This window comes from Eurosta solidaginis, chromosome 1 (genome assembly GCF_040869045.1).
Source record: "Eurosta solidaginis isolate ZX-2024a chromosome 1, ASM4086904v1, whole genome shotgun sequence".
NCBI classification, from domain to species: domain Eukaryota; kingdom Metazoa; phylum Arthropoda; class Insecta; order Diptera; family Tephritidae; genus Eurosta; species Eurosta solidaginis.
In genome coordinates, this window is record NC_090319.1 from 331932787 (window position 1) to 332509502 (window position 576716).

General features: G+C 36.6%; 8 protein-coding genes and 2 long non-coding RNA genes across 23 annotated transcripts; 6 read left to right on the plus strand and 4 right to left on the minus strand.

The window, feature by feature from the left end:
- The first annotated feature begins 1201 nt into the window (after positions 1-1201).
- Positions 1202-82005, plus strand: LOC137237871 (uncharacterized). Of its 2 annotated transcripts, none has more exons than XM_067762194.1 (8): positions 1202-1316; positions 6582-6790; positions 64696-65299; positions 69141-69349; positions 70291-70912; positions 70974-71623; positions 71678-71824; positions 74062-82005. In XM_067762194.1, exons 3-8 carry the CDS (start codon positions 64947-64949, stop codon positions 74178-74180), a joined length of 2100 nt encoding a protein of 699 aa, XP_067618295.1. In that variant the 5' UTR covers positions 1202-1316; positions 6582-6790; positions 64696-64946; the 3' UTR covers positions 74181-82005. The 2 variants fall into 2 exon arrangements, with proteins under 2 accessions (XP_067618295.1, XP_067618294.1); XM_067762193.1 differs by having other exon boundaries at positions 1209-1316; positions 6677-6790.
- LOC137244345 (uncharacterized) lies at positions 38933-45627 on the minus strand. Of its 3 annotated transcripts, none has more exons than XR_010950920.1 (4): positions 45609-45627; positions 44972-45161; positions 44669-44899; positions 38933-39157 (listed from the first exon to the last, which is right to left on the minus strand). It is a non-coding gene; the product is annotated as an uncharacterized lncRNA (long non-coding RNA). The 3 variants fall into 3 exon arrangements; XR_010950916.1 differs by lacking the exon at positions 45609-45627 and adding an exon at positions 45442-45583; XR_010950914.1 differs by lacking the exon at positions 45609-45627 and adding an exon at positions 45238-45313.
- A 20865-nt stretch (positions 82006-102870) lies between the features above and the next one.
- On the minus strand, positions 102871-354270 carry plum. Of its 8 annotated transcripts, none has more exons than XM_067762205.1 (15): positions 354135-354253; positions 352000-352163; positions 329245-330061; positions 139892-140038; positions 138309-138506; positions 138088-138235; positions 129220-129288; positions 117530-117854; positions 115134-115526; positions 114823-115066; positions 114320-114759; positions 112306-112603; positions 112069-112238; positions 106516-107667; positions 102871-105622 (listed from the first exon to the last, which is right to left on the minus strand). In XM_067762205.1, exons 3-15 carry the CDS (start codon positions 329363-329365, stop codon positions 105287-105289), a joined length of 4041 nt encoding a protein of 1346 aa, XP_067618306.1. In that variant the 5' UTR covers positions 329366-330061; positions 352000-352163; positions 354135-354253; the 3' UTR covers positions 102871-105286. The 8 variants fall into 8 exon arrangements, with proteins under 8 accessions (XP_067618306.1, XP_067618304.1, XP_067618303.1 ...); XM_067762203.1 differs by having other exon boundaries at positions 352007-352959; XM_067762202.1 differs by having other exon boundaries at positions 352000-352959.
- Positions 354271-360418: 6148 nt separating this feature from the next.
- LOC137244352 (uncharacterized) lies at positions 360419-365182 on the plus strand. The gene is made up of 3 exons (XM_067773255.1): positions 360419-360663; positions 360726-360888; positions 364690-365182. Exons 1-3 carry the CDS (start codon positions 360513-360515, stop codon positions 365081-365083), a joined length of 708 nt encoding a protein of 235 aa, XP_067629356.1. The 5' UTR covers positions 360419-360512; the 3' UTR covers positions 365084-365182.
- A 4839-nt stretch (positions 365183-370021) lies between these two features.
- Positions 370022-396889, minus strand: Moca-cyp (nuclear cyclophilin protein Moca-cyp). 2 transcript variants are annotated; one of them, XM_067762210.1, is made up of 8 exons: positions 396368-396889; positions 376672-376759; positions 375970-375999; positions 375756-375895; positions 374440-374581; positions 373934-374039; positions 372430-372603; positions 370022-372355 (listed from the first exon to the last, which is right to left on the minus strand). In XM_067762210.1, the coding sequence occupies exons 1-8, from the start codon at positions 396690-396692 to the stop codon at positions 370373-370375; spliced, it is 2988 nt and encodes a 995-aa protein (XP_067618311.1). In that variant the 5' UTR covers positions 396693-396889; the 3' UTR covers positions 370022-370372. The 2 variants fall into 2 exon arrangements, with proteins under 2 accessions (XP_067618311.1, XP_067618310.1); XM_067762209.1 differs by having other exon boundaries at positions 373934-374042; positions 396368-396871.
- Positions 396890-413679: 16790 nt separating this feature from the next.
- On the minus strand, positions 413680-416506 carry Gfat2 (Glutamine:fructose-6-phosphate aminotransferase 2). 2 transcript variants are annotated; one of them, XM_067762212.1, is made up of 3 exons: positions 416354-416506; positions 416080-416297; positions 413680-416014 (listed from the first exon to the last, which is right to left on the minus strand). In XM_067762212.1, the coding sequence occupies exon 3, from the start codon at positions 416010-416012 to the stop codon at positions 413940-413942; it is 2073 nt and encodes a 690-aa protein (XP_067618313.1). In that variant the 5' UTR covers positions 416013-416014; positions 416080-416297; positions 416354-416506; the 3' UTR covers positions 413680-413939. The 2 variants fall into 2 exon arrangements, with proteins under 2 accessions (XP_067618313.1, XP_067618312.1); XM_067762211.1 differs by having other exon boundaries at positions 413680-416027.
- Positions 416507-421738: 5232 nt separating this feature from the next.
- On the plus strand, positions 421739-512885 carry larp (La related protein). 2 transcript variants are annotated; one of them, XM_067762213.1, is made up of 7 exons: positions 421739-422209; positions 425259-426362; positions 495810-496107; positions 496795-496859; positions 497243-498294; positions 498803-501303; positions 503113-512885. In XM_067762213.1, the coding sequence occupies exons 2-7, from the start codon at positions 425439-425441 to the stop codon at positions 503967-503969; spliced, it is 5697 nt and encodes a 1898-aa protein (XP_067618314.1). In that variant the 5' UTR covers positions 421739-422209; positions 425259-425438; the 3' UTR covers positions 503970-512885. The 2 variants fall into 2 exon arrangements, with proteins under 2 accessions (XP_067618314.1, XP_067618315.1); XM_067762214.1 differs by lacking the exon at positions 421739-422209 and adding an exon at positions 422724-423153.
- On the plus strand, positions 488130-491845 carry LOC137237881 (uncharacterized). The gene is made up of 2 exons (XR_010949052.1): positions 488130-489122; positions 491513-491845. It is a non-coding gene; the product is annotated as an uncharacterized lncRNA (long non-coding RNA).
- Positions 512886-534707: 21822 nt separating the features above from the next.
- LOC137244358 (uncharacterized) lies at positions 534708-536314 on the plus strand. The gene is made up of 3 exons (XM_067773266.1): positions 534708-535089; positions 535641-535739; positions 535832-536314. The coding sequence occupies exons 1-3, from the start codon at positions 534777-534779 to the stop codon at positions 536233-536235; spliced, it is 816 nt and encodes a 271-aa protein (XP_067629367.1). The 5' UTR covers positions 534708-534776; the 3' UTR covers positions 536236-536314.
- A 9597-nt stretch (positions 536315-545911) lies between these two features.
- LOC137244360 (uncharacterized) lies at positions 545912-549171 on the plus strand. The gene is made up of 3 exons (XM_067773281.1): positions 545912-546395; positions 548336-548446; positions 548552-549171. The coding sequence occupies exons 1-3, from the start codon at positions 546041-546043 to the stop codon at positions 549118-549120; spliced, it is 1035 nt and encodes a 344-aa protein (XP_067629382.1). The 5' UTR covers positions 545912-546040; the 3' UTR covers positions 549121-549171.
- Positions 549172-576716: the final 27545 nt, after the last annotated feature.

The window sequence follows — 576716 nt, forward strand, 5'->3', positions numbered from 1 at the left end:
GATATTGATATAGGGATACCTGCGAACTCAAACATTTTAACCTAGGACAAATTTTTGACCAGGACTTTTTCGACTGCGAAAACAAAAAAAAATATTATTTTCCGTCCCTGATTGAAAGCATTATGGGATGGTGGTAAGCTAAAGTAAGCTTCGCTTAAAGCAGTAAGTTATTTATTTATTAGCTTACAAATTTAACTTAATCAGACTAAATATAGTTACTGATTACAGATAGATTACAGAAGCATACAAAGTGAACAAAATTTATATTATAAAATATGTCTATATATTATTAAATCAGTTGTCCCGGTGGAGTGTGCTGCCGAGCAACGGGAATTGATTATTAGTGCTATCGGAATGGACGTGATTTCGAACTGCTGGTGTATATTTAACACAAAATAAGTAGGGCTGCGACGTGTTGGAGGTTGGAAAGGACGTGACTCCAAGCCACCCACCCAAATCAATGCGTGTTTCAGGTAGTCAGTAGATATTTTGTTATTACGTGAAGCGAGTCACAGGTACCAATGTTTTTGCAGTGGTTACTGAAATCAGTACACAAACAATGAAGAGGTTCGTGCATTTCAAAATCCAATCTGCACGTGCTTATATGAAGCGGTTGAAAATATCTAGATCGTCTAAATGGAACATTAAATAAAATTTCACCAAGCACAAACTCGGCTATTTACCATCCCTCTAATAAGTTTTACTAAAAATAACATACCTACCACTCCGTAACGTAGGGAGCTGAGTAAGTTTTAAATTGCAGGAGTAGGGAGGACGAATCTTTGAGGGGTCCCACGGTAAGTTTCTTAGAGCAAAAACCAGGAATTGCTTTTGAACCGGGTCGCACCGGGTCTGGTAACGAGGGTTCCAGATTATCGAAGCGTATTCCAATATAGGCCCCACCAAAGATATTATGGTTGCGGTTAGGGCAACGGTTACGACTCTGATTATGGCTAAGGTTTAATTATAAATTAATTAAAACTCTACCCTAAACTAACAGTCTTCTATGTGGAAGTAATTGTCGCACCCTAATATTCATATCCCAACATCTGCATAACAAAAAGGAAACCGAAGCAAGTTATCTCGGGCAAAGTGCAACACGCGCAAACTTGTGAGAGCGACATGAAAGCCTATTCGAGCTTTTACAGAATTTTCACTTGGTCGTCGTTAGCGTTAATAAACAACGCTCAGTTTTTAATTACTTGTGAAACCGTTTGGTCGATTTGCGCACTAGTGAAGGAACCAAAACACAAATTTCGTTCAGACGATAGTGTGATGTTGGTTGTTTTCTTTGTTGCCTGCAGCTACAATGAGATGTAAAATATATGCAATTGTGTTATACGAGTAGTAAATTTGCCTCTGCAAATATGTATAAAAAGTGTTTAAGCAGTGATAAATAATACACACAATTTACAAAACATATTTGTCTAGTACATATTTATTACATTGTATTAAATATTGTCCATTTACAAGTATTGAAATGAAAATCGTTTATAAATTGTAAACAAGAAAACTAAACCAAGCGAAAACTCGTTTGTGGAAATAATTGAAATGCAAAATCAAGTCTGCCTGCAATGAATGCAAATGATTTGTGTGAATTTTTTCAGTCGGCTAGTCTAATTGTTTTGTTTTGAATGATAATTTAAACAAACAAACAAAAATTGTGTAAAAATCAGTCTTAGTATGTGTAATAGTTTGAACTGCAACAAATAAAATCAAAATAACTAAATAATGGTGTCAAATTTTAAAAACAATTACAACACACAATTTGTGTGGCCATGGGTTAATTGTTTGCTGATATGAAAACAGCTTCACCCACCAGACGCAAAATTATTTCCAATCGCTGTTCAGCACAGTCAGCGACGCCTTATTATACTCAGCTGAGCAGAGCTCACAGAATATATTAACTTTGTTCGCATAACGGTAATCCGTAACGGCATAAACTAATCGAGATAGATATAGACTTCTATATATCAAAATGATCTGGGCGAAAAAAGAAATTCATTAACCATGTCCGTCCGTCCGTCCGTATACACGATAACTTGAGTAAATTTTGAGGTATCTTGATGAAGTTTGGTATGTAGGTTCCTGGGCGCTCATCTCAGATCGCTGTTTAAAATGAACGATATCGAAAATTTCGAAAAACCGAAAACGTGCGATAATTCATTACCAAAGATGGATAAAGCGATGAAACTTGGTAGATGCGTTGACCTTATGACGCAAAATAGAAAACTAGTAAAATTTTGGACAATGGGCGTGGCACCGCCCACTTTTAAAAGAAGGTAATTTAAAAGTTTTGCAAGCTGTAATTTGGCAGTCGTTGAAGATATCATGATGAAATTTGGCAGGCACGTTACTGCTATTATTATATGTGCGCTAAATAAAAATTAGCAAAATCGGATGACGAACACGCCCACTTTAAAAAAAAAAAATTTTAAGTCAAATTTTAACAAAAAATTTAATATCTTTACAGTATATAAGTAAATTATATCAACATTCAACTCCAGTAATGATATGGTGCAACAAAATACAAAAGTAAAAGAAAATTTCAAAATGGGCGTGGCTCCGCCCTTTTTCATTTAATTCGTCTAGAATACTTTTAATGCCATAAGTCGAACAAAAATTTACCAATCCTTGTGAAATTTGGTAGGGACATAGATTCTATGACGATAACTTTTTTCTGTGAAAATGGGCGAAATCGGCTGAAGCCACGCCCAGTTTTTATACACAGTCGACCTTCTGTCCTTCCGCTCGGCCGTTAACACGATAACTTGAGCAAAAATTGATATATCTTTACTAAACTTAGTTCACGAATTTATGTGAACTCACTTTATCTTGGTATAAAAAATGGCCGAAATCCGATATGACCACGCCCACTTTTCCGATATCGAAATTTACGAAAAATGAAAAAAGTTCCATAATTTTATACCAAGCACGAAAAAAGGGATGAAACATGGTGATTGGATTGGTTTTTTGACGCAAAATATAACTTTAGAAAAAACTTTGTAAAATGGGTGTGTCACCTACCATATTAAGTAGAAGAAAATGAAAAAGTTCTGCAGGGTGAAATCAAAAGCCCTTGGAATCTTGGCCGGAATACTGTTCGTGATATTACATATATAAATAAATTAGCGGTACACCACAGATGATGTTCTGGGTCACTCTGGTCCACATTTTCATCGATGTCTCGAAAACGCCTTCACATATACAACTAAGGGCCACTCCCTTTTAAAACCCTCATTAATACCTTTAATTTGATACCCATATCGTACAAACACATTCTAGAGTCACCCCTGGTCCACCTTTATGGCGATATCTCGAAAAGGCGTCCACCTATAGAACTAAGGCCCGCTCCCTTTTAAAATACTCATTAACACCTTTCATTTGATACCCAATATCGTATGAACACATTCTAGAGTCACCTCTGGTCCACCTTTATGGCGATATCCCGAAATGGCGTCCACCTATAGAACTATGGCCCACTCTCTTTTAAATACTCTTTAATACCTTCCATTTGAAACCCATGTCATACAAACATATTCCAGGGTTACCCTAGGTTCATTTTGCTAAATGGTGATTTTTCCTTATTTTGTCTCCAAAGCTCTCAGCTGAGTATATAATGTTCGGTTACACCCGAACTTAGCCTTCTTTACTTGTTTTGTATATATAATTTAGTTTTTTTTTTGATGTTATAAATTTTAGTTTTTTTTTCGGAACTAAATTTGTTGTTGTATGTGATAGAGAGTTCATTGTAAACAAAATCTCCACTACTGGCGCCAATTAAATTTTAGTGGCACACGACTTTTTGGAAAATTGAAAACAAAACAGAAAAATCTTTAAGAATATATTAGAACAAGATAAAGGCCGCGACACAATGATATTTTTCATATAGATGCGTTTAATGCAAGCTTATGCATTCCAATAACATCGCCACAATCAACCAAGATGTTGCGTTTGTAAATATGAAGGAACTTCAGACTTGGCAATTTAAGTCCATTGCGCCTTGCCCATTCACATACAAAATTTCGCGAAGCACTGTTATAAACATTCTCCCTATACAACAAAAGTACTTACTAACTTATTTTGTGTCGTATTCGATTGTTATATTGCAGTTTTTAATTTGTTAGATAATTTACCAACCAGTGGAAACACAGTGCCAACACCCTTAGCCAATGCAAATGTCAAATTCTTCTTCTTATGATTTGCTTGGAACAAAATTTGGGAGTTGGCTACTTTTCAATATCGGATGGCGCCAGTAATGCATAACCATGTGTTAAACTCATCTATATGAAAACTGCTTATGTCGGGGCTTTAACAGTGTAAACATTTGAGCATTATATACGCAATGGTGGATTTTAACCAGGGATGCACCTTAACGTTAAGCCAATCGTTTATCAAAAAATTTCCACCGTTTCCGTTGAAACACTTCGAAATATTCTCGATAAAGTAATTATCAAGATAAATTTTATCTCGTTTTTAACCGAAACGAAAAGCTTTCGTTAACGTTAAAAACGTTAACAAAAACGTGATACTTTGTGTTTGAATTGTGCTGGCAATGCTATAGCCATGGTGAAGCCGTAAGGTGGTAACAGCGAGCGGACATACACATACAAACTCCATGTAATTTGTTTGTGTAATTCGTTGGTGGTAATGTCAAAAATACTCTGAGAAATGTTCGTACTGTCAAAATTCATGAGAAAATTTGCAATCAGCTTGGCTAATGCTTTCACCTTTAATGACTCCGCCATCAATCAGCTTTGCCAGCATAGTTTGAAATTAATAATCAACATAAACGATTTGATTTCGTTTTGATATGGCAGAAAACGAAACGAAATCATTTCGTTAATTTGACGTTCTTAACGTTAATAAACGAAACGAAATGACTTTGTTTCGTTTATTAACGTTAATTATCGTAACGAAATGATATCGGTTCGTTGGTTAAGCATGCCTGATTTTAACAGCAACAAACATCCACAAATGTGTAATCGAAAAATTATATACATATTGGTTAGGGTTAAAAATTTAACAAATTAGTAAATAAATAATTTTTTTGCGTAATTTTTATTTTAGTAAAAATTTGAAACTTAAAAAAATTTGTGTGCATCTAACAAAATTATAATCAAAGTGTACAAAAGAGGGAAAAAATTGTTCGCTAAACAACAAACACATTTTTTACAAAATTGTTTAAAAATTTCTAAACTTGCAATGTTCCAGTTTTTATAGCTCTTTATTAAAATATTCAAAATTTAACAATAATAAATTTTTTTTATAAAACTCTTCAGCTAAAATGTATACTGTTTGTTAAAATTTTCTCTTTTTATAAAAATTTGAATCTAAGAAAGAATTTTCAAGTGCAAAATTTTTTAGTTTCCATATTTTTTTATACTTATATTTTATTTGTTTTCATTGTAAATTTCTTGGAAAAAATTTTTAAAACTTTACTGAAGCTTTCTCTTTGCATCGTGCTCGTTTTTAATTTTTCTTACAAATTGGCGGGGCGGGACCTACTTGTTTTATGCCGACTCCGAACGGCATCTGCAAGACAGATGAGTTTTCACTGAGAGCTTTTCATGACAGAAATACCCTTGGAGTGCGTGCCAAACACTGCGGAGGCCCGAACCCGCTTAGAAAAATTGTCTCTAATTGAAAGAACTTGTTTCTAAAATTTAGATGTTGCTTTGCTCGGTGCTTGAACGTAGGATCTTCGGTGTGGTAGGCGGAGCACGCTACCCTCACACTATGGCGGCCGTCGTGAGGATTGTGTTGTTTTTTTTTTTTTTTGTAGTTTTCAAATTACAAATTTTAAGCATTATTTCAACATTGTTCTGTTAAAATTTAAAATTTTCGACAAAACTTTAATTTACTATCCGAATGTAAAATTTTTTACTAAGCTGCCAACATTTTTTTTTTTTGTTAAAATTTAAAAAAATTACGTAAGTTTGCTTTAAAATATTTTCAATTTAAATTTAATATTATAAAAATTGCCCCGTTAAAACAATTTTTTTTTGTATGAAAAATTTGTAAACTTTAAAAAATTTGCTCAAGGTTCGAATCGAGCTCAAGGCCAGAACAATAATTTTTATAATTATTGTTTTCTTAATTTTCAACAACAAATACCAAGTTTCTCTGAAAACCGCCTTACAAACAGGCATAACTTCAACACATAACTACATACGAATTATGTAATGTGTGGAAGATAATATATGCGAAGAAGGCAATTGGGAAAAACTTTACAATAACTAAGGCATGACGTAGCTGAATGCGTTTATAACCATTTCAACTATCGTAGGAGTGCGGGTTCGACTCCCACTCCCGGGAAAAAAGGCTTTGAAGAGATTTACAAGGTATAATCGAAACAGCTGTCGCCTTGTCCATCCTAATGACACGTTGTTTAAATTTTTCCCAAATTATTAAATAAAAAAAAATAATAAATAAAGACTTATACTCAAATTAAAATTCAAACTGGGTATAATAATTAAGAACAATTTTTATTTAAATGAAACTTGATTGTCAGTGATAAAAATGAATTACAATTTTTTTTTTATTAATAACTTTTGTTACTATGCCTACAAACCATAAAGACATTGGATATAATATTACATATAGTTACATATGTATATAAATGTACACTCATACATATGCTAATAAAAACCAAATTTTATATTTAAATAAATAGTGAGTGATATTCAAGTAAATAATAAAAACAAACTATTCAAATAATTGAAGAAGTTTGTGATCTGGGTTTAATTTAAACTTACAAAAATGGCACGATTCGCAGTTTAATACCAACGTAAGTATTTTTAAATACATAAATTTTAAATAAGTTCATAAAGATCATCTTAAGTAGAAATATAGAATATTTGATTTCTGATTGAAAACAATATTATTTTTTCACGCCCTTTGCCCATATCATCAATTTCTATTTAGCATAAACAAATCAATCGGATCTATTTTTATTTGATTATGAATTTAGCTTAGAAGCTTTAAATAGAGCATAAAAACTTTGAACAGCATTGCACGTGTCAGGACTCGAGCTTCAAAGCTTAATAGCGCACACCTAGATTAATAGAGAGCTACATAACTCAAAAATCTTAAATTTCTGAGTTATGAGTAGCTCCGAGCTTCGCCACTCAATACCTTCCGAACTTTATATTCAACTTACTACTACTTCGAATAATTAGCGAGAATAATCAGAGAAAAGGCTTCGTAAAAAATAAAATTTGCTTTGGCGAATATGCGCAAGGCAGTCAGTTTTTCGCGTTTTCTGAATATTACGATTTTTTTAGTTGATCGCTCTTTTGATCTATATATGTATGTAGGTGTCCGATATGTGAAACAACTTTGAGCTGTATACAGCATATGTGCTTATATACCACGGATGTAACGAGGGTGAGTGCATTATAACCGACATCGAAAACAAAATTGGAAATGAAAGCAGGGTTTTAGTCAATTTAAAAGGATGTGACGAATTTTATTGAAAATATCTCTAATATTGCTGCATCATCATACGTGCTCAATACGGTGCTTAATGCATACATAACAAGTAAGGAAGGCTAAGTTCGGGTGTAACTGAACATTACATACTCAGCTGCCAAATTACAGCTTGCAAAACTTTTAAATTACCTTCTTTTAAAAGTGGGCGGTGCCATGCCAATTGTCTAAAATATTACTAATTTTCTATTCGGCGTCAACCCGCCTACGAAATTTCATCGCTTTATCCCTCTTTGGTAATGAATTATCGCACTTTTTCAGTTTTTCGAAATTTTCGATATCGAAAAAGTGGGCGTGGTTATAGTCCGATTTCGTTCATTTTAAATAGGGATCTGAGATGAGCGCCCAGGAACTTATATACCAAATTTCATTGAGATACCTCAAAATTTACTCAAGTTATCATGTTTACGGCAGACAGACGCACGAACATGGATAAATGAATTTATTTTTTCGCCCAGATCATTTTGCTATATAGAAGTCTATATCTACCTCAATTAGTTTATGCCGTTACGGGGTACCGTTATGCGAACAAAATTAATATACTCTGTGAGCTCTGCTCAGCTAAGTATAATAATTTGCAAAGGCATGTGCCTGAAATTTAGTGGATTTAACACAATTTTGTATAACTTTGGCAACATATCACTTCGATGTCACATTAAATAAAAGACGTGGAAGCTCATTCGCAATCGCTGCAAAAGTGCTAACTGTATTTGAAGAAAAGAGTCCCGAGACTTTGATAAATTCTTAAAATATTTTTCTTAAAACCATGTAACCCAGTACTTGAACCGAAAATCTCCGATGCTATTATTCTATATGAATTGCACCTGAATTGTTTTTCTTCCAGTATTCGACCTGAATGAAAAAAAATTATTGTAAAAGTACGCCCCTAATTCTAATTGACGCTTAATCATCTTAGCGATTGTGGTCGTCCCGTAAAAATTCACGCCAGATGTCCCTGTTTTGCGTTAACTGACGCCAATTGGGAGCCCAAGGGAAGTTAAGACTTCCTCCATCTGCCTCTCCCAACTCAGTGGAGGTTTCCCCCTTCCACTTCTTCCACACTGCGGTGTCGATCGAAATGCTTTCTTGACCGGAGCGTCTTCGTCCGTTCGCATGACATAGCCAGCGGAGTCTTTGAGTTTTTATTCGCTGTACTATCGTCCTATCGTCATATCTGCATAAAACTCATACAGCTCATCATTATACCTCGTCCATACAATAAACTTTCCGGAGAACTTTTCTCTCGAACATTCCAAGAGCTGCCTCATTTTCTCTCAACACCGTTCATGATTCTAAGCGCTGCCAAGGCTCTTCAATTTACTATCGCTAATAAGGAATCCCGAAATATTCCAGTACGAAGCCATCAATATTTTCACTGCAGTTTTAATATACACATTTTATATATGAAGACTAGAGTGTGTCAAATAATAAATTGTTTTTTTTTTTTTTAATAACACTAAAACATCGCCAAATTTTTCTACGAAAAAGACCGCGTTTAAGTAAAATCTCTTAATACTAATGTTTAGCGGTGGTTATTCCAAGATTTCCGAACACAAAAATAGCAGTGACAACTTTTGTCTATTTTCTTTAAAGAAACTCTCGTTTCTTAATTTTAATTAATTAAAACGAAAACTGCTGTAAATTTTCTAACTCAAACTATGGAAATTAATCTTTAAACCTTTATCCAAAAAATACGAAAATTAACGAAAATTTTACGATAGTTTCGAAATATTTATTTAAAATTTTCTGAATTTCCTTAGGTATGCAGTTTTGTAGCCCAATGAAGGGAAGTACAAGTTATTGGTCTCTTAAAATTCGTGTTGACTTTTAAAAAATTTTTTCCGAACAGTGTTTCAGATTTTCTCTATATAACGAAAATATTTGGCGCCATTTGTATGGAAGAAAATAAAACACACAGTTCGGAGAAAAAATTAATACGAACTTTCACGGACCTAAAGCTAATATTTCTATATTAAAATAAATAAATAAAATAAATACTTGGCATATGTAGGTAATTTAGCGAGACTTGCTTTTACACAATGGTTTTTGTTATTGATATTAGAAAAAAATTTTAGGGTTTACAAACGGCGATGGTTACTAGGACATGTTTCTGAATTTCACTTCTTCATCAGCTAGCTTTTCGGGAGCTGAGCATTGAACTCGAATTTCCAACATTCATACCAGTGCAAAGACAGATGCCTTTAGCTACTCAGCCATATGAATGTCCCGCTGCTCACCTTACAATTGGTCTCTAAGTGTTGCCTTTTGTTGTAATTCATTTTATTCACCATGTACATAGGTAGATATAATTCTATATTCTGTTTTAACCTAATGGTGTTGAATTTTTCTGGCGGGGGGCAACGGTACATTCATATGGCTGAGTAGCTAAAGGCATCTGCCTATGAACTGTTATGAATGTTAGAGATTCGAGTTCAATGCTCAGTTCCCGAAAAGCTAGCTGATGAAGAAGTGAAATTCAGAAACATGTCCTAGTAACCATCGCCGTTTGTAAACCATAAAATTTTTTTTTAATATCAATAATAAATACTTGGCGTGATTTATCTTCGAGCTTCTCTTTCAATTAGCGTTGTGCTCCTTTCTCAATTTTTCTTACAAATTAGCGTTACGAGATCCAGCCGAATTTTTGACTGATTACCTTTTCATGGCAGAAATACACTCGGATTATTTGCCACGGGGCGACCTTGCTTAGAAAACCTTTCTCTAACACGCACGCTACCAACACACTACGGCGCTCGCCTTAGTATACTAAAAAAATTTATTTATATCGAAGCACTCTAATGTATATGGGGTATTCCATCCCATTTCGACCAATTTTGAACCCGACCCCTTTAGAATTGGCTGAAAGTTTTTCTTCTTTTTCTAGCTTACGAAAGACGTTTTTCAAAATTTTTTCAACCAACTCAAAAAAAGTTATGAATTTTTAAAAAAACACCGTTTTTGTTTTCAAAATGCTATAACTTTTTCAAAAATTGACCGTTTGGGATCTTTTGTTTTTTAAATTTGTTTTTAAATGTACTTTTCGGAAAAAATACAAAAAAATTTTTAAGGTTTTTTTTTTCTTGTAATTTTCAGTTTTTCGAAATTTTTCGAATTTCGCCATTTTTTTTTGTTTTTTTTTTCTCATAAAAAAGTTCAATCAATTCTGCAATCATCCCCACTAATCCCGGAGTTGGCCGATTATTATTATTTTTTTTATTCAATTGAAAAAAAAAACTTTAAATTTTTTTTTTGTATTTTTTCCGAAAAGTACATTTAAAAACAAATTAAAAAAAAAAAGATCCCAAACGGTAAATTTTTGAACAAGTTATAGCATTTTGAAAAAACACCTTTTTTTTTAATTCATAACTTTTTTTGAGTTGGATGAAAAAATTTGAAAAAGTTCTGAAAAACTTCTTCCGTAAGCTAGGAAAAGAAGAAAAACTTTCAGCCAATTCTAAAGGGGTCGGGTTCAAAATTGGTCGAAATGGGATGGAATACCCCATATACATATGTACATATATATATGTATGCTATTCTTACATTGTAAATTCATAAGCGTGCCTATAAAAATGCGCCATCTCTGCGAACTTGTTCTTCTTCGATGAAAAGCTCTGAATCATTGCAAGAGCATGCAGTCTCACTGTTTATTATTACGTACATATATACTCGAATGTATGTGATTAACTTTATAACGAATACTTTTTTAAAAAGCTTTTGAAATAAGATAACAAAAACACGATTCAATTCTCAATTTTAATTTATAAACAATCAAATTTTCGCATGGATACAGATCGTTTTTGTGTTGCCGGGTGTCTTAAGGCGCCTGCATATACATACATATGTAAGTATATATGTACAGCCGCGAACACAAAAATAACAGTGGCAATTTATATCAAATTTCATCATTTTCGTTTGCTAAAATGAGCATTTGTGGCCATAAATTGAAACAGGGTATATTTGTTGTTCCCGACGCGTTTCGACGTTTACCTTACGTCTTCTTTTTTGGGGATCTATTTAATGTTAAATATATAAAATTAAATACATTAAACATTGTACATTAGATTATCTAACAATAAACATGAAACTGACACATCATTTAACACTTACATTAATATTAACATTAATAATTATTTGGTTCAAGTACTAATACAATTTGTTGCACAACATTATTCACACATTAAATGACGTTTGTTTATTTTTTTAACATTCTATTGCATCTCTGTACAACAGCTGAGTAGACGCTGCTTATATTGTCAAAATCTTCTTTGAAGTTCATCGCGTTTTGTTAGGTGCTGTGCTAGCCCGGTCGACGTTTTTTTTTTTTTGTATTCTGCATCTTTCTTATGTTCATTAATTCTTATACCTAGTTGCCGTTATGTTGTACCGATGTAACATTTGTTACATTTTTCATTTTCGTTACCATTGCAAGTTATTTCGTAAACAACATCGGTTTGTTGTTCTTTTTTAATTGGGTCTTTTGTTCTGGTGAAAATTTTTTTGAGCGTGTTGTTTGGTTTATGCGCGTAATTAATGTTTTTGTTATTTATTGTTTTATGTAATATTTCATTATCTGTAAGGCCCGGGATGTAAGTTACGCCGATATATTTCTTGTTCGTATTATCTTGTTGTGGGTTGTTATCTTTTTGGTGAACTCTGTTCACAGTATTTTGGATTAGTCTATCCGTAAGAGAACTTGGATATCTATTGTTATATAGAATTTCCTTTATCTGTTTAATGTTATCCGTCCAGAAATCTTCATTGCTAAGTAATATTACTTTTCTTATTACATTCGTTGTTGTGTTGGTTTTTTGTTTCCATGGATGGTTTGAGTGGTAATTTATTAATCGTCCCGAGGCAACGGATTTTGCGTACCAATTCATTAGTAAATTTTTATTTTTTCTACTTACTTTTACATCTAGGAAGGCTAATTTATTGTCTTTTTCCATTTCAATCGTGAATTTTATACTCGTGAGTTGAGAATTTAATGTGTTTAATATTTCTTCCGCGTCTTTAGATTTAATTATTGCGAATACATCATCTACATACTTGTTGATGTATTTGATGTATATTTCCTTTTTCTTTAATTCAGCTAAGCTGTCGTCAAGGATTTTGTCTGGTACTATATCTGCTATAGTCGGGGATAGTGGCTTTCCCATTGGCATCCCGTAGAAATTGTTTTGATACCTACGTTCCGGGCTACGTACGTACGGGCGTTGCACGTCGGCGAGTTTTCGTTTACATTGTACACTCATAAGATAGGTCGTGTCAGCTGACATGTTTTTGGTACGTACGTTCGTCAGTAACTGCCGCATTAGTTGTTGTAAAGTTTTTCCCAATTGCCTTCTTTTGCATATTTTAATCTTTTACACATTGCATACTTCGTATGCAATCATGTGTTAAAGCTATGCTTGTTGGTACGGCGGTTTTCAAAGAAACTTTGGTATTGTTGCTGTTTTTGTTCTATTTATAGAACTACAACGAATTAACCAATTTTGTCTGTTTGTATTATTTAATCAGGGATTGCCGTATTGCTTTTTTTTAAATGTATGAAAACATTTATTTGAAGCAATTTTTAATTTTATAATTTATAAATTTATAAATATAAATTATTAAGGAATTTCGTAATTGAAACTAAACAAACAAATCTCAGCAAGGTTTTTGAAAGTTCGAAAAAGTTTTATGAAAATTTCGAAGTTTTATTTGGAGTATTGCCAATTTTTTGAGTATGAAATTTTGTTCCTCTGTTAATTTTAGTCCGACTAACCACAAGTTATGAGTCGCTCAAAACCCGTAAAAATTCTTGCAAGGCGAGTTCAGTACCAGGTGTTGTTATCCTAGCAGCTGATTGTTTCTTTTTGATTATTTTCCATACAACGCCTTGAACAACAACATGTCAGTTAATCGATATCAACGAACATTTTTTTTTAAACTTGACAGTCTTCTGTACGGCGAATTAGTTGAATTCGCTTTGCCATAACCTTGTATAGATTTGTCTTGGATTCTTGAAAATTGTTTCCCCATTTTATATTTTCTTCCATAAGATGTGCGTAGATGGTTTTAGTTAATAGGAAGAACATGCTTCGAAAAAAATTGTCAAAAAATAATGCAAATTTCCAGAGAACTATACCTTGTACTTTCTCAAACTAAAATTTATTGGACTACAAAACAGCTTAAAAAAATTCAGAAAATTACACTGGATCACAAATTCCAATTTTTTTTTCTGCACCAGAGACGCCATTATGAAATTCTTATATAAAATCACCCCCTGATTCCGATAATCAAGGTTTTTTTTAATTCTATTCCAACGTTTTTGAGATATTTACGAATGATCGTTTTTTCAAAAGAAAAAAAATGGGTCCAATTAATCATATATATCTCAAGAACGAAGTGAGCAATTCCAAAACGGTTTGAAGCTTTTGAAAGGTAATAAAATGTGCTTACAACACTTTTTGCTGGCCCTGCAGATTAAAAGATAACGAACAATCATTACGGATTTTTTCAATTTTTTTTTGAAAAATATAAAAAAATTTGTACTTTCCTAGGAAGGATCTCGAAAACTTTTTTTGCAGATTTTTTTTCTCTCTAAGCTCTGTTTTATTACAAAAAAAAAAAAAATCTTTCATTCAACAAAATCGATGGACGTATACAAAATTATAAGCATTCAAGTAAATATATCCATTTAATACTTAAGTACCCTACTGGTACATATGTGTTAGTATTCGTATATCTGTTAGTTAACAGGTAGATTTTCGAGGGGTTATTAGATACAAAAAATTGTTAGTGTCGTTTTCTCAAACTCAGGTACATTTCAAGCAAGAGCATATTTTTAAGGCAGGTAGTGGTTTCTTTGGTCCTTTCAAGTGTATTGTGCGAAAGATTGAAGCCCACCGTGAACCGGCTGATTGGACCTTATCAGTGCGGCTTCAGACCTGGTAAATCTACCATCGACCAGATTTTCACAATGCGCCAAATCTTGGAAAAAACCCGTGAAAAGAGAATCGACACACATCACCTCTTCGTCGACTTTAAAGCCGCCTTCGACAGCACGAAAAGTAGCTGCCTATATGCCGCTATGTCTGAATTTGGTTTCCCCGCAAAACTTATACGGCTGTGCAAAATGACGTTGAGCAACACCATCAGCTCAGTCAGAATTGGGAAGGACCTCTCCGAGCCGTTCGAAACTAAACGAGGTTTCAGACAGGGTGGCCCGCTATCGTGCGATTTATTTAATTTGATGCTGGAGAAAATTATACTAGCTGCAGAACTTAACCGCACTGGAACAATATACTATAAAAGCGTGCAATTACTGGCATATGCTGATGACATTGATATCATCGGCCTAAACACCCGCGCTGTTAGTTCTGCTTACTCCAAGCTGGAAAAAGAAGCGGTAAAGATGGGTTTGATGGTGAATGAGGACAAAACGAAGTACCTGCTGTCATCGAGCAAAGAGTCAGCGCATATGCGCCTTGGCAACCACGCTACTGTTGGCAGCCATAATTTCGAAATAGTAAAAGACTTCGTTTATTTGGGAACCAGCATCAACACTAGCAACAACATCAGCACTGAAATCCAGCGAAGAATCAATCTTGCCAATAAATGCTACTTTGGACTAGGTAGGCAGTTGAAAAGTAAAGTCCTCTCTCGGCGAACGAAAATCGTACTCTACAAGTCACTTATCGTACCCGTCCTGCTATATGGGGCAGAAGCATGGACCATGACAACAGCAGATGAAGCGGCTTTGGGAGTGTTCGAGAGAAAAGTTCTTCGAAAGATTTATGGACCTCTACGCGTTGGCGATGGCGAGTACCGAAGAAGATTTAATGATGAGCTGTACGAGCTATACGCAGACATCAACATAGTCCAGCGAATTAAAGCGCAGCGGCTGCGCTGGCTAGGCTATGTTATGCGAATGAAAGATGATGCTCCGGCCAAGAAATTGTTGCTATCGGAACCCGCCTATGGAAGCAGAGGTAGAGGGCGGCCCCCACTCCGTTGGAAGGACCAGGTGGAAAACGATTTAAACTCCCTTGGTGTGACCAATTGGAGCCGGTTGGCGGAGCGAAGGAGCGACTGGCGCGCCTTGTTGGACGGCCATAACCGTTTAGACGGTTAAGCGCCAATTAAGTAAGTAAGTAAGTGGTTTCTTTGTAGAACTAGGGAACCTCTTTGCCTAGGTAGGCTTGAATTTTTACTTGAACTAAGTATAAATAATAGTACATGCGCCTTGTTCCTTCATAGCCACCGTATACTGTGTGCACCACATGTCGAATCGAATTGATTTTTTTCTGAAACCGGAACAAAAAGGTGCGTTGCAAAAATTTGGAATTTGCTCCCTTTTAATGCATAGGTGACTAATTTCTTAAACTATATATTTAGGCGACATATGAAATTTATTTCACCAATGAAGTATGGGGAACCAACTTGCCATTCAACGGACTGCTATATTTGTACTACGAAAGTACTTGGGGTTGGAAAGTCAAGAAAAGTAACCTGTGTGAGCATATCTACAGTGTCATTAATTCAACGGAAGCTACATTGCCAGAATCAAATTAAACTTTAGTTCCGGCTCCAGTTTCATTGTCAGCAGCAGTATCTGATTACGCGGCATTATGTTGTACTGGATTTCAAACGGAAAACGAAAGAAACTCTTTGTCACAATTACAACTCAGTGATTGGATAAGGCATTTGGAATTGTCAAAGGAAAAGGCCGAACTACACGCCTCTCATTAGCAACAATTTAAATTTGTTTCATCCGATGTTAAGGTAACATATTATAGACCTCATCACGAATTTCAAAGACTTATTGTCACCAGTGGTGGCAGCAGCGTGGGATTCTTTTGAAAATGTCGTTACTTCTTTTTTAGGCAAACACAAAAGTCCTAACTACGAGATGATAGTGAACGACTTAATCAAAAACTATTCGGAAATGGGTAAATAAAAAAAAAATTTAAGACCGTTTTCTCAGTTAACTTTAAAACCTATCTGCCCGATAAACAAAAAATTTGTATGAAAATTTTTAAATTTACATGAGAATATATAGCCTTAATCTGAATTCATCGTCCAGTTCCGAACAAACAAGAACGAGAAAAATGTAGACATTTGTTCTGAATTGAAAGATAAATCCAGCCTAAGAAAATTATATACTAATGTGTCACTTATGTATTTATCTAATATACTTTTTTATTTTCTTTCAGGAGTAAATATGTCTTTAAAAATTTATTTTCTACACTCCCATTTAAATTTTTTCCCGCGACGAAAGTTACGAGCATGGCGAAAGGTTTCACCAGCAAATGAAAATGATTGAAAGTCGGTATCAAGGATTCTGGGATGTCGCTATGATGGGTGACTACTGTTGGTTTCTCATAAGAGAAACCGATCCTAATCTAAATAAGCGTCAAAACAAGACACATAACTTTTTCAATTATAAAATAAGAGTTAAGACAGAATCGTATGTACATATGCTATTATTTGTAGGGTACTTAAGTTTTACTCTATGGATATATTTATTTGAATGATTAAAACTTTTGTATTAGTTCATCGATTGATGTGTTGAGTGAAAGCTTATTTTTTTTTTGTAATAAAACATAGCTTAGAGAAAAAAAAATGCAGACAAATAAAACGTTTTCGAGACCCCTCCTCGCAAAAGCACAAATTTTTTTATATTTTTACAGAAAAAAATTGAAAAAATCAGTAATGATTGTTCGTTATCTTTGAATCTGCTAGGCCCTGCCTGTGTTGTATGCGCAGTTTATAGAAAATGTATTACATTTTAAAAGCTTCAAACCGTTTTGTAATTGCTCAATTCGTTCTCGAGATATATATGATTAAGTACCCAATTTTTTTTTTTTTTTTGAAAAAAAAAACGGTACTTCGTAAATATCTCTAAAACGTTACCATAGAATTAAAAATAACCTTGATTTTCGGAATCAGGGGGTTATTTTACATAAGAATTTTATAATGGCGTCTCTGGTACATTTTGGCTGTAAACCAGTGTTAAAGTAAAAAATTGAAATTCGATGAATTCAATTGAAGAAATTTGATAAAAGTTGCCACTGCTATTGTTCTGTTCGCTGCTGTATAATATCTATATAAGTATGGGTGTATAACTGTATTTTTATAATTTTTTGTGAACCTAATGTTATTGTTGATTGTTTATTATGTCTGGCTGAATTCGGCATCGCGACAGCAAACATCACTGCTTTGGTATCTCATTTTACAAAAGTGTCTCTATATGTGAATGAATTTAGTAAAAAATAATCGTCTTATCGCCGAAAAACAAATGTTAGGTTTTTCTAATCTGTTATACGCACCACCTGCAAACATCTGTGAGACCGTCACAACATTTATTACGGCATGCTCAGGCTGAATACAGCTCATAATTTTTAAATGATAAGGCGTTTCAGGTCTTTCACGCATGCAGACATTGGCGGATCCAGTGAAGCATTTTGGGAGTGAACTTCATGAAAAAAATCCAATTTGTTCCGTAGGCGCTATCGACTTGATAGGTGGTGGCGCCTAGCTCTTTTTTTTGATGTCCTACTTAAGTCAACAGGCCACCGTGGTGTGATGGTAGCGTGCTCCGCCTATCACACCGTATGCCCTGGGTTCAACTCCCGGGCAAAGCAACATCAAAATTTTAGAAATAAGATTTTTCAATTAGAAGAAATTTTTCTAAGCGGTGTCGCCCCTCGGCAGTGTCTGGCAAGCGCTTCGATTGTATTTCTGCCATGAAAAGCTCTCAGTGAAAACTCATCTGCCTTGCAGGTGCCGTTCGGAGTCGGCATAAAACATGGGACCTACATGTCCGGCCAATTTGTAGGGAAAAATCAAGAGGAGCACGACGCAAATTGGAAGAGAAGCTCGGCCTTAGATCTCTTCGGAGGTTATCGCGCCTTACATTTATTTTTTTTATTTTATTTACTTAAGTCAACCGAAAAAGAAGTTTATGTTAGCATTGCTCATCTATTCATCGGTATATCCGCCAGCGAACTCTCTCGAATTTAGGCGGCGAGGTAATTTTCGAGCAGAACATCGTCTGCTCTCTGTTATATATAAACGGGTTGCTAGTGCCACTTGAGCGGCTTTTCAAAATGGTACATATACAAATATAAGCTCGTAGCTTGGAGTCTATAGTTTTGTTTATCTAGTGCCAACAGAAATAGCAAATTTCAAACGATTGTGTGTTTTTGTTAACGTTTCGATTGATTTGATGGACAACATTAGATTTTAACTCTTGTTTCTAAAGTTAGCTCAAACTTACTTAAAAGGTTATTTATACGTCCCATAACACACTTTGTGGCAAATAGGGACATCATTTAGTAAAAGCGATGACGTTTTGGGTTTTTTCGGACTTAGTCAGCTTAACACCTGATAGCTTATATTCAGGACGTAAAATAAATCCCATAAAATAAGCACGTTGTCTCATTAAACAAGGAAGGACGGGACTATCTTCGGCTGTGCCGTAGCCTTCATACCTTTCATGAATGGGGCTGAACAATAATCTTATCCCATTCGTAACCTCCAAATAATCGGATGTATAAGATAAAAAATATATAGTGAACAGATGTACATACCTAAGCGATTTTTAAGATAAATACAAAACAAAAAAAATAGGTAGGTTCTTTTTGTGGTCTGCATGTAAAAACTATGACTACGAATCACGTATTTCTACAATATATGACGTAAACGTAAGTATTTGATGAATTTTGATGAAATTTTAAGCCGTAAAATAGGGGCAACAATGACAGTTTATATGGGGTATATAATATATGTATATACCACCATTCTCTATGATTTTTTCAGACAACAATATATGCTATACACGTAAGCATTTGGTGAAATTTGAAGCTTCTAGCTGTTAAAACGACGCAGTAATTACGAAAAGTTTCTTATCTGAACAGCCGGTTGTGAGGGATATATGCTATATATACGACCGATCTCATCCATTTCTTCAGACAACAATATGTGCAATAGACGAAAGCATATGGTGAAGTTTGCAGCTTCAACCTGATAAATTGAGGAAGATATGACAAAAATCCTCCGTTTCTGAAGAATCGGTTTGTATGGAGGATATATGCTATAGTGGTCCGATCCGGTCGGCTCCGACAAATGTCTAGTCGGACACCTAAATACACCGGCTCACAAAATTTTATCACGATATCTCAAAAATTGAAGGACTAGTTTGCATACAAACAGATAGACAGACAGACGTACATGGCTAAATCACCTCAGCTCTTCATCCTGATTATTTCGGTATACTTAATGGTGGGTCTATCTATTTTCCTTTAAGGAGTTACAATTTTGGGATTCGTGACGAAATTAATATACCATTTCATTTTCATGAAAGATATAAAAACAACCAATCACACGCAAATTACACGCAAACATAACCACCTGAAAAGACGCACCGGTACGTGTGTATACGTAACATTTTTGACATACTAAATATTTGGTATAAAAGAGAGTTACATACAAACATGTGTTCTCCAACGCCAAAAGGCGACGTTCATGGTGTGAAGTGCTTAGTCCAAAGTAAACAAAAAACTCATAAACGTCTCACCTCATCCATCCTTCCTCTCTTTTCTTATATAATGCAAAATAAATAAATTTTTATAAAATCCATTTTAGTTCAAAATAACTATGAATCTTTACTTGATTTCTGAATTGTTTGAATCAGTAGCCCGTTTTTGTAAAAAAAAAAATTACAGTATATAATCAACTACTTCAAATCGAATCGTCAAATCGATTAATTAAAATTATATATTGATATTTCAAACAACCGTCATAATATAATGACGTCAAATCGACTATTTCAATCGAGAAGTCCGATAAAGAAAAGTTACATAAGCGCATTCCAGGGGATCATAAGGTCTCGTCCGAACATGGGTCGAAAATCATTTTAAACGATAAATATTAAACTCTCAAACTATTTATAGAATTAGTAATAAATTATGGAGCTTATGAGTACTCTTGGCTTTTAGTTCACGTAAGTTATTAATCCGATTCAGCATATTAGGGTTATAGGGTTATTGTGCTTTAAATATGGGCGTTCAATCGCGGATAATCGCGTTAAATGGGATAAGAAAGTTAATTGAGTACAGCAGAAAAATACAGTCAATATCACCACTAACAACTCCAAAGACGAGGAAGAAGGAAAGTGTACTCCTTGAAATTTCTAATGGTATTAAATTAATAGGGACCAATAGGGAGCGGTTTTTTAATGATGAGCTGTACGAGCTCTACGCTGACATCAACATAGTTCAGCGAATTAAAACGCAGCGGCTGCGCTGGCTAGGCCATGTTATGCGAATGAAAGATAATGCTCCGCCCAAGAAAGTTTTTCTATCGGAACCCGCCTATGGAAGTAGAGGGCGGCCCCCACTCCGTTGTAAGGACCAGGTGGAAAACGATTTAAACTCCCTTGGTGTGACCAATTGGCGCCGGTTGACGGAGCGACTGGCGCGCCTTGTTGGACGGCCATAACCGTTTAGACGGTTAAGCGCCAATTAAGTAAGTAATAGGGAGCGGTTTGGTGGGATGGAGTCAGAGATATGTAGCGATTTAAGACACATTGTTTTACTCGCTCAATTCCATCAACGGAAAACTTTTGATAAGGTCATCAAGTGAAAGCTGAAAATTGGAGATTACGATTTTTTCTATAATACAAGGAGAATTACGAGAGCCGAGAATCGAGAACTTGGTTTCTCGCGAGCTTTTCGACATTACATTTAGTCGCTGTATTGACAGTATTATGCACTAAAAGGGGCCATAGTATGCTACCTTGTCTTACGCCAGATGTGGCAGTAAAAAGCATCTAAAAGTTATTTAGGAGCACAATAAACTGAGGAATTTGGAGTGAAATCCAAACATGGCTTACTCTTTTATCAACATTTTATTAGATACCTTGTGGTATTCCTTGGACAAATCCGTAGAAATGCAATCCACTTGATGGTTTGAAGATAACGCATGTTTTTGTTGCATTAACGATAAAGACACTCCCCGAAGGCTTTGGAATATAGACCCAATACGTTCCGGTAACAAAGCACCATCAAGGCACTCGCCCGACCATCTCGGGAACGATTAATATAACCACATTAAACCTTATAGGCCATCCCGTCTTCCCCACACCCCAGTTATATGAGGAACTTGGGGTCGCCAAAGCCTCGCCTTCTAAATATTTGTATGATACATTCATAATTGCAACAGGATTCTCCTCGTGCAGGTGAGGTTGGCAATTGAGTTGCGGAAGTTTTTAAGCTATAAAGCTTTGTATTGAGCTTATCAACCCCTTGAATCCCCAATATAATGAATCAAAGCAATATTCGTTACATAAGGCAAAGTGGGTCACTGTAAGTCGGCCAACAACAAAGCCATGCTTGCTGGTTTGGCAGTATATAATTTTTTACTGCGAAATATATAAATTATCCTTAACTTAGTGCATCCACCAGGCTGTGCTCTGTCTGAAAATTGGTTTGAAAAAATTAGTTACACCTTCCTTCTTCTCTGTACCATTGCTTCTTCTTATTCTTGTCTATCCCTTTTTGAATTTATCTCCCTCCCACTCCCACTGCACCTGTACTCAAAATGAAGTCTCTATAATAAACTTTGGATACATTCTAAAATTTTTCTTAATAAGGGGAGTGGCATCGCCATATTTCCAAAAAAAATTTTATTAAGCCGTCCTTGAACCTGAACGAATGAAAAAAAAAAATGTTGAGCAATATCCGCAATTTTCCAGGCATCCGCAAATACTCCAGAACTTAGAGATTGTTAAAAAATTACCCTCAAAGTTACGACAAACACCAATATTTAATTTTGTTTCATGGTTAGTAAGACGACCTTCGTTTCATGAAACAATTTCATCAGTAGAGAAGTTAGATTAAAAATATTCCGTAACAATTTTGCTATATCTATGGGAGAGTGTACCACCCTACTAGGTACCACTTTTGGGACTAGATTTAATGTTTGCTTCTACCTAAGTATATAATTCCTTGAAAGAAATTTGTTATAATAAATAAATTTCTTTGAAAGCTGTTTATATAGTGTTTTTGTTGTTGTAGCGATACCTATATAGAGTATATTGGATTTATTACTTGGATTCCAGAGCTTTGTACCATGAGTATACCGCGGGAGACTAAACGGTTTCTTATACGTAATAGCCAACTAGTTCATTGAGGGGAATGACAGGCGGAATGTAAGAGTCAATAAGCTACAACGAGCCATAAGTTGACGATCAATTGAGGCATATACATAGTTGACCGAGGATAACATCATGATTACTTGGAGTAATATCAAAGGCCCATCAGGTACGTCGTACAGCAATCAATAAATAATTGGACACAAAAACTCACTGCCTTGAAAGTATGAATTGTGCAAAATTTCAATTAGTTGCTTTACAAGTTGTCTTTTACTTCCTTTATTCTAGTTTCGTTTCATGTTTTTTCGTCAATTTCCATACAAAGTTGCAGACTCTTGCAATCCATTTTTGAGTGACTATCCGGAAAGCTTGAGCCTTGAAACTTAGAATACAATTTAGAACCTGGTGACAGTTTAACGTTAGGGTTCCAGGGATCGTGAAAATTCTACAAAACGTCCGAACTTGGAAATTTTTCTTTCGAGTTCTAAGGAACTTCCCGATAACTCAGACATCTGAAACTTTAAACGAAGCTTTAGGCTCTATTAGGTCGTAATATTTGATATAAACAAAATTTTCTAGTTGGGGCCGGGATCGAGATATTTAGAAAGTCCAGATTATTGAAACTAAGAGCATACTTCAGAACTATATGACAATGGAACATGTGGGGAAAAATTGTCGCTAGGTCATCCAGGGATCGTGAAATGTCAAAAGTCGTCCGAACTTGGAAATTTTTCTTCGAGATTTCAGTAACTTCCCGATAACTCAGACATCTGAAACTTTGAAGGAAACTTCGGGCTTTATAAGGTTGTAATATTTAGGATAAAAAATTATTTTATATGGGACAGCGATCGGTTATATTAGAAACCAAATTCTGAGCTTATCAGCGCTGACTATTAAGTTGGACCAAATTTCAAGCGAGACTTGAAAGTCAGGCTATAAAATGTAGGATAAAAAAGTTTTCTAGAAGCGACAGTGATCAGAGATATAAAGGTACTTAGAAAGTATCTTTACAACATGCGAAATCTTGTGAACGCTATTTGAGCAACTTGCGTAGAGCTAGATTCTTGAAACTAAAAACATACTTCATGACAATGCAACATGACGGAAAAAAACTGCGATGTGTGGAACTTGGAATTTTCTTTTCGAGTTTTAAGGAACTTCCCGATAACTCAGAAATCTGAAACTTTGAACGAAGCTTCGGGCTTTATAAGGTTGTAATATTTAGGATAAAACAGTACGTTAGATGGGACAGCGATCGGTTATATTAGAAATCAAATTAGCTTACAAGCGCTGACTAATAAGTTGGACCAAATTTCCTGCGAAAAATGAGCATTCGATGAACAACATAAAAAAAAGCAAGTAAGGAAGGCTAAGTTCGGGTGTAACCAACATTATATACTCAGCTGAGAGCTTTGGAGACAAAATAAGGAAAAATCACCATTTAGGAAAATGAAACCAGGGTAACCCGTGGAATGTGTTTGTATGACATGGGTATCAAATAGATTGTTTAAATAGTATTTTGAAAGGCCATAGTTCTGTAGGTGGACGGATTTTCGAGATAACGCCATAAAGGTGGACCAGGGGTGACTCTATAATGCGTTTGTACGATATGGGTAGCAAATTAAAGGTATTAATGAGGGTTTTAAAAGGGAGTGGCCCTTAGTTGTATATGTGACGGCGTTTTGGAGATATCGACCAAAATGTGGACCAGGGTGACCCAGAACATCATCTGTTGGGTACCGTTAATTTATATATGTAATACCACGAACAGTATTCCTGACAAGATTTGAAGGGCTTTTGATTTCACCCTGCGGGACTTTTTCATTTTCTTCTACTTAATATGGTAGGTGTCACACCCATTTTACAAAGTTTTTTCTAAAGTTATATTTTGCGTCAATAAACCAATCCAATTACCATGTTTCAATCCTTTTTTCGTATTTGGTATAGAACTATGGCATTGTTTTTAATTTTTCGTAATTTTCGAAATCGAAAAAGTGGGCGTGGTCATAGTCAGATTTCGGCTATTTTTTATACCAAGATAAAGTGAGTTCAGGTAAGTACGTGAACTAAGTTTAGTAAAGATATGTCGATTTTTGCTCGAAGTTATCGTGTTAACGGCTGAGCGGGAGGACAGACGATCGACTGTGTATAAAAACTGAGCGTGGCTTCAACCGATTTCGCCCATTTTCACAGAAAACAGTTACCGTCATAGAATATATGCCCCTACCAAATTCACAAGGATTGGTAAATTTTTGTTAGACTTATGGCGTTAAAAGTATTACAAAAATGACCAATTAAATGAAAACGGGCGGAGCCACGCTTATTTTGAAATTTCCTTTTATTTTTGTATTTTGTTGCACCATATCATTACTGGAGTTAATTGTTGATATAATTTACTTATATACTATAAGGATATTGAATTTTTTCTAAAAATTTGACTTTTACACAATTTTTTTTTTTAAAGTGGGCGTGTTCGGCATCCGATTTTGCTAATTTTTATTTGGCTCACATATAGTAATGTGAGTAACGTTCCTGCCAAATTTCATCATGATACCTTCAACGACTGCCAAATTATAGCTTGCAAAACTTTAAAATTACCTTCTTTTAAAAGTGGGCGGTGCCACGCCCATTGTCCAAAATTTTACTTATTTTCTAATCTGCGTCATAAGTTCAACCAACCTACCAAGTTTCATCGCTTTACCCGTCTTTGGCAATGAGCTATCGCATTTTTTCGGTTTTTCCAATTTTTCGATATCGACAAAGTGGGCGTGGTTATAGTCCGATTTTGTTCATTTTAAATAGCGATCTGAGATGGGTGCCCAGGAACCTACATACCAATTTCATCAAGATACCTCAAAATTTGTTCAAGTTATCGTGTTAACGCACGGACGGACGGACGGACATGGCTCAATCAATTTTTTTTTCGATCCTGATGATTTTGATACATGGAAGTCTATATCTATCTCGATTCCTTTATACCTGTACAACCAACCGTTATCCAATCAAAGTTAATATACTCTGTGTATAAAGCACGCTGTGTGTAATAAATAAATATGCATGTAGTAAAAGAAAACTTCTTTTGTATAATAGCTGTATTTCGTTGCTAACTAGTGCAATTGAAACAATAGGTAGCTTACCGAATTGCATGGAAAGCAACAATAAAAAGCAATCGAGTTGAGTTGGCTAAGCGCTTTCAGTTGAAACCGCTTAGGTAATTGTCGACCTGATTGATAGTGTTGTATAGTGTTGCATATTCAAAAATAGGGCACTATTGTGAACGAGCGAATGAAATGAACATACGAATGTGCAGATAAACAAAAATAACAAAATAACAGCGTGGAGGCAGGGTGACATACATACAAACAAACACACACACTTCATGTATTTTGTTTTTGTAATTCTCTGGTTGAGTGTCAAAAACATACTGCGCTAGAAGTAGAAATGTCATAGCAGCAAAAAAAAGTAACAATTAGCTGATAAATCTCCACCATCTGTATGGTTTTGGCATAATGAATCTGTTTAGCTAGTTGATGTGTTTTCTTCAAGCTCGCTTGAAAAAAAATACACCTAATGCGGAAACAAAGGCCATTTTAGTTTTCATTCATTTTTTTTGGCACGCTTCAGCGCTATGGCTCAATGACCCACAACTCAATACAAGAGTGTAAATTTATTTAAATGTTTTTTTTTTTTTTTGTAATTATTAAATACACAAAGTCAATAATCTATTTTTAATATTTAATTATATTCTTGTTTTGTACGTATAAGCACATACAATTTTTTGACTTAATGCTGATTTCTTTCAAGTATTCAAAATTTGTAGAACACCATAGCATATGAGTAATTTAAATTGCACTAACCAAGGCAACGTGAAAACATAATTTTTGCTTTTTACATATTTATCTATTTCTTCTTATTTGGTGTACTAAACAAATGCATGACAATTAGATGTCTTAATGAATGTCTGCTTAACATTTTATTATGCATTTAAATGTACAATATGTTATGTGGGCCTAAAGCAGGGAAGTCGTAACGAAATTTTTCTAAGTGGGGAAAACCCAAATATTAAAACAGTTAGTATATATTTATATATATTTTTCATTCAATATTTATTACATATACATTCATATTGATTTCGGTTATTTTCATTAATTTTCACAGTTTAACACCATATCGGGTCAAAATAGATATAAAATGTTCAAGCATGTCTTCATTGCTACTTTTGAAATAGCTGTGTTTTTTTTTTTAATCTATATTTATTTACATATGCACTTAAAACTTTAGATCGACTGCCAAGTGCATAACTTTATCTACACTTCTGAAATTGCTGCGCAGAAAATTAGTACTCCTAAATTTCAATACGCATTATACTCAGATGCAACTGAAATTCAATCAGCTATAGGTTATACACTATGGCCAACAGAGGTGCGTGTCTCCCGTATTCGGTACAACCCGTTCTGTAGCTTGTTATTTAACTGCTGCCGCTAGATGGATGGAAATGGAAATGTAGATGTATATACATGTAAAAAACATAGCTTATATATTTCTTAATACCTAGTCTCTCACATATGTCGATTAACTCGACTATGTTTGCTCAAAGTGTTTATTCGGCTGTCTGGGAGTTCTTTGAAATTTTAAAGTGTTGGTTATGAATAAAAATTTTCCTCTTAATATCTTTGTGAAGTGTAAAAAATAAATTAAGAAGTACTTTTCCTTAAAATTTAAGATTAATTATTTCATTTGAGTGTTAGCTCAACTCGCCGTTCATAAAACAAAATTTGTATCAACGTATCAACAAAAATTGTGTTTCGCCCATTGCTTTGGCATTTGTTCTGATTCAGTCACAGTTACGGATAAAACCACTGTTACTGAAATGTCACAACCGCAGATCACATTGCTCCTCAAAAAATCACCGGAGCGGCCAACATTAGAACGAATTGTTTACATTCAGTGTAGTAGTTTCTCACATTCATGAAAAAAATATGTACAAACAATCGATACCATCCGTTTATCGACTCTGAAATAAATTCTTTAAGCTCTGTTTATACTTCGAAATATGTTTGGGAGGTAGTGTTTTATATCGGCCATTATATTTACAAAATTTACTACACACGGGATGTTCCATCGTCACGAGTAGGACAGTCGTACGCAATATGTCATCTTTGCTGAAGCATTCTGAAAGAACCAGCTGGACATTTCTGGTTCTAATAGATAGATTGAGACACTTAACATTCAACAATTACTGTAATGAAAAAAGTCACACGTCTGGTTCGTTATTTTTGGAGTGATGTAAAAATTATTTTAGGGGCCATTTTGAGATCATTTCCCGACTTTTTTGTGGTAATGTTGGGTTGATTTTGAAATTATTTTGGATCTTTTCGCGATTGTTTTAGGTACTATTTCGACATGATTTTGGAAATCTGTTACGGAACATATCGGAGTTATTTGCATGACTATCTCGGGGCTATTATGTGATCTTAATGGTATTATCTTGGTATCATTACGGGACTGTTTAAGAGTCAGCTTGGCAGGATTTGGAGAAATTCATTTATAAATAAGAAAAGTTAGCGGGCTGTCATTATTATCGGAATCTTATCGGCATTTTAATGGTTTGTTATCGAAATTCTAACAAGGAAGGGGCAGTAAAATAGGGGAGAAAGGAAGAAGGGAAGAAGCGACAAAATAAAAGATTTTATTATGATAAAAATCATGGAGGGTATGATAAAGTTAAATCGAAAATTAAGAAAGCCTAGATGAAAACGGGATACGCAGACAAGCTATCCAGATAACTCAAATGCGATTATGAAATTTACAGAGAAGGTGAATTTAAATATGAATTCCAACTAAAAATTTACTGGAAAATTGTAGAACAATGTTTGCTTGGTCAAGGAACATCGCACTTGAACATTTTTTCGTAGTAAATTTAGAAGCAGTACGACGCAAATTGGAAGAGAGGCTCGGCCTAAATCTCATCTTAGGTAAATTTTTTGCATTCTTTGTCTACGCATCAAGGTCTAACAGTGATAATGATTGCCAATGGTAACGGGAGATTTGTTGATCCCTTTTTTAGTTAGTGGCGGATATACTTAAAATCTGGACCACAAGAAGGAGTTATAAAAACAGGCAACATAATGATAATTTGAAAACATATCGAGTTAAAACCCGTGTATTATATGTTATCTGTCATCGAGCTGTTCGTGCCTTTGAAAAGAAAAGAAATACGGCAGTAGTAGCAAGTATATGTTGTGTTACAGCTCCGGCACTGAATATGAACAGATTAGAGTGCTTTAGAGCAGAGCAAAGAGCAGTATGAAAACTCCAAACGAAATGCTATCTGTAGTGGAGGAAGAGCAAAAACAGAGCAAATAGCAATACATTTTTATACTCAGAGTGCTTTGCACTCACAGGTGTAAAGGAATAGAGATAGGTATAGACTTCCATATATCAAAATCATCAGTATCGAAATTTGATTGAGCCATGTCCGTCCGTCCGTCCGTCCGTCTGCCCGTCAACACGATAACTTGAGTAAATATTGAGATGTCTTCACCAAATTTGGTACACCCAGAATAGGTTGGTATTGAAAATGAGCGAAATCGGATGATAACCACGCCCGCTTTTTATTAATACAGTGGAGTCTGGATATAGTGAACTCATTTCTGCAAATCCTGTTCACAGTATCCAGGTTGTTAACCATATTAAGTTTGAAATTTTTTTTAAACTTGGTTTATTAGCTTTAAATTCATTTTCTTTTTATGTAAACAAAACAGATTATTATTATTAAAATAATATTTTGAAAAATGCATACATATTATTGAAAGAATTTACGAATAGATGTTTGCTTTTTGTGTTCGGAAATTGACATTTGGTCCGCTTTTTCGCGTAGACTTTTCAGTACTAGTATGCCAGTATAGTCAGTGGTGTTAGCTTCAGCCCATGCGATAGCTATATCGAAGCTTTTAATGGCTTCAGTAGCTTTTATTGAATTTCCGATCTATCCTTCGCCTTGGCTGTCATCACCAGATTTTTCAGTATCCATGGCATAATTATCTAAATCAATTTCTTCGTCAACTTGGATTGAATTCCACTTCTCAATATCTTGTTCAGTGTAGGTTTCCTAAAACAAATAATGTTCACATATAAACTTAATTGGCAGGTGCTTGTCAGGAGGGTGAATAAAAATACCTCCGGTAATACAATTTGCAGCAGGCCCTGTATATCATGAACTTCTTTACATTTTTCCTGCAATATTTTTTGACGAAGTAAGCTCAAAGGAATATCATCATCTTCATCCTCGCTTTCATTTGCTTCTGTATTACTTAAGCATTCTAATAAACATTTGGGGGCATATAAATCACGAATATGGATCCATCAGTAGTTTTCATTTCATCTTCAGGTGGATGGCAAGGGGCGTTATCAAGCAAAAGGATAGCTTTGGCTGGTAATCCTTTCTGTAGTAAATACTTTTGAACCTAATATCAATTAAAAACGAATAAATACTCTGCAAGAATGTCAGGAGTTGTATTATAAATGTACCTGAGGGACGAAGCAATGGTGAAACCATTCTCTGAAAATGGCAGTCATCCATGCATTCTTAGAGTTCCGATAATCTACCGGGATGTCATAAGCCGTAAAAGAGCGCGGCTTCTTGGCATGCCCAAATTTTAACGTTTTGACTTTATGCTGACCAGTTGCATTTGTACATGCAAGAAAAAAATTCTGGCCTTTTCTGCTTTTCTCCCCGGAGCTGTTTTTTCTGTTTGGCTGACATACGTTCTTTCAGGAAGCATTTTCCAAAACAAGCCGGTCTCGTCTGCGTTATATGCTTGGTCCTCGCAAAGCTTCAATTCGTAAATAATGTTTCTGAGTTTATGCTTAAAGGGATCAGTTGCCTGGATATTCGATGACGGTTTCTCGTCACATACTTTTCAAAGTCGCATTCCGAAGCCAGTTTTAAATCAAGATAACCAACCGGGGCTGGCATGAAAGCTACCTTCTTTTTCTTAAAGTCAGCGTGCATCTTCATTGCTTTTTTCTTAAGCATTTTCCCAGTAACTGGAAAATGTTTGTTTCGTTGAGCTATAAACCACTTGTATAACAGCTTCTCCATGCGGGGATAATCGCCTTTTCTAAGATGCTCCGAATGCCTGGTGGGATATAATACTACGAACATTTTTTTTATTCCGGAAACTGTTGATTTGGCCACACCATAAATCTTTGCTAAGGATGAAACACCAGCACCTTTTTCGAGTTTTTGAGCAATTTCAAGTTTTTGCTTTAATGGAAGGAATTTCCTCACAGGCATGATAACACTTAATTTATTAGCACATAAATACTTTTAAAAACACATAAAACAGTACACATTCACTTGCACCCGACAAGAGACAAATAAAGACTGGCACCAAATACATAGCATCAGCTTTTCCAGTAAAAAACATAAAATGAGCAATTTCTGAGAATACCCGTCTTTATTTCTGGTTAAGTTTTGTTTTTGTTAACAGTATATGCTTGCCGTTGCGTTTAAACCGTTGTTCACTATTTCAAGTTTTCGATAGTTTACTATTTAGAGTACTCAATGTAAATTTTTAGACGTCCACTATATCGAGGTGTTCATTATACCGGGGGTTCACTATACCCAGACTCGACTCCACTGTATCACATTTTGGAAAACACAAAAAACCTGAATATTTAGTAAATAATACACCTAGAATGTTGAAATTTGACGTGTGGACTGATATTAAGACTCTTGATAAAAATTTTAAAAAATATTTTAAAACGGGCGTGGCACCGCCCACTTGTGATAAAATCAATTTTACTAATATGATTAATCATAAATCAAAAATCGTTAAACCTGTCGTAACAAAATTCGGCAGAGAGGTTGCATTTACTATAAGGAATGCTTTGAAGGAAAATTAACAAAATTGGTTAAGGGCCACGCCCACTTTTATATAAAAGATTTTTAAACTGTTCGTGGACGATTAAAATAAGCTATATCTTTGCAAAAAAAAGCTATATATCAATGGTATTTCATTTCCTTAAAGTATTTGTAACAATAAATAGGAAAAGCTTCAAACTTAAAAAAATGGGCGTGGCACCGCCCCTTTTATGACTAAGCAATTTTCTATATTTCGGGAGCCAAACCTCGAAGCAAAACTAACGGATCGTAATAAAATTGGGTACACAGATTTTCCCTATAGCAAGAAATATTTCTAAAAAAATGGACGAGATCGGTTAAAGACCACGCCCACTTTTATATAAAAGCCTAGCAGACCAAGCAGACGTTGTTCTGCCCTAAATTTGGTCTATCTGCATACATCTTAATAAGCTCTTTCCGTCTAACTCTGCCTCCCCCTCTTATATTTTTCTTAATCTTTTATACACTCCTCCCTCCGTCTTTTTCGATTCATCTATCTATATTTCTTCTCACTCTATCTCTTTCTCAGTCTCCTTCTCCTACCCTCTTTTCTCTTCTCTCAAGTTCTTCTCATTCTCCTTCATCTCTTATTGCCAGTCCCAGAGGGTGGTCCTAATCCCATTCCCAGTCCGTCTCTGGTCTAGTTCCCGGAAAAAAGGATCGTAAATACTAATACAGGCAAATTGATACACCAAATTTCAGGCAAATCGAATAGGACGTACATAGATAGGTACATATGTGTATAGGTATGTGGGTATTATTAATTCATGTCTTTATTTCGGCTTCGCATGCTTATTTATCAGTTTTGCCAGGTTGATGCTACTAAATCGAGTATTACAATGGAAATTACTTTAAAGCTCTCAGCAATAGCTTTCATTTGATATCCATAATACACACACATTGTACAGGTATCCGGGTCGACGTTTTGGCCTATATCTCAAGACTCTTGTCACTCAGCGATATAAAAATTACTCTGTACTAAAGCACACATCAACAGCTTTCATTTGCTATCCATATTACACACACCTTCTAGGGGTATCCGGGTCCACGTTTTGGCCTATATCTCGAGACCCTAGTCACACAGCGATATAAAAATTACTTTGCACTAAAACACACATCAACAGCTTCAATTTGATACCCATAATGTAAAACCACATCTTAATATTACCCTGATCCACATTTTGGCCTTCATCTCGAGACCCTAGTCACCCAGGGATGTGAAAATTACCCTGTACTAAAGCACTCATCAACAGCTTTCATTTGATATCCATATTATATAAACACATTCTAGGGGTGCCTGGGTCTATGTTTTGGCCTTATATCTCGATACCTTAGTCACCAATAGGTATGAAAACTACCCTGTACTAAAGCACTCATCAACAGCTTTCATTTGATATCCAATTGTATAAAAACATTCTAGGGGTGCGCTAGTCCACGTTTTGGCCTTATATCTCGATACCTTAGTCACCAATAGGTATGAAAACTACCCTGTAGTAAAGCACTCAGCAACAGCTTTCATTTGATATCCATATTATATAAACACATTCTAGGGGTGCCCAGGTCCACGTTTTGGCCTTATATATCGATACCTTAGTCACCAATAGGTATGAAAACTACCCTGTAGTAAAGCACTCAGCAACGGCTTTCATTTGATTTCCATATTGTATAAACACATTCTAGGGGTGCCCGGGTCCACGTTTTGGCCTATATCTCGAGACCCGAGTCACCCAGGGGTACGAAATATACTCAGTATCAAAGTACTCATAAACAGATTCCATCTGATACCCATATTGTACAAACACATCCCAGGATTACCCAGGTCCACGTTTTGATCTCAAGACCCTAGCCAGAACGGTATAAAAAGTATCGTATGTCCGTTCCCTGGTTATAAGGTACCTCTCCACCAATTTTCAGCCAAATTGGTTCATTCCTTCTTGAGTTATGCGTAGTGTAACTAACACGACTTTCTTTTATATAGTATTTTTCTAAAAAAAAAATCATAACTCAAGAATGGCTAAACCAATTTGGGATTTCAAAATCAACTAACCATCATCTCTCCTTCCTGTACCTTTCCTAAAAATTTCATCGCAATCTTTCTATCCGTTCTCGAGTTATGGAGTGACAATCAAAATGTACACTTCTTTTTATATACATAGATTTTTAAAAGGGTTGAAGACGAAAATAATAAGCAGTATCTTAGCGGAAAAGAGCTTTGTATCAATAGAGTTTTACTTTCTAAATTGAATTATAACATTTATTTGGAAAACACTAAAATTTTTGAAAACGGGTGTGGCACCGCCCCTTTTATGACTAAGCAATTTTCTATGTTTCAGGAGCCATAATTCCAAGAAAAATTAACATATCGTAATGAAATTGGGTACACATTTTTTTTTAACTGGCGGTGCCACGTATTATGTAGAAAAGTAATTTATCTGAAACGAAATGTACAATTGAAGCTCACGCTAAGTATGCAATGTTCGGTTACACCCGAACTTAGACACCTTTACTTGTTTTTTTTTTTTGGATCTTGCTTCACTACAAATAGCATTTCGCTTGGAGTTTTTAATCTGCTATATTCTTCGCCCCAATCACGAAAGTAACTAGTAGCAGAGCGTGAAATACTATTACTTTTTTATGCTACGGCTCTGCTCTGCGCTCTGTTTATGCTCAGAACTGGAGCGATAGCGAAAGAGTAATATAGCATTTTCAATCACTGGAGAAAACCATGAAAGTGTATAACATATGCACTATGTAAAGAAAAAAATATCTCTTTAATATTTATTTAATGTGTTCATCTGGTGTGTTATAGCATTTAATTAAGTTAGCTGGGCTAGTGATGCGACCCTCTGGGTATTGTTTTTTTTATTAAACCCATTGATGGGTTGCGTGTTAAATGACATTTTAATATATGTGTTTAGCCGCTCAATCATTTTATATTTGTATGTCTGTAGGTAGATATTTTATGTACCCAGCAAGCGGTTTGGAAAATTGTCCGACCACTTTTGGTATGCCAACCTGCAAAGCATATAAAAGGATCTTTGAAAATAAACTTGCAATTCATTCAGCAGCGCTATTACTGGCATGGTACTAGTTATTTGGGCTTTTATATTAATCAAATTTTATTATTTTTTTTTTTTAGAAATTTTTGATAATAATTTGTATCTTTAAGGTTATTTTAATCTACAAATCTTGGTATGAGATCATGACCAAACTTTTCAAAACAATTCAGAAATTACCTCGGATTTTCAACCACAACAGTATTTTTATTAGCTGTAATTCCTGAAATTACTATACATCGACTGCTGAGTAAAATATCACTCTATCACTGCTGCCGTTTCTAAAACTCTCTATCTTAAAAAAAATTTGAATTTGAGGAACCCCTGCCTTAGAGTTTTATTCAAAAACGCTATAATTTTGACGTGAAATATACCATTTATGAAAAAATTATGCGCTAGGTCGCTTTCGAACTCGTAATCGCAATAGGGTGATATTTCACTCAGTAGTAGATTTTGTCATGCATGAACCATCGATAGTATCGATAGCTTGTGAGCTCGTAGACTCCTTTCGATGTTGAAATTTGTTGGCTATGTGCGTTAACAATTAGCAAATACACGCATATGTACAATTAGCTATGTAAATATGTATATGCATATTAGGGTGGCCCTTATTTCCCAAAGTGTTCCGATTCTCGATTTCACCCCCTAAAAATATGCGAATAGCCTAAAAACTAGAATATACAAAGTTTTAGACCAATCGAAAAAGGGTTAGAGGTAGCGCAAAGAGCTTGAAGTCTTGAAAAATTACGAATTTTTACAATTTCTTAAATTTGGTCAACCCTACTTCATTTGTTATGGGTGAAAAGTAATTTATCGTGTTATTAGTAAGTTCTAGAGATATTTATTTGACTTTTAAATAAATCTAAAACAACAAAAATTGGTCAAATAATAATAAAGTTATAAAATAAATTACGCCTTAAACACGGTGTCATTACTTCAAGAAAGTGTATATAATGAATATACGTAAAAGAGTTTGTTTCAAATTTGTTTAATATAATTTTTTTTGAAAATACATTTTTAAAACATATACATATATCTTGTGAAACTTTAGCTGACGCGTATATAATATGATATTATTTCCTAGGATCTAATTAAGGATGATTTAGTGTGTGATTAAATTTTTTTTTTTTATAATCAGTTACAACTTGTAAAAAATATTGTTTTTCTTGTTCGTCATTTGTAAGTATTCTATTATATTCGTCTATAAGTTTTACCCCCCCCCCCCCCCCTTCTGTTGTGTCGTTAACTACTTTTATATTTATAACAGTATGCTTAGCTTTTTTATAGGTTCCTGTATCCCCACAGTATAGTGGATCTACCTCCAGAAATTGAGATGATATCCCAATCCAACCAAAAAAATAAATTGTATTTCCTGTTACAAAATGGTGTAGTTCTTTTTCTATTAATTTATTGATTTCACTGGACCTTAAGTGTAACCTCTTTAAATTTGTTGTTTCCTTGTCGCAGTTGTCTATGCTTTTGATTTTTCCACAATCTTTTTCTTCATGGTACAATAGACGTCATCATCGAATAATGCCAATGCAGTACATTTTTCAGACAGGTACCATAGGTGGTTACAAAAATTTTTTATTGCAATGTCAGATATTTTTTATTAACATTTCTGTATTTATAAATTTCTTTAATAAAAGATAAGTCTTGAAGAGCTGCTCTATGAGGATTGGTACAGTAAAACCAAAGCTTAACATAGAATTTTATAATAAACGCGCATATACTTGCTATCTAATTCTTTTCATACTCCGTTAGTTTAAACTGTTCACGAAATAAATAGATTTTTAAGCCATACATTGCCTTAGACATCCACCAAGCATGATGAGTGGGCTATGGTACACGAAACTTTATGCCATCACTTGCTCCTAGACATATAGACTTTAATTCCAATAATTCCCTATAGTCATCTCTTACTATTTTCTTTTTCAACTATTCTTTAGAGGGTTTCTTTAAATAGTATCTTTGCTATCGCTTAAAAGTAATTTCAATTCGTTATTTTGTAGCAAATCTCTAAAACTATTTTTGTCGATGTTTTTGCAATTTTCTTGAAATTTACTGGAAAATAACTCTCAGCAGAACTTCATGATGACGACAAGGTAGATACAAAAGTTTTCGCTTAAGTCTTTTTCTAATAACGTTGCCGCTCCTTTTATAACGCCTGTGTTAACCGATGTCATATCAAAACAACAGGCCACAATATCATCCTTCAGATCCCATTCAAATAACAATTCATACAACGTATCAGCTATTTCCGAGCCTGTTGCAGCATATAATTTTGGAGCTCCTATTAACTGTTCGCCATTCCTGTAAGTAACAACGATTGGAAGTCAATTCACCTTTTCACGACCTGTTATTTCTGGTAGTGGTTTTCCATCCCAATGCAAAGTGCCGCAATTTATCTATTTAAAAAAAATCTACTCTTCAAAATTTGTTCATTCAAGAGCAGTATAGTTTTAATAAGAAAACTTCAAAGAAATATTTTGTAGTTGTTTGCAATTTTAAAATATATATTTTCATTTCTTTATACTTTTTTCTTAAATTTGTTTCGACATGCTTGTTGCAAGAACAAGTTGCAGTGCAGGCTTAAATTTGTTGTGGCATCACGCATTTCGCAAGAAAATTTATAAAAAAATATGTGTATACTTTTTTAAATAAATAAACTTCAAGTTTGGCTTCAAGAGATATATGTATTTGTGTATTAAAAAGTTTATTTGAGCGTTTTTTACCCGAATACCATGATTTACTGATAAACACTTTTGCACAGACGTAAATTAAGTCTCATATTTGTTTGTCGAAAGCAATATATATTTTGCCTTGTAACTCTGTTACTGATCGACCGATTTAGAATATTGTGGCCATTTTAGAAAAGTAAGAAAATACAGATCTTACTACGGTATGGAAAGGCAGTAAATTTTCGTAGGGTTTAGAAATATGGAAGCCTGAAACAGGAAATTGTAAAAATTCATCATTTTTCAGGATTTCAAGCCCTTTGCGCTACCTCTAATCTCTTTTGATTGACTTTAAACTTAGTATATATTCGTTTTTTAGCTATTCGAATATTTTTAGGGGGTGAGATTAATAATCGAAGCGCTTTTTTTTCCTCCATACAACGAAGGGCCACCCTAATGCATATATTCAGTATGTCTAATAGAATCAGTTCGATTTGTTAATTGTTTCAATTTAACATCACGTGTTGGCGCAATGAGCGCTTCGCTCAAGAAATAGCCGCGAAAAGGGTGTGTAATTAAATTTTTTTAAGAGATTATTGGTCGCATATGAATAACCTTTTAGTGAAATGTCGGCCTTATCCTGTACCTTTATTGATGGAGAGAATTTTTGCTTTAGAAATTATGCACTGATCCGAGTGCTGACAATAACCTGCTGCCATCACTAAGCAGCTAGTAAAAGAACGTTCCCACATCACTTTACTGATGTTTGAAAAAATTACAATATTAATTCTCCAATTTCCCTGCCCATACGGCGCTTAGATTTATCATTCGACATTGGTTGGACAAATCAGCAGATACATTTTAGACTCTCTGTCCAATTTCTATAATCTTCCAATTAAAATTAGTCTAGTTTGGCATAGTTCACGATATACATATGTGGTAATGAATAAGTTACACTGTATGACAATGAAAACATACTCCTCGCGAGACTTATTTAATGTTTTAGGTCGAAATGAGTAAAAAGTAAGTATAAAAAGCAAATGTTACTACCCTACAAGACAGGTACCCGTTACCTAATCGATTACTTAATCGTTACCAATAACTTGGTCACCAATTATCGTCTTAATGACTTTTACATTGCTGTCGTGAAAAAGGTAACGCATGCGCTGTCTCAAAATAGTGTACGTGTGACTCGCTTTCTCGGTCTTACCTATTGTGTTTTCGACATTCCTTCTCGCTCGATGTTATTTACATTTTTAAGTTACTTCATTAGGTATGTTCTCGTTATCGCTAACCAAAACATATGCAACAACAACAACACGGGTAACTGGCCTATCGGTTACCCGTACCGGTTACCTTCTGTCAATTCGCTTTTTATATGAATGAAACGCGTCCCTTTTGGTTAAATAATATTTAATTATGAATAAATTATGTATACAATGGTTTTTACAAATAATTTCCTCAATTTTCTAGTAAACCTTACATATGTGCATATTTATATGTACAAACTACATATGTAAAGCCATAAACTCATTCGTAGTCGTGCACTTTCTGAAACCATTTTGAGTTTCGAAGCTCACACTGATGGTGCACAATTTTTCCTGCGCGGGTGGTGTTGTTAGTATCAGTTTGCATAGATATGAGTGTTGTAGATATAATACCGGAATATATGCAGCCCCATTTCGTGCTATCAAAGTCGATTTGCAGGTGATGTTGAGCCTTTGAACTTGACCCTTTCCCATAATATGCGTGGTAGGGCCTTATATGTGATACTAAAAAGGCCGAGGGACAGTTGTCGCAGTTTTCTTGTAGTTTGAGCAAATGTACGTTCTTCTTACAGCCACAGCTGGAATATTGCTATGCCCACATCGTCAAATCGAATTACCTAGAATGAAAAAGAAACGAATGTCAGTAAGGATAGATAATAAGTTTTTAATATAACCGGAAGTGCTTAATAAATACAAGATACTCAAGGGGATTTCAGATAACCAGAATCAGGACCTGTAAAGTAAATTCAAGTGAACCTCCACCATGCCAAGGCATCTTCCGGTAGCGCGGGTACCCGAAGATTATAACAAGGGATAATTGATAGATGTTGGGGTAATAGATAGTAAATTAGGCGTGCTACAAAAACAAAAACGAATAAATGCAGATGACTGTTTAATCCATTATGCGAAGTTCTTTGAATGGATGTGCAAATTGAAACGGGCAAAGTACTGCTAAAACTGCTTTCCCCGAGTAACCCGGGAACGAATTGATATGACTACGTCTATTCTTCTTTAGCAGCAGTGCCGAGCACCAATTCCCTTTTGGACAGGAAAGTAAACGTTTGGTTGTCTGCAAGTTTATCATATGCCAGTACAGAACATACTCGTTTGCTGGATCTGAGCAGTACATCTAATTTTCCCAGATTTTCTGGGCTCAGCGAGGATATCCTCCTGAATGGTGCATGTGTACCCTACTGCCTTGCCTGGCCGCTCACCCAACAACACCAGGCACGACGGAACTTGCCTTGCGACACCCAAAGTACTTCTCATGGCTCCAGCGGGTTAGTGGGCTTAGAGTATACCCGTGGTAGCTATGCCTGTCGTAAGAGGCGACTAAAATACCAAATTGATTCAAGGGGTTTTGTAGCGCAATCCTTTCAATGGGTTGCCAGCGCAATATATAGCCTTTCCAACCCAATTGTCAACGTCACCTACCCGTGGTGAATCCTGTTTCTTTAACTGTTCCTTATGGATCTACATTTGAAGGCGCTTAGTTAGCTGACATCGCTTACTTAACCGGTAGATTCTAAAGTAAAAACCAAAACACAAAATATAGGTTAGGTTGAAGTGGCCGGTTCATGAGGATCTCACATAGACTGAATGAGTCCGTAGTGTTACCAGAAGTTTGTTTTAACGACCAAGCTGAAAACCCTATCAAGAACCAGGACCTATGTTATAAAAAAACTCCGTCCTCTTGACAAATACTAGAAGCTTCCTAGGACTTAAGCCACTTGCTGCTACTAGATCTGACAGCTTTATCACTCCTAATAGCTGGAGCCTTAGCCTGGCAAGCGCAGGACGATATTTCTCAGGGGCCCGCGATTTAGAGGTACTAAGACATTTTTTTTAATTCAGGAGAGTATTTAGTTGTTCCATGTGGAAATTTTAAGCCGAATTTCAAAAGCAGCGAATATTGATAATGATTTTTTACCTGGTCCCTCGAACAGTGAGGAGACAATAAAAACATCAAACAAAAATATATGTTTACATGAATCCGAAATCGTAAAGTTTTCGTGGTAACATTGATGAAGATTCATTTTCAAAAAGCCTTCCAACAATACCACCAATTCTGTATCAAAGTCTAGATTATTTAAACGACTTCGATATCGATCTGAAGAAGTCAACGAAATAATTCGTCGAGGTCATCAAAAGTGCCCTGTTATTTTTCCACGTGATTGTCATGACGAGGCATTTCCTACCTCGTTGTTAAACAGAATCTTGCCAAATGGAGAGAAAGTGGAGCGTCACTGGTTGGTGTGGAGTGCCAGTATCAATGCTTTTTATTGCCTACCATGTCGTCTGTTAAGCACCAATACTTTAAATCGACCTAAAATTTGTTGTCCTGGCGAATATTCGAAATTCCAGGTATGGAAGAAGCTATACGCTAAACTGCCATCACACGAAAATACTGAAGATCACATTAAATGTTATATTCAATGGCGATCTTTACAAAACCTAATTCGAAAGGAGGCTACAATTGATACACTTATCAATGAACAGCTAATCACTGAAACTCAAGTGGAAAGACATTTTATATAGAATTTTGGACACTATTTTTTTTTTTAAAAAGCTAAAGGATGGACATTTTTTGGGCATCTAAGATCTCATAAGCCATTATGATCCGATACTTAGAGATCATTTGGAGAAAGTTTGGATTTCACAATAGCAGCACAAACGTTTACAAGTTCACTATCTTACCCCAGACATTCAGAACGAGTTTATAGAAATTTGTGCAAAGCATGTGAGGGAAACTATATTAGATCAAGGCAAGAAAGCTAAGTATTTTGCTATTATCGTTGATGCTATGCTTGATGCTAGTCACGTTGGATACGTTCATTTTGCGCTCACTCCATTTCAATTCGAAAGCAACAAATTTACAATTCCAGAACAGATTTTGGCTTTTGTGAATTGTAACCAAAAAACTGCTCAGAAAATCGCTGATCTAATTTGCCATACATGATTGAAGATTGTCGTGCACAAGGGTACGATAACGGCGCCAATATGAAAGGAGCTTACAACGGAGCACTACGTCACATTCTCGACAAAAACTCGAATGCTGATTACTCGCCTTGTGCAACCCGCAGCTATGATAGCGTTTTCTTTTCTGGATAAAGTGTTACGCAAGCGTTGTTGTTCTATTCTAAAAAACAGGCAACGCCTTTACGGGGTATTTCGTTCTTTTGTGAAAATGCTTGCCTGCTCGCAACGCAAAAGCGTTACACTTTTACCCTGTATAAAATGGCGGTGTGGCAGTACAACTTTGTGAAACTCTCAATTCGCTCTTAAGTTCCACATATACTCTGTTAATATGAGTGAATTTTGTGAGTTGAAATGTTCTTTGTATGCACTATAAATGTTGACCATTTTCTGGGGCAGGAGTAACTCTATTGTTGTTGTTGTTGTTGTTGTAGCGATAAGGTTGCTCCCCGAAGGCTTTGAGGAGTATTATCGATGTGATGGTCCTTTGCCGGATACAGATCCGGTACGCTTCGGTACCACAGCATCATTAAGGTGCTAGCCCGACCATCTCGGGAACGATTTATGTGACCACATTAAACCTTCAGGCCATCCCCTCCCTCCCCATCCCAAAAAAATTTTGCAGCGAAAAAAGCAAGTAAAGCCACTCTTTGATATCCGAACATTCTATATTGAATAATTAAAATTTATAATCATTAAATTTATCAGAAATGTATGAAAATGTTACCAAATAACTAGAAAATATTATTTGAAATAATATGTGGCTGTTAAAAGAGAATTTTATTTCTACGTTACAATAAAATAAAACAAATAGTAAATATTCTGTGTTAATTTTATTGTCAGCTCTTAGCCAAAAATCATTTAGTTGATGTGGCAAAAATTTTTTTTGATGTAATCCATCAATAATGATTTATGAATGAAACGTCATTAATTCACGTTAATCAAATGTATTAGTGGATTTTTTATAGGGGGCCCGTAAATTTTTTTAGTCCCGGGCCCGGATTTTCTCTCTACGGCCCTGGTTCGAAGACACCAGAGGGGATTGAAGCCAGAGTCTCCGGACCCAGAGCCAAAATATCAGTACCTCTAAAAGCACATACGAGCAGCTTTCAAGCGGAAGTATTCGCCATATGTTGGTGCGCTAAGCTGAACCTTCAGCGCTGATACTCCAATGAAATAATTGCAATACTCAGTCAGACAGTCAGGCCCCACTAAAGGCAATAGTGGCGTTAGAAATAAAGTCAGCACTGGTCCTTGGGTGCACAACGTAGTACTGTTGCACTGGGTCCCAGACCACAGGGGAGTACAGGGTAATGAGCAGGCGGACTCTAGTGTTTAGTTTGTTGCGTCCCTCCCACAAATTATCATCCTCCCAGCAGGTCCATGCAGCGGGTCTGCGCCATACTCTCCTCCTCCGGGAAGGTATCGAACCCAATCCGTGTCCTTCTCCTGACCCCGGTCATGAGAAATTGTTTTGCTGCGTTTGCCGGAAAAGAATCTTTTTAGGACGGTCATACTCTTGTCAGTGTGTCACGTGCAAGGGATGGTTGCATCGGACAGGTTGCTCTGGGCTTGATCCCAAAACCCGACGTCCTCGTAACTTTTACAAATCTTTTGTGGCTACTTGTTGTTCACGCCCTCATTACATTATGAGAAAATACGGCACCTGAGAACACAGCCGTATGAAGCTGAAAAACACAAGCAGGTCCTGAGTGAACTCCACAAACAGGCGTCGGACCTCTATTCCAGGAATTGCCCGGTGAATACTGTACTCAAAGAAAAAAACTAGCACAGTAGGAACGCACTCTCCCTAAGGAAACGGGAGTCACTCTAGCCCAACTTCGATCTGGATACTGTAACAGGTTAAACTCTTACCTATCCAGAATCAACCCCGACATACAAAACATATGTCCTGCTTATAATGTGTCCCCACATGATACCAGCCATCTCTTTAGCTGTATTGTGGAATCAACGCCTCTAACACTCCTGTTGAAACTTTCTGTTTCCTTGGACTCCCGTTAGAGGACATTGATGACAATTTGTGATCTGTCGCACCTATTGGATGGGACGAAGCACTGCTACAACAAGAGCAGGCGGACAACCCGGAAAGAGAGGCAGGAACTGCATGACCCAGCGATCCCGAGCCGTTCCTGTCAGTTGGCTCACAGGGGCATTTATTAGGAGAAGGGGGGGGGGGGGGGGGGAGAGAGAAGAACACTGGAGCAATACGCCAGGTTTGAGACAATCTAAGTTACTGTTAGGAAGTTATAGCACAAGTCGCTACAGGGCAATAATAGACCTATCGAAAGATAACCGAAGAATCCCAAAAGCTATTCTTACAGGGCATTATAGACTGAGCAGCCGTATGCAGAAAGTGGGCATACTATCGAATAACACTTGCCGATTTTGTGATCGATCAGCAGACGTCGGACCATATCCTCCAAGAATACGAAGCAATCTCAAAACGTAGGGCTAAGTTTATGGGCTCACCATGGCCAGTGCATTCCCACATTTAATCCCTCAAGCCAAGAACTCTGCTAGGGTTCATCAAAGAAGTCGGCTACGATGAGATGCTGTGAAGGAGATGTGCAAGTCACTGTGCAATCCTCAATAAATTATCTATCTACGTTCCGGTAACAAGCACCATTGAGGTACTAACCCAACCATCTCCGGACCTATTGATATGACTACATTGAACCTTCTAGGGATTGAATATTAATAATGACCGCAATGCGAAAGTCTACTAAAATTTACCATTCTCCATAGAATGCTACATATATAACTTCCCAGGTTTTGAATCAGTAATGAAAAGAGCAAAATTTACTAAAATTTTAACTGGTTGTGGGTAAGGTGTTGATGTCCTCTCTTAACGCAATGTAATGGCAACGGCGACGCAGGGAAAATAATAAAAATCCTATAAATCTACTGATCATAATTAATTAATCCCTCCCTTTCTATGCAGTTGTATGCATACATACATATGGGTTTTGTTCTCCAAACGCTATTTAAAGAAATCAATTGGTATTTACATGAACTTCAAACTCTTTGGTATTTGCCTTCTTCAGTTGATTATCAACAAAAGCATGACAAATTATCACTAACAAATTCATACATGTTGTTTATATATTTAATATGGTAGGCAATTTACTTACCTTTTCTGGTGCGATGATCCTGGACATTCGGGCCTGACTAGACGAGATTTATTTTGCTTTAACATAGCGTGCTTAACGCGAACCATATCATGTTATGGCACAATTTCGATTATGCAACCAATCAAAGAAATGTCGTGCTTGTAATACTGCTATGATAGCAGCAGCAGCTCCCGGTGGCGGCACATAAACAACAGTTGCATGCGGATCAGTTGCATTTTTTGCTTCGGCTACCTATTCAATTTTAATTCACATTACATTATCTACTATTGCAATTTTTAATCAATACAAATCAATATAAATTACCGAAGCAAATACTGGCAAACCAAGATGCGTAGTTCCACCCTTTTTTGGGAAAATACATCCAACCAATTTTGTACCGTATTCCAAAGCATGTTGGTTGTGGAAAGTACCTTGTTTACCGGTAAATCCTTGGCAAATGACACGTGAATCTGCATTTAATTGTAGGTTTCTTGTTGTTTTGGCATATCCTGAGCTGAAACGCACCCCGGCAGAGATGATATATATTAGAATAATATAACATTTTTTTTATTATTTAAAAATACACATACGTATGAATGAAAAGCAGAGAGTAAATAATGTTGCTTTGGTTGTAGCGATTAGGACACTCCCCGGGAGCGATTTAGTATGACCACCTGAAACCTTCTAGGCCATCCCTTCGATTCTATACAACTTTCAGATTCTAAAAACGGATCTCGACACGCGTCTTTTGATACCACCTTTGTTTAGGTTGTGCACTGTCTTGAAAACGTTACCTTTTTTGGTTTTGGAAATCGAATCTTCCAATTCCAATTGGTGGCAAGAGGACTTGGCTGCCTCTAGTTAATGCGCCATGTTAATTTAGAAGTGCCTAAACAGCTAACACACGTCACACCTAAAAGCCCGTAGCACAAGCACTTTTTTAGTTTATTAGTTTAATTACCACAATTATAGTTTTTCATCATTTTAAAATGTTTCCCGGAATAAATTATAAATTGTCGTATTAAGATGACGCTGTCATTTCGATGACAGCAAGAAACGTCGATGTGTTAGTGGAGAGCGAAAAAAGCTTTGAATGTGTGGGTGAACTAGTTACCTCCGTCTTGTAGGGATGTTACTTTTTCTCTTCTGGAATGTATAATTTTGACACTTACAACGTTATTCACGGCTATGCTTTACATTTTCAATTGTATGCAAAACTATACGTCATGTAGGAAATTCGCACCCCATTCAATGTTCTTTTAAGTGCCTCAAGTGATTCTTAATCACAGAACCAGGGCCGGGGAGAGGGGGAGGGGGGGGGGGGGGGGGAGGCGACAGCCAGGGCAATTGCCCTGGCGCCAGGAAGGTATTTGGGGGCCCCGCAAGGCAAAGCAGTATTGGCAGTACTCTAACTAGGATTTCATAGATACATACATATTTTGTTGCCACAAAAAATTGTCTTAAAATTGAAAATCACTTAACTAAAATCATGAGCATCCGATCAAATACTATGGGGCATAGTCATAGTCGGAAATAAAATGTGATTTTAAGTTAGATAAACGGTTTTGACACAATTTTATAAGCGCTATCTGTCAAATATGCTTAAACTAACTTAAAATCACATTTTATTTCGACTTCCCAACGACCTAAGCGGTCGCTATTTCCTTCAAATCATACTCCATACTACTCTAAAAAAAACGGAGAAAAAGTAAAGCGTGATTGGCTCTTTTGGAGTGCAACAAAAGAAGCGCATTTTTGTTTTCCATGCCGGCTTTTCAGCAAAATTTCCGAAAATACCCGACCAGATTTGACAAAGGTTATTCTAAAGAAAACGGTTGGAAGAGGTTACACGACAGAACTCCTGAACATGAAAATAGTGAAAATCATATAACTTGCTATATAGAGTGGCGCCAATATGAAATGAGAATTCGAAATGCAAGTTCAGTGGATTTTGAATGAGTTCATAGAAATCTGTGCAAGTCAAGTAATTAGAAAGATAGAAAGCGAGAGAAATTCCATCAAGTATTACACAGTAATAGTGGATGCAACCCCTGATTCGGCGCATATTGAGAAGAGTTTGTCGATTGTAACGCAAAAACAGGAGAAGCTATCGCTGAGCTGATTCGCAGCACTCTAAAAAAGCACAATATTCCACTGGATGACTTCAGTGGGGAAGGGTATGATAATGGCAGTAATATGAGCGGTCATTATAAGGAGCGCAGAGTCATATCTTGAGAGATAACTCCCTGGCAATATTTGCACCTTGTGCTTGTTATAGTTTAAATTTATGTGGAGTGCAAGCTGCTGAATGTTGTGCAGAAGTCTCACAATTTTCGATATTATGCAGAAATTTTATAATATCTTTAGCGCAAGCCCTCAGATATGGGAAATTCTCAAGCATGTCACAAACACGATGGTCTGCTCATGTGGATAGTGTGAAACCTTTCGCAACTCACATTCCCCAAATATTGAAAGCTATTGATGAAATCAAGCTTTTGAATCTGAGTTCAGAAACAGTAACGGATTTGAAAGGTATTGAAGCATATATGGGGAAATTTGAGTGTATCCTCTTAGCCTACATTTGGCTCAAAGTGTTGATGGTAATCAACCATCGAAATCTGGTACTGCAAGCTAGAAATGCCACACTGGATATGGAAACAGAAAATATACGTAGCCTGATTGATGAGTTGAAGAAGTTCAGGGATCAATGGTCGATCATATTTTAAGAATGTAAGGTTCTGGCAGGAAGTATAGGAGTTGTGAATACCTTCGCAGAGAAAAGAAGCAAGATAAGAAAGTGCCAGTTCGATGAATTACCTGGCGAATCACCTGAGTGTGATTCCGAAACTCAATTCAAACAGCAAGTTTTTTACCTTCTTTTGGACTGCTTGATTGGTAACATGACAAGACGTTTCGAAGCCGTAAATGACATTGCGATTAAATTTAGTTTTTTGTGGAAGTATGAGGATCTGACGGAAGAAGAGCTCAGAGAAAAGGCAGCGGCATTCTGCACGATTTATGGTGTCGATATTTCTACGGATCTAATAGATGCCATCCACTTAGCAAATTTGGGATGTGATTCGCTGCTACCATATCAACTTCTGAACAAATTTCATGACTTCAAGATGGAAGTATTATTTCCGAACATCTGCATAGCATTAAGAATATTTTGCACACTTCCAGTCAGTGTGGCTGAAGGGGAGCGTTCTTTTAGTTTATTGTCCCGCGTGAATAATTTTTTACGTTCTACTATGAGCCAAAATCGCTTGACAAGCCTTGGAACATTGGCGTTGGAGTCCAGCCTTGCTCGAAGCATTAGCTTTGAATAGGTAATTTTCATATTTGCAGACCAAAAAGCACGGAAGGTTTTCCTTGGCTGATTCAAGCTCTTAAAATGTGCATACATATTTAGAAAAAGTTAATGTAAGTAAATCAAACAATGAAATCTAACATTTCATTTATGTAAGTGCTCCAGTAAATCTTATTTTATATGAAATAAAACTGACAATGTGAATTGAAAAATTTATGTATGTTATGTTATTTTTTTACTGGATTGAGTTTATTTTTTAGGGGGCCCGTAAACGTGAACTGTCCCAGGAGCCCGGCTCGGCTCTGTGCGGCCCTGCATAGAACTGTTTGAGACGTTTCGGCTGCTGAATGTTTTTATTACTCCAACTTAAATAGTAGACTCTTCAATTAACTAGCAATTAGCGTTTTTACTAAAAGGTCATGCCTGCCTGCAATTGTCTTTCATTCCTTTCAGAACGTCATAACAATTTCCATATTTTGATTAAAATCAGTTAACGCTTTATTTAACTGAGTATGCAATTTATTTGCATGTAGCAGATGTACATATATCTGAGATCGCATGCATGTACATTAGAGTGTACGCTCATTCATGCATACCATACTTTGGCTAAGGTCTTTAATCTGCGATTTATTATATTTTCGGATCCACAGACTCGACTAAAACCGCATTTTGTTATACAACGCTTTCCCATATGCTGTACTTACATACATAACCAATACGATTTTCAGAAATATGTCGACTACAGTCTCCGCTTTTGGTTATATAACCACTCTACCCGATGAAACATAAATGCTCTGACTTTTCATTTGAAGCTTACACTCAAAAAAACTTCTTCAGGTATTTTTCCACAAAATCAAATTTACATGCATTGCTTTTAGCAAAGTTTCAATGGCGAAAAATCATTTCAATTTTGAAAAAAAAAGATTTCTGGTCTACATTTAGGTCACTATCTCCTACTGAAGATAATATGATCACATAAGAATCATACTTCCGTAATATCCCCCATCAACGCCTATTTGATATCGACAACCTAAAAACCGGGTCACATATAGAGATAATTTTGAAAAAAAAATCACATGTGAGTATGCATTATTATAATATCGGTCACCCTAATGTACAAAACTGCAATTAGTATATGCATACTATTGCAATTTCTTACATTTTTTACAATGTCTCGTGATATTTCTAATTTCAACATTCAGCTAACTGAACCTATTAGCATTGGGAAGTGATTGATTTCAAGCGTTTCTTGACCCTGATTTTTACATTGTTAAGAATATAAAAAATAAACGTAAGGCGCGATAACCTCCGAAGAGATTTTAGGCCGAGCTTCTCTTCCAATTTGTGTCGTGCTCCTTTTAATTTTTCCGCGAAACGGGACCTACTTGTTTTATGCCAACTCCGAACGGCATCTTCAAGGCAGATGAGTTTTCACTGAGACCTTTTCATTGCAGAAATACACTCGGAGTGCACACCACGGCGGCCACAATCATTTGTAAACTCAGATATTATGTACATTACTTAAGATGATTTTTTGGTGAAAACCAAAAAACTTTATAATAGATTTTAATATCCTGATCAAGTAAATATTCGGCACTAAACAACTAGGTTTTGGGACTCGGTACCCAATTGAGTAGAAGTATCGATCAAAACTTCTTATTTCTACATAAGCCTTTTTACTAATACAACTCTTTAAAAAATCTGCCTCTCCAGCAATTAATTCAAACAGTCATTGATTGTTCTGATAATTTATTGACTTGAGCGCATTCAATGGATGTAAAGTTGTTGCTGCAGGCTTTTTCTACTTATTGATAAGGAGAGGACAGAACATTGGTTTTCACTTTATTTCAATGCGAAATTTTTTTTTATATATGAGAGTATGTATATAGATTAGGATGGTTCTTAAAAATTAAACTACCAATTTTTTCCAGTCTACCCTTTTTAAACAGTAATCCCAAGAACAAAAATTCCGCTCACAAATTTTTTTCCCGATTGGAGACGAATAAGGAATGTTGCACAGCGGTACAAATTCCACTACATAGACTCAAAAATTTAAATAACTTTATAATACCCAAAAGCGATAATATTGTGGCTAATGTTAGCAATTTCGGTGCGGAACTCTGCTGCTAGTAAATAAACGCACAACACCAGCAAAGTAAGCAACACACATATGTGCATGTAAAAATCAAAGGAGCGCAAGCTGAGAAAGAGTTGATCAGTTTGATTTTAACACGCTATTAGTGAAGTACTACTACTACAGTGGAGTTGTAAATAAAAGAGATATTGCTATACTGAATATCAGAGCAGAAGGTTCAAAATAATCAGAATTGGTTACAATATTATAGTACGCGATATCAATGGGAGTTGCTACGGTCGCGAAACTTTTGTGTAAACATTTTATAATTTTAAATAACACTGTCAAAGTAATTATGCAAAAAGGACTTCAGAAAGTTAGAAATTAAGTGAGATAAAATATATACAATTTAAAAAATTAACTACTGTTGCCCAGTAAAGACCAACGGTCTAATTATCATCTTACCATATCTAAATTTGAAATTGTATCAGTTGATACTGAAAAAAAAACACTTCGTAACTCTTTTTGATTTATTAGCATTTTAAAACGTGCCGGTCGCGAATGAGTACTTTTTTTTTAGTGTATATTGGGCGATATCCCTCACAACTGGTTTTTGTATTCAAACGAAATGCATCCTATCTGGATAGTCAGGTTCAAACTTTGGTCAATAACTCGACAACAAGGCTGACATAGAACATTTATTAGTACCACTAAAGTCAGTGGACTTAGTATAGTTGAAGCTGTCACATTTCCCGCTTTAGAAAAAGAAATTCAGAATTATGTAAGGTGCATTCAGTCTCAAAGAAAATGTACCAAATGCTACGGTCGCGACAAGTATAAAAAGTTAGAAATAAAATAAACAGCTTGACTTTTCTTCGACAGCATGAAACGGAGTTGGCTGTATGCCGCTATGTCTGAGTCTGGTTTCCCCGCAAAACGTTTACGGCTGTGCAAAATGACGTTGAGCAACGTTTTTAGACAGAGTAACCCCCGCGTACAATTACTGGCGTATGTTGATGACATTGATATCAGTCTGCTTACTCCAAACTGAAAAAAGAAGCGGAAAAGATGGGTCTGATGGTGAATATAGACAAAACGAAGTACCTAAGTAAGTCAGCGAAGCGAGCAAAAAGTTGGCGCATTTGTGCTTTGCCAACCACGCTACTGTTGGCAGCCATAATTTCGAAGTCGTAGGACTTCCTGGTGGCCGCCGTGGTATGGTGGTAGCGTGCTCCGCCTACCACACCGAAAATCCTGTGTTCACGCCCCAGGCAAAGCAGCATCAAAATTTAAGAAACAAGTTTTTTCAATTAAAGAACGTTTTTCTAAGAGGGGCCGCCCTCGGTAGTGATTTGGCAAGCACTCCGCGTGCCTTTTTGCTATTAAAAGCTTCGCAGTGAGATCACATCTGCCTTGCATGATATCCCAATTTGTAGGAAAAATTAAAAATAGCGCGAGAAAAATTGGAAGAAGAGCTCGGCTTAAAATCTCTTCGAAGGCTATCGCGCCGTACATTTATTTATTTATTTAAAAGACTTCGCTTTCTCGTCAAACGAAAATCATGCTCTTCAAGTCACTGATCTTATCCGTTCTGCTATATGGTGCAGAAGCATGGACCATGACAACATCAGATGAAGCGGCTCTTGGAGTACCTACTCGAGCGAAAAGTTCTTCCAATGATTTACGGACCTCTTCGAGTTGCCAACGGCGAATACTGAAGAAAATTTAATGATGAGCTATACGAGCTTTACACAAACACTAACATAGTCCAGCGAATTAAAACACAGTTGCTGCGCTGGCTAGGCCATGGTATATGAATGAAAGATGATGCTCCGACTAGGAAAGTATTTTTATCGAAGCTAGCCTTTGGAAGCGGAGGAAGAGGGCAATACCGATTCCGCTGGATGGACCAGATGGAAAACGATTTAAATTCTTTTGGTGTTACCAATCGGCGTCAGTAAGCACAACGAAGAAGCGACTGATGCGCCTTGTTTTTTAAACGGTTAAGCGCCAATTAAGTAAGTAAAAGAGGGGTAACTTATCTTGTTATCAACTTTGAGCTGAGCTTACCTCTTCATCACAATATCCAAATGCAAAAATATGTTAAATTACAATCGAGTATCCTTACTTGAACGGTGTAAACATTTTTGGATGGTGCGAGATTATTAGCTCAGATAGTCTGATTTGTTGGAAACTCCCATATACAAATTGTGGTCCTGAGTCACAGTAACTAAAATCCCCGTCACATAAGAAGTTTTTCATATAGATTCGTGATATGATTTTTCCCACCCGTATGTAACTTTTCTGACAGTTTTTGCAATTAAAAAGTGCTATATAACAAATGAATACGACATAAAATTTGTTAGCAAATATTTTTGTTGTATATGGAGAATGTTTATAACTGTGAATTGCAAAATTTTGTATGTGAACGAGCAGGCGAAATAAACTTCAATTGCCAAGTCTGAAGTTCCTTTATATATATAAACGCAACATCTTTGTTGATTGTGGCGATGTTACTGGAATGCTTAAGCTTGTGTTAAACGCACTTTAATGAAAAATTTCATTGTGCCCTGGCCTTAAAGTTTAAATTTTCATGCACTAGGTCATCATAGCAAAATCTGAACTTAAAAACTGGGCCACACGCTTTAATTGTTTCCAATCGGAAGCAGAACTTTTATGTGATATTTGAGTTTGGGTATTGTTTTTCGGTTTTAGAAAACAAAAACTTGTATTTAAAAGTTTTTTAACTTTGACCACGCCTTAACAATCTACAATCGGAACCAATTTAGGATATTTTTGACATTGATATTAATGTTTTCAAGGGATGAACCTGAAAAGAATCATATATTCGATTAACAAGGGCCTCCCTAATGTAGATACTACATTGTGGTATATATGTATTTATTTCTATTTGCTCATTCGTTAAATCAATTGCTGATTAATTACACCCCTGTATGTATGGAGCATGCTAGCGTACGAGGGCATTGTGATAAGTTAATCTAACTGGAGAATTTAAACCGTCATATATTAACGATTTAAAAATAAGATTGCAAACTAGAGTCTTCGATTATTTCGATCACTAGTGTTGTAACGTCTGCTGTGGATGCTGGTCATCAACCAACTGCAAGTTAGGAGGGGTGACCTTACAGGAGAAACCTTGCACAAAATATCTAGGAATCATCCTAGACAGTAAGCTGTCATGGAAGCTCAACGTGGAGGAGAGGGTGAAGAAGGTCTCAACGGCACTTTATGCATGTAAAAGAATGCTGGGTTGTACGTGGGGCTTATCGCCCTCTCTTTCTCAATGTGGTTTTACAGCGATTGTAAGCCCTATTCTATACTATGAAGTTCCTGTTTGGTGGAAAGTCACACAAAAAACAACATACCCCAAAAAATTAGATTGAGTATGCAGACTATCGATGCTTAGCATTACGGGAGTCCTGAAAACAACCCCGACGGCTGCATTGTATGCCATTCTGCATATTCCACCTGTAGACCTGGTAGCAAAGAACAAAGCGTTAACACAGATGGTCCCAAAGTAGTGGAAGGAGTCGGGTCTGCGGTATACTGTGCTGATCCGGAATTAAGCAGATCCTATAGGCTGCCGGATTACTGTAGCGTTTTCCAAGCGGAAATAATAGCCGTAGCCAAAGCAGTAGAAACCCTGGAAGATAATAGCTTAAGCTGCAACCGTGTTAACTTTTATATTGACAGTCAAGCAATAATTAAGGCAATAATCTCACATAGCACAGCATCTAAATACGTGTTAAAGTGTAAGGAGTCTCTGGGGAGAATCGGGACAGGGAGAAGCATACATCTATATTGGGTCCCAGGGCATATGGGAATAGATGGGAATGAAAAAGCGGATGAACTAGATAAAACGGGCGCATCCCTTGAACCTTGCTCCGTAGGCGTCCCAATTAGACTGGGAACGCTTAAGCGAAAGCGAGAGGTGCACATGATCAACCAAGCGGGAAAGGCATGGGTTCATGTGCTGTAAAGTGTCGAAGATTATATGTAGGTCTTACAGCCTTAGACTAACAAAGTTGCTTCTATCATTAAAAAGAGAGAACTGTAGACTTATGAAGGGTATTCTGACTGGACACTGCCTTCTGGCGTCACATGTCTTTAAATTAGGCTTGGTCAGTCATAGCAGATGTAGGAATTGCGGGTTGGAGGAGCAAACGATCGAGCACGTTCTGTGCTTGTGCCCTGCACTTGCCTGGCTAAGACTCCAGCTATTAGGAGTGATACAGCTGTCAGATCTAGAGCCAGCAAGTTGCTTAAGTCCTAGGAGGTATCTAGTATTTACCAAGATGGCGGAGTTATTTTATAACATATCACCTGGTTTTTGATAGGGTTTTTCTGTTTGGTCGTTAAAACAAACCTCTGGTAACACTACGGACACAATCAGTCTATGTGAAGTTCTCATGGACCGGCCAGTTCAACCTAGCCTAACCTTGTAACGCAGGTACTTTTGGAAAAAAAATTGTAAAATGTCAATACGATAAATTTGGGAAATTTTAAATAAAGAGTTGTAATTTTCGAGTTTTTAATCTATAATTTTTCTAAAACTAATCGATAAAACGTCTATAATAAATTGGCAACACTGTGATAGTAAATCGACAACCTTTAGATAACTTTTGGATAGCACATCGTTGGCTTTTCTAAAACCGATAACACGTGTATGAAAAATCGAAAACATATGTTGTTTTCGATAACATGCTGATAGCTTTTTGACGCGTCAATAACTAATTGGTAGCACTCCGATAGGAAATCGATGGTAAATCGTAAATCGAAATCGATAACTCCTGGATGTAGTTCGATATCTTATTTATAACCTTTATTATCGATAGTAAGTTTATAACACAAATTGGTAAGCCGTATATACCTCATCGATAACACACCAATAATAAGCCGATAATGCCTACATCGATAGCGAACCCATAACAGTAACAAACCGTAAACACTTGGGTACCAAATTGGACCCATTTCAGTGCCGGGTTCGGTTTTGACCTTTATCCTTTCCTTTCCTCTCCTTTTATTTTTTCCTTTCCTTTCCCCTCTTTTTCTTTGTATTCCTTGGCTTCGCAATCGCTACGATAACCATACTTAAGCATCGTTATTATCATCCCCATCAATATCGACATTGTTATTATGCTCCTCTTTTTCTTCTACCTTTCCCTTTGTTTCATCTTCTTCATATTTACTTCTTTTCCTTGGTTTCCAATTTCTCTTCTGTATATCATCGAATTGTTTCTCTGCCTTCGTAAATCTTCATCAATTGATTTTCTGTCTCAGGCGTTTAGTAGGTAAGAGTTTAACCTGTACCTAAATCGAAGTTGAGCTAGAATGACTCGCACTTTCCTAGGGAGAGTGCCTCTTCTTCTGCGAGTTCTGTGTATTTTTCTTTAAGAACTGAATTCGCCGAGAAATTCCTGACATAGAGGTCCGACCCCTGGTGTAGAGACTACTAATGAATTCTGTACTCCCCCATGCCGTGAGCAAAGATGTTAACATCTCAATAATCAGTTATATAGGAACTATATGATATAGTGGTCCGATCTTGTCGGTTTGGATAAACGAGTAACACATTATGCACAAAATGTTTATATCATGCAATTGTTAGATGGGTGGTTATCTGCATGTATGGCTTCTACTATTTTTAAGCGGCGTTTAGCTAAAATTAAATAACTTATTGTGTAAGTTATGTAAATTTACTGTTGCCCATTTCTATTTAACGCTGAACTTGGGGTAAAAAACAAAAAGAAAAATCGGTATTAATTTTGCCCCCCTTCTTGAGTGCCTCATTACGCTTGACCTCTAATTGGCTTTGACGTAAACAGTTGACAACGTCTAACGACGAAACTTTTTTTCTAGAAATTAGATAAAAAAGCTAGAAAAAACTGTGTCTCAAATATTGAACTTGCACTTGTCACCCTCTTTGTCACCGTTAAATTTTTCCAATTCCAAGTTCATGGGTGCACTTAACGTCAATACTCGTGCCACAAATTATCTATGTATTAGGCCAGGTCGATTTAAAAATCGCTCATTGCTCTGTGAAAATCGTATTCTTGGGATCAAAATAAGAAACTTTGCCGAAGAAACCATACCTCTAAAACGAATTTTGATGTCCCCCCCTTTGGGTCGAACTTTTGGGTAGGGGCAATTTCAATTCTACCTGCTGTGTCTTGTGGTGGCTTAAAAAAAACGACACAAGCAATTTTACGATCTGCAATTGTGTCACAGTGATACCTTCATTTTTTAAAACGGTTGAATAAAAAACCCACACAACTATATTTACGACATGCAAATGCATCACAGTGATGCCTTGGTTTTAAAAGGGGGTTGTAAAAACGCTAATTTCTAATAATTTGTTTAATTTCTTTGCTATTACTAAGTTAAATTCATTTTTTCATTTACATATGTTCTGACTAAATAAATTTCTAAAGAGAAAAATAAACTCCAAAATGAAAAAACATAGGCATTTAAAAGTGGGATTTTTCAAAATTTGCCCCTACGACCCAAAGGTGGGACATGAGAATTCGTTTTAGAGGTATGGTTCTTTCGCAAAGTTTCTTATTTTGATCCCTAGAATATGATTTTCACAGAGAAATGGGCGATTTTTTTGCCTCCCCACAAATCGACCCGGCCTACTATGTATGTATAATAGAAACCTAATCTGATGAATTTATACATACAGGTCGTTTGTATATAGTGTACATATGTATATACATATATACTACTTATGTGCCTGTTTTCCTTCATTGATCAATAATTTTTAATTTTATTGAGATGAATGCAATGTGCTTATTTATAAGTACAGCAGCGGGCATAAAAATTGCAGTGGCAATAGTTTTCAAATTTCTTTAATTAATTACTTCTTTTGTTTATTTACAATATTTCAGGAAAATAATTTTTTGAATTTGGAACTGAAACTATATAAGCGAATTTCGGAAACTTTTAGGTAAAATTTGAAAATTGGAGAAAACTTTTTTAAAATTTTGAACTTTTTATTTAGAGTTTTCTGAATTTTTTTATGTATCAAAATTCTGATTGATTTTTGAAAAATTTCTTTCCGAAGCCTGTTTCAAATTTTCACTCATGTAAACCATATATGTAATATATATATATATACAAAAGGCTAGGTACATTCCCAAACATCAGAGTGCCGATATATTGCTGTTTAAACGTTTTTGTTTTCGAATTCAAATACATTGCGAGCATTTTCTATTAGCAATATAGGAGTATGGCGGCCACCGTGGTGTGATGGTAGCGGTTCACACCCCGGGCAAAGCAACATCCAACTTTTAGAAATAAGGTTTTTCAATTAGAAGAAAATTTTTCTAAGCGGGGTCGCCCCTCGGCAGTGTTTGGCAAACGCTCCGGGTGTATTTCTGCCATGAAAAGCTCTCAGTGAAAACTCATCTGCCTTGCAGATGCCGTTCGGAGTCGGCATAAAACATGTAGGTCCCGTCCGGCCAATTTGTAGGAAAGAGAAGCTCGGCCTTAGATCTCTTCGGAGGTTATCGCGCCTACATTTATTTATTATTTTTTTTTTTTTAATATAGGAGTATTATATATCGTCGCCCGCTTGGCAGAAGCATGAATGTGCCAAAATGAAAATGTTGGGAAATCGAGTTTCAAAGTTTATTGCTCCTTCAAAATTATAAGAATTAGTTTCTAATGTAAAAATGTATCTATGTATAATATTCACACATGCTCTTTCAACTGAGATAATTGCTCTGCTCGCATCCCTTCTATTTTCCGAGATTTCAACCTTTCATTTTTCTGGCACAACAAAAATTTTAAAAACTGATCAAATTTTTTGTTAACACAGCTATACAAAAAAAATTAAAAGTAGTCGGATCAGATAATGCGACTTATGTTTTCTATACATTTATATGCGCTGAATCCAAATACGCTATAAGAATTTGCCCAAGTGGTCATGGTATGGCTTTAACCTCAAAACACGTAATAAAAAATTACTGCAGATTGATTTTTAAATAATGTTAGGGCCAAGCCAAGACCTGCTAGGCCAATTCTGTTGGCGGATTGGGTTTAGGAGCATCACAGTACTTGGGAGGGTGCCGAGAAAACGGTTACTCACTTCCTCTGCGAGTGCCCAGCCCTCGAGAATTTTCGGTCCCGAACTCTAGGCAATTATATGTTGCCGGACTTAAGGGCGGTGTCAGAGTGCCACATCAAGGACATCAGTAGGTATATTGTTTTAACCAAGTGGTTTGAGTAAAACAATATGCAGGGTACATCAGCCTGAAAATATAATTGATTCCAGGAGGAAGTGCATCAAAATGACGCCTAGTGCGCTACTTGGGTCCGGCTATGGAGCCGCACAGCAACCAACCAACCAAAGCATCGAAAAAAAAATGTGTGCTTTCAAAAAGTGTTGAGCCACATCAACGAATGTGTCATGCAAACAGGAAAATCTTTACCTTGTTGCCAGCCAGAAACATGAATGTGCTACATTCATTTTTCTGGCTCAACTTTGTGTGATTGAATCACATATTCGTGGAAATGGCACTGCAAATTATTGGGGTTTCCATGTGCGTAGGAAGATCTAGATTCAAGTAGAACCTAGAGAATCTAAAGGGTAATATAACGAGGCCTATAACACAAAATCGGAAAAATTGCATATTCATGCTTCTGGTTAGTGGGCGACGATATATGAGTTCAACACTGTTTGGAGGAAAATCTTGAACATCCATTATCAAAAATCAATGCGAATCCTGACAGATTTGTACTTTCTTGGACTAAAATTGATTGGACTACAAAACTGTATACTCAACAGGACTCCGAGAAGTCCAATAATATAAGTTCGAAATTTTCGAAAAATTCTCTCGTATTTTCGCAATTTTTTTGAAGACCTTTCCAAAATTGTTTGCTTGGTTTCGAATAATTGCCAAATTCTTTGAAGTCTTTTCCTGAAATATTGCAAATGAGAAAAGAAGAATTCAATTGACGAAAATTGTCTGCTATTTTCTTGTCGCTGCTGTACATACATAAGTAGTGTATATATTATTATGTACAAATTTATATGTTCAGATACTGAAAGTGTCCATGCTTAATTTAAATTATGAATATATAAATTTCTTATCAATCAACTCTATAATTATTTAGTATTCAGCCATTCGTCAATGTTAAAATTTGTTTGCAAATCTAAAGATTGCTAACCGGAATATGATGCACTTTGCTCTAAATATAAGCTGTACAAAATTTTACTCAATTTCATAGAACAAGCACAACAGAAACGTGCGGATGATGTTTCCCCAATCATAGGTGGCAAATGCTTCCAGCAATTAGCTTTCTGATGGATCGGGCGCTTCGGGTTACGCATAGATGCTCGGACATCTAGAGTCGAGTTGACCGCCATCGCGAATAAAAGGGTTATGGTTCTGATCACTGGGACTAGGCGTACGTTAGAAGAATCCTGCAGGAGAACCTTTTGCAAAATATCTAGAAATAAGTTTAGCTAGTTATTTGCCGGAGAGATTAAAAAGAGTGAAGAGGAGAAATTTGATAGTCTTAACGGCACTGCATGCATGTAAGATAATATCTTTCATCCCTTTCTCATCAGGTATTTACTTCGGAGTTATCGCTTGATATACGGTCACCAAAATAATTAATTATTTTAATAAGCTAGGGCGTCCATGCAGATAATAGTTAGCGGAATAGGAGACTTGAAAATCATCCGCCCCACAGTAGCATTGCATGCCATGCTGCACATCTCACCTGTTGATCTAGTGGCCGAGAATATAGCTTTAACAAACGCAATTTAGAACTGTCTATGGGCAGGCTGAGGAGTAGTAGTACTATGGCGTCAGATATCATTGGGTGGACTATCTACTTGATCTCACTTCGATTGGACCTTGCACCCACAATTGAGGTTAAATAATTGGAAAGAAGACTCCAGCTATCTCGGTCATATAGTCATAGTTGAAAACGAAAAGGCCGCGAAGAAAACCGAACTCTTAGAATAGAGAGAGACAAAAGGGAGGCAATAATTTCATATTCCCAACGAATTAGAAAAGGCGTGGAACTAAGCGCGAGACTGCAGAGTTTTGAAGATCATGTGAAGGTCTTATGATGTTAAAAAAAAATGTAAGGCGCGATAACCACCGAAGAGATTTTAGGCCGAGCTTCTCCTCCAATTTTTTCTACAGATTGGCCGGACGGAACCTATTTGTTTTATGCCGACACCGAACGGCATCTGCACGACAGATGAGTTTTCACTGAGAGCTTTTCATGGCAGAAATACACTCGGAGTGATTGCCAAACACTGCCGAGGGGCGACGCCGCTTAGAAAAATGTTCTTTTAATTGAAAAAACTTGTTTCTAAGATTTTGATGTTGCTTTGCCTGAGGATGAACCCAGGATCGTGTGTGGTAGGCGGAGCACGCTACCATCACACTACGGCGGCCGCCGCAGATTTACACTTATTACAGAAAAGTGAGGACTGTAAGCTCACGATTGCCGTGCTAAAAGGAGCACCACTTTGGCTTTACGTGTTAATAAATAAGCGAACTTGAGTGCCAGTGATTGTACGAAGTGCGGACTATAGGACGACAAGGTGTAGCACGTTCCATGTTCATGTAAGTCCTTATATCGCAATTTCAAGACTCCGGCGAGACGAAAAATGGCACAGCGCCGCATCAGTTTTGCCTCCTAAACCAAATTTGATTAGGTACTGGGTAATGGCAACATAAAAAGACTCCATTCACAAAATATCGATGCCAATATCACAATATAAAATTTTTCTATTAAATACTACAATGAGCAAACTTATTCAAGTTGGAGTGACAGAATGAGAAATTGGCATCGCACAGTTTCCCAAAATGTTTCCAAAAAAGGCTCAAAATGATCCATAGGTTGTCCCGACATGGCACCTAAAATAGTCCCGAGTTCCAAATTTATTTCGAAGTAGTCCCGACATGATCCTGTAACTGTACTGAAACGAGCTCGAAATAGTCTGGATATGAATCAAAAGTTCTACTGATATTGTCCCATACATGATCGAAATAGCTTCGAAATGATGCTTAAAACAATCCCGCCGAGTCCCTGTAGTCATTCTGAATTTTTGTCGAAACTGTCCCAAAGTAGTCCCAAAATAGTGCAAGATTATACGATATAATTTCATGCCCATTAAAATTTGATAGAAGTCCTCCAATCCGGACAAAGGTGGCACCTGGCTTCGTATAATTTAATATGTATGCGTATCCCACTTTTAATGAATAACATTACTGCACCTAATGCATGCAAAAAATTATATGCAATCCGTGCAAACCTATATATATTTTCGTGCAATGAATTGAAGAAAATTGAAACACAGCCCTGCCTTAGGGCACCTCTCTCATTTCGGCAACACCTTTAATTGAATGACGGCCGCCGTGGTGTGATGGTAGCGTGCTTCGCCCGTGAAAAGCAACATCAAGAAAATTTTTCTAAGCAGGAGTCTAAGGGTCGGCCCTCGGCAGTGATTTGGCAAACACTCCGCGTGTATTTCTGTCATGGAAGGCTTCTCAGTGAAAAATCGCCTGCTGTGCAGATGCCGTTCGGCGTCGGCATAAAATAAGTAGGTCCCGTCCCGCCAATTTGTATGAGGACGACGCAAATTGGTAGAGAAGCTCGGCCTAAAATCGCTTCGGAGGTTATCGCGCCTTACATATATTTATCTTATGTCATCTTCGTATGGAAAAAACGATCGGTGCCCGTTTTATTGTATGCATAGATGTGTCCTCCATTTAATAAAACCAAAAACGTTAAGTCCCGTTTTCACTGCCTCTTTTTACTTTTACCACACTTTTTCGGATATGTTTATAAATTTCGCTTTTATTCTCTCTTTATATAAATCCCCTTCTTACTGCCGATCGTTCAAGTATAAGCCATCTAATATTAATAACGAAGCGCAGTAATGTAAGACTGGGAGGTTCGTTCGTTTGAAGTAAAGACTCATTAAATTAAGCAAAGATTGAGTCTAGATTGATTTGTGCATCGAGATAACAGAAGCCAATTGAAAACACAAAAAAAAAATAGGTTTGTCAATAAAGCCTTATTATCAATAATAAATGTTTTCAGAGCTTTAGCGGACTTTCACAGAGTGAAGAAAAATACAGAGAAAAATCGATTTAAAGGAACGCAATCAAGTATTTATTCTCTTGAATTATTTTAAACTAAAATGATATAAACTAAAAGCTTTTTAGTAATATAAAAAACATTAGGGTTCGATGATTAGTGGGTAGTTAAAATTTCGTTGGGCATTGATTTACAACTCTTTAGCTCATCTATAAGAAATATTAAATATTTTTAACAGATGGAACGTTGATCGGTTAGTTGTATCGTGATCTGGAAAACGCGAAGACAATTTTAGAGCACCACTCTAAGTCTATCTGTTTATTTACAGGCAACGGCCGCCATGGTATAAAAGGAAGTGTTCTCTTCCAATTTGAAGCTTCTATGTCCATAGAGAAGTAACATCACAACTTATTAAATAAGTTCAAAATAACTTTCCTTTTATCATTAGGAAGCAGACCCCAAATTTAGAACTTTCCTAGTTCGCCATAGCTTTCATACTCTATTGGTGCTATTCTCTTCAAAACAGGGCTATGATTACTCTGATTTCTTTGAAAGTATTGTAGAATTTCGTAAAAAGCACCAAAATAGATGAAAAGGAGTAGTGCACCAACCCTAACCAAAACCGATATTTTTTGGTCCAATTGAACAGGTTGTTCTGATATTTGGAAGTCGGTACACTGAAATAAAGTAATCGGTAAAATCAACTGAATTACTAGTCAACTCAACCAAAATTTTTATAAATCTCGAATCGTTACAAATACAAGCTCTTGAATCAACATCACAAAAATTGTTGATTCAGAATTGAGCGTTTCAACAAAAAAAAATGTTCTCAGATGTAAGCCATAGCTCTGTTAACTTAACAATTATTGCTGTCACCCTAAGAATAACAATGAAAACTGTTAAAATAACAGATTCCTTCATTTCATAAAAACAAAGTAGTGAACGACGTGACCGTAAGTTTCTCTTTAAAACTAGCTGCTATATTTGCATAATATTGAGAGTTGTTCGCTCAGTAGAGTGATTGAGATTCTGTAATTTTTACAGTATGTTGTTAACTTGAGACCAATAATTTCTCTTCAGTTGAAATAGTTAAACAAATTTGCTCTCTTGACAAAAAACTCAATTAAATTAACCATAATGCGATTAATTTTATCAAATGTCTGACAATTCAAGTATAAAAAATCCGATATGTAGATTTATTAGCGTAATTTCTTTCAGTGCATCTATCTTGATTCCTTTATATCGCTTCAACTGACTGTTATAGGTTTAAAGCTATATTGACCGGCAAATATAGCTGGGTATACAAATTTCGAGATGTTTGTGGATAAAACTTTTAGCTCTTTCGTTTTTTTTTAAATAGAAAGAGTTGTTTTCGCCCAATTCGTAGAAATAGTTTTGAGGATCCACGAAATAGAGACATTCCCTGTGTTCCAACGGCTTTTCAATACCAATTTTTTCAACTCGATACCTTCGCCGTGATCGGGTAAACAAGCTCTGATGATTGAATTGTAGAAACAAACTTACCATAACTGGAAAATCCGTTGTTAGCACAAAATCGCTGTGTTCCAAGTAGGTTTCTTTCTGCAATCTATCACCAAAAGTTGGATACTCGATCACTGCGAAAGTATCGATTAGAAAATATCGGTATTGAAAAGCAAAAATGTCGATATGGTATCGTATCTCATTAAAATGTCTCGGTTTTCTCTAGATTTTTTGTATTACTTTCTTAGCTAAAAGGCGCTTAGCCGTTCAAATGGTTATGGTCGTCCAACAAGGCGCCCCTGTCACTTCTTCGCTATGCTAATTGGAGCCTATTGGTCACACCAAGTAAATTTAAATCGTTTTCAACCTCGTCCTTCCAGCGGAGTGGAGGCCCCCCTATTCCTCTGCTTCCATAGGCGGGTTCCGATACTTTCTTATCCGGAGCATCACCTTTCATTTGCATAACAAGACCCAGCTGCTGCGCTGGACCATGTTGATGTCTGCGTAAAGCTCATACAGGTCATCATTAAATCTTCTTCGGTATTCGCCGTCGTCAACGCATAAAGGTCCATAAATCTTTCGAAAAACTTTTCTCTCGAACACTACCAGAGCCGCTTTATTTGATGTTGTCATCGCCCATGCTTCTGCAAGAGTTATTTTTCGCTGAATTTCAGAGCCGATATTGTTGTTTGTGGTAATGCTGGTTCCCAAATAAACGAAGTCTTTTACTAATTCGGAATTAAGGATGTCAAAATTAGCGTGGTTGCCGAGGCGCAAATGTACTCTTTGCTCGATGACAGCAGGTACTTCGTTTTGTGTTCATTCACCATCAAACTCATTCTTCCGCTTCTTTTTCGACTTTGGAGTAAACAGAACTTGCAATGGCCTTTCCCGTTGATCAGTAAAATCGAGTATACAGCTCGGTAGGTTTTTTGATTTGGGAAGTCCAGATATACTCATAACTTCAAAATTTCAGATTTTTGAGTTATCTCCCTATTGATTTAGGTGTGCTTTATGTAAACTTAATGTTGGTTAAAAAATATGAAAGATTTTAAATTAATCTCTATTATCTTTGATAATATATCGTTTCAGAAACTTTACATAAGTCTTCAACTAATTGACATTCCTACCGAGATTGTAATCACCAATCAAAACCACCGAACAACAACAAAAATCAATAGAATTTTTTTATGATTCATACTTAAAAGAAAAGTTTACAATACAAAGAACAAAATAATAGCCATTGTAAGTCAAATTGCGCCAGACTGACTCCATCGAAGCAGATAAGGTATTCACAATTCTATGAGAACAACGAAAATTATTTATCTGATATATTATCAGTAATGGAAGCGGTAGAGAAATGTGTCAATAATAGCAACAGCAGCAACAACAACAGCAGTAATTGCAAGGGTTTAGAAGCAATTCGTATTAGTCACATGAAGCGGCTGACAAAACCACGAGAGCAAATTGAGATCGACGTAGGCGTGAATGAAAGTGAAACCGAATTATACGAGCAAATGGAAATTGAAATCGAAAGTGAAAATGTTAAAAATGTTGCTGAGAGTGAGGATGTGATAAGTGAGAGTGCGACAATGGCAACATATCAACTCGGAGATTTAGAGATCAACCAAATTGAAGAGGAACAATTTATTACAGAGCTCGTTGATGCTAGCAGTATAGTGGCTGCTACGGAGGTGTAAGTTGTGATCACGGTTGCCACACCATGTTTTCATTTGAGACCAAAATTCATCGAAAAAAAGGACCAAATCCCAAAGATATGGACCAAATTTTTGTATTCTTTCATTGGCTTACAAACAATTCGAATTGTCGAATTCGTTGTAAAGTCTTTAATTTCAGGTTGTGGTAAAGTACAGTGCCACACACACTTTCATTTTAACAAAATGCCTTATATAAATATATGTTTTAACGAAAAACCTTAGAAGAAAACCCGTGCCACAAGCCAAACTAGTTCTGTTTCATCTACATAAAAATGTTATTATACCTTTCATGAAAATGAAATGGTATATTAATTTCGTCACGAAACCCAAAATTGTAAGTCCTTAAAGGAAAATAGATAGACCCACCATTAAGTATACCGAAATAATCAGGATGAAGAGCTGAGTTGATTAAGCCATGTCCGTCTGTCGGTCTGTATGTTTGTATGCAAACTAGTCCCTCAATTTTTGAGATATCTTGATAAAATTTGGTGAGCGGGTGTATTTGGGTGTCCGATTAGATATTTGTCGGAACCGGCCGGATCGGACCACTATAGCATATATCCTCCATACAACCGATTTTTCAGAAAAAGATGATTTTTGTCATATCTTACTTAATTTAACAGATTGAAGCTTCAAGCTTCACCATATAATTTCGTATATTACACATATTGTTGCCTGAAAAAATTGATGAGATCGGTCGTATATATAGTATATATCCCCCACAACCGATTGTTCAGATAAGAAACTTTTCGTAATTACTGCCCTATTTTAAGAGCTACACTCAGACAAAAAATCGTTCTAAAACGAACGAAACAAGTTCAAAATTAGGAACATTCGTTGACAAAAGTCTGTTAAGTACGTTTTTTCTTAACTTGTGACCGATGGGCTTGTTTTAAGAACAGTTTTTCCAAGCACACCGTTCATGTTTTATGACCACTTTGGTATTGATGTGTGAACCTTCTGTGCTCATTTCAAGCACTACTTGGGCTTGATTTAGGATTTTTCGTTCTCACGCTTCGAGAACGATTTGGGGCCGATTTAACATTTTTCGGTCTCAATTTAAGAACGGTTCGTGCTTGATCTTTAGTGGGAGGGAAAGTATTTTTTTAAATATATTTATTTAATTTTTATTAATAATAATATTTTTGTCATAAATAAAGAATATTTACAACAAAAAAATTGTTATTAAAATTCAAAAGTTTAAGAAAAAATGCATAATAAGCATTTTCTCATACCTTTCTCTTATTGAGAAATTATTCTTATTTAAAGATGTAATCTGCATATATACTTAAAACATTTCATAACAAGTTTGAGAATTACCTGTGGATATGTGAATGGAACTGAACGAAAAATAAGAGTTAAAAAAATAGAACAAAAAAAAATTGTTTTAAAAAATTCAGAGTTTGGCGGTGATCGAACTCGCGCAACACGATCGCAAGCGCAACATCATAGCCGCTGGGCCACTACAACCGCTTCATAGATGGTGCCAAATGGTGTATTTAACATTGTAGTGCACACGAATTGTACCGTTTTTTTTTTCTTGGGCTTGATTTAAGAACATCGTTCTCATTAATAGAACATTTGTTCATATTTTAAGACCGGCCGTTCTTTTTTCAAGAAAATGGTGTCAGTTCAAGAACAAGGTTGTTATTTTAAGAACAGGTCGTTCGTTTTTCAAGAACAAAAAAGTAAGAACATGAAAAGCTTGAGTTGAGTCCGGTGGTGCTGGATTTTAGAACGGCGTTTTTCTCTGAGTGTAGAGGCTTCAAATTTCACCGAATGCTTACGTATATAGCATACATTGTTGTCTGAAAAAATCAAAGAGATCGGTGGTATATATATTATATACTTCATATAAACTGTAATTTTTGCCCCTTTTTACGGCTAAAAGCTTCAAAATTCATCAAATTTCATCAAATAGTTACGTTTACGTCATATATTTTTGAAATACGAGATTCGTAGTCATAGTTTTTACATACAGACTACAAAAAAACGTGAAGCTTTGCATCCTCACACAAAGTACCTACCTATTTTTTATTTTATATGTAGCTTAAAAATCGTTTAGGTATGTAGATATGTTCATTATATATTTCTTATCTTATACATCCGATTATTCGGAGATTACGAATGGGATAAGATTATTGTTCAGCCCCATTCATGAAAGGTATGATGTCTTCGACACAGCCGAAGACAGTCCCGTTCTTATTTGTTTTTCAACTAAATTTCTCCAGAGCTCGATTGTATCAATTTTATCAAATTAAAATTTAATTATTTGCTCTTCCGTTTACCAATGCACCCTCACGCTTAAATTTTTCCATCTATGGCCTAGATTCAATAAGTGCGAGTTTTGAAATGTACAATTTTGTTTTTTTTTTTCATATAATTTGTGTTGGAGAAAAATGTACCTTTCAAAACTCACACTTATTGCACCTAGCGACAGTCCTCAGATTAACCGTTGAGAAGTCTTAATCAACTGTGTAGTATTAGAATGTTGATCACATTTGTCTAAGTACGAGAAATTAATTAACAATGTTATTACTAAAGTTTCTGGGGTTCTGCTCTCAAACGGGAATAATTTGACCCAAAGCATTCATATCAGATCTACGTTGAGCGTTTTTAAAATTATCGCTTTCAAAAAATATTTCTGCCTTGCTTCCAATAAAAAAATTTCTTGGGTTAAGATACTTAGTATTCTAAATTATGTATATACACTGAACTTTTTTAAATACCAATATTTGGATATAATCATTGTACCTAAAATTACTCAAAATGTGCTTCATATTGATGGTATAACATCGACAGACAAACTTTTTGATTGAACTAATTAGTGCAGGCCGGAAGTATATATGAACTTTTAATGCCGTAACTGACATTGAATATGACAGGTGTATAGCAGAAACGCCATTAACTTCCAGACACAAGGATAGAAAATATAGCCGTATCGCAGTTTGATGTGTGAGCAAGAGGACACTTTCCACAACAGTCTTGGGATTCCTTAAACTCATCAATTTGTTTTGGGCTGTGTGCGAAAAATTTACATATCGACATCCCAAAGGAAAAGTAACACTTTCACGTCTTGCAAAAATTTTTTAAGGGTCAGGAAAACATTTTTAAGGGTAATTTTTTGTTTGACATGTCGATATACTGTTTCACAAACTCTGAATAACTATCGGTATGCTTGCACGCAAATCTTCAACTTAAATTAAGGGAGTGGTAAGTTCACTTATTATAAAATAAATTAATTGCATGCTTTGATTTAGATTTCAATTCAAGAATGGCTTCATCAGTGGCAAACATCGTCAAATTTAAGGTGAAGATGTATTCCCAACAACTTTGTTTAAGCTCGAGAAGTGACAAAAATCTATCACGAAATGTGTTTGATAACCCATCGAAATATCTTGCACCAAAACAAGATTTTCTGATTGGCCGCCTGTTTCATCAACAATTAACGAAAATTGGTTTGCTTCAAGATCCAACACTTTTCTAAACAATCTCCTAGGTGAATTGCCATTGTTCTGCTAGATTTTAATGATAGCAGTTTTTTCGTAAGAAATCCATTGATGTTAATTGAAAATTATAAGAAGGTTAATGAAGTTGTAGAAAATTTTGTATGCCGTGTTGAACATTTTTACCTCAGTAAAAAAAAATAAAAGCCTAAAAAGGACCAAAATTGGAAAAAAAGGGACCAGCGGACCAAATATGGTTGGAAAAGACATTTTTTGGGCCAAATACACGAAAGTGGCAACCGTTGTCGTGATTTTCTTTATATTTATATTTTGCTCATAATTTTATGATATTTTTATTTTCTTTTTTTTTCAGTAAACAGAGCAATGGCATGCGTGTTGCTTTTGGCATAATCTTGCGCTTTATGTTACCCATTGCCAATAGTGTGATGCGTCGGTTTAAGGGCTTACGAGATGCGCGTTTCCTGCACGCTTTGCAATCGATTACTTCCAGCCGGCATGCTTTAGTCAATCTGATGACATTTGCAGCCAATACCATATCGATGAATTTGTCTTCAGTGCAAGGTACGTATGCTTATACCATGTTTACACATATGAACATACAATAATCTACAATAAATTCACAAAAGTTAATCTATATATTTACATATGACACATCCATAAGAACTAGATACATATGTATGTAAAAATTAAATCTGTCATTCGGTCATCTTGTTTACGCTTTTTGACGATTCTCATTTATTTTGTGTTTATATTTGATATGACACCTTGCAACCATAAGACTTTCGGGAGTGTCTTTATCGTTAATACAACAACAACAGCTTGCCCGACCATCTCGTGAACGATTTTTTCGACTCTTCAATCTTTGGGTCTAGATTTTAATCGCCATCTCCGATAACCATACCTACCGTGGAAATATCCCTTGCCCTTAACCTACCTTCTACTTACGAAGGTGATGGCGGCCTCTACATTCACGGGGACATCAAGGTGAAAACTATTCATGAGGAAGCTTGATAAAAATTCGAAATATACATAAACAAGTCGGACAACTCTGTTTGACCGCCATTATAATATCTTTTGGGTAAAACCAACGAAACAGCTGTTAAAGCATCGATCTTGCCATAGAAGTTGATTGTGACGTCTCAAGAAGCCTTTGACCATGTATTGACAGGAAAATAACATACTACTTACGGAAGTAGTCTTCGGTTCCTCTGCAAAAGCTCCCGGGTTGAAGGGAGTTACTTTTCTCCGGTTTTGCTGTCGTCTAATGAAGTCAAGTAAACTAGATATTTCGCTTCTAAGTGGCTTAACTTGGATAAAATTGGAAATATCTTGTGAGTGAATATGTCGTGCCATGAGGAGGTCAATAATGGACTTAAATGTCTCCTCATGGAAGTGCAGAAAACATGCCATCTCGAGCCAACCTAACTTTGGCATCTTCCTCACTCATTTGTATATTAAGTGCAACTGCATGAGATTTTATTTTTATTTCCCTTCTTTTGCAGTCTCTCAACGCCTAGGACCGATTTTGAAGTTACTAAAACTACGCAAGTCTCCAGATGGTATCGAAAGTCTTCCAGACTCGCCTTACATCAATAGCGTACCTTTCTTTCCCACTGCCATACCAACTGTGCCACCAACAACGCCTACAACATCAATTCACATAACGGGACTCTCGCCATTATTGCGTGAATCCTCGAGTGGGTTGCCACCATATACTATAACCAATAGAAAGGCGATAACCCCGCCTCCACCCACTGTGCCAAAATGTTGTACTTTGAAAATTATTGCAGAACCACCACCAGGTCAACCGATACGAGCCGATATTGTGTTTATACACGGTTTACATGGTTCGCTCACGAAAACATGGAAACAAGGCCTTTGGGAAAATGAGCGTCAGCCAGTTAGTTTTGAACGGCCGCCAAAGCCGCCAGTACGACCACCTAAACGACCAAAACACTCACGCAGCGTCTTGCTCCAGCCACCACACAAAGAAAAGCGTGCGAGATTTGCACATAATGAAAAAAATGAGCGACATTCGCTGGAAGACGATGTGGTGGAGCATGAGAGGGAAAAAGACTTGGATGATGGTTTCTTCGATGCAACCGAACAGGAATTGCAAAATGGGTAAGAAGTGTTTTTGTAGAAAAAACCAATTGTCATATTATTTTCCTGAAACTATTTCTAGTTCTTCTTACTTTTGCGGTCCACCAAAAGACGTTCACAATTATAACGGCAACGAGTATAGTTTTCCCACATTCCGTTTACGCCTAAACGATAATGGTCGTTTGATACAAGGTGATTTTGAAACGTCTTCTCAAAATAGTACAAACAGTGAAGCGGATAGTAGAGAGACTGAGGAAAGTCTATCACACTCAGCGTTCACTGATAGTCAATTAAAAGGTAAAACCAAACTCTCAACCGGTGATCCAAACTATTCCACATGCTGGCCAAGTGATTGGCTTCCATTAGACTGTCCTGGTGTACGCGTGATAGCCATTAACTATACCACCGACCAATATTTGTGGCGTCCATTGTGGAAGAAAAGGGAACCACGCTCTAGCCTTATTGAACGTGCACGCGAAATGACTGAATTGCTGATCCAGCATCGTGTCGGCTATGGGCAACCAATTGTATGGGTTGGACACTCCAAAGGTGGCTTATTTATTAAACAAATAATAGTGGATGCATGGGAGTGTGGACGTCCTGCAGTGGCACCGCTGTGGCGTTCATCACGTGGTGTATTCTTCTATTCGGTGCCGCATCGTGGCTCTCATTTGGCTTGTATAAAGGCGCCGCTGTTAGCGCGATCCATCGAAATGCTCGACATTGAAAAGAGTGAGTTGTTGGTTCAGGTTGGAGCTTTAAATAAATTGTTGTATCTCATTTTAGATAATAAATATTTATTGGATCTACATAGACGCTTTGCGGGTCTGTATTATTTAGGTCATATAAAAATTGAAGTCTTCAGTTTTGTGGAGACAGCTTTGACCTTAATGTCAGTACTCTACCTCCGAATTGTGGGTGTGGATTCTGCAGGTAAGTAAGATAAGTTGAATCATATAATGTAGTAAAGAACATCCAAAGGTCTATATACATTTTTGTCCAATTTCGCGCTCAGATGCTAGGTTGGACTTACATAGCTTCGGTTTGATACCAAAATACCGAACTTAAGCTATCATTTATACTGCTGTTATGACTGCAACTCTCCAAAATTTTAAAATCGAGCTACGAATACGACCAATTCTTTGTCGCGGAAGCGACTTCATTTACTGCTCGCACTATCGAGTAAACTCACTAGACGTTATGTTCGTAGATAAGCCGTTGAGTGGAGCATTACTTAATGCACTGATTGTTTTAGCTTTGTTAAAATTTGTCAGCAACTCGAGCAAGACGGTGTCGAATGCATCATACGTTAAGGAGTTTAAAATCTACCTGGACAGTCCGGTGGTTATTAAAGTTCTAGGTTCCAAAACCATGCACTCGAAGTCCCTGAGAATTCTGACTACGATCTTTATCCCCAGCCGATACTTATGAACAGAAACTGCATGTCAATAAAAATGTGGACTAGATCTTGCAGTCTTCTTCTTAAAAAGTTGGCCTCTGCTCCATTAATCAAACTGAACTGACACCTCTTATGGTCAGGTGTTCTACTCTGCGGAATTACTAGACGTCATTAAGGCCCGTCTCTCCATGGTGATTATAGAATTTCCGATGCACTGCCTGATGGGAACCGATGCGGTTCATGAAACATGGCGAATGGGATCATGTAGCTACTTCATGCTAAACTGCCAAACTTTTCCAAGGACAAAGCGAAAATATATCGGAATGGACGCATACGAATCTCTGGAAGAAATATGGGGTGCCGATGCTTGTCTTATCCGGAAATAAATAGTTGTTGCAGCAGTTCACCTAATTATTACAACCCAGTGACTGTAAAAGCCTTCAGGTGAGCTGTTCCATAAAAAAACATTAGTTAAAGTTATGGTGGCTATCCCTCGGGCATAGAAAAAAAGCTCACTAAGGTCGGCTGAAGAAGTTGAATCGTTTTGCCCACGTAATGTGGTATGTAATGTCCTCGATTTCAGCAAAGCCAAGCTCCAATATATACGGAGTACAGATATCCTATGCAGCCGTCAGAGCAGAATATTTGCGTAGAAAGTGTTGAACACTTTTTATCTCTTCCTCGACAGAATTCAGTCATGGAGTTTTAGGATACGCCGGCCGGTGAACTTCTCAGGGCGACACGGTTACGATGGGTGTTTTGGTAACAAGTTTGCCATAAATGACTTGTGGGTTATGGCGTGCAACTGGCATCAGACTTATCAGTGAAATCAACCATCATCGAAAGAGAGGAAGCAAACCCGATGACAAACAACCGATGATAGTAAGCTGATAACAGATGACTCCAGTGATGGCGGATTAGCCGATAACAAGCGAGCGGTGGATTGCTGGCGGTCGAATCGACGTCCAATGAAAGGTGAATCAGCCGCTGGTTAAACCACCGTGCATTGGTCAGCATGCTGGGCCATTGTCGTGCCACCGATGAATCAGTGAATGGTCAAACCGTAATGGTTTCGGTGGCTTGGCAGGTGCATCAGTGTCAAAAATATTTGTATCCAAGTATAACCTTTGTAATACGATTCAATAAACATAAGCCCTCGTGGCAGTCGGTTGTGTCGCGAATATAATGCCTTTGCCTTTCGCTTTGTTGTCGTTTTTATATCGATGGCGGGTGTAGAGATAACTTTAAGCAAGAAGGCTTGTGATGCTTCTGAAAGCGGCATTGCAGGTACGGTCTTCACAATATTAGCCAACCTAAATCTGATATAAACTCAACAGAACCGCCACTTTAAATAAAGCTTTTATTTGTATGGAAGTGCCTCCGCGATACCTCATGTAACCGCCGTATTCCAAACGTGTTGAGTACTTCTTAGTTGTCCACTGTTTCCACGACTCTCTTAACAAATTTACATTGGTAACTGTGGAAAATTTCCTCTATTTGGAAAACTGGATCAAGTTTGAAGTGGTTATTCTGCTGGAAAAGGCAATTTGTAATAAATATTTAATAAACTTTAACTATACTCCCCGAAGAACACGCGGTTGCGTGGAAACGCGTAGTAGGGTAAATCACAACTTAAATTTTCCTAGTAATTTACCTACCATAATGTTTCTAACCAGAAAACAAAATCTGACATTTTAGCCATATACTAAAGTTGTATAAAATTTATTGAATAAAAACTTTCTTTTCATCTTTTCCTCTTCTTATCTTTTAGATCCCGGTTTTGGTGATGTTTGCGGCATACGTTTGGATCATCGTGAAATTTGTAAGCCGCGCAGCAGAGATTGCATTCTGTACAAAGAATTAGTTAAAATGATTAAGAAAGTATGTTAAAAGCGATTAAGTTAATATAAACAAGTAAGGACGGGACTGTCTTCGGCTGTGCCGAAGACTTCATACCTTTCATGAATGGGGCTGAACAATAATCTTATCCCGTTCGTAATCTCCAAATAATAGGATGTATAAGATAGGAAATATATAGTGAACAGATGTACATACCTAAACGATTTTTAATATAAATATGAAATAAAAAATGGCAAAAACCCCCTTATCTGAACGATCGGTTGTATGGGATATATATTATATATAGCTCCGATCCAAATGATTTTTACAGGAAATCTATGATATATTAGAACATATATCACAAAGATTCACGTTTTTATATTGGAAACTAAGGGAGAAATGGCCAAAAACCTTTCTATCTGAACGATCGGTTGTATGGGATAGGTATATACTATATACATATAGCCCCGATCAAAGTGATTTTTTCAGGAAATCTTCTATGATATATTAGAATAAATATCACCAAGTTTAACATTTTTATATCGGAAATTAAGGGAGAAATTGCCAAAAATCTTTCTATCTGAACAATCGGTTGTATGGGATATATACTATATATAGCTCTGATCAAAGTGATTTTTTCAGGATATCTTCTATGATATATTAGAATATATATCACCGAGTTTCACGTTTATACTTTCTAATTTGCGGCAGAAATGACCCAAATCGTCTTATCTGAACGATCGGTTGTATGGGAGATATATGTTATAGTGGTCCGATTCTGTGGATCCGACAAATGTCTAATATAATAAAAAAATTCATCCTTGTGCCAAATTTCATTGAGATATCTCAAAATTTGAGGGACTAGTTTGCGTTCAAACAGACAGACGGACGAACAGACGGACATGGTTATATCAACTCAATTCGTCGCCCTGATCAATTCGGTATACTTAATGGTGAGAGCATCTTCTATATTTTTCAACGTTTCGGACCAAAGTTAATATTCCATTTCAGGTTCATGAAAGGTATAAAAATGTGTACCTTATATTGATTGAAAGTAGCGTAAAGTTATTAACACTTATGCTAAGTTTTTCAGTGCGAGATTAAACTCCAGTTAAAGTAAAGAAAGGTTAACTCGCCCCGAAAAACCGGGCATAACTAATTGTTATTTTACTGAGACGTCAAAGTTTCTATGTAAAGCTAGAGATGTTAAAGTCGAACTATGAGACATTTATGGAATTACACTTAAGCAAAATATGTCAATTTTTTGTGTTTTTGTATTGAAAATAATGTTCATTACGGTCAAGATAAAAAGTCCCGACTTTCAAATTAGCGACAAGAAATAATATAGAAAGACAAAAATATGGTATAAAAAAGCAAAACATGACAATATATTGTGGCGAATGTTAGTAATTTCGTGCGGTTATAAATGCTATATACGCACATATGTATATTAACGTGGGTCGATTTGTATGGACGAAAGTTAACCGATATCGCGCCATCGATTTTTCGATAGGATTTGGGCTCAGGAAAAAAACTTCCACTACGCATACCCAAAAAAATAATTTTCGACCTTGCAAAAAAAATGACGAAAGGGTAAATTTTTCGACCAAACCACTCCCCAAAACCCAAAAAATATTTTTTTTAAAAAACTGTTATCCAACGTTTTTACAACAGTTTTTTGAAGAAAAAAAAGACCTTAGCAGAAATGGGCGAACGAGGTACCCGAGAGTACAAAAGCAGCACAAGCTGAGGAAAACAGGGGTCAGTTTGGTTTAAAACACGCTATTAGTGAGTACGCGAGCATTGTGATTGTGAAGTACTACTGCGACAGTAGTGTTGTAAATAAATACTGTAACGGATTTAGGGATATTCCGCTTATTTGAAACCTTCTGCTAACGTTCGAATCGCTAAACTGTTGAATAAATCACTCCAATATTCAGTATTACAAACTGGTCTTTATGTAGATTACTATGGGAGTAGTACTTCACTAATAGCGTATTTAAATAAAAACGGATTCGTTATTACTCAGCATGCGCTGCTTTCATACTCTCGGTTTCCTCCTTCACCCATTTCTCCGAAGGTCTAGTAATTTCGCGAACAGTTGTACCTCATACTTGGTTACCAGCTATATAAGTACATACATGTATATTTGTAGTTTATAGCCATATACGTGTGTACTACTTCGGCTGATGACTACATCTGTGTGTGTGAGATAGCTCTTCGTCGCCTTCTACATAAGTGTTGCTAGCTTTAATGCACACATGTAAGAGGGGCTGCTTCATGTTTTTGTTGTTGCGTGATTATTTACTAACAGCTTAGTTATGCTAAAATTCGTCACAATACCATTTTGACAACTAAAATAATCAGGAATTTCCCAAAATCGTTACAATATCAAGATAACGTAATAAGTGAATTCAGGATTGGTCTAGCACCATTGCATTGCAAACTTCGGTAGCATATTTTTTATGCAAATACATTTTTAATAACGGTACAACATACACCGAAGAATCAGCGTCTACTTAAATCCTAACAAAATATAAAAATAAGTTTCCGAAAAATTCGGGATTTATTGTTTAAATAATGACTTGTCGGGATTTCGGCTATATTTCAGACAAACAATTAAGGGTTACACATGGTTCAACTTTGTGGTTGGCTCGTCTCTACAGCAACAACATACCTTTGTTCAATTTGTCAAAATTTGCATGTTGGTGTTAGGCGAATGGAATTGGGAGAAAATTTGCTACATATTCTTGTGTGTTCTGGGAAAATAATGCGCTAAATTAGATGAATTTACTGAAAAAATAACTGAAAGTTATGTGAAACTATTTTTTTACGAAAAATTTACCACCGCGACAGAAAATTATTGTCAATGTGTTGGTTACATTTTACGCTTATCATTTCCTTTTGACAATCCCTACACCAGTGAAACTAAAAAAAATAAAATCAGCTTATGAGATGAGCCAGCCATATAGTTGAGCCATAAAAGCATGTATAAAGGAGGCAAGCGAAAGTATGCATGTAATACTAGGTCTTCATGTCGTATGTGTTCTTATAAACAAATAAAATAAAAAAAAAACACATGTATATTTAAATATTATAATTTTATAAACAAAATGCCAAAAGTACTAAGTCTAATAAATCTGATATAATTATGATATAGTTTGTCGGTACTATATATATACATAAACTATTCATGTATAAAAATAAAAATGTAGGTACATCAAATGAAATATTATACTTACTATGTATTTATATTATTAATGATATTATAAAATGTGTTTCAAATAGCTCTAGAATTTTAAAATATGTATATTAGACTGGGTCGATTTATTAACCGATATTACGTCATCGATTTTTCGATAGAATTTGGGCGCAGGAAAAAAAGTTCCACTACGCATACCCAAAAAAAAAATAATTTTCGAGCCTGCGGAATTTAATTATTTATTATTTTTTTTTTTTTTTGGTTTATTTTCGACTTTGATTTTTATATTATTACTAGCAGACCAGGCAGACGTTGTTCTGCCCTAAATTTGGCCTATCTGCATACATTTTAATAAGCTTTTCCGTCTAACTCTGCCCTACCCCTCTACACTTTCTCCTAGTATTTTTATTCACTCCTCCCTCCGTCTTTTTCGCTTCATTCCATCTTCTTCTCATTCTATCTGTTTCTCTTTCTCAGGCTCCTTCTCTCTTTTCTCTTCTCTCAAGTTTTTCTCCTTGTTCTTCATCTCTTATTGCCAGTCCCAGAGGGTGGTATGTATTTTGTTCCACTCCCACTCCGAGTCGCAGTCTCCGTCCTAGTCCTAGTCCTAATCCTAGTCCCAGTCCGTCTCTGGTATACTTCCCGGAAAAAAGCATCGTAAATATTAATATAGGCAAATTTATATACGAAATTTCAGGCAAATCGAATAGGACGTATGTAAATAGGTATGTGGGTATTATTAATTCTTGCCTTTATTTCGGCTTCGCATGCATATTTATCAGTTTTGCCAGGTTGATGCGACTAAATCGAATATCACAATGAACTTTAGAGCTCTCAGCAACAGCTTTCATTTGATATCCATAATACACACACATTCTAGGGATATCCGGGTCCATGTTTTGGCCTATATCTCGAGACCCTAGTCACTCAGCGGTGTAAAACTTACTCTGTATTATAGCGCACATCAACAGCATCAATTTGATACCCATAATATAAAAACACATTTTAGGTGTATCCGGGTCCATGTTTTGGTCTATATCTCGAGACCGTAGTCACCCAGCCGTGTAAAACTTACTCTGTACTAAAGCATACATCAACAGCTTCAATTTGATACCCATAATGTAAAAACACATTCTAGGTGTATCCGGGTCCACGTTTTATGCTATATCTCGAGACCCTAGCCTCCCAGTTGTATGAAAATTGTCCTGTACTATAGCACTCATCAACAGTTTTCATTTGATATCCATATTGTGTAAACACATTCTAGGGGTACCCGGGTCCACGTTTTATGCTATATCTCGAGACCCTAGCCTCCCAGTTGTATGAAAATTATCCTGTACTATAGCACTCATCAACAGCTTTCATTTGATATCCATATTGTATAAACACATTCTAGGGGTACCCGGGTCCACGTTTTGGCCTATATCTCGAGACCCTAGGCACCCAGGTGTATGAAAATTATTCTGTACTATAGCACTCATCAACAGCTGTTGTTTGTAATCAAATCTTGCAAGTTAAATTTGATACACTTCCTTCCCGGTGTCCGATTGAGCTGAAATTTTGCACGCATGTATAACTCCGATGACAATGCAATATTACGTTGCGAGAAGTCGATAAATTAATCGATAACAGAGTTATCGGTAAAGATTTGTGCATACCTTGCCATAAAAACCTAAGTCTTCAAGAACGCAGGTAACTTCGCTTTGTTTGTGTATGCAACGAACGTAGAAGTAAGGCTGTTATCGCTAAATGTTGCATACTTTTCTGCGCACTTGATTTTGTTTTACAGATTTTTGGCAATAATAAAAGCCTAATGCCCCTATTACCGTTTACAACTCAACTCCGCTGGGATTGAAATTTCGCAATTTGGTATTACAGATTACAACTCAACCTGTCAAAAAAAATGTTGGTTGAGTTGTTTAGTCTAACAACTTTTTGTGGTATTACCGTTTACAACATTGTGTTGGTGTAGTTGTCAAAGACGTCAAAATCTTACAACTGATTACTAGCATTTGTCTCATACAATTTTGCAGTTGTTTTGAAAAAATGTTACGTTTTAGAAGACGGTTCACCACCTAATTTTTAACAAAAAGAGCTTGACTGTTCAAAGTTAGAAACCTTGTAATGTTGATGCATTAAAAGAAATGGATAGGATGAGAAACGTTACAAATAACTAAATAAAGATTACATAACTAATTTAAACAATATTTTACCCTACTAAAAATTAAAAAAAATTGATATTTAAATTAAATTTAAGAAAACAGCTTTTCTAAGAACAAACTTCTATTACTTGTTAAAAGGTTAAAAATAAAATTAAAAGAAAAACATTTTTTTTAAATTAGCTTTTATTATTGGTTAATAAAATTAACTAAAAAGTAAAAAATAATTTGACTGTAAAGAAATATAAAACTTTATAAGTTCATTGTAACCTTTAACGATAATTAGGCTTCTTCGTCTGCGACAAAAAAATTCCATACTGAACATAATTATATATTTTTAACATTAAAACTTTACACCAAAATTATTAAATTTTACAGTTTATATCACAGTCCTAATTGTTCTAATAAAAGCGTGTTACATTGTGATAGCAAGTAAAGGAGGTCCTAAATGTTCTTAATTATACCATCAAAATCAATTTTATTAACCAATAATAAAAAAACTTATTTTTAAAAAGTTTTTTTTTCTTTAATTTTATTAAGGTTTTTTTCATGACTGACTAAAAAAATTTCATATGTATTTTATTGTTTTTAGCGAACATTTTTGGGTCGGACATTTTACAATGAAATGAAAATTTTTTTAGTAGGTCATGAAAAAACCTTAAAAATCAAAGTCGAAAAAAAGTAAAAAAAGTGAAATTTCGCAGGCTCGAAAATTATTTTTGCGTAGCAGAACTTTTTTTCCTGAGCCCAAATCCTATCCAAAAATCGATGGCGCGATATCGGTTAACTTCCGTCCATACAAATCGACCCACCCTAATGTATATACTAGACCGGGCCGATTTTTGAAAGGTAAAATTTTTCAATACCGCAACATCTAAATTATGATTCCTCCTTTGTTAAAGAATCCAAATAAAGAATTATTTCACGTTGTATATCCAAAATGAAGGCCGGAGTTAAGGTAGGATAAACTGGCTGGACCTCACATAGACTGAATGACCAGACTGAAAAACCCTATCAGACACATGGCCCTATGTAACAAAATAACCCCCCCCCCCCCCCTCCCCCTCTTGGCAAATACTATAAGCTTCCGTGGATCTATGCCACTTGCTGCTTCTAGATCACACAACCTATATCTGCCATCTCTGACAAGGCCTATATTAAAAGCATATGACGCCAGAATTCAGTGTCCAGTTAGAATACCCATCATGAACCTAAAGTCCCCTCTTTTCAATTATAACAGTGACTTTGTTTAAGGTTGTAAGACATGTACATGATCTTCGGCGCTTTGCAGCCTTGCGCTTTGTTCTACACCTGCAATTTTCGTTCAAACTAATTTGAACGTCTACGGTGTAATCTTCTAGCAATGTGCCCTGTTTTCCATTTTCATCTATTCTCATATGTTCAGGGACCGAATATAGATGTATGTATATTTCTCCCTATCCTGACACTTTCCAGGGAGTTGCCTACACTGTCGCAACAAACTTGTGCATGGTGTGCTATAAGAGATTTTAAACAAACTTGCTACTTGGCTGTTAATATAAAAATACATGCGGGGCAGTTTAATTTATTTTCCTCCATTTTTTTTACTGCTTTAGTCACGACAACTACTTCCGCTTGAGAAACAACCGGCTTGTAGGATTTAGAATATACCCGCGGTAGGTATGCCTGTCGTACGAGGCGACTAAAATACCAAATAGATACAAGGGGTTGTGTAGCGTAACCCTTTCAGATTGCCAGCGCAATATATAGCTTCTCCAAACTCAATTGTCAACCTCACATATCCGTGGCGAATCCTGTTTCATTAACAGCCGAGGCTCTGCGAGATGGCCTAGAAGGTCGCATGTGGTCATAACAAATCGTTCTCGAAATGGTCGGGCTTGGTACCGGAACGTACCGGATCTGCATCCGGCAAATGATCATCAACATCGATAACACTCCCCAAGGCCTATGGGGAGTGTCCTTATCGCTACAACAACAACAACGTGTGCAGCCTCGTCTGCAACTTAAGACCCCTTGAAGTGAATTGTTTTTCCCAAAAAGTCGATAGCTTGGTGGATTTGGCCACGGAATAGGGAATTAGAATTTCCTATGTATTTTAAGTCGAAATACTTCAAGCCAACCTAATATAAACGCACGCAAATCATTTTCTGTCAAAAATGTCTCATGCACATACAACTTGTATGAGAGCAACTCAAATTGAATTTTCTGCGTGAAAACCTAACCCAATTTCCAATTTTTGTTCTGCGTGACATTTAGATTTGACGTTTGCGCACATGCTTTACGCATGCTTATTTGGGTTTGGGCAAAAAACGCCGGTTGTTTGCGTGCGCTAAAAAAACGCAGTGCGGTTTTATTAGGTTGGCTTGTTACTGTTGTATTTCAAAGAAAAAGTCAACTAAAGTTTAATACCCAAAATGCAATAAATACTTTAGCGAATTTCAGCAAGTTTACGATAATTCCGCACTTTCCGTTATCGCTTGAATCACTGAACTAACGAATAAATAAATGCAAATAATGATCTTTATTACCAACACTACTATGTAGTAGATGTAGTAATGTATTCTCGTACTTCACTTATAGTGTGCTAAAATCGAATTTATTGACTATCCGCCGTCCGCTTTTATACTCTCAGTGACCTCATGCGCCTGTTTCTTGCAAGGTCTGGACTTTCGCGAACAGCCTTCTCGATAAGTTGTTAATTTACTTCTCTCATCTGCTTGTCTTCTATGTATATGTGTGAGTAATGTCATCTGCGCTCTTTGTTACTGTGTAACTGTGCGAATAATGGCTCTATGTTCTCTTAGGTGTTGTGTTCATGTGTGCTTAGCTGTTTCTTGTCTCATCTGCTTTGAGTGCTCTTGAAGCTGTGCAGCATTTAATTCAGGGGTCGCCAAAATTCAAAATGTGGCTGTGCGAGTAAAACTAAAATCATCTTATTAGTAGTAGTTTAGGACATATGCACGTATGTTTGTTAACACACAAAAAGTAATTCATAAATATGCCATATAAATACTACTTTATTGCTTGAGTCTAAGGAAAAATTTAAACAAAATAAATTGTTAACATGAAACCGTTAACAAGCGCATGAGCATTTGTTTGCAAAATATCTTTTCACAAATGCGCAAATAAACAAAAGCCTCACCAGATGTTGCTACTCGGCTTGTTCAGCGACAACTAAATACGAATAAAGACGAAAGAGAATAATAATACGTGTGAAGTGGCGCCAATAATTATTCAACTAAATGGTGACCGCTGATTTAATTACTAGCGGCATAGTGATGTATCTAAATTGCTAATACTCAACAGAATACATTTTCCTTTCCATTATAAGAAAAGAAGAGAATCATAATTTCTATAGTGCGGCATGGATTGCAAAATGATCTATAAATATATTAAATATAAAAATAAATTGACTAACATGCTTGAATATACAAAATTTTATGATTTTGTCAAAACTAATTTTTTATATTTTAAATAAGTGTAAGTAGGAGTGCAATAGTTTATAAATGCGAACAAACTTCGGCTCCGATCATATTCGGGTAGATAGGATAGGCCGCCGGATAGGCTCAGGTGAACAAAAAACCGAACTGTGGAAGAATATTTTACACACATTTTTATTTTTTTAAATATATTTCTTGTAAGGAAACTTCAATAATAGAATAGTCATTGTTCTTATCATTTTACAACTTTGCAAAAGTTCAGTTAGCCGATGTTCGGCCGTTTTGTAAAGGCTTCCAGCAAACAGCAAAACTTGATAGATATTGAATGTATTTTGTGATCAAATCAAAAAAAAAAAAAAAAAAGAAATGTGATTATTTTTACTTATAGGGAGTATGTAGTTGAGCAGTGATATTAAAATTTAAAATTATAAAAAAAAAAAAAAAAACAATTTAATAAGTAGGTTTATTTATATACGTTTCATGAAAAGATATTAAAACCAAATATATACATAGGTACGTTTACTGAAATTATACAAAATAAATATGTAATAGCTAATCAAATATAATGTTGTATGTTTGTCTCTTTAAAATGATGTATTGTTTCAACACCACCATATTCAAATTTATTCCATTTACTCTTCACTTGTCTCGTTAATAACATGAACAACTCATATACTAAGGTCCGGTTTTCAGTGCGATTTTAAATCGAACGGAGTGGCAACGTTGAACTCCAGTCATCTTTAACTGGGGTAAAACTCGCAATGGACCTAAACAAGGTATAAATATTGAAGGTAGTTTCACTTAAAAAAATTGACGTATTAATTCCATTTTTCGTAAACACTATGACCAACTCTGCTCCACTGATAAGATTTTGAAAAAAAAAATTAAAAGCGAAATTTCAACATTAATTGATCATTGCTGACTACTAACTGATTTTTGTATATATCTTTTGAAAAAAGCAAAATCTGATTTTTTTTCATTCGCCTAGATTAATCCACAATTTGACTCAAGGTTCTATCATCAACGGTTAAGGCGCTACATGGGTTAATCGGTTTATCGATTACTACTACCAATTTGTGAACAAAGCCAAACGACAAAGTTTTTGCTTTCGCAATATATAGATATCTACTTGTAGATTAATCCACAATTTGATATAAAGTTTCATCATCAACACTTCAAGTCAAAAATGGTTATCGGTACACAAATGACCCAACACTTAAATTGCATAAAATTTCTTGTTTTGTATTATAAAGCCAGATATCCGGTTTAGTGACAACAATCGAAGACTAATTCGATTATTGTGTATATCTCTTAAACTAAGCAAAATTTAAACATTTTTTTTTTACATTCTGTATTACCTACTTGCTAATTGAGGCACAGCTTCATTCAAGGTTAAAAAATTGCCGCTTAAGCCACTAAGTCCATAACTACTGTGGATTTCTTAATATCTCTTTAACCAAGCGGCCATCGTGGTGTGATGGTAGCGTGCTCCGCCTACCACACCGTATGCCCTGGGTTCACACCCCGGGCAAAGCAACATCAAAATTTTAGAAACAAGGTTTTTCAATTAGAAGAAAATTTTTCTAAGCGGGGTCGGCCCTCGGCAGTGTTTGACAAGCGCTCCGAGTTTATTTCTGCCATGAAAAGCTGTCAGTGAAAACTCGTCTGCCTTGCAGATGCCGTTCGGAGTCGGCATAAAACATGTAGGTCCCGTCCGGCCAATTTGTAAGGAAAATCAAGAGGAGTACGACACAAATTGGAAGAGAAGCTCGGCCTTAGATATCGCGCCTTACATTTATTTATTTTATATTCTTTAACCAAGCCAAATGGAGCTCTGAGTCAAATTGTGTCTTATATAGGACAATTTAGGTGCTGAGTCATTTGTATACCGATAAGTTCCCATTTTGGAGGATTAAGGATAAGAAGTACATGTCAAAATACGGAACAATTTACAAAAACTTTGCGATTTGATTTGCTTCAAGAGATATACACAAATGTAAATTAGTTATCGATAAACCGATTAACCAACCTGGCGCTCTAGCCGTTAACGGTAGAAAATTTAATTAAGTTTTGCCTCAATCTACAGGCAAGTTGGTACATAATGCAACAAACAAAGTTTTGAATTTTTGCTTTATTCAAGAGATATACACAATAAACGATTTATTCGTAAATTTTTGTCGCTGAACCGAACATCTCACCTAGCGCTTGAAGCGTTAATGATAGAATCTTTGAGTAAATTGCGGATTAATCTACATGTAAGTGGCTATAAAATACAAAACAAGAGTTAAGAAAACCTTGCTTTGTTCAAGGTATAGTACCTGGGCGACCGAGATTTGCTCGGTATTCTTCGAGTATCCGCAAAATATATTCATAATAATTTAGTTTTATTCGAAAAAGCTTAATTTGGTTTGAGAATAATTTCATTTGATTTTAAAAAACTTTCATTTGGTTTGAAAAAAGGTTAATTTGATTTGAAAAAGTTAAATTTGATTTGAAAAGAGTTACATTTGATTTCAAAAAAATTTCATTTGATTTCAAAAAAGCTTAACTTTATATGAAAAAGTTCTATTTGACTTCAAAAAAGTTTCATTTAATTTGACAGAAGCTCAATTTGTTGAAAAAAGTTTCATTTGGTTTGAAAATAGTGTCATTCAATTTAAAATAAGTTTTATTTGAGATTTGAATAAAGTGTCATTTGATTTGAAAAAGCATCGTTTGATATGAAAAAAGTTTTATTTGATTTAGAAAAAGGTTCATTTGTTTTGAAACAAGTTTTATTCGATTTAGAAAAATTTACATTTGATTTAAAAAAATTTCATTTGATTTCAAAAAGCATAATTTTATGGAAAAAGTTTCAATTGGTTTGAAAATAGTTTCATTCAATTTAAAATAAGTTTTATTTGAGATTTGAATAAAGTGTCATTTGATTTGAAAAAGCTTCGTTTGATATGAAAAAAGTTTTATTTGATTTAGAAAAAGTTTCATTTGTTTTGAAAAAAGTTTTATTCGATTTAGAAAAATTTGCATTTGATTTAAAAAAAATTTCATTTGATTTCAAAAAGCTTAATTTTATGGAAAAAGTTTCAATTGGTTTGAAAATAGTTTCATTCAATTTAAAATAAGTTTAATTTGATTTGAATAAAGTCTCATTTGATTTGAAAAAGCTTCGTTTGATTTGAAAAAATTTTATTTGATTTAGAAAAAGTTTCATTTGATTTGAAAAATTTTTATTTGATTGAAAAAATTTACATTTGATTTAAAAAAGTGTCATTTGATTTCAAAAAGCTTAATTTTATAGAAAAATTTTCAATTGGTTTGAGGAGAGTTTCATACAATTTAAAACAGGTTTAACTTGATTTGAATAAAGTATCATTTGATTTGAAAAAGCTTCATTGCTGGATTTGAAAAAAGTTTTATTTGATTTGGAAAAAGTTTCATTGGTTTTGAAAAAAGTTTTACTTGATTTAGAAAAAGTTACATTTGATTTCAAAAAAGCTTGATTTTATGAAAAAAGTTTCATTTGAACTTTGTTGTTAGGCTGGCTTTAGGTCAATTTTCGTAAAAAATAAAACACAAGTGTTTTTCTTCTAACCAATATATTTCGGTTACTCCACGGTAACCGTCTTCAGGATAAAAATTTATTTTCACGTCTGCCCTGTGTGACGCGGAGTTTGGTTTGAAAATAATTTCATACAATTCAAAATAGGTTTAATTTGATTTGAATAAATAAAGTCTCATTTGATTTGAAAAAGCTTTGTTTGATTTGAAAAAATTTTATTTGAATTAGAAAGTTTCATTTGATTTGAAAAAATTTTTATTTGATTTGAAAAAGTTTAGCTTGATTTGAAAAAAGTTTCATTTGATTTCAAAAAATTTTATTTGATTTCAAAAAAGCTTCATTTTATTGATTTTAAAAAGCTTTATTTGATTTAAAAATAGTTTCACTTGGCTTGAAAAAACCTCGATTTGGCCAGAGCACAAGACCTTGGCAAGGTTTTTGTCGTCTGACCTTAGGTCGCTTCTAATGACTTGATTAATGACATTAATGAAAAACAGAGGACCCGACACATCACACTACCCCATAGCTACACATTTTGTGACACAGAAAGTTATACAATATCTCTTACTTTAAATAAATTATATTTCCAATTAGCCATTGATTTTTACATTTTTAAAATATTTTTTTTAGTTAGTTTTCGATCATCATAATTTATACTTTTTATATCATAATTCAAGTGATACAAAAAACAGAAATTTATTGAGCATCCTAAATGCTTTGTTTTTTTTTTTTTTTAATAATATACAAATACAAGTAAATAGGTTTTCTCTTTGTTGTTACATACAGGACATTCATCATCTTGTTTATATTTTTGTAGCACACAAACTACATAGAAATTTTGGTATGTTCCTGTTAAATTTCCTTTATTTGTTTTGCATTTCTTTCTAAAGTAAAAGCACGTATAAAAACTTTATTTACCTTAGCCTAACTTTTTTAAAATACAATTTATAAATAATATTCGTGTTTTTGTTTTTTTTTTTTTAATAAAAATTGAACGAGCAAATAAAATTAATATGCATGAAAAACAAAATACTTCTTATTGGTAGAAAATCACACAAAAATTATATTCAACAAACCTTAAACAAATAAAAATCTTAAACAAATAAAAACTTAAACTAATGCTAGCGCCGTGTTAGTTTCGTTTGTGTTTTTCACTTTTCACATAAAAGCTAATTTCAATATTTTTAGAAAAAATATATATATTTATATTAAAATGTTTGTGTTAAGATTTTCAAAATATTTTAAAGTTAGTTGTTCTCAAAAATAAATTTAGTTTGGCCTAAAAGTATTTTATATCAAAATATAGCCCTCTGATCTGGGTTTTAATTTTACAAATATAAAGAAGTTTTGAGTTGCTTATTATTGATCTTTGAGCGCTTTAAAATTAGTTATAGATTAATTCCAAGCTTAATAATAAACAAAATGTTGCATAAGATTTATAACACGGCACAGAGACCATGGACCTAGGACAGTGGTGCACAACGTCGGCAGAGTTTCGAATACAAACGCAGCTTGTTTTGGAGTAGTATGGGTTTACATAGCGAATGTTTGAGCATAGAATCCACACATGAGATGTTTACTGCTTCAAGTAGAAGCTAAAACTGATTTGGGCGTTTTGACATTGACCGACACCGACACAATTTTTTCACATTATAAACGACACGACACGATTTAACAACACTGCTCATAAAATAACAAACAATGTAACAAATAAAAACAGCTTGTCGACGACGACACGAGTGGAATGCTTGCTTCCCGCCGGCATCTCGATGCCGACAACTGCATAAAGCTGTCGTGTCGGCAAGTGTGAAAGCGTGTCCATATAATAGCCGTGTTTTTTAACACGCGTATATCCGTTTACGCTTAAACTTTATATGGACTGCTAAGCGACAAACTTTAAATACACCTCTGAAATTGCTGCTCATAAAGTTTGTCCTACTAAATTTCAATACGCATTATACTCAGATGTAACTGAAATATGTGTCTTTGTTTCACCCTCTACACTAATTCTATGTATTCTATGTGTGTCCACAATTCACCGCAACTGATTCAGCTATATGTTATACCCTATGGCCATCAGAGCGTTGTGTCTCCGCTTTTCGGTACATCCTGTTGCTGTAGCTAGTTGTTTAACCACAGCCGCTAGATGGGTCTCCTGAGCATTATCTAAGCGAGGATAGGCTTTTTTTCACGCGCAAACGAAACGTATACGCGTGTAAAAAAATAATTTAAAAAAAATGTTTAAGTTAAACGGTTTTATTGAAAACAATACTTACATTAAGTAGTAATAATACTTAAAGATAGAAAATAATTACGTAGTAATAATACTTAAAGAAAGAAAATAATTAGGTAGGCCCTAGGTACTAGTCATCACACTCCTCATCAGTCTAGGGCGTTGATCAGACAATTAAATAAAAGCATTGGACGCGTCAAATTTCTATTGACAGTCATATACAAGACCAACTGAACCTTAATCAGGTTATGCTACGCCTCACATTTTTAGAAATTTCACGCGCCCAACGCTTTTATTTAATTGTCTGATCAACGCCCTAGACTGATGAGGAGTGTGATGTACTAGGACCTACCTAATTATTTTCTTTCTTTAAGTATTATTACTACTTAATGTAAGTATTGTTTTCAATAAAACCGTTTAACTTAAAAAATTTTTTTTAATTATTTTATTTTCAAGTTTTTGTCTTTATTTAATTGCCTATTATTTCTCATTCTATTTAGTTCATTTAGTGACTCATTATTACAAGGACTCTTTCCTGACAATTTGTTACAACCTAAGTGCTCAATACATAATCCTTCCAAAGACTTTACTCGACTCTGCGCCACGTATGCTTGTCCCTCCTCCAACTCAAAAATATTTTGATGTCACTTCTACCGGACTGTATCCAATATTTTTTCCAAATATGAGCCAAATCAGACAACAAATACGATTTTTGTGAATATCTCGATCCATGCGCCACACAGCGGCGATTTTTTTCACAGGTCGATTTCTATTCTTGCATGTATTATGTGTTCCAAATATGAGCCAAATCGGACCACAAATGCGAATTTTGCGAATATCTCGATCCTTGCGCCACCTAGCGGCGATTTTTTTCTTATTATTGCATTGTCATCGGGTTCTGAGCTACATTCCAAGTTTCAAGCTTGTAGCTTATCGGGAAGTTACTTAAATGTTAATTACAAGATTCGTTCACAACGGCCGTGCAGCCTGTCAACTCAAGCTAAATAAAACCGTTTAAAAGACACGGCTAATATTGAATTTGTGTTCCCACAGTTGTCGTTCTCGGTGTCGTGTCGGCTAGTGTGAAAAGACCCATTGACTGCTTGCTTAACTGAATCGCTGTAGCTGCGCTCAAACGACATAAAGGTAAACGCCGAATATGCTTTATTCGTGCCCAGCAGACCTTTGAAGCTAAATGGAGCTCTACAGCTGTAAATTGATGTGCACCTAGAAATGGCGTCCCTAGCCGATAATGGTATTAAAGGCAACTACTGCTGGTCCATGGCTTCTTAACTTGGCTTGATAGGTATGATAATAATATCGGCATACAAACCTACACCGACAGGGCGAGAATATACTTGGAACTCTAGAAATAATTTACGGCATGGTTTAGCAGAAGTGTTCGCGGTTTGGCAAACTAGTATGAACTGGGCGAACTTTAAGATCTCCACATACTCAGAATGTGTTAACAATGTTACTAGAAGCTTTTTCGAACCAAACTGAAAAGCCTCATCAAGAACCATATTGGCAAATACCAGAAGCTTTCTACGACCTAATCTATCAGCTGCTTCGAGATCTCAGCAGTATTTCTAAAATCTGGGGTCTAGATCTAATCTAGTTTACAGAGCATTCTCAATCGCGTCTCTGTGCAACCCGAAGGGGGGCCCAGTATTGATGTACAATATGTACTTTAGGGAGCACTTCTTCTCAACATATCACACTTTACAGACTTTGGGGTATACCTCTCTCAACATACACAACAGTGTAAATTAAATGTCTTGAGAAATATCCACCGAGGATGTTTGAGAGTGGGCATCGTAATAGCGCCATGACACAGTGCTTGCCGAATTGGGTATCATGCCACAGCTAGAACAACAGGGTTAGGTTTTATATGAATATTATTACTAATTACATTAAATTGTTTATATACCAACAAAAAAAATGTGGTCCTCATTTTGAGATTTGGTCCTTTTCTTTGATGAATTTTGGTCCCAAATGATAACATGGTGTGGTACCCGTGGTCAGAGGTGCTAGCGCTGCGCTATTTGCTTATTCTCTTAGAACTTTATATTCTGGACTTGACTTTGACAGAAGAGTTAAGCTTTTTATTCTGAAATTTCGGAAAGCTCTTTTCCATTTAGGTATTCATGAAAGTGTTTCGGATAAACCGTTAATTTAGAATATTTTGAACACGTTCGTTTGATACTAACTCACGAGGTCCGAATATTCCAAATACATAAGTATTTACATAATATTCCAAATATAAAATGAATGAATCGATTTACTAGTCGAGTTTTTGACGTTGGACAATCATCATCATATATATTATTTCTAATTGCTGTTTTATGTACGGGTCCCTTTTTCGCTCTTATTTGGAATCCAAATAAATAAAGTTTTGGTTATAAACATGGAGATTCGGGCTATTAGCGAGCTTTGGGCAATTTTGGTCGTAGTGCTTTTGTTTAGCAATATTTTATTAAAATAATTTGTTAAAAATAAACGATTGTGAGCACACAATGAAATCTATTTGTACTATGGCAATATTGTTAATATTTGGACTGCATTACCGGCAGTTGTTACCATACGCCAGATGGCAGCGCAAGCTGTAAGTTTTAATTGATTGATAGAACAGCTGATTTCTGTTGATATTTGATAAAAGACTTTTATATTAGTTGCGCAAGATGCGCACGGGTACGGCTCGTGAATTTTAAATTGATTTAGGTTTCATATGTTCATAGGGTTACGAAAATGCACTATTCCTTGGTGCCCGTGCTTTTCATTAAATTGCTTATGTTCAGCCACGCTAATAGATCATGGCATAGTTGATAAATTCATTATAAACTTAAAAAAAAATGTTCTAAGGAATTATGCAGTTCAGTGCTTATCGGGTATTTGTTAACCAATTGCTTCCCATTTCTACTACTAATATTTTTTGAAAAATCGCAAAGAAACAACACAGTTAACGCTTGTCAACTCGATTTGAGAGCAAAATGGCTACAATTGTCAAAAAAAATTTGTCAGCGGAGCAAACCTTTTGTGATTGAATCATGCAATCTACTCATGTGTCAGCGCCGATGCTGTATCAAAAAAGCTATTAACTCTAGCGCCACCGGATTGTAAATTTTTTCTGCAAGCATTGTTTTTCCTCTCGTTAGCAAAGTACATATATATCGAATATTTAAAGCAAATTATTTTATAATAAAGAATATAAATTTCTATCATTTCAATTTTCAAAACCTGAATTGTTAAACTTATTTTTTAAATCATATATGTATGTAAGTATGTATATTCTTAATTTTTTTGTTTTACCTCAATTTTATTAAATGTTTGCATTATATTTAAAACATTTATCACATCCACTTAGACGGCGACAATATCGCGGCGCCAATTTGTTGCTTATTTGCTTCGTTATTTTCAAAATTTAATTTTGCTCTTTCTTCATTTTTGTATTTTTTATGTTATTTCTTTACATTTTAAGTAAATATAAGTTTGATGCAAGTATCTAATTTATTTGTATGTTTGTAAATATGCTTTCGATTTTATATTAAATTTTTATAATTTTTCTGTTTCTTCTGTTTTTCTGCAATTTTAAAATACTAAATTTTTCTTTAGTAAAAGTGTACTTGTTTTCTTTGAATTTTGTATTTTGCACAAATATGTATATCTTAATGCATTTGTGTGTGTGTGTGCTTGAATGTGTATGTATGTTCGCATGCATGTAGTAGTTTTTGGAATATCAAATATGTTTATGTATATTTGTTTTTGAATAGTCGAAAGTTGCTGCTTTGGAAAATAGTTTCGGTTTGTTTCATTAAAAATAAAACAAACGTTTTTTTGCGGTCCCTGAATGAAATACAATATATAATATACATATAAATTTAATATATATAATATATATGCATAATAGTGTCTATTCAATTATATAAAGGTGTACATATGTATGTATGTTTGTAGTATGTTTTAAATGCTTGTTTATTTATTTATAACTATTTGATTAAAAAATGGATTGTTTTCTAGTTGGTTTTAATACATAACGTAATATCAATAATACATATTTTTGTTTATATAAAATTGAAAATACAAAAAAAATATCAAAACATAACAATTTTTTTATTTCACGAAATAAATGAACACAAGTGATTGGTTTCTGTATTTCGAGGGCTAAGTGGCAGATCAAGCTATATCGTTTGTCGGTCGCAACGCCTCATCTCAAAAACTTTTTGAAGAAGGTCCTGTTCATCTTAAATTTGTTCGAAGTACTTCCTAATTAAGGTTTTTTTTTTAAAAACCAAGCATTTCAACATACTTACAGCCAGCGAACACGCAAATAGCAGTTAAACTTTGTAAATTTGGTCAATTAATAATTTTTTTTTTTTGTAATTGTCTATCTGGCACTATTCAAATCAATCCCAAAAACTTGTCGATAAATTTTTACGAAAATTTCGATCTTTTTATTTTGAGATTTCTGAATCTTTTTCAGTATGCTGTTTTATGGACTGGGCACATTTTAGTCTAGCAAAGTACAAGTTATAGTTGAAATTTATGGGGTTCATAGATCTATAGAGGGATAGAAGAAGACCAAATGGACTACATCTTTGTCAGTTTTAGTTCAGAAAGTTCAGAATTTATGTTCGTAAAATTAAAGGTGCAGTTCAGAATTTTTAATTGAAGTTCAGAAATTTACAATTGAAGCTCAGAAATTTGAGTTCACGCGTAAGACACTCATTTAGTTCCAGTTTTTTTATCTGTTTTTTTTTTCGGAATGATCCCACTTCTTGTTTCCTATTCGACGCAGTAAATATAAAACATAATTAAAAATGTTGTTCTTCTTCAAAAGAATGCTCTTATCTGGCGTTCTTGTGCGAATCCTGAGCAAAATCGGATGTTTTTGAACAGAGTTCTGAGATAGAGTTTCGGAGCCGATTGCCGCAATAGGGTGTTCTTTCACTTAGCTGCCGATTTCTTCTCGAAGAATTTCTATTGTTTTGCTTCATTGGCTCTCCCGCAGTTGGGTATATTCATATGCTACCTTTTTATAATTTGTTAACTTAGTTCTATTTGCTTTTTTCTATTAATATATTTATGTGTTTTTAAAATTATGTTCCATATTTTTGGGTGTGTGTAAGCAGGCCCTGCGTTCTATAGGTGTGAGTTTTGAAGCGTACAATTTTTTTCTAGCACAAATTATATATAAGAAGAGTGTACATTTCAAAAATAACACTTAGAAAATTCAGGGCCAGTAAATGTTTTGTTTCAAAATTAAAAAAAAAATTTTCATTTGGTCTATTGCACTTAAATTTTTGTATGGTGTAGTTTGAACGTTGGGTATTGGGTGAAACCTTTCAAGCGTACGAACTTTTATATATATTATGTGGGTATGTATGAATGTAAAAAATTAAATATTGACTTTTATTCAATATTTTTTTTTTTTTTCAAAATAGATGTTTTCGACATGGTATAAATGTGAAAAATTTTGGAACCCTATTCCGCCATCCTTTGTCAGATGTTTTGAAAATGCAACTCGTGGTAGTGTTTTGTTCTGGTTTCGGTAGTTAAATTCTTGAAACTGCTAATATTTTCTTTACTTCTGACTTTCGTATCAATCGAGCCTCTTGTGAATTGCCCAAATAAATATTTAAAATTCTCGAGTACGCAGAGTAACAAACTAATGATTATGTACATACATATTAGGGCTGGGACTATCCGCATATTCGAATATCCGGATATCCACACGGATATCCGTTGAAACGGATAAAATCCAAACGGCATGGATATCCGGTTAATATTCGTTTGTGAAACTGTCCGGATATCCGGATTTATGAATATCCGGTTAAATACCGTATTTTTGGATATCCAGTGAAAGCAACAAATTGATGTACCATATATGTTTATTTAACATTAATAACAATAAATTCGTGCGGCATTTAAATCAATTAACAGCGTTTTTTCACAATATAAACAAATGGCACTGTTTTTATTTTCACTTGTTTGTAAAATTGTAGCCTTTTAATTTTCACGTTAATTTAATAATCTACAAAAATATTTTGTGAATAATTTTTCGATGTTTGCTTCTTTCAATTCTGATATGCAGATATTCAACTTTTATATTCCAGTATCCGGACATACGGATATCCAGATTTTCCGTTTACGTATCCGGATAGCCGAATTTTTTGCATAGCTATCCGGTTTGAAAGTATTGATAAAGACTTACTAGAAGATATTTTTATCATTAGACCCAGTTGAAAAGTCAACACGTATGTATGTACTAGGGCTCTTGTTTACAATCGATTACCGACTTAGTTGTAGGTAGATTAGTCGTTTTGCATTGATTGAAGATCGACTAGCTGGTATTATCAAAGTGAATTTGGCAGTTTTATCCTTACGAACAATACTATACTGTCAATTTGAAATAATTTTAATTTATTTAAAAAAAATGTTAGTTTTAAAAACTTTCTTAAAAAATTAGAAAAAGTTTGCCTTTTCTGTAGTTTTTCAACTTAGTTGTGATATATAATTATGATAATGAGTACTGAGGGGTCGAATTTCGGCCTGAAGCACATCTTAATTCGAAATGTTAAGTTTTTTTATAGTTACATATATCTAAGTGTAATTCAAATGTGGTTAAATGTTATGGTCCACATCGAAATGAAAAACTTTTATATGAAATGCCTTCCGATAACATGATATGATGGGCATCATATGTATTGATAACACTGATAGCTGGCCTATATCCTTAGCCCTACAAAATCGGTTACGTCATTTGCGAAATTACGCCTGGATAACGCACTTAAAATAATTTAGAATTAAAATCAACTCACGGGAAAGCGAACGAAATCTGCATTTATAATTCAGGTACTTTATATGATTTATTAAAAAATCAAAACTGTTTGGATTTATTTTTGTTTAAATATGGAATGATATATGTATGTATGTGTCTCACTTGTATAGAATGAAAAATGTTACTTATATATATAATATATAATTATAATAACACGATTTACGAGGTTTTACTTCTCAATTTTCTGGAATATTAGCCATGGTTTTTTTACATGCATATACATCTACACTTGCGGGTAAAGAAAAACGGTTATCATCACTTAGTTAATGTTTAGGAGACACGTCTATCGTCAATTATTGAGGACTCAGGGCAGTGGTAAATAACTCGCTACAGAACGGGTTGTACTGAATAGCACAGACACGCACCTATGTTGGTCATATTGTATAACGTATAGCTGAATCGGTTGCGATTAATAGTTGACACACACATCCCCGGCGGATTAGGGGGCTTAGAATATACCGGCGGTAGGTATGCCTGTCGTAAGAGGCGACTAAAATACCCAATTGATTCAAGGGGTTGTGTAGCGCAACCCTCTCAAGGGGCTGCCAGCACAATATATAGCTTCTCCAACCCAATTGTCAACATCAGCTATCCGTGGCGAATCCTGTTTCATTAACAGCCGAGGCTTTGGCGACCCCAAGTTCTTCATGGAAATAGGGGGCGAGGAGGGCGGGATGGCCTAGAAGGTTTAATGTGGTCATATAAATCGTTCCCGAGATGGTCGGGCTAGTACTTTAATGGTGCTTTGTTACCGAAACGTACCGGATATATATCCGGCAAAGGACCATCAACATCGATAAGACTCGCCAAAGCCTTCGGGGAGTGTCTTTATTGTTAATACAACAACAACAACAGTGGGCACACACCGTTTTCCGTCAAAGAAGTGTAGAATAGTGTAGAGATAAAATGAATAGACACATTTCACTTGCAGCTGAGTATAATGAATACTGAAATTTAGCACTACTCATTTGCTGCGCAACAATTTCATAAGTGTAGATAAAGTTACATACATGGCAGTCCATATAAAGTTTAAGTGCATATGTATATACGTGTAAAAAAACAGCTATTAACTGGCAGCACGAAAAAATGTCAGTGAATATGGATTGAAGTTAACATTAAACGGGGGAACTACGTACTTATGTATGTATGTACTACGAATGTTTTTTAAATCTTAAATTGTTAATATTTTCTAAGCAATACATAAATACACAAACATATATTTAAAAATACATGGCTAATTTTGAACGAAAATTTTAACTTGATTATTTTATGTAAATATATTATTGATATAAATATGTGTACGGATTATATAATGTGATTGATATTGCCTGTTTTATTGGTCTATTGCATCTGTAGTAATTTTTGTTAATATGTATAAAATGTATGTATGTTTGTTAAAATTTCTTTGTATGTTGGTATATTGTATTGTAAATTCTATGTATATATGTATGTACCAATAAAAATCTGTTTCTATTGCATGATATTTAAGTGTTGTTTTATGTTTAGCCTTACTATACGTATATGTGTATGTATGTTTGTACGTAAGCTTGTATTCATACGTACGTATGTTATTAAGGAATGTTAAAGTGGTTTTTAAACTACAAATATATATAACTACCTAAATTTCAAATCAAAACACATATAGTTTTAAACAAATGATTGGTGATTTACGGTAAAGTGCTTAAGTTAAGGGAGACACAAAGGGCATATGTACAGCAGCAAACGCGAAAATAGCAGTGACAATTTTTTAATTAAATTCGGTAAATATTAATTAATTTTCGTGCCTAATATTTCTCATTCTATTTAGTTCATTTAGAGACCCATTATTACAAGGACTCTTTCCTGACAATTTGTTACAATCTAAGTTCTCAATTCATAATCCTTCCAAAGACTTTACTCGACTCTGCGCCATGCATGCGTGTCCCTCCTCGAACTCCAAAATATTTTGTTCTAACTTGTGTATGTAATATTTGTTCCAAATATGAGTCAAATCGGACATCATAGATCGCTTTCTATTCATGTATGTATTATGTGTTCCAAATATGAACCAAATCGGACCAGAAATACGATTTTTTGAAATATTTCGATCCATGCGCCACCTATCGGAGTTTTTTTCTCCTTATTGCATTGTCATCGGGTTGTGAACTATATTCTAAGTTTGAAGCTTGTAGCTTATCGGGAAGTTACTTAAATTTCAATTACAAAATTCGTGCCGGCCAGCCAGCCAGCCTGTCAAGTCAAGCTATATAAAACCGTTCAATAAAGAAAACTTCCTATCTGAAAAATCGGTTGTATGGGAGATATGTGCTATAGTGTTCCCATACGGTCGGTTCCGACAAATGACTGATCGGATATCCAAATATACCCGCTCACCAAATTGTATTAAGATACCTCGAAAATTAAGCGACTAGTTTGCGTTCCAACAGACAAATAGAGAGGCGTATATGGATAAATCAACTCATCCTCATCATTTCGGTATACTTTCTGAAAGGTCTATCTCATCTCCTTTAAGGACTTACTATTTTGAGACTCGTGCCAAAGTTAATATACCACTTCATTTTCGTTAAAGGTACAAAAACTAAGGAAGAAAATATAAAAAATTTAAGAGATTCTCTATGGCGAACGATTCGCCTACGAAAGTTTTCGTTTCGCAATGTTATTTTCCATTGTCATTCGTTCGGCCTTTATGTTTCTTACTTTATTTCACATAAAAAGACGAAAGCAAGTATCAAATGATATGTTGCCATCGTTTAACATAATGAAAATACATAGTTTTAGGTACGCAATGGAAGCCTATTACTGCCACTGCTATTTTCGTGCCAGCTACTGTATGGAAAAATACATTTCTGCAAAACCATATATCAGAAAATTGGAGAATTACCCATCTGCAACAAAACTACCAATGTAAGATTTTTTAACCAGAAACTCCAGACAGCGGGCTTTAGCCCCAATGAGCTAAGGAATGGGATAGTTAAATTATATATGTATGTAAAGTAATGGTTAAACTAAATATAAATTCGAAAGTCATTTTCAAGTCCTAAATACGATATAAAATATGTAAGTTTTCCAAGATAAGCGGTTTTGTAATTAGTCATTAGCCGGTTTGCAAAAAAAAAATCAGCGATGTGGACAGCTTTGAGATTATTTGGTGAGTTGAGAAATTTTAAACATAAACAAAGTATACAGCTACAAAGTCCCAGCTAGGCAAATCCATGAATAGCTTTCGTCCTGTTAAGATAAGTCTTATGATAGGAAACACTGCGTAGAACTCAGACAGGCTCCAGTATGTCAATCGTATATATATCTCTTTACAGACAATGCTCTATTTATTCTGCAAAGGGCCTAGCTACACTTTTCCATATTACGGCTGGATAGAACCTTGTATAGGGGTGTTGTTAGAGCTCAATCTAGCTATTTTGATATAGATTTGTACATGTGAAGCCGTGAGATAAATGCACTGATCGATTTTATTGAAACTATATGCAAGGGTTTCAATACCCGAATACATTAAAAAAGACTATGTACAAGTAACTTTGGGGTTCATTGATTCCTTCACTAAAGTCCGATTTACAAGGAACCAATACTGTGGAATTCTGTAGAAAACAGATGAGACACAAAGGCATTGAAAAATATTATCTGAATCTAATTTAGCCTCTTAGCATAAATAAATAGATTGGATGCAGGACTGCGAGTGAAACCGACGTCATAAGTAGACAAAGATTACATATCATGACTAAGTATAAGCGTTTTTGAATAAGAAAACAGGGAGCTCTCTTCACAAACTAAGAAACTGTAGGGATAAATCGCTAAACCATAGTTCTATTGCACCGATGCTCCGACAATGTCGTACAACAACAAGATTTCTCTGAAGGAACTGCCATGACGCGGAAATATAGCAAATCGTATTGCTGAGAACACGTTCTGTCGATAGTGTGGCAGAGTTGAGTGGAGTAAATATTTCACTGCTATATAATTTCGTATGGGAACTATCGCATGTGACAAATCCTATGCACGTCCTCATGTCAAATGTACAAGATAGGATATAAAATCTGCAAAGTTTTACGAGCATCCGTTAATTTATAAAATACACAAGTATGTAAGTGTGAACTCTTAATTAATTGTTAACATAACTTCTAAATATATACACTTCTTAAAATATATTTTAACTTAATTAAATTAGGAACTCATTTTAAATAATTTTTCGTTTGACAATTTAGCCACCAATTTTTTTCTGTCATCCCTTAGACGCACTTCAACCAAAAGCCACTTAAAAAATTAATATAAAAATAATATAAAATCAATAAATAACTATTTTTTTAAGCAAAGACATACTAACAACTTTATTTAAAAAGCTTTAGCAATTTTAGCCTCAGATTCGTTGAAAAGACAAATGAAATGTGGCAGTGCTAAAAGCAAAGAACTCCTATTATGACTTGCAAACAGAATAAATTGTTAAACATAACCCGATTCTCATTTCGTAAAACATAACACACATTCGGAAAACAAATTAGTGAATATAAAACAAAAAAGTATGCTTAACGTCATAGAAATTATTTCGGCAATAAATTTAACGTTTTTTTTTTTCAAGCTCCATCAAAGCAAACAATAAATCATAAGAGTTTTGTCAAATAATTTAATTTACTAGAACCGCTGAGGAAGGTCCATAATAGTACCGAAACGCATAGAAAAAAATTATATTAGCACGATAAGAGTACAGAGAGGTAGTTCCACTGCTACTTGGCCGCCTTTGCCCCCATTGGACGCAAACTGTGTTCTTGACACTCCCTTTGGAAACAGCGCTACCATATCCCCAAAAATAAACGTCCCAAAATGATTTTTTGTTTGCTATTCTACTTAGCTCTTATATTAATACGAAAAAGAATGTATAGGAAAGTTTCTACGTAAGACTTGGGGCCTCTCTATACGATTTGATTTTTTGGTCTATTTTTTGACGTTCAACAACTGTTTCGGGAAAGGTTTTGAACCTAACACCGGTCCAAAAGCATACAAGAACAGCATCTGCATCTGATTGTTCGTATTCGGTTCACCCTAACGGTTGCTCCGTACCAGACCCCAACGCGAACATAAATCATGGTTAATTTTAGATTATTGGATCTAAAGCCATTGCTAGGCCATGCAGCTTGTCAATGGTGTGAGGGCTTTGCCTCTGAACAGAACAGTGGCCACCAAGTCATTGGTAAGACAAAATGGATGTAAAAAGGTACTCCGGTATACTCAAGGATTCCAAAAGTAGCAAACGCTCCTATTGTCACCAAGAAGATAAGCGAAGTGACGAAGGAGTTCCTTAGCTCCTGACTGGGACGCTAATAGATCGCAGGTATTCCTATGAGCAGATAGCTATCAAAGTTGGGACAGTTAATGGAGCATTTTCCAAATATCCAAAGGTAAGGCCTGAACCCCATGTGTGTTGATGTCGGTGAACGCGCCGAACTTGTTACAGCATCAGAACAATAGTATACCGACATGAGATTGAAAGGTGCTTCGCATATACTCAGACTCCCAATACACAAAAAATTGGAGGGGGATAAACAAATCAATGTTGCGGCGAGTTTTACAGATCAAGCTCTAACACAGTAAAGTGGTGTTGAGCGAAGTCCTCTTTTCTGTTGAGGATTGTATGTGGTTTTAATATACTAGCCATGTCTCCGCTTTTAAGAAAAGGTTTCTGGAAAATTTTTTAAATATATATGTACAGTTATTTAAACAAAGATTTTCGATTGTATTGGTATTTTTGTCTAAACTTCTTGCCCATGATTTGCAGAGTAGTTTCTTAGTAAAGAGATCAGATTCTAAGAAGCACTAGTCTCCTTAAAGGTAAGCAGTTAATCAGTTCATATTTTAACTGCTCTGTAAATACTTATCCTTCTAATATTGATTAAAAATACCCCATAAAAATTTAAAAGTTTCCAAACCATTATTTTGTTGAGGTGGCAATGCTTTTTCAGCTTATGACAAACTAACACAGTTTATATCAAAGTGGAATTACCCTTTTTTGTTGAATCATGGTCGGAAGCATTTCAATTTCTTAGTTTGACAATTTATTTTCTTTTGTTCTAATAAATCGTTAATTCGAGTAGACATTGCGGTGTCAATTTTAAATTGAATTTAAATAGCATTATTATTCACTTTTGCCACACTGTAACACTTAACATTTGCCTTTCACTATTCTTTCTTCTATGTATTTTGTATGTGTGTGATTGTATATCTCTTATATAAAATATATATACAACTATTATATTCTTGTATGCAATTTTCGTGTATGTAATGTATATAGTATATAACATAGATGGGCACTTTGCACTATGTAAAAAAATAAAAAAATAAAAATAAAAAATTTGGATTCAATTTCATATCGATCGCTGAGTGGAATATCACTCTATCTCGGCTGCCGTTTCAAAAACGCCTAATTTTTTCAAAATTTGATTCAAAAACGACCCATTTTCGGTTGAAAAATGCCTGATCTCAGAATTCTTTTCATAAACGCCCCAACTACTCTCACATTGGATTCAATTTGAGGTTATATATGCCGTTTTTGAAGCAACTCACATAAGCAAGTTCAATCGACTCGTAGCATGCAAATGACTTTATACTACATAAATGGGTACGTAATTCCATAAATTTTTAGCTTGTGCCTTAATTGATAATGCAACCTGTCCATCTATGGTATTTAAATAAACTTTACACTAAATGCATTGAACATATTTATGTATGTATATATGTCTGTAAATATGTGGAATACTAATTTTTTTTTATAATTTATGTATGCATACATAGTATGCCACATAAATCTGTTTCATATAATTTTCGAACATACACTGGTGGCTAATTTATTTGCGCCTGAACGTGAGGAGTTTGAATCATTAACATCTTTCATATTAAATTTAAATAAATTATAACCATAAATATCGCTTACAATTAAGTGATTTGCATGCAAGGCAAACTTTTTATTTGTAAATTTAAGTAAAAGTTTGCAGATTTTTGCTGCATATTTTATAAAAAAAAACCAAAGTCTTTGTTAGATGAACATGTTTACGTCATACTAAGCTCTTGTAATTAATATTCAGTAAAATTTCATATAAAAAACAATAATAGCTAAAATTCGTCGTTATATTCAGTTGTTAATGAATTCGTCACCACTGTATGTACATTTTGTATCATCAGCCAAAGGTAGCAGCTAATATAGCCTTAACTTGCAAATATATAACGTTGCTGATTTTTATTATAAATACTTGCACCCAAAATTGTATACAGATACGGAAATATATACATACATTAGGCCGTTTCAGAAAACAATATTTTTTTTACCGGCCAACAGGCATTTCTGTAAATGTTTTTGGAAATAACTTTAAGTAAGTTTATATAATAAGCTAAGCATAAACGCTTTCAATATTTAATCAATTTCAATTTTCTTAAATAATCTGTTTGTAAGCGTTGAGCCCCACGGCCACCGTGGTGTGATGGTAGCGTGCTCCGCCTGCCACACCATATGCACTGGGTTTGCACCCCGGGCAAAGCAACATCAAAATTTTAGAAATAAGTTTTTTCAATTAGAAGAAAAATTGTCTAAGCGGGGTCGCCCCTTGGCAGTGTTTGGCAAGCGCTCCGAGTGTATATCTGCCATGAAAAGCTCTCTGTGAAAACTTATCTGCCTTATAGATGCCGTTCGGAGTCGGCATAAAACATGTAGGTCCCGTCCGGCCGATTTGTAGGGAAACATCAAGAGGAGCACGACGCAAATTGGAAGAGAAGCTCGGCATTAGATGTCTTCGGAGATCATCGCGCCTTACATTTATTATTTTTTTTAAGCGTTGAGCCCGAATGTTTGTTAATGATTTAGTTTTACATACAAAACTCAAATGTATTGCTTTCTTATAAAATTTTATGTAAGCTTACACTTTTTAGCTTCTAACCCACGTTCTATTTCGATTATTTTACGTTTTTTTTTCTTTCAAACGTTTTGTAAGCAAAAAATTTGAGTTTTGTAAGCTTAATATCTATTTCTGTAAACATTTTGAAAATTTCCTTATCCTTTACTTTGCTTGTTGGGTTTCATATAACAACAATATATTATGGCCAAGAGTTAAAAGGTGTATAACAGAATGTAATGCTATCCGATGTGTTTATGCTATACTTCAAAACTCACGCAACCACTAGAGCGATGATTTCTTACAACGACAATTGATAAGTTGTGAGAACTGGTGCTGATATTGATGCTGATCCCTTCGATTGTGGGTTTTTTATTCTAAAACAAATCCTGCCGGATGCAGATGACTAGGCATATAAGCATCAAAGTTAGTTGTGTCCCAGTTTTAATGATCTCAATATTTTGGGTCCAGCGCCTGATAGATTGTTGTATTTTTTGATTTTGAAGGTCGCAGTAGGGCGATTATATGCTTGCGAAATAAGAGTGTTTATAAGGTTTTCTCAACATCATATTCATCTCTGCGAGAGAGCACAAAATTCGCACCACGATGAAATGAAAGTTCAGGTATTCTCATCGCGTTGACGTTTTCTCTTATTCTGACAAGCTCAGTGTGCATTTTTTAGAGGGTTGTTTATCAATCATAGCTGCCTCTCAATTCTACTGGGTTCGGAGTAGATTTTACTATACTTTTAGAAATACAATAACTACATAAGCCGCTACCAGTATTTTTTACACCAAGAGATTAACGTAACGTAAAGAATATAGAAACAATTTTGGAGAAAAGTATTTTGTTTTACTTATTTTTGTAATGCAAGTAAATACTGGCAAAGAGAGCTGCCGAAAAAGTGAGGTTATGTGGTGACATCATCTTTATTATTGCATTATGATTGAAGCTAACTACTAATCATCTCTTTGTTTTATGAACCCGATTTATTAAGACGGAATTTTCGGTCCCACCTTTATGTGAACCACAAAAAGATATTGTTAACCAAAGATCGTAGAACTATGTATGAATAATTTCTAAAACTTAAAAGTCGAAAATTTCAAAACAAAAATTACTCGAAGTGCTCGAAAAAGCTCGAAATACTCAAGCTCAAGCTAGCAAATTTTCAAGTAATGAGCAAGTGTGCGAGTACCTGTTGCTCGAATATTCGAGCTGTTCAAAAACGTGCGTAAGAAATCGAGACCCCAAACGGCAATATCTCTGCTTAAAGTATTTTCCGAGTAATCGTTCAGTTGGAAAGTTTTAAGATTCAGAAGAAAAAAACTAAAAGGATATAATTATATGGGTACATGGTGTATTTTCTACACCCAATCAAAGTCCGTATTTAACTTTGTTAGAGATATGAAAAAAATACGCTTTTCTGAGACGGTCTAATGTACATACATATAAACAAATGTTTTATGTATCGAGATTTACTATTGCTATTTTTTATGTATATGTGTCTATTTTTTCATTGTATGTGTATATAATTTATATGCACTATAATAGGTTTTGGAATGTTTAATTTTTACAGTTTGTAGGTAATTAATTACTTTTTTAAATTTTAATTTACTTATTGTTAAAATTGCGCGCCCACATGCGCGTCTTCATCTGAGGCGTCAGCGTGCTTCCGGCGCTTAATCACTATTTTTTATCCTGAATATGTTACCTTCATCAATTTTCCGTATTTTACTTAAAAATTATTTCTCCATCCTCCGTTGACTTACGAAAAAATTATAATTACCATCTTTTATTTAATACTTCTTCAATACTCAACTGCGAGCACATCCACCCACTTTCAACCATTTGGATCGACGTTAGGGCGTCGATGTGCATTACTAAAAGCTACACTGTAACTGTGGCTACTGCTGCTGGATGCGGGTGCTGTAATTGTTGGTGATTTTGTTGTTGATGCCGCATGTTGTTGTTCACTTGTTGTAGACCACGGATTGATTGCTATGACTGTGGCACTTCTCTTGCCAGTCGTCGATCCAAAGGAAGGAACTATGGAGGTTTTGCGTGGCTGTTTGTTTGGCGCTGTGGACTTCTTCAGCTTTGCTGTGTTGTTGCGATTTGCTTGGGTTGCGGGTGTGGTTGTGGTTGAAGTCGCAGTTTTTAGTGTTGTAGATGGTTTCTGCAACAAAGAAGAACGATTTTTCTTCAGTGAGATCTTGGCTACTTTCATTCGCTGTCGGTAGCTATAATTTGAGCTTAATCGCGGGATAATTTAGATAAGAAACTTGTTAAAGGACATTTTTATGCTTTACTTTGAGAACTTTTTCAGGAGCATGTTGAGTGAAATGGTTGCACAAGCTTTCAGAGCTCAATTCCTTTTGGTATAAATTTTGAATATTTTCTGTATGATCATGTGTGAAATAGCTTCGCGAAAGTTTTGGACTACTTCGAAATAAATGCGGGGCTGTTGGAGGGATAATAGAAGAACTGTCAGCAGTTGAAAATAAAGTTGGTCAATAAAGTTGGTAAATATGTGATAGACATCCCATGGGCGATGAATGGTGAAGAATATATGTAGTAGGTTTCTTATGGGAAATCATTTCTCGGATGTCCACTAGAATTTGCTTCGTTGTCATCGATTGTCAGCCTGATTGGAATACCATTTATCACCTTTGAGGAAAGCCAACTTGTATGAGCCATTAACTTTTATAAGCTCCCCAAATTCAGGGGCCCATGTATAAAAAATTCTGCGCTATTTCAGAGATCTAGTGGATTGCATAAAGTCTGCTAGCTAACATTTAAGCCAGCTGTCTAAAGTTGTGCTGTATCTCGCAGTTTTAAAATATGCTTACAGCCATCTTCATCCCAAAGACAGGAAAAATTTCTCACGTCTCTCCCAAAGACTTAAGACCAAGAAGTCTGTCCCCGTTCCTTGGAGAGCTGTCAACCCTAACAAAACGGAACTAAAACTGTTTAGCAAAAACAAAAAATAAAGCTAATTATTATTAATTTTAGCGTTAAAAGAAAAAAATTTATAAATAATTTTTAAAAACAATTTTTATAATAAATTACCTGCCCTCCATTTGGATTAGTCAAAATCCGCACAGAACATGACTCTGTTGTAGCATCTGCTGCTGCTTTAGCCGCCGACGCTGCTGCGGCTGCTGCTTTAAATCCATTCGTTAGCGCCGCTTCGCTGGTTGGGGTAAGCGTTGCTGCCACCTCTTCATCCGCAAGCAGACAAATCACATCATTCGATTTGGAATGTTTGGAATAATTTGCATGGAACTGTTTTTTACTGCTATTACTACTATTACGACTACCGTTAGGACCACCGCTGGCACTGCTACCGGCACCACCACCACAGCTGCTACTGCTTAGACTTCCACTACGCTGCTGTAACATACCACCAAGCTGCAACGCTGTGGGTGGCGTTGATAAAAGTGATAATGTATTTGGTGGTACAGCATAACCGCTCATGTCACCGCCTTCGCCACCACTTCCACTATTCGTGGTGGCATAATTGCTTGAGGAACTAAGTTTAGGCAGTGCAGTTGCCACTGCATTGGGAGGAGGCGGTGTCTGCTTGAAGGGTATATAAAACGGGTGTGTACCCTGTTGTGGTGGCAATTTTTCTGGCGTTGAGCTGCATAATGGAAGCTGCGAAACATTTGCTCTACCATCCAATTCAAAATTATTTGATAAAATACTAAGATTTGGATCTACCTCGAGCGCTAACTGACGCTTTAGAATGCCACCGTTACCATTACCATTGCCATTTGGTAGTTGCGTGGTTTGGTACTCTTTCGGACGTGCATCTACTTGACGTCCACTTTTAGGTATTAATGTTTGCATCTCATGACAATCTTGTTGAAATGTACTACCGCTTAGTCCACCTGCACTCTCACTGGGTATGCTAGGATTATTCAGATTACCAAAATTCGTATCGGATGGCGAGGTTAGATGTGTTGGAGCTTGAATGCGCGCCTTGTGCCGACGCCGTTGGAATATTATGAGCAGCGCAAAGATGAGGATACATACTACAGACAGTAGAGATCCAATAACTATGCCACTATAAACTTCCGAATCGCTCGAAGGGCATTCAATCTCCAGTGAATGATGACTAATGCTGCGTAAATCAATAAAAATTGGTGCACCAACTCCAGTTTCACCTACCACACGTACCGTTACATTGATTTTTGCTGACTCGGAAATGTTGGGGAACTGTCGGTGGAAAAGTAAAATGAAAAATTATTATTTTTTCACCAAAGGCTCACATAAATTCCAAAACCGCAAATTTTGTGGGGCTGGAATAGTAGCATTTCAGAATAAATGAAACTGTACAATTACGATCCATAGCTATTATTTTCTACAGCAATGTTTCCAACAGCAAATACACAAAATTCTGTACTCTATTATTTATTTACAATCTCAAGTGAAATTTTCTACTACTTTCAATCTATATACTTATATAAAAATTAAATCATGTTCGTTCCTGTCTATGTTTTGGGGCTGATACGAGGCCAATTTTATTCGTTCTTTTTTCATATTATAGGGATCAAATAGGGGAAGGTTTTTGGCAAAAAAAAATTTTTTTTTTAATTTCTAGGGTCTTGAGATATAGGTCAAAACGTGGACTCGGATAACCCTACGATGTGTTTGTATGAGATGGGTATCAAATGGAAGCTTCTGATGAGTACTTTAATTTGGGGTTCTTTTCGTACCCTTAGGTGACTAGGGTCTCGAGATATAGGCCAAAGTGTAGACCCGGGTACCCCAAGAATGTGTTTATACAATATGGATATCAAATGAAAGTTGTTGATGAGTTCTTTAGCAGAGGGTAATTTTGATACCTCTGGGTGACTACGGTCTCGAGATATTGCCCAAAATGTGGATCAGAATAACCTTAGGATGTGTTTTTACATTATGGGTATCAAATGGAAGCTGTTAATTAGTACTTCAATATGAGTATCAAAAGGAAGCTGTGCTGATGAGTGGTAATTTTTCTCTGGGTGACGAGCGTCTGGAGGTCATTTCATGTGTACAATATTTTTTGAATAAATATACGAATTTTTCGATTTCTGTCGTGCTGCTAAGTTGCAAATTTCAAGGTCATCCGAATGTGTTTTCAACAGATGTATTAGGACGCATTTATGCAGTTCATCCAAATAATGCTGAGTGTTTTTACTTGCGATTGTTGTTAATTAATGTTCGTGGCGAAACATCATTCCAAGCTTTAAGAACAATTAATGGTGAAGCGTGTAAACAATTAAATTTGTTGGAGGATGATAAGGATTGGGAAGATATGTTTGCCCTTTCAGCTGTAATACACAGTCCACATCAAATACGAACATTATTTTCGATAATAAATGCAATGTGCTCCCCATCTAATCCATTGAAATTATGGAATAATTTAAAAGATTATATGGCAGATGATATTTTAAACCAAATGCGTCGAAATACTGCAAATTATGAGTTGGAATTCACATTGGAAATTTAAAATGAAGCATTGATAAGGATTGACGACATTTCTTTTTCGATGTCAAACAAATTGTTAGTACAATTGGGCATGCCAGCAGCAAATCGTTCAATGCATGATATGTTCAATCGAGAACTGGAGCGTGAATACCATTATGATTGTAATGAACTACACTCAGAGAAAAAATCGTTCTAAAACGAACGAAACAAGTTCAAAATTAAGAACATTCGTTGACAAAAGTCTGTTAAGTATGTTTTTTCTTAACTCGTGACCGATGGGCTTGTTTTAAGAACAGTTTTTCCAAGCACACCGTTCGTATTTTATGACCAGTTTGGTATCGATGTGTGAATCTTCTGTGCTCATTTCAAGCACTACTTCTACTACTACGCTTCGAGAACGTTTTGTGGTCGTTTTAATAGTTTTCGGTCTCAATTCAAGAACGGTTTGTGCTTGATCATTGGTGGGAGGAAGGTAATTTTTTATATGTTACCCCATTATTTATTTATTTTTTATTAATAAATAATTTTTTTGTTATTAATAAAAAAATATTAATAACAAAAAAACTATTATTAAAAGCCAAAAGGTTCGAAAAAACGCATAATATGCATTTTTTCATATATTTCTCTTATCGAGAAATTTTTATTATTTGATGATGCAATCTGAATATATATTTAAAACATTTCATAACAAGTTTGAGAATTACCTGTACATATGCGAATGGAACTAAACGAAAAATAAGAGTTAAAAATATAGAATACAAAAAAATGTTTTAAAAAACTTTAGAGTTTGACGGTGATCGAACTCGCACCACACGACCTCAACCGCAACATTATAGCCGCTGGACCACTACAACTGCTTGGTAGCTTGTGGCAAATGTTGTACTTAACATTGTAGTGCACACGAATTGTACCGTTTCTTTTTTCTTGAACTTAATTTAAGAACATCGTTCTCATTAATAGAACATTCGTTCATATTTTATGACCAGCCGTTTTCTTTTCAAGAACATGGTTCTCAGTTCAATAACAAGGTTATTGTTTTAAGAACAGGTCGTTCGTTTTTCAAGAACAAAAAAGTAAGAACATGAAAAGCTTGAATTGAGTCCGGTGGTGCTGGATTTTAGAACGGCGTTTTTCTCTGAGTGTAAACACATTTGTAACATCAAATTTAGCGAAATTGAATGACCAACAGCAACATGTTTAAAAATACAATAATGAATAATGTTAGCCATGGAACTGGTGGATTGTTTTTCTTGGATGTTCCTGCATTGGCAATCGCTTCTTCCGGAATTGCGGCTACATTACTGGAAGGCGGTCGCACAGCACATTCTGCATTAAAGTTGCTTTTGAATATGCAGGTAAATGAAACACCAAAATGTAATATTTCCAAAACATCTGGAATGGCAAAAGTTCTTAAAGTATGTAAGCTCATCATATGGGACGAGTATACTATGGCACACAAGAAATCATTGGAAGCACTTGATAAAACTTTGAAAGATCTACGAGGAAGCCAAACAGTCTTTGGAGGTGTCATGATTTTATTGGCTGGAGATTTCAGGGAACCATTACCCAAAATCCACGGCTGCAGATGAAAGCAATGCATGTTTAAAATCATCGTATTTATGGAGACATGTAAACACGCTTACACTTACTAAAAACGTACGTGTTCAACTACAAAACGATCCGTCACCAGCTAAATTTTCACAGCAATTACTGAAAATCGGAAATGGCCAAATGTCTGTCGATCCAACAGGAATGATTGCATTGCCTAACAATTTCTGCACTTTTGCACAGTCTAAAGAGGCATTGATACAGAGTGTATTTCCAAACATAGTTCAAAATTACAAAAACTATGATTGGCTCAGCGAAAGAGCAATTTTAGCTGGGAAAAATAAGGACGTCAATGATATAAATGCAGCTATTCTGGATCAAATACCTGGTGACATAGTTGCATATAAGTCAATGGACACTATTACTGATCAAGATGATGTCGTAAATTATCCAACTGAATTCTTAAACTCACCCGATTTGCCGGCCTACCACCCCATAATTTACGATTAAAAATTGGAGCACCGATTATTATGCTGCGCAACATTAATGTGCCACGACTTTGCAACGGTACCAGACACGCTGTAAAGAAGCTAATGGGTAACGTTATCGAAGCAACAATTTTGAAAGGGAAGTACAAAGGAGAAGACTTTTTGATAACCAGAATTCCACTGATTTCGACGGATTTACCATTCGATTTCAAACGTTTGCAGTTCCATATTCGCCTTGCTTTCGCTATCACAATTAATAAGGCGCAAGGACAGTCTCTAAAAATGTGCGGTATTAATTTAGTATACCCAATTTTTTCTCATGGACAGTTGTATGTAGCTTGCTCACGAGTAGGCAAACCATCGTCATTATTCATTTACCAAAAAGTGTTACAATAAAGTTCGAACGAAATTGTATCAAAGAATTTGCTTTGTTTCGTATTAATTTTATTCTCTTTCAGCAAATCATTGAATTTGTCGCCTAGCGAAGCTGGCGAGGGTACGCTAGTCTATTAATAAAATAATCTTTTTTTAAACCTTACCTACTTAAATCTTTAACTTTGGAGAATTTCACCAAACAAACCAAGCAGTCAATCGAACCGGGATTCAAGGGGTTGATAAGTGCAATACAAAGATTTGTAGCTTCCAAGCTTCCGCAACCCAACTGTCAACCTCACTCTGGCGACTCTAAGAGTGTCTTTATCGTACAACAACAACAGCCAATCGAACCCCTTATGTACAAGAATGCAAAATCTCTCAAGGCCTGTAACGTATAAATTACTCTGTGAAACATAATATCGGTCAGGCGTCCTTTACAATATATCGGTTGACTTCACAGTATGAGAATGGACAAGCAGTGACCTTTCAAAAGCTTTCGATATAAAAGTGGAAAGGCTAATGGGCCTAAAACCTTGTATGTTTCCTTGACTCCTCGTACCGATTGTACATTTCAAGTTTGGAGACAAATGATTTATTTATTCCACTTCTGGTTTTCGAAATTTTTCCTGAGAATGCAAAAGGTTTGCAGGTTATAAAATACGAGTGTTTTCTTCTCTCATGCAATTCAGCTCCCGAGGAAATATCTCATACCTTTATTCTTAAATAGCCAACTAACCTTAAAGACGCATGCCGTACACTCCAGCACATTCGTTTCGTGTGTCACATTACCCAATGTCCATAATATGTTGTAGTGATGTATTTTGCCATTTGGTTGCAATGGTGGATCCCACAGTAACTTTAAACCATTATGACGTATAACACGTTGATTGCTTATAGTACCAGGTGCTAAAAAAAAAATTTCACAAATTCATTAACAATGCAATCTCTTTAGACAATTTCCTTCTATACTTACGATCCGGCAACGTTTGCTTATCTACTTGCCCATAGAAGGTTTGTGTTTCACAGCTAAAGAAATTCACACGATAACGCTCATTCGGTTTGAGGCCGCGTATTTCTACTTGCGCATTTATTATGGGCAATTGGTCACATTTTGGTTCCTCTTTCCTTATGATGGGAAATTGTATTTGCCAATGGCATACATGAATGCACGATTCATTGAAGTCATCACGAAAGTGAAAGGTCAGCATGCGTGATTCGACAATGGTTAGATGAAAGGGTGTGTTGGCGAGATCATTGGTGCCATTCTCGATCTGGGAAGTGAAAAAAAAAAATAAATAAAATAGAATGAAATGAAAGATGCAAATGTAACCTGGAAAGAATAAATAAATAAACTATGCTCCTCATCATTCTCTATGGTCCTCTGTTGAAAATTGATCGATGCCCGTAATGTTTTCCTAGCGGAAGTCACCGCAATTTCTCGGAGGTTAGTATCTGCATTTCAGATTCATTACAAGGGTAAAACAACGGGAGCATCCCTTCGTTTTATTGTGAAAACAACCCTTCCCTAGGAGGAAGTCAAAGACAGTGTCCGCGTATTGGTTGCTCTTGTAGTTGACCTCGCAATCTTGGTCAGGTGCAAATCTTTGGACACTCTGCACCGGCATTAAATCCTCCTTCGATGAGGAAATATAAGTTGTACTTTCTGATTGAGTAAATAATTTTGAATTATACTGGGCAGCAACATGTACTGGCAACTCAATGATGCGGGCACTAGCTTTACTGGATGGTAGTCAAGCCGGTTATCGCATGTTGGAATCACCAACGCTTCCAGAACAACGTCCACCTTGGTTCTGAGTTTAATATGGAACATACATCCGGTGGACATTGTGCTAAAGGTGACCTCACCCCGGGTGTCAAACAGGAAAGATTGTCAACTGTAACTTCGAGTCCCAGCAAAATTTGTCCTCCAGTGTCGAAAAGCAGCTAGGTTCACCTTAATTTTTATGTGGGTTCACATCGGACTGCCATACAGTAAAAGTGACCTTAACAAATCACGGCTCATCGGCATCATCCTCCACTTAATAGTCTCTACCCTCAAGATCCGGAAAAAGATCTTTCACATACAAGACCAAAGCTGGGCGAGAAGAAACATCCACATTTGGCGTGCGCCACTCAACTTTTTAAGACCCACCGCTCACACAACCAATCCATGGCAATTTCCCTTAACAATCTGCCAATGATTCCGAACAGAGTTGATTCGCTCGAAGTGGTTGGTGGGCCATTTAAATGACCGCTGATAGGACGTTGTTTCTTTGCTTTCGAGGGCTACTCTATCAACCGAATGAGGGCCACTTTTGTAGATCTGCTCTTACTTGTTTAGATACCGAAAACATCTGTCGAGAAATTCTGCTCCTCAACCGTTCAGGATTTTTAAAAGGAATGAGCTGGTCTAAAGTCTTTGGGATAGGCGTTTGAGCTTTCTTTCGCCTTTGGGATGACAGTGACTTTTACCACATTCAAAGACTTTGGATCCTAGCCGAATTTCAGATAGTTGACATAAATGGGAGCTATCAACCTGCTGGAAACCCCCAAAGATCTTTTAAGTTGCGCAAAATTATTTCATAGGGCCCCGAAAACTTGTGGACTTAAAGTCCCATGTGGCTCATGGAAGTCGGCAAATGGATACGCAATTGGAGCGTTTATAAAATGAATGAGAAATAGAATTAGAAACTCAAGGAACTCCTTACCGTTCGTCGCACAGCTGCCATTTCCATATCTTAGGTATCTCAATTAAGCAGGAGCGGGCAAAAGGATCTTCCTGACCGAGGATTCATTATACTTCTCCACGATTTGCGCAGCAGCCTACTCAGGGGTGGAATTCCTGTCCCAAAGTGGTTTACTCCTCTAGGCCTTGTTGAACAACCGTCTAATGGAAGCTCTGAGGCTTCTTAGGGTCTCTTAACCTAGCTAGATCTAATGCAACGGCTTTGCTAAGCTGTGTATTCTGTTGTTTTCTATAAACTTACCTTCTTCCATTGAACATAACGAAAATCTTGTCTCAGATGTTCATTCTCACGCGTAATAATTAGTACACGCAATTTGAGGCGTTGGAAATTTTGTAGCAAAACTCCCGTAACATTCGCTAACACCACCAAATTAAATATTTCTTCCTCCAACTCAATATGACTATTGTTATCAATATATTGCGCCTGAGCACCTCTCAAAACAGCACGCATCTCACGTTCATTAAGAGCAGTTATATCACGTAGTTTTTGAGCGACATCCTGCAACGTCAGATCGACATGTTGAAATGTGCCACAAAGACGTTGACTCAGCAATTGATTAGGATGTGGCTGTGTAAAATTGCTGGAGAATTGTAAGATGAAATACTTTTTGCCCTCCAATTCAGGTTGAGACCAAGTGACGAAGGTATTATTATTACCCATGTGGACTATGTGCAAAAGTACTGAAACGAAGAAGAAGAAAAAAATCAGTTACAAGCAAATAGAACTTGAACGCATTAACTCACAGCCTTGTGTACAACATGTCACCGGTGGGCTACGTAATGAACTAAGTATTGTCTGTTGTTGAGGTTTATTCGCCAAACGTATCTCAGAGGTGGGCACAAGTACACGGGTAATTAATTCAAATGGACGGTAAACGGGTAGGTGGCTGGATATGACCAAATGTGAGGTATGATTTAGTTTCATGGGTGCAAATGGTGATATCCAGCGATGTGGATTATTTTGTACGATGTGCACAATGAAGAGTGACTGTTAATATTAATTAAGAATATCAATTAAAATTTTATAAATTCATAAAAATCCTTTCAATTCTCACCTCAAAAAAGTTACTCTCAAACGTAACATTAATCGTATTAAAGCTGAGCGCATAACAGCGTATATTTTGTAACGGATTCTTTAACAGCAACTCATCACCTTTATTGCGAAATCGCAATTCTCCAGCACTGTACACCTCGCCGGCGATATTGCGTGCAAAACATTGATATATGCCCGCCTCGATTGGATCGAAAGAGTGTATATGCAATTCGTTGCCAATTATGTAACGGGTATAGGAACTATTGAGAGGAACCCCATTATGATACCAACTGATAACAGGTCGGGGATTGCCGGTAGCGCTGCAACGAAACTGCAACGAAGCTGTGATGAGCGTTTCGTATGAAACGAGCGGTTCGACGATCACTGGTGGTGACGTAATGATCACATGAAAAGTCTGCAATGGAAAGAAGTCAGATTTATTTATAAATAAGAAAAAATTTGTAAAAAAATGTAGTTTCCCTCAGTGTTTGTTTTTTTTTTTTTTTTTTTTGAAATGATTGCACTCTATTTCATAAGCACATATACTGCCAATAACCAGGAATTGATTTTATGCCGGAACCTTGATTTATCTGCAAAATTTTAAAAGAGTATTCAAGAAGTTTCTTGGCTCACTCTATCACTCCTATTTTCTCGCCTCTCGCACTATATTTTTCTTTCATTTTTGATTCCCATTTCCCCTCTTTCTCACTTTCACTACCTATATTATTATACCACCATCTCTTTATATATATCTTTTCCTCAATGGATCGGTCAAGATAATAAGCTTCCTGCGTACCGTTCATCGCGCACAACATTGTGACACAAGAATTATGTATTGTATACCCCCTTTCACGAAGGTATTGGAGGGGGACAAACAGCACAATGTTGCTGCGAGTCTTGCAGATAAATCCCCAACACAGTAAATTGGCGTGGATTGTGTAGTTATTTGAGGAGGGTTTGCTTGACGTGGCACTGATTGAGAAACCATGGCACATATGGGGAGGAAAGGTTTCTGAGCTCAGCGCGAGCGAATCATGGTAAGGAAAGAGCTACATTCACGTATGCTGTCTTCTTAGGACCTCGAAATGGTAGCCGTCGAGCGGAAGAATAAGCAGGCATTATTCTGGCATCCCACAATTAGGCCCATAATGGAAAGGCACTACCAAGGAAGCGCAAGAGGCTAGTGGAAGAGGAAGGGCGCAAAGGTCGGTTGGTCATAGGCACTTTTATTCGTGGGGAAAGGACGATACAAATGATGGACGTGTGGCTCTATTTTGCTATGTATTGTAGAGAAATTTGAAGATGCAATGTTCTTAAAATTAGAATCTGTTGAGGATCTGCATGCGTGAAATTCACAATGAGAAGAGAGTTTTATGGAAAATTTTCTGCGCGGACATCGAGTACTCCATCGAAACAGGTGATTGAGGAAAGTCTTAGCTGGGGGAAATATAGGACAGGGAGTACTAATGAATGATAACGGTGAATTTTCATGTTGTGGTGAAGAGTCCCTTAAGGCACTTCTCGACACAGATTACTAATAGGGAGATGATGCAGAAGAGCCAGTACGCAGCACTTGGCTTGGTTACTGTTATTTAGACAAAATAAGCGTTCCAGATTTTATCTTAGCTTAAATCGCCGGACCCAGTTGGTTTATTCCCTGTCTGGCGAATGTCGAGAAAAGCGATATTGGAATGGGACAAGATAATTATTTGACGGGTGCATAACACCGAATCATCTGACCCATCCTTGGAATACTGCTCAAGTTGTTTTTCTACTAAAGGCGGAGTCAGTATAAGATAACGAAATTGGTGGATAAGGGCGCATGAAGGACAGGGTGTTGTCACCCCTGCTGTAGTCGCTGGTTATTTACCAATTAGCTCTTTTACTGACTATTTACAGCGATTGTAAATCCTTTGCTTTACTATGGAATCCTTGCTTTGTGCTAGCAAAGGTAATAGAAAGCTTCTTGTGTTTTGCCTGGAGGACGGAATTATTTTATTAAATAGATCATGGCTTTGATAGGGTTTTTAAGTTTGGTTACTTAGCCAATTTCTGGTAACACTATAGACTCATTCAGTCTATGTGAGGTCCTCTCGGACCGAACAGTACAAACTAACTCACTCAACTCAACCTTACCTCACCCAGCTGTATTAGAAACTGCAACATGAACGTATCTATAACCGATTAACATCGGAAGCCTTATGACATATTCCTTTGCTTTTGTCCGGGAGTTAGCTAAAAAGCAAACTTTCAAATTCACATTTTTCTATACTATTCCAGCTACGTATTCACACATCCTCATTTAAACGAATGACCTTTTTCAGACTTGTGTACAAAAAAAGCGTCACAGCGTCAGAGTGTCATTTCTATGCATTGACCCCGTATACCTCATACTAATTACTCTCGCTAATTTCTTACCTGATTGCTTCTCCCACAAACGCAACTGTAGTAGCCCTGATCCGTATCCTGGCTAGCCTCTTCTATATTATATACATTACTATGATTACTGATCTTCAACGGTACTGCATACAGGGCGCTACGGAACCACCATTCAATCGGTAACACATCGATTTGTTCATAACAACGTAATTGGTAGCTGCTTCCCGTCGGTATGTACTGCGTTGAGTTTTGCAAAGTTGGTAAGAGCTCATTAAGTTTTGTTGATGCGGGATCTGTCAAAACATTCAGAGCCCACATAAATTGACGATGTGTTTTAGAGGCAAATTGATTTTGAGCTAAACATCTGCAAGATGAAAGAGATTGAAAGAAGTTATTTTGTACACCAATAAAAAAGGATGATAAAAAAGATGTTTATACATAGATACATAGAAGCCGATGAAAGAACTGCTTATGCAACATATGTTATTGTATGTAATTTATGTAAAATATGCAATTTTTTATTTCACTTTTCATTACAAGAATCAACACCTTTCTCATTCAACATCATAATCAACATAAACATGAGCAGCAGCTGTCCAAGCTTATTAATATCAGCACGTCACTATTGTCTTCTTTACGCTAGTCTAGGCAATCTAATTGCCACTTAGGTTAAAGTGTTGATGGAGCCTAGACAAAAAAAAAAGTTAAGCGCCAAGCGGAATTCAAGAAAACATGTTCTTATTAACACTTTTGATGATTATGTTGTCGATGTTATATGGCAGCTGCTGTTAGGTGAATATGTTCCCTGCAAAAAAATCATGCGATTAATCCCTAAAGAGAATGGTCTCCGATTGATCTCTTTTGTCTACATTTGGGCATAATTGTTCTCCTATAGCTCTTTCGGGTACAGTTGGAATTAGTCAGTAGCCCACTTTAAGAAATATTAAAAAAAAACCAGCAACGAAGTAAAATAAAAAAGATTACAGGTGATTGAATCGAATTATTTAAGAAAAATGTGGAGCCCTATACCGAACCTAAATTACTAAGATTTGACAACAACGCCGGAGTTAGGGTTAAATTTTCGGAGAATATTTCTTATTCCATTTAGAAAAGCTGTTCCGCCTGCTCAAATAGATTTTGTGGCTTGGCAAACCCTTCGATTATGTTTCTGTCATGAAAAATGCGTCTGGGCCCTTTTTGAGTCCTTATAAAACCGAAAAGGTTCTAGTGTTCTTATGTTCCCATATGGGTACAAAGGGGCTTGGTCCTACCGATCCCTTTCGGTTATAAATGGGTACAATTAGTCTCTTCATAGGACATGCTCAAACAAAACTCATACAAAGAGATCAAAACTGGCAATGGTCGCACACTCCTTTGCGTCCCATCCCGGATTCATCCTAGACTAATAGCATTTTTTGCAGGGTTGTTGTATGCCCATGCATATGTATTTGTGTAAATTTTATTGACTTAGGTGAAACGACTGCAGTTGTAAAAGGAGTCGGTGTAATGGATACAGCTCCTAAAAATGCACACAAGCACAAAAAAATGTTATAAGTGCATAACAGTTAAATACCCACCAAAAAATGTTAGCCTTAATTTATTTGGTCAAAAACAGTGTTGCCAGAATTTTTCCAGAAAAGAAGCTAGATAGACAAAAAAAAATAAGCTAAAAAAGGCTAAATAAAAATTTTGAGGCTAATAAAAAAAGCTAAAAGTTAAAAAGGAAAGAAGAACAAGGTCTGCACCATAATGAAATTAATATTCAGGTGTTCTCATCCCGTTGACGGTTTCCCTTATTCTGACAAGTTCGGCATGCATAATTTAGAGGGTTGTCTATCATACAGAACTGCCTTTGGGTTCTACTACGATCGTAGTAGATTTTACTATACGTTTAGAAATATTATAACTATATAAGCCGTTACTAGAATTGTTCAGCCAAAAAGAGTAACGTAATTTTGTATTCCCGAACAGAATATAGGCAATATTTTGCAGAAAACTAATTTATTTGAAGAACTTGTACGAAAAATTAAGCAATCCAAATTTATTACTTTTGAAATACACGTAAATACTGGCATTTAGAGCTGCCGAAAAAGTGAGGTTATGTTCTTGACATCACCTTTATTATTACATCATGGGTCTGCACAATTATGTTCAATTATCACTTTTTTTGAAAGTCAAACAAATTTTAAAAACAAATTTGAATTAAACAAAAAATAAAATTGGTGTTCTGAGTAGCTTTTCAATAGTGCTGGAGTTCCTAAAAAGTGTAAAAAACCTATTATTTTATTTTGACAATTCTTCTAAACTTTGAAATTTTAGAAAAATGTTATCTGATTGGTGTAGATACAGTTCGCCATGGTCCAAGTCCACCATTAATGGCAGCAAATAGCATCGTATAGCTCTTTTGTTTACTTGTGAAGTTTCTTAATTTAAGCCACTTCCTTTGCACAGGAAGGTGGGGATATACCCCATTAGATAAGGTTAGGTTAGGTGGTATCTGCCCTGGTAGGGGAAGCTCACTTGGACAGCAAGAAGGTCCGTTGTGATACCACATTAAATAACGGTGATGTAAGCTATAGCTACTTAGAGGATCGTTGCGTAGGAACGAATGAAAACTTTGAATAAATCTTCCGGAAATCCAAGTAGTAGAAATCGAAATTTCTTCGCCTAATTCTGGCAAAAAGCTGGGCAATCAAGCACAAAGTGGCTCGATAAATCCACGTTATCATCCTCCATACAGCTGCAGCAAGATAGAGTTTCCAGTATATTGAGACGTACCGCAATGATTTCCATTGGAAAAAGACTGTCAAAATGCCAATGACCATTGATAGATGAACCTTAGCGAAATCAATCATTTCGGCAGACCTCCTGCCATCAACTTCCAGCCAGACGGATCGTGCTTCCCTACAATAGGTGGTGTCTGCCCAACACTTGCTGAGCTGACTCGCGGAGCATCAACAGGAGCAGATCTCAGGTAACCAGCGGATTCCTAAAGTCCCTACAGCGATCTTCATCCGTTTTAGTTGTACCGATGCGGGACCCAGATAATCTAAATCATAAAATAGTTCGATACAATTGCAAGCGAAAAAAAGGCTGAAAAATGCTTAAAGCCAAATCACAATTATTCACGCTAAGTGTAGAAAAAAAGCTTAATATAGCTTGAAAAAAGCTAAAATAGCAACACTGGTCAAAAGGATTATAATATGAGGACTTAAACCCATAGATCGTAACGTAAGTTTTATGGAGTATCATTTTTTTATTTATTTCGTTCGGAAAATAACAGTTATTTTAAAATTTTTTTTATATATCTCGGCAAATAACAGTTATTTTCGGGGCTTTTACTTAGTTTGGAGGATATTACGTTGGGTGAGCGCACACTTGTGCTAAGTGCCTATTTGACCAAAACTGAGTTAACTGCACTTTCTGAAACTACCTAGTGTGCATTTTTTGTAAGCAAGTTATCAATAATGACGGCTCAGAAGCCAGTGGAAATATCTGTTAAGTGCGTAAAATTTTAAAATCAGTGCGACAAAATATGCTCTCCTGAAAACCCAGAAATTTGTCACTTATCACAAGTGTGTGCTCACCCAACGATTAGTTCTATTTTTAACACGCTTTTATTAGCTTGGCCTGTATGTAACGGAATCTTTGAGCTTAATTTTCACCGGTTTCTAGAAGCCTGATCAATTTGAAACTTTGACAACGTATCAAGGACCGAGGACAATGCATTAATGTGATGGTGTGGTGACATAAGGTCAACGGCCACAAGGTCAATTGGCCTTATTACTACTTTGAATGGCCATAAGTTTGATTGAAACTTTGCACACGTATCACGGCTCGATGACAATGCATTATTGTGATGGTGTGGTAACATAAGGTCAACGGCCATAAGGTCAATTGGCCTTATTACCACTTTGAATGGCCATAAGTTTGATTCAAACTTTGCACACGTATCAAGCCTCGACGACAATGCATTAATGTGATGGTGCGGTAACATAAGGTCAACGGCCATAAGGTCAATTGGCCTTATTACCACCTTGAATGGCCATGGGTTTGATTAAAACTTTGCACACGTATCAAGGCTCGATGACAATGCATTAATGTGATGGTGTGGTGACATAAGGTCAACGGCCATAAGGTCAATTGGCCTTATTACCACTTTGAATGGCCACAAGTTTGATTGAAACTTTGCACACGTATCAAGGCTCGATGACAATGCAATAATGTGATGGTGGGGTCACATAAGGTTAACTGACATAAGGTCAATTGAACTTGTGACCACCCCAAATAGCCATAGATTTGAAACTTGCACATAATGCGAAAAACGCATTCCTTTATTAATTATAGAAGTGGATGCATGGCACATCTACGAAAGAGCATACTGGAGCCACGCTTTTATTAGCTTGGCCTGTATCTATGTATGTATCTATGTATCCATGTATGTATGTAACGGAATCTGGAGTGGAGCCGAGAGCCCCGGTAATGCAGAGCTCCGAATTCCGCTGCACCTTTTGAAGCATTTTAAGATAGGTACTTTTAGCTATTGCAGGCCACCAGACCAAGGCACCATAAAGAAGAATCGGGCGCATAGTAGCTGTGTAAATACAGTAGGTCATCTTAGGGGAGAATCCCCAGGAGGTGCCAATTGCCCTCTTGCAGGTGAACAGCTCTGCTGCTGCCTTCTTGGATCGCTCCACTATATGGTCACTCCATAATAGCTTCCTATCCAGAATGACTCCCAAATACTTGACTTGATCGCTAAACGCTAAGAACGTACCCCCAATTCTTGGCGGTGTAAGATTTGGTACTTTGTGCCTCCTCGTGAAGAGAACAAGCTCGGTTTTATCCGGGTTTACTTCCAAACATGTGGCGGGTTGTACTCCTGGAGCAGCTCCAGGATGTCAGCTGGGTCCGTTGGCGTCACTGGAACCCAGGCTCTAGCCCTTGGTCGTGAGAAGATATCACGCGCCTCCACTACCTTGAGGCGCGCGGCCGGATATACCACCCCTATCAGCGTGACGGCGGCCCTATAGAGGTTGACCGACCTGGCGTCGTCACAGGCAATTAGCTTGACATTGCCCTGGAACAAACCTGCATCGGTGTAAGATGGCGGTGGACCAGGGTTGTCTTTTTAACCTTAACGGCCACTGTAGCGTGCGCGGCCTCGATGCACTTCCACTGATGTTTCGGGATCCTGCCATCTTCGCTGCTCTCGTCTATAATGCCAATGATCTGCCGACCCTTGGCAAATTCGGCGAAAGACCGCGTCCAGCCTCCCTGCGTCTTGGCCCTTTTCGGTGCCGTGGGGTTGGATTCATCCATGGACCGCTGGCGTTTCGAGGTTTCATCACTCTCGACTAAAAGTTTTAAAATTACTTGAACTAAAAAATTAAAAATAAATAATAGTTTAAAAAAACTAAAAAAAACACGCTTTTATAGCAAACCGAACTAAAAAATAGAAAATAATTTTCAAATTAAGAAGAGTTTATATAACAGTAGTAGAAGGTCAAACAATCGTTTATAGTTAATCACCTCAAAATAAAATTATAATAAAATTTAAGTTATTAACAGAATAATTTAATTCACAGTAAAAAGCGTGGGGTGCTTGATATTGAATGTTACAATCATTTTATTGGCAACTATCTGAGAGGAAAGATATGAAATGTAGTCAAATGCACCCCACGCTTTTTAGTCTGAATTAAATTATTCTGTTAATAACTTAAATTTTATTATAATTTTATTTTGAGGTGATTAACTATAAACGATTGTTTGACCTTCTACTACTGTTATATAAACTCTTTTTAATTTGAAAATTATTTTCTATTTTTTAGTTCGGTTTGCTATAAAAGCGTATTTTTTTAGTTTTTTTAAACAATTATTTATTAGTTTTTTATTTCACTAAGAATATAATAATACTTTTTTTTATTTCGCTTCGTGCAAGAAATTACAGTTATTTTCCGACTTGTGTTTCTTTCGAGAAATAACTGTTATTTAAAATTCTAATCTGTATAGAATTCAATTCAATTCAATTATTTATAATAACAAGTAAGGAAGGCTAAGTTCGGGTGTAACCTAACATTACATACTCAGCTGAGAGCTTTGGAGACAAAATAAGGGAAAATCACCATTTAGCAAAATGAACCTAGGGTACCCTGGAATGTGTTTGTATGACATGTGTATCAAATGAGAGGTGTTAATGATTATTTAAAACGTAGTGGGCCTTAGTTCTATAGGTGGACGCCTTTTCGAGATATCGCAATAAGGGTGGACCAGGGGTGACTCTAGAATGTTTTTGTACGATATGGGATTCATATGAAAGGTGTTAATGAGTATTTTAAAAGGGAGTGCGCCTTAGTTCTATTGGTGGACGCCTTTTCGAGATATTGGCATAAAGGTGGACCAGGGGTGACTCTAGAATGTTTTTTGCGATATGGGTATCAAATGAAAGGTGGTAATGAGTATTTTAAAAGGGAGTGGGCCTAAGTTCTATAGGAGGACGCCTTTTCGAGATATCGCCATAAAGGTGGACCAGGGGTGACTCTAGAATGTGTTCGTACGATATGGGCATCAAATTCAAGGTATTAATGGGGCTTTTAAAAGGGAGCGGCCCCTAGTCGTATATGTGAAGACGGTTTCGAGATATCGACCAAAATGTGGACCAGGGTGACCCACAACATCATCTGTCGGGTACCGCTAATTTATTTATATATGCAATACCACGAACAGTATTCCTGCCATGATTCCAAGGACTTTTGATTTCGCCCTGCAGAACATTTTCATTTTCTTCTACTTAATATGGTTGGTGTCACACCCATTTTACATAGTTTTTTCTAAAGTTATGTATACTCTGCGTCAAAAAATCAATACAATCACCACGTTTCATCCCTCCTTTCGTATTTGGTATAGAATTATGGCATTTTTTCATTTTTCGAAAGCGAAAAAGCGGGCGTGGTCATAGTCGGATTTCGCCCATTATTAATACCAAGATAAAGTGTTAACGGCTGAGCGGAAGGACAGACGGTCGACTGTGTATAAAAACTGGGCGTGCCTTCAACCGATTTCGGCCATTTTCACAGAAAACAGTTACGATCATAGAAGCAATGCCCTTACCAAATTTCCAATGGATTGGTAAATTTTTATTCGACTTATGGCATTAAAAGTATTCTAGACAAATTAAATGAAAAAAATGAAATTTTCTGTTATTTTTGTATTTTGTTGCACCATATGATTACTGGAGTTGAGTTTTGCCGTAATCTACTTATATAATGTATAGATATTAAATTTTTTGTTAAAATTTGACTTTTAAAATTTTTTTTAAAAAGTGGGCGTGTGCGTCATCCGATTTTGCTAATTTTTGTTTGGCATACATATAGTAATAGGGGTAACGTTCCTGCTAAATTTCATCTTGACATCTTTAATGACTGCCAAATTACAGCATGCAAAACTTTTAAATTACCTTCTTTTAAAAGTAGGCGGTGCCACGCCCATTGTCCAAAATTTTACTAATTTTCTATTCTGCGTCATAAGTTCAACTCACCTACCAAGTTTCATCTCTTTATCCGTCTTCCGTAATGAATTATTGCACTTTTTCGGTTTTTCGAAATATTCGATATCGAAAAAGTGGGCGTGGTTGTAGTCCGATTTCGTTCATTTTAAATAGCGATACATACCAAATTTCATCAAGATACCTCAAAATTTACTCAAGTTATCGTGTTCACGGACAGGCAGACGGACGGACATGGCTAAATGGATTTCTTTTTTCGCCCATATCATTTTGATATATAGAAGTCTATATCTACCTGAATTAGTTTCTGCCGTTACGGGGTACCGTTATGCGAACAAAATTAATATACTCTGTGAGCTCTGCTCAGCTGATTATAAACAAGTAAGGAAGGATAAGTTCGGGTGTAACCGAACATTACATACTCAGTTGAGAGCTGTGGAGACAAAATAAGGGAAATCACCATGTAGTAAAAAGAACCTAGGGTAACCCTGGAATGTGTTTGTATGACATGTGTATCAAATGGAAGGTATTAAAGAGTATTTTAAGAGGGAGTGGGCCATAGTTCTATGGATGGACGTCATTTAGGGATATCGCCATAAAGGTGGACCAGGCCTGACTCCAGAATTTGTTTGTACGATATGGGTATCAAATGAAATGTTTTACTGATAATTTTAAAAGGAGTGGGCCTAAGTTCTATAGGTGGACGCCTTTTCGAGATAATTATACTCGGAATGTGTGCAAGGCCACTATAGAGGGCAAGTTTTCCTAGCAAAATGTTCCAATTTTTATTTTTTTTTAATATACTCCCTGGCGTTCCTAAATGTCCACTGAATAGTACACATACCCCAAAACCCATCTGCAACGTCAACGGAGCTGACCGCGCACATCTATAGTTGTATAAAAATTGTGTGCAGTTCGATGTATTTTTGGATTAAAAAGCAATATACAGTTCTAACCTAAATACTTGTTCACTTGTTTAGCCTTAATCAAATCTAGTTACTTTTTCTTTTAGGACAGGTAAATGTGTTTTTAATTCATATGTTAGATTTTTTATACCGCATGTTTTAACTAAGTTATTCTACTTGTAATACCATTACTTTTCAATATTAAATTTTTTAAAAACCTTGCAAACGAAAAGATATATCTTTTTTTCATGGCATATCGTGGCAGTAATTTTTTGGAAATATATAAGCATGTGTTGTTTCAAAGTTTAGTAACAAAAACGGCTGCGCATACCCGCAATTTTTTGAGAGGTGATCAATTTTGTAAGAGACGGATACCCCTATTGGCAAAAGGTGGCAACCTTGTGAAAACATCCTCAGTGGCAACACCTGGGTGAAAAGTCCTAAAATGTAATACTATATCGAGGTACCAAATTTGATTCAAATCGGTTAAGACGTTTCCGAGATGGTAGTGGATATACAAAGAAATATAAAAAAGAAGGCGAGGTGGCAGCCCTTCTTAAACATGCCAATAGAAATGCGGAGTAAAATACTTTTCGTTTGATAACCATATTTACATATCTCATTGTAATGCCAAAAAATTACCCCGGGTCCATCTGAAACTGGGGTCCCGATCCATAGTAATTCTGCGCGGAGCACTGTGAATTTACTGTGAAACATTTTCTTTCATAACAGTGAAGTGAGACAACCACTTTTTGAACAGAAATAACTGCTGTTTTAATTTTAGACAGCTTGATTAATCAAATACCCCGCCGTGCGGAGCTATTTCGTTATGAACACGAGACCTTATAATGATGATTTGATAGTTTCCGATTCATATCGGGACTGCTTGGAAAATACATATTGTGGCATTTATGTTTTATTTGTGTTATTTTATTTGTTATGCTCCTCAAAGTAGATATGTGGATCTTCTACACCCCTGACAGTTCCGATTTCGGCGCCGATTCTGATTACGGTTTGGACAAAGTAAATTTGTAACTTCGGGATTATGTCGGGTTCCCTCGTAATCTTTTCGGCACTATCTTTTGAGCATTTTAGGGCTGTTTCTTTTCCGTTTAACAAAGACTTCCAACTTCTTTTGATATAACTTCGGCTGTAATTTCAGGATTGTTTTGGGGATTATTTCAAAATTATCTCAAGTATTCTTTAGCAGAATCATATCAGGATTGTTTTAAATAATATTAAGGGTTTGCTTTGGTACTATCCTCGGATTATTGCAAGATTGCTTAAGTTATTAATTTTGCGACTATATCAGAATCTTTCGGTGTTTCGATTATTTCTGTGACCATTTCGGGATATTTTTGATGATAATATTGGGCCTGTTTGGGGACCATTCCACCACAACTCTATAATGAATTCCCTCATTTGATAAAATGATATAAGCCATAAGCAGGGTGTACATTTTTTTGTTGGGGTGTGCAACAAAGGCGTAATGCCACAGCAACACGCATAGAACAATAGCTGATTGGCGAAACGAACAACCAGTAGCAAAATATTTAAACGCCGCAAATTTCGCACTCGAATGATGAACATAATTGTTGTAACTAACATTTAGCAATATACTCAGGCACCTGTTTAATTTAAGAATTTAAAGCTTAGTAAAAAAGTTAGTTAGGGTGTTACATTACAGTGGTGACCAAATAGGAGAAGTCAACATTAATTGGGGACTAATCGGCAATGCGATTTTGGCGCAGCAAGTTAAACTAAGTTAGACTAGTGCTGTGAAGTCGCCAATTGGGAAAATAATGGGAGATCAGGTCTTTCTTAACTTAGCGCAGGTCTGACCAAATTTTCCGGTATAAATCCGAAACTATGTCACAGTGATCTGGAAACAAGCTTGAAACTATTCCGAACGGATTATTTATATTATGATAAAGCAATCGCGGAACATTGGGAAATGATCCTAAATATTATTCAAACAAGTAGAAGTGCCAAAAGTGATCCGAATTTTAAAAAGTATGCCTGCAGCTTAAATGCTTTCAGCTAAATCACTCCGCAAAACCTATAAACATCAGAATGGATCCATTTTATCCCAGAGCAGTGCCGAACAGGACATGAAAATCTCTTAACTAGCTTTAAAATTGATCTTTTATTCGATCGAGTGATCTTCATAGTGGTTCAAAAGAACATTCTTTCTCTTTTTTTTGGTGTTCCCGTTGATCATCAGTCCTTTGTTGTTGTAATGATAAGGACACTCCCCGAAGGTTTTGTCGATTGTACTTTACCGGATGCAGATCCGGTACGTACTAGCCAGAATATCACGGGAATGATTTAGTACGACCACATGAAACCTTCTAGGCCATTCCGCCCTCCCACCCCCTACATCCATTAGGAACTTGGGATCGCTAGAGCCTCGGCTTCTAAAGATACAGGATTCGCCACGAGTAGGTGAGGCTGACAATTGGGTTGGAGAAGCTATAAATTGCGCTGGCAACCCCTTGAAAGGGCTGCGCTACACAACTCCTTGAAGCAATTTGGTATTTTAGTCGCCTCTTAGGACAGGTATACCAGCAGTCACTCCTAATAACCTTTGAAAATATATAGATTGACTATCTCAAGGTATTTACAAACACAGTTCAACTGAGTACATGCTCTCTTATTGCTCAGCCCTCTAATCTTCCTGTCTTCAGAAAGATCAATGAAGAGGTAGTACTTATTGGCTGATGATATTTCAACTCTGTATTGGCATAACGTATGTATGTTGGAAGTTCAAGGAATATGTTGGTACGAACTGATCGCCATTGCATACTTCCTCTCGGGATTAGAGCCTGCGAAACATAAAATGATACGCAGTAAAAACAGTTGACGTCATAAACTTCAAGAAATCTAGTAGCAGAAACAGATTATTGAGGATGATCTAGTCATTTTCATTACCTCCCTCCCACTCCCACTCCAACTCCAGCTCTCACTACCCTTCCCACTGCACCACTTCCACACGCAATCCCACCACCGCTGTCACTTGCACTCTCACTCCCACTTCCACTCTACCTCTCACTCCAACTCCTACCCCCAGTCCAGATCTCACTACCACTTCCACTCCCACTTACTTTGCAAATTTTTGAAAAAGTCTTCAAATATTTTTAAGAAACATTTCTTAACTATTCTTAAACCAAAATAAATGAGAAAAAAAATAAAATTATCGAAATCGCTCAAGCCGTTTCTGAATTTAGCGAGACTAACACACCCATAGAAAAATACTTAAATATTGAGATGCCATGGTTTTATATACATATTAGAACTTTATTTTCAATATCAATACTTACTTGTAACGCCCCGCAGCATCCAAAGTCAATTTACGCAAAACTAAAGAACCATTAGCGAGTACTAGAAATCTGTGAAATGAGAGAAACGTAATTTCTTGTTATTAATTCACGATTCTTAATTACAAATGTATTTATACATATGAATTAAGCTTAAGGAAAATGGAATCTTTCGCAATAGCAACCGGAAGTCAACAAGCGCTGTCCTTTACGAAAGCAAAAGTGATCAAAACAAATATTCACAATACAAGTATCCAGTATTAACAGCAATAGGGTGAGCCAAAAATCTTGGTTGATGAAATTTAAGGTAATGTAGGAAAATAAGGTGTCTAATACCAAATCTCAGAAAACTCAAGCTCGATAATCTATCTGGTTTCAGCATTAATAGATTCACCAAGCCAATTGGCTTACTCTTTTCAAAACAATAGGTAACCGAAGTGATCATTTCGTGATCGAGCACTTGTCTGTGCAGTGAGCACTTTACAATACCCAAATATCGACTCGTACCAAACCATTTTTCTGCAGCAGAGAAAATGCGGGCAGTGACACCAGGGTAGTTTATAATACAAAAGTGCTGCTCAAAAAACAGACAGCCCCACTTATTGCACTCGGCTTTTATACCTGCATAGAGAGAGCAATCTTCGACCTGTCAATTTAAACACATAGAGGCGCACACTTTCCCCTCTCTACTTACCCTACCTTTTAATATTATACAATTTAAAGGCGGCCTTCGTGTGGTGGCTGCTTGCACCGCCCAAATACTCCGATTGTATTTCTGCCTTGAAAAGCTTCTCAGTTAAAATGCATTTGCCTTGCAGATACCGTTCGGGGACCGCGTAAAACAAGTAGGACCAATTGTAGGAAAAATTAAAAAGAGCACGCAAGCTCCGAAATCTATTCGGAGGCTTTTCTCTCCAATTGTTTTTATTTTTATTTTTTACTAGCAGACCCAGCACTGTTACTGTTCTGCTCCAACTTTGATCTATCTGCATAATTTTTAAGAAGTTTTTACCTCTTACTCTCTCTCCTCCTCTCTCCTCCTTTTCCTTATCCTTTTATTCACTCCTCCCTCTGCTTTTCTCATATTCTGCTTCCCTTTCTCCCTCTCCGCCTTTTGCTCATCTATTCCTATCTCTCTATCTTCGTCTAACTCTATCTCTTTCTTAATCTCTTTCCCCTTCCGTCTTTTCTCTTCTCTATAGTTCTTTTTATTACTTTCCACCCAAGTAAAATACACCCTCCCTATAAACTACTCCTTATTTATACAATCATATCTAAAAGATCGTTATTTCCTCGTTAAACAATATGTGGAGCAAACTGCCCTTTATGAGTGCTTAACAGGCGTCCCGAAAGGTAGTGTAATGGGCCCAATACTTTATCTACTTTACGCGTATGACCTCCCAATAGCAGAATGCGTCCCTAACCCTAGCGTGTCTTCATTCAAGCTCCAAGGTAGTTACCCGTTGGCTGAAGGAATGGAGGATCAAATCCAATGAATCAAAATCCGTTCAAGTGACATTTACTACCAGACGTAACACTTATACCATTGTATATATATATACCACAAAGCGACGAAGCAGAGTACCTTGGAATGCACCTTGACAGAAGAAAAGCCCTTGGTATCAAACTAAGAAACCTGAATTGGCTTATGAACCGAAATTCACAATTATCAGTTGATAACAAAGTCCTGCTTTACTCAGCCACCATAAAACCCATTTGGACATATGGAATACAACTATGGGGAACTGCAGCAAACTCAAACATAGAAATTATCTAAAGATTCCAATCGAAAACCCTTAGAATGATTGTAAAAGTATCCTACTATGTGACTAACAACCAGCTACACCGGGATCTAAAGGTTCCAACAATAGCTGAAGAATGGAGGATCAAATCCAACGAATCAAAATCCGTTCAATTGACGTTTACTACCAGACGTAACACTTATACCATTATATATATATATACCACAAAGCGATGAAACAGAGTATCTTGGATGCACCTCGACAGAAGAAAAGCCCTTGGTATCAAACTAAGAAATCTGAATTGGCTTATGAACCGAAATTCACAATTATCAGTTGATAACAAAGTCCTGCTTTACTCAGCCACCATAAAACCCATTTGAACATATGGAATACAACTATGGGGAACTGCAGGAAACTCAAACATAGAAATTATCTAAAGATTCCAATCGAAAACCCTTAGAATGATTGTAAAAGTATCCTACTATGTGACTAACAACTAGCTACACCGGGATCTAAAGGTTCCAACAATAGCTGAAGAATGGAGGATCAAATCCAATGAACCAAAATCCGTTCAAGTGACGTTTACTACCAGACGTAACAGTTATACCATTATATATATATATACCACAAAGCAACAAAACAAAGTACCTTGGAATGCACCTCGACAGAAGAAAAGCCCTTGGTATCAAACTCAGAAATCTGAATTGGCTTATGAACCGAAATTCACAATTATCAGTTGATAACAAAGTCCTGCTTTACTCAGCCACCATAAAACCCATTTGAACATATGGAATACAACTATGGGGAACTGCAGCAAACTCAAACATAGAAATTATCTAAAGATTCCAATCGAAAACCCTTAGAATGATTGTAAAAGTATCCTACTATGTGACTAACAACTAGCTACACCGGGATCTAAAGGTTCCAACAATAGCTGAAGAATGGAGGATCAAATCCAATGAATCAAAATCCGTTCAAGTGACGTTTACTACCAGACGTAACACTTATACCATTATATATATATATACCACAAAGCAACAAAACAAAGTACCTTGGAATGCACCTCGACAGAAGAAAAGCCCTTGGTATCAAACTCAGAAATCTGAATTGGCTTATGAACCGAAATTCACAATTATCAGTTGATAACAAAGTCCTGCTTTACTCAGCCACCATAAAACCCATTTGAACATATGGAATACAACTATGGGGAACTGCAGCAAACTCAAACATAGAAATTATCTAAAGATTCCAATCGAAAACCCTTAGAATGATTATAAAAGTATCCTACTATGTGACTAACAACTAGCTACACCGGGATCTAAAGGTTCCAACAATAGCTGAAGAATGGAGGATCAAATCCAATGAATCAAAATCCGTTCAAGTGACGTTTACTACCAGACGTAACACTTATACCATTATATATATATATACCACAAAGCAACAAAACAAAGTACCTTGGAATGCACCTCGACAGAAGAAAAGCCCTTGGTATCAAACTCAGAAATCTGAATTGGCTTATGAACCGAAATTCACAATTATCAGTTGATAACAAAGTCCTGCTTTACTCAGCCACCATAAAACCCATTTGAACATATGGAATACAACTATGGGGAACTGCAGCAAACTCAAACATAGAAATTATCTAAAGATTCCAATCGAAAACCCTTAGAATGATTGTAAAAGTATCCTACTATGTGACTAACAACTAGCTACACCGGGATCTAAAGGTTCCAACAATAGCTGAAGAATGGAGGATCAAATCCAATGAATCAAAATCCATTCAAGTGACGTTTACTACCAGACGTAACACTTATACCATTATATATATATATACCACAAAGCGACGAAACAAAGTACCTTGGTATGCACCTCGACAGAAGAAAAGCCCTTGGTATCAAACTCAGAAATCTGAATTGGCTTATGAACCGAAATTCACAATTATCAGTTGATAACAAAGTCCTGCTTTACTCAGCCACCATAAAACCCATTTGAACATATGGAATACAACTATGGGGAACTGCAGCAAACTCAAACATAGAAATTATCTAAAGATTCCAATCGAAAACCCTTAGAATGATTATAAAAGTATCCTACTATGTGACTAACAACTAGCTACACCGGGATCTAAAGGTTCCAACAATAGCTGAAGAATGGAGGATCAAATCCAATGAATCAAAATCCGTTCAAGTGACGTTTACTACCAGACGTAACACTTATACCATTATATATATATATACCACAAAGCAACAAAACAAAGTACCTTGGAATGCACCTCGACAGAAGAAAAGCCCTTGGTATCAAACTCAGAAATCTGAATTGGCTTATGAACCGAAATTCACAATTATCAGTTGATAACAAAGTCCTGCTTTACTCAGCCACCATAAAACCCATTTGAACATATGGAATACAACTATGGGGAACTGCAGCAAACTCAAACATAGAAATTATCTAAAGATTCCAATCGAAAACCCTTAGAATGATTGTAAAAGTATCCTACTATGTGACTAACAACTAGCTACACCGGGATCTAAAGGTTCCAACAATAGCTGAAGAATGGAGGATCAAATCCAATGAATCAAAATCCGTTCAAGTGACGTTTACTACCAGACGTAACACTTATACCATTATATATATATATACCACAAAGCAACAAAATAAAGTACCTTGGAATGCACCTCGACAGAAGAAAAGCCCTTGGTATCAAACTAAGAAATCTGAATTGGCTTATGAACCGAAATTCACAATTATCAGTTGATAACAAAGTCCTGCTTTACTCAGCCATCATAAAACCCATTTGGACATGTGGAATACAACTATGGGGAGCTGCAGCAAACTCAAACATAGAAATTCTCTAAAGATTCCAATCGAAAACCCTTAGAATGATTGCAAAAGTACCCTACTATGGGACTAACAACCAGCTACACCGGGATTTAAAGGTTCCAACAATAGCTGAAGAAATCAAAAAGTAAGCTATTTCATACAACACGAGGCTTCTAACTCACCCCAACCCATTTATTCTAGCCCTGTCAGCAAGACCAACTAATTTCACGCGCCTGAAAAGAAAGACAATCACAGATCTTCTACACTGATGCATTCTTAAAAAAATGGTTGCACTGCTGAGAGCAATCCATCCATGCCCACCAAGTTTACTAAGTTTAATTAATTATGAATTACTTTTAAAAAACCACAAATTTGTTAGATGTATTCTATATATACAGTTGGCAAAATATATTGGATGCTAAAAAAAAAAAACAAAAAATGTACACCCATTTTTCGGCTCTTTAAAGGTATAACAATTCTGGAAAGATACTCTCACGCTCTTCCTCTCTAGAACAGCATTTTTAAATTGTTCCTAATTTACTTGCGTGTATCCTCTACCAAAAATATTTTCTATTCGGGCGCACTTGTTATTTGGATCATACAGATAAAAGTCAAAGTAGTTTAGGAAAGGGGACAGTGTGCGCTCCAGTTTCCACCCCTCCAAGCCGTCTGGTACCATTATATAATTTGGCATAGCATTTGGTATATGGATCATACAGTCAAAGCAATTTTGGATAAGGAAGCAGTCGTCCGCTCCCATCTATCCCCTCCTAGCCCCTAGAAACTTTTTATAAATCGCCGTATCTGAACGTATTGTGTTTTCTGGATCGATTCAGGACTATTTCAGATGCTTTCAATCATTCTGAGACCTGTAAAGACCGTTTAGTGACTATTTCGAGGCTATCTGTGCATAGTTTTCAGATTCCTTTCGGCCGCCATGCTGTGATGGTAGCGTGCGCCGCCATCCACACCGAAGATCCTGGGTTCACGCCCTAGGCAAAGCAACAACAAAATTTTAGAAACATGTTGCCCCTCGGCAGTGTTTGGCAAGCACTCCGAGTGTATTTCTGCAATGAAAAGCTCTCAGTGAAAACTCCTCTGCCTTGCAGATGCTGTTCGGAGTCGGCATAAAACTAGTAGGCCCGTCCCGCCAATTTGTAGGAACAACCAAGAGGAGCACAACGCAAATTGGAAGAGAAACTCGGCCTATAATCTCTTCGGAGGATATCGCGCCTTACATTTATTTATATATTTTATTTCCGACCGTTTAGAAAAGGTTTTCGTGGCCATTTCGGGGCTGTTGTTGTTATTGTTGTTCAAGAATCATATCGGTGGGATTGCTAAGAAATATTTTTAAAGGGTTGCAGGATAATTTTGAGATTATTTCATGAACATTTCAAGAAACTTTAGATATCATTTCGTAAAAAAGTGTTTCAGGGAAGTATTAGGCCCGACATTTTTCAAAAATCTAGTATATCCTTCCTTCTGTGGATCATTGCGGACTTATATCCGGGACTGTGTCATCTTTCCCGGACTGTCTCGGAACTGTTTTCAAGATCATATCGGGGGTATATCGCACCAGTTTTACGTTGTATTTTGTGCGTGCGTACTGGGCCGCGTGTATTGATTAGAATTCTTTAAAGCTGATTGTTTAGAGAAGATGATTTGCGACTTGTTTAAAAAAACATCCATATATATTAGAGCGGGTAAAATTGTATGGATGGTTTTTTTTCATCTGGAGTATAGCAAGAACGTAATCTACAGATGATTCTAAGAAAAATTGCTGAAAACACCATAGCTCTAAGTCCGATTTCGAGTCCCCCACTTTTGCAAAATAAATATTTTGCCATATGAATATAGGGTTTGGCCAAAAAATCTTGATAGCTTCTGACAGAATTATAGGAAAAATATCATATTGGGCTTACTTTAAAGGTATTTTACGTGCATTTCAGAATCTGTATTAATATCTATACTGTTTTTGAATTTTATTAGCGATATCAGGCTTAAATTATGAGAAATTAGGCTAAAATTAACTTTTAACTATTATATTATCATTTTTAACAAATTTCTTATGGAAAGTTTTTTTTTTTACAGCTAAAATAAGTTCAAAACATTTCCAACAACTTTCATTCACACAGTTTTTCTTTTTTCGAATTCGTTTTAGTAGAAAAAATTTTCAAAAAAAGACTATATTTTCAAGTAATAAGCAAAAAAAACACAATTTTTATAATTTTAATGTAATTTATTTAAAAAATTATTTTTTTTACTTAGAATTGACCATTTTAACGTATTTTCAAAATAAAAGTAATGTTATGTTATTATTTTTTAAAATCTTTGTTGCTCTCCATTCGTGGTTGTTTTTCACGACTTTCTGCTGTAACAGCCATAACACCTTCGCGTTTTTTTTCTATAACACGTTTGGAAACAGATGTTAACAACTGTACATATCTTTTTGTTCCCTGTATATGCATTGGAATATTAGGATCATCTAGTGTTGGCTCATCATAATCTAAGAATTGTACGGAATATTTCTTGTGAATGCCGGTTCAGATAGTAAATTATCGTCATTCAGATCAATCATATCAGTATAATCTGAAGCATTAAAATTGATATTATATTTTTTGTAAACTCTGAGGTTAGTTGGATCAAGTTTTTTTCTCGACAGTATACCATTTTTTTTATAGCTCTATCACGTATGGCTTTTCTATCATCAAATAACATTGTTAATAAAATGTTTTCTGGATGAGCGTAATATGAATTATTTTGGATTACACCAAATTAATTACGTGGTAGGTATCGTGTCAAACTAATAAACTTTGATAAAATACACTGCCGTATACAACAGAATTATCGTATTTTATTATTTAAATTCTAATAATATAAACTGCTAGAGTTTTCAAATTTTCCGATGGTGTATTAGTTGTTGTATATAGACGTAATACCCTGCTTGCTTTGGTTAGCCATTTAGACTGTACAACTGGTCCTGATTTTATGTTAGCTAAATCAACTGAAACAGCACCATTTGAAATTGCTTTGGCCATTTGATATAAATATTTAACATCTGTAGATAATTCTCGTTCTTGTTCATCACTGATCACACAAGGCATATTTTCCAATGCTATTGGTTCAAAATCACTTACAACCTGAAAAATAAATTGTTTAGATCAATTAAAATGAATTTTCTATCATTATGTTGGTCCATCATAAAAATGGTTTGGTATTAAACCACATGAGCATTCTCTTGTTTTTAACTTGCATTTACATTTTCCAATGTAAAATAATTCATTTGTTGATTGTACGAATGCTGTAAATTCCTGAACTTTTTTCTGTGTTTAATGCTTTCGTGATATTTTTCAATTCAAACATTTAGTTTTCTTAGAATACTACGTTCATCAGTTAGTTGAATATTCAATTTATTACAAATGAGGAGTTAAATTTTTATGCGAAAACATTTTACTTTGAATTTTAGCATGATCACTTAAAAAAAAATAAAATCTTAAAATGTCACGACTAGACGGTAAATTCAGATTATTTAATTTAATTGATAAACCAAATGCAATAATATCGTGTTCAAGTATATGCGATAATGTGGATTCAGATGATGTAGAAGGATTTGATTCATTCATTTTAAATGTAAATACAAAAAGCTGTAAAGAAAAAAAAATGTACCATAAGAAATTTGTTAAAAATGATAATATAGTAGTTAAAAGTTCATTTTAGGCTAATTTCTCATAATTTAAGCCTGATATCTCTACTAAAGTTCAAAGACACTATAGATATTAATACAGATTCTGAAATGTACGTAAAATATTTTTAAAGTAAGCCCAATATGATATTTTTCCTATAATTCTATCAGAAGCTATGAAGATTTTTTGGCCAAAGCCTACATTCATATGGCAAAATATAAATTTTGCAAAAGTGGGGGAATGAAATCGAACTTAGAGCTATGGTGTCTTCAGCAATTTTTCTTAGAATCATCTGTAGATTTCGTTTTTGTTATACTCCTGATGGAAAAAAATTTGACACGCTCTAATATATATATATATATGCTGATTTTCTGAAAAAATCACCAGGATAGGTCTACATCAGAAAATACCTTTAAAAATAACTGAAGATAATGTTACATTCATGAAACGTATAATAAGAAATGGGTTGTTCCATGTTGTGAAAGCTTTTTTAGCCGTACTATACCACACTATAATTTCTATCAACTTATATATGATAAAGTAAACATTTGACTTTCGAACTTCCGTTTTGCACTTTGACTGCCTTTTCATTTTAGTTTTTTAGTTTTGTTTTATTTACTCGCCTGTTATCTTGGAACTGCTTAGATAACGATACATTTCCATAGAACCAACTAATATTTGCCGGTGGCACACTTACAACCGGACAATCGAAAATTACTGGCTGACCAGCTGCAGCGGTTATATTAGCAGGAGCTATTACGCGTTTGAGAACTGCAAATGAAATAAGTTTTAGAATAAGTATAAATATACTTCTGAGTGAGTTATAATAGCAAGCAATTCTCACCTGGATATTCCACCGTAATAAGTTCCGATATGACAGCTGTCGTATTGGCATTGATTTTGCAGCGGTATGCACCGGCCGCCTTCTCAGAAGGCGGTAGACGTAGTGTGCCATTACGATAAATTTTAAATTCGTTGCGTCGATTGTGTGGCTCCACAATTTGTTCATTGCGATACCAAGTGTAAAAATAATGAGTTTCGTCTGCAATAGAAATGAAAGAAAAAATATAGGGAGGTTGGGTTAGGTAAGGTTGAACAGGCCGTTCAATAAAGACCTTAAATATACTGAACATGTCCATGGTATTACCAGAATTTGACGACCAAACGGAAAACCCCTAATTAGGCACAAACCTCGAGACACCTAGGCCGCCCCTAATAGCTGAAGCCTTGACCTTACTGGCGCAGGATACGAACAAAGAACATCCTCAACTGTTTCTTTCTGCAGCTCGCACTTCCTATAGCTGCTGTTACTGACGAGGCCTAACTTATAAGCGCATGACGCCAGAAGGCAGTCTCCAATTATTATGCGCATCGTGTACCTTAAGTCTTGTCTCTTTGGAGATATGAGCAACTTTGAAACAGCGCTTCTGTAAACAATTTGTGACATCTACCGTCGACTCATCGATATTTACACCCTCATTGGCCAAATCATCGACCTTCTCGTTGCCTCCTATCACTTTATGATCAGGAACCTAGTATAGAAGTATGGTACGGCCTGAGCGAAGCCTCTCCAATGCTATTTTGCATTCCAGGACACATTTTGATGAAGTTTTTTTGCAAACGTACTTTTTGTATGGCTGTCCACCAAGCTAAGACCCCATAGTAAAGTATGGACATGACAATTGTCGTAACTACACATATGAGAGTTTGGGCGATAGGCCTCACATGCCTTGTAGCATCCTCTTGCATGCATACAGTGGCGCGGAGGCACCCCTCCAAGCTTAGGATTAGTAAAATTTGGGACCATATATTTCCTAGTAAATAATACTAGATCGGTTTTATCCACATTAGCGGTTAACCCGACTCCGGATGCTAAGGCACGTACATCCTGAAGCCGTGAGTTTTACTGGTCCTCTGTCGAACCACCTAAATAATTGGTTAATGACCAGCGTCCACAGCAATGGTGATAAAACCCCACCATGCGACGTTCCTCTGTTTACAGATTTTGTGGCATCGCAAAGACCACATTGCAACGTGATCATTCTGCAGCCGATCCAATTGGTTAAGGCAGGATGTAATTCAATCGAGTTGAGAATGTCGATGATTGCTCATCTCCAGACATTGTTGAAAGCCAAGGCAATCTGCAGAAAAAACACCTTGGGCATATTCCTGGTGTTGCAAGGCTTTCTCTATATTCATGACCATCCTCAGCAATGCAATATCAACTGTTTTGCCTTTGGTGGAAGCACCTTGTGCTGAAGAGAATAAGGTAGGAAAGTTTTGAATAATTTATAGATTAGGTCACTTCAAATCGGCTAGTGGGTGATCTGCTTTTGACTTTTGTTAGTATTTGTTATCATATAAAGCAAAGTTTAATTTCCTGCTGGGGTTTTAAAATATTTTGTATACACTTTTTTCTTTACTCACTGCTTATATCGTAGTAGTTTTCCTCAATGGTTGCAATACACGGAAGATAATAATATAAATGATGTTTTGTAATTAATAATTTTGTTGTTTCTGGTTTTTCAAGTTGTAAAAATGGGCCCGAGATGATTTTGTTGCCGTTAGCATTAACTGTAAAGAAAAGAAATGAAAGTAATTAAATTACGTCAAAAAAGTTACATAAATAATAAATTTATTAAAATAACTATTTGCAATAATATAATTATGTATGTATGTCATATTAACAATGGCACGTAATTACATTTATTTTGCATGTAAATAAATATTAATTGCGTGCTGACATTGAATTATTAATTAACTAAGGTTGAATGCATAAATGTGGCTGCATATTTTTGTATCGGGATATATGCATATCTACTTGTCTATATATATAAAATTCAAATTATGTATGTATGTATGTATGTTAGGGAGGGTCGATTTGTATTGACGAAAGTTAACCGATATCGCGTCATCGCTTTTTCGATAGGATTTGGGCTCAGGAAAAAAAAGTTCCACTACGCCTACCCAAAAAATAATTTTCGAGCCTGCGAAATTTCATTTCTTTGATTTTTTTCGACTTCGACTTCGATTTTTAAGGGTTTTTCATGACCTTCTAAAAAATTTTCATATATATATTATATATATAATAATAATAATAATACCCAACGGATTAATACCCTCCAAAGCCCGCCCATCCGACACGAGGGGCGCATCCGCATGACGCACGGATTTGTTATTGCCGAGTCGTTGATAGGCGGAGGTTTGTTAAGCGTCGAGATCTAAAACTGCTCATCTACAGAATAAAAATCATCAGCTGAGTACTATACATAACAGTTAGAAATTACATAACAGTTAGAAATTATACATATACATCCTACATTGTTAAATAAGTGAACATTTTTAATTTATTTGATTTTTTTTTTTTTTTGTTAAGAGTTAAGTTAGGATAAGACGGTTTTCTGTATGGTAAAAAGTGAATCCGTTATATCAAATGAATTAGAATGTGTGTTAAAATCATGACACAAACACCGAAAAGGTTCATTTGATTCGAAATTAGTTCTACACTGCCTCAAAAGAAGAGGTTTGTAATGTCTTGACACCCGTGATGGGACGTTAAAATTTACTTCGTTCAAAAGAACTGGACTAGAAATCAGTCCATTCAGGAGTTTAGCCATAAATATAATGCCTAGTATTTCTCTACGACTTGCAAGAGTTGGAAGATTGATAAGCTTCAACCGACTAGTATAAGGTGGAAGATAATACGCAGAGTCCCACTGAAAATTCCTTAAAGAGAAAAGTAGAAATTGCTTTTGTATTGATTCAAGTCCATCTGCATGAACTCGATATTGTGGATTCCAGACTATTGATGCGTATTCTAGTATCGGTCTAACTAAAGTGATGAAAAGAGCTTTAGTTACATAAGGGTCACTAAATTCTTTGGACCACCGTTTCACGAATGAAAGAACATCTCTAGTCTTATTGACAGTAGTATTAATATGAAGGTTGAAACTAAGTTTAGCATCTATCGTGACTCCCAAGTCCTCAAAATAGTTTACTGATAGCAGACAAAAATTATTAATTACGTAAGAGGCTGCTGGCAAAGATCTTCGAGATAGGCACATGAATTTGCATTTATTGAGGTTCAGCGGCATTGAATTTACGTTGCACCAAGCAACTAAGCAGTTTAGATCCGTTTGGAGCAAGGGACGTTCTTCGATAGACGCATAAGACCTAAAAAGTTTTACATCATTAGCATACATTAAGATTTTGGAATATTTTATAGTGGTACAGATATCATTAATAAATAGCAAGAACAGAATTGGACCAAGGTGGCTGCCCTGTGGGACGCCAGAGGGAAAATCGATGACATTTGAAAAAGTATTTTTAAAAATAACTTTTTGCGTTCGACCGCAGAGATACGACGAGATCCACTGGGTGAGACCAGGTTGGAAGCCAAGCCGATCCAGCTTGTAGATAAGTAAGGAGTGGGATACTTTGTCAAATGCTTTACTGAAATCAGTATAAATAACATCTGTGTGAAGATTTTCTCTAAATCCCTTAGAAACATGAGTTCTGAATTCAAGTAGATTAGTAATGGTAGATTTGCCTTTACAGAATCCGTGTTGCGGTTCTGCAATCAAAGTAGAAATGGAAAATGTTAGCTGATTGGTAACGATAGCTTCAAACAACTTTGGGATGGCCGACAACTTTGCTATTCCTCGATAGTTCTCTACACACGACCTACTACCACTTTTATGAAGGGGTATGATAAAAGATTCCTTCCAAGCAGAAGGAAAGACTCCACTTTTTAGGGGCATATTGAATAAATCAGTTAGAGGCTGATAAATGTGTTCAGCACATTTTTTAAGAAAACAAGTGGGAATTAAATCAGGACCGTACTTGTAAGATTCTTTCAAAGACGTTAAATATGAAAAAACTTCATCCGGATATATTTCTGGAATATTAATTGTGTTAAGTGAGTTAAGCTGAAATGGATAGTCATTTGAAAAAGTATTAAGTTCAGTGGAATAGTTGGTCTTGAAAAATTGTGGAAAGAAGTTAGCAATATCTTGATCGTCGCTAGACAAATCACCCTGGTATTTTAAAGCAGAGGGAAACCCTTTAACCCTACGTTTAGAGTTCACGAAGTCATAGAAAGCTTTGGGATTGCAAGTTATTTTCCTTTTCATCTTACAGATGTACGTATTATAGCACTTTTTGTTTAATTCAAAATATTTATGACGCAAAATAGAGTAATGCAAGTAATCGGAGTGAGAGCCAGAACTTTTGTATAATTTGAAGAAGCGCGATTTTCTGTTTTTTAAGGACCTCAGCTCTTTAGTGAACCATATTTGGACTGATTCGGTAGACACACGTTTTCGCTTAGGTACGTGTTTTTCCAAAATACCGTTAGTGGTGGTATAAAAGTCATAAACATTTTTGTCAATATCTACACCATAGACACTGTAGATAAAGTTTGATTAAGTTTACTAAAATTAGCCTTCGCAAATTGAAATCTGAAACTAGAGTCGTATTTAGTAGCAATGCTACTGGGAGAATTTCTTTCGAATTCGTATGCTATTTCCAGGGAAGGATGGTAAGGGTCTTCAGGTACAGTAAGAGGTTCACCCCGGCTTAGAGTACATTTTGATGTATCGTCAACAAATACCAAATCAAGGGTCCTCCCGAACATGTTAGGAATTATATTTATCTGTTTAAGGCAAAGTTCAGTTATTTCGGCTAAAAATTCGTTGTTGGACAGGTTTGAAGAAATAGGTGCAATGTCCTGGTCAGATATGGTCCATAATACATGCGGGAGATTAAAGTCACCCAGGACTATCATCGAATCAATGGGCTTCAACAATGAATTAACAATTTTGAGCAGGGAAATATGATCCATATACACCGAAGGATCAGAAGATGGTGGGATATAGCAGACGGCGATATAGACACAACCCATTCCGAGATTGATTCTAATGCATTTGAATTCTTTAGAATCAATAATGGGTAAATTAAGCTCAGCTGAACGTACAGAAGAGTGTACCGCCAGCAAAACTCCACCTCCAATTCTGTTCAAGCGGTCATTTCTGTATATTTGGTAATCATGGCAAAGAATCTCGGAGTTAAATATATGAGGTTTTAGACAAGTTTCAGTTAAAGCGATAATGTTGTAATTGCAGTTAAACGACTTCAAATAAAATTCAGTTAGTTTAGTGTTTAAACCTCTAACATTTTGATAAAACAAATTTAGGACCGATTTAACATTCAAGTTTTTGATGCAATATTGTTATGTGGAAGTGTAGCAAGATTTGAAATATTAGTATTACGCCTACGCTCGAATTCCCGCACAAAAGCACCGGGCGGCCAAAAAGAATTATTTAATATAGTATCAAAATGTTGTGCGGATACATCAATCCTATAAGACGAAATATCCCTAGGATAGTTAAAATTGAATTTTCGAACTGTCACGTTTTCAAATTTAAGCTTAGCGATGATGTACGATTTTAGGTCCTCTTCTGTGGTGTCTTTATCAAATCTTGACACAAAAACAGATTTTTTAATAGGGACAACAATAAGATTGTTAGACTGCGGTTCGGATTCCGTAGAAGGGTTTTGTGGAACCTGATTTTTTTGCAGAATATTTTTTAGGTTTTGTTAAAGAAACCTTGGATGAAGATGGCTGAGTTGGTAAGGGACTTAGGGATGCCAGATTTATTAGTTCGATAGTTGGGGGTGATGTAACTACGGGTGGAGGAACTTCAGCAACGGCATTGAGTTTCGGAGCACTGGAGGTGGCATTACAATTTCTATGTGGAATGTTTACGTTAGTTAAGTCATTCGGATATTTGAAAGACTTAAATAAGTTTTCATACTGGGTGAATTTCTTGGACAGTGCGTCAATTTCCCTGCCTATTTCAGAGAACCCATCGCGAGCCTGTTTGAAAACTTTGAAAAGATCAATCTCAGTTGGTCTACATTTCAACCAGGCCCAACGAACTCCCTTATCACTATCGTTGAGTGCGTCAACCACTCTTGCGGACAAACCGGCACACTTCATATGGGCGAGCCCATCGCAAAGCCAGCATGACACGATCACTTTTTATCAAGCAGTTCGCATATAGGCAAGACATTTAGTAAAAATAAAGACACGGAAAAAAGAAATTAATAAAATAGTGAGAGTAAGTTGATTAATTGAAAAATAGCACAGCGGGTTATATAGAAAAAATAAAAAAATAAAAAAAGCTGTTAGATAGCGATGTACTGTATGAGCAGTTTGAGATGCACTGTGATAACACTGAACAAACCGCGCAAACAGCTGTGACACTAAGAAAGAGAAATGAAGTGTGCGCGCAAAATCAAAAATAAAAACAATTACACTATTAAAACTGATGCCTATCAACAGCAACAACACAATGCAATGCAAAAACACTCGGCAAATCAATTGTATGTAAGTAAGTGTGTGTATATGCAAATTAATGAAAAATTAGTTTTTATATTAAATATTTAACTAAAACAACTGAAATTAATTTAATTTCTTTAATTAGCACACTCAATGAATTCACTTCACTACTTATGTCAACAATGAAACTATCTTTCACAATATTAGACAATTTATTTATCAAAAAAGACAAGAGCACAGATACAAAATAAACTAAAAAAAATATTTTTTTTTTTTTTTTTTCAAAAAACTGTTATCGCCAATCTTTTTTAGAGGAAATTTTTGCGTCGGACAGGGTATACATGAAAATTTTACAATCAAATGAAAATTTTTTTAGTAGGTCATGAAAAAAACCTTAAAAACCAAAGTGGAAAAAAGTCAAAAAAATTAAATTTCGCAGACTCCAAAATTAATTTTTTGGATATTCGTAGTGGAACTTTTTTTTCCTGAGCCCAAATTCTATCAAAAAAATCGATGGCGCAATATCGGTTAATAATGACCCAGTCTAATGTAGGTATAGATCGGGTTGCATCCTAAACGGATCGACCGATCACAACCAAATTTCCACCACCCATTAGAAACCTTCCAAGGATGGTCGCAGGCTAAAAATAATTTCGATATATAAAAGGGGCATGACACCTCTCATACAAATGGTGTCTTTGGTACTGCATAACTCTTAAGGTATTCATGCTAGAACATTGAAATTCAGTAAGGAGTTATATGTGGGGTGAGTTAGCACCATCAAGAAAATGTGGGGTGAGGAAGAAAGGGGCGTGGCACCTCCCATACAAATGGAATATATCATACTGCATATCTCTGGATGTAGTAATGGTAGGATAATGAAAATTGGTAAGGAGCTATAGGACGTTAAGTCCTAACACCTCCAGTAAAATGTGGAACTGGAGAAAAGGGTGCGTGGCACCTTCTCTACAAACGGGATTTTTCAGAACTATGGCTGCCGTACAAACTTAAGTTATTTTAACAGCTAAAGTTTGACTGCAGAGTTGAGTTTGCCTGTTATTCCTTTTGGACGTTTAGTAATCTGCCGGCGTTAAACATTTTTGTTAACTTCAGTCTATCTACATCTTCTACAAAAATATATTTATATCAATCAATAACAAATCTCTGGAGCATTTGGGATTAGATTGTTCAGTTCGCAACACAATTGATTTAGCAAACAATGATATATCCCGGGAGATGAATTATGATATCGAGGTTTTGCGTACATTTATAAACGCAATCAAATCATTGTTAGTTTCAGATCAAAAGCTCGCATATGGAACTATCCATCGAATGATTTTTGACAACAAGGCAGGGTTGGTATTTTTGGAGGAAACGGAAAACATGTCTACTAAATTTGATATTAGCTGATTTAAGAGCAAAGAGAGAAATCGATGTGGCAGTTGCTTCCTCAAAAATCGCGGCTACCCTTTTAAGTGGAGGACGTACATCTCACTCCATATTTAAATTACCACTGTCTCTGCAAACATCTGATACACGGATGTGCAATATAAGCAAAAGCAAAGGCCTAAGTGTGGTTCTAAAGACGTGTAAGCTTATCGTGTGGGATGAGTGCACCATGGCTCATAAACAGTCACTGGAAGCTTTAAACCGAACCCTTAAGGACTTGAGGAGTAATGATCATCCCATGGGTGCTGCTTTCCTCTTACTTTTTGGAGATTTCCGACAAATTTTGCCAATTATTCCGAAAGGAACACCCGCAGATGAAGTGAATGCACGCTTACTTATTTCCTATTAGCTTGGCTTTCGCAATGTCTATCAATAAAGCTCAATGACAGTCATTAGCTGTAGTAGGAGTTATTTTGTTTTGTTGATTTTCCGACAGGGTGGATAAATGATGTATATTGGAACGATTTTCCGTCATCCCTTGTCATATTTGGTTTTGAGACAAACCGGTTTCGGCGTTGTGCCATCATCAGTGTCGATTTTCGTTCTGATCTGTTGTTGTCGCTTGTCCTGTATTTATAGTTCGTAGGTACATGAGCAGGTACTGTCAAAATTGATGTTTGTGTATATTTAGTTATGTGTATGTGCTGTGTGTTCATTCAGAACCGAGGGTGGTTTTTACTGATCGATTTGTGTCACTGACTGGGGCAGGTAAAAATCAGTAATTTTAGTCGTTTCTTCTTCTTTGTGGGTTTGCTGTTTTGGTGTGTTAATTGTTTTGTGTTTATTTTTTGTTGTGTGTTTGTCTGTTGTACCTGTGTGATTACTTTGTTTCTTGTAAACAAGTTTTAAAGGCTCGAATATTGTGTCAGAAATTGTGTTTATATCTTCGTTTATTATTCTACCGTCGAATTTTTTCTGTTTGTAGATTTCCATGTTTTCGAGTACGTTGAGGCGTCGGCCTTTTGCTTGTATGTGCAGAACCCTAACTGTTTTATTGATGTTTGCTGGGGAACATTCATTCTCGACCATGTGATTCGCGAAGTTAGACTCGGGTATAATGTTTGGATTCCGTATTTTTTTGTTGTAATCTCTAATATGTTCTCTGACCCTCGTTCTTATTTGCCGTCCTGTTTGTCCTATGTAACTATGCTGGCATCCGCAGGTAAGCTTGTATACGCCGTGGCTGATAAACGAATCATCTGAGTTAGTGTTAGTTCTTAGTTTTCGTCCTAGATTGTTCGATGTTTTGAATGCTGTGTTAGTGTTGTAGTTTGCCAATTTATATGTTGCTTTTCCAGTATATGTCATAGTCGTCCAGCTATTATTTCCCTTTTAGTTATTTCTTTTTGATTCTCCATTTGTTCTTCTGAGCTTATCTACTAGTGCTTTTTTATATCCGTTGTTTGCAGCGATATTATATATGACCTTAAGTTATCTCTTATATGCCTCTTGTGTAAGAGGTGTTCTTTCAAGTCTATGTCCCAAGTGCCTTAATACTGCATTCTTATGCTGCTTGGGGGTGATTTGAGGTATTATTGTGTCGGTGGCCGTTGGCTTTCTATATATGTATGTCATAGTTAAATCTTTTGGCTTCCTTATCAATATTTATCGTGAGGTCTAGATAGTTGATTCCTCCGTCTTTTTCGGCTTCCATTGTAAATTTTATATTTCCGTGCTGCTTGTTTAGGTACTCCAGTAAAAGCTCTTCGTTATTAGTAGTTAAAACGCATATTATGCCATCCACGTAACTAGCATAAAATGACACGCCTAATTTGGACTTCAGCTTCTGTATGTACTTTTCTTCCAGATTTTGCATGAACACTTCCATAAGAATTGGTGATGTGAAGCTTCCCATTCCAAGACCGTTTGTTTGTCTATATATTTTATTGTTGAATTGAAAATAGTTTTGACGTAAAGTGGTTCTTAGCGTATTTGTGATTTGCATACTTTTCACTTTGTTTTTTGTATTATGAACTATTTTTGAGCTAATATGTGCAAAGTCTCCGATAGTGGTATTGATGGGTATAAATGTTGTATGTCAAAAGATACCAATTTGCTGTTCTTTGTTAGCTCTATTGTCTCAAGTTTCTCTATTAGTTCTGTTGTGTTAGCTATTGCATATTCGTTCCTTAGCTCCAGGGTATCTTTCAATATCGTTTTTAAATATTTAGACAGTTTGTAACATGGTACCAATTTAAAATTAATGATAGGCCTCATTGGTGTATCCGGCTTGTGGATTTTTGGTAGCGCAATTAGTGGAGGAGCCGAAGGGTTCATTTAGACCAATATATGTGCCATGTTAGAATCTACTATATTTGTTGCATTTTTTATAGCAACTTTGATTTGTTTTTGGTATTCATCTGTGGGATCCTCTCTTATTCTACGACATTTCATTTCTTCTATGAGATCTTCGGTTTTGGATATATATTTCTCTTTTTCGATTAGCACAGTGGTGTTTCCTTTGTCCGCTTTCGTTGTTATGCCGCAAATTCTTTATTGTTTTTTCCTCTGTATTAGATTTTTGTCCTTCCTGTGCTTTCACCTCTTTTTTTATGATTTCCCTACACATGTGTCTTGCGTGCTCCTCTTCTTCCTGTGGTATCAATGATATTGCGATCTCCGCATCTACAATCGCCTGCTCCGTTTTTCTTACTGTATTTTGGAAGTAGGAGTCAATCTTACCAACTCATCTTTCACCCATGGCCAGTTATAAGTAGCCTGCTTCAGAGTTGGCTTATCGAAACATTTTTTTATTTATACTACAAATAATATTACAAAAAATATTGTATATCCTTTGGTTTTCAGCAGTACCTAAATTCACAAATACACAACCTTAAAATACTTTTCAAATTTGTGTTATTTATTTTGCATATTTTTATAGAAACGTGGGGTAAAACCTACGGGCATAAGCTAGTATCAATACAAATGACAGTATTCTGCTCCATTCATCAATTTGTAGGCTTCAGCTTTGGGAGGAAAGGTCGTCAGTGCCAAGTACTCAAGAAATTTGGTGGGTAAACATGACTTGGTGGATAAACATGACTGACGTGACACGCTATTTTCAATCTTAAATTGTTGGTAAGCTTATCGGTAAGCTACCCAGTTCGTTTTTCCATGAAGCTTAGAAGTTAGTTACCCAGTAGATTAACGTGCAACTAATTACCCTAACTGTAACCATTACTATAGATTTAGAAAGAACAAAATCGGCGCCATTTCAAGACAAACAAGTTAAAATTTTCAATCCCTGTGTTATATAGTTATCAAAGTAAGTATTTCGTAGATTCAAGCTGAAGTACTCCTATGTCGTCCTTGCAACACTTGGGAAGTTGGGAACAACATCACGCCACCATTCGCGCTCAGTTTACATGACAATCCCTCCAGTACGAAGTGTACCAGAGCCATAACCGCAAGAGGACGGTCCCTCCATCAGCACTCTCAAAAATCCTCAAACAATGTTTTTGGTACTAAATAATCAGACAATCCTTGTTATCCTTTATTATGCCTGAAGGAAATAAATCCCAGCATATACTGATTAGCCTGCAAGGATGTTTAGAGTACGATGCTTTGCCAAACCGGCATCGTAAGAGATAAGTGAGTGGTGTAAGAATATTAAGTTAAACTCCTTCTTGGTGATAGTTGACCAAAATTGGAAACACCTAGGGACTTATAGTGATCCTCCAGCTGTTCCTTCCTAATTCAGTTAGTTTCATTCTATTACTAGGGCCTCAAAGGTGTATGTCGAGAGAAACGGCTTCGCCTTGCCCGTGAAGGCATTAAGCTTTGACTTGCTGCACTACGTTCACATTTGCTTACAGCAAGTTCAGATCGTTATTAAATTTAGTTTTCTTAGGCCACCTATGCTTTTTGACATCGCGTTAAAAATGCATTTCAAAAAGAACAACACATGGCAAGGGTTCTTGGCTGATAGAAGTTTCGCTGTTAATGCTAGTTCTCAAATAAAAAAGTACTTCTTAGCTTCAAATTTGTATATGTCAAATGCATCGTTACTGCAAGGGCGCTTGTTCGTTGATTATTTCTTTAATGACGGCAAGTAATTTATCCACGTTGACCTCAAGAGCCGATGTGAAAGGGAGAAGAACGCAGCACGCTTTTTCTGATGAACAATATCAAAACCAGCAATTGCACAATCTTTTATAATCGTTTCCACTATTTTCTATCCCATTGCAGGGAGTCTTTTTGTCTGTAAACTCTTTTGATCTCGAAAGGCTAAGAGAAGATATTTCCAATCCTGAAGGAGCTATTGGTATTACTCAAATAAGTTAAGGGAAACCAAAGCAAAGCTAAAACACACTCTGTCCGTCATTTACCCAGTTGTCATTATCATTCCTGCCAACATTTTTTCTGCGCATACGTGTTTTGGTGCTGCGTTTACATATTGCTAATAAGGCGTATCTTTTTCCCATTCGAGTCACTATAGCATATCGTATCACCAATTGTGAGCCTCAGCAAAAGGACCAATCTTTGATGTTTTCACTAGCGGGGAAAGAGGCCTTCCTGGATACAGGCGTTGAAGAGATCCGTACTGATACTCTAGACCTTATCGCTGCTTTAAGATCAATATTTGGCACTCCATCGGGAACTGGGGACTTTTATTGGCAGCTCTATGTGATGCTTGCAGTAACTCCTGCTCTGTTAATCCTTGGAATTTCCATAACTTCAAGGTACTCGCTTTTATAGGTCCAGTGTTCTTGTGTCAGAAAAATAGCTTCCACGGTTCTTCTCATTAGTATCGGGCCATTGAACATACGTGTAGTCCAGCACGTGTGAGTTATTATACCCAACTGTACTTATACTAAGGGATACCAGCACGTGTGAGTTATTATACCCAACTGTACTTATACTAAGGGATATTTGGATAACGGTTGGTTGTACAGATATAAAAGAACCGAGATAGATATAGACTTCCACCATATATAAAAATCATCAGTATCGAAAAAAATGTTGTAGTCATGTCAGTCCGTCCGTCTGTTCATCTGTCCCTCCCTTTAGATAACTTGGGCAATTATGCAGATATCTTCACCAAATTCGGTATACGGGCTTATCTGGACCCAGAATATATTAGAATTGAAAATGAGCGAAATCGGACGATAACCACGCCAACTTTTTTGATATCGAAAATTTTGAAAAATGTAAAAAATGAGTTAATTAAAAAAGGAAAACCACTAAGGTAATGAAATTTGGTAGGTGCATTGGTTTTATGATGCAAAACAAAAATTCCAAAAAAAATTTTGGAATATGGGCATGGCAATCATTTAGAAGAAGAAAATTTGGAAGTTTAACAAGCCGTAAATCAAAACCCATTACAGATATTACATTGAAATTTGGCAGGGACATTATCCTTTCTAAATTATATTGACTGAGTGAAAATAATCAAAATCGGTTAAATACCACACCCACTTTTCCTAAAGGTAGAACCTTAACAAAGTTTGCAATAACTATACGTGGCGGTTTTCGAAATGGCACTATCGCAAAATGCCAGTAAATGTTTCTTTCGTTCTTTTCAGTTTCTCTTAGAAAACATAATAATTGAGTATTCAATTATTATAAGCCGGTGTTAAGCTCATGAATTTTTAATAATAAGTATAAATTGAACACAGCATTAAACAAACAAACATAAATATGTAAAATTGAGCCCGAGTATACAAAGCTTCTCACTCGCAACGAAAAGGAACTTTGCAAAAACAAAATCTACATTAATATAGAGACAGAATGTCTCAATTGTGTTGGTAGTGTAGAAATGAGATAAACTGAAATAGGCAAGGAAACAAATACAAGCAGTATAGCCTAGTGATTAAGGCAACTGCAGTTTCACCGTATGATTCGCGGTTCGAATCTCGGTGAAACCTTTGATAGCATTACGAAATTGCCTGATGATTACGTGGCGGTTTTCGAAATGGTACCATCGCAAAATGACATTAAATGTTTCTTTATTTCTTTTCAGTTTCTCTTAGAAAATATAATAATTGGATATTCCAAATATTATAAGCCGGTGTTAAGCTCATGTATTCTTAAATAGTAAGTATAAATTGAACACACCATTAAACAAACAAACTCTATGGTATTTAACTATATTTTACTGATATTCTACCTCAGTAGTATTATGGGTTAGCTATGAATAAAACTTAAACAAATTTTGAAAATGGGTGTAACCCGCCCCTTTTTTTGTTACTCTATCCAAAATTCTTTTAATGCCATAAGTCGAACGAATCTCACAATCCGAACGAAATTTGGCATAAATACTTTTTTCATAACTACAACTGTTAACCTGCATCTTTACCCGCTCAAGTTCATTAGTGGTAGGGTAGCCTCTGCATCCAAGGATGGCACATTGCCCCGAGCGCTGTTCACAGGGGGTCTTTAACAAAAACTGTCAAACAAATATTTTTCCCCGGGCACAAGAAACCCTCACTACGCCACTGTAAAAAGGCACCATATTTGCGTGTTTTTTTAGTATTTTTAAACTATATTTTTTTTTTTATTTGTAGTTAAATATTGGGGCATGGCAGAGGCAGCACTTCATCTCACCACGATTAGTTTTCCACAGTTATTTTACCTCAGAAATGAAAGTATCGAGTAAATCTTTAGCAACATGTTGCATCAACACACAGCAATCTGAAGAAGTGATGGAAGGAGAAATCGTGTTGGTATGAAATGCCACTTATTTTGTAAGGACCAATATTCCTTAGAAACAGAAGCTTAACATTTCAGGGTTTTGCACACACACCTTGTTAACAGTTTAACTTTTAAATAAAATAAAATAAAAGTAAACTACACAAGCTGGACTATACGTTTTGTCAGAAAATAACATGGTTACTTCGTTGCAAAATCCAGGGGCTGAAACTGTTATTCCTTTTATAATATAATTCCTTGCAAAACTATTAATTTTGGACTTTAAATATATTTGGATCAATATAAAAATTTTTTTCGGATTTTTATTTTTTTAGTCCGATAGAACTAGTTAAACTCGAACTTTTAAAAATAAAAGTCCCGAAATAAAAGTTAAATCAAGACTTTTTTTTAAGGCCGAAATAAAAGTCCCGCTTGATAACAAAGAAACGGCTTATCCGAAATAATTTTTTTTTTAATTCGGAAAGCCGTTTCTTTGTTATCAAGCGGGACTTTTATTTCGGCCTTAAAAAATAGAAGTGTTGATTTAACTTTTATTAACGGACTTTTATTTTTAAAAGTCCGAGTGTAACTAGTTCTATCGCAATTAAAAAATAAAAATTCAGATTTTACTTTTATATGTGGATTTTTATGGAAAAAGTTCGAAAAATAAAAAGGATGCATGATTCGACATGATATTGCTATAGGGATATCTGGAAACTCAAACCCTTTCACCTAGGACAATTTTTTGACCAGGACTTTTTCGGCTCCGAAAAAAAAATAATTATTATTTTCCGACCCTGGCAAAATCACATTTATTATTCCTCATTTCGATAGTAATTTGAATACATTCATACTTGTCGGCTACACTCATACGCATTCACAAGGTTACCTATGGATAATTCTGCTAAATAAAAGAAAATGCAGTAGCATATCACTAAGCCGTGATAATTTTAATACTTTTACACAATCACAAACGCATATTCGCACAAATTTATCAACCTAAAAAAATAAGCATGAATATTTATCTAGATGTGAATGCCTTTACAGTAAACACGCTAACACCTTTAAACGATTTTCATGTGAAACACCTTCTGCTAGTAAAGGTGAAAATTAGCAGCAAACAAACCAGCTCATAAAATATGTATGTTTATGAAAAAACGCCGTAAAATTCTTTTTACTTATTAATTTACATATTAAATTTGTGCTCAAGGTTTTAATAAATTTCTGATAATTAAATTCTAATAAAACACATAATTGTCAAGAATACATATGTACATTAACCTGGGTCGATTTGTATGGACGAAAGTTAACCGATATCGCGCCATCGATTTTTCGAAAAATAAATTTAGAGCCTGCGAAAAAAAAATGGCGAAACGGTCCATTTGTCGACCAAAACACTCGCCAAAACCCAAAAAAAATTTTTTTTTTTTCAAAAAACTGTTGAAAAAACGTTGGCGATGTCCATGAAAGTGAATGATGTCACGTACCAATTTCAGAAAAACTATAAAAATCTTTTCCAAATTGGCTGTGTGATAGTTTTTAAGAGATAACTAGGTTCCAATTTGCACTTTAACTACACTAACATATTTCACAAAAAAACAAATGTAAGCTCATTTTGACTTGGAACATGTGGTACACATCAGTTTGGAAATACATAATAATTTGTGAAGAAATTTTGATATTTCATTATTAATCTGTATTTCATCTATAATATTTTAAAAACGTAAGGGTGTCTAAGTGCGGCAGTAACCGAACTTTATATACTCAATTGTACAGTTCATTGTACGACCCTATAAACTTCTTTTATATAAAAGTAGGCGTGGTCTTTAACCGATCCCGTCCATTTTTACTAGAAATATTTCCTGATATAAAGAAATTTTCTAACATTCTGTTGTAATTCCATTTAGAAAGTAAAATGCCATTAATATTAAGCTCTTTTTCGCAGAGGTATATATATTCATCTACGACCCTATTAAAAGTCTTTTATATGAATGTGGGTGGTACATAACTGATCTCGTCCATTTTTTCCAGAAATATTTCCTGCTATCAGGAAAATATGTGAACCCAATCTTATCATTATCCGGTAATTTTTCTTCGGGCTATGGCTCCGAAATATATAAAACTGCTTAGTCATGAAAGGGGCGGTGCCACGCCCATTTTCAAAAATTTGAATTTTTTCCTATTTCTTTGTATAATTCCACTTGGGAAAAGAAATATAATTAATATAAACTATTTTTTGCAAAGATATAGCTTATTTTATTCGTGCACGACCCCTTTAAAAATCTTTTAGAAGTACTTCAGGCTGGACCTGTGGAGAAATTCATGATGTTGAATTTCGAACTGAGCTCGAAACTCGAGCAAGACATATGAATCGTGGTATTTGCCATAATATTTTTGAATAATTTCTAGTTGTCAATTTGTTAGTGTAAATTGGTTTTTTATGCCGAAGTGCTCGTTCATCATATGAAAGTGCTTTTGCTTTGCACTCACATATGAAAATCAAAAACTTCCATATGATCCATATGTGATTTTTTTTTTACATTTGAAATGTAAATTTGTATCTGTGACTAAGATTTAGGGCAAAACAAAAACAAAAGTGCCATAAGGTATAGGGGTTGGCAGTTCTGAATATGGAGCAGGGGTCTTTTAAACAATTGATAGTTGTTTTTTCGCTGGGTTTGTATGCAAATTATAATAATAATAAGAACCCGATTTCAAACTAACTATTTTACTTGTTATTTGTACTTATTTTCAGAAATGTATGCAGCTATTAATATTTCTTTTCATTAAATAAAATGTAGTCTTGCTTCTCATCCGAAATTGAGATAAAAAAAATCTTATATTTTGTCGATGGTAATCAAGGGATAAAAAGTCATAACAAATTTTTTATTGAAAGCTGAAAAATTATGCGTTTATGCCATAACAACAACACAGAAATTACACACCCGCCCGCACAATCGTTGCATTGATGTGCGGTGATGTTTATATGTACCTTAGGTTGTCCGTTAATTAAGAAGAATTTTTAATATAATAGCTAATCACACAGCAAAATAAAGATAGTACTTTACATCACACTCGCTGAACATAATGTAACGAATTCTGGCACCTTCTGCTAATGTTCGAGTGGCTCAACTGTCGAGTGAATAACTCAAGTATTCAGTATAGCAAAATTTTCTTTATTTACAACTCTACTGTGGTAGTAGTACTTCACAATTACAATACTCGCGTACTTCACTAATAGCGTATTAAGATCAAACTGATTCAATATTCCTCAGCTTGCGCTCCTTATATACTCTCTTTTGCCTCGTTCGCATATTTTTCCAAGGGTCTAAACTTTTCGCGAACAGCGATATTACATTGTGTCTTCTAGTTATATGCATGTGTATGTGTGAGTAAGAACTTCAGCTCTACTCTTCGCTGTTTACACGTATGTGTGGCTGCTTGCTTTACTGTTATTGTGCACTTATTTAGTAGCAGCACAATGATGTATCGAAATGCTAATATTCGCCACAATACTTATAACCCAGCACGTTCTCCCTGCATAAAAGCTTAATATTTCTTACTTACACTTCAACGCTCTAACACTAGTCTTTTCATAGCTTTTTTTTACTCCAGAAGTGAACATCCTGAGCAAATCTTTAGCAACATGTTGGATTAACAAATTGAAACCTTTAAAACGAAAAGTTTCTGTTCGACAAATTAGGACAGCTTAATATAGAGGTGTAGTTACCTAAATGCGGTTGAATATTTTTGGCATGAGCAATGTACCCAGAGTAATAAGACCAAAAAACATTAATGCAGTTGAGCATGAGCAACAAAAAACATTTACGAAAACCCACTTAGTCAGCTATTGCTGTTTGGCAACGTGCGGCGCATGCGTAAATTTTCATTTACGAGCAATTAAAAGTTATTTTCGCCATTTTTGTGATTGATAAACGAAATACATAGTTTGCATATGTGCATAAATGTATCACGATATGGAGATACAAAGGCATATAGTCATAGTCGAAATAAAATAGGTTTTATATTTAGTTGCAGCTTTTTAAACGGTTTTATTTAGCTTGACTCTGTGTAGCGTTGCATACGAATATACGAATTTGTAAATAACTTACAAGCTTGAAACATGGAATATAGTTCAGAACACGATGACAATTCAATAAAAATATATAAAAACTCCGCTAGGTAGTGCATGGATCGATATATTTCAAAATCCTTTGGAGAACATAAGTTCCAATTTTGGAAGTGAAATTTAAGTAAACATTTCAAGTCCCGGTAAAAGCGACGTCAAACTACTTTGGAGCATATAAGGTCAAAATTTTGTAAGTGAAATAATAGGCAATTAAATAAAAACTTAAAACTTGAAAATTAAATAATAAAAAAAAAATGCTAAAGTTAAACGGTTTTATTGAAAACAAATCTTAGATTAAGTAATAAAAATACTAAAAGCTGGAAAATATTTAAGTAGGTACTAGGTACTAGTCAACACACTCCTCATCAACTAGGATCTAGTTGATCAGACAAATAAATAAAAGCGTTGGGCACGTGAAATTTCTAAAAACGTGAAGCGTAGCACAACCTTTTTAAGGTTCAGTTGGTCTTATGAAATCATTTGCAAAGATATGAGCGGTTGACTATCAATCAAAATTTGACGCGGCCCACGCTTTAATTTATTTGTCTGATCAATTAATTATTTTCTAGCTTTTAGTATTTTTATTACTTAATGTAGGTATTGTTTTCAATAAAACCGTTTAACTTAAAAATTTTTTTTTTATTATTTTTTGACAGATACCTCATACAAAATTATGTCAAAAAGCTGCAACTAACTTTAAAACCTATATTATTTTGACTATGGCTATGTGCCATAGTCTTGCCAAATGTTTTTGGCGAAGTTGAGCTAAAATAATATATTTACGTTTCGTTAGGTAGAATAGCAATACCAAGCAAACCCTTTGTTATGACAATCTAAACGATTTTTATTTTATGATCAATAACATTCGAAAAATTTATTTTATCAAAAATGGGCAGTGCCACACCCAATATCAGAAGTTTATAAGCAATTTGATTAAGAACCGCAATTTTAATTCAAATTTTTTTATCATTGCAGCTATTTTATTTGTTGAATAATCACGTTGTTTGCGTTGGATATAAGTATGATCAGTCAGCGGGAAAAAGGAAAAAGCGATATATGTATGTATATGTATATCTGTAAAGGTGCAGTTAGTGAAAAAATGTAGTAAAATTTAGAATTTTCGTTTTTAACATTCAAACTAGGACACAGCGATTCTTACAATAAACCAGGAACTTATCTTTTTCTTTTAATAAGAAGAGAACGTACCAAATCATACAATTAAAGATGTAGGTGAGCCAAATTGGCGCTGAAATGATTATAAAACAAGTAAGGATGGGCCTGTCTTCTGTTGTGCCGAAGACTTCATACCTTTCATGAATGGGGCTGTACAATAATCTTATCCCGTTCGTAATCTCCAAATAATCGGTTGCATAAAATAAGAAATATATAGTGAACAGATGTACATACCTAAACGATTTTTAGGATAAATATAAAATAAAAAATGGCAAAAAACCCCCTTATCTGAACGATCGGTTGTATGGGATATATATTATATATAGCTCCGATCGAAATGATTTTTACAGGAAATCTTCTATGATATATTCGAATATATATCACCAAGTTTCACGTTTTTATATTGGAAACTAAAATAGAAATTGCCAAAAAACTTTCTATCTGAACGATCGGTTGTAAGGGATATATACTATATATAGCTCCGATCAAAGTGATTTTTTCAGAAAATCTTCTATGATATATTGCAATATATATCACCGAGTTTCACGTTTATATTTTCTAAATTAAGGGAGAAATTGCCAAAAACCTTTCTATCTGAACGATCGGTTGTATGGGATATATACTATATATAGCTCCGATCAAAGTGATTTTTTCAGAAAATCTTCTATGATATATTAGAATATATATCACCGAGTTTCACGTTTGTATTTTCTAAATTGCGACAGGAATGATCAAAATCGTCTTATCTGAACGATCGGTTGTATGGGAGATATATGTTATAGTGGTCCGATCCTACCGGATCCGACAAATGTCTAATATAATACAAAAATACACCCTTGTACCAAATTTCATTGAGATATCTCAAAATTTGAGATACTAGTTTGCGTTCAAACAGACAGATGGACGGACAGACGGACATGGCTATATCAACTTCTTAGTTCGTCGCCCTGAACAATTCGGTATACTTAATGGTGAGTCTATCTTCTATATTTCTCAACGTTACAAACATCGGACCAAAGTTAATATACCATTTCATGTTCATGAAAGGTATAAAAATTTATATACTTAGCGTGGACTTCAATAGCACAGTTCTTTTCAGATAAATTACATTTCGACATAACACGTAGCACAAGTGCAATATCATTGATATAGCTATATTATTCTAGTCTAATCCCATTTGAAATTTCTTTTATATAAAAGTAGGCATGGTCTTTAACCGATCCCGTCCATTTTGACTTGAAATATTTCCTTCTATAATGAAAGTATGTATTCCCAATTTTATTACGATGTCTTAATTTTACTTCGAGTCATGGCTCCCGAAACATGGAAAACTTCTTACTCAAAATAGGGGCAGTAACACGCCTATCTTAAACATTTTTAGTTTTTTTCTATTTCTTGTTATAATTCCGCTTGGGAAAGAAATATAATTGATATAAAGCTCTTTTTGCAAAAATATAGCTTATTTTATTCATCCACAACCCATTTAAAAATCTTTTATCTAAAAGTGGGCGTGGTTCTTTACCGATCTCGTAAATTTTTCCTCGAGGAAGGTGAGCTCTCTGCTGAATTTTGTTATGATACTGATGATTTTGATATACGGAAGTGTATATCTATCTTGATTCCTTTATACCTGTACAACCAACCGTTATGTTACCAAAGTTAATATAATCTGTGTGCAAAGAACGCTGATTATAATAATAGCCCCCAGCGGTTTTTCACCCTCTAAAGCCCGCCCAACCGACACGAAGGGTGCATCTGCATGACGCACGGAATTTGATTTTTGTTTGCCGACAGATGCTGCAGATAAGTTTTAAAGTCATCAGCTAAGTAAAACACTAATAAGGTGGGATTAGGTACTACTAACATATAACTAATTTGTAAATAGCGTTTAGATTGTAAAGAAAGATCATTAAGTTGATAATTACTGAAAGAAGAAAGAATGGATTGTTTAATGCTAAAAAGCGATCTCGTATTATCAATTGCGCTTGTGTGAGCTTTGTAGTCTTAAATCTGGAAATAATTCCGCAACTAATCCCGAAGTGTTTCTATAACTGTCCCAAAATGATGCCCAAATAGTATCGAATTAGTCCGGTAACTATCCCGAAATGCTATCTAAACTAATCTCGAAGTAACCCTGTAAAAGTCCTTTAATCTTTCCACAATTGTCTCGAAATAATTCAGAAACTATCCCGAAATTATACATAAAATGATCCAGAAGTGATCCTGCAAGCACTCCAAGTTTGTTCCACAATAGTCTGGAAATAATTCCACAAATTGTCCCGAAGTGATCCTGTAACTCCCGAAATGGATGAGAATAGTATCGAAGTTGTCCCAAAGTAATACCTTAAATAATCTCTTCACCAAACAGTCCCGAAAAAGTCCCAAAATGACTCAAGAGTATGCGATACAGGAATTATTCAAATTTCAAGCCCAATTCAGTTTAAAAGTTTTATATTTAAACTACAATTTTAACTTACTAAACATATCTCTACAACACAAAATCCCAACAAAAAGCTTAATAAAATATGAACAGTATATTAAAAGTTGGCCGAATTAGTACCCTTCTATGTCTGTTCTAATATTACTTAAAGCCCTTATGGATATTGTTTTATCGGGATTTTGTTTCATCTGTATTTAGACCTGTCGGGATTGCGTCTTGAACGTAACGTACAGCGATCTGGTGGCATGCTCATAACAGAAGTACTCGCTTCAAGTCCTACAGCACCTCTTAAAGTCATATTACCACCTTCCCTATCGAATTTCTTCGAAAAACATAAGCAGCCTCAACGGCGGGGTACAAAACAACTATACATTGGAAGGAGAGAGAATTCTGACTGTCAAAATTATAACTGGCATCTTAAAAATTGGCTCGCTTTGACGATAGAGCATCGATATACACTCGACATTAAATGGTAAAGAAGATCAAGGCAAATAGTCCGAGAAGTAAGATCTTAACACAATCATTATGTTACCGACCCTTGCAATGCTTTTTAGGGCGAAACAATCGCAATCAAAGCAGCCGCTATGAAAGGCCTTCGATTAAAAGTAGAAGGCCAGAGTTATCAACCGTAGAAATGCAATTAGCCAGCACGACTAAGCGTATCAAGATATTATACAACGCAGTATGCGTAACGTGATACGAAATCCAAAAAGTTAGTTTATGTTTCCATTGAATCAAATTACTGTTGATGTATAAATCTGTAGACAGTTAAAACGACTTGTGACCACAGTAAGTAGTCATAAATATACCCTGTAGGGAAAATCTGCAGTTCTTAAGAGATGCGCTTCGAATGTAGACCAGACGATTTCTGAGGGAGGGAAAACTCTCCGTAACGGTATAAGTTTGTTCATAGTTCCGAATTAGTTTAAAAGTAAGAGTAGTTTTGGTAATAGTCTATAACAGGGGTCGACTGCTTATACGCGTCCATAAATATCGTGAGAGGTGTCAGACGATGCGCCGGTCCATGTGGATCTCATATCGCCTGAGTATTTCTCTAGTGTTCAAAAAAACTTTTTAATTTAAGTAAATGTTTAGGTCATATATAAAACGCTCATAAATATATTTTTAAAACAGAAAACCTATCTTTGTAGCTCATGGAATTTAAGCCTCGTAAAGAGTAGGCATAAAAATGCAGGGCGCGATAGCCTCCGAAGAGATTTTAGACCGAGCTTCTATTCCAATTTGCGTCGAATAACTGTTTCACAGTTTTTGTTATTTGAACTTCGAAAACATATTTTTTGCAACCCTTCAGATATAAAAAAGGCGTTAGTACCAAGTACTTGTGAAGTTCTATGTGTTAACATAAGGGTGTAGGTCTTGTTTCAATTAACTAGAGCTCTCCCAGTGCTCGAATTTAAACTACAACGGTGGTAACTTCCTCAGAAGCAAATAGTTACGGGCTTTTTGAGAAGAGTTTCTTCAGCTTCTTATTGGTAACAACGGATACCGACAAGTTATTGCTTTATTATCGCTTTATTATTAATGGCGAATTCTAATCGCCGAGTTTACCAGTTGTTATCGATGCGTTGCCCATTTGCCATCGATTTTATATTGAAGTTTTATCGGTACCTGTAACATTTCAATAAATAGGAAACCGACAACTTTTCGCTGACGATGCGATTCATATTTGATAACAAACCCGATAACTTTTCTATTAGTTCAAAAAAAAGGAGTTGATATACTTTTTATAATATATCGAAAACTTCTTCGTAAGTAATCAATAACTTTCTGATAACAAATCGATAACCATCCGATAGCAAATCGATACAATTTTGATAACATATCGATAGCATTTCGCTGATAAATGGAAAGTTTTTCGATAACAAACTGATAACTCGTTGATTGAAAATCGATCTTATTTTTTTTTTTTTTTTGTTTAATCTTATTTATTTTATTTAATAATTATTTATTTTATTTTATTTCGTTTTATTTTATTTATCATAATTTTATTATCTATTTATTTATTTTGTTTTATTTTATTTTTTATGTTACATTTTTTTAATTTTTTTACTTTAATTTTTCTTGTTTTATTTTATTAATTAATTTTTTGATTGTATTTTATTTTAGTTTATTTTATTATATCTTATTTTATTTTATTTTGTTTTATTTTTATTTATTTTATTTTTTTATATTTTTTTCTTTATTTTATATTGCTTTACCTTATTTTATTGTATTTTTTTTTTTTGTTTTATTTTATTTTATTTTTGTTTATTTTATTTTATTTTTTATTTAGCTTTATTTTTTTACTTAATTTTTTTTTATAATTTGTTTTATCTTATCTTATTTTACATTAATTTATTTTCTTTTATTTTTTATTTTATTTTATTTTATTATTTTTTGTTTTACTTTATTTTATTTTACTTATTTTTTTTGTAAAATTTTATTTTTTTATAAATTTTTTTTTCAATTTTGTTTTCTTTGCTTGCTTTTTTATTATTCATATAAATCTAACCAGATTCTGTACAAAGATGTTACAACCAACAAAATCCTTAAAAGAAACTATTTTCAACTTAAACCTTTATGCTTAACAATGTGCTTTGTTTTTGTTAACACTTTGTTGATCAATAAAAAAATACATTTACTCTTGTTTGCTCTGGCTCTTTATTTCCAATAAAACAGCAGTGTACACATCTTTTCGAGTACTTGCATTTACAAAAATTGCGTATGTTCGTGCTCAAAAACTTTGCTAAATAACTCAAAAATTTGAGAGTTTGAAGCTATGAGTGTCTCCGGACTTCACAATTCAATATCTGCCGACCTATATGCACAATTTATTTATACCTCAACTAATCAACGGGAAAAGTGTTTTGTAAAAATTTAAAATTGCATGTGCGCATATGAGAGAGGCAGTCAGTTTTTCGCGTTTTCTGAATATTGCCATGCTTGAGTTGCTCGCTAATTTGATCTATGTGTACGATATGTCTACGCATATTACACATTACGCCTGCATTTATATTCTACATGTATCGACTACGCTAACACTTACGCTCACGCTTTCACCTTACGCTTACATTCCACACCGTGAGCAAAGATCTTTACACATCAAAAAAGTTAAAAGTGTTACTTTTTTATGACATTCCGATATTGAAATTAAAAGGATATTATACAAATGGTTAAAACATTCTGAATAGATTATATATGTATGTATATGAATAGTATATGAGTTTAACTAACTTTTCCTGCCGGGCATGTATGTATGTATGTTTTAAAAATAATCACAAAAAGCGAACGTAAGTATGTAGGCGGTTAGTAATGTTTGCAAATAGTTAAAAGTTTAGTTTTATAGCTGTTTTATTTATTTGAATTTTATTTTTATATTCGAATTTTCCTTGAAATGCTGTCCTCAATTGAACGCACAAAGTTTTAACTGTGAATGGTTTACTTGTTTGTGTAATTTTCAGTTATATAATCAAAATCTTTATTTTTATCAATTTCTCCATAAATCTGCCAAATACTAAATTGATGCAATAAAACAAAATATAAAAGAAAAGTTATGAGCCTATTTAGGTATGTATGTATGTAGGACATGTATGCTTGAGATACATATAAAGACTTTTAGTAAACTGGTTTCACAGCTGCGCCATAAATCCTAAAGTATAATATTTATGTCTTTATAATTACTTTGCTGTATGTGACAGCTAAATTTAATGCAGTTTTCTGAAAGGACATTATTTGAAGGTACTCAATAAGCAATAATTTAATACTGTTACTTTCAAAATCGATATTAAGAGCGCTTGAACCCTTTTGAGTGTACTTGATAGCTGGATATGTTATTGTCAAGTTATTGTATTGATGTCCATCGCAGGATTTAATATATAAAGGGTTCTTAGACTACGTTTCTGTAGTCTCGTAAAAGATGGAGGTAGAGATAGATAAAGAGGCTAAGCTCAGGCCAAGGAGTTCACTGCCGGCAAACAGTGAACGGCTTATTAATTTAGGTTAACTACGAATACTCAAGTAAGCAGCCCCCGACCAAGAGCGACTGGCGGGGAGAGTCTTATGCGCCCTATGAACCCCAAAGACGGAAGGAAGGCAAATATGTGGCGCGGGATACGCATCCGCGAAAGAAGAATATACTCTTGAAATATTAAAAAAACATTTATATGTTAACATAGTCATAACAGGTCTTAGTTAAGATATATTGAATCTAACGATTTGGATATGTTTGCTAAGGGTGGGCGAATGTGACATTCGGAATACTTAGGACACGGTTTGACACCCCTGTCAAAATGCCTTTCAGCCTAATGTCGCATACGTCTCCTTCTCGTTAAAAGCTTGGAAGGTCTTGTGGTACGTTCAAAGACCGTCGTTATTAAGTTGGTGGTGCAGGTTCTATTGAGATATGCCCGACTAATGATGATCTGATCCCTGCCTTCATTTAAGCAACCACGGGATCACGCAATATGGCTGTACATTTAGTCCGACTGAGACAAAAAATTATGAACAAACAGAAACAATAACAGAAAGAAACATAAATTGCCTTCAAGCCATTCAAAGTGCGTAAGCTAACTCGCTCACCAGAAGGGTCTGGTTCATCGGGCGTAGGTCAAAATATTTCGTCGCTAACGCTGACAAGATCGAAAAGAGCGGAACTCAAAGGCGTGCAAGGATTGGCTCCAGCTACTCCAAGAGCAAAACAGCAAACCTGTGACAGCGAGGTCCAAACAGGCACTCATACATTAAGTGAACTTATTAAGAAGGCAGCGGCAAACATTCAAAATCAGCAGGCCTTAGGAGAAAACATGAGAACTGCAACAGCGAGGCTAGAATAGACACGCCTACATTACGTGGCAACGACAGCCTTCAAAATTCTGAAGCCACAGGAGGGAACATTGGCTCAGGGGAAATATAGTGATGATTTGTTTTAGTTCTTTAAAAGACGCAATAACATACACGCTGAAATTAAGCGCTTGGTCTTGATAATCAAGGTATCTACATCGAGGCGGCTCTGGGGGTGAAGGAGTGATTGAATAAAGTGCTTGCCAATGCACTGGCTGAAGATAAAAACTCGTCACCACCAGGAAAGAGACCGAGGAGTAGTTCAAATAATTAAGTTCACACTTAGTCAAACGAATTTACGCCAGGGCACTGGGTTAGTCACGAAAGTCGATCACCTAAGCAGAAAAATATCGAAAGTAAGGGAGACAGACGGCTCAAAAGATAGTAGGGTGGTATTTATGCAAAACCAAAAACAGGCTTACGAAACAAATTTTTAATCAATCATTATTACCAAGCGGGAGATGCAACGCATGCTGATATACTGCGAAAAGTGAGGACGTCAAAACTATTAGAAGAACAACAAAAGCTGATTTTTACTTCATTTGAAAAAATCCAAGCAAGGGGAACAAGCGGCTACCGCAGCAAAGATTGAAGCAGTCCTTAAGGAATCAGCGCAGGTAACAGCAAAGTCTAAAACGGTCACCACACATTTCAAAGGATGAGATGACTACATCCTAAGAGATTTGCATTACTCTCCATTAAACATGTAGCATTAAATTCCCCAATGCAATTGCGGATGACACAAGAAAGCGCAAGGAATACTAGTAGGATGGGCATCCTTTCGAATTTCAGAGGTGAGGCAAGAGAGATATTGTTATAGCTGCTGACATATAGCGCAAAAGTGCAAAGTTGTGAAGAAAAGTACAGAAATCTATGTTATTTGGTGTACAACTTTCGGCAAGCAGCTTAAGATGCCCACAGAGGGGGAAAACAATCATAAGGTTATTGCAACTCAATTTAAACTACTATATAGTGGCCTAGGATCTCTTATCCCTAACAATGTTTGAAAGAAAATTTGATATAGGGGTACTCTCTGAACTGTACAGAAATATTCACTGGGAAAGCCTCACTTCTTCTATAGAAAAGATGGCACTGCTCAAAGAAATATACATTTTTAGTTGCTACACATCTTCGGGCATGACTAGCACACAGTTTGAGAACATAATTCTTGGGATAGTCAAAGAAGTGGAGAGTTAAGGTCCTCCTTCAATTAATGGTCAACTATATGGAGTAGAGGTCGAACTAATGAAAGCCGTATGCCTCTGAGGCGAGAACCTCTAAACAAACCAGGGATATAAACATTCGATACGGACAGCAGACGCTCTATTCTAGATCTCACGTGTAATCATGCCTACCCAGAATACCAGTGAACAACATAGCATTTTGTAAACACCTGCAGCAAATTGGAAGCAAAATACCACTTCAGAGCTAAACGACCTCTTAATAGAAAAAAATAACTCATAACAGAAAGACACAGCGCTTAAAAGTGTAACAAATTGAGAGTAAAAAGCTACCTGATGGTTTTTTGTCTACCACAAATAAAACTAGCAATTTTCCCTTCATCACATATAACAGGCTACTTAATTACTTGGTATGTTTAGGAAAATTAGCATTAATATGTCATATTTTATTAGGCAAACTGTAGTATCTAGGAAGTGTAAAAATGTGTGAGGACTTATTATAGTTAAACATGCTACAAATTTGAATAATGAAAGTTTTCAGGTAAAAAAATATAACAGCAATAATAATACAATTCAGTAATTAACTGCAACTTACAAACCATGTCTAAGTTCTGGTGTAACCGAACATTATATACTCAGCGTGAGTTTAAATTGTATACAATTAATTTCAGATATATTACTTTTCTAATCCTACTGGGCATATTTTTGACAAAAAGTATTGTAACGAATTTTGGGGGACCCCGACTACTTTGCACCTTCTGCCAACGTTCGAATCGCTGATATGCAATATTCAGTATTGCAAAATGGTATTTATTTAGACAACTTTGGGAGCAGTACTTCACAGCTATACTTCACAACTAATAGCGTGTTTAAATCAAACTGATTACTGATTCCTGAGCTTGCGCTGCTTTTATACTCTCGGTTATCTCATTCGCCAATTATCCTAAGGTCTAGTCGTTTCACAATCATGTGTTCTAGAATAGCTGCACGTCATACTTGGTTACCCAGATATATATCGTATATTTGTAGTTTATGCTTTTCTTCTAGCCATATGCGTGTGTATGTATGTGTGAGTAACTACTTCTTCTCTTAGCTGATGACTACATATGTGTATGTAAGTTATTCTTCGTCGCCTTCTATGTACATAAATGTTGCTTGCCTTAATGTGTACATGTACATAAGAGTGACTGCTTGCTGTTTTCGTTGTTGTGATTATTTACTAACAGCATAGTGATGCTAATACTCGCCACAGTATTATCAAAAGATTTACATTTTTCATTTTTTATTTTTTATTATCAAAAGAGTGTGTGGTTATTAACTAATATTTTTCATTATAAGGGAAATATGTGTACCAACTTATGTACACGTAATAATTATTAGTTACGGCTCCAAAAGCATAGACATATTGCTTCGACAAAAAGGAGGGATGGTGCCACGCACATAAAATTTTTTTCTTTTTCAATCTTGTTATAATGACACTTTGAAAGTAAAATATCACTGATATAAAAACAGGTTTCGAATAGATTTTACATATCACATTCATCTACGAAGTTGTGTCTACTCTTGTATAAAAGTGGGTGTGGTCTAAGCCTAACAATTGTATCGAATTTTATTACGAGGGATTTATTTTTTTGAAGCTCTAGAAATGTTGTGTTAGGTTTGATGGAAATAGGGGCGTTTAAAAAAATGCATCTCTATTTCATCTTACAATAAAACTTGGTAAGTGAAATACCATTGATACAAAACTATTTTTTCTAAGATAAAGCTTATTATTCTAATGATCCCGCCCATTTTCACTAGAAATATTTCCTAGTTTTAAGCTCTTTTTTGTATAGATTTAGGTTATTTTATTCATCCACGACCCGTTTTAAAAATCTTATATATACATTTTTCTTTGAATCATTCGTTGTAGTAAAGGCAAGCTCTCTGTCAAATTATGTTATGATAGATTTAACGGTAATCGATTTATAATTAATAATATTTGTAAAATTGATTTTATCACAATTGGGCGGTACTACGCCCATTTTCAAATATTTTTTTTTTTTAATTTTTAGCAAAAGTCTCAATATTCAGACCACACGTCAAATTTCAACATTCTAGGTGTATTATTTACTAAATAATCAGTTTTTTTGTGTTTTCCAAAATGTTTTATATATAAAAAAGTGGGCTTGGTTATCATCCGATTTCCCTCATTTTAAATGGCGATGGGAAATGAGTGCCAAGTAACCCATATACCACACTTCAATAAGATATCTCAATATTTACTCAAGTTATCGTGACCACAGACAGACAAAATGATGGACCAACGGACGGACAGGCATGGTTAAATCAATTCCTTTTTTATCCTGAGCATTTTGATATATGAAAGTCTATATTTGTCTCGGTTGGGTTTTGCCGTTACGATCAATCATTATGTTACCAAAGTTAATATACTCTGTGTGCAAAGCACGCTGAGTATAAAAAGTATATAAATAAACAAAATACAAATCAAAAATGCATCTAAACATAAACTAATAGATCAGCTGAAAATAAACTTGAAAAGTTTTTCCACGACGTTTCTTTCTCTCAACATTCCCTCTCACTCTCGCTTCAATTCTGATTTATCTTTGGGTCCTCTCCATCGATTCCAATGCCGCCTATAAAATGAAAATTAAGTACATAATCTGACAATTAGTTCTTTTTATCCCGTAACCAAAAAATGTATTAAATTAAAACCAATTCCAGCTCAGGGGCCACCTTCGAGCTCGTGTCTAGAACTATGCATTCGCACTCACAACGTTTCCATTAGTACAATGATCAATATTTTCTTCCGATAAGGGCTAGATTTAGTTATTTATCTTCCGTAACCAAAAAATTCCATTTCCGATCAGTGGTTTGCAAAGCAAGTCATGCCTTCACCCTATATTAAAACGTTCGTTATTCTCATACATACTCCATTTCATAGAATGGTCTCTGTGTTAGGAACTATATAGTTACTATACGTAACTACGGACCTACATTAACGCCGGAACCGGCCAAATTATTGGAATTAAAAACCGTGCCTGAAACTTTCGTTGAGTGTCTATATTTTACAAACAGGGTTCTCATTTAAGTATATATCTGCCGTAATTAAATAAAATATTGAACTAAAAAGAATCCTGCTCGGGCACCATCCTCGTTAATGGCTTAGAAAGCAAGTCTTGCAACATTGAAATGATCTTTACGCTCACAAAAAGGACATCCATAATATATATATAGATTCACAATTTGCTCAATATTACCGAAGTCAGCTAGTGTATTGAACTGAAAGTCCTTGCCAAAAAACTTTTCTTTAATAGTCATACTGTACAAACAACGTATTGGTTCACCAGGGTCTCCACGTACATAGGTCTATATTTCTCGCAACCGAATAATAAAAATAATTAAAAAACGAATGCGATTGAGCGCCACATTCGGTGGAGCTTAGGCAAGAAATTCTTGCATTCATCCTATATTCAAATATGCGCTACGCTCATATAGTGAATAATCATTTTATGGTTAGCGAAGCCCACATTTGGTCTATATATGTCGCCAGAGCTACGTACTATATGTATAAACATACCGTACAACAAATTATACGTTCACCAGGGTTCTTATTTAAGCATATATCTCTAATAATTAAATAACATAATTAAAACAAAGGTTTCTCGGGCACCTTTCTAAGTATTGGTGTGACAAGCAAGTCTTCCTTTCACCCCACATTAAACCGCTCATTTTGGTTCACAAGGATCTCATTTAAGTCTATATATGTCGTAATCAATTAAAATATTAAATTTAAACGACCCTGCTCGGACGCCAGTCTCGTTAATGTTTAGGGCAGCAAGGCTTTTATGCACTCTATATTAAACCATTATTTATTCTCATATAGTGAACAGCCAATTAATGGCTGGTTAAGCCCATATTTGGTTTTTGTATTCAGAGCCACATTTATAACCGTATTCATAATATGCATCAAACATCCTTCCTTAGAAACTGTTATTGAGTGCCCATATTGCAAAAACAACGTGTTTTTGCGCTAGAGTCCTAATTTAAGTCTATATCCCCAATAATAAAATAGTATATTCAATTAAAACAAGCCTACTCGGGCGCCACCCATAGTAGTGATTTGGCAAGGAACTACGTATGCTTTGATATTTTTACTTTTCTAAGTACTATGGCGGCAACCGTGATGTGATGGTAGCGTGCTCCGCCTACCACACCGAATGCCCCGGGCAAAGCAACATCAAAATTTTAGAAATAGGGTTTTTCAATTAGAAGAAAATTTTTCTAAGCGGGGTCGCCCCTCGACAGTGTTTGGCAAGCACTCCGAGTGTATTTCTGCCATGAAAAGCTCTCAGTGAAAACTCATCTGCCTCGCAGATGCCGTTCGGAGTCGGCATAAAACATGTAGGTCCCGTCCGGCCAATTTGTAGGAAAAATTAGGAAGGAACACGACGCAAATTGGAAGAGAAGCTCGGCCTAAAATCTCTTCGGAGGTTATCGCGCCTTACATTTTTTTTAAGTACTTATGTATATCTTCTTACTCTTTGTCAAAATTATTAATAAATAACTTAATTTTTTTAATTTTGAGATAAAAACGTACGAAACATTGATATATATTTTGCAAGTTTATCCGATTCGATCTGAATACCTTTACCAGCTTTGCAGTAGTCGGCATATTTTAACATATTCATACAAATTTTTTATTAAATCTAATTCAATGATTCGGCCGCATAAATATGGAGGTAGTAAGGTACTCTACCTTACCGAAGGTACCAGGTTCAAGTCACGATACAAAAAACCTACAAATTTACCAAAAATTTTCCAAAGGGGCCGCAAATCGTTAGTGGTATAGCAAGTCTAGCGGTTGTAGTTCTGTCAAAAAAACATCCACTCTGCCTGAGGCAGATGCTGGAGTCAGCTGAAAACATGTACAAAGCTCTAGCGATTTGTAAGAAAAGCTAAAAGGAAGTGCCACTCCACAAATTTGAATAGAACCTCGGCCTTAAATTAAACTGAATTCATTGAAACTTTGTTTCTTTAGTATTTCCCTGCTGCTAACTTTTATGTTAAGTTTGTTCTCTTTGTCTTGCACGCAGTCGTTATCTTCATAATTAATGTATACGATATTTATAGTGCATGTTTTGAATTGATCAACGCATTGATAAAACTAATGAATCAACTTTTAAATTGAGCATGTGAGTGAGATCATTTAATTCGAATGCAGGTGATATCAGGGAGCTAGTTAGTTGTATTCTTTGCCGTAACCTCTGAATGAGCAGTTTACCTGAGGATAGTCCCAGGGTATTTCGCGCCTTTGAGTGCATTCTTTCTGATTTTTCTTTTCGTGAGAATGAAGGGCGCCCAAGGAACAAATAATCACTTGTCATAGCTTCATATGCCCTTTATTCGAAAGTCCCTGAAACGTTTTAAGCAAAGCAAGAAGAAACGAAAATCGTCTCTGAAGACGGAATAATCGGCTTTGGCCACACAAAAAATAAGCACAGTTATGATGGAAGATCATTACAGTATACATTAGTGTACCCTGTAGATGGCACAACGCCAAAACCAGTTTGTGTCTAAGAAAATTTGGGCATCCCCTGCCCAATTTCTCCAGCATACTTACTATTTATTCCCTTGTCTCTTTCATTCTCTCTTCGTTCCCTAAAAACAATGAAGAACTGCACTGAAGATAACAAAACTCCAAAACCGGTTTGTCATCAAACCAAATATTTCAAAAGATTGTGGAAAACCTCTCCATTATGCCTACATTATATTTCTTCCTCTTTCTCGTGCTATCTTCGTTTTAAATAAAACTAAAAATTACACAGAAGATGGCACTAAAACGAGCCCTTCCAGTTAAATTTGACAAAATATTACGGAAGACGTTCCAGTAAAATCTTGTTTATTTCTCTTGCTTTTCCTCTGCGCTTCTTTTCTCAAGAGAACGAGAAATGACACGGAAGATGGCACAATGTCGAAACCGATTCGTCTCTTAACCAAAGTTAAACATGAAAATTATTCCAATATACATCTTTTTCCTTTCTTTTCCGCTCTTCCTCCTCCCGTTTCGAGCAAATGAAAAATTACACTGAAGATGGTATAGCCCCGAAAAGGGTTTGCCAACAAACCAATTACCACAGGAGATGACGGATAATCGTTACAATATTAATCATCATGCTTCCTTTTTTTATTCCCCCCCCCCCCCCCCCTCTTCGCTTCAAAGAAAACGAAAAATGGCGCTACACCTAAAACCAATTCGAACATCCATCTCCTATTTTGCTTCTCATTCTCGAGAAATCTAAAAATTATTCTGAAGGTGACACATCGTCAAAAACCGACTTGTAAATTTAATAAGGAGTGGCTAAAAATAATTCCGATATGAACTTTTTTCTTTATCTTCCTCTCTACTTTTCATCTCATGCTTAATAGAATGAAAAAAAAACAAAGATGGCGCCACCCCCCAACCCGTTTTGTTTATGAACTACATTTTATATGGAATGACGAAAAAAATTTCAAATAAAATGTTAAAGTTTTCTTTACGCCCTCCTCGCGTCTCGCTCTTGAAAATAGCTCTTGAAATGGCGCAACACTTATAAATTCTGTTTCCTCTTCCATTTTCTGCCCTTCCAGCTTGGCGTCTCCCGCGACTTAATACCACCTTTTAGTTATAATCTTTTTACATTACTATTCATAGGATGCTCATCTTATTGCTACATAATATGGGGTTGCACCGGTCTATGTAGAGCATGGGTAACCAAACATTGAAGGTGAATGCCCTTTCGCATACGCAATGAGAGCACAGATGTTCTATGCAATACAGATCCCTAGTATAGAGTTATTGTTGAATCGAATTGATATGGATCTGTTGGAACGAGTTTGTATTCGTAACTTCGAAATTCGATCTAGTACGTTCTGTGCTCGTGCCTCGCGCTTGCCAGGCTAAGACTCCAGCTATTAGGAGAGATACAGCTGTCAGATCTAGAAGCAGCAAGTGGCTTAAGTCCTAGGAAGCTTTTAGTATTTGCCAAGAGGACAAAGTTATTTTATAAAGGTACTGGTTTTTGATAGGGTTTTTCAGTTTATCCTTTCAAACAAACTTCTGGTAACACTACGGACTCATTCAGTCTATCTGAGGTCCGAGAGCCAGTTCAACCTAACCTAACTTCGAAATTCATAATTTTTGAGTTACCTCTCTTTATATTTAGGTGTAGTTGATCTAATAACACAAAAAGGTTTAGGTCTGCGTGTCTTTAAAAGCTTCTACAATCAGTTATTTTCTTTTAAATAAGTTTTATAGTCACAAGTTTTACCATCACCAGCACATAGTGGCCAAATGCAGCAGACGATGTGGCACGATTGCGTGTTTTGTTGTGCGTGTCAATGCAACAAATTCCGTTAAGTGAATATCAAACAAATTTAGTTCCTGCTCACTTGCATTAGAATCCCTCGTCTACGAGTGGTGTATTAACCGTGTACGTGTGCATTTCAATATTTATTTATGCAGTGTTGCAAATAGAAAGCAAATTCTTGAAAATGCTTAGTAATTCCGAGGATTCCATTGAATGTCACACTGTGAAATTGCTGGAATTGCTTAACTAAATCGTATTGGCGATTTTTCGTGCTCAGACAATAAAATGATTGGAAATACCAGCAATTATTGGTTGAGAGCTTATCACTAGTGTGGTAGAAATGCATGGCCATAGAAAATGCAAAGCCGTTGAAAATTCAAGTCTTAATCAATTGAAGGAAAGTTTACTAAACTCGAACCTCAGCCAACTTCGGTAGTTTTATGTGCTCATTAGGTACTGTTAGGCGAGCGCAGCCCCCCAATTCCATAAATCGCTAACGCTAAGGCTATCGCCAAAAAGTATGCAACATTTACCAACATATAGTCACCAGGAATAACACCCTAACTCCTATACTTGTATGTACGACTTAGGCAATTAATCCATAGACAACATGGTACTAAATGTTGCATGCTTTCATGGTCACTTCATACTGTTTTAGAGATTTTTGACGATGAAGTTTTAGCGTTAGCGAAGTTCGGAATTTAGGGGAAGGACCAGATGTGGTCTTTTTCTTGACCTTTTTCATGTGATCTGGATACCGTGCTTAACAAGGCGAGTCTATACAAGGTAATCGCAAAACGAATTCAACCCAATTCGCCGTGCAGAAGAATGCCGAATCAAAAGAAATTAGTATTGATTTCGATTAACTGACATCTTAATGTGCCAAGGCGTTCCTTGAAAATTGTCAAGAAGAAGCAATCAGCTGTGGGATAACACCATCTGGTACTGAGTTCGCCTAGCTTGCTACGAATTCAAAACTGATTGGTGGAAAACGAAGCGAATGCAGTACCAGCTGTTGTTATCCCAACAGCTGATTGCTTTTTCTTGATTATTTTCCATACAACGCCTTGTACAACAATATGTCAGTTAATCGAAATCAATCAACATTTTTTTTTGATTTCACATTCTTCTGCGCGGCGAATTGGTTGAATTCGCTTACCCATCACCTTGTATAGATTCGCCTTAGATGGCAAATATCGAAAACATAAATCTTAACTTTTAAATATAAATTTGTAAATAAATAGCGCACTTAAGATGGGTTGGAGTATGCATTTATACGAGTTCGTCCTTGCATATGCAAATATTTTCAATCATGGAAATTAAGTTTATTATTTGCAGAACGAATTTCATTACACGCATAACAATTTCAATGCTGTAACGCAATTTTTTTTATACATATATATATATATTTTTTTTATCTTTCTGGTATATGGAGGTCGACACCAGAGAACTGCAAAAATCACAATTTTCTTGATTTAATCAAACACTAAATCTTGCATTCACATTCAATCATGCGAATAAACTCTTAATTGAATAAACTCAGCATCTGTCTTTACTAGACTCCGTTAGCATGATTGCGATCGAATGACCGAACAGGTTTTGCGTACGATTGTATTGATCAAACGAAGGCAAGCGGAGAATAAAATTAAAGCACGAGAATTATCGTTTAGTTCGGCAAACAAACAGAATCGTAAGAAATATTTATATGTAGCTTGTCGCCGTGACGTAAGGGCAGAAGAATCATGCAAATATTCAGACGCATGGAGTTTTCATATTTGCCTTTTCATTCCGATGAATGTAATCGCTGTTGGGGCAAACGAGCAAACGCCTGAATTGATTATATTCACGCATGCAATAAGTTGGATCATTGCACTCGATCATGTTGCCGAATGTAATCGAACGTTGTTGTGTTTGATTTTTGCTGTTCTCTGGTCGACACCAAAACGAAAAATTTGTATATGAAAAACCCTGTTAGCAAAGTTTGACTGCAAGTCAGGTCGAAAACGAACTGATTTTCTGCAGGTCCATTATGATGAGGTTTTGCATGTTGGGATGAAAAATGCCTAATGCACCATACTTAATTGCTCCCGTCGCAGCAGTTAGATATGTGTCGGTGGACTTAAAACCACTCTTTTTTGTGGCGTTCCATATTTCTCTTTTTTTAAGAGCCTTCTGTTGTTCCTGCGTCGAAATCCCGCCTTTTTGCTCTGAGTCTGAGTTTTTGTTGCCACTCTTCTGCGCCAAACGCACCTCGCCCGTTTTTAATTGTGTGCAGAAGTTTTTTGAAAGACTCGTGCCCAGACAGCATTTGGGTATCGTAGTAGTTTACCTCACCAAAGCTGCTGGTGCTCCATGCTTCAACATCTATGATTAGTTTCATTGTCCGTCTGCTTCGTTGTTAATTTTTCCATTGTTCTTCCATCTTAAATCTTTCTTCCCTGCTCTCTTTGAAGTAGAGTTAGGTGGTCGTAAAATAAGCAGCTACCTTTCCGAAACCACTTCCGCTACCTTGCAAGTTTTTAAAGAGCAACGAGAGGTTCTTTGCAAGGTGACGCATGATTGTAGATACAGTGAGAGAGGAAACTTCGCCGAAGCGCTGCCGATAGAAATACCAGTGGGATGGTATAGTTTGTCATACACCTGGTGGGAGGTAGGGCTGATCAATAACCTGCACACCTGAGCATAACCCGAAATCGGACCATTGTAGTATCGACAAATTGCTTAGGGCCTTTGTGAATTAAGATAACGGTATGTATTTGTATACCAATCGCAGCATGAGTTATTACAAGAAAGGTCGGATAATAAACTGGATAGCCAGTTAACCGGTTACCCGGGCATTGCCAAATGATTCAGGCAGCCGACAAGTATAAGAATATGACAGTTTTCCATATCGGGCATGGTTTTTTTGGCGATAACATTGAATCGTGTGGCTGCTACATCATATGGTGGCTCGTCTCACAGCCTCACCCGTGTTTAACTTCTAAACATCACAGCGGTGGTGGGATAATCTGCGGGAACAAAAATTACAGAATAAAGAATGCACATAAATATGAAAATTTCTAAACGTCATTCACCAGCAAATGGCCTACGGGTACACTGACCATGGTGATGTGCCTGAGGCTAAAACCAGGCAAAGTCATAAAAATATAGTCTCTAGGACGCACAGTGTTTTGACTATAAGGCGGCAGGTGGAAAAAAGTTATAGTGATAGATAAAAGCGAAAATGTGTTTGTGTTAGAGGCCAATTACTAAAAGTCGTGTGTGCAAAATTTCGGGTAATTAGCTGTCACCAATCTTCGACAAACGGTGCATTTGTGTGGAAATTTGGGAAATCCGGTTGATATTGATTAATCGGTTTAAGTGCGTTTAGCGGTAATAAATTTAATATAAACCGTAATTTTTTAAACGATATCTATTCAGTACGAGTCATAGATAATCCAGGTAAAATATTTATCATTAATTTTGGATTTTGGTGTTTTTTTTCTTAAAAAAACAGCAAGGAATTGTAAATTTTTTAGATTAGTAGCAAAAAAAGTGAATACCCTTAGTAACTGAATAAAAGTTGATTCATTTTGTAGAGAATTTTATCAAGTTTCTGCTCATATAAGCCGATTGTAGCGCACGGATTTGCAAAAATTTGTAATTTTAAATTTTTTAAATATTTCGATTTTCAGTTCCATCTTATTAAATTTCACGAAAAGAATTTTTCCAATTGTGGTACAGCTACTCTAAAAATACATACTTACAAAGATTAACCTTTGTATATCCGATAATGCGAAAGATGAACTAAAAAAAATAAAACTGTTGATGTTGAAAATTGATAAGAAGAGGAATTTCGCTGGTGATCGGATTGAGCGGTTCTCTTCTAAGTATGAGCAATGGTTGTATGGTGAGGATATAGTTTTCCAAGACTGTGGGCAGAAAACTAAAATAAAAACAGTAGAATTTATACTTAACAATTACACTTTGGAGGAAATTTTTCCGAGCACGCCCTAGGCTTGCAAGGATGCTGCTGGCATTATTAAAGACCTAAACTATGACTTAGACAGTGCTAAAGATATGAAAAATGCGCTTCAAAACAAAGGTGCCTCTCTCATGGTGAAGCGATAGGCCTCTACCTTGACGTTAAATTAACTACCAATAGCTATGAGTTATTGAGAAATGCAGCTCTGGGTGTAGATCACGATGTCTTTCCATCATTCTACAGTTTAACGAAATCTAAGAAAATATGCTTTCCACCTGATGAATGCGGTCATGTGGATGAGATTTCTGCTAGTTTTACATTGCAGTCTTTGCTACACATAACCACTCAGCGCGTCTTAGACACCTTGTCCCTTTCTGGAGCTGACAAAGTCCAATCAGCAACACTTATTTGCAAATGGGGCTTAGATGGGACTTCAGGGCATAGCATGTACAAGCAAAAGTTTGAAAATGCTGCTGCAACTGACGGGTACTTATTTGTAATTTGTTACGTGCCTTTAAAGCTTGTGTTAAATTATGACCACGATACTCCAATTTGGATAAATTCCAAACCCTCATCAACACGATATTGTCGTACCATCAAATTTATTTTTCAACAAGTAAAGAAGGTTAAGTTCGGGTGTAACCGAACATTACATACTCAGTTGAGAGTTATGGTGACAACATAAGGGAAAATAACCATGTAGGAAAATGAACCGAGGGAAACCCTGGAATGTGTTTGTATGACATGTCTATCAAATGAAAGGCACTAAAGAGTATTTTATGAGGAGTGGGCCATAGTTCTATAGGTGGACGCCATTTAGGGATATCGCCATAAAGGTGGACCAGGGATGACCCTAGAATTTGTTTGTACGATATGGGTATCAAATGGGTATCAAAAAGGGAGTGGTGGTAGTTGTATAGGTGGTCGCCTTTTCAGAGATATCGCCATAAAGGTGGACCCTGGGTAACCATAGAATTTGTTTGTACAATATGGGTATCAAAAGAAAGGTGTTAATGAAACACAGAAAACAGTTAACGTCATAAAATCTATGCCCCTACCAAATTTCAAAAGGATTGGTAAATTTTTGTTCGACTTATGGCATTAAAAGTATCCTAGACAAATTAAATGAAAAAGGGCAAATTAAATGGAAGGGGCCACGCCAATTTCGAAAATTTCTTATATTTTTGTATTTTGTTGCACCATATCGTTACTGGAGTTGCATGTTGACATAATTTACTTATATACTGTAAAGATATTAAATTTTTTGTTAAAATTTTACTTTAAAAAAAAATTTTTTTTAAGTGGGCGTGCTCCTTCTCCGATTTTGCTAATTTTTATTAAGCGTACATATAGTAATAGGAGTAACGTTCCTGCCAAATTTCATCATGATATCTTCAACGACTGCCAAATTACAGCCTGCAAAAGTTTTAAATTACCTTCTTTTAAAAGTGGGTGGTGCCACGCCCATTGTCCAAAATTTTACTAATTTTCTATTCTGCGCCATAAGTTCAACCCACCTACCAAGTTTCATCGCTTTATCTGTCTTTGGTAATGAATTATCGCACTTTTTCCGTTTTTCGAAATTTTCGATATCGAAAAAGTGGGCGTGGTCCGATATTGTTCATTTTAAATAGCGATCTGAGATGAGTGATAAGGAACCTACATACCGAATTTCATCTAGATACCTCAAAATTTACTCAAGTTATCGTGTTAACGGGCAGACGGACGGACGGACATGGCTCAATCAAATTTTTTTTCGATCCTGATGATTTTGATATATGGAAGTCTATATCTATCTCCATTCCTTTATACCTGTACAACCAACCGTTATCCAATCAAAGTTAATATACTCTGTGAGCTCTGCTCAACTGAGTATAAAAAGAAACACCAGATTTAGTGAAACGCGAAGCAGATATTATAAGGGCTCAGATTAATCAATTGAGGACAACTGATTCTAAAAATTTCCTAGTGAAACATACTCTCCTCTCAACAATGGTTGATGGAAAACTATGCAACAACGGGACGAAGGGTAACCAAAATTGTTACATTTGCGATGCCAAACCTAGTCAAATGAACATACCAGTTGCTTCTTACATTGCAAAGACTGAAATGTATGATTATGGGTTGTCTACACTCCATGCGCTGATAAAAACTTTCGAAGTTTTATTACATATATCATATAGATTTCCCCTAAAATTTTGGCAAATCCGAGGAGAGAACCAAAGCATTTTTAATGAAAGAGAAAGCCAAATCAAGCAAAAGTCAAAAAAGTCAGAGACGATTGCAAGTTTTGAAATATTTATTTACAGTAAATGCATAAGTGAATGATAACCTTATATAGAAGTACGTTGTAGTTCTATTTTTATTAAATAAACGACTGTTGAGCAAATCTCAGACAAAGTATAATTATCTTTACAATAAAAAGGATTTAAAAGGGTAAGGGTTGGGAAAAAAATTTTTTTTGAAGCACCCTATTGTATATGTAGACACACTCACACACTCAAGTTTTTAGTATTAGAAGCATGGGACTTCTGTATAATCCAATTTCAGTGGTTAAGTTAATATAGGAGCACAACTATAATGGTTTTGACTTTTTTCCACCTAACTCCATACAGTCGAAACACTGTAGGACGGTACCCCACACAATTACATATGTGAAGCAGATACATTTTTGCAACATCCGAAACTTTGACAAGGGATAGTCCTGTCTTCCGACCATGTTGCGACATACTTTTCTACAATATTCAGGATGGCGGATCAGAAAGAGAAGCTTCCAACGTCAATCATCTGTCCATTATGGTTTGTGCAATAAGAATCGACGAATCCGTCGAATACAAAGTTCTTAGCTTCAATGCCATGTTTCAGTAGAATTTTTTGTTTTAGAATTTCATATAAAATTGTAATCAGCTAAGAATGTTGTTGCCGCTTCATACAAAATACACAGACCACCCTAATGGGAATATTAATTATTCTATTTAATATGCATTGCAAACAATTCTTGAAAGTTGCTAAAAGTGCTGCCGCTGCCAGCCTTTTTTGTTTCACTGTAATTACATTTTTTATGGTTCACCTCAGTTGCTGCTTGCAGCGTGCTGCGTTCACCCCACCGGAGGTGCAACATTCCAATGCATTCACACATTGGCTTTTATCTTTGTGGAGTTTGCAAATATTTTTAATTTTTACTATTAGTCTTTTTTTGACCATCTTCTTCTATTGACAATAAGCAAATCGGCTTGAAATGCTTTATGCGGCATGAATCATCCATCGCCTATTCCAACGTCAATTGATGGCAGCAGCGAATGTCCATAAAAAAATAGGTACCTACATAATAAATGTTTGACAGGTGTATACTAAATACATACAAAACGTTGTTTATAAACAGAAGGTCTATAAACAAATAAAAGTTGCAAATAAACAATAAAATGTGATTACAAAGTAATTAAACATTCATCAGCTTTTGCAATTACAAGCTGCAACATTTGTACACTCGAATATGTACATATCGAAACATATATACCAACCAGTGAAACGCCAAAGTAAGGCTAAGCCACAAGGGTCATAAGGTCAAACGGAAATTTTAAAATGGTACTGAAGTCTAATTTAAAGGTGTTATAAGTCAAATGATTTTATGACCGTTGACCTTATGTTCCCCTCAGAAATTCAAAGTGGTCCTGGGCCAATTGAACTTATGGTCATGTTGTCATTATGTCACCTCACCAACTTACCTAGTGCTTCGCGGGCGCACAAGATAAAGAGCAATATTTCTTAACTTATTCATATCGGTCTGTTCAGTTTCGTATCTAACTAGCTCGTCGGAAGTTGATTTCATAATTACACCGTTGAGACTTGAGTTCCACATGACGGCTGTAGTGCACTGCGATGCTACGTTGCGCCATCGTGCAGACAGTACTGCTTATTGTCGAAGAACGGAATGAGTCTTACGACCGCGACGGCGCACTGGTTGTGCTTTATATGTTATGACTTAAACCATATCCTTTTTAACATAGCCGAATATTGAAGCAAAGTGATGCAGAGGTATTTCATTTGCACAGCAAAAGTTTAAGGACACCTTCTAAGGATTTTTATATGGGCGGCGATGACTATACTATGTAAAATGTTCTCTCTATATCGAGAAAAATGTCTCAAGTGAAGTCCTTAAGGCGACCTCGATGGCTGAAGTAGCACTCAGTCAATACAGGGCCAAGTAGAAGTCCCACAAAACCCAACAAATAAAAAAGACACTATATATGTGCTAAATACGAATAAATATACTCACGGCTTGAGGTGTTAGAAGGGCAGCAGCTTTGTCGGTTGTGTCGAATATTTGTCTTATGGTTAGTTGATCGGTAGTGGGTCACTGGCTATAACAACATTGGAATACGCATGGCAATAGCTGAGCATCTGACAACGGAGCAACAGCGGCAGTTGGGCGGCGGTATTGTGGCGGACGGCAGCAGCGGAATATCGAGTTATCACGGTCGTTATCGACAAGGAGATTACAACAGCTGGGTGGCGGTATTATAACGAATGGTAGCAGCTGAATAGCAGGGGTACCTGGGTCGTATAAACGACGAATAGACGCCAACGGCTGGGCGGTGGTATTAAACCCGCGTTGCTAGTCGGATACCGAGGCGACCAAATCCGGCAGTAGGCACGGGACTCCTACTAGGAGCGAAGCTGGTGGAATAGGACCATCGCTGATGGCAAGGCTGTAACAGAGATTCCGTTTGGTTTTACTTTGTATGGCCAACGCTTCTCCAGGGGTAGTCGTCGACGTTAAATGTGGTGTTAGACGGGGTTGGTGACCTACGTAAGATATGCGTTAGTTCCGGCTTGCTCACTGAACATCCCCGTCTCCATATAGGCACGTTATATAAAAGGTCGTAATGAAGGGTGGGGTTGTACCACCCGAAATTCCGTACACCGATTCGTAAGCGGAGCAAAGCTGCACCACATAAGGGCACCAAAGCTTACTAAGAGTACTCACAATCCCTTAGAATTTGAGTTCATATCTTCTCTTTGCATGATATTTCACAGCCAGTAGGTTTTGACTGCAGGGTAAATAGCATGCATGTGTGTGCGTGTGTGGACAAAAATTCAGGCATGTAATAAATAGTTTACAATCTATGAAGTGCGGCAGGTTTGTTGTGTGACTTTGTGTCGGGTTCGTAAATTCACTTACAATTTAGAATTGGCATTCAATTAGCACATTGCTTCATATTTATGATAATAAGAGTACATAATATAACTACAACAAGAGCAAAGTAAATGTTTCTTACAAAATTCCGGAGGGACAAAATACAGAAGAGCCATGGTGGTTCCGCAAAAGGTAGTGACTTGCTAGTCACTAGTTGCTGATCTTCATGTTCTACCGACAAGGACAATCATCCTTATCGGTAACACACCAGTTATTTGAAGATCAACAACACCAACGACGCCCATGATCAGAATTTTTCTTTGTTGAGATAGGTCGACTTTGAAACAAATTAGTGGTGCAGCAGCACTGCAGGAAAATATACCAGAGAACTAATTCCCAAACTTTGGCCATGGTAGAAGAATCGCGGAGAAGTCTACTTCTAGATGACTCCACAGAATAGGGACGGTTGAAAGCCAGAACAGCCTGTACTGCGGTAATATAATATAATTTGCGCCACACCTTTGATTGTGAACATATCGCCCAACAAAGAAGGAGGCTAGAAGAGACATTTGGCGATCTATCCACTAGCAGTATCATCAACTACATGACCTGTAGAAGTGAGAGGTGAAATATTATCAGCAGATATGTGGGTCATATACTTCTCAGCAAATGACTGGTCGATTAGCTACGAAGCTGACTCACCCGTTCCCAAAGTAATGCTAAAGGTTGTCTCAGGTAAGGGGAATTGCAAGGGCCGTAAGAGGTTTGGTTTTAGTGGATGGCCCTTGAAGGAGAATGGGAGTCCTACACTCGTAGAGTTTCGCAGCGAGGCTGAAAATATCCCGTTCAGTGTATTAGAAATTTTATCCATTCACGAAAACTAAAAAAGGCATAAAAAACTAAAACCATAAGCTTAACCATTTTCGTAGCCCAAACGTGCAAGCATAGCTTTATTCGTACACTTCATCTCTATAATCAAATCGTCCTTGTTTTCTTGTCGTCGTCATTACCATAACTATCATGAGCATCATTAACCTCTCGAATATTTTTGAGTGTTTTGCCGATATTGAGGGCCTTTTGCTGTACTGAGCTCAGGTACGTTTAGGGGCTATCATTTCAAGATAGGACTACTACTACTACTACTTCGGGATGGATTTTATACAATAACCAACACAAGCCCTCTAGCACACCCCCCCCCCCCCCCCTCCGACTTCGGTAAGAAACTTGTATTGATAAGATTTACGCCGATTACATGAGAAAGACTAATGTGTTGGAGAAGCTGCGAAGTTATATTGTTACGTGTTGTTGTTGTTTTATTAACGATAAGGACACTCCCCGAAGGCTGTGGGGAGTGCTATCGATGTTGATGGTCCTTTGCCGGATATAGATCCGGTACGTTCCGGTAACAAAGCACCATTAAGGTACTAGCCCGAAGATTTCGGGAACGATTTATATGACCACATTAAACCATCAAGGCTATCCCTTCCTCCCCATACCATTGTTCCATGAGGAGCTTGGGGTCGCCAGAGCCACATCTGTTAATGAAACAGGATTCTCCGCGGGTAGGTGAGGTTGAAAATTGGGTTGGAGAAGCTATATTTTGCGCTGGCAAACCTTTGAGAGGGTTGCGCTACACAACCCCTTGTTACGTATTAAGCTATTACGTATTGACTAACAATTTTAAACCCAACAACATCATCATTAACATCATTGTAAACATCTTTCAAATTTAATTTCTTCCGCTTGATATTCCTTCTGTTTCTCTTTCTCTTTTTCTCTCCCACGAGCTCACCATCACTCTATCCCTCCCTTCTCTCTTCCACTCATATCGTTCTCTCTCTCTCGCTTTATTATTTCCACGCCCATATCCATTTCTCCTTCTCCCCCTTCTTCCTTATACCTCATTCACCTAGTTAACCGATTTTGTTATAGTCACCTCAGGTATAAAATTCCTTATGGCCGAGACACAATGAAGTTTTTCATATAGATGCGTTCAACGCAATATTATGCGTGCCAGTAACACCGCCACAATCAAGCAAGATGTTGCGTTTGTAAATATGAAGGAACTTCAGACTTGGCATTTGTAGTTTATTTCGCCTTGCTCCTTCACATACAATATTTTGCGAATCACAATTATAAACATTCTCATCGTACAAGATATATACTTGCCAACATATTTTGTGTCCTATTCATCTGCTAAATTGCAATTTTTAACCGTGAAAAATCTTAGAAAAGTTGCAAACAAGTGGGAACAATAATTTCACTCGCAAAGTGTGAAAGCAGCCTTAGTCAAATTCTTCTTCTTATGCTTTGCTTGCAACAAAAGTTGGAAGTTGCCTACTTCTTCATGTCAGATGGCGCCAGTGTCGCTCGTGCTACCATTCTCCATAAAAATACGTGCAATCTACTCATAATGCATAACATTGCTTTAAACGCATCTATATGACAAACTACTTATGTGACGGGGCTTTTATTTCAACGCGCACCACTGTCTTGTTGTGGAATACTGTGGTAACAACAACAGTAGCCAGAATCTCAGCGCCGGTCTTTCATTACCCACTTTCATGCATTAACTGCTATTTTGTTGTTGCCATTTATGAGGGTCCACTTTGTGGTCTTAGTATTTTTTTGCGCTTCCTGGATATTATTTTCGTACAATTATTAACCATTGCAAATGCCATAGGCACACATACATTTATAGACGTTTGCTAGGCATTTTCCCTTCTGACATTTGCATATTTCTTTGTAAATAAAATAATTTGATCTCATCAACAATCGCTTTAGTTGCTGCTGTAGCCACCGTTTCAGCTTCAACCTCTTATGTATGGATGTATGTCAAGATAGAGTTCACACTTCAGTGGTGTGAAAACATGTGCGTATCTACCTACCTATTCAAAATTTACATATTCGCGCATCTATTTACATGTGCTTACGCATTTGTGCTATGTGGTGAATAATGTTGTCTATTTGTAAGTAAGGAACCGCAAGTACGTACTGTATTAAATTTCACATTCCACCAGCTTCATCGGTAACTGATAGCGTTACCTAGGGCAGTTAGTTGGTTCTATTTGTGAGTAGTATTTACAAGATCTCTGCAACAAAGTGAGTTTGATGTAGAGCACAGTTGCACATGGGCACTGTTTACAGATACCAGCCATGTGTATTTATAGCCAGTGATCTTCGTATTAGTTCGATTTGGTAATGCACGCTACCTAACGGAAAAGCGTTGCTACGATCGAGCACGTTCTGTGTTCATGCCCTGCACTTGCCAGGCTAAGACTCCAGCTATTAGGAGTGATACAGCTGTCAGATCTAGAAGCAGCAAGTGGCTTAAGTCCTAGGACGCTTCTAGTATTTGCCAAGAGGACAGAGTTATTTTATAACATAGGTCCTGGTTTTTGATAGGGTTTTTCAGTTTGGTCGTTAAAACAAACTTCTGGTAACACTACGGACTCAATCAGTATATGTAAAAGTGCGATAATTCATTACCAAAGACGGATAAAGCGATGAAACTTGGTAGGTGGGTTGACCTTATGACGCAGAATAGAAAATTTGCAAAATGTTGGACAATGGGCGTGGCAACGCCAACCTTTAAAAGAAGGTAATTTAAAAGTTTTGCATGCTGTAATTTTCCAGTCGTTGAAGATATCATGATGAAATTTGGCAGGAACGTTACTCCTATTACTATATGTGTTCTAAATAAGAATTAGCAAAATCAAATGACGAACACGCCCACTCTTTAAAAAAAATTTTAAGTCAAATTTTAACAGAAAATTTAATATCTTTATAGTATAAGTAAATTATGTCAACATTCAACTCCAGTAATGATATGGTGCAACGAAAAATTTACCAATCCTTGTGAAATTCGGTAAGGGCATAGCTTCTATGACGATAACTGTTTTCTGTGAAAATGGGCGACGGTATTACAACAGAATCAAACCAAATAAAGAAAATGCCAAGAAAAAATTTCAAATTTTGTTTCGAAGTTGCTTTGCTAAAAATACATTCTTGGCATACGACGCATAGTTTCCACTTTATAGGAGTCATATATAAGTCTTTTATGATTATAGGTTTAGATTTTCTCGAGGCACACATTTCGGACTCATAATTAAGAGGGCTTCGAAAATATTTCAGGCGTGATTTAAAGAAAATTATAAAGAAATGTGTTCAAATTTAACCAAATTTTCATATTTAAAAAAAACTATTCAAATAAAACGAATTGATAGCAAAGGCAAGTTGCTCCACTTTTTAGTATTACCATTTTATGTATCCATGAAAAAGACAATTTTGTCTCCAAAGCTCTCAGCTGAGTATGTAATGTTCGGTTACACCCGAACTTAGCCTTCCTTACTTTTTTAATAGAAAATTCACTTATATTTTCTCAGAGCTTTGAATGAGACTGGATAAAAGCCGGCTAGAATATCTACGCACATGCTATGCATCTGTTTTTATGCTTTTTTTCAAATTTTTCTTTCATTTTTTTCTTCTTCTTGACAATATCGACAGAAAAACTTGCGTAAAAACCACGCATAACACAACGCAGCAGCACAGCGTGTGGCATGCAATTGCAATCGCTAGATCGTACAAATAAGATCGCGTGGCAGCCACATGTGCGAATTGTTATTTGAGAATTCATAGCAAGTCAAATTATGCTACATGCCGCATGCCACATGCTGCATGCTGTTACATAGTAAAACGGGAGTAAAATACACAGCAACAACAACAACACATTTGTAGCTCATTTGAATGCAAAACGTTTTGCCTGCGGTCGCCACATTCGTTGAAGAGTTCGCATGCGTGTTTGTGTGTGTGTGTGTGAATGCGCATTACAGATGCAATATTGTGATTAAATTGTGCTGTGTGAATGTTATGGCAGCAATTTGCAAATATGGTCCGTTGCACAGAGGACATACGAAAGTGTGTCAAATTCCAATGGAAGCAACAAAGCAGTTTTTCAATGAACTTTCTTTGTGTGCAACACACATACATACATAGGCAAAACACACTTACACATGCATGCACATAACAAACGCCCACAATATGATGTTTTATAGAAAATAGAAGTCTGGTCAGTTAACAATTTTTTGTCTTCGTGTTGCATGCAACATTACAAAACATTCAAGATTTGTTGATTTAAATTTTTTTCAAATTTTCTTAGCATTGCAACAATTTATCTCATACAATCCTTTATTGCTGCACAATTTTTATGGGTATTTCTACTACTGTTGCAACAGCCTCTTTATGTTGTTGTAATGTGGCTCACAAAACCGCGTGTTCCTCTTGCCGCTGTTGCTACGGCAACTAGTGGTTGGTGTAACCTCTTGGAATGTGGTAAGATGCGGCAGCATCAACAACTATGCAAATTTTCATCATCTTGCAGAAATACGCACAGACGCATACATGGAAAAATGTGCTTCAACTGCACTTACTCCTCATGGCTGGCATGGCATACTTTGGGGCCAACATCCGCACTATCAAGCACCCAAACAATATTAACATCAAGAACTTGTTACATAGTGTTGCATTGTTGTTCAACAACATTCAAGCACGATTCTGGGAAACATTCCATAAATTCTTCTTCTTGTTTTTTGTGTGGTAAACTCTTAGCCGACCTGCTGAGTTAGTGCGGCTGTCGCAGCGGATTGCCACTGTTGCTGCACTGCCACATAGGGTTAGATGCATTGTTTGCTACGTGTTTTTTATTGTTGTTGTTGCATTTTGTTTCTTTTTTGTAGTTTGTGCATGAAATGTAACGTAAGCGCGCATGTAAACTGAGTAGCTAGACAAGCTCGTAATTTTGCTGCAAAAAGGCAGCCGCACTGCATTTCACTACCTTTGTGGAATTTTGCATTTTTCTATTGTTGTTGTTTATGCTGCTGTGAAATCTATTCTTTTTGTGGAAATTGTTATTGTTATAATTGCTCTTATTGGTATTTTTGTTGTGTAATAATTGTTGTTGTTTTCGTCTATGCTATTATAATTATTGTTATTGCTGTTGTTGTAGTTTTTATTGCACTGCTTTTATGCATTGTTGCGTTTTTTTGTTGTTATTGTTGTAACTGCTAACATACCTCAGCCAAGAGTGGGGTCTAAACTTGCTCCATATTATGTAAATGTAGGTCTATATTACCTCCAGAATGGGAGTCACATAAGGTGAGATGATATGTATCATAATGTGATACTGAAGATGAGGGACATTGGTGTGGAACGTCCGTGTCAAGTATGGACCAGAGTTGTGGCGGTGTAAAACATATTTGGTGAAGCAGCTTCTGCTGCCCTTCATCAATATCCGTTGATTGCTGCGCATCTATTCGCTGGATTCGTTGAGTAATTCAAGGAAGCCGCTCCGAATCTAGCAGTTATCTTCAAAAAGCTGATACCGATCATTATTATTATTGTTTTTCTTTTTTCAGAACAATTTCCGCTCAAATAGGGAAGATGCATACAAAAGTTCATCATTGTAGCTTCAACCGCTCCCAAATACTGGATATCCACGTCGATAGCCTTACGCTACCAACTGTTCAACACCCACACATACTGGATGTGACATTCGATCAGGACATACATTTAGGCGAGCGCGCAGCCGCAGTTGTACCAAAACTTTAGAGCGGTAACAAAATCCTCAAGTCCCGCGCTGGTTGCACGTGGGGTAAAGCCAAAAAAACCCTCATAAAACCTATAAAGCAATTGGCTCGTCTCTTCTGTGCTACGCGTCCCCGATATGGTCGTCGAGCTTAAAAGAAATGCAGTGGAAAGAAACTATCATGGGGTGTCTTCTTATTCCACCCGAACACCATTTACACAGCGAGGCAGAAATACCCCCATAAGGAAAAAAAATTAATGCTGAACAAACAGTGTGTGTTGAATACCCAAAAACATGGGCGTCCGAAAAGACATCTGATTGGAGGATCTACGCCACACAGGGGCTTAAAGCGTTACCTCCGTAAGCATTATAAGAACATTTAGCACATAATAACTCAACAGTTTGATTAACAGGCTCTCAGTGTCACCCATTATGAGTCGCCACAGATATATATGCCGAAAATTGCCCGGTGAACCCCGTTCTAAATGTCAAATACTCGAAACACGCAGTAGAGGAGGGCAATATCGCCAGGGAGATGCGCCTTACTGTGGCACAACTTCCATCTGGATACTGTAATAGGTTAAACTCTAACTAATCCAGAATGAACGGCGACATACCCACTGTGTATCCTTTATGTAACGTGGCCTCACAGGGCACCAACCATTTTTTCTTAAAATGTAATATGGAACCAACGCATCTTACAGCCATCCATATCTCATTGGTCCAACCCTGTTGAAATTACAAGTTTCTTGGACTCCTGTTAGAGGATACTGAAGACAATTTGTGAGTGATCGCACCTGTTGGAAGAAGCAAAGTAGTGATACAACGACAACCGTTCCTAAAATACCGCGGCCGTAATCTGATGAAAAGCTTTTTCAAAAAAGGGGCAATACCACGCACAATTTTGTGCATTAAGTTACCTTTACCTACATGTCAAATTTGAAGATAATGACTCCAGTGGATACTGAAATAGCGAAGAACTATATTTATAGCAATTGTGAGAGATCTCAAAGACGGGCTTCGTTCCAGACTTACTACGCCTCTTTTTAGTACAAACCTTTCTTTTCGCTAAAGGAAGTAGAGAGGCAAATTTCGTTACAGTACTCATTTTGAAATACATGCTATTGTGACGATTATTAGCATACCTAAGCTGCTACTAAATAAATACACAACAACAACAATAAAGCAGCCACTCTTATATAGAATGTAGTCATCAGCCGAAGTAGTTAGTCACACAAACACACGCATATGGCTATGGGAGACGCGTGGACTACAGATATACATGTATATATGTAGCTGGTAACTAACCAAGCATGAGATACAACTGATCACGAAATAACTATACCTTAGGAGAACTGGGTGAGCGAGGCAACAGAGAGTATAAATGCAGCGCAAGCTGAGGAATGACTGATCAGTTTTTATTTAAACACGCTATTGGTTGTGAAGTTAATTGTGAAGTACTACTCCCAAAGTAATCTAAATAAAGACCAGTTTGCAATAATGAATATTGGCGTGATTTATTCAACAGTTTAGCGATTCGAACGTTAGCAGAAAGTGCATAAATATCAAAAATCCCCAGAATTCGTTACACTATTCGTCGCCTGGGTAAATGATTGTTGTATGTTACATTTGACGACTTTTGGGAAAATGCGATTGAAGTTTAAAACGCGTTTTCTCGAAAACGCTACCGTATATTTTCTTGAAAATTGTATATGTTATTTCTAGCTTAAGGAAATACCAAAATTTAAGACAGAAATTAATTTTACGCAAACAATGAAGCATTTATTGCAAGTTTTGTTTAGTCACATTTTATCATATGTTACATTTCACAACATGGTTGTGGTCGGTCCATGCACATGCGACAAATTATGCCAGCATTTGTAAAGATTACGTGAATGAAAGCTTTTTATTCAGCTTTATTTAAAATCAAAATACATTTTATACTTATAACAACAACATTAAAGTAAACATAAAAAATAATAACGAAGGCAATTGGGAAAAAATTTACAACAACTAAGGCATGACGTAGCTGAATGAGTTTGTAACCATTTCAACTAACGTAGGTGTGCGGGTTCGAATCCCACTCCCGGGAGAAAAGGCCTTGAAGAGATTTACAAGGTATAATCGAAACAGCTGTCGCCTTGTCCGTCCTGATGTCACGTTGTTTAAAATTTTCCCAAATCTATACTAGAATAAATCTCTAGAAAATCGTGTCTGTACATCCAAGATTTCTAAAAAAAAATTAGTGTACTTGACGTTTGGAATGTCGTAGAATCCATCGGCACCACTTTTTCTGTTTGTCTGTTTGTCGGTTTGTCTGTTTGTCTGTATGATATCGATAATCTCGGAAACTAACGAATGGATTTTTATGAGACTTTCACAGATGGATAGCCTGTAATCCAGAAGGGAATCTAGAACTTATTTCATTAAAATCGCGAGAGAAACAAAAAAGATATAGTTGTTTAAGCTATAATTAAGATACTTTTAAGGATTTTTTTTTAAAAACGAAGGAAAATGCACTTAGTTTCCAAACAAATATCAAAGGATGCCTTTGCAAAGTTTTTTTTCAATTTCATATAAATTAAAAATCAAATTCATGAATAGATACAGTGGCGTACCAAAAAAAATTATTTCACGCTGCCATATTACGATAATCGGTTAAAATGATGTTACCTAAAACCTCTAAATATGCGTACAATATGGGCATCAAACAATAGAGGAAGGTCACAGGTTTCATTTGAATTTTGTGATATTTCGATAAATTAATCGATAACTGAGTTATCGGTCAAAATGTATTTGCTCCAAAATCTTTAAATTTACCTACAATATGAAATACTTTTAGCTAAGATTTTAAACCTTTTACACGCGTTAATCAGGGACTCAAACCTTTTGGTGCAATTCGGTTTATCTATTCGCTAGCAGGTGGCGCAAAGTTTTCGTGTGTACTGCTATGCTTTGGTAGGTGTGCGATTGGTTGTCGTACACATACACTAAATAAAATTAAAAAAATAAAGGCCATTTAATATAAATACGCATCCCGAACAACGTCGGGTACCCTGCTAGTTATTAAATAAATAATAAAAAAAATAGTTTATCCAATTCGAGTAAACAAAGGAACTCAATTTAGCTTCAATACAAAAAAAACTTAACAAATTAACGTTAAAAATAATATAAAGTAGGTACATATAGATGAGATCGCATTTTAATTACATTTTTAATATGGTTCTATAAAAACATTTGTCTTCTTCTTTTTCCAAAAATGGAATGCAATTTTTTAAGTCCTTAATTTTATTTAAATCAAGTTCTTTTTTAGGAACAAGTTTATGTTCTTGTCTCCACATACTCAATATATTTGAGTATCTAGTTTAGTTTTTTCTTAGATCTACGGTACTATAGTTTACTTGTTTAAATGATGTCTTAACACCAATTTTAAACAAGTCAGACTTTGAGTAGGTCAGTGATAACCTTTTTTAATATTTTAATTAAAGCCTGACAATATCATTTCCACTGCGTCCGCTCAAAGTTTCGTTCCATAAAGCACAGTATGTAAATTTGCGTGACCGGGAACAACAAGGATACCAGTAAGATTGTATACGGACAGCTTACGTTTATAATAAAAACTAGGCGCAAACATTTTCGTAAGGGTAAATATATTTTCTAAATCATATACACGCATTGACTTTAAAAATGTGACATTTATCACAAATATCCTTTCTTGGTGCATAGAAAGATAAATTAATGCTGGTATTAAATACTTTCCTATAGACATCTATACTAACTGGGTTACTGATCGAGATTTTATAAAAGTCATACATTTTTTGTAAGCTCAAATGGGCTTCCAAATATTTTCTTGAAGTATTTGATCTGCAGTAATGGGAGTCGACCGTCGGGAAGCTTGAAATGTGAGTTTTTACCTCTATAATTCGACTTTCTTCTGTAGGTTTTTTTCCACAATTTTTAAGTTTCGATTGCGACTCTATAGTATTAACTTTATAATGCTTCGCAAAAAAATAATAAATAACTCGATCAGAAATTCCTAGAGTATTTAAGAAATACTTTTTGCATACTTGCACGGTTTTGTTGTTTGGTTTAAAATAAAAATGAAAGCTACTTTTTTTCTTGGTTCGTCCTGATTCTTGGAGTTTGCTCTTCTGCGCTTAACTAATGTTTTCTTTACAAAATTACCATAAAATATTTGCTTCTCTGATGAGTTTAAGCTCCAGAAACGGGAATAAATACTCTTCCTTTCATCTGAGGATATTTTAGTTGTACACATTTAAAGCACGATTTAGCGCATCCGGAACCAATGGTTCTTCCTGGCCTTACCAATCCTTTACTGTTAACAAATGGCAACACACGGTCGTGAAGACTCTCTCGTATATTTTGCTTCCACAATTCAGTGTTTCCTTTTTCGAGGCAAAGGAGATGCGGAATTAGCTGAAAGTATTTAATTGGAAATTTAAATTTTTTTCAGGTGAAGAAAGAAGTGCGCTACATGCCGTTTCGTATTAATTTTTTAACGAGGATTTATTTTCTGGAACATATCACGGATCATTTTCTAAATCATCTGCAGAAAAGTCAGTCCCATCACAAGATCCAAGAATTTCGTTTTCCAGGCTAGATTGATTTTTTTTAAATTAATAGGTACTATTAATGTCAAACGAAATACTTACTCTTAAATTTCTTGCGGCACATAAGGTGCAGGAGATTCATCCGCACGCCTCGACATCGCGATTAACACTAACACTATTAGGCTCAATGCATTTTCAATAATACAAACGACCTATTTTTACAAAGCAAGATTCCAACTTTGTTGCATGTGTTAGCTGATTTCGCACATACAACAATTTTTTATTAAAAATTATATTCATTCAATTTCTATGAAAAATTGTCGCATGTGCGGAAACTTTAAAATTATACGACAAAATGCTACTAAAGCGCTTGTGACCTGGCATATACGACAAAATATTACCGAATATCTCGGAAACCAAAGGAGATATTAAAAAACTGATAAATGCATTATAAAGATCTTAGTAAGATTAGTATAACTGCATTATTAGCTCAGTTTAGTCCACTTTTCAATAAAATAAACACATGCGAATGAGCCTTCAGGCGGTTACGCGGACGAATGGATAATCATGGGTTACCTTTGATGTTTTTCGGCGAGGACTAAAAACTTGTATCTTAAGGCAGCGTTTTTTCGACTTTTTTCCGTGTGGCCCTGCAATATGACGTTGAGGTCCTTCCAACAACAAGTTGTACTGGAAACTCTAAGTTAATCCCGAAATTACTCCTGAATTACCCCGAAACAACCCCGTAAGGACGCGCAAAGAATTCCGAAATAACCCGAAAATAGTTCCCCATAACAACCTTGGCCTAATTTGAAATTAAGACATCAAGTGATACCGTAGTTATTCCGGAATGACTCGAAACAGTCCCAAAAACATTGCGAAATTACCCTAAGTTAACTCTAAAGTGATCCTAAAAACACCCAAATGGCTGTGAAGTGATCCCGAAAAGATCTACAAATGGTACGGAACTGACCCCAGAAGGAACGCCATATAGAACATAAAACCATATCGAATTAAGCTCAAATAGCCTCCAAACTTACCGGAAATAGTACACAAAATCATCCCGAATCCTGAATTGTTCGCGAAACGACTTACAAACGATCCTGAGGTGCTCCCGAGGTTACCTTATATACATCCGAAGTGATCGCGAAATAACCCCCCGACATAGTCTTCAAAACCATCCCAAAATAACCCTAGGAAAACCCCGAAGTTATCCCGAACTGGCAACCAAACAATCCTGAATTTATCCCGAAATAACACCGAAAACTGCTTCTTAAGTCTTTCCGAAATGGCCTCGAAAAACCACGAAATTGCCTCAAAACGGGTCCGAAGTAATCCCGAACAACCCCTAAATAAGATTGAAGTGAACCTGAAATTACATTGAAAAAGTCCCTAAATTTACCAAAACCAGCAAAAATTTGGCAAAATTGTATTAAAATAACCCGAAATGTTTCACAAACGATCCCAAATTTTCTCCCGGAAGGACCCCAACATTTTTAAATTAAATTTTTTTCAAAATGCCTCTCCCTGGAGACATCGTTCAAGTTTAATTTCTTACATAGGAAGGAAGCTGGCGGCCACCGCGGTGTGATGGTAGCGTGCTCCGCCTACCACACCGTATGCCCTGGGTTCGAACCCCGGGCAAAGCAACATCAAAATTTTAGAAATAAGGTTTTTAAATTAGAAGAAAATTTTTCTAAGCGGGGTCGCCCCTCGGCAGTGTTTGGCAAGCGCTCCGGGTGTATTTCTGCCATGAAAAGCTTCTCGTTCAAAATTAGTCTGCCTTGCAGCTGCCCTGCCCAATACCTAAGAGCTCTAACGCTCAATTGCCATGAATACAAACAAAAGAAATTTGAAAATACTGCAAAAGAGAGATTGTTGTCTGAGTGCTGTTTTGTAATTATTTTCGACAGATTATAAAAGGAAAAGATAATTACACTTATTACATCCATACTGGTAGGAGTCGCTGAATCCTGACAATGTCAGAATAAAAATTGTATAAAGTATTCGAGGATTCTACCAAAGGTTATGGATCTTAGCGCGCGGAGACTTTTATACAGACATCGTAGGAGTTCAGCGAATAAAAATCTACCGATACCGAAGCCTAGACCATAGATCTTATCAACACACAACGTTTTGAGCAAAAAAATAAAAAAGATATATCATATTTCGAAGATAAATTGTTAGCGATAGTTATATAAGAGGTGCCCCCAACTAAGAAGGAGAAGAAGAAGAAGAAGAGGCTTAGCAATCATCCTATACCATGCTATACAAGAAACCAGCAAGTGATGTGGCGCTCACTATGCTTACTGCACAATCATATATTCAGACTTCAAACCTACATATTTCTGGCAGCATACTATTTTCTTATATCAGTACGAGTCTGAGTATGTAGCATTTTTCCCCACTTCTACCTGCTTATGCCGTCACATGACGTTGTGCATGCCACCCTGACAGGTGTTATAAACAGCTTCTAAACTTTGCCGGCATTGCAAAAACGGTCGCTGTTGTAAAAGTGCAAGTGCAAGTGCAAAAGGGTCAGTGTGATGGGTAGCAACAGCAGCAACGGCAACAATAGGAAACCCATAACGAAATGGTCTTTGATGGCACGCGACATTTGACTTTTACACAAAATTTATTATGGCAGCGGTAGCGGTGACTCGCGTGTGCATATGTGATGTGGCACAATTACGCAATTTAATTTATTTGCATTTACGTTGACATACTTTAATATATGCAGTTACATGTTAAGTACCGCTGACATATATTGGCGAGCTTGAATGAAAAGTAAAATACCAATTGATTATATTCACTGCATTGTGGCTGCCCTTTTTGGGGGTTCAAATGAGGTTGCGCATCACTGGCCGCGGTAGAACGCACGTCGACTCGTATAGCTAATAAATTTTTACCTATGAATATGACGGTATTTATGCGTTGTGCTACATACACACATGCGTACATACATCAGCGAACAGAAAAGTTGCAGTGGTGTTTTTGATCAAGATTCGTCAGTTAATTTCTACTTTTTTTTAGTCGGGATACTTTAAGAAAATCATTTTTTTGGATTCTGTTACTTGAACTATGCAAACCCCTCTTAAAAATGTTTTTAAAAAGTCGAGAAAATTTTACAAAAATTTGGAGCTTTATATTTGGAGTTCTCTGAATTTTTCCGGGTATGCTCTTTTGTAGTCCAATGAATTTTAGACTAAGGAAGGAAAAAATCAGAGAAGTCCCAATAAAAATTCTAAAATTTCATAATGTTTTCTCGTACTTTCGAACTTTTTTGAAAACATTTTCAAAATCAGTTTGTATAGTTTCTTAAAAAAAAGGAAGAAAAATTCATTTCGTAAAATTTGCTGGAATTTTCGAAAAGATTTTCGAAATCGGTTCGCACAGTTTCATATGGAAAATAAAATAGGAGGAATTCAGAGAACTAAAAATAAAAAAATCAACTTCCTCGAAATTTTTTTTTCGAATTGGTTTGCAGTTTCATATGAAAAACAAAACAAAAAAATTTAAGCACTCCCTTTATATACAAAAATGAAAAAAATCAGCGAAAAATTTCTCCTTGTATAAAGACATATTCTTGCCAAACTTTGATTTTTAAATTTTGAAATAGAAATTGCAAAAATATTTATGAGAAGTAAAAGTATAAAAGTGGAGCGCACATTACTTGGATTGGAAAGTTTGTAGGAAAGGAGATATTATTTATTAGTCAATCAATTGTGCTCCACCTTTATATTTTTACTTCTCATAAATATTTTTGCAATTCCTATGTCAAAATTTAAAAATCAAAGTTTGGCAAGAATATGTCTTTATATAAGTAGAAATTTTTCGCTGATTTTTGTCCATTTATATAAAGGAAGTGCTTAACATTTTTTTAATTTATATTTATTTTCTCCTTTTCTTAAACTTTCTCGGCGTCTTATTCAATCTGTGAAGTTTTACAGTTGTAGCTTAATGAGAACTTACATAAAAAACAAATCCCAAAATTTCCTCCGTTTCGTAAGATTTTTCTAAATATCTCATCCCATGCGCCCCCTAGCGAATCTTTTTGTATCGTGTCATCGGCTGTCATCGACCTTTGAATTAAGTTTGAAATTTCCAGTCTCTATCGCATCGAGAAGTTACTTAAAAGCTGGTTTGAAAATTTTAAAATTCTTATCTAATTATTTCGATCCGTGTGCCACCTAACGGATTTTTTATAAAAAAACCAGATGATAAAAACATTTTCTCGAATTTTCGAAGTATTTCGAAATTGGTTTGCATAGTATCATATTGAAAGTAAGAAAGAAAGAATTCGGGATCCCTAGATGAAAAATTCTATATTTCCATTAAATGTTCGAGCTTTCTCGAAAATGTTTTCGAAATCGGTTTGCATAGTTTCATATGGAAAATAAAAATGAAGAACTCAAAGAACTCCCAATAAAAATAAAGAACTGTTTAAAAAATTTCTCGAATTTACGAACTTTTTCGAAAACGCTTTCTAAATTGGTTTGCGTAGTTTCACATTGAATATAAACAAGTAAGGAATGCTAAGTTCGGGTGTAACCGAACATTACATGCTCAGTTGACAGCTGTGGAGACAAAATAAGGGAAAATCACCATGTAGTAAAAAGAACCTAGGGTAACCCTGAAATGTGTTTGTATTACATGTGTTTCAAACGGAAGGTATTATATTTTAAGAGGGAGTTGGCCATAGTTCTATAGATGGATGCCATTTGGGGATATCGCCATAAAGGTGGACCAGGGCTGACTCTAGAATTTGTTTGTACGGTAAGGGTATCAAATGAAAGGTGTTAATGAGTATTTTAAAAGGGCGTGAGCCTAAGTTCTATAGGTGGACGCCTTTTCGAAATATCGCCATAAAGGTGGACCAGGGGTGACTCTAGAATTTGTTTGTACGATATGGGTATCAAATGAAAGGTGTTAATGAGTATTTTAAAAGTGAGTGGCCCTAAGTTCTATAGGTGGACGCCTTTTCGAGATATCGCCATAAAGATGGACCAGGGGTGACTCTAGAATTTGTTTGTACGATATGGGTATCAAATGAAAGGTGTTAATGAGTATTTTAAAAGGGCGTGGGCCTAAGTTTTATAGGTGGATGCCTTTTCGAAATATCGCCATAACGGTGGACCAGGGGTTACTCTAGAATTTGTTTGTACGATATAGGTATCAAATGAAAGGTGTTAATGAGTATTTTACAAGAGCATGGGCCTAAGTTCTATAGGTGCACGCCTTTTCGAGATATCGCCATAAAGTGGACCAGGGGTGACTCTAGAATATGTTTGTACGATATGGGTATCAAATGAAAGGTGTTAATGAGTATTTTAAAAGGGAGTAATCCTTAGTTCCATAGGTGGACGCCGTTTCGAGATATCGCCATAAAGGTGGACCAGGGGTGACTCTAGAATTTGTTTGTACGATATAGGTATCAAATGAAAGGTGTTAATGAGTAATTTTCAAGAGCATGGGCCTAAGTTCTATAGGTGCACGCCTTTTCGAGATATCGCCATAAAGTGGACCAGGGGTGACTCTAGAATATGTTTGTACGATATGGGTATCAAATGAAAGGTGTTAATGAGTATTTTAAAAGTGAGTGGGCCTAAGTTCTATAGGTGGACGCCTTTTCGAGATATCGCCATAAAGTGGACCAGGGGTGACTCCAGAATATGTTTGTACGATATGGGTATCAAATGAAAGGTGTTAATGAGTATTTTAAAAGGGCGTGGGCCTAAGTTCTATAGGTGGACACCTTTTCGAAATATCGCCATAAAGGTGGACCAGGGGTTACTCTAGAATTTGTTTGTACGATATAGGTATCAAATGAAAGGTGTTAATGAGTATTTTACAAGAGCATGGGCCTAAGTTCTATAGGTGCACGCCTTTTCGAGATATCGCCATAAAGTGGACCAGGGGTGACTCTAGAATATGTTTGTACGATATGGGTATCAAATGAAAGGTGTTAATGAGTATTTTAAAAGGGAGTAATCCTTAGTTCCATAGGTGGACGCCGTTTCGAGATATCGCCATAAAGGTGGACCAGGGGTGACTCTAGAATTTGTTTGTACGATATAGGTATCAAATGAAAGGTGTTAATGAGTAATTTTCAAGAGCATGGGCCTAAGTTCTATAGGTGCACGCCTTTTCGAGATATCGCCATAAAGTGGACCAGGGGTGACTCTAGAATATGTTTGTACGATATGGGTATCAAATGAAAGGTGTTAATGAGTATTTTAAAAGTGAGTGGGCCTAAGTTCTATAGGTGGACGCCTTTTCGAGATATCGCCATAAAGGTGGACCAGGGGTGACTCTAGAATTTGTTTGTACGATATAGGTATCAAATGAAAGGTGTTAATGAGTATTTTACAAGAGCATGGGCCTAAGTTCTATAGGTGCACGCCTTTTCGAGATATCGCCATAAAGTGGACCAGGGGTGACTCTAGAATATGTTTGTACGATATGGGTATCAAATGAAAGGTGTTAATGAGTATTTTAAAAGGGCGTGGGCCTAAGTTCTATAGGTGGACACCTTTTCGAAATATCGCCATAAAGGTGGACCAGGAGTTACTCTAGAATTTGTTTGTACGATATAGGTATCAAATGAGAGGTGTTAATGAGTATTTTACAAGATCGCCATAAAGTGGACCAGGGGTCACTCTAGAATTTGTTTGTACGATATGGGTATCAAATGAAACGTGTTAATGAGTATTTTAAAAGTGAGTGGGCCTAAGTTCTATAGGTGGACGCCTTTTGCGAAATATCGCCATAAAGGTGGACCAGGGGTGACTCTAGAATTTGTTTGTACGATATGGGTATCAAATGAAACGTGTTAATGAGTATTTTAAAAGGGCGTGGGCCTAAGTTCTATAGGTGGATGCCATTTAGGGATATCGCCATAAAGGTGGACCAGGGGTGACTCTAGAATTTGTTTGTACGATATGGGTATCAAATGAAAGGTGTTAATAAGTATTTTAAAAGGGAGTGGGCCTTAGTTCTATGGGTGGACGCCATGTAGGGATATCGCCATAAAGGTGGACCATGGCTGACTCTAGAATTTGTTTGTACGATATGGGTATCAAATGAAACGTGTTAATGAGCATTTTAAAAGGGAGTGGGCCTTAGTCCTATAGGTGGACGCCTTTTCGGAATATCGTTATAAAGGTGGACCAAGGTTGAATCTAGAATGCGTTTGTAAAATATGGGTATCAAACGAAAGGTGTTAATAATTATTTTAAAAGGGAGTGGACGCCTTTTCGGGATATCGCCATAAACGTGGACCAGGGGTGACTCTAGAATGCGTTTGTACAATATGGGTATCAAATGAAAGGTATTAATGAGTATTTTAAAAGGGCGTGGGCCTTAGTTCTATAGGTGGACGCCTTTTCGAGATATCGCCATAAAATTGGACCAGGGGTGACTCTAGAATTTGTTTGTATGATATGGGTATCAAATGAAAGGTGTTAATGAGTATTTTAAAAGGGCGTGGGTCTTAGTTCTATAGGTGAACGCCTTTTCGAGATATCGCCATAAAGGTGGACCAGGGGTGACTATAGAATTTGTTTGTACGATATGGGTATCAAATGAAAGGTGTTAATGAGTATTTTAAAAGGGCGTGGACCTTAGTTCTATAGGTGGACGCCTTTTCTAGATATCGCCATAAAGGTGGACCAGGGGTGACTCTAGAATTTGTTTGTACGATATGGGTATCAAACGAAAGGTGTTAATGAGTATTTTAAAAGGGAGCGGGCCTTAGTTCTATAGGTGGACGCCTTTTCGAGATATCGCCATAAAGGTGGACTAGCAGAGACTCTAGAATTTGTTTGTACGATATGGGTATCAAACGAAAGGTGATAATGAGTATTTTAAAAGGGGTGGGCCTTAGTTCTATAGGTGGACGCCTTTTAGAGAAATCGCCATAAAGGTGGGCCAGGGGTGACTCTATAATGTGTTTGTACGATATGTGTATCAAATTAAAGGTATTAATGAGGGCTTTAAAAGGGAGTGGTGGTAGTTGTATATGTGAAGGCGTTTTCGAGATATCGACCAAAATGTGGACCAGGGTGACCCAGAACATCATCTGTCGAGTACCGCTAATTTATTTATATATGTAATACCACGAACAGTTATCCTTCCAAGATTCCAAGGGCTTTTGATTTCGCCCTGCAGAACTTTTTCATTTTCTTCTACTTAATATGGTAGGTCTCACACCCATTTTACAAAGTTTTTTTCTAAAGTTATATTTTGCGTCAATAGACCAATACAATTACCATGTTTCATCCCTTTTTTCGTATTTGGTATATAATTATGGCATTTTTTTCATTTTTCGTAATTTTCGATATCGAAAAAGTGGGCGTGGTCATAGTCGGATTTCGGCCATTTTTTACACCAATACAAAGTGAGTTCAGATAAGTACGTGAACTGAGTTTAGTAAAGACATATCGATTTTCGCTCAAGTTATCGTGTTAACGGCCGAGCGGAAGGACAGACGGTCGACTGTGTATAAAAACTGGGCGTGGCTTCAACTGATTTCGCCTTTTTTCACAGAAAACAGTTATCGGCCTAGAATCTAAGCCTCTACCAAATTTCACAAGGATTGGTCAATTTTTGTTTAACTTCTGGCATTAAAAGTATCCTAGACAAATTAAATGAAAAATGGCGGAGCCACGCCCGTTTTGAAATTTTCTTTTATTTTTGTATTTTGTTGCACCATATCATTACTGGAGTTAAATGTTGGCATAATTTACTTATATACTGTAAAGATATTTACTTTTCTTTTAAAATTTGACTTTAAACAATTTTTTTTTAAAGTGGGCGTGGTCGTTCTCCGATTTTGCTAATTTTTATTAAGCATACATATAGTAATAAGAGTAACGTTCCTGCCAAATTTCATCATGATATCTTCAACGACTGCCAAATTACAGCTTGCAAAACTTCTAAATTACCTTCTTTTAAAAGTGGGCGGTGCCACGCCCATTATCCAAAATTTTACTAGTTTTCTATTCTGCGTCATAATGATGATTTTGATACATGGAAGTCTATCTCGATTCCTTTATACCTGTACAACCAACCGTTATCCAATCAAAGTTAATATACTCTGTGAGCTCTGCTCAACTGAATATAAAAAGGAACAATTCAGAGAACTCCGAATAAAAAATTCTAAATTTTCATAAAATTGCTCTAGTTTTCTAACTTTTTTGAAAACATTTTCGAAATGGGTTTGCATCGTTTCATAGGGAAAATAAAAAAGGTAGGGTTTAGAGAACTGCAAATAAAAAATTTGAAGTTTTCATAGAATTTTCTCAAATTTTCGAAATCAATTATTATTAATTTCATATGGAAATATAAAGGGAAGAATTCAGAAAACTCCAAGTAGAAATTCGATATTCTTATAGAATTTTCTCGAATTATCTCACTTTTTTGTAAACATTTTCGAAATGGGATTGAATAGTTTAATAGGGAAAACAAAAATGGAAACGCTTAGAGAACTGCAAATAAAAAATTCGAAGTTTTCATAGAATTTTCTCAAGTTTTCGAACCTTTTTGAAAACGTTTTCAAAAATAGTTTGGGATAATTTCATATGGATAATAAAAAAGGAAGAATTCAGAAAACACCAAAAAAAAATTCGATATTTTCATAGAATTTTCTCAAATTTTCGAACTTCTTCCAAAACGTGTGCGAAATAGGTTTGCATAGTTTCATATGTAAAATAACAAAGGAAAACTTTAATGACGAAATTTTGAAAAAAATTATCACTGCTATTTTTCTGTTCGCTGATAGATATGTATGTGTACACAATTCGTGACGTTGTCAACACTGAGCACCAACACAAGCACAACCAAAGACAAATGCCTGAATTGTTGCAATTAATTATCTTTTTCATTGCTAGTAGCTGTCATTGTCATTGCCGTTAGTGTTACGACTTCAATGATGGTCACGGCCAATGCGGCGAGCTTTAAAAACTTTTTAGAACGATTTGCAACACTTGTTTATTAAGCACGTCATGATACGGCCAGCTTGTTGGCTATTTGTCACCTTAGATGTTGACAGAATTAAGTTTATAGCAGGGGTATGCACTCCATAGCACAATTTTATTCTCTTTAACAATCACTTTCAATTTCTGGAGACCTATGGTTTATAGGTATCTGCTAAGATCTTCTTTTATATTTCTAAACGATTCATTTAGAGGCTAAAAAAGAATGCGATTGGGCTTTATTTCACGATAGCCTAAGCCTAGAAATACAAAGCTATGAAAGACATTCTTCACTTAATCAATCCCAAATACTTGGTCTAGGAGGCCTCTTTTTGCACACAGAGAGAAAACAATTGTAAATCGAACAAAGTTGACTTAGTTAAAGAATTTTGTATGGGGCCAAGAAACTTGTACATCCTACCAAAGTACTTACACAATTTATGCTCGACAATGGAAACAAAGTTTAGGCAATTTATTACCTAATTTATTTATTATTTATTAAGATGATGAAAAAACTTAGTAGGTAATTATGCCTAAGTTTTAGTTGTGGTATAGGCGATTTTGAGTTAATTTTACAATATTTTTTCTCTGTGTGTGTCTCTGCTGCTAGTGCCGGATGCTGATTGGAATAATACTTTGATTGCTGCCCGGTTGAACAAAAATCTGGGTGAAGTAAAGTGCAAATCGCCATTTGCAAGAATTGGCGCCTTTTGCAAGAATTGACTGCCTATATAGTTACTGGCATACCTAAGTTCTGGGTCCATACTCTCAGATACATTACATCAAAAATCAAAAGGCCTGAAAGAAAGGTTTTCATAACGGGGACCACCCCTCGGCAGTTGTAGGACAAACCCTTCCAGTGTATTTGTGCTGGAAAAAGCCCTTCAAAGTAGCACGCACCGACCAATTCTGGTACTGTTCGCTATTCTAGCCAAACTACAACTACTGGATTTGGTGCTCTTTGAAGTTCCCTCGCAGCTCTCAGTCGAAATTCCAGAAACTGTTGTTAAATTAGATCCTCATGATGAATCACTCAACGTTGTACCATTGTGGCAGTTAGTCTAAATATTTCTGGCCTTGGCTATATTAACATTCTAGTGTTTTTTTTTTTTTTTTTGTTTGAATCGTAATCCCACAATGTTTGCTCTGTGATCTTATTGGCGTCCGTGAATTTCGAAACGCTTTCTAGTTGACCTCAAAATTTCTCTTACGAAGAATCTAACTACAAGTGATATTTGAAAAGCTGGCCGCTGCACGAAAAGTCTTCTTGCTGGATGTGAAAGAAGAGTTTTATGTAACTTTAATGCTGCCTAGATGTCTGAAAATATTTATATCTCATATCCTCTCATAGAACTAGCCATCAGGCATGGGGTTTTGCCTAAATATGCCGAACATTTTCGTTTCGCTAATATTTCTTCCTGCTATGAAAAGGCTGTGAATGATACCTCGAGTTACAAATAGATAGCTCCAGCTACAACGCTGCAGTCTATCGTGGACTCTTTGGTCTTTGGCATTTTGCGTGCATACATTTGTTCACCTTGGGAAGGAATATAACTCTGATTTTCCTTTAGCTTTGTGATATATTGATCATAGTGATACTTACTAAGATGACCGCTTCCAGCCAGAGGAGAATTGGACCACCTCACTTTTGAAGCATTAGCGGGATAACGCCATCGAGGCCAGGCGATTTAAATGAGAAGAAGCTGTTCATAATGAAATTTATTTTATCCCTGTCTACTATTAAGCTCAGCAAACCCTCAGGAGTTGAAAGCGATTACTTTTTTTTGATCGTATCCTAGGAAGTGCATATTAATAAAGATGTCCAGGGAGTCCTCTGCTCTTGTAGCATTACATATCACTTGATTACTCTGGACGCGCAACCGGCATAAGCCAAAGAAAAATTTTCGGATTTTTTTGCAAGCCCCAACCTGTTAGGGTGCTTCAGGCATATTTGAATCTTTAAGCTTCACGCACACATTCATTTAAGTTTTACATAAATAAACAGATGGATGTAAAAACAAATAAGAAAGTCTAAGCTCTGGTGAAACCGAACATTACATACCCAGTTGTACACTTAAGGGAGGGGGGAGTAGTTGTGATTCGACTTTTCTTCATTTTGTAAGCGAAGATTCCTAAATTCATTTCAATATTGTCCAATATCCATATTTTTTTGCTTTTTAAATGAGTACAGATTTTAACCGACTTATTTCTAGCTCTCAAATCTTCCTTAGTCGGCAATTCATGTTTTTTAATGAATTTTTTTATGTATATGTACAAGAACGGGCTTTCATCTCTATTCGGTCTAGAAATATCACCCCCATCAAATCACTACCAAAATCTGTGAAAAAAACAGTTTGGAAAAATGTCTTGGTTTGGGCCTTTATCAATTAAGGTAACGATATGGGTATCAATCGAAAGGTATTGATGAGGGCATCAATGTGGGAGTGTTATTGTTTCAAAAATCCGCTTAGGTTTGTGTGACCTAAATTTGGACCCTCGAATGTATTTATGCAATTTAAGTGTCAAATGAAAAGCATTGACGAGTATATAAATAGATGGTGCTTTACTTTCAATACCTCATTTTGCTTCGAAGATATGTGAAAGTGAGCGTGATTTTCAATCGATTTGCTTAATTTTTGGCACGAATATACTCTAATGTTACAATAGTAAGCTTACCATTCCTAAATAGAGTTTCCACTTTAAATTTGGTAGTTGTCGTCCTATAGAGACAACATGAAGTGTGTACCCCAAATTGGGCGGCCCACTAACAACAAATATTTAATCTATTTATGTAAGTGAATTTTGTTTAAATGTCTTAATATTCATGAAAAATATTATTGCTTTTTTCGTTAGCGATATAAAGGTTTTCGAATTTTACAGACACTTTTTCAGAGCTATTATAAACAAGTGAGGGTGTCTAAGCCCATTTAAAAACAAAATTTCTCCCAATTTCCTCTTACAATAAAACTACATAGGTAATTGAAATATCATTGATACAATACTATTTTTTGCTGTTAGAGTTTATTATTCTAGTATACGACCCTTTTAACCTGCTTTTATATAAAAGTGGGCGTGGTCTTTAACCCATTCCGTCCATTTTTATTAAAAATATTTCCTGCTATAAGGAAAATATGAGTACCCAATCTTATCACCATCCGGTAATTTTTCTTCGAGTCAAGGCTCCTGAAACATAGAATATTACTTACTTACTTACTTAATTGGCGCTTAACCATCTAAACGGTTATGGCCGTCCAACGAGGCGCGCCAGTCGCTCCTTCGTTCCGCCAACCGGCGCCAATTGGTCACACCAAGGTAGTTTAAATCGTTTTCCACCTGGTCCTTCCAACGGAGTGGGGGCCGCCCTCTACCTCTGCTTCCATAGGCGGGTTCGAATAGAAACACTTTCTTGGCCAGAGCATCAATAGAGAGTATATTTATCCGAGGCTTGTTGGTATATTTCATTGGAGTATGATTTTACGCGGCGGGTCCCAAGCCCAGCGCACAACCCGCTCAGCGGGGGTGAAAATTTTACTTGCACGTTTATATAGCGAGCCGCTTGCTCCAAGACAGACGCCCCCTTGCAGCCGCAGCTAGAGGTGTACAGACGCTGCCGATGAGATCTCCCCGGCTAGCCCTTACACAGATTATGTCAGAGTGGCCTAGCCAGGTTGTCGCCTTCTCACATTAGCTCACCATCCGTTTAGCGGCTACCTGGAGAATATTTGGCCGCAAGCGACCGGCAGTAGTGAGCTGCTTGAATCGCACGCAAAAGAATCGCTCTGGCGATTCCCAGGTGAATGGCGGTCAGAAGCTTTCCCCACTTTCGTGGACATCTACACACAGCTACACCCTCCTAGTTTAAAAAAGTGCGGCGCCACGCCCATTTTCGAAAATGTGAATTTTTTCCTGTTTCTTGTTGTAATTCCACTTGAGACAATAAATATAATTGATATAAAGCTCTTTTTTTGCAAAGATATAGCTTATTTTATTCGTCCACGACCCTTTAAAAATCTTTTATATAAAAGTGGGCGCGATCCTCAACCGATTTCGTTAAATTTTCTTTGAAGCATTACTTATAGAAAAGACAAGCTCGCTCTGCTGAATTTTTTTATGATAGTATGATATGAGTAATAAAATTTGTAAAATTCATTTTATCACAAGTGGGCGCTGCCACGCCCATTTTCAAAAATCTTTTCACATTTTTATCAAGAGTATCAATATCAGTCCACGCATCAAATTCCAACAGTCTAAGTGTATTATTTATTAAATAATCAACTTTTCTGTCTTTTCCAAAATGTTATATATATAAAAAGTGGGCGCGGTTATCATCCGATTTCGCTCATTTTCAATACCAATGTATTCTAGGTTCAGATAAGCCAGTATACCGAATTTGGTGAAGATATATCAATATTTGCTGAAGTCTATATCTATTTCGATTCCTTTATACCTCACACAACCAACCGTTATCCAATCAAAGTTATAAGTGTACAAGTACAGTCGGGTATAAAAATTAGGATGCTAATATGCACACACACACTTACAACATGCCTTTTTGCTAAGTAAAAATATAGGCAAGAAGTCTGCTAATTTCTCATTTATCACTAAGTGGCTTTTATGAGTTGCACTTCTTCTTCTTCTAAAAAAAAAGTTACAAAAGTATTCATAACACTCTTTTTGTATTTCTTCTTTTTTAATATAAAAATTGGGTCTCTGCTGCTGTAAAAAAAATTCGCGTCGTCAAGTACTTCCGACTCGGTTGACGTATGTATATGAACCTACAAAGCTTTTCTATTCAAAATAACGGCAAATATATATACTGTTTTCTTTTTATAACAAACATGTTAAGTGTTTGAAGTTGTTGTATATTAAAAATTCTTATTTTTTTCCTTTCTTTTATTTTATTTTTACAAATGTTAATATTTTCTGTAATACCAGCGCTGTTTCTGTCCACCTTTATTTTTTGTTTTTGTTAGCTTAGCCTAAGTTGATGTTTTTCACAAAAGTTGAGCTTGTAAGCTACACTTCACTCACTCATTCATTCATTCATAACTTTCGTCTATGTTTGCGTTTAGTAGTCCCATTCATAGTTTTCCATTTGGCGTGAGTACTATGGAAGAGTGGCCCATTAACGACTATGAGGGGGACAACACTTAGATATACTGCATACATGTGTTAGCACTCGTATATAATACTAAATACATTTCCATACAAAAGTTGCTGCTGGTTCCCCAATAAGCAAATCCAAGGCAAATTTTAAATGTATGGATTAGGTTAAGTTGGGCTGAACTCGCTGAGGACCTTACATAAACTGAATGCGGCCAAAAGTTTGCTCAACGACCAAACTGAAAACCCTTATCAAAAACCATGACCTCTGTTGCAAAATTACTCCATCATTTTGGCAAATACTAGAAGTTTTCTAGGACTTATGCTACTTGCTTCTTCGCGATGTTGTTTTTGTTGTTGTTTTAACAATAAGGACACTCCCCGAAGCCCTTGGGGAGTGTAATCGATGTTGATGGTCCTTTTCCAGATGCAGATCTGGTACGTTCCGGTAACAAGCACCATTAAGGTACCTTCTAGGTCATCCCGCCCTCTCATCCCCTAGATGCATAAGGAACTTGGGGTCGCCGGAGCCTCGGCTGTTAATGAAACAGGATTCGTTAATGTTAATGAAACAGGCTGACAATTGGGTTGGAGAAGCTATATTTATATTGCGCTGGAAACCCCTTCAAAAGGTTGCGCTACACAACCCCTTGAACCCCTACCCCCCGGTGGGGTGCTGCCTCGCGATCACATAGTTTAATGGTTCCAAAATGTATGGGACTCTATACAATTGCATATTCCGAAAAATCAAACGTATAGTTCAGCGAGAACTTAGTCAATAGCACCAGCCCACAAAAAATAACAGTATGTACTTTCGACTTTATCCAGCTGGGCGTGCTGTATTTTTATATGCTAAATCTAAATATGAGGTCAGTTTAGCTCTCTTAACTCGAAATATGTAATTAGACTTGAACTGACACCAACATACTGTACTGGGTATTACTATTTAAACGGGTATCAACCAAAATTTGCTAAGTTAATCAAAAGTGGAGCACAATTTGAACTCCATTCCATGCTTATATACGGATCTGCCAAATGACCCCTCCGCGTCATTCGTAACCAAACGAGGCTTCACACAAGGCGATTCCCTATCTTGCAATATCTTCTACCTGATGCTGATAAAAATTGTCCGACCAGCGGATCTAAACAGCGTGCAATTGCTGACGTATGCTTATGAAACCATCAAGCGCAGGCTTGGTAGTGAACTAGGGCATGACGAAGTAGCTGCTGCTATCAAAGAGAAAGAATCAGGACGTTAGCAACAGAAACGTCATTGTTTATTTATTAAATCTAAATTTTTGGCGGTGCCGGAAACGGGGCTCCGAGAGCCAAAGTTAAGTTTGTTGAAAAGTTGGAAATAATTTCAAATTTATCCTATCCTTATTATAATTTAAGTACTTGACATTCTGGCGATAGCAAATATAATCACATATATGATTGTTGAGTGTGTTGTAGAAATGGACGGGATTTCGAGAAACACAAGTTTATAGTCGAGCGATCGATAGACAGCCCAAGGTTTTTAAGGTTTGGAAAGCAAATTTTCATTTTCACATTTATTTACAAAATTCTTATATATTGGTGTACAGTTGCTTATGACGCTGTCGGAATGGACGTGATTTCGAATGCCAGAGTTCAAATAGCAAATATGAGTGCGCTGCATAGAAGGTGGGAAAGGACGCGTTTCCAAGACGCTCTCTTTTAAAATTGTTTTTAATTATATATTTATGTATATGTGTGTACATTCTTTTTAATTAGTAAGAGTGAGTAATGCTTATTAAAATCCACAAACCACAACTCAAACTTTATCTACAGATCAGAAATATACAAGAGATTAGCTGACTATAGCAATAACATGATTTTGGAAAACATTTTCTGAAACCTGTTCATTATTCATATTACATGCTCTATTACTTAAACCTGGGACATTCGATATGGTGGGAAAGAACCAAAGCGGCCATAAATCGGCTGTCAAAATTTTAGGATCTACTAAATAGACCAAGGAAATAAATCTTTAGGATCACTGCCACAATCACAGGACACGGGCCGCTTGGCCTCCATCCCTTTTACAGTATTTAAGGAACCCTATCCCAACTTTCGCTTTCGGAACCAACTACGATATTTGCAACTTTAAAAATCCGATTTCAGCTTCCTTTCCAGTAAGCTTATTTCCGTAACAGACTTAGCGCATTTGTATAATATTATGCATTTAAACACGATTATGTATGTATGTGTGCGTGTGGCAAATGTCTGTTGACCCCAATTTTGCTGCTGGAATTTCACGCAAATATTTATATTTTTTCATGCTGCAATCTCTTAAACAATAGCTTCATTTTACCCTATCATTAAACTTAGTGCCAATATTGCTTTTTTTTTAGATAAAATCTTGAATGAAGTAAGCAGTGCGAAATACAGCACAAAAAGCGAAAATTACACAGTGCAACAAAATTAGAACTTTTTTTTAGTCTACTTGGGAGTAGTACAATTATACTTCAATATCACGTACTTCACAACAGTGTGTTTAAATCAAACTGATTACTGAATGTTCATCTTGCACTGCTTTTATACTCTCCGTTGCTCCGTTCGTATATTTCTCCAAAAGTCTAGAAGTTTCACCTTCTAGAACTTTTGTATCTTCTGCTTGGTAATTAGTTATATGAGTACATGCATATTTGTAGTTTATAGCCATATGCGTGTGTATGTGTGAGTAACTACTTCGGCTTTTTTTTTTTCTACTACTTCGGCTTATGACCACATCTGCGTGTGTGAGATAGCTCTTCGCCGCCTTCTACATAGGTGTTGCTAGCTGTAATATGTACATGTACATAAGAGTGGCTGCCTCATGTTTTTGTTGTTGTCTTATTATTTACTAAAAGCTTAGTGATGCTAATATTCGTCACAGTATCTTTCAGAACATGCACTTCGTCCAAATCATTTTCACTGGGCATACGTGAAGTCCAGCACGTCTGGGTTATTTTTGGTATTGATGGGATCCTTAATGTAAGAGTAAGATGCAAGTGAAAGAAGTAAGCGTAAGTGTAATCTTGGTAAGAGGTTTAGTTTATGGGGACTACATGTACTGTATGGGAAATGCAGGTATAGTGTTTAATATTGACATATGTACTGTATGTAGTACTAGGGAATGTTTAAGCATAGGCGTAGTGTTTGTTATTGGTATGAATGAGAGCGTCAGTATAGTCACTACACTGTAGCACGATGTGGGAGCAAAGTACGTGGAACTCTTGATAACTATGAGAGAAAACACACAGCAACTGAACGAAAATATGTCACCTACACATAAATCAAAGTTTCTGAGCATATACACAATTTTTGTGCATCCAAGTGCTCGAATAGATATATAAACTGCCGTTTTGCTGGAAATAAAGAGCCGCAAAAAACATGAGCAAACAAAGTGTTCACAAAAACAAAGAACGTGCTTAGGTACTCAGGTTAAAGTTGAAATAAATTTCTTTTTAGGGTTTTGTTGGTTGTAACATCTTTGTACATTACTTAGGGACATTTATATGAATAAAGAGTCGTCGATTTCGTACTGTGTTTGACTTCACTTTAAACTTTGAAACTTTTTTCCTAACTCTGAACGTATAAGTAATTTTAATTTTCTCCTTTACTATTAAAAACGTATAATACTCACGATATCTCTCAAAGCTAAGCTTACCTGAAAGCAAAAACAAAAATAATATATACATTAGCTCTTTTATTTATCTTTATCTTTACTAAACATAAAATTAAAAGTCTTTAGATATCTTTGAGCAAAACACCGTACCTACTGGCCTGATTTCTTAAATTCAAGTTTCAAATTAACATATTTGAGGCAGAGGGTTATATAGAAACGTTTTTAAAGTGATTTTCGAAAGTGATTTAAAAGATGCCTCTGGACTCATTTGAGCTAAACAGCGGTTTTAGAGAAAAATTAAATAACATAAAATAGAATAAAGTACAAATTTAAATATAACAAAATATAAAGAAATAAAATGAAATTAAATTAAATTAGATGAAAAAAGAATAACATAGAACAGAATAAAGCAAAGAATGAAATAAAGTAAAAAAATTAAATAAAATATAATAAAATAAATAAAAACAATAATATTAACTTAATTTGAATTGAGCTCGAATCGAGCTTGGAATGTAATTAATATGTTTTTTTTTTTAGTTTGGCTTAACACCGGTAAATAATAATTGTTATTCAATTCAAATGCCCCGGGCAAAGCAACATCAAATTTTAGAAACATGTTCTTTCAATTAGAAGAAAACTTTTCTAGGCGGGGTCGCCCCTTGGCAGTGTTTGGCAAGCACTCCGAGTATATTTCTGCCATGAAAAGCTCTCAGTGAAAGCTCATCTTCCTTGTAGATGCCGTTCGAAGTCAGCATAAAACGAGTAGGTCCCGCCCCGCCAATTTGTAGGAAAAATTAAAAGGAGCACGACGCAAGAGAAGCTCGGCCTAAAATCTCTTCGGAGGTTATCGCGCTCTACGAGATAGTCGTATGGTGGCCAGCCTTAAGGAAGGCATCAAATCTAAAATTAAATTAATTAATAAGAATTCATGAGCTTAAACCGGCTTATAATAATTGAATATTCAATTATTATGCTTTTCCTAAGAGAAATTGAAATTCTTAATAATAAGTATAAATTGAACACACCATTAAAACAGACAAACTTAAATTAATTAATCATATGTATTTAATTAGCGAACTTTGCTCATATTGCTTTATACAATGGTTTTTGTTATTGATATTAGAGAAAAATTGTAAGTTTACAAACGGCGATGGTTACTAGGACATGTTTCTGAATTTCACTTCTTCATCAGCTAGCTTTTCGGGAGCTGAGCATTGAACTCGAATCTCCATCATTCATATCAGTGTAAAGGCAGATGCTTTTAGCTGCTGAGCCATATGACAAAAAAGGCAACTCTTAGAGACCAATTGTACAGCGAACAACGGGACATTCATATGGCTCAGCAGCCAAAAGCATCTGCCTTTACACTGATATGAATGATGGAGATTCGAGTTCAATGCTCAGCTCCCGAAAAGCTAGCTGATGAAGAAGTGAAATTCAGAAACATGTCCTAGTAACCATCGCCGTTTGTAAACTTACAATTTTTCATTAAATTAATTAAGCTAACTCAAATTTAATTGAAATAAATTAAATCGTTATCCGATATGGAACCCGCCTATGGAAGCAGAGGTAGAGGGCGGCCCCCACTCTGTTGGAAGGACCAGGTGGAAAACGATTTAAACTCCCTTGGTGTGACCAATTGGCGCCGGTTGGCGGAGCGAAGGAGCGACTGGCGCGCCTTGTTGGACGGCCATAACCGTTTAGACGGTTAAGCGCCAATTAAGTAAGTAAGTAAGTATCCAATATGTATCGATTTATTATTGATAAGATATTGATTCCTAAAAAGATGACAAATCTGTAACCCTTCTATGACAAGCCAAATTCGGAGCAAGTCTTCCTTCATCTGCTTCTTCCTCCTCAGTGGAGGTCTCTCCCTTCTCCCCTGCTTGCAAACTGCGATGTGGACTGAAATGGTTTCTTAGATGCGTAAAGCTCATACAGCTCATCATTACACCTCCTTCGATACTCGCTATCGGCATCACGGGCAGGACCATAAATCTTTCGGAGACATTTTCTCTCGAACACTCCAAGGGCCATCTCATCTTCTCCAGTACTTCACATCCCTTGATTGTGGTCATCTATGAACTTCTGCTTCTTATGTACGCCAGGAAAGGAAAAATAGGGTAACTCTGTGTAACAGAAGACATTTCAAAATTTTATCAGCATCGGTAGTGTCAGGCTTGGAGCATATCGACGATGCCAGCTTCTTTTTTGTGATCGACTTTATAGAGTAGACTGCAGCGGTAGCCTTGTCAATAAATTTGTCAAATACGATTGCGTCACATGTGTGATGACGTAGGTGGCGCAAATTAATTAGCATGCCAAATTGTACCGTACCGACCATATGATGCTTCTCAGGATGGAAGGGGAACGTTGATATTGCATGGCTAGGGATCGTGGGTCCCACGCTGAAAGGTAATGGGCATACAGACTAGAAGCTAAAATCTGATCTACACTCACCAAAAAATAAACCGATGTCATGTTTCCTTAAAAGGAATACTTAAGCTTTCATTCATCGTAATTTCAGTAATTATGAAGTTGCATTGGTTGAGGTAGGGTCAGAGAGCAGTCGAGTTCTTTTGATGGCGTACATGATTTACGATGAAGCCGAAATCCCCCTGGCACATTTTGGAACTACATATCAACTCTCGTTGGTTTCAGCATACATCCTTTTCAACTTTAGATGAGTTGTATGATCTCGAAAAGACATCTTAATAGCTTCTTGCATCGTAGTCATTCTAAGTACATAAAGCGCAGAACGCCACCTTTATTTTCTAAACTAAAGCTCACGTTAATTGTGAACTATTGCTTTTCCCAGTTGTTTTTCCTAATTTAGTTGAACTATTTATACATAACAGTAATCGCGCATCTGTGACAGTAAATAATAATGTTAATTGCATTGTTAGCCACTCACAGCCATGCACAGCTCGATGAGTTCAACGGTGATTATCTTGACTTCCTAATTTGGTTAGTGGCTATTTTCATGAGCTAGCGGGCATTGTCCGCACAAATGCTATATATTATATATATTAACATATCCAAACATATTTACGTACAGTTTATATTAGCTTTGTTAATATGTTACGGGTTGATATTTGCATAGTGGACACCTGAGAACAAATGTCAATATCATTGACTTCCAGCCATAAGTAGAGCTGATGAGAGAAATATATTTTATCCGTGCTTTACGTTGTTCTTTATCTTTGAAATAAAGCACGAATCCTTTCGAATTATTATGACTGTTTTCGGAGAGAATACTTAACGTCAGAGCAAAGCAAAAATATGTCCATCTCTTGACATAGTGGATAGCGTAGATTCATACCATATCCGTTATAGAAAGACGTGGAGCAGTCGCTGACAAAGAGCTGCCAGTTCCTTAATCCAGTGTGCTATGCCGACGCTTCGATTGGCAACTTCAAGGCAGAGGTACCTCATTATAGCAATGGGCGCTTCTGTGGTTGACACACTTTCAAAGTTGTAACAGGGTTGTTTTTTTTTTTGTTTCCGACTTCATTTATATAGAAGCATTTCCCATTTTCCTTTGTCAAATGTGAGAAATAACTCCACGGTGTTCTCAGAATCAAGATCAGGAAGACCTGATCTCCTTTGGTACTCCCAATTGACGTCAGGGGAAATTAGAAGTTCCACAAGGAAAAATAATTGCTTTGGCGGTTAAGCGCCAATTAATGTTCTTGATGATGATAAACACCTGGTTGAAACAACCATATGGAGAGATCAACCGATTTCAAGAGATTGTCAGCAAAAATTATAGCTCTCCCCGCCCATATGTCAACCTCACATATCCGTGGCCAATTCTGTCAGGGGAGTGGCAGTCGTCCAAATGAGTGGGTTGGATGACCTAGTAGGTTGAACGTGGTCATATCAAATCGTTCAAGCAATGGTCGGGCTAGTTTCCTAATGGTGCTATTTTCGGGAAGGTAAAGGACCATCAACATCGACAAAATGCACCAAAACCTTCGGAAAGTCCCATTAGCGCTACAATAATAAAAATAGGAAGATCGATCTCTATTTCACTCAGCTCTTAGACCCAGAGGGTTAGGGGCTTAGAATATTTCTGCGGTATACCTCGTTCTCCAGGCGAACCGAATTCAATCCAAACAAGGTTTGTCCGTATTCATAACACTCCCATAAGCCTTCTGGGAGTGGTGTGCGGTAACAACAACAACGACAACTCTCCTCAATAACTTCACAGAAAAGGAGAAGGTTAAAACTCCCGACGACCTATACTTCACTTGGCGCAACCGCGAAAGAGGGTAGAGCAGGCAGGAAAGTGTCTTCAATAAGATGATCTGCAGAAGTTACAGATGACAGTAGGTACCTGAGACATCAAACGAGAAGATGGTTGCCTAGCCCACTAGCGTGAGAGTGTCCATAGAGCTCGCGAAGCGCTTGTGTATTCGAAGTGGAGCTAAATGCGGTGGGAAAATCGGGCGGGCGGAGCTTAGAATGGGGATACGCACGATATCAATAGCCAGGATATGGAAATCCCTGTCTGAGATGACACTTCCGAGAGTTTGGCGCAATGTCGTGAGAGTTGAACAGTATTTATCTGAGACTAAGGAAAAGAAGTCTCACATGAACTAATTATTACACGCTAAAAGCAAGGGAGGTAGAAAGCGATATCGAGAATCTGAAAATAGCAGAGAAAGAAGATGTTAACATGAGTACAATGAAGATATATAAACGCAGCAAACAACATATTTTTTTTTCCGACTTTGATGCTGCAATTCTTGACTCCTAAGAAGAATTCGTAGCAGGAGTCATAACTCTCATCTAGAAGAAGGGCTTCTGGGCTTTCATTCGGTAAAGTCAGGGTAAAAAGTTGAGAGCTTCCATAAATAGTAGGGTACACATTTTACCTATACTGGTATGTTACAGCACTCAGTATTAAGTGGTAAGAGCGTTCGGTATTCTGCTACATGGCTCAGAAATGGGGCAAATTTGGCTAACGATCGGTTGCCAAAAGACGATGGCCATTTGCCACGGCAGATCCCGTTTATTGGAATGAGCCTTCAGCCTATATATGTGTGTATATCTGTGCCGTTTTTAAATAGCACCTTCAGGTACTAGCCCAGTCATTGTGCGAAATTCGTCACTCGACGGTCTTGCCTTAACGCTATTAAGCTATTCTTAAAATTATAGCATAGATGCAATCAAATTATCTCATTTCTAAGCTTCAATTCATATGCAAATTTGAGCATTTTATTGTCACCTTTTGCGAAAAAAGAATACCCACACGAATTTATTTTAAAGAAAAATTACCGCAAGCATGATAAATTATGATCATAAAACTAAATAAAGTATACAATAAAGTGAGCGAGACGTTGCGTGGAACCATCATAATTAATTATGAACTCTAGATCAAATGCATTATTAGATATACATACATACATATATGTACGTTGTATTTATTAATAGAGCATATAAACATATTTGATGGTTGAACGCCTTTTATTGTGCACACCTCTAATTCTTTTAAATTATAACTACTTTTTCACTAATTTAATATTAATTTATTTGCAGGTGAAGACGCAATGTTATAGATGTTAGATATATGTACTCAGATATATGTATGTATGCATATGTTTATTCAAATGCATGTGCACTGAGCACGTAATTGAAATTGGCGGTTCAGAGTTTTTAATGAACCCGGGTTCGGTCGAGGCCGATTACCAAGGAATCGAGTGTTTGGAGCAATCAACGTTTGTGTATTTTACAAGCGCCCAAAGTTCTCAACCTTGTAGGTACAGCGGGTAGTAAGGTTATTTATGTAAGTTTTAAAAGAAGTGCCCACATCCACCATATGACCAAAAGTAAGCGTAATTCAGGAAAAAAAAGTTCCACTACGCATACCCAAAAAAATACTTTTCGACCCAAAACCCAAAAACAAAAAACTGTTGTAAAAACATTGGCGATAACCGTTCTTTGTATATAGAAACATTTTTTGGGTTTTGGGGAGTCTTTTGGTAGAAAAATTTACCCTTTAGCCATTCTTTTCGCAGGCTCGAAAATTATTTTTTTGGGTATGCGTAGTGGAACTTTCTTTCCTGAGCTCAAATCCTGTCGAAAAATCGATGGCGCGATATGGGTTAATAAATCGACCCAGTCTAGTAATCATGCCCTTACTAGGAAAAAGTTAAATTATTGATGTGTACAAATCTTTGCTCACTGTATGGGAGAATGTAAGCGTAAGTTTAGTCACAACACTGCGTGGCGGAATCATACAGGTGGCGGCCGGAAATCAGCTGATTGGAACTTTTTCTTATCTCATTTGACATCTCAACTTCAGGCGCAGTAGTGCTAACAATCAGGCAACATATCAATTAATTAACGAAGACGGAAAAACAAATTGGGGATATATAAGGGAATGTAAAAGGAAAATATAATGTAAGATTAAACAGAAGAATAGGAAGAATGAAAAAGAGCAGTCTTATGACAATGTCGATGCTTGCGGTTGTAGTGTTATCAATTTGTCACCGAAAAGTCAACGGTTTTCTATCAAATAATTTTTGGTTTATTATCGTTGTGTTATCTACGATTTATCGATATCTTTTTTTTAACGAAGAGCTATTGATCAATTATGGAAAAGTTGTCAAAATAAAAGTTATTAATATATTATCAGAAAGTTGTCGATTGTAATAGAACAGTTACTGAAAGTTCATCGGAGTGTTACAAATATGATATCGGCGTGTACAGATTTAATATCGAAAGTATCGAAATAGATTTGAATCGAAAATTTATCGATTTATTATCGTTAATATACCGAAATTTTATCGATATATTATCAAAACGCAATCGGTTTGTTACAGAAAATGTATCGATTTGTTATCGAACTGTTATCAACTTTTTTCGGTGTGTTATAGATTTAATACCGAAAATATCAAAATAGATTTGAATCGAAAAGTTATCGATTTATTATCGTTAATTTATCGAAATTTTATCGATATATTATTAAAACGCAATCGGTTTGTTACAGAAAATGTATCGATTTGTTATCGAATTCTTATCAACTTTATCGATATGTTGTAGAAAAGTTATCGATTTGCTACAAAAACTTACTCGATTGCCTTCGAAAATTAATCGATTTGCCATAGAAAAGTTATTAATTTGTTATCAGACTGTCACCAAATTGCTTTTAGCGTCTTATAGATTTGTTATCGATGACTTATCTGTTTGTTATGGAATATATGCCTACCGATAAAACTTCAATTAAAAACGGATGAAACATGGGTAACCCGTCAATAAAAACGATAGATTGACGATAATTTCGTTTTTCATAATAAGCTGATTAAAAACTATAACATTTCGGTATCGGTTTATGCCGATAAACAGGCGATTCATTAGATATTTTGGGAAAAGTTGATTTTGCGCGACATCAGGACAAGGCAGCCGCTTTTTCAGAATTTATTTTGTAAATCTCTTCAAAGCCTCTTTTCTTCTCCCGGGAGTGGAATTTTAACACGCATTCATGCGATCATCGATTTGTTGGAAAACAATCTCGAGGCAAAAGCCACATCATGCCAAAATGCAATTGTTGTTGACTATGTCACTTGTGAACAGGGCTTTGCATTGTGCTATTTTTAGAAGCAATAATAACTAATGGGTTTTTTGTTGTTGCTGAGCGGGGAGCCGTCCGGCCAATTTTTTCAGATAAGAAACTCCAGAGCTGATGGAGAGCTACTCAGAACTGTTTTCCGATACTAATTTGCCAAACTACCAGGCAGCAGAATACAAAATCAATGACAGTGGGCTAGGGGCTTATCTTAGAGACCATTAGCACTCACCAAAGAGAAAATAATTGCACTTTGATCGTGACGGAGGTTGAAAACTTTATTTACAAATTAACAGTAAAAGCGATTCCTTCTTTTTGCACAACATGATTAAGGACTGCAGTGGAGATATGAGAACCGTTTTTGATTCAACTTTTTGATATTTCCGAACTGAGTTTTTATAAACTCGGTGTCCTGTTGAGTTATAGCAAGATCTGGAATCTTATGTCAGTTAAGTGACCCAACTTTGGGGGTTCGGGTTCTTAATTTTGTGTATCACCATCTTACGTATACACACATACATAATTTCGTTTATATTTACCCTGCAAAAAATCGTAAAATTAATCCCTAAAGATATTGGTCTCCGATTGATTTCTTTTGTTATTTGATTTTAATTGATCCCCTTTATTCCCTTTCGGGTACAGTTGGGATTAGTCAGTTTGAAATCTATGTAGCTCATTTTAAGAAATATTTAAATAAAAACGGCAACGAAATGAGTAAAATAAAAAAGATTACAGGTGACTGAATCGAATTATTTAAGAAAAATTCGGAACCCTATACCGAACCTAAATTACTAGAGCTTAATAACTACGCCGGAGTTAAGGTAAAATTTTGGGAGAATAGTTTTTATTCCTTTCTGAAAAGCGGGCGAAGAGCTGAAACATCAAATAGATTCGGTGGCTTGGCTAACCCTTCGATTGTGTTTCTGCCACGAAAGTTTCTCAGCAAAAAATTCATCTGCCTTAGGAATTGCTTATTTCAATATAAACCGGAAATTAATATAAAACAATTTGAATTATTTTTAATAATTTGGGAAAAATTTAAACAACGTGATATCAGGACGGACAAGGCGACAGCTGTTTCGATTATACCTTGTAAATCTCTTCAAAGCCTTTTCTCCCGGGCGTGGGAGTCGAACTCGCACTCCTACGATAGTTGAAATGGTTATAAACGCATTCAGCTACGTCATGCCTTAGTTGTTGTAAAGTTTTTCCCAATTGCCTTCTTTTTGCATATTTGTTTAAATTTTTCCCAAATTATTAAAAATAAATTATAAAATTAACAAGTAAGGAAGGTTAAGTTCGGGTGTAACCGAACATTACATACTCAGTTGAGAGCTATGGTGACAACATAAGGGAAAATAACCATGTAGGAAAATGAACCGAGGCAACCCCTGGAATGTGTTTGTATGACATGTGTATCAAATGAAGGGCATTAAAGAGTATTTTATGAGGGAGTGGGCCATAGTTCTATAGGTGGACGCCATTTAGGGATATAGCCATAAAGGTGGATCAGGGTTGACTCTAGAATGCGTTTGTACGATATGGGTATCAAATGAAAGGTATTAATGAGTATTTTAAAAGGGCGTGGACCTAAGTTCTATAGATGGACGCCTTTTCGAGATATCGCCGTAAAGATGGACCAGGGGTGACTCTAGAATGCGTTTGTACGATATGGGTATCAAATGAAAGGTGTTAATGAGCATTTTAAAAGGGAGTAATCCTTAGTTCCATAGGTGGACGCCGTTTCGAGATATCGCCATAAAGGTGGACCAGGGGTGACCCTAGAATTTGTTTGCACAATATGGGCATCAAACGAAAGGTGTTAATGAGTATTTTAAAAGGGAGTGGCCCTTAGTTCTATAGGTGGACGCCGTTTCGAGATATCGCCATAAAGGTGGGCCAGGGGTGACTCTAGAATTCGTTTGTGCAATATGGGTATCAAACGAAAGGAGTTAATTAGTATTTTAAAAGGGAGTGGGCCTTTATGGACCAGGGGTGACTCTAGACTTTGTTTGTACGATATGGGTATCAAATGAAAGGTGTTAATGAGTATTTTTAAAAGGGAGTGGGCCTTCGTTCTATAGGTGTTCGCCTTTTCGAAATATCGCCATAAAGGTGGACCAGGGGTGACTTTAGAATATGTTTGTACGATATGGGTATCAAATGAAAGGTGTTAATGAGTATTTTTAAAAGGGAGTGGGCCTTCGTTCTATAGGTGTTCGCCTTTTCGAAATATCGCCATAAAGGTGGACCAGGGGTGACTCTAGAATGAGTTTGTACGATATGGGTATCAAATTAAAGGTATTAATGAGAGTTTTAAAAGGGAGTGGTGGTAGTTGTATATGTGAAGGCGTTTTCCAGATATCGACCAAAATGTGGACCAGGGTGACCCAGAACATCATCTGTTGGATACCGCTAATTTATTTATATATGTAATACCTGCCAAGATTTTAAGGGTATTTTATTTCGCCCTGCAGAACTTTTTCATTTTCTTCTACTTAATATGGTAGGTGTCACAACCATTTTATAAAGTTTTTTCTAAAGTTATATTTCGCGTCAATAAATCAATCCAATTACCTTACCATATTTCATCCCTTTTTCCGTATTTGGTATAGAATTATGGCATTTTTTTCATTTTTCGTAATTTTCGATATGGAAAAAGTGGGCGTGGTCATAGTCGGATTTCGTTCATTTTTCATACCAAGATAAAGTGAGTTCAGATAAGTACGTGAACTGAGTTTAGTAAAGATATATCGATTTTTGCTCAAGTTATCGTGTTAACGGCCATGCGGAAGGACAGACGGACGACTGTGTATAAAAACTGGGCGTGGCATCAACCGATTTCGCCCATTTTCACAGAAAACAGTTAACGACATAAAATCTATGCCCCTACCAAACTTCAAAAGGATTGGTTAATTTTTGTTCGACTTATGGCGTTAAAAGTATCCTAGACAAATTAAATGAAAAAGGGCGGAGCCACGCCCATTTTTAAATTTTCTTTTATTTTTGTATTTTGTTGCACCATATCATTACTTGAGTTGAATCTTGACATAATTTACTTATATACTGTAAAGATATTAAATTTTTTGTTAAAATTTTACTTTTAAAAAAATTTTTTTTTAAAAGTGGGCGTGGTCCTTCTCCGATTTTGCTAATTTTTATTAAGCGTACATATAGTAATAAGAGTAACGTTCCTGCCAAATTTCATCGTGATATCTTCAACGACTGCCAAATTACAGCTTGTAAAAGTTTTAAATTACCTTCTTTTAAAAGTGGGCGGTGCCACGCCCATTGTCCAAAATTTTACTAATTTTCTATTTTGCGTCATAAGTTCAACTCATCTACCAAGCTTCGTCGCTTTATCGGTCTTTTGTAATGAATTATCGCACTTTTTCGGTTTTTCGAAATTTTCGATATCGAAAAAGTGGGCGTGGTTATAGTCCGATATCGTTCATTTTAAATAGCGATCTGAGATGAGTGCTCAGGAACCTACATACCAAATTTCATCAAGATACCTCAAAATTTACTAAAGTTATCGTGTTAACGGACGGACGGACGGACGGACGGACGGACGGACGGACATGGCTCAATCAAATTTTTTTTCGATCCTGATTATTTTGGTATATGGAAGTCTATATCTATCTCGATTCCTTTATATATGTACAACCAACCGTTATCCAATCAAACTTAATATACTCTGTGAGCTCTGCTCAACTGAGTATAAAAAAATTGCTTCAAATAAATGTTTTCATACATTTAAAAAAGGCAATATGGGCAATCCCCGATTATTAAAATTTGAATTATTGTTTTATTTTAAAATGAATTACATCGGTGAGTATCATTCTACTACCAAATGGTTTTAAAAATGCGACTGTTCCCTATTTGAATCCTTCTTGAAACAAAAAGGGACTAGTCTTCAAATGTTCCCATATGCTCAAACAAAAGGGAACAGTTCAACTCTTATAAAGATATCAAAACTGGCATTGGTCGCTTCCCTTTGCGACTCATCGCGGATTCATTCTAGACTAATCGCATTTTTGCAGGGTATTTACACATACGTCTATGTTAACAGAAGCAAGTTTACGAGTTATAAGTTGTAGCTACCAGCATACGTTATTACCATTTCTATAGTGCTATCGCTTGCCATTTATGCATGTGTGTTTCACATTAATCTTACAGACTTTAAATGAGATATGAAAATTGTGTAAATAAATTTATAAGACATTTTATATATAAACAAATAATGTTGGGTTAGTTCATATGAGCAACTCAGCGTTTGTGTTACTACATACATACATTTATGTTTAGGTACATACTTTCTAACGAATTTCGTGGGTTCTATAATAGGTCCAACAAGATGATTCGTCCTATGAAACACATTCTCATTGTAAATAGATCGACAATAAGCGGGGCACTTTACTTAGGTGTGGTATATCGATGAATCTGAGCCGGCTAGTAAAAATATTTGAGTTGACTGTTCTCGTTACCGCTCGAGTCATTTGAAGCCTTTAGTTTTTATAGACTTTTAAAGTAAGCAATTGACTGCCTGTGTATTTAAGCAGTCTTATTTACGCACTTCCATAAAATTCAAATGCTTTCAAATAATTTGTACGCGACACTATTCATAAGCAAATTTTCGAAAAATGCATAGTGTTGTCTATTCATAAAATGCTCGTAAATAAACCGAGTTAAAAATGTGGGTGTCTACAAAGTCTATTCAACAAATAACAGACAAATACGTCTGCGTCTCTTACTGACTAACTAAAGGTCTAACAGACGAAAGTAGTACATACATATGTAGCAGCAGCACAGCCCCCTTACTATTGAAGTGTTAGCGAATCTACGCATATATTTGCAAGCAAAAAAATAGCAGCAACAATGTTTTGAAAATTTTTACAATTTTTTTCTTAGTTTTCAAAAAATATGTAATGTATCGTATGTATGTCTAACGAAAACAGGGTGAAGCAATTTCGAAAGCGTTTTCAAAAAAAATTTGAAAATTGTTTTCTTTAGCAGCGATTTTGAGAAAATCATGGAAAAACAAATAAATACATACAAGTTCTTTTGAAAACATTTTTGAAATTGGAATCGGTGGGCAGCCAATTTCTAGTGTAATCGGTGAACGGGCATCAGGTTTGGGTGGACGGTGTTTTGGTTGACGGGGAGGGTTCGCAGCGGATTTGTGCCTTATTGATCAGTAGAGGGGGGTTGCGATGGTTGGACATGGTGGCGTCCATGACAAATCGGTGGATCTTTTCCCAAGGTGGTTGCTGGGATTGGTAACCGGCGAGTCTTAGCTGTTGGTGAGTAGGATTGGTGATGGCGAATCGACGGATCGATTTCCAAGCAACCGCTGGTTAGTGGAACCGATGTCCGGGGAGTCGTCGCTGACAAATGGGTGTATGCCGGTGCATCGATTTCAGAGCAATTGAAGGTTGTAGACATCGTTTTACGGAAAGTTCCAGGACTGGTGTTTCAATATCTAAGAATCGGATGGTTGGTGAATTCGATGATAAATAAAAAAAATTTAAGGCACGATAACCTCCGAACAGATTTTTAGACGAGCTTCCTTCCAATTTCCGTCGTGATTCTTTTTTTAATTTTTCCTAGAAATTGGGGTGACGGAAACTTCATGTTTAATGCTGACTCCGAATGCAAAGCAGATGAGTTTTCACTGAGAAGCTTTTCATACCAGAAATACGCTCGAAGTTCTTACCAAATCACTGCCAAGGGGTGACCCCCGTTGAAAGACTTTCTTCTAATTAAAAAAACTAGTTTCTGAAATTTTGATGTTGCTTTGCCCGGGGCGTGAATCCAGGATCTTCGGTGTGGTAGGCAGAGCACGTTACCGCTCATAAACCGATGATACACAGGTAACAGGCACCTGCGTCTAAAAAAAATTAAGGGAAGGAAATAGGTTTCTTCAAGCCAAATCTCCGGATACATCAAAAAGTAGTTGCCGACCGAGTTCACCTACTGAACAAAAGTGGCGGGCCTGCGCAAGATAAGGGAATTACATCTGTCCAGCAGTGTTTTTGCGGTACAGACTTCCCTTAGCGTAGGGCTCGTCTTCGTTGATCTATCAAATACAAACTGTTTCTACTTAAGTATAAGTCGTTATAAACAAATTGAGAAGTTTGCGCACTCGCGGTTAGGCGACTGTCGCGCGAATGAAAACCTTGTTCGCTGATCGTTGATACGGTATGGCCGTATGTAGTAGTAACTACATACATATATGAATGTGGCCTGGTGACGACTGCTTATGTGCTAATGAAAGCGGCATTACAAGTTTCTGAAATACATAAATCGGATTAGCATATTGAAAAAGTTTATTGAAATCCTAAACAAAATTGTGATGAAAATTTTAAAAAATTTTTAAAACTTTCTACAATTTACAAATTAATTCTGTTGTTTGCTTTTGATATAACAGAAAAAGAGCAATTCGCACAAGGCGATTGTTATTAGGGCATGTTTCTGAATTTTACTTTTTCATCAGCTAGCTCTTCGGGTGCTGAGGCCTGAACTCGAGTACACCTGCGTTCATAACGGTGTAAAAGCAGCTGCCTCTGTGGATAGAGCTTTATAAATGCCCTGTTGTTCGTTTTTTTATTTGTTTCTAACTTTTGCTATTTTTATTGCTATTCCTTTTGTACACACTTAGGTTGATATGTTGTTGTTATTTTTTTAGTCGTCGGTGTATATGTCTACTATATGTTGTCAAATGTTATCTGCATTTCTACATACAACTCAATTCGCATTCCCGTTCCTCCAATCTTTTTACGCCTGTCACTTGGTATGCGTACTTTCAAGTCTTTTCTTTATTTGTCAAGTAGGGACTTGTGAAAAAGTGCGTTAGTTATCGCATGACAAATAATGCTGCCGCCGCTCAGTCGTTCATTATTGAAACAAGGTGCGTCTGGGTAAACTGAAGATAGATATATATGCAGCTATCCCAGAAAACTTTTTTATTTGATAACGATAAAGGGTGAAAAGGAATGGATCATACCGATCAGAGCTTTATGGATCTTAACTCCTAGTGAAGCTGGTAAGGTGCTAAAAGTTAATCTTCGTAAGTTGACTTAAATTGCTTTATGCTCCGCCCTCTTACAGGCTTACCTTTAGTGGCTTTTTGTTTATTGTAAAAGTCATACCAATGTATTGTTTTTTATAATATGGAATATAGATGAAATGTACACTATTTAGCTGTAACCACGCCCACTTGAATATTTAAAATTCGAAGATCAGCAAGAACAATCCTGGATCCTGGATAAGCATCTTCGAAAACGTGAACAGATTTAAAGAGTTCGGGAGGCTCAGGAAAATGTTCTAAAGGCATCCAGCACAATTGGGAATCTTAGGAGATGTGGATAGATCTTGGGCGATGGACTCCCTGAGGTGTCTAATGGGCGCTCATTTTATAGATGTACCAGTTGTGCAGAAATATGCGCGACTTCAAAGATATTTAACAATTTGCGTCGACAGTAGTTTTAATACAATAACAACAAGTAAGAAAGGCTATGTTCGGCTGTAACCGAACATCACATACTCAGCTGCCAAATTACAGCTGGTAAAACTTTTGAATTGCCTTCTTTTAAAAGTGGGCGGTGCCACGCCCATTGTCCAACATTTTACTTATTTTCTATTCTGCGTCATAAAGTCAACCCACCTACCAAGTTTCATCGCTTTATCCGTCTTTGGTAATGAATTAACGCAGTTTTTCCGTTTTCGAAATTTTCGATATCGAAAAAGTGGGCGTGGTTATAGTCCGATTTCGTTCATTCAGTTCAGAGTGCCCTCTGTGAGCTCTGCTCAGCTGAGTATAAAAACAGCTTGCACTATGGTGCAGTGTATTGGCGAACTGTTGAGTGGTAGAGCGGTGTGGCGGAGACCGACGGTTCAGAGAAGTCTGAGAGAGGCTACACCACAGGCAGGTGTTAATCCTCCCCTGCTTTGGTTTATGGTTATAAACGACGTGCTTCAGGACCTACAGGTTATGGTCTGCCAGTAGTGCCAGTAATGTCCTACGCTGACCAACAGGCTTTCCTTATCAATATCGTCGTGATCAGGTTGTCTGAGTCATGCAGATTAACTGTGAACCTATTGAAACGAAACTGCTTCCAGCAGGCCCTGGCTGCCTGTTACCGCTGTAAAACAGCTGTACGATATAGTGATGAAGCCGTTTCTTCCATAGTTAAGGTGATGGGAGCAGGAGGTGATGGCGCTATCTGAACTAAGCGAGGTCATGTATACAACACCAACAATGGCATAAAACACAATGTTGAATCTATACTCGGTATACCACGAGCGCTATACTGCCGTCCTAAAAAAGAGTGTGGGTATCAATCAACATTCTTACTGAAAATGAAATTGTGTACTTAACTTGTTTGTAACTTCCCAACATTTGTGTATTGAACTAATTTAGATGCGATCTTGACCTCGCGAGCACAGAAAACGGACCCAACCGTTTTTTCCTGCAGTTCGCACTTCCTACATCTGCTGTTACAAACAAGGCTTAGTTTGAGGACTATATTAGAGAGAAATACTGTGCGAAATTATTGCATCATCAATCACCGCCTGAATATCAATATTCATAATTACGCGACTGCGGCCTAAGCACGCTTTCTCCAGAAATTCTATTGCTTTGTTCAAGGCTACAAATTTCGCCTGAACGGCACTGCAATGATCTGGCGGCCTGTAGAATAAACTTTTCTGCATCGACATATTAAACAGCAGACCCGGAATTTGGAACCATCGGTATACACGTGTTTAGTATTGTCATGTAAAATCCTTCGAGTACATCTGATAAGGCGGCTCGAGAGAAAAGTTGTTAGAAAGATTTACGGATGTCTGCACATTGGCCACGGTGATTACCGAATTTACTATTACCGATTTAACTATGAACTGTACGAGCTTTGAGCACACATCAAAATAGCCCAGCGAATTAAAACACAGCGGCTACGCTGGCTAGGCCGTTCAAGCAAATCAAAGATAATGATTCGGCTAAGGAGATATTCTTATCGGAAACTACCTACGGAAGCAGAGGAAGAGCGTGGCCACTCAAGTGAAAGGACCAGGTGGAAACCGATTTAAATTCCCTTGGTTTGCTTGGCTATTCAAATATGTTTGTATGTCTTTTTTGGTGTGCATGTTTAATTTTGAGTGGGCTACAAATATACTTGCATCGCTGTTAGAGTCGTCACAGAGTACATGCCGAACGCATAAGTTATCATTGCATCTAATGGCATTTGTAATATCCCTTTGTGCGTGTTGCACCCCTATACCCATGTTCCCATGAGGCCGTCAACTTGACACACACACCTCCTATCACCACTCTCGAATCTGTCTGGCAATGCGTCTGCGATACAATTTGAAGTGTAATTGTCGTTGCAGTTGTCATTAGATGGCGTCACTTACGCGCCACACTTACAAATTTCGCTACATACGTAGTATATATGTGCATAAATGGATTTGAATGGAATGATTCCCTAGCCGACTCGATGCAATAGCCTATCTTACTAGCGCTAAAGCTCACAGTGCTCACCTCACTATACTCGCCAAACCTCATCTCACCACTTGTGAGATTAGTTAGTGAGGGTGGTTGCTTGTTGCTCGTTACTCTAACGTCAGTCGTTTCGTACAATAGTTAAATCAGTTGCTGCATTACTATGTTTATAGTTACATTTTAATATCTGTAAGTACGATCCCAGTAGGACAATTTGATTTAGAGCTTTTTTAAGTAACCTTCAACGAATGAAAAATCGGATACGGACAGGACCAGACTGTGAAATGTTACATCTTGCAAGAGATGGAACTGTTTGTTTTTTTTTTTTTTTTTTTGATAAAGACGTTTCTAAAAAGGGTATCTCGATAAAACTCCCAGTCTGGAGAGGTTGTGCAGTGCTTAAAGGTGGGAGGACACCACATGAATTTCCACATAACGGTGACTGATTGGCTTTTTATGATATAACTATTATCTGACGATGATTTGAACATGATTATCTCCTTGGATTGTGGATAATAAGTGGAATTGTGGATAATAAGTGTAGGTAGCCTCTACTCAAATTGCTGGCTATGAGTTAGGTTTTATCGAAAGTTGAGGTAGCTGTCAATCAATCCTGGGTAAAGTGGCGATCTCAACCTTCCACTAAATAAAAAGTCAGAATTTATGAGCTAAGATGGAAAACACACACACACATGTCTTGTGGGATTAGGAGGGCAGCAGTTTTCCATACTAAGAGATTGGAGAGAGGGGTAGTCTGCTACGGACGGAGTATTTGTGAGCGGACGGTGCTGTTGTTATTGAAGCGATAAAGATACTCCCTGAAGATTTTGGCGAGTGTTATCGATGTTAATGGTCCTTGGCTGATATAGATCCAACAGAACTGACGGCAGAAAGAGCACAGCTGCGGGGCCATAGCCGTAGTAGCAATGGGGAGTTCCGGATAACAACAGCTGAGAGAAGGTATAACAAGGGACGTCACTGAGTGAGTAGCGGGGGCGACGAACGGCAGTACGCGACGGAGTGCGTCTATGGGCGGAGCTGAAAAGATGAGAGTGACGGCGGTGACAAAGGGGATGCAGAGACCCGGTTCGGGTTGAATTTTTGCAGCGCTCGCCTCTACAAGGTAGTCAACAGCGGTTGAAGCGATGGTGGACGGAGTGGTTACCTACAAGAGAACTGTGAGTATGTTTAAGGATTCTCCTGGTTTTGCGGAGGATTTGTGTGAGTACGCGTGTCAACGCTGGAATAGCCCCCAGCTTACATGTGTGACTACTACCATTAATGGGCGACTATAAAAACGGTCCAGACAGCGGCTGTTAATAGAGACGAACAACAACAACAAAAAGGACGCACCGTCGTATTGAAATCAGACGAAACTGTGGACCGACTGTAAAGATGAAAGAAGGGTGTTTAAAATAACCTCAACTAATCCGCATCAGACGGCAAAGATCTTGGAGCGCTATAGCAGTCAGAATGTAGCTCAGTTGTCTGAGTAGCATTCCAGTATGCTGTAGTGGGCAGGAGTGTCTTGAGCGGTGCGGGAGTTAGGGGGAAACGGCTTGTGTTTAGCAAATGGCAAGAATTAACAACTCAAGCACTCTGGGAATCCTGTGCAGCATAAGACAAATACGGCCGCAGATAGCGGCTATGGATGGAAACCAACAACAACAATAAAAAGGGCGCATCGACGGCAACAATCAAAATAACTATACGCACGGGCTATTCAACCATGAATGCAACCCTCGCAAAGCTACGGACGAAGTAGGTAGGATGGGCCCATTCGTCGGACCACATTAGCAGGAATTGGAATAGTGATCTTAAGACCGGACGTGATGAAATCAGACTAAGCTTTGGGCAGACTGTAACAATGAAAGAATGGCGTTTAAAACAACTTCGACCTAATCCGCATTAGGCTGAAAGGTCCTATAGTACTAGAGCAGTCAAAATGCATCTCGGTTACCTGAGGATGAGCGGTTCGGAAGTTAGGAGAAGATAGCTTGTGTTTAGCGAAAACACAAGACCTAACAACTCTGGCACTCTGGGAGTCCAATACAGCAGCAAGAAGGACGGAGGCAGGGAATAATGGCTGTGGATATTTTCGGCAACGTCTGCGGCTTAAATGGAATCCATGAGGGAGTACCCTTGACCTCAACTGTCACCGAAGTGCGCGGAATTGGTTTGGCTGGTTGTGTTAGCGGAGCATAACCGTTTGGTTGAGAAAGTTTGAAAGGAAACAAAGGTCGAGCCCGTCTATATGTGTGAGTTCCTTCTGCGGCCAAGGTCTCTTGTATGTCTACCAGCTGGATCTTCACAGAAACTTTTCTAGAAGTAATAATACGTTGCAACCCTAACCTTTTGGCTTATGAGAGTCCTGCTATTAGTATAACAACGACATGGAGTTGGTAGGTCCACGTCGGCTAGTGATGTTTCTGCTTAAAGTGGAGTCCCTGTATTTTCTGAATATCTATCAAGCCATTTCCAGGCAAATGACTGAGCAGTAGAAAAGAGTGAGCTCCCTCTTCGGCCAGAGTCTTGTGTAAGTTTCTGCTAAACCTTCGCAGGCAGAAACGTGTTTGGAACTGATAAGGTTTTGCCAGACTAACCTTCCGGATTCCAAAAGGGAGGGTGCTCAGGGTTAATGAGTCGATGTGTCGGTTGCTTGAAGCGGAGTCCCAGGATTCTTTCTCGAACATAAAAGGTGTCACCGCTTATGGTCTCGAACGGGCGTTCCTCAGGATTTACCAACCAGATGTCAGGGGGATTACTGTTCTCCTGGCATTGCGGTGAAGAGTAGCTTTCATTCTCCAATATATACCGCCTAGTCCCGATACATTTTGCGATGACATAAGTTTACTTGAAATGATCATAAGGTCAACTTACCTTGTGACCTTTTTAAATTTGACTTTATGGCTATTTTAGAAAATTCCCTTTGACCTTAAAACAATTATGAAAAAATAAGTGTATTTTTATTGTATGCAGACCAGTAAAATTTAAAGTTGTCATAAAGTCAACTGACGTTATAGCTGTTGACCTTATGTCATCGCTTTACAATGCAGTTCTGGTTGCATTCCTTAGAAAATCTTTTCCCGCAGGGATATTATGATGCGTTGCTATAGTAAGAGCGTACTTAAAGTGTGTCTGGCGTTATGGTATTTTTTTTTGTATTACTGTGTTATTTGTTACTATTTTTGTGCTATTTAGGTTGCATTTGATTGAGATGTAGTTTTTGCTGTTGCTGCTGATCTTGTTAGCAACATAAATGTGGAACAAATTAGTTCATTTGATTCTCTTTTTTTCTTGGTTTTGGATTTTTTAAGATTATTTGTATGTAAATCTTTTTGCTTATTTATAATATTTTTTTGGTTTCATATTTGATTTGTGGCTGACCATGATGTTGTGCGTTGTTGTTGTTGCACTGGCGCTTGTAGCGCGTTGTTGTTCGCTGTTGCCGTTGCTTTATGTGCGCACATAATTTAGTCTTACTAATTTTAAGACACTTAAGGCCTGCTGATTTGCATTTAAGTGGGAATTCATTTACTTTTATTTAGTAGTAACTACATAATGAATCAGGTTAATTGCTTGGGCGTGGTGTAGGTTTAAATGTTTTCAAATCTAATGTGGGCTTAATAGCTGTTAACATAAGTTTGGCATTATATTTTTTTTTGCATTGTTGAGATATATCTTAATTTAGTTGAATGCTCCAGTTTCAGGCAGTATTGATAAATATTTTTATCTTTTTTTATTTTCATTCGAGTGATGCAACGTCGATTTGAAAAACCTTGAATTAAAATGTTTGCCACCGGAAGAAAAGCCTACTCTTTAAAATTTCAAATAATACCATTTCCTAAGTAATACTAAGGATAATCGCACGACGACTTTAACGACGTGAAAGACAAGAAAGTAATCTTTGGCTCTAGAGTCGAAAACTTACCAACCCCGCCCCCCCAAACGACCAAACGTCGTGAGATCAACTGGGCCTTATACCCTACGGCATCAAAACCCATAAAAGTCAATTGCAGTAAATCACTTCATGCTATATCACATCGAATTACATAAACACCACGTTCAAACGTGCCATATGACATAAAATCACATCATACTTAATTACATCAAATCACTTTTTACTCAATTACATTTTAGACCATATCATACCACTTGCATGAAGCCACATGATATCCTGTTGCAACAAGTCACATTAAAACTTGTTACATCAAATCATATCATACTCTATTACAACAAATCATATCAGTGCCAACTGTGGCTCTAGAGTCGAACACACCCATCCCTCCCCCCAAACATTTCATTCAACGATTTTCCAAACGATTTTTAAGCAACTTTCCATTAAGCAGATATCCAACAGGAGCAGAGACGTTACTTACTTATGTTGCTTCAACATCCAGCACTGTTCTTGATATTATATTGAGCTTTGGACGTTATATATCAAGCTATGATAGGATGGTTCTTGCGAGGTCATCCTTCTCCCACCAAAGGAGGGTCAACGTACTGGACCAAATTTCAGAAACATGTAAAAAACAAAACTTTCACTCTTCGCAAGGGAAATAAATCTTTAAGCTGGCGAACGTCGCAAAAAGCATAGCGTGCAGGGACGAATAAAAGGATCTGTTCAAGATCTACAAGCGTGAAATTTCCGGGGCGAAGAGAGTCGCTTGGACAAATTGCTTTGCAGACATCGAGTGCTCCAGCGAAACAGCGCGAATGAGGAAAGTCCTAGCAAGGGGAAACAAAGTGCAGGAGCTAATAAAGAGAGAGGTTGGGAAATGGTCACCTAAAAGTGAAAAATCCCTTGCGGCGCTTTTTGACACACATTTCCCATCGGAAGATCATTCAAAATAGCCAGCAGACAGCACTCACAATTCGATCACGTAGTCGGTAGCTCCGAGCTTGGTGACCGGTACCAAGATCGATTTGGTGGTACCGAGACTTTCTCTTAGTTTGAATCGCTAGATACAGATGGTACAGCTAAGGCAAGAAATTCGCATAGCAAAACATCTGAAAGTGTGTTAGGGTGTAAGCAATCCCTGGAAAGAATCGGGGTAGCGAAAAGTATATATATATATATATTGGTTCCGAGAGCATATGTCAAATAGGTGGAATTAAAAAGCGAAGCTAGCTAAAAAGGGCGCATTCCCCTAAGCTTGCTTCGTAGACGTCTCAATTAGATCGTAAAGCGTCAAAGAACAACTTTAGATTAACAAAGTTATTTTTATCATTAAAAACAGAGCTCTGTAAGCTATGACTGGACACTATCTGCTGCCGTCACATGCTTTTAAATTAGGTCTTGTCAGCGATAGCAGATGTAGGAAGTGCGGGTTTGAGGGGGAAACGATCATTCACGTTTTGTGCTCGTGCTCTGCGTTCGTAAGGCTAACACTCTAGCTATAAGGAGTGACATAGCTATGAGATTTGGAAGCAGCAAGTAGTATAGTTCCTACAAAGCTTCTAGTATTTGTCAAGAAGGCTAGTGAGGTGCTCACTGATCGGTTAGTTCAACCTAACACAACCTTTGATGTATGGTATATAATAGTTCTATAAATGTGCATTTGATTCACATTTACAAACATTAAGGTCTATAGTTACAATGTCAGATATTCATAAAAGGCCAGTAAAAGTATTTGTACAAAAAATCAGTGGCGTGGTTAAGCTATATTAGGTTAAAGTGACTGCCCCCCCCCCCCCCCCACAGAAATGTGAGAAACACCTGGCCCATTGTGATACCACTGTGTGGGCTATAGCTCTTCCTCCTTTAGATGTGTAGGAATATGAGCCAATTTGACCTTCTGATGTAGTGTAGAATATTTTCGATTTCCGCGGAGCCAAGTTCTGCTAAGCAGTCGCTGAAATACCTATTCAGACGTTCCATACGTATACTGGCCAGAGCAGGGCATCTAGAGAGGAAGTGCTCGGAACTTTCTATCTCTCCTCTTCATCCCTTCAGCTCTGACAAAAATCGTTGGTTGTAATTCCCATGCGTTCGCCGTGTATTCCCATCAGGCAGTGGCCCGTTAATATCCCGATCAGTGAACCAAAGGAGAGACAGTTGAGATTAATGGGGAACCTGTTCGATTCTCATTTATGCTAGGCTAGGTTTGTTTGGACACCTCAAATGTGGACTCCAGAGACCATCTGAAATTTACCTTCTTTGTGAAAAATGATGTGAGCCAGTATTTGCACGCAGCAAGAGGGGAGCAATGTCCTTCAGCTGACTTAGCTCTGTCTGTTCAATAGCCTTCCTCCCTAGTTCATCGGCAGCATAGTTCACGGGTACACCGCTGTGACCTGGGACCCATACAACAGCTGTCTTGCACCGCGCTGCAAGTGTTTAGGATATGTTTGCATCCTATTGCTAATTTCGATGAAGTGTTCTTGCCTTGGAGGGCTTTTACTGATGTGGGATTCTTAGATAGCAGCCAATGTGCGACCTCCATTATTGCAGTTAATTCCGCCAGGAAGACGCTACAGTGGCTTGGCAGCTCTATGCTTAGGGAAAGTGAAAAATCCTCTGAATATATTCCACTACCCACGTTACCATTGAGCTTGGAGCCATTCGTGAAGATGGTCGTGCACTCTGGGTTTAGGTTAGTGGCGTTATACCATACTTGCCCCTCCTGCATTTTTACTTTTGGTTCATTTTAACTATTTCATCAAAGTCGCTCACTGGATTCCAGGCTCAATTGGAGCTCACTATTAATTAAAAACATCAGTAGTAAGACTTCACTTAATCTCCCAGTGACGCGTCAAATAGTTATACAATGTTAATTCATTCGTTCTTTTTAATGCCAACAACTTTTGTTTCAACCAGCCCCACATTTAAGCCATTTATGCCCAACAGTGCGTATACGCAACATTCAAGTATTGCGACAATTTGTTACTCATCCGTCTGTATGATTTTTATGCCTTTCATGAAAATGAAATGGTATATTAATTTCGTCACGAAACCGAAAATTGTAAGTCCTTAAAGGAAAATAGATAGATCCACCATTAAGTATACCGAAATAATCAGGTTGAAGAGCTGAGTTGATTTAGCCATGTCCGTCTGCCCGTCTGTCTGTTTGTATGCAAACTAGTCCCTCAATTTTTGAGATATCTTGATAAAATTTGGTGAGCGGGTGTATTTGGGTGTCCGATTAGACATTTGTCGGAACCGACCGGATCGGACCACTATAGCATATATCCTCCACACAACCGATTTTTCAGAAAAAGAGGATTTTTGTAATATCTTACCCAATTTAACAGATTGAAGCTTCAAACTTCACCATATATTTTCGTATATTGCACATATTGTTGCCTGAAAAAATTGAGGAGATCGGTCGTATATATAGTATATATCCCCCACAACCGATTGTTCAGATAAGGAACTTTTCGTAATTACTGCCCTATTTTAAGAGCTAGAGGCTTCAAATATCAACGAATGCTTACGTATATAGCATATATTGTTGTCTGAAAAAATCATAAAGATCGGTGGTATATATAGTATATATATGGTGGTATATATAGTATATATATATATATATATATAGTATATATATATATATATATATAGTATATATATATATATATTTTCGCAAATTTTAGCCCCATTTTAACAGCTAGAAGCTTCAAATTTCACCGAATACTTACGTATATAGCATATATTGTTGTCTGAAAAAATCATAGAGATCGGTTGTATATATAGTATATATCTCATACAACCGATTGTTCAGGTAAGAAACTTTTCGCAATTTCTACCCCATTTTAACAGCTATAAGCTTCAAATTTCACCGATTGCTTACATATATAGCATATATTGTTGTCTGAAAAAATCATAGAGATCGGTTGTGTATATAGTATATATCTCATACAACCGATTGTTCAGATAAGAAACTTTTCGCAATTTCTACCCCATTTTAACAGCTATAAGCTTCAAATTTCACCGATTGCTTACGTATAGAGCATATATTGTTGTCTGAAAAAATCATAGAGATCGGTTGTATATATAGTATATATCTCATACAACCGATTGTTCAGATAAGAAACTTTTCGCAATTTCTACCCCATTTTAACAGCTAGAAGCTTCAAATTTCATCAACTGCTTACGTGTATAGTATATATTGTTGTCTGAAAAAATCATAGAGATCGGTTGTATATATAGTATATATCTCATACAACCGATTGTTCAGATAAGAAACTTTTCGCAATTTCTACCCCATTTTAACAGCTATAAGCTTCAAATTTCACCGATTGCTTACACATATAGCATATATTGTTGTCTGAAAAAATCATAGAGATCGGTTGTGTATATAGTATATATCTCATACAACCGATTGTTCAGATAAGAAACTTTTCGCAATTTCTACCCCATTTTAACAGCTATAAGCTTCAAATTTCACCGATTGCTTACGTATAGAGCATATATTGTTGTCTGAAAAAATCATAGAGATCGGTTGTATATATAGTATATATCTCATACAACCGATTGTTCAGGTAAGAAACTTTTCGCAATTTCTACCCCATTTTAACAGCTATAAGCTTCAAATTTCACCGATTGCTTACATATATAGCATATATTGTTGTCTGAAAAAATCATAGAGATCGGTTGTGTATATAGTATATATCTCATACAACCGATTGTTCAGATAAGAAACTTTTCGCAATTTCTACCCCATTTTAACAGCTATAAGCTTCAAATTTCACCGATTGCTTACGTATAGAGCATATATTGTTGTCTGAAAAAATCATAGAGATCGGTTGTATATATAGTATATATCTCATACAACCGATTGTTCAGATAAGAAACTTTTCGCAATTTCTACCCCATTTTAACAGCTAGAAGCTTCAAATTTCATCAACTGCTTACGTGTATAGTATATATTGTTGTCTAAAAAATCATAGAGATCGGTTGTGTATATAGTATATATCTCATACAACCGATTGTTCAGATAAGAAACTTTTCGCAATTTCTACCCCATTTTAACAGCTATAAGCTTCAAATTTCACCGATTGCTTACGTATAGAGCATATATTGTTGTCTGAAAAAATCATAGAGATCGGTTGTATATATAGTATATATCTCATACAACCGATTGTTCAGATAAGAAACTTTTCGCAATTTCTACCCCATTTTAACAGCTATAAGCTTCAAATTTCACCGATTGCTTACGTATAGAGCATATATTGTTGTCTGAAAAAATCATAGAGATCGGTTGTATATATAGTATATATCTCATACAACCGATTGTTCAGGTAAGAAACTTTTCGCAATTTCTACCCCATTTTAACAGCTATAAGCTTCAAATTTCACCGATTGCTTACGTATATATTATGTATTGTTGTGTCAAAAAATCAGAGATCGGTGATATATATAATATATATATGATGGTATATATAGTATATATATATTTTTTTTGCGATTTCGGCCCCATTTTAACAGCTAGAAGCTTAGAATTTCACAAAATGCTTACGTATATAGCATATATTGTTGTCTGAAAAAATCATAGAGATCGGTGGTATATATATTATATACTTCATATAAACTGTCATTTTTGCCCCTTTTTTACGGCTAGAAGCTTAAAAATTCATCACATTTCATCAAATAGTTACGTTTACGTCATATATTTTTGAAATACGTGATTCGTAGTCATAGTTTTTACATGCAGACCACAAAAAACGTGAAGCTTTGCATCCTCACACAAAGAACCTACCTATTTTTTATTTTATATTTATCTTAAAAATCGTTTAGGTATGTAGATCTGTTCACTATATATTTCTTATCTTATACATCCGATTATTCAGAGATTACGAACGGGATAAGATTATTGTTCAGCCCCATTCATCAAAGGTATGAAGTCTTCGGCACAGCCGAAGACAGTCCCGTTCTTACTTGTTTACCTGAACTTTTTTTATACTCAGCGTGCTTTGCACACAGAGTATATTGACTTTGATTGGATAACGGTTGGTTGTACAGGTATAAAGGAATCGAGATAGATATAGACTTCCATATATCAAAATCATCAGGATCGAAAAAAAGTTGATTGAGCCATGTCCGTCCGTCCGTCCGTTCGTCCGTCCGTTAGCACGATAACTTGAGTAAATATTGAGATATCTTCACCAAATTTGGTACGCGAGCTTATCTGGGCCCAGAAAAGATTGGTATTGAAAACGAGCGAAATCGGATGATAATCACGCCCACTTTTTATATATATAACCTTTTGGAAAACACAAAAAAACTGATTATTTAGTAAATAATACGCCTAGAATGTTGAAATTTGGCATGTGGACTGATATTGAGACTATTGATTAAAATTTGAAAAAAAAAATTTAAAATGGGCGTGGCACCGCCCACTTGTGATAAAATCAATTTTACAAATATTATTAATCATAAATCAAAAGTCGTTAAACGTGTCGTAACAAAATTCGGCAGAGAGGTTGCCTTTACTATAAGGAATGCTTTGAAGAAAAATTAACAAAATCGGTTAAGCGCCGCGCCCACTTTTATATAAAAGATTTTTAAAATGGTCGTGGACGAATAAAATAAGCTATATCTTTGCAGAAAAAAGGTTTATATCAATGGTATCTCATTTCCCAAGTGGATTTATAACAATAAATAGGAAAAACTTCAAATTTAAAAAAATGGACGTGGCACCGCCCCTTTCATGACTAAGCCATTTTCTATCTTTCGGGAGCCATAACTCAAAGAAAAATTAACGGATCGTAATAAAATTGGGTACACGAATTTTCCCTATAGTAGAAAATATTTCTGTTAAAAATGTACGGGATCGGTTAAGGACCACGGCAACTTAGATATAAAACAAGTTTAAAAGGTTCGTAGATTAGAATAATAAGCTATAACTTAGCAAAAAATTGTTTTGAATCAATGATATTTCACTTATCAAGTTTTTTTGTAAGAAGAAATGGGGAGATATTTTTCTTTAAACGGGCGGTGCCACGTGTTATGTAGAAAACTAGTTTATCTGAAATGAAATGTACAATTGAAGCTCACGCTGAGTATATAATGTTCGGTTACATCCGAACTTAGACCCCTTTACTTGTTATATATATATTTGTGTGCAGGACATACCAACGTACATAATGGCGTAACAATAAGTGCGTAAGTAATATACATGTATACACACATATTAATTACTAAGCCTGAATAAACACAAAAGCAATTGTAGTGAAAAAAGAGACATAAAATAAAATTGCAACAAAAAAAATCTAAAGCTTTTACTAAAGTACTAAAATGCGTGCATGAAACAGGCCAACAGTGCACGCGTATAGACACATACACACACATATATAGAAATACTTCTGCATTCAAACAAGGAAGTATGCATGCGTTTTGCAACAACAACAAACCTGTCATGAACATGCATAGGTGCGTATGTGTGCTGTAGAGCACATCGAACCCAAAAGGTGTACGCATCACGTGCGTAGAAATGAGAGCAAAGCGACTGAGTGGCTAAAACTAATAAGCCGCCCTGCAAAAAGTCGTGCGATAAATCCCTAAAGAGAGCGGTCTGCGATTGATCTCTTTTGTCCACATTGGGGTATAATTGATTTGAAATTTATGTGGCCAATTGAAAAAATCAAGAAAAAACAAACAGCAACGAAATGAATAAAATAAAAAGATGAAATGTGATTGAATAGCATTATTTAGGAAAAATGCGGAGCTCTATACCGAATCTAAAATACTAGGACCATATGTTCCATTATCGTAATATTTGTTTTGAATTTTATTTTTCTACAACACCAATACGAAACAAGTAAGGAAGGCTAAGTTCGGGTGTAACCGAACATTACATACTCAGCTGCCAAAATTGCAGCTTGCAAAACTTTTAAATTTCCTTCTTTTAAAATTAGGCGGTGCCACGCCCATTGTCCAAAATTTTACTAATTTTCTATTCTGCGTCATAAAGTCATCCCACCTAACTAGTTTCATCACTTTATCCGTCTTTGGTAATGAATGATCGCACTTTTTCGGTTTTTCCAAATTTTCGATAGCGAAAAAGTAGGCGTGGTTATAGTCCGAAATAAATTCCTTTTATCGCCCCGATCATTTTGATATATATAAGTCTGTATCTCTCTCGATTAGTTTATCCCATTACGGGGTACCGTTATGCGAACAAAATTAGAGCTCTGCTCAGCTGAGTATAATTAAGGATATTGTATTAGAGTTTAAAAAATTATAAAATCCGTAAGGAAGTCCGTACGGCGATCAAAAGAGAGTTGTGTGACTATGGATGTAGAGGCACGAAGAGAATATATCCGACACCACCCGTATGGATACAAAAGAAGCCTGTTAGATAGTTTCCATAGGGGTACAAAGAGGAAGTGTCGAAGAGTACAGAAAAGATCTGTCTGACAGTACCCGTAGGGTTAAAAAGGGGAAGTGTCGAACAGTACCCAAAGGGGTACAAAGAGGAAGTGTAGGACATTGCAAAAACCGCAGGGGTATAAAGACAGTACGACACTACCCGTTCAGGCATAAACAGGTACAATTGTTCTCTCCATAAGACATGCTTAAACAAAAGGAACCACTCCAACTCATATAAAGAGATCAGAACTGGCTATAGTCGCATACTCCTTTGCGACTCATTCCGGATTCATCCTAACAAGTCGCATTTTTTGCAGGGCTTGTATGCATGCTTCATACTTACACATACATACATTTACTTTTGTATATATGTATTTTCTGGCACTTAGTAGCTTATAAGTGCTATTTAAGGGCTTTTCTATAAAAGGGGTGTCATTTCTGCTGTAAAGTTACTAACTTACTACCTTTAAGCTTTTTTTTATTCATAGTTAAAATATACATAAATCATGGATCGTAAAAGTTCAAAGTTTTATTATTAAAGTAGATTTTTAATATTTTTTAAGTGTTTTTTATTTTGCTCAAAAAACTTGTAATCCTTTGAATTTTTTTATTTCTCTCAGAAACTAAAAGTTATTTTTCGGGCTTTTTATTTCCCCCGAAAAATAACGGTTATTTTTCGAGTTCTTTACTTTGCTCGAAAAAAATTTGTATCCCTTGAGATTTTCATTTCTCTCAGATAATAACAGTTATTTTTCAAGAATTTTATTTCGCTCGGAAAATGATTTTAATTCTATGAGTTTTTACTTCGTTCGAAAAAAATAGTTAGCCTTAGAGTTTTTTTATCACCCTCAGCAAATAACAGTTATTTTTGAATTTTTTATTTCTTTCGAAAAATAATGGTTATTTTTAAACGGTTTTATTTAAGTTAACTTGACAGGCTGGTTGGGCGGCACGAACCCAATGAAAATGCAATAATAAGAAAAAACTCCGATAGGTGGCGCATGGATCGAAATAATTCAAAAAATCGTATTTGTGGTCCGATTTGGAACACATAATATGTACAAGAATAGAAAGCGACCTATGAAAAAATTCGTGGCGCAAAGATGAATAGAAAGCGACCTATGATGTCCGATTTGGCTCATATTTGGAAAAAATATTACATACAGTCCGGTAGAAGTGACATCAAAATATATTCGAATTCGAGGAGGGATGAGCATACGTGGCGCAGAGTTGAGTAAAATTGAAGGATTATGTATTGAGGACTTAGATTGTAACAAATTGTCAGGCAAGCTTGAAAGATTGAAGCCCACCGTGAACCGGCTGATTGAACCTTACCAGTGCGGCTTCAGACCTGGTAAATCTACCATCGACCAGATTTTCACAATGCGCCAAATCTTGGAAAAACCCGTGAAAAGAGAAACGACACACATCACCTCTTCGTCGACTTTAAAGCCACCTTCGACAGCACGAAAAGTAGCTGCCTATATGCCGCTATGTCTGAATTTGCTTTCCCCGCAAAACTTATACGGCTATGCAAAACGACGTTGAGCAACACCATCAGCTCATTCAGAATTGGGAAGGACCTCTCGGAGCCGTTCGAAACTAAACGAGGTTTCAGACAGGGTGACCCCCTATCGTGCGATTTCTTTAATTTGATGCTGGAGAAAATTATACTAGCTGCAGAACTTAACCGTACTGGAACAATATTCTATAAAAGCGTGCAATTACTGGCATATGCTGATGACATTGATATCATCGGCCTAAACACCCGCGCTGTTAGTTCTGCTTACTCCAAACTGGAAAAAGAAGTGGTAAAGATGGGTTTGATGGTGAATGAGGACAAAACGAAGTACCTGCTGTCATCGAGCAAAGAGTCAGCGCATATGCGCCTTGGCAACCACGCTACTGTTGGCAGCCATAATTTCGAAATAGTAAAAGACTTTGTTTATTTGGGAACCAGCATCAACACTAGCAACAACATCAGCACTGAAATCCAGCGAAGAATCAATCTTGCCAACAAATGCTACTTTGACCTCGGTAGGCAATTGAAAAGTAAAGTCCTCTCTCGGCGAACGAAAATCATACCCTAAAAGTCACATATCGTACCCGTCCTGATATATGGGGCAGAAGCATGGACCATGACAACAGCAGATGAAGCGGCTTTGGGAGTGTTCGAGAGAAAATTTCTTCCAACGATTTATGGACCTCTACGCGTTGGTGATGGCGAGTACCGAAGAAGATTTAATGATGAGCTGTACGAGCTATACGCAGACATCAGCATAGTCCACCGAATTAAAACGCAGCGGCTGCGCTGGCTAAGCCATATTATGCGAATGAAAAATGACGCTCCGGCCAAGAAAGTGTTTCTATCGGAACCCGCCTATGGAAGCAGAGGTAGAGTGCGGGCCCACTCCGTTGGAAGGACCCAGGTGGAAAACGATTTAAACTCCATTGGTGTGACCAATTGGCGCCGGTTGGCGGAGCGAAGGAGCGACTGGCGCGCCTTGTTGGACGGCTATAAACGTTTAGACGGTTCAGCGCCAATTAAGTAAGTAAGTAATGAATTAAATAGAATGAGAAGTAAAGGCTAAAAACTGGAAAATTAAATAATTGAAAAAATTTTTTAATTTAACTACAAGCGAGAAAATAATTAGGAAGGTCCTAGGTACTAGTAATCACACTCCTCATCAACCTAGGGCGTTGATCAGACAATTAAATAAAAGCGTTGGACGCATGAAATTTCATATTCCACGATCTGGTGCAGATTATACGGAATGTGACCTTATAGAAAACGCTGCCTTGCGCCACTTAGCGCCGGGCATTTGCAGATGTGGTAAACCACCGTTTACTCCTCTTCATCCTCTATAACCTTTATGTATGTCTACCTATAAGGCAGTGCCCTGTTAGTACTTCTACAAGTATGGAAATTATATTCCTACTTAGGGTGTAAACTTGACGGAATGTTTTAGAATCCCATTTTGGCAAGGTTTCTTTCATTGGCGACACCGCGGTGTTTGTAACCACCTTTCGTCGTTGAAGATATCTGCAACAGGTTAGTGTTAGTCCCGAATTGAATCAGTAAAAGCCAAGAGATTTGATATTACCCTGGATTTCGTTGAAAATATAGATTTCGTTGCCGAGATTGTGTATACCTATCAAAACCTATGGTTTTATTGTTCCAATTGAAGAACTCTCTTCAACGCAGGGCTCACGTTGCCGCCGCTCGATAACCAGCTGGATCTAATTGTAGGATGTCAAGAATGATCGGAAGAGCTTCGATATGCATTGTTCTCGGAGCACCTCTTGAGCTGGTAATGCTAGATCTGTGGACTTTAACCAACAGGTTTAGATTTGATACTTTCCTTAAGACTGGCCACCATACGATTATCCCATATAGTAGTATGGGTCGGATAAAAAATAAATAAATGTAAGGCGCGAAGTGATTTTAGGGCGAGCTTCTCTTCCAAAAAGTTTTTCCTACAAATTGACGGGACGGGACCTACTTGTTTAATGCCGACTCTGTAAGGCATCTGCAAGTCAGATGAGTTTTTACTGAGAAGCTTTCCATTGAAGAAATAAGCTCGAAGTGCTTGCCAAACACTGCCGCGACCACGCTTAGAAAATTTTTCTTCTAATTGAAAAAACTTGTTTCTAAAATTTTGATGTTGCTTTTTCCAGGATGTGACCCCAGGATCATCGGTATGGTAGACGGAGCACGCTTCCATCACACCACGGCGGCCGCAGTATGGATCGGATAATTGCGGTATGAATCCATTTGCATATATTGAGGGTGAGGCCCCATTATTTTTTTTTTTGCCGTGCAGCCCCCCGGCAGTGCTTCGACAAACAATCCGAGTGTATTTATCCCATGAAAAACTTCTCAGTGAAAACTCATCTGCCTTGGAGATACTGTTGGGAGTCGTACATAAAACGTGTAGGTCCCGTCTCGCCAATTTGTTTGGCTCAAATTTCCTTAAAAGTAGATCGCATCAAGTTATATATATAACTTTCAATCCCTGATTTAAATGCAATTGTGGGTAGGTGTATGTACATTCGTGCATACGCATAAATATGTATGTATGTAAATACATATACGTTTTTGTAGGCTGCCTGATAGGCGTATTCCTGTTAGTACCCTTTTTATGTCAGCGTAGTAAAAGCGTCTGCAATTGAGGAGCGTCATTGAGGTTATTCAACTGCTTTTGAAAGTATTACCCATATTCCCCCAAACACATTAGTGCTCTTAGTTCGTACTTGTACAAAAACGTTTTTTGCATGTGCATTAAGCTGGGTCGATTTATTAACCTATATCGCGCCATCGATTTTTCAACAGGTTTTGGGCTCAGGAAAAAAAGTTCCACTGAGCATATCCAAAAAAATAATTTTCGAGCCTGCAAAATTTGAGTTTTTTGACTTTTTTTCTTTGATTATTAAGGTTTTTTTCATGACCTACTTAAAATATTTTCATTTGATTTTAAAATTTTCATGTATGTCCGACTTAAAATTGTCCGCTAAAAACTTTGGCGATAACGGTTTTTTGAAAAAAAAAAAATCGATTTCGACAAAAATGATGAAAATCCTCTTACTTGACCAGTCGGTTGTATGGGATATATATTAGAAATATATCCGATCTTTATGATTTTTTCAGACAACTATCTATGCCCAATACGTAAGCTTGTGGTAAAATTTGATGTTGCTAGCTGTTAAAATGAGGCAGAAATGGGGCAGAAATGGCGAAAACCCTCTTATTGAATAATCGGTTGTATGGGAGGTATATGCTGTAGTGGTCCGTTCCGGTCGATTCCGACAAATGTCAAATCCCCCATCAAAATATGCTGCTTACCAAATTTCATCAAAATATCTCAAAAATTGAGGGACTAGTTTGCGTTCAAACAAACGGACAGACAGACAGACAGACATGGCTAAATCAACTCAGCTCGTCCCCTTACCATTTTGGAGCCTTGAAAATGAAAAAAATCGATTTCGACCAAAAAATGCCAACGTTTTTATTGCATAATTTTAAGTGGGTTAGGAACTATGAGACAAATTCGTTTTCATCGGCAAGACTTTTGCACGTTTCTGAAGAAACCCTTTAAAAAAAATGGCGAAAAAAAACATTTTTTCACCAAAACACTCCTCAAACCCCCAAAAATGTTTTTTTTTTTTTCAAAAAACTGTTACCGCCAAAGTTTTTAGAGGACAATTTTGAGTCGGACAGGATATACATGAAAATTTTAAAATCAAATGAAAATTTTTTAAGTAGGTCATGAAAAAAACCTTACAAATCAAAGAAAAAAGTCAAAAAACTCAGCTGAAGGCTCGAAAATTATTTTTTTGGATATGCTTAGTGGAACTTTTTTTCCTGAGCCCAAAACCTATCGAAAAATCGATGGCGCGATATGGGTTAACTTTCGTCCATGCAAATGAACCCAGCTTAATGTGCATGATGTTGTTTATATGTGTATGTATGTATATACATATGTAAGTATATTTAGCAGTCACATTATCAGTACCCTTTTCAGTATGCCCTTTTCTGTATTTTTTCCCAACATCGTATGAAGTTTTCACTTTATAGTCACGTTTCTGTATCTTGTGTTTTGCTTATTTGCTTGATTTTAGTCTCGAAATTTGCTATTTTTTGTAATTTTATTTATTCGCATTTATTGATTTTCACCCCAAACACACAAATCGCTCAAACTGCATGAAGAACGCTGCGCTCAAAGTTTGAACAAAGGAAGTTTACAGGTTTCAGCTTTTTTCAAAGTTTTGAAAAAGTAAAAATTTTAAAAAGTACGCTTGTTTTGCAATGTTCCCGAAAATCTCTGTTTTCAAGATAGCTTCAGGACTATTTCGAAAAATTTGCAAAACCTTTACGAGATTACTTTCAGGACCATTTTGGATCGTTTCGTATCATCCCTGTTATAAGTTTTCGAAACCATGTTGGAATTGGGTTGCGTTTTTTTTCGGGATCACTTTACAGGAATTTCGGGATTGTTCCAAAAACTATTATAAAATTATTCCGAAAAATCTCAACCCAATCCCAAAATGGTTTCGAAAAATTTTAATTGAAGTCCCAAAAAAATCACAAAATGGTCCCAAAACCAATCGCGATAAGCTTCTGAAATGTTCTCGAAATGATCTTAAAATCGTTTTGAAGCTATCTCTTAGTAGTCCCTAAAATAACACCGTAAATAATTCTGAATTCGAAATTAGTCCGTAAACGATACCAAGCCAATACCAAAATGGTGCCGAAAAGATCTAATCGGAGTACCAATTCTGAATCTATCCCGAAATGGTCCCAAAACCAATCTCGATAAGATACTGAAACAATTCCGATACTATCCCTAAATAATACCGGAATGTTTCCGAAATCAATCCCGAAATGGTTCCGAAGTACTTAGCAATCCGGAAGTTATCCGGAAATGCCCATGAAAAAGAATTTGGAGACGAAAACGTCCCCAAGTAGTCTCGAAAAACTTAATTCTTTCTAATAATTTTCCAATCTGGAAATAGCAAGAAGGTTGGAAAATATTTGAGAAATGTCCTGAAACAATCTCAAAATAATACTGTTTTCACACAGAAACTTAATGATCTCAATTCACCTGCTAATGAAATCGTAAATTTTTTGCTTTCACACAGAAGTAACTGCTCGATTAGTATGAAGGATGAGACAGACAATCATGGCGGAACGATACAAGGTGGGAGCATGGTGACATACCTACAAACAAAAAAAAATCCATTTACTTGTAAATTCGATGGACAAATTTCAAAATCGTACTGCGCCGGTAGTTGATGTATCAAATCAAATAAAAAAGGTTATAATCAGCTGTTCGATGCGGCCACCTTGTATCGTTCCGCCATGCAGACAATGACATTTGCTTTGAAAACTAAGAAGCGGAAACGGAAGCGGAACGCTGCCAACAGAGTTGCATTGTGCTTTTGACTTCATTAGGCATTCGATTAGCTACTAATGAAATAATAATAGATTCGAATTTTGTAGGGAAGATTGAGCTCAATAAGCGTCTTAATGTAGAAAATTGCCTTTATTATTCAATAAGCCGTCTGTGTGAAAACAGTATAACCCATTGCTAAATTATCTCGAAATATTTCCGAAATGTTCCTGAAATCAATCGAAAAACCTGTACTTTATACCAAACGTCCCCAAGTCATCTCGGCAAATTACAATATTTTCAAGCAATGATTCCGAGCTATTCGTACTCCAGCTATGAAGATTGGCGCAATGCTTCAATAAAAAAATAAAATAATAATAGACATAAAATAAAACTTGATAATATATTCCATCTTTCGATACTGGACCCAAAAAATTTGTTGAATTGTTTCAAAAAATGTTTGCATATCAATAACCTCACTCTTTTTGTTTAGTTTGGTTGAACTTCTTAACGATTAACTTAAAATTGTATTGTGGTCTTTAGTTGTCTCACTTTGGATTTTTAGCAGAACTTATAAAAATATAGTTTTCAAATAAAATAAAGTACTCAGGTACAATGTAAAAAAGTATTTTTGAACTCGCGGCCTCTTAGCCCTGGGCCCTCTTGGGTCGGGGGCCCGTCGCATTTTGCCAGCCCTGCCACCCTATTGTTACGCCACTGGTTATTATATTGTTGTATTTTTAACCAAAAAAATAGTCGTCGAAGGTATAGGTATAGCAGATCTGAAAAGTTATTTTTCAATGCACTTCGGTCCTCGCAACTTTTCGTGTGTGCCCCACAAGCACAAATAGCTTATCTTTAAACCTCCTTCAATATCCGCCACGGTCATCACGGACAGGACCATTAAACTTTCCAACCAAGACATTTTCTCTTAAACAGTTCAAGAGCTATCTCATCATCTCTCGACATGTTCCATGATTGCGCGCCAACATCAGGACAATAATGGCGAGCGACTTGTATAGCGTGATTTTTGTTTGTCGAGAGAGGAGTCGCATTCAACCTTTGCTCTTGTAATATAAGCGAGCTTGACACACAGTCATATACAAATTTATGGATAAAGGTTCTTTTGACAAAATAACTCAATTACAACAACTTTTAGTTTATCTTTAAATTGAAAATATAATTTGATTTTACTTGCATTATCACATCTCAAACCACAGCGCCACCTTATATATTACGTCTACCGTTAGTTGCCATCAACCGGATATCCGTTACAAGCATTTCACCACAAAGCCGCATGAAAACATATACACAAATTCAGCACACATATTTAACTCATGTCACAACTACAATAACAACAACTGTAAAGTGATCAATCACACATATAAAAAAAACTTATCAGCCAGCCTCCTTTCAACAGTCCAGTCAGCCAGTTTGAACATCCATTGAGTGTATGATGCTGCTTCCCTGAATACCAACACATATGCAGCGCCTTCATTTTAGGTTTGTATGTGTAATAGGCAAATATGCAGTTTTGTGTGCACTGACGTCTCGACTACTAAGTCAACACAAAATTTCCCAAATTATCACACAAAAGTTCGTTGACTTTAGGTCTACTGCCATTTATGTTTGTGCAATGCCATTTTACAATGTGAATGCGTGTGTGTGTGTATGCATGCTGCGTCTGCTGATTTTTTACTGCATCTGGACAGAGGGTGGTACACTAAATGAAAGCCGACAATAAAACAGGCTCATCAGCTTGAGTAGCAAAATAACCTACCCCAACAAGCGATGGCGTAATATGATTTGTCTCATGTTAATTGACGGCATACATCACCACCATCATATGTATGTACATACATATGAGTGTATGCGATATGCAAAAATATTGCATAAATGTTAAAGCACAAACGGATGTCGTCTGCTTATGACAGTCAAGTAGAAGCAATAACAATAACGTTGAGATAGCGGTTGTCGGCTTCTGACAGCAACCAAAACGGTAGCAGCAAGATATACAAGCTAATATAATGAGGTTACAAGTTTGTGAATGACAACGGGAAGAATGTATATATGCACGTTATATGCACTATCAGATCGGGCAAATATTGTACTTGTCAGTATTTTGCTAGACCTGCAGAAGTTCTAAATATGCCTCTTCCACTCCCTCTGTCATCGATTCTAAAGTTAAGTTTAACCGGTATCTGACTCATAACAAATCATTAACAAGTCGATGGAAAATTGGTAACATTCCGATATCAGATCTAAATTTCCGATAACACATCGATAACTTTTTTATAAAAATTCGATAACTTTCGACAATTAACCGATAACTTTTCGATTACAAATCCACAACCCTTAACAAATCGATAAAACTCCGATAACAAATTGGTGATACTTCGATAGCAAATCTATAACATTAAAATAATATCTCGATTGTTTTTTGATAACTTATTTATAAGCGTTCGATCGCTAATCGACAACTTTACTATAACATAAAACGGTTATACCGATAGTTCCAAATTGACGGCAGGGGTCGGGTCTGCTGTTTACTGTGTCGATCCTGAATAAGTAGCTCCTACAGGTTGCCAGATTACTGCAGCGTTTTTCACGCGGAAATTATAGCCGTGTAGAAAACAGCAGAAATGCTGGAGGACGCGTGCTTAAGCTACAGTCGCGTCAATATATATATTGATAGTCAGGCGGCTATTATGGCAATAATCTCACACAGTAATTCATCAAGAAGATTCCTGAAATGCAAAGAAGCATTAGAAAAACTTCGCTCAGGCCTGACCATACCTCTATACGCCGATGGGTTCCCAAAGGAGGATACACCCATCGCTGAATCCACGGTAGACGTCCCAATCCGTTTGAGACAAATCCAAATGAGACAGAAGTTGCATATGATCCATCAAGCAGGAAAGGCGAGAACGAAAGCGCGGGGCTCCAAAATGTCTAATACCATAAGTGGGCACTGTCTTCCGGCGTCAGTAACAGCATATGTAGAAGCGCGACCTGCACGAAGAAACGGTTGAGCACGTCCTGTGCTCGTATCCTCCGCTCGCCAGGTTAATACTCCAACTATAAGGAGCGGCAGAGTTGCCAGATTCCGAGGCAGCAATGAAGCTAGGTCCTAGAAAAATTCTAGTACTCGCGAAAATACCATAAGTCCTGGCACCTAATTGGGGTTCTTCCGTTTGATCATCAAACAAATTCTGGTAGCACTATGGGCAGATTCAGCCAATGTGATGTCTTTATTTGTTCAAGCTAACCTAACCTATAACATATCGATAACTTTTCTATAACAAGCCGATAACCTTTCGATAGCTTTTTGGTAATATGTCTGAGGCGAAGTTGGCCGAGCAAGTTAAGTGGCCTGGAATGTCTCCGCGATAAGGCATGAATGTCGTTAAAGCCTATTAATACCCATAGTTGGCTGAATCAAAAAAATCGCTGCCGCAAAAAATATCGTTCGGGCAATTACAACCACAACAACTATGACGAAGTGAGAATCGCAACCTCCAGGCTCAATAATAACAAAGCCCTTGAAGAAGTGTTTTTTTTTTATAGCGATAAAGGCACTTGCCGAAGGTTTTGGGGTGTGTTATCGATGTCGGTGGTCCTTTGCCGGATATATATCCGGTGCGTTCCGGTAACAAGCGCCATTAATATGACGACCTTCTAGGCCATCCCTCCCCCTACCCCCTAGCTCCTTGGAACTGGGGTCGCCACAGCCTTGTCTGCTAGAGGAAGTAGGTGAAGTTCAAAATTTGGTTGAGTATTTTAGTCGCTTCTTACGACAGGCATACCTGCCCTATGGGGTACCAAATTTGGTTGAATGTGCTCTTGCCTTCAAGTCGGAACAGGAATGTGCTCTACCCAATTTATAAGAATTAGATATGATCATTTACAATGCTATTGACCAAAATCCTTGAAATATCTGTAATGAACGGTGTCGACAAAAAATAATATAGCCCTTGGAAGTTCTACCGAAGATTAATTGTCCTTCCTGTGAGGTCACCGACATGTTCGAAGGAAAGATAATGGTGCTGTACCAACTTTACTTTCTCTTTCCCACTCCCTGTCTCTATCCCTCATGAACTATCCTTCTCTTTTCTTTTATCTTTCCTTTTATTCCTCTTTATTTCACAACGTCCCGTTCCCCCCAATTTACCTGAACATATTCCCTAAGCTCCCCTCTACTATCTATTCTCTTCGCCTCCTATCTCTTTCTCTCGCTTCTGCCCTTAATCTCCCGTTGCCTTCATATATCCTTCTCCTACCTCATCTTCCTATCTGTAGCTCTACCTTACTTCTAATATACTTCTGGCTTTAGCTCTACCTTTACCTTACACCGCAGAACGGGGTATTATCGCACCATAAATCATTTTTTTTTGTAATTGGTCCATTTCTGGTCTACTTCGCGGAAAGTATGTTTCCTAAATATTGACTTATACGAAAAGCTATATATGTACCAAATTTATGGCAAATCGTTCAAAAAATACATTTTGTTTTGTGCAATGAGTCAATCAGAAACACCATTCGGATTGCTATAAAGGCATCGGTTCGAAAATTTGATCAAAATCGTATAAAAAGTGATATAATTTTAGCTGTGTTGAATGAATAATGTAGTCCAAATAACAGCATAGCGAATGAGCCGCCCTGACTTTGTGATTGGAAATGACATGTATCCAAGCCAGCATCTTAAGCCTGGGTATTGGCGCATTTTTTGTGGTGTTGACACCATACCACCAACGCCAAGGGCGTTGGCACCATAACCCCAGTGTCTCAGGCACGAGTTTGGTTCTAAAGGCGATATTGAGTTGATAACGGCAGTTCTGGTAATTCAGCATGTTAACATGAGAAAGCAATCATTGACTGAACTCTATGCTACTGGTTCTGATTTTGGCTACGCAGCACTTCTCTATCTTGTTACCAGAGGTTTCTTATGTTGCATCGCTAGTAAGTTAGAGTTTGAACCAGGTCATACCAAGCAGAGTTAATTTTGATTAATAACCGAATAGAGCTCTTAACATTTAATCAGCTGTCAAGAGATGTCGCCTCAAAAGCATTTAGCAGTCATAGGGGAAGTGAGTTGAAGCGTTGCCAGCGCATAAAGAGTTTGTAATAGCCTCGTGTTATTGGCGCCGTATTGCGCCACGGTGTTACGAAATATTAGCCATCATCCAGTGAGTTTTCTAGCTTCGTATCACGCTCAATTCTCACGGGAATGTTCTGGTTCATTCGGAGACTTACGAAGCAGAGGTCGTGATAGTTTTTTACACATGAGTTGTGATAGTCAGATGTCACCGTTGTGTTTCATTTAACACATATGGCTAAAGGCCAAAAAGCGGCATCTATTTTTGAAAAAGTTTGTTTATTAAGAGCAGCGTTAGCAAACTAAAGACAAGAAATTAATAAATTACACAGCCCCACAGAAAAAAAGTGGAATGTTCAACGGAGGAGCAAGAGCTAAGCTTTGGATTCTGACAAGGGATTCGTGTTCAGCGACCAAAAATCCATGAGAATTGACCTGTCTCCTCCGTTGAATATCGCACTTTTTTTTCTATGGGGCTGTGTTATGTGACTCAAAAATTGTACCAGACTTCTATCTGGATTTATCTGACTCAAATCGTTGTTGTTGCATTTATAAAAAAAAAAAATAAATGTAAGGCGCGATAACCTCCGAAGAGATCTAAGGCCGAGCTTCTCTTCCAATTTGCGTCGTGCTCCTCTTGCTTTTCCCTACAAATTGGCCGGACGGGACCTACATGTTTTATGCCGACTCCGAACGGCATCTGCAAGGCAGATGAGTTTTCACTGAGAGCTGTTCATGGCAGAAATACACCCGGAGCGCTTGCCAAACACTGCCGCAAACTTGTTGCATTTACATACAAAATTACATAACTGACTCAGCATCTTTGTGACGGCATGATGGCTAGTGTCTCGGCAGCAGTAACTCCACCCTCGGTGACAACTCCATAACTCAACACCTCACAGAGTTACACAGCCTTACAGGCTTTATTTCGTTAAAAAAAACTTTTTTATCGGTTCGCAAATATTAACGAATGAAAAATGTTTGAGCTTTTGGGCTATGTGCATATATGTATGTAGATGAAACTATTCCTTATGAGTCACTAATGTAATAATTAAAAATCAATATTTTATCGCCCAACGTACCAATGACATGTAATATAATGGTGACAGCATTTGCCATAAATGAATTTTACAACAATCTAAAATAATTTGTTTTTGCTAATAAAATCTACAGCGCTACGCACCTTAGTATTCACTTTTTTTTATATTTTTTTTTTTTATTTTTATTTTTTTTTTTGAAAAAAAATGTACGAGCAGTCTTAAATTAACAAAAATGTGCTGACTCATATGTTTCCATATTTATCATTTCCCACGCTCTTCAACAGTTATTAAATAACGCAATAAATTTTTATGACAATCTGATATTTAGCATTTTTATTGCTAGAAAATTTTGTGATATGGTAAACATTAAATTTAAATTCAAGTACATTGTTGAGTGCTTGTTAGCGAATATGAATATTGAAAAAATAAACAAACAAAAAAATTAGAAATGCAAGATTATTAATTTAAGCATTGTAGATTTTAACAAAAAAATTCAAGAAGGCTACTTTGAATCTTACTTTATATGGTTTGTTGTTGTTTTTTGTTGTCACTGGTATCTATAGCATTATGTATATATTTCGTATTAAATGCAATTTGTTCGACGCTTATGCTTATTGATTTTCTTCAACACCCTACTCATCTAAACTCAAGCAATTACAGTGGCAGAGAAAATAATTTCATAATTAAGGATGAGCTTAACACCCATGCTGTAAGTTTCGGTTGCTCGAAACTTCGAAAGAGCTCTATGCAGAAAGTAACATAATACAGCTACTACGCTGGCTGGGGCGCCTTATAATGCGAAGGAAGAAAATTCTTCGGCCTTGAAGGTATTTGATCGGAACCGCCTATGAAAGCAGGTGCATAAGGCGGTCACCACTCCTCTGTGGTACCAGCTAATTTTTGATATTCAAGCATCTTTACTCTGGGTGTGGAGGAATACAGAACGTGAGTATAAGGTAAATGTAAGCGTAAGAGTAGTCTTTGACAGTGGTGTGCTTTATGTAAGCGGAAGTGTAGTCACTTCACCGTAGGGTAATGTGCGTACAATGTACGTGGTAGTGTTGAGATAAGGGAAATCAGACAGCAAATCAGTTAATGGAAATTACCGAATGTAGAACAACAAATCGATGATATATTAAGGAGGAAGTGAAACGACAAAGGTAAAGAAAACTAAACAAAAGAGTTGGAGAAAAGTAGCAGTATAATCAGAGACGTCAAACTATACTCTGAGTATAATAACAATTTCGATAATGACGTGAATAATAATAACGATGTTTATGGTTATCATCACGTGTGCGAAGTAATGGCAAGGCAAGGAAATGAAAGGAAATGGACGGAAGGTCAGGAACAGAAAGAAAAAAAAATAAAATAAGGAGAGAGTTAAGGAAAGATTAGAAATCAAAATCAAATCTGTCAACGACAGGATAGGAGCGTGTTTGCTATCAGTGTGTTATCAATGAGCTGTGTTAGAAACCTGTTATCGATTAACAAAGGTTATCGATAAGTTTTTTGTATCGCCAATTTATCTGGTTTTTATAAAGAAGTTGTAGATTATTTGTTGACAAATTTTACATTATTTATAGCAAAGATTTGGATATGTTATCTAAAAGTTATAAATTTGTTATCGGAGAGTTAACAATATGTTATCAGCGTTTTATATAAATGTTATCGATTTATTTTCGGATAGGTTATCGCAAAGTTGTCGATTTATTATCGAAAAGCTATTGGTTATTTAAAGAAAAGTTATCGATATATAACCAAAAGTTAAAGCTTTGTTACCGGATTGATTTCCGATCGAAAGATAATCAATTTGCCATCGAAAAATAATCGATTATTTATAGAAAATTTGCCGATATACTACCAAATAGTTATCGATTATTTATAGAAAAATTGCAGATATACTACCAAATAGTTATCGTTTGGTTATCGGAGTCGTACCAATTTGTTGTCGTAAAGCTATCATTTGTTATCAAAATGTTATTTGTTGTAACCTATAAGAATCTGACGAGGCTCTTCTCAAATAGCCCGAAATTATTTGTTTCTGGTAAAGCTACCTCGGTTGTGCTGTAACTTCAATTGCTGGACAAGCTCTAGTAAATTTAAAAACTTTAGTTTACTGGACGTACACCTGGATGCTTACACATCGAACTTCAAGAACACTTGGTACTCATGCTTCCTTTCACAACACTGTACCCACACACGTTTGTACTTAAAGCTTCTGTTTCTTGTGGCTACTGCAGCTTACATATATATGTACATATGAACACTTAAATTACTAGGCAACAACAAATAAAATCTCATATTTACATATTTATATAGCCACATGTAATTTACACTGTAATGCATTAACACCACCGACTGCAGCAAACAAGCCTTTGGAGAAAGAACTCGATGCATGCGCGAATGTCGTGAAAGCACAAGTGCAATTGCATGTCTCCCAGCAATAACCGCACAAGACGTTGAAGCTAACTGCTGACCGACTCTGGCTTATTGCTATATTTTAACCTTGGTATTGAGATTTTTTGTTTGGCTGCCATATTGTCCAGAAATGCACAACCCAAAATGCAAGTTGTCTTTGACTCACCATTCAAGATTGCGAGTTGGTTATTGTGCAACCCTTTTTTTACATACCAAGAATATAAATAAATCACATAAACAGCCATGCATTTATGTTTGCAGGTGCATGTGCATAGCAGAGCTCTGGAATAACTCTCAACCAAATTGAAAAAGTCACTAAATAACTGTATTTGCAGGAGAAATGGGAAAATACAAATGTATTCCAAAAAATGTGAAAACTTTAAAAAATAAAGCGGAAAATATATTTAATAATGTTGCCCAAGACCTCACTAAAGTGCTCTCCAGTTTTTTCGCCTCGCGAAACCTGGCATTGTCACCGACTAAATCTTCCGCGACCTTATTTACAACATGGACGCCCCAAATGTCGACCATATTGAACATCCACGTCGATGGCACTACGCTACCGACTGTCCTACACCCCAAAATCTTGGGTGTGACGTTTGATCAGGATCTACATTTTGGTGCGCATGCAACCGCAATTGTTCCAAGAATTCAGAGCCGTAATAAAATCCTCAAATCCCTTGCTGGCAGTACCTGGGGAAAAGATAAAGAAACGCTCTTGACCACATACAAAGCAATTAGCCAGCCGATTACGTGCTACGCGTCACCCATATGGTCGCCAAGCCTAAAAACCACCCACTGGAAGAAACTACAGGCCTGCCAAAATACTGCTCTCAGAATCGCCACGGGCTGTCTTCTTATGTCCCCAGAACACCATCTGCATAATGAGGCGAGAATACTCCCCATCAGGGAGAGAAATGAGATGCTGACCAAACAGTTTCTGTTGAATACCCAGAAACCTGGGCATCCCAACAGACATCTGATTGACGAACCAGCACCGCCTAGGGGCCTAAGGAGTCATCTCCGTAAGCATTTTGAGGAAATACGGCACCTGAGAACCCAGCCGTATGAAGCGGAAAAACACAAGCAGGTCCTTGGTGAACTCCATAGAAAGGCGTCGGACCTTTATGTCGGGAATTGCCCGGTGAATCCAGTACTTGAAGAAAAATATTCAGAACTCGCAGAAGAGGAACGCATATTCCCCAGGGAAACGCGTGTCACTCTTGCTCAACTTCGTTCTGGATACTGTAACAGGTTAAACTCTTACCTATCCAGAATCAACCCCGACATACAAAATGTATGCCCTGCTTGCAATGTGTCCCCACATGACACCAACCATCTCTTTAATTATAATGTGGAACCAACGCCTCTAACACCCCTTTCCTTATGGTCCACCCCTGTTGAAAATCTTAAAGAAAATCTTTACCTATTTCTTGAAAATTTTGTGATTTCAGTTAACTGTTATTTAGGTGTCCTAAATATTAATGAGGCAAATGCAACCACTTCAACCTTTCGCGTCTTTGTTGCATTGCCAGGCATCGTTAAGGTGATGTGAGTAAGGCTTTAAGTACTTACAAACGTATACTTATATGGATATATACATGAGGTATCAGGTGAAGAAACGAAAAGCATAGAAACATTAAAATAAATAATGCAGTTACAGTAGCAATACATAGAAAAGGTTGGCCGGTATGTCAAAGTGGTATGCAAATACTTACAAAAGTAAGGCGAAGCCTATAATTACAACAAAAAGAGGATGAAATTAAATATGTTGAGAAAACAAAAAAAATTACTAATAGTTCTATGAAAAGTTATACAATTTGAAAAACATTAAGTCGATGCACCAATACATATTATATGTGTCAGCTTTATCAATTCCGAAGATAGCCGGATACGGGGTTTTAACTTCAAGGCACCACTTTGTCGACTTCTGTAAGCATAAGTTTAGTTACTAGCATAATATAGGAAAAATGTACGTGTTAAAGTTGAAATGATATCAACGGTTCGATAGCGATTTGTTATCGATGATTTATCGGTTCGTTATCGGGGGGTTATGGACGCATTAGATATTTTTAACGACGTGCTATAGATGTGCTATCGACGAGGTAGCGCCGAATTATCGATTTATTATCGGCCTACAATCACGCCGAAGGATATCGCGTCTTGCATTTATTTAATTTATCGAAGTTTTGTAAATTTTCTATCTATAACAAAGGTTAGCGCGAAGTTATCGATCTTTAATCGATGATTTATCTATTTTTTATCGAAAAGTTACCGACTTGTTATCGAGAAGCTAACCAATATCCGTCGCAAAGTTATAGTTATGTTAACAAAATATTTACTGATTTTATATCGAAAAGTCATCGATTTGTTTTCGTAAAATTATCGATTTGTGATGAAAAATGTATAATCAAGTTAACGAAAACCTATCGCCAATTGCTTTTGTTTTATCGGCCTATTGATGAAGAATTCAAGGTTCGATACGAGCTCAAGGCCAGAACAATATATATTTTTTTTATTATAATTATTGTTTTTTTTTTTAATTTTTCCATAATTGAAAAATTGTATTTTGTTTGTTGAATAGTAAATATAAAATATAAATGGCACGTGGTCTGAAAAAATTTCTACTTACTATTCCGCAAACAAAATACAATTTTTCAATTATAGAAAAATTAAAAAAAAAACAATAATTATAACTAAAAAAAATTATTATTCTGGCGTTGAGCTCGAATTGAACCTTGAAATCCTATCGACTTATTATCTAAAAGTTATCGATTATGTATAAATATGTTATCGAAAAGTTATCGATTTTATATCGAAAAGTTATCTATTTCTTCTCGGAGTGTAAGCACTATGTAATCGATCGATTCTAGATGATTAAAAGCCGATAGCTTGAAAGTAAAAAGCCGGTAAATAACCGATACCTCGACGACGATTTCGCTTTCGAAAGTAATAAAAATAATAGTTCCAAGGCGCGATATAAATAATTAAATGTTAGGCGCGATATACCTCCGAAAACAATTTAGGCTGAACTTCTCGTCGGACCCCTTTTAATTTTTTCTACAAATTGGCGGGACGGGACCTACATGTTTTACGTCGACTCCAAAAGGCATCTGCAAGGCAGATGAATTTTCACTGAGGTATTTTTCATGGCAGAAATACACTCGTAGTGTTTGCCAAATTACTGCCATGGGGCGACCTCGACTAGAAAAACTAAACTAATTTTAAGGAAACTTGTTTCTAAATTTTTGAAGTTTCTTTGCCCTGTACTTCGGTGTGGTAGGCGGAGCACGCTACCACCGCACCACCTGTTGGTGGTGGTTGCTACTGATAAGAAGCCGACGTAGCTCTCATGAAAAGCCCGAAATATTTCTTTCAGGAAAAGTTACCTCTGTTGTGGTTTAACTTCAACACACATGCGATAGGGGAGCAGTTGTTAACTGAAACAATAATTTTCAAGACGTGCCTACGCCTGTATGTTTACACATCGAGCTTCACCTTATTTACGCTGATTCCAGACTCATTAGTAGCACAGCTCAGTATATTAAAAGCTAAACAAAAGAGATGAATCTAATAATACTTATAAGTATATTTGTATGCATATCCATATAAATATAAAATGAAGTAAATCTACCAGTTTCCATTCATCAAGAAGTTTGATTTAAACTTTTCTGCTTAGCGCAAAACAAATACTTAATCAAAAGTCTATCAGGACTTTAATATAATGTAAGTTCGTAGCCTAAGAAATAATTAAGCAATGTACCAGGAAGTTTCTCAGTCAGTTTAGTCAGATTGGATAACTTAGACAATGTGACATTTTGTTGACCTGTTAGTAAAAATTTGTTTTTCAACCTTGTTGGACATTAAAAGTTCGAAATCAGATTTAAATTATTTACATACATACATATTTGTTATCAAGTGAATAGATACTGCTTCTGTTCCAAAGGTAGACAGCAGCGTTCAGCATCACAGCACGGTTCTTCAGTACATCGTTTAGATGTACCTACGCGACTTCAAAGAAGACTACTTGAGAACCAAAATATACATATAATCGCCTGCCCCGGCTCAACATCACAATCACTCAGCCTAAACGTGCGCACATGTCCAAACAGGGACAGATTGATCCACGGACCGAAATATAGTTATTTGTAGCACCAGGCAATATATTCATCAAGCTATTTACTTATCTCCTGATCTAGAAATACGAAACGACTGACGGCAGTCATAGCTTCACAAAACTCTTTGTGTGCATTCTGCGAGGTTCTCATAATGATTCGTACAATAGCAATAAAAAAATAAATATAAAAAAATCGCTCACACTTAGGTAACAGCCGATAAGACAAGTTATTTATACCTTTGTTATCGATAGCTACTTATAAAGCTTCGATAAAAACCGCCAGCTCTCAGAAAAAAAAATCGATAACTCATCAATAGCAAATTTGTAATAACCGTTAACAACCCCTTCCGTTCCTTTCCTTTTCTTCTTTCCTCTCCCTTTCTTTTCTTTCCTACTATTTTCTCTCCTGCCCTTTTCTTTCTTTTATTTCCAGCACGTTCCTATTACATTATTTTCTCGAACATGATGTTAAAGAGATCGCTTGATAAGAAGTCGCGGTGTTTTCCAATAATTTTTGATCTTTACTGTCGCTCAACGTCATTTGAAAGAGCATATTTTTCAATGCGTTGCGGTTTCAGTTGGACTTTGACTTCTGTTTCGGTGCTAGTTTCGGTTAAGCTTCTGGTTTAGTTTCGTTTCAATTTCAGTTCAAGTTTCGGTTTTAATTCCGGTTCGGCTTACGGATCGGTTGCTAGTTCCGGTTTCGGATTTAGTTTTGGGTTCTGTTTCGTTTCCGGATATAATTTCGGGTTGGTTGCAGATTCAGTTCTTCTGCCGGTTGGAGTTCCTGTCTCGGTTCTAGTTTGGTTCCGATCTCCGTTCTGGTTTCGAGTTCTGTTCCAGTTCCGCTTCCGATTCGATTCCGGTACTAGTTATGGTTCCAGTTTTCGTTCAGGATTTAGTTTCGGTGTCGGTTCTAGTTAAGGTTCCAGTAACCTTTCTGGTTTCTATTCCGGTTCCAATTTCTCTTCCGGATTCGGTTTAGGTTGCAGTTTCGATATTGAATACGCTTCTGGTTTTGATCTCGGTGCCGGTTTCGGTTCTAGTTGCGGTTTCAGATTAAGCTTCGCTGTCGGATTAGTTTTGGCTCCGCTTTTGGCAGGTATATAATACATTATTGTGATTCTTATTAATTAAAAAAAATTTTGTTCCAGTCCCATACCTTCAAACAGTTAAAACCAAGATCAGAAATATTTCATACTCCCGATTGTAGACAGTGAAGTGGTGTCACCCAGTGGTGGTTAAATTTAGGCTATTGAATCTTCAGAGCGAATTGGGATTTTACCACTATACAAAACGTCTTAACCATTTCCAATCGGCATAAAAATATCTATGTGATAGAAAACATCATAGATTTACTTCATATGGACCACCCTAATGTGCATACAATACAAACTTGAAAGAACTTTTCTTATTTGGGAACCAGCTACGAAACCAATGACAGCCAAGCATTCGAATGGAATATTACTTTGCTACTTTGAACTGAGCAGACAATTGAAACCTAAAGTTCTCTCCCAACGAAGAAAGATGGTGATACTCTTAAGACTCTATTCATGTATATTCTGGTTTATGACCCGGAATTTTACGCGATGTTGGAATGAGATGGAATGGCCCTTGAATATTCGAGATAAAAGTTCTCCGGAAGAGTTATGATCCTTCCCATGATGACAACGTAATGTATCGTAGCAAATTAACCAAGTGCTGTACAAGTAATACGCTCCGATGCGATGGCTACCTCTTTCATTAATGATCATGATAATGAACTAAAAGCTCGGCGCAATAAACAAATTTAGCGACTTGTTTACCCCTCACTCCTTATCTTTACGCAAGTTTTAAAAACTCATTCATTACTACATAGCTTAAGCTACATACATACATACATACGTACATACATACATACATTCATACAGTCGAAATGCACCCATTTTCGCTCAGCTCATGCCACACTCCCCGTTGTCTTACAGCAATCTTACCTGAAACTGAAATTTTAGACAAAAACATTTCTTTGCGTTTGTACAGGAGTGTATATATGTATTACTATATATGTAGCTACATGGATATATATATATCACATGCATTGCAAACAGATAGATATAGTAAACAAAAACATTGTTTCGATAGAAATGTTAAACTTTAGTAGCTTCATTATGAAAGCCTGGTGCATTTTGACGTATTCATACATATACCCGTAATTATGCATATGCATGGATATGTTTTTCATTCTCGTATGAATGTGTATGCAAATACTCAATGTGTTAAGAAAAAATAAATAAAACAAGTAAGGAAGGTTAAGTTCGGGTGTAACCGAACATTACATACTCATTTGAGAGATGTGGAGACAAAGTAAGGGAAAATCACCATGTTGTAAAAGGAACCTAGGGTAACCCTGGAATGTGTTTGTATGACATGCGTATCAAATGGAAGGTATTAAAGAGTATTTTAAGAGGAAGTGGGCCATAGTTCTATAGATGGACGCCATTTAGGGATATCGCCATAAAGGTGGACCAGGCCTGACTCTAGAATTTGTTTGTACAATATGGGTATCAAACGAAAGCTGTTAATGAGTGTTTTAAAAGGGAATGGGCCTTAGTTCTATTGGTGGACGCCTTTTCGGAATATCGTTATAAAAGTGGACCAGGGTTGACTCTAGAATGCGTTTGTACAATATGGGTATCAAACGAAAGCTGTTAATGAGTATTTTAAAAGGGCGTGGGCCTTAGTTCTATATGTGGACGCCTTTTCGAGATATCGCCATAAACGTGGACCAGGGGTGACTCTAGAATGTGTTTGTACGATATGGGTATCAAATTAAAGGTATTAATGAGGGTTTTAAAAGGGAGTGGCCTTAGTTGTATATGTGAAGGCGTTTTCGAGATATCGACCAAAATGTGGACCAGGGTGATCCAGAACATCATCTGTCGGGTACCGCTAATTTATTTATATATGTAATACCACGAACAGTATTCCTTCCAAGGTTCCAAGGGCTTTTGATTTCGCCCTGCAGATCTTTTTCATTCTTCTACTTAATATGGTAGGTGTCACACCCATTTTACCAAGTTTTTTTCTAAAGTTATATTTTGCGTCAATAGACCAATACAATTACCATGTTTCATCCTTTTTTTCGTATTTGAGATATAATTATGGCATTTTTTTCATTTTTCGTAATTTTCGATATCGAAAAAGTGGGCGTGGTCATAGTCGGATTTCGGCCATTTTTTACACCAATACAAAGTGAGTTCAGATAAGTACGTGAACAGAGTTTAGTAAAGATATATCGATTTTGGCTCAAGTTATCGTGTTAACGGCCGAGCGGAAGGACAGACGGTCGACTATGTATAAAAACTGGGCGTGGCTTCAACCGATTTCGCCCTTTTTCACAGAAAACAGTTATCGTCCTAGAATCTAAGCATCTACCAAGTTTCACAAGGATTGGTAAATTTTTGTTCGACTTATGGCATTAAAAGTATCCTAGACAAATTAAATGAAAAAGGGTGGAGCCACGCCCATTTTGAAATTTTATTTTATTTTTGTATTTTGTTGCACCATATCATTACTGGAGTTGAATGTTGACATAATTTACTTATATACTGTAAAGATATTAACTTTTCTTTTAAAATTTGAATTAAAAAAAAAAAATTTTTAAAAAGTGGGCGTGGTCGTTCTCCGATTTTGCTAATTTTTATTAAGCAGACATACAGTAATAAGAGTAACGTTCCTGCCAAATTTCATCATGATATCTTCAACGACTGCCAAATTACAGCTTGCAAAACTTCTAAATTACCTTCTTTTAAAAGTGGGCGGTGCCACGCCCATTGTCCAAAATTTTAATAGTTTTCTATTCAGCGTCATAGGTTCAACTCACCTACCAAGTTTTATCGCTTAATCCGTATTTGGTAACGAATTATCGCACTTTTCCGATTTTTCGAAATTTTCGATATCGGAAAAGTGGGCGTGGTTATTGTCCGATATCGTTCATTTTAAACAGCGATCTGAGATGAGTGCCCAGGAACCTACGTACTAAATTTCATCAAGATACCTCAAAATTTACTCAAGTTATCGTGTTAACGGACAGACGGACGGACGGACGCACATGGCTCAATCGATTTTTTTTCGATACTGATGATTTTGATATATGGAAGTCTATATCTATCTCGATTCCTTTATACCTGTACAACCAACCGTTATCCAATCAAAGTTAATATACTCTGTGAGCTCTGCTCAACTGAGTATAAAAAGAAATAAACAAACACTCGAAGTGCAACCCAACTTCGACGAACAACAATTCCCACACATAAACATACTCGCATGAAGACCCACCAAAAAAACGCACCGTATTCCTGTAATGCTTCCAACTGTCAAGCAAGCTTGAGGAAGTGTTTGTTCTGTATATGACTTTGTTAAATTTCTACATAGCGTATAGTACTGTCTTTTAAGTGATAAGTGTAAGAGTGGCAGTCTAAAGTCGTAAGACTTGCACATGATCTTCGACACTTTGCAGCGCCGATATTGATTCCTCGCTTTCCTGCTTGGTAGATCATGTGCAACTCTCGCCTTCTTTTAATTTCGCTCAGTTTAGAACTTTTTTATTTCCATATCAGCAAATTAAATCGCAGTCCCTACCCCTTTCCATAGCTTAGAATCATCTCCTCCGCCATTTGAGCGCCCTTGCGGGAACCGTTTAGCCCTACAGTGGCTCCAAAAGCCCCATTGAAGCGCAGGTAGGGAACTATGTAATCTGTTCGTTCGTTTGATGACTCTATACTACTATGGCCATATAGGTCTGCACTCAAGCTGCCCCGAGGCCCTAAATCCCGTTGCAGTTGGTAACGCTATATTTTTTGCCACAAGGTCTACAAGTGGAATGTGCAGGACCGCATACAGTGCCACCGTCGAGGTAGTTTTCAGGGTTCCCGTAATGCTAAATGATAGCCTGTATACCCTCTCTAATTTCTTGATTATTTGAGAGAGAGGTCGATAGGATCCACATATAACCCAGCATTTTTATACATTAATAAAGTGCCGTCGAGTTAGTCGTCACTTACGACTCGTATGCCTTCCGTAGGAATACTCTAGACTCCTTATCCCGCTTGAAGATACTGTTCAAAGTCGGTATAAAACATGTAGGTCCCATCCTGCGAACTTGTAGCAAATATTAAGAAATGCACGACGCATTTTCAATAGAAGCACGGCCAAAATCTGTTCGAAACCTTATAGCGGACTGATAATAATTTTTTTTGGTTTTCGGCATGGCAGGGGGCTGGTAACAATAGCAAGAACCCATCACGATGCCTCATATTAAAAGTGAGTATCGCCCCTTTTGCCCACCCCGAGTTGAACTGGCCGGTCAATAAAGACTTCACATAGACTGAGTGTGTCAATAGTGTTTTGCCCACCCCTGTTAAAATGCGATCGCTTTATTAATGTTTCTATTTCTTCAAAAGTTTTCTATGTACTAATAAGGGACGCATGTTTCAATTTGCATACTACATTTTTAAGGGTAACGTTTAAACGTATTCAATAACGTGTCCATCTTCCCAAGTAAAAAATATAATTACATATATGTATTTCACTACTGAATTAACGTAAATTTGTACTTAGGATGGCAACAAAGTAAGAAAATAACAAACATACTACCGTAAAATGCATTGGGGTAGGCCAAGTAACGCCTCAGACGACTTAAGCGGCAATTACCCACCGACGTGTGCCGTACGTAGGGACGTTTGTCGTACGAAACACGTTTGAGCGAACCCTCAAGCCCGTAGGAATCAATGTGTGCGTATGTGTACATGTACATAATATATTTGAGTGTGTATTGTTTACAGATAAGCACTGTTGCCATTGACCATTTTGCATGCATGCTTATGGAGACATCAACATTTTCCAATTTAATTTTTGATGTTGTAAAAGTCTGGAAATAATATTAAATAAATATAAACAGATCACATATTTATAATCTGCACTTTTACATAATTATTTCGAATTATTTTCACAATTTTTCAAACTTTAATTAGGTGTTTTTGCATAAAACTGCAAACGGTCAAAAATTATCGCACAAAAGTTTACTAGGCAACTCTGTCTAGTGAGAGAGCGATCAGTCGACACGTTATTACGGAAAAAATCAAAATTGTTTTGATTTCTACGTTCCGGGTTACGTACGTACGGGCGTTGCACGTCGGTGAGTTTTCGTTTGCATTGCACACTCATAAGATAGGTCGTGTTAGCTGACACGTTTTTGGTACGTACGTTCGTGAGTTATGCGGCAATTACCCACCGACGTGTGCCGTACGTACGGCCGTTTGTCGTACGAAGCACGTTTGACCGAACTCTCAAGCCCGTAGGAATCATTGTGTGCGTCTGTGTACATTTACATAACATATTTGTGTGTATTGTTTACAGATAAGCACTGTTGCCATTGACCATTTTGCATGCATGATTATGGAAACATCAACTTTTTCCAATTTAATTTTTGATGTTGTAAAAGGCTGGAATTAATATTAATTAAATATAAATAGATTACATATTTGTAATCTGCACTTTTACATAAATATTTCGAAATATTTTCACAATTTTTCAAACTTTAATTAGGTGTTTTTGTATAAGACTGCAAACGGTCAAAAATTAGCGCACAAAAGTTTACTGGGCAACTCTGTCTAGTGAGAGAGCGATCAGCTGACACGTTCTTACGGAAAAAATCAAAATTGTTTTGATTTCTACGTTCCGGGCTACGTACGTACAGGCGTTGCACGTCGGTGAGTTTTCGTTTACATTGCACACTCATAAGATAGGTCGTGTCAGCTGACACGTTTTTTCTACGTACGTTCGTGAGTAACCACGGCTTAACTGTCGCATTATCGTTGTGTGGTATGATGATTCGTGCGAAAGATGTATGAAGGGTAGTGGATTGCAATGGGTATTCGCAAAACGTGTGCAATATACAGCATAGAAGGGCACAATGTAATAATTTTTGACTTTCACTGAAAATGAAATTTTCAATGAAGAGACATATTGTTCTACTAGCTGTGTTTTTTAAACGGTTTTATTTAGTTTTACTTGATAGGCTGGCTGGCACGAATTTTGTAATTGAAATTTAAGTAACTTCCCGATAAGCTATAAGCTTGAAACTTGGAATATAGTTCACAACCCGATGAAAATGCAATAATAAGAAAAATACTCCGATAGGTGGCGCAAGGATCGAGATATTCAAAAAAATCGTATTTGGGATCCGATTTGGTCCATATTTGGAAAACATAATACATACATGAATAGAAAACGGCCTGTGAAAAAAACGCCGCTAGGTGGTCCATATTTGGAACACATAATACAGACATGAATAGAAAGCGAACTATGATGTCCGATTTGGTTCATCTTTGGAACAAATATTACATATAGTCCGCTAGAAGTGACATCAAAATAATTTGGAGTTCGAGGAGGGACAAGCATACGTGGCGCAGAGTCGAGTAAAGTCTTTGGAAGGATTATGTATTGAGGACTTAGATTGTAACAAATTGTCAGGAAAGAGTCCGTGTAATAATGAGTCACTTAATGAACTAAATAGAATGAGAAATAATAGGCAATTAAATGAAGACTAAAAAAAAAAAAAATAAATGTAAGGCGCGATAACCTCCGAAGAGATCTAAGGCCGAGCTTCTCTTCCAATTTGCGTCGTGCTCCTCTTGATTTTTCCCTACAAATTGGCCGGACGGGACCTACATGTTTTATGCCGACTCCGAACGGCATCTGCAAGGCAGATGAGTTTTCACTGAGAGCTTTTCATGGCAGAAATACAATCGGAGCGCTTGCCAGACACTGCCGAGGGGCGACCCCGCTTAGAAAAATTTTCTTCTAATTGAAAAATCTTATTTCTAAAATTTTGATGTTGCTTTGCCCGGGAGTTGAACCCAGGGCATACGGTGTGATAGGCGGAGCACGCTACCATCACACCACGGTGGCCGCCAAGACTAAAAACCTTAAAATAAAATAATTTAAAAAAAATGTTTACGTTAAACAGTTTTATTGAAAACAATACTTACATGAAGTAATAATAATACTAAAAGCTAGAAAATAATTAGGTAGGTCCTAAGTCGTAGGTAGATCACACTCCTCATCAATCTAGGGCGTTGATCAGACAATTAAAAAAAAGCGTTGGACGCGTCAAATTTCTATTGATAGTCATAAGTAAAACCAACTGAACCTTAATAAGGTTATCCGACGCCTCACATTTTGTGTGTCCACTATTCACCGCAACCCATTCAGCTATAGGTTATACACTATAGTCAACAGAGGTGTGTGTTTCGCTTTTCGGTACAACCCGTTCTGCAACTAGTTATTTAACCACTTCTGCTAGATGGGTCTTCTAAACGTTATATAAGTGAAGATAAGCGTTTTTTACCCGCAAACGTAGATGTACATATATACGTGTAAAAAAACACGGCTATTATCAGTTTAAAATAGATTGCAGTGAAAAATTTTTTAGATTCACGACACCACCAAATATTTCAAAAACAGCCACTCTTTATTTAATTAGTTTTTTTCCCGTCAATTACAATTTTTAAGACTTAGTTATCATAAAGCCTTTTCTACATTTCTCTGGTAATTAAAGTGGCAAATTTTTAGGTAATATAGTTAATCGTACTTGAATGCTCGATGTACTAAAAGTTGAATACACTATACCCCCACCTATGATGTATACTCGCATGTATGAGTTCGTTCTTATGTTCGCGTACTAACACGCGACTTGAATGCCGCGCCGACCGACTACATGGCATACACATACTCGTTTGTAGCTGTCATTATACAAATATGCACTGCGTATATAAGGAAGAGGTATGCAATTACCCCCAAAAATATAGCGTAGGTACTTATAAACAATAAGATATGCTTCTGTATGCCCCTGTATTTCCAACACTAAGGACCAGTTTTTCAGTGCGAGCTTAAATTCCAGTTAAAGTTGACTAAAGTTTAACCGTTCAGGATCACGCCAACTTTTATATAAAGTATTTTTAAAAGGGTGGTGGACGAATAAAATAAGCTATATCTATGCAAAAAAGAGCTTTATAACAATGGCATTTCATTTCCCAAGTGGATTTCTAACAATAAATAGGAAAAACTTCAAATAAATAGGAAAAACTTTAAATGGGCATGACACCGCCCTTTTATGATTAAGCAACTTGCTATGTTTCGCGAGCCATAACTCGAAGAAAAATTAACGGATCGTAATAAAATTGGGTACACGAATTTTCCCTATAGTAGAAAATATTTCTGTTAAAAATGGACGGGATCGGTTAAGGACCACGGCAACTTAGATATAAAACAAGTTTAAAAGGGCCGTAGACTAGAGAAATAAGCTATAACTTAGCAAAAAATAGTTTTGAATAAATGATATTTCACTTCTCAAGCTTTTTTGTAAGAGGAAATGGGGAGACATTTTTTTTAACGGGTGGTGCCACGTGTTATGTAGAAAAGTAATTTATCTGAAATGAAATGTGCAATTGAAGCTCACGCTGAGTATATAATGTTCGGTTACACCCGAACTCAAATACCTTTACTAGTTGTTATTGATATTTGAGAAAAATTACAAAGTTTACGAACGGCGATGGTTACTAGGACATGTTTCTGAATTTCACTTCTTCATCAGCTAGCTTCTAGGGATCTGGGCATTGAACCCGAAAGTTCCAATATTCATACTTTATACTAGTGTAGAGGCATATACTAGATGCCTTTATCCACTCCGCCATACGAAAGCCCCGATGCTCGCTTTACAATTGGTCTCTAAGGTTTCCCTTTTTGTTGCTTTTTAATCCTAATTGTGTGAAATAATTATAGGCGCGCTCTAAGAGCTTAGTGACATTCTGTGTATAGCATTGCTTTTATAAGCAGTACTTCCGCTGTTCAATATCAATATTATTATCTGTATTTAATTAGCGAGATATGCTCAAATTGCTTTATACAATAGTTATTGATATTAGAGAAAAATTACAAATAGTATAAAGTTGGAATATTGGAGATTTCGAGTTCAATACTAAACTCCCGAGAAGCTAGCTGATGAAGAAGTGAAATTCAGAAACATGTACTAGTAACCATCGCCGTTTGTAAACTTTGTATTTTTTCTCTTTTTTTTTAAACTCTCAATATATATAATTCTTATACAGCTGTACTTAACTCATACTTTACATAGCATGTTAGCCTTGAATTTGAGGGTGTGCTGTGTCTCCACCTCTCTGTCAAGTAAATGAGTTTCTGGTTGAGATAGATGTTATTGGGTGCCTTTATATCTGGGATCATCTAAACATCATGGCTTAATTTTGTGGACTGAATATCAGCAACGCAAAAGGGGAACTGATTCTATTTCTACTAGAAGATATAGGAAACACGCTTTCAGAATTCCCTTGATTGGAATGTACTGCTGCAATAAGCCATCGGTAGAATCTGGCGATTTCTGGACCGGTCGTTGATCTAACTACCATATGATTTTCTGACTTCGGATACTCATGTATGTATTTTTAGTAAATTTTACTTCATCCCAGGCAGGATGGTGCGCCGATAATTTACCCCTGCGCATGCTAAGACATAGTCATTCCCTAGAGAGAGCGTAGTAGATGAGATGATATTCAGAGCTAATGGACTGCGAGCTAAATGCCTACTGGGATGACCAAGCAGCTATTTAAGCCCGAGCTCAATTGTGGTGCGATCGAGAAGGGTCAGGAAATATCTGAACTCGTTTGCGATTGCACTGAACTACTTATTTGAAACATTCTGGGTCCCTGGTCAAAAACGGACGTGAAGAGCTCTAGTGATCCCGAAATTCAGTCACCTTTGGAATTCACAATATTTTCGGCCATACACTATGTTACATGACCTCTCAGATAGGACTCTAAAGATGTGCTTCTTGGTCTGATCGCCGTTCAACTCTCCCGCTGTTCCGCAAATGAATTACATTTGTACAGTGGTAGCCAATGTAGGAAATGCGAGCGGAAGGATGAAACGGCAGGGCGGTTCTTAAGCTTCTAGGATTTGCGAAGATGACAGAGTTGTAGGTCCTGGTTCTTAATAGGGTTTCTCAGTTTGATGTTACAATTTCTGGCAACTTTGTGATAATATTCAGTCCATGTGAGGTCGCAACGGGCTGCCCAGTGCAACCCAGCGTAGCCTTCCAATGCACGCGGGAAAGGGATCGGTGAAGGAAAGGAAATTGATCACGTGGGAGGCCAATGTTACAATCTATTGTTTACATAACTCAACTAGTTAGCTATCTACCGAATAAGTTCTCAGCTTGGAAACACTGTGCAAGAATCTCTCTCTACTGAAAGTGGAGAGCAATAGCATACAATTGTACATTTCAATAATACAATAACAATAATAATAACATTATGTAGATACTTAAGTGCTGGTGATAGTCGTGCAGTCCTACATAAATGCATATGCTTACAAACTGATATAGAGTATGGCAATGTTAATTTGAAAGTCTGAAGTAGTATGTGTATCTTATGGATACATTTGTATTTATGGCGTTATACTTGAAGATACTAAACACTAAATCCATTTTGAGCGATAAACAGCCAATGGGTACTTATTTCTTTTGAGCTTACTATAGTCAATTTCTGTGCACCTAGTAGCTCTGGCCGCATCGTTCGCCAGTGTGTTTCATCGTTCGACTGATCGGCCGATCAGCAGCCGTCATTGTCGATTGGTTGATTGTTTTATATTACTGCTGCTGCTGAAGTGGTTTTCGCGCCAGTAAAATGAGCAATATTGACGGTGATGCCATGGAAGCAATGCCATTTAAGTGCGGTTGTGTTTGTTTGCAATTTATACTTATGACTTGGTACACAAAGAAAAAAATTGCGTTCGCAAAACAATTGTGTATTCGAGTAAACAAATTTACGTTGTTAATGTTGTTGGTGAAACCCCGAAGGTTAGGAGAGTATTGCGGATATGGGTAGTCCTTGGCAATGCAGCTGGTACTATCCCGCCTGCCTCGAGATAATAATTTTTACCTCTCGAGCGTTTAGGTCTGTGGATTTAAGTCGCCGCCTCTATTAATTTGGTAAGCGTGATTTTGACGGCCCCAAGTTCCTTTTGGTAGGAGGTGGTTGGATGACCTAATCTAAAAGGTCCATTGTGGTCATATTAATTCATTCCACATAAGGTGCTAGCCTAATGGAACATCGATAAAAAACCCCACAACTTTCGTTATGTCTGATTATCGACTTTAATTTATGCACGGTAATAAAAATTATTTAATTTCAAATAAATATTTATGTAAAAAACTGTGATTTTGTCACAGCGACAAAAAAATCAAAGTAATTCTTAGCGACGTATTCCGTGAGAGCATCTGCGCCTCATTCACAGTCGCGCTTACCAACAATGATAGACACAGCTCTCTCCAAAGAAACGATTAGATGCGATAATATTAAATAAGTTGCACTAGATGTCGCAGTAAAATGCTAGATTGATCTCTGTACAAACGCTCCTGATATGGCTATACGAATCAATTAATCCGTTTTTAGTGCTCTTATCTCATGCAAGATGTCGCAGTAAGTTGTGAGTGCGAGCTTTGACGTAGCCGCTCATGTTGAGAGCTATTGCGACATCTAGCAGTCAAAAGCAGCTTTGATCATCGATTCACTGATTTATGTTGTTGCAGCTTATTGTTCTGATGCGAGGAGATCTATGAGGATCTGCGACTGCAATTAATGACTAAGTGGAAACTGTGAATTATATGGCATTGCTCTTCCATGACTTCTCAGTAAGTCACGGATAAAAATCGTTACGACATAAAAGTCACAGTCAAAGGTCACATTGTTCCTCAAATATTAGGGAGTATGCCCACTGTAATTACTGTTGTAACTTACGATTCCTTCTCGACCACCAGCGAGGATTTAGAGAAATCAGGGAGTGCTTCTCACGAGTCACTGTCCGTGTATCGCGATCACTGACGCCAATTGCGAGCACCAAGGGTGACCACAGTCTTCCTCCACCTGCCTCTCCCAGCTCAGTGGAGGTCTCCTCATCCCCTTCTCCCCAGCTTCAAAACTGCAGTGTCGACTAAATTCCTATCTTGGCCGGAGCGTCTTCGTCCAATCGCATGACGTGACCTAGCCAGCGTATCCTTTGGGTTTCTTCGCTGCCTTATCGTCATACCTTCTCGTTACTCGACGTCGGTTTCACGGCCAGGACCATAAATCTTCCGGAGAGCTTTTCACCCGAACACTCGAAAATCCATGTCTTTTTCTCTGGGCTGAGACACCGTCCATGACTCCAAGCTGTACAACAGGACAGGGATAAGATGAGCGACTTGTAGAGTGCGATGTTTGTTCGTCGAAAGATAACTTACTCTTCAATCGCCTACTCCGTCTAAAGTAGCATTTGTTGGCAAGCTGACATTGTTTTTGCTGTTGATGCTGGTTCCCAAATAGACGATTTCCTTCACAGACAAATAGGTGCGACCGATCACAAATTGTCATCAATATCCTCTAACGGGAGTCCAAGGAAACTTGCTGTTTCAACAGGGGTGGACCATAATGAGAGGGGTATTAGAGGCGTTGGTTCCACAATACAGTTGAAGAGATGATTGGTGTCATGTGGGGACACGTTACAAGCAGGACATATGTTTTGTATGTCGGGGTTGATTCTGGATAGGTAAGAGTTTAACGTGTTACAGTATCCAGATCGAAGTTGAGCTAGAGTGACTCGCGTTTACCTAGGGAGTTTGCGTTCCTCTTCTACAAGTTTAGAGTACTGTGCTTTTAGCAGAGGATTCACCGGGCAATTCCTGGCATAGAGGTCCGACGCCTATTTGTAGAGTTCACGGAGGACCTGCTTGTGGTTTTTGTCTTCATACGGCTGTGTTCTCAGGTGCTGTTTTTCCTCATAATGCTTAAGGAGATGACTCCTTAAGCCCCTGGGCGGTGTTGGCTCTTCATGTTGTAAATAAGGTCGCCGATGATTTAGTCGGTGATAATGTCAGGTCAGGGAGTAGCCGTTTAATTTGTTGCAAAGCTCATCGATCTGTGGCCCTGGGCCTGTGGCCATTATTGTGCAGTCATCGGCGTAGGAAACGATAGAAACTTCTTCTGGTGGCGAAAGTAGCTTTGATATGTAGAAGTTAAACAAAAGTTGGGATAGGACACCACCCAGTGGCACCCCTTGTTTAAGCCTTCTTAGTTTTGATGTTGCGTTTCTAAATTGCACCGATGCCTGCCGAACACCCAGATAATTTGCAGTCCACCTTTTAAGACTTGGGGGAAGGGTAGACCCTTCCAGGTCTTGCAGTAACGTGCCATGGTTGACCGCATCAAGAGCTTTTGGTAGGTCTAGCGCAACGAGTATGGTGGCGGTTTTGATTTAAACCGCAATTTATCTGGGTACTAATGCCATTTAGCGTGGTGGTTATGCTATGTAGTTTTCAGAAACCATGCAGATGACAGCCTAATTGCAAATCTGCTTTGAAGTAGGGGAGCAAAATGGCTTCAAGTATCTTGGCTACTGACGATAGGAGAGATATCGGGCGATATGAATTTCATATGTTAGCTGGTTTCCCAGGCTTTAGTAGCGGGACCACCTAGGCCATTTTCCATTTTTAGGGAATGACAAAGGTGGAAAGGGACAGGTTGAAGACATGTGCTAAATATTTGAAACCCTCTTTACCTGGGGTTTTAAGCATCGGTATGGCTATGCCGGCTGGGCCCACTGCTTTAGATGGTGTAGCATGACCGATGGCATCCTCAACCTCTCTGGCGGTGATGGTAATTGGTGACGCGCTGAATTGATGCTTATGTGCGCGTCTGTTGGTCCTCCGTCTAACTTTATCAACCGTAGAATGCATTATATACTGTCGGCAAAAAGCGCTCCCGCATTTTTTCGCATCCGACAGCACATTATTGCCGAAGGCGATGGAAATTTTGTCACTGTGCTTAGAAGGATTCGATAGGGACTTTACGGTGGACGAAAGCTTACCCACACAGGCAGACAGGTTACAACTGCTTAGATGCTCCTCCCATTTCGCCCGCTTCTGTTCATCCAACAGCAATCTGATGCCTTGCTTTATATCCCTTATTTGGAGGTCGCCGGAATCGCGCTGTCTTATTAGGTCACGTTCTCTCGCTAAATTTGCGGCCTTAACTTGCCGGGGAGCTAGAGATGTGAAATTTGGGCCGTGGGTCCGAACCCGGTGAGAATGCAACATTTGATCAAAAAAATTCGCTAGGTGGCACGCGGATCGAGATAGTAAGAAAACAAATTTTAATTTGGGAATCTTTCAAAGTCAACAGTGACGTGGCTACCAAGACGCGAATAATCGGCACATTCTTGGATGACAGCAAGTTCTTCGTCTTGTCCTCATTTACCAGAATATCCACTTATTTGCTCTTTAGCTAAGAGAAGATAGAACTCACACCGCATTTGTTAAGGCCAACAATATCAATATCAACAGCATACGCCAATAATTGTGCGCTCTTACAGGATTGACGGTTTAGTTCTGCTGCCAAGATTATCTTCTATAGCATTGAATTAAAGAAATCGCACCAAAGGAAGTCGCTTCGTTTGGTTTTGAATGGCTCAGAGAGGTTCTTCCCAATCCTTACGAAGCTGACGGTTTTACTCAACGTCATTTGGCAGAACTGCTGGAGGAAGAGACTTTTGATCACTCTTCAATACATTAACATACCCAATTGCCTCCAAAGTACTTGGAAAATCCTCAACTCACTTGCTGGCAGCACTTGGCGAATCGTCGTGATTACACCACTTACACGGCAAAGCGGAAGTTTACAATTTTAAAGAGAAAGTGGCATGCTGAACAAAAAGTTTTTCTTGGTTTATCATCAAGCAGGTAATCCTAGTAGATGACTTCTTAATGCTGCTGCGTCTCCAAGACGGATAAGTGCACATCTCCGTTAATGTTATGACGACATCCGATCGAATTTTACTCAATCTGTTTGATCCGAAATAACATGTGCAGGCCTGAAACCGTATCTACACAAAGTAGCTTCTTTCAAAAAATCGGCGAGTGAACAATACCGGAAATTTTTAAAAATAGTTCAGAAGATAGTCTGCGAATGACCACGAGGTCAGTCTGAAGCAGTTCCCATTTGATGCCAAATAAAATTAAGGTTTTGAGTTGTGTCATTAAATCACATTTAAACTTACCTACACAATTATCAATTTCAAAAGCTTGGCCCCAATATATGTACATGCATACATACATATGTATATGGTACATACCTGTAAAAAAAATAATAAAATAAAACATTATATTAACAATAATAATACGACAAGTGTCAAAGTAGGTAGATAAAAATACAATTAGAATATTAATAAAATAACTAAATAGCATTTTCACTTATTTATTACCCAACAAAGAACATAATCTACACAAAAGCCCGTATATCTACATATGTATATGAATATAACATTTTATCGACCCCCAATGAAGGACATTAACACAAAACAGCTGCGTGTGTCCTGTCCTACGTTTGTGTCCTCCTCGAAATGACGCAATCCAATCGTAAAGCTGCGAAAATATGCAAACTTACAAAACCAATAATTTCGCTTTCAACAAGCGACAGCTAAGCAGATTCAAAGATAATACGCAATAACTCGAGTGCCACAGATGCCCTACATTCTCAACCAAATATTGCATGGAATGACAAAATATCACTTCATATACTAGTTCGATTGTAACTGGTTGCCGCTTATTTGCGCTCATTAGTCTATTATTGGTCTAATTCTGAACATACAAAAAGATAAAACTGGCGATCTACCTGCCCTAAAGCTCTGTTCTTTAAAGGCTTAGAGCAGTCCAGGAGATCAAATAGATACAATAAAAGTAGTAAATTATAGAGATAGAGTGAAAACGGGTAGAAAGAGGAATAAAGGGATAAGAATAGGAAAAGGAATAGGAATGGGAAGAGGAATAGGACTAGGAACAGAAATGGGAATAGGAATAAGAAAAGGAATAGGGACAGAAACAAGAATAGGAAAAGTTATAGTAATAGGAATTGGAATGGGAATAGGAAAAGGAATAGGCATCGAAATAGGAATAGAAATAAGAATAGGAATATTGATTAGATAATCATAGGAATAGGAATAGGTCTAGGGACTGGAATAGGAATAAGAGTAGTGATAGGAACTGGAATTGTTATAAAAATAGAAATAGGAATAAAAATGGTAAAGGAAAAGGAATAGGAATTGGAATAGGAACAGGAACAAAAGCAGGAATGGAAATATAAACTGGATTTGGAAAAGATACACGAATAGTAATAGGAATAGGATTAGGAATATGAATAGGAATAGGACCACTAGTAGGAATAGGTTTTGAAATAGGAATAAAATAGGAAAAGGAATGCGGATGTTAATACGAAGAGGAAAAAGAAGAACAACATAATATGATTTAAAACAGGAGAATAATGTTAGTTATTAATAACAAGGATATAAATATGAATTGGAAAGAGAAGACCAATAGAAACAGAAATAAAAATGGAAAAAGAGATAGAACCAGAAAGAATGAAACGAATCGCAAAATGATAAATACATAAAACAAGAGTTAGTGGAAAAAAAGATAAAAGAAAAATGTGAAAAGAGAAAGATTAAGAAAAAGAAAAAAATAGATAGAGAAAAACACAAAAGCAAAGAAAAAGACACAAAACAAAACCGAACGAAGGGAGAAAATTTTAAGAAATATACAAAGAAAGATAAAGAAACTGAAAAATAAGATGAGAAATGTAAAGAAATAGAGGAAGAAAAAGTTAAACAAAAATAAAGCAAAAAGGAAAATTAAAAACGAAAAAGCAAAAAACAAAAGTAAGAGCAAAAAGGATAATGAAAATAAAATTAAAAAATGTAAATAAAAACAAAAAGAAATTTATAATGATAGAAATAAAAACAAAGGGGGAAAATAAGAATTATAAATTAAACAAAAAACGAAGAAACTAAAATTTATGGAAAAATAAAGAAAGAAAAATTTAAATTCAAATTAAAAGAAAAGAAAATAAAACGAGTTAGATAGAAAAAGTAAAGGATAGGAAAAGGGATAAAATATGAGAAAGAAACAAAAGGAATAGAAGAAAAAGAAGGAATTAAAAGAAAACATAAAAGGAAAAACAAAAAAGACATAAAACAAAAAATAAAAGAAAATAAGAAAAGGGAAGGGAAAACTAAAAAGGAAAATTGAGAACGAAAAATAAAACAAAATAAAAGAAAGGGGAAACAATTGAAATAAAAAAATAAAAATAAATGTAAGGCGCGATAACCTCCGAAGAGATCTAAGGCCGAGATTCTCTTCCAATTTGCGTCGTGCTCCTCTTGATTTCACCTACAAATTGGCCGGACGGGACCTACATGTTTTATGCCGACTCCGAACGGCATCTGCAAGGCAGATCAGTTTTAACTGAGAGCTTTTCATGGCAGAAATACACCCGGAGCGCTTGCCAAACACTGCCGAGGGGCGACCCCGCTTAGAAAAAATTTTCTTCTAATTGAAAAACCTTATTTCTAAAATTTTGATGTCGCTTTGCCCGGGGTGCGAACCCAGGGCATACGGTGTGATAGGCGGAGCACGCTACCATCACACCACGGTGACAATTGAAATAGAAATAGAAAAAAATGCAAATGAAAAAGATAAGAAATGTGGGATAAAAGATTCGTAAAAAAAGGAAAAAACAACAAGAAGGAAAAGAAAATGAAAACCAAAAAGAGAAAGAGAAACAAAAACAAAAAAGAAAATAAAAAGAAAATTAAAGAATATAAAATGAAACAAAAAACCCAAAAGTAAAAAGTTAAAGAAAAATAAAATAAAAATTTAAATAATTAGAAAACGAAAAGAGCTATTGTAAAAGTAAGAAAATAGAAAACGAAAAATGAAGAACAAGAATCAAACAGCCAAAACAAGAAAAATATTAAAATAGAAACAAGAAAAAAATAAAAGAGAAGAAGAAGAAAATGATGAAGGATAGGAAAATATAGGAAGGGAAATATGGAAAGGGAGATGGAACAGCTTTCATTTTTTAAATATACATAGGTACATCATTTTTTGAACAGGACGACTTATAAGTTTTGCTGTGACTTTGGAACTTTGTTATCTGCTAATAACTAAAGGTCTCACTTTAAATTTGTCTCCTGAGTCGGTCAGTATCTTTCAAGTCGAAGCACTATATATACCAGTTTCTTCTTGTTGGAAGAATTAGTATGCCGCTCTCACATCACGTGTACGAAAGCAGACAGTTCGCAAAGGCAGAGACAACGCTGGTCGCAACTGAAGATGTAAGCTCAACGCTGCAGCTATAGAAGTTTGACGGAATCTAAAACTGGTACCTACGTGTCAAACCAATTTGTAGGAAGAATTGAAAGCAGCACGATGAATAGGAAGAGAAGCTCGGCCTAAAACTTTTAGGAGGTAAATCGTGCGCAGTACTTACTTTATAATTACATTGAGATATGAGTTCATAGTTTAGGTGCATCCTTGTAATATACAGTTTTTTTGGAACGTAAAAGCGTAGCAAAAAATTTAAATATTCTTTCTCTTGGCTCTTTGCAAGCTTTTAACGCAAATCCTATCTATCAGGACTAACATCAAGAAACACAGTGGATGTATAAGTTTCTTCGCAAAGAAGTTCAAGTGATGGAAGTATTACGAATGATTTGTACACCAAAATTTCACTACGGGACTAAAACATTTATACTTTAAAAAATCTCCAAAATATATAACAGATACAAGGACAATATTCGTGTGTGTTTGTGAGAAGTTTTTGTTGGCCAGACGCTTGTGCATCCATAAAATATTTGCAGCGAAGAGCAACAGAAGCAACGAGTAAAGCTTTGTATTTTGATATTTTATATTTTGGCAACGCAATAAATTTTTTATTTTCATGACGGCACTCAATTTGGGGCGAGTTTTGTTTAAGGAATTTGAAAAGGGTTGTGAATAATTTGTAGCCAGGGGATATTTACGAAATTGTGCTCACTTTCAAACAAAACATACTTACGAAATTTATGCAACCTTTTGAAACTCTTTTTTCGGCAAATATGAATTTTTTTTTGTTTTTTTTTTTTTTGTCGGCTTTTTCTTGAGCGCAATTCTGCGTGAATTTATTTCGCAACCCCTAAGACAGAAAGAGCAAAGAAAATAAAATAAGAAAACAAAATTTTGTGCTATAAGGTAAATGAACTTTTTTACCAGATAGTTTTGCGTTTTTGTAGTTTTCCTTCGATTATGAAATGCATTGAGGTTTATTTTGGCGACGCAAATGACAAGCCAAAGTGCTTGTGTAAATGTGTATTTATGTATATAAAATAAATAAAAACAAGTAAGGAAGGCTTAGTTCGAGTGTAACCGAACATTACATACTCAGCTGAGAGCTTTGAAGACAAAATGAGGGAAAATCACCATGTAGGAAAATGAACCTAGGGTAACCCTGGAATGTGTTTGTATGACATGTGTATCAAATGGAAGGTATTAGAGAGTATTTTAAGAGGGAGTGGGCCATAGTTCTATAGATGGACGCCACTTAGGGATATCGCCATAAAGGTGGACCAGGGCTGACTCTAGAATTTGTTTGTACGTTATGGGTATCAAATTAAAGGTATTACAGAGGGTTTTAAAAGGGAGGCCCTTAGTTGTATAGGTGGCCGCCTTTTCAAGGTATCGAACTCTATAATGTGTTTGTACGATATGGGTATCAAATTAATGGTATTCATGAGCGTTTTAAAAGCGAGTAGCCCTTAGTTGTATACGCGAAGGCGTTTTCGAGATATCGACCAAAATGTGGACCACGGTGACCCAGAACATCATCTGTCGGGTACCGCTAATTTCTTTGTATATGTAATACCACGAACAGTATTCCTGCCATGATTTCGAGGGCTTTTGATTTCGCCCTGCAGAACTTTTTCATTTTCTTCTACTTAATATGGTAGGTGTCACACCCATTTTACAAAGTTTTTCCTAAAGTTATATTTTGCGTCAAAAAACCAATCCAATCATCATGTTTCATCCCTTTTTCGTATTTGGTATAGAATTATGGCATTTTTTTCATTTTTCGTAATTTTCGATATCGAAAAAGTGGGCTTGGTCATAGTCGGATTTCGCCCATTTTTTATACCAAGATAAAGTGAGTTCGGATAAGTACGTGAACTAAGTTTAGTAAAGATATATCGATTTTTGCTCAAGTTATCGTGTTAACGGCCGAGTGGAAGGACAGACGGTCGATTGTGTAAAAAAACTGGCCGTGGCTTCAACCGCTTTCGCCCATTTTCACAGAAAACAGTTATAGTCATAGAAGCTATGCCCTTACCAAATTTCACAAGGATTGGTAAATTTTTGTTCGAATGATGGCATTAAAATTATTCTAGACAAATTAAATGAAAAAGGGGCCACGCCCATTTTGCAATTATCTTTTATTTTTGTTTTTTCTTGCACCATATCATCACAGGAGTTGAATGTTGACATAATTTACTTATATACTGTAAAGATATTAAATTTTTTGTTAAAATTTGGCTTTAAAAAAATTTTTTTTTTTTAAGTGGGCGTGTTCTTTATCAGATTTTGCTAATTTTTATTTAGCACATATATAGTAATAGTAGTAACCTTCCTGCCAAATTTCATCATGATATCTTCAACGACTGGAAAATTACAGCTTGCAAAACTTTTAAATTACCTTCTTTTAAAAGTGGGCGGTGCTACGCCCATTGTCCAAAATTTTACTAATTTTCTATTCTGCGTCATAAGGTCAATCCACCTGACAAGTGTTATCGCTTTATCCGTCTTTGGTAATGAATTATCGCACTTTTTCGGTTTTCCGAAATTTTCGATATCGAAAAAGTGGGCGTGGTTATAGTCCGATATCGTTCATTTTAAATAGCGATCTGAGATAAGTGCCCAGGAACCTACATACCAAATTTTATCAAGATAGCTCAAAATTTACTCAAGTTATCGTGCTAGCGGACAGACGGACGGAGGGACATGGCTCAATCAAATTTTTTTTCGATACTGATGATTTTGATATATGGAAGTCTATATCTATCTCGATTCCTTTATACCTGTACAACCAACCGTGATCCAAACAAAGTTAATATACTCTGTGTGCAAAGCACGCTGAGTATAAAAAATTTTTAAATCGGATAAACCGCTTCTTTGTTATCAAGCCGGACTTTTATTTTTAAAAGTCCGAGCTTAACTAGTTCTATCGGACTCAAAAAATAAAAATACAGATTTTACTTTTATATGTGGACTTTTATGGAAAATGTTCGAAAAATAAAAAGAATGCATGATTCAACATGATATTGCTATAGGGATACCTGGGAACTGAAACATTTTCAACTAAGACAATTTTTTGACCAGGACTTTTTCGACTCCGAAAAAAAAAAAATTATTTTCCGTCCCTGTTTTTTTTTCTTGCGGTGGAAGCAAGTTTAGACCATGGAAGGCATAGCAGACAATAGTATCTATGGATGAATAAGATTTGAAACATTTAAGGAAACTGGAGATTAACTGAAACAAAAAACTCACTAGAAAGGAGATGTCAAGAGAGAATTCCAATGCCCATTGGGCCCAATGTCGGAAAATCAACATAATAAAATAACCCAATGGAACAGTTAACAGTTGAGATCCGCTAGGCTATATCAAATACGCGAGAGCGGGGATGGTAAATTCATGCGCAAACTAATATTTGTCCCAACGAATATGATAGTTTATGCTCACAATGCACTACATAATAACGTTCCAAGTGGAGGTCGGTACCTGGAAAACTAGCACAACTGCACTAAATCTTCATTCCGATGGTATGGTGAAAGGTTCAATACAACAACGGCTGTATAAGACGTGGAGTCTGATTCCAGTCCTTCGGATGTCAGCTGACTTAAGGTTTGGGAAAAATGCCAATGCAGAAGGAAGTTCCAGAAAAACCTCAAATATTTTAGAGGAAGCCATGTGACATTGCAGCACGTTAGATTAGTTGAACTGGCTGGCCAATAAGACTTAGCATAGACTGAATGTGTTCATCGTTTTACCAGAATTAGTTCGACGACCAAACGGCAGAGCCCCTATCATCATGTGTCAGGACAAATGTTATAGAATAACTCCGTCCACTTAGCAAAGACTAGACGTTTTCTAGAACCTAGCTTAATTGCTGCCTCGAGAACTGGCAATACTGCTGACGCCAACAGCTGGAGCCTTAACCTGCCGAATGCAGAAAACGAACACAGAAAGTGCTCAACTGTTTACCTTGGACTGGAAGATTTTCCATACAAAATATTATTTTTCAAATACTTTAAGTATCGAACGTTGAATATTTGTTTTCTTTGGAAACATAAACTTTATTACAAAATATATTATTATATTGTGAAGTGAGTTCCACTTGAGGGCCCCTATTCCCCCCTCTCCCCCCGTAGATCCGCGCCTGCTTTCATTTGATATCCATTTTGTACAAATATATATGAAACATACCCGGGTCCATGTTATGGGTATCAAGACCCTAGAGATATAGGTGTTTGAAATGTATGCTAAAATTAAAGTTAGACCTCATCTGATGCAAAAGTGAAAGTTGCACTAAATTCTATGCAGTGGTTTCTGTGTGATGCGAACACAAACATACAGACAGATAAAAATTTTAGAAACTGCTGATTTGGGTTCAGGGGATCACTAAGGACCGTTCCTATAAATTTTTTTGAAATATCTTCAATGTACAAACATCGACCTGTTATAATTTTAATATATTGTGGCGAATATTAGCATCACGATGCTGTTAGTAAATAATCATCATATCATAATCAAATTTATGTACATGCAAACACATAACCAGCAGCTCGAAGTGAAGAGATATCTCACATGTAGTCATCAGCTAAGAGTTGTTACTCACATATACACACACATATAACTAAATAACCAAGCAGGAGATACAACTATTCTAGAAGGTGAAACGTCTAGACCTTAGGAGAAATATGCGCACGAGGCAACATAGAGTATAAAACCAGCGCAAGCTGAGGAATAACTAATCAGTTTGATTTAAACACGCTATTAGTTGTGAAGTACAATCGTGAAGTACTCCCAAAGTAATATAAATAAATACAGGTTTGCAATACTGAATATTGGAGTTATTTATTCGACACTTCAGCGATTCGAACATTAGCAGAAGGTGCATAATAACTAGGATTTCCCTAAATTCGTTACAATATGTATAGATTTTTAAACCTTACTTTAAATTAAAAAGAAACAAGTAAGGACGGGACTGTCTTCAGCTGTGCCGAAGACTTCATACCTTTCATGAATGGGGCTGAACAATAACCTTATCCCATTCGTAACCTCCAAATAATCGGCTGTATAAGACAAAAAATATATAGTGAACAGATGTACATATTTACCTAAGCGATTTTTAAGATACATATAAAATAAAAAAATAATAAAAAAAAATGTTTAAGTTAAACGGTTTTATTGAAAACAATACTTACATGAAGTAATAATAATACTAAAAGTTAGAAAATAATTAGGTAGGTCCTAGGTACTAGTCATCACACTCCTCATCAATCTAGGACGTTGATCAGACAATTCAATAAAAGCGTTGGGAGCGTGAAATTTTTTATTATTTTATTTTCAAGTTTTTAGTCTTTATTTAATTTCCTATTATTTCTCATTCTATTTAGTTCATTTAGTGGCTCATTATTACAAGGACTCTTTCCTGACAATTTGTTACAGTCTAAGTCCTCAATACATAATCCTTCCAAAGACTTAACTAGACTCTGCGCCACGTATGCTTGTCCCTCCTCCAACTCCAAAATATTTTGATGTCACTTCTACCGGACTATATGTAATATTTGCTCCAAATATGAGCCAAATCGGACATCATAGATCGCTTTCTATTCATGTATGTATTATGTGTTCCAAATATGGATCAAATCGGACCACAAATACGATTTTTTTTAATATCTCGATCCTTGCGCCACCTAGCGGCGATTTTTTTTTTCATAGGTCGTTTTCCATTCTTGTATGTATTATGTGTTCCAAATATGAGCCAAATCGGACCACAAATACGATTTTTGTGAATATCTCGATCCTTGCGCCACCTAGCGGCGATTTTTTTCTTATTATTGCATTGTCATTGGTTTCTGAACTATATTCCAAGTTTCAAGCTTGTAGCTTATCGGGAAGTTACTTAAATTTCAATTACAAAACTCGTGCCAGCCAGTCAACCTAAATAAAACCGTTTAATTAAAAAATAGGTAGGTACTTTGTGTGAGGAAGCAAAGTTTCACGTTTTTTACGGCCTGCATGTAAAAACTATGACTACGAATCACGTATTTCAACAATATATGACGTACACGTAAGTATTTGATGAAATTTGAAGCTTCTAGCCGTAAAATAGGGGCAAAAATGACAATTTATATGGGGTATATAATATATATACCACCGATCTCTACGATTTTTTCAGACAACAATATATGCTATATACGTAAGCATTCATTGAAATTTGAAGCCTCTAGCTCTTAACATGGGGCAGTAATTACGACAAGTTTCTTATCTGAACAATCGGTTGTGAGGGATATATACTATATATAAGACCGATCTCATCAATTTTTTCGGACAACAATATGTGCAATATACGAAAGCATATGGTGGAGTTTGAAGCTTCAATCTGATAAATTGAGGAAAATATGACAAAAATCCTCTTTTTCTGAAAAATCGGTTGTATGGAGGATATATGCTATAGTGGTCCGATCTGGCCGGTTCCGACAAATGTCTAATTGGACACCTAAATACACCCGCTCACCAAATTTTATCAAGATATCTCAAAAATTGAGGGACTAGTTTGCATACAAACAAACAGACGGACAGAGGGACATGGCTAAATCAACTCAGCTCTTCATCCTGATTATTTCGGTATACTTAATGGTGGGTCTATCTATTTTCCTTGAAGGACTTACAATTTTGAGATTCGTGCCAAAGTTAATATACCATTTCATTTTCATGAAAGGTATAAAAATTGGATCAAGACAACTAAAGGATGAAGCCTACCTTCAGGCACCACATATTATTCTGCTAAAAAACACACTTCGCCGGAGCACACAAGACGCAAGTTGAAATATTTTAATAAAATATATGTAATTATAGCAAACAAAAGGGAATTTTGGTCTTTTATTATCACCTCATATCAGTTTCAATTTCAATTTATTTTGAAAAACCCTTCGCAGATATTTGAGTTTTGCCGTTGGCATGGACAAACTTTTGCTATTTAATTTCGTTCAAAAATACATACATACATATATACGAGTATTTATTTACGTGTATATTTACGACTTTTAATTTAGTGGAAAGATATCACAAAAATTCACATACAAATGTATATATGTATGTATGTAATACAAAGTAGTAATCATTTAAATTGCATAAACAAAGGGGTGCATTTTAAAAAAATTACTAAAACAACAAATTGGGCAGCGTGTAGGGAAACTTAAACGTATGTATGTATGTATGTATGTACTTCAAAAATAAAGAATATGCAAATATGGGAAACGAGAAGAAGCCAAATGGACGAATTTATTTCATACACACTATTTATGTATACCAAGTAAAGGTGTGTATTTATATCGCACTTATCTATAGTTTATAGCAACTCATATATGATATGTACAGATGTATGTACATATGTTTGATTGCTAGCAAATGAATATATCGCGTGCGCCAAGACTGGCGCCTCAATAACTTCATTTAAATATTATTTACTTGTGCAATCTGCATATAGGTATATTTGAGTATACCATATAGTATACAAATTAAACTAGCAAATAAGACGTTTATTTTACAATTCATCAAATGCAGTTGGCCTAGAGCAACTGAAATCATTTGAATATAAATTTTTAAATTTGTGTATGCAATTGGAAAACATCATCATTATTTCCAGGGACCCGTTTTAATAGTTTTTACCTAGCTTGAGTTGTATGTATGTATGTATGTACACATATACATACATACGTAATGAAATCTTCCCTGCAAAAATCGTTTGATCATGTGGTCCACTTTTGTCATAGTGGAGTACTCCATGAATTACCCTGATGTAATGCTGAACTGGAGTATATGGTCCAGTCCTAGAACATCGCAATATTAATTGCACCATATTTTTTGCATGAATTGTGGTTAATTTTGGAGAGCTCGCTTGGTCCATAGCGAGTACTCCATACATGCATGCATGGAGTACTCGCGATTTTTGCAGGGTTTGAGCATAATATTCATCAACTTCCAGAAGTTAGATTTATTTGAAGGATCGATGAGAAAGCAATAATTTGATGGTGGGGTGATATATGCTCGAAGGACATAAAGTCAGTGGCGGCCGCCGTGGTGTGATGGTAGCGTGCTCCGCCTTCCACACCGTATGCCCTGGGTTCGCACCCCGGGCAAAGCAACATCAAAATTTTAGAAATAAGGTTTTTCAATTAGAAGAAAATTTTTCTAAGCGGGGTCGCTCCTGGCTTTGGCAAGTGCTCCGAGTGTATTTCTGCCATGAAAAGCTCTCAGTGAAAACTCATCTGCCTTGCAGATGCCGTTCGGAGTCGGCATAAAACATGTAGGTCCCGTCCGGGCAATTTGTAGGGAAAATCAAGAGGAGCACGACGCAAATTGGAAGAGAAGCTCGGCCTTAGATCTCTTCGGAGGTTATCGCGCCTTACATTTATTTTTATTTTTTACATAAAGTCAATTCGCCTTGTGACCACTTTATGGCCGTTTGAAGTGGTCATAAGGTCAATTGGCCACAAATTCAATTGACCTTATGACCACTTCAAAGGGCCAAAAGTTTAATTGACACTTTGCGCAAGTATCATAGACCTATGACAAAGCAATGATTTGATGGTGGGATGACATAACGTCAACGGACATAAGGTCAATTGACCTTATTTAAATTGGCCATAAGGTTAACTGAAACTTTGCACACATATTAAAGACCGATGACAATGCAATAATTTGATATTAGGGTGACATAAAGTGAATTAACCTTATGACCACTTCAAATGGCCAAAAGCTTAATTGAAACTTTGCGCACGTATTAAGGACCGATGAAAATGCAGTAATCTAATGGTGGGGTGGCATAACGTCAACGGACATAAGGTCAGTTAACATTATGACCACTTCATAATTTGAATTAACCCTAAGGTCAATTAGCCATTTAAAGTCAACATAGGGCCAATCAACTGTAGAGTTTGATGTAGTGACCATTTTGGAAATTTCCGTTTGACCATGTGACCACTTCGAGAAAAAGACCATAAACATATTTTTACTGAAGTGAGACGAGCACAACAGCGTTCAAAGAGACTGTGAGACAGACGGACATAGCTAAATCAATTCATTTCGGTATACTTATTGGTGAGTCTATCTCTTATCTTTTAAGGACTTACAATTTTGAGACTCTTGACAAACTTAATATATAATTTCATTATCATGAAAGGTGGAAAAATAAATATAGAGCTTTTCAAAGCCATAATTATGAAAACTTTTAAATTTTCTTCTACTAAATTTATAAATTTTCCAAAATTTTACTAAATATAAATTTTGCGCTATAAAATCAATCCACCCACCAAGTTGCACCATTTTAACAGTATTTGGTAATGGATTATATTAGCTTTTCTATTAAACGAAATTTTCGATATCGAAAAAGTAGGTGTGGTTATAATTTGATTTCGGCTATTTTCAATACTAATTAATATACTTTGAGTATTCTGCAAGACTTAGATAACGTACATTGAAACGAAGTTCATCGGGCGCGACCCGGCAAAGGTAGGCTTAGGGCCTCCTTCAGCTTGTTTGGATCAAACGGCTGAGCTGGTATTTGCCAGATCTCATCATACCTACAGAGTTGTCTCCTTATCTCTCTGGAACGTGTGGCTAGATCAAGCGTTGTTTTTAGGGCTGGACCGGCTTATAATAATTCAGCACACTATCAAGGTGATAGTCAGGTATGAGTGCAGTTTTATTGCAGACCTGCAGCCCTTTGGCGTGCGTGATTTTTAAGTCAGGCGACGAAACTCACGACACGCAGCGCATGAGCAGTCGGCCGCTTACCCTCCGAGCTCACCCGTTCCATGCCTCTCGCATATTTCAGGCCCTAATCATTGCTTGGATTTTATTTTTTCACAGTTTACAACCCCATCCTATTTCTTTCCTTGTTTAAAGTTGTGAGCGGTCTACTGTTAGACATGGGGGAAATGAGCGACCTTCATAGCAGCGCCCTTTGTTGTGATAAGGCCACATTTACTTCCCAAGGCATTCATTTTCTCTTCCCAATTCCGATTCAAATACATCCGGTTGTGGTTAAATTGAATTTGCCGGTCCGTGAGGATCTGAGGATCTGTGAAGCCAAATGCCAGTGTCCAATGATTGAAGTAACTTTGTTATTCTAAGGTTGTAAGACTTACATACACATGATCTTCGAAACTTTCAGCCCGCGCTTGGGTCCACGCCTTTTCCGTTTGGTTGATCATATGCAACTCTCGCCTTCTCTTAATCTTGCCAAATCTAATAGTGACGTCTGCGGAGCAAGTTTTGAGTGATGCGCCTTTTTTGGCTAGTTCATCCGCTTTTATATTCTCATCTATTCCCATATGTCATGGAACCCAATATCCCGATTATTTTTCCAGGGATTGCTTCCACCCTAATGCACCTCTTACCCTAACGTAACATCCGAAAATAACCCTGTCGCCCTCCTATAAGGCGGAACAGTATATATGCAGGCCCCAAATAGAACTTAGTGAAGTAGTTGAACTCTATGGAGCATTATCTCCGCGGAGTACTGTGATCTCGTTCAAAAATATGGCACACCCTATTGTATACTTTGTATTCACCTAATAGTATTGGTTTGACCATTTTGTGCTCGAATGGCACGTATTCACACGAAAAAAAACCGTCTTAACTACTCACAAAGCAAATAGCAGGTAGAAGAGCATGACAAGGTTTGTTGAATAAATAGCCAGAAGAATGAACGGAAGGATTCAAGCATTAAAAACCGAAAACTTATATATACATTAGGGTGGTCCTTTTAAATACAATTTTAGATTTTTTCGAAACTCACCCCTTCAAACGGTAATATCAAGGACAAAAAATATCACACATAAGCTTTCGTCACGATTGCCTTGGACTCAAAAAATTAAAACTATTTTTTTTTCTAATACTCAAACTCGATATTATAGTAGACGATATCACATCACATTTCACGTTTACATTGACTTTTTTAAGGTATTTTATAAGGTAGATCATGCTATTCTTTTGCAAAAACTCAGTGTTTCGGTTTAAACTTTGTTTAAAATTTTTTGACGGGACGTAAACTTTTCGTCCAAAATGGCTACATTCGCAATCTTGGACCTCTCCTCATTTTACTTTTTATAACTGATCTCCCGAACAATTTTCGTCTGTAGATTGCCTTATATTTGTGGATGATGTCAAATTATTTTTAAAAATCCATCAAACAATTGTCTGTTTTGATCTCTGGCTATCAAATCGTATCCATCTAAATGTTAGCAAATGCTGCGTTATTATTTTAGCTAAAAATCTAAGAAAATAACTTTTGATTGCAAGTTAAATGGACATAAATTGTTCAGCAACAACATTGTTAAGGATCTTGGAGAAATTTTTGACTCTAAGCTGAAATTTTCCAACCATATAGACTATGTATAATCGAAGTTGTTCCCTATGATTAGTTTTATACGCAGGAATACTGCCGATTTCGTTGATCCAATTGCTCTCAAATCGCTGTAGATATATATACTAAGTACGTAGTCATTTGAACTATTGCTGTATAATTTGGAATCCCTTACTATCAGCATCATTCTCTTAAAATTTAAAAGGTGCAAAAGGTGTTCACTATGGCTTTGCGTCCTCTGTCCTGGACTAATGCCAAGCTGTCTTGGCAGACGTAAGTTGCCAGGTCTTAGGTCCAGCGCTTAGAACATAGAGCATATTTTGTGTATAATGTGTTGAATTCTACACCTTTTTCAGTTTAAGTTCAGAAATTTACAATGCAAGTTCAGAAAATTCCAATTAAAGTTCAGAAATTCCATTTAAAATTTAGAAAAATACAATTCAAGTTCAGAAAATTACAATTCAAGTTCAGAAAAATACATTTCAAGTTCAGAAAATTACAATTCACTTTCAAAGAATTATAAGTTGGGTGTATTTTTCAAAAGTTATTCCAATTCACACTAAGTAACGTAATATGTACTTACATGTTATTTGCGGAAGTTTTGATGCTTCGTTGACAATGGTGGCTTAGATATACTGTACCCCAAGTTTTCTTCAATGCGTGTACATCCCGAGCTAAGTAATCAAACGGAAGATAACTCTTTGCAACAAGTGCATGAATACGCTCCGCCCATGAAAGAACTTGGAAAGTAAGTGGAAGGGGGAGACTTCCCCAGGGTTGCAGGTGGAGGAAGACTTGATCTGTGCACACAGTAATTATACGTTACTTGGGGGATTGTGGACGCACCGTTAATACCGTCATAAATAATGCAGATAAATGCTTGTGAGCTTTAGAATATAGCTGGATGTCCTTTTAACTGACCTCTTATGAGAGGAGGAGAGAGAAGAGAGGAAAGTGTTTGTTCTTAGCTATCTCCTTCATGTAAGCAAAATTGATTTAAGTGAGTTAAGAAGTCCAATGCTTTCTTAACAGATAGTAGGCCTTCATATCCTTATATCAAATTTTTAGCGCTAACATTTACCATCTTACATACTTTAATTTCCATTGCATGAAAGAAAAAATTCCTGACAAACTTTCTGAACTTGAATTGTAATTCTCTGAACTTCAATCATAATTTTCTGAACTTGAATTGTAATTTTCTGAACTTGAAATGTAGTTTTCTGAACTTGAATTGTAATTTTCTGGACTTAAATTGGAATTTCTGAACTAGAATTGTAACTTTTTGAATTTGAATAGTAAATTTCTGAATTTAAATTGGAATTTCTGAACTTGAATTGTAATTTTCTGAACTTGAATTGGAAAGTCTGAATTTTAATTGTAAATTTCTGAACTTGAATTGTAATTTTCTGAACTTAAATTGGAATTTCTGAACTAGAATTGAACCTTCTGAATTTGAATAGTAAATTTCTGAATTTAAATTGGAAATTCTGAACTTAATTTTTACTTTTCTAAACTTAAACTGGAAAAGGTGTAGAATCCAGGGGCTGAAACTGTTATTCCTTTTATAATATAATTCCCTGCAAAACTATTAATTTTGGACTTTAAATGTATTTGGATCAAGATAAAAATTATTTTCGGATTTTTATTTTTTGAATTTTTTTATTTCGGATAAGCCGTTTCTTTGTTATCAAGCGGGACTTTTATTTTTGCCTTAAAAAATAAAAGTCCCGATTTAACTTTTATTTCCGGACTTTTATTTTTAAAAGTCCGAATTTAACTAGTTCTACCGGACTCAAAAAATAAAAATACAGATTTTACTTTTATATGTGGACTTTTATAGAAAAAGTTCGAAAAATAAAAAGGATGCATGATTCGACATGATATTGCTATAGAGATACCTGGGAACTCAAACATTTTCACCTAGGCCAATTTTTTGACCAGGACCTTTTCGACTCCGAAAAAAAAATAATTATTATTTTCCGTCCCTGGTAGAATCAACTGCGAACTCATCTCATTCATAAAAAAAAAAATAAATGTAAGGCGCGAAGAGATCTAAGGCCGAGCTTCTCTTCCAATTTGCGTCGTGCTCCTCTTGATTTTCCCTACAAATTGGCCGGACGGGACCTACATGTTTTATGCCGACTCCGAACGGCATCTGCAAAGCAGATGAGTTTTCACTGAGAGCTTTTCATGGCAGAAATACACCCGGAGTGCTTGCCAAACACTGCCGAGGGGCGACCCCGCTTAGAAAAATTTTCTTCTAATTGAAAAATCTTATTTCTAAAATTTTGATGTTGCTTTGCCCGGGAGTTGAACCCAGGGCATACGGTATAGGCGGAGCACGCTACCATCACACCACGGTGGCTGCCATCATCTCATTCATCAAGCCTTAATTTCAAGATCGATTTTTAAGTAACTTCTCATTGAGCTACAAGGGGAAAAAATTCGCACGGATCGAAATAATTAGATGAGAATTTGGAAATTTAGAATTTTGAGATAGGTTTTTAAGTAGCTTCTCATTGAGCTACAAACATGAAACATGACATATAGGTTAAGACACCGAGACAATGCAACAAAAGGGAAAAAATTCCGGTAGGTGGCGCACTGATCGAAATAATTAGATAAAAATTTGGAAATTTGGAACCGGATTTTAAGTAACTTCTCAATGAGCTAGAGACTTGAATTAGGTTTGAAATTTCGATGGTCGATGACAGTATAAAACATAATACAAAAAGTTTCGATAGGGGGCGCACGAGTTGGAATATTAAGAAAAATCGTACGGAAAGGGGTAATCTTGCGATCAATTTTCAAGTGACTTCCCCTTGAGTTACAATCTTGGAACTTCATCCACATACTCACTTGTAGCAATTCAAGCTTGGCATATATGTATGAACAATTTTCAAGTAGTTTAAAAACTAATGTAGCTTGACGTATTTTTCTGATGTTGTATACTTATAATTATTGTATACATTCTGATTTAATAAAAGCAAGTTTTTCAACTTGTAATAAATAAGGCACTACTCTTTTCCACCTAGAAATAAAAAATTTAAAATAAAAATAAAATGAAAAATTGTTAAGCACTTCCTTTATATAAATGAACAAAAATCAGCGAAAAATGTGACATATTCTTGCTGAACTTTGATTTTAAAATTTTGATATAGAAATTGTAAAAATATTGATGAGAGATAAAAATATAAAGCTGGAGCGCAATTAATTGACTATATATTGATAAGTTGACTTCTTTCCTGCCAACTTTCCAATCCGGGTAATGTGCGCTCCACTTTTATATTTTTATTTGTCATAAATATTTTTACAATTTCTATGTCAATATTTTAAAATCAAAGTTCAGCAAGAATATGTCTTTGTATACGGACACATTTTTCGCAGATTTTAGTCCATTTATATTAAGGAAATGCTTAAAATTTTTTTATTTTGTTTTTATTATTTCACGAGTCTGTTAGAAATATTCATTAGACAAAATAACAAGAAATAAATAAATAAAAATATTAATAATATTTGTCCTAATTGGAATGGGTTAAAGGGTAGCGAGTGTTTAAAGTTCATTCTTTAATAAACTGAGTCTTGAGCTGTAACTCCAGTGCAACACGCCTTAACCATTTCCATTTGGGGCCACAATTTACATGCGATATTTCCTATACTACTGTTTGAAGGGATGAGAGTGGGGAATACCGGAAATTGTATGCATGTATAAGGACCATCCTTATGTGCATTCATATTACCATGCTATACATATGTATATACATACATACGTACCAACGTATACATTCATATACATATTTATGTAAGACATACAAATAAATATGTACATTTTAATATGAATTTATTATTAAGTCAAAATTTAAAGAAAATATCATTTCATACCTAAATATGCACATACTCTTGTTGTTGTTGTTGTTGTAGCAATGTTTCGCCCCACCTAATAGCTGCGACCGATCACAAATTGTCGTCAATATCCTCTAACGGGACTCCAAGGAAACTTGCTGTTTCGACAGGGGTGGACCATAATGAAAGGAGTGTTAGAGGCGTTGGTTCCACATTACAATTAAAGAGATGGTTGGTGTCATGTGGGGACACATTGCAAGCGGGGCATACATTTTGTATGTCGGGGTAGATTCTGGATATGTAAGGGTTTAACCTGTTACAGTATCCAGAACGAAGTTGAGCCAGAGTGACTCGCGTTTACCTGGGGAGTATGCGTTCCTCTTCCGCAAGTTTTGGGTACTGTTCCCTGAGTACTGGATTCACCGGGCAATTCCCGGCATAAAGGTCCGACGCCTGTTTGTGGAGTTTACCAAGGACCTGCTTGTGTTTTTTTGCTTCATACGGCTGAGTTCTCAGGTGCCGTATTTCCTCAAAATACTTACGGAGATGACTCCTTAAGTCCCTAGGCGTTGTTGGCTCATCAATCAGATGTCTGTTGGGATGCCCACATACACTTCTTCTTCTTCTTTATTTCAAATTGACTTGAAATCCAAAAAAAAACATCGCTCTTAAGTAGAAAACATTGTTAGTAGTCTCGTAGTGGACATGCAACATTGTTAATTATTGCGAAAGACACAGGCCATTGCGTTCTCAACGTCCAACTAACGCTTGGATAAGTTTTAAAAAAATGTTAAATTGTCATGCAATCCTTTTGATTGTTTAAATTCAAAAAATAAAAAATAAAATTTATTTTACTTTGTGTGTCCATATTAAGATATAATAAATGAGTTAAGCATTAAAAACTATGTTCAACTTTAGGATTTATGAAAATCATTTGTAAAGCTAATATATTCCAATTTTAGTTATGTATATTTATAATTTAAAAACAAATAAATATTTATATAAATTTTGATATTGCATGTCAAAGTGGCCGCTCTAAAAGCCTTACATTGTTTGCGGTTTTAGCAATTTTCTTATTCCTTTTCATTTCTTCCAGAAAATGAATACTTAATTAGATCTTATCAGCCTCACTACAGCGGGCACACTGTCGATGGTTTGAGAGCTAAGACAAACTCTATAGCGCTCAACTGTATGATTGACGGGGTAAAATGCGTTTTTGCTTTATAGAAGGGTGCGATTGAAAGCTGTCAACTCCCTCTAATCCAGGTTGTTATGCGGACGGTGTCTGTTACTTTTAAAACGATTATAAGCACGAATACCAAATATAGCCCTAAAATCAGCGATAAATTCTAGAACGGATCTCTTTGACACCTTTACTCAAGAAAGCATCTTCCCCGCTCATGGCAACGCCAAAGACTGGTCCTTTTGCTGAAACCTGGTAAGATGCCCGACTAGAATGCATTATACAGCCAACTTTGTGGTGGTAGGTGGTAGCTGCCCTGATAGGGGAAGCTCACTTGGACAACATGACGGTACATACAATAAAATAACGGTGACGTAGCTATAGCTACTTCGAGAATCGTTGCGAGGCAACGATAAGGTTCCGAATGATACCGATCTTAATCTTGGTTAAATCCTCTGGAGATTCAAGTGAGTCACGACCGAAGTACTTTCACCTAGTTCTGGCAAAAGCTGGGCAATGAAGCATAAAGTGATTCGATGATTCCATCTCATCATCCTCCATACAGCTAAAGCAGGATGGGTTTCCAGTATATTGAGACGTACGGCATGCATTCCCATGGGGCAGAGCCCTGTCAAACCCCAATGACCATTGGTAGATGAGCCCTAGTGAACCCAATTATTTCGAACTCCTGTCATCCAATTCCGGCCAGAAAGATCTTGCTACCCTGCACGAGGTAGTGTCCGTCCAACGTTTGCTGAGCTGATTCGAGGCCCATCTATGCATGAGCAAATCACAGGTGGCCAGCGGGTCAGTCATTTTCGTCCGGTTCAGTTGAACCGATGATCCCTACAGCCATCTTCATCCGGTTCAGTTGTACCGATGCGGGCTAAGAGATCCGCTTAACAGTTGGCTGGGATATCACTAAGGCCCGGGACCCAGATAATCTTAATTATAAAATAGTTCGATGCAACCGCAAGCGAGGTCAGGCACTCCCAGACCACCCTCGATCGCATTGTAATTGAACTCAAGGCCTTGATAGCTGCTTGGCTATCATAGTAGATGTTAAATTTCCTAACCGTAGTAGCACTGGATAGCATTTCATCCGCCGCATCTTTAATCGCAGCAACTTTCACTGGGAAGACGCTCCAGTGATCAGCCAACTTAAACTTGCGGCTTACATTTAGCTCTTGACAAAAGACCCCCACCAACCTTTCCGTCCAACTTCGACTCAGCCGTGAACAAGTTAACGGGTCCCCTGCCCCAGATGAGCCCTCTTCCCCATTCCTCTCTCAGCGGAATAACTGGGGTGACTGTTGTATTGGGAGCAGTTATCAGCATACAATAGTCCGTCCTGCCTGGGATAAAGTCCAACCAGGTAAGAAGGCTAGAGAAAGCCCATAGTTCATATTATTAGTGAGCGTCTGCAGCAGACTCTGGAAAACCCAGGTGGCTTGTAAAAAAATCAGTTTGGATTTAGAAAATCAAAATCCACAATAGGTAGATGTAACACAAACAATTGTCAATATAGCACGTGAAGCCATAGCTGGAGGTCAAAATAAAAGGAAACTCTGTGCACTGATTACTTTGCATATTAGAAATGTTTTTAATGCTGCGAACTGGATGCAAATAATGACAGCGCTACGAAACTTTGGTACACCTGCTTAAGCTATTTTAGCGGCAGAGTACTCCTCTTTGATACGGATGAGGAATCAAGAAAACACAAAATCACCGTCAGTGGTATGTTCTAGGACCAATGCTCTGGAATGACATGTATTACGGCGCATTACAAATCGACATTACTAGGCACGCAAATTGTCGGCTATCCGGATGATATTGATTTTGGTGAGCTCAAAGCGGACGGTGGGTCAGTTAGTCCTAAGCATAGAAGATTATCAAATACATTCATAGACTTGCTTCAAATATTTAGTACTTCAGGGCGGTGGGACAGAAAGTTTCTGAAGTTAGTTGTTGTCGTCATCACAGTCCTCTAACGGCAGTCCAAAGAAACTAGCAGTTTCAACAGTGGTGGATCATTAGTAAGTTGGTGCTAGAGGCGTATGTTCCACACTACAATTGAAAAGACGGTTGGTGTCATGTGCGGACACATCGCACGCAGAACATATACTACGTATGTCGGGGCTCATTCTGGACAAGTAAGAGTATAATCTGTTACAGTATCCAGGACGAAGTTGGATCAGGGTGACTCGTGTCTCCCTTCGTAATGTGCTTTCTTTTTCTTCAAGAGTAGGATAGTGTACATTAATAACGGGGTTCACCGGGCGCCTCCTAGCAAAGGCGTATACCGATTTTGTGTGAATTTTGACTAAGGCCTCCTTATGCTCGTTTGAAGCAAACAGCTGTGTTGGAAGGATCTCAATATAGTGCCTCTTAATATTTTCCCTTAACCCTCTCTGAGGCGGGGTCAGATCAAGCAGTTGTTTGCTGGGGTTATATTAGTGGAGCCCTAATGCGAATAATGATCAACATCGGCGAACCAGATGAAGCTACCCGTCAGCTATGTCTAATGCAATCAGCTGGACAATATTATACGCTGCCAGCAGATCTAAAATTACCAAGCAAAAAGATATATTAGCAGCTATTTCCGACGACGCTATCCGTCTTTTATCTCGAATAATCTCAGTATATCTGCTGTCCAGAGAAATTACCGATGTGTATAGCATTAGAGTCGGGCGACAATCTGAAGATGCCAAGAAAAGCGTCCAGATCACGAACAACAGCTTGGTGGCAAAAACGGTAGAAAGAATCGAGGAGAAGGCGCTGAACCTGCACGTTTGTTCAGAATATAGAGGAATGGTATGAGCGGAAGCACGGCGAACTAAACTACCACCTGATATGCAGATATTGATTGGGTACGGCGGTATCAAGGAGTGTTGTCGTAAGCGTAGGATAGAAAAAAATCATTTCTGTTCACACTGTCCTACCGAATAGGAGAACGCAGAACACGTAATGTTGCATTGCCCTTATCAACGAAGAGCTGAAAATAATTGATAAAATGTTGTTAAAATTGTTGCTGCTATTTTTTTACTCACCAGTGTATGTATACACTACATTTTGATAAGTTTTAAGTAGGTAGTCGCATGTCTGCCCGTTAAAAATACATTAAGTAAATTCTTGAAATTATCCTCCCTCTCACTTCATCTCTACAATTTTTTCTTACTTTATCGTTTGTGTGACTTTTAACGTGGCTTAAATTTTACGCCAAAATGATTTCAATTTTGGGAGCACTCAAGTGTGCAATTTATTGCATGAACGTATACCCTCTGCAACACTAAAATTACCTTTTGTATGTATGTCTGAAAGTGTATGGGTACTATTAAGCTGATTATGTTTAACGCTTATGCAGTTATTTTATATGTTGGACAAAGAAGAGACATCGGCGGCCAAAGAATTTGTATTAAATATAAGAAGGAGGATTTTTAATAAATAATAACCAGTTTAAAACCCACCTCTCCTCGAATTTGTGGTGTGCTGCAAGGAATTGTTCTAACATATTGTGGCGAATATTTGCACTTCTAACATCACTATGCTGTTAGTAAATAAACACAACGACAGTAAGCCATTTACACATATACTTAGAAAGCAACAAAGAGAATTTCACACACATAACCAGCAGCTTGAAGCTAAGGGATTATTTCACATTCACGTATGTAGTGAGCACATACGAGCGAAGAAGAGAGAGAAACAATCACACATCACGTTATTATCAGCTAAGACCAGGAGCTGTTACTCACACATACACACGCATAAGCTAGAATAAAAACATAAACTACAGATATACATGCATATAGCTAAATAACCAAGCATGAGATACAACTCTTCAAGAAGGCATATTCGTGAATCGTCTAGACCACCGATGGACAAAACGGCTCGTATGAGCCTTTTGCTCATACGGGCACGCTTTGCACATTTAAGTGCTAGGTGAGGGACGATTATGTGCAGGTATGTGGGGCGAAGAACACAGGAAGAGAATAATATACAAACAAACATAAGATTGATAAAGAGAAAGTATTTGGACTTATACATATGTGGAAAATAGAGCTGCCACCGCTCTTGTTATGTTCAAATTATTAAGCGTTTTAGGATAAACTAGCCTTTATTTACCGCCGGCTTCGCTCGCACTGAAGGCCACAAATATGTAATGTCGCTTTTGTGTTTCACAACTCGAACTGAATTTTCAGTTGTAATTTTAAAAGTTCCTTTATGATTCAAATCATAAACAAAGCAAGTTTTAAAATTAGAAAAATGGTCGCCGTAAATTAAACACACATGCAACACATGCTCCAACAATTTTTGCAGTGTGGATTTAACGATATATGTATGTGAACTGAAGATATTTGAAAATTCCTCGATAATTTGAAATTTATAAATGAAAGCAGTTATGTTTATAATAAAACTGGTAAAATTAGTCGTTGTTTATGCGATTGGTACCTTTTTTTGACTTATCTTGTTTGGTTGATTTTCCGACAGGGTGGATAAATGATGTATATTGGAACGATTTTCCGTCATCCCTTGTCAAATTTGGTTTTGAGACAAACCGGTTTCGGCGTTGCGGCATCATCAGTGTCGATTTTCGTTCTGATCTGTTGTTTTCGTTTGTCCTGTATTTATAGTTCTTAGATATATGAGCAGGTATTGTCAAATTGATGCTTGTGTATATTTAGTTATGTGTATGTGCTGTGTGTTCATTCAGAACCGAGGGTGGTTTACTAATCGATTTGTGTGGCTGACTTGGGTAGGTAGAAATCTGTGATTTTAGTCGTTTGACCTTCTCTGTCGGTTTTTTGTTTTGGTGTGTTAATTGTTTTGTGTTTATTTGTTGTTGTGTGTTTGTCTGTTGTACCTGTGTGATTAAGTTGTTTCCTGTAAACAAGTTTTAAAGGCTCGAATATTGTGTCAGAAATTGTGTTTATCTGTTCGTTTATTATTCTGCCGTCGAATGTTTTCTGTTTGTAGATTTCCATGTTTTCGAGTACGTTGAGACGTCGGCCCCTTTCTTGTATGTGAAGAACCCTAACTGTTTTGTTGATGTTTGCTGGGGGACATTCCTTCTCGACCATGTGATTCGCGAAGCTAGACTCGGGTATAATGTTTGGATTCCGTATTTTTTTGTTGTAATCTCTAATATGTTCCTTGAACCTCGTTCTTATTTTCCGTCCTGTTTGCCCTATGTAACTATGCTGGCATCCGCAGGTAAGCTTGTATACGCCGTGGCTGCTAAACGGATCCTCTGAGTTAATGTTAGTTCTTAGTTTTCGCCCTAGAATGTTCGATGTTTTGAATGCTGTGTTAATGTTGTATTTTTTATTGTAAAACTTTTTTTATTTGTAAACTGATACATTTCTTTCTAGGCTCACGGCAACACTGCCAACAAGTCTGAAAAGGGTTTCGTTTTCCCAAGATTGTATACGAAACGTGCATTAGTACGTTTTTCTACTACTACTTCCTCTAATGCTACTAATTTAAAAATACTTTTTAAATACTTTTATGTATACATTGCAAAATGAATCGGTTTGCATATAATTAAATGTATGTTAAGGCGAAATGTATGTCAATCAGTCTATGTCAGTCTATGGTTATTCCGATTTTCGTATTTCTTGCCAAAAAATGTATGTTTTTGTTTTCGTACTATTGCAACACAGTTTGGGAATTGGTTTTCGAGGTTGAGAGAGAATATTTTCATTTCAGTTTTTTAGTGTTTCCGCAACCTTCTTGCGATGAATATCATTTGAGATACGATATTTCCAACGTATTTTTTTACTCCCCTAACACCCCAAAACACACAAACGTCTCACCTAGTACTCGCTGGCACTGAAACTGATTTAGGAGCCGAAAATAGGCGCATCCCTGAACCTAGGAGAACCTTAGGAGAAACGGGCGAACGATATAACCGAGAGTATGAAAGCAGCGCATACCGATGAATCAGGAATCAGTTTCATTTTAACACGCTTTAGTGAAGCAATAATTGTAATTGTGAAGTACTACTCCTAAAGTATTCTAAATAAAGAACGGTTTGTTATGCTGAATTTGTCAGTTATTTTTCGACAGTTTATAATCAGGAATTTCCCAAAATTCGTTACAATATTAATGTGGCGGACATTTGTTATGGAGAGTACCACAATAGTTGGGCATGGTGCACACAATTTTCAAGCATAAGTTAACCGATAGAATGCAGAAGCGATGGGCGCATATACCTAAAGCACTTTGTACCGCCACCAGGGGAAAAATTGGTTACCTGCAACCACGGAAAAATATCTGGTACAATGAAGATTTCTGCGTTGCAACCGAAATAAAGGACACTGACTTCAGGGCTACGTTTAAAGCGAACACAACAAAAAAGTTTGTGAATGCTACCACGCATTTAAAAGAGAAGCGAGATGCCTTTGCTGGAAAAAAGCAGAGGCAGAAGAGTGCGAGTGCGGGGAGCTTGAGTTGCTAGCCACCAGGAATAACGCCCGCAAAACTGTACCAAAAAAATTGGCGACAGACGGAAGGTTTTAAGTCTGGAACAAATTTTTGTAAAAACGAAAAGGGCAAGCTTGTGACCGAGGTCCAGAAAGTTCTTAGTTTATGGAGGGGACACTTCTCTGTTCTTCTAAATGGAGAAAATGAACACAGCGATGTACCCCCTGGAATGATGAGCCCGATCGCATGATCGATGATGGCGGCTTCAAAGTGCCCCCCCCCCCCCCACCTGATTATGCCGAAGTCAAAATAGCAATAACTAGATAGAAAAACAAGTAAGGAAGGTTAAGTTCGGGTGTAACCGAACATTACATACTCAGTTGAGAGCTACGGTGACAACATAAGGGAAAATAACCATGTAGGAAAATGAACCGAGGGAAACCCTGGAATGTGTTTGTATGACATGTGTATCAAATGAAAGGCATTAAAGAGTATTTTATGAGGGAGTGGGCCATAGTTCTATAGGTGGACGCCATTTAGGGATATAGCCATAAAGGTGGATCAGGGTTGACTCTAGAATGCGTTTGTACGATATGGGTATCAAATGAAAGGTATTAATGAGTATTTTAAAAGGGCGTGGACCTAAGTTCTATAGATGGACGCCTTTCCGAGATATCGCCGTAAAGATGGACCAGGGGTGACTCTAGAATGCGTTTGTACGATATGGATATCAAATGAAAGGTGTTAATGAGCATTTTAAAAGGGAGTAATCCTTAGTTCCATAGGTGGACGCCGTTTCGAGATATCGCCATAAAGGTGGACCAGGGGTGACCCTAGAATTTGTTTGCACAATATGGGCATCAAACGAAAGGTGTTAATGAGTATTTTAAAAGGGAGTGGGCCTTAGTTCTATAGGTGGACGCCGTTTAGAGGTATCGCCATAAAGGTGGGCCAGGGGTGACTCTAGAATTCGTTTGTGCAATATGGGTATCAAACGAAAGGAGTTAATGAGTATTTTTAGAGGGAGTGGGCCTTAGTTCTATAGGTGGACGCATTTTCGAGGTATCGCAATAAAGGTTGACCAGGGGTGACTCTAGACTTTGTTTGTACGATATGGGTATCAAATGAAAGGTGTTAATGAGTATTTTTAAAAGGGAGTGGGCCTTCGTTTTATAGGTGTTCGCCTTTTCGAGATATCGCCATAAAGGTGGACGAGGGGTGACTTTAGAATTTGTTTGTATGATATGGGTATCAAATGAAAGGTGTTAATGATTATTTTAAAAGGGCGTGGGGCTTAGTTCTATAGGTGGACCCCTTTTCGAGATATCGCCATAAAGGTGGACCAGGGGTGACTCTAGAATTCGTTTGTGCAATATGGGTATCAAACGAAAGGAGTTAATGAGTATTTTAAGAGGGAATGGGCCTTAGTTCTATAGGTGGACGCCTTTTCGAGATATCGCCATAAAGATGGACCAGGTGTGACTCTAGAATGCGTTTGTCCGATATGGGTATCAAATGAAAGGTGTTAATGAGTATTTTAAAAGGGAGTAATCCTTAGTTCCATAGGTGGACGCCGTTTCGAGATATCGCCATAAAGGTGGGCCAGGGGTGACCCTAGAATTCGTTTGTGCAATATGGGTATCAAACGAAAGGAGTTAATGAGTATTTTAAGAGGGAGTGGGCCTTTCTGGACCAGGGGTGACTCTAGACTTTGTTTGTACGATATGGGTATCAAATGAAAGGTGTTAATGAGTATTTTTAAAAGGGAGTGGGCCTTCGTTCTATAGGTGTTCGCCTTTTCGAAATATCGCCATAAAGGTGGACCAGGGGTGACTCTAGAATGAGTTTGTACGATATGGGTATCAAATTAAAGGTATTTATGAGAGTTTTAAAAGGGAGTGGTGGTAGTTGTATATGTGAAGGCGTTTTCCAGATATCGACCAAAATGTGGACCAGGGTGACCCAGAACATCATCTGTTGGATACCGCTAATTTATTTATATATGTAATACCTGCCAAGATTTTAAGGGTTTTTTATTTCGCCCTGCAGAACTTTTTCATTTTCTTCTACTTAATATGGTAGGTGTCACAACCATTTTATAAAGTTTTTTCTAAACTTATATTTCGCGTCAATAAAACAATCCAATTACCTTACCATATTTCATCCCTTTTTTCGTATTTGGTATAGAATTATGGCATTTTTTTCATTTTTCGTAATTTTCGATATCGAAAAAGTGGGCGTGGTCATAGTCGGATTTCGTTCATTTTTCATACCAAGATAAAGTGTGTTCAGATAAGTACGTGAACTGAGTTTAGTAAAGATATATCGATTTTTGCTCAAGTTATCGTGTTAACGGCCATGCGGAAGGACAGACGGACGACTGTGTATAAAAACTGGGCGTGACATCAACCGATTTCGCCAATTTTCACAGAAAACAGTTAACGCCATAAAATCTATGCCCCTACCAAATTTCAAAAGGATTGGTTAATTTTTGTTCGACTTATGGCGTTAAAAGTATCCTAGACAAATTAAATGAAAAAGGGCGGAGCCACGCCCATTTTTAAATTTTCTTTTATTTTTGTATTTTGTTGCACCATATCATTACTGGAGTTGAATCTTGACATAATTTACTTATATACTGTAAAGATATTAAAATTTTACTTAAAAAAAAATTTTTTTTTAAAAGTGGGCGTGGTCCTTCTCCGATTTTGCTAATTTTTATTAAGCGTACATATAGTAATAAGTAACGTTCCTGCCAAATTTCATAATGATATCTTAAACGACTGCCAAATTACAGCTTGCAAAATTTTAAATTACCTTCTTTTAAAAGTGGGCGGTGCCACGCCCATTGTCCAAAATTTTACTAATTTTCTATTTTGCGTCATAAGTTCAACTCATCTACCAAGTTTCGTCGTTTTATCGGTCTTTTGTAATGAATTATCGCACTTTTTCGGTTTTTCGAAATTTTCGATATCGAAAAAGTGGGCGTGGTTATAGTCCGATATCGTTCATTTTAAATAGCGATCTGAGATGAGCGCTCAGGAACCTACATACCAAATTTCATCAAGATACCTCAAAATTTACTCAAGTTATCGTGTTAACGGACGGACGGACGGACGGACATGGCTCAATCAAATTTTTTTTCGATCCTGATTATTTTGATATATGGAAGTCTATATCTATCTCGATTCCTTTATATATATACAACCAACCGTTATCCAATCAAACTTAATATACTCTGTGAGCTCTGCTCAACTGAGTATAAAAAGTGGGCGTGGTTATAGTCCGATATCGTTCATTTTAAATAGCGATCTGAGATGAGCGCTCAGGAACCTACATACCAAATTTCATCAAGATACCTCAAAATTTACTCAAGTTATCGTGTTAACGGACGGACGGACGGACGGACATGGCTCAATCAAATTTTTTTTCGGTCCTGATTATTTTGATATATGGAAGTCTATATCTATCTCGATTCCTTTATATATATACAACCAACCGTTATCCAATCAAACTTAATATACTCTGTGAGCTCTGCTCAACTGAGTATAACAACAAGGCCGCGGGCGCTGATGGATTGCCTGCGCAGTTACTCAAATACTGCGGTAAAGAATTGGCAAGGTGCATACATATTGCTGAACACCCGCGCCGTAAGTTCTGCTTATTCCAAACTAAAAAAAAGTAAGATAGATGGGTTTAGTGGTGAATGAGGACAACACGAAGTATCAGTTGTCATCAAGCAAAGAATTAGCCCATTTGCCCCTTGGCAACCACGCCTGGCTATGGTAGTGTTCGAGAGATAAGTTCCTTGAAAGATTTACGGACCCTTACGCGTTGGCGACTGCGAGTAGCGAAAAAATTTAATGATGGGCTGTATTAGCTTTACGCAGGCATCAACATATACCAGTGAATTAAAACTGGCTAGGGCATGTTATGCGAATGAAAATGATGCTATTTGACAAGGGATGACGGAAAATCGTTCTAGTATGCATGATTTAAATTCACTTAGTGTTACGAATAAGCGCCAGTAAACTAGCACAGCGAATAAGCGACCGGCGGCGAGCCTTGTTGGATGGTCATAACCGTTTAAACGGTTAAGCGCCAATTAGGTAAGTAAGTAAGTAATACTACAACCAGGACCTCGTCATACTCGAAGTACTAACAAACGAACTTGCATACATATTTTCATTGAAATGCAAATCGAATTCCTTTAAACTTGCTTTTTTAAATATGCAATTTTATAATTTATTTTGCTTCTATTTTTAGCATCGTCGTGACACAGAATAACATAATGGCATAAACGACAGTCATAAATTAAAATTTTATTGACCACGTTTGGCATTGCTTCTATTACACGTTTTTCATTATTTCTTATTTGTTTTAGGTATATTTTTAGCAAATTTTCCAATTATAGTTTGTCTTACAACAACAAACATACTACATATTTATTTAAATAATTCCAACTGCATTATCTATTTTAATTTAACTTTAAAGCGTGAAAACAACTAATGGCATGCATAAATAGTAGTAAACATATTTACATTGGCTATTATTTTATGACATTGGATGCGTACATATGTATATATATCCCGGCTGGAAAATAAACTAGGAAATCTGCAACGATATGGCAACACATGCGAGAGGACTGCGCAGTACCTAATATGGCGGCAGTCTCCATCCTAACACGGCTTACCACAATCGACGTTATTAACGGTATCAATAGTCTGAAAAACTCTAATCAGACTGATCGTGATGGTCTTAGTACAGCCCTCCTCAAAAATTGTCCTGCTATTGTAGCCGCATTATTGGCAATGTTTAACCAATCTCTAAGTTCTGGTGTCTTTGCAGATGCCTGGAAACTTGCATACATTTCCACAAATTTAAAAAATGGCAAAAAGAATGATGCTTCTAACTATAGGCCATTATCTAAGCTATCTATTATTTCTAAACTTTTCGAAAGGATTGTTAAGGATAAAATGTATTTTGCCGCAAAAAATGTGTTACTACCATAGCAGCATGGCTTTGTTTTAGGAAGGTCTACCGTCACAAACTTAGCCTTGTTTAGTGAATATTGCATTGATGCGTTCTCTTCAAGACATCAAGTCGATTGCATTTATACCGACTTCTCTAAAGCTTTTGACAAGGTATCTCACAATATGCTACCGTAAACTTGCTTCCCTCGGTTTTCACTCTGTATTTCTCAAGTGGGTGTATTCCTACCTAAGTAACAGACGCTGCATGGTCTCTATTGAGGGTGTATCTTCCAACTCTTTTACTGCCACCTCTGTGGTACCCCAAGGGAGCATCTTAGCTCCTCTTTTTTTCATTTTATTCATCAATGATATTGGAAATTGTTTTGTGTCATCGGAGTTCTTACTTTACGCTGATGACCTAAAAGTTTTCTCCAGTATTAAAAATAGTGTGACGGTCAGCGTCTCCAAGAAGACATAGATAGATTAGCAATTTGGTGCCGTAATTCCCGTCTATCTCTCAATCTCAACAAGTGCTTTCATGTCACATTTTCTAAAATTCGCAATGTTTTACCAACGATATATACTATCTCGGATACTCCTCTTCACTTCCTTGATGAGATTAAAGACTTAGGGGTTATCTTTGACTCCTCGTTCTCTTTCAATAACCATATTAACTATTTAATTTCAAGCGCGTATGCTTTCTTATGTTTCGGGAGGCGTAATAGCACCAACTTCTCCGATCCATATACCTTGAAATTGCTATACTCATCGTTTGTTCGTTCCAAACTGGAATATGCGAGGTCTCTTCGTTCTCATAACCCCTTTAATATTAAACATAAGTCTACTAACTATGCGATAAATGCTCCATTGTCGCGCTCTCTACGTGAACTTAATGAGATCTCGAATTCTATTATGCTTGATTTTTCTTATCCAAAGTATATTTTTCTTAATTTACTTAACTCTGTTTTGTAGCTAGGCTTAGTTATTCGCCATTGTTGTTTTTGACTTTTCGAAAAAATAAAATTAAATTAAATTAAAATTAAATTAAATTAAATACATTCTCCCTCTGCTCTGATTCAGCTCCCGAAAACATGCGCCATTCAGCTCAATTTCCTACAGGGTATGTATTGGCAAAGAATTAAAATTATTTATTTGAACTGTCAATTTGTGACATTTGTATTGACAATAGCATGTCTCAACATTAAAAGCCGGGCATCTTCATTGTAAGAACCTAAAAACTGCGTTGAATGGCAGCCGATGCTTACCTTAGCCTCTGATCACCTGCCCATACTCCTTTCAATACTGCCATCAACAAATATCATCACCTCTGAAAGGCGAACTTTTATTTATTTCAAAAAAGCAAACTGAGAAGACTATACAACTTTAATAAATCAACCTCTTGCGGCTCCCCCTATTTCGACTTATATGCGGCAAGTCGAGCGCGCGTTCCGCAAAGTCATCACTTCAGCTTTCACACGCTTTACCTCAGCCAGTAGTATAATCGAAATCATACCACATTTTCCGGCTGAAGCTGCAAACTTAGCAAGCGAACTCCACCCTAGAGATCGTCACTTTAGGAATCTCAACTTGGATACTATGCGGCTGGTAAATGAACACAAACGTGCCAATGGCAAGAGCATCTAAAACACTGTAACCTCTCTGCGGATGTTGGTAAATTGTAGCCTACCGTCAAAACTTTGTCTAACCCGACAAAATATAATGATAAAATATCCATCGTCGGCAATTTGTAATGCATTCTTCAGTAGACGTCGTGCAAACAGACGGGCACATTACCATCACCCCCACAGAGGTCGAAGAAGCCAAGTTCTCCAAATCAGATGGTATAGCAATGGAAAAGGTAAGGATAATTCTACTAAAAAAGCCTGGAAAATCAGCTAAGGAAGTGGAGTCATATCTACCGATATCACTCCTCTCGCCAGTAGCGAGTACATTAGAAAGCTTCCTGCTCTATCATTTCACTGCGAATCTTCGCTTGCCCACCTATGAGCATGGCTTCCGCAGAATTCATAGCACTACCACCGCGAAGAGCGCCATAAACATCCAGATGAATTACGCACTGAACCAGCAAAAAATCCCATCATGGGACGGTCGGGGGGCCACAGCATGTTGTCCTGTCCCTTCTTCTTCTGTTTAATCTTTACATATCAAAGTTGCCTTTCCGACCAGAAGAAGTTACTATCATACGTCGACGATTGTACGATAATGGCAACAGAACCTGGCCCCTCAATAGACGAATTAGTTTCTATAATAAAAAGCTGGACTTTATGGACCTCTACTCGTTGGCGATGGCGAGTACCAAAGAAGATTTAACGATGAGCTGTACGAGCTATATGCAGACATTAACATAGTCCACCGAATGAAAACGCAGCGGCTGCGCTGGCTAAGCCATGTTATGCGAATGAAATATGAAGCTTCGGCCAAGAAAGTGTTTCTGTCGGAACCCACCTATGGAAGCAGAGGTAGAGGGCGGCCCCCACTCCGCTGGAAGGACCAGGTGGAAAACGATTTCAACTCCCTTGGTGTGACCAATTGGCGCCGGTTGACAGAGGGAAGGAGCGACTGGCGCGCCTTGTTGGACGGCGACAACCATTTAAATGGTTAAGCGCCAATTAAGTAAGTAATAAAAAGCTCCAATCTTTCTGGTTTCTTCACGTCGCACGACGTGGTACTATCACCAACCAAATCCACGGCCACTCTGTATGTTAAGTGCCCGAAATTTCGGCTATAATTTTAGAAATGTCTTTCGTTGCTCTGCTTTTTTTTTTTTTTGATTGCCTAATAGTCTCCCGTAGTTTTCTTGCATCTGTTGAATCAATATGTTTTGATCCGGGTAAATAAGATGATGCTAGACGTTTGCTAGGTCTCCGCTGAGTTGGGAGAAGCAAGCGGAGGTGGATTTCCACTCCCTTGGTGTTCCCAATTGGCGACAGTTATCGCGAAACAGAAAAAGTTTACAGAACAAAACAATGAGTCGGCCAGAGGTGATAGTTTGACGTATCAGCAGTTTGCTTGGAGTGTTCGCCATGGCGAAGATAACGCAGAAAACATGCTGTATTGATTTTCCATCGATAATCCGCATGTTTGTTGGGTGGGGCCGATGTGAGCCATAGAGAGTCATTGCGGGGATAAGTTTGAAAGGGCTGAATGTCCCAAGCAATTTTCCGTTCTAGATTTCTAATGTTATAGATGAAATTACTCTATATATTTCCCTTAAGTTGATTATTCTAAAACTATTTCAATTAGGGTTTAAAATTATAACTACACAGATCCAATATGAAACATGTCTGCTACAAGTCTACATTACTACAAAGTCATTGAATACGAAAGCAATTTAGACTCATATTTTTTGTTGCTTTGCCATTTTCTCGTTATTCTCCCTTATTAGAGCTTTGCAAATAGTTCTTTTATTAACTGTAAGATTAATGAGTATTTTACAGCTCTTAAATGAAACAAAAAAAAACAACAAAATTGAAAATGTTTTTTCCAACAACATGGTTATCATGGTATTTTTCAAAGCGCGGACGACGAACAGAACATTTACGATAAACATACTTAGAATATTAAATGGTCACAAGAGATTTGGTTGGTCAGGTTGTACAAAATATGTAAGAGTAACAACTAGGGATATTGCTCCTTATACAAACCTTAACATTTCATACCTACACTTTCATCCTCTACTACTTCCATAGTATTTTAACCGAAGAATAAACATGTTGTGTGAATCTTTAGCAGCATGTTGCAGCAACATGTACTAACTTTATGATTCCCTCGGAAAATATGTATAGAAGGCGAGAGTACCAAGTACGAGTAGGAACTCGAGAGATTCGATGTGTAAACACACAGGTTTACGTTAGAGGTCGCCCAGCGGTTGAAGGAAAGCAGGGGTAAGTTTGCTTGCAGCAAATTGTTTCGGGCTATTTGAGAAGAGCTTCAGCGACTTCCGATACAAGTTGTTGTTTTAATATCAGCTTATTATCGAAAGAGAAATTATCGTTACGTTATCGGTTCGATATCGGTTTATTATCGGCGAGTTACAGTTGGGTCATCGATTTTTATATTGTAATTTTATCATTTTCTGCTTCATAACAAAGCGATGAGTCTTCATAAATAAATCGATAAAACACCGCCAACAGATTTGAGATATTCCGACAACCAATCGCTAACTTTTCGGTAACATATCGATAACTTTTCGATAAGTATCCGATAACTTGTAGATAGTTTAATCGAAAACTTTTCGAAAACAAATCTATAACTCTTCGATAATACGTCGATAGCAAATTGGTAAGACTTGGTTAACAAATCGATACATTTTTGATATCATATCAATTTTGATATCATAAAAAATTAAAGCGCGATTTAATATTTTATAAAATATAATAAATAGAATACATTTTAATACCCCCTACAAAGTAGCGGCGCGGCACCTACATACATGTTTTATGCCGACTCCCAACGGAGTCTGCAAGGAAGATGTGTTATCACCAAGAAGCTTTTCGCGTGTTTGCGACTGTTAGAAAAATCACTTACGGTTGAAAAAACTGTTTTCTAAATTTTGATGTTACGTCGCCCGAGAGTTGAAGCCAGGACCTTCGGCGTGATAGGCGAAGTATGCTACTACAACGCCACGACCGACATACCGATAATTTTTCGCTAACTTAGCGATGGTTTTTCGATATTAAATAGAAAACTTTTCCGTAACACACCGCCAATAAATTTGTAACACTTTCCGCTAACAAACCGATAACTCTTTAATAGCATATCGACAACTTTTCGATAAATAGTCTAAAAATGTTCGATAATAAATCGATACTTTTACGTTAACTAGTTGGTAACCTTCGTTATAGATAGGAATTTTATAGCACTTCGATAACGAACCGATAACTCGTCAATAACAAACCGTTAAAACTTGGCGGCCACCGTGGTGTGATGGTAGCGTGCTCCGCCTACCACACCGTATGCCCTGGGTTAAAACCCCGGGCAAAGCAACATCAAAATTTTAGAAATAAGGTTTTTCAATTAGAAGACAATTTTTTTAAGCGGGGTCGCCCCTCGGCAGTGTCTGGCAAGCGCTCCGACTGTATTTCTGCCATGAAAAGCTCTCAGTGAAAACTCATCTGCCTTGCAGATGCCGTTCGAAGTTGGCATAAAACATGTAGGTCCCGTCCGGCCAATTTGTAGGGAAAATCAAGAGGAGCACGACGCAAATTGGAAGAGAAGCTCGGCCTTAGATCTCTTCGGAGGTTAATGCGCCTTACATTTATTTATTTTTTTTTTAACTCTTCGATAATAAATTGATAACGCACCAACCGGGTCTCGGTACTGATTTCGTTTTCGATTTTTTATGATTTATTCCTACTCTCCCTTGCTTTTTCCATCCCGCCTCATTTCAGAAAAACACCAACGCTACTCTGTTCTAAAATTGTTATTGTATAGTGCTATGGAAAACTTTCTGTTTATAAATTTCCGCTTTAGCTTATTATTATTTTAGGTACTTATTTTGTTAGTTTTGCTCATAACAATTGATTCGCTTGTCTGTCTCATTTATATCCCAATTAATATCAGTTAATTTCAGTTATTGCGCGATGACCCAGTTCAGATTTTATAAATCAAATCTAATCAACTTTCACAGACAAAACACAAAAAGCGTTGAACTTTGTTCAAATTTGTTTTGTGCGAAATTTCTAATAATCGTGTGTTCAAATACTTTGTTGTACATACATAAATACATATACTAGGTATATATACATACAGGTACATATGTTCCTCTATATCAGGCATGCTTAACGAACGAAACGATATCATTTCGTTACGATAATCAACGCTAATAAACGAAACGAAGTCATTTCGTTTCGTTTATTAACGTTAAGAACGTCAAATTAACGTTAGTGACTTCGTTTCGTTTATTAACGTTGATTATCGTAACGAAATGATATCGTTTCGTTCGTTAAGCATGCCTGCTCTATATACAGAAAAATTTTAGGCGGTTATGGCATACACAAATGCATGTTTATGTTACTACGTATGCATATCTTCATGTGTATCTATGTATGTAAATATTTTTGCTAATATAATATTTTTGACATTCGTCTCTATTCAGAATGTCAACGTGTAGACGGTGAAGGTCTTCGTAAAATTTTGAATAGTCTTTATTATACTCAGTTGAGCAGAGCTCACAGAGTATATTAAGTTTGATTGGATAACGGTTGGTTGTACATATATAAAGGAATCGAGATAGATATAGACTTCCATATATCAAAATAATCAGGATCGAAAAAAAATTTGATTGAGCCATGTCCGTCCGTCCGTCCGTCCGTTAACACGATAACTTGAGTAAATTTTGAGGTATCTTGATGAAATTTGGTATGTAGGTTCCTGAGCACTCATCTCAGATCGCTATTTAAAATGAACGATATCGGACTATAACCACGCCCACTTTTTCGATATCGAAAATTTCGAAAAACCGAAAAAGTGCGATAACTCATTACAAAAGACAGATAAAGCGACGAAACTTGGTAGATGGGTTGACGTTATGACGCAGAATAGAAAATTAGTAAGATTTTGGACAATGGGCGTGGCCCCGCCCACTTTTACAAGAAGGTTATTTAAAAGTTTTGCAAGCTGTAATTTGGCAGTCGTTGAAGATATCACGATGAAATTTGGCAGGAACGTTACTACTATTACTCTATATGTGCTAAATAAAAATTAGCAAAATTGGATTAAGAACACGCCCACTTTTTAAAAAAAAATTTTTTTAAATTCAAATTTTAACAAAAAATTTAATATCTTTACTGTATATAAGTAAATTAAGTCAAAATTCAACTCCAGTAATGATATGATGCAACAAAATACAAAAATAAAAGAAAATTTCAAAATGGGCGTGGCTCCGCCCATTTTCATTTAGTTTGTCTAGAATACTTTTATTGCCATAAGTCGAACAAAAATTTACCAATCCTTCTCAAATTTGGCAGGAGCATAGATTCTATGACGGTAACTGTTCTCTGTGAAAATGGGCGAAATCGGTGGAAGCCACGCCCAGTTTTTATACACAGTCCCCCGTCTGTCCTTCCGCTCGGCCATTAACACAATAACTTGAGCAAAATCCGATATATCTTTACTAAACTTAGCCCACGTACTTACCTGAGCTCACTTTTTCTTGGTATAAAAAATGGGCGAAATCTGACCATAACCACGCCCACTTTATCGATATCGAAAATTACGAAAAATGAAAAAAATGCCATAATTCTATACCAAATACGAAAAAAGGGATGAAACATGGTAACTGGATTGGTTTGTTGACGCAAAATATAACTTTGGAAAAATCTTTGTAAAATGGGTGTGACACCTACCATATTAAGTAGAAGAAAATGAAAAAGTTCTACAAGGCGAAATCAACAGCCCTTGGCATCTTGGCAGGAATACTGTTAGTGGTATTGCATATATAAATAAATTAGCAGTACCCGACAGATGATTTTCTGGATCACCTGGTCCACATTTTGGTGGATATCACGAGAACGCCTTCACATATACATCTAAGGGCCACTCGCTTTTAAAACCCTCATTAATACCTTTAATTTGATATCCATATCGTACAAAAACATACCAGAGTCACCCCTGTCCCACCCTAATGGCGATATCTCGAAAAGGCGTCCACCTATAGAACTAATGCCCCCTCTCTCTTAAAATGCTCAGTAACACCTTTCGTTTGATATCTCGATAAGGCGTCCACCTATAGAACTAAGGATTACTCCCTTTTAAAATACTCCTTACCACCTTTCATTTGATACCCATATCGTACAAACACATTCTAGAGTCACCCCTGGCCCACCCTAATGACGATATCTCGAAAAGGCGTCCACCTATAGACCTCATGCCCACTCCCTCTTAAAATGCTCAGTAACACCTTTCGTTTGCTACCCATACCGTACAAACATTCTAGAGTCACCCCTGGCCCACCCTAATGGCGATATCTCGAAAAGGCGTCCACCTATAGACCTAATGCCCACTCCCTCTTAAAATGCTCAGTAACACCTTTCATTTGATTCCCATATCGTACCAACACATTCTAGAGACACCCCTGGTCCACCTTTATGGCGATATCTCGAAACGGCGTCCACCTATGGAACTAAGGATCACTCCTTTTCAAAATACTCATTAACAGCTTTCATTTGATACCCATATCGTACAAACACATTATAGAATCACCCCTGGTCCACCTTAATGGGGACATCTCGAAAAGGCGTCCACCGATAGACCTAAGGCCCACTCCCTCTTAAAATGCTCAGTAACACCTTTCATTTGATACCCATATCGTACAAACAAATTCTAGAGTCAGCCCTGGTCTACCTTTATGGCGATATCCCTAAATGGCGTTCATCCATAGAACTATGGCCTATTCTCTCTTAAAATACTCTTTAATACCTTTCATTTGATACACATGTTATACAACCACATTCCAGGGTTACCCCAGATTGATTTTCCTTATTTTGTCTCCATAGCTCTCAACTGAGTATGTTATGTTCGGTTACACCCGAACTTAGCCTTCCTTACTTGTTTTTTATTTGTCGATTAGTTCGCATACAAACATGAACCTTATACCAGTGATGCCCTCATGAGCTTCGTAGAGCTTTAGAAATTTATTTGGCGCTCACCTAGATGCATGGCGGAACCAGGAACAGGTGACCGCCGGAAATCAGATGATTGTTACTTTTTTGATATGATTTAGCACTTAAACTTTCGGCTCAGTACGATTTTGACATTAGCCTATTGAAATACAAACACAAAGTACCTAGAATTTTTATTTTTGTTTGTATGTATGTTTCCCTGCTGCTTCGCCATGATTTCGGCAGTACGAAAAGTGAATCATACCGATATACCTACAAGGAGATTAAAACTGAGCTTCTCTTCCAATTTACGTCATGCTCCCTTTTAATTTTTCCTACAAATGAACGGAACGGGATCTACAGGCTTTATGTCGACTCCAAACGGTATCTGCAAGGCAGATGAATTTTCGTTAAGCAGCTTTTCATGGCAGAAATAAACTCGGTGTGTTTGTCAAACCATTTTCGAGGGCGAGCGCGCTTAGCAAAACTTTTTCTAAAGTATTTTGATGTTGCTTTCCCCGAGCCTTGAAGCCAGGTCCTTTGGTGAGGTAGGGTGAGCACCATCACGTCAGCCGCCATTTAGTCTAATATGAAAATAATTCGCAATTCATATTTCTATAATTGTATAGGATTTCAGTCTGTCGATAGCTCTCCAACTGCCTCTTCCTTTTATTGGTGATGACCAGATGACCGATGTAAAACTTATGGACATCACCGTATTATGAATACTTTTTAATACTACCAATTTTTTTAACAAGTCGGTGTTACTTTTCGAATGTGAGTGGAATTGTTCCGAAAACTGACTTTCACTCATTGTGTCCTGCCCTTAACGCATCCGCATAAATCTGCCTCATCTAATACTAGCTGGGCTAAACGCGTGTTTGCATGTATGACATGTTGTGCGTCCTTATGTGCGCGCGTGACCAGCTATCCGCGCGAGCGCCTTTAAGCATCGAAATCTTGAAAGTATTTTTTTAGGACGTGTCCGTGTTAATACGAACGTTTGGTCACCCTATCGTTATCTCACTATTCTTCTTCTTTTCTTGGTATTCTCCCACTTCTTTTATTTTTCCAAAAACAAAAAACTAAATATTTGCCATTTTTCACGGGAATAAAATAACACTTTTTCTGCCTTCATCAATTAAATTTTGGGAACCCTGAATCTCATTGAAAGGCCGGAAAGGCTAACAGGTGTCGTCGTCGTAGCACAACTATTCTTGGTCCCAACATCTAATCGAACCACTGTCACCTGACAGGCAGAAATCTGAACTCAGGATCAGAAAATTTGCTGCTAAAAAGTTATTGGCAACTAAGATAATCTACAGACATAGTAGGGCGATATAACAAAAAAGCCATTTGAACCGAACGATGTCATCTACCAAAATTGAAGCTACGTTATACACCCGGCTATGAAGGATTGTGCTAAAGACTAAAGAGCTCACCATTAAGTGGGTCTTGTCAATCAAACTTCGTCGAATCTTTAGGAAGACTCTAGAAATCAGAATGTACTAGAACAATTTGTTTGTAGTTTTAGAAGCAGTCGAGAGAAGATGGCATGGCCCTTGGAGTTATCAAGAAAGAATTGCATCCGGAAAGCCAACAGCCTATGCCGAAAAAGGTTTAATGGTGAACGCGGATATGATCAGAATGAAACGAATAGAAGCGAATTGATGGAGACCCTTCACCCAAGAAAGTATTCGGCAGAAAAGGAAAGAGTAGTATTTCACTAAGTTGCGGTAAAGACAGGTGGAGAAAGACTTATTCTCCATTAGTGAGCCCAAAAAGTTCAAAACAAAGACAAATACATAGATGAAATCTAATTAAATCTAATTCTTAGATGTAAATGTTTTTTATAAAATATATATATTTGTCACATTAATTTATTTATTCAGGGTTTGTAGATTCAGCCGTAAGCCTATTATTTATGCAGTTGAATGGAATTATATAACTCGGTGACTGTCAAACAAGGATGCTCGGTGAGTGATAGGAACATGGAAATTTACTTTGTTGGTATGTATACAAGATGGTATGTACATGTTTGTATTATATATGTGCACATTGATATTACAATTGCTCCTCCATTTGGAATTTCTATCTGTGCCATGAAATCAAGCCTCAGCTACGCTACAAAATCTGTGGCATTGAGAAAGCCTACAAATGACCATTCGACTGTGGGTAGTCATAGATACGAATATTCTGCACATACCTACTGTTCCTAATGACAAGCGGAAAATAGGGGTAGAAAGGTATGATTGTATTTGTGTATCTGTCTATCTACATGAGTTTGGTAAAACTCTGACAACAAAAACAGGATCAAAATAATTATTGAGTAATACCATGATACATTAAACCAGACAGGTGAAGTCAATATTACGAAATGGAGTCGCATTTGACAATACTCGCCTTCATAAATTGAAGTGCTGCTTCTTGACTTATCTGCAGCATTGATTTTTATACTCAGCGTGCTTTGCACACAGAGTATATTAACCTTGATTGGATAGCGGTTGGTTGAATAGGTATTAAATGAATCGAGATAAGCCGTGCTTTTTAAAACACGCATATACGTTTACGTTTGCGCGTAAAAAAGAACGCCTATCTTCGCTTAGATAATGCTTAGGAGACCCATCTAGCGGCAGTGGTTTAACACCTAGCTACAGCACAGAGTGTTCCGAAAAGCGGAGACACAACCCTCTGTTTTATGGCTGAGTATAACATATAGCTAAATATGAATTGGGGACACGCATAGAATACATAGAATTAGTGTAGAGGGTGAAACATAGACACATATTTCAGTTAGATCTGAGTATAATACGTATTGAAATTTAGTAGTACACAATCTTATGCGCAGCAATTTCAGAGGTGTATTTAAAGTTTGACGCTTAGCAGTCCATATAAAGTTTAAGCGTATAGACGTTTACGTGTAAAAAAACACGGCTATAGATATAGACTTCCATATATCAAAATAATCAGTATCGAAAAAAAATTTGATTGAGCCATGTCCGTCCGTCCGTCTGACCGTTAACACGATATTGAGTAATCATTGAGATATCTTCATCAAATTTGGTACACGAGTTTATCTGGACCCAGAATAGATTGGTTTTGAAAATGAGCGAAATCGGATGATAACCACGCCCACTTTTTATATATGGGGTATTCCATCCTATTTCGACCAATTTTGAACCCGACCCCTTTAGAATTGGCTGAAATTTTTTCTTCTTTTTCTAGCTTACGAAAGACGTTTTTCAGAATTTTTTCAAATTTTTTCATCCAACTCAAAAAAAGTTATGAATTTTTAAAAAAACACCGTTTTTGTTTTCAAAATATAACTTTTTCAAACATTTACCGTCTGAGATCTTTTTTTTTTTATTTGTTTTTAAATGTACTTTTCGAAAAAAATACAAAAAAATGTTTAAAGTTTTTTTTTGTAATTTTTCAGTTTTTCGAGATTTTTCGAATTTCGCCTTTTTTTTCTCATAAAAAACTTCAATCAATTCTGCAATCATCCCCACTAATCCCGGAGTCCGATAATTTTTTTTTTTTTAATTGAAAAAAAAACTTTAAAAATTTTTTTGTATTTTTTCGGAAAAGTACATTTAAAAACAAATTTAAAAAAAAGATCCCAAACGGTCAATGTTTGAAAAAGTTATAGCATTTGGAAGAAAACACCGTTTTTTTTTAATTCATTACTTATTTTGAGATGGACACCGTTTTTGTTTTCAAAATGCTATAACTTTTTCAAAAATTGACCGTTTGGGATTTTCTTTTTTTATATTTGTTTTAAATGTACTTTTCCGAAAAAATACAAAAAAATTTTTAAAGTTTATTTTTTTCAATTACTTACTTACTTAATTGGCGCTTAACCGTCTAAACGGTTATGGCCGTCCAACAAGGCGCGCCAGTCGCACCTTCGTTCCGCCAACCGGCGCCAATTGGGCACACCAAGGGAGTTTAAATCGTTTTCCACCTGGTCCTTCCAACGGAGTGGGGGCCGCCCTCTACTTCTGCTTCCATAGGCGGGTTCCGATAGAAACACTTTCTTGGCCGGAGTATCATCTTTCATTCGCATAACATGGCCTAACCGCTGCGTTTTAATTCGGACTATGTTGATGTCTGCGTATAGCTCGTACAGCTCATCATTAAATCTTCTTCGGTACTCGCCATCGCCAACGCGTAGAGGTCCATAAATCTTTCGAAGAACTTTTCTCTCGAACACTCCCAAAGCCGCTTCATCTGCTGTTGTCATGGTCCATGCTTCTGCCCCATATAGCAGGACGGGTACGATAAGTGACTTGTAGAGTATGATTTTCGTTCGCCGAGAGAGGACTTTACTTTTCAATTGCCTACCTAGTCCAAAGTAGCATTTATTGGCAAGATTGATTCTTCGCTGGATTTCAGTGCTGATGTTGTTGCTAGTGTTGATGCTGGTTCCCAAATAAACGAATTCTTTTACTATTTCGAAATTATGGCTGCCAACAGTAGCGTGGTTGCCAAGACGCATATGCGCTGACTCTTTGCTCGATGACAGCAGGTACTTCGTTTTGTCCTCATTCACCATCAAACCCATCTTTACCGCTTCTTTTTCCAGCTTGGAGTAAGCAGAACTAACAGCGCGGGTGTTTAGGCCGATGATATCAATGTCATCAGCATATGCCAGTAATTGCACGCTTTTATAGTATATTGTTCCAGTGCGGTTAAGTTCTGCAGCTAGTATAATTTTCTCCAGCATCAAATTAAAGAAATCGCACGATAGGGGGTCACCCTGTCTGAAACCTCGTTTAGTTTCGAACGGCTCGGAGAGGTCCTTCCCAATTCTGACTGAGCTGATGGTGTTGCTCAACGTCATTTTGCACAGCCGTATACGGTTTGCTGGGAAACCAAATTGAGACATAGCGGCATATAGGCAGCTCCTTTTCGTGCTGTCGAAGGCGGCTTTAAAGTCGACGAAGAGATGATGTGTGTCGATTTTTTTTTCACGGGTTTTTCCAAGATTTGGCGCATTGTGAAAATCTGATCGATGGTAGATTTACCAGGTCTGAAGCCGCACTGATAAGGTCCAATCAATCGGTTCACGGTGGGCTTCAATCTTTCGCACAATACACTTGAAAGGACCTTATATGCGATATTGAGAAGGCTGATTCCACGATAGTTGGTGCATTTTGCAGTATCCCCCTTCTTGTGGACTGGGCAAAGAACACTTAGATTCCAACCGTCGGGCATGCACTCTTCCGCCCATATTTTGCTAAGAAGCTGCTGCATGCGCCTTACCAACTCCTCGCCGCCGTACTTGAATAGCTCCGCAGGCAACCCATCAGCGCCCACGACCTTGTTGTTTCTTAATCTGGTTATTGCTATTCTAACTTCGTCATAATCGGGCGGGGGGACATATATTCCATCATCATCGATTGCAGGATCGGGTTCTTCATCTCTGCGCGGTGAATTGCTGCCTCCATTTAGGAGAACAGAGAAGTGTTCCCTCCATAATCTAAGCACTCTCTGGACATCAGTTACAAGGTCGCCGTTTTCGTTCCTACAGGAGTTTGCCCCGGTCTTAAAACCTTCCGTCTGTCGCCGTAGTTTTTGGTAAAATTTGCGGGCGTTATTTCTGGTGGCTAGCAGCTCAAGCTCCTCGCACTCACGCCTTTCTGCTTCTGCTTTTTTCTTCCTGAAAAGGCGTCTCGCTTCCTTTTTCAACTCACGATAGCGTTCACATACTCCTCTTGTCGCGCTCGCTTTTAACGTAGCCCTGTAGGCAGCGACTTTTCTTCAAGTTGCAACGCGGCATTCTTCATCGTACCAGTTGTTTTTTCGTGGTCGCCGGTAACCAATTTTTTCCTCGGCGGCAGTACGAAGTGCTTTGGAAATATGCTCCCACTGCTCCTGTATTCCTTCAGGATGAGTTGTGCTCTCAGAGAGCAGGTGTGAGAGTCGAGTTGCGAAATCATTGGCAGTCTGTTGTGATTGAAGCTTTTCGACGTCTAGCTTCCCTTGTGTTTTTTGTTCCTTGGTTTTAGCCGCGTTGAGGCGGGTGCGTATTTTGGCTGCAACAAGATAATGGTCCGAGTCGATGTTAGGTCCTCGGATCGTGCGCACATCTAAAACACTGGAGGCATGCCGTCCGTCTATCACAACGTGATTGATCTGATTGCGAGTATTTCGATCAGGAGACAGCCATGTAGCTTGATGTATCATTTTATGCATGAACCTCGTGCTGGATATGACCACGTTTCGAGCACCGGCAAAGTCAATCAGCCTCAGTCCGTTAGGAGAAGTTTCATTGTGTAGGCTGAACTTTCCGACTGTAGGGCCAAAAACACCTTCTTTGCCCACCCTGGCGTTAAAGTCACCAAGCACGACTTTTATATCGTGACGGGGGAAGCGCTCGTATGTGCGTTCTAATTGTTCATAAAAAGTGTCTTTCACCTCATCGTCTTTCTCCTCTGTCGGCGCATGGGCGCAGATGAATGATATATTAAAAAATTTTGATTTTATTCGGATAGCGGCGAGGCGTTCATCCACAGGCGTGAACGCCAGAACTTGGCGACAAAGTCTCTCTCCCACCACGAATCCGACGCCGAAACTGCGCTTATTCGTATGGCCACTCCAATATATGTCACAATTTTTGATCTTCTTTCTTCCTTGCTTCGTCCAACGCATTTCTTGGATGGCGGTGATGTCAGATTTTGCTTTGACGAGGACATCAACCAGCCGGGCATCTGTACCAATCCCATTCAGGGAGCGGACGTTCCAGGTGCATGCCCTCAATTCATTGTCCTTCAAACGTTTGCCTTGGTCGTCATCAATAGAGAGTGTATTTATCCGAGGCTTGTTGTTATATTTCATTGGATTTTTTTCAATTAAATAAAAAAAAAAAATTATCGGCCCACTCCGGGATTAGTGGGGATGATTGCAGTTTTTTATGAGAAAAAAAATGGCGAAATTCGAAAAATCTCGAAAATTTTTTTGTATTTTTTCCGAAAAGTACATTTAAAAGCAATTAAAAAAAAATTCCAAACGGTCAATTTTTGAAAAAGTTATAGCATTTTGAAAAAAACACCGTTTTTTTTTTAATTCATAACTTTTTTTGAGTTGGATGAAAAAATTTGAAAACATTTTGAAAAACGTATTTTGTAAGCTAGAAAAAGAAGAAAAACTTTCAGCCAATTCTAAAGGGGTCGGGTTCAAAATTGGTCGAAATGGGATGGAATACCCCATATATACCTAACATTTTGGAAAACACAAAAAACTGATTATTTAGTAAATGATACACCTAGAATGTTCAAATTTGACATGTGGACTGATATTCAGACTCTTGAAAAATATTTTAAAATGGGCGTGGCACCGCCCACTTATGATAAAATCAACTTTACAAATATTATTAATCATAAATCAAAAATCGTTAAACCAATCGTAACAAAATTCGGCAGAGAGGTTGCCTTTACTATAAGGAATGCTTTGAAGAAAAATTTACGAAATCGGTTAAGGACCTCGCCCACTTGTACATATAAAAGATTTTTAAAATGGTCGTGGACGAATAAAATAAGCTATATCTTTGCAAAAAATAGCTTTATATCAATGGTATTTCATTTCCCAAGTGGATTTATAACAATAAATAGGAAAAACTTCAAATTTGAAAAAAATGGGCGTGGCACCATCCCTTTTATGGCTAAGCAATTGTCTATGTTTCGGCAGCCATAACTCGAAGAAAAATTAACATATCGTAATGAAATTAGGTACACAAATTTTCCCTATAGCAGCATAGATCGCTTAAAGACCACGCCCACTTTTATAAAAAAGATGTTAGCGAATAAGAGCTTTGTATCAGTAGAAATTTAAAAAATGGAAATATTTCAAGAAAAAATGGACGAGATCTGTCAATGACCACGCCCACTTTTATATAATAGATCCTTGCGAAAAAGAGCTTTGTATCAATAGAATTTTACTTTCTGAATTGAATTATAACATTAAATTGGAAAACACTAAAATTTTTGAAAATGGGTGTGGCACCGCCCCTTTTTTGACTAAGCAATTTTCCATGTTTCGGGAGCCATAACTCGAAGAAAAATTAACATATCGTAATGAAATTGTGTACACAGATTTTCCTTATAGCAGAAAATATTTCTAGTAAAAATGGACGGGATCGTTTAAAGATCGTAGACTAGAATAATAAGCTATAACTTAGCAAAAAATTGTTTTGAATCAATGATATTTCACTTATCAAGTTTTATTGTAGCGGTGCCAAGTGTACGGTTCCACCCGAACTTAGACACCTTTACTTGTTTCATTTCAGGTTCATTCTACAGAAGTACAGAATCATATGGATTATTCATTTTACTACAAAGCTTAAGGTCATCAGCATATAAAAGATAACGTGAACATTTAAAAAAGGAACCTACATATGTATGTCATTGATGAAGAGCACAAACGGAAGAGGGCCAAGACCACTTCCTTGTGGAACCGCTGATGTGTCGACAAACGGACGAGACTTACAGAGTCAAATACAATTTCAACACACACAGAACTTCACGAGTACTTGGTATTGTATTATCTTTTATTTTTTTTTTTTATTGGGAAAGTACTATAATTGGATTACATTTTGTTGCTACCAAATGTTGGATGTGAAAGCGTCACAAAAGGTTGGGCTCGTACATCTCCCACACAATATTTATTTATAAGTTCCATTTTACACCTTATAACGTTTTTTTTGGGCTAAATCAATTTAACTTATTTTCTCTCACCTAAAAGCAAACTTTCGTCAAACAATATTCTGGCAGCGGCAAATTTTCTAGATAATCCAAAGAAAATTTTCTTTTGCCATCAAGTGCACTTTAGACTGAGTAAGCAATTGAAAAGTGAAAAACACACTTTATAAGTCTCTGATGATACCCATGGATATCGTCAATAGAATGTATATTGCCCTTTCAATGATTTATGGTCCTGATGAGCTGTACGAGCTCTAAGCAGATTTTAAAGAAGTGTTTAGCACACTTCACTGTCGTACTTTGCCATGACACGACCAAAATCGACTATGCGATTGAGCAGTAACACAGCACAACAAAATTAAAACTTTTTCTTGCTTCAAAGTAGTTAAGGCAGTTTTTTATAAAACAGACATCGTACAAATCATTTTCGCTGAACGTACTTAGGAATAAATTTCTAGTGAAATCTGGCGAAGAACACTCGGAAATTCTCCGAAAATTGCAGGTTCTTTATGGAGACGATAGCATGTCAAAAACGTGTTTGTTTGAATGGACGAAGTGATTCAAGGAAGGGCGAGAAACGGTGGAAGACGATGAAGCAGCTCCGACGCAAATGTTGACCGTTTTTGCATGTTGATCACGTCTGAGCAACGCCCAAGCATTCGTCCATTGTCTTGCGACTTAAACATAAACAAAGATTTTAGAGCGACGCAGAGACTGGATGAGTCCGTTGACTGAATAATCGGATAGTAATCGCCAAAGATGGCTGGATTTTGCATCACTAAAATGCACTGGCGCATTCCTCGGAGAAGCATTGGAATCGTTGTGTAAATATAGTATCCCTGACTGGTGGAACAATGAATTGAAAATGTATCATTTTTTAAACGATTTTATTTAGATTGACTTGACAGGGTGGACAGCCGGCCGGCACGAATTTTTTAATTGAAATTCAAGTAACTTCCCGATAAGCTACAAGCTTGAAACTTGGAATATAGTTCAAAACCCGATGACAATGCAATAATAAGAAAAAAACTCCGTGATCGTATTTGTGGTCCGATTTGGTTCAGATTTGGAACACATAATACATACATTAATACATACATACATTAATAGAAAGCAACCTATGAAAAAAATCGCCGCTAGGTGACGCATAGATCGAGATATTCAAAAAAATCGTATTTGTGGTCCGATTTCGCGCATATTTGGAACACATAATAGATACAAGAATAGAAAGCGACCTATGAAAAAACTCGCCGCTAGGTGGCGAAAGGATCGAGATATTTAAAAAAATCGTATTTGTGGTCCGATTTGGTCCATATTTGCAACACATAATACATACATGAATAGAAAGCGACCTCTGATGTCCGATTTGGCTCGAATTTGGAACAAATATTACACACAGTCCGGTAGAAGTGCCATCAAAATATTTTGGAGTTCGAGGAGCGACAAGCATACGTGGCGCAGAGTCGAGTAAAGTCTTTGGTAGGATTATGTATTGAGGACTTAGATTGTAACAAATTATCAGGAAAGAGTCTTTATAATAACGAGTCACTAAATGAACTAAATAGAATGAGAAATAATAGGCAATTTAATAAAGACTAAATACTTGAAAATAAAATAATTAAAAAAATGTTTAAGTTAAACGGTTCAGACAATTAAATAAAAGCGTTGGGCGCATGAAATTTCTAAAAATGTGAAACGTGGCATAATCTGATAAAGGTTCAGTTGGTCTTACTTATGACTATCAATAGAAAATATGCGTCTAACGCTTTTATTTAATTGTCTGATCAACGCCCTAAAAAATATTTCTCTTGGGAAAAGGAAATATTTTATGAGTTTTTTCTTTTGCTCGGAAAATAATAATTATCAATTTTTTTTTTATTACCCATGGGCGATAATAAATATTTTTCAAGTTTTTTATTTCATTCGGAAAACAATAACTATTTTCTGAGTTGTTTGTTTCGTTCGGGAATAAATAATTTATTTTTGAGATTTTTATTTTCGTTGCAAAAAGCCGATATGTCTTGAGATTTGTATTCAAAAATAATTATGGGACAAAAATTATTTTTTTAGTTTTTTTTTCGATTAGGAAAAATTATATTTATTTTTTATGTTTGTTTTTTTACTGCAGTTGCCTAGTGGTTAGGCTATCCTGCTTGTATTTGTTTCCTTGCTTAATTCAAACAATAGCCTAGTGGTTAAGGCAACTGCAGTTTTACCGTGTGATTCGCGGTTCGAATCTCGGTGAAACCTTTGATAACATTACGAAATTGCCTGATGATGATTACGTGGCGGTTTTCGAAATGGTACCATCGCAATATGCCAGTAAAGGTTTCTTTCTTTCTTTTCAGTTTCTCTTAGAAAATATAGTAGTTGAATATTCAATTATTATAAGCCGGTGTTAAGCTCATGAATTCTTAAATAAACATTTTTTGTTTTAATTTGCTCCGAAAATAGTGAATATTATTTGGGTTTTGTTTTTCACTCGGTAAACAATAAATAATTTCCTTTCAGGTTTTTATTTTGCTCGAAAAATAATATTATTTTTTCAGTTTTTTATTTCAATTGGAAAATAATAACTATTTGTTGGGTTCTTAATTTCAAAATAATATGCAGCAGATTTTTCATATTTATTATAAAAGCTTGTGATCAAAATAACTAATATTTTCCGACTGAAATAAAAAACTCCAAAAATAATTATTAAAAAACGATTTTTATAATATAACTTATAACTCTAACGAATGATGTAGCAAAGCAACCAACAAACTTATTCTACACTGTTCGCAATCACATCCATCCCCCCATCATCAACAATACAATTCTGAATTTATGTAACAGCCCGGGGATTTGGTCATATATATGAGCTATTGTTTAAGCCGACAGCTTTTTAAATCATTTTCGATATCACTAACGCCTAGACTTCTTTACATATTGTGCCCTCCTCACCCTCCCCCCTTAAATGCATATGATTGATTTATTTATGTAGTTCATTCACTTACCTGTTGTATTGGATGTTGTCGTCAATAAGCCATATACGCACAGGATTAACAAATATTTAATTAGTAGATGAACTAAGATGTTATTGTTGTTGTTGTTGTATTGTAGCAAACACATTGCCATCAATGTAATTGATATCGCCCACACGTTGTTGTTGATTGCGTCGATAATAACTTTTCGAATTGTTCACCCGTTCCAACAATGGGCGGTGCCAAAACGATTTTTCAGCCTCCACAGTTGCTCAATAATGATGATGATGATGATAATGGTGTTATTAATACAAATATTGCATATAAATGTTGTTGGTATTGTGGTACGTGTCGTTGTCCGTGTCGTTTTCGTTGTCGGTGTCGATGTCCGTCTCGGTCTCCAGCCTTTGAACACAAACATTAATATGCTCATATGTTATTGATTTGTTTTATATAACTTTCCATTGATCACATATATATCGGTAGTTCATATACATATGTAAGGCGATGTATGTATTATATACATACATAAATGGCTATTAATGTGTTAGCAACATTTTTATTTTTTTGTCGGTGGCCAATTGGCTTAAGTGCTTTTTTGTTTTATTAATATTATTTGGTTTACAATTTTTTGTTGGCAATAAGTCTAGCAAGTTGTTGCTTTTTTACTAAATAAATTTTACAGAACTTTGTTGAAGAGTCTTATTGAGTTAATACTTTTTTGGTTTTTTTTATTTTTGTTTTTTTTGTTTTTTGCCTCCTTTTATTTATGAACTCTTTTTCTGGGGTTTTTTATTCCAATTTTTTTATGTGACTTATCCCATTTATATTTTTTTATTATTGAATGATACTAATGAATTATAAAAAAAGTGTGGTTTAATAAAAAAATATCTTTAAAAATACTAAAAAATTAGCTTCGTTTAGCGACGTGATGCATGTGAAGTGCAGTGAGGAGTGGTTGTTGCATAAAACTACAAGATGAAAGAAAACTGATTTTTTTAATAATTTGGGAAAAATTTAAATAACGTCACATCAGGACGGATAAAGCGACAGCTGTTTCGATTATACCTTGTAAATCTTTTCAAAGGTTTTTCTCTCGGCAGTGGGATTTGAACCCGCACTCCTACGATGGTTGAAGTGTTACAAAATCATTCAGCCACGTCATGCCTTAGTTCCTGTAAACCTTATCCCAATTGCCTTCTTTGCATATTTTCTTTATGCCCTGGACATACTTCGTATGTCATCATGTGGTAAAGGTATGCGTTGGTAAGGCGGTTTCAAAGAAACTTGGTGTTGTTGCTTTTGTTCTATTTATAGAACTACAACCAAATTAACCAATACTGTCTATTTGTATGAGTTTAAGCGGGGATTACCCTTATTGCTTTAAATGTATGAAAACATTTATTTGAAGCAATTTTTAATGGTTAATTCTTCGTCTTCCTCCTGCTTTCTTAGTATTGTTTCTATCCGAATTTTTTACGCTGCTCTCTCTCCTTTAATATTTTCTCCATCTTCCTTATTTTTTTGATTACATGCATATCCCCTCATACCTACAGATTATTTTTGGAAAACTATCGATAGTCAAGTTGAAAACTGGCTAGAGCACCACTCTCAGAAAAACGAGGGACACTTTTTCGATCCACGGATGCTGCGGACGCAGACTTAAATATCTATTTTTTTTAACCCATCGGGTCTACGCATTTTAGTGAACATCCCCAGGCAGAGCGAAAAAATTGGACAGTATGTAAATCACCAGACAGGCTCGGTGTGGAATTATAGAACTTATATCCTATCCCAGATAAAAAATGCAGGATGCTCCATTATACCCTGTCCTGCCAGCGGCTGAGAAAAGAGCTTCAGAAGTCTTAGTGATTTAAAAATCACGAGGCGACATAACAAAGCAAAGAGGAGTGAATAGAGGGAACCAAGCGTAATGGTTCTGCCCCTATCCATTTATCGAGCGTGTTGAGGGCCTTCAAGCTAAGGCCTGCCCAGTATAAATCTACGAAAATGACAGGTCATAGAACAGCACCTGAGCATCCTGCGTGATGTTCTTTATATAATATGGTGACTAGGCTGAACATCTTTAAATCTCCAAATTATTACCTGAGCTCAATCAATTTTCCGTCTAAGTTGGTCTGCGAATGCCTGACATTGCTCTCAACTGCCTCGAACTATTTCAAAATAGGTGAGGTTAGGTTGAAAGGACTGCCGCGTAAGCCCGCATAAGCCAGTGTCAGTAGTTACATTGTGATACTACAAAAGTACACAGTTACCCCTCTTCTTCGACCCTTTTTGAGACCCTCAATAAGGCTTTCAAGTCCTTGATGCCGTGCTCCACGATCAGGCGTAGATTATCCATAAAGAGGGCTCCCAGGCAGCACTGTCTTACGCCAGTTAATGCCGGACAGTTGCAAATGAGCTGATCCACCGTTTCGTCATCTTAGTAATATTTACAAATCCTGCAGCACTTCTAGCCTTTTTGCATGCCGACCAATAATAATGAGTGGTAATTTTATCCCTATTTCGGGTGTTAAGGTGACTGGATCTCTATAGATCCTATGTTCAACAGTTTGCTTAGATGTCTGATGGTAGATGTATTATTTAGCAATAGCTTACATGTGGTAAAGCGTATACCTAACCGTTCTTTGTCAGGACGAATTTGCTTGCTCGACGCTTTGCCTAGCAAAGTCGTCTACAATACAGTTTCTCTAAATTAGCCTATGTCCTGAGACCTATGTGACGTGCACACAATTCTGTTTGGCGACCTCCTGAAGATATTGGCGATAGTTTAGAGTTAGTTCATAATTGAATGCAATGGTCGCTTGCTGACGCTTAAAATTAAGAACTCCTTACGGATAATGTGTTTGCACTAATATGACCAGAAAAAAAGTTAGAGGTCTCGGTCCTTTGAATATGCCCCTCTTTCAATCCCAACATTTGATTTCCAGCGCATTGTGGCATTCCGAGTAAGTGACACACAAATCTCTTGGCATGATTCTTTACTTGTGTAACAAATGCGGGCACACACAAGCACCGTCAACCAGTAATTAACAGTATTTGACCATTTGGGCCTCGTATCAGCTGTGTAATCGCTAGGCAGATACTTCCTTTTGCAAATCAGAAGCAAGTTTCTTATGATCGTGGAGCAGAGCTTTATTCCAAACAATATCGACTGATGAGTGGACTGTGATTCTATCTCGGCAGCTCGTTCGAAAAAAATATTTTTCAGCATTTTTGGAACAATTACTAAGATATAGCGTTCTTGAAACAAATTCTGTAACAGGGCGTTTTCAAAAGTTTTCTGATATAGGTCGTTTTCGAAACGTCAGCCAAGGTAGCGTTATATTACCCTCAGCCGTCGATATCAGCATATCCAAATTGACGGAACTATCCAGGAAATTCTGATTGGGTATACAATCACCACTGTATTTGTAAATATGCACATTAGGGTGGGTCGATTTATTAACCGATATCGCGCCATCGATTTTTCGATAGTATTTAGGCCCAAGAAAAAAAGTTTCACACTGCATACCCGAGCCTGCGAAATCTCATTTTTTTTTAATTTTTTTCGAATTTAATTTTTAAGGTTTTCTTATGACCTACTAAAAAATTTTCATTCAATTGCAAAATTTTCCATATAAAATTTTTTTTCCATATGAAAATTTGTTTAGTGGGTCATGAAAAAAAACCTTAAAAATCAAAGTCGAAAAAGCCAAAAAAAATTAAATTTCGCAGGCTCGAAAATTATTATTTTTTGGGTATGCGTAGTGGAACTTTTTTTCCTGAACCCAAATCCCATCGAAAAATCGATGGCGCGATATCGGTTAACTTGCGTCCGTACAAATCGACCCACCCTAATGTACATACATATCTATGTATGTACATAGTCTCATAGTGCATATTTCCTTTTATTGAATTCTCCAAAAATTTGCTTACATATAATTTTGGTCTCATTTTTTTTTTATTTGCTCAATCCTGTGTGTTGGTTGTTCTGATTGACACTGCTTTTGCTGTTGTTGTAGCCGTGGCATGATCAATTTCATTTTTATACTCAGCGTGCTTTGCACACAGAGTACATTAACTTTGATTGGATAACGGTTGGTTGTACAGGTATGAAGGAAGTGAGATAGATATAGACTTACATATATCAAAATCATCAGTTTCGAAAAAAAAAAAATTGATTGAGCCATGTCCGTCCGTCCGTCCGTCCGTCTGCCCGTTAACACGATAACTTGAGCAAATATTGAGATATATATACCAAATATTGTACACGAGCTTATCTGGACCCAGAATAGATTTGTATTGAAAATGAGCGAAATCGGATGACAACCACACCCACTTTTTATATATATAACATTTGACATGTGTTGAAAAACACAAAAAACCTAATTATTTAGTAAATAATACACCTAGAATGTTGAAATTTGACGTGTGGACTGATATTGAGACTCTTGATAAGAATCTGAAAAAAATATTTAAAATGGGCGTAGCACCGCCCACTTGTAATAAAATCAATTTTACAAATATTATTAATCATAAATCAAAAACCGTTAAACCTGTCGTAACAAACTTCGGCAGAGAGGTTGCCTTTACTATAGGGAATACTTTGAAGAAAAATTAACGAAATCGGTTAAGGACCACGCCCACTTTTATATAAAAGATTTTTAAAAGGGTCGTGGACGAATAAAATAAGCTATATCTTTGCAAAAAAGAGCTTTATATCAATGGTACTTCATTTATGGATCATGGATTTATAACAATAAAAAGGAAAAAAATTAAATTTAAAAAATGGGCGTGGCACCGCCCCTTTTACGACTAAGCAATTTTCTGTGTTTCGGGAGCCATAACTCGAAGAAAAATTAACGGATCGTAATAAAATTAGGTAAACAAATTTTCCCTATAGCAGTAAATATTTCTAGTAAAAATGGACGGGATCGGTTGAAGACAACGCCCACTTTTATATAAAACAAGTTTAAAAGGGTCGTAGACTAGAATAATAAACTATAACTTAGCAAAAAATAGTTTTGAATCAACTTATTAACTTATCAAGTTTTATTGTAAGAGGAAATGGGGAGACATTTTTTTAAATGGGCGGTGCCACGTGTTATGTAGAAAAGTAATTTATCTGAAATGAAATGTACAATTGAAGCTCACGCTGAGTATATAATGTTCGGTTACACCCGAAATTAGCCTTCCTTACTTGTTTTTTATTAATTTTTATTTTGAAAGCTTTTCGTTTTGAATGAATAAAAAACGAAAACAATATACATACATAGGTAATTGAACAATAAAAAATTGTAGGAAATATAAAAAACATAACCAAATTAAAAATAAAAGAGGAAGCTTGGAAAAATAAAGCTAGGAAAAATAAAGCAGGCGCATGCTGGAGAAAGACTAACAGTGTACCCTTTGCGCTTCTGACTGATCTTAAGCATACCTGCCTATGCAAGTACAACTTTCTTGGTTTGGTGGATTAGTTTGAAAGTTCTCTGGTTTTTAAATACCTAAATTGGATTGGTCAATATATCGACCTTCTTTTCTTGAAAAACATTTTCGCTGTTTGCCAAATCACTGCCTCGAATCTTCGGTGTGGTAGGCGGAGCATGCTACAACCACAGCACAGCGGCTGCCTTGGACGTCATTAAAAACTCACCAGTTCATTTTGTTGTTGTTTTTGTAGCGGTTCATCTTAAGCTCAAACGGCTGTATTATGTATTACCGACTCATCGTAGTACTTACAGTACAGCTCGGGATGCAAATAACTCTATTTGCTTTTTCCTCAAACACTACTGGGTAAAAGGATAGGGGAAGTATGAGCTGCAGAAAGAAACGGTCCGGTGCGTGCTTACTTAAGGCTATGGCTTATAGGAGTGGATCAGATATCAGATCACGAAGTACTTACTAGGATAGGCGTTATAAAAAGACAGATGTAATGGTGGTTGGCAGTCGCCTGAATATTTAGGGCAATCAACGGGGATATTTTTATTTATTCAGGCTTTGCCTTTGTTCTGAATAGAGTGGTTATAGATTGAGTCAGTGATGATTCTGGGCATCCAGTTTTCAATACTTTTTGCTGTATATGTTTTTTTTCGTTCAGGTCCAGATTTTTTTAGTCGCGAGCGAAACAGAACTCCATAATAGTCTGTAAGATGTGTGGTATGGTTGACTTTTGCGATGTCTTCCGAATTTATTGAATCACTTGGCAGTAGGATATTTCCAAACTCCGGAAATTGTATTGTAACTCGAATATTTCTGAGCTAAGCGTTTTTATCCATTCGCATAACATAACAAATGGGGTGAAGCTCTTGGGACGTCAATAAACATCCTTCGATACTTGCCGTTAACAACAATGCTCATAAAGCTTTCGTGAAACTTTTCCCTACTAGTCACCTCCTTTCTACAGTATATCCGAAAAAGTTTTCCTAACCTTCCGAAGTCGGGTTTCAGCATCTATTGATAAATTTTCTGGTGCTTTTACATGTTGTATGTACGTTAAGTTTTAGTTCTGTTGGAGAGATTTTTTTGGTTTTGTAAGACGCGGGTATGTAATTTTTTTAAGTAATCGACTCTTCTGAGTCCGATTCATTGTCGATGTGCGTCACGAAATTTCTCATTGCATACCACTGGAGGTAGTACACTAAGTACCTGGCATCTGCATACGAAAACCAGAATTATCTCGCTAATCGTAATTAATTTGTGAATTTACGGAAAGTCGGTCAGTTCGATGACAATCAATGTTATGTACAAGTACTCCAATGGATAGAGCCTTGAAGTACAACGCAAGCCAGTTTAATAAGGGTACGAGATCCCCGTGGTAGCTCAGACTTTGTAATGCTGAAATAAGTTGCGTTACTGCGCTAATACCGAGATTGAAGCTCTGAGCAGTGCCGTAGATTCGCTTAGCGCAATTGCATTGATATCGGACTGGCACTAAAGATGTTAGATTGAAGGTCAAGACGTGTGTCTCAACGCTTTACTGCACCAATTTGCTCTAAGTTAATTAATCGGAATTAAGTTTAATCATGGTTTTGAATAACTGTAAGAGCCAATTTGTAAGCATATCTCACACTGTTAAGGATACCAAAATATTTGGACCAAATTCAAAAACCAAGACTTGGGGTTTCTCCCAAAATAAAAATACACTGGACGACACTGATATGGTATATTTGATTTCTTGGTTTTTTTTTATTTCTGTTCTGTTTTGACTCTACGACTCACGGTGGGATATTTGATCAATCTCGCTGGCCAAAATTAAAACAGCAGTTATTTCTGTTCAAAAAGTGGTTGTTTCACTTCATTGTTATGAAAGGAAATGTTTGACAATAAATTCACGGTGTTCCGCGCAGAATTACTATGTATCGGGCCCCCGATTTCGGATGGACCAGGGGCTTTTTTTTGGCATTACATGAGGAAATATGTCAATATGGGTATCAAACGACAAGTATTTTACTCCGCAATTCTATTGACATTTTTAGGAAGGGTTGCCACTTAGGGTTGCTACCTCACCTTTTTTATATTTCTTTGTAAATCCACTACCATCTCGGAAACGGCTTAACCAATTTGAAACAAATTTAGTACATCAATATAGTATTACATTTTAAGACTTTTCACCTAGGTATTGCCACTGAGGATGTTTTCACAAGGTTGCCACCTTTTGCCAATAAGGGTATCAGTCTCTTACAAAATTGATAACCACTCAAAAAATCGCGGGTATACGCAGCCGTTTTTGGTATTAAACTTTGAAGCAAACACAAGCGTATGTATTGCCGAAAAATTACTGACATGATATGCCATGAAAAAAAGATATATCTTTTAAAAATTTTGATATTGAAAAGTAATAGTATTACAAGTAGAATAACTCAGTTAAAACATGCGGTATAAAAAATCTAACATATGAATTAAAAACACATTTACCTGTCCTAAAAGAAAATGTAACTAGATTTGATTAAGGCTAAACAAGTGAACAAGTGTTTAGGTTAGAAGGGTATAATATTTTAAAAAGTCGACTTTTGGCCAGCTAGATTAATCAAACACCCCACCGTGCGACTGTTGCTCGCATATTGTGGTTGCTATTTTCATATTTAATTTTTTTGCATTTTTTTTCTCAAACTCTGGAGCTTTTTTGATCATAATGTTTTTATACACAGTTTTGTTTATGTGTACTATGTATTTTGTTATTGTACTTTGTGTTATTGCTGCTCTGGCAAAATTTGTATGCATTGCGTCAATTGTTGCTGTTGGTTGGCTGGTATTTCAATTTGTTTTTGGTTGCTGTTGTGGTTGTTTTTTGGGGACCCTCTTCATTTCTAATGTTTTTTTTTTGTGCAGATTTTTATGTTTATTATACCTTTCATGAACATGAAATGGTATATTAACTTTGGTCCGATGTTTGTAACGTTGAGAAATATAGAAGATAGACTCACCATTAAGTATACCGAATTGATCAGGGCGACGAACTGAGTTGATATAGCCACGTCCGTCTGTCCGTCCGTCTGTCTGTTTGAACGCAAACTAGTCCCTCAAATTTTGAGATATCTCAATGAAATTTGGCACAAGGATGTATTTTTGTATTATATTAAACATTTGTCGAATCCGGTAGAATCGGACCACTATAACATATATCTCCCATACAACCGATCGTTCAGATAAGACGATTTTGGTCATTCCTGCGCCAATTTAGAAAGTATAAACGTGAAACTCGGTGATATATATTCTAATATATCATAGAAGATATCCTGAAAAAATCACTTTGATCGGAGCTATAGTATAGTTATATCCCATACAACCGATCGTTCAGATAGAAAGATTTTTTGCAATTTCTCCCTTAATTTGCAATATAAAAACGTTAAACTTGGTGATATTTATTCTAATATATCATAGAAGATTTCCTGTTAAAATTATTTCGATCAGAGCTATATATAATATATATCCCATACAACCGATCGTTCAGATAAGGGGGTTTTTTGTTTTGTTTATATTTATCTTAAAATCGTTTAGGCATGTGCATATGTTCACTATATATTTCTTATTTTATACAGCGCATTATTTGGAGATTACGAATGGGATAAGATAATTGTTCAGCCCCATTCATGAAAGGGCACAGCCGAGAACAGTCCCGTCCTTACTTGTTTTTTATTAATTCTACTTTGTTTTCTTTCATACTTATGCACATATGTACATACATTCATATATGTATGTATGGATTTACCATATTTTTCTATTTTATGTTGTCAATATCGTTGTGTCGCGGTTCCTGCTTTGACTAAAGCTTTTGGGGTTCTTTTATTACCAGTTTTTTTTTTTAAGGAAGCGCGTTCGCATAATTGTTGATTTTCGAATTCTTGCGAATATTTTGGTATATTCTTTGTTTCTTGGCCTTGGTACTAAAGTGAAATAGCACCTATTTGTTCAATATATTACGTGATGTACATACATACACAGTGGCCTGGTCTGTAGGTGTTGTTTTGTTGCTTCGTTTAGATGGCATGCGGTTTGAGTTCCCAAATATTGGCGTTGGGTTTCTTGAAAGCAAACCACCCAGACGTTTCTAGAATAGCGATTGAGAACTTGAAATAAACTGATTTATGAATATTAGACTGGGTCGATTTATTAACCGATATCGCGCCATCGATTTTTCGATAGGATTTGGGCTCAGGAAAAAAAATTTGATAGTAAAATTGTCATGTATGCCCTGTCCGCCCCAAAAATGTCGGCTTAAAACGTTGGCGATAACAGTTTTTTCAAAATAAAAAAAAATATTTTGGATTCGGACAGGGTATCCATATGAAAATTTTTTTAGTAGGTCATGAAGAAAACTAGAGATCCCACGAATAGTGAATTGGCCGAATACCGAATACGTAATATTCGGCAACGCTGTCGGCCGAAGCGCCGAATATTCGGCACGAAATACATGCTTGTCGGGGCGAGTTAGTTATGATGAATCTTAGTTGTGATGAATCTAGTAGTACCGATGACGATTCTTCCCCAGTTCATAAGAAAAGAAACTTGAATGAAAATGATAGGACTACTGAAATACACGACAGTTTCTGGAACTGCTTTGAGGAAGTCGCTACAGATAATATGCGAAATGCTAATGATGAGGAGGACGTGGAGAAGAAAGCTGTCGCAAACGAGTTGGATTTTTATTCGCCTAGATCGGAAGGCCGATCCTTACAAGTGGTGGTTAGTAAACGAAAAACAATACCCAAACCTTTCGAAATTTGCTAAAGTTTATCTTTCTTCTCCTGGAAGTAGCGTGTATAGTGAGAGGTTATTTATTATTATATTATTCTGAGGCTGGTAACATTTGCGATGAAAAGCGTAATCGTTTGCTACCCAAAAATGCTGAAAAGCTTGTTTTTTTATCCATCATAACTTACCACTGATGAATTTTAAATACTAAAGTGTTGTAATTCGGAAATAAATACATAATTTTGAGTAATATAACGTGCCTTTTTACATGATTTGAATAGCAAAAAAGTGGCCGAATACCGAATAGTTGCCGAATATTCGTGACAACTCTAAAAAAAAACCTTAAAAATCAAAGTCGAAAAAAGTAAAAAAAAAAATAAATTTCGTAGGCTCGAAAATAATTTTTTTTTGCTATGCGTAGTGGAACATTTTTTTCCTGAGTCCAAATCCTATCGAAAAATCGATAGCGCGATATCGGTTAATTTTCGTGCATACAAATCGGCCCACCCTAATGTATATGGACTTTGGCAGCAGAAAAGCACCCTTGGCTCCCCTTAGGCATTGACATAAGGTTCTCATGGGTGCGACCACTGACAAATTGTCATTAAAGTCTTCTAACGGGAGTCCAAGGAACCTAGCAGTTTCAACAGGGGTGGACCATAGGGAAGTTGGTTTTAGAAGCGTAGCTTTCGCATAACAATTGAAAAGAAGATATCGAAAGCCATTTTCACTCAATCCATAAATATGAAACTGTCAGGCTATTTATAAAAATTATTATAAACTATGGATCCAATGTGTACGCATTGCAGCTAGCACAAATATCTCACTAATCTGCTTCACTATTTTGGAACTATTGAGGTTTAGAAAATGGATTTCGATCACGGGTCGTAAAACACAAACGGCCCCAAGACATACATTACATGTGTCGGGATTGACTCTGAACAAGTAAGCGTTTAACCTATTACAGTATCCAGAAAGAAGTTGAGCCAGAAATGACTTGTGTCTTCCTTGATAGTGTGCTTCGTCCTGCTGCAAGAATGGGAGCGCAGTCTTTGGTTTTAATGATAAAAACTCTCCCCGATAGTCAAACTTGTCAAACATCACGTTCATATGTGTTTTCGATTACAAGAACGTTGAGAGCAACATACAAGCAGAGGAACTTACGAAAACAGGGCTTTTCTGAACTAAGACGGTCGAGATATACCATACACTCAGAGCAATTAGGTTGAACCGGCCGGTACATGGGGACCTCACATACACTGAATGAGTTCATATTGTTACTAAAAGTTTACTCAACGACCAACCTGAAAAACCCTATGCTGAAGGTTCTTCGCCGGATATACATAGATCCGGTACGTTCCTGTAACAAGCACCATTAAGGGGCTAGCCCGACCATTTCGAGAACGATTTAATATGACCACATTGAACTTTTTAGGCCATAACGCCTAGCCTACTTAATAATGTATGAAAAATTCATATTTGTAACAGGATCACCCTCGTAGGTGAGGTTGATAGTTGGGTTGCGGAAGCTATGAAGCTATAAAGCTTGAACTCCTTATAGGACCTATGCTACTTGCTTCTTCTAGGTCCCATATGCTGGCTTTCCTACTGCTGCTGACGTCAGAAGGCAATAACAGGTAAATTCTCATGAAGAACCTACAGTCCACTCTTTTCAGTGATAAGAGTAACTTACTAAAAGTAAGGTTTTAAGAGCTGCACATGATCTTCGACACTTTTCAGGCCCGCGCTTGAGACCAGGTCTTTCCTGTTTGGTCGATCATTTGCAACTCTTACCTTCTATTAATGTCACCCAATCCGATTGGTGCATCTACGATACGAGCTTCGAAGGATGCACCGATAACATCGATAGACCATCGGGGAGTGTCTTTATCACTACAAAAACAACAACATCAAGGATGCGCTTTGTTTAGCTGGCTCATCCACTTTTTCACCAAATATACATTTTTTTTTTCTCCCTATCCCTTTTAACGAAAGCATAGCTTAAGTTTAAGTTTTGTGTACTAGATTTTTCCTATGCCATTTAGTTCAGCTGCTGTTCCATCTTGGAATAGCTCGGAGAGGTCCTTCCGAACTCATACAGAGCTCAACGCCATTTTTAGCAGCCGTATATCAATTTCTGAGTGGAGTATCATCCAATCTCGCATACCGTTTAGGAAACGCCCTCTCTCAGAAAAATTTTGTGAAACGTCCTCTTTCATTTGTTTGAAGAACAAATCTGAGCATAAATTCAATATATAATGGCGTTAGATAGGGCGTTCATGAAACAAATTCTGCGAAAATTATTTTATAGAGCGCCGATAAGACAATTAGGCAAACTCCATCGGTTATCTGAAGACTTCAAAATATATCTGAGCTTAAGATCGGAGACATGACGGGATATATTAAGGTTGTAAGAAAATTCGAAGGGAATCTCATATCGGAACTACGTTATGCACGGATGGATCGATGTTTGATGACAGAAAACTTCAAGAAATCTATGCTAATTGGAAGTTATTGGAGAAGTGTTTTCCTATTTATATCCCATCAATTTGGTTAATGAAATTCAGTTAACTGTTGGTTTGCTTTCTATTAGCACTTTGATTATCATTCCAGCGACGTTACTGCAGCCTTTATAGATTACCAACAAATGTACAACAGAAGACATTTACTACTTCTGTACATTTTTTTAAAACATGTCTACATACATATACATACGAGGTGTGTTCCAAAAGCTTCGCGAATTTTGTGTTTTTTCAAAAATTATTTATTTATTTATGAGTATCTATTTTGTCCCCTTCTATACACTTGTACCAACGGTTTTTGCAATCTTCGAAGCACTTCAAAAAATCTTTTTTTTTATCTTGTGCCTCCTTCGATGCCGTCTTTATCTCGTCAATCGTAGCGTAGCGTCGTCCTTTCATGGGCCTCTTCAGTTTAGGGAACAAGAAAAATTCACAGGGGGCCAGATCTGGGAAATGCGGTGGCTTCGGCATCATTAGTGTGTTGTTTTTGGCCAAAAAGTCGCGTCGAAATTGAGTAATTTTGGTACGAATTTCGCGGCGAATAGCACGAGCCAATCGACATGTCTAGGCCCTCAGCAACTTCTCTAATGGTGATTCGACGATTGGCCAATACCATTTTCTTCACTTCATCAATTTTTTCGTCTGTTGCTAAAGTGCTCGGGCGTCCGGCACGCTCTTCGTCGTTCACATCTTCTCGGCCTTCTGAGAACATTTTGTACCACCGATAAACGTTACTCCGCACTTAATTTCGTTTTTCACACAAAATTTTATACAGGTTCTTTGATCAATTTTTTTTTAATAGGAAAAATCAAAGACGAGCCAAAACACGTGCAAGCAAAGCAGCTGTCAACAATTAAGTGAACATTCAAAATGGTTGTTGTTGTTGTTGTTGTTGTAGCGATTAGGTTACTCCCCGAAGGCTTTGGGGAGTGTTATCGATGTGATGGTCCTTTGTCGGATACAGATCCGATACGCTCCGGTAACACAACACCAATAAGGTGCTGGCCCGACCATCTCGGGAACGATTTATATGGCCACATTAAACCTTCAGGCCATCCCTCCCTCCCCACCCCCAAGTTCCATGAGGAGCTTGGGGTCGCCAGAGCCTCGTCTGTTAGTGAAACGGGATTCGCCGCTCGAAGGTGAGGTTGACAATTAGGTTGGAGAAGCTATATATTGCGCTACACAACCCCTTGAATCCCATTTCAAAATGGTCGCGCTCGTCGGCATAAGTGAGAGACATGAGTACCAACATAATGCCACAAAAAAATCGAAATTCGCTATACTTTTTGAACATACCTCGTATATTTATGTACATATGTATTAACAAAACTATGACTGTACCAATAGGTTTCAACTATAAAGACTGCATTTCCTACTGCGAAACATTTTTTTTCCTCAATTTGTTTTATTTCCACAAGGCACCCTATAACAACTTTGTATCGTCTTTTTGTAATTAATGGTTTGAGGAGCTTTTTTGGCGATTGGTGATGATCTTGACAAATGTTAAACAAAAGCGCATGTAGAGGGACACGAAGTAAAGGAAAACGAATTATTAATTTAAATATTGAGTTTCCGTTTTTCAGCTTTACTTGCATATGTATAACTAGGTATAAGATATGTAATTCTAAACAAATGCAATACACGCAACTTCCACTTTGACTATGGTAGTTAGGTTATTGAGTTGAGTCGTCAGGACCTCACATAGGCTTAATGAGTCCATAGTGTTACCAGAAGTTTGTTTTACGACCAAACTGAAAATCCCTTTAAAAATCAGTGCCTATATTGTGAAATAACTCTATCCTCTTGGCAAATAATAAATTCCTTTTGGGCCTATGCCACTTGCTTCTGCTAGATCTGACAGCTGTATCAATTCTAGTAGCTGGAGTCTCAGCCTGGCAAGCGCAGGGCACGAGCACAATTTTAACGCATGTGACGTCGTATCCGGTCAGAATACCTGTCCTCAGTCTAAATTCCTCAATGATAGTGTCACGACTTTAGGGAAATTCCGCTTATTTGCAACCTTCTACTAACGTTCGTATCGCTAAACTGTTGAATATATAACTCCAATATTCAATAATGTAAAATGGTCTTTATTAGACTACTTTGAAAGTACTTCACAATAACACATATACTTCACAACCAATAGCTTGCTTAAACTGAATACGGACTACTCAGCTTCTTCTGTTTTTATACTCTCAACCCAAATGTCTAGACGCTTCTTCTTCTAGAATCCTCTACCTCGTCACCAGCCATACGGGCGTGTATTTGTAGTGTGTAACCATATGCGTGTGTATATGTGAGCGAAGTAGTAGCTAATGATGACATGCGTTTGTTAGTATCTCCCTGCTGCTTGTATGCATGTGTGTACATGATGATTAATTTGTTTACGTACATACAAGTGTGGCAGCTTGCTTTATTGTTATTGTGGCTTTATCTACTTAGTATCAGATTAGTGATGTGAGTATCACTTAGTGTTACTAATATTCGTCACAATAGCAAAAATTAGAGTTGTAAGATCCACACATGATCTTCGACATTTTACAGCCCCGTGCCTGGGTCCACGCCTTTCCCGCTTATCCGATTATGTGCAACTCTCACCTTTTCTTAATCTAGTCCAATCGGGATGTCTACGGAGCAAATTTCAAGGGTTGCGCCCTTTTTTGCTAGCTCCGCTTCTTCATTCCCATCTATTCCTTTATGGTGCTCAATATAGATGTATGTTTCTTTTTATCCCGATTCTTTCCAGAGATTGCTTACACACTATCACATTTTTATATCAAGTGATATGCGATATAATTGCGTGCTTGGCTTTCAATATAAGAGTTGACGCGGTTGCAGTTTAAGCCTTTTTCTTCCAGTTTTCTGCTGCTTTGGTTACGTCTACTACTTTCGCCCGAAAAACCCTCCTCCCTCGCTATGTTCTTTGCCGCCAAGTCTACAGGTAGAATGTCAGAATGGTAAACAGTGCAGGACTCCTTAGTATATATAAGATATGCCTTAAAATTGCTGGAAATATGCAATGAGAGAGAGAGAGAAAGCGATAGACCCCACGTACATCCCAGCGTTCTATTACATGCATAAAGTGTCGTTGAAGCTTTCTTCGCTCTCTCCTCCACGTTGAGCTTCCACGATAACTTACTGCCTAGAAAGACTTTTAGAAAGACCTCCTGCAGGGTCACCCTTCGTACTATGGTAGTTAGTATTATTTTTTTAGGTTTATGTAGTAGTAGTTCCATGTAACTTTTTCTTTGTTTAACAGGAACTCAGATTTCAGAGATTTTCAACACATATGTTCATACTTATATATACATATGTATATATGTCCAAGTATGTATGTATATGCAAACTTATTATATTTCAATTTCGTGCTTTTACAAAATACTCGTACTTTGCTTTTCAACAACACTGCGTGCTCTGTTTTGAGTATTTTATTGTTATTGCGTCTTATTTTTCGGCACGCACATCCTTTTCGGCTAGCAGCGCTCTATCGAACTCCTACCTACATACATATGAATGTATGCAGCCCCGTAGCCATGAAATTCTTCTTAGGGGACTTTAACCGACATTATACATATGTACTTACATACATACATACATACTAGAGGTTTACGCCGATAACTTTATCGGCGGCGGCGGCGTGGGCGGCGCGCCGGCTTACGCCGGTGCTCTTACTTTAAAAAGCTTGATTTTTCTATTTAAAAAAATAATATTTAGGAAAGGTTTTGTTTGTACGTATTTAAGGAAATCAACGTGTTGGCCATTTCGGAAAGATCCGGGGTTTTTGCCTCAAGATCTCGCAGACCATTCAAACATTTTCAGGAGTAGCTCCTTGCTGAGGGATTGTCCCTCATTCGCTTACTCCAGAGAGGCTTCGAACCTAACCCCGGTTTTTGGAATTGGTACTACTGCGTCGGCTGAAAAGAAATAGAGATACATAAAATAGTCACACTTTTGTCTGTATATCTCGTGCAATGCGTAGTTTCACCTAGGGTTAACTCCTAATGATCGTCGCGAACACAATTCCTTTAAATCATTTGTGGCTCCTTGGCGGCCACGCACAAAGGCGACTTACGGTTGCTACTAATGGTCTTTTAATACTCATGACTCTCGTGGTACAGGGCGCCTCCAGTTGTTTCGGCTGTTTTTAAGAGCTATTCCCGATGTGCGAACAGTAGCAATCCCGACCACCAGTCTCTACCACGCCTCCTGACCTTCACACCATATACCAGCACAGAAGCTATAGGACTGCGACTTCGAACTCATACCTTCGTTGACGTCACTTTCCTAAAAGCTCTAGGTGTAGCTCCAAAGACTTTCCAACGGATGCTTTTGTTGCGCTATGCTGCCGAGCTACACCAGAGAAACATCTAGGTGTAGCTCCAAAGACTTTCCAACGGATGCTTTTGTTGCGCTATGCTGCCGAGCTACACCAGAGAAACACCTTGAAACGTTAGGGAGTGACTATTCGGCCAAAGATGCCGCCCTCGAAATCATAAGCAGTCTAAGTGGATGTCATTGCGTAATGGGTGAAAATCGTATAATCTTCGGCGCATCTACATAATTAAAATTTTACAAGGACCCTGGATAAAATTTTTAAAATGTAGACCAAAGTTTGCAGACGTTTGTATTCACAACATTGGTTTCAATAGTCTTCGTTAAATCAAAACGATATTTTTGAATGAAAGTCGACCGATTTTAAGTTGAAAGATGTTAACTTCTGTTTTCCGGCCTTATGATATAAGAGCTAATTATGGATGACCGCGTAGCTTCAGTTTTCAGACAAGGTCGACTGTCCACTACGTTAGGGTAGTAGAACACACGGTCCTTAGTTCGACTGTCTTGGGAAAGCTTTTCCTTCACCACTTTGAGTGTTCTTGTGAAGGTCAAAGCCTCACCTGGTAAATATATGTGCCTACATATTCACATTTGTAATAGGAGCCGTAACGTGTAGGTGATTGACTTGGTTGATAAGCTATAATCAATGTGAATCACTCCAAGGGACTAGCTTTGGATAGGGCCGCCAACTTTAGGAAATCTCAAACCGGGAGACTTGGGTGTTGAAGGATTAAGTGTGAAAATCAAAATTAAGATTTCAGACCCTATTGTATAGTTTCGCAAATAGATAACAGATGTTTGCATGTAAGCCCAATTGATTTTTCAAACCCTTATACGTACATATATCCTCAACTTAAGTATGAGGTAAGAATCATTTCAAAGGAGTGTGTATGCCCCTAGAACCTACTAAAGGATTTTGCGTCACTGATTTCGCTTATTCTTTCAGCCAATCGCAATATACATTTTTTTTAAATCGGCACCTTTTTTGGTTAATTTGCTTTTTTTAGCAACTTGAGGACAATTTGAAAACATGTTCGCCTTGGGTCATTTTATTTGAATTCATTGTTCATTATTAATTTTTTGAAAAAAAAAATATGCAAAGTGAGCATATAAATTTATTAGATATATAACTTTTCTATTAGTGTTTTGTTTTAATAACTTGGTGAATTGGGTGATGCAAAGTCCGTGTTAAGCTGACATCGAAAGCGTCTGTTTTTTTAAATTAACTTGTGAACAATTAGAAAGATTTAAATTCCGCAATTAGTTTCTTATAACTGGCAGTGATGCGCATCCGTTGACACCACTTTCGACCATATCCGACCAATTTTCGACATTAAACGAGTAGAAATTATAGTAACGCGCCGGACGCCGCCGCCGCCGCCGCGCCGATATTTTTCACATTCGGCGGCGGCGTGCGAAAAACGACCCTAATCGGCGGCGGCGTTTATCAGCGGCGTATATCTCTAATACATACTTATCATGGAAGTAAGCTAGTTTTGTGAAAGCCTCAGCAGGCAGTACCATTGCTAACTAAGCACATAATCCTATTTGAACTGGCCCTAACAGAGGATTGATTAAACTTTTTTTTGCCAATTGGAAACACCAAGAGTTCATCTGCCTTTCTATCCCATCTCAATGGAGGTCTCACTCGTCCTCTGCTTAGAAATACGGTCGCCGATAACAATATTTTCTGAGTCGGTACCGCTTCTTTCATTTTCATAACAGGATCTATCCAGCAAAGCCTTTTGTGCTCTTATTAGTTGCACTACGCTCATATCCTACGTAAAGCTCATACAGATCATCATTAAACGGCTCCTTGTTCTCACTTCGTCAAATATTGGATATCGACAATGAGGAGAAGTGTTCCCTCCAGAGCTTATGCGCGCTCTGTACTTCGGTAAACCCAGTTGCTATTTCCAGTCTGTCCTTTTCTTATAGTCTTCTGGCATTATTTTTATCGGCCAATATCTGAAACTCCTCGCATTCACGTTTTTTTACCAAAGTAGGGGTCTCCCTCTTTCCCCTTCACGTCACGATAATGCTTTCATTTACATACAATTCGACATTCCTCATCATACCAGTTATCTCTTCTTCATTCTCTGTTTCATCATCTGAGGGCGCCCAGTGAAACCAGGCTCATCCTAATCATGTGTTCCCACCCTGTGAGACCGTTGTTTGGCATTATGTCACGTGTTGTTTCACATTAGGGGAACTAAACTGCTCGTGGAAGGTTCCTCTTCAAAAACTCTGCGCATAGTGAGTCTTCGTTGTGAAAACGAGGATAATAAAACATAACGTGTTCTGCGTTGTCCGTTATGTTTGAGGACAGTTTGAACTGAACTGATCTTTCTATACCTTATCCCTGTACGTATGTCCACTTTCCCGTTCAATATCTGCTTGAGATGGAAATTTAGGTCGCCGTTCTTCCGCTCGTAGCATTTCGCTTTATTTCGTACCAACGTGATATGCCAACGCCGTATTCTTGATTCCTCCCATCGTTCTCCACTTAACATTTCTTCGTGACCTCACGCTTTTCTTGGCATCATCAATCGTCGCTCGATATCAAGTTTATACAGATGAGCCATTTCACAGCAGATATACTGGGATTTTCCGAGATAAAACAAAACTCGCACCGTGGGACCCCGTTCTTTGTTTGTCTGGAGGCTATTGGTATATCCTCTTGTTGGGTCTGTTTAGATCCGTGCCACACTTGTGCTGAATATAATATTATCGAGCTGTTACGGATGAACAATTACTGACGGAAAGCTTCGTCTAGACCTCCCGTGTTAGTAACCCTATGACCTTTCTCTATAATCACTCTAAAGCTCTCCTTGAAAGGCAACTTTGAGTCAAAGCTTACTCCTAAATAATTTAAGTTATAAATCACCGATGGTTAGGACTCATCCACAGCCCGCCTTAAACTTATCTAACACATATCTGTGTTAATGCTATCTATATCCAGTTCCATATTCGTCAGCCATTCCTTCTTTGTTCATACGGCATCATTTTTTCACTCTTGGACCAGATCCAGTTTCTTGACCACCGGTTCAACTACGATGTTATTTATGTGTATAGCGGACAATTTGTGCGTCTCCTGGAAAGCCATTCTTTAGCAGACAGTGATACAATGCTTTCCATGGCCTTTGCCATAGGACGCGTCCGGTGATTGTGTGCTTCTTGGTCGCTCATATGTTCAGACAACAATCCGTTTTTAAAATATCTGCCAGTTATTCTGCACAAGTAAGCAGGTGTTCCAAATTCTCGTAGTATAGTCATTATTTTCATCCAATTCGCAAAGTTAAAAGCATTCTTAGCCACTAGATTAATTATTAAATCGATATTCCTCTTTCTTTAACTTACGGCTATGGCCGATAAAGACCGATGAGTTGACAATGGAGAGGGCTGCACTCAATGAATCGACGGTAGACGTTTCAATTCGCTTGGGAAGAAACAAAAGAGGCTTGGAAAGAAGCGCTGAGCTAACAAAGTTTATCATATCTCGAAATACTTAAGGCTCACGATGGGCATACTAACTGGGCATTGCTTTCTGGCGTCATATAAATTATGCCACGTCAGTAACAGCAAATGTCGGAAGTGCGGGCGGTAGGAAGAAACGGAGCACATCTTGTGTTCGTGTTATAAGGTCGCCAAAATTGCCAGATCTCGAGGGCGCGATTAAGCCAGGCCCTAGGAAACGTCTTGCTTTTTCCACGAGAACGAAGTTATTTTATAACATAAGTCCTGGTACCTAATTGTGGTTTTCCCGTTTGGTCGTCAAAAAATTTCTGTTAACACTATGAAGATATTGAGTTAATGCGAGGTCTTCATTGATCGGCCAGTTCAACCTTAATTAACCTACAACCTATGATTATGGCTACTAGAGTTTGAAATCGCAACTGATTATAGTGAAACCCCCCTTGGACGTCAATCAGCTTTTGTCGGCCCAATAGAGATGTCCGCTCAAGGGAGTGGGTAGCTATTTGAAAATTTTTTAATCCTTTAATAGATTTGTGCTCACAATCTATTTTAAAAATAAATTTTTATGCTACATTGCTTTAAAAAGTATGAGTGCCTGTGCTTTGGTGGAGATCTTGGAGCCATAGTAGAGGTGGAATGGTGGGGGCAAGTTCGCGGAAATGTCGGGAGATAGGATACGCGTGCGCGTCGTTGAAACCGGAATGTCCTATGGTTTACTGTGCCGTTCCAGTATTAAACAGATCGTACAAGCCGGCACATCATCAAAGTGTCTTTCATGCGGCAGACGCAGGCGTGACCATAGCAGCAGAAATACTGGAGGAAAACTGCGCCGACCGCAGTCACGTTAACATTTATATATGGGGTATTCCATCCCATTTCGACCAATTTTGAACCCGACCCCTTTAGAATTGGCTGAAAGTTTTTCTTCTTTTTCTAGCTTACGAAAGACGTTTTTCAGAATTTTTTCAAATTTTTTCATCCAACTCAAAAAAAGTTATGAATTTTTAAAAAAACACCTTTTGCAAAAATTGACCCTTTTGGATCTTTTTTTTTTTTTTATAATTTGTTTTTAAATGTACTTTTCGGAAAAAATACAAAAAAAATGTTTAAGTTTTTTTTTTTGTAATTTTTCAGTTTTTCGAGATTTTTCGAATTTCGCCATTTTTTTTCTCATAAAAAACTTCAATCAATTCTGCAATCATCCCCACTAATCCCGGAGTGGGCCGATATTTTTTGTTTTTTTTTTATTTAATTGAAAAAAAAACTTGAATAATTTTTTTGTATTTTTTCCGAAAAGTACATTTAAAAATAAATTTAAAAAAAAAAAAGATCCCAAACGGTCAATTTTTGAAAAAGTTATAGCATTTTGAAAACAAAACGGTGTTTTTTAAAAATTCATAACTTTTTTTGAGTTGGATGAAAAAATTTTAAAAAATTCTGAAAAACGTCTTTCGTAAGCTAGAAAAAGAAGAAAAACTTTCAGCCAATTCTAAAGGGTCGGGTTCAAAATTGGTCGAAATGGGATGCAATACCCCATATATAGGCAACCAGGTGGTAATTAAGGTGATAATCTCGCAAAGCAAAGTATCAGTATCAGTCTTTGACGTTTCTATTAGTGAGGTCAAGAACCCCTTGAAATTCCCCTGTCTACGCACTGAAAGGTATGTATATGTATATTTGTGTATACGCCTATGCATGTGTTTGTATTCTTGCACTGCCGGTAGCAGCGCGCTGCTTTTTTTGGGCACTTCCTTTTATCCTTTTTGATTATTTTGTGTCTTCAATCGGATTTTTGTGTATTTTTTTCTTTTAGATTCCTCTTTGATGGGAAATCAAACACGAAATTCTTGTTATGAATCGCTGTTACTTTTTGCAAATATGCATACCTATTAGGAGGTGCTACCTACATCGCAGTAGTTTGAACTTGAAATATGTACATATGTATATACATATTGAAACCACGAGAAACAGTTTTCAACCCATACCCGGTTTGCTTTTAAATATGAAAACTATTTTGTACTTGGTACTCTACTCTAATTAAGTAATTTATTGTACATACATACATAGGTACATATGTATGAATAATTTATTTGGCATATGTACATGCGCAAATATCAATTAATCGTTTTCTTCTTTATTATTATTCCCACCCACCTACACAAACAAAAACCTACTTTGCCTTATTCTTCTTCGCTTCACTTGCACTTCAAACGCACCATCGCCGGCTTTTCAGCTGTTATGGCTGGCTGCTACAAACATTTTACTTTATTTCCGTTTTAATAAAACACTCGTGTAAACGAATCACTGGGTATGTGAGTGTATGTGTGTACGTCAACATTCCTTCTATTGGATTTATTAGCAAACATTTCTTTTTTACTTTGCATTTCATTTTTCTGTGTATTTACTTTTCCCATTACAAGCCTAAATTTTTATATACAATTTTTTTGGCATTTTTTATAACTTTGTCTTTTGTTGTTGTTTTTTTTGCAATTTTGCAAGTTAAATATACTCGTATAAAATGAATTGAATAGTGAAGCGAACAGCGCTGCTGACGCTGGCGCGTAATAGACTTTAGCTGTGCTTGAACGACGACGATTTGCGGTCGTGTTCGTAATTTATACTTTTCGTTTATCTTTTTCGTTACTTTTCTTCTTGCCAAAAGCTAGCTGAAGCCCTTGAAATTTGATTATTTTTAGCAAATTCGGCAAAGTTTTTTGCATAAGTAAATTACAAAAGCAAAATTCTTACAAAATTGCTTTTCCCATATAAACTCACTTTAGGGCAGCGACGCACAGTGTCGCTATCTCATATAAGCACGGCCAAAACTACTTGCTGCAATTCGCTGTATCCTGCAAAAATCGTTGGACCATGTGGTCCACCGGAGTACTTACCATTCTACTCCACTGTAATGCAGCGATGGACCAACTCATGTTTCTACACGAACACATTGTAAGCCGATCATTGCTCGTTTTTAACGATTGTAACCACTACACGATGTTTATTGGACTGTGGGTACTCCATGGATTACTCTGATGTAATGCGGAGCTGGAGTATATGGTCCGGTCCTAGGACATCGCAATGTTAATTAGACCATATTTTTTGTATGAATTGTGGTTAATTTTGGAGCACTCGCTTGGTCCATAGCGAGTACTCCATACATGCATGCATGGAGTACTCGCGATTTTTGCAGGGTAGTTCATCATGGAGCCTACACTTACTGTAGATAAAGTAAAATTTAAATATAATCAAAATTGAACGACTGCCACTCCCCCTACACTAGTGGGCGATAAAAATAAAACTGCAGCGATTTTAATGAAACTTGGTACATATATTTGTGCTAACCTGAAAAGGCAACAAGTAAAATTTCGTAGAGATCGAGCCTTAAACACGCCCACAAAAATAAAAATGCTTTAGGAAAAAGTATATAATGCAATCTTTTAAAACGAAGTCTCATTTACGTTCTTATTCGGCTTCAATATGCATGCTACTAACGTTTATCCCGCCCTCGATTGCAATTAAAACATGAATTAGTAGATAATAATTTTTTTTGTGTTTCTATTTAGAAATTTAACAATACCTTTAATATATTTAAATTCAATTTTGCCCTTTGTGTCAAACTTATACAAAAAAAAGTGTAAATATCGCAACTTAGCGCACATTCTCACTAGTCTCAATTTTTAACTAACATTACGTGTGACAATATATCCAAAAATATGATGGAGTTAGGATTAGTTTTTTTTTATTCTCTTCTAAACTTTTAACTTCGAATAATAATTCACATAATTTTTCCCACTTATAAGAAGTAACCTGATCGATGAATAAATAACAAAGTAGGGTTGGAATGTATGGGTAATAAAAAACTCATTTGAGATATTTACATTTACTAACAAGCTCTGAATTTAAGTTTGTTTCAGTGACCTTTTTCATAAAAAAAGGTGGCAAAAAATTACCAATTAACAAAATTCCAGGTTTAAGGAAATCCCGATAAAAGCGCGCAAGTCTACTATTAAAAATTCTGTTCGAAATGATTTAATGGATGTATTCCCCATCGTTTGCCAAAGTTTTATAAAAATATATATGGATGAACTTTTTTGACTTTTGGCCGCTTCGCGCCACGGTGCGGCGGCGCTAACCGATCGTCGTGTGCATTCGTTTGATTTCCGTTTGGTTGTTGTTGGATTTAGCTTCCTTCAAGCTACGCATCAAATCATTTTTGTGTTGTTTTTTTTTTCACATTACATACACTTTATTAATTGCATATGTATTTGTTTAAATTATCTACTTTTTAAACACTAAACTTTTTTTTTTAACCGAACAAAACACGCATTTATTTGTTTACAAACCCATTAAATCTACTACGACGAAAAGAAAACGCATAAACCATTAACATACCTCCTCCTACAAAATTCACACCGGCCGGTTAGCTTTATTTTGTCCCCCCCGCACACAACAGTCACGTTTGTTCACTTATAGCGTATACGACGCGTATTCTTTATTCCGCTAAATCGTTGTTGCATACAAACACGTTCTGAGCGAATGTAGAACTGAATATGGAAAAAAGCTGAAGATAGCATAAAACTTTAGTGTTCGAAATTGTTAAGCGTTCGCGTTTTTAGCTATTCTCTGTAAGCTGTTAAGAGTAAGCTTGCAAACTCTCTGGCTGTTTTGTTTACCGGCAAATCTGGGGTGCGGTTGCTTTTGCTGGCTCTTTCGTATTTGGTTGGTAGTGGAGAGGGGAAGCATTTTGTGCTAGCAGAAAGTCGCAATTTTGCACAGTGGAGCAATATGTTTAAAGGCCGCGGCACAATGGCATTTTTCATATAGATGCGTTTAACACAAGCTTATGCATTCCAATAACATCGCCACAATGAACCAATATGTGGCGTTTGTAAATATGAAGGAATTTCAGACTTGGCAATTGAAGTTTATTTCGCCTTGCCCATTCACTGCAAAATTTCGCGAAGGACTGTTATAAACATCCTCCCTATACAACAAAAATACTTGCTAACATATTTTGTGTCGAATTCGATTGTTATATTGCAGTTTTTAACTACGAAAAATGTTAGAAAATTTACCAACCAGTGGGAAAAACAATTGCAATGTGTGCCAACACCCTTAGCCAAAGCAAATGTAAAATTCTTCTTCTTATGATTTGCTTGCAACAAAATTTGGGAGTTGGCTATTTTCCATATCAGATGGCGCCAGTGTCGCTCAATCTACCGTTCCCTAGAAAAATACGTGCAATCTACTGATAATGCATAAGCTTGTGTTAAACTCATCTGTATGAAAAACTGCTTATGTGTCGGGGCTTTAAGGCGTTTAAATCATGAGAATGCAAAATTCGGTTGTATTACATGCGGATGTATTAAATTAAGGACCGGGTTTTCAGTGCAAGTTTGAACTCCAGTTAAAGTTGACTAGGGTTCAGATCCGCCACTTTGGCCGCTTGAGCTGAGATGAGCAATAAAGTTTTATTATATCGCACGAAGTGGCAGTGGAGTTTAAAACTCGCACTGAAAACCGGGCTTTAAAGTACTTGGAGGAACTAATCGATGCCTTTGCTCAGGGAAGGAATTGACATTACAATTCCTTTTAGAAAAATACCAAAAGTAATAATTTCGTTTTTTTGGGGTTCGAGTACAAGAATTTTCTGTTTGTAATTGAAAAAAAAAATACCTTGTTTAAATGTAATTTCGCCCTGCGCTTACCAGGCTAAGACTCCAGCTATTAGGAGTGATACAGCTGTCAGATCTAGAAGCAGCAAGTGGCTTAAGTCCTAGGAAGCTTCTAGTATTTGCTAAGAGGACGGCGTTATTTTATAACATAGGTCCTGGTTTTTGATAGGGGTTTTCAGTTTGGTCGTTAAAACAAACTTCTGGTAACACTACGGACTCATTCAGTCTATGTGAGGTCATCATGGTCCGGCCAGTTCAACCTAACCTAAATGTAATTTCTGCCCCAATACCTTCGAAAGGGATTGTAATTTTTTTTTTAATGTTTCCAATTACATTGCAAGGAATGCAACATGTAATTCAAAATTCCCCACTCCTTAAAGGAATTGCAAAACTCCTAGGCCTTGCAGAACATCCTAATTTTTAACCCGGCTAATGTCTTGCCGCCGCGGTGTGGTGGTAGTGTGCTTCGCCTACCACACCGAAGACCGTGGGTTTACTCCCCGGACAAAGCATAATCAAAAATTTTAAATCGCAAGCACTACGAGTGTGTTTCTGCCATAAAAAGCTTTCCAGTGAAAACTCATCTGCCTTGCGGATGCCGTTCGCAATCGGCGCAAAACATGTAGGACCCGTCCCGATAATTTGTAGGAAAAATTAATAAGAGCAAGTCGCAAATTGGAAGAGAAGCTCGGCTTAAAATATTTTCGGAGGCTATCCCGCATTGCATTTAATTAATTTTTAATGTCTTGCAGAACAAAAAATGTTCACTGTGTTAATTAACTCCGGCCTATTGGAATATGTTTGCTGATTTAAGCCCACCGTGAACCCGCTGATTGAACCTTACCACTCTTGCTAACAAATCCTACTTTGGAGTGAGTCGTCAAAACCAGATGAGGCGGTTTTCGCAATGTTCCCACGATTAGCGGACGTTTGCTCAATAGCAACGGTGAGTAAAAAAGAAAATTTATGAAGACATCAACAAAGTCCAGTGAGTTGGGACAAAATTAGAATAAAAGATAATGCTTAGGCCCAGAAAGCTTCTTATCGAAACCCGCATTTGGAACCAGATAGAAAACAATTTGAATTTTCTTTATGTGTTGATTATAGCCAGTTAGCTCAGCGAAGCAGCGACAAGAACGACCTTTTAAATGACTAAACGTCGATAAAGTAAGTAAATAGATTATTGAGCTAACACTTCTCTGCTATCCTAAATGGAGACGGCGATATACAGCACTGGGATGATGAGCCCGATCCCTCAATCGATGATGATGGAATTAATGTTCCCCCCACCCGATTATGACCAAGTCAGAATAGCAATATCCAGATTAAAAAACAAAGCCGCGGTCGCTGATGGATTGCTCGCGGAGCTATTTAAATACGGCGGCGAGGGTTTGGTAAGGCGCTTGCATCAGCTTTTTTGCAAAATATGGTCGATCGAGTGCAAGTCCGACGATTGGATTGCGCCAAATATCGCAGAGTCAGCTCTCCTAATATCGCATATAAGGTCCTATCATGCCTATTGAGCGAAAGATTGAAGACCGCCGTTAATCGGCTGATTTTCGACCAGATTTTCGCAATGAGCCAAATCTTGGAAAAAGAATTTACACACAACAACTCTTCGCCTTAAAGCCGTTTTGGACAGCACGAAAATGAGCTGCCTATATACGAACCCCCTCGGAACCCGCCTGTGGAAGCAGTTGGACAGGGTGGCCACCACTCCGCTGAGAGGACCTGGTAGAAAACGGTTTAATTTCCCTTGGTGTGACTAATTGGCCCCAGTTGACTCGAAGAAGAAGTGACTTGTTAAACGGTCATAGCCGTTTAAACGGTTTCGCGCCAAATAAGTAAGTAATTATTAAGGATGACACAGCTCTCAGATGTATGACTAGCAAGTAGGATAGGTCCTATAAAGTCGCTATTATTTGCTCAGGAGTGATTGTATATTTTAGGTCTGGTGACACTATGAACACAGTCAGTCTATATACTACAGTGCAATGTACAACCGACAAATTCATATTAAAATAGCAAGCATAATTGTTGATGTATTGAGAGCTCCATATATTCAGATGAGAGCCGACTAAAAACCCGCAAACAAGAGGCCTTGACAAAGCACTGATACAAACAGCAAGTGGCTGTTTACATAAATCAATGCATACATGCTTCCAAATTACAATACAGAGAGCCGAAAGCTTTCATTGAGTTGCTCCAATGAGCAGAGGCGGTTGTTCATACTTCGAACTATTTGAGGAAGCCCAATACTTTAAGAAAACTGGAATCAAAGCAAATGCTGTGATAAAAATGTGTATTATGTCACTGAGCGTGATATGAATGAAAATGCGAAGAGCTGTTAAGATGCAACTACAAATAAGTTGGGCATGTAATAAACACAATGAAAATGTCATATGGGAATTGAATAACAGTAACCATGGCGGTTCATCTTAATGGGATATTTCGCCTATTAAACAGCTGTTAAATGTAGCTGTTAGATTTAGCAGCTTGCATAAGCTCTATGAGTTCTGAAAGCAATCGACTCGAGGAACTGTTAATCCTGAAGCTTTCTTTGAGGAGTCATAATCCTGACTAGGATAATTTTATCCCATGAATCGCGTAGCCTCTGATTGCCCACACAACAAGTTGGTTTACGGATAAATACTAAAGAATGCGTAGGTATTTGATGTCAGATCGCCTGAAGCGTATTTTTTATAAAATCCTCCTTTGCATAAAGGTGTTCGCGAACAAATATTATGGATCCGGTTTTTGCATTGGAAGTAAGGCTTGTTGGTTTGTTTACAATTTAAAAATTAGGTTTTAGGTCTGTGCCTCTGTGTTGATTCATGCATATGTATGTATGTATTACACGTAATACAATGGAAAAACAGTTTTGTTATATCACTTTACAAGGGCTGCCATAAATCCCAATCGTTTAACTTTCCGGACTGAATTATTGGCGGACATTAGTAAAAATAAATAAATACTTGGCGCGATTAAACTTCGAGGAGATTAAGGCAAAGCTTCTCTTCAAATTTGCGTCGTACTCCTTTAATTATACTCAGCGTGCTTAGCACACAGAGTATACGAGTAGATTGGTATTGAAAATGAGCGAAATCGGATGATAACCACGCCCACTTGTTATATGTATAATAGGGGGACTCATGAAAGCATATAAACTTATAAGGTGTAAAATTATATCCATTTACAAACACTGTTATATGAACGCATCTAGCAATATTCTTGATAAACTTGATTGTTTATCAGTTGTATTATTGCCAAACAAAAATTTTTTGATTGTTATACAAATTAAAAAATGCCAAGAATAAGTGAAAAATCAAAACTAAAACGTCTTTACTTGCTGATGTTGGAGATTTCTGATGAAAATGCCTGCTGTAATGTCTGCAAGGTTGCATTCCTTTGAGTTTACCGCGTTTACACAATGAAATATGCGCGTAAATTTATACAAATTGTGTAAATGATTTTTCATACAAAATTTGACAGATCGTTTACGCACTAGATAAATTTATACGTTTACACACTTTATAAGGCATTTATAAGGTTACATGAGTCCCCCTAATATTTTAGAAAACACACAAAAACCTGAAAATTTTTTTAAAATGGGCGTGGCACCCCCACTTGTGATAAAATCAATTTTACAAATATTATTAATCATAAATCAAAAATCGTTAAACCTATCGTAACAAAATCCGACAGAGAGGTTGCCTTTACTATAAGGAATGCTTTGAAGAAAAATTAATGAAATCGGTTAAGAACCACGCCCACTTTTATATAAAACTTTTTAAAATGTTCGTAGACTAGAATAATAAGCTATAACTTAGCACAAAATAGTTTTGAATCAAGTTTTATTGTAAGAGGAAATGGGGAGAATTTTTTTTTTTTTAAACGGGCGGTGCCACGGGTTATGTAGAAAAGTAATTTATCTGAAATGAAATGTACAATTGAAGCTCACGCTGAGTATATAATGTTCGGTTACACCCGAACTTAGACACCTTTACTTGTTTCTCCTACAATTGGCGGAACATATATCTGCAAGGCAGATGAATTTCAGTGAGGCGATTTTCATGGCAGAAATATAGTCGGTGTGTTTGCCAAATCACTGTGATCACACTTAGACAAAGTTTTTGGTAATTGAAAAAACTTTTTTCTAAATTTTCGATGTCACTTTGCCCGGGACTAGAACCCAGGACCTCCGGTGTAGTACGCGAAGCACGGCGGCTGCTACGGACATTAATGGTAGGGAAAAAGTCTTGCAACCAAGCTTACTACAGTCAAGCGAATTTTTTGCGCTTTGTTTAAGCCGGAGTCATTGGTGCCGTATGTCGTATCGCTGTATCCGTATCCCTAACGTAATCAGCTGTTTGTCGTTACTACGGTAGACCAAAACCCAATTGGTTGGCTACGATACGGTTACGACCTTAGCGACAACCAATGTCTCCAGCTTTACTTGCAGTACATTCAAATCGCCAGGACAGGTTGGCGTCTACCCTCGTCTGTTACAGCATGAAATAACATATAAACCCCCTTATACAAAACAGGTGAATAGAGGATTAGGTCGTAAGAGCTTATCGCCTCACCAATTAGTCTCAGATCTTTTCTTCCAATGGATGTAAAGAAAATTTCGCGTCAGCATATTAGGAAGGACACTTCATCTGCGTAGAAATAAATTTGATGTCAGTCAGTAAGATGCACGAAGACTGCTTTGAGCAAGTTTCAAAATGCTTTTAAGGCTATTCTTCAGGCTATTATCAAAGACCTTTCAGATAAGCTGACGATTATTTTTCCTATATCCATTCTGTATACAGAATGAATATACTCTCTGAATTAGCGTATAACTACTTCCAAACTATACAATAACTAACCACACATCTGCCACTACTGTCATCGCTTCAATTGGCTAATGTTCCGCTTGTCATGCATACCGTAGTAATGCCGTATGGCAGCACTGTTATCAATTCACAAAATGCACAAAGAAAGAAGAAGAATCTTCATTAAACAAATGTCGACGTTTAACGCTGTGCAATATTTTCGTGGAAAAATCAGGACGCCAGTCGCCAACAGCATTAATTGTGTTTATGTATAAAAAATGAGTCCAAATATGTGGTCTTTTGAAACCAAATTAATCGCAGAAGTTAAAAAATATGAATGCTTGTACAATTATCAATCGTTAAATTACAAAGATGTCGCATTCAAAGACAAACTATGGCAAAAGGTGGCACAAACTTGTAACGCAAGTGGTGAGTAGATTGGATAAATATATTATTAGGTAACTTAGTTATTTTAATAATTATTATTTCAGTGGAAGATTGTAAAAAGAAATGGAAGCATTTACGTGATTGCTTTAAGAGATTGAAGAAGCGGGAATTAACGCAACCGAAAGGTTTTAGTAGCACCAGACGGCCAAAAGTGTGGCGGCACAAGGCACAAATGGAATTCCTAACTCAATATCCATTCACAAAGGGGTAAGCATTATGACTTGGTACCTACATATTTTGTTAGTGCTTTAACACATAAATTTTGGGTAAAAGTCTACATCTTTTCCAGTTTAAGTTCAGAAAATTACAATTCAAGTTCAGAATTTCCAATTTAAATTCAGAAATTTACAATTCAAATTCAGACTTCAGAAAATTAAAATTCAAGTTCAGAAATTCCATTTTAAATTCAGAAAGTTACGGTTCAAGTTCAGAAATTCCAATTTAAGTTCAGAAAATTATAATTCAAATTCAGAAAATACATCTCAAGTTCAGAAAATGACAATTCAAGTTCAGAAAGTTTGTCAGGAATTTTTTCTTTCATGCAATGACAATTAAATATGGTAAATGTTAGCGCTAATAATCTGATGCAAGGATACGAAGGCCTACTATCTGTTAAGAAATTGGACTTCTTAACTCACTTAAATCAATTTTGCTCACATGAAGGAGATAAAACTGTCAACGGAGTACTATGTGCATAGATCAAGTCTTCATCCACCTGTCTCTCGCAACTCTGTGGAGGTCTCCCCCTTCTACTGCTTCCAAACTGCGGAGTCGACTGAAGTACTTTCAAGGCCGGAGCACCCTCTTGCACTTTTTACAAAGGGTTATCATCCGTTTGATTTCTTAGCTCGGGATGTACACGCCTTGGAAAAACTTGGGGTACAGTATATCCAAGCCACCATTGTCAACGAAGCATCAACACTTCCGCTAAAAACATATAAGTATTACAATACGTAGTATGAATTGGAATAACTTTTGAAAATAACACCCTACTTAGAATTTTCTGAATTTGAATTGTAATTTTCTGAACTTGAAATGCAATTTTCTGAACTTGAATTGTAATATTCGGAACTTGAATTGTAATTTTCTGAATTTAATTTGGAATTTCTGAACTTGAATTGTAATTTTCTGAACTTGAATTGGAAAATCTGAACTTGAATTGTAAATTTCTGAACTTGAATTGTAAATTTCTGAATTTAACTTGGAAATTCTGAACTTGAATTGTAATTTTCTGAACTTGAATTGCAATTATCTGAACTTGAGTTGTAAATTTCTGAACTTGAGTTGTAAATTTCTGAACTTAAACTGGAAAAGGTGTAGTTGAGGGTTCGACTGCTAATACGCTACCAAAAATATCGATAGGTGTCAAAAGACGCGCCTTGATCTCTGGATCACGTATCCGTAAGCGGAAATTGGTAATTTTATTTCTTTTCGGAGATATTTGCAAACACAATTGGAAATTTTCATGTGGTTGTTGTAATTTTGATGATTTTGTTGTGCCCACAAGAAAAACTGTGGGTAAAAGCGTTTTGCGCGGATATAGATTTGGCCTCCAAACCGATGTTGCACCCACCCAGGGTAATATTTTAAAAGCGCGGCCGAAGACCGCCAATGCAGAAAGGTGTTCTGCGCAAAATTATTATGGATCCCACTACCGGTTTCGGAGCGCTCCAGGCCATTTTGCGGTTTTTTGGGAAATATCTTTTGACACAAATAAAATTTGGAATTTCCGCTTCCGGGTTCGTGGTCCTGGGATCAAAACGCGTCTTTTGACACCTCTCCCGATATTTTTGGAGGAGTTTTAGCAGTTATACCCTAAAGTAAAGATCTACCCTTATCTTTTGGGGTGGGTTTACACTGGAATTGCCCGGTGAATCCAGTACTCTGAGAACAATACCCTAAACTTGCAGAAGAGGAACGCACACTCCCTAGGGAGTGTCACTCTAGCCCAACTTCGATCTGGATACTGTAACAGGTTAAACTCTTACCTATCCAGAATCAACTCCGACATACAAAATGTATGCCGTGCTTGCAGTGTGTTCCCACATGACACCAAACATCTCTTCGATTGTAATGTGGCACCAACGCCTCTAACACCTCTCTCATTATGGTCCACCCCTGTTGAAACAGCAAGTTTCCTCGGACTCCCGTTAGAGGACATTGATGACAATTTGTGATCGGCCAGACCTATTGAATGGGGCGAAGCACTGCTACAACAACAACACCCTTATGCTCACAATTTTTTTGTGGGTACAACATTACAACCACATGAAAATCGCCAACTTCAACGGCAAATATCTCCGGACAAAGATACAATTTTTCTTTTCCGCCTTCGGATTATTGTTGTTTTGCCGATATTTAATTATTCTTAAAGCTACTCCTTTAGTGTCATCAAGATTATCTAAAGACCGTTTTCACTATCTCCGTTTAACTCTGACCAAAACTTAAATTGACAAGGCTTCTGTGGGCATTAAGTGGAAGTCGTGAAAATGTCCCAGAGAGGAGAATGGAAGTGAAATCATCGAGTTTGGGATAGAGAAAATTGAAGGTAAGAACAGCAATGGGAGGTGTCAAACTGGCGATAGGTAATTCACTACACCATTTGGCTTTACCTCTCTGGTTTTAGAAGTACTTCACATCATGCTGATTCTACATGTTTGTGTGATATTTAATCTGTAACCGAATCGGGAGCTTTTCGTAATAATGTACATAGGCACTTCGAGAACAGTTTGGATATCTGCGAGATTTTATTTAGGACCATTTTCGAAAATGTTTTGTTAGTTTTTCGACAATATGGGATGTTTAAGTGCGATTTCGGAAAAATTCAACCTGTTATCCGTTGTAACCGATATTGACTAGTTATCGATCTCTTACAAATAACAAACGTTATAACGAGAATATTTTGTCGTATTTACCATGAATTTTCGGCATGTTATAGACAGGTTATGGGCGTGGGATCAAAATTAAATGCGTGCAAAATCACTTTGCACACAACATTTTTTTTCAGTGCGCAGCAACATTACAAAAACTACATGAAAATTGCCAACCTCAACTGCAAATATCTCGCGACAGAGATACAATCTTTTTTCCGCCTTCGATGTCAATACGCGTCGTTTGACACCTCTCTCAATATTTTTGGACGCGTTTTAGCAGTCGACCTCTGTTCTAGACTTTTACCCTGGCCGATGATGAGGCCCTGATAATAGCAACCGGATAAGAATTTATTTACCTACTACCAATGGCCTTATCTATATACTCGGGGATACCCTCAGTGCCTAACAGGCAGCTCTTTTTCAATAGAATTTTGTTTCGTATGTTCATGGTGAGAGTTGGCCCTTTCTAATTCCGATTCTGCTATAGCAGGATTTATTTGACCCCCAAAAATGTTTACAGTTTACAGTGCCACCTGAATCGGAAGGAGCGCAAGATTTTAATAGTAAGCTATATATTCGTATCAACGTCACGAACTAAACTGGACGAAGCTACGGACCTTTATGCCAGGAATTCGCCGATGAATCCAGTACTCAAAAGAACAGTACCCAACATTTGCGGAAGAGGAACGCATACTCCCCAGGGAAACGCGAGTCACACTAGTTCAACTTCGATCTGGATACTGTAACAGGTTAAACTCTTACCTATCCAGAATCAACTCCGACATACAAAATGTATGCCGTGCTTGCAATGTGTTCCCACATGACACCAAACATCTCTTTAATTGTAATGTGGAACCAACGCCTCGTAACACACCTCTCATTATGGTCCACCCCTGTTGAAGCTGCAAGTTTCCTTGGACTTCCGTTAGAGGACATTGATGACAATTTGTGATTGGTCGCACCTATTTGGATGTGGCGAAGCACTGCTAGAACAACAACTAAATAGGATTTTCTGAAATAGCATCCCTCCGCTAGTGATCCTTACAATTGGTCTGCATATGTTGTTAAAGCTGCCCACATTTATTTTATCATAAACAAGGAATGTTTAATTTATTTATTTTTCTTTTTTATTTAGTACATCGATTTATCTGGACGAATCGGAAGATAACTCAGATGATTATTTCGCTCCACCGCCGACATTGAAAGAGGCAAAAAACGAAGAAGTATTTGACGAATGTGAAAATGTTGAAGAAGTTGATGTACGCAAAGATTTTGAACCAGATATATCAGATACGAAAATGTTGGACGAAAGTATGTTTCAAGATGTTTTAATACATGACGCAGCTCTTCTACCAACTACTACAAAGTTGCAAGCTTCAAAGCGAAAGGATGAGGATAGTACAACATTGATGTTTAAATTATTGGATCGTAAAATAAAGCAAGCGACATTAACAGAGGCACAGATTTCGGATATAGAAACCAGCGTTATGTTGTTTGTATATAAAAAACTTGGGGAATATAAATCATAATATACATATATATGTTGTATAAGTACTTATTACCTTTTAGACAAAAGTTTAAGCTAAAGCTAGCATATTTAAAAAAATACATTTTATCACATAAAGAAATTGGGATGTGCTTATTTTTAATTTGAAAATTGTTCTCCGTATCCAGATAGAGTGGAGGACGAGGTTTTGCCAAGTTATCGCGTGTGTTGATGGTTTAGAGGGTTTAATGTGGTCATATTAATCGATCCCGAAATGGTCGGGCTAGCACATTAATGGTGCTTGTTACCGGAACGTACGGCCTGCATCCGGCAAAGGACCATCAACATCGATAGCACTCGCCAATGCCTTCGGGGAGTGCCCTTATCGCTACAAAAACAACCGAAGAAATCGACGGCCCCAGCGGGTTAGGGCTACTAAAATACCAGATTCCTGTTTCACTAACAAACAAGGCTCTGGCGACCCCAAGCTCCTCATGGAACTTGGGGGTGGTGAGGTAGGGATGGCCAGAAGGTTTAATGTGGCCACATAAATCGTTCCCGAGATGGTCGGGCTAGCCCTTAATGGTGCTGTGTTACGGCAGCGTACCGGATCTGTATCCGGCAAAGGACCATCGCATCGATAACACTCCCCAAAGCCTTCGGGGAGCAACCTTATCGCTACAACAACGGCCGATCTGTTTACGACGTGGAATGAACATACGAGGCAAATATTGGATGTTCACATCGATGGTGTTACGCTACCGACAGTCAGTCACCCAAAGATCTTAGGGCCAACGAAGAGCACTACGAAATGCTGAACATATAGTAAGATTTGTTTGCCCTAGCAAACAACTGGGAATAGATGCGAATGAAAAAGCAGATGAACTAGCTAAAAAGGGCGCAATCCTTGAAGCTAGCCCCGTAGACGTCCCAATTATACTGGGCGAAATTAAGCGAAGGCGAGAGGTGCACATGATCGACCAAGCAGGAAAGGCGTGGGTTCAAGCGCGGGGCTGTAAAGTATCGAAGATTATGTGCAGGTTTTACAACCTTAAGACTAACAAAATTGCTTCTATCATTAAAAAGAGGACTGTATACTCATGACGGGTATTCTGACTGGACACTGCCTTCTGGCGTCACATGCCTTTAAATTAGGCTGGGTCAGTGATAGCAGATGTAGGAAATGCGGGCTGGAGGAGGAAACGATCCGGCACGTTCTGTGCTCGTGACCTGCGCTTGGCAGGCTATTAGGAGTGATACAGCTGTCAGATCTAGAAGCAGCAAGTGGCTTAAGTCCTAGGAAGCTTTTGGTACTTGCCAAGAGGACGTAGTTATTTTATAACATAGGTCCTGGTTTTTGATAGGGTTTTTCAGTTTTGTTGTTAAAACAAACTTCTGGTAACACTACGGACTTATTCAGTCTATGTGAGGTCCTCATGGACCGGCTAGTTCAACCTAGCAAACAACTGCTTGATCTAGCTTCGCCTCCATGAGGAATAACTCCATAAGCAGTATCATGAAATCCGGCATTTGCCAACACAGTGGAACCTACGCCTCTAACACCAACTTCCCTATGGTCCATGTCTGTTGGAACTGCTAGTTTCCTTGGACTCCCTTTGCCGACAATTTGTGAGTGGTCGTATTTATGGAATGAGGCGCAGCACTGTTAACACAAACAAAACAACAAGCTTTACCAATAAACTTTGCTTCTCCACCAAAACTAAAGGAGTTTGTATGCTGGGATAAGAGATGCGATTCAAAGACTGTCAAACTCCATTAATTTTTCATTTTTCAAACGGGAAAGACATACAAATCTATTCCAACGGCTCCGCTGGAGAGGCTGGAATTAACTTTGGATTTCTTGAGATTCCTGTCTCAATAAAATTCTCTCTCTATTATTGAGTATGTTGCCTGCTAGATTGGAAACACTCGATCCGAACGTATCTGCTGGGGAGAGCAACTTTTCTAAGCAATTTTTGGATTGCAAGACACTCAAGAATTATTCATTGCCTGTGCTCCGAGTCATGCAAAAATTGAGACTTATATGATAATAACCAGATTCAAAGTATGTATGCCCGTAGCAGTAGCCAAGAGGAACATCCATATTTTTAGATGCACATAACCAGACTGCAATGAAAGGGACAGAGTATTGTAGCAGATCTAGGGACAGAAATCATTAACTCGTAGGGGTGGGAACCGGTCATGGTTTCTCCAACCCACTTGTCAATCTCCCCTACCCGTAGCGAATCCTGTTCATTTAGCAGACGAGGCTCAGCAACCCCAAGCTTTTTAACGAAAAGGGGATGGATGACCTAGAAGGTTCAACGTGTTCATATCAAAATATCGCGGATCTGTATCCAATAAAAGACCATCTACATCTATAAAACTCCACAATAAATCTACCTATTGCTACAAGAATATACTAGCATTGAGCACACAGTCGAGGATCAGTGAGGATTCTATCCGAGGACTAAGAAAAAAATCAAAATTTTTTGTACTTCAACCGCCATATTTTCGCTGAAAACCTTTTCATCGCAGAAATATACTCGTTTAAAAAAACGTTTTTCTTCATATTTTGATGGCGGCCTCCATGATAATACGATAATATGATGCTCTCTTTCGCCTGAAGGATGGTCGGGAACCGTCCCAGACAATCTTGGTCTGGTGCCGAATACTCCTACATTCCCAGGCCTTGACAGCAATGTGTCTGCACAGTATTATTTCTCTTCTAATCTTAAAACGTGCGTTGCCTACATATTTTCTCTATAGCAACTTGGAGTCGTCCTAATAGTTCTTTGCCGGATACAGATCCGGTTCGTTCCGGTACCAAGCACCATCAAGGTACTAGTCCGACAATCTCGGGAACGATTTGATATGACCACTTGAAACCTTCTGGGCCATACCGCCCTCCCACCCCTTAGATCCATTATGAACTTGGTATCGCCAGAGCCTCGGCTTTTAAAGAAACAGGAATCGCCACGGGTAGGTGAGGTTCACAATTTTGCCTTTTTCGTTCACACGAACGAAGTCTTTCTATTTGGAAATTATGGCTCGCCAACAGTGGTGTGGTATGCAAATACGCTGAGAAAATCCAGAATGGTTCTGGGCTTCAGAGAGTGTATGTGACTATTTTCTAATTTATATGATCCTGGGATCGTAAGTCTATGTCTCGCGACTGTATCACATTCCTTCAGGATGTGTTCTGCAGACTCATCTTCGACATCACAGAATCGACAGAGGCTACTAGACGATATGCACAATTTATGCATATGGCTCTTTAGCCTACAGTAACCTGTGAGTATACCTGTTAAAAACCTAAGGTTACATTTTGGGAGGTTAATCATAGCCTTATATCGCTTTGAGTTGTACCCTCCTATTAGTGCCTTTGCCTGCCGAAGTCCTGGACTTTTGAGCCAGTGTTGTTCTCTGAGGCACGCCTCCTTTTGTCTAAACTCTTCCCTTACTGTATGTGATCCTATTGGCACCATGGGTGCGGGTCCTATTGGCTTTCCGGTCGCTGCCAACCTGGCAAGCTCGTCCGCTCGCTCGTTACCATCTACTCCTCTGTATCCAGGTAACCATACAAGACGGATGGTGTTATTAACTCCTAGACTGTTTAGGTTAAACGCACTCAAGGACTGTTGATGATTTAATCTCCACTGAAGATAATGCCTTGAGTGCAGCTTGACTGTCGCTGAGTATAGCGATTTTCTCGTTGGTATATCCCCACTTTAAATTGATCTCTGCACACCGGCTTATGGCGACAACTTCGGCTTGGAAGATGCTCGGATATTTTCCGAGTGGTAGGGATATTTGGTTCGGGGGCCGAAGATCCCCGATCCTATGCCGTCCGGTGTCTTCGAGCCATCGGTGTACCATAGCTTAGGTTAGGTTGCAAGGGCTGAGCTGGACACTATGGTAACAGCTCACTACTTAGGCCACCAATGGGCCCATTGTAATACCCAATACGGTCTCAAAAAGGACCCCTACCCTGCCCAAAGCGGGTCAAACCACTTCGTGGAAATTATATATTTTGCTAGAGCCTTGACTTCATAGCTGGAGACCTCAGCAAGGTCATGTAGAAAAGGTTTACCAAGGATGGCCCACCTACGCCTACTAAGCGCCGGACAATGACAGAGAAGGTGCTGGACACTCTCCTCCTCTTCTGTACATCTGCAGCTGCGACAATAGTAGAAGGTCGTTGCCTCCATGCTAGCACCATGCGTGCCTGTTAAACAATGCCCTGTTAAACAATACCCTTATCAGGGACGATAGAACTGATTTGTTTAAAATCAGAAGCGCTCCTGTGCGGCCCTTTTCATATGAGGGCCAGGTTAGCCTGGATGTCTCATACGATGATATGGCTGACCATAGTCCATTTGCAATCCTTATAGTGCTTGTGTTCACACGAAGCCTGAAAGTGGCCACGGGTATACCTACCGAATCATTTCCCGAAAGGATATGGTCGGTGGTGCCTCTTCTGGCCAGCTAATCTGCTCTGCAGTTGCCTTCAATATCCCTGTGTCCATGTACCCATATAAGGCTGATACTGAAGTGCTGAGCCATCTCGTTAAGAGATCTGCGGCATTCAGTGACCAACTTTGCGTTGTCGACGAATGAGTCCAGGGCCTTTATTGCGGCTTGGCTGTCTCAGAAAATAAACACCCGTTTACCATCCTTAGGCATAGACCCGAGATTATTCACAGCCCTGTGTATCGGTGTACCATATTATAGTGTGTTCCTTGTGAAGCGCTTCAATCCTGGAGGTGTACCACGTCTCCCTCGTATCATCTCTGGGAAGTTGGATAAGTCGAATCTGCTCCTGCAGCTTCGCCAACATCGTAAGCACGTTCTTTCTTATCGCGATAGTTAAGTACAACTTTTTCTCAGATCCACGGATCACAACCGCTTTTCATCGGTAACTACAAATTTCCTTCGGCAATGGCTACAATATAAGAAGTTATTAATGAAATACATATAATTTAGAATATTCAATTTATTAAACATCCAAAATTAATAATTATTTTAAATGACATAAAATGTTGATTTTTTGATTGCAACTATAAATTGATATACACACACGCGAAGGTGTACACAATAATTCCAGTAATCGTTTTTTTGTTATTATAGTATTAAGGTAAATTAATGAAATGTGTACTAAAAATGTACAAAAAACAAACGCATGCGCATTGCGTTAATATTTCACTTGTTTTAGAAAGTATGTATGTTTGTATGTTAATAATTGCTCGAATCTCTTTTGATATTACATACATGATTTATACTAAAATCAGTTTTTAGCTGTGCATAAAATATCAGCCGAACAAAGAAGATCTCAATGTGACTCAGCATCAGAGTTATGAGCACGTTTCTTTGATTTCTTCTTCTTCTTTTTCTTATCCTTTGACTTTGACTTTAAAGACTTTTCAGCTTTCATAGAATCCTTTGAGCTGATTACCTCCGCTACAGCTGCTATAACTGTTAGCTTTTTTAAATTTTCATGCTCTTCCAATTTTTGCAAAGTCTCCAACTTTAAACGTTCCAACTCTTCAAGCTCACGCGCAGTTTTCTCTTTTTCCAAATCATCCAAACGTTGTTTCTCCAATCGTCTCTCTTCCTCCTTAGCAATCTCTTTACGCATATGATCCTTTAGTAATTGTGCAGCCTCAGCGCGTTTCAACATCTTTTCACGCATTTTATCCTCATTTAAAACATTGGCATTACTTACCGACTCTGAGTTACTATCTTTTCTTGATACTGATGATGCTCGACCTTCGTTTCGACTGCGATCTTCTGATTTGGAGCGTCTTGAACGTGGTGAGCGTGTACTAGAAAGGCGCTTACTGTTGTGTCTCACATAAAGTTTCCGTAGTGAATTTGATCTAGATCTAGTACGACGATCACGTACTCTAGGTGAGGCTCGATCGCGTGATTTTGATTTGCTCCATGGGCGTCGATTGCGTTCGCGCGATTTAGAACGCGTGCCACGATTTCGACTACGACTATCAAGTGTATCTGAAGAGCGGTTTCGTATGCGATCGCGCCTATTCGATCGTGAACGTGATCGGCTATGCGTTATTGAACGTTCGCGTGAACGTTCATCACGACGTGTAGGTCGCGTACGTATTGGTGAAATCGGAAAACGATTCGAATAACGTTCAATAGACCGACGACGACGATCTCCAAAGGGATTACCTATACGTCTGGCGCCGCCGCCAGCGCGAAAATCACGTCTGGGTGGCGAACGAAAATTACCGCCGTCGCGTCGAATAGGAAATCTATCACGACGTTCGCGAAATGGTGAACGACGACGACCGAATGAGCGAGAACGCGACCGTGTGCGGGAACGTGATTTACGTGAGCGTGAACGCGATCGTGTGCGTGAAAGGTTTTTAGAACGTGAAGCGCTACCAGATCGATTGCGATTACGTCGTGAGTTATCCTTTTCCTTATCCTTATTATTTTCTCTTCCCTTATCTCTTTCTTTGTCCTTATCGTTATCCTTGTCCGTCTTCTTTTCTTTATCATGAAGTTTGGGTTTGTCTTTACTCTCCTTTTCATCTTTGCTCTTTTCATTTCTCTTCGCATCATCTCTATCATTGTGCTTTTCCTTAATTCCACTCTTTTCGTTTTTACGCTCTATTTCTTTTTCTGGTGATCTCTTTGCTTTATCTTTATCTTTGTATCGTTCTTTATCCGCGTTGTTATCAGTTGATGTTTTGCGCTCATCTTTTGAATTGTTTTCCTTAGATTGTGTTTTTGTTATTTTATCTCTTCCTGTTGAACTGTCTTCATTCTCGCTTTCGGGTTGATGTTCTTCATAGTCCAGTGCATTCAAATCCATTGACTTTTTACGCTTTGGTAAGGCTTTTTCCTCGTCACTGCGTCCTTTTTTCCGCTCTTTTTCTTTATCTTTATCGTTATCTCTTTCTCTATTACCATCCTTACCCCTTTCCTTTTCCTTGTCTCTTTCACGTTCGCGCGAATTATCTTTATCGGTACGCCGTTCATCATGCCTATCCCTACGCCCATTGCTCGCATAATCCTTACCACGGTTTTTGCGATCCGGCGATTCACTGTATCTCCCACCATATGAGCTGGCATGTGACAATTCGAAAAATGACTTTTTCGGATCTCTTTTTAGCTCCTCGTGACGTTTCTTACGTTCCACCTCACGTCTCTTAATTTCCTCTTCTCGTATTTTCTTTTCCTCCTCCAAACGTTCTAAATCAGAAAGTTTTATTTGACGATTTTGCGCCCGTTTCCAATGTGGTGGAGTTGTGCTGCGTGAACGACTGCGTGATGGCGTATGAAAACGCTATTAAAAGGAGAATGAAAAAGAATTGATCATTCCACATATTTGTAATCTTTAAGTAATTATTGTAATCTTACGAAAACTCCACGTCCTTTGATAATACGTCCACTTCGCGATACTGGTACACGTTTTTTGGACCAACCAAATGCCTCCTTACGGTCGCCCATTCGTTCTTTGCGTAAATCACGTTTCTTTTCGCGTTCCTCCGAGCGAGCGGATCGTTCCTCACGTAATAAAAATTTATGCGACACCTACAAAATAAAATGAAAAATACAGGAGTAAAAAAAAAGACTTGCAACTCAGCAGCGGGGAAGATGCCAAAGCATTTGTTTGTATAGAAATTGAGCCATATTGTTTACGTTTTTTCAAACTTTACCTCCCAAACATATGTAGATATTGGCTTTCAAGGCTTTAGCTAGATATCCTCTAAGAGCACTGGAAGCCCTTTTTTTGACAAATTAAGAAAACTTTACCTGGTTTTAGTGTATATTGTGACGAATATTAGCAACACTAAGGCATACTATCATATCTAAGCCGATACTAAGCAGTCACTTGTATTTACATAAACAAATCAATCATTATGTATACACATATGTACATACAGCAGCGGAGAGGTACTCACAAAAGTATGCAATCATCACAAAAGTAATTCTCACACATACACATGCATATATCTGAGATACTCACAAAAGTATGCAATCATCGCGCATATTGCTATGCGAGAAGCTATAAACGTGCATCTGTAGTTTATAGCTGGTGAGTTTATAGCTGGTAAACAAGTAGTAAATTTCAGAAACGCCTATAAATATGCAAACGAGGAAACCGAAGAGTATAAAAGCAGCACCAGCTGAGGCATGGGCAATCAGTTTGATTTAATAACACTATTGGTTATGAAGTGTTAACCCCAGTGGGTTAGGGGGTCAGAATATACCCGCGGTAGGTATGCCTGTCGTAATAGGCGACTAAAATACCAGATTCAAGGGGCTGACCATTCAGGTTGCCAGCGCAATATATAGCTTCTCCAAACCCAATTGTCAACCTCACCTATCCGCGGCGAATCCTGTATCACTAACAGACGAGGCTCTGGCGACCCCAAGCTCTTCATGGAATTTGGGGGTGGGGAGGGAGGGGATGGCCTGAAGGTTTAATGTGGCCACATAAATCGTTCCCGAGATGGTCGGGCTAGCACCTTAATGGTGCTGTGGTACCGGAGCGTACCGGATCTGTATCCGGCAAAGTACCATCACATCGACAACACTCCCCAAAGCCTTCGGGGAATAACCTTATCGCTACAACAACAACAACAACAAATGTTATTGTGAAGTACTTTCAAGTAGTCTAATAAAGACCATTTTTTGCATTATTGAATATTGGAGTTATTTATTCAACAGTTTAGTGATTCGAACGTTAGCAGAAGATTTGGAATAAGCGGAATTTCCCTAAATTCGTTACAATATCAAATCTGGCATTAAATAGGTTTAGAGGAGTTTAAACAAAGCGCGATACTCATCTCAGATGTTGTTTTCTACGTAGGTTCTCAGCATGCAAATAGGTATAACAGTAACGTTTATTTTAACTTACTTCTGGTATTTCATTAGGATCAATTTTAGTTACAGATGCAAGCGGATGCAATTCTTCTTCCTCGCCATCATCATTTTCTCTCTCCTCATGACTTTTTTCCGAGCCACTACTGTAAACAATTTAAGATTTTTGTTAGAAATAAATAACATCAAGTACAGAACATTTCTTAGACTTGGAAAATTTATTACGAATACGAAAACAAAATACTGTGATTTGTAAAATGTTGGATTTTAATTTTCAGACTAATTTTATTTCTTTTTTGGTATTACATTTTTTTCATTACGAAAAAAAAACCGAACGAACGGTCACTTCAAAAAACAAAATAGCTTCAAATTGACAAAATTGCTTTGATACTAAAGTAAAAACTGTTTTAATTTTTAAAAGATTTAATGAATGCAGCTACATATATATTGTAGTAGAAAATATTCGAATATATTGCAAGTCGAGTTGATATTAATAACATCGTCTACGATAGATTCGGTTAAAGTGCTAAATATGTAACTAACCGTTCGATTGATTTATCACGCTTACGATCCTTTTTCTTCTTTTTCTCCTTTCGCTTGGCACGTTTCTCAGTTTCAGCATTTGGATCTGTGTCTTCATCGGCTGAGGTAGCGGCACGCTTCTTTTTCTTTTTGTCCTTTTTAACTATTTTAGAAAGAATAAAACAAAAAATAGTATATTAACACTAAGAATATCGGCAGGTATGCGACGACTAAAATACCAAATTCATTCATGGCGTTGTCAGCGCAATAAATAGCTTCTCCAACCCAATTGTCAACTTCACCTACCCGTGGCGAATCCTGGTACTAGCCCGACTATCTCGGGACCGATTTAGTATGACCACATGAAACCTTCTAGGCCATCCCGCCCTCACACAGCCTAGATTCATGAGGAACTTGGGGTCGCTAGAGCCTCGGCTGCTAAAGAAACAGGATTCGGCACGGGTAGGTGAAGTTGACAATTGGGTTGGAGGAGTTAATAAATTACGCTGGCAATCCCTTGAAAGAGTTGCGCCATACAACCTCTTGAATCGATTTGGTATTTTAGTCGCTTCCTACGACAGGCATACCTACCGCGGGTATATTCTAAACCTCTTAACCCGCTGAGGGGTTGGTTGCTCTTCATCGTACCTTTCCTCACTCATATCGCATCTCCCACTATCCTTAAATTCCTCTTCTTCTCGCTTTCCTCGCCATTCTGTCTCCTCTCCTCTTCTCTTTCCCTTGCCATGGGTATTTTAGTCGCTTCTTACGACAGGCATACCTGTCGCGGATATATTCTAAACCTCCTAACCCACTGAGGGGTTGGTTGCTCTTCAACGTACCTTTCCTCACTCATATCGCAATCTTCCACTATCCTTAAATTCCACTTCTTCTCGTTTTCATCACCGTTCTGTCTTCGATCCTCTTCTCTTTCCCTTCCCTTTGGTATTTTAGTCGCTTCTTACGACAGGCATTACTGCCGCGGGTATATTCTAAACCTCCTAACCCGCTGAGGGGTTGGTTGCTCTTCATCGTACCTTTCCCCACTCATATCGCATCTCCCACTAAACTTAAATTCCTCTTTTTCTCGCTTTCCTCACCGTTCTGTCTCCGCTCCTCTTCTCTCCCCCCCCCCCCTGCCCATCCCATTTTTTTTTTCATAATCCTCATTGCTCCCTCCTCCCATACTCCCTTTTCTTTGATATGTCTCTTCCCCGTCTTCCAGCTTTTCCATCCTCCCCTCCCCGTTCTAAATTATCATTGACACACGAATTATTTGGAATACTCTCTAGAAAGGTACGTTTTATCCCACTTTTTTAAAAACCCCAAAAACTCACCTTTGATTTGGCGTACAAGTTCACCACAATTTGATATTGTAACATCCTGTAATGGACGTGAATTTCTATCCACTGGCAGTTCCTCCAATTGACGTACTAAATCTTGTCCCGTTACAACTTCACCGAATACCACGTGGACGCTAGAAATTTAAAGATAGAATCATATTAGTTCAAATATATCATAAATAATTTAAACTTTGGTCTGGTCACTTACTTGTCCAAGTGAGGCGCTGGTTGCGTAGTACTACAACGAAAAACAGAAGAAGAAAAATATGCCGTTACACAGTGTACACACATTTGAGTTCGAATTCATTTTGGTTTTTGATTTTGGATGCAACTAAGCAATTGATATTTGTTCTACGTAGGACGTAAGACCTGCAGGATGTATAACTCCGTCCTTTTGTTGTCTCGCTTCCTACTACTTGCCCTCAATCACTTTCCATACACACATCAAAGTCGCGATAGAATAGTGGAAATGTGCTGTTGTGGCCAAGGCCACATACATATTTAAGTTGCCAGCTGATGCGGCAATATCCAACCCGACAATTGCGATACCAGTCGTCAGTGCGAGAATGCCTTCAGCTGTTAAGTGATGCCCATAGTTTTCGTTGCTCAGAATATGTATGTACACGTGTAGTAGCTAGCGCTTCGAGACTCTTTAACACTCACTCTATTTAGTGATGAGCTAGGATTTATTGGCTAGCTAGATGATGACAAATCAATGATAATAATAATAATAACAATATGTAATAATAAATAATAGACATTAGTTAAATGTAGCTGTAAGCAAAACAATCGTAAGTTTGATTAAGTGAAGCTGGAAAAAACGGTTAATATAAAAGTGTACATACATATATACAAATTTTATTATTTAGCTGGATGAATACATGTATTTTTTATGCTACTTGACACTTACATAAAGAATTGTGAGCCATTTGTGTTTTTACCACGATTTGCCATTGATAGTAAAAATGGCCTATCGTGTTTGAAATCGAAGCTTTCATCTGAAATTGTAAAAAATAATGGATGACTTGATATATTTTGTATGCCTAAGAAATTTACTTTAGTTTCTGCACATGGGAAGGTAAAGACTGGTTGCGTTTGGAAATGGGAGCTTCGGCAACTGTTACAAAAACGTAATTATATCAAAAAAATTGTTCTTTAAATTTTGTTTTATGTTATGGTTGTAGTAGCGATAAGGTTGCTCCTCGAAGGCTTTGGGGAGTGTTATCGATGTGATGGTACTTTGCCGGATAGAGATCGGGTACGCTCCGGTACCACAGCACCATTAAGGTGCTAGCCCGACCATCTGGGGTACGATTTATGTGGCCACATTAAACCTTCAGGCCATCCCCTCCCTTCCCAACCCTAAGTTCCATGAGTCGCCAGAGCCTTGTCTGTTAGTGAAACAGGATTCGCCGCGGATAGGTGACGTTGACAATTGGGTTTGGAGAAGCTATATATTGCGCTGGCAACCTGAAGGGTTGCGCTACACAGCCCCTTGCATCTGGTATTTTAGTCGCCTCTTACGACAGGCATCCCTACCGCGGGTATATTCTGACCCCCTAACCCGCTGGGGGCAATTTTGTTTTATCATTACTACTATTGTACTATCATTAAAATTATCATGGAGTGGTTATTATTAGAGGAATTGGTTGCCTAGAACAGCTTAATAGATGAAACACAAAGCAATTCTCTAAGGCAAATCTTGCCGGGTATGAAACCTGTTTTGGTGACAGCAGGGCAACCGCGGGAACGATTTTCGACCGCTCACATTGGTGCATCGTTTGTTATTATAATAATAATATAATAAAGGTACAAATGTTCGCAATGCTATTCTTTCCCTTAAACCCTCGGTAAGATGTGACGCTGATGGCCTTTGCGGGTTGTTGTTGCGGGTTTGACCTGAAGTATTGTAGTTTAACTCTGTGCGCCCCCATTTGCAGTATGTTAAAGTTATCTCTATGCAATAAAATAAACGGCTACCTCCCTCATCTCTCCAGTTTTTTCGCCTCGCGAAACCTGGCATTATCACCGACTAAATCTTCCGCGACCTTATTTACAACATGGACGTCCCAAATGTCGACCATTTTGAACATCCACGTCGATGGCACCACGCTACCGACTGTCCTACACCCCAAAACCTTGCGTGTATCGTTTGATCAGGATCTACATTTTGGTGAGCACGCAGCCGCAATTGTTCCGAGAATTCAGAGCCGTAACAAAATCCTAAAATCCCTCGCTGGCAGTACCTGGGGAAAAGATAAAGAAACGCTCATGACTACATACAAAGCAATTAGCCAGCCGATTACGTGCGCGTCACCCATATGGTCGCCAAGCTTAAAAATTACCCACTGGAAGAAACTACAGGCCTGCCAAAATACTGCTCTCAGAATCGCCACGGGCTGTCTTCTTATGTCCCCAGAACACCATCTGCATAATGAGGCGAGAATACTCCCCATCAGGGAGAGAAATGAGATGCTGACGAAACAGTTCCTGTTGAATACCCAGAAACCTGGGCATCCCAACAGACATCTGATTGATGAACCAGCACCGCCTAGGGGCTTAAGGAGTCATCTCCGTAAGCATTATGAGGAAATACGGCACCTGAGAACCCAGCCGTATGAAGCGAAACAACACAAGCAGGTCCTTGGTGAACTCCATAAACAGGCGTCGGATCTTTATGCCGGGAATTGCCCGGTGAATCCAGTACTTAAAGAAAAGTATCCAAAACTCGCGGAAGAGGATCGCATACTCCCCAGGGAAACGCATGTCACTCTTGCCCAACTTCGTTCTGGATACTGTAACAGGTTAAACTCTTACCTATCCAGAATCAACCCCGACATACAAAATGTATGCCCCGCTTGCAATGTGTCCCCACATGACACCAACCATCTCTTTAATTGTAATGTGGAACCAACGCCTCTAACACCCCTTTCCTTATGGTCCACCCCTCTTGAAACGGCAAGTTTCCTTGGACTCCCGTTAGAGGATATTGATGACAATTTGTGACCTATTAGGTGGGGAGAGCATTGCTACAACAACAACAACAACAACAACATCTCTATCTTAGTAGATACCGTATATACTGATTTCTCAAAGGCTTTCGATAATTTCACATCAAATATTGTTATACAAACTTGAGTATATAAGATTTCATTGTCTTCTTATCTTGGTTAAAGTTGTATCTGTTGTTGTTGTAGCCATAAGGACACTCACCGAAGGCCTTGGGGAGTGTTATCGATGTTGATGGACCTTGGCCGGTTGCAGATCCGGTACGCTCCGGTACCAAGCACATTAAAGGTACTAGCCCGACCATCTGGGGAACGATTTGGTATGACCACATGAAACCTTCTAGGCCATACCGCCCTCCCACCCCCTAGATCCATCAGGAGTTCTGCGTAGCCTCGGCTCGTAATTAAACAGGATTCGCCACTGGTAGGTAAGGTTGACAATTGGGTTGGAGAAGCCCTTGAGAGGGTTGCGCTACAAAACCCCTGAATCAATTTGGTAGTTTAGTCGCCTCTTACGACAGGCATACCTACCGCGGGTATATTCTAAGCCCCCTAATCCGCTGGGGTAATCGTATCCGTTGTTGTTGTTGTAGCGATAAGGTTGCTCCCCGAAGACTTTGGGGAGTGTTATCGATGTGATGGTCCTTTGCCGGATACAGATCCGGTAACACAGCACCATTAAGATGCTAGCCCGACCATCTCGGGAACGATTTATATGGCCACATTAAACCTTCAGGCCATTCCTCCCTCCCCATCCCCCAAGTTCCATGAGGAGCTTGGGGACGCCAGAGCCTCGTCTGTTAGTGAAACACGATTCGTTGCGGATAGGTGAGGTTGAGAATTGGGTTTGGAGAAGCTACATATATATTGCGCTGGCAACCTGAAGGGTTGCGCTACACAGCCCCTGAATCTGGTACTTTAGTCGCCTCTTACGACAGGCATACCTACCGCGGGTATATTCTCACCCCCTAACCCGCTTGGGCCAAGATTGGTCGTCGCTAAGGGTTGTGACGTACAACTTATCCCGCAGCGGGTTAGGAGGCTTGGAATATACCCGCGTGCCAGTCGTAAGAGGCGACTAAAATACCAAATTGATTCAAGGGATTGTGTAGCGCAACCCCCTCAAGGGGTTGCCAGCGCAACATATAGCTTCTCAACCTAACCTACCCGCGGCGAATCATGTTTCATTAACAGCCGAGGCTCTGGCGACCCCAAAAGCCCCATGAAACTAGGGGGTGGGGGATCGTTTCCGCTGCATTTGGATTAACTCAGAAGATGAAGGCCTGGGCAGAGATGACTAAAATGAATGATCCAAGGGGTTGAGTAGCGTACCTCTTTCAAGGGTAGGTAGGTAGGTAGGTGAAATGGCTGCGACCCTGGTCGCCCAAGTAGCTATTTAAAGCCGTTTTGATTTAATTTAATTTAATTTAATTTATTTATTATTACGGCTGTTTAGGCCTAAAACTTAAACTACTAAGTACAATTCATTATTATAATCAATTATTTCTATTGAATATGCTGTTGGAACGCCATGTGATTCTGATCAGCATATTTACAGGCGTGACAAACGGACGAGTCTGGGAGCCACTCATTTAAGGAAGGTTGGAAAGGACGCGTTCCCAATCCTCCAGTACTCCCAGCTTAAGGCAACAAAATTTGGAACTTATATTTTTCAATTATATTTGTATTTTAAGCTGTCGGAATGTATTGGTCTCCGATCAACACAGCTAAACATGTCTTTGGATGTTGGAAATTGAAAATAACGTGTACTCAATCACCCCTCAACTTTGTTTAGTAAAGACGCTGTCGGAATGCATGAAGATTCCGATCAGCACAGCTCAAAATATAATGGGAGGTTGAAAAGGACGTGTTTCCAATTCCCCCTACTCCAACTTTTGTTTGACCTTATTTTCGTTACACATCATATAATATTATTGTTATATTAATGCTGTCGGAATGCGAGTGATTCCGATCAGCAACAGTAAATATAGGCTGAAAATACCCAATTCCAGCGTGTGTTAATTCTGGATTTGTTCAGAAGACTTCTCGTCCTCTTTCCATTATAGTTTGGCCAAATGGATTTTGATATCGCACAGGTGGTGATGTTATTCCACTTTGTTTGTGCTTTCTTCAGGTAGAAGCTTTGGATATTCCCCTTGGCTACTGCTAAGGGAATGCCTACTTCGACACTGGTTATTTCCTCGTTCATCTCTGATGAGCCCCTGCGTGCCAGCTCGACGGCCTTCTCGTTACCCTCTCTCCACCTATGACCCGGGAACCAGGTACCGCATAGTTCTAGATTGGTGGATAACTGGGATATGAGTCGCATACAAGCCCACACTAATTTTGAGTTAATGTGTGGCGAGGAAAGCGCTTTTATCGCTGCTTGGCTATCTGACAGGATGCAAACTTTACCAGCTACATTCAAGCCCTCCAGTGATTTGCCAAATCGCGAGGATTTCTGCTTGAAACACGCTGCAGAGCGATGGGAGTCTGAATGATGCAGACAAATCTAGGGACTCAGAGAAGGCTCCGGCTCCCACTCCCGATTCCATCTTGGAGCCGTCAGTATAGATTTGGATGTCGTCGACCCTTATGCCCGGGTTTCTCTTCCACTCGTTCCTGCTTGGAATGGCGGTATTACAACCGTACTCAAACTTCAGTTTGCGAGGGTAGTTGTTGTTGTTGTTGTTGTAGCAGTGCTTCGCCCCACCTAACAGACGCGACCGATCACAAACTGTCATCAATATCCTCTAACGGGAGTCCAAGGAAACTTGCTGTTTCAACAGGGGTGGACCATAGGGAAAGGGGTGTTAGAGGCGTTGGTTCCACATTACAATTAAAGAGATGGTTGGTGTCATGTGGGGACACATTGCAAGCGGGGCATACATTTTGTATGTCGGGGTTGATTCTGGATAGGTAAGAGTTTAACCTGTTACAGTATCCAGAACGAAGTTGAGCCAGAGTGACACGCGTTTCCCTGGGGAGTATGCGTTCCTCTTCCGCAAGTTTTGGATACTTTACTTTGAGTACTGGGTTCACCGGGCAATTCCCGGCATAAAGGTCCGACGCCTGTTTGTGGAGTTCACCAAGGACCTGCTTGTGTTTTTTCGCTTCATACGGCTGTGTTCTCAGATGCCGTATTTCCTCAAAATGCTTACGGAGATGACTCCTTAAGCCCCTAGGCGGTGCTGGGTCGTCAATCAGATGTCTGTTGGGATGCCCAGGTTTCTGGGTATTCAACAGGAACTGTTTGGTCAGCATCTCGTTTCTTTCCCTGATGGGGAGTATTCTCGCCTCATTATGTAGATGGTGTTCTGGTGACATAAGAAGACAGCCCGTGGCAATTCTGAGAGCAGTATTTTGGCAGGCCTGTAGCTTCTTCCAGTGAGTAATTTTTAGGCTTGGCGACCATATGGGTGACGCGTAGCACGTAATCGGCTGGCTAATTGCTTTGTATGTAGTCATGAGCGTTTCTTTATCTTTTCCCCAGGTACTGCCAGCAAGGGATTTGAGGATTTTGTTACGGCTCTGAATTCTCGGAACAATTGCGGCTGCGTGCTCACCAAAATGTAGATCCTGATCAAACGTCACACCCAAGATTTTGGGGTGTAGGACAGTCGGTAGCGTAGAGCCATCGACGTGGATGTTCAAAATGGTCGACATTTGGGACGTCCATGTTGTAAATAAGGTCGCGGAAGATTTAGTCGGTGATAATGCCAGGTTTCGCGAGGCGAAAAAACTGGAGAGATCAGGGAGGTAGCCGTTTATTTTATTGCATAGCTCATCGATCTGTGGGCCTGGGCCTGTGGCCATTACTGTGCAGTCATCGGCGTAGGAAACGATTGTGACTCCTTCCGGTGGTGAAGGTAGTTTAGATATGTAGAAATTAAACAAAAGTGGGGATAGGACACCACCCTGTGGCACCCCTTGTTTAATTCTCCTTGGCTTTGATGTTTCGTTTCTAAATAGCACCGATGCCTGCCGACCACCCAGATAATTTGCGGTCCACCTTTTAAGACATGGGGGAAGGGTAGACCCTTCCAGGTCTTGCAGTAACGAGCCGTGGTTGACCGTATCAAAAGCTTTTGATAGGTCTAGCGCTACGAGTACTGTTCTATGGTGGGGGTTTTGATTTAAACCGCAATTTATCTGGGTACTAATGGCATTTAGCGCGGAGGTAGTGCTATCGAGTTTTCTGAAGCCATGCTGATGGGAGGCTAGTTGCAAATTTGCTTGGAAATAAGGGAGCAAAATGGCTTCGAGCGTCTTTGCTACTGGCGATAGGAGAGATATCGGACGATACGACTCTCCTATGTTAGCTGGTTTACCAGGCTTTAGTAGCGGGACCACCTTGGCCATTCTCCATTTCTCGGGTATGACAAAGGTGGAAAGAGACAGGTTGAAGACCTGCGCTAAATATTTGAAACCCTCTTTCCCTAGGCTTTTAAGCATCGGCATGGCTATGCCGTCTGGGCCCACTGCTTTGGATGGTTTAGCGCGACCAATGGCGTCCTCAACCTCTTTAGCGGTGATGGTGATTGGTGACGCGCTGAATTTGTGTTTATGTGCGTGTCTGTTGGCCCTCCGTCTAACTTTGTCGACCGTAGAATGCATTATATATTGTCGGCAGAAAGCGCTCGCGCATTTTTTCGCATCCGACAGCACTTTGTCGCCAAAGGCGATGGAAACTTTGTCTTTGTGCTTAGTCGGATTCGATAGGGACTTTACGGTGGACCAAAGTTTACCCACACCGGTAGAGAGGTTACAACCTCTTAGGTGCTCCTCCCATTTCGCCCGCTTGTGTTCATCCACAAGCAATCTGATGCGTTGGTTTATATCCCTTATTTGGGGGTCGCCTGGATCAAGCTGCCTTATAAGGTCACGTTCTCTCGCTAAGTTTGCGGCCTCCGCCGGGAAGTGGGGCCGGATTTCGGGAATTCTCCCGGCGGGAATGAAACGTGCCGAGGCGGATTCAATGACCTTGCGAAAGGCACGCTCCCCTTGGCGGGCATCAGTCGGGATAGGGAGGGCAGCAAAGAGGTTGTCTGTAAAGGATTTATATTCTCCCCACTTTCCTTTTTTAAAGTTTATGAAAGTGCGTTTTTCGGTGACGATGAAGTCGGCGGTACGCTCGAGCGAAACAAGTATAGGCAGGTGGTCGGATGCCAATGATACCATCGGCTGCCAGTTGACGCAGTTTACGAGTTCTGCGCTCACGATTGAGATATCTGGCGAACTGTGACAGCTTCCTACCATACGTGTGGGGGCGTCTCCGTTTATTGTGCAGAACGTCGTTTCTTCTATTTGATCCGCCAACATCTCGCCCCTACTGTCCGCCCGCAAATTTGAATGCCATAGATCATGATGGGCATTGAAGTCGCCTAAAATAATGCGATTGTTTCCAGTGAGTAAGGCTCTAATATTAGGGTGGTATCCACCGGGGCAACAGGTGGCAGGGGGGATGTAGATGTTGATGATTTCTAGGTTTGCATCGCCTGACCGGACAGATAGGCCTTGACGTTCTAAGACGTTGTCCCTGCGGTCGATGCCAGGATCAAATATGTGATATTGCACAGAGTGGTGTATTATAAACGCGAGGCCGCCTCCATTTCCGCTCTCGCGATCTTTTCTGTGGACATTATACCCAGAGCAGGACTGCAATGCAGATCGTGCTGTGAGTTTAGTCTCTTGAATCGCAGCAATGCGGATGTTGTGCCGCTTCATGAAATTGACTATCCCCGTAATCTTCCCAGTTAGTCCATTACAGTTTAACTGCAGAATTCTGAAGTGCATGAGGGGAGACGTCGCCACTCTGGGGGTAAGTGACGGGTGACTACGCCTGGGTTCAGGAAGGCCAGGACGCAATTGCTGTTGTGGCCCTGGGACTGGGCGTCCTTGGGCAAGCATTGGGGTACCCGGATGATTTGGGTTTGCGACCTGGCAACATGGCGCGATGAAACCCGCCGAGGGGTTGCCGTCGCGGAGACCAGAACATCTAGGAAAGTGGCACCACCCGAGGCAGGAGCTGCATTGGGCGGATGTCGCAAACATATATATTCTGTGCTGGCAAACGGTGCAAACGGAGGTAGGGACTAAGAGTCTGTTTCCCTGACCTGCACGATTGCTGCCGGAAAAGAGGGGGGGAGAAGACGGGGGCAGGGGCTGTTGCTCAGCATTGCTTCCGACTCTACTACGAAGATTGTAGTTATGAGTGGTAGCAGCTGTTTGAGTTGTTGGCGCCGTAAGGCGCGAGCAGCAGCGGGTACTTGTTGTGGCTTGCTGAGCAGCGGGGCTGCTGGAAGGTAATGGGGGGGGGGGGGGGGGGGGGGGGGGCGCTTAGACGTAGACTACGGGACGCCCTTGGGCGTGAACAGCAAGGAGCCACAAAAGATTTATAAAAGTTACGTGGACGTCGGGTTTTGGGATCAAGCCCAGAACAACCTGTCCGATGCAACCATCCCTTACACGAGACACACTGAACAGAGTATGACCGTCCTAAAAAGATTCTTTTCCGGCAGATGCAGCAAAACCATTTCTCAGGACCGAGGTCAGGAGACGGACCCGGATTGGATTCGATACCTTCCCGGAGCAAGAGAATATGGAGCAGTCCTGCTGCAAGGAGCTGCTGGGAGGATGACAATTTGTGGGAGGGACGAAACAAATTAAATGGGGTTACACTGAAATGACAGTCCTTGGTCGGGAAAAATCCCGAGTCGCTCCGGTACATAGAACCGACTGCCTTGCGAGGGTAGTAATCTGTCTCGTTACTACATGTACCATCCGGAAGATTGTTTAGGATACTACTATGCCCTTGCTGAGTATCCTTCCAACACCCAGACTCTCTGAGTCTCAGTGCGGTTTGTGACAATGTACAAAGTATATGCAAGTCGATCGGAAGCAGGTCCAAAATGGGATCTAAAGCAGCTGTGGGGCAAGTGCGTCCGGTCCCTATGGCACGAAAGCACGCAGTGTGCTGGACTTTTTGCAGGCTGGTGAGGTTGTACCTCTTACTTAGAGCTTCCCACCAGACTATAGAACCATAGGTAAGCACCGGTTGCACCACCACCTCGTACATCCAAAGTACCATGCTTGGGTTGAGTCCCCATTTCTTACCAAACATTGATTTGCAGGCATAGAAGGCGATGCAGGCCTTCCGTACCCGCTCTTCGAACTTGGTACTCTATGACAGGGTTAGTTGCTGGCCGTTTAAGAATGGCAGTCTGAAGGCACGTGGCTTGTACTTCCTCGTGAAGAGAAGCAGGTCCGTCTTGTCGAGATTTAACCTCAGGCCACATCCCTGTGCCCACCTGCTGAGTTTAGCCAATGCCCTTTCCATGATTTCGCTCATTACGGAGGGGAAAGGACCAGAGACTAAGATCGCCACGTCGTCGGCATACGCCACGATCTTAACCCCCCCGCGTTAAATTTTCCTAGGATTTCATTAATGGTGATCAACCAAAGCAGAGGTGAAAGCAACCCCCCCACCCTGTGGTGTGCCTCTGCATACCTGCTTGCCAACAACATTAGCTCCGCCTAGCTCTGCTGTTATTTAGCGGTTGCGAAGCAGGGTTGAAATCCAAAGCCGTAGTGGCTCTTCAACCCCTGCCCTACCGAGGGCAGCCTCAATCGCTTCGACTCTTACATTGTTAAACGCGCCTTCCACATCAACAAACGCAGCCAGAGTGAACTGCTTGTGATGAAGGGAATTTTCCACCGTTCGAACTACCTCATGTAGCGCGGTTTCTGTGGATTTCCCTCTCAGGTACGCGTGCTGTGCCGTGGAAAGTAGAGCCTCGCCTAGAAGCTCCCGTTAAGTATATCTAGTAGACTTTCGAACGTTTTCAGAACAAAGGACGTGAGACTTATTGGCCGAAAGTCTTTGGCTACTTCATGCCCCCTCTGCCGGCCTTAGGGATGAAAACCACCCTTGTTTTCATCCATGAGACCGGAATGTGATTGAGACGAATTCATGCCTCGAAGATCTCCTTTAGTTCCTTAACCAAAGATTTCTGAGTTTTCTGCAGCATAATAGGTATAATACCATCCACGCCCGGTGATTTATATGGAGAGAAGCTATCTATTGCCCATGCTTTTCTCTTTTCCGCTAAAAGGTTGTCTATGAGGCCAACAGGTACTTCCTGATGTGCCGTCTCTGTATTGCGTACTCCCTCCCCCGATCCGATTTCAAGGGATTGCCAGTTCAATTTTAGCTTCTGTAACTGAATTGTCAACCTCACTTACCCGTGCGAGTCCCCGGCTGGTAGGGGGCTAATATACCCGCGGCAGGTATGCCTGTCGTAAGAGGCGACTGAAATACCAAAATAATTCAAAGGCTGTGTAGCGCAACCCATTCAAAGGGTCGCCAGCGTAATTAATAGCTTCTCCAACTTAATTGCCAACCTCACCTATTCGTGGGGAAGTAGAGGGGCAGGGTCGGGAAGGCCTAGAAGGTTCAATGTGGTCGTCCTGGTCGGCATTGTGCTTTAATGGTGCTTGTTACCAGATCATACCGGAACTGTATATTTGGCAAAGGATCTTCAACATCGATAACACTCCCCAAAACCTTCGGGGAGTGTTTTTATCGATACAACCCGTTTCGAATTATGTTTCTTTAGCAAGCGAGGCTCTGGCTACGCTAAGCTCTTCATGAAACTATGAGTTGGTGGCGGGATAATCTTGGAGGTCGAATGTGGTTATATTAAATCGGTCCCGAGATGGTCGGGCTTATACCTTAATGGTGCTTTTTACCGGAACGTAACGGACCTATTTACGGGAGTAGGAAATCATCACTCCCCAAAATTTATGGGTGACTTTATCTACAATAACAACACTAAAGTACTCCATCTCGAGAGCTCTTTAACAAGACCACATTCAACCTTTTGGCCATCCCATTGGGAACTTGGTGTCGCCGTATACTCGTTTGTGGTATACATATATGTGTGATACATTCATTCTTATAACAAGATTCTCCGCGGATGGAGACCTTTATTTTTAGGGATGCGGTATTTATGAATATTTCCCGTTGTTATTTTTGCCAGCGCTGCTGAGAGCCAATTACTCAGAAATTTTCAAAAATAACTGCATATAGACACAGTAATTGCAATTGTTTTCTATATCAAAATTGTTTTGCTGTAAGTTTGCTTTAACTTTCACAAATTAGTTGCAAATATTAAGTGCTGTATATATATAATGTGATTAGTCAAGCTTCACTTCTTGTTCTATTACTAAATAATTGACTATACAATTGAACATGGAATATGCGGTTACTATAATTTACTTAATATATTGTGACGAATATTAGCAACACTAAGGCATACTATCATCTCTAAGCCGATGCTAAGCAGTCACTGGTATGTACATAAACAAATCAATCATTATGTCTACACATATGCACATACAAGCAGCGGAGAGAAACGCACAAACACATGCATATATCTGAGATACTCACAAAATTATGCAATCATCAGCGAACTAGTAAATTCTAGAAGGAGAAACGCCTAGTAAGGCTGAGTAACACAGCATTGTGCTGTGTTATTGTGTTAACACTCAGTAATGTGCGGCACGCACACGCACACTTATCGATTAATTTATAACACAGTGGCACACTCGATGGCACAAAGCTGACTGTTTCTATAGCTCAGAGAATGACACTCGGATCGTAAGTGCACATTCATACATATATAGTCCATTGTGCTTGTGTGTTGATTGTACTCATAATCTGGCCTGTGTATTACGTTTAAAAGATGTGGGCACAAAATGTATACTTTAAGTTGAAAATGTTCTATTTAAACAAAAGTTGTGGTTATATAACGTAGATTCCCTTAACATGGGAGAATGAAAGAAGATAAATGTTGCCATGATTTGCTTTTCTAAATGGCGTCAAACGTGGCGTTAGAGGTAAGTAACACAGTACTGTGCTCTGATATTGTGCCAACACTCATATCGACTTTCGATAATCAGTTATAACACAATTGTGTTAACACTGCAAAGTGTGCCTATGCTACTGTGTTAACACTCAAAAAATAGTGTCATTACCCACCACTAACGCCTAGAAATATGCGAACGAGGAAACAGAAGAGTATAAAAGCAGCACAAGCTGAGGCATGAGCAATCAGTTTGATTTAAGCACGCTATCAGTTGCGAAGTATAAGTGTTATTGTGAAGTATTTTCAAAATAGTCTAATAAAGACTACTTTGCATTATTGAATATTAGAGGTATTTATTCAACAGTTTAGCGATACGAACGTTAGTAGAAGGTAGCAAATAAGCGGGGTTTCCCTAAATTCGCTACAATATGTACATATGTGCTGGCACGGAGCCTTTGGTATTCTAGCCCGGCAGACTATCCACTTACCATGGCGGACTACATACATACATATATATGTACACTCATCCAAATATAGATAACGTTTTACAAGACGGCGCACCACCTAATTTTTATCAAAAATTATCAAAGGTGGTATCAAAAGACGCGTCTCGACCTCCGTTTTTAGAATCCGGAAGCGAAAATTAAAATTTTTATTTCTGTCAAGAGATATAAGTTCGGTTCTAATTTTCATGTATTTGTATTTTTTGTATTTATTAGGCAATTCATCCCAGCACAACAATTTGACAAAAATTATTTTACAGTGCTAGTCGGTAAAAGGCATAAAATAGGAACAATCTAATCTTGAAACTTAAAGCTAATGATTATGGCTAAGAAAAGGTTACAACAAATAATATATTTAATAAATAGTAAATAGATAAATAAAGGAATGATAGAGTACATTTGCTTAGAAGGAATCAGTATTTTAATTGTCTAGGTTATTATAGAAACTTGTTAATTCTTTATTGAAGAGCAGAGCATTGCTTATAAGCCTAAGTCTAGAAGGGAGCGAGTTCCAAAGACGTATGGAATTAATGAAGAACTGGCGATCAGATATTAGCATACGATGTCTGAAGTGGGTAAGGAGAACAGATCTAGACGACTGGAGAAAATTTAGCCTCCGATACAGATAGTGAGGTTCCTTCATATATATTAATTTATGTAGCGTAGTGAGCGTTTTAAGTTTAATAAGGTTATCGAAAGAAATGTTTAGCAACCTGTAAGCATGTTGAGAGACGTGGTCAAGTCTTTTCAACCCATAGACGTATCTAGCAATGTTGTTATACACAACATTAAGTTTCCTCTTACATACATAGTCACAATTGGAGTAAACCTCACAACCATAAAGGAGCGTAGGTATTAAGTACGCTTTTGCTATTAGTAGACGAATATGTAACGGAGTAAAATATTGTGTAAGCCAGAGTGTACGAAGCATCCCATACACTTTTCCCACTGTGCGGAAGATGTGATCTTTCCATGTCAGGGTTTTGTTAAAAACTACACCTAGATTTTTTGCCGTGTCAACGTATTCTATAATAGTGTTGTCTAAAATTAAATTTTCCATTCCACTTTTATCTAGTGACCTTCTATGAATGACTATACATTTCGACTTCTTAGGGTTAAGACATAAGCCGTTCATAGAAGCCCAAGTACCAATTTGACACAAATCGTAATTTAAGTTATTAATACATGAACTGGTACGATCACTAGGACAGCACATATACAATTGTACGTCGTCAGCATAAATGTGAATATTACAATACTTGAGAACACCAGGCAAATCGTTTATATACAAAACAAATAAGGGGACCAAGGATTGAGCCTTGTGGGACTCCTCTTAAAACACTGACGAAGTCAGACTTTCTGCTACCAACACTTACTGCCTGAGTTCGGTCGGCCAAATACGATCTGATTAGGGCTGTTGCACAGTTGGAGAAATTAAATAGGTTGTCCAGCTTCTTGCAGAGAACGGTGTGGTCGACCGAGTCAAACGCTTTTGAATGGTCGAGAAGAGTCAGGAAAGCAGTAAAATTTTTGTCAACTTGTTCTCGAATATACTCTATCACCGATAGGAGCGCCGTTTTACAGCTACGATTTGACCTGAATCCAGACTGGGAATCTGTGAGAAGGTTATTATTCTGCACATAAGTATTTATCTGGCAGTGCAAAATTCGTTCGACGACCTTGGAAAGGAAAGGCAGAATAGATATAGGCCTATACTCCTTGTTTTGCTTGGGGATTGGGATTACCTTAGCAACTTTCCAACATTTGGGAAATACACAGGACGTCAGCACAGAGTTAACCAAGTAGGTTAAGTGAGGAAGGATTTTAGGAAGAATTATTTTTAAAAATTTCGGACATATACCATCGAACCCCATAGCATTAGACTTTACTGAAAGAATGGCTTGAACGACATCACACTCATCGACACTAGCAAACTCAAGAGGACCAAAATCAACATTAGCGCGAATACAATGATTATCAGCACATATATTGTCAGTTGAGATTGGCAGATTTACAAAATTTATATTTATCTCATTAATGTCTACATCAGGGAGGACAGAAATATCACATTTGGATTTTCCGATACCAATATGTTTAATCGACTTCCAGGTTTCCTTCGAACTCAAAGCAGCACTAAACTTGTTATTATAAAATTTCTGCTTAGCTGACCTAATGGCTTTGTTTGCAGCGATCCTAGCTGTTTTGAAGCAGTTGTGAGCCTCCAGTGTTTTGTATCTTTTCCATCGTGAGTAAGCAAGGTTACGCTGGTGAATTAAGTGTTTTAGATTGGCACTAAACCAAGGGGTATTATTGTGTGTAGCAGCTTTGAGTTTCACTGGCACATAGTTGTCGGAAAGCCTAATGATATGGTTCTGTAGGAATGATGCCTGATCATCGACCGATGTCAGTGTACGAATCAAGCTCCACTCAACCGACTCCACCGCTGCATTAAGGGAACTGTAATCTATGCTTCTAAAATCACGATATGTAAAGGAACGTTGTATGTGTGACGTTTGGAAGTTGTAACTAAGAAATATTAGATCGTGTTTTGAAAAGCAAGATGCCGACAATTGATCGTAGTGGAGCAATTTCAGGGGATCATTCACAAAAAATAAATCCAGCAAAGAAGAATTTGAGTCAGTAAAGTGTGTAGGTGAAGTTAAATTGGTGGGAAAAAGTCCAAGAGACTCCATACTTAGCTTTAGAGTTGAGTCGACGAGAAGGTTGGAGTTGAAATCCCCAGCGATGATTATATTATCATAGCTTATAAGTAGAGGCTCGAGAAATTCAATAAAGCCAGAGAAGTCAACTCCACGATTAGGTCTGTATGCACAGCCGATAAGAAGCCTTTCATTATTTACAGAGAACACGTCTACGAACACATATTCGACAAGATCACTTGGACTAGCACTGCAGCAAAGTTTACAGGATAAACTACTTTTAACATATATAGCAACACCACCACCATGACCACGTCTATCAGCCCTGAACAGTTGATATCCATTTAGTTGCACCAAATCATTTTTGTGACATGAAGAAAACCAGGTTTCGGAAATATTTTATTTATTTATTTTATTTATTTATTTATTATTACGGTCCTTAAGACCTAGTTTAGGTTAAAATAAGAAATTAAACATAAATACTCATGTCACATTTAGTGACGTACAATATAAAAACAATTTTTCTTTGAACTTACTAATATTTTCACAGTCTTTCAAATCAGAAGGTAACTCATTATACATTTTATACCCTAAATATTCAAGAGACCTTTTGGCGAACTCAGTTCTTATTCTAGGCAGTCTTATATTATTGCAATTTCTTGTTCCATAATTGTGGATTTCATGATTATAATGTATTTTACTACTCAGGTAATTCGGTAACATTCCTAACCTAAGTTGGTGTATAAATTTCAATGTGAAATAACTAACTGACTGTTTAATACTAAGCCAGTTTAATCTATTGAGCATTACAATTTTTGGCGTTCTTGGAGGACATTTTAAAATAAATCGCATTGCCTTGTTTTGCTGTATTTAAAGTTTCTTAATATATATATCATTACTTAATAGCAGAATAGTAGGACAATAAAAAAAGTGTGGTTCAATAATTGAACGATATACCAATATTTTATGACTTTGACTGATATGTTTACATGTTCTATACATGAAGCCTATTTTCTGTGCAATTTTCTTTTCCAGATAAGTTACATGCTCTCCAAAATTTAGATTATCATCAATCAAAACTCCTAAATACTTAATTTTGTCTACTCTTTGGATTTCCATGTTTTTTACCTTCAGCGTAATATTTAAACTATTGTTACTTATGATATTGGTGTTTTTACAAAATATCATGAACTTAGTTTTTTCGACATTTAATTTCAGTTTTCTAAGGCATAACCATTTGTATAGCGAGTCCAGGTCTTCTTGTACTTTCAGCATGGCACATTCTGCATATTTTTCACTTATGATAAGCAATGCATCATCCGCAAATAGACGTATTTTACAGTATTTTAAGCATCTTTTGATATCATTGATATACAATGTAAACAATATTGGCGCCAAGACCGAGCCTTGTGGTAAACCAATGTTAACATCCACCACTGATGAAACCTCCTTTCCAATTATCGTTCTCTGTTTTCTGTCACCCAAATAACTCCGGAACCATTCCAAAGCCTTTCCTCTTATACCAATTTTAAACATAACGTCCAATAGCTCAGATCTATCGACAGTTTCAAAAGCCCGTTTTAAATCCAAGAAGACAGACACCGTAAATTTTTTGTCCGCCATGTCTTCTTTCCAATCTGCAATTACCATATTCAACGCTGTTTCGCAAGAATGGCTCTTCCTGAATCCCGATTGTTCTGGGATAATCACATTGTGCTTCTCTAAGTATGCCACAAGTTGATCCTTCACCACCGTCTCCATAATTTTTTCATCTGTAGGTAACGTGTTAATTGGACGTAGTTCCTCAGGTTTCATTGTATTTTTTACTTTTTCAACAGGTATTATTGTTGAAATTTTCCAGTAACTAGGTACAATACCGCTGTTTAAGGATTCGTTAATTATGTCTTTGTAGAAATTAGCAGTATATGTCATGGCATCTTTAACGACATCCTCCGATAAAAGCTTGTCGCCGCCATATTTGTTTTTAAGTGATTTTGTGATAATAATAATATCGTCCACTACAATGTCAGTAAATTTAAATGTTTCAAATGGATTACTATGATTTGCGCTTATTTCATCCCCATTTACAATTTCTTCGATGCTATCATTAATTTCCACAATACTTTGTATAAAAAAGTTATTTAGGGCATTAGCTATATCATATTCATTTTCCAGGCATTCACCATTAATTACAATTTTAGTGATATGTTTTTTAACATCATTAAGCTCGACGAGGTCTTTTAGACACTTCCACATACGTTTCATATCGCCATTGTTATGATTTACTCTATCTTCCATGTATTTCTTTTTTTTATAAATTATGGTTCTTTTATATATTTTCTTAATGACGTTATATTCGTCCCAAAATCCAGTATTTCGAGCAGTTTTATAAGATTCTATTTTTCTTTTATGCAGGTTTGTTAATTCTCGGTCGTACCACTTATTTCTTATCTGTATTTGGGTCCTCTTTATATAAGTCAGTGCTTGCATAGCCACAGTTACAACTTCGTTTAGGGCTTTAGTTTTAGTTTCTACTCCGGAAATTGACATAAAGCTGAAATCGCATGTTCGTAGCAAAGTTAAAAGATTTTCAGCACTATAGTACTCCCAACATGTAACAGTAGCATACCTTCTCATTTTACAAAGCTTTGTTGTTGGCACTTCGAAGTGGATTGTCTCATGGTCAGAAATGCGATGTTCACCTATATTTACTGCTTTAACTTTATCATTGTTACTGAATATAAATCAATTCTTGTAGACGAGTACTCTGTTATCCTTGTGTCGAAGTTTATCCTTTGTATCATTGCCATTTGTGCAAATAAACTTGTTAGCTGGTTTGAGTATGTTGACGATACATTTACATTGATATTAAAATCACCAATTATTAAATTATTATCCGCCTCCTTGAGATGTTCAGTGATGATTTCATTTAGATAAGTAATAAAGGTGGAGTCACTGCTACTTGGTGAGTGATATAGTACACCGATTTTCCATTTTAACGCGCATTTGTTTATTTTTACAATAATGCACCACACATTCATGTTGATAGCTTTATTACAAACTATGCTAAATTGTATATTTTCATTCACATACATGACAACACCGCCAGTGTGCCTACTTTGAGAGTCGCAACGAATGCATTTGTATGTCGGAATACTAAGTTCAGAATCCAAGATATGTTCTGTTGTACACGTTTCCGTACATAACACAATACTTGGTCTTCTTATTTCAATAAGACGTTCCAGCTCGATTTTATTCGCTATGATACTACTAATATTAAGATAAATGCATTCCAAATTGTATATATTGCTATCTCGATTTAAACAATATTTTGACTTTTGCGCTGCTGTAAGGATTTTCTTTGGTTGCTAATAAACAACTTTCCTTTTCCTTGCATCTAGCTTTTGTTGGTATACGGGACAAGTTCTATCCAGAGTATCATGGTTTTCGTCAAGTCCTAGATTCAGCTCCTTGTTTGCTCGTATGCAGTTAATGCACTTGTTTACTGCATCCTTTATGCATTGTGTATGTTTATGCTCACCCAAGCATTTTGTGCATACTTCCTTTTCCTTGCAGTCAGCCGCTTTGTGATTGAAGCCTTTGCATTTAAAACAACACAATACCTGCACTGCATCATATACTCGGCAACGTTCCCAACCTACATTAAGCCTCTCTCCAGCTAGTACATTTGTGAACGCTTCAACATTCATTTCTATCACAGCATTATAATAGTTTTTCGCGTTCTTTTTCACTTCATATTGCTTAACAATTTTGATGTCCGTTTCACTTAAACAAATGTTTACATATAACATCTATATCAGAACCCTCAGATATGAATCTCAATTCATCCAGCTTTTTATATAGGCTTTGCGCATTAAGATGGATGACTTTGAGCCCTTTAGTATTTGTTGAATACGCGCAACAGTGTATGTAAGCAGTCTTTGGAACTAGACAACCTATAGTCTAGGACCATCACTATATATGGGATATAAAGAATGCTCTGCGATGCGTAACAATAAAGACAACATAAGTGATTGTTTACAAGTATGATAGGGAGAGATAAAGACAGAAACGAACAGACTCAAGAACTTAAGTAATATACCATACATAGAAATTAATTTATTGATCATTATTCGTTGGCGCATCATCAACTCGAAAGGAACTCGCGCTTTCTTCGCATGTGGTTTTTGTTTTATGTCAGTTTTGTTTACACACACACTAATGCAGAAATGTGTTCTGCATTTACTTTTGAACCACAAACCGGTGTCGGACCCACCCAAGGTAATTTTTTATAAGCGCGACCGAAGGCCGCCAACGCAGAATCGTATTCTTTGCAAAGAAAACTATGGATCGGGCCCCCTATTTCGGACCCTCTCGGGGTCATTTTACGGTTTTTTGTGAATAGCTTTCGACAGAAATAAAGTTTTTGATTTCCGCTTTCGGATTCTTAAAACGGAGGTCGAGACGCGTCTTTTGATGCTACCTTTGATAAATTTTGCTAAAAATTGGATAGTGCACCGTCTCGTAAAACGTTACCCAAATATATGTTCATATTATAATACATACCCTCAAATGTACCGCCATAGATAGACTCTCCACCGGTTCCATTGCCAGCCGAAAAATCGCCAGCTTGTATCATAAAATCTTTAACAACGCGATGAAATATGACATTTTTATAATGCAAAGGTTTGCCCGTTACCAAGCCGATACCTTTTTCGCCAGTGCATAATGCACGAAAATTTTCAACTGTCTTTGGTGCTAAATCTTTGAACAACTCAAAAACAACGCGTCCAACATTCAGCCCACCAATCGAAATATCGAAAAAACAACGCGGTCGTCCCGTCGCTTCGGCCGCAATGGACGTGGTTGCGCCACCCTCAACTACTGTCATTTTTCTAGATATTTATCTCTTTACAGTTTCTACTTTTTAAAAAATCACTATTTCCTATTTATTTAAATGAACTAGGCGAATATTTCCAAATAAAATTATGCAGCAAAGTGGACAATGGAGTGACAACTGGTGATCGGATGTATATCATGGCGGAACGATACAAGGTACCAGTATGGGACAGCTGATTATTAACTTTTTTTATTTGATTTGATACATCAACTTCCGGCGCAGTACGATTTTGACATTTGTCCACTCAATTTACAAAAACAAAGTACATGGCATTTTTATTTATGTGTGTAGGTATGTCACCACGCCGCCACCTTGTATCGTTCCGCCATGGCTGTATATGAAGAAAATTTCTTTTCACAAATCTGATATTTTCTCCAATGGAAGTCACCCGAGGCTGCACCAAAAACGGTTTTTTTGTGGAAGAGGGAACACAAATAACTCTTCTAAAGGGCACCCCCATATAACGCCTCCTTGCGAAAAGAACATATCATATGTTATGACATTTGTGGAAAGTGGATCTCATTATATGACTGCATGGTTGCGTTCATGGCGGAACGATACAAGGTGGCAGCATGGGACAGCTGATTATAATCTTTTTATAATCAGTTGAGCAGAGCTCACGGAGTATATTAAAGGCCGTGACACAATGATATTTTTCATATAGATGCGTTTAACACAAGCTTATGCATTCCAATAACTGCCGTCTTCCAGTGAGTTTTACAGTTCCGGCTCACGCTCACTTCTCACGGGAATGCTCTGGATCATTGGGAGAATTGAAAAGCAGATGTCGTGAAATTTTCGCACACGTGAAATGTGATAGGCAGATGTCGCCGCTGGTTTTCATTTAACTTATACGGCGAAAGGCTAAGCAGCGACATCTATTTTTGAAAAAGTAGGTATATTAAAGACCGCGTTGCCAACCTAAAAAGAAGTAAATAACAAATTATCTGGCTCACAAATTGAACCAGACTTCTATCTGGATTTATCTGGCTCAAATCGTTGTTGTTGCATTTACATGCAAAATTATTTATCTGGCTCAGGATTTTGCCACCGGTGGACGGCAAACAACGCCACAACCAACCAAGATGATGCGTTTGTAAATATGAAGGAACTTTAGACTTGGCAATTGAAGTTTATTACGCCTTGCCCATTCACATACAAAATTTCGCGAATCACTGTTATAAACGTTCTCCCTATACAACAAAAATACTTGCTAAGATATTTTGTGTCGTATTCGATTGTTATATTCGAGTTTTTAATTGCGAAAAATGTTAAAAAATTTACCAACCAAATAATTTCACTTGCAAGGTGTGCCAACACCCTTAGCCAAAGCAAATGTCAAATTCTTCTTCTTATGATATGCTTGGAACAAAATTGGGGAATTGGCTACTTTTCAATATCAGATGGCGCCAATGTCGCTCATTCTACCATTCTCCATAAAAATACGTGCAATCTACTCATAATGCATAAGCTTGTGTTAAACTCATCTATATGAAAAACTGCTTTGTGTCGGAGCTATAACTTTGATTGGATAATGGTTGGTTGTACAGGTATAAAGGAATCGAGATAGATCATCAGTATCGAAAAAAAATTTGAGCCATGTCCGTCCGTCCGTCTATCCGTTAACACGATAACTTGAGTAAGTTTTGAGGTATCTTGGTGGAATTTGGTATGTAGGTTCCTGGGCACTCATCTCAGATCGATATTTAAAATACGATATGGGACTATAACCACGCCCACTTTTTCGATATCGAAAATTTGGAAAAATAGAAAAAGTGCGGTAATTCATTACCAAAGACGAATAAAGCGATGAAACTTGGTACGCGAGTTGAAATTATGACGCAGAATAGAAAATTACTAAACCACTTTTAAAAGAAGGAAATTTAAAAGTTTTGCAAGCTGTAATTTGGCAGTCGTTGAAGATATCATGATGAAATTTGGCAGGAAAGTTACTCCTGTTACTATATGTATGCTTAATAAAAATCAGCTAAATCGGAGAACGACCACGCCCACTTTAAAACAATTTTTTTTAATCAAATTTTAACAAAAAATTTAATATCTTTACAGTATATAAGTAAATTATGTCAACATTCGACTCCAGTAATGATATGGTCCAATAAAATACAAAAATAAAAGAAAATTTTAAAATGGGCGTGGCTCCGCCCTTTTTCATTTAATTTGTCTAGGATACTTTAAATGCCATAAGTCGAACAAAAATTTACCAATCCTTATGCAATTTGGTAGGGCTTAGATTCTAGGACGATAACTGTTTTCTATGAAAAAGGGCGAAATCGGTTGAATCCACGCCCAGTTTTTATACAGAGTCGACCGTCTGTCCTTCCGCTCGGCCTTTAACACTATAACTTGAGCAAAAATCGATATATCTTTACTAAACTCAGTCTTCTGAACTCACTTTGTATTGGTGTAAAAAATGGCCAAAATCCGACAAGGACCACGCCCACTTTTTCGATATCGAAAGTTACGAAAAATGAAAAAAATACCATAATTCTATACCAGATACGAAAAAAGGGATGAAAGATGGTAATTGGATTGGTTTATTGACGCAAAATATAACTTTAGAAAAAAACTTTGCAAAATGGGTGTGACACCTACCATATTAAGTAGAAGAAAATGAAAAAGTTATGCAGGGCGAATTGGAATATTTGCAGGAATATTGTTCGTGGTATTACATTATAAATAAATTAGCGGTACCCGACAGATGATGTTCTGGGTCACCCTGGTCCACAGTTTGGTCAATATCTCGCAAACGCCTTCACATATACAACTACCACGACTCCCTTTTAAAGTACTCATTAACACCTTTCATTTGATACCCATATCGTACAAACAAATTCTAGTCACACTGGTCCACCTTTATGGCGATATCTCGGAAAGACGTACACCTATAGAACTAAGGCCTACTCCCTTTTAAAATACTCATTAACACTATTCATTTGATACCCATATCGTACAAATAAATTCTAGAGTCAGGCCTGGTCCACCTTGATGGCGATATCCCTAAATGGCGTCCACCCATAGACCTATGGCCTACTCTCTCTTCAAACACTATTTAATGCCTTCTTTTTGATACCCATGTCATAAAAACACATTCCAGGGTTACTCTAGGTTCATTTTCCTACATGGTGATTTTCCCTTATTTTGCCTCCATAGCTCTCAGCTGAGTGTGTAATGTTCGGTTACACCAGAACTCAGCCTTCCTTACTTGTTTTATTTGATTTGATACGATTTTGACATTTGTCCATCGAATTTAAAAAAACAAAGTACATGGAATTTTTATTTATGTTTGTAGGTATGTCACCATGCTGCCACCTTGTATCGTTCCGCCATGGTTGAGTTTTATTTTCAAATTTTGTCAACAACCCTCAAATTCGATAGCCCGCGTCATGATAAAAGCTTTTACAAGGTATAACCTTTGCTGACATTAGTCGTGCTATTTTTTACATGTATATACATCTGAAAAAAAAAACTTATCTAGCATCACAAATCACCTACCCAGATTGTACATTCATACCCATTTACATAATTGGCGCTTAACCGTGTAAACGGTTATGGCCGTCCAACAAGGCGCGCCAGTCGCTCCGCCAACCGGCGCCAATTGATTGCGCATTCACGAGTTCAAAATTGCTTCGTTCTGCGCATCTGCGTCATAGTTGATTGTTTGAGCGAATGAAAGAAAGAGAGAAAAAACAAGAGCTAAAGAAAAATGACGCATGAACTGCTCACTAAAAACACCTGATATAATGTTTACATGCGCAATGCGCAATCTTCTTGTGTGATTTGTGATCTAGCATTAAGCTGGAGTCATTGGTGCCGTATGTCGTCTCGCTGTATCCGTATCCCTACCGTAATCAGCTGTTTATCGTTACGACGGTAAACCAAAACCCAATTGGTTGGCTACGATATGGTTACGACTTTAGCGGCACCAATAATCGATTGCATTGATTCTCATAAGGTTGGTCGAATCAGCTGTTAAAAGGTTACCGATACAGTTACCGATAAAGCACCAATGTCTCCAGCTTTACTTAGATAACACAAATCAAACAAACAAGATTGCGTATTGCGCATGTAAACAAAAGATCAGCTGTTTTTTATGGGCAATTTTTACGTAATTTTCCTTTAGCTCTTGTTTTTTCTCTCTTTCGTTCATTTGCTCAAGCAGTCAAGTGTGCGCAGAACGAAGCAACTTTGAACTCGTAAATACGCAACCTCTGTGTGTGATTTGTGCTTCGATAATGTTTAGGAGATCCATCTAGCGGCAACTGAAATATTAATTCCTTATTTCCTATAAAAACTTGCGGCTGTGGTAAAAACTCGCTACAAATCTGGTTGTTTTGAATAGCGGAGACACTCACCACTGTTGAACATTGTGCATAACCTACAGCTGAATCGGTTGCGATGAATCGTGGACACACTAACTTTTCGGTCATAGAAGTGGTGAAAAATGTAGAGTGAAAATGAAGAGATAAATTTTTTTTATTTTTTTTTATTATTTATTTATTATTACGGCCTTTAAGACCTAGTTTAGGTTAAAATAAGAGATTAAACATAAATACTCATGTCACATTTAGTGACGTACAATATAAAAACAATTTTTCTGTGAACTTACTAATATTTTCACAGTCTTTCAAATCAGAAGGTAACTCATTATACATTTTATACCCTAAATATTCAAGAGACCTTTTGGCGAACTCAGTTCTTATTCTAGGCAGTCTTATATTATTGCAATTTCTAGTTCCATAATTGTGGATTTCATGATTATAATGTATTTTACTACTCAGGTAATTCGGTAACATTCCTAACCTAAGTTGGTGTATAAATTTCAATGTGAAATAACTAACTGACTGTTTAATACTAAGCCAGTTTAATCTATTGAGCATTACAATTTTTGGCGTTGTTGGAGGACATTTTAAAATAAATCGCATTGCCTTGTTTTGCTGTATTTGAAGTTTCTTAATATACATATCATTACTTAATAGCAGAATAGTAGGACAATAAATAAAGTGTGGTTCAATAATTGAACGATATACCAATATTTTATGACTTTGACTGATATGTTTACATGTTCTATACATGAAGCCTATTTTCTGTGCAATTTTCCTTTCCAGATAAGTTACATGCTCTCCAAAATTTAGATTATCATCAATCAGAACTCTTAAATACTTAATTTTGTCTACTCTTTGGATTTCCATGTTTTTTACCTTCAGCGTAATATTATTTAAACAATTGTTACTTATGATATTAGTGTTTTTACAAAATACCATGAACTTAGTTTTTTCGACATTTAATTTCAGTTTTCTAAGGCATAACCATTTGTATAGCGAGTCCAGATCTTCTTGTACTTTCAGCATGGCACATTCTGCATATTTTTCACTTATGATAAGCAATGCATCATCCGCAAATATACGTATTTTACAATATTTTAAGCATCTTTTGATATCATTGATATACAATGTAAACAATATTGGCGCCAATACCGAGCCTTGTGGTAAACCAATGTTAACATCCACCACTGATGAAATCTCCTTTCCAATTATCGTTCTCTGTTTTCTGTCACCCAAATAACTCCGGAACCATTCCAACGCCTTTCCTCTTATATCAATTTTAAACATAACGTCCAATAGCTCAGACCTATCGACAGTTTCAAAAGCCCGTTTTAAATCCAAGAAGACAGACACCGTAAATTTTTTGTCCGCCATGTCTTCTTTCCAATCTGCAATTACCATATTCAACGCTGTTTCACAAGAATGGCTCTTCCTGAATCCCGATTGTTCTGGGATAATCACATTCTGCTTCTCTAAGTATGCCACAAGTTGATCCTTCACCACTGTCTCCATAATTTTTTCATCTGTAGGTAACGTGTTAATTGGACGTAGTTCCTCAGGTTTCATTGTATTTTTTACTTTTTCAACAGGTATTATTGTTGAAATTTTCCAGTAACTAGGTACAATACCGCTATTTAAGGATTCGTTAATTATGTCTTTGTAGAAATTAGCAGTATATGTCATGGCATCTTTAACGACACCCTCCGATAAAAGCTTGTCGCCGCCATATTTGTTTTTAAGTGATTTTGTGATAATAATAATATCGTCTACTACAATGTCAGTAAATTTAAATGTTTCAAATGGATTACTATGATTTGCACTTATTTCATCCCCATTTACAATTTCTTCGATGCTATCATTAATTTCAACAATACTTTGTATAAAAAAGTTATTTAGGGCATTAGCTATATCATATTCGTTTTCCAGGCATTCACCGTTAATTACAATTTTAGTGATATGTTTTTTAACATCATTAAGCTCGACGAGGCCTTTTAGACACTTCCACATACGTTTCATATCGCCATTGTTATGATCTACTCTATCTTCCATGTATTTCTTTTTTTTTAAATTATGGTTCTTTTATATATTTTCTTAATGACGTTATATTCGTCCCAAAATCCAGTATTTCGAGCAGTTTTATAAGATTCTATTTTTCTTTTATGCAGGTTTGTTAATTCTCGGTCATACCACTTATTTCTTATCTGTATTTGGGTCCTCTTTATATAAGTCAGTGCTTGCATAGCCTCAGTTAAAACTTCGTTCAGGGCTTTAGTTTTGGTTTCTACTCCGGAAATTGACATAAAGCTGAAATCGCATGTTCGTAGCAAAGTTAAAAGATTTTCAGCACTATAGTACTCCCAACATGTAACAGTAGCATACCTTCTCATTTTACAAAGCTTTGTTGTTGGCACTTCGAAGTGGATTGTCTCATGGTCGAAATGCGATGTTCACCTATATTCACTGCTTTAACTTTATCATTGTTACTGAATAGCAACTCAATTTTTGTAGACGAGTACTCTGTTATCTTTGTGTCGAAGTTTATCCTTTGTATCATTGCCATTTGTGCAAACAAACTTGTTAGCTGGTTTGAGTATGTTGACGATACATTTACATTGATATTAAAATCACCAATTATTAAATTATTATCCGCCTCCTTGAGATGTTCTGTGATGATTTCATTTAGATAAGTAATAAAGGTGGAGTCACTGCTACTTGGTGAGTGATATAGTACACCGATTTTCCATTTTAACGCGCATTTGTTTATTTTTACAATAATGCACCACACATTCATGTTGATAGCTTTATTACAAACTATGCTAAATTGTATATTTTCATTCACATACATGACAACACCGCCAGTATGCCTACTTTGAGAGTCGCAACGAATGCATTTGTATGTCGGAATACTAAGTTCAGAATCCAAGATATGTTCTGTTGTACACGTTTCCGTACATAACACAATACTTGGTCTTCTTATTTCAATAAGACGTTCCAGCTCGATTTTATTTGCTATGATACTACTAATATTAAGATAAATGCATTCCAAGTTGTATATATTGCTATCTCGATTTAAATAATATTTTGACTTTTGCGCTGCAGTAAGGATTTTCTTTGGTTGCTAATAAACAACTTTCCTTTTCCTTGCATCTAGCTTTTGTTGGTATACGGGACAAGTTCTATCCAGAGTATCATGGTTTTCGTCAAGTCCTAGATTCAGCTCCTTGTTTGCTCGTATTCAGTTAATGCACTTGTTTGCTGTATCCTTTATGCATTGTGTATGTTTATGCTCACCCAAGCATTTTGTGCATACTTCCTTTTCCTTGCAGTCAGCCGCTTTATGATTGAAGCCTTGCATTTAAAACAACACAATACCTGCACTGCATCATATACTCGGCAACGTTCCCAACCTACATTAAGCCTCTCTCCAGCTAGTACATTTGCGAACGCTTCAACATTTATTTCTATCACAGCATTATAACAGTTTTTCGCGTTCTTTTTCACTTCATATTGCTTAACAATTTTCATGTCCGTTTCACTTAAACAAATGTTATGTCGTTTAATTCTTTGCACCAGTTCCTCGTCGCATGTCTGGCAACACTTCTTTTTTTTGTCCATCATTTTTTGTTATCGCTGCGTATGACACTTTGGCTTCAACACTATTAACATTTTTCTTTATTTCATTGCACATTTTTTTATTCTCTTTACTTATTTCTTCAATCATTTTCTTATTGTCCTCCTTGTTTGTTTTCAACTCATCACAGACCTGCTCGCTGCTTCGCTTGAAGCCTTCAGTATTTTGTTCACTTCTACAACACTCTTTTCGCATGATTCTTGCGCTTTTTGCATTGCCTTAATTCTGTCGCTAAATGCAACTTCCACTGCTTTTAAAACTTGCTTTATTTCTCTTTCATGTTTCTTGAGAGCATTATCAAATTCATTCCTATACTCAGATAGTTGTTTGCCATTTTTGCTTACTACCATTTCAGTTGCAGCTGAGTATAATGCATATTGAAATGTATGCCCGGTTTGAACTCCAATTAAAGTTGGCTAAGATTTAACCTTGCCATTATGTTCGATAACATATAATTTTGCTGCTCATCTCGGCTTAAGCGACCAAAGGGGCAGGGTTAAACTCTAGTCAACTCTAACTGGACTTCAAACCGGGCATACATTTTCTACTGAAAAACCAGCCCTTAGCTGTATTAATTTTCTGCGCAATAATTTCCTGAGTGGAGATACAGTTATGCATGTGGCAGTCCATATAAAGTTTTAGTGCACATGTATATAGATGTAAAAAACACAGCTATTATTGAGGTTTTTCCGCAATGAAAAAATAAACCATTTCTCAATTGTACATACATAATTATACTTTTTTTTTGCCCAAACAAAAACAATTTTGTGGGTGGGTAGTTGTCAATCTGGATGTGTTTTTCATTTTATTCCTTGGAGCACTAGCCCGACGATATCGTGTATGATTTGATATCTACTGCAAACCTTTTTGATCATCTTGTAACAGTTTACATCTCACATTGGCAATATGTCGGAAAAGTTCAATAAAAGAGGTAGGTTGTGATAAGGAGGATGATGGGTATAAGGGTAGTTATAGGGAATCCGAAGTTCGAGCGAAAAAGCGAGATGGGTAAAGATGAAATACTCACCAATTTATAATACGTCAACCACGCTGTAAAGCTGTTTTAATCGTTACCCTACAATATCATGATATATATATATATAGCTGCTATGTCTAGCGAACTTTAAGCTGTAGTCATTGGTGCCGTTTGTCGTATCGCTGTAGTCGTATCCCTAACGTAATCAGCTGTTTATCGTTACGACGGTAAACCAAAAGCGGGAGTCATTGGTGCCGTATGTCGTATCGCTGTAGTCGTATCCCTAATGTAATCAGCTGTTTATTGTTACGACGGCAAACCAAAAACCAATTGTGTGGCTACGATACGGTTACGACCTTAGCGGCACCAATAATCGATTGCATTGATTCCCATAAGGTTGGTCGAATCAGCTGTTAGAAGGTTACCGATACGGTTACCGATAAAGCACCAATGTCTGCAGCTTTACAATCAAAGTTCATATGAGTTTGTTTGAGACGAATGGACAATCCTAACCGATACTGCTGTATACGTGTGATTTTCCTACTCAATTTAAATGTTGCTCAACCGTTCACTCCAACGCAGTTGCCATTATATTTTGTTTGCTTGCTACAACATGTTCTATGCCGAGTTCGAACGGTAGCTGCAAGGCAGACTTAAATTCATTAAAACCCTTTTCGTGGCAGAAACACACTTGGAGTGTTTGAAAATATACTGCCAAAGGGGAGTTTCCACAAAGAAAATCCTTTTTCTCATTGAAAAAAAAAAAATACTTTTCTCTAAGTTTTTGATGTTGACTTTTTCGGGACTTAAACCAAGGACCTTAAGTGTGGTGGGCTGAGTACTAAAAGGTTTTTTTCCACTGTGTACATAGATAAAATTTATCTAAAACATTTTTTATCCCAATTTTTTAGATCGGGCATAATCCAAAACTATTTTGACTTAGTTTTCGTTATGAAATATTAATTGAAAGAAGAAAGAGAATCGGGTTTCCAACGTTTTTCTCATTTCTTTCAGCTTTACATACAAAAAATGTATATAAACAAACCAAATTTCAAAAATCTGGCTGTACAGTTTTCCTCCAAGTCTCGAAATCTTTTGATAGAAACAAACAAATTTTAGAATCGTTTAAAAATTACGACCTGCAAAAATTAATGACATAAACAGACCAATTCTAAATATTCTCGCGGATTATTTTATTCCCGCGGAAAAATTGCTCCAATTCTTTTCTCCTAGGGAGAAGAATAATTGAGGAATAGGAATTTCGAATTTTCGAAGTCAGCTGTTTTGTCAATTGAAATTTTAATGCGCATTTCTTATTTTGTTTAAAAAATTGAACAGTTTAATTATTGTTGCGAATTTGTTTGAAATTAAGAAATAAAATATAAACAATGCACAGTATTGCATTTCATGTTGTATTCACTGAAATGAGTAATGAATTGGTGCCATAGCAACATCAGCATAAGAAGAAGACGGCGGCATAACACAAATCCGCCGAAGTTGGCTGCTTCCATTCAGCAAAGAAATTTTCTGGCGGCCAAGTCGAGTTGAATTCGTTTTTCTTCTCACCCAATTTCTGAATGGCTTTTCAAATATACCAAAAGCTCTTCCGTTGCTTATGATGTGATATACTTTTCGACTTAAAATAAAGAATACTGTGGTAGAATGTACATATTTTAGCACAAATTTGTACAAATAAATGTTCTTTCTTAAAAGAACCAATTTCCTTTAACTATTTTGATCCATTCCTTTAATTTAACAAGTGAAAAAACTCCTATAAAATGGCAGAAAAATCTCCCTCACATTCATAATACCTACTTTTCTCCCATAACCGGTTTCCGCTTTTTCGAACATTGTTCAGAATAAGAGGAAAGGGAGAAGTGAAAGAACTCACAAGGAATTTTTATTTAGAATACGAGGAATGGGAGAAGGGAAAAAAACTAGCACGGAATTTTTGTTTAGAATTGGGCTGAAAATGTTTAATTTGCCTCCACTGTGCGGCTGCCGCCGTGATTAATATACCCTGCAGAAAATTGCGTTAGTTCGAAACTAGCGCAAAAATATGGCACTAAGATGGACGCTTGCTTAATAATAATGTAATGTATAATAATAATGTTTAGTTTATTAAGTCTATGATCGAAAAGAATCTTACAGACTAGATACAAATGAATAGAAAGAATATAAAAACTATATAGTCAAACTTATATATGTAATTAACGTGTAAATAATAAAAAAAAGATAAAATTGAGTTAAATATATATAAAAAATAAATTACAGGCACAATTCCAGAGAAGACTTGAACGTACTTCTCGACAAAGAGAAATCAAGAAGGAAACTCCTTGAGCATCTATTAAATTCGGTAAGTGCGCGGTAAATCGGGTCAAACATGCAATAGTTAGCTCTACCGACACGCAAGTAAAAGGGCAAGAAAGTACGAAGACACCTATTAGGTACATTAAAATTAACTTTAGCTAGAAGAGCTGAACAATCCAAAGAGCCAGTGATGAGATCATAAACAAACATTAGTAGAAGCAGAGCTCTCCGGATTTCAAGAGACTGGAGATTGATAAGTACGCATCGCGAGTAATAGGATGGGGTTGGATCGTCAAAGTTAATAGAAATTAAGAAAAATCTAATGAATTTTCTTTGAACCCTCTCTATTCTGGCAGAGTGGCCACTATAGATAGGATTCCAGACAACTGAAGCGTATTCTAATTTTGAGCGAACTAAAGAGATAAAAAGTGCCTTCCTGGTATAGGGATCCTTAAAGTCTTTTGCATATCTGCGAAGGAAGGCAAGGTTTCTGTAAGCCTTCGGAAGGACATAACAGATATGACTAACGAAGGAGAAAGAGGTGTCGAAGACAACACCTAGATCAAGAACTTCTTTGACAGAAGCCAGTGGAACACCTGAAATACCATAGGGCGTGGTATGCAGGGTAGACGACTTAAAATAAGACATTTGAAAGCATTTTTTGACATTTAAGTAGAGATTATTGGCATTACACCAAGCAACAAGATTATTTAGATCATTTTGTAGGAGCGCTGCATCTGACGGGCCATTAATTCTACGAAAAATCTTAAGATCGTCTGCATATAAAAGAAAATCAGGCGAATTAAATCAGCAACCAATGTCATTAATAAAGAGCACAAATAAAAGAGGACCAAGAATGCTACCCTGAGGTACCCCGGATGTTGGCAAGAAAGGTTGGGACTTACAGTCTTCATTTTCGACGCACAAAGTCCTATTCGACAAATAGGATTTTAACCATGATAGGAAAACGGAATGAAATCCAATGCATTCCAGTTTAAATAATAAGATTTTATGAGAAACTTTATCGAAAGCCTTCGTGAAATCGGTGTATACAGTATCTACCTTGCAACCGTCCTGAAATGCCGAGATGCAGAAATCAGAAAACGACCCTAGGTTCGTAACAGTCGAGCGGCCAGCCACAAACCCATGTTAGCTTGTCTTTTATAATTTTTTCAAAAAGCTTCGAGATAACTGTTAATTTGGCGATAGGCCTATAATTAGAGACATCATTTTTATTGCCAAATGGAACTTTTTTCCACCTATCGATAAAAGTTCCGGAAGACGGGGATAAATTGAATATATGCCGAAGAGGTATGCACAAAGATAAACTACAGAACTTCAGGACAAAGGCACAGAAGCCATCACTGTCACATTTTAACGAGGGTTTAAGGGAGGACATAGCATTGCTGACGTCATCGCCGGAGATCACGAGGGAGCCAAATCATACGATCATAGAGCCCGGATCGCAAATAAGAGTCATTCAGATCTACAGTAGCATCATCAAAGTTTGATTTAAAGAAATCAGCAAACAGCTCAACTGTTTCAGGTAGGGACTGGGAGCTTACACCATGAAAGCTCATGCAGATCGGGATATTCGTCGAACCACGTTTGGAGCCGATAAATTTCCAAAAGGCTTTAGGACATTCAATTGACGCACACTGGTAGTGAACTGTTCTCTGAGAAGGATATTATTTGAATCTGCCTTAAATAAGTTATAGAGTTTGTTACGCTTATTTTTCAACCTATTAAGAGTTTTATTATACCATGGTAATTTATGAAGCCTGGGCCCAAAACGAGGCATTAAACTTTGAAATGTTTCAGTCAAATTCGATAAGAAAATATCATAACAAACACTGACGTCATGTTTTCCCAGTTAATTTCAAATAATGCATTGTTCAGCTCGCCGAAATCAGTAGATCGAAAGTTGAAAGAGGAATTATCTAAAGCAGGTGACGTAGGGATAGCATCAAAGTTATGTAGATGAATAGCTATCGGTATATTTCATTTCATTTCATTTATTTATTACGGCAAAAAACCTAATTCATAAATTAAATTATGTTACAATTTACTATCTTATTGCTAAGGTTTTACAATATTCATAAAGTTTTGCTTTAAAAGCTACGATTTCATTACAACTTTTTATATCTATAGGCAGTTCATTGAAACTTTTTAGAACTTTATAAAAAATAGTTTGCTGATCTATTTCAGTTCTGAATAATATGATGTCTATCAGATAGAAATACAGGAAAAGTACTCTCAGAGAGTTGATATATTAAATTCTCGTCGACGAATATAAGATCAAGTAACCTCGAGAGAGTATTAAGTAAATTATTGATTTGAATCAGATTACAACTTAAGGTATTATCTATAAGACTAATTTCATTAGAACGCGTGACATTGGTCGGTGTCAAAATGACATTATTTTGAAAATATGACCATACAATATCTGGTAGATTGAAGTCACCAAGTATACAAAAGTTGGCATCAGTATGAATTTCGCATAAATTAACGATGTTCTCCACATGAGCATTATATAAGCCATCACCACTATTGGGCGGTATATACGAGCAACAAATGAAAGTAGAGCCAGACGAACTGGAAACACAGACACACAGCTGATCGAGCAACGTATCATGATTATGTAGTTGAAACTTTAATGATTGCAGGCTTCTGTTAACTGCAATTAGGACACCACCACCTTTCTTTTGACCGGTGTTCGCGAAGTCTCTGTCTTTACGGAAAGTTAGGAATAACTTAGGGTCAAAGTACTCTTCATCAAAGAAGTCTTCGTTGAGCCACGTTTCAACGATGACGTATACGTCGTAGTCCAAACGAGACGTAGATAAAAGAAAGTCTTTAGATTTGGTGCGCATGCCGCCAACATTTTGAAAGTACTCTCAGAGATGCACCCGAGACGCAGTTTGGGATGTCATAAGTGTTGCAGTACATAGCACTAGGTAACCCTACGACACTATTTGGTTTCCTCCGTTTTTTGGAAAAAAACGAAAAGGCTTTACAGTGACGTTAGAGGGCCACAAAGCAGCGTCGAATAGCTTGTTATAATCAGCTGATAGCACGCGCACTTTAAAAGAAACGCTGACCAGGGAGTTGATGTCAGCATCCCGCCTCACCAACTTAAAACAAGCCAAAGCAAAATCATCGATTTTGATGTGTTCAGGGATGTATTTGACAATTTTGTCCTCTGTAACTGAAGGCTTGAATGAAGATAAATGAATCCACTTGTATGGTACAAAGACATCTAACTCAGCATTATTGTCATTGCCACTAACTACTGATGAATACACGACTTTTTCTTTTGGTGCATTTATGCTAGGCTTCACTGTAGTGTGGGCATTTGAAGGCAGAGGTGATTTATTAAGAGCGCTAGCAGCAGCATTGGCATATGATGTAGTGGAAGAAGAGGGCAGAGTGCTAGTATTTGATAACTCACTGTTACTGGCAGTCATCGGATTGCTTGAATTTTTCATATTTCTTCTCTGCTTGGTGTTGGCAGTAGACTTTACCTTAGTTGCTGCTGATGTATTTGTAGGAGTATTATCGTTATTAATAGTGAGAGTATTTCATACGGGTGGTTGCGTATTAAATGCAAGTGTAGAAGTAGAAGTTGTAGATGCCAATGTACAGGTAGAAGTAGAAATGTTATTAGTGAGAGACTTTGATGATTGTGTTTGTTTGTTTGTATGTGTAGGAGTGGATGGATGTTGAGAGATTAAAACAGTAGATTGATTATTTGAGAAAGCGTTTAGCATATCTGATTCGTTAGAATAAGTAGATGTAGACGAAGAAGAAAATATAGGCAGAGCACGACCATTGTTGGAAGAAAGACCGTTTGATATTTTCAGAGGATTTGATTGCAAACTGGCGACACATGAGTTGTTGTTGTGTATGATATGACTAGATGGGGAAGTTGACACATTATTATTTTTGTTGTTGACATTCGGAGAACTTTCAGCAACATTCAGATTGTTGGATGATTGCAACGAGTTCATTAAAAATTCTTTGAGATAATCAAATTGATTTGAAAAATTAAAAAATTTGTTATCAATAGCACTTGAGATGAGTTCAAAACAAAGTTTTTGAGCAGATGGCACAGAGTCAAGTGATTTGCAGAGCTTATCCGGCATATCAATGCACTCCTCACACAAGTAGAGCAAGCGACGATTAGATTTGATTAGTCTCACATCATAGTCCGAGATATTTTTGCAACATGCACGATGAAATATTCTTTTGCAAAAACCATTACACGGCACGATATTCGAGTCAGATTTCGAAAAGCATTTATTGCACTTGGCACAACAATCGTCCATTATGACAAAATAAAATAGAAAGCAAGGCGAATCTATAATTCGCCTTGAATAGAAAGTAAACAAAAAAAAAAAACAACGAGAGAGCGGTAAGAAACACGTTCGCACACAACGACGACTCATTTATTTATTTAACTGTCTGTAATTATACAGCCTTCATGTATTAAATCAAAAATACTTTTTTTTAATTTTTATTGAATGTATATTGGGGAATAATAAAAAAATGTATGTATATTTGTATACATGAATAACACAATACTACTTACACAACGTCGACTTAGAGTGCAAACCTGCTAAGAGCTATTTTCGCCTTAGCAGTTGCTATATCTTAGCCGTGAATATGTACATATGTATATTGTTTTAAAAACAATTGTTATAACTAATGGATAAAATGCTTTTTAAATAGGTACATATGTACATATGTATATATGGGCAAGAAAAAAATGTTAGGAAAAATAAGTAAAAAAAAAGCGAACTCAAAGAAATCATATTTCACACAAACTACTCCACCTTTACAGATTTGGCCTAGTTCCGTGGGCATTCCACATCACAGCTACTTAGCGCAGCTTTATTGCATAAAAGCAGTTATACCGGTATAATAACGGAATTAAGAGAAGAATAAAAAATACATGTAAATTTGATTATGTAACACTTCATACATATCGTTAGCTTAGATCCGGTTTTCAGTATGAGTTTAAACTAGAGTTAAAGTTGCGTGTAACCTTGGAATCTTTGGCCGTTGAAATAACATTAGTAAATCATCTAAGTCTAAGCGGCCAAAGTGGCATGGTTAGACTCCAGCTAACATAAACCATTATTAAAGCTTGCACTGGTTAACCGGGCCTTTGAGTGTTAACCTGCTAAGTCTATTTTTTATCAAAATATAAGTAGTTTTTAAGAGCACGGGATACTACAACAGCCATACAATACAGTAACAATATTTACCAACAAAGTGTACCAATTTTATGTTTAGTTTACCTCTGGACGAAACGATAGCTGTCATGTAAATTTGTTTTGTTACTTAGCAGGTTTTAAGTATAAGCCGACGATATCAATGTTGTTTTAAAAACAATTTCTATAACAATTGTTTTTGTTTTTATCGGCCTATTGATAAATCATTCAAGGTTCGAATCGAGCTCAAGGCCAGAACAATAATTTTTTCTAATGATAATTATTGTTATTTTTTAATTTTTCTAAATTTGAAAAATTGTATTTTGTTTTTGGAATAGTAAGTAGAAAATTTTTCAGACAACCTGCCATAGCTGCGCAGATAGATCCATTTCGAAGGGTGCTAAGCCTTCATCATCAGTACGCTTTAGGCATGCTGCCGTATAGCTAAATGGTTAGCGCAGCATGCCTAAAGCGTACTGATGATGAAGGCTTAGCACCCTTCGAAATGGATCTATCTGCGCAGCTATGGCAGGTTGTCTGAAAAATTTTCTACTTACTATTCCAAAAACAAAATACAATTTTTCAAATTTAGAAAAAATTATTGTTCTGGCCTTGAGCTCGATTCGAACCTTGAACAATTTCTATAACTATAAAATGCTATTTAAGCAAGTATATATGTATAGTCAAGAAAATATTTTGAGTAAAATAATTGAAAAAAAAAAAAAAAAAATATGAACACAAGGAAATCATATTTCACATACACTACTCGACTGTTACAGATTTGGCCAGGTTACGTGGGCAATCCACATCACATCCACGTAATACAGCTATATGATATGAAAGCAGTTGTAACGGTATAACTGTGAGGATACCCTGAAGGCAATCTACAGTACGTGGTATTTCCAGATAACGCGAAGAAAACGATTTTGTCTCTTCATCACCCTCCTCGCACAGCAAAATAGGACGACTTTTGCGAGCCGTTACTTGCTGCAAAGCATTCATACATTTTGTATAAACCGGATCACGCATAACAATCATTAGCACAGGCATCTCATCGTCAACCAAAGCGATGGGTCCATGTTTCAGCTCACCCGCTAAAATGCCCTCGCTATGCATATAAGTCAATTCTTTTACCTTTAGGGCACCTTCTAAGCATGTAGCAAAATTAAACCCACGTCCCATTATTAGCAGTGATTTGTGTAAATACAAATCTTTTGCAAGCTCCTGCACCTTTGAATTCAATTGAAGTACTTTGCGTATCTGAGCCGCGAGGTTTTCCAAACCTTCAATGATCTCAAGACGGCGTGTCTGTAGCGATAGACGATCCTCTGACATGACCAATGCAAACATAACCAGCGAAATAAATTGTGATGTATAGGCTTTGGTGGAAGCTACACCTATCTCAGGACCAGCATTGATATGTACACCACAATGCGATTCACGACAAATGCTGCTGCCAACCGTATTGGTCACGCCTACGATGAGTGCGCCGCGTTGTTTGCAATAGCGCAGAGCAATCAATGTATCAGCCGTTTCGCCAGACTGGGATATGAAAAAGCACACATCATCACGGAAAATGGGCGTATGGCGATCCATAAAATCTGAGGCAAGCTCTACCACAACAGGCAGCTCAGTTAACTCCTCCAAGAGTTGACGTGTAGCCACAGCACTGTGATATGATGTACCACATGCAATGAGTATAAGGCGCCGACAACGTTTAATTTCCGGTATATACTCTTTAATGCCACCTAGCACTGCGGTTTTGCTTTCGAAAAACATACGTCCACGCATGGTGTCTACCACAGATTCCGGTTGTTCGAAAATCTCCTTCAACATAAAGGAATCATAATTGCCTTTCATAATTTGTTGTATTTCCATTTTCAACGTAGTTATCTCACGTGCATGCGAATCATCTAACGATTTTTTTAAGCGATGAATGCTTAGAACGCCATCTTTCACAGCTGCAACGTCATCATCCTCCAAATAGATAACACGATCTGTATGTTCAATTATAGCACTGGCGTCTGAAGCAAAAAAGTATTCCACCTCCTTGACCTCCAATAGTTCATCCTCTGCGGGTGTATCATCATTAAAAGGCGCCGGCTGTAGCACAGGTATATCAGCTGGTAATTTTTTATTGTAAGCACGCTGTTTCTTAGCACTAGGATATAATATGGGAATGTGGTCCGTGGATAAACGTGTTTTCGATTTGATTCCCACCAATAGTGGCGTCCCTCGTCGAGAAGCTACACATTCACCTGGAAAATATTTCGATTTGCACGCAATCGCAAAAGCTCCTTCCAGCTGAAGAATCGCCTGCTCGACTAGTTCACGAAATGTGTAAGTGGGATGTTGTTGCCATAAATGATGAATTAGTTTGGCAATTGCTTCCGTATCTGTATCAGATTCAAATACATAGCCCTTTTTTTCCAGCAATCGTTTAACATCTTTATAATTGGTTATAATGCCATTGTGTACAACCACAAAACTATTATCCAAATCTGAACGGTGTGGATGAGAGTTTATTTCAGATGGTGATCCATGCGTAGCCCAACGTGTGTGCGCAATACCAATGTGAGTAGTGAGCTTGGTTTTGTATTCATCGCCTTTACAAATTTCGGTCACTGCCTCTTCCAACACCTTAACTTTACCCGGACGTCGTACAATCATTATCTTGCTACCATCATCGTTATTCGACTCAGGATTGTCAATAGCCAATCCCGTGGAGTCATATCCACGATATTCCAATCTTTTCAACCCATTAATAAGTAGTTCCAGCACTTCCTGTCTTGAGCGTGGTGTCAAATAGTTTAGATAAGCGAATATGCCACACATTGCTGCTAAAGGTAACTTTACAAATTATTAATTTTCGTACGTGCTTAGCCTGTTTTATAATCGTTACCACACTTATGTATCTTGTATAAACAAGTTTGGACTGCCACGTACACTAAAGGCGTATTCACTTTCTCCTGTTAAGATATTGTCGTCAACGTCAGCATATATCGATCTGCATTCGCAGTTTATTGCTAGTGGGGAGTTTGTGATAACTAGATTTGCTCCCTTTGAGTCACTACTGTGCTGGAACTAATTGCAAATAATATTGATGTTTATTTGCTGTAACTGTAGATAAGATTAAAATTTATTTCCGTTTTTAATTACTGCTTTGTTTCAATTACCTGCGCTTTATCATTTCAGCAGTTTTTCTTTTTTTGTTTAAACAAAGTTGCTGCTACCACTTTTTGCTAATTTTGCTTATTTGTTTTGTTTACATTCGTCTTGCGTCTCAAACCTTAATCTTATTACATTGTTACCGGATCTCTAAAAAGAATATTACCAGTTGCCACTCCGTCGTCAAGATACAAAATTTTGTATATAAAAGGCCAATTAATGGTGACTTATAACCATAAAACCTTAACCAGATAAAACAGATGATCGAACCTACCTTATGGAAATCAATGTAATCGATTAATGGTGCCATACCATAACGCTAACGCCATAACCATACCATAGCCAACCAATTGGTTTTTGGTTTCTCTCCATATCCATAACCTATGGATATGGGTATGATTACGACTATGGCGTTAGGTCAAGCAAGTTTAATTGGCCCTTAAGGTCGGATTCTGGCTCATTTATATGGTTGGCTCATCTTATCAGCTGATTTAATTTTTTTATTTCACTGGTATAAGGATAGTCAAAAGGAAATGGAAAACGCAAAACATTGCAACACATTTTGGCTAAGTTTATGATCGAGCGTAATCGCATCGCTCGATGCGACGAGAAACGCTCCATTGCTTGTTACATTTTCGCTAGCGTTATCGCTGGCGATTGAGTGTTTGTAGTAGAGCGAAATCGCAAGCGATGGAATGTTCAACAATATAACTCTACATCTTTTTATTCACGTTGTGACAGTGTAGAGAAAGCAACATACATACATTAACTCGTAAAATTTTATTATTAGAAAATAGCTATTTGTTACGAAAAAAATATTTAAAAAGTACACATAAGAAAAAAATATCAAGTGCATCAAATCGCGATTGTGGTAATCTACATGACGCAAATTCCACAAACACTGCTTGTGACGTACCTTTTCAATAAAAACATCCATATTGTTTCGCTAATTTCGCTCAACTGAATCAAAATATTTCGGTTGCAAATTTTCGTCGCTTTTGTCGCTAGTAATCGCTCAATTCGCTTTACGCTAAATCGCTTTGTCATAAACATATACATATGCACTAATATAATTTATGGCCAACAGCGATTATCGTCGAATCGCGCGATGCGATTACGCTCGATCATAAACTTAGCCTTACAGTCATTTATTGCCGTGGTGGTCAATTTTTTTATACGAAAATAGTTTCATATCATTGGCGCATAGTCATAGTCAAAATAAAATACGTTTTAAATTCAGATGCAGCTTTTTGACACATTTTTCTATGAGCTATCTGTCAAAAAAGCTCAAACCAAATTTAAAACCTATTTTATTTTGACTATGACTATGCGCCATTTAGTTTAGCGCATTATTTTCCCACAACACACATGAGTTGCAAAGTTTTGTCTTCTCTCCATTCCATTCGCCTAACACCAACACGCAGTCTTTGACAATCTGAGCAAAGGTATGTTGTATTGCTGTATGGTCAACCATATAGTTGAGCCATGGGTCGGAAAGAACACTTATGCCTATATGACATTACTTCATTCTCTCTGTATTTTTACTGCAGTTTATCTTATATCTTTTGTCGCCCTCCCTCCTAATACGGTTTCAGTACTGGTGTAAGCGTGTAAACTGTCCCAAAAAGCAAAGTAAACGTAATGTAAGTTTTTAATAAATTTTCTCAAAAAACATTAAGCTTACTAAACCTTAATTTTTTATTTATAAATCGTTTAGAAATAAGCGTCAAATAATCGAAACGGCTCCTTGCTTTTAAGCTTACAAATGTAAACCTCCCACACATCGCAGCCCTACTTGTTATGTATCAAATATACATCAGCTGCTCGAAATCACGTCCATTCCGACAGCACTAATAATCAATTCCCGTTGCTTGGTATCACAGTCCACTCCGACAACTGATTTAATAATGTATATACATATTTTATAATATAATTTTGTTCAATTTGTATGCTTCTGTAATTTATCTGTAGTCCGTACTATATTTAGTCTGATTAATTGTTAAATTTGTAGACTAATAAATAAATAAATAAATAAATTTGCATTGTTTTTATTGTTAAAAAGTAAGGAAGGCTAAGTTTGGTTGTAACCGAACATTACATACTCAGTTGCCAAATTACAGCTTGCAAATGTTTCAAATTATCTTCTTTTAAACGCGGGCGATGCCACGCCTATTTTCCAAAATTTTACTAGTTTTCTATTCTGCGCCATAAGGCAACCCACCTACCAAGTTTCATCGCTTTATCCGTCTTTGGTAATGAATTATAGCACTATTTCGGTTTTTCGAAATTTTCGATATCGAAGAAGTGAGTGTAGTTATAGTCCGATTTAGATCATTTTACATAGCGATGTGAGATGAGTGCCCAGGAACTTACGTACCAAATTTGATTAAGATACGTAAAAATTTACTCAAGTTATCGTGTTTACAGACAGGCGAACGGACGGACGTGGGTAAATGAATTTCTTTGATGAATGAATTTTCTCACAGATCATTTTCTTAAATAGAAGTCTATAACCATCATGCGTGACAAAGACCCTGAGCCAGATAAATAATTTTGCTTGTAAATGCAACAACAACGATTTGAGCCAAATAAATCCAGATAGAAGTCTGATTCAACTTGTGAGCCAGATAATTTGTTAATTACTTGTCTTTAGTTTGGCAACGCTGCCTTTAATAAACCTACTTTTTTAAAAATAGATGTCGCTGCTTAGCCTTTTGCCGTATGAGATAAATGAAAAACCGCGGCGACATCTGCCTATTACATTTGACGTGTGCGAAAATATCACGACATCTGCTTCTCAAGTCTCTCAATGATCCAGAGCATTTCCGTGAGAATTGAGCGTGAGCCGGAGCTGTAAAACTCACTGAATGACGGCATATATCTATCTCGATTAGTTTATGCCCTTACGGGGTACTGTTATGCGAACAAGATTATTATACTCTGTGAGCTCTGCTCAGCTTAGTATAAAAATGTTAATGAAAAAATAAAACTTAAAACATAAACAAAAACATGTCAAACTCATTAATTTTGGGGGAACAGTGGTCTCGCTTTCTCATGGTAGAAATTGATTTTGTATTTTGATGTTCTGATATAGTTTCGTAGTAAGTAAAGTAGTGTGCCATATGTTAAAAATATTAAAAGTATCTTAAATTTTTGCCTCTATTCACATTCCACAATTTTGTGTAGTAAGATATAGGTGCGGCCATATAAGTAGAAAAACTCGCACCAGTAGTGGAATTCACCAACTTATAACGATGCGATTTGTCGAGATTTTAATTAACGATTTTGTCGCTTGCCTTATCGATTGTACTATTAACTAACTTAGTTTTAACGACTCGACATAGCTGACATTTAAATTTCGTTTTAATAGTAGAAAGGTGGCAGCACAGCTTAACGAAACCTAAAAAAGGCGAAAAGCACAAAAGGAATGTCAAAAAAAAATAAATTCCGTATACTAACAGCCAAGCATATATACAAGGCGAATCCATACTAGGTGGTGGCAAAGCGAATTCAACCAATTCGCCGTACAGAAGAATGTCAAGTCAAAAGAAAATTTTCATTGATTTCGATTAACTGACATGTTGCAGTACAAGGCGTTATATGGAAAATTATCAAGAAGAAGCAATCAGCTGATGGGATAACACCACCTGTTATGAATTCGCCTTGCATATAAATAATACTTCTATACAAGGCGAATCCATACCAGGTGGTGGCAAAGCGAATTCAACCAGAAGAATGTCAAGTCAAATGAACATTTTCATTGATTTCGATTAACTGACATGTTGCAGTACAAGGCGTTGTTTGGAAAATTATCAAGAAGAAGCAATCAGCTGTTGGGATAACACCACCCAAGGCGAATTCAGTACAGGTGGTGGTTGGCTACGATACGGTTACTACCCACAATTCACACAATTAAGATTATGAATTCACGAGTTCAAACTTGCTTCGTTCTGCGCATCTACGTCACACTTGACTTCTTCAGCGAATGAAAGAAAGAGAGAAAAAAACAAGAGATAAAGGAAAATTACGTAAAAATTGCCTTTAAAATAATGTTTATATGCGCAATGCGCCACCTTCTATAATTCCATCATGGTTACGACCTTAGCGGCACCAATAATCGATTGCATTGGTTCCCATAAGGTTGGTCGAATCAGCTGTTATAAGGTTACCGATACGGTTACCGATAAAGCACCAATATCTGCAGCTTACCTTGCAAATTGTTTATCTGCCCAGGGGCCCTATTCGCTAACTCAGGCATGCTTAACCAACGAAACGATATCATTTCGTTACGATAATCAACGTTAATAAACGAAACGAAGTCATTTCGTTTCGTTTATTAACATTAAGATCGTCAAATTAACGAAGTGATTTCGTTTCGTTTTCTGCCATATCAAAACGAAATCAAATCGTTTATGTTGATTATTAATTTCAAACTATGCTGGCAAAGCTGATTGATGGCGGAGTCATTAAAGGTGAAAGCATTAGCCAGGCTGATTGCAACTTTTCTCATGAATTTTGACAGTACGAACATTTCTCAGAGTATTTTTGACATTACCACCAACGAATTACACAAACAAATTACATGGAGTTTGTGTGTGTATGTGCGCTCGTTGTTGCCACCTTACGGCTTCACCATGGCTATAGCATTGCCAGCACAATTCAAACATAAAGTATCACGTTTTTGTTAACGTTTTTAACGTAAACGAAAGCTTTTCGTTTCGGTTAAAAACGAGATACAATTTATCTTGATAATTTCTTTATCGATAATATTTCGAAGTGTTTCAACGGAAACGGTGGAAATTTTTTGATAAACGATTAGCTTAACGTTAAGGTGCATCCCTGCGCTAACTGTGAGTTTTAAAGTGTACACAAGAAATTGTGTAAACTTTGAAATTCTGATTCTGTAAAGCAAAACTGCAAACAAAAAAACTCACTGATAAAAACTTTTTGAGTTTTCTTGACAGCCAGTGTACACTATTTTGACATTTAAAACTCACACGCATTGTTGCAGGGGGTCAATTCCGTAACTGTGAAAAACTGAAAAATGTACACTCATTGAAAACTTTTTTGTTTTCATGGCGTTTGATGAATATTTCCTCACTGACATAAGACTTTCACATTCAGCGCTCATTCAGCAAAACAATGTGCACAATAATTTACAGAATCGTATGAAAATTTAAAGTGTACATTTTGTGTGCAAATGAGCTTTCAATGAGTGTAAATTTTTCAGTTTTTCACAGTTAGGGAATTGACCCCCAGGATCTCTGCGACCTATTTTCAACAATCTGGAACCCTCAAAGCAACTCTGCCTATACGATGCGCACATGTTCGACACAAAATCCCATTTCATCCCCCAGGGTAAAATGGCAGTGTTGCCATCATTCTTTTCCGAAGTTTCTATCAACGGCGTCGGCCACATGTTCGCTCGTGAAACGAGAATTTTTGCGAATTACCATTAAATTATGGTTTAAAGTGTTGTGAAATCATATAAAAGTGATTAATAAACAACCAAGTGATATAGTACAATAAAATAGAATTCCAAATTTGCAATAAATTAGAACTTCATTAAAAGAAATTTTCTATATACGCAAAAAAAAAACTACGGTTCTCTTCGTCTCTTTTCACACATTTTTTCTGCAGTATCGAACTGTCATATTTCGTTTTACGTTGTGCGTTCGTTTCGTGGTTTCCAAAGCTTCGTGTGAGACCATATTCGTGAAACACCGCATTCGAAGTCGTGTGTAGAATGTTGTGCACAAGGCAAAGACCGCAATAAACAATTGTAATTGAAGAGAACAAAAAACAAAAACAATAAATCGCAAAGCGCGTGTGTGGGAAGTGAGTTTGATCGGCGATTTGACGTAGTGAGTATATCAAAAAAAATAAAAATTTGTTTTTTTGTTAAACGTACATATGTATGTACTTTGTGCATTGTAGGCTGATGTACAAAACATGCGAATTAACTGTACACGTGCATTTAGTGCTGAAGCAAGTCAATAGAACTTCCGCAAGTCTGACAGTCAGCTGACTGCGGCAGAGATGCATTTTAAAACAGTTACATAATCAGATCAGGTTATGCCTCTAAATGTACATAAGAACCCCAAAGATTAACTATCAAAATTGCTTGTAATTTATATATATAATTAAATTATAACAAACGGCTTTGTTTATGTGCATGTTTAGTTGCTTACGAAAAAATTCTTCATTACCATATCCTTGAAACATATGTTCGATTTTACCCTACTGCAAAATACACCGCTGTTTTTCGACTTGCATTCTTCCTATCCGTTTTTTTTGATTGGTTGTGTGTACAACACTTCTTAACCTCACTTTTCTCCATATTTTCTTACAATATGACGTCCGTTGGAATATTACGCGAAATTTGATAAAAATTTCTATTTATTCTTCAATCAGAAAATTATTAGAAAACGTTTAAAGCGAATTTCGGCAATCTTATAACAAATAACAATATTTCGTTGTAGAAGCACAGTGAAAGATTTGGTTTTTGAAAAAAAAAAATTCGTGACGAGTATACGAGAAATAAAGTTTGCTTGCGCGGCGCAAAGGACATGATGTCATATGCAATAATTGTGAATAAATGTGTTAATTATTCTTAAAATTGTGATTGATTGTATAAGATTCAAACTTTCCCAGATCTAAGTTGAGATTACATACAAAATGCAGTCGATGAGATAGATGTCTTTAAAGAGAGTATAGTCGTCGGAATTTGCGTGTATGGATTTGGCTAGTCTGGAGGGAGTGTTACGCCACGCCTGTAGATTATCTGGAGTACTCAAAATTTAAAGAGGTATTTTTAATTTGTTGTAAATGAAATAGAAAACAGGCGACATTTTACTAGACTATGCACTTTATAAATATTAGCCTTTGTATTGTTGCTGTTGTTGTTGTTGTTGTTGTAGCAGTGCTTCGCCCCACCTAACGCCGCGACCGATCACAAATTGTCATCAATATCCTCTAACTGGAGTCCAAGGAAACTTGCTGTTTCAACAGGGGTGGACCATAATTAAAAGGGGTGTTAGTCATTGGTTCTACATTACAATTAAAGAGATGGTTGGTGTTGTGTGGACACATTGCAAGCGGGGCATACATTGTATTGTTGTTGTTGTTGTTGTTGTTGTTGTTGTTGTTGTTGTTGTTGTTGTTGTTGTTGTTGTTGTTGTTGTTGTTGTTGTTGTAGCGATACGGTTGCTCCCCGAAGGTTTAGGGAGTGATCGATGTGATGGTCCTTTGCCGTTTACAGATCCGGTACGCTCCGGTAACACAGCATCGTTAAGGTGCTGGCCCGACCATCTCGGGAACGATTTATATGGCCACATTAAACCTTCAGGCCAATCCGGTATTTTAGTCGCCTCTTACGACAGGCATACCTACCGCGGGTATATTCTAACCCCCTGACCCGCTGGGACATACATTGTATTGTCTTGTACATAGGTGCCAAAAATATCTTTGTACTGATGTTGGAGCTAGAGGCGACTTTTTATTCTATACCTTCAGTTGTTTGGTACCACAGAGCTATAACTTCTATACTGCTATTTTACCACAACCAGAATAATGTGATGAGATAGGGACAATTAAATGGGTGGTGCATATTCCAGAGGTACATTATTTCAATGTGAAGTTAGCAAACAACAACGCTTAACTCTGAAAATCAATGGATTACAAAATATGGTTAGGAATCTGATTCCCGAAATAATTTCCAAAACTAATTTTCTCTGATTTTACTTTTTACACTTATGCTATAGACTGCAGCTTATGTATGAAGGTTCATAAGCAACTACAGATACTCAATTTACTGGATGGCTTATTCAGGCATATTTGCCCTATCACATGGCGGACCCGCAGCTAAAAAGCAGGATTGCAGAAGAATTTTGGTTTTCTGTGCCAGATGAGCCTTGGTTGTGACACATACCTAGAATGTGGGTTAAAGATCTTAGATTGGTAATAGTCAAGAACAACACTATAACAACCACATTAAAATTGCCACCTTCAACTGCAAATATCTCCGCACAGAGATACAATTTTTCTCTTCCACCTTCGGATTACTGGCGAGATTCTTTTGACACCTCTATCGATATTTTTGGACGCGTATTAGCAATCGACCCTTTTCAAGACTTTTTTACTCTTAGATTATACCCACGATAAGGCATGCCTTAAGAAAGGACTAAAATCTACATTCCGAAGGTTCGAGTGGCAAAATAAATTTTTTCCGCGACAGAATCCAGATCACGCAAAAGACCACCCATATCCCTAACACCATCTTAATCGTCGTGCACGCTCTGGTGATTGGAAGAATCAAAAAAAAAACGGAAGGGTTATATAAACTATTCAAATATGTATATATAATGAGCCGGACCCGTGTGCATCTTGCGCAACTAATATAAAATTCTCTTATCAAATATCAAAAAAAATCAGCTGCTCTATCAATCAATTAAAAACAGCTTGGGCTGCCATCTAGCGCAAGATAGCAACTGCCAGTAATGCAGTGCAAATATTCACAATAGTACCATAGTACAAATAGATGCTTTGTCTGCTCACAATCTTTTATTTTTAACAAATTATTTTAATAAAATATAGCTAAACAAAACTTCTACGACCAAAATTGCCCAAAGCTCGCTAATAGCCCGAATCTCATTTACAACCAAAACTTTATTTATAGATTTGGATACCAAATAAGAGCGAAAAAGGGACCCGTACATAAAAACAGCAATTAGAAATAATATATATGATTATAGACTTTCTGAAGTAAGCCGCTTAAATGAGGAACTGTATATGAAAGCAAATTGGAACTCTGTGCCTGCTCCAGTTCAATATATTAAAGTTTATTTTATCTATTTGTCAGCTTTATACAATAATATTATATTTACTTATTTTTTACTTTTATCTCATCTACAGTGTTTAACGTCTTTTAATTGATTAGTTTGAACGTTTTTGTCTTATATCTATTGGGCAAGGGAGCAACAAAGAGTTTCCACAAAACGTCTCAACAATATCTGGAGTAAAGTAACGTGTCAGTTGACGTTACCAATACTCCGGAGGCAAACAACTAAACTAACGAACTTGAAACAACATAACATGTCAGCGGCTAAAGAAGAAACTTCAAAAACGAGCGCAACCACCAATACTACTCCAACGGTGGTCGCTCCATCTGGCCAACCAGCAATAGCAGCAACAGCAGCAGCTGCAGTAACAACATCTTATGCCAACGTTTTGCAAAATTTGGAAACTAAAAAAGGTGCCATTGCAAAGCTGGGTGGTGCTGGTGGTGCAACTGTGGTTGATGTTGCAGTTGCAGTCGATTCTGACAATAAAGAAAATCATCCAAATCTAAAAACGATTAAATCGTGGAGTGAAGAGGCCGCAGCTGAAGCGGTAAACGAAAATTTAACAACTATTGTGACTGAAAATATTACTGCGACAAGTATAAATACCAATGTAAGTGGGGAAAAGCGTGCTGCTAATACGGATGCTGGTGCTGAGAACTCTTCGGAAATCGATGATAATAATGATTTTGTACCCGTAATTTCACATCATCGACGTGATCGTAAGAAACCACGTCAAGACAAACCATTCGGACGTGAACGGCAAGGTCATGGTGGAATGGGTGGTAATCATGGTAATGAAAAAATATTTGCTGCCGGCATTGGAGGTAGTCGTGGTGGTGGTGATGGCTTAAAAAATAAACGTATGGTGGGAACAATTGGAACTCATGATAAAGATGGTGGTGATAAAAAGTATACATCTCGTCCAAGACAACGTGTTGGTAGTCCACGCAAAAGTGGCGGAGGCGCCGCTGGTGCACCAAAGTCACCAAAGGATCGCAAAGATACTTCACCTAGCGCTAGTGTCGAGAATACCAGTAGTAGCAATGAGGCTAAGAGTAGTGATGCTGAGTCGCCGGCGACTGGCGGAACTGCCACTGCTGCTGGGGCTGCCCCAGCACCACCACAACCGAAGAAATATATAGCTGCACCCCCTCCGAAAGTCAATGCTTGGAAGGTAAGTTATGTTATCTTAACATATAAACACATTAGCTTAGAAATGTTTGTCACACCTTTAGTTTTAATTGCGTATTAAAGTTTATAAGGATTTGAGCTATTTGAAACTGTTCATCTGTGAAAAAACACGCGTAGAGGTAATAAACAAATATGTATACGTAGAATGAGACAATGAAGAAAAAAACACAAAAACAGCAGCGTAGTCAGAACTCGGCCATTAATGGGGAAAGCGTTTATATGGAGTAACGAAACTCCAAACAAAGGGGCGGTTGTATTTTATTCAAGGATTTTAAAAATTCAACCCAAAAATGATACTGATAGGCTAAGGCCAGCTACATATTAAATACAAGAACATGGATGGATTTTCCCTCCCTATATATAATTGGCTTCTCTGTTCTACCGAAACTTTGCAATCAATTTATGACTAATTTCCGTGGACCTACAATCTTGAAACTTCCAAAACAATTCAGAACCCAACGGCAATGCAACATGAGGGCAAAATACCTACCTAGCGCCGGGAAAGTGATATTTAAAAAGCTCATCCGGGTTTTGGAAGTTGCGAGGTCGAGTACTAAGTAGCTTTCCAGTACCTTCTATACCTAAAACTTCGAAATTGCACATGATTTGGAGCGTTTTTATATGCAGTATTTAGGATAAATTCTTTTAGAGCTGATTAAATCATACGATTTATTTTTAAGTAACTTCTCATTGCACTTAGTCCACCGAGGCATTGCAACAAAAGCAAGCTAGAGACTTGAAATTTTGACATATTTCAGCCCCTAAGGGAGTGAAATAGCTTTTGTAAAAAGTTCCGCTAAACAAAAGGAGAAAAAATCCGGTATTGGGTCGAGATAATTAGAGATATTTGGAAAATTCAAGAGAGATCTCGAATTTTGCGTTCAATTTTTATTAACTTTCCAGAAAGCCAAATACTCGAAAATTTAAACGTATTTCACAGACCAAAGGGAGTGAAAAATAACCGGAAACTTCACTCATTGTTCAAAGGGAATAAAGGTGCAATTCAGGAACGTAATATCTAAACCCAGAGGAATTAAAGAAAGGGTGCCACAGGGTGGTGTGCTATTCCCGCTTTTGTTTAAATTTTATTTATCGAGGTTCCCTTCGCCACCGTGGTGTGATGGTAGCGTGCTTCGCCTACCACACCGTATGCCCTGGGCTGACACCCCGGGCAAAGCAACATCAAAATTTTAGAAATAAGGTTTTTCAATTAGAAGAAAATTTTTCTAAGCGGAATCGCCCTTCGTTAGATTTTGGCAAGCACTCCGAGTGTATTTCTGCCATGAAACGCTCTCAGTGAAAACTCATCTGCCTTGCAGATACCGTTCGGAGTCGGCATAAAACATGTAGGTACCGTCCGGCCAATTTGTAGGGAAAATCAAGAGGAGCACGACGCAAATTGCAAGAGAAGCTCGGCCTTAGATCTATTCGCGCCTTACGTTTATTTTATTTTTTCCATTCGCCACCAGGAGTTACTATCCTTTCCTACGCTGATGACTGCATAATAACGGCCACAGGCCCAGACCCACAGATCGATGAGCTTTGCAACAGAATAAACGGCTACCTCCCTGATCTCTCCAGTTTTTTCGCCTCGCGTAACTTGGTCGCCAAGCCTAAAAACTACTCACTGGAAGAAGCTGCAGGCCTGCCAAAATACTGCTCTCAGAATCGCCATGGGCTGTCTTCTTATGTCCTCAGAAAACCATCTACATAATGAGGCGAGAATACTTCCCATCAGGGAGAGAAATGAGATGCTAACCAAACCGTTCCTGTTGATCGCCCAGAAACCTGGGCATCCAAACAGATATCTGATTGATGAGCCAACACCGCCTAGGGGCTTAAGGAGTCATCTCCGTAAGCATTTTGAGGAAATACGGCACCTGAGAACCCAGCCGTATGAAGCAAAAAAAAAAAACAAGCAGGTCCTTGGTGAACTCCACAAACAGGCGTCGGACCTTTATGCCAGGAATTGCCCGGTGAATCCAGTACTCAAAGAAAAGTACCCAAAACTTGTGGAAAAGGAACGCATACTCCCCAGGGAAACGCGTGTCACTCTTGCTCAACTTCGTTTTGGATACTGTAACAGGTTAAACTCTTTACCTATCCAGAATCAACCCCGACATACAAAATGTATTCCCCGCTTGCAATGTGTCCCCACATGACACCAACCATCTCTTTAATTTTAATGTGGAACCAACGCCTCTAACACCCCTTTCATTATGGTCCACCCCTGTTGAAAAAGCAAGTTTCCTTGGACTCCCGTTAGAGGATATTGATGACAATTTGTGATCGGTCGCGGCTGTTAGGTGGGGCGAAGCACTGCTAAAACAACAACAACAAGGGGCTTAAGGAGTCATCTCCGTAAGCATTATGAGGAAATACGGAACTCAGCCGTATGAAGCCAAAAACACAAGGAGGTCCTCAGCGAACTCCACAAACAGCCGTCGGACCTTTATGCCAGAAATTAGCCGGTGAATCCAGTACTCAAAGAACAGTAACCAAAACTTGCGGAAGAGGAACGCATACTCTCCAGGAAAACGCTCAGTTGTTGCTCAGCTTCGATCTGGATACTGTAACAGAATCCTATCCAGAATCAACCCCGACATACAAAATGTATGCCCTGCTTGCAATGTATCCCCACATGACACCAACCATCTCTTTAGTTGTAATGTGGAACCAACGCCCCTAACACCCCTCTCATTATGTTCCACCCCTGTTGAAACTGCAAGTTTCTTTGGACTCCCGTTAGAGCATATTGATGACAATTTGTGATCGGTTGCACCTATTGGATGGGGCGAAGCACTGCTACAACAACAACATGACTAGAAGCAATTGTAATAAGTTGAAAGTAATAGTAATAATAACAACAATATTGCGAGATATACATCCGACTAGACTAAGGAAATCTTCGTTTCAAATTTGTAATGTGCAACTGTTACTTCTATTGAAAAAGAATAGTGGACTCAAATCCTTCCTGAACATTTGTACACATACATAACTGCATAGCAACTAAGTATTTTGTCATTCAATTAAAGCCGGTAAATCTAAAATAAATAATGTGTATGCATTATAAAAATTTTATATAAACGAGCTTTCGCTTTCTCAAAACACTTTATACTCGTAAATCTGGATACAACAGTAATTTAATGAAGAAAATCAACAAAAATTATTATGCAATATTTAGCCAACAGTACGATGACTGAATACTTGTTGTTGTGTACCAACGTTGAGCGTATGTAGTGGTAAAAGCGCGAAATTTGGCAGTTTGTGTAGAATTTGAGGGACGATTGATCACATAGCAGCTGACTGTGGCTCTCACCAGTATGGGCGTAATCCGACTGCAACAAGAAGGGCGTTTGGTTAGGGAGTTTATTTATGTTACACAAATTGCTCCTTATTATTAACAGAAGGGTTTTTGGAACCATGGAAGCTCTGCAAATCGCTTGGCGTTAATATTAAGAAAAAAGTAAATACATTTGTTGTTGTTGTTGTTGTTGTAGCGATAAGGTTACTCCCCGAAGGCTTTGGGGAGTGTTATCGATTAAACCTTCAGGCCATACCTCCCTTCCCACCCGCAAGTTCCATGAGGAGCTTGGGGACGCCACTGCCTCGTCTGTTAGTGAAACGGGATTCGCCGAAGGTGAGGTTGACAATTGGGTTTGGAGAAGCTATATATTGCGCTGGCAACCTGAAAAGGTTGCGCTACACAACACAAATCTGGTATTTGAGTCGCCTCTTACGACAGGTATACCTACCGCGGGTATATTCTAACCCCCTAACCCGCTGGGTTTCACAACGTACTGCTTTTTATTTTCTCACAGGACCTGTATGTTTTATACCGACTCTGGACGATATCGGAAAGAAACAATAGTCTTGACTGAGAAGCTTTTCATGGCAGAAATACACTCGGAGTGTTTGTCAAGTCATATTGGTGGCCGCCGTGGTATGGTGGTAGCGTGCCCCGTCTACCATACCGAAGATCCTGGGTTCAAGCCCCTGGCAAAGCAACATCAACAATTTAGAAACAAGTTGGTTCGCCACTCGGCAGTGGTTTGGCAAACACTTCGAGTGTATTCCTGCCATTAAAAGCCTCTCAGTGAAAACTCATCTGCCTTGCCGCAAATGAAAACTGCTTAATATATCTCACGGCTATATCTGGCCCCAGGTCTCTGAGTATTTACCAGAAACCTTTTGTTTAGCAATTAATTTTTTTTTTATGGGGAGTATCTCCAACACACTGTATAGATGATATTCCTAAGACATAAGAAGGCATCTCGTAGCGCGGTGTTTTGACAGTTTCCTCCAGCGTGTTTCATTTAGGCTCGGCAGCAATAGCTAGGAGCATTTTTCTGTTTTTGTGCCAAGTGCTTAAATATTTTGTTGCAGCTCTGGACTATAGGTACTTTGCAATTGTATGCCTACCAAAATGCAGGTCATTATCAAACATCACATCCACTAGTTTTGGTTTGCGGACATTTGGTACCACAGCGCCATCGACGTGAATGTCTAATATTGCCGACACTTGACACGTCCACGTCCTAAACAAGGTCGCCGAAGAGTTGGTTGGTGATATATTCGAGTACGGGAATGGAATTACCATGCAGATAGTTGTTAATTTTACAGCATGGCCCATCTTTGGAACGGACATAACCTTCTGCCATTACCACGCAGTCATCAGCGCAAGAAACTACTCAACACCTTTGGGTGGTGAATGGGGCTTCGAAAACTACACAAAAGTGGGGGTACAAAACCACCTTGTGTTACACCTTGTTAAAGGCTTGGATGTTGCATTCCTAAAGTGTATCGATGCTTGTCAACTTGACTTGCCGTGGTTGATCGTTTCAAAAGCTTTTGACAGGTACTGTTCTATGGTTGGATTCTTGAATCAATCATTCCGAGTGTATTTCTGCCATGAAAAGCTCTCAGTAAAAACTCATCTGCCTCGCAGATGCCGTTTGGGGTCGGCATAAAACAAGTAGGTCCCGTCCCGCCAATTTGTAGGAAAAATTAAAAAGGAGCACGACGCAAATTGGAAGAGAAGCTCGCCCTAAAATCTCTTCGGAGGTTATCGCGCCTTACACTTATTTTTTTTATTAATGGTATTCAGCGATGTGGCGGTGCTTTGTAAATTTCAAAAGCCATGCTCATGCTTGCCTGCAGGATCGCAGTGATATAAGGGAGCAGGACGACTTTCCTGTTCTTTGAACTTTGAAGAAGTAAAACTCCCAAACAATTGTTTAACATTCCCATTTTTCAATTTAACCAATATAGCGAGAATAGTCGTAATGTATACAAACAATAAGACTTCAAAAAATTTCTGTTTCCGTCAAAAAATTTCAAATGAATTCACCTTGAAATTCTAATACCATAAGCACTTCTAAGATTTTGACCGCAACTGTACGTCTGTTATCATTATGGACTTTACAAAAAAAATTTTGTTTTTATCTTTTTAAAAAAAAGTGGACGAACAAAACTTTTTACTGGATAAACGAATGACAACAGAACTGCTAACAGAGCTTCAACCCAGAAGAGGCAAGACCCACTGTGGCCTGTTTTGCAAGAGCCCAAGTTTTCAGCGCTACGTTTCTTTATTTTTAATTAATATGAAACGGTATCGATATGTTTATATTCTATTTAGTTACATATCTACATTCCAAGATATGAAAACGAAAGGGATTTTCTCTACATCCATACACATATAAATAGCCACAAAATATGAATGTGAAATTGTGCTTCAAAATCGTACATAAAAAATAAATGTCAGGGTTACAAATTTGTTAATACGCGGCAACAAATCGCCGCATAAAAGAAACTAATAATAAATGAGAGTTTGAAGACAAAATAAAAAAAGCCACTTTATAAAAACTATCTATTATCACTAAAAATTAAAATAAACTATAAGCACAGCCACGGGGCAATCGTTCAACACTTGTGTATATACCTATATAAAATCTAAAACACAAGCAAAGAAGTAAGGAAGGCTAAGTTCGGGTGTAACCGAACATTACATACTCAGCTGAGAGCTTTGGAGACAAAGTAAGGGAAAATCACCATGTAGGATAATGTGTTTTTATATGAGTATCAAATGGAATGTATTAAAGAGTATTTTAAAATGGAGTGGGCCATAGTTCTATAGGTGGACGCCATTTCGGGATATCGCGATAAAGGTGGACCAGGGGTGACTCTAGAATGTGTTTGTACGATATGGGTATCAAATGAAAGGTGTTAATGAGTATTTTAAAAGGGAGTGGGACTTAGTTCTATAGGTGGACGTCTTTTTGGAGATATCGACCAAAATGTGGACCAGGGTGACCCAGAACATCATCTGACGGGTACCGCTAATTTATTTATATATGTAATACCACGAACAGTATTCCTGCCAAGATTCCAAGGGCTTTTGATTTCGCCCTGCAGAACTTTCATTTTCTTCTACTTAATATGGTAGGTGTCACACCCATTTTACAAAGTTTTTTCTAAAGTTATATTTTGCGTCAATAAACCAATCCAATTACCATGCTTCATCCCTTTTTTCATATTTGATACAGAATTATGGCATTTTTTTCATTTTTCGTAATTTTCGATATCGAAAAAGTGGGCGTGTTCATAGTCGGATTTCAGCCATTTTTTATACCAAGATAAAGTGGGTTCAGATAGGTACGTGAACTAATTTTAGTAAAGATATATCGATTTTTACTCAAGTTATCGTGTTAACGGCCGAGCGGAAGGACAGGCGGTCGATTGTGTATAAAAATTGGGCGTGGCTTCCACCGATTTCGCCCATTTTCACAGAAAACAGTTATCGTCATAGAGTCTATGCTCCTACTAAACTTCACAAGGATTGGTAAATTTTTGTTCGACTTATGGCATTAAAAGTATTGTAGACAAATTAAATGAAAAAGAGCGGAGCCAAGCCCATTTTGAAATCTTCTTTAATTTTTGTATTTTGTTGCACCATATCATTACTGGAGTTGAATATTGACATAATTTACATATATATTGTAAAGCTATTAAATTTTTGTTAAAATTTGACTTACATTTTTTTTAAAGTGCGCGTGTTCGTCATCCGATTTTGTTAATTTTTATTTAGTACACATATTGTAATAGCAGTAACATTCCTGCCAAATTTTGTCATGATATCTTCAACGACTGCCAAATTACATCTTGTAAAACTTTTAAATTATCTTCTTTCGTCGCTTTATCCATCTTTGGTAATGAATTATCGCACTTTTTCGGTATTTCGAAAATTTTCGCGTCGTTGTAGTCCGATTTCGTTCATTTTAAATAGCGATCTGAGATGAGTGCCCAGGAACCTACATACCAAATTTCATCAAGATACCTCAAAATTTACTCAAGTTATCGTGTTAACGGACAGACGGACGGACATGGCTAAATGAATTTCTTTTTTCGGTCAGATCATTTTGATATATAGAATTCTATATTTATCTCGATTAGTTTACGCCGTTACGGATTACCGTTATGCGAACAAAATTATTATACTCTGTGAGCTCTGCTCAGCTGAGTATAAAAAGAACATCGTACGTACATCTCTCATTTGCTATATTGATCATCTGCAGAGAGCAGAAAAACTTAAGTGAATAAGCGATTTAGAAAGCTATTTGAAAACATTTGTCGTTTATAGTTAAAAATTTGTTTCTTTTCATATGCAATTTTATTACCTTGAAAACTTAATTTTTTTTGTCAAATTCAATTTGTAAGAATATTTACATATGCAAACACTTTCATTCTTTATCGAAGTGAAATTAGCAAATCGGAATAAAAACAATAGAAAAACAAGTAAAGGTGTCTAAGTTCGGGTGTAACCGAACGTTATATACTCAGCGTGAGCTTCAATTGTATATTTCATTTCAAATAAATTACTTTTCTACATAACACTTGGCACCGCTACAATAAAACTTGATAAGTGAAATATCATTGATTCAAAACAATTTTTTGCTAAGTTATAGCTTATTATTCTAGTCTACGACCCTTTTAAACTTGTTTTACATCTAAGTTGCCGTGGTCTTTAACCGATCTCGTCCATTTTTACCAGAAATATTTTCTGCTATAAGGAAAATATGTGTACACAATTTCATTACGATATGTTAATTTTTCTTCGAGTTATGGCTCCCGAAACATAGAAAATTGCATAACGCAAAGGCACCGAATTCCGACCACTGACCGATATCGCAAAATGAATCGCTCAAAAGATAAAATAAAAGCCCTAGAGGTTATTAGAAAATATGGGTTTCTGATAGAAAAGGAACTTTAATTTGAAAATATATGCATCCTTTTTTCTTATAAAAGCTTAAATATAAATTTTTTTCGATTAAATCTTTTAAGTCTGAATATAATCTGACAGCACCGTTTTCCGACCGACTGACTACAAATGTTCCTGTATCCGACCACTAAGTACCTAGATTCCGACCACCCAATTCCTTCCTTGTAAAATCAGCAATATGGCTCAGAATGGGAGAATAAATTTTTAAAAACACAAAATTTTTGAATATTACTTCAAAATATTTATTAAAAGTTTTATAAAAAATTAGCAAAAATAAATTAATACATATATACACAACTACTTATATGCGTTTAATGGAGGGTTATACTACTCTTCTGTCAGAGTTGGCTTACTTCCGGAACATCCCACGGCTTGATACGAGAGCCGGACCAATACTTGCTTTTCTTGAGGCGACAGATAAAAACCACTCTCATCACAATTGAAGATACGTTTCGGATCTTGGAGAAGTTCCAAAAAACATTTTCCACAAAATACTGCCGTATTTTTAAAAACCAACTCCTAGTTAATATTATTCTCCGAAACCATGGATCTGCATATTGTGAGATTGTGGAACTCTTTTCGAAACTTCCGGGTGGCAAGCTAGAAACCCATTATACCATTTTTTACCCGGTTTGTCATCTTTGAAAGGATTTTTACGGTTTAAACTCTTAATTAACTTAGTGACAGAGTCCAGCAACTGGGTCTTCGTTATCGGAAAACCAACTTCACCCAATTCTAGAATCCATTGCACCAGATACATCTCTTCAGAGCTTGTCAATACCGCTGGACCCCCTATATTGCCTGGATTTTCTTTTAATGTGTCTAATATCGTTGTTTTTGGAACCTTGTACGTTTTCGCAGCTTGGTTTTTGCTCATTTTTTTCTCTTATCTCTTGTAACGCTTTTTCCATATTCTCCTGCGAATACTTCAACTTCTTTTTCATGACGAATAACCTGGAAAAAAATACATGCGATTTCAAACAGGGACAGCGAAATAAATCGAATCCAGTTTCCGACCAAACCCAAATTTACTTAATATGTCCTCGAATCCGAGTTTTATTCAAATTTTTTAGCACGTTTCTACTTCCACGGACTTATAAGAATCTAACAATATAGTAATTATGCAATTATATCTAATAAACTTAAAGTAAAAGACTTTAAAACCCGATCGGTTTTTCGAAATAAATTGGAAATAAATCGAAAAAATAGAGCAAACTTTAACGTAAATTACAAAAAATCCATTAAAGTATTAATAGGTCGGATACCGCTGTATTATAAAAAAATATCTTAAAGAATAAGTAAATAAGCACTAAACACTCACAAAATAACATAAAAAAATAGAAAATTAGTTTTAAGTTACAAACCTGAAAATTTCTGTTACCGACCAAATGGTCGGTATTAGTATTTTTTAGATCCCCTCTTTCTGTCCACAATTAATTGACCGATAAATATATTAAGATAATCAAATTTTTCTTGCATATAAAAATCTAAAGACGTTAAAACACTAATAAATCATATAAAATAAATAAATGTCAAACTTACCGCTGAATAGTTTAAAAAAATCGCACTTCTTATTTTGTCCGGTTTATGTTTTTTTCGCATCAAATTTGATGCGAACTGTACTGCTGCGTATCTTTTATTAAACTGACAGAGTATCCGTTAAAGTTTTAAACTCAAGTTTTGACATTGACGCACGATGATTTCGCGAAGTGAATGAGGTCGGTTTTACGGCTTTTTAGCTATTTTTTATATGATCATATTTCTCTAATATCAATTATTTTTTATATGTTTAAACCAATAAAAAATAAAATGGTCGAATAGAGGAGGCCGGACGGTAGACGGTCATAAAAGGGGCGGTGCCACCCATATTTTTTAAAATTTGAAGTTTTTATTATTAATTGTTATAAATCCACTTGGGAAATGAAATACCATTGATATTAAGCTCTTTTTTGCAAAGATATAGCTTATTTTATTCGCCCACGACCCTTTTAAAAATCTTTTATATAAAAGTGGGCGTGGTCCTTAACCGATTTCGTTAATTTTTCTTCAAGGCATTCTTTATAGTAAAGGCAACCTCTCTGCCGAATTTTGTTACGATAGGTTTAACGGTTTTCGATTTATGATTAATAATATCTGTAAAATTGATTTTATCACAAGTGGGCGGTACCACGCCCATTTAAGCATTTTTTTTTGTAATTTTTATCAAGAGTCTCAATATCAGTCAACATGTCAAATTTCAACATTCTAGGTGTATTATTTACTAAATAATCAGGTTTTTTGTGTTTTCCAAAATGTTATATATACAAAAAGTGGGCGTGGTTATCATCCGATTTCGCTCATTTTCAATACCAATCTATTCTGGGTCCAGATAAGCTCGTGTACCAAATTTGGTGAAGATATCTCAATATTAACTCAAGTTATCGTGTTAACGGACGGACGGCCGGACGGACATGGCTCAATAAAATTTTTTCTCGATACTGATGATTTTGATATATGGAAGTCTATATCTATCTCGATTCCTTTATACCTGTACAACCAACCGTTATCCAATCAAAGTTAATATACTCTGTGTGCAAAGCACGATGGGTATAAACATTGAGTTTTCTACGTATTTATTTTGACTTCGCAACAAAAGTCTACACTTTTCTGGCGTCGTTGTGGTTATACATAGTTATGTATCTACATTTCGTCAACGCCTTGGTAAAAGCTGCTTACTCTATTCAACGAAAAGACTCAATTAACTGAAAATGGCACTCAACGTTCTAAATTTCAAATTTATATAAATATATGGAGTTAGCAGCTTTTAACTTGTTTTATTTTTGGTAACTACTGGCAGAGCTGGCAGACGATGTTTTGCCCTAACTTTGGTCTATCTGCATAATTTTTTAGTATTTCTTGCCTCTTACTCTCCGTCACCCTTTTCCTTATCCGTCACCCTATTCCTTACCAAATTTCAGGCAAATTGAACCATGAATGGAATTCATTCGAATAGATCGGTCCATGGTCCACTTCAAGGGGAAAAAATATTGTAAATATAATTTAGGCGAAGGGGGCTACCTATTATAGGTTTACGCCGACCGGTTTATAGGCGGCGGCGGCGTAGGCTCTATTATATACCGGCGGCGTCGTCGGGGCCGGCGCGCCGACAAAGTAATCGGCGTAAACCTCTAAACTGAATGGCTGGACTTCAGAGCGTCACATTGTCCACAACTAATGAATATGGAAACATACTGCTGACTTCAGTGGTATGTTTGACAATTTGGAACAATATCATAGAGTTGCGGATTAGTATCTGGGAGGCTTTTTAATACGAAAATTTAAAAAAATAATATTTGGAAATGATTTTTTTTATATATGTATATTTAAGGAAATAGACGTTTCAGTCATTTCGGAAAGATCCGGGGTTCTACCTCAAAATCTCGCGGATCATTTAAGAAATTTCAGGAGTAGCTCCTCTTGGAGGGAGGGAGAAATACTTAAGATGGCCACACTTTTGTAGCGTAGTTTCACCGAAGTAGATATTCTGGGCTAACTCTAATGCTCGTCGTCGGCACGATTTGTTTAAATCATGTATGGCTCCATGCTGGTTACGCACAAAGGCGATTTACGGTTGCTATCAATTATGTACTAATAGTCATGATTCTCGTGGCACAGTTTTACCAATTAGCATCAATGCTGGCTTATTGTTGATCGCGCCAAAGGGCGCTTTCAGTTTTTTCGGTTGTTTCTAAGAGCTACAATTTCCGACGTGCGAACAGTAGCAATTCTTACCACCAGTGTCGACCACGCATCCTCGCTTCCCAAGGCAGTCGGTTCTATGTACCGGAACGACTCGGGATTTTTCCCGACCAAGGACTGTCATTTCAGTGTGACCCCATCTAATTTGTTTCGTCCCTCCCACAAATTGTCATCCTCCCAGCAGCTCCTTGCAGCAGGACTGCTCCATATTCTCTTACTCCGGGAAGGCATCGAATCCAATCCGGGTCCGTCTCCTGACCCCGGTCCTGAGAAATGGTTTTGCTGCATCTGCCGGAAAAGAATCTTTTTAGGACGGTCATACTCTGTTCAGTGTGTCTCGTGCAAGGGATGGTTGCATCGGACAGGTTGTTCTGGGCTTGATCCCAAAACCCGACGTCCACGTAACTTTTATAAATCTTTTGTGGCTCCTTGCTGTTCACGCCCAAGGGCGTCCCGTAGTCTACGTCTCGTTACTGCAGGACCTGGAAGGGTCTACCCTTCCCCCATGTCTTAAAAGGTGGACCGCAAATTATCTGGGTGGTCGGCAGGCATCGGTGCAATTTAGAAACGAAACATCAAAACCAAAGAGAATTAAACAGGGGGTGCCACAGGGTGGTGTCATATCCCCACTTTTGTTTAATTTCTACATATCTAAGCTACCTTCACCACCGGAAGGAGTCACAATCGTTTCCTACGCCGATGACTGCACAATAATGGCCACAGGCCCAAAGATCGATGCGCTATGCAATAAAATAAACGGCTATCTCCCTGATCTCTCCAGTTTTTTCGCCTCGCGAAACCTGGCATTATCACCGACTAAATCTTCCCCGACCTTATTTACAACATGGACGCCCCAAATGTCGACCATTTTGAACATCCACGTCGATGGCACTACGCTACCGACTGTCCTACATCCCAAAATCTTGGGTGTGACGTTTGATCAGGATCTACATTTTGGTGAGCACGCAGCCGCAATTGTTCCGAGAATTCAGAGCCGTAACAAAATCCTCAAATCCCTCGCTGGCAGTACTTGGGGAAAAGATAAAGAAACGCTCATGACTACATACAAAGCAATTAGCCAGCCGATTACGTGCTACGCGTCACCCATATGGTCGCCAAGCCTAAAAATCACCTACTGGAAGAAACTACAGGCCTGCCAAAATACTGCTCTCAGAATCGCCACGGGCTGTCTTCTTATGTCCCCAGAACACCATCTGCATAATGAGGCGAGAATACTCCCCATCAGGGAGAGAAATGAGATGCTGACCAAACAGTTCCTGTTGAATACCCAAACACCTGGGCATCCCAACAGACATCTGATTGATGAACCAGCACCGCCTAGGGGCTTAAGGAGTCATCTCCGTAAGCATTTTGAGGAAATACGGCACCTGAGAACCCAGCCGTATGAAGTGAAAAAACACAAGCAGGTCCTTGGTGAACTCCATAAACAGGCGTCGGACCTTTATGCCGGGAATTGCCCGGTGAATCCAGTACTTAACGAAAATTATCCAAAACTTGCGGAAGAGGAACGCATACTCCCCAGGGAAACGCCTGTCACTCTTGCTCAACTTCGTTCTGGATACTGTAACAGGTTAAACTCTTACCTATCCAGAATCAACCCCGACATACAAAATGTATGCCCCGCTTGCAATGTGTCCCCACATGACACCAACCATCTCTTCAATTGTAATGTGGAACCAACGACTCTAACACCCCTTTCCTTATGGTCCACCCCTGGTGAAACGGCAAGTTTCCTTGGACTCCCGTTAGAGGATATTGATGACAATTTGTGATCGGTCGCGGCTATTAGGTGGGGCGAGCATTGCTACAACAACAACAACAACAACCACGCATCCTGTCCCTTATACCATATGCCAGCACAGAAGCTATAGGAATGCGACTTTGAACTCATACCTTCGTCGACGTCACTTCCTTGAAGCTCTAGGTGTAGCTCCGAAGACTTTTTGGATGGATGTTTTTGTCGCGCTATGCTGCCGAGCTACACCAAAGAAACACCTTGAAACGTTAACGTTAGGGAGTAACTATTCGGCCTAGGATGCCGCCCTCGTAATCATAAGCAATCTAAGTGGATATCATTGCGTAATTCATGGGTGAGAATTGTATAATCCTTGGCGCATCTACATAGTTAATTCAAACTTTACAAGGACCGTGGATAAAAGTTTTAAAATGTAGAACAAAATTTGCAGATGTTTGTGTTCGAAATATTTAAAACATGTTCGACTTGGGTCATTTTATTTAAACTCATTGTTCTTTATCAATTTTTTGAAAAAAATTATGCGAAGTGAGCCTTTAAATTTATTATATAACATTTCTTTTATCTTACTTACTTACTTACTTAACTGGCGCTTAACCGTCTAAACGGTTGTGGCCGTCCAACAAGGCACGCCAGTCGCTCCTTCGCTCCGCAAACCGGCGCCAATTGGACACACCAAGGGAGTATAAATCGTTTTCCACCTGGTCCTTCCAACGGAGTGGGGGGCGCCCTCTACTTCCGCTTCCATAGGCGGGTTCCAATAGAAACACTTTCTTCGCCGGAGCATCATCTTTCATTCGCATAACATGGCCTAGCCAGCGCAGCCGCTGCGTTTTAATTCGCTGGACTATGTTGATGTCTGCGTGTAGCTCGTACAGCTCATCATTAAATCATCTTTGGTACTCGCTATCGCCAACGCGTAGAGGTCCATAAATCTCTCATCTGCTGTTGTCATGGTCCATGTTTCTGCTCCATATGGCAGGACGGGTACGATAAGTGACTTGTGAGTTAAATACCATAGTTATTGCAAACTTTGTTAAGTTAGACCTTTAGGAAAAGTGGGCGTGGTCTTTAACCGATTGTGATTATATTCACTCAGTCTATATAATTTGGCAAGGATAGTGTCTCCGCCAAATTTCAATGTAATGTCTTTAACGGCTTTTGATTTACGGCTTGTTAAAGTTCCAAATTTTGTTCTTCTAAATGAGCACCACCATGCCCATATTCAAATTTTTTTTTGGAATTTATGTTTTGCATCATAAAACCAATCCACCTTCCAAATTTCATTAGCTTAGCAGTATTCGTTTTGAACTACGTAATTTTTTCCTCTTCTAAATTTTCGATATCGAAAAAGTGGACGTGGCTTTCGTCCGATTTCTCTCATTTTCAATACCAATCTCTTCTGGCTCCAGATAAGCCTGTATACCGTATTTGGTGAAGATATGAAGGTTAAAAGCCCGGGTAAATTTTCTGTCAGAACGTAAAGGGCGCCCAGGGGGCCAATGTTCAGAGAGTGCTTAGATTCTAGGGGGAGTCTTCTATGTCCTCTTAAATGGAGGCAGCGATGAATAACCCAGCGAAGATCACAATGTTCCAGCTAAACGGGTGTACAATCACAAGCTCTTGCCATGGTACAATGCAATGTCTATATGAAAACCTTTTCCATTTGGATAATGGCATCCGGTTGCACGGCAACACCACCGTGCGTTCCAATACCTTTCAAAGCTAAGCATAAATAATTCGCTGCATCATGGTATGAACTTTTTTCTAATTGGGTATAAGTTGCAATTCCACAATTAAGCGATGTGAACAACTTTTTCGGAGCAAACAAAATTGTATACTACATCGTCACAAATAACCCCTATTGCTAGTGTGATCGGAGCCTCCAAGTGAAAACTTTATTATTATTTTTTTTAAGGAAGAGGCAACATGTCTCCGAAGAGAATGCTTTATTGTCAACTTCCCCAAAAATGAACTCTCCTCGCTTTTGAGGTGAGACCACAGGCCACGCGATTCTTCCAATAGGGTTCCGAACCCAATGACCGGAGATGAGAACTGAATACAATTATCAATCATAAAATATATACAGATCAGATCCAGCAATTGCAGTTTTTAACGACCGTGATAGGGACGTGTGTGTATATACACAACTTTTTCAATGTGTCGATTCGATCCGCCACGCAATTTCCATATAACATTTAACAAAGAAATTTCTACCCAAAAATACATATTAGGAACTCCAGAAAATTAAAACAAGTTTTGATGTACCATTAATTTTTTGACTACAATCTATCTACTTGAATATACAGAATAATACACCACTTTACCCACTTGTCGGTTAAAACAGTTTGCCGAACACTGACTACGAGTGTGTACGTGGTGTTAAATATTTAACCTTTTCTCATTTCACTAATTTCTCCGCTAGATGGCAGAAAAGTTCTTAAAGCTTTCAAAGCTTTCCCTTTGTCTAGATTTATGTATGAATTTTGTGAATAAATAAGAACGAAACGTTAAGCTATAATTAAGCTAAATGAAACATACGTACATATGTATGTACATTAGACTGGGTCGATTTATTAACCGATATCGAGCCATCGATTTCTCGATAGGAAAAAAAAAGTTCCACTACGCATACCCAAAAAAATAATTTTCGAGCCTGCGAAATTTAATTTTTTTGACTTTTTTTCGACTTTAATTTTTAAGGTTTTTTTCATGACCTACTAAAAAATTTTCATTTGATTGTAAAATTTTCATGTAGACCCTGTCCGACCCAAAAATGTCCGTTAAAAACGTTGTCGATAACAGTTTTTTGAAAAAAGCGAACATTTTTGGGTCGGACAGGGTATAAGTATGTATGAAATTTTTTTAGTAGGTATGTCATGAAAAAAACTTTAAAAATCAAAGTAAAAAAAAAGGAAAAAAATGAAATTTCGCAGGCTCGAAAATAATTTTTTTTGGGTATGTGTAGGGGAACTTTTTTCCTGAGCCCAAATCCTATCGAAAAATTGATGGCGCGATATCAGTTAACTTTCGTCCTTACAAATCGACCCTCCCTAATGTACATATCTATACACACACGATGCATGTGTGTGATTGCAATTTACAATGAAGAGGCCAAAGTTTTTCTGTTTTTAGTATATTGTGTGTTCCTTTACGTTTTTACTTATAATTTTCGCATACTTTTCTAGTATGCAGGTTTGTAGTACAATAAATTTTAAGAAATGAACTGTGCCCCCTTTTCTGGAAAAAGGGCAAATTCGATGTATCTCACCAGAGCAGTAGGGAAATTGAAAGAAAAGAGAAAAGGAAAAGAAAAGTCAGAGCCAAAATAAAAAACCGAAATAGGGCAGGAAAAATAGGTGATGAGCGACGAAGCGGAAAAGGGAAGTGGGAGCAATAGAAGGAATAAGGATGAGAATTTGAGGAAAAGTGAGAATAATGTTACCCTTAACAGGAAGATTAAGAACCAAATTAAGAGGAGTATGGGAAACATCGACAAAGTAATTAAAGTGATAGTGGGTCGAGTAAGTTGAACTTGAAAGACGCATAGGGGAGTGAAAATAAGAGAGGAATAATAGAGTGAAACAGAGGGAGGGCTGGTGGATAGACAACACACAATAATGTCTATGGGTTTGAGCATAGAGTTGGAAGTTTCTGATGTTGTTCCACACGTTTCCAAGGTTTGCTACTACTACTATATGAAGGGACGATGATAAAAAGTGTATTTTATGAGTGGATAAAAGCGAAATTTATACAAATATCCGTAAAGAGCGGTAAAAAATAAAGCGGAAATAAAAGCTGGACTTATCATTTTTTCTTTTAAAACATGGACCTATCGTTTTTTCCATAAGAAGCAGACATACTGGATCATTCAATTCGAAATAATTTCATTGATATTTTAACTGATATTTTATAAGTTTCGGTTTTATTCAATCATAAAATACACACTTCTTATCGCCGGCCTTTCATGTAAAATAAAAATGTTATATTCAAATAACTTCTTTTTTATCATTAGGTAAAACTATATCTTACCTCTGATTTTTTGAGGCATCGTTGCTATAAAACTTCTGCTGCTATATATTTCTACATGATTCACCTTCTCTCCTTTTGAAGGAGCCTGGTCTACATATGTAGGTAAATGTTGACACTCGAAACCGTATACCGTCAATACCAAGCTTTCGTATACTAAGTGTCCCAGATACTTATCCGAATCCTCACGATATTGTTCCCAATCGTCATCTCATTGACTTCAACGGTCTGATCCCATATTCCCATAAGTATACAATGGGATACTCTGAAGATATAGCCATTCAATGTCGTCGATTTAAAAGATTTACTTAATTCCTCTTGGCACTGACGGAAGTGTCAAATCTGTGTGGAACGAGCGTTTGATACTGAACGAAGTGTCAAAATTGCCATCGCAACTGATATAGGCATGCATTAATTGACGAAAAGGGGAGCGAAATCTCAGATATGTGCTTCTGCGATGGTAAATTTTCTCTACCTAAGAAGTACAACGCTGCCCAACAGCCTCTTGTGAACGAAACAACTGTATCTTAATTGTAAGCCTTACAATGGTTGCAGCATCATGTTTCATACAGAGAATGCACAGTGGGCTGCACACACTTGCACTTTTCGCATGTGCTTGCCTTAGCTAGATTAATTCTCAAGTCTCAAGCTCTTATAATATTTTGGACAATTATATGTATGTATATTCGTCATGAACAGAAGAAGTTTCGAATGTTTAATTTGAAAGTATTTTAAATACAAAAAATTATTAATTTGTATAGACAACTTTGAAACGCATTTATACCCACACCGCTATTCTAGAGCATTTTTTTATATTTGATTAAATAATTAAATGTTTAGTGATAAGGCCTAACCTTGAAGTCGGTGAAATTGTTTTCGACTTCCACAATTATTTCAACTTTATCACAAAATAATCACTCAAAAGCATCAATCATCAAATTTCGAATGAAACTCATGGTTCTTATTCTTCATGAAGAAGTCTAAAAATTCGGAAAAAAATACGTTTTATTGGCTCACCCTATTGTACGACAGGAAGTAACGAATATTTACATTCGAATTAGCTTATACGGAAGATTCACATCCGATGTGACATTAAAAACATGAGTCAATTACGTAGCATACGGCTACTAAAAGAATACGGACCTTACAACCTTGCCAATTTCGATTCGGTTGAAATGACTGGAAGCTGGCAGTAAATCTGGTTACTGTAATCAAAGTTTAGCTTCTCCTGAAAGTCTAGAGGCAACTTAGCTGGCATTTTAAATCCCTAAGGTTAAAGTGAAAGCTACACTGCCAAGAAAAAAGTGGGTAAAATCAACAGAACTACGGGTCAATTCAACCAAAATTTCTGTTAATTTTTATCCATCGCCATATCTGTTGAATTAATTTCGCACAAATTATTGATTTTGAAATAATTGCTTTACCAGTCAAATCACAAAAAAATCATCAAACGTACGCCATAGCTCTGTTAACTTAGCAATTGTCCCTGTCACCCTAAAAATGCCAATGAAAGTGTCAAAATAAGAGATTTGCGTCAACATTAGAATAACATTGACGGCTGTTGATATGACAGACATTTCTATTGCACCATGGTCATAAGAACAAAGTAATAAGCGCCGTAAACCTAAGTTTCTTTTTCAAATTAGCTGATTTGCCTAGCAGTTTTTCGCAGTAAAAAAGACCAGTGAAATCAGTTCTGAGAATCTGTAATTTTTACAACAGTTTCTCTTTTGTTGAAATGACTAATCTAATAATGCCAACAATTTTATTGAATGCCTGTTAATTCAAGATCTAAATAGCCGACTTGTTGCTTTTACTGGCGTCATTTCTTACGTTCTAGAATCTTTAATCTCAAAACAATAAAAAACCGAACACTAAGAAAACCGAACCCTGCACGCTGAAACGCTATTCGATTGCCGGAAAAACAGCGAATGGGTGCTACCAGATGGCTGTTCCTCTGGTTTTTCTTCCAATATCTGCATTAGAGCACCCACAGAAATAAAGTGCTAATTTTCTTCGAATTTTCTGAAAAAATGGGGATAAAAAATAAGATCTGTAAAATATCTGGCCATCTGTAGTGAAAAAATTCCATGGAAATTTGACCTAAAGGCTAAAAATGCACTAAAAAATTGTATATGTTTTTATTGGCTAATATCTCGTAAACCAGTAATTTTAGGAGAACTAATGACTTTTATTTAGATTGGAGTCAGGAGTAAATTGCCCATATAAATGTTGTACTTGCGAGTGCCCTTTCAAGGACTTTTAATAAGTCGAAGTTAATTTTTTATTTTTTATTTGCTTGTAATGGTCAAATAAAATACATCCAAAATAATGGATTAGATAAGCTATACACCGTTTGGTAGGATATTAACCACAGCTTCATTTTAACATTGCATTTTAATTGTATTAACATTTTTGCAATGGTGGCATGACGTAAAACTAAGTAAAAACGGTTTTTAGATTTCTAAAAACGTACAGAATGAGATAATTCAGGGGCACAGTTCTAATTTTATATGCTATGTTAAAGTAAAATGGTAAATATTAAGTAAAGAATCAAATTAAATAATAATATGAAACGTTTTGAAGTCTATAAAACAATATTAAAAATTTTCTTTTGGACAGTTTTTGTTTAAATAATCTATAAATTTTGCATGCATTTTCTCATAGCTATTATAATTTAGTAGGATAATTCTTTCAATTCCGTCACGCCTTATCACTGGAATTTCGAATTTTTCGTATAAATTGATTAGTCGTTCTGCCAAAAATAAAGCACTGTCTTTTGCAATTTTTCTTTTGTTTTGCATTTATTTATTTATTAGTCTACAAATTTTACAATTAATCAGACTAAATATAATTACGGATTACAGAATAAATTATAAATAACAAAATACACTCAACACCTTTCTTCTGCTGGGAAGCGCATCTGCATTCCAGCATTTCTTTTTCTTTCCTATGTAGCACAATTTGTTTATTTATGTTCTTATATTTACTTAGTTTCAAAGACTTACCAATTAAGAACACGCTTCTAGATTTGTTTTCCATTGTGCTGCCTTATCATAATTATTTTTGTTATAAATTTCTTGGCCTAGAGCTCACAATTACAATGCATTTTTATTATAAATATATCTCCAAGCCCTTTGTGCCAATTTAGTACCGGTTTACTGGCAAAAATATCTTATTTAATAAATAAATTTTTAAGAATTCGTAAAAAAAAATCTTTGACTTATGAAAAGTCCTTAAAAGGACACTCGCTGGTAAAAAATTTATATGTGCTTATATGTTCTTTATGTTATTATTTCTCCATAAAATATTTGCTTACGAGATGTTACCCAATAAAGACATTTATGTACAATTTTTAGTGCATTTTTAGCCTTTAGGTCAGGAGCGCATGGAATATTTTCACTACAGATTTTTTTGCAGATCTTGTCGTTTATATGGAGCGAAGAGGATTAGAACTTTACCCCTGAATTATCTCATTCTGTATATTTTTAGAAATTTAAAAACCGTTTTTACTTAGTTTTACGCCAAACCACCATCAAAAATGTTAATAAAATTAAAATACAATGTTAAAATGAAACTGTGGTTAATATCCTACCAAACGGTGTATTGCTTATCTAATCCATTATTTTGCATGTATTTTATTTGACCATTAGAAAAAAAATAAAAAATTTACTTCGAGTTATTAAGCCCTTGAAAGGACACTCGCAAGTACAACATTTATATGGCAATTTACTCCTGACTCCAATCTAAATAAAAATCCTTATGCCATTAGTTCTCCTAAAATTACTGGTTTACGAGATATTAGCCAATAAATACACATACAATTCTTTAGTGCATTAGTATATTTTTAGTATTTTGAAAACAAAGTGAAACGACCTTGATAGGGTTCAACGAGGTCCAATACAGTTGTTTGCCCGACATTTGGGCTAGTACGCTCGTGTACTCGAACGATCTAATTTCATATCCAACAAAAGCCTGTCTAACAGGTTACACTCCTAAACGTTTCTGGAATTGAATTGCCTATTCCTAAACATGCGCCATAACCATCCCTGGGTGGCATCAAAATCCGATTCTATGGCAAAAAGTATACCATTTTGGGAGATAGCCCCCATATCTCCCAAAATGGTATACTGGACATTTAATACAGTTGTGAAGCCAATATTTATCTAAGTTTCCTTAGTTTGTTGGCCGTAGACCACGCAAAACACAGCCAAATTGAAATTAAGAAAACTACATAGACTTGGTTGTATTGGCATAATGGGTGAGATGTGAACGTCCCTGCAGATGAGCTTAGTGCCTAATAGAGAAAGGGGGTCAACAATTGCTGCACTAAGACTTCAAAATATCTTTGAGCCAAGGAAATCCCGTATTGCAACTACGTGATGCAATGGCCCTTACTCTCAGAATCTCACGGAATTTGTATGTGTCCATTGTAGACAGACTAAATGATCTGACAGCTATATACAAGTAGTTCGTTTTCGTTTAATACTAAGTTTTGATAGTACACAAAATTTGAAATCCGCCACTTGGGATCTGTGTGCAACCAACCATCGATATATACCTACTAAGCATACAAATAAAATACAGTTATTGAGATCAAATCCATGTATGTATTTATTTATAAAACGTATCAAAACAGTTTGTTGATTATTATAAAAATGTAAGGAACGATAATGGCAGAATGCATGACTATATATATTCTGCACATAAGAAAGTAGTAGTAAAAGATATTCAAGAAAATGTAAATGTCTTCTTTGCTTTTCTTAGGCATTAAGCTTATAAATGTTTATGTACGGTTATGTGAAAAATAATATGGTCTCCCTTTAAAACGGTATGGTTCCCAAACTATATTTATTAGTTTTTAAGAATTCCAATTTAAAATATCGTTCTAACTATAACACAAACTATATATATATACATTTCAAAGCTTACATAAAGCTCCCAACAATTAATCAAATTGTCATCAGTTTTCCAGACCTATTAAAGACTTTCAAAAAATTTCAGAGTGTGCAGTTTTGTAGCTCATCTAACTGTAGTGTAATAATGTGCAAGTTTCAAGAGAATGTTCGCAAGTTTATACCCAGCTGTACTTGTAGACAGGGTACTAACTTTGATTGGATAACGGTTGGTTGTACAGATATAAAGGAATCGAGATAGATATAGAGTTCCATATATCAAAATCATCAATATCGAAAAAAAATTTGATTGAGCCATGTCCGTCCGTCCGTTAACACAATAACTTGAGTAAATATTGAGATATATTTGGTACACGAGCTTATCTGTACCCAGAATAGATTGGTATTGAAAATGAGCGAAATCGGATGAAACCCACGCCCTCTTTTTATTACATATATAACATTTCGGAAAACACAAAAAACCTGATTGTTTAGTAAATTCTACACCTAGAATGTTGAAATTTGACGTGTGGACTGATATTAAGACTCTTGATAAAAATTTGAAAACAATTTTTAAAATGGGTGTGGCACCGCCCACTTGTTATAAAATCAATTTTACAAATATTATTAATCATAAATCAAAAATCGTTAAACCTGTCGTAACAAAATTCGGCAGATAGGTTGCCTTTACTATAAGGAATGCTTTGAAGAAGCACTGCTACAACACCAAGAAACATTTACAAAATCGGTTAATGGCCACGCCCACTTTTATATAAAAGATTTTTAAAAGGGTCGTGGACGAATAAAATAAGCTATATCTTTGCAAAAAAGAGCATTTCCCAAGAGGATGTCTAACAATAAATAGGAAAAATTTCAAATTAAAAAAAAATGGGTTTTATGAGTAAGCAATTTTCTATGTTTCGGGAGCCATAACTCGAAGAAAAATTAACGGATCGTAATAAAATTGTGTACACAAATTTTCCCTATAGCAGGAAATATTTCTAGAAAAAATGGACGAGATCGGTTAAAGACCACGACCACTTTTATATAAAAGATTTTTAAAAGGGTCGTAGACGAAAATAATAAGCTATATCTTAGCGAAAAAGAGCTTTGTACCAATCGTATTTTGTGCCATTATAACAAGAAATGGGAAAAAATTCAAATTTTGAAAAATGGACGTGGCACTGCCCCTTTCTTGAAATGCATTTCCCAACGTTTGTGGTGCCATAACTCGACGAAAAATTTGGTGCACATGTATGCCTTTTAACAGGAAATATTTTCAGTAAAAATAGACTAAATCGGTTAAATCGCCTTCTTTTATATAAAAGATTTTGTAAAAGTGTATAGATGCAGATAATAAGCTATTTCTAGTAAAAGTTGGAAAATTTTCTTAATAACCCTGCCCTATTTTTTGTAAAAACGCTTTTTATTACAATGGCACTTGTGTGTTTATGTTTATTGTTCTGTTATATCTTTATTTTGAAGTAAACAGTAGGGAAATCCTCATATCTGAAGGAAAACTGCATTATTACCCACTCAAGGTCATTGGTGTTAGCCTCTGTATCCTTTTTGCTTCTTTTAAACGAAAATTAGTTCAGAATAGAACCAAATGCATATGTATTATTGCGCAGCCTTGTAACAGTATTAAGCACACAAAACAAACAACAACAGCATTTCAAGTGTACAGCTGGGTATGTAATGTTCGCTTTCACCCGAACTTAGACTTCCTTACTTGTTTTCCATACACCGCATGAACACAATTTGTTTTTATATGGAAGATATGGGCAACACCCTCGGGGAAAAAATTAAAAAAAATTAACGGTAATCCTCATCTACTTGCAACTTGCACACTTTTACACTACAATTGAATGAGCTTCAAGACTGCACATTCAGAAATTTGCTAAAAACTGTTAATAAAAAGTTTCGAAAATTGATAAAAATTTTATTAATTTAACTTTTAAATATTTATAATTATACATATATATGTATGTGGGTTGTGTTATAGTTCGGACTATGTTATAAATGAAAAATGAAAAAGCTCTTTCATATACGAAGTTGTTATGCACGGTGAAGTGATTTAAATAAGTTAAGTGATTTTTCAAAACTTTATTTTGAACCGAACCGAACCATTTTTTTTGTGTGGTTATCGGTTGGGTTTTTGGAGTTAAGAAAAAAAAAACGGTTCGGTTCGTGGTTCAGTTCAAAGCCCCAAAATAGCGGGTGGTTCGGTTCATGAACCGGTTCGGTTAGAACCGCAGCCCTGCTAAATACACATAATTGCTGCTGCTTAAATATTTACTTTGTTCACATCTGTTGCTATCTACTAGGTACAAATTTATATCTTATCTGCAGTTCGGTTTAAGTAAATTAGATCTATATATTAACATTAGAGCATATCACGATATATGTAGAAAAAAATTGGAAATAGCATATTCAGTGTTTTTCCACGTCATACGTTAATAAGTTCTATAGATGACAAAATCATACACATCTGAATCAAAGATTGAATAAAGTTGAAGGAGGAATTTGCATTTGCACGCTTGTACAGGGAGCTGAAAAAAAATTATTTTCGTTTTTGAAATTTTTACAAGGAAAGTGTTCCAGCCCGAGAGAGCATAATAACATTTTTATTTTGTGACAAACTCTAATGTACTTAACGAAATTTATTTGCTAGCTTTAGAATTTGAAGATCATAAACTAGCATTTGTGTGTGATGAAGATATGAAATCTGCAGAGCACTTAAGGACCTAAGAGAATATTACCATCAGACAATCCCAAACATGTATAATATCTCTTAGTTATCATGCAATTATATTAACCAAGGTTGAAAATAACTTCAAGTATGATGCCATATTCCTCGACTCTATTACTTCGTTTGAACCAGCGATCTTACAAATCAGTAGGCCGATATAAGAATAAAAATTGTTAATACATCCCAGAGCACGGGGAAAAAGTGTCAATAAAATATGACGCTATGGCAGCATTGCCATCAAACAAGTCCAATTTTCACATCCATTCTGCAACATATGTCGCAGTGTTGTGAATATCAATTGGCAAGAACCAGAATAGAAGTAGGATTAATGAAGACAAACAAAAAACCGCTGTGATGGCTGAATGGTTATAGCAGCGGCGCCTAAACGTTGCCGATGAAGGAATTTAGCAGTTCCCGAAATGGATCTATACAACGAGCTTTGTCAGTTGTCTACATTTTTTCTTTCTTCTATTCTAATTTAATAATTTTTTCCATTAAGAAAAAATTTATCATAACAATAATAATGATAAAATAATTATTGTTAGGCCTTGAGCTCGATTCGAACCCACGATCTTACAAATCAGTAGGCCGATATAACAACAAAAATTGTGGCTACGTTCTTTATACCTTAAAACAGAAAATTGGTTGTGCAAGACTGCGCCAAACTTTCTGTTGTTGTTGTTGTTGTAGCAGTGCTTCGACCTAACTAATAGGTGCGACCGATCACAAATTGTCATCAATATCTTCTAACGGGAGTCCAAGGAAACTTGCTGTTTCAACAGGGGTGGACCATAATGGAAGGGGTGTTAGAGGCGTTGGTTCCACATTACAATTAAAGAGATGGTTGGTGTCATGTCGGGACACATTGCAAGCAGGGCATACATGTTGTATGTCGGGGTTGATTCTGGATAGGTAAGTGTTTAGCCTGTTACAGTATCCAGAACGAAGTTGAGCTAGAGTGACTCGCGTTTCCCTGGGGAGTTTGCGTTCCTCTTCCGCAATTTTTGGGTTCTGTTCTTTGAGTACTGGATTCACCGGGCAATTCCTGGCATAAAGGTACGCCTGTTTGTGGAGTTCACTGAGGATCTGCTTGTGTTTTTTTGCTTCATACGGCTGAGCTCTCAGCTGGCGTATTTCCTCATAATGCTTACGGAGATGACTCCTTAAGCCCCTAGTCGGTGTTGGCTCATCAATCAGATGTCTGTTGGGATGCCCAGATTTCTGGGCATTTAACAGGAACTGTTTGGTTAGCATCTCATTTCTCTCCCTGATGGGGAGTATTCTCGTCTCATTATGTAGAGGGTGTTATGGGGACATAAGAAGACAGCCCTTGGTGGTTTACCAAACTTTCTGTTGTTGTTGTTGTAGCTATAAGGTTGCTCCCCGAAGGCTTTGGCTTTTGACTGAGCTATGTCCGCCCGTCCGTCTGTCCGTCTGTCCGTTAACACGATAACTTGAGTAAATATTGAGATATCTTGAAATGAATGAGCGAAATCGGATGATAGCCACGCCCACTTTTATATACATATATAACATTTTGGAAAACACAAAACACCTGATTATTTAGTAAATAATACACCTAGAATGCTGAAATTTGACGTGTGGAGTGATATTGAGGCTCTTGATAAAAATTTGAAAATTTTTTTTAAATGGGCGTGGCACCGACCACTTGTGATAAAATCAGTTTTACAATTATTATTAATCGTAAAACAAAAATTCGGCAGAGAGGTTGCCTTAACTATAAGGAATGCTTTCAAGAAAGATTTACGAAATCGGTTAAGGAACCAAAAGGGTCGTGGACGAATAAAATAAGCTATATTTTTGCAAAAAAGAGCTTTATATCAATGGTATTTCATTTTTTAAGTGGATTTATAACAATAAATAGGAAAAGCTTCAAATTTTAAAAAATAGGCGTGGGTTCGCGCCTTTTCTGACTAATTTTCTATATTTCGAGAGCCATAGCTCGAAGAAAAATTAGTTCAGAATAGAACCATATGTATATGTATTATTGCGCAGCCTTGTAACACTATTAAGCACAAAAAAAAACAACAACAGCATATCAAGTGTACAGCTGGGTATGTAATGTTCGGTTCCACCCGAACTTGTTTATTATACTTTCTGGGTAATTTTATTTTTCATACTTTTCTTTCCAGCAAAAAATTTGAACACCATATAACGCTTATAATATCAGACTTTAATTCTATAAGGAATATTAGTTGTATGATGTATTCCTTATAATATATACAAGGTGCGACAACCTCCGAAGAGATTTTAGGCAGAGATTCTCTTCCATTTTGCGTCGTGCTCCTTCTAATTTTTCCTACAAATTAAAAAATAAAATAAATGTAAGGCGCGATAACCTCCGAAGAGATCTAAGGCCGAGCTTCTCTTCCAATTTGCGTCGTGCTCCTCTTGATTTTTCCCTACAAATTGGCCGGACGGGACCTACATGTTTTATGCCGACTCCGAACGGCATCTGCAAGGCAGATGAGTTTTCACTGAGAGCTTTTCATGGCAGAAATACAATCGGAGCGCTTGCCAGACACTGCCGAGGGGCGACCCCGCTTAGAAAAAATTTCTTCTAATTGAAAAATCTTATTTCTAAAATTTTGATGTTGCTTTGCCCGGGAGTTGAACCCAGGGCATACGGTGTGATAGGCGGAGCACGTTACCATCACACCACGGAGGCCGCATCATTCCTACATTCCTACAAATTGGCCTACTTGTTTTCGCCGACTCCGAACGGCATCTACAAGCTTTTCTATCCTTTTTCTAATAAAAAATTTTTTTTCTAAATTTTTTGATGTTGCTAAAAGAGATTTAAAAACAGTGACTAATTGGCGACTAATACGCAACAAAATACCAGCTAAGCCGCATTTCAATCAGTGTAGTGTAAGTCAGTTTTTACGAGGGTGCTTCGCCAACATCACGTGAACTTAACGTGAAACACCCAAAGGAAAAAGGACTTAGAAAAGCGCGCCAATGTTTTCTCTACCCAATTAATTAGCGCATAATTCGCAGCTAAATACCGAGCTATTAATTTTTTGAACCACCGGTGCTTCGCTTACATCATGTTCATCGGGAATGGTCCCTGTATACAGATATGACTCAGCAGCAGACTCTACAAGAAGAGCATCATCCCAAACTACAAAGAGGCATCTGCATGACATCGAAACTAGAAACTTGAATACATCGTGTGAGATATTTCTTAAACCCACAGTTAGGTATATACTGTGCGGTTCAAACGAAAATAAGATTTCCTTACTAAACACTGGAAATATGTACTTATGTGCCGATTGTCAAAATTATTTTGCACACGTACAGTCATTGATTTAATTTCTTCTTATAAGTATTAAAAAATAATTAGAAACGTACACACGCTTTCAGAAAATATTGGATCACTTTCTGGATAAAAGCCAAAAGAATTGGTCGGAATTAAAGCTATACACATCGTATATGAAAAAATATAAAAATTACTGAATTGTATAGTAAAATTCTTATATGAGCTAAAAAAACAATTGAAAGCAATGATCGTCTGTGATGAATAGAATCGTTTACGACAAATGAACAATGATTGTATTATATTTGTCTGTGCGAACAGATTTGTTCATTAATCCCACACATGACGGAAATGTTCAATAAGTGATTGTGTATTTTCTGGATGTGCTTTCTTTGGCAACCGCCAGAAAGGCGATTGATTATAAAGATAGGGCTGAGCAAGCTACACCAAGTGAGGTACTACTACCCGTTGCTTTAAAATTTGAAGAACTTAAAATTCCTTTAATTGTTACGAAAGCAAAAACCAACCAGTGAAGTTCGCAGGGTGTGAACTCTTACCAAGAAAACTACGACAACGCTGCTCCTCACAACTGATGCTATAAGCCTTATACATAACGATAGCGGCTATTTTGTTGCGTTAGGTTAGGTGGGGTTGAACTGGCCGGTCTGTGAGGACCTCACATAGACTGAATGAGTCCATAGTGTTACCAGAAGTTTGTTGTACCAACCCGAACCTATGCTATAAAAGAACTTGGTCCTCTTGGCCAATACTAAAAGCTTTCTAGGTCCTATGCTACTTGCTGCTCCTAGATTCGATAGCTGTGCCAATCCTAATAGCTGCAGTCTTAGCCTTGCGAGCGCATGGAACGAGCACAAACCGTGCTCGATCGTTTTCTCATCAAGCCCACACTTCTTACATCTGTTATCACTGACCAGTCAGAATACCCATCATGAACTCACACTCCCCACTTTTCAATGATAAGAGTAACTTTGTCAGTCTAAGGTTGTAAGACCTGCACTTGATCTTCGACACTTTGGTTCCACGCCTTTTGCCCCACGCTTGGTTCCACGCCTTTCTTGCCTGGTCGATCATGCGCAGCTCCAGCCTTTCAATCTCGTCCCATCTGATTGGAACGTCTACGATACAAGCTTCGAGGAAGCACCATGTTTAGCTATTTCGTCCGCTTTTTCATTTGCATCAATTCCGACATGCTCGGGGACCCAATATAAACTATTAAAACAATCCTCCCTTTCAACTTGGATGAAATCGGCCTATTACACCTTTTCCCATATTTTTCCAGGGGCTTATATAAAATTTGGGTTTCAGCAAATGCTTTTAATATTATCACCATCCTATCTAAATAGGACCAATCATCATTATAAAGCTCTTCAAATCTCCAACAGCCGACCTTGCTGGCCATATCTCCCAACATTATCACAACTGATGTACGTGTCGCAGCGACAATTTTCGCTTAAAAAATCATTTTCTCAGGCTTATTTGCTTCTGTTATCCAGTCATAAATCCTGACGGAAGATCAACTGATCATTTAATCAACTCGTTTGCATGTTTTATTACTTGGCATTTTGCACAATTTTACGTCTTTCACGAGTGCAGTGATACTGAAGATCATAAAAGTGTTCTTTTATGATGACCACAAAAGTAGTTAGAAAATTATAAACGATAACTTTCCGTTCCAAAAATCTCATATTTTGGCATAAGTAAATTTTTACGATTTTTTTAGCGATATTTTAATTGACCTTGGAGATCATGATCATGCATAAGATGCATTATAATGAGTTGATTTAAAGCTTTTGACAACTAAACACTACTGTTCCCACGATCACAGCTGTAAATAATTGTGAAAAAATGTTATTTTTATACATATAAAGTTATATAGTATAATAGGAAAAATAAAAAATAATGAAGATAACTAAAAAAATAGTTCAAAAAAATAATAAAAAAATAGTTAAAAAAAAATAATAAAGAAAAGAATAATTAAAAAAAAAAAGTTAAAAGAAAAACAATAATAATAAAAAAAATGTATAAAAAAATTATTTAAGATCGCGGGTTCGAATCAAGCTCAAGGCCTAACAATAATTTTTGTATCCTTATTATTGTTATAATGAATTTTGTCTTAATTGAAAAATTTTTAAATTAGAATAGAAGACAAACAAAAATTTTAGACAAAGCTCGTTGTGCAGATCCATTTCGCGAACTGCTAAATTTTTTCATCGGCAACGTTTAGGCGCCGCTGCTACAACCATTTCTTTGTCTTCATTATTTCTACTTCTATTTTGTTTCTTTCCAATAGATTTTCATAAAATAAATAAAAGCGTTGGGCGCATGAAATTTCTAAAAATGTCAGGCGTAGCATAAACCTTATTAAGGTTCAGTTGGTCTTATATATGACTATCAATAGACATTTGACGTGTCCAACGCTTTTATTTAATTGTCTGATCCACGTCCTAGATTGATGTGTAGTGTGATGACTAGTACCTAGGACCAGCTAATTATTTTCAAGCTTTTAGTATTATTACTTTATGTAAATATTGTTTTTAATAAAACCGTTTAACTTAAAATTTTTTTTTATTATTTTATTTTCAAGTTTTTAATTTTTATTTACTTGCCTTTTATTTCTCGTTCTATTTAGTTCATTTTGATGTCACTTCTACCGGACTGTATGTATATTTGTTCCAAATATGAGACAATTGGACCACAAATACGATTTTTTTGAATATCTCGATCCTTGCGCCACCTAGTTACGATTTTTTCATAGGTCGCTTTCTATTCTTGTATGCATTACGTGTTCCAAATATGAGCCAAGTCGGACCACATATAGGATTTTTTTTGAATATCTCGATCCTTGCGCCACCTAGCGGCGATTTTTTCTTATTATTGCATTTTCATCGGGTTTTGATTTATGTTCTAAGTTTCAAGCTTGTAGCTTATCGGGAAGTTACTTAAATTTCAATTACAAAATTCGTGCCAGCCTGTCAAGACAAGCTAAATAAAACTGTTTAATAAAACCGTTTAAAAAATAACAACAACGACGAAACAGAATACATACAGACGCAGCCATAGCCCAATGGTAGGCCTGCGGTACTAGAAATCTGACAATTCAAGTTGGAATTTCAGTTCGGGGAGAATATAATTTCTAAGTTGAAAAATACAAATCATTTGCTGAAATCTTGGGCAGGATGGAAAACACTATGTCAGCCGTGGTGTGTTGGTAGCGTGCCTACATACCAAAGATCCTGGGTTCAATTCCCTGACAAAGCAACATCAATAATTTAGAAACAATTTTTTCAATAAGAAACAAATTTGTCTAAGTCGCCCATCGGCTGTGGTTTGGCAAACACTCCTGAGTGTATTTCTGTCATATAAATCTTCTCAGCGATAACCCATCTGCCTTGCAGATGCCGTTCGCATACGGCGTAAAACATGTAGGTCCCGTCCAGCCAATATGTAGGAAAAATAACCAAGACTAGGTTAAACAAGTTTAAAATAATGGCTACAAGAATAAAAAAAAATTGAAATTGAAAAAAAAGACAAAACAATTTAAATAGAAAAAAAAAAAACAAAAAAATTAAATAGAAAAAAACCACAGTATAATTTAAATAGAAAAAAGATTAATAAGAAAAAGAAAACAAATAAATTTAATTAGTAATAAAAACAAAAACAAAAAACTTTAATAGGAAAAAAAGTGTATATAGAAAAAGACAAAAAAAAAACACTGTATAAGTGTATGAGTAATTAAATTTTTTTTCTAACAAAGCATATTTTGTGTTGAGCTGTTTTGCGCAAAAAGAAAGGACCCTTGATTAATTTTTGCACTCAATATTTAACACATTTTATCAGTTACTTTATACCTTAATTTCTTTTCGTTAATTTTATAAAAATTCCTATTGAAATGTATAACAAAAGTTATGCAAAACAATTGCAAATATTTAATTTTTTTTTAAATTACCATAATCCCTGAAGAGGACGTCAAAGTTTCGAACCGCGTATGATGGAAAAGCAACATTAAACTTTGAAAAAAAAAAAATGGGTTATAGAAGTTTTTGAAAATCTTCATGAAAAGTTTTTCCGGGAATTTCGAGAACGATTTTGAGTACGCTGTTTTATAGTCCAATCAAGGTCTCTTAAAATTTTCATAAATTTTTTTTTCGAAGAGGGACTGAGATATAGGACTTGTATATTGGAATAGCTTTCTGTCACCCCTTGTAAAATTTAGAGTAGAGGCTAACAGTTTTCGCCATTGTGCCATACTCAGTAACATTTTTTGTTCAGATCAATTTTTATGGTTTGTCTTTTTGTCTTGTGCGCACACACACACACTCCCATGTATGTATATGATCACAAAAAGTGGATCTTGATATTTCTTCTGTAAAGTTTTAAGATTTCTATTATAATATTATACAAAATTCCATTTAACACCCTTGAACAACCTCTAATTCATAGCTTTAAATGGTTTTAAGCAGCAAACGTCAATTGACGCATACAAGTATTCAAATGGGATCGGTATTTTTAAACTTTTAAATTTAATAAAAATTAATTATTTATTATTATGATGTACAGAATTTTTGATTAACATAGCTTTGTTGTTTAATTTTGGAACAATTTGTATGACAAAAATAGCTGAAATTGTATGGCTGGTTTTAGCAAATATGAGAAGAGTCTGGCGATTAGCTACATGATCTCTTATTATGTTATCGCTTTATAAGATGACGAAACTAAGCTGCGTTTTTTTGTACATTTGCTTTCGTATTGCTATTATGCTGGAGATCTGAAAAACAGGAGCTTTTGGATTGTGAAGTTCAGACCATAAGTATTTTTGTCATAGGGCGTTTTCGAACTGATAGTCAAAAGGGGCATATTTCACTCAGCAGTCGATATATATAGAGATATGTATCTATCATATGAGAACTTGACAGTATTTACGTACGTAAAGCTATATGAATAAAGAACGATGGACGTAGGGTTATCGGATGATTTGGTCGTTTATTCGCAGCGTCCACACGAAGAGTTGAATACAAAGGAATAGATTAGGTGCAAGTACTATTAAAATACTTTGGACGGCTGCGGTTGGAAAACACTCCAAGTGTATTTCTGCCATTTAAATCAAGAATTTATTTGCTTAACAGAAACCGTTCGAAGTCGGAATAAATTATGTAGGCACTGTTCTGTCAAACTGCAGAAAGAGCTAGAACGGTGCAAGAGGCACACTGGAAGAGAACCTCAGCATAAACTCATCGGAGGTATATCACGCTAAGTATTGTAACGAATTTAGGGAATTCCGATTTTTATTGCACCATAAATCACTCCAATATTCAGTATTGCAAACTGGCCTTTATTTAGATTAGTTTGGGAGTAGTACTTCACAATTATACTTCACAACCAATAGCGTGTTTAAATCAAAACTGATTCGTTATTACTCAGATGGCGCTGCTTTTATACTCTCGGTTTCCTCGTTCACCCATCTCTCCTAAAGCTAGTAATTACGCGAACAGTTGTAGCTCATGCTTGGTTAGTTACCAGCTATATAAGTACATGTATATTTGTAGTTTATAGCCATATGCGTATGTATGTGTGAGTAACTACTTCGGCTGATGACTACATTTGTGTGTGTGAGATAGCTCTTCGTCGCCTTCTACATAAGCGTTGCTAGCTTTAATGTGTACACATACATAAAAGCCCCGACACATAAGCAGTTTTTCATATAGATGAGTTTAACACAAGCTTATGCATTATGAGTAGATTGCACGTATTTTTATGGTAGAATGAGCGACACTGGCGCCATCTGATATTGAAAAGTAGCCAACTCCCAAATTTGTTGCAAGCAAATCATAAGAAGAAGAATTTGACATTTGCTTTGGCTAAGGGTGTTGGCACACTTTACAAGTGAAATTATTTTTGCACGTATTTTTATGGAGAGCGGTAGAATGAGCGACACTGGCGCCATCTGATATTGAAAAGTAGCCAACTCCCAAATTTTGTTGCAAGCAAATCATAAGAAGAAGAATTTGACATTTGCTTTGGCTAAGAGTGTTGGCACACTTTGCAAGTGAAATTATTTTTCCCACTGGTTGGTAAATTTTCTAACATTTTTCGCAATTAAAAACTGCAATATAACAATCGAATACGATTCAAAATATGTTAGCAAGTATTTTTGTTGTATCGGGAGAATGTTTTTAACAGTGCTTCGCGAAATTTTGTATGTGATTGGGCAAGGCGAAACAAACTTCAATTGCCAAGTCTGAAGTTCCTTCATATTTACAAACGCACCATCTGGTTGATTGTGGCGATGTTATTGGAATGCATAAGCTTGTGTTAAACGCGTCTATATAAAAAATGTCATTGTGCCGCGGCCTTAAGAGTGGCTGCTTCCTGTTTTTGTTGTTGCGTGATTATTTACTAACAGCTTAGTGATGCTAATATTCGTCACAGTATTAATATTTTTACGTAAAAAATAGTTACAATTCCTACCGAAATACCTGTTGCTGCCAACTGCCTTTCCACTTTCTTCTTGTGGGATTTATACACTTGTTTGCTGAAAAAATTCGCTTTAAAAGAGCACTCGAAGAAAAATGAGCTTTTAAGGTTCCGCAAAGCAAATACTAGACAATGTTCATAAGCAAAATCAAGCTCGCTATGAAAACAGCAGAAAATATTAATTATTTTATTGAAAAGTTATGTTTTGCTTCTCGTAAAATCTGAGCAAATATCATATGTGACCCGGTCTGTGAAAAGGTGGCTTATGACCCAAAAAAGAAATTGCGAGAAACAGCTGTTAACAGCTGTTTTTTTTTGAGTCATAAGCCACCTTTTCATAGACCGGGTTACATATAATCTTTAATTGAGAAACAACACCCTGTCCTAATCCCACTCCCATTTCCGCTCCCATCGCCACCACTCTCACACCCACACCCACTACCACACCCACTACCACACCAACTCTAACTCTTAACTCCCACTACAATTCCCCATCCCATTCCCACTCCAATTCCAATATTTTGCTTCTCGAAAAGTCTGAGCAAATATCATATTATCTTTAATTGAGAAAAAACACACTGTTCTACTTCTATTTCCGCTCCCATTCCCACTCTCACACCCACTACCATTCCAACTCTAATTCTAACTACCACTCCGCATCCTATTCCCATTTCCCAACTCCTACTCCTATCCCAAACCCCGATGCCACGTGCACTCTCAATCCCTAACCCATTTCAAAGCCCAGCAGATATCATTAATTTCAGCAAATTTAGGGATCGTTACTACAAATATTTATTGAGGATGGCTTCATAACTTTGGACAATTACTTTAGTGCCTTATAAGAACTTTTTTGTTACATTCTCTTGCTAAGGTAATAAATAGATCCATTCAACATTGAACACGTTTTAAGTTTTGTGCATGTGTGTGTGATCTTTTCAATTAGCTTAAACCAGCCAATAAAAAAGCATACCGGCCTTTTATTGTTGAACGTGCTACCTTTGATAATTTTATATAACGCAAAATTTTGCCGGCGCTATTGTTTCTGAAACGCAAATAACATACTAAACACACATATAGTTGCTATTTATAAACATATGAATGTAATTTTTAAATACTCAAGCAGAAATATTTACATACATATCTATGTATGTATGTATATAATGCGTTGTTGATAATCTCACTTCGTTTTATTATCGAATGTTTTGAAATGTAAACAAGTACAGTATGAGCAAATATTCTTTTACATACATATATATCAGTAGATATATATGTTTATACATAAGCTAAGAATGGGTGTGTGTTGTGGGGCGTTGGAGGCAGGGTCGCCACTATAAACTATTTTTACCTACAGGAAATTCCTGCAAATAAGTTTGAAAACTACCAAAATTTTTAATTTATTTAATAATTGAAGAAAACCCTAAACAACATGACATCACGTCGTACAAGGTGACTGCTGTTTAGATTATATCATGTAAATCTCCTCAAAGCTTTTTCTTCCAAGAGTGGGACTCGAACCCGCACTTCTGTGCTGTTGAACTGTTGGCATACACATTCAGCCAAAGCCATGCCTATGTTGTCGTGCAACTTTTCCCAACTGTGTCATGTTTTTGGCTGTTTGTTATCAGAGCTGGTTTGCTTTGTGTTTGTGTTGTTATCAAAAAGAGATTTATTGCATTTTTTAAGTTTTTTGAAAGAATAACCACTTTTCTGATTCTGATTCCTACATAAAATACTAGCATAATTCGAATTCCCGGGGGAAACATTTCTACACCTGAATTGAAATTTTGATAGTACTCAAAGCAAGAGATCGAAATGTGTTCATCCTCTTAAATAGGGCTGCCAGGTATTTTAAACTAAAACTCAGTACTTACGGCAGCGGACACGAAACAAGCTTCCAGGAACTTTGTAATAAAACTATGTATGTAAACCAATCTTAAAAAAACCTCGCTGAAGTTGGCAAGACAACTTTTACGTGGAAAAAAATTACCTATTGGGAAAATTGCCCTGAATTTGCCGTAATTTATCCGTGAAACAAAAAAATTTGCCGCGGCCATATTTTAGAAAAACCTCCTTAGCGATCAGCTAGGAAAATAATTCTTGCACACGAATTTGCCGTAGATAAGTGGCATATTTTAAAAATTCGAAAAAAAAATTTCAAATTTTTTTATGGTGCAAGAATTATTTTCCTAGCTGGTCTCTAAGGTGGTTTTCGAAAGGTGGCACGCTAACTTCACATGAAGTTGGCGGTGCACCATCAAAAATTCGATTTTTTTTCGAATTTATAGAATATGCCACTTATCTACGGAAAATTTACGTGTAAGAATTATTTTCCTAGCTGATCTCTAAGGCGGTTTTCTGAGGATGACACGCAAACTTCACGTGAAGGTGGCGTGTCACCCTGTATTTCCAAAAATTTGGCCATGGCAAATTTTTTTGTTTCACGGATAAATTACGGCAAATTCACGGCAATTTTCCCAATAGGTAATTTTTTTCCACGTAAAAGTTGTCTTGCCAACTTCAGAGAGGTCTTAAAAAACGTTTCCTAATCAACTAGAAGATTAGAAAAAATTTATGAAAATTTGTAACTTTTTTTAGCGATTCTGAAATTTTTGAGTTTCTAGTTTTGCAGCCCAATCAATTTTAGTCTAACAAACTGCATCACTTAATAGTCCAAGAAATAGCAGATAAAAAACGAATGACAATTTAATGCATTTTTAATACTTTTGGAGCCTTTGCGAAAACGTTGAAAATAAATAATTGAATGATATGCTATATGCATATAAAAAGTATAATTTAAACACAGAAGTAAGGACGCAATGAAAACATATCGACTGTTGAGTGGAATGTTACCCCATATCGGTTGCCGTTTCGAAACGCCCTATATCAGAAAACGTTTGAATTACGCCCTATTTCAGAATTTGTTTCAAAAACGACCTAACTGAGTTCAAATTCTATACATTTCGACATTAGCTGTGGTGTTTATGAAAAAATTCTGAGATAGGGCGTTCTGCAACTGAATTTTGGAGCAGGGCGTTATTCCAAGTTATTCTAACTTTTTCAAAAAACGGCGTTTTCGAAATGGCAGCCGAGATAGGCTGATATTCCACTCAGCAGTCGTTATTTTCTCAGAATATAAAAAGCTCTTTACTGATTTCGTTGTTTACGGAAATTCAGTACATTTATCAACAAAATACTATCAAAATTAGTTAGTCTGGCAGCCCTATTATGAAAATTTATTGGCTTATGTCCTCTCTCTTAATCAGTGTGAATATATGAAAATAAATTTGTAAATTTCAGCCTACCAAAGTAAAGACAAACTACACATTTTGGTTGGATCGCACCAAAATGGCAACACTGGTTGGAGGCCGGCGTGCGCCCGAGAGAGATTTACCAGCAATTTACTCCATTATTATGTGTTCTATTATGTGCAAGACGTTATTTGGCTCAAGATCTTATTTTATCTGAAGGCCGTTTTATTATTTATTTTTTTAATTTCATTTATGTTTTTTCTCTTTTTTGATGTTTTTTTTATTTTGCTATTTTAAGATATATAATTTTTGAATTTTATGTTGTTTCTTTATGATTCTGTTTCAAACTCTCTATTATTTTGTATTTTTTTACCTTTATCACACTAGTTTTTTGCCTCTGAACTGGTTTTTTTTCTCTTGATTTTATGGACCTCTTTAATTGTTGTTGGCTGTTTTCTTTTTTTAACGGTAGGTATATGGATAGGATGCTGTTAGTGTTTAACAGCTTTTATTATTTATATTATAGTTTCCATGTAACAACATATTTCGGTGGCTTTTAAATTCTAGCATAATTATAAAAATATTCGCCCGACTATGCAAATCTGGACCTAAGCTTTCATTAACGAACTGCGCTAGTCTTCCACGCGAACAACGTACTGTGCTGCAGAGTTGTTAAGGAATACAATCACCCCGGATTGGATTGCAGCCTTTATTCCTTTTTTTTGGAAAAACGAATACATTTTTTAGTCATTATGTTTTTTTAGTCCGGACTAATTATGCCTTTTTGCATTCCTCATGCGTATACACATTTTTATTTTATTTTTTTTTTGGTATACAAGGGTTACATACATACAAATGAAGTTAATATAAGCATGTCAAAATTCGGTATTTCCATCGACTTTTTTTACATTTCGAAAACGTTTTTGAGATTGGGTTGCATAGTTTGATTTATACAATTCACGGCGGCCACCGTGGTGTGGGAGTAGCATGCTCCGCCTATCACACCTAAGATTCTGGGTTCGATTCCCACGCAAAGCAATATCAAAAATATAGAAACAAGTTATTGCAGTCTTTCTAAGCGGGGTCGCCCCTTGGCAGTGATTCGGCAAACACTCCGAGTGGATTTCAAATGCTGTTAGAGATCGGCAAACAAACATGTAGGACCCGTGCTGCCAATTTGTAGGAAAAATTAAAAGGAGCCCGACGCAAATTGGAGGAGGAGCTCGGCCTCTCTTCGGTGGCTATCGCGCCTTGTATTTTTAATGAAAAGGAGGAAATCTAGATGTATGAATGAATTGGTGTATGTAAGTCTCGCTAAAACTCAAGAAAGGTTAGAATGAACCGGAATAAAGAACAATTTTAAATTAAAATGTGTAATTTTGAGTTCAAGAGAGCGCCGCTTGACGTGTTGCATGCGTGTGTATGTCACTGAACTCCTTATAAAAGATGGAACCGATTTTGGTGATTTTTTTCTGCGTGTCATGGGGAAAAGTAGGCAAACCATATTTCGAGTAGGACAAAGGGTTCTGGGTACGCTAATAATTGATAAAGTGATCAGATAAGTGTTTTAAAATCTCTGCATGAATATTTATAGAATTTTCAACAATTTTTTTTGAGCATGCAGTTATGTACTCCAATAAATTTTTGTCTGAAAACAGTGCAAGAGACTTGAAGTCTCTCAAAAGCAGCAACTCTTTTCGACAGTTTGTTTTTTTCAAATTGTTTTCAAAATTTTATTTATACAACAAATCTAAATTTACACAATTTGTGCAACTTTTGAATAATTCATTGAAATTACCTTGGCCAGGATTTTTCCAGCCAATACACTGGTAAAATATTCTTACACGTACAGAATTTCAGCAGAGTGAAGGTCGTTTTCTATCATGCAACTTCCCTGAATTTGCAAGAATACTGTCACGCATTTTCCTCATACGACTCACAGGCCTTTTTCAATCCAGCCCTTTATAAAAAATATTCAAAATAACCTTCGCATCACGCGACTTTTTGAATTGGCAACAATTCATTTACAAATTTCCTTGTTGAAATTACTCATACGCCCTGCTTAACCCTAACCATTGAATACTTTCATTAAGTAAACATCTCGTATAAAAAACAATCACTTTCAGTTCATATGCATGTACATTAGGGTGGATCAATTTGTATGGACGAAAGTTAACCGATATCGCGCCATCGATTTTTCGGTAGGATTTGGGCTCAGGGTAAAAAGCTCCACTACGCATACCCAAAAAAAAAAACAATTCTCGAGCCTACGAAATTTAATTTTTTGACTTTTTTTCGACTTTTATTTTTAAGGTTTTTTTCATGATAAAAAAATTTTCGTTTGATTGTAAAATTTTCACTTCATATGAAAATGAAAAACCCTAAAAATCAAAGTCGAAAAAAAGTCAAAGAAATGGAATTTCGCAGGCTCGAGAATTGTTTTTTTGGGTATGCGTAGTGGAACTTTTTTTCCTGAGCCCAAATACTATCGAAAAATCGACGGCGCGATATCGGTTAATAAATCGACCCAGTCTAATGTACATATAAAATTTGCATGCATAATAAAACCCAAACCATGCCAAAAAACTTATGAGGTCAATGAAAATGTATATTTATGTCTAAATACAAAAACGAACATATAAAACGCTAACTAGAACACCCGGGATTTTCTTTGCTCAACTACCATGCTTTGTAATGCAACAACCACTTGAGGTGCCGGGCGTATAAAATATATACGACGCTGCTAAAATAAATAGCGCAATATATTTTGGCATATACATATTTTTATCCAATTTTATTTCGTGGGGATGTTACTTTTTTCACCACTGTATCTAGTAGCTTGTTCTAAGAATATGTACGTTAATGTTCACGGTAACTACCTATGCGTGTATGGCTGCCAACAAATTTCACAATCTTTTTTTTTCATTATGTCCCTTTTCATCAGACATATAATTGAGGTCATTTATTGCTGGTTAAGTAAGTGAGTGAGTGAGATACATTAAGTTGTTGAGATCATCAGGGAATTGACAAAGATAGTAATAATATAGTTTTGATATGACATTAATATCAGTATGACAACCTAAGCAACAAACTTTAATCTCAAATTAAAATAATAAAGTAATAAAGAAATAAGGAAAAAAATAAAAAATAGTAATAAAGTAATAAAGAGATAAGGAAAAAATAAAAAATTAAGAAAAAGTAGTAATAAAGAATAAAAGAAAAAAAAGAAAAAAAAAGAAAAAAAAAAAATAAAAAAAAATTATAAAAAAAATAAAAAATAATAAAAAAGTAATAAAAAAAAATAAAAAAAAAATTAAAAAAAAACAAAATAAAAAATCCAGAAACATGTCCTAGCAACCATCGCCGTTTGTAAACGTTGTCATTTTCCTGTATCAAAAAAAAAATAAAAATAAAATAAAATAAAAATAAGAAAAGAGAAAAAATAAATAAAAAAATACATATAAAGAAGAAAAAAAATTAAATAATAAAGGACAATTAAATAAAAATTAACTAAAAAAATAAAATAAAAAAAATTTGCAAACAATAAAAAATTATAAAGAAGAAAAAAATTAAATAAAAAGTAGTATAAAGATATTTAAAAATAATAAAAGAATAAAAACAAATTTTTATAAATTAAAAACTTAGAAAAAATAATTAAGATAAATTTAGTTACAAAAAAGAACAAAAAATAATAAAACAACAGTAAAAATAATAATTAAAGAGAATAAAAAGTAATAGAAAAAATATAAAAGGTAAAGAAATATATAAATAGTAGAAGAAAATTATTTAGAATAATTTAGTAATAAAAAAATTGTAAAAAAAAAAACAAAAAATAAAAAAAATAAAAAATAAAAAAAATTACAAAACTAATGAAAAAAAATTATATTATCATAAGAAGAACAAAAAAAAATAAATGTTAAATAATTTTTTTTTATTTTTAAATAAGTAAAAAAAAAGTAAGTAAGTAAAAAAATTGTAATTTAAAATTAGTTAAAAGAGATTTCATAAAATATTTTACTTACTTTTAAATTTTGCTATTTTTTGAATAAAAAATTTTTAAAATAAATATTGAATAAAATATTTCTTTCCAACCAATTAACAAAATATTTGGTCAATAAATATACATGTCGTGTTTTTACTAAAAATGTACTTTGTTATCTGGTTTTGGTCATTACATATGTATGATTTTTGTTGGATTGTCGAAGAGGAAGAAAAAAGCTCTTCCTATAAAAAAATTCAAGAAAATACTTCACAACCTTTTCATTTTATAATTTTTGATGCAAATAGCCAAAGCAGCACTAGGTATAAAACGTTTAGATTCAAATCTGCCTTACTTGCTTATTTATTATTGCATTTTTATAAACATAATCTATATACATTTATTATGGTAGGTATAAGTTATACATTAATTTATTATTTTCTTTTGAAATATCAGTGATTTGATTTTAAATAAAAGTGAAAAGGACAAATGCTTATTTGCCACAAAACTTTTTGCAATAATTATATTTTAATATTAGTGGTGCACTCAAAAGTTTTGCTTAAGTACTGCACTTTAACTTGCAGAAAAGTTCATCGCAGCCGGAAGCTCTATTAGAACTGTGCACCACTGATTTATCTATAAATACGTTAGTTATCATATTCCTTGTTGTATTGATTTGATTACGTTAATACTCACGTTAAATGCACGTGGTTAGAACCGCCAGATTCGCTCGTTTTAAAATTATAGCAATTTAAATGAAACAGTAATTTTGATTCAATAAAATTACTCATGCTTACGTCAATTGAGATGAGATAGTGAAATACATAAAAAATTTCTTATTTTTATGTACTATCATGTATGTTTTTATGTATTTAGATTTTCGCTGCAGAAATATATATTTTTATTTTGATGGAATAGCTCAATTGACAAAATGATACGAAAATGTGGAGTGCTACGGGCGGGCGCAAAGCACTTAAAGTTTTTTCTACTTAAATCAACTCCGAAATTCGATGATTCCCAACCAACAATTTTTAATTTGAATATTTTAATAATTTGTGAAAATATCCCTAAACAATTTTTATAATATAAAGCATGAGTACCATCTTCTTGAGGTACTTATTTAAAATATTACAAATCCAAATGTGAGCTTATTTTAGTTTTCAAAATGTCTAATTATAGCTACACACTTCATACAGTAATCTGCGACAATTATCAGCGCGTGTACATAAACCCACGCATTCAGTCAGAAAAAACTTCTCCCGATTGAAGAATTTTTCGTCATTTTGAAGAAATTTGGCCATGCGAATGAAGATAAAATTTCTTAAGTGCCATTTCATTCCCATTTTTCTTCAATCGGGAGAAGTTTTTCCTGAGTGTTTGAGATTGTTGCGTTTTATCAATGAAGCAATCCACTTTGAGGAATAAATTCGAAAACTATAGAAAGAAAATATATTCAATTAAAAAAGCATGTGCACAAGTTAGCTTACATATAAGCAGATTAAGCATTATTTTAAATGCTGAACAATTTGATTTGTTTCAAAAGCGTCCTTTATCACCCATCCACTCAAAGGGGCCCGCACCCTCAGCCATCACAGCGGTTTTTTGTTTGTCTTCATTATTCCTACTTCAATTCTTATTCTTGCCAATTGATATTCACAGCTCTGCGACATCTGTTGCAGAATGCAAACCCACGATCTTACAAATCAGTAGGCCGATATAACAACAAAAAATTGTTATTTTATTTTATTTTATTTTATAAGATACGGTCCTCTCCTGCTTTATCTTGGAATCCCGTTTCGTTCTTCAAAACGACCTCTTCTTGGTTGGGGGATGGGGTGTAATTTGGTTGAAACCGCAAACGCATATGATAAATGTAGAAAATTTCCAGCTGAAGTTTTTGAAATCAGACTTCGTAAAGAGCGAGATTTAATGTTCAAGCAAATTATACGACTGCTTGTTCTACCAAATCTTGATGTATGGTGTTGACTGAGACAGATCGCTTTCGAAATAATTTTTGGGATAAGACGTTCTAATACTAAGCTGTTGACATGTAAAGTCATATTTTAAATATAAATTGTAAGTGTATTAGTAACTAATTTACATAACATATTTACATACACATGTGTATGTTAATATAATCTATTGAGTTTAGTGGAAAATTTTTTGTCGCAAGCTATTTTTAAAATGATACCGATATAGAGCTGGCACGAGATATTAAGTTCGCATTTAATAACAGCTCACTGATTAGTTTCATTTAATGACTTATATAAATATACTTATTAACTTATACAATAATCAACATGCATCAGAGAACTGCAGAAATACACATGTGGATACGTATTTTCAAGTACTGGTCCTTTCCTTCTAATGGTATTTACTTTCTACACAGGTCTGGTACTTACCACGTTTCTTTTTCTGAACTCTGAAAAATGTATTCAAAAAACGCTTCTTAGACACAAAATATTACATATTGGTCGTCGGAGACAGGAAATTGTATCATGTATATGTATGTTCCTCTTAAATGGGCTAGAGTGTGTCCACACACTTCAATTGACGTTATGCTATCTTTCGACTGAGGCACTCATTCGGGCCTCACAGCTGCTTATAATTTAGTAAATTCCATAACATGATAGGATAATGTTTTATTTCGACGTTTCTCTGATCCACAAAGTGGCTATCCTATGTATGTTACCTGGAAATGGCTCAATCAATATTGGATTTTGAAATTACATATATTAATTTTCTTCATTGTCTACAAATAACTCCATTTCGGTTATCAATCCGAATTATTACATATCCCTTCGGAGAAAAGTTAATATTTTAAGTTCATTGCGAAAATTGCATATAATTACAGTACTAATGATAGGGCATGAATGAACTAGGAAAGTAATCAGGTCGCAGAAAAATATTCAAAACTCAAAATTCAGAGAGGTATCATACTTCTCATTACTATATCACTTCTAAATTAGGTTTGTTTTCTATTAAGGATATTAGGCAGCTATATCTTCTAAAACCACTAACAAAAAAAAAAAAAAAAAAAATGGATTCAATTATGGTTTTGTGTATTCGTAAAGAATCTAACGATCAACTGCACTAAAACTAAACCACGCATCTTCTAACCTCACCAAATCGCGGTATTTACAAAATAAGAAAAAACTTTAAATGCAAATCCCTTCTACTTGAAGGTTTTCAATCGACGCTTCAAATTGGGTATCGAAAAAATACAACCAATACCTACCAACCTTAGCAGAGTTGAAAATATCAGCTAAACTACACCTTTCTCAGTTTATATTCAGAAAGTTCCAATTAATATTCAGAATATCCATTTAATATTTAGAAAGATACAATTTTAATAATCTCCTTTTGATATCTTGAATGTTCCAATTGATATTCAGAAAGTAAAAACTCATATTCTGAACTTTCATTTAATATTCAGAATAATGAAATTCATATTTAGAAAATTTCAACTGATAAAATCGGAAAGTTACAAATCATATTCACAATTTCCATTTTAGAAATTTGCAATCGCTGAAAGTTCCAATTCATATTCAGAGAGAAGCAACTCATATTCAGAATTTAAATTTTTTATTCAGAAAATTGCAATTTATATTCAGAAAATTTCAACTGATAATCAGAAGGTTACATTTGATCATTCAGAATTTTGCAATTCATACTAGGAATTTCCATTTCATATTCAGATTATTACAACTAATATTCAGAAAATACATTTAATATTCAGAAAATTACAATTCTTATTCAGAAAATTTCACTGTACGCTTGTAAATTTTAAAAATTAAAATAAAACAAGCAATACCATATAAGAAAGTAAATCTCGTACGCATATAAAAAATTAATTATTGCTTCTCACTGTGGTCCGCCATGACTTTTAAGATTGTTAAAGACCTGCATCCATTTCCAATTACTCAACGTCTAACAGTCCATTGAATGTAAGATATAAAAAGATACTTAAAATTTTTTTTTTGAATATCATATTAAAATTCTGAATATGAATTCTAACTTTCTGAATACGATCTGCAATTTTCTGAATATAAATTGATAAAGGTGATTTGTTCAGTCCTTTCTAAGAAAAGTCTAGATTTCCACTGTTTTCGTGGTGGAAAATATTACTGCACGAATGATTCCTCCTCATGAAAATTTTATGAATAATTCATTTTTTAACTACTTGTTCATGGCTAACCATTATAAAAGAAGCATTGTTCTAGAAATTCCTTATATTCCTAAAAAGATTATTTCGTTAAGGGATTATTAGTAAAACAAAATTTATCAATTCACATAAAATCATTTATGATTAAAAGGTTACATTTTCGTATGGACTTCCTCATATTTAATTATAATCTTTAGTTGAAAATATTTGAGCTGCAGTTCAAATATTTGCTCGTAAAACTCGAAAGTGTTTTGTTGTTTATTTGTTTTTACTATTCATGATAAGGCATGGCGCCATAATTATTATTGCTTTTTTGCATTTTTCTCTATTTAATATAGATTGTAACAAATACAATCTTATCGAGGTTAGATTTCGCTCGAGTAAACGTTAAGCTTTGAGTAGTTTTAATCGCATATTAATAATTTAATCAAATATGTACTTGTTTATTGTATAACTGGTCATAAAAGCATTAGTACCGTGCGTCCATCACGTGTTTTGAACATTTCAGCCCTTAAACCTAGAAGAAGCTTGAATCGATGTTGAAGCTTGTACGAATGTAAAGTCTCTTGACTTCAAAATTAGTTTTGATATCACTCCGAAAAGTGTTATACTGTACAATTACACCAAACTTTTTCACATTGCACTATTACATTGCTAAATTTAAAAGTACACCAAAAATTAGTTTTCATATTAATCCGAAAAGCGTTAACACTTTACTTGATTTTCTTGAGCCACTCATTGCAAACATCAAAATCGCTCGCAATGTCCGTCCAAAAATTAAAGGTTTCTTCACTTCAGAATTGAATAGATTTTTAAAATTTACAAAATAGGTCGACAACCACGCCCGCCTAATTTTAGAATTGAATAAACTAGGAACGGTCAGATTTGTTACATATATTTGGTGGTATTTTTAGCTAATGAAAATTATTAAAAAGGTTTGAAAATTTCGCACAAGCGTTAATAGTCTGATTAAAACTAACAAGCATTGTATGAGTTTGAATTATCTTTGATTGAAACCCTGATTTATTATCAGAAACTTATTTGATTTGTGATCATTTCGCCAGCCTAAGTGAAAGATACTTTTTATTAAGGACGAACATAATAAACCAATAACGCGGCGGTAACTTTTCGATTTCAAAACTCGCCGATAAGTTTTTTATCGATAACAAACGAAAAACAAGTCAATAACTTGTCGATAACAAACGACGCGATGACGATGACCCGCTGATAACGCTGTTGTGGATAGCAAGGCAATAACAAATCGATTGTATTTCGATAAAAAAATCGATAAATCGTCCATAGGATTTTTATCGATAACATACTGATAACTCGTCGATAACATACTGATAACTCCTCAATAATTTATGAAATAGTTCACAAAATATACTAAAGTGTCCTTTAAAAATTTCCTACAGGTTCCCGGAATAGTGCCAAAGTATTTCTGAAATGGTTCCGAAATGGTCCCGCAATAATTTCGGAATGGTTTTGTAAAAGTCTTGAAGTAGACCATAGTTTATTCCGCACATATCCGCAGTGATCTCGAAGTAGTTCCCAATTTATTATGAAAAGGTGCCCGAATTTCTTACAGAATGCGGACTTAAGGTCCAGACCTAATTCTAAAAACATTCCCAACAAACTCCAAAGATATATATAACGAAAATCTTTTTCAAATAGTAAGGCATTATTTACTCACGAGTTCTTGAATTTCAAAACCCAATTTCCTGGTCGATTTTTAACCAAACTCATAAGTCGATTTATTGTTGAACTCTAAGAAATAAAATAGAAAATTCTCCCAAAATTATACTAACCAATTTCAGAAATGTAACTTTTGCCGCAACTCAGCTAAAATCTATGCCCTTGACTGCCTGCGTTATAAAAAGCTCTCGAAACGTTTTCGAAGCTCATGGTTGTACACTAAATTGTCAGTTTCGTACATTTCATTGCAGAATACACGTTTTGTACGGTTTCATACAATGCACTAAACAATATACCCAAAAAATATGAGCTACGCCATAGTAGTTGAGTATTTTGTTTTAGATTTGATACGATGAAATGTAGATGCTTAACCGTACAAAAGAACACCCGCATACGGTGGACTTTCTTTGGAGTAACAAACGCCAAATCAACAGTTTTTAGAATTTTCGCCTCTCTAGGAGTATGCTTTTACCCACATTGCTGTCATTTCGAAAACGCGTTATCTCAGAAAATGTTTGAATAACGCTATATTTTAGAATTTGTTTCCAAAACGCATTACCTCAGAATTCGGTTGAAGAACGTCCTATCGCATAATTTTTTTTATAAACGCCCTAGCTATCGTCACATTGTATTGAATTCGAGCTCAGCAAGGGCGTTTTTGAAACAAGTTCTAAGATAGTGTGTTCTTCAAGCGGATTCTGACACAGTGCGTTTTTGATATAAACAAGTTTTTCGAAACGATTGCCGAGATATGGTGATATTCCGCTCAGCAGTCGCTATTATTTCACCGATTTATCCCTAGCGGTCTAACGTAAAGCTTTAGGACCCTATTGCGTGGCTAGCTGGTGAAGAATTTATTATGTCTGAAGCAAATCATTCGGCCGGTAGTCTGTCGATTCTCAGAACTGTATTTTTGTTAATCCGGGATATTGCCATTCTTCGGCATGGTCGTCAGGTACTGGGAGTATCTGCCCCTCCTTTATAGTATTTACAATTTATTGCCACACCAATGTAAATACATACATACTAATGTAAATACATATGCACTAATCTCGGAAAAATTAAATTTATTTTAGAATATACACATTTGCATTTCTTTAGTCTCACAAGTCCGATTATAAACCAGTTTGTTGGGGCAGCCTCTTTTCATGTAAATGAATTAATGCTGTAGCGATTTGGCGAAGTAAAAAACAACTTCAAGGTTTGTTTACAAAAAAGTTAAACGCGAATGCTATTTTTAAATGCATTTCAAACTAAGTATCATACTTTCTTTTCAATACAATAGTATTTTTAGTTACAATCAGTCAAGTTAAAATTAATAGAATAGTTAAAATCAATAAAACCTAGTGATTTGTGAAACTTTGTAGAATTTTCGAGTACATTTTTCATTATCTTATCTGCATTAATAAAATTTAAAAAATGAAAACAAACCTTGTATATAATTGATAAGCAATTCGTAATGTACAGTGAGCTTGCGTTAAAACAAACGTTTAGAGAAACAGATTTCACTAACTCAGAAAAAAGCACATTTTCAAAGAAATATTTAATAGTTCTTACTCTAGAACAAGGAGCTGGTCTAAAGCTTGAGTATAAATTTTTAGTTCAATATACAGCTGATGTAACCGGCTATCCGGGTATTACCCGATGCGCTTTCAGGGCCGGTACTCCTTTAAAGAGGGAAGATGCCTTCAAGTTTTATCACGATAGCTTTAACCGTTCTCGAGAAATCGCTAACGAAAGTCGACGCAAAGCCTTTTTATAAGGTTTGAGCTGCACAAATAGGCATTGCTACGCCAAATCTTCAAATTTTTAAGTACTTACTTTTAGTCTTCATTGCGAGATAGTTTCTCCAAAACTTAAGCATTATAGCCTCATATTTTACAGTGATATCACGTTAAATGTGTTTGAAAAACGCGTTTTTGTATTTTTATATTGAGAGTCGGCGTGGCGGTTGCCGTGGTATGGTCTATCACACCGAAGCTCTTGTGTTCAACTTTCATGCAAAGCAACAATTTAGAAACAAGTTTAGAAGTCGGCGTAAAACATGTAGGTCCCGTCCCGCCAATTTTTTGGACAAATTAAAAAGGGGCACGACGCAAGTTGGAAGCGGCCTAGATTCTCTTCGGGGTATATCGCGCCTTGTTTATTATTTTTATTTATTTAAGTGAGCGTGGTCATCAACCGATTTTCGTTATGTCGTAATCATTATATCTGCTAATCAATTTGACCAATTTGGTTTCTAGGTCTATACATATACATATAGTCTAAGACGCCGTGACTGCCAGACCTTCGTCATTTTATTAAAGTTGAAATTTCGCCAGTGCATACTTCCGACTGAAGCAGGATCGTTGGTCTATTATAAAACTTGAGTCATACTAGCTTTAACAGATATCGTGCAAAAATTTTGCAGAAAAAAGACCTTTCTTTCGTAATTTTTAAAGATTGATTTTTATATATGGTCTTCGTTACGATACAAGAAGCCACTAGCATCATTGCCAGACACTTTCCATAGTGGCTCTGTCCAAGCCCGACCATCTCGGGAACGATTTGTTATGACCACATGCGACCTTCTTGGCCATACCGCCCTCCCACCCCTAGATCCATGAGGAGTTCGGGGTCGCCAGAGCCTCGGCTGTTAATGAAACAGGATTCGGCACTGATAGATGAGGTTGACAATTGGGTTTGGAGAAGCTATATATTGCGCTGGCAACCTGAAAGGGTTGCGTTACGCAACCCCTTGAATCTGGTATTTTAGTCGCCTCTTACGACAGGCATACCTACCGCGGCTATATTCTGACCACCTAACCCGCTGGGGGAGTACTTCACTGAGAAGGATATTACTTGAGAAACTTTGTACTAAATCTTATTTAGGGGGCGATTTGCTTGATTGTTGCCTAGTTTAATATTTAAAAAAAATTCTTTTCGGCAAATGAACCAGTGGCTAACTTATTCGGAAAAATCGTATTTATGACGCCATTTGTTTGAAATTTCATTACTATGTAGTCTTTCGAATAGGCTAACTTTATAACTCAATATCTGATGAAATAATTCTAAAAATTATAGGTGCGTTGATTTCCGTATTGTTTCGCAGATGGTTTGTAAGCTTTAGTTGTGGTTTTTGGTTAGTTCAGTTTTAGTGAACCCATTTCTGAAATATGTCTTCACAATGTGGGTATCAAATAAGATTGTTTTTGAGGGTTTTAACAAGAGGCGGTGGTTAAGAAGTAGAGGCAGAAAGAAAGGGAGAGTCATACTAAACCCCATAGAAAATGAATATAATAAATTGGAGTGGTTGAAAAATTATAGGGAAGGTGAGGGAGAGAAAAAATGGAGAAGTTGCGAGGGTAATACAGGAATAGGAGAGAAAATTTGAAGGTTGAAGCAGAGGAAAGAAAGTGGGAGTAGAAGAGAGAAAACTCGTGAAAAAGGGGGGTAGATGAGATGCGGAGGAGGGACAGGTATCAAAAATGGTGACAAGAAGAGAGATGCAAGAAGATAAAACAAACAATTTCTAGAAGCTACAATGACAAATGGCTCTGTTTACTGGGAGAGTAGGTACATCACAGGGAGGAATATTATCGAGCAGAAGAACGTCTCAGTTATATATCTTTATCTGATATATAAAACTTAATGCGATTTTAAAAGTTTTAACAGCATATTGAAATCGGTCGGTCTGGTGCAGCAGATATTCAAAGTTTGTTATACAGATTCCATATATGAAGAATTTGTGGTGAGAGCTATAGGGAGTGGGAGAGCAAGTAAGAGTGGATGTGGGAGTAAGAATGTGAGTGGAAGTCGGAGTTGGAATGTGTTTGGTTGTGGAAAGGAAATATATGAAATAGGGAATGGACAAAAATAGAAGAAAAATTGAAGATAAAGTAGAGGGGAATGAGACATAAACAGCCCAATTCTAAACGAAAATTCCGTGCGAGTTTTCTCCCTTCTCCCATTCCTCGTATTCTAAATAAAAATTCCTTGTGAGTTTTTTCACTTCTCCCTTTCCTCCTATTCTGAACAATGTTCGAAAAAGCGGAAACCGGTTATGGGAGAAAAGTAGGTATTATGAATGTGAGGGAGAGGGAGATTTCTCTGCCATTTCATAGGAGTTTTTTCACTTGTTAAATTAAAGGGAATGCATCAAAATAGTTAAAGGAAATTGGTTATTTTAAGAAAGAACACTTATTTGTATAAATTTGTGCTAAAAGATGTATTTATATTCTACCACAATATTCTCACTTCTAATACAACAACTACAACCACAATATTCTTTATTTTAAGTTGAAAAGTATATCATAAGCAACGGTAGAGCTCTTGGTATACAAATTTGATGCAGCCATCCAGAAATTGCGCAAGGATTTTTTAATAAGGCTTAAATAGATTTTGGCATATGATGAAGGACGAATTCAACTCAACTTGCCCGCCAGAAAATTGCTTTGCTGAATGAAAGCAGGCAACTCCGGCAGATTTGTGTTATGCGGCCGTCTTCTTCTTATGTTCCGCTGTTGATGTTACTGCGGCACCAATTCATTACTCATTTCAGTGAATACCACATGAAATGCAATAAATACTGTGCAATGTTTATATTTTATTTCTTAATTTCCAACAAATTTGCAACAATAATTAAACTTTTCAATTTTTTAAACAAAATAAGAAATGTGCAACGAAATTTCAATTGACAAAACAGCTGACTTCGAAAATTCGAAATTCCTATTCCCCAATTATTGTTCTCCCTACGAGAACAGAATTGGAGGAATTTTTCCGCGGGAATAAAAAAATCCGCGAGAACAAATTTCCGCGAGAATATTTAGAATTGGTCTGATTGTGAAAATTTCGGACAGAACAAAGTCTGCCGAGGACTCTAGTAAAACTAAAAATTTGATAAAATTTTTTAAATTGGCGAATACATAATTGGAAAATGGCTTTAGATATCAACTTTAGAATTTGATATTTTTGAGAGGTAACAGAATAATTGGAAAACGATGTTGGATATCAACTTGAGAACCAAACATTTCTCAAAGTTTTAGGAATGATTTTTTCGAAGTTTGCTTTGTAAAAACGTTTTTCAACGATACGTTTTGCTATCGTGCAAGTAAGCAAAGCAGGACCAAAACGGGTTGGGAAAGATTACGTGGCCCCAACTAGTTACACGTGCAAATTTTTGTGTACTTTTATTTTTATTACAATTTTTTTTTTTAATTTTTTAATTTTTATTTATTTTCTTCGAATTTTTTTGAAATTTTTTTTTAATTGCTTCTAAATAATTTGTTTTTTTATTACAATTTTTTTAAGTTTATTTTCTTATTACTTTTTTATAATTAATAAAAAAAAATATTTTTTTTATATTTTTTGTCATTGTTAGGTAGTCAATTTCTGGTCCCGTGGTGTGATGGTAGCGTGCTCCGCCTATCACACCGTATGCCCTGGGTTCAACTCCCGGGCAAAGCAACATCAAAATTTTAGAAATAAGATTTTTCAATTAGAAGAAAATTTTTCTAAGCGGGGTCGCCCCTCGGCAGTGTCTGGCAAGCGCTCCGATTGTATTTCTGCCATGAAAAGCTCTCAGTGAAAACTCATCTGCCTTGCAGATGCCGTTCGAAGTCGGCATAAAAACATGTAGGTCCCGTCCGGCCAATTTGTAGGGAAAAATCAAGAGGAGCACGACGCAAATTGGAAGAGAAGCTCGGCCTTAGATCTCTTCGGAGGTTATCGCGCCTTACATTTTTTGTTATTTATAAAAAGATAATTATCGTTTTTGACCAGAGATATATGTAACTTAATATACATACTGCATACAACGGTACGATTTGCTTATTTATTGTACATGGATAAAACTAATATTTACTATTATACTATCTTAAAAAAATTCACCGCAGCTTCTTTCCCCACGTATCAATTCATCTAATCCTATTAGTTGAAAATATTTGCTGAGTAAATTAGTGTTCATAACACTCTTCACATACATATATAAATGTGTATGAATTTTTTAGCATGTGCATTGATAGTTTTGTCATTCGATGTGCTCCAAGTTTATTGACCGGCCTCGTTTCACTAGATTAGCCGATTGCATATTTGCATTGCGTAGTTTTTTAGTTTGTCACCTCCATAGCTGCATATATAAGTATATTATTTATATACATTTTTGCTTCTATTACATGAAACGCTGCTTTTATGGTTTCTTTTATGTACATATATGCGCAAAAGGCTTCACACAACAATCTAATGCCGGTTCGTGGTCTTTGGTTGGTCACTGACTACATGAAATTAGGCAATAGACCATCAACCGCATGGAACATGTGCTTCACAAATGTTTGGTACTTATTTACATTCATACTAATGTGCAGAACAGAAGAAAATACCTTTGGTTAAGCTGATAAAAAGCAGCATCGAAGGACATTTTTGCGCTATCGGTGGCTTATTTGTGGCCTTAAATTGTTTGTATGCACGAAGTTATACTAGGTATTCGAAGTGTATGCGCAAAGGGATGAACAGCACAGTTTTGCATCCTTGCTCGACTTTATGCGCACATCTTTTAGACTCGCAAGGATTTTGAGCAAATTTTTCTTCGGTGAAAAGACAACGTGAGCACCTCCAATAGTATTTTTAGTATTTAGTATTTATTTATTAAGCCAATTAGAATACAAAATCTTACAGGCTAAGTAGAAATATGTGGTAACAGTAGGCAAATTACCAGTATAAATAAATGGCTTACTTATAAAAAGGGTTTATTGTACTTAAAAAGCGCTCTTTTGAGCAAGAAAAATCTATTTCCAAATAATTTAAAATTCTATTAAACTCAATCAAGGTTCTAGTAATTGGAGCATTGATTGCATAAAGAGCTTTGAAAAGACGAACATTGAAGAATTCAGAGTTCCTAAGCGCTCTGGCAGGAATGTTTATGAAAATCCCCTCAAGGAGCATTGGGCATTCAGTCGCACCGCGAAAAACGTCAAAAATAAACGACAGCGACAAAATTATTCTCCTTTCTGCAAGACATGATTCAGTCGTATACACTCATCCAAGATTATCTTGAGCCATTCTATGATCGGTATACCCGACATTTTTAGCTCGACAGGGAAAAGTACTTATGGACATGACGATTGAAGTGTGTTAACAATTTTTTACAATTTTGGGGTTCGTACAAACCCTGGTATTACTCGCTCCAAGTTCGGAATTTAAGTACTTTTATCCTCCGAATCATCTCACGGTCGATAACGTGCGTTGTTGTTGTTGTTGTAGCGATAAGGTTACTCCCCCATAACGTGCGTCGATAAGCGTCTTAAGGGACTCTTCTCTACTACGTCCCCATTTCCCATTATCATTCCGTATAAGTTCCTGAACGATGTGGAGCCAAGATAGAACTTTTCTTAAAATTTGTACAGAAGATTTTCATCATACTTATTCTTTATTATTTACTGAATATTATATTCTTATTTATTTTTCTATGTTTTTATTCATTTTGTTAATCTGTTTTGCTTTCATTATTTAATTTGTTTCCAATATTTTATTTGTTTTATTATGTTATATGTTTTTATTTTAAAATTTTTTTGGTTTTTTGTGTTTATTGTTTATTTTTATTTGTTTATTTTTGATTATCAAGAAAATAATCAATGCTATTTTTTATATAAATTTTTTTTTTTCATCTATGTTTATTTTTTATATCCATTTTCATCTTGTTTATTATTGTTTTGTTTTAATTTTTATTTATATTTTTTAATTATTTCTTTTGTTTGTTCAATCTATGTTCGATATTTTTATTTTTTATTTTTTTAGAATTTGTTCGTATATTTTTTTCTCTTATTTTTCTTTTATTATGTATCCTTATTTGAGTAATAGTATTTGTTTTTAATTCTTCATTTTTCAGTTTCAAGTAATGTTCATAATAATTTGAAGCGACATTCCTCCGAGGCGATTTAGGTCGTGCTTCTCGTCTAGATTTGATGTGTGCTATTCTGTAAGGTTTAGGCAAGCAAACTAGCCCCCTATCATTTACTTTTTTTCACGGCCGCCGTTGTGTGGTGGTGCGTGCTCCGCCTACTACACCGAAGATCCTGGGTTCAAGTCCCGGGAAAATCAACATCAAAAACTTATGGTGATTTCTTTTCTACACGAAAATGTCGCCACTTTCAGGGGCAAACATTTTTAAGATTCTCACTTCGCCTTGTGAAATTGTAGCCACCCTGCATGACTTGAAAAGAACAAAAATTGTAACCGTGTCACGTAATCAGCTGTTTCTTCGCGCCAAATAAAAACTTTCGCCAATCATATTTACTCAAATAAAATTCATTTTAGTATACTGTTTTTAGTATGCTGAGTTTATTTGTCAATGTGATTCATCAGCTCTGTACCGTCAATGGCAGCGAGGGCAAGTAATGTTGCATTTTTGGCCATTTTTAGGGGTAGGTTGTTGCGAAAAAATAATGATGCCCTCTATTGAGGCTACACTGATTTTACAAAAGAACACAACTTTTTGAAGAGTTGGCGTGAAGTCGACATTTTCGTGTAGAACAGAAATCACCATTAGAACCAAGTTTTTTCAATTATAAGCAGTGGTTTGGCAAACGCTTTCGAGTGTATTTCTGCCAAAAAGGTTCTCAGTGGAAATCTCATCTGCCTTTCAGATGCCGTAACTCATAAAACGTGTAGGTTTGTGGAAAAAGCATGACGCAAGTTGGATGGGAAACTCGGCCTAAATCTCGGAGGAATATCGCGGCTTGTATTTTTTTTAATTTAATTAAGTTTATTTAAATTTTTGTTTCAAGTTTTTTTCTTATTCTTATTTTCAAACTTAATTTTAATTTGTTTATTTTTATTTTAGTTTTTAACTTTATGTAAGGAATGAAGGTTTTTTAAAATTATTAACACATTTTATGTCATGGTGAAAAATTAAAAGGAGTACGCCACAAATTTGATGAAAAGTTCGGCCGAAAATATCTTCGGAGGTGAACAATTAAAAGGAGAACGCCGCAAATTTAATGAAAAGTTCGGCCCAAAATCTCTTCGGAGGTATATCGCGTTTTGTATTAATTTCTTTTATTTTTATTTTTTAAATTTAATTACCTTTATTTAATTTTTTGTTTAAATTTTTTTTATTCTTATTTTCAAATTTTCTTTTTATTTGTTTCGTTTCGTTTTATTTTATTTTTATTTTTTACTTTACCTTAGGAATGGGGGTTTTTAAAATTGTTACCATACTTTTACATATGTCTTTGTCTGTATATTTAATTTTTTTTATTTAAACGGTCTTGGTTCTAAAAGTTTTAATTTAAAATTTTTTTCTTCTGAATTTTTACTGTTATCAAAGCTTTCCCTTAACATGCATTCTTTAAATTTTTTTATTTCTAAATATTTTTTTTAAATTCAATTTTTATATATTTAAGCTGTTTTCAGTTCATTTTTAACTTTCCGTTTAATTTTTTTTAAATTGTTTTTTCGTATTGTTTTGGTTGTAAAATGTGTTTATTTACTTTTTTCATTTGATTTAATTGTATTCATAAATTAAATGCTTTTATTTTCCGCATTGACATAAAAAATTTGTATGTATACCTCCAAAAATACATATGTCATGCAAATAAGTATTACAATGTCCAGGGTGATCGCTTGGCTGTCGTTACACGCGACGCACTGCCTCTTAAGGCCACCACTCTCATACAGTGGGCTACGTGCCGAAACGCACACAATGTTTTTCACAACTTTTGTTGTTTTGCTTAGCAGTTTCGGTGTTTCAATGTTGTGCATACAGAAATTATATTTATGTATGTGTCTGCTTTACATGGGTCGCCATTGTTGTTTTTTCACCTTACTTGTTTTTGTCCTACGTTTCTGTTTCCAGCTGTGTTTTAGATTACCTATACTCTATTTGTTTTGCGCATGCCGGCCGCCTGTTTTCATGAGTATTATAATAAAAAATCAACCACCAAGTCATTTTTTTTGAAATTCAGGTACTTCGTTGTATGATACTCATTTAGTTTTCTTGTTTTGATGGTTTTTGTTTTGTTACTGCTCCGGCTCGAAAGTCTCTCCACGCATATGTTATTGTAGTTAAACTGGCACAAAAAACTCAAAAGTCGAACTCTCCAATTTTCTCCATATATTAATGCGCATATGTATTTTTGTTATACACATTTTAATTATCTGTGCACTTTGCTTCAATGGCGACGATACGCCTGATGATTTCATTTTTTATTTGTCTATATGCATCTATAAACTTTTAAAGTAGTTTAATTAATATATGTACATACATATGTACATGTGTCATTTAAAAATTTTCTATAGACATACCCTAATTTTTTAGGTTTAGGAAATTGTTCATACCTATGGGCTTGATATTTATATTGGGCCAGAAAAGTTTGGGCTCTATTAGGAAATGGTCATTGTATGCCACTGTCTATATGTTGAAAGGGTCTAGAAAGTTGGCATCGCGGACATTACATTAATGATGCACTAAACGTGCCGGATAATCATAAAGGTATGCCCTTTTTTATTTAGCCAAAAGGCCTCTGAAAAAGGGAAACATTCATAGCTATTAGCTCTGATCTTTATTTTAACCCCTTCAAACACTCACCAATTTATGGGTTTGATAAATGGTTAGTATACTTAACCTGGTTCTGGAGCATGTATTTAACATGCCTTCTTTTTCACTGGTGCCTCGCCGTTGAAACAATCTGTTTTCTAGACATACTATTAGATGGTGTGGATGCTGTGTTGAAAAATTTGTTATACTCAGCTGTGCAGAGCTCACAGAGTATATTAATTTTGTTCGCATAACGATACCCCGTAACGGCATCAACTAATCGAGATAGATATAGACTTCTATATATCAAAATAATCTGGGCGAAAAAAGAAATTCATTTAGCCATGTTCGTCCGTATGTCCGTAAACACGATAACTTGAGTAAATTTTGAGATATCTTAATGAAATTTGGTATGTAAGTTCCTGGGCAATCATCTCAGATCGCTATTTAAAATGAACGAAATGGGACTATATCCATCCTCACTTTTTCGATATCGAAAATTTCGAAAAACCGAAAAATTACGTTAATTCACCAAAGACGGATAAAGCGATGAAACTTGGTAGGTGGGTTGACCTTATGACGCAGAATAGAAAATTAGTAAAATTTTGGACAATGGGCGTGGCACCGGCTATTTACCTCCGGAGAAATTTAGGCCGAGCTGCTCTTCAATTTGCGTCAGCTTCTTTTAATTTTTCCTACAAGGTTTCGGGACGTGGAACCTAAATGTTTTATGCCGACTCCGAACGGCATCTGGAAGGCAGATGAATTTTCACTGAGAAGTTTTTCATGGCATAACTGCACACGGAGTTTTTGCCAAATCACTGCCAAGGCGCGGGCTTACTTTGAAAAACTGTTTTCTGCTACGGGATATAAAACTGCAAACCCAAAAACTAAATAAAAAAGCTCGTAGCTTTCGTAAAATTTTCTCGAATTTTAAAATTTTTTCGAAATTGCCTTTTCATATGTTGTTGTTGTTGTTGTAGCGATTAGGTTACTCCCCGAAGGCTTTGGGGAGTGTTATCGATGTGATGGTCCTTTGTCGGATACAGATCCGATACGTTCCGGTAACACAGCACCATTAAGGTGCTGGCCCGACCATCTCGGGAACGATTTATATGGCCACATTGAACCTTCAGGCCATCCCTCCCTCCCCACCCCCAAGTTCCATGAGGAGCTTGGGGTCGCCAGAGCCTCGTCTGTTAGTGAAACGGGATTCGCCGCTCGAAGGTGAGGTTGACAATTGGGTTGGAGAAGCTATATATTGCGCTACACAACCCCTTGAATCCCTGCCTTTTCATATCGCTTCGTATAGTAGTATCTGTTACAAAATTCATGGAAGTTTTTATTCTTAAATTACAAAAAGAATTTATTCTCGAAATTAGAGAAAAAATTGCTACTGTTATTTTAGTGTTGACTGCTTAATACAGCAATGTAGGAAGAATGTGAATCTTAGACCCGGCTATTGTGCGTACGACATTTACATTCCCACAATAGCAAAAGCTAAGAAGGTATATTGGTATGTTGTTATGTATATTGTGTAGAAATCCCGGCATAATTTCCCCTGCAAAGCCTGCGTACTGGCAATTTACCTTTCTCTTCACATATTGAATGCAACTGCATAAATATGTACATATGTATAAAAAAAACAAAACAAATAAGGAAAAAAAAACTTTGTATATGAAGTGACAACAGATTAATATACATATGTACATATGTACATACTAGATGCTCTGTGCATGCATTGATAGCGTGCTTTAGCGTGTTCCAGCAGCGAAACTGGCAGGCCCAGCTGTCGGACAGTCAGCCAGCTTATTCAGTCAGCAAGCCTTTTGTGCATATCTTTCTTATATTTTGGAAAAGCTGTAACTTGCAAGTATAAAAATGGCAGGACCAAGTAAAAAGAAACGGAAAATTTAAGCTGCTAGGACTACGGACCATTTATTAAATGGACTCTAACTTCACTTTCTTCCTAAAAAAAGCCCTTTAACTTTTCAAGGGCCTTTCTCTTAGTTAAAAATTTAACATAATTTTTATAATCGATCGTATATTATTTAATATGTTGCTTGAATGGATGTGAATCCGGGCAAAATTGAATCACATAATGCAGTCGTACACTCAGAGAAAAAATCGTTCTAAAATGAACGAAACAAGTTCAAAATTAAGAACATTCGTTGACAAAAGTCTGCTAAGTTCGTTTTTTCTTAACTCGTGACCGAGGTGCTTGTTTTAAGAACAGTTTTTCCAAGCACACCGTTCGTATTTTGTGACCACTTTGTATTGATGTGTGAACCTTCTGTGCTCATTTCAAGCACTACTTGGGCTTGATTTAAGATTTTTCGTTCTCACGCTTCGAGAACGGTTTGTGGTCGATTTAACATTTTTCGGTCTCAATTCAAGAACGGTTTGTGTTTGACATTTGGGGGGAGTGGGGAAGGAAATTTTTTTAAGCAGTACCCATTTATTTATTTTTTTATTAATAAATATTTTTTTTGTCATTAATAAAAAATATTAATAACAAAAAAAATTATTATTAAAATTCCAAAATATTAGAAAAAACGCATAATATGCATTTTCTCATATATTTCTCTTATTGAGAAATTGTTCTTTTATGATGATGCAATCTGAATATATTTATTTAAAACATTGGATAACAAGATTGAGAATTACCTGTGCATATGTGAATGGAACTCTGCGAAAAATAAGAGTTAAAGAAATAGAATTTAAAAAAAATTGTTTTGAAAAACAGCAATTCTCTTTTCAAGAAAATGGTTGTCAGTTCAAGAACAAGGTTTTTGTTATGAGAACAGGTCGTTCGTTTTTCAAGAACAAAAAAGTAAGAACATGAAAACTTGAATTGAGTCCGGTGGTGCTGGACTTTAGAACGGCGTTTTTCTCTGAGTGTAATGGACGTGATTGCGAGCAGTAGATGTAAAACTATTTTATAGCACAATGGGTTATTTCAACTGGGAGGTTGGAGAGTACGTGTTTCCATGCGACTCGTCTGAATTATGGTTTTTAGTAATTAAGGCATGAATTATACCCTTTTTAATTTTTTTCGTACAAACGCCATATAACTTTTAACTTTATAACTAAAAAATGACATAAAAATTCTGATTTTCAAAAACTTTAGATACGCTATTTCTGTTTATCTTGTACTAACATTTTTTTTTTTGTATGAGTACAAGATGAGTTGTTTTCTTTATTTTCCATTTGGTTTTTTACTTTGTTCGTGTCTTTTTTGATTTCATTTTATTTTCCTTTTCTTTACTTGCTATCTCGCTGCTGTTGCTTCATGGCTCACGTAGACGCCGCTTGGCGAAGCTAATTTGAACGATCGAACGATTCATTTACAAATCAGAATTTCTTCAACCATTGAACAATTCAGACGTCTTTCGCAAGTGAAGCTAAACAAGTAAATCTTCAAAAGTTTACACTTTCCAAACCAAGTGATTTTAAAAATAAAAATTTGTGCAATTGAAAAATTTAAATCGGTACTAGAAATAATATACTAAAATTGTGAAAGCAATTATCTGTAACTAAAGTCACATCACTAAAAGCAAGTGAAATCATAAAAGTGCTGAGAATCACATATAAACTAATAAATCTATTTGAGCTTATTATTAGCTTAAATCTTAACTGATTTGATATCAGCGCATGAACTACATCGCACTAAGCACATTAGCAGTGTATAAGAATAAAATCTTTACACATGTGCATACTGAACATTAAAAAAAAAAAAAAAATAAATAAATAAAAATTAAAACCCGTTTAAACAAAAAGTGGGTTTTTATAAAAATAAATAAAAGTAAAATTTGTCCTGGACATTCTCGCAAATTTGCAATAATCAATACGAAGCGTGACGAGGTCAGAAACAGCACATATATCTACTACGCATATTTATATGAAAGGTAAATTTCAATATGGCCTTTGAGGGAAGCTATACAGTCGTGCGCAAAAAAATAAGTATACTACTGGTTAGATTGCATTTCATATTTTATCATATTGTACTTGCAGAATTAATTCTTTGTTAAACATTTAATGTATTTCATTCCAAAAAAAAAGAAACAAAAATGTAAGGCGCGATAACCTCTTAAGAGATTTTAGGCCGAGTCCCTTCCAATTTGCGTCGTGATCCTTTTAATTTTTCCTACAAATTGGCGAGACGGGACCTACGTGTTTTATGCCGACTCCGAACGGTATCTGCCAGGCAGGTGAATTTTCACTGAGAGCTTTTCATGGCAGAAATACATTTGGAGTGTTAGCCAAACACTGCCGAGACTCCGTTTAGAAAAAATTGTTTCTTATTGAAAAAACTTGTTTCTAAAATTTTGATGTTGCTTTACCCCTAGGCGTGGATGGCGAAGCACGCTGCCATAACACCACGGCGGCCATTTATTTTCGTCAGTGTTATATGAAGTGAGTTTTCACACCAGTTCTTGTCAATTGTCAAACGGAACTCATTTCAAGGTAGAGGTTGGCTTTCCGTTAGGGAACCACGTATTTTAATGCAAAATAATGAATATTTTGTATTGGATATTACTTTGAATAGTAAAAAGAAATGTTAACATAAACTGTGGAGGGCGTAGCCGATGCTGGATTTGATAAGGGTTATTCTTTTGAAGCGCGGCCCAGGGCCGCCTACGCAAAAAGCTTGTATTTACGCAGAAGTACTATGTACTATAATTTTTTTTTTGAAAATTAAACTTTTAGTACATTTAATAGGAGGCGTACAAAATCTATAATGCCGTGTGGGTATTTTTTTTGGAATATGTATACTCTCACATTTTCAAAATTTTCGAAATGCGGAGTGGAAAATCTGCCCGAAAGCGGGAGCAAACTGCTGCTAAGCTACTACACAAATCTATAATTGTACTATTGATGACGTTGGGATGGACGGGAACACAATAATAGACATTTTTGGATAGGTTTGAAATGGTCAGTTTTCAATCCACCATGACTTTCTCGTAGTTAAAAATTTAAATTAGGTGTTATAACCGTTCGTATATCATTGAATATGTTGGAATGGATGCGAATCCTACACTCAAAAAAAAGTTATCATCAAGGCGATGCCAGCTAAGCATCAATGTGCAATTTTTGCTTATCTTGTTTTCGTCATCAATGATCTTATGTTATTGACATTTTAGAAATATTAGTTTGATACTTGTATTTGTCAAGTTAATAGACTACATACAAATGTAATGCGTTTTATAATCAATCTAGTATTAAATGTTATCATAATGAAACTAGGAAATTTATACAGGTATCATTTTGATACACTTTAAGGGCGAAACAAATATTTTCCATGGGCAAATCAATAGTCAAGATACAAAATTGATACTTTTAATTATATTTTTTGTAATATTTATCGTTGCATTGATACCACGAAAATGATACCGTTTATAGTTTCCTTTTTGCGCATCATGTATTAAAATGATAGTGATACTTTTTTTTTTTTGAGTGTAGCAACATAGAATCACATATAATCGATTAATACTGTCGGAATGGACTTAATGTACAACTATCACTTATTATGGTCTTTCGCTATTTAAAGTAAGAAGTACTATATGCTTAATTATTGAAATCTAAACACAAACTGCAGATTGATTCTTGCTTTTAAAATTGGATCCTACGTGTGCTTTAGAAAAGTGATTTTCATATATTTAAATTTTTGTTTGTTTTTTTCTATTTTATTATATTTTACTAATTTTCTTGTTTATTTGTTCTTATTATTACTTATCTTTATTAAAATTTTATTATTTTTTTTTTAGTTTTTTTTTTGTCAATATGATTGTTGCATTTATTGAATTTTTTTTTTTAGTTTCCCATAAAATTTTGATCATATATTCATAGTAGATTTTAATATTGAATTTTAAAAGCTTTAATAAAACAGTTAATCAAAGTTTTCTAAAATCAGTTAATAAAAGTTTTCAAAATTATATGGCTTTGTATTACAAGAACAGAAAAACTGTTAAAACTTGTTATTACATTGTGGATCTATAATTTTTCTTCGACTGTATAAACCCACACACTTGAATTCATATTTTTCTCACGCTCACACTCAATAGATATATGTATAAATTAATATCCTCATTATCTTTTTTAATTTATGATAATGTACAACTATAAAGTATTTTAAAATTAAAATCAATGTATTTTTGTAAACAAATAAAATTTAGTGCTACTAAAGAAAAAAAAATATCGGAATGTAATCGTGAAAGTTCTGGCAGCCCTTCAGCTTTCATTAAGATATAATTTTTATGATATTTTCTTTATTCTTATTCTGTTGTATACTCCTAAGGAAATGCGTCAATGCGACAAAACGAAGCCACTTTCATATCGGCATAAATTATCTGCACTGATGTTAGCCGAGTACATTTCCATCAGAAGTTTAAAATATCATATAATACATACTTGTACATATGTATGTATTTGTGTATGTATAAAATTATTCAAGTTATACTATTACCTTCCAAATATTACCAGATATTTCTTTTTTCGTGTAACCAAACGCCATCACAATAATGAGGCTGCAAACAACAGGGGAACCAATATTTTAAAATTTGTGTGGTTGATATGTTTGGAGGGTACACAAATAAAAAATACGTGTGGCTATATGTGTTAACAATTAAAATGCGTATTCTGGTTATGTCTCTCGCACCCCACCCCAGCTTATAAATACTCCTTGTATGAGAGCGAGTCACAGGAAATGTTTGTAGGTAGATCAACGTTTTAAAAGTCACGTAAACAAAATATGTGCCTACTTCCTTGTCGTAGTAAAATCTCTAAATGTATAAAAATTTAAATGGAGATAATTGGAATACAGAAAACCAAAAAAAGTTCAAGACCAAAAATGAAAATCCATGGTAAAATAAAAAATCCAAAGAAAACTGCAAAATTGAGAACAAAATAAAATAGAAGAAAAAAAGAAGAAAAAATAAAATATAAGAAAAAATAGAACAGGAGCAAAATAGGAGAAGAAAATAGTAGAAAAAATAAATAAAATAAAAGCAGAACAAGAAATAAAGAACAGGAGAAAAATAGAAGAAGAAAATAGAAGAAAAAATAAATAAAATAAAAGCAGAACAAGAAATAAAGGTTGTAAATCAATTAATTAACGAAAAAATAATTAAAAACCTAATAAAAATATACAGACATTCAAAGGCCATGTAATGTAGACAAAAGATGAATAAATGCATTTTTTAATTGGAAAACATAAAATATAAGATCAAATAAAATAAAAATAAAAATGAAAATAAGAAGTTAAAACTAAAAGATTAGAACAAAATTTAACAAAAAATAAAAAAAAGGAATAAAAACTGAAAGAAGCAGTAAAAAAATGTTAACTGAAAAAAATGTAAAATTTAAAAAGAAAATAATTCAAGGTTCGATTCGAGCTCAAGGCCAGAACAATAATTTTTTTTTTTTAATGATAATTATTGTTTTTCAATTTTTCTAAATTTGAAAAATTGTCTTTTGTTTTTGGAATAGTAATTAGAAAATTTTCCAGACAACCTGCCATAGCTGCGCAGATAGATCCATTCACCCCTCCATAGCACCCTTCGAAATGGATCTCGCCATAGCTGCGAGGATAGATCTTATAGAGACATATCTTCTGGAGCATTCGAATTTCGAACTATGAGTGGAGTCTACGAACGATTGCCCATCTCATCAAGCTTACTAGTAGAGTCCAATATTCAGCACTCCCTGTGACCATGTACTCATAATCATTTTTGATCAATCACTTTTTCGCAACAAAAATTGAAAGCAATCAAAATTGTTGATAATTGTGTTAATTGGATGCAATCAATAAAAGGCCAAACGATAAGAGCTTATGTAAATGTTGTTGGAGGCACAAATTAATCTAAATTGCCAATAAAGAACATGTGAGGAGCTGCTGAAATTGCTTAAAATAGATTAAAAATACAAGTTTCGATATTAATTGATTTACTTACTGTTGAACTTAATGTTGAATAATAGCACCATAAATTTTGCGAATTATTTTTATTTTGTTAAATTGAAGATAACATCATCTTTTTATACTTCACTTCATCATTCAATCACAGGAAGTTTGCTCGGCTGACACATTTTTTAACAATTGCAGCCATTTTGCCCAAATCGAATTGACATCCGTTTACTGTGCTGTTTCTTTGCGATTTCTCGAAAAATATTAGTAATAGAAATAGGAAGCAATCGGTTTACAAATACTCGATAAGTACTAAACTGCATAATTCCTTAGAACAATTTTTTAAATTTTATTATGAATTTATCATCTATTAGTGTGGCTGACCATAGGTAATTTTATGAATCGTGCACTTTCGGAAACCTATGAACACACGAAACCTTAATCAATTTAAAATTCATAGTTCAACGTCAAAAACTCGACTAGTAAATCGATTTACGTAAAAAATGTCACTAGTAAATAATGGAGATGACATAACGAAATGCACTCTTTGGAGCACGTTAACTTATTTAGTTGCCAGTTCGAAATCGTTCTATCTCAAAATATTTTTCAAAAATTTTCCATATCAGAATTTGTCACAAAAACGTCGTACATATATAAGAATTACGTTGAAAAACGCCTTATCTCGGAATGCTTTTCATTAACTCCCTGTTATGTGAGAATGGATTGAACTTATGCTCAGTTGGGAGTTTTTGAAACAAATTTTGAGATAATGTATTTTTGAATAAAATTCTGAAATTCTTCAAACAAATTCTGAAAGAATGACCAAACTAACATAACTATCAATTCACGAAATAATGAGTAGAAAATGAATTTTTTCTCCCAAAGCCTGTTGGCATTTACAAATTTATTATCCTACTAATATACTACTAAATGCACTTTTCTACTACAATTTTCGCTTTAGGAGTTTGAATTATTCCCCGTTTTCCTTACTTCGTAAAATCAACACGTCCAGATATTTAAACTTGGGAGTGTCAAAGCTCTGTCATCATTGTTCACTTGTTTCACAGGCATGATTCAATCCATGGTTCAATTATATGGTTGGCTCATCTGTATAATAACAAAATATGTCTGTTCAAATTGTCAAAATCTGTGTATTGGTGTTGGTGTGAATGGTATGGAATGGAAACATAAAACTTAGCAGTTTTTGTATGTGTAAGAAAATGTTGCCAATGTTTGGTTTTATTTTGAGTTTGCCATCTCCTTTTGAAAATCCCATCGGCCATGCAATGAAATAAATAAAATCAGCTGATGAGATGAGCCAACCATATAAATGAACCATGATTCAATCACAAGAGGTTTGCTAGACAGATACATTTTTTGACAATTGCAGCCATTTTGCTCCCAAATCGAATTGACATCCGTTAACTGTGTTGTTTCTTTGCAATTTTTCGAAAAATATTAGTAGAAATAGGAAGCAATCAGTTTACAAATACCCGATAAGTACTAAACTGCATTATTCCTTAGAACATTTATTTTAATTTTATGATGAATTTATTAACTATGCCATGATCTATTAGTGTGGCTGAACATAGGTTTTATGAAAAGTACGGACACAAAGGAATCGTGCACTTTCGTAAATCTATGAACATACGAAACCTAAACCACTTCAAAATTCATCGTCCAACGTCAAAAACTCGACTAGTAAATTGATTCATGTAAAAATTTCATTAGTAAATAATGGAGATGCCATAACGAAATATTGGTACATTGAGCATGTTAACTTATTCATTCCGTATGTTCGGAACATTCGTCTCCATTTAAGAATTTGTGGAATCGGTTTATATTTTGAATATTATGTATATACGGACCTCGTGAGGTAGTATCAAACGAACGTGTTCCGAATATTCTAAATTAACGTTTTATCCGGAACACTTCCATGAATACTTAACGTAAAGGAGCTTTCCGAAATTTCAGAATAAAAAGGTAAATACTCCCTGTCTAGCAGGACCGCATAAAAGCGAAGCTCTTCTGTCAAAGACAAGACCGGAATATAAAGTTCTAATTTGTGAGACCATGACGGCTGCGTTTTCAATATCGTCCTATCTCAAAATATTTTTCAAAAACTTCCCATTTCATGATTTGTCACAAAAACGCCCTATATTAGAATTAGATTGAAGAACGCCTCAGAATGCTTTTCATTAACTCCCTCTTATGTCAAAATGCATTGAATTTATGCTCATATAGGGATTTTTTGAAACAAATTTTGATATAGTGTATTTTTGAATAAAATTCTAAACCAACGCGATATATTTAGTAGAAAATTAATTATTTCCTCCAAAACCTGTTGGCATTTACAAATTTATTATCACTACTAATATACTACTAAAGGTACTTTTCTACTACAATTTTCGCTTAAAGGGATTGAATTATTACCCGTTTTTCTTACTTCCTAAAAGCAACCCGTCCAGATTTTTCAATTTGGGAGTGTCAAAGCTCTACCATCATTGAAGAAAAAACCTCTAGAAATTGAATCATGTTTCACAGGTTTTAATTGTTATTAAAACTTCATTTTATTGTTTTTATTACATTTATTTATCATTTGAACACAAAATTAAAAATGTTGAAAACAAACAAAGCTAAACGTAAAAACCTAACGTCTTTTCTGTCTACCTATTTTTCCTGTTTCTTCCAGATATCTAAGCAATCTACAAATCTTAAGGCAACCACAACTGGCACATCGCCTTTGGACAAACGTGTTTCGCAACCTAAATTACCGCAGCAGCAGAAACAACAAAATATTGTCGACAATAGTGACAACATTCAGTCGCATGCAAATTCAATTGCTAGTGATATTAATAATAAAAGCAATAATAACCAAAGCATTAACAACACCAATAGCAGCAACAATAAAGTAACAGCTCAGGCAGAAGTTACAGCAATAACATCAGCGTCAAAGTCTATAATAAACCCGCCAGCAACAACAATTATTGGTGAGTTTATATAGTATTTTTCTTTTTTTTTCAAATGTGTCGAACACCTGCGCATGTGTTGGTTCGACATTTGCCAGAATATCGCCAAAGCATGCAAGAAACGCCTTTTGGGGGAAGCGTGGGGCTTGGAGGTACATTTGGTATACATTTCCTTACACGCTTCCAACATTTGCATTCTGTTTTCGTTTTTTACTCGCTATTTTTTTTTTAACTCTTTTGCTGTTCTTCATCCGCCATTTTCTGTTTTAAATTGCGTTTCAGAAATTGATAACTTTGTGGGTTAAACCTGTTTTATAATTGAATCTTTATCATTTGCATATTTTGGTTTACATCTGTTTTTGTTTTTGATTAAAATTTAAACCTAAGAAAGTTCATTTAATTTTATCAAAATTTAGTATGTAAATTTCTAATGTAGTTTTCGTTAAACAGCGACAAACAAAACAGGCTTAGAGCTGGCGGTATGCGTTTATCGTATGTGAGGCTATGTAAATTAAAAAGAAAAAAAAAAACAAAAAAAAAAAAAATTAAAATAGTGTTAATATAACACAAAGATATTTACTCATATAAAAAAGCAAAGCACTTTGCACACCTGCCTTATTTTAAACTATCTATACATTTTTGATGTAAAAGTAAATGAGTTGAATTTAATGAATGAACTGAAATATATCCATTTCTATTTATTTTCAGTTGTGCCCCAGTCAGACGCAGCTCCAAATGCAGTTGTAAATAAAGCCAAAAAAGACAATCAAAAGGTATGTAGAAAAAGAAATTAGGTAAAAAATAAAAAAAATTAGGAAGCAAAAGAAAATAAAAAATTTGGAAAGTTCAGAAAATGGAAAATTTAGGAAATAAAAAATTTCGAAAGGGAAATAAATAGATAATTAGGAAACAAAGAAACAAAAATTTAAGAAATAAAACAATAAAAACACTTAGGAAATAAAAAAAAAAATATAAAAATGTAGGAAATAAAAAATTTAGGAAATAAAAAAAAAAAATAGAAAATAAAAGATAAAATACATTAAACTAAAGTGAAGAAAACAATCAAAACTACTGGAATACAAGAAAAAATAAAAACAAATGTTTAGCTTAGTATAAAAACCACTAATCTAAACCTTTTTTTTCACCCTCATTTCAGGCAAGTGATTTTAGTAACGCCGGTGATTGGCCTATGCTAATTGGTGGCAAACCAACAAATAACGAATCCAAACGGGCAACAAAACAACAAAACAAGCGTTCAGCAAACGCGGTGAATAATAAAGAAGATAAAGCCACAAACTCCATAACAAACGGGGCTGCAACAACTACTCAGGAAACCACCGATCAATCAGCAACAGCACCAACAACTAATAACACTAGTGAACGACCCTCAACAAGTCAAGCATCACAAAATGTGTCCACCAAATCTAGTGCACAACAATCAGGCGGCGGTGATGGAGGCAATGGAACTGCTACCACCACATCACAATCAAGCCACACAGGCTCAGGATCAAATGGCATCAATAAGAAGATTCCCAAGCATAAGTGGCGTCCTTTACAAATCGACCTTGCAAAAACAAGTCGCCCAAAACCGATTGGACGTACCAGTAGGCGTTTACAAAACTCTACGTCTCGCTTTAATCAGCAGCAACAACAATACTACCACTATCAAGACAGGGAACAACGTCCAATCGGTGGTGAACATGGTGGAGCGTCATCAACAGAACGTCAACGCATCGATTGGCGTCAACACACTGCACCACCACACAGCACAGGGGGAGAAATGTCACGTGGCATCGGCGAGCGCCCAACGCGGTCCACTACCCGGCGTAATGAGCGTTTTGATTCCTGGCGTAGCGGCAGCGGCACCGAAAGGCACAGTGGTGCCATCGGTGTCGGTGGCAGCAACGACATCAACGAACGCGGTGAATACGAACGTCCAGCGCGCACGCAACGTCGCTTCCGGACGTCATATCGGGGCGGTAGGCAAGGGCGGGGCGGTGGATTCTCAAGACCGGGACCAGGTCGCGCGTCTAATCGCATACCACGCCATTTGTTAACCACTGGCGGTGCAGCTTATTTGCCGGCAGATGCAGCCGGTATCGAACAGTCCTCGTTTGTGCTCATGGGTACGCATTATTATGGTCCAGTACCAGCTGCCTACATTGAAATGGATGCACAAACGGTTAAGGAAGCTATCAAAAAACAAGTGTAAGTATACCATTACAATTACATAACGATTACTATTACAAATACGATTAGCACTACAATATCAACTGCAGTTGCTATTATATATATTTATAATTACAATTACAATTGAATTATAATTACAATTAATTACTGGCAATTACGTAAAATTGCCATTACAATTGTCATTATCTACAATTATAAACACCATTGTAATTAGCACTAAAATAACAAATATAAGTACTAATACAATTACCATTACAATTATAATTACATTATCATTAAAATTGCATTGTAATCATAATTACTAATGAATACAATTACCATTCATATCATTGCATTGCAGTAATTGCAATCGCATTACACAAATAAAAAACTTATGGCAATTAATAATTGCAATGCAATGTAATTATATATTATACTGAAATAACCAACTTCTTTCCAGAAGTCCAGAAAAAAATCTAATTGCTTTAAAAAATTTTACTACAAATGTTTATATGATTCCGTTATTTTTCTTTTCCTATCTTTACAGTGAATATTACTTCAGCGAAGAGAATTTAACTGGTGATTTCTTTCTGCGTCGAAAAATGGATCCAGAAGGATATATACCAGTCACATTGATTGCTTCTTTTCATCGCGTCTTAGCTTTGACTACCGACGTGGCATTGATCATACAAGCCATTAAGGAGTCCGAGAAGCTGGAGCTTCTCGATGGCTTTAAGGTGCGCACAAAGACAAATCCTACAATATGGCCTATACGCGATGTTATCGACACCACATTTTATCCAGCTGTGGTTCCAGTGACTGTACCAACTGTACCGCTTGTTGCCACAGCGGATGGTCAAACAACAGCAGCAGCAAGTGTAATTGCTGATATGCCGTTAAATATTGAAGGAGAAAATACTGCCATTGTTGCTACTGCTGAGGGTGTTGAACAACAACAAGTTCCCATTGTAGAGGCTCAACAAATACTAGCTGATGTAGACAATACAATGTCGTCACAAGCACCAGCTCTAACCTCTATTGGAGTCGAATTGACGGCGCCACCACTAATACTTACCCCACTACCTATGCCTCTATCGGCGACGTCGCCAAATGCACTCGTCGATACAGCGGCGTATACAAGTGAAGTGCTCTTACCGCCAATACTTACCTCAGCAATGGCAACGAAACCATTAACCAGTATCCCGCCACCACCAAGAGTTCTACGTAACTCACAAAATACGGTATCCTCATTATTGTTGCAACAAGTGAAGCAGGTGCCAACAACTAATGTAAATGCCGAATCTGCTATTAGCGCACTAACACAAAAGGTGGCTGAAGTGGAAAGTGGAAGTGGTGCTGTCGCACAGCTAGCGGATCATTTGAGTGGACTAGCGGAAAGTGTGAAATTGCCAACAGCAACAGCAACGGTCACGAATCAAATTCCACCACCTCAATCGGCATCGACACCACAGAAAAAAGTACAAAACGGTGATCAAAAAAAGAAAGTTGACAATGATGAACGTAAAGGTGCTAATGTTGATGAGACCAACGATAAGTTGCCAAAGGCTGATGAAAAAACCACAGATGCTTCGGATGCAGCGGAAGGCATATGGAAAGAGGTAAAAAGACGCTCAAAATCAAATGCTTTAAAAGATACTAAAACCTCCAATCTACACTCGACACAACAACAAACAACGCCCTCATCACAACAACAACCAAATGCTACCTCTGCTAATAAAAAATCATCGACCATGACCAACAATAACAATAACAAAAAAAATGATACAAAATTTAAAAACGCGACTACAGCTACAGGTACATTGACGAACTCCTCTGTTACATCGAATCTAACTAACACCACTCCAACAACAATAACAACAAACACCACATCCACCACGATCATCAACAAAAACAATAACAAAACAGCTACTCCGTCAACATCCTCTCAAACAGCTTCAGCAGCCGCAACAAAAATTGGTTTAACAACAACAACAACAGTAAATGCCATTGAAAAGGAAGAACTAGATTTTCAATTTGATGAAGAGCTTATGGATCCTATACCTGCCACTGGACGTATCAATAATTTCACCGAAAATTTTTCTGACGACGATGAGTCTGATTATGAATTTGCTGATCGTGACATCAATAAATTGCTCATTGTAGCGCAAGTACAGCGAGCACCCAAACATGAAGGTTATGATCGCACCGCAGATTATACCTCACGTACGAAAATTACGCAAGATCTTGAAAATGTGATAAATGATGGTTTAGCTAATTATGAAGAAGACTTATGGACTACATCGAATGTTGGTGGCGGCACTGCATATCGTACGGTCAATGTTATATCACAGGAAGATTTCGAAAAGTTGGCTGGTTGTCGTGTGCAACGTAATTATGTACAACAAGCACCACCACCACCACCACCACCTGCCTATGAAGATGATGACGCCACCAACAATAGTTTGAATACAACGCTCAAACCACGTCGTGCACGCTTCTATGCAGCTCCCAGCTCACATTCAATTGATCCACGCACACCACGTAAACGTAAGACCCGCCATTCATCGAATCCTCCTGTTGAGGCGCATGTTGGTTGGTTACTTGATTCGGTTGAACATCGTCCAAGAACCACATCGATGGGTTCGTCGGCGGGCACATCCCCCACCGCATCGTCGTATGGTTCGTCGGTGCCACAATCGCTACCCGTCTTCCAACATCCATCACATTCGCTGTTGAAAGAGAATAATTTCACGCAACAGGCTTACCATAAATATCATTCGCGTTGCTTGAAAGAGCGTCGACGCTTAGGTTATGGACAATCGCAAGAGATGAATACATTGTATCGTTTCTGGTCATTCTTTTTACGTGAAAATTTCAATAAAACAATGTACAATGAATTTCGTACGCTGGCTCTTGAAGATGCAAGCAACGGGTTTCGTTATGGATTGGAGTGCCTATTCAGATTCTATTCGTATGGTTTAGAGAAGAAATTCCGACCAAATGTGTATGAGGACTTCCAGGATGAAACAATTGCCGACTATGAAACTGGTAAGATGACAAAAAGAAAAAAATACGATTAGTACATAAAACTTATTGGAACAAAATTTGTAAAACTTTTTTAATCTTTAAATAAAAAAAATCTTATAGAAAATAAATGAATAAAAAAAATAATGAAGACGTTCATCGAAAAAATAATATATATGAGATATTGAAGAAACAAAATGAAAAAAAAAAAAATTTAAGAAAATTAAATTAAAAAGTTGATAAAAAGTGTAATTAAAAAATAAAAAAAAAAATTTGTTAAAAAATGAAAAATGGACGAGATTAGATAAAATAGTAACTATAAAAAAATTAATTCAGATGGGGAAAATAATAAAAAAATAAAATAAAAATAAATGGAAAAAGTAAAAAAATAAAATGAATTAAAAGAATTAAAAAAGTATAAACCGGAAATAAGAAGTACCCTAAGTATTTTATCAAAAAACAAAATTTTATTGAAAAATTAAAATTCAATTAAAAAAATTAAAATTTATTTGAAAAATTAAAATTCAATTAAAAAAATCAAAATTTATTTGAAACTCAAAACTTTATAACAGAAATAAGAAAAGTGCGAGAAAAAATTAAAAATTAAGTAAGAGAATTTAAAAAGAAGTATAAACTGGAAATAAGTACACACAGTTTTTAATTAAAAATCAAAATTTAATTGGAAACAAAAAATTGTTGAAAAATTAAAACTTAATTGAAATAAAAATATAGTTTAAAAAACTAAACAACACGCGGTAGCACAGAGGTTCGTGTCTCCAATATTAAGCACAACTCGTTTTGTAGCGAGTTATTTAACGACTGCCTTTTTCAACAATTGCTGCTAGATGGGTCTCTTTGCGCGCCTAGCCTAGAGTTACAAACATATAAAGCTAATATAAGCGTGTTAAAAACAAAATTTAATTAAAAAAATTTTTTTTTTGCTGAAATATCAACATTTAACTGAAAAATCTAAATTTAATTGAAAATCAAAATTTAATTGAAAAATCAATATTTAGTTATAAAGTTAAAATTTTATTGAAAATCACATATATGTAATACTCCTATATTGCCACAAAAGGCTAGGTACATTCCCAAACATCAGAGTGCCGATATATTGCTGTTTAAACGTTTTTGTTTTTGTATTCAGTAATCGAATGAACCTAACTTTAAATTTTTTCTTGTCACACTTATGCTGCTACAATCACAAAAATTTTGTAGGCTGTCTTGTTTTGATTTCGTATTCAAAACACATTGCGAGCATTTTCTATTAGCAATAGGAGTATTACATATATGGAAAATAAAAATTTAATTGAAAAATCAAAATTTTATTGAAATATCAAAGTTTTATTGAAACATCTAAATTTAATTGGAACATCAAAATTCAATTGAAAAGTAAAATTTAATTGAAAAATGAACAAAGACTAAAAAAGAAATAACCAAAAATTAAACAAAAAAAGTATTATAAAAAAAATATAAAAAAAAATATAATAAAAAAATATAATAAAAAAATATAATAAAAAAATATAATAAAAAAATATAATAAAAAGAAAATATAATAAAAAGAAAATATAATAAAAAAAAAATATAATAAAAAAATATAATAAAAAAATATAATAAAAAGAAAATATAATAAAAAGAAAATATAATAAAAAAAAAAAATAATAAAAAAATATAATAAAAAAACCTAAAAAAAATAAAATTAAAAAAATACAAATAAAGTTAAAAAAAAGAAAAAATTAAAAAAATAAAAATTGATTAATGCCGAAATATACTAAAAGTTATTTATTTTGTATAATTTTATTAACTTTTCATTCCACTTTCTGTTTTTTTAAGGTCAACTGTATGGTCTCGAAAAATTCTGGGCTTTTCTCAAATACTATAAAAATGCTGATAAATTAACTGTGAAACCAAAATTAGCTGAATACTTGAAAAAATTCAAAGTTATTGAAGATTTTCGTGTTGTGGAGCCTGAAATCAATGAAATGTTACAAGGTGTTGGAAATTTGAATCGTGGTCGAAGTATTAATCGTTTACGAAGTGTTTCCGAAAGCGAAGGTACGGCTGTTGTAGCTGCAGGTGCACGTAAACCTAATACTACAATCAGTAATCGCAGCGACTATGTCGGCAATCGTCCACAATATCAGCAACAACAACAACAACACTATCACCAACAACAACAACATAACAATCAACCTTCAGGCAGTTATGCAAATTTCAGCAGCAATAGACGACGCACCGGCTCATTTGGTAGTGGAAATAATGTGCGTGTGCGTAGTGGTTCATTAGGTAATAAGCCACAAGTTGTTTCATCAACTACGCGCAACAATAACTATCACCATCATCATTATGGCAGTTCACCACATGAATTACGCCGTGGCGGTAGCAACTCTGGGCTACACAAACAGCAACAAAATCGTCAAAAACAACAGCAGCAGCAACATCAAAAGCCTAAACAACATCAACAACAAGTACAAAATAAAGATTCCAGTAATGCGCCAAGCGCAAACGCAACAAAAAAAGATCATCAAATTAATAATGCTTCAACAGGAAAACCAAATACAAAATCATTAGTCAACACAAATAATGTAGCAACAGCAGCAACAGCAACAAAAGTCACATCCACAAAATCAGCAACGGTTGTGCCAGCGTCAGCGTCACCATCAACTTCGTTAGCGTCAGCGGAGAAATAATTTTTTTTGTTTTCATAATATTTTTGTATGAGTACGACATCAAAAACAAAAACTTATTTACTATTGTTAATTTATCTTATCTCCTATTATCTTATCCTATCTCTGTTTTTCTTTTTTTGCTTCTTTACGTGAATATGTATTTTCTTCTAGTTCTTGAGTATTTTCATGAGAACATATCGAAGCATTTGGCGTTGCGTAGATTTTGAAAAAATTTAACAATCACTCGCAAACATCCACACAAACACATAATATACACACTTGCATATAAAAGTACAGTTGTGTCATAAGAGTTATGATAAAAAATAAAATAAAAAAGTTGTAGATTGGAAAATAAATTTGATTCAAATTAAAAAAAATTTAAGAATAAACTAAAATACTACGCATTAATTGACTTCTGCTCTCTTATCATTTTCTTAATAAATATAATGAAAAGAAGCAAAGCCAATTTTTTGAGAACAACATAAAGCAAATAATTCCATTAAGTTTTTCTTTATGCAATTTTGTTATGTAACACAAATTATGAAAATGCTCAAAACTCTGTTAACAATTTTTAATGAGGTAAATTCATAAATACATACATATAATACATATATCTAAATTGTCATGCATGAAAATGCTATTAATTAACAAAACCAAAAAAAAAAAAACAATTTATTTATCTTCATAGACGTTCAAAGCGTTAAACTATCTTAACTACGACTATGCACACATTTACACATACATATAAATAATATAATATATATTTACAAAAAACTACTGAACATATAAATATTATAACGTTAAAGAAATATATTTGCTAAAGTGACTTTTGTATAAAGTAAAAAAAAAAAACAAAAAACCAATTAAAAACGCATTCATATTATTAAAGGCTGTACATGGAATAAGGATTTCTTTAGAATTTTTAGTAATTTTTATTGCGATATGCACAAAATTTCTCACTGGATTGGAGAGAAAACGGAAATATCGTTCACAGTCTCATTAGCTTTTGTTGTTGTAATGGGCTTTATCATTCATCATACGACGAGATCATTGCCTGCCGGAAATTCTCTAGCCAAATTCCAAAATAGCTTGCTCGCAACAATCGAGTGACAACTTTTAATTCGTTACGAAGTCTCACACGGACTCACGTAAGTCGAACTTAAAGCTTATTTTATTTATATTTGATTTTCGTTCCGAAAAATCATAGTAAGTTCATTATATTCCATATTGCAGTATAAACACTACACAGTTAATTTATTCTGCTCAAAATTTTTTAGCATCTGACGCTGGATTCCGTAAAAAAAGCTACTTATTTTATCTGATTTTTCGACTTCGATTACAGCATTTGAAATTGTAAAATGGAGTTTTGAAATACAAAAATCTAGCATCTTTATTTTCTAAGCGAGTCACAGATTAGGGTTCCTACACAATTTTTTTTAGTGAAAGATGCGTATTTAAATCGAGTTTCTCCGTCCGGTCGTAAAATAAATTCCAGTAGCACTATGGATGCCTTCAGTCCATGTGTGGTTACATATTGACCGATCAGATATTCTGCTATTCGATAGTAGGCTTTTAAATTCGAACTACAATAACCCAAAGAATCGATTGTTTCTTTTCAACAGGGTCTGAAACTGTTATTCCTTTTATAATATAACTCCTTGTAAAACTATTAATTTTGGATTTTAAATATATTTGGATCAAGATAAAAATTATTTTCGGATTTTTATTTTTTGAGTCCGGAAATAAAAGTTAAATCCGGACTCTTATTTTTTAAGGCCAAAATAAAAGTCCCGCTTGATAACAAAGAAACCCGAATTAAAAAATTCTTTTATTTCGGATAAGCCGTTTCTTAGTTATCAAGCGGGACTTTTATTTTGGACTTAAAAATAAAAGTCCGGATTTAACTTTTATTTCTGGACTTTTATTTTTAAAAGTCCGAGTTTAACTAGTTCTATCGGACTCAAAAAATAAAAATACAGATTTTACTTTTATATGTGGAATTTTATGGAAAAAGTTCGAAAAATAAAAAGGATGCATGATTCGACATGATGTTGCTATAGGGATCATCAAAACATTTACAACTAGGACAATTTTTTGACCAGGACTTTTTCGACTCCAAAAAAAAAAAAAAAATATTTTCCGTCCCTGCTTTTCAACGTAAATTTATTTTCGACGACGGGTAACGCATAAGTTCTCTTATACAAATTTTTGAAATAGCTATTTCAGCCAAACAAAAACTTATTTCTAAATATCGAATTAAGAAATACGGCGTTTACGAAAATTTATTTTCGAATCAAGTTAAATATGGGCCCCTCTAAAAACTGACCAGTGTTATTCATATAGATTTCATTTACGAAATTAATACCCGACTCAAATTGACGTAAGCTCGTGCTAAATTTTTCAAATAAATTTATTAATTTTTACTTGTTTTACTATTCTATAACGGATTCGCTGTAATCGAAGCGAATTACAGAATAAGGCCCCTGTTTCTTTAATCACAAGAAAACAAACTCGAAAATGAACTCGGAATTCACCAAAATTCGAATTCACAAACAACTAATTTCGAATAAGGTAAGGTATTGGGTTCCTGTAGAAACAATGACACAAATTTACATTATTAAAACAAAAAAAAAATTTTTTCTAACTCAAACTTAACTTGAACTTAAATAAGCGCTCGGATAAACTATTAAATAGAGCTACTTTTTTGACTAGTTGTCCTACTCGAAAATGAATTGGCTTAACCATGTTTTAAAAGCTATGCCTCTTTAAATGGGCACCCGTTGTAGAAAATTTGAAAAAAAAAAGATTCGAAAATGAGTTTCGATTATTTTGAAAGTAAGAAAATTCATTTTAGAATAAGCTAAAGAATTGCGTCCTTGTAAAAATTTTGAAAAGTGCTCTTGCGAAATGAACAAAAAAAAAAAAAAAAAAAAAATCTATTACAATTTATTTTGGGGCCGAGATACGAATTATATTTCCAGTATTCATATCACCCTATTTATGCTATTCGAAAATAGTAATTCGAGTGCTTTAATAGAGATACAAAATACCAAAACTCTACGTTTGACTTGTTTAATCGAATTCTACAGTTGGGTCCGATCTCAAGTATCTTTTTTTATAAGTTCAGTTTCCTACAGGGCGATAAAAACAAAAATAACCATAGATGTGTAATTTCCATTATCATTTAAAAATCCACTAAGCGAATTTGAAGTGGGCAGTGATGGTCATGCTATCCAACAAGTGTTTGGTAGGCAAAACTAAATCAAAGCAATATTAGTGTTGACTCTGTATGGATTCTCTTGAAAAGAGGAGAAATTTGATTAACATTTTTTGCAATAAAGGCATTGTGTTTAATAAATATTGCAATAATATATAGAGCAAAAGCCCATGCTGCCAGACATTTGTCATTTTATAACAGTTGGAATTTCGTCAGTGCAAATTCCAACTGAAGCAGGATCGTTGGCCCATTATAAAACTTGAGTCATGTTCGCTTTAACAGATATTGTGCAAAAATTTTGCAGAAAAATAGACTTTTCTTTCGTCATTTTATAAAGACTAATTTTCGTATATGGTCTTCGTCACAATATAAGAAGCAACTAGCCTCATTCCCAGACACTTTCCATAGTGGCTTGGATTAGCTAGACACTTTTAATCCTTCTAAACTTCAAAGAACATCGAAGCAATTTTATACTGAAATTCGAATACAAAATCTTTCAAAAAACTTTTGAAATTTTGTTTGCCGTAAAAAAATGTCAGCTTGTGAAAAAGTATTTAGCTTTATGAAAAAGTACAGTTTTGCATTATAAAAGGTGTCTGGCTGGACAAAGCCACTATGGAAAGTGTCTGGCAATGAGGCTAGTTGCTTCTTATATTGTTACGAACACTATATATGAAAATTAGTTTTATAAAATAACGAAAGAAAGGTCTATTTTTTGGCAAAATTTTTGCACGATATCTGTTAAAGCCACCATGACTCAAGTTTTATAATGGACCAACGATCCTGCTTCAGTTGGAAGTTTGCACTGACGAAATTCCAACTTGTATAAAATGACGAAGGTCTGGCAGTCACGGGCTCTTAGACTAATAGCTGAATAGTGCTAATGGGCTACAACTTTTGGGTAAACACATTTTCGAAAAAAAAAACTTATATGAAGCAAAGACAGGAATAAAAACTAGACACGGCGCTTTGAAAAGCCTGTGCCCTTAGTGCCAATCAAATTAGTTAGTTGCTGTTTAATAATAAGTAAAATAGAAAAAAATAACATACAAAATTAATTTAGCACATATTTACCAATAAATATTTCAGAAAAAATAAAAAAGCCCATACCTTATTATTCATATAAAGAAATTCGAAAGAGTAAAAGAGATCGCTTACACAGTAGAATGATTAAAACATATTGGGAGAAGGGTTAATAACATAAAAATATAAATTAATAATAATTACTTATACACACACACATACAACCACACTTTTTTAAGCAACTATTTTAATAAGACCTACACTTTTTTATATGTTTAAGAAATGTCAAATATTATTATATAAAAAAAAAACAAGTTTAATAAAATAAATTACTTGGAAAGAAAAGAAACACAACTTAATATCTATAAGGGTACTTATGCACTTTGTAAAAGTATGCCATTTATATGTATATTTGTTAGTTCGTATACTTGAAGATAAATTAAATGTGTGTATATAAACCCAAAACATGTATGTGTACGATGAAAGACCTTAATATTTATTTATACGCAAAAGTTCATGCTTGAAAGTTATATGCATAAGTACGTCTCTGTATTAGTGTAGATACATTTCATTGAATAAAAAAACTGCTAAAAAGCATCTAAATTATAAATAGCTGGTTAATACCTAACACATTCGAATTTTAACATCAACAATCGAGTTGATAGCAGCACGCACAACATCAGAACAACAACGCCAACAGTGCTGGGCAATCTTACTACAAATTTGTTTATTTTAAAAATTTTGTAAACCAACATTTTTCCAAGTTTTTTGTAAATTGTTTTTTGTTTTTAAAAATTTATTTTACTCTACAACTGTTTCTTTCAAAAATTTTGCAAACTAATATTTTTTAAATATTTTTTATCTAAATTATGTAAATTTAAAAAAAAATTTTTTTTTTTAACTTTTTTAATACTTTTTTTTTTAATTTTTTATCCATTGTTCTAAACCTGTTTATTTCAAACATTTTGAAAATCAAAATATTAAAAACAAATTGTAGTTTCTAAATTCTAATTTTTTCCCAAACATTAAAAAAAAAACTCAATTGTTTCTAAAAATATGATGAATTAAATTAAATGAACGTTAAAAATATATTTATACATTGAACGATGCTCACAGAAATAGTGTATTATAGAGGTAAAGATGTGAGCTGTTACATTTGCCACCAAATTATGACTACTCTAAAAAGAATTTTGCTACTTGTAAGCTATTCAAAAAATAACAAACATTCAACATTAACGGCCATAATTTAATTAGCGTTAAAAAAAAAAAAAAATTACGGCTAGAACGGTTAAAAAAATGCTTCGCAAAAATATAAATGTTTATAGTCAATTAAAAGTATTAAAAAGGCAAATATTTTGAACATTGTGTTATGTAATTGGATTTAAATATTTTTCTAACGAATTTATGAGACTTTGAAAAAGAAAAAAAATTATTTTCTGACACGAAATCTTAAAAGCAAAGGTTCGTTTATTTTTCTATACAAAAATTTGAGCAAACTTAAAAAAAAGTTTTGAATTTTTTTTTAATTGTAAATATTTTTTTTAAACACATATTGTTTTTAATTTTTTTACTATTTTCTAATTTTTTTTTTAATTTACAAAAAAAGTAAAAAAAAAAATTGTGTTCTCCAAACATGTTTAAAAAAATTCAACTGCTTCTAAAAATATGATAAATTAAACTAAATGAATGTTACAAAAATATTTGCTTATAGAAGGAAGCTCCCAGATTTAGTGTATTATCAAGGTAAAGATGAGCTGTTAGATTTGCCACCAAACTATAACTACACAAAAAAGGAATTTGCTACAATCACCAGCAACTTATTTCGTCTTCAATAAATTACGGTTCAAACGGTTCAAAAAAATACTTCTTAAATTTTTGTAGGCAATTAGAAATATTAAAAATGCAAATAATAATTGGATTCGCATATTTTTGTTAAAAAGAAACGCTTATTTTAACAGAAAAAAAATGTTCTCTGACACCAAATTTTTAAAAAATGTGTTTTTCGAAAAACCAAATTTCTATACCTTTTCTAGACAAAAATTTGAGCAAATCAAAAAAAGGAAGTTTTGAAAAAATAGTGAAATTAAAAATGCTCAACAATTTGAAAGGTGTTTTTTAAAGTATTAAACATTTTTTTTTTTTAGCAAATTGGTTAAAAAAATTTTTTATACTTCACTTTGTAAAACTTTTCTTCCAACATAAAATATTTACAAATGTTGCAGGTGAAATTTTCCCCAAAAACACAGTTTTAAAAAATAAGTTTTCTGTAAAGGTTGGGAAAAAAACCTTTTTACAAATAAATTTTTCATTAAAAAAAGAATACCAAAATTCTAAAAAATTTGCAAAAATTTGAGTTAATTAACAAAAAAATTTTAGTTTAAGGAATATGTTTCGTAAACACTTTTTTTTGAAAGAAAAAAATATGAAATGTTCAGAAAAACCACCTTAATAAATTTTGTTGGAAATTTCATTTATGAAAGTATTATTTTTCTTAAAAATTACAAAAAAAAAAAGTTTTCCCGTAGTAAGCACTTATCCATCCCACCCACACTGCCGCCTACCTCACATAGTGTTCGCGCAGTCAAATAGCATTTAAAAATCGTGTATAAAATCCTCCTGTGCCTGCTCTGCGAGTAGTTGCAACGTAAGTTTGACAAATATACTATGCAAAGAAAATCGGTTACAGCACTCAAACTATTTTACGCATATTGTGCCTTTGATTTTCGTTTGCTTGACAATTGCTTGCATTTTTTTGAAACTGGTTTAACATACTAACATTTGTTTAGTGAAAAGTTTTTTAAATAAAAGCGTATTTTGTTGTTTTATGAAGGGGTTTTTAAACAAATGCATATTTTGTTTTTCAAATATACTTATCAATCTTAATTTCTTTGCTCCAGCTTTTTTTCAAACATATTTGAAGTTTTTATTTTCTATTTTTTTTTTACTATTTTTTGAAATTCTAAATTTCTTTTTAAATATTTGTTTAAGGATTCTAGGTTCGATGCGAGCTCAAGGCTAGAAGAATAATTTTTTTTCAATGATAATTATTGTTTTTTTTTTTAATTTTTCTATAGAAACTTGAACCCTTAATTAATAGGCCCATAAAAGAAAAACAATTTATTTTATTTAACAACTAATATTTTTTTATTTGCATACATACATAGATATATTTTTTTTGTTTAAGGTTTTGTTCCCAAATATTGCAACAATTTCGGATTTTAAAATTTTTTTAATTATTTTTTTTATTTAATTATTTTAATTTTTTAAATTTTCTTTATAGAATAAAATTTTTTTTGAAATATTTTTTTCTTTAACTTTTTTTTTCTATAAAATATATTTTGTTTTTATTTTTTGCAATATTATATATTTCGTTTTTTTTTGTTTTTTTTTTACACTTGTTATACACTTTTTTTAGAAGGGTTATAATAATCAGTTGTGTAAGCGATTTCTTAAAATTTAATGTGTAAGAATTTTCTTCATTTGTTAGTATGTAATATGTTTATCCTAAATAACAAAAAACACATTTTTTATAATGATAATTACTATTTAATAGTATGCATTGTTAGTAGGGAAAACAAAAAATAACCAAATAACAAATACAAATATTATGCGCTAAAATAAAATAAAAATATTGAATGAATGCTGAATATACAAAATAGAGCAAACGCGAATTTGAATCAAGATTTTAAAGAGAGTAATAAAACAAAAAAAAAAAGAAAAAGTTCCAGTTAAGGGAGTATATTTGTATATGGTTTATACTAATTCATTTTTCTTATTATATATTTTTAAGTGCAAAATAAGTAAAAATAATTAAGTATAAAAAAAATGAAATTAAATAAAAAAATACAATGAAAACCGAAATTGAATGTAAAACGAAATACGTCAGTTAATTACATAACATGTATTTAGAATGCAAAAAAAATAATAAGTTAAATAACTAAAATACAATTTAATTGACAACTATTGTTGTTTTTTTTTTTTTTTTTGAAACAAGTGAAGTTGCAGGCATACATATTTCACTAATTATAGTTTGCAACAAACAAAGAAATATTTTGTTTTACATTTATTTGTAATTAACGAAAAAACGGTAATTGGAATATTCAATCTTTAATTAACAAAAAAAAAAATGTTTATTTTTCATTTTTTAATTTTTATCAGCAAGTAGACATAAGTTTATGAACGACTTATTGTTTAATTTTTCCCTTTATTTGTAAATAGTTGAGAAGAAAATAGTGGAAAAAACATTATTGATACTAAAACGAAAGAAAAGATTTAAGCCTATACAAAGGTGGAGAGACAATTTGCACATACAAAAAATCGAGAGTTGTAGCAAAAAAAAAAAAAAAAAAACTACATAACTATTAAAATATTATACATACTTAAAATAACTGAAATTTAATAAATAAATATAAAAAAGTCTACCAAATTTTCAACCAAATTGACAGACTACGCCATGGTTCACGCACAGCATTTGTAGCCTCGGTCTTTTAGCTGCTCCGTAGACCATATGTAGCTTACAATTTGGATGAAAAATTTGCAGGACATGCAAACTTATGTTTAAAATAACGCAACAAAATAAATATATACATACATATATACATCAACTAAGAATATACATACTGTCTGATTTTATTAAAAAAAGGTTGATAAAAAAAATTAAAAAACGAATAAACCGAAGTTGCTTTAAAAACACTAAATTTTTTTATTCCTCAGTTATATATTATATTTAAATTTTACTTTTATTACTTTTTATTATATACATACGTACATACACATACGTGTGTATATGTATTTTCTTGTATTCCTCATTGCTTGCGTTTTTACAAGAAAACTTTTTACATTTTTATGTTGTACCATAATCAAAAAAAAAAAAAAAAACATACAGACTAAATGATAAGTACACACATATAAATTAAAGCATATATATATTTTTTAATATTACATACTACATATACATATGAAAGTTTACCTAAAAGTGATAGTTCTAATTATAAATTAATTAAAATAAAGAAAATACAAAATTCTTTAAAGGCTTAGTTCAGTGAATAAAAAACACCACAAAAGAACTCTAACTTAAAAACTACATAAAAAAATGTTAAAAATTTAAAAGTGTAAAAAAACGTAAAAAATATATAAAAAACTTCAATAAAAAAATATGAAAAACTTAAATTTGTTGTTTTTATTTCAACTCGAGAGTGAAGAAAAGTAATCTAAGCCTTTACATATTTCCCACTGCCGTACACTTGCTTTTATTCCCCTATTACCGTTTACAACTCAACTCTGGTTGGGTTGAAATTTCGCAGTTTGGTATTACAGATTACAACTCAACCTGTCAAAAAGAAATGTCGGTTGAGTTGTCTAGTCTAACAACTTTTTGTGGCATTACCGTTTACAACCTTCTATTGGTGTAGTTGTCCAAGACGTCAAAATCTTACAACTGATTAGTAGCAGTTGTCTCATACAATTTTGCAGTTGTTTTGAAAAAAGGTAACGTTTTCAAGACGGTAATTTTTAACTAAAATTTTCAAAGTTGGTATCAAAAGACACGTTTCGACCTCCGATTTTAGAATCCGAAAGCAAAAAATAAAAACTTAATTTCTATCACATCATTTCGGTTCAAATTTTCATGGGTTTTTGTAAATATTTTTCGACAGGAATTAAATTTTTAATTTTCGCTTTCGAATCCTAAAAACGGAGATCAAAACGCGTCTTTTGATACCACCTTTGATAAGAGTTAGATGGTGCAGTCTCATAAAACGTTAACGAAAAAAAAAACAAAAAAAAATTGAAAGCCGGTAGTTTAACCTGTTTTAATCAAACAATAATCAACAATTTTGTACACATTTATAGAAAAAACAACGTTTAAACGAAGGATTACATTAAATAACTTGTTGACTGTATGGAGCGCCTTTCCGAAGTTGGACGAGGCTGACCGCAGTTCGGATGCAGCCAAAATAGGTGAAATTATGCGAACGTGAGTCCCATTGATACTAATCACTACTCCTGGGAATCCTGTTTAAGAGTAAAATAAAATTTTGCTGTTTGGGTTTTAATCCAATTCGCACAAATTTGCTCCTTAATAACATCTAAAACCAGTCTAACACCAAAATCATTTCCACAGCATTTTTGATAGCTACCATCAGCAAGGAATCTGAGTGTGGCGCATAATTTTAAAATAGGGGTAAAGCCTTCCCTTGAACGCGTTTGCGGAAATGGTCCTTCATTAGAGTTGGGTCGTTTCGTTCTGAAATTATTCAATTGACCGGGTCTCTCAACTGAACAAGTGAACTAGATCTTTGATTTCGGTTCTATTTGTTCTTTTAGTTCATTTGTTCTTTTAGTTCGTTTTATCTAATGTTATTCGCTCGCGAACATACATACGTAAATTCATACATACATACGCAGAAATTCACAGTGAGCACGAATGTCGATGATGCCACTTACACTAAAGATATGTGTGGTCATCTTTGTGTGTGGCACTGCTACAACAATATATGTATGGACTATTTATGAAAAACATGTTTTGTAAGAAACTAATTATTACATTTATTAAACTTGAAAAGTTCATATTTACAATTTGTGTCTGTACTCTTTCAATTTCCTGGATCTTCCGAAATTTGTAACTTTTTTTTTGAAGTTAATTATACATATATATATATTACTTATATATTCATAACACATTTAAATATACCTACACAAAGCATTGCTGCATACACACCCCAATCTATACTTGAGGGCTTTTTCCGCGGGAGCGAGCAGCAGTGAACAAATTTGCTTGAAAAAAAAAGAACAAATGAACAAAAAGAACAAATGAACAAAAAGAACAACTTGTTCGTTCATCAGAAAAAGAACGAAAGATTCGAATCTCTGAAATTAACGAAAAAGCACAACTCTATCCTTCATTTTGTTTAGTAACGAGTAAAATGCTTCCTTTCAAATCTGCAAAATAACTTCGTTTGAAGCTCATCATTTGTCACTTAAACATTTTCTTACTTGGTGCTTGGTAATTCCAAGGGATTGGAATGATCACGCGAATGTTTTTCATATTCGCGACATATCAATCAAGAGCTTTTTCGCCATTATAAAATAGATTTCATGTCATATAATATCTTCTATCTTTCTTCTGACTTTCCCTCAATCTCCTTTTCTCCACCTTATCTTCAACTTCTCCCCCTACATTATGACCCTTCTCTTTCATTTCTTTTTCACCACCTTTCCCTCACTTTTCATCTCTCTCATAGAGTATCACTAAACCTAGTACATACTAGCGTTCGTCACCTACTTTCCCAAATTTGCATATTATTTAATCTTAAAGACACATATTACGAAGGGCCAAAACTTACGATCTCATTAGTCCTGACGATCGTTTTGTGTTGATGACATATCTCCAACATCTCGTTCCCAGATAAGCTAGACTTAAAATGCATTCATGCAACCAGTTAACGGGTCTCGTGGCACTTGAACTATAATGAGTGAAATGCGTACCGCGAACTATTCCATGCATCTTTAAGACTTCGAAGAATAACAGCTCCCTCCGAAGTAAAAGAGGCATTTTGGCCAGAAGGTGTCAATGTAAATTACTGTGTTGATGACGGCTCACTAATGGGGCCATTACCACCAGTCATTAACTGACTAAGCTCAACGACAGTGAGTTTGCCACTTCTTTAGTCAACTTTCGCCATTCGAATTTTTACTTACGAATTAATCGTCATCCATCGCAAATACATATAATACTGAGTTGAATCTATTAAATCATTCGAAACGATGTTTTGTCACAGCAAAGATCAATCAAACGGACATATTATCATTATCCTCTGCGGTAGCTAGTGTCTAAGCCAATAGACCGCAGAATACAAGATTAGTTATGTAAGTTTTGCGGGATCGCATCTCATCACTCCGCCCGCGTGCTTGTTTAGAACGTTGTTGTATCGCACTGACAACGGTAATTTGAAAAACCTGCGACTCGTTCTCCTGACTGAGTTCTTCATCCGTAGGCAGCATGGAAATCTGCAGCATGGTTCAAATCTGTTAAAACTGGGGATACAACGTAATCTTCTGCCTCACCATGTTTTATTGTTATTTCCTTTCTTCTTTCGTTCCAGATCTTTGCCCGTCACTTCATTATTTCGCAGACCACTTTTCGGCCTCTGTGAGAACTGAGGTTCTTGAAAACGCTTACGAATCAATTCGTGGTTCAATATATCGCATTATTTTCATAGTTCAGGTGCCACGAGCACCACACTCTAGTTGCAACGATACCGACAGGTCGTCAGCGACATTAACAATGGGCTTTTATTTTTTAATTCTCGACGCTGGACGGGACAACCATTACCTATTGAAGAGGAAAAATGTGATCTACACAAGGAGATCCTAGTTACGGTTGTACAAGTCGCTTTGAATACTATATGTGACCTGGAATCATGAAACGACCCTATTGAGCGAAAATACCGTTCTTCACTTTTTGAGTGATTCTTATAGGAAATTTAACGCTCTTTCCAATGGAAAAAAAACGCAGTTTTCTATTTTTCTTAGTTTTTTTACAAATCGTATTTAAAGTCAAATCGAACCACAAATACGATTTTTTGAAATATTTCGATCCATTACAGGTCACATATTATGAAACACAAATTTTCACGTAATTCCATGAAATTTCAACCATACAGCGAATAACGATACATTTTGGCTGGCTGGGTAAATGCAAATTTGGTAAAGCTTTAAAAAGCTCTAGCGAATTTGAAATTTGAAAAGCAAATAATGGAACCTTAATCTTAATAATAGTTTGAGAGCATTGCCGAAATAGATGTTTGCAGCCACTGTATCGAGGCAGATTAAGAAAGTTCGGAGAGCAGTGAAAAATTCTATTAAATTAGTTCTAAAAGTGTGTGTCACCACTCTTCTCAACTTTAAGGCCCGGTTTTTCAGTAGTTGGTTAAGCTAAGCTTAAACTAAGTTTGCTAAAACTCTAGTCAAATTTACACTCCAGTCTCCAGTTAAAATACTGAGCAGTTTTTCAGTAACAGTTTAATGCCGCCTTTGGGGTAGCCTTTTTGTACGGCAATATTGGGTTTTTATTATCTAAATAATTTGTAGATACGACAACAGCTAGATTTTGCTTACCCAACAAACATTTAAAAGATATTTCTCCTGCGAAATATATTTCTAGGTCCGGAGGTGATATCCAACATCATTTGCCGTCATCCATTGAGTGTTACAGCTCCGGCTCACGCTCAATTCTCACGGGTATGCTCTGGATCATTGAAAGACTTGAGAAGCAGATGTTAAATTTTCGCACGCGTGAAATGTGATAGGCAGAAATCGTCGCTGTTTTTCATTTAACTCATACGGCGAAAGGCTAAGCAGCGACATCTATTTTTGAAAAAGGAGGTTTATTAAAGGCAGCGTTGCCAAACTAAAAAGAAGTAATTAAAAAATTATCTGGCTCACAAATTGAATCTGGATTTATCTGGCTCAAATCGTTGTTGTTGCATTTACATGAACAATTATTTATCTGGCTCAGGATTTTGCCACCGTATGATGGCTATTATCTAGTTATTCTCAAACCAGATAGTTCTCAAGTTGATATCCAACTTCATTTTCCAATCAATATGCAATCTTTGAGAATTTTTGTAAAATTTATAGTTTTCGAGTTGACCTCCAACGTCATTAGCATTTTCAAATTATTATCCAACCTTTGAGAGATTTTGAGAAATGTAAAGTTCTAAAATAAAAATATTCAACGCGTTTCTCCAGTTGGTATCCTACATTGGATATCGAATTGAGGTGAAGTTGAAAAAAATTTCAAAGGTGGTACCACCAAAGCCAACAGCTATTTATTATGAGAAATAAATAGCTTATGGATAACAGAAATGAAGCGTAATTTATCAAAAATAAATTATATATATTTTATTTTACTTGAGTCCAGTCAAAGAACCACAAGTTGGCATCTATAATTTTTTTAACTTAAGAAATAGTATTTTTTGCTTTATAAAAAATTTGCTCTTTTTCTGAGTACGCTATGATTCTCAGCCACTGAGCCACTATTTCGTAACAACTCTTGAGACTTAAAAGGTATGCTAGTTATCAACATAAGCTCTAATGGTACTCAAGCCCAAATGCTTGTTGGGTATATTCGACGCCATTTCGAACGAACGCAAATCACCGATAGGTTAACTAGAGTTTAACCCTGCCAAATCCGCCGCTTAAGCTAAGCTTAAACTTCAGTTAAAGTAAACTGAAAACTGCAGAATAAGTTTAAGCATAGTTTAATTGACAACCTGAGTTGAACTTGTACTGAAAAACCGGGCCTAAATATTATGTGTAATTCTCCATGAGGATTTTTTAGATGCAAATGTAGATGTATATACTTGTAAAAAACAATACGATTTATTTTTAAGTACACTTACACACGTTTAATAAGACAGGGTTGAAATTTGCCGTCATCAAGTGAGTTTTACAGCTGCGGCTCACGCTCAATTCTCACGGGAATGCTCTGGATCATTGAGAGGCCTGAGAAGCAGATGTCGTGATATTTTCGCACGCGTGAAATGTGATAGGCAGATGTCGTCGCTGTTTTTCATTTAACTAATACGGCGTAAGGCTAAGCAGCGACATCTATTTTTGAAAAAGTAGGTTTATTAAAGGCAGCGTTGCCAAACTAAAGACAAGTAATTAACAAATTATCTGGCTCACAAATTGAACCAGACTTCTATCTGGATTTATCTGGCTCAAATCGTTGTTGTTGCATTTACATGAACAATTATTTATCTGGCTCAAGCTTTTGCCACCGGATGATGGCTATAGTGTTATCTTTAAAAACGTTTTAAATTCGTTACAGATAAAATGGCACTGATTGTTGATTATTAGGTGGTAGAATTGATCCTGCTGCAGTGTGCCACGCCCACGTAAAATTTTAAATTCAAACGCAAGTTTTTTTATTGTTAGAATTCTTTAGCGCATTATTTTTATCACAAGAGGACAAAGCTTCGCTTTTTACGCCTTGTTGGTTGGTTGGATAGCGTATGGGGCGCCATTTTAATATCTCCTACAATCAATCGCTTCTGTTTCTAGAAGGTTTAGTCGGTGCCCATATTTTGAAACCAAGTGTTTGTGTGAGCTGGTGGTGGTGAGCATGTGAGGTGATCTTGTTTAAAGCAATTCCCTTTCTCTCAATGATCCATACAATTGGTTTCTTTACATATTTACCAGGTCCTCTCCCTCACTAGGGTAGGCACCTTGTCGTTGGTGTGAGGGCTTAGCCGATCTCCATAGCTGCGGACTATGAGGCGGAGCTGTTTAGGACTGGCATCTACGCCGTTTCACCTCATATGAGGGCGGCGGAATGTCGGAGACCAAGAACTGCCAACCCCCTAATCCAGGGTGTTATGCAGACCGTGCCTATTGGGCGATTTGCAGCCAGGGGATAAATTCGGCTGTATTCGACCAGAGCCTTCCCGATACTGGGCCACCTCGGGAAGTATCGATGGCCTTACCACAGTAAGGGGCGCTGCTGTGGCTGACGGTTCTTTCCCCGTATATAATACTGGACCGTTGCGCCCGCCTTTTCGGGCAGGTGGTCGTACGACCAAGATGAACGACTCAATACCAAATTTTAATAAGGAGGATGATAAGAGGAGGACTGAGTCGCAAGCCAAGGACGATAAATACGCATTAAGAAATGCGTCGGACTCGGGGAGGGAGAGTAGTGCTGATTCAATGAACTCCGTGTTGGAAAAGCACAAAAATGAAAACGGAGTAGAAGGGTGGAGAAGGGTACGGAGCAGAGGAAGTAAAAGAGCTCTTTCGCAGTACCGTGTAGCACTAAGAATTGTCCAAAGCCTAGGAGCAGTGGTCGACCCAACAGAAGTGGAGATCGAGCGCTTGGAATGGGCCCATGTGGCTGTAGAAGTAGGTTGAAGGTAGTTCAAAAGATTTGCTGCTAGAGACCCTCGGTTCTGCAACCGGTACGAGGAGGAAGAAGCGTCGAATGGCAGAATGAAGAGGCAACGTTCGGCGGAAGGCGACAAGCCTGCTTTCAAGAGGCAGAAAGGACCCAGTCCCAGAGCCGCGAGGCAGGGCAGTCGCATAGACAAGAGAAATAGGCCCAAAGCTGTAAGACAGATGGGCCCCAATAGCGAGGTAGCAACTACCTCGAAAGCTGCGAGTCAGAGGGAAGTTCCAACTACGGAAGTAGGACATAAGCCAAAGGGAGATAACGTTAAGACTCCGGCTTTCTCGGAGGTGCCAAAGGGAGTTAACACTAAGTCGCCGGCTTTTCCCGAGAAATGAGTGATGTGGCAAAGCAGTCACTGACTGTGGCGCTGGTTGATCGTAGCAGTCGTTTCGGATAGATGACTACTGAAAGGCGGATATCTGTAGAGAGAGAGTTTATTAGCTTAATGCTTAAGATGATACGGTAACAACCAAGTAAGCTCCTTCCAACCTTTCATTCGGGGGATGGTATAATGGTGTGAAGATGATAGCGTGCGACAACATCGCGAGCTTGCGGTAGCTGGAGGAAGTGGTTCCAAACCTCCAAAGGCAAGGCACCAATGCGCTGTTTGAGGTGTGCAAATCCCCACGGTACCAAAAGTTAAGTTATGGATACCATGCGTGATGAAGTCGGAGGATACACTGCGACTTCTGCAGAATCAGAACTAGAACATAGCGACACAGGATTGGAAGGTACTTACTGTATCTCGGCCTACAGAGGAAGGTCAGTTCTACATCTTCCACGCAGCTTGGAAAAATGTCCTTTGGTAAAGGCAAAATGTATATGCGACTCAGGAAAAGAAGTCCCGAGGATAAAAATCCTAACACGCCGGAAGTGGGCGAAGTCGAAAAGGGCCTCAAAAGCCTAAGGGAAAAAAGACAGGTGGAGGTAGCCGACGTCACCATGAAGGTGTTAGAAGAGGACCAACAGGCAGATGGTGGTGTGAGTCGCATAGAGGAACACCCGGCACAACAGTTACAAGAGGCTTAAGGGGGATTCGAACACTCAAAACCAAAAGGGCAAGGTGAGGACGACGACGTCACGACGAAGGTGCTGGGGGGAGGGGAGGGACACACATCCCAATGGTGCTGCGAGTCCTACAGATAAACCTCCAACACAGTAAAGTAGCGTCGAGCGAACTCCTCCTAACCCTTGAGGAGGGTTCGTTTGACGTGGCGCTGATTCAGAAGCCGTGGCTCTCATGGGGAGGAAAGGTTTATGGACTAAGTGCGCGCGGATTTGGCGTTTACTATGCGCAAACGGAAGGACGGGTGAGAGCTGTAGTAATGGAAAGGAAACAGCTGCATTCACATATACTGAGGACCTCGTAGTTGTGGCCGTTGAGCAAAGGAATAAGCAGGCACTTATCCTGGCATCCTGCTACATGACACATGTTGTGGAGGTTACACCGATGGCTTGCACTCCATAGTCTAGTACAGGACTAAGGGCGCAAAGGGCGGTTTGTCATAGGCGCGGATGCAAATGCGCACCACAATGCGTGGGGAGGAGCAGATACGAACGAGAGAGGCGAATTTTTATTTTGTTACATCCTGCAAACCAATTTGCAGATAGTCAACAGGGGAAATGTCCCTACATACATTGGTTCAACATCCAGCAATATTCTGGATATTACATTGAGCTCCGAGCGTGATATATCAAGGTATGATTGGATGGTTCTTGATAGACCATCCTTCTCCGACCATGCGTATATCAGCTTCAGCATCCCCCTAAAGAGGGTAGAGATGGGAGGAACCTTTAGAAAGCCTAGGCAAACAAACTGGACTAAATTCCAGAAACAGGTAGAAACGAAACTGGGACAACCCAAAGAGGTTGCCAATGTGGAAGAACTGGAGGAGTCTAATGAATTCCTAACAAGGAAGCTTATGAGTGCGTATAACAAAGCTGACGCTCTAAGAAGATTCAGAGGAAAAGCAAAGCCGCCATGGTGGAGCAATGAGCTGAGTCTTCTAAGAAGACAGGTAAAAGAAATATTTAAGCTAGAAAGACCGCGGAAAGCGAAGCGTGTCGGGATGAGTACAGGGATCTACTGAGGATCTACTTAGCACTCGATTTTTAACATTCTCGTCCATATTTCGTCATCAATCCTGTTATAAAACCTAGAACTTTTTTATACCTTTCATGAAAATGAAATAGTATATTAATTTCGTCACGAAACCCAAAATTGTAAGCTCTTAAAGGAAAACAGATATACCCACCATTAAGTATACCGAAATAATCAGGTTGAAGAGGTGAGTTTATTTAGCCATGTCCGTCTGTCCGTCTATCTGTTTGTATGCAAAATAGTCCCTCAATTTTGGGATATCTTGATAAAATTTGGTGAGCGGGTGTATTTGGGTGTCCGATTGAACATTTGTCGGAACCGGCCGGATCGGACCACTATAGCATATATCCTCCATACAACCGAGGATTGTTGTAATATCTTACTCAATTTAACAGATTGAAGCTTCAAACTTCACCATATATTTTCGTATATTGCACATATTGTTGCCTGAAAAAATTGATGAGATCGGTCGTATATATAGTATATATCCCCCACAACCGATTGTTCAGTTAAGAAACTTTGCGCAATTTCTGCCCCGTTTTAACAGCTAGAAGCTTCAAATTTCACCAAATGCTTACGTATATAGCATATATTGTTGTCTGAAAAACTCATACAGATCGGTAGTATATATATATTTTCGCAATTTTAGTCCCATTTTAACAGCTAGAAGCTTCAAATTTCACCGAATGCTTACATATATAGCATATATTGATGTCTGAAAAAATCATTGAGATCGGTTGTATATATAGTATATATCTCATACAACCGATTGTTCAGATAAGAAACTTTTCGCAATTTCTACCCCATTTTAACAGCTATAAGCTTCAAATTTCACCGATTGCTTACGTATATAGTATATATTGTTGTGTCAAAAAATCATAGAGATCGGTGATATATATAATATATATATGATGTTATATATAATATATATATATAGTATATGTACTTATTATTGTAAAAAATTTAATGAGCTGATAGGCCTTAGTTAAATAAAACACAATATTTAAAGTTGTGTTTTAGTTTTACTTCGTCGATATTTCGATTTCAGTCTGAAATCATCTTCAGGACTGTCAAACACAAATAGAAAAAAGGACTGTTAGAATAATATTCTATTTTGCAAATAGGTATATAATAAAGGAACTTACACATATGATTATGTTTGATCGACTGATCAGATGTTCAAAAATTAAGTATAATAAAGCATAAGAACGAAAGTAAACAATAGAAAATACCGCAAGTGTAAACAAATTTTTGCAATAACAATAATACATAGGACAAAGAACAATAAGATATGAAAAAATGCATGAGCCATAACTATGGTGTTTAGTTGTTGTCATTGGATAGATTTTTAGCGGGATGTTGGCTGGACGCTGTTTGAATTTGCTGAGCACCGTGAAGCTTGCACTGCATGTTGTTGTTGTTTCAGCAATAGATGTCGATATGCATATGCACATTGGTCAGTGTCGCTTTTAAAATTCATTCTCTTATCATTAGGTGTGCTCATAATATGGAGCATTTCGAAAGTAATACGCTTATTATAATGTTTCTCAATATCCAAAATAGAAACTTTTTTGAAGTCAGGATAGTGACCAGTATCCTTACAATGCGCTGTCAAGGCCGTCTTATTCTATCCAATGACAACAACTAAACACCATAGTTATGGCTCATGCATTTTTTTCTGTCTTATTGTCCTTTGTCCTATGTATTATTGTTATTACAAAAATTTGTTTACACTTGCGGTATTTTCTATTGTTTACTTTCGTTCTTATGCTTTATTATACTTAATTTTTGAACATCTGATCAGTCGATCAAACATAATCATGTTTAATATATACCTATTTGCAAAATAGAATATTATTCTAACAGTCCTTTTTTCTATTTGTGTTTGACAGTCCTGAAGATGATTTCAGACTGAAATCGAAATATCGACGAAGTAAAACTAAAACACAACTTTAAATATTGTGCTTTATTTAACTAAGGCCTATCAGCTCATTAAATTTTTTACAATAATAAGTACTTACAAGGCTATCAAAAATCAGCAATATATAGTATATGTATATTTTTTTTTGCGATTTCGACCCCATTTTAACAGCTAGAAGCTTCAAATTTCACCAAATGCTTACGTGTATAGCATATATTGTTGTCTGAAAAAATCATTGAGATCGGTGGTATACATAGTATATATCTCGTTCAACCGATTGTTCAGATAAGAAACTTTGCGCAATTTCTTCCACATTTTAACAGCTAGAAGCTTCAAATTTCACCAAATTATTACGTATATAGCATATATTGTTGTCTGAAAAAATCATAGAGATCGGTGGTATATATATTATATACCCCATATAAACTGTATTTTTTTGCCTCTTTTTTACGGCTAGAAGCTTCAAAATTCATAAAATTTCATCAAATAGTTACATTTACGTTATATGTTGTTGAAATACGTTATTCGTAGTCATAGTTTTTACACGCAGACCACAAAAAACCTGAAGCTTTGCATCCTCACACAAAGTACCTACCTATTTTTATACTCAGTTGAGCAGAGCTCACAGAGTATATTAACTTTGATTGGATAACGGTTGGTTGTACGGGTATCAAGGAATCGAGATAGATATAGACTTCCATATATCAAAATCATCAGTATCGAAAAAAAATTCGATTGAGCCATGTCCGTCCGTCCGTCCGTCCGTCTGTCCGTTAACACGATAACTTGAGTAAATTTTGAGGTATCTTGATAAAATTTGGTATGTAAGTTCCTGGGCACTCATCTCAGATCGCTATTTAAAATGAACGATATCGGACAATAACCACGCCCACTTTTTCGATATCGAAAATTTCGAAAAACCGAAAAAGTGCGATAATTCCTTACCAAGTACGGACAAAGCGATGAAACTTGGTAGGTGAGTTGAACTTATGACGGAGAATAGAAAACTAGTGAAATTTTGGACAATGGGCGTGGCACCGCCCACTTTTAAAAGAAGGTAATTTAGAAGTTTTGCAAGCTGTAATTTGGCAGCCGTTGAAGATATCGTGATGAAATTTGGCAGGAACGTTACACTTATTACTATATGCCCGTTTAATAAAAATTAGCAAAATCGGACCACGACCACGCACACTTTTTAAAATTTTTTTTTTAAATTCAAATTTTAAAAGAAAAGTTAATATCTTTACAGTATATAAGTAAATTAAGTCAACGTTCAACTCCAGTAATGATATGGTGCAAAAAAATACAAAAATAAAAGAAAATTTCAAAATGGGCGTGGCTCCGCCCTTTTTCATTTAATTTGTCTAGAATACTTTTAATGCCATAAGTTGAACAAAAATTTACCAATCCTTGTGAAATTTGGTAGAGGCTTAGATTCTTAGACGATAACTGTTTTCTGTGAAAAAGGGCGAAATCGGTTGAAGCCACGCCCAGTTTTTATACACAGTCGACCGTCTGTCCTTCCGCTCGGCCGTTAACACAATAACTTGAGTAAAAATCGATATATCTTTACTAAACTCAGTTCACGTACTTATCTGAACTCACTTTGTATTGGTGTAAAAAATGGCCGAAATCCGACTATGACCACGCCCACTTTTTCGATATCGAAAATTACTAAAAATGAAAAAAATGCCATAATTATATACCAAATACGAAAAAAGGGATGAAACATGGTAATTGTATTGGTCTGTTGACGCAAAATATAACTTTAGAAAAAACCTTGGAAAATGGGTGTGACACCTACCATATTAAGTAGAAGAAAATGAAAAATTTTTGCAAGGCGAAATCAAAAGCCCTTTGAATCTTGGAAGGAATACTGTTCGTGGTATTACATATATAAATAAATTAGCGGTACCCGAAAACGCCTTCACATATACAACTAAGGGCCATTTCCTTTTAAAACCCTCACTCATACCTTTAATTTGATACCCATATCGTACAAACACATTATAGAGTCACCCCTGGTCCACGTTTATGGCGATATCTCGAAAAGGCGTCCACATATAGAACTAAGGCCCACTCCTTTTTAAAATACTCATTAACACCTTTGATACCCATATCGTAAAAACAAGTCGCCCCTGGTCCACCTTTATGGCGATATTTCGAAAAGGCGTCCACCTTAAGAACTAAAGCCCACGACCTTTTAAAATACTCAACACCTTTCATTTGATACCCATATAGTACTAACAAATTCTAGAGTCACCCCTGGTCTACGTTTATGGCGATATCTCGAAAAGGCGTCCACATATAGAACTAAGGCCCACTCCTTTTTAAAATACTCGTTAACATCTTTCATTTGATACCCATATCGTACAAACAAATTCTAGAGTCACCCCTGGTCCACCTTTATGGCGATATTTCGAAAAGGCGTCCACCTATAGAACTAAGGTGCACGCCCTTTTAAAATACTCATTAACACCTTTCATTTGATACCCATATAGTACTAACAAATTCTAGAGTCACCCCTGGTCTACGTTTATGGCGATATCTCGAAAAGGCGTCCACATATAGAACTAAGGCCCACTCCTTTTTAAAATACTCGTTAACATCTTTCATTTGATACCCATATCGTACAAACAAATTCTAGAGTCACCCCTGGTCCACCTTTATGGCGATATTTCGAAAAGGCGTCCACCTATAGAACTAAGGTGCACGCCCTTTTAAAATACTCATTAACGCCTTTCATTTTATACCCATATAGTACAAACAAATTCTAGAGTCACCCTTGGTCCACCTTTATGGCGATATTTCGAAAAGGCGTCCACCTATAGAACTAAGGACCACGCCCTTTTAAAATACTCATTAACACCTTTCATTTGATACCCATATTATACAAACACATTCTAGAGTCACCCCTGGTCCACTTTTATAACGATATTCCGAAAAGGCGTCCACCTATAGAACTAAGGCCCACTCCCTTTTAAAACACTTATTAACACCTTTCGTTTGATACCCATATTGTACAAACAAATTCTAGAGTCACCCCTGGTCTACGTTTATGGCGATATCTCGAAAAGGCGTCCACATATAGAACTAAGGCCCACTCCTTTTTAAAATACTCGTTAACACCTTTCATTTGATACCCATATCGTACAAACAAATTCTAGAGTCACCCCTGGTCCACCTTTATGGCGATATTTCGAAAAGGCGTCCACCTATAGAACTAAGGCGCACGCCCTTTTAAAATACTCATTAACACCTTTCATTTTATACCCATATAGTACAAACAAATTCTAGAGTCACCCCTGGTCCACCTTTATGGCGATATATCGAAAAGGCGTCCACCTATAGAACTTAGGCCCACTCCCTTTTAAAATTATCATTAACACATTTCATTTGATACCCATGTCGTACAAACAAATTCTAGAGTCAGGCCTGGTCCACCTTTATGGCGATATCCCTAAATGGCGTCCATCTATAGAACTATGGTCCACTTCCTCTTAAAATACTCTTTAATTCCTTCCATTTGATACACATGTCATACAATCACATTCCAGGGTTACCCTAGGTTCTTTTTACAACATGGTGATTTTCCCTTACTTTGTCTCCACAGCTCTCAACTGAGTATGTAATGTTCGGTTACACCCGAACTTAGCCTTCCTTACTTGTTTATTTTATATTTATCTTAAAAATCGTTTATGTATGTAGATCTGTTCACTATATATTTCTTATCTTATACATCCAATTATTCGGAGATTACGAACGGGATAAGATTATTGTTCAGCCCCATTCATGAAAGGTATGAAGTCTTCGGCACAGCCGAAGACAGTCCCGTCCTTACTTATTATTAGCTGCATTTATACACAATTGCGCGTTTTGCAGAGCGTTGAAATGGTCCACTGCATCTTTGTGTACTTTAAAAGTTCAATATCGCAAAGTGGTATTGTCTTTACATACCTACTTTTTTCAAAGGGTCCATCCAGTTTAATTCCAGCTATATCCATATCGATTTTTCTGCATTTTGATTTAAATTGATAAAATACACTTCACATTGCGATTTGGTGCATATTCTCTAGTTCCAAATTGAAACCCAGTTCTATGCGCTGATTTTCAGGAAGATTGGTATAATCTATATTTTAAATCAAATTTGGTTTTGTCATATGTACAAAAAAGTTTCAGATTTAGGCTCAAATTTTTATCCGTGTGCCTGTCAAAATCTCCAACCGCTTGTTGATAAAAATCGGCCGCTGTGATGTGGTGGGAGCGGGCTTCGCCTACCGCACCGAAGGTCCCCAAGAATTCAAAACTAGTTTTTCAATTGGAAAAAAGTTTGTCTATTGTATTTCTACTATAAAAAGCTTTTCAGGAAAAATGCATTCGTTCGGATTCGGCATAAGACATGTAGGTACCGTCCCGCCAATTTGTAAGGAAAATTAAAAGGAAGCAAGACGCAAACTCGAAGAGAAATTGGACCTTAATCTTTTCACATATAAATCGCGCCAAGTATTAATAAATTTTTAATTCTTTCTTTTTGTATGTATTAATACGTCAAGCACAATGCAAATTCTTAATCATTTCAACAAACAACTTTTGCTCTACCAAAGTAACAAATTGAAGGTTGTTATGTTTATTCCATCGAAACGCAATTAGCGCGTATTTAGTAAAATATTTTTCTATTCTTATGCTAAGAAAAAACCTAATTTTAATTAATTGCTCGTTTCTATATTTGCACAGTTGAAATTTATTATTTAGTTCAGGCAGGTGGAGTTGCTATGTGTACAATACGACAATATTTTTGATGACTTGTCACAGAGAAATACACAGAGTCAACATATTTAGTATTATTTGTTTTCAAACTGATAGTATCGCATATCTAGTAGATGAAAAGAAAGCTAACTCAAAATCTGATATTTTGAAGTTATGAATACCACCGGGCTTCCAATTTAATAGCTACCGAACTGTAAATTCATTTTATTAATACCACCACTAATCAGCAAAAAAAAAATTTGGTAAAAAATGTTTCGCTTTTTTAAAATTTGCGTTTTTTTTAGTTAACCGTTATTTTGATCAATGCTTGCGATATATTCAATCGTATACTGCCACAAAAGCCAGAGTTGGGAGCAGTGCACTAAATTTTGAGCAAAAATACTTGCTCGAAGTTAATGACATAATCCAGATCTTGTTTTAAATTTTGATGACAAGTTACCCATAACAGCATTTACGACCCGGGAAAAGAAGTCTCGACGATAACAATCGCAATTTTCAAGAAATAGAAGAGGCTGAAGAGGGTCTCGAAAGCCTTAAACCATAATGGAAAGAGGAGGACGAAGAAGTCATGACAAATGTTTTGGAGGGGGACAACCAGCCCAATGGTTCTGCGATTCTTATAAATAAACCAGTAACACAGTTAAGTGGCGTTGACCAGAATAATAAGCAGGCATTTATCCTGGCATTCTGTTACATGGCCCATACAGCGGAGGTTCCACCGTGTGTAAGAGGCTAGTACAGGAAGAAGGGCGCAAAAGGCGGTTGGTCATGGGCGTGGATGAAAATGCGCATAACAATGTGTGGGGAGGAGCAGATACGACCGAGAGAGGCGAATCTCTATTTTGTTACATCCTGCAAACCAATTTGCAGATAGTCAACAGGGGAAATGTCCCAACATACATTGGTCCATCAGCCAGCAATGTTCTTGATATTACATTGAACTCTGAACGTGATATGTCAAGGTATGATTGGATGGTTCTTGCTAGACCATCGTTATCCGACCATCATGTATCAGCTTCAGCATCTCCGTAAAGAGGGTGGAGAAGGCAGGAACCTTTAGAAATCCTAGGTCAAGATACTGGACGAAATTCCAGAAACATGTATAAACAAAACTGGAACAACCCAAAGAGGCTACCAATGTGGGAGAGTTGGAGGAGTCCAATGATTTCCTAACAAGGACACTTATGACTGCGTATAACATAGCTTGCCCTCTAAGAAGATTCAGAGGAAAAGAAAGCAGTCATGATGAAGCAATGAGCTAAGAAGACAGGTAAAATAACGTGTTTAAGATAGAAAAGATGGCGGAAAGCGAAACGTGCCGGGATGAGTACAGGGATCTTTTGAGGATCTATAGGCGTAGAATTTAGAGAAGAAAAGAAACCTATGGAAAAATTTTTGTGGGACATAGAGTGCTCCAGCGAAACAGCACGGTTGAAAAAAGTCTTAGCAAGGGGAAACATAGTCCAGGGGCTAATAACGAAAAAGAACAGGGAATCGAGAGATTATTCGGAAGAGCTATCAGACAGCACCCACACTTCGATCACGGAGCGGGTAGTGCCGGGCTTGGTGACCAATACCAAGATCGAATCGGCAGTGAAGCTGTTTTCTAAGTTTAAATCGCCGGGTCCAGATGGTATATTCCCGGTCATGCTACAAGTTTCAAGTAGAGCGATCGTGGAATGGCTTAAAATAATATTAGATGATCGCATAAGACTCAATCATGTACCGCACTCTTGGAGAACTGCTCGTGTAGCTTTCCTACCAAAGGCGGGGAAATCGGTCACATGTATCCCAACGACTACAGGCCCTTAGCATAACATACTTTCTGCTCAAATCCTTTGAGAATCTGATAGATGTGTATATAAAGTCCAACGGGAATGAAAAGCTGATCTCCACAACACAACAAGCGTACACCAAAGGTAAGTCGGTAGACATTGCGCTGCATAGGGTGGTAATAAACATAAAGTAAGCCCTGTAATATAAGAAGTATGCTCTAGGAGTAAGACAGGAGTAGACAGATGGATCGAATAGCTCTTCGATTGATAGGGCGCTTCCGAATATTCATACCTGGTCATCATTCGTCGGGCTAACAGGCAACGCAGAGAAGACGGATATGGTAAACCCTCATCCTATAATATGGAGTTGTTGTTTGGTGGAAAGCAATACAAAAAAGAACCTATCTCAAATCTTAGAGGGAGTATGCAGGCTATCAATGCTTAGCATTACGAAGCCTTGAAAACAGCCCCGACGGCTGCACTGTATGTCAGTCTACACATTCCTGTAGCAAAGAGCATAGCGCTAACGACTGCAACGAGGTTCAGTGTATAGTAGTAGCATAGCGTCATCAATTACAGAAAGAACAGACTACCTGATTCCCTATCTGCGCTTCGAAGGGGGCCACAATAGAGGTGGATGGTTAGCGCAAGGGTGCTTAAATGCCAAACGAGGTGACACATATGTACACAGATGGTTCCAAAGTAGTGGAAGAAGTAGGGTCTGCGGTATACTTTGCTGGTACGAAAATAAAGAGATCCTACAAGCTGCCAGATCACTCTAGCGCTTTCCAAGCGAAAGTATTACCCGTAACCAAAGCAGTAGAAATACTGGAAGAGAATAGCTTAAACCGCAGCTTTGTTAGCTTTTATATAGACAACCAATTAAGGCAATAATCTCGAATAGCACAGCATCTCAAAGTGCGTTAGAGTGTAAGCAATCCCTTGAAAGAATCTTGACGGGGAAAAGCAAATATCAATATCGAAGCTTGCTCCGTAGACGTCTAAATTAGATTGGGTAAGTTTAAGAGAAGGCGAGAGGTGCACATGATCGACCAAGCGGGAAAGGTGTGAGTCCAAACGCGGGGCTGTAAAGTGTCGAAGATTATGTTTCAGTCTTACAACCTTGGACTAACAAAATTGCTTCTATCATTAAAAAGAGATGACTCTACAGGTTTTAGGAGGAAACGATCGAGCACGTTTGTGCTTGTGTCCCGCGCTTGCCAGACTACGACTCCAGCTATTAGAAGTGCTACAGCTGTCAGATCTAGAAACAGCAAGAGGCATAGATCCTAGCGAGACGGAGCGTGCCACTGCTCACTTTGTAAGCCCTCGACTTATTAGACGCTTTAAGTTTGGAATATTGGTGACGGTCAGTATACTTAAAGTTATAATGTGTAAAAATTATTCAAAAAGTAATTGTTCGAAGGGTCCTGGGACGCCCCCCTTTCCATTTCCGAAAAAATTTTAGCCAGTAGACAATTATCTACATGCGTTCCAAACTTCATCAAAATCCGTGCAGCCGTTCTCGCGTGATTCTGTCACAAAGACGAAAAAATATAATTAAAATAGACCTGTTCCTAGGAGGCGTGCACCTCCCCGTTTTCAAAAACATAAAGCTAGTAGATCCAGATCTAGAATATATATGTGCGAAATTTCATCCGAATCTGTTCAGCCCTTCTTACGTCATTAAGTCACAAAGATAAACGTCTGGACATCCAAACATCCAAACATCCAAACATCTAAACATCCAAACTTTCACAGGACATACAGTTTATGTCAACTAAAAAATGGAAGATGTGCTTGGAAGGTTTGCAACACAAAAAATCGGGACAGACTACAGCCAAACGATTCCAGGATCCAATACTTTTCTATGTAGCCCAAAGGAGGGATATTTTATAGCGAAAGATGTTTCGAAAAAACCAAGTTGATGCCAAAAGAAATGTTTTGCCTATAAAATCTTAATCTTGTACAATACTGGTTAACAAGGCCGGCGAAAGGCGTGGATATGTACCCTCCCTGGAATTAGTGTAAGATTGTTGATAAAAACTACAATCAAAACTTCATTACATTATTACTTGTCGATTAATAACTGATAGTACCTAATTTGTAGAATTATATAATCCCTCATGCCTACTACTTTTATCGCCTATCGAAAACACCCACCTGTTTCGCCGGCTCTGCTGGTTAACCCTAGAAACGCGTAAAACAACATTAATTACGTGATGTTTATGATCAAACCAAACAAACGTTCTAACTGAACATTATTTACTAGAACTTTCTCTACCTATTCACCTTCCTCTAATCATCATTCTCTACCTCTCTTACTTTATCTCCCACTTTACCTTAGTTTACCTTATTTTTCTGTAAATCTTCTCTTACTCTTTCTGCTCTTATTTTTATCTTACGGCGTTTTCTTTCCTGACAAAAATGTTACCCTTGTGTCGCACTCTTAAAGTCTAACTTTTGAACTAGGTTACCTGGCGCTAGGATATACCTTTTCTCATTCAGTGGAAAATATTTTGTGCGGCCGCCGCGGTGTGATGGTAGCGTGCTCCGCCTATCACACCGAAGATCCTGGGTTCACGCCCTGGGCAAAGCAACATCAAAATTTTAGAAACAAGGTTTTTCAATTTAAAGAAAATTTTTCTAAACGGGGTCACCGCTCTGCACTCCGAGTGTATTTCTGCCCAGAAAAGCTCTCAGTGAAAAATCATCTGCCTTGCAGATGCCGTTCGCAGTCGGCATAAAACAAGTATGTCCAGTCCCGCCAATTTGTAGGAAAGGAGCAAGACGCAAATTGAAAGAAAAGCTCGGTCTAAAATCTATTTTTCATAATATTAATTTTGAAATATATGTTATTCTTGCTCTTTCTGTAGGTAACGAAAAGGCCGATGAGTTGGCAAAGGAGGGTGCAACACTCGCTGAGTCGACGATAGAAGTCCCAATCCATTTGGGAGATATCAAAAGGAGACAAGAGTTGAACACGATCCATCAAGCAGGAAAGGCGTGGACAAAAGTGCGGGGCTGCAAAATTTCTCAGATTATGTGCAAAGCATACGATATAAGACTCACAAGGTGGCTCATATCTCTGAAGAGAGAAGACTTAAGGCTCACGATGGGCATACTGACTGGAAACTGCCTTCTAGCGTCACATGTTTATAAGTTAGGCCTCATCAGTAACAGAAAGTGTAGGAAGTGTGAGCTGGAGTAAGAAACGGTAGATCATGTTCTGTGTTCATGTCCTGGTCAGGGTCCAGCTATTAGGGGCGGTAGAGTTGCCAAATCTTGAGGCAGCAATTAAGTTGGGTCCTAGAAAACTGCTAGTATTTGCCAAGAGGACGGAGTTATTCAATAACATATGTCCTTGGGGTTCTTCCGTTTAGTCGTCAAATACTTTCTGGTAACAGTATGGACACATTCAGTCTATATGAGGTCTTTATTGACTGACCAGTTCAACCTAACCTACTCTTTCTGTTAACCTCTTAGTACTACTTTTTCTTAAATCATTACCCTCATTCTCACTTTTACTGTCACTCTGCCTATTCATCTTTTTCCTTTTTCGCTTTAGTTTTCCGTCTTCACATCAACTGTATCGACTTTTCTTTCTCCATTTCCCTTTTTCCTTGTCTATAAAAGGCAATATCTTTAGGAAACCACTTTTATAGCGTCAAAAAACTGAAAGTAAATGAACAGTGGGATAAAAGCTTGGAGCTGAGTATATAATGTTCGGTTATAGCCGAACTAAGACACGCTTACTTGTTTTGATATGATGTATCGAATTCCTTTTATCTTACACAAAAAAACATAAAAGCGAATTTCCAAAATTGAAATTTTTGAAGTCTACACAAAGTCCATTGACTGTAAAATAATAATCACCACGCAAGTTTATGTAATATCAGCGCAGTGAAAACATGAACATATCACGTTTGCTTACGTTGGAGTTAAATTAAATTATAAATAGTGAACAATTTGTAATTTACAAAATAGTAACAAATAGTCAATGCATTGAAGTGTTGAGTTTCTTTTATTTTGTAGAAACGAAGTTTGTTCTTTACTTTTTCAATCGTCTAAACAATGCACAAATTGCATGCTAAATTCCTTACGCTTTGGCTTTTATGCAATTTTGGTGCTTTGGGTACTGCAACGTTTTCTCGTACAGATAATGAGGAGCTTTCGTTAAACCTCACCACCTCAACATCAGCGTCGACAACAGCACTAATGGACGCTACCACATTCGCACCTAATCTCACTAATAATAATATAAATAATGACACAACTGAGATTTTGAATCCAACGAATAATTTCACTATATATGATCATAAACATAAGGTTATACTGATAGTTCTATCTGATTTGAACGTACGCAAAGTTAATGGTAACGAACAAGGTACTTTTTTTAAATTGTATGATAAATCGCCTACTGAGTGGAATATCACCTTATCTCGGTATAATCTCGGTTAATAGTTCGAATACGTCGAATCTCAGAATATTTTCCAAATCGTCTTATTCAAGGCGAATCTATACAAGGTGATGGCAAAGCGAATTAAAACCAATTCGCAGTGCATAAGAATGTCAAGAAAACTGAATATTAGTATTGATTTCGATTAACTGACATCTGTTTGTTAGGAAATTATTAAGAAGAAGCAATCAAATGGGATAACGCCACCTGGGGCTGAATTCGCCTTGGTTCTTTTTTCAAAAACGCCCAATCTCAGTATTTTTTCCAAAAACGCGCTATCTGACATCACAAAATGCATTGATATTATGCTCAGATGGGACCTTTTTGAAACAATTTCTAAAAAAGGGACTTTTTGAATAAAATTCTAATTTGGAGCATGCTGCAAAAGTTTTCTGAACAACAACCAAGATAGGGTTATATTCCACTCAGTAGTCTAAATGGAAAAAATAAAATACGTTTGTTGTTGTTTTTCATTCAAGATATAACAAAACTTCCAACAAAATCAAATACTGAAGATACAAGATTGCTAAATAAAACCATTGTATTGGATGAGAAAAATTTGAACGAACTTCTTGAAAGTAAGAATGATATAAAGCAAATTATTGTATGACATTTTGTATATCATTTCTTTTCTTTTTCTGTATTCTTTTCACCCGCTCTCAACAAATAGAACTTCAGTCCACGAACAAAAAAGATGACTTAAAAACAAAATGCGATGAAACCAAAAAATTTAAATATGTTATGCCACATTATATGCCACCAACTTTCCCCTTGCTCATACGCAAGGATAAACGTAGACCAATTGCTTATATGGATTCGATAAACTGCGAGAACGGAACTCAAAACGATGAATATCCAGATTCTAGTGAAACCGAAAATTCGAAAAAGAAAACTAATACAAAATCTCGTTCAAAAAAGCGACCGCAAAATCGACAACGGTCCAGAGCGGTCACTTATGTTTTAGTGCCAAAATATGGTCTATTAAATTATTTTCATAATGGTCATTATGCGCAAACAGCCGATGGACTAGCAGAGCCGAGAGCGTTTTACTTTAGTTCTGAGGAGTATGAATAGTGAAATAAGATTATACTTTTTAAGTAGTAAAAAGAGCTAATAAAGAATAATGTTTCCATATTCCTAGGGTGATCATAAATATGTATTGATTTATTTTTCTGTTTTTGTTCCAAAAACCACGCTTGAAAGATCCGTTCAGTTGTAAAAAGAGGCTTCAAAAAATGTGAACATCTAATATTAATATTAATATTATTTTTTCATATTAATATTAAGGTCAAGGCGAATTCAGTAACAGGTGTTGTTATCAAAACAGCTAATTGCTTCTTCTTGATTATTTTCCATACAACGCCTTGCACTACAATATGTCAGTTAATCGAAATCAATGCAAATTTTTCCTTCTGACATTATTATTTACATTATTCTGCACGGCGAATTGTTTGAATTTGCTTTGCCATCACCTTGTATTAATTCGCCTTGATTAAGGTGGATCGCATTAGTAAAGTAGTAGTATATTAGTAGTGATAATAAATTTGTAAATACCAACAGATTTTGGAGGAAATAATTCATTTTCTACTAAATATTTCGTGAATTGATAAAGAGCTATGTTGGTTTAGAATTTTATTCAAAAATACACGATATCAAAATTTGTTTCAAAAACTCCCTATATGAGCATAAGTTCAATGCATTTTGACATAAGAGAGAGTTAATCAAAAGCATTGTGAGGCGTTCTTCAATCTAATTCTAATATAGGGCGTTTTTGTGACCAATAAAGAAATGGGAAGTTTTTGAAAAATATTTTTAGATAGGACGATATTGAAAACGCAGCCGACATGGTCTGACAAATAAATGAAAGAAAATGGCTTATTGTCTTAGAACTTTATATTCCGGTTTTGTCTTTGACAGAAGAGCTTAGCTTTTATGCGGTCCTGATACACAGGGAGTATTTACCTTTTTATTCTGACATTTCGGAAAGCTCCTTTACGTTAAGTATTCATGGAAGTGTTCCGGATAAAACGTTAATTTAGGATATTCGGAACACGTTCGTTTGATACTACCTCACGAGGTACGAATATACATAATATTCAAAATATAAACCGATCCCCAAATTCTTAAATGGAGACGAATGTTCCGAACATACAGAATGAATAAGTTAACATGCTCAATGTACCAATATTTCGTTGTTGCACTAACTTACTAATGACATTTTTACGTGAATCGATTTACTAGTCGAGTTTTTGACGTTGAACGATGAATTTTGAAGTGGTTTAGTGGTTTCGTATGTTCATAGGTTCACGAAAGTGCACGATTCCTTGGTGTCCGTACGTTTCATAAAACCTATGTTCAGCCACACTAATAGATCAAGGCATAGTTAATAAATTCATCATAAAATTCAAATAAATGTTCCAAGGAATTATGCACTTCAGTACTTATCGGGTTTTTGTAAACTGATTGCTTCCTATTTCTACTACTGATATTTTTCGATTTGGGAGCAAAATGGCTGCAATTGTCAAAAAATTTGTCTGTCGAGCAAACCTCTTGTGATTGAATCATGCAAGTGAATGAGCTTCGTATGGAGTGCTTTGAAAAAATTTTCTTTACACTTAAAAAGGAAACTTTCAAATGAATCATAACGGTAGCTTAATGTGAAAATGTGCTAAGTCACTTTTTTTGAAAAGTTGTATTTTAATGCAGTTTTAAAACTGAATTCAAAATTCATCGATCACAAAAAAAATATATTTTTATTTTTGATTTTTACGTGCTGGTGCCAATGATGTGTAAATGTGCTAAGTCGTCAGGTGTTAAAAAGAATGTGCTAAGTCAACCTGTCAATAATATCAATATGAATTACCAGTAATTTCTTTGTGCGCGCATTTTATTTACTTATTTAATTCATTCAGTCTAAAAGTACATGCTTTGTTGTTTTTGTTGTATTAACGATAAAGACACTCCCCGAAAGCTCTGGGCCGATGTCGATGGTCCTTTACCGGATATAGATCAGGTACGTTCCGGTAACAAAGCACTATTAAGGTACTAGCCCCACTATCTGGGGAACGATTTATACGACCACATTAAACCTTCTACGTCATTCCGGTATATGATGGGAGGCCGTCTGGCCAGCGAAGCATACGTAAAGCAATTTTTGTAAAATTTTTTTGAACTTTCTCAGTTTTATAGGAGTTCGATTCATAGAAAGGATTCCATATTATTGAGCAATATTCAAGACGTCTTCTGATGTAAAAACGTTGGCGATAACAGTTTTTGAAAAAAAAAAAAAATGAATTTTTTGGGTTTTGGGGAGTGTTTTTTTCGAAAAAATGACCCTTTCGCCTTTTTTTCGCAGGCTCGAAAATTATTTTTTTGGGTATGCGTAGTGGAACTTTTTTTTCCTGAGCCCAAATCCTATCAGAAAAATCGATGGCGCGATATCGGTTAATAAACCGATCCAGTCTAATGTGGGGGCATATGGGAGTGCGAAAAAATATGTTTTTTTTTATATTTGAAGTGTTAAATTTGTATCTGTGTCTATGATTCAGAGCAAAACAAAAACAAAAGTGCTACAAGAGTGTGGGGGTTGAGGAGCTCATTTTTAAAGTGCCCATATTTGCTGACTCCGAACGGCAGCTGCAAGCCAGATACATTTTCACAGGCAGAGCATTGGCTTTTCAGGAAGAAAAGACACGAGGCCGATAGGCGACAGCGTGAACAAATTGAGTTGCTAAGCAACAAGAATGATGATGATAAGTTGACGCTTAACCGCCTAAGCAATACCGTTTCGTAACTGACGCCAATTGGTAGCACACAGCATACAAAATACCGGGGTCTATTAAAATAGTTTCTTGGCCGGAGCGTCTTCGTCTGCTAAGCGAGGCTGCTAAGCTTCTTGCCTTCTATTCTAACTATCTTCATATCTGCGTTAAGCTCATACAGCTAATCATTATACCTCCTTTGTTATTTTCTTTCGGCATCACGGATAGCATCATAAATCTTATGGGGAACTTTGTGCTCGAACACTCCCATCACCGTCCATTATTCCGAGCCATACATCACGAAATGGTATGATGAGCGACTTGAAGAGCGAGATTTCTTAACTTAACTTTTCAATTGCCTTCTCTGTCCAAAGTAGCACTTCTTTGCAAGAGTCGCTTTCCGCTTGATTTTTAAGGCTGAGATTTAGGGCTCATTTTTCGCTGTTAATGTCGGTTCTCTGATACATATATGAATTCCTTCTTAGTCTCGAATTTACATCCGTCAACATTGGCGTGGCTGCCATTATGCGCATGATACAGTTCTTGCTTGGATGGCAGCAAGTACATCGTCTGCACTTCATTTACCGCAAGACCCACTTTATTTTACTATTGTTCCAGTTTATGCGGCCTTTTTGCTCAGGCCAATGATATCAATATCATTAGCTTAGAGTATCTGTTATACTGGAACCAGCTACTACATATGATCATATATCAAGTCGCGGCGAAGTCAATCAGCCACAATCAGTTGGGAAGTGTTATACCGTGGGGGCAAAATTTCCTGACTGTATGACCAAAGACCCCTCCTTCCCCTCCCCGACGTTAAAGTCCCACGGCAACCTTTTATAGTTTTCATAGAAGAAGTCCTTATACTTGTTGTCCGTCGTGTTATGGAGCGTAAGCGCTTATGAACGTTATATTGAACAAGTAAGGAAGGTTAAGTTCGGGTGTAACCGAACATTACATACTCAATTGAGAGCTATGGTGACAACATAAGGGAAAATAACCATGTAGGAAATTGAACCGAGGGTAACCCTGGAATGTCTTTGTATGACATGTGTATCAAATGAAAGGTATTAAAGAGCATTTTATGAGGGAGTGGGCCATAGTTCTACAGGTGGACGCCATTTAGGGATATCGCCATAAAGGTGGATGAGGGTTGAATCTAGAATTGGTTTGTACGATATGGGTATCAAATGAAAGGGGTTAATGAGTATTTTAAAAGGGAGTGGGCCTTAGTTCTATAGGTGGACGCCTTTTCCAGATATCGCCATAAAGGTGGACCAGGGGTGACACTAGAATGTGTTTGTACGATATGGGTATCAAATTAAAGGTATTAATGAGGGTTTTAAAAGGTAGTGGTGGTTGTTGTATAGGTGGTCGCCTTTTCGAGATATCGCCATAAAGGTGGACCAGGGGTGACCCTAGAACTTGTTTGTATAATATGGGCATCAAACGAATGGTGTTAATGAGTATTTTAAAAGGGAGTGGGCCTTAGTTATATAGGTGGATGCCGTTTCGAAATATCGCTATAAAGGTGGACCAGGGGTGACTCTAGAATGTGTTTGTACGATATGGGTATCAAATTAAAGGTATTAATGAGGGTTTTAAAAGGGAGTGGTGGTTGTTGTATAGGTGGTCGCCTTTTCGAGATATCGCCATAAAGGTGGGCCAGGGGTGACTCTAGAATGTGTTTGTACGATATGGGTATCAAATTAAAGGTATTAATGAGGGTTTTAAAAGGGAGTGGTGGTTGTTGTATAGGTGGACCAGGGGTGACTCTAAAATGCGTTTGTACGATATGGGTATCAAATGAAAGGTGTTAATGAGTATTTTAAAAGGGAGTAATCCTTAGTTCCATAGGTGGACGCCGTTTCGAGTTATCGCCATAAAGGTGGACCAGGGGTGACCCTAGAATTAGTTTGTACGATATGGGTATCAAATGAAAGGGGTTAATTAGTATTTTAAAAGGGAGTGGGCCTTAGTTCTATAGGTGGACGCCTTTTCGAGATATCGCCATAATGGTGGACCAGGGGTGACACTAGAATGTGTTTGTACGATATGTGTATTAAATGAAAGGTGTTAATGAGTATTTTAAAAGGGCGTGGGGCTTAGTTCTATAGGTGAATGAGGGTTTTAAAAGGGAGTGGTGGTAGTTGCATATGAGAAGGCGTTTTCCAGATATCGACCAAAATGTGGACCAGGGTGACCCAGAACATCATCTGTTGGATACCGCTAATTTATTTATATATGTAATACCACGAACAGTATTCCTGCCAAGATTTCAAGGGTTTTTTATTTCGCCCTGCAGAAATTTTTCATTTTCTTCTACTTAATATGGTAGGTGTCACACCTATTTTACAAAGTTTTTTTCTAAAGTTATATTTTGCGTCAATAAACGAATCCAATTACCATGTTTCATCCCTTTTTTCGTATTTGGTATAGAATTATGGCATTTTTTTCATTTTTCGTAATTTTCGATATCGAAGAAGTATGTGTGGTCATAGTCGGATTTCGGCCATTTTTTACTCCAATTCAAAGTGAGTTCGGATAAGTACGTGAACTGAGTTTAGTAAAGATATATAGATTTTTGCTCAAGTTATCGTGTTAAAGGCCGAGCGGAAGGACAGACGGTCGACTGTGTATAAAAAGTGGGCGTGGCTTCAACCGATTTCGTCGTTTTTCACAGAAAACAGTTATTGTCCTAGAATCTAAGCCTCTACCAAATTTCACAAGGATTGGTAATTTTTGTTCGACTTATGGCATTAAAAGTATCCTAGACAAATTAAATGAAAAAGGGCGGAGCCATGCCCATTTTGAAATTTTCTTTTATTTTTGTATTTTGTTGCACCATATCATTACTGGAGTTGAATGTTGACATAATTTACTTATATACTGTAAAGATAAATTTTTTGTTAAAATTTGACATAAGAAAAATTTTTTTTTAAATGGGCGTGTCCGTTCTCCGATTTTGCTAATTTTTATTAAGTATAGATATAGAAATGGAGTGACGTTACTGCCAAATTTCATCGTGATATCTTCAACGACTGCCAAATTACAAAAAGGAAAAAAATAAAAAAATTACATTCTTTTAGAAGTGGGCGGTGCCACGCCCATTGTCCAAAATTTTACTAATTTTCTATTCTGCGTCATAAGTTCAACTCACCTACCAAGTTTCATCGCTTTATCCGTCTTTGGTAATGAATTATCGCACTTTTTCTGTTTTTCGAAATTTTCGATACCGAAAAAGTGGGAGTGGTTTAGTCCGATATCGTTCATTTTAAATAGCAATCTGAGATGAGTGCTCAGGAACCTACATACCAAATTTCATCAAGATACCTTAAAATTTACTCAAGTTATCGAGTTAACGGACGGACGGGCGGACATGGCTCAATCAAATTTTTTTCGATCCTTATGATTTTGATATATGGAAGTCTATATCTATCTCGATTCCTTTATACCTGTACAACCAACCGTTATCCAATCAAAGTTAATATACTCTGTGAGCTCTGCTCAACTGAGTATAAAAACTTCTCCTTAATGCGGATGGCGGTTAGACGATCGTTCACACCAGTATATATCTTAAGCCTAGTGTATTTTAACGAAATATTAAGTTCCAACCGGTTTCAAGTACAGCTTCAGGTCTTTTACCAGATCAGGCCGAAACCTGACCAGGTTTCAGTCACGGAAATTGCTTTTGGTTGGATTTTTTTGGAAGAGATAATTTGATAATACGGTATCTTGATGATGCAAGAAGGCGATAAGTGCTATTGCTGGATTGGTGAAGGAGGACTAAATAAAGTGCTTTGGAAAAATTGAAGAGTTCCATCTATCTAAAAATTAGCATTAACACTGCCTAGAAATCAGAGAATTTCCTTACAATTTCACATTTATCCTGAGAGATGCTAATTTCGCTCGCAACATGGAAAATTCACGCCCTAAAAGTGATCTGTTGTACAAACTTTGTTCGAGTCCAAAAGGTGCCTACCGATACACGTCGGCGAAAGCAAATGAAAGTGGAACCCTCCACGATTAAAACAAAGTGTTAAGAGGTTTTGTCTCCATCTAACTTGCGGAAAATATTGAGAAGTAAAGAAGGACTTGGGCGACTGCTGTTGCTAATTGAAATCTATAAGTCTGACTTGTGCGCATTTTGGAGTAAAAACTAATGCCATTTCACGTTGTCTGGAGTTGTATGTAAGCATGCCCTTTCAAAGTTTATTATTTTTATTCGTGCCAAAGAATGAATTCAAGAGGGAGAGTGAATATACCTAACTGAAGGTTGGTTTTATAACCTGGAAGCAGTAAAAGACTTCGTGCATGCTTCCGCAGTTTCACTCAATTTCTTTCTACAATTATTAAATATCTATGTACATAGGTATGTCTATGTAGATATGTATGTAGTATGCACATTAGAGCATATTGAAAAATAAATTGATAGTAAATTCACGGATATCAAAAAAATATTCATGATAGATAAGATTAACACTATCTGCTCAAGTTGGAAACAGAGATCCATTAAGCAATCTATGCTTCCGCCACTTCGGTAATTCATATTCATTTGCTCACGCTTACGTCCAATTTCCTATCCTTTAGTGAGATCCACAGCTTTTAGGTTAGGTTAAGAGAGCGTGCATGGGAACTTCCCACCCTTCCGCTCGAAGACATTTTTGTCCATTGTGAATGTCTTCAATGAGTGGTAGGTGGCGGCACAAACGTCCAACCAGATTACTTCCTGGTAGTCCTAAACGAATCACTTGCTCTCTCTGATGAACTAAAGTAACAGTGTAAGGTACACTTTCCCAACCTCTGCCAAAATGGCAAAAACCAAGCGCCCACAAATCTGAGTCATCTTGTTTGCAGTCTTGGACATCGGCAGATAAATTCATAAATCGACCCCTTTTCCTCCTCATCTTGACATCTTGTGCAGAGAGAGCTTGTTGGTATGCGTCACCGACGGAGCGTCGATGCAACAGTATAACGACCTGTGATGACACCTATCAGTAGTCTCTTTGCAGATTTGTTTAGCTAGAGAAACATGGTTATAAGGACATTGATAGCATGTAAAATCGCGGTTGGTCCATGGAAAGTCCGTTGCCCCAATCTTCTATTCTGGGCCCTTTCTTTGGCAATATCGTATGCAGATTCATTCTCTTCTATATGGCTGTACCCAGGGTCCCAGAAAATGGATATATTGAGTTACCTTATGGGCGACAGCGAGGCTAGACACCTGCGCACGACATCCGACTTTGTCACGTTGGATTCTAATGCTTCTATGGGGATTTGGCTGTTTTCAAAAATGTAAGTTTGACATATTTTGACGCAATGTTGTCCAATTTTTTCTTTGTACTTTGAGTGTATTTCAATTTAAAATGCCCCCACTCAAACTGTGTATGGGACGCTGACCATCTCACAAACTGTTTGGGAATTTAATATTTAGCTCAGCGACTATTAAAAATTAAGCCCTTTCACCATGAGGTCGGGGGCCACGTCAACCAGCCGGATTACTCAACCTCACTCCCAGTGGCATTTTACTAATTTTTGACAATAAGTAGTTGGATGCCAGTTCAGCACCCATGGCAATTGTCACTCTGATATCTTGGCTTGGTCAGTCACTTGAAAACGGAACGTGGGCCTTTGGAATGCTGCTAGGCATTTGCTTTTTGTTCCTTGGCAGGTGCGTGTCGATTTTTTTCTGCCCAGTTTTTGACTCCAGGTGCTCAGTGGAACTGTTAGGATGGTATTTGGGGTTGCCCAAGTCGATGCGGTCATCGTAATTAATAATTGGCTCTCAGGCGGTTCAGCGATTTCACCTGTTTCGTTACAAGTTACGCTAGCTATCCCTGCAATCACCTTGCGATAACTGACGTCAATCGGGAACACCAAGGGAAGTCAAGACTGCTTCTATCAACTCTGTAAAGGTCTGCCCCTACCCCTGCTTCCAAACTTAGGTGTCGAATGCAATGCTTTATTGGACGGATAGTCTTCGTCCATTGGCATACATGACCAAGCCCAAAGGCTCGATGAAATTCGTTGCACTATCTTCATATCTGCGTTAAACTCATTATTATACCTCCTTCGATAATTGCCGTCAGCATCATGGACAGGATCATAAATCTTTTGGAAAACTTTTCTATAGAAAACTCAAGGTGCAATCTCATTTTATCTCGATACCGTCTGTGACTTTATTTTCGCTGTTAAACCAACTGAGATAAACGAAGTCCTTCACAGTCTCGAATTTATATCTGTCAAAAGTGGCGTGACTGCCAAGGTTCGTATATTCGATTCTTTCTTGAATGAAAGCACGTACCTCATCTTCTCCTCATTAAACGCAAGTCCTCTTTTATTTGCCTTTTTATCTAATGCAGAGAAGGCAGAGTTCTGCAAATTCCGCCGTGTTTTCTGCCCGTTTCATGCGTTGCGCCTTTATACTGAAGCTGGGCTTTGTTAGTTGTTTGAAAAACGACAAGCTTTTGCCATTATCTCGATCGGGAGGTATTCGATTCTCCGCTTGTAATCGACCTTCCGATTATGCTTTGTCTACGGCTAAGGCATAGCTTTCCTACATCGTTCTCCACCCGTTACAAAATGGAAGGTTAAAATACACTAAGAAGTGGCAGTTATCGGCAAAAGCTCGTCCACAAGCGGCTTTCTTATTAAATTGGCAATCAACTAGTGGCCCAAAAAAAGATACTTGTTGTTAGGTGAAAGGTGCTAGTTTCGGAGTGTACTTTTCACTGTTACTTTTTCGATGTGGCCCAATTTACAGAACTTCATGCATACATTTTTATTAATTGGCTCATATTGCATTTTCTTCTTGCATAGAATTATAACATAGAAGGAACTAAAAAAGCACACGAAAAAAAAACCAATTCCAACTCAAATTTTGTCTAAGAAAATTAGAACTTCATCACGTCTGCTAATTTTGTAGATCATCATAAATAGCCAGTCCGAGATGTATTGACAGACATAAACTAAGAAGATATCATAAGTGTTGGTGTCGGCAAAAGACTTATAGACGATAACACAATAGTAGTTGCAAAGCGCGGTAATTTCAGACCGAAAAAAGTTAACAAAAAAAAAATTACAAACAAAAAATAACAAAAACTGTTGGTATCACAATGAAAACGCTTCATATAACATTTATATTGTGTTGTTTGTGTTATTGTGTGCATTCAAATTCTAATGCTCAAAATGTGCACCAGCCAACAAAGTGGAAACCAATTTCTACAACAACAACAACAACTCCAGCTCCGGTATCTCAGTATTCAAGACAAGCGCGTAGGAGCCAACAAACTTTACAAGAGGAGAATGGCAATGAAGCAAATCCTACATTACCACTTCTAGGTAAAACAACTGATGATGTGGAGGATGTGGAGAAGGAGGATAACGATAAGCACTTCGATCATAAACAGAGAGTTTTGCTAGCGGTGGAGTCGAATTTGAAATATCACGGTAGAGCTAAACAACAGGAAAGTGAGTATAAAGAAAATATTTACTCTGAGGTGGTTAAAAAAATGATGTAAACGAGCAGGGGAATCAATTAAGTCTATGTTAAGGATATCAGTCGAGCTAGTTGTAGTTCTCACGCCACTCCACAGAGTCAGCGTATTCTCAAGAAGTGATTAGGGCTTTACGAATTCGTGAAAATTCTCTAGGTTCGGTTATTTTTGAGTCGCCGCTGCCGCCAACTGGTTGAACCAGCTCACTTGAACACTTTTACGATCCGTTGTGATAGCAGAATAACTAATTCCGACACTAATTTTCATTCACTAAATGAATTGCTGCATACCAAATAAATACTTCGGGATAGGGCAAAATTTGAATTTTGACTATAAGCTGAGTGGGTGGGGATGTTGGGACAAGATTACACCATCTCACCATCATTCAAGAAATTAGACATCGCTGGTACTGTCCAGAATATTAGGCAGCGTCTTACGGCTTCATATTCCTCCCCTTGGAAGACGTCGTAGGGCCCATACAATGCCTAAACTTCCGTCTAACTTCAAGTTCTTACCAGACGAGTTCTCCTTCTCAGTCTCTCTATGAGAGTATGTGAGTTGTGACGTTAACAGCCAGGTAAAATACTGTCTTAAAGTGATTTGTTTTGCTAGTGATGGTGCTGAAGCCAGTGTCTAGTGCGTTTCACTATACCAACACTCCTTAGAAGATTATGGAGTTGACCACCATATCAAAGATCTAGTGCACCATCCTTTGAGAGAGTCACCCTCATTTGACATTGGCCTCCGCCACAGCAGTATTAGGTGTCTTATGCTACTACTTTCCATTTTGAGCTTCAAGCTGTCTTGCTTGCTGCAGAGTGCAATGCCAAGGAATCTCATCATATCCAGTCGTACCAGCTACACTCAGCCTCCTCGTAACTACAACTCTGGACTTTACTGCTAGTCCACTGGATTGAGATAATTGAGCCACCGCACCCAGGTATCCCTGCAAAAAGTCCCGCGGGTTGTCTGGGAATTTTATCCAGCGGGTGTGCCAGCCCGTTAGCATAAGCCACCACTTGGCAACACCTGTGCTGGGAATCTTGGAGTAGGTCATTTACGACCAGGAATTGTCATCCTTCTACTCCGGGAAGGTATTGAGCCCAACTCTGGCTCCAGGCTGAGGTTCTCCTGCATATGTTGGAAAAGGATCTACCTCAGGCGGTCATACTCTCTCCAGTGTGTCACGTGTAAAAGATGGTTACACCGTTCGGGTTTTTCTGTGTTAGAACCCAATGTCTGTCGCCCCCAGGAGGGGAGACAGAGCACATCTCATCCTCATTAGCTAGGGGAAGGATTCCAAATTTAGCTACGCGAGAAAATGCTGCTGCTTAACGTTTATTCTTTCTCAAGGAGAGGTGAAATTGTCATATTTAAAGCGGTATGTTATTTAAACTCGTTGACGCTGAGTCGCACAACGTTAAAGACCACTTCTTATTTATTGAGTCAAAGTTTTTGACGGTGAAGAGGTTAGATTACATTTGTTTATTGCCAAAAACTTACCACCTTACAGGCGGGAGCAAAATTCAGGTAATTAATATTAATTAAACTTAATTATAAAAACTAATTTGAACAGTGTTAAACGTTGCAAAAATACTTAGTGGCAACTTTTTCGAGAGTATGTACTCGTCATAAATAACAAGAGACCTTTATGGCTTATGCTGGGTTAGACGTCGCGGAACAAAGCGATTGCCCTCTTAAGAAATAATTAGTCAGTTATAAAAAATCAAATATAAAATGTTTACTCCTACGCGTTTTGATGAGTTTAAATACCTTCATCAGGGAGTCCATTTATTATAAAGATATATAAAATACTACAATATACGACGATTTTCTATTGTACTAACATTAAAACATCGAAATGTATTTCGTAATAAAAAAAAAATGATACATATAATATTTTCTACTTTCAAGAGTTAAAGACATCGGTCTTGCAGCAAGAAGTGCCTGATTCAAGAAAACGTCTAAAAGATGTACCGGATTCGAGAAAACGTCTAAAGGATGGATTAAAAGATCTTTTGTCACGTACGTATTTCTAGTATCCTGATTTCTCGTTATGATTGTGTAAAGACAACAACAAAATGAAAACATATATATCTAAATTTCTTTCCCATTTCATTCATCTCTTAGAACTTCAACCCGATCAACCAAGCTCTGATTCAATGCTACAAAAATCAGCGCCAATTAACGAAATATTATCTCGCCCATCAAAGCCCAGAAAGTCAGTAACAAATATACCAAAAAAGCAACAACGTCGCACATACATAAAAACTCTAAAATGTGAAGATATACCACACAGTGAAGCATTACTACATTCGGGACTTTTAAATAATTTGAAGAACTGGCAAGCAACAACACAAAATCCAATGTTAGCACAGACTCTAGAAAATGTGCGAGAAACTTACGAAATGCAAAGAAATCGCTTGAAACCACGTCGAAACCAATTGCAATTTTTTCCAGCTTATCACAGCTATCAACCAGTTGCTTGGTCGCCTAATCCTTCTATGCTCAATCGCTTTAATTACTATAATCCGTATAACTCTTTCGATTGCAACTATTTTTTAGATCCCGTAAGTGAAGCTGTTGCTCCCACTGTTCAATACATATTTGATGATGATGATTATGATGGTGATCAAAGTGTAAATAGCTTCAATGCTGTGGATTTTTTAAACGATAATAAGCTTGAAGCTAAGAAGTGAGCTCATGATGTAATAGAAGAAGAAAAGTAAAACTAAGCAAAATATCTTAACTTTAAAATATTATAACTAATAGATATTATTTTAACAAAAAAAGAGTTTTATTTGAAATAGCATATTTTAAAATAATGATTCACTTCTTATTATATACTAGCAGACCCGGCACACAATGCTCTGCCCTTGCTTTGGTCTATCTGCATAACTTTTAAGCAGTTTTTACCTCTTACTCTCCCTTCCCATCTCTCCTCTATTCCTTATCTTTTTATTCAATCTTCCCTCTGCCTTTCTCTTTTTCTGCGTCTCTTTCTCCCTCTCCGGCTTTTCCCTTATTTCTTTTCCGCCCCATCTATCCAAATCTCTTTATTTTCATCTAACTATCCCTTTCCTCTTCTCTCTAGTTCTCATTGTTCTTTTCCATCCTTTTTTCCAGTACCAGTACCACACCAAGCCCAAGTTCCAGTCCCAGCTCCAGTCTCAGTCCCAGTCCCAGTCCCAATCCCATTTCCAGTTCCAGTCCCAGCCCCAGTCTAAGTTCCAGTCACAGTGCCGCTCCTGGAAAAAAGTGTCATAAATACTAATCTAGGCAAATCGTAAAGGTAAATCGAACCAAGAAAAGAAGATCGGTCCCTGGTCCTCTTCCCGGAAAAAAGTATCGTAAATACTAATCTAAGAAAGGACTACCTTTATACCAAATTTCAAGCGAATCAAACAGTGAATAGAATTTGTTCGAATAGATCGGTAGCTCGTCCACTTCCCGGAAATAAACTTCACAGGAACGCAATCCCATTTTTCAAGTTGAATCAAACTGCATACGGTGTGCAAATTTGACTGAAATCGGTTAAGTTAAGGAGTCCATTGCCGACAAACAACGTGACACGAAATTCATATAAATTAAGATGAGCCTTGGGCAACTCTGTGTGGCGATGCGTAATTACATACATAAGCACTGCAATAAGAGTTTAAGCGTGTTTTGCTACTGGCTTGCACAGTGGGATAGGGAGGGGGGGGGAGGGGGGGGCAAGGGGGCATCTTGCGCCGGGCGCTACTCACAGGGGGCGCCAAATGGTCCGCAAAGCAGAACTTCTTGGATAGTTTTTATTTTTATTATAACAGATTTCTGAAAAAAACTTTCTATACTAAAAAATTCATGCATATATCCAGAACACTTGCGACAGGTTGTGGAATAATTGAAAGCATATAACTTTTTTCTCATGTTCAACGTTACGATAGGAATTATTAAAGAATACTTTAAAAAAAACTGTCAAACGTGCATCCGAAATTCGAGATACTCTCTGTGAAGAAGCAATAGAAAAAGCTAAGTCTCTTTGTGAAAAATGAGATATTGATGTAGTAAAACGTGAAAGGAGGCGCCGCAAAATCGGCTAGAGATATTGGTCTTTCCGCAAAATGTGAAATTTCTCGCGTCATGAAAAGTGTTCTCGATCGTCTTCAACAAAAATTATATACAAGACTTACACGACTAAATTACCTTAATTTTATATTTGGTTTTCTCTTAGAAGTTGGAAATTTGTTAAACAGGGATAATAACGCCAAAAGGGATAATAACGCGCAAGAAAACTTCACTACGCCAGTGGGCTTACAGTAATGAAACTAACGATGAATGGAAACAGAAAAAAAACAGGGGCCACTTACTTACAGCAATATACTAGGAATTTTTTAGTTGTGAGAACAATACGTAGCGACAGCAGAATTGAACATCACTTTGCTAGGCGAACTCAGTACCAGGTGTTGTTATCCCAACAGCTGATTGCTTCTTCTTGATTATTTTCCATACAGCGCCTATACGTTAATATGTCAGTTAATCGAAATTAAGGTTATTCATTAAAGTTTTCTTTTGAATTGACATTCTTCTGCACGTTTGCATTCGTGTTGCCATCACCTTGTATAGATTCGCCGTCTCGTCTGTCAGTTCGAAAACAGGCTATCTTTTTCGAAAACGCGCAGTGCCACAAGGAAAGTTTGCAATCGAAATGAAGCTCACGGAACAGACAGCTGATGATTATTCCAAAAAGCTCTCACACCTGCTTACTGAGAGCAATCTTCGACCTAAAAATGTTGCCGGGCAGTGGAAGTATATATAAAACTAGAAGACCCGGCAGACGTTGTCCTGCCCTAAATTTGGCCTATCTGCATACATTTTAATAAGCTTTTTCCGTCTGACTCTGCCCTCCCTCTTCACTTTTTCCTAATCCTTTTATTCTCTCCTCCCTACGTTTTTTTCGCTTCATCTATCTCCATCTTCGTCTCATTCTATCTCTTTCTCAATCTCAATCTCCTTCTCTCTTTTCTCTTCTCTCAATTTCTTCTCATTCTTCTGCATCCCTTATTGCCTGTCCCAGAGGGTGGTATGTATTTTATTCCATTCCCAGCCCCAGTCCCACTCCGAGTCTCAGTTCCAGTCCTAGTCCTAATCCCAGTCCCAGTCCGTCTCTGGATAATATATTACTCTGTACTAAAGCACCCATCAACAGCTTTCATTAGATATCCATATTGTATAAACACTGTCTAGGCATTCACGAATTGGCCCACGTTTTGGCCTATATCTCGAGACTCTAGTCACCCAGGAGTATGAAAATTACCCTCTACACAACTAAAGACTGTCCTGAATTAAAAAAAATGTCATAGTACCTCTAAATCGCGGGCCTGTCAGAAACCCCCCCACCCTCTCGGCGGGCCTGGTGATGTACTATACTTGATATCATTCGCTATAATATTTCTTAGTGATAAGCAGGCTGTTTAATTAAACACCAAGCGATTACACGGAAGTATATCCGCACCACCTGAAGATATGAGTGCCACTGCGTATACGTAACATTTTATTATTACGTATAAACAAATAAAAAAAATTGCAATAAAATAATATTGCGACTATAAACTGAGATATAACCAATTTTATCTCTCAAGTTAGATCAAACTACACACGGGGTGCAAAACAAATTCAAAATCGGTTCAGTAGTTTAGGAGTCCATCGCGCCCGAAAATGTTTTGACACGTGTTTTTTATATATTAAGATGGACTTTTTACAATATATATAAATGATTTGCTGTGCGTAAGTCTCGCTAAAACTTAACAACGGATTCACTGATTTCGTTAAGTTTTCTTTGTTATAATTAAAGGATGGTTTACACATACTTTTTTTTTTTTGAAAAAGTAGGCGGTGCTACGCCCCTATAAGGAAAAATTTAGATTCGTTTTATCATCGCAATTGTTTGAAGAAGGGATACAAAACTTATTATTCAGCCTGCAGATATGAGAAGGGGTGCAGAAGCAGTGGAAGTGAGAGTTAGAGTGTGAGTGAGATTGAAAGTGAGAGTGGCAGTGCGATTGGAAGTGAGAGTGAGAGTGAAAGTTGGAGTGGGAGTGGGACTGGAAGTGAAAGTGGGATTATAGTTGGAGCAAAATAGTAAATTTGAAAAATAATTATTATTTCCGAGCGCAAAAAAAGCTCAGAAGCTAATTATTAAAAAGCAATTTTTATCAAAATTTAGGACTGTAAGGATCCCTGTAGGGTGCTATCTAAATATTTATAGAATCAAGTTGTAATGCATATATTTCTTTCGAAGAAAATAAAATCACGGCAACGGCAAACCTAAATTTATTAATAATGCAAACACATAACAAATTCAGTAAGGCATAAAATTTCAATCGCTAACATTGCTAACGAGCACATAAACGGATGTACACATGCAGACCAACACACGCATACAAACATCTAAAACAATCACATAGAAAATATGTAACGGAAATCACCTGTTAGGCGGAAATCAAATCAATTTACTTGCTTGATAAAATAAACATAAACGATACAACTGAGGTGTACAATTCAATATTAGAAAACATCAATGATATGCGCATATGGGAGTGGGTGTGTGTATTTGCTTAATTCTATGCGTGAGTTTGTGTGTCCATATTTGCGAAGGCGTTTGTATTGCAAGGCAATAGGCTTCAAACGCCTTTTGATTTTTCTATGAGCAAAGGCGTAAACACTTTAGAATTATTTACAAACAAATGCATATATAAACACACACACATATGCATCGTTATATGAATGTTTGCATTTACATTAGAATTTTATATTACCCCACAATAGCGCAATCAGCCAACATTTTCCAATCGTAAAGGAAACTAAAAGTGAAGTAATTCGATATCGGGTCACGCCACTAGCAAATAGCGTTAAACTACGGTTGCCTTAACTATAAATACAACAACTCAATCGCACCATTAACATCAACACCCTCACCGCTTTCCTTGTATGTAGCACGCATTGATTGACTTTAGCCTGCTAGAAGGCATTGCATGGCAAAAGCGTGAAGATTCTCGAATGGGTCATAAATATTACGAACGTACAAGTTCAAGTCGCTTGGCTGTGGTCGATGTGTGGCTAAGTCGCTATTGACTTTCTAGGCTCACGCTGTTGCGTTTCGTGTTTAAACATATTACATATGCTTGTATGCATGTGTGCATGAATGTATGTAACTAAGTGTAACACGCACAACTCATAGCACTCATACTCAACTGTACAATAATCAAAAGCTATAATATATGCCGTTTAACACGATTTAAAATAGTTGGAAAACTTTGAAAAGCCAATCACTTTTTAATATTTCGCCCAACGTCGGCCTAAGCATGCCTAAGGGGTTTTTTTTTTTTTTTTTGTTTTACGAGGAGGAAGCATCGAAAGCCTCATAGTCAGTGTGGGACTTTAACCGCACTAAACCTCCTACCGTCTGAGTACCATTTACCCCCCGGTACTACCGTCAAGTATTCCGTCGGGAGGTAGGTTGAGCACTAAGCTCTACGTCTGTCGGGGTCACGTTGCTGTACTTAGATAGTGCCGCGGTATGGTTAACGCTGGGACTGACACGCCCTGCTTACTACCTGAATGTGCTTGACGCATACCACTTCTACGAATATTTGCAAGCCTACCTTAACCACTGTGCATATAGTGCTTGTGGCATGCTTGTGCGTTCGACTACTTGTATTGTAGGGTTTTGTTTTTACATATGTATATATGTGTAAATAAATTATATATGTATAAATAGAAATTTTTTTTTTTTTTTTGTTTTTTGTTTTTTGTTTTTTTTTTTTTTGTTTTTTTTTTCCACAATACGTAACGGGGCTTTCCTCGTACTTCCACCGGTTGGAGAGGTCTTCTCTCCAATCCGAGTATAAACTCTGATTGCATGTGTGACGTTTACCCTCATACTCGTTGTTTCTACGGTTGGAGAGGCCTTGTCTCCAATCCGTAGGTTTGTTGTTGCGTGTATGTTGACTGCTTTTGGTCGCACGATTGAAGAGGCCGTGTCTCCAATCCGTGCTTTATTCCTTCACCTGGGGCAGTATTCGAACGGTTGAAGAGGCCTTGTCTCCAATCCGTCGCCTGGTTTGCTATTACATTTACCTACATATATTACGGTATTTTCTTATGTTATCATTCTCACGCCGCTAATTGTACGGAGGCCTTGCATTCAATACGTGCTCAGCTCGATCCCCCCCACCTTAGCAATTTGTTATCCACCCACACAACTCGACTGTTCAATGTTCGCTGCTGCGCCGTAGCCTTTCAAGACTTCGTAGACACTTTATTATTTCCGCTATTCATTATTTCCGCCTAAGGGGTGTTGATTGTGAATATGGGTAATCTTGCACACATGCATATGTATGCACGTGTATATATACATATATGCAGGTGTATAACCAGAAGCATATGTGGGCTTATTGTTTGTTACTATACAGGGTATGAGAGATAGTTTCCATGTTTAAAACGTATTTTAAAAAATACAAGTTTACCCTTTAAGCTCAAGAAAACATTTAGTGTTCTTTCTTCTGCTCGAAATAGGTCAGGCCACAAAAATTTAGCATTTCCTTTATCTTTCTGTTCTTTATGAAGCGATGTCACTTTCCTGCAAGACACAAAAATCTAAGTAAGCAATACATCCGAAGAAAATTTGTCGAAATATGCGAATTTAAAATGTGCCTAAGTAAACGAGAATACATTTAACAAGAGAAAAGGAATACTTGTGCACAAAACATAACTCAGAAACATAGTCACTGTTATCGTTATTATTTAACCGACTGTGTTCTTACAGGGTCGGGGCTAAAGCAAAAATGAGATGCATGTATACAAAATTTTGGAAAATGGTAGCAGAACGCGTATGAGTTTTCTTTAGAATTAGATACTTCTTGGCAAACGAAATTTTTAAATCACTACTAGAGCGTTTTTTATGGGCTTTTCGCTTTAATTTTGATATGGATACTAAGCTTTAGACAACAATTTCCTCAAAACGGAAGTTGCAGTGGCAAAAGCGAATTTATTAAAAGAAGACTCTCTTGTGATGCAACAGATGCGAAGAATAGTCGTTCTAGAAATGGGGCCGTATTCACTAGTTCTATTTGACTTGTGGGAGCAATTGCCATTTTCCTCCCGACTGCTTTCATTTTTAGTTTTCATTGTTGGATCTGTTATTTCATTTCCAGAAGTGATGAAAATTCAATAGAATTTGGTATCTCGGAGCACAAATATTTATTCAAATGTAAGAGAGATACAGGTATATATGTAGTTAAAAACTAAGTTAAAATGTGAGGTTAGAGTCGGTTATGCTTGCCGCAATAGTCCCTAACGATCCCAAAAACTCTTAACTAAATATTTACACTTAGAATCAATATTTATTTGAAAAATCCATTTTATTTAGTTATAGCCTATGATAAATACGCAACGACGTTTCCTTCTTCTTACTTCCTCCCTATCCCCCGTTTCCTTTCTACATATGTCATTATAGCTTTCTTCCTCTCTTTCTCTCTACCTACGCCTTTTGCTCAATCTCTCCTCAACCATTTTCCTCCTTTTCTAATATCAACCCCTATCCTTTTCCTTACCTTCCACCTTTCCCTTACTCTTTCTTCCACTTCACCTCTTTACTTCTTCCTCTTCCCCTCCCTCCCACTCTTTTTAAACAATTTGCAAGAAAATAGCGAATAATTTTTATATATATAGACGATTCCGAAAAAATACCATATTGGCATCGGAATTGTACTGAAATGGTCTCGAAAACTAAACAAAAGTAATATCAAAACGATCTTGGGTTAATTTTGAAAACAATTTGGAAACTGTCTTTGAATGTCCAAGAAATTATCCCTTAAATAAAAACAAAATTATCTTGAAACAGTCCCAAAACAGCTTAAAAATTATCCCAGAAATATTCTGCAATCCGAAAATTATTCTGAAATAATCTCGGATCTAGATCCAAATAAATTCCGAATTGATACGGGAAGAACTTTAAAAGTATACCGAAAAAGTCTTAAAATAAGATAATAAGATTTCTAGATAGTCCGACAATTGTACAGAAATTGTACAGGAATTCTAAAATAGTTCGAGAAGGAGTGTCCAGAAGGTTCCGAAATGACCCGAAAACAGCCTAAAGATGGTTATAGTGATAGCAAAAGAGATGAAGATAGAAAGGCGAAATTAAAGAGGAAAAGGAAGATAAATGTAAGAGGGAAGTAGAGATAGAGCCAAAGCTGGATACAGAGTAAGGAAAAGGGCAGGGGGATGTATATAATCAATTGAAATTTTGTCTTAACTTAATTATTGTTATCGTATAGATGTGTGATCTCCTATAAAATTGGTATCAAAACAGAACAATAACATTTTACCGGCCACCTTTCAAATCATTACAAAACAAATACATAGCTTCAGTTTGATATAACAAATCCGACCGACAAGACGCAGTACTCGCTGTTATCTAAGAAAGAATCGGCTCAATCATGCCTTGGCAGCCAAGTCACTGTTGACGGATATAAATTCGAGGCTGTGAACAATTTGATCTATTCGGGAACCAGCATTACCAACAACAAAAAATTTCAACCTAGAAATCAAATGGAGAAAAACTCTTGCCAACAAGTGGTACTTTGCACAAAGTAGGCAATTGAAAATAAAGTCCTCTCTCGACGAAAAAAATTACGATCTGCAAGTTGCTCGTCATACATGTCCCTTTGTATAGCTCGGAATAAGGGACGGTGTGGAGAGAAGATGAAATGGCTCTTGGAGTGTTCGGGAGAAAAGTTCTCCGAGATATTTATCGCCCTGTCAGTGATGCAGACGGCGAATATGCAGATATGGCGAGCTTGATGCAGATATGGAGATAGTGCAACGAATAAAATATCAAAGGCTTTGCTGGATAGGTCATGCCATGAGGATGTACGAAGACGCTTCGGCCAAGAAAGTATTTAGGAAGACTCGACCTCCCTTGGTGCTCCAAATTGGAGTCAGTTATCGCAAAACAAGGATAGCTGGTGTGACTTATTATGAAACGATCAAACTCGCTCAGGCGGTTAAGTGCCAATTAAGGATGATGATGATAAGTCCGACCTTGAAAAATCAGAGTTAAAATTCTAAATGAAGATTGTTGTTAAATTCGATCTTGCTACAAAAACAAAATACCCCGTTTTACTCAGTAAATCAAGTCACTTTCGATGAACCCTGTAAATGTAATGCATACGTATGTGTGTATGTCTATTCACTCAGTGTGCGCACGACTTCCTCATTCACTAAGCTCTCTTTAGGCGCTGCATATTGAACCATTTAGACTTGATTTAAGCTTTCAGAATTCTCATCCCTGTTTCTTGAACTGTGAAGGCAGGCGTTAATCCGAGTAAAGCACGCTTTTCCTATATACATATATATGTATACAATAGTAGTTATGCTTTGATTTCGTGTTGCTCTAACCTAATGTGAGCTATGAATGTGCGGTAATATGCTAGATTAGTTAAATAACAGATGGATTTTAAAATTTTTGGATTTTTTGTTGTTGCGGAAATTGCGGGTTTCTTACTGCCGGTCATAATAAAGTATTTCAGAATAGTATATTTTATTAATAGAAAACCATTTTGAAGTAAGCGATGAGGTGTGTGATGATTACATAAATTCCTCCTTTAAAGTAAAGATCAATATTTCATACTGGAATCCGTATCAGTAATCTTAAGGGAGACCTATATATGTACGTACATAATTTTCAATACCATTATAATACCACTGCTTCACGCTCTAATCCCAATCACCGTCCATGGTTGAACATCGAAAAGGTTAGGAGATAAGCTCTCTAAAGGGATGTCCTTTATATTTAGATAGAAGCACCAGTAAATTTAACAAAGAAAAAAAGACGTGAATCCTTTAAAGACAATAGAAAACCATCAAAGAAGACTCAGTTAACAATTTAAAATAGTTTAGAAACAGGTATTGGGAATGCTTTCCCCTGTGCGGAACGACCCCATCCCCAGTGGGTTAGAGAGTTAGAATATACCCGCGGTAGGTATGCCTGTCGTAAGAGGAGACTAAAATACGAAATAGAATCAAGGGTTTGTGTAGCGTAATCTTTTCAGGTTGGCAGCGCAATATATAGCTTCTCCAAACCCAATTGTCAATCTCACATATCTGTGGCGAATCCTTTTTCATTAACAGCCGAGGCTCTGGCGACCCCGAACTCCTCATGGATCTAGGGGGTGGGAAGGCGTGATGGCCTAGAATCCCGGATGTGGTCATAACAAACGCTCCTGAGATGGTCAGGCTTGGTACCGGAACGTACCGGATCTGCATCCGGCAAAGGACCATCAACATCGATAACACTCCCCAAGGCCTTCGGGGAGTGTCCTTTTCGCTACAACAACAACAGGGAAAACCCCAAAAGAAAATTTTATTGTTGTTATTGTGTTAACAGTACTTCGCCCAATTCAGTGTGTGCAACTACTCACAAAATGTCTTCAAAATCCTCTAACGGGAGTCCAAGGAACCTAGCAGTTTAAACACGGGTGGAGCATAACGAAGTTGGTGTTAGAGGCGTAGGTTCCACATTACAGTTGAAAAGATAGTTGGTGTCATGTGGGGGACATAATTGACTAGTTGGAATGTGTTCGATTACAAATCGAATTATCGGTTAGCAGATTAATCGGATAATCGAGTAATTTTACGAGTGCTGATATCTATATCCTTGTAAAACTCATCTCAGGTGGAATTAGCCATACTATTTGTACAAATTCCAAGAAAATTTTTTTTTAACACAAATCTATTTATGTCTCGTGCTGAAAAATTTCAATGTATACACTTATCTAAATGACCACAATTACTTTTCAATCTGAAATTGACCTGTTACTTACGACATAACTAAGCGAGTATATCCGTCATGGCTATTTATCTTAAAGAGCAAATGTCCTTCAAACGCCAACGCAAAAGTAACCACAACAAAGGCAAAGAAAGTCGTACAACCTGCAAATATTATATATTAATTTAGCATGTAGGTACATATGTCTGCATAACAAAGCATAACAAAGCATAGAGACACATTAATGCCTACAATCAACAATCAATATTCACTATTCATGGGTTGCCTCTCAAATTGTATTTATTTAGCTGAATTCAGAAATAAATACCACAAGACTATCATGGCTTGCTTTGTTGACTTCGGATGTTTTTTGTTTTTGTTTTTTTGTTTTCACCCACACTTTACTCTCGCTTTCCCCTCTTTTCAGAACATTTCATTCAATGAGTTGGCAATTACTTATGGAACATAGTTTCGTCTTTAGTTGAGCTGTCAAGCTGAGCGTGCAATATATTGTGGTTTAGTCCTTACAACTTGTTGTGTTCTTGAATATTTCATTAGTCGTACATCTCGTTTATACAATTGTCAAGTTGGTTTGCTTTGGTGGTTTGTATACTTCCTTTGTGTCCTGGGTTTTATGTTGCTGTATTTTCTTTCTGCTATTTTTGATGTTTTTTGTTCACATTCGAAATAGCATGCCTTTGTAATTGTTTAACTAAAATCATGTGACAAATTAACACTCAGCGATTTATTGCCCATCTTACTTACGAAACGTTTTATCAGTCTCATTGATGAAGATCTGTGTTTCGAGGTTGCCAAAAGATAAATGAGCATTTTTGGTTTCTTTTGACAGTTTCTTTAACCTTTTCACATATGGATGTTCAACTGTTGTTATTTTAGCACTTAGGATCGCTATCTGAGATGAGGTTAGAAGCATAGGATGTATTTGTACTTTCTTGAAAAGAATTGAAGCAATTATTTTGAGGTCATCTAAACTAAGCTCGTATTGAATAGGTATCGACGTAGGCTGGGCTTGGCTGAGTGGTATCTACCCCGGAATTAGAAGCTCACATGAAAGTCCGTTGTAATACCAGAATAAAAGCGTGAGTAACAAACACCCATGATGTATAAACATTCAGGTGTGTATCCAGTTAACTTTAGCTTGCCAAGGGATTGAAGTTAGACCACAATGGACGTAATTTCCCAGAGACAAAAACATTTCAGCCTTTAGGAGTTGAGGCAAAGGGCAAGTTACTGTTTTATTATCGGCGCATTATCGATAGTCATTGAGTTTTTTTGTTATCGGCTTGTTATCGACAAGTTACAGATGTGTGTTTCATTTTACATTGCACCAATAACGCTCCAATAACAATTACGTAATACGATATCAAACCGATAACATTTTGCTAAAAAATCTATTTTCTATAAAAGTCGATAGCATGTCGATAACATATTTCGCTAATAAATCGATAACATAGCGATACATTTTTGATATCAACTCGTTTGATTTTTGATAGTAAATCGACTTATTTCGATAACTTTTTGATAACATATCGATGTCCTTTCTCTAAACAATAACTTTTCGTTTATAAATCGACAACGTGTCAACATCAATCCGTCTATACCTCATTGATAACACATCTATAACAAACCGATAACTTTTGGATAAGAAATGGATAATACGCCCATAACCCGTCGTTAATAAACCGATAGCTCACTGATAACTCATCGATAACAAACCGATAACAACTTGATAACACTCTGTACAGTTTCAGAATCGGTTCTGGCCTCGGTTTTGGTTTCGGTATCGCCTTCTATTTTTTTTCTTTTTTTCACTTTATTTTCGCTTACTTTTTTTCTTTACTTTACTTTAGTAAAGTTTACTTAGCCTTATTTTCAACTCGTATGCTTTTCTTGCCTTGCCTCGACTTGTTGCTCGAGATATTCTACAGCGTAGTGATTACCCTTACGCCTACTTATACTATGAGCAAAGATATTTACACATCAATAAGATAATGGGTGACGTACGCTAGAGCTGCTGAAAAAATCTTTGTATACATACGGACATAGTTCCGCATAAGACCGATTTCCACTATGGAGAGTTTCTTCAGGCAAAAGCTGGACAGTCAGCAATCAGTTGAACGAAGCGGCTATTGCAGGAATGATTTTTCGATAAAATAAGACGCCTATTGGATTGTAATTTGCCAGAAGCGCTCCAATAACTATTTCTGGTCCAACCTAAGATCATGTTAAAGATGATAAGAATGCGGAATTGTCCGAAGTCAAAAAGCTCATAGCCTGATCACTGAACTTCACGTCCTTGATCGCAATATCCACCGGTAGATGGTGTTGTGACAGCGTCGCTGATATGAATCTACGCTGTCCATTGTACTGACACTTTTGGTAATACTCGATGTGTCCAATGCATTTCACAGATTGAGTAGAATCGGATTAACTACCAGATCATACTGATTATATAACCCTTGACGATAGCCCCCCGTTCTAGCCGATGGTTAGCTGCAGTAATACGAAACATCCAGAACCGTTGCATGGCCAAAATAGCTTACGATTTTTAAGCCTATCAGAAACAGCAATGAGGAGAAGTGCTCCCTCCACAACTTCTGGGTCACCATTAGCAAGAATCTCACCCGCTCTTAAAACCGTCTGTAATCCGTTGAGTGCTTTGGAAGCAGTTTTGAACATTATGACTATTAGCCAGCATTTGAAGCTGAGCGTCTTTTATTTCTAATTAAGCGCCTCTCCTCCTTCTTAGCACGACGATCTCTCTACACTAATCTGAGCGCTATCGCATGCATGTACAGAGTGGCGTTTTTCTAGGCAGTGCGAAATTTCTCATCGCAAAAGTTATTTTTGCGTGCTCGCTTTGGTATCTGAAAATTGTGCACCCACTGATCGGTTACATCGTTAGGTCGAAAGTTGCTCTCAGTGAGTAGGTATGAAAGCCAAGACGGGCAATCATCGGCAAATTGTTTCGTGGCCAGTCTCTTTTCACCGTCAAATTTTCCTTATGCCATTCCACTACTTTGCTGCACAGCAGAGTGTTCATATTTTGGCTGCCGCAAGATAATGATTCGTGTCGATATCTGGACCTCATAGAGTCTGCGTATTCAGAATACTAGAGCTATGCCATCTGTCGCTACCGACGTTGCCCATTTGGTTTCGTGTTTTTCGACAACTTGGCTGTTTCCTGATCGAAAAACACGAAACTAAATGGACAACGTCGGTAGCGACAGATGGCATAGCTTGGTGTATTTTTTTATGCTGAAACCTGGTAATGCAAATTACCACATTCCGACTGAAGAACCAATTATCCCTTTCTTGCCCACTTTGGCGGCATGCATGATTTTTTTACTCTGGCAGTCAATTAATGCGTATGCTTAGCACGACAGTAGTTGACGGCGAGGTCTCTTTGGCTTTTATTTCGGCTTCTGTTCATATGATCAGTGTAGGAGGCGTGGCAATGCTTCATGTATTGCGGAATTCGACCGACTAGTACATCAACCAGCCGAAACAGTCTGGCATCGCTACGTTTCTTTGACGAGTCTTGAAACTCCACCGTTTCCGTGAATAGTTCGCCGTGATCGTCATCAGAAAAATGTAAATTCATCGGAGATTTGTTGCAATTTTTCATTTGATAGCGTTTTTACGTGGCAGGCATCGATCTCTGCGCATAACCCAGGAAAGGGGGTGTGATTTTTTTGAACTTATTACAACAGGTATGCTTGTCAAGGGCATATTCGAAGCCTGCTAACCCGCAGAGTTAGCAATATATAACACTGAGCTGTAATTTGAAGGTTTCCGTTAAAAAAGTCCTATCCTTTAAAAACAAGAATCTCTATCCCATCTTTATTAAACTTTTACAGTCAGATCCACACGCAAATGATGGTAACAAAGTTTTTGCAGTTATAAATAAATCTATAAATAAATACAAAATAAATAGGCAAGGGAAAATATTTACCTGGCTTTATTATGCATTGTGAAAAAAAGCGCTACTCTGTGCCAAGTAGAAATTTATAATTTATCATTAATAATACTCAACAAACATACAGCAGCGAACACGAAAATAGCAGAGGAAATTCGCACCAATATAAAAACGTTTTCGAAAAAATTCGACAATTCGAGAAAAGTTTTAAAAAAAACAACGAAAATCTCGCACATTAATTTTTAGAGTTTTCGGAAAAAATGGGCCAAAATTAATGCTAATTTTGAGAGAACTACTCTCTTGTTAGTCTAAAACTGTTAGGATTAGAAAACTGCATACTCAAGGAACTTCAGAAAACTTTAAATAAAAATTTCGAAATTTTCGTAAAAATTTAGATTTTTTCGAAAACATTTTTAATAATGGTTGGTATAGTTTAAGTTGCAAAATTTCCGGAAATTTTGAGCAATTTGAGAAAAATTGCCACTGCTATTCTCGTGCTCGCTGCTGTACATGTATAGTATATAATATTGCTGAGCTGCTAATTGTAGTGGCTCACAAATATAAATCGCAATATTGTAACTGAAATATTTTACTTTTTTTTTATATATTTAATGAATGAATGCGCAAATAAATATAAATATATTTTTACAAATCAAGCGTAATTCACGCACCAACTAATCAAACAAACATTGGCATGGGACAAACTGAATATATACACCAGATGGTTTATAATAAAAAATTTGAATATATGATGGTGTATAGAGATTTATCGAATACTAATTTTAGGGTCAAAGTCGAATCGAGGCGTGCATCCGTCAATTTAGGTAAAAGCAGCTGGAACATTTTTAAAGGTGCAACCATGACGCAACAAAACCAGACAGGTGAAGTCAGTAGGATTCAAGGGGTTGATAAGCGCAATAAAAAGCTTTATGGTTTTAGACCTTTCGCAGCCCAATTGTCAAGTTCACCTACGTAAGGGGAATCCTGTTCCAAATATGAATGTATCATATACATATTTAGTAGGCGAAGCTCTGGCGATCCTAACTTCCACATGGAACTAGGGAGGGGGTGGGGTTGGCGGTATGGCCTAGAAGATTTAATATGGTCATATAAATCGTTCCGAAGATGGTCGGGCTAATACCGGAACGTACCGCATCCATACCTGGCAAAGCACCATCAACATCGATAACATTTCCCAAATCCTTCTAGAAGTGTCTCCATCGTTAATACAACAACAACAACACAAACAACAACAACAACAATAACAACAACAGGTGAATTCAGTAGTTCAACAACAAAAATTTGACAGCCCTTATAATCCAGTCACGAGTTTTAAAGTAGTAGGAGGGGAAAATTTTGAGTACTTTATTACTACTTTAGTAATGTAATGTGAAGACAAAAACCAAACTCGATATACAACCACATTGGAAACGGGGTCATGAAAGAAAAGGGAAGAAGAAAGTAGACGAAAATGGAATGAAGTCGTAAAAGTAAAGAGAACAAGAGAAAGATGAAGGGTGAGAGTAAACGTAACAATAAGGGTAAAGAATTAAAAAAAGGGTAAAAAGTAAGACTAAGACCCAAGTATTAGGTAAGAGAGATGATAAGAGTAAGAGCGGGAGAAAGAGGAAAAGCGGAAAGATTTACTGAATAATGAAAGGGAAGTTGAATGAGCCGATTAAGGTTAACTAGAAATGCAGAGGGGAGAGGAAATAAGAGAGGAATAGGGTTAGACAGAGTATAGGCAGGCGGCTAGATACCCGAGAGGGTTAGAGGGTTTAAAATATACCCACGGCAGGTATGCCTGTCGTAAATGGCGACTAAAATACCAAATTGATGCAAGAGGTTGTGTAGCGCAACCTTTTTAAGGGTTTGCTTTAAACCCAATTGTCAACCTCACCTACGCATGGCGAATTCTGTTTCTCATACAACCGAGGTCCTGGGTACCACAAGCTCCTCATGGATCTAGGGAGTGGGAGCGCGCGGCGGACTAAACAGTTGCCGAGATGGTCGGGCTAGTACCTTATTGGTGATTGTTTTAGATCGCCAATCATCTCATTGACATCAGCAGTATAATTCCATATTCTTTAGTTGTGGACACTAACAGACATCCAGTTCAATTTACTAAAACTTTTCCATTTCCTCTACGTAGCTTCATATTTCAGAAAGGTCTTAATGCAGTATTTTTTATAATATTGAAAAAATCTATGTTGCAGATAAGTCAAGAAGCAGCACTTAAATTTATGAGGGTGAGCATTGTCAAATGCGACTCTATTTTGTAACATTGACTTCACCTGTCTGGTTTATTGCATCATGGGAGCAACCAAGGGTGATGCCAGATGAACCGGTGCAGCCTCTTTCACTGCACACGGTACGACCATTCCCCAGAAGCCGCAGAAATAATACGGGACATGAACCACTTTAGGCAGTAATATGAGGCCAGCCTGGACAAAATGCATTGTGTGGCCCTTTATAAGTATCCGATTCTTGAATTCAACATTAGCGAAACTTCTTGAGATTTTTTGAAACTAATAACTTTCTGAACCCAACAACCTTGATTGACAGACTTACTATAAACGAAGAATATATATCCTTTGGCAGAAATCGTATGGAAGATTTTGGTCGCAACTGAATTTCGATTATCGCCCATATTTTTAATACATATGTACATAACTATAAGCTATTTGTGAAATGCTGAATTTTTAGTTAGTAAGCTTATGATGGTGTTTAGCAATATTTTAGAATTACATGTCCATTTTTATGTATGTAGGTGCATTGGTGCTTCTCATAATTAGATTTATTACAAAATGTTCGTATGCCAAAAAAATGCTTTCATCGGTATTTTGTATGACTTATGCAAATTAATTAGTTAGCTTTGACGTTTATTTTGACATAGCGTATGGCCGATATCGAAATAAGTATATTAGATACATATATGTATGTATAAATACATAAATATATCTACATGTATATAGTCAAATTTTATGTGGGCGTAATGCGTAATAAAATACACATTCTAATTATTCAGATTAGGGATTTGCTTCCTACATACCAGCAGTGATCCAAATAAATATGAATTTTATGAAAATCGTTACATGATTAGAGATTTGAGTTTAAATTGTAATGCCGTTTTCACACAGAAACCTAATCGAATCACAATTTTATTTAATGAAATAATTAAGTTTCCCATTTTCATACAGGGCCTTTTGCTTCATTAAGCGAACATCTGTCAGCAGCCCCAAAAAAATATTTCGTTTTTACAAAAAATAGTTAAAATGGAAAGCAGCCGTTTCCTTCTTAACTATAAACACAAAAAAATAAAATGTATGCGGAACTATCCATAGATGTTGCACCTAACCAAATATGCGCCTATTTTCGAAAAAGCCATATTATCTTTTGCAGCAAATGCAGCGAAATTTAAATTTTGTATTTTTCGTGTTTTTCTATTTTTCGTAAATTATTGAAAATAATTTATTTTTGACTGCCATTAGTAGAGTTGGGATTCTACCGGGTATTTACCATTTTTATGGGTAAATACCAGGAAAATACCCGGAATATTCCTTTTTTGTATCTTTCTTTGGGTATTTAAAAGTCATTTGAATCGAGCCTGCTTGGAATTACAATTCAGCAATTAAATTTATACGTCATTTGAAATTAAAAAAATTTTCGTTTTGCATTTAAACAAACAACCCAGCAAACACTCGGACTTAACGCAGTCCTTTTTCTATCATTCCTACGTAAATCTTCCAGCTTTTCCTGTAACTCTTCTATCTCCTACTCTCTTCTGAAGTGTCTGTCCTACTTTTACTTTTAATATGATCCTCCCTACTCTTCCTGTTAACCTCTTCCTACTTTTATTCAAACCATTACCACTACTGTAACTTTTACTCTCACTCTATCTTATCCTTTTGTTCCCTTTTCCCTCCATCTTAATATACTTTTCATTCTCCGTTTTATATAAGTATATTTCCGCACATTTCTCTACTAAAGTAGTAAAAAAGTAGCAAAATATAATAATAAAACTAGGTACAGTTTCCCTACTACCTTTAAACTCATAGCCGGATTATGAGAGCCGTCAAATTTTTGTTGCTGTATTATTGACTTCACTAGTCTGGTTTATTGCATCATGATAAATGCAAACGTAGTTTTTGTTTTTGTCTGTTTGCCAAATGATAGAAACGAAATCATAATTAAATTCAAGAGAGTTTAAAAGTTATGCTGAAAAGTTTAAAATTATATTTGAAAACCTTTAAATTATCAGAACGCCGGAATTATTTAAAAAAATGGAAGGAACTAAAAATGTACCATGCCAAAAAACTAATAAATTTTCAAATCAATTGGATAACAACTCGATTCATTTTCGATAACAAATCGATAATTACCGATAATAAATCTATAAATTTTCGATTAGAAGCCGATAGTTTTTTGGCAAGAAATCGACAATCGTAACAACTTATATCAAAATCGAAACATTCTGATAACCAATCGATAACTTCTCGATAGCAAATCAATTATATTTTGACAACATATTGGTATTTTTTCAATAGATATTCGATAGCTTTTCGAAAATAAATCGATTAAAAAGCGATAACTTGACTCGTCGATAATCTTTGCGATCGATAGCAAATTTATAACCAATCGGTAACTCGCTTACACTTCGTCTACAACACCACCATAATAAATCGATAACTTGTCGATAAGAAATGGATAACACGCGGATACCATGTCACTAACAATCCGTCATCAAACCGATTCCCTCTTATCAAGTTCAACCAGAGGGGTTCAAGTTTTCATGTGGTTGTTGTATTTTGCCAGATTTGTTGTACACACACACACGCACTAATGCGGAAAGGTGTTGGACCCACCCAGGGTTATTTTTATAAATCACGGCCGAAGGTCGTCAACGCAGAAAGGTATTTTGTGCAAAAAAAAAAAAACTATGGATCGGGCCCCACATTTCTGGAAAACTTTATGGGTTTTTGTAAATATCTTCCGACAGAAATAAAATTTTTAATTTCCGCTTTCGGATTCTAAAAACGGATATTGAAACGCGTCTTTTGATACCACGTTTGATATTTTTTTATAAAAATTAGATGGCGCACCGTCTTGTAAAACGTTACCGAAAAAATAAAAAAAAAAATGGAAAGCGGGTAAACCTTTTTAAAATAAATTAAAAAAAAATTTATAATAACCAATTTTGTACAGCCAAAATAGGTGAAATTATGCGAACGTGAGTCCCATCGATACTACCGACTACTCCTGAGAATTTTGCTTTGCTCCTCTGCAGTCTTTTGAGTTTTCATCGACTCCGTACAAATATGCTCCGCAATAATATCTAAAACCTCTTTAATAACTGTAATGTTGTCCAGTCCAACATTAAAATCATTTCCACAGCATTTTTGATAGCTGGCGTCAGCATGGAACCGGAAAGTAGCGCATAATTTAAAATAGTGGTACAGCCGTCCCTCGAAAGCGTTTGCTGAAATGGTCCTTCATTTTGTTTAGTAAGGAGCAAGATGCTTCCTTACTTACACCGAAAATAACTTATAAATCTACAAAAAAACTTCATTACAAGCTCATCATTTGTCACTTAAAAGTTTTCTTACTCGGTGCTTGGTAGTTGCAAGGGATTGAAGTGATTACTCGAATTTTGTTTCGTATTCGCGACATGTAAATTTTGGTTCCCCCCTTAAAATTAGAAAACAAAAAATAAGAAACACATTTTTTCAGAAAACATTAGTCAGAAATCAAAATTCAGAAACAAAAATTCAGAAATCAAAATTCAGAAAGTAATTAGACAACAAAAAACATTAAATTTTGAAATTTTACTTCTGAATTTTTTCAGCCCGGAACACAGCAACGTCGAAAGAAGGCCTTATATCCAATCGAATTATGGGATTTGTATAGTATAACCAAATTGGGTGAAGTCCGTACAAATAATTCTATCGAAAGGTGGCACAACGTCATTCGAAGTGCGTTTGGGATACACCCTAACATATTTAGTTTCATAAATAAAATAAAAAACGAACAGGCAATAACAATGACGCGAGATAAAATATAAAGACTTCGTTTTTTTAATATTGTAAATTTATTTGAAAAAGATAAAAGTGAAAAGATTTAATTAATTATATGCTCGCTATTGCACACAATATAAAATTTTAGATATTAATACTTTTGCTTTATACATACATATGTACATAATTCCTTCCAAATAAATAAATATTTCCGAATTTTAAGAAAAATTTAATGTTTTTTTCTATCGTCTGATTACTTTCTGAATTTTGATTTCTGATTTTTGCCTTCTGAAATTTGACTTCTGAATTTGCACTTCTGCAATTTGACTTCTGAAATTTGACTTCTGAAATTTGACGTCTGAGATTTGACTTCTGAGTTTTGACCTCTGAATTTTGTCGTTCTGAAAAAAGAGTTTTGACTAATGGTTCTGACTAATGTTTTCTGAAAAAATGTGTTTCTGAATCTTTCTTTTCTGAATTTATAGGGAGCACCGTCGATTTTGCCACCAACATTTTCGTCATTATAAAATAAATCTAAGCTTATATCCATTTTGCTATTAACACTTTCGCAAATGCTTAAATTCCCGCTACAAATTGATTAGCTGTTGTTATATCATCACTTTTTTAGGTTGGCAACATCAATTCAACTTCAATGGAAATAAGTTGTAATTCGTAATACCAAATAGGAGTTGAGTTGTGTTCAAGTTGAGTTATTTTAATTGCAATCCAACTAAGTTGAGCTGTAAACCGTAATAGGGGCATAAATACATATTACCTGGCCGACCGAGCTTTGCTCGGCAATCTTCGAGTATACCGCATAACATACTTTGTTTTACATGTCATCATTAATCAAACTCTACTTTTTTATATCTACATACATATATTATATATTTTTACTTACCAATATTTGATTTCCTTAAAAATAGATTTCAAAAACATATCAAACACTAAAAGCCAAATGAACTGGAATGAAAAATTTGAAACGAGTAATTCTAGCCTATTGTATAAGGGATTGTTATGACAATTAGCGAAATCGAGACCTAAGTTATTTAGGTCGAGTATCTTCATGCGCCGAATTATTAATTTCAAACATTTTTTTAGTTATACACTATGAAAGTCTCACAATTGTATTACATTCCAAAAACTTGTAAATTTCACGAATGGCAACTATCAGTTAGTTTAATTAAATGTCAAATTACTTCCTTAAGCGCCAACTGTTGGTAAGTAGTTAAACGGTTAGATGTCATTTTCAAATTGAACATATGCCTCTAGTGCTCAACGGTAGCAAATTACCATGGTGAGGTATATTTTTGCTATAGTGAGAAATCTTTCTAATAGCAATCTATGAGAAATTGAAATTATTCATTTCATATTTGCCAAAAATATGCATTTAAATATATTTTGCTAGAATTTGCCACGGTGCCTTGATATTAAATTTCAATTTTATTAGCGTGTGTGAAAATAAGAAAATTAAGTCGACTCATGTGTAAGATTTTTTTACGAAGATTTTTAACTTTAATGTTCTCCTTTAAAGCTTTAGTAGAATATGAGTAAGTAGAGTACTATTTCGTCTAACTACCCCACCCTAAATGGCAACCCTACTCAAAAATGTCCGTATTGTAATGCGGAGTGAAATATATTTCGCTTGATACCCATTTCGGCATATCTCATGCAAGTTTTTTTTAATTTCGAATAGGTGGCAACCCTAAATGACAACCCTACTCAGAAATGTCTCTATTTTAATGGGGAGTGAAATACCTTCGGTTTGATACCCATATCGGCATATCTCATGCAATTTTTTTAAATTTCGAATAGGTGGCAACCCTACTCAAAAATGTTCATATTGTAATGCGGAGTAAAACACATTTCGTTTGATACCCATATCGGCATATATCATGCAATTTTTTTTTTATTTCGAATAGCTAGCAACCCCAAATGGCAACCCTACTCAAAAATATCGCTATTGTAATGCGGAGTGAAATACCTTTCGTTTGATACCCATATCGGCATATATCATGCAATTTTTTTTAATTTCGAATAGGTGGCAACCCTAAATGGCCACACTATTCAAAAATGTCCCTATTGTAATGCTGAGTGAAATACATTTCGCTTGACACCCATATCGGCATATCTCATGCATTTTTTTAAAATTTCGAATAGGTGGCAACCCTAAATGGCAACCCTACTCAAAAATGTCCCTATTGTAATTCGGAGTGAAATACCTTTCGTGTGATACCCATATTGGCATATCTCATGCAATTTTTTTTTAATTTCGAATAGGTGGCAATCTTGTGAAACATTCTGAGTGACAACACCTAGGTAGAAAGTCTAAGAAGCTGATACATTATCTCTGTGTCAAATTTCATTTAAATTGGTTAAGCCGTTCCCGAGATCGTTCGGATATACAAACAAACAAGAATTGCTCGTTCAAAGTTATAAGATGTATTTTTGCGTTTTTGGTGTTAGACTTAGTTTCGTACAATTTTCTTCATCTTCTTTAATAAATACACCTCAGAAAACCCCTTAGAAGAGCCTCAATTTTTAAACGTAAGTTAAAGTACAAAGTTATGTTTTGGAAACACAAATTTTATGCTCCTTTTAAAGCTAGACTATTTGCAGAAAATAAAAGAGAAAAGTGTACGTAATATGTCAATATTTTATTCATACTAGATGTTTTATATTAAACAAATTTTCTCAAAACATCTTTTATGTCTCCTCAACCCCAATGCTGATTCAACAATTACGCAGTTTTAATACAAATCCTTCTGAGTACCTTGTTCATATTTTGTAGACATTGTTGTAGTAAGTTTATGTGCAAACAAAAAACAAATACCTCAAGTCTCATTAGGTACCAGTGACCACATTTCTGCCAACACAATTCATTCTCTTGTCCATTCTTTTAGCTATTCAAGTTATTCAGAAAAGCTGCAGACCACTCATTAATGTCCTTAAGCACCAGAGTAGAACGGTATAAGTAAGAGAAATTGTTGTGGAAACGAGCAAAAAAAAAAAAGGAGGAGGGTTATGATAGGTAGGTGTTAGCACATGAGTGCGTGTGTATGTCTGTGCGCGTAGTTATTCATGTATGTATATGTAACGGACAGTGTACAACGTACTGCAGGTAAATTAATTAATTTCCAAGCAAGTAAACAACATGAAAACTGGCATTAAGAGTACATTGCAGATGGAAGTACTAAGCAGCAGTCAACAACAACAACAACACAACATAAAAGTGGTAGGCAGCTAGTGCATCTGTTAACCTTGTAAGTCGCACATCCCAGCCACATACACTTAAATATACACATACATTGATGAAAGAAAAGCGGTGAAGCGTTTATTATAAAGGACATAACGCACATGGTTAACTCTTGTGTTGTGGTCAAACACGTACATACTTACATACATATTTGTTGTTAGACAGACCTAAACAACGAAATTGAAATATGTATGGAAATTGTGCATACATAAATAATAGTAATGTAGTGCAAAACAATTGTATAAGTACATACATAACTACAAACATAATTAAGTTTTACTAATTTACGCTGGAAACTGTGGAATCCGTTCATGTAAGATTGGCCTCTTACATTTTGGTTAATGCTGAAAAAGGCTCAGGTCTATCAATGCTGAGGACTCTGATGAGGCTTTCCTCAGCAAATCAACCTACGGTTTTTCATAACCGATTTACCTGAAATTTTGGCATTTTTTTTTTACCCTGTGGTAAAGTTTTTCGATTTTTGATGTGCAAACATCTTAGCTCAAGGTTTGAGGAGTTCCAGAATCAAAGTGTAAGAGAATGCAAAGTTTTCATCATTCATCAATTGAGACTAAAATATATGAAACTTGTTTATTCCGTTTCTATATATATTAATATATAGAAATAAAATAATTTACTACACTGCCCCTGCGAAATATCAAACTGCAGCGTTAATTGATTTACCCCCCACGATGAAAAATCCAAAGTCAAATTAGCCGGGAGATAGTTCCGAAAGAAAACCGAAATTATACAAAAACTAGTTCCAAACTAACCCCTGCATCAATACCGAAGTGGTCCGGACATCAGACATGCCAAACCATTTCTACTTTTAGGTTAAGTTTAACTAGCTGCTCCTCACATAGCCTGAATAAGTCCATAGTATTACCAGAAATTTATTCAACGACCAAACAGAAAAACCATATAAGAAATCAGGACAAAAGTTACTAAATAACTTCGTTCTCTTGGCAAATGTTTTAAGCTTCCTAGGACCAATGCTACTTGCTACTTCTAGAACTGATAGCTGTTCTACTTACAGCTGGCGTTTTAGTTTTGCGAGCGCACGGCATGAGCACAAAGCATACGTGATCGCTTCATTCCCCAATCTGCACTTCCTACATTTGCTATCACTAACAAAATCTAATTTAAAATCACTTGACAACCAGAAGGCAGTGTCCCGTCTGAATATCTTTCATGAGCTTACAGTCCCCCCTTTTCAATGATAAGAATAACTTAAAGTAAGTCTTAGGTTATAAGACCTGCACATTATCTTCGACGCTTGACACCCCTGCGCTTGGTTCCACTTTTGCAGCTCTCGCCTTATTTTAATCTGGCACAATCTCACTCTCTATAATTGGGACGTCTACGGAGCAAGCTTCGATGGATGCGCCGTTTTTAGCTAGTTCATCTGCCTTTTCATTCCCATCAATTCCCATGTGCCCTGGGATCCAATAAGATGTATCAGGGATTGCTAACAATTTAATTTAGATGTTGTACTATGACAGACTATGGCCTAAATTACTGCTTGGCACGGTAAAATTGGCACCGCTGCAGCTTAAGCCATTTTCCTCCAATGTTTCTACTACGTTAGTCAAGATTACTACTTCCGCTTGAACATCACTACAGTGATCTGGCAGCTTGTAGGATTTGTTCATTTGGATCTGCGCAGTACACCACATAATCTACTATTTCCATTATTTTGGCACCATCTGTATAGACGTGTATCTCTTTGTCTGCCATTTGAGCGCCATTACGCCAACCTTCCACATCAATCTTGGCTCTAAACGACCCATAGATCGAATGATCCTCGCTCAAGCTTCATAAATATTTGGTACAAGGTTTCTCCTGCAGGCTCAGGTTTAAGGAAATTATTTTTTTAAAACGCCGAAAAAATAGCGCGCATTAAGGCGATTTTCTTTTTCCCACACTATTACACGGGGAATATTTATGTCTTATTTTTGGTCAGTGGGTTGCTGTGCTACCCGGTCGGAGAGACATTCTCCTGGAACCAATTTCATATTGTACCCTGTGTGTGTTTACTTAAACCATTTGGTTATATCAATAAACCTACTAATGTCCATTGTCACACCACTTCTAGGTCGGGCAGCTGAAAACTAGCCAGATTTCGGGACCTAATCTTCCCTACGGCTGGACACAAACAGAGGAAATAGGTGACTGTCCTCTTACAACCGCCTTCAATACAGCTCCTGCACCAGTCGCTGAAGTGGACTCCCATTTTTCCCGCGTGTTGGCCAATCGGCAAGTGTCCTGTAATAGTGGATGTGATCCTGAATATCTCTTCCCTAGATATAGTCAGCAGTACTCTGTTCTTCTCTGATTGTATTCAGCTCATGTTTGCTTGGTGAGTTTTCCGGTAATCGTAGAATACCGATTGCGAATTGTGGTTGAGCGGTGTCTGCCTATTCACCGGCCCTTGCTAGTTCATCTATTTTATCATTGCCGTCAACGTTCTAGTTGCCTCGTATCCAAGTGCGGTATTATCTCAAAAAAGACACTAAATAGTCCGAAGTATTCTTCAAATAGTCCCAACAGCCACGGAGTGATCCAAAAAGGTTCCCAAATTAGGCCCTGCTTGATATGTATCTGAACGCCAACCAAACTTGATGGTGCTACCCTTTAAAAATTTCCTAGAATATAATAACTATGAGCTATACGGCAAATAACGTTGGCCTAGGCCAAATATAACTTCAAGAGTTGCGGAAACTCACTCGACGCTCACGTAAATGTCGAGTGAGCGCGACGACCGAGTTTAAGCAGATCCATGCTTGTTCTTCAAACATTCAACATCTAATGTCGTAAATTTTATGCTCAAAAGGGTTTCACAATTCTCCTATACACACATACCACTACAAGAAATATTGTGATTGCTTACGAAGCTCTGCTGGCTTTGTGCATCACTGGTCTAGTCCAAATGAATGCGGAGTTATAGGAACATCTTGCAAGCGAAAAGAGGAAGCAGTTTTACTACAAACATCGAAATTAGTAATTGTTTTTTCTATATTTTGCAAAGTAATGCTATGTTTTTTTGCTCAGAAACTTGAATATACAAATATAACAACATTAAAAGGGGTGTTAGTGTGAAAGTAATCCTTAGAAAGAATCGGGATGGGTAGAAATATAAACCTAGCTAAGCAGGGAAGGTCCCTCGAAGCTTGTACCATAGACGCCCCAATTAGATTTGGCGAGTTAAAAAGGAGGCAAGAGATGGAAATAAACGATCAAGCAGGAAAGATTGGGCCACAGAATGACAGGTCTAGTGACCTTACACCCTCAATCATACGTAGTAAAACTTTACCCCAATGGCCCCTTATTTGCAAATATATATTTACTTCCGTACATACGCAATTTGTATATTTGTAAATAACGAAACCTATGCAATTGTTGTTGGCCCATATTCCTTGTGAACAAGTTTTGAATTATGTTATTTTTAGAAGCACAATAACGAAACTTGAATGTTATTTGTTATTGTTTAAGAAAGGGGTGCCCTATTTGTTCATCGCAAAAGTGCGGGTTTAAATTCCACTCTCGGTTGAAAAGGCTTTGAAGAGGCTTACGAGGTACACTGGAAAAAGCTGATGTGGCGTTGATTAAATTTTTCCCAAAATGCACAAAAAAAAAAAATATTAATTTTTGAGGCTTCATAGAAAGATCCTGACTTGACACCTCTGCGACACAACTTCAGCGTCTCCATCCGGGAACAAAATTTGTTTGTGATATTTTTGACCTTGGAATTAGGGATGTGAACTGCATCCGGATTTTTCAAATATCCGGATAAACCGGATATTCGAATATCCGGATATCCGCTGTTCGACTATCCGGATACGTAAATGGAAAATCCGGATACCCGTATGTCCGGATACTGGAATATAAAAGTTGAATATTTGCATATCAGAATTGAACCAAGCAAATATCGAAAAATTATTCACAAAATAACAAAATATGTTTGTAGATTATGAAATTAATTTCAAAAATTAAAACGCTACAATTTTACAAACAAGTGAAAATAAGAACAGTGCCATTTGCTTATATTGTGAAAAAAACGCTGTTAATTGATTTAATTGCCCCACGTATTTATTGTTATTAATGTTAAATAAACATATATGGTACATCAATTTGCTGCTTTGACTGGATACCCAAAAATGCGGTTATTAACCGGATTTTCATGAATCCGAATATCCGGAGAGAGAAAATTTAACTAACTATTTTAATAATTTAATTAAACTAAAAATAATTTGCTTTCCGAGCAAAAAATAATT

What these genes read in the sequence shown, in the direction of transcription:
- LOC137237871 (XM_067762194.1), top strand. Translation starts at nt 64,947, where the DNA reads ATGGAAGCGGTAGAGAAATGTGTCAATAATAGCAACAGCAGCAACAAC. An exon ending in ATAGTGGCTGCTACGGAGGT is followed by an intron (nt 65,300 to 69,140) that starts GTAAGTTGTGAT and finishes TTTTTTTTTCAG; the next exon opens with TAAACAGAGCAATGGCATGC. An exon ending in GAATTTGTCTTCAGTGCAAG is followed by an intron (nt 69,350 to 70,290) that starts GTACGTATGCTT and finishes CTTCTTTTGCAG; the next exon opens with TCTCTCAACGCCTAGGACCG.
- plum (XM_067762201.1), bottom strand. Translation starts at nt 329,365, where the DNA reads ATGGCAATGTGTTTGCTACAATACAACAACAACAACAATAACATCTTA. An exon ending in TTGAGAGTAACTTTTTTGAG is followed by an intron (nt 115,067 to 115,133) that starts GTGAGAATTGAA and finishes TAATATTAACAG; the next exon opens with TCACTCTTCATTGTGCACAT. An exon ending in GTTATGTTCAATGGAAGAAG is followed by an intron (nt 112,604 to 114,319) that starts GTAAGTTTATAG and finishes TTCACTTCCCAG; the next exon opens with ATCGAGAATGGCACCAATGA.
- LOC137244352 (XM_067773255.1), top strand. Translation starts at nt 360,513, where the DNA reads ATGAGTCCAAATATGTGGTCTTTTGAAACCAAATTAATCGCAGAAGTT. An exon ending in ACAAACTTGTAACGCAAGTG is followed by an intron (nt 360,664 to 360,725) that starts GTGAGTAGATTG and finishes TTATTATTTCAG; the next exon opens with TGGAAGATTGTAAAAAGAAA. An exon ending in CAATATCCATTCACAAAGGG is followed by an intron (nt 360,889 to 364,689) that starts GTAAGCATTATG and finishes TTTTTTATTTAG; the next exon opens with TACATCGATTTATCTGGACG.
- Moca-cyp (XM_067762209.1), bottom strand. Translation starts at nt 396,692, where the DNA reads ATGACAGTAGTTGAGGGTGGCGCAACCACGTCCATTGCGGCCGAAGCG. An exon ending in AATGGCTCACAATTCTTTAT is followed by an intron (nt 376,000 to 376,671) that starts GTAAGTGTCAAG and finishes TTTTCGTTGTAG; the next exon opens with TACTACGCAACCAGCGCCTC. An exon ending in ATCCTAATGAAATACCAGAA is followed by an intron (nt 372,604 to 373,933) that starts GTAAGTTAAAAT and finishes TTTATTTTGTAG; the next exon opens with GTGTCGCATAAATTTTTATT.
- Gfat2 (XM_067762212.1), bottom strand. Translation starts at nt 416,012, where the DNA reads ATGTGTGGCATATTCGCTTATCTAAACTATTTGACACCACGCTCAAGA.
- larp (XM_067762213.1), top strand. Translation starts at nt 425,439, where the DNA reads ATGTCAGCGGCTAAAGAAGAAACTTCAAAAACGAGCGCAACCACCAAT. An exon ending in GAAGCTATCAAAAAACAAGT is followed by an intron (nt 498,295 to 498,802) that starts GTAAGTATACCA and finishes CTATCTTTACAG; the next exon opens with TGAATATTACTTCAGCGAAG. An exon ending in AATTGCCGACTATGAAACTG is followed by an intron (nt 501,304 to 503,112) that starts GTAAGATGACAA and finishes TGTTTTTTTAAG; the next exon opens with GTCAACTGTATGGTCTCGAA.
- LOC137244358 (XM_067773266.1), top strand. Translation starts at nt 534,777, where the DNA reads ATGCACAAATTGCATGCTAAATTCCTTACGCTTTGGCTTTTATGCAAT. An exon ending in AGTTAATGGTAACGAACAAG is followed by an intron (nt 535,090 to 535,640) that starts GTACTTTTTTTA and finishes TTTTCATTCAAG; the next exon opens with ATATAACAAAACTTCCAACA. An exon ending in TTTGAACGAACTTCTTGAAA is followed by an intron (nt 535,740 to 535,831) that starts GTAAGAATGATA and finishes CTCAACAAATAG; the next exon opens with AACTTCAGTCCACGAACAAA.
- LOC137244360 (XM_067773281.1), top strand. Translation starts at nt 546,041, where the DNA reads ATGAAAACGCTTCATATAACATTTATATTGTGTTGTTTGTGTTATTGT. An exon ending in TAGAGCTAAACAACAGGAAA is followed by an intron (nt 546,396 to 548,335) that starts GTGAGTATAAAG and finishes TCTACTTTCAAG; the next exon opens with AGTTAAAGACATCGGTCTTG. An exon ending in ATTAAAAGATCTTTTGTCAC is followed by an intron (nt 548,447 to 548,551) that starts GTACGTATTTCT and finishes TTCATCTCTTAG; the next exon opens with AACTTCAACCCGATCAACCA.